Below are 576716 nucleotides of genomic sequence, written 5' to 3'. Positions count from 1 at the left end.
AGCCTTTGATCTCATTATAACACAATCAGGAAACAATCCAGGATGTTCCTTATGTAACACTTCTACAGGCTGCTCAACTACCATAGGCATCACCCACATTTGCAATCCAGCTGTATCATTGCCCAGAATAAATCGAACCCCTGCAATGGGCAATTTTTCCACCACTCTCACTATAATTTCAACCATCTTCCATTTGCTCTTTAAATTTACCTTCCACTATGGAATAGATTTAGCATCTCCATGAACCCCACTTATTATTACCTTCTTCTGCAACACTCCCTTTGAACAACAAATATCACTACCCCACAGCATTAAGGATTGACTAGACCCTGTGTCTCTTAAAATTTTAACATCTTTACCTACTCCACCCTGTACACATGGAAAAACTTTTCCTTGACGTACAAAATCTTTAAACATTCCTGCAAACTGCTCCTCAGAATTCTCTTGAGTAAACTGTGAACACAATCCCACTTCTTTACCTTTCACTGATTCTCCCTATTTCACCTGCACACAAACCATTGGTTCTCCTGTGCCAGAACCTCAGAACCCACAGTACTTTTACTTCCAGAGTTTTTCTGTACCCCAATAATTCCTACAGATTTTTCCTGCAGTCTCCAACACATTGCCTTGTGTGCCCCACTTTACAACAATGAAAATACCCCAAATTTCGAATGTCACTTCTACCATCAGCACCTTCCTTTTTATTCTGAGAAAAGGCTTCCTGAGCACTACCAGCTACTCCTTCTCTTCCCTGACTACCTGCTTTCCTTTCACCATCCCACTTTTTATCCTTTTCCAATTTGAAAGGGTGATGATAAAAAGGTTTAGCTCCGTTAACTAACTTATAATCATCAGCTATCTCTGCTTACAGAATCAACCCTCTGTTCCTCCTCATGAGTTCTCACTACCAAAGGGATTGAATCTTTAAATTCTTCCATAAGAATGACTTCCCTAAGAGCTGCATAGGTTGTCTCTATTTTAATGCCCATATCCACTGGTCAAAATTACTTTGTTTTACTCTTTCAAACTCAAATTAAGTTTGCCCAGGCTGTTTTCTGATATTCCTAATTTTCTGCCTATATGCTTCAAGAACCAACTCATACGCACTCAAAATAGCTTTGTTCCCCACATCATAATCACTAATATTTCTTCTGAAAGCAGAGCATATACCTCATGTGCCCTACCTAACAACTTAGGCTGTAATAATAATGTCCAGTTTTCCTGTGGCAATTTCATCTGTTTAGCTAGATTCTCAAATTAAATAAAGAATGCTTCAATATCTTTTTCCTCAAACCTTGGAAGAGCTTGTACAAACGTAAACATATCCCCACTGGGTTCTATTCTCAAGATAAATACTTCCTTGCCTACAGACATCTCTTTTCTAAGCCAACATTTTCAGTTGGAATTCTCTCTCTCTTTCTCTTTCCTCCTTCTCCATCTTCACAATTTCTAATTCCTTTGCTTCTAATTCAAGCTTCTTTATTTGCAACTGAAGTCTCACTACCTCCAGCTATGACCCACTTGCGTCAGGTTTCACTTCCAACTGTAGATGCCGTGCTATACTTCTAACTATATCTGATTTCCTAGAACCCCCAGGTAACCCCAATTTTAACTTATCTGCCAACTCTGTTAACTTACTTTGGTTATTTTCTCCAACCCAATCAGAGTTATCTCGTCTACTCCCAGACAAGTCTTAGCAATTACCAAAGCCATCTTGAGGTGCCTCAGGGAGATTTGTTTAAGGTTCAAACTTTTAAATAAAGAATTGAAAATATTTTAAGACATGTCCCCTCATGTGACAGTGTCACATGAGCTGGGACATGTCAAGAAACATTAATTTAAAAATTTATTTAATTTATACACACTTCATGAAACCTCATCCCGCCTGTGGATGAGGTTCCTTGAAAAATGCCAAGGCCGTCTGGGCTCTTCGCCTGCCTGACAACCTTAAGGTTGGATGGGCAGCTCATTTAATTGATTTAATTAGTTTTAAAAATATCTTCAAAGGCCTTTGACAGTTCGGTGGGCACACAGCCGAGTCGGCCGCGCACCCGCCAAACTGAAAATTTAAATGACACGCGGTGACGCCCGCATTATGTCATCGCACATCATTTTATGCGTTGGTGAGCTGGCCCCACCCCTGCTCGCCGACCGGAAAATTCTCCCCCTAAATTCAAAGTGCCTCTCGTACTCATAACCTTTAAGACTTACCAATTCGTAACCAATCGTAGAATTAGAAATATAATTTATCCTGGAAAGAGCCCCCAATTGTTATGACCATGCAGTTGGCACAGCTGAGTTATTTAAAAATCCCAGAGGGAAACTTTAAACAACTGTCACAACCTATAATTTTAAGTGTTATGTTTGAGATGCGACTCAAAAGTTAGGAAACAGACTACCAGATCTCGAAAGTTTTTATATGAAACTAAATGAAACATTTTATTAAGTTACAACACGTTAAGCACATATACATGGCTACAAAATACTACTATCATAACTTTTAACAAATTCCCAAACTAATCTCCATTAAAGCAACAGCTACCCATAGACTTAACCAAGCACCAGGCAAAGCATTTTCACCTTACGTATTCAAAATGAAGTTCTGTTTTCTTTGGTTCCAGTACAGACAGTGGTAGAATTACTGCTGCTTTGATGTTACATTACCTCTGCTCTCACACATAAAACTGCCGTCTTGTTATACCTAGCACAGCCCATTGAATGTAAATTCTCATTGTATCACCAACCTCTCTAACAATAAAACCCCGTTCATAGTACCAATTTTATTATCAATGTAAACATATTGCTCGATCTCTGCTCGCTAGGTGCCAGAATTCACCCCACTTCTTTAATGCTGTGTTCAAAAAATGTAAATGCACTCTATCTCTCTTACATATCAAAACTAGTATGTATCAAAGCACCCAGACTAGCTGGCTTTAATCCAGTTAAGACACACTAGACACACTCACAGAATAAACCTTTATTTTAAAAGAAAAATATTTTTCAATAATATTATATACATCAATAGCTTCATGACAGGTCCTCTACCCGAATCCGAAAACCTCCTCAAGGATTAAATTTATAATGGCATGAACTGACTATAATTATAGATAATATGAGTTAAAATGTTTTGTAAATAAGAGGATAAAACAAAAGTAAAGGGGGAGGAATGTAATGATTGTAAGTTAAACCATTTCTTACTGTTATGGGGATCATGCGGCTGTATAGACCAATCAGCACTAACCGCGGGGAATCTAAGAGACAGGGCTTTTTAGCCTTGGTCTTGGAACAAGCATGTAATCTCCTCTGAAGCCTGTTAATAAAGTTCACTGTTTCTTCCAAGAAACACATCCTGCAGTCTCCAAGCTTATTACAGTCTTGTACTCTCTCCCCGGGCTTCAGCGCTGCTAACACATGTGCTGTGTGCCTGTGATTAAAGTTGCAAGCCTGTTTGTTTCTCTGTTCTTTCTCACACTATTTTACCCTCTCAATGTCCTTCGTGGTGATTTTTTGTTTAGGTTTCTGTGTCAGAGATGGAAGTTGTGTTCTCAATCTGCTTTCCATCAATAACTCAGATGATGAGAAACCGTTAGGTAGTGGTGAGATTCGGTAACTCAGAAGAGCTAGATTAAGGCCTTCATTCTTCTCAGCAAAGCTTCGATGGTTTGTACATCTCTCTCAGCTTCTCCATTTGCTTGAGGATAACGAGGTGACCTGGTTACATGAAAAAACCATATTCCTGTGCAAAATTTTGGAATAACTCATTAGCAAATTGCAGCCCATTGTCTGACACCACAATATCCAAATGTTGCATAAATTCACTTCAGTGATTGAATGACTGCTTCCGCCATGATGCTATGCAATTTATTTACTTCAATCCGCCTTGAATAGTAATCAATGACAGTAAGGACGGTTTTCCCCTTAAAATCAAATAAGTCTATTCCCAGACACTCCCACGGCCTTGATGGAAAAGTCAAAGGTGACGGTGGTTCTTTTTGCGTTTAGATGTTTAATGCACACACAAGACAATTAAAAATAATTTCTTCTTTAAAACGAGTTATGTCTGGCCACCTCCTCAATGAAATATAAATCTTCTTGATAGTATCCGCGACAGAGTGTCCACTGTCCTTTGATACTTCCCTTGAACATTCTCTGTTATGGAGTCATATTTCATTAACCTTAATCTGAACCACTGGAATCTGGGTGGCATCGTCACAATTTCTTTCATGTTCAGAAGTTGACTAGCGGCTTATGGTCAGTTTCAGTTCTGAACTGCAATCCCATAACATTGTCTGAGAATTTTTGATACGTGCACGTTGCTGCCAATGCTTCTTTTTGGATTGTGGCATATCTTTGCTCTGTTTTTGATAATGACCTTGAGGCATAGTAAACTGGTCTACGTTTGCCATCTCCCTAAACTTGAAATAATACTGCCCCTAGATCTGTTGACAATGCATCTGCTGCTACTATGATTGGTAGTTCTGGGTTGTAATATGCCTAAATTTCAGAGGAGATTAAAATGAAGCCTTTTGTTAACACTGTCTCAACAGATGTCTCAAAGGCAGGCTCATTGACCTCTGCCAAATTTGGTAGGAACTTGACCATCCCGAGGAATCTTTGAAGCTCAGCTATGTTCGTGGCGTATGGAAATTCTCTGATTGTTTGTGGTTTTTGTGGATCAACTGTAATTCCAGTGGATTGTATTATGTGGCCTAGAAATTTGATCATAGGTTTGGCGAACTCACATTATTCATTCAATGTTAGGCCTGCACCCTGTAAGACTCTCACTTTGTGGTCATGCTCTTCTCTTGTGGAGCCATGTACAAGTATGTCGTCGACAGGGCATATTACTCCTTCCATGCATTCTAGGGTTTGAGACATTGTTCCCTGGAAAATTTCTGGAGCAGATGCAATTCCAGCTGGTAATCTATTGAAACAATAACAACCAAATGGTGTTATAACTGTGGTCAACAATCAGTTTTCTTTGTCCAAAGGCACATGCCAAAATTTGCTGTTTGCATTCAATTTGGTAAATAGAGTACTTCTGGCTAGTTTGGCAAGACTCTCATCCACTGAGGCCATTGAGTGGATCTCACGTTCCATTAATTTGTTTAGTTAAGTTAAATCCGTGCATATTCTTATAGAGCTTTTTCGCTTTGGGACTGTGACTATTCCTGAGCACCACTTTGTAGGCCAATGAGCTAGCTCCTTGCAGTTGCATTTTCTCAGTTTCACCCTTCACTTTGTCCAAGAATGGGTTTAATACTCCAGTATTTGTTTTCAGTGTCATTTACATCCCCTAGGAAGTTAACTCCCTTTTTCTGTGGGAATTCCAATTCTTGTACGTGGTTCTGCTTTAATATTTTCTCCCCCTTTTTACAGGTTGTCAGCATTTTCGAGCGGCAGACATCTTTTGAGTGGCCTAATTTTCAGCTGTTGTGGCACTCTGCTCCCCCTACCGGACATTCTTCTCACTTGCACAGTTTGTTCCTGTTACACCTAAAACATTTCAAGATGATGGTTGGTGCGTTTTTTCCCATTTTGGTGGGCTTAGGCTTTGGCGCACCTTCTCTCTTATGCCCTAGAAACTGAATGATCTCACTTGAGCTTCTTCTCTGGACCTCGCCTTCACCACAAGCAAATGGCTGATTTTGTTTTCTAAGCTCAATTTACCTCGCAATCTGTATTGCTGTGTTACATTCTCTCTTGTCTGTAAGAGATCTGATAATGCTTCATGTAGGACCCCTAATACGATTCTGTCAAGAATCAGTTCATCCCTTAAGATTCCATAATTGCAGTTCCCTGCCAGCCTGTATAGATCATTAATGAATGAATCCATGCTTTTGCCTGGTCTTTGCTTCCTCTTGTTTAACTTTGCTCTTTCTATAATTAAGTTTCTACGAATGCTGAAATATGAGTCAAATGCCTGCAGGGCTTCTTTGTAAGAAGTTGAAGTCTTATCAACTCCCTGCCTTACTATCACATCATCAGCAAAAGATCCAACTGCATAAAGTAGTGTGCTAACCTGGTCTTCCTGATATTTTTTGTATAAGCCAGAAGCAGTTCTATATCTCCTGAACCTCTTTGCCCCAGAAGGCCTGTAATGAGCCTTCTGCACTCCAAAATGGTTCTGGGAGCAGTAGTGTGGATTCCATGATTCTACTGAGTCCTGGAATTGTTGCTCCTTTACTTCACTTCCCCCACCTCGACAATGTTCATCTCCTGCCTGACAATGTACAACTGTCCTACCCCAACGACGCCCCACCCCCACCCCCTGGCAATGTTCACCTCCCTTCTGGCACTGTTAGCCCCCAGGACAACGTTTACCTCCCCCACCCTATCCCCCCATCTGGACAATGTTCACCCACCTCCCCAGATAATGTCCAACACCACCACCCACACACAGTGCTACCCCCGACCACCCCAAGATAGTGCCCATCCCCTCCCACATCCATCTCCAAAATCACTTTCCAGAATCCCTGGCTCCTATCCAGTCAATTTCGGAAGAGTCAGCATGGTCAGGGAGTGGTGGTGCGGGGGAGTGTTTAGCATTTTGGTGGGGTGTGAGGGAGGGGGTTGAACACTGTCAGGGGGTGAGGGAGGTGGGTGAACACTGAGGGAGCAGTTTGGTCATTGTCAGGAGGTGGGGGGGCGGGGTAGCATTGTCAGTGGGAAGAGGCTGAGCAGTGTTCGAGATGACAACTGCATTTAAAAATAATGTAAGGCAATGAACTGAAGTCAGGCATTAAAGGGCGCATCTTCAGTTCATGACAAGAAAAGGGGACATCACTGTGCTAGAATTGCGCTTGACAATTGGCCTCCCAGCTCTGTTCACCCCTGCATCCGTGAAGGAGCCCACATCAGAAGGTTCAAAGGCTCTAGTGTAAAATGGTATAGGGACAAATTAAATTGCAGCCAGCATCAGACACACCCTCTCTGCTCCTGACCAGAAGGCCTGGGCCAGTAATTAACGAGAGCACACACACATTGCAGGGACTTAGACAAGCCGGTAAGCTTCTGGAAATTAAGATAGTGAATTGGAAAATCAATTGGCTTTTAATTTTGTAATAGAGTATGGAAAGAAGTTTCTGAACAACTGGGAAACCCACAGAATGCAGATTAGAACAATCACTATTAAAAGCAAAATCTATCGGAATGTCTCTTTCAGCATTCAATATCACTTAAAGAAAGGAAGATAAGATTAGTGATGTTAAAGAAGGAATCACTTTGCTTGTGACAATGCCCTAAGCAAGTTCGAGACCAATCAAGGAATCTGATCAGAAGCACTTGCGATGGACTATGGAGGGTCCTGATTCATCATATCGCTGCTTGATGATCCACATTTGTTGGAAGGTGGAGAGAGACGCCAAGATGGAGCCACCGATCCACACTGAATACTTCCTCTCGGAGGGAGTGCTGATTTTAATCTTCATTTTATCTGGAACCAGGGCTGTGAATTCCTTCTGCATTCGATCATCAATGCCTGGGTACATGGTGGATCCACCAGACAAGACAATACTGGCATACAGATCCTTCCTGATGTCAATATCACATTTCATGATACTGTTGAAGATGGCCTCATGAATCCCAATTGTTTCCATTCCTAGGAAGGAAGGTTGGAGGAGTGCCTCCGGACATCGGAAACGCTCATTGCCAATGGTGATGACTTGACCATCTGGTAGCTCATAGCTTTTTTCTAGGGTTGAAGAGGTGGCAGCCATGGCCATCTCAGTCTCAAAGTCAAGAGCCACATAGCACAGTTTCTCTTTAATGTCACGTACAATCTCCCTCTCAGCTGTGGTAGTGAACGAGTACCCACGTTCAGTCAGAATCTTTATCAAGTAGTCAGTCAGGTCCCTGCCAGCTAGGTCTAGCCGCAGAATGGCATGGGGCAAGGCATACCCCTCATAAATGGGCACAGTGTGAGTAACACCATCACCAGAGTCCATTACAATGCCTGTAGTGCGGCCAGAGGCATACGAGGACAATACAGCTTGAATGGAAATATACATGGCTGGTGTGTTAAAAGTCTCGAACATAATCTGGGTCATCTTCTCCCGGTTAGCTTTGGGGTTCAGAGGTGCCTCTGTGAGGAGAACAGGGTGCTCCTCTGGGGCAACTTGCAGTTCATTGTAGAAGGTGTGATGCCAGATCTTTTCCATGTCATCCCAATTGGTCACAATTCCGTGTTCAATTGGATACTTCAGGGTCAGAATCCCTCTCTTGCTCTGGGCTTCATCACCAACATAACAGCCTTTCTGATACATTCCCATCATCACATCCTGTAATTAGGAAAAAAGATATGCTTAGGAAACAAAGGACTTAGGAAACAGAGAGAGGAGAGTGCACATTTTTTGAAACAGTGAGAGGAGAGTGGGAGTTTCACAGTTTGAAACAGCGAGAGGAGAGCCAGGTTTTCCACAGTTTAACACAGTGAGAGGAGAGCTGGGAGTTTCACAGTTTGAAACAGTGAGAGGAGAGCTGGGAGTTTCACAGTTTGAAACAGCGAGAGGGGAGCGGGAGTTTCACAGTTTAAAACAGAGAGGAGAGCAGGAGTTTCACAGTTTAAAATAGTGAGAGCAGAGCAGGAGTTTCACAGTTTGAAACAATGAGAGCAGAGCAGGAGTTTCACAGTTTAAAACAGTGAGAGCAGAGTGGGAGTTTCACAGTTTAAAACAGTGAGAGCAGAGCAGGAGTTTCACAGTTTGAAACAGTGAGAGTAGAGCCGGGAGTTTCATAGATTGAAACAGTGAGAGGAGAGCCAGGATTTTCACAGTTTAAAACAGAAAGAGGAGGGCAGGAGTTCATTTGAAACAATGAGAGGAAAGCCGGGAGTTTCACAGTTTGAAACAGTGAGTGGAGAGTGGGAGTTTCACAGTTTGAAACAGTGAGAGGACAGCCGGGAGTTTCACAATTGGAAACAACATAAGATCGATACTGGTGTTAAAAAAAATTAATTACATTAAAGTGTAAAGAGCAGGTTATTCTCCAAGCATAAAGAGCAGCGATACTAGAGTAATTAATTAATTAAAATACAATAGTGATGGCAGGGTGGGTGATGTATTTCTGCTGAAGCATATGGGCGCTACTGGACTTAGTGTCCAGTACCTTAGTGGTGATCCAGAACAAACACACCTGTAGTAAATGTTTGCAGCTCGAGGTACTTTGGATCCGAGTTAAGGAGCTGGAGTCTGAGCTGCAGACATTGCGCCACATCAGGGAGGGGGAAAGTTACCTGGGCACTTTGCCCCAGGAGGGGGTCACAATCCTCAGATTAGGTCATTCAAATTTGGTCTGCGATCAAGGACAGGAGAGTGTGACTGCAGTTGCGGCAGGTATGGGGACCCACGGGGTAGTGCTGGAGAAGGCTTGGCCCCTGCAATTGTCCAACAGTTACAAGTTTTTGCAAGCTGTGTGGACGTGAGCAGGGACTGCAGGGAGGATGAGAGAACTGACCACAGCACCATGGTACAGGGAGCCATTCAAGTGGGCGGAGGAAATAGAAAGGTAGTAGTGGTAGGAGATTGTATAACTAGGGGAATCAATACTGTTCTATGCATCCATGAGTATGAGCCCCGAAGGCTGTGTTGCTTGCCCAGTGCCAGGGTTAAGGACATCTCCTCAGGGCTGGAGACGAACTTGGAGTGGGAGGGGAGGGATCCAGTTGTCATCATCCACATTGGTACCAATGACATTGATAGGACTAGGAAGAAGGTTCTGCTAAAAGAATTTGAACAGTTAGGCACCAAATTAAAAAGCAGAACTTCTAAGGTAATAATCTTGGGATTACTACCTGAGCCACGGGCAAACTGGCATAGGGTAAATAAAGTCAAGAAGTTAAATATGTGGCTCAAAGATTGGCGTGGGAGGAATGGGTTTCAGTTCATGGGACACTGTCGCCAGTACTAAGGTAGAAGGGGGCTGTTTCATTGGGCCGGGCTTCATCTGAACCATGCTGGGACCAGTGTCCCAGTGAATTGAATAACTAGGGCTGTAGAGAGGGTTTTTAGCTCAATAGAAGGGGTGGGGGAGGGTTCTGGAGAGGGGATGCATAGGCTTACAAAGCAAAACGATATGGCAGCCTTGCAGGACAGCTATTTAGGTAATGATACCCAGAGTGTGACAGGAAGGGACAGAGTGTACAAACATAAAAAGACGGCAGCAGATAGGGTTCAAAGGGGGAAAAAAATGGTAAAAAGGCAAAATTAATGGCTCTTTACTTAAATGCACGTAGTATTCAGAACAAAATAAATGAATTAACAGCATAAATAGAGGTTAGTGGGTATGACCTTATAGCAATTACAGAGACATGGTTACAAGGAGACCAAAGCTGGGAACTAAATATTCAGGGGTATGTGACTTTTCGAAAGGACAGGCAGGAGGGAAAGGGTGGTGGGGTAGTTTTGTTAGTATGAGATGGAATAAGTCCGATAGATCGGAAGATGTGGAATCCATATGGGTGGAAGTAACAAATAACAAGGGGAAGAAAACCTCCTCCAAGGGGAGTAGTCTGTAGGGCCCCTAACAGCAGCTATACTGTAGGACATAGAGTAAATCAGGAGATAATGAGGACATATAAAAAAGACAGTATATTAATCATTAGTGACTTTAATCTTCATGTAGATTGGGAAAATCAAAGTGGCAGAGGTAGCCATGAGCAGAAATTCATAGAGTGTATTCGGGACAGTTTCCTGGAACAATATGTTGTGGATCCAATCGGGGATCAGGCTATTTTGGATCTGGTAATGTGTAATAAGGCAGGTTTATTAAATGATCTCAGAGTAAAAGATTCCCTAGGAAACAGTGACCATAACATGGTAATTATAAAGGAATGAGTGCAGAGTTGGCTGGAGTGGACTGGGAAAGGAGTTTAGCAGAAAAGATGGTTAATGAGCAATGGCAGACGTTTAAGAAAATAGTTGATGACTCACAACAAAAATATATCCCAGTGAGGAAAAAGGATTCTAGGAAGGGGATAAAACAGCTATGGTTAATCAAGGAAGTTAAGGGTAGTATCAAACTGAAAGAAAAAACATACAGTGCGCTAAGCCAGAGGATTGAGATTTTTATTAGGCAAGGGAGTCAAGTGCTATGGGGGACAGACGGGAAAGTGGAGCTGAGACCACAACCAGATCAGCCATGATCTTATTGAATGGTGGAATAGGCTCAAAGGCCAAAATGGCCTACTCCTGCTCCTATGTTCCTATCTTCCTATGTTCCTATGCCCTACACCAGAGACTTCAGCACATATTCAAAGCTGACACTTCAGTGGGAATGCTGCATTGTCAGAGTTGCCACTTTTCAGATGAAATATTAAACTGAGACCCTACCAGCCCCTCAGGTATGTGCAAAAGAATAGGGTAGATCTTGCCAATGTCTTGGCCAATTTTTACCCCTCAAAAACATCACTAAAGCAGATTACCTAATTATTTACTTCATTGTCATTTATGGCACTCTGCTATGTGCAGGTGGACTAATGCTACAAGGGCAAAAGTTTGTGAATTCAGTCCCTGATGAAATGCTGGTACTATTAGCGAGTCAGGAACCTATTGCCAGCTTCAGTGGATTTTACTAAGGCTCTTCAACTGAGCCACAGCATTAATATCCCACCTGCGGGTTCCCTGGCCAATCAGGGAGGGCGGACAGGATGACACGCTCGATCTTTCCAAGGAAGCATTTCTAATTAAAAGGAACCTGGCATGGTTTACAATGGTTCAATAGGATATGGATATTGGAGGCAGCAGCAATGATTGGAATGGAGGGAAAATAAGACTAAAAAGTGCTGGACAAACTTAGTAGGTCAGGCTGCATCTGTGGAGAGATGCAGAGTTAGCGTTTCATCTCGATTAGAACAGATCAGAATATATATCCCTATTCCTTCAAAATCATGGGATTATCAACCTAACAGCATTTTACTGCATAGGCTGCAGCAATTCAAGAAGACCAGTACCTTCTCAAGGGATAGACGCCAACGTTGCCAAAGATACCCAGTCTCAAGAATGAATATTTTAAAAAGCTTAATATCCAAAATAACCTTCACATTGCTCCTTATGAGTTCAAGTTACTTAATAAAACCTTTTTTTTTAAACAGCCATGAAATATTAAGACCCTCTGATCGAACTTTAAGACAATGATTGAGTGCCTGAGTCATGGCAATCAAGCTTCTGTACCTACCAATGGATGAAAGGTGTGCTACTCATGTTAATCGAAGAAGAAATGCAAATGGGGGAATAGTGAAAGAAATCCACATTTTCAGACTCATCAACCCTCCTTGATCAGGCTCCCATCTTTTCCTTCATAAACCTGACTTCATCCAAAACTGTTGTCCATTGCCAAACTCACACTGTGTTCTATTCACCCGTCACTACTCATGATCTACTTTGATTCCTGGTCTATCAATTCCTCATTTTAAAATTCTCATTCTCAGGTTTAAATCCCTCTATGACCTCACTTCTCATTATCGTTGTAGTTTCTTCCAGGCCCATAATCGTCCAGGAACAATGCAAACTTCAAACTGTGAGGGGCTAAGAACTCACTCTGTATATTTTTTATAAAATATATATAGATGTCCTCATTGCTATTTCAAACATTTTAAAATTGAACAAGATGGCTGAACCCATGTCTGTCTGTGCCTCCTGAACAAAAGAAGTCATGTTGCCGTTTCAGGGAAACTCACACCTCGTTATCTCTGAGGAGCCACTAACGACCACCTGTGGACTACACAACTAAACTTCGAAGAGAGCTATACAAAGGTCATCTGTATTAATAACCCAGGCTGGTCAAAAGGAGACTGATGGTCTGCTAAGACAAAAGGTTCCGCAACCTTTCTTTCAATTCATAATGGCTGATATATGTGGAAATCTTCAAAGCCCAGCCACATTCCAAACAATATATACACATCCTTTGTTGGAGACCGAGTGGAGAGGTGATGGGTCATGTGACATAGGCCTTTGGCTTGTTGAACAAGTAATATTGCCTTGCTGAGCTGAAGAGCTCAGCCTGCTTTTTGTCATCTGACCAGCAGCCTCACAGACAAGGAGCTCTGCTCAGGTGGAACACCTAGCCCCATTTGCCCTGCTTCTGCTGGAAATTCTTACCATCGCCTATCAGACTGATTCATCCCTGCATGTCTATCTCATCTTGTGAAGTCAGCACCACCGGAAAAGGGAATTAATCAGCAGTGGTTTTCCATCCGCTGGCCTCCATGAAGGAATACCTCATTGGACTTTGATTCTGGATTCTGATGACTACGTGAAACAATATTTATTTTCTCTGTGGTCTCTGTGCTGTAAAACCTTCTCTCTATCCCTCTTTTTACTGTATGAATGCGAGGGGATGACTTTGCGACCCTGTCCACATTTTGAGTGGGTGCAGATAAACTAACCCTTTGAGCTCATCCTATCTCGAGTTCACTGTGGGGTTATTAATCAAAAATTGGATCACACCAAAACCGAGGGTTTGGGAAATACACCACAGCTTATAAAGAGGGAAACAAATCAAATCACCTTTCCGTTTATGGACGTGTGGTGGGTGGAGAAATTAGTGCAGTTTAAATTAACCCCATCCTGTCCATAACACAATCCTGACCTTTTATGAAATCTCCCACTTGCTTTGGCCCAATATTAGCAGCAGTGCCTTTAAATATCCAGGCCCTAATCTCTGAAATTGCCTCCCTTAGCCACCCCACCTTTCTCTCTCCTCATTTAAGAAGCTCTTTAAATCTAACTATTTGACAAATCTCTTTGCTACCTCTCCTAATATCTTCTTTTGCTCATTATCACACTCTGTAGTATTAATAGTGGGCTTCCAATTTTTGTGAATTATACTTTCATCAGTTTTCATTCTTTATTTAAGCAGAAAAGGAGGGACAGAGAAATACACAGAGAAGCAAAAAAGATGACAGCAGTTAGCGAGTTGAAGGTCACCGCTCATGAAAAAAGATAGTTAAGAGTTAAAAACAGAGTCTCTTTAAATACCGACCTCATGTTCAAGCTTCCCCACAATGGAGGGAAACACAGCTCGAGGAGCATCATCCCCTGCAAACCCAGCCTTACACATCCCAGATCCATTATCCACAACCAGAGCTGCAATCTCCTCATCCCCCATAGCTCAGAATCTGCTAGAAATCACTGCATAGGGAGAGAGAAAAACAATGCATCAACACTTTGAGAAAATAGTAGTTATTTCATATCTCCCAATCACAAAACCTCTTACCTTCTATCTGTAAAATCCAATGTTAAGTCCTTTTCAACCTGAGTGAGGATTTATGTGTTCATTGCTTTTCCCTCCTCAATACTGCACTAGGCTCCAGCTCATTGACATCATGAGGTAGACACAAGGTTGGGGATGATGGGGGGTTGAAGGTCCAAGGTATTCATCAAATAAAATTCCATTGTTTAAAAAGCTTCTTTTAAAAAAATGTATGCCTATAAAAATTAAAAACATTTCTCCTTTATTCTGCTGCTGGACTATACCTTTTAGCTGGTGGGGGACAGGTTTTTCTTATGACCATAAGGACACTTCCCTTGTCAGTACATGCCATCCATCTATGGTTGGGTGACATTAATGGAAAGTAAAATTAAATGGAAGCAGGGGAGTCAAAGATCGAGTGGAGGAGTTTGGAGCACATGGGGAAGAGAACAGGTATGTAGTTGGAGATCGGAGTGTGGGGGAGGCGGAGATTGTGGAAGAGTGAGGGGGGCTGGCAGATAGCAGGGTGTGTAAAGAGGTTAGCTTGTTGGGCCTGGAGAAATCATTCCTGCTCCGACACATAAACAGTGCTATAAATATACTTACCTCAGAGACCCAGCCCTTCTTACATCATTTTACCTGCCACGTTTCCAGAGCCCTGGGAAACCCAACCTTCATAGGTTATAAATAAAACAATCCTTTTGAAATGGAGACAAGCAGCCTCCTTAAAAGCTTTGACTGACAAACACGCTTCCAGAGAGCAGACTGGTCGTCAGCACAAAAGTGGTCTCCGTTAAAAGCAGGAATGCCAGGTTGATGGGTTCGGGTCAGATTTAATATTTAAATTTTTTTTATTTCCCGTACACCCTCAACCATCCATTCTTAGAGTTTACTCATAGATTCATAGACACATAGACATTTACAGCACAGAAGGAAGCCATTTGGCCTATTGTGTCTGCGCCGGTCAATAAAGATCTGACTAGATTAATCCCATTTTCCAGCACTTGGCCCATAGCCCTGGAGGCTTCTACCTCTTACCTTAAATCTATGCCCCCTAGTTATTGACCCCTCTACTAATAGAAAAAGTGCATTCCTATCCACCCTATCTATGCCTCTCATAATCATATGCACCTCTATCAGGTCTCCTCTCAACCTTCGCTGCTCCAAGGAAAACAACCCCAGCCTATCCAATCTTTCCCCATAGCTCAGACCCTCCAGCCTAGGCCGCTGGTAAATCTCCTCTGTACCCTTTCCAGTGCAATCACATCCTTCCTATAATGTGGTGGCCAGAACTGCACATGGTACTCCAGTTGTGGCCTAACCAGCGTTTCATACAGTTCCAGCATAACCTCCCTGCTCTTGTAGTCTATGCCTCGGCTAATAAAGTCAAGTATCCCATATGCCTTCTTAACCATCTTATCTACCTGTCCTCTACCTTCAGGGATCTGTGGGTATGCACACCAAAGTCCCTCTGATCTTCAGTACTTTCCAGGATCATCCCATTCATAGTGTAATCATTTGCCTTGTTAGCCCTCCCCAAGTGCATTACCTCACACTTTTCCGGATTGAACTCCATTTGCCACTGCTCTGCCCACCTGACAAGTCCATTGATATCCACCTGTAGTTTACGGCTATCCACTCTCCCCACAAAGGAGGAAGGTGGAATTTAATGCCCTCCCCTGAGGCAGGTTTGGCAGAGGGGGACATTTAATCGAGTGGGAGGGTGACAGGTGGGGTCCCTGCTGTTTTCCCGCCACTGTCCCATTTAAGTCCAGGGCAGGAAGGTCCACAGATGGCCTATCTGCCCTGCCATGAATTAAGGCCCTTGAGTGGGTAATTAATGCTCACTTAAGAGCCTCATCCCACTGCTGCTGGTATTCGACCAGCAACGGGCAGGGGACACGCCGCGCAGGAAGCCTGAGAAGCCTATGTTGCTTATGGCATTTGGGGGTCACGGGTCTCTCATTCAAAGGCACTCAGTGTCTGATCGAGGAACCCGACATCTGGAATAGGGGGTTCACTAAGAGCCACTCTCATGCCCTTACTACTGACCTCCTCTGCCAAAACCCTTACCATGCGAATCCCATCCCACCATCACTCACCTGTGGCCTGGGACCCTCAGCAAACCTGGGCCACTCCCACTGGCACAGCTGCCAGTCTCTGATTGATTGGCAGCTTTCAGGCAGCAGAACTTCGGCCCCCGGGGTCCTTGATCCCTAGGAATACCTGTCGCTGCCGGGTTAAGGGCCTGATTGGCACTTAATGTGCCAGGCCATCCAGAAATGAGGTGACACCGGTCTCTCACCAGCTCTCCGGCTGGCAGGCGAGTCTCCCCTTCGCCTCCATTAAATTGAGCCCACAGGAAGGGAAAGCAAAAGAAAAGGACAAAAAGAGAATGTCAGGCTGAAACAGAGAAATAGGAGTCAGAGACAGACAAAGTAACAAAGGTTGCGATAAGAGGCTGATATGCAAAGATAGAAAGAAAACCTAGTCTGTGGGAGCTTTAGAAAAATAGAGACGGAGAGATACAGAAACAAACACAGGAAGATGGGCAAAAATGAGAGAGAGACAGAGAGAGACAATATCGGGGAAAAATAGAGAGAAGCAGAGAAATAGCGTGACAGGAACAAAGAGGAAACAAGGAGAAATTTAGAGATGGGATAGAGAGTAGGCAAGCAAGAAATCAATTGAGAAACAGAAACACAGAGAGAGATAGAAATGGGCATAAAGAGAAAGATGAGAAAATGAGAGAAATACAGATCTACAGGCTGTATTTTACCTTCTTTAAACCTAATCACAAGACGGGACCATTTCTGCTAACCTGACGGACCCATGCGCCCTTTCATATAGGTCTTCCTTCCTCAGGAAAAAGAGGATGACGTTCCCTCTGCTCCTGTAGAGCACCTCCCTGATGTCTCTATCCATGGCCAACTGTGACACGTTTCACCTGGAAGGATTCTGTGGTGTAGAATGTAAGGACAATGGTGATCTTCACAACCACTGGTGGGGGGGCAATCTCACCCTGGTTCGCAGCTCCAAGTCACGGTGAAGGAGGTGGCACATCTCCATCACTACCTCCTTTGTGAGGCATAGCCTCTTAAGACACCATTCCTGGCTCATTGGAGTGGTGCCCCTTGAAGACCTTTCTGAGTAGGGCTTTCTATGGAGAGCTCTCCTTCTCTTCCCTCCTCCAAGAGCTTCCCCTATTTCCTCCTCCTCTGCATGTCCTACTCATGTAAAAGCAAGAGGCTTTGCAACTATAGGCTCCATAACTATGCAAGGTAACCTTATTTTCTGTCTTCCTATCAAAAAATCATCCAAAAGATTTTCATTTATCCAGTCTGTCTCCATAATTAAAAACCATAAATAATATGATCCCCAGAATCATATTGTTGAATCTCTTTCCCATCATCTTCAAGGTCTTGGCATCTTCACACTAAATCACAGAAGAACTTTAATGTTCAAAGCTATACACAATATTCTAACTGTGGCCTAACCAATAATTTGTATAGGGTCATGGCTTCCAATTTCAGATGGGCACAAACCTGCAATGTACTAGCTATACGTGCACATGTACAGGAACCAACACTGAGTCATACACAAATTGTGCAGTGAGCAAACCTGGAAACATCCACAATGCTTTTATTCTACCGACCATCTTCGGGCATCCAGGACGGCAAGAGATGTTCCCCACTCCAAACATGGCTCATGACCCCCTACCACCATTCCACCACACAAGATCAGAGGGCCTTCAATGAAAGCCGTGTAGCCACCTGCAACACCATGAAGTAAATCATCGGCCTCCTAAAGCAAAGGTTTGATAGCTTGGGGGATCTCTACAGTATACACACAAGAGGGTGTACATGTTTGTGTGCTGCATCCTCCACAACTTTATGCAATTATGAAGGCCCAACCATTACCTCCTGGGATGCAGAGGCCACATTAGGAGAAAGTGGAGGAGGAGGAAAGAGGAGACCATATCCACCAAATCAAACACATTGTGAGGCTTCAATTTAGTTAAAAGAAACCTACCCCCTTCCAACATGGACCTACCATTCCGTAACAGTACATCTATTTCAGACTCCCCATCATAAAGTCGCTTTGGCCAACATCATTCAATAACTTTATCCAGAGATACATCAGCAATACAAAAGGAACGGATCACACTTACGCATTAATTAGCACCAGCTTTGCAGATGCCCTTGTCTGGCATAGTACTCCTATGTAGTGCTGCCCCAGAGGCTGGAGCATGGCTGGTGGAAGGCTGTTGACTTTCACTGAGTTAGTCTGAGATCCCCTTGTAGGATGTCCTTGAGCAGCTCTGGACCTTGATGGCCCAATGTCAGATTACACTACTTCGGCATCGGTAGGAGCAGTCTGCACTGGCTGGCTGATAGCAAAAGCAAGGACATTGGCATAGTGGCAGTGGTAAACAAATGCTGTCAACCTCAAGATAGGACAGTAGGATCATGCCCTATGGTGCCACTGCCATTCCCAGAGGCACAACCTCTGCAATCCTCATAATCTGCTGGAGCACAGTCTGCTGAACTGCTGTGGGAACCTGCAGTGTGAAATCCATATCCATGATGTCAACTGTCTGTGTCTGGACAGTAGCAGTGCGAGACTGCACGCCCGCAGACAGGGGTTTCATGACTTGTATCGGAACTTCCACTGATACATCAGAGACCTCCATCTGTACTGCAGACAGAGCAACCTTTCTGCATTGTGTATTGCCAACCTTTTGAGCGCATCCTCTTTAACCATTTTTATCCTACCCGTTATTGCTACTGCCTCCTGCTTTACTACTACATTGGCAGCACCCTCTCCTCTACATCCACAAGCTGGTTTCCCTTTTGCTCTTTAATGAGGCCCACCCTTCCTTTGACTCTCATTTTACAACTTAATTATTTATAAAATTGTGTTCCCTTTTATGCTAGCCATTAATTTAGATTAGCGCTCAACATGGGAAAAGACAGAAAGAGAGAGACAGAGTAAAGCAGAAAAAATTGAAGGATTGACGAAAGTGGTACTGAAAAGAAGGCAGAGAAAGAGAGAAAAAAGTTTTAAAAATTTACAGAGAGCTGGGAAAGAGGAAGAAAGAGAAACAGAATGAAATGAGTGACAGCAAAGAAAATGACAGGGAGAGATAGACTCAATGGGAAAGAGAGATATAGTCATAGGAAGAAACAGAAGGGAGGAAGCTTTTTTATATATTCGAACAGGGGATATAGACATCACTGGCAAGTCTGGCATTTATTGTCCATCTCTAGTTACCCTTGACAAAGTGGTGGAGCCTTCCTCTTGAGCCACTGCTGTCTGTGTGGTGGAGGTATTCTCATAGTGCTGTTAGGTAGGGAGTTCCATCATTTTGACCCAAAAGGATGGTTTGTGACTTGAAGGGGATCTTGGAGGTAATAGTGTTCCCAAGCACCTGCTGTCCTCGTACTTCTAAGTGGTGGAGGTTATGCGACTGGGATTCAGAAAGAAGAAAGATGGATAGATGGAGAAACCATCTATGGAGAAAAGAGTGGGGGGGGAGGGAAGGGTAAAACTCCAAGGGTAAAACTCCATTATGAAAAAACTGAAAAGAAAGGAGAGCTCAGGAGAGGCTATTAAAGTCCCCAGAACACAAAATAGGACAGAGTGTTTGGAAAGGGCTAGGAATCTAACTTCAAGCACATCAGATAAAGGGACGACAATGAGAAAGGGGACGGGAAATACAGGACTGAAGGTGTTGTATCTGAATGCACGCAGTATACGAAATAAGGTAAATGAGCTTGTGGCGCAGATTGAAATTGGCAGGTATGATGTGGTGGGCATCACGGAGACATGGCTGCAAGGGGATCAGGACTGGGAGCTAAATATCCAACGATATAGATCCTATCGAAAAGATAGGCAGGTTGGCAGAGGGGATGGGGTTGCTTTGTTAGTAAGAAATGAAATTAAATCGATAGCAAGAAATGATGTAGGGTCAGACGATGTAGAATCTGTGAGACTAGAGTTGAGGAACCGCAAAGGTAAAAAACCATAATGGGAGTTATGTACAGGCCCGAACAGTAGTCAGGATGTGGGGCACAAGATACACCAGGAGATAGAAAAGGCGTGTAAGAAAGGCAAGGTTACAGTGATCATGGGGGATTTCAATATGCAGGTAGACTGGGAAAATCAGGTTTGTAGTGGATCCCAAGAAAAAGAATTTGTGGAATGTCTACGAGGTGGCTTTTTGGAGCAGCTTGTGGTGGAGCCCACTAGGGAACAGGCAATTCTAGATTTAGTGATGTGTAATGAGGAAGATTTGATAAGGAAGCTTAAGGTGAAGGAACCCTTAGGAGGAAGTGACCATAATGTGATAGAATTCACCCTGCAATTTGAGAGGAAAAAGCTGGAATCAGATGTAACGGTATTACAGTTGAATAAAGGCAACTACAGAGGCATGAGGGAGGAGCTGGCCAGAAATGACTGGGAGATGAGCCTAGCAGGAAAGACAGTGGAACAGCAATGGCAGGAGTTTCTGGGAGTAATTTGGGAGACACAGCAAAAATTCATCCCTAGGAAGAAGAAGCATACTAAAGGGAGGATGAGGCAACCATGGCTGACAAGGGGAGTCAGGGACAGCATAAAAGCTAAAGAGAAAGCATACAATGCGGCGAAGAGCAATGGGAAACCAGGGGATTGGGAAGCCTACAAAGACCAACAGAGGACAAGTAAAAAAGAAATAAGGAGGGAGAAGATTAAATATGAGGGTTAACTAGCCAATAATATAAAAGAAGATGGCAAGAGTTTTTTTAGATATATAAAGGGTAAGAGAGAGACAAAAGTGGACATTGGGCTGCTGGAAAATGACACTGGAGAAGTAGTAGTGGGGAAGAAAGAAATGGCGGAGGAACTGAATAGGTACTTTGTATCAGTCTTCACGGTGGAAGACACGAGAAACATCCCCAAAGTTCAAGAGTCGGGGGGCAGAGGTGAGTATGGTGGCCATTACCAAGGAGAAGGTGCTAGGAAAACTGAAAGGTTTGAAGGTGGATAAATCACCTGGACCAGATGGATTACACCCCAGAGTTCTGAAGGAGATAGCTGAAGAGATAGTGGAGGCATTAGTGGTGATCTTTCAGGAATCACTGGAGTCAGGGAGGGTCCCAGAGGACTGGAAAATCGCTAATGTAACCCTCCTGTTTAAGAAGGGAGTGAGGCAAAAGACGGGAAATTACTGGCCAATTAGCCTGACGTCAGTCGTTGGTAAGATTTTAGAGTCCATTATTAAGGATGAGATTTCAGAATACTTGGAAGTGCATGGTAAAATAGGGCAAAGTCAGCATGGTTTCATCAAGGGGAGGTCATGCCTGACAAATCTGTTAGAATTCTTTGAGGAGGTAACGAGTAGGTTAGACAAAGGAGAGCCAATGGATGTTATCTACGTGGACTTCAAGAAGGCCTTTGACAAGGTGCCGCACAGGAGGCTGCTCAGTAAGATAAGAGCCCATGGTGTTAGAGGCAAGGTACTAACATGGATAGAAGACTGGCTGTCTGGCAGGAGGGAGAGAGTGGGAATAAGGGGGTCCTTCTCAGGATGGCAGCCAATGACTACTGGAGTTCCACAGGGGTCAGTGTTGGGACCACAACTTTTCATTTTATACATTAATGATCTAGATGAAGGAACTGAGGGCATCCTGGCTAAGTTTGCAGATGATACAAAGATAGGTGGAGGGACAGGTAGTATTGAGGAGGTGGGGAGGCTGCAGAAGGATTTGGACAGGTTAGGAGAATGGGCAAAGAAGTGGCAGATGGAATACAATGTGGGCAAGTGTGAGGTCATGCACTTTGGTAGGAAGAATAGAGGCACAGACTTCAGAAATCTGGAGTGCAAAGGGACTTGGGAGTCCCAGTCCAGAATTCTCTTAAGGTTAACTTGCAGGTTGAATCGGTAGTTAGGAAGGCAAATGCAATGTTGGCATTTATTTCGAGAGGACTAGAATATAAAAGCAGGGATGTGCTGTTGAGGCTTTATAAGGCTCTGGTCAGACCACATTTAGAATATTGTGAGCAATTTTGGGCCCAGTATCTCAGGAAGAATGTTCTGGCCCTGAAGAGGATCCAGAGGAGGTTCACGAGAACAATCCCAGGAATGAAAGGCTTAACATATGAGGAACGTTTGAGGACTCTGGGTCTATACTCGATGGAGTTTAGAAGAATGATGGAGGATCTGATTGAAACTTACAGAATACTGAAAGGCCTGGATAGAGTGGACGTGGGGAAGATGTTTCCATTAGTAGGAGAGACTAGAACCCGAGGGCACAGCCTCAGGGAAGACCTTTTAGAACAGAGATGAGGAAAAACTTCTTTAGCCAGAGAGTGGTGAATCTATGGAATTCATTGCCACAGAAGGCTGTGGAGGCCAGGTCATTGAGTGTATTTAAGACCGAGATAGATAGGTTCTTGATTGGTAAGGGGATCAAAGGTTACGGGGAGGAGGCGGGAGAATGGGATGGAGAAACTTATCAGTCATGATTGAATGGCGGAGCAGACTCGATGGGCCGAATGGCCTAATTTCTGCTCCTATGTCTTATGGTCTTATGGTCTTATGGTCTTAAACCAACCAAAGCAGACAGAAAGCAAGAGAAGAGGAAAAGAAAAGAAAGTTACAAAGATAGAGAAAAATAATTGAAAACAGAGTGTGTGCAGGTATCAGAGAGAGGGAAAAAGGTGACGTCATGGGGTTCTCAACATCATGTCTGGACCTCATGAAGTCTCATGGCATCAGATTAAACACAGGCAAGGAAATCTCCTGCTGGTTACCACCCAACACCCTCAGCTGATGAACCAGTACTCCTCCATGTTGAACACGACTTGAAAGAAGCACTGAGAGTGGCAAGGGTGCGGAATGTGCTCTGGGTGGGGTACTTCAATGACCATCATCAAGAGTGGCTCGAAAGCACCACCACTGACCAAGCTGGGTGAGTCCGAAAGGACATAGTTGCTAGGGTCTGTGGCAGGTGATGACCTCGCCCTCACCAGTCTACATGTTGCAAATGCATCAGTCTATGACAGTATTAGTAGGAGTGACCACCACACAATCGTTCTGGAGACGAAGCCTTGCCTTCATGTTGAGGATACCCTCCATCATGTAGTGTGGCACTACCACCATGCTAAATGGGATAGATTTTGAACAAACCTAGCAACTCAAAACTGGGCATCCATGAGGCACTGGAGGACATCTGCAGCAGCAGAATTGTCCTCGAACATAATCTGTAACCTCATGGCCCGGCATATCCCCCACTCTAAGGGGAGCACCCACCATCCATGGTTAACTAAAGATGTTAAAGAAAGCATCAAACTTAAGGAAAAAGAATACAACTCCACAAAGATGAGTGGCAGGACAGATGATTGGACAGAATGTAAAGAACGGCAGAGAATGACTAAAAGGTTAATCAGGAGAAAGAAATTAGAGTATGAGAGGAAGCTAGCTAGAAATGTAAAAACAGATAGCAAGAATTTCCATAGGTATTTAAAAAGGCAAAAAGTAAGTAAAATAAGTGTTGGTCATCTAGAGAATGACAGTGGGGAGTTAATAGTAGATAATGAGGAAATGGCGGAAAAAATAAACATATATTTTGCTTCTGTGTTCACTATAGAGGATACAAAAAACATTCCAGTAATAGCCGCAAATCAGGAGGTGAATGGGAGAAAAGAACTTGGTGAAATTGAAATCACTAGGGAAACGGTACTGAGCAAATTGATGGAGCTGCAGGCTGGCAAGTCTCCGGGTCCCAATGGACTACATCCTAGAGGCTTAAAAGAGGTTACTAATACCGTAGCCGATGCACTGGTGTTAATTTTCCAAAATTCGCTAGATTCTGGAAAGGTTCCATCAGATTGGAAAGTAGCAAATATAACCCCTCTATTCAAGAAGGGAGGGAGGCAGAACACAGGAAACTATAGGCATTAGCTTGACGTCTGTCATGGGGAAGTTATTAGAATCGACCACAAAGGAGGTTATAGCTGGGCACTTAGAAGACCTCAAGGCAATCGGGAAGAGTCAGCATAGTTTTGTGAAAGGAACGTCATGTTTAACCAATTTATTGGAGTTTTTTGAAGGAATAACATGCGCAGTGGATAAAGGGGAGCCTGTAGACGTACTGTACTTGGATTTCCAGAAGGCATTTGATAAGATGCCACACCAAAGTTTATTAGGGAAAATAAAAGCACATGGTGTAGTGGGTAACATATTAGCATGGATAAAAGATTGGCTGGCTGGCAGAAAGCAGAGAGTGTGCATAAATGGGTCTTTTTCGGATTGGCAGGATGTGATGAGTGGAGTCCTACAGGGGTCTGCATTGCAGTCTCAACTTTTTACGATTTACATCAATGACTTAGATGAGGCGAGTAAAGACATGGTAGTTAAATTTGCAGATGACACAAAGATAGGTAGGAAAGTATGTTGTGAAGAGGACATGAAGAAGTTGCAGATGGACATAGATAGGGTGAATGAGTGGGCGAGGATCTGGCAAATGGAGTATAATGTGGGAAAATGTGAAGTTGTTCACTTTGGCAGGAAGAACAAAAAAGCAGAGTATTACTTAAATGGAGAACAGCTGCATAATTCTGAGGTGCAGAGGGATCTAGGTGTTCTAGTACATGAGGCACAAAAAGTTAGTATGCAGGTACAGCAAGTAATTAAGAAGGCTAATGGAATGCTATCCTTTATTACGAGTGGGATTGAATATAAAAGTAAGGTTGTTATGCTTCAGTTATACAGGGCATTGGTGAGACCGCACCTCGAATACTGTGTGCAGTTTTGGTCTCCTTATTTAAGAAAAGACGTAAATGCATTGGAGGCGGTTCAAAGGAGGTTTACCAGATTGATACCTGGAATGATTGGGTTGTCTTATGAGGGAAGGTTGGACAAAAGATTGGACTTGTTTCCACTGGAGTTTAGAAGAGTGAGGGGTGATTTGATTGAAGTATACAAGATCCTGAACAGCCCTGACAAGGCTGTCGAAAGGATGTTTCCTCTTGTGGGTGAGTCCAGAACTAGAGGGCACTGTTTTAAAATTAGGGGTCGCCTTTTTAGGACAGAGATGAGGAGAAATTTTTTCTTACAGTGGGTTGTGCGACTTTGGAACTCTCTGCCTCAGAAGGTGGTGGAGGCGGGGTCATTGAATATTTTTAAGGTAGAGGTAGATAGATTCTTATTAGGCAAGGGAATCAAAAGTTATCAGGGTTAGATGGGAACGTGGAAATCGAAAAACAAGATAATCAGCCATGATCTTATTGAATGGCGGAGCAGGCTCTAGGGGCCGAATGGTCTATTCCTGTTTCTATTTCTTATGTTCTTATGTTCTTATGCATCAGATCTAAGCTCTGCAGTCCTACCATACAGGCTTCAGCCAATTCAATTCACTCCATGTGATAACAAGAAATGGCTGAAGGAACTGGATACTGAAAAGGCTCTGGGCCCTGACAATATTCCGGCAATAGTATTGAAGACTTGTGCTCCAAAACTTGCTGCACCCCTAGCCAAGCTGTTCCAGTACAGCTACAACACTGGCATCTACCCAGCAATGTGGAATATTGCCCAGGTATGTCCTGTACAGAAGAAGCAGGACAAATCCAAACCGGCCAATTACCGCTCCACCAGTCTACACTTGATCATCAGTAAAGAGATGGAAGGGGTCATTGACAGTGCTATCAAGCAGCATTTACTCAGTAATAACATGCTCACTAATGCTCAATTTGGGTTGGGCCAGGACCACCTGGCTCCTGACCTCATTACAGCCTTGGTCAAATATGGACAAAAGAGCTGGACCCAAGAGATGAAGTGAGAGTGACTGCCCCTGACATCAAGGCAGCATTTGACCAAGTGTGGCATCAAGGAGCCCTAGCAAAACTGGAGACAATGGGAATCAGGGGGGACACTCTCTGCTGGTTGGATTCATACTTAGCACAAAAGAAGATGGTTGAGGTTGTTGGAGGTCAATCATCTCCGTTCCAGGACATCACTACAGGAGTTCCTCAGGGTAGTGTCCTAGACACAACCAACTTTATTTGCTTCATCAGTCATAAGGTCAGAAGTGGAGAAGTTCGCTGATGATTGCACAATGTTCAGCACTATTCGTGACTCCTCAGATACTGGAGCAGTCCATGTCCAAATGCAGCAGCACCTGGAAAACATTCAGGCTTGGGCTGATAAGTGGCAAGTAACATTCTCGCCACACTAGGGCCAGGCAATGGCCATCTCCAACCATCTCCAAAAATCTCCATTCAATGGCTGCTCCCAATCACAGAATGGAGGCAGCTCCATTGATATGCTTGAAGCCGGATCTCTAAAGCCTTTCTGTCCACTCAAGCAATGCAAAAGCATGAAAGTGCCACCAAATGCTCGAGCTTTTCACCCGCCGGGCACAGACTGCAAATTAATGTGCTTTTTAGAGGGCAGCAGGGCAATTGGTCAACTGGGCAAGTAGTACAACCCCCTTACAAAATGTGGCCATGGCGCAGTCACTGGTGGAGGTGCTTACAGCCCCTTGCAATGTCTTTATTAAGGTGTGGACCAGTATCCATTATGGGTCAAACTAACAGCACAGCCTTGCAGTGCGGGTTAGGAGAATGTCTGTGCCTGAGCTGAGAGCACAGCATGCAGTCCAGTGTGCAAAGCTGCCTCCAATCAGTCAAGTGGAGTGAGGCAGAGGCAGGTGGGGTTTCGAACAGCCAACCAGCGCACTATACACTCGCCATCCAAGTGGTGGCCAGCGCTCTCCGGCATGCGTGAAGAGGTCTTCAGACTTAACCAAGAGAGGTTCTTAGGACACATATGCTAACCCAGGCATCTCTCTTTGATCCTGCAGGAGGAGAACATCTGGAACATGGAGCCTGGCGATTTAGCGGTATGCCTCATGGCTTACAGGGAGCAGAGAAGAAGAAGGAGAGTGCGGCAGAGGCACCTAGCTCGGTTAAGTGAGGAGCACCTCCCTCAAGATAAAAGGGCGGCAGAGCCTGCTGCACATGCAGCTGAAGATCCACAGCAAGCCATCACTCATAGGCACCTCACTTGACCCAGGGTCTATTGATGGCACTTGTCATTCCTGCAGATGACTGAGAACCAGTGTCCCTGAAGACTACTCATGTTTAGGGAACTGGTTGATAACATATACCACTTGCTGCAGGATTTGGCACTATGGGGACATGGAGGGCATCCATTGCCAGTGGCCATGAAAGTGACCGTGTCACTCAATTTTTACACCAGTGGCTCCTTTCAGGGCTCCACAGGTGACCTATATGGGATCTCACAAGCCTCCATGCAAAGTGCATCCAGGAGGCCTCGGATGCCATCTTCACGAAGGCACACAACTTTGTGCATTTCTCCCGGGAGCAGGAAAGCCAGGAAGCAAGAGCGCTGGGATTTGCACAGATCTCAGGTTTTCCACAGGTGCAGGGTGTCATTGACTGCACTCGCTTAGATTTCCGTGGCAACAAGCAGTCTACTATGTCAACAACAAGGTTTCTACTCACTGAATGTTCAGCTAGTGTGCGACCACTACTAACACATCCTACAGGTCTGGGCACAATTTCCAGGGAGCGTCCACGGCTCCTACATCCTTAGTAGGTCTCAGATCCCTGATGTCTTCCAGGGTCCAGAGTGGCTGCAGGGATGGCTCCTCAGGGAAAAGGACTACCTGCAGAGGATGTGGCTGATGACACCCGTGTGATGGTCTCAGACTGCACCAGAGTGACCGTAAAACGAGGTTCATGCCGCGACCCAGACTTTGGTGGAGCAAACTCTAGGCATTTTGTAAATGAAGTGCCTCAACAGGTCCGGAGGAGCACTCCTATACAATTTTCAGTGAGTGTCACACATCATCTTCACTTGCTGCGTGCTCCACAGCCTGGTGCTGAAAATGGGGGAGGATCTGCCTGAGGAAGAGATGGAAGAGCTGTACGTATTCTCCGATAAGGAAGATGCCACAGGAGATCATGGTGATGAGGTCTTCGAATGCAAGGATGCCGAAAATGAGGCCATCTCACTGGCCAGACAAAACAGGTGTTCTCAGGAGGCCCTCATAGCCACAAGATTCATGGAGGATGATGATGAGATGCAGCGAGAACAGTCCTGACATCCTCACCTTGAATCTGTGAACGTTTGACTCCTGTGTGGCTGATGGCTACACACATACCCTCAGTGCTCAGGCTCATGTCATGGAGACAAAGCGGAGGCCCTAATAGTCACTAGATTCCAGGAGGATGATGATGACATGCAGTGAGGATGCTCCATAGATCTTCACATAGCCTCTGTGAATGTCTGACCCCTGTCTGGCTGAGGGCAGCTCACTTGTGCTCTGTGAGCAGTGTCATGTCATGGAGATGCAGCCATGAAACTTTAAATGCACCTGATCCTTTGTCTGCCTCCAGCACCTGACCTCTTCAAGAGCACAGCATCACTGGTCACAGATGCTGAAGAGATGGGGGCCAGCCCCACCTTAAAGGTGCTGAGAGCACGAGAGAATGACAGAACTCTGTGATGCCTGCACACGACATTCTGGCAGCAATGGCAAGCACCATCGAGCTGCCGGCCCATCACTTTTGTCTGAAGGCCCTGGACTGAAACATCTGCCTTTACCTTGTGCAGAAAGGTTTCACATCTGAGTGACACAAACCCTGCTCATCAGAACAAGGAGCAAGGAGCCATAGGCAGGGAGACATTCTTGGAAGCTTATTTACAATAGTGAATATTAAGTACAAGTGAATAACACCCGTGCCAAGGTTATGCAACTACATCTTAACCTTCGAGGTATCAGCTGTGGCTCAGTTCATAGCACCCTCACCTTTGAGTCAGAAGGTTGTGGGTTCATGTCCCACTCCCGGAAAAAAAAAGTCAAGAACCGTGAATGTACTCGAAAGAGTTACATCTTAACCTTCCTAGCCCTCCAATTATGTCTTGGTGCTCCCCCAACATCCACAGCAGAGATGGAGGCAGCCTGCTGACTGCTATGGCCTATCTGTGATGGCTTTGACGGGCGTGCTCTGGAAGGCCGAGACCTGGAAGGCTGGGTCCTGCTGCATGGCAGTCGCACCCTCCTCAGTCTGTGGAGCTGGAGCTACTGGGGTCACAGGAAGAGGGGGTTTGGATGGGCCGGACACTCCTGAAGTCACCTGGGTGAATGGCCCTGGGATGTTGAGCTGCTGCTCCTCCTCCCGAGGGCCCTTGGCTCACTCCTTGAGGAGAATGGAAAGCTGGTGTGAGATCGAGCTGCCCCACACGCCTCTCACGTTGACACTGTTGGAGGCCAGCTATGGCCTCAGCGATGGAGTTCAGCCCCCACAAGGGTGCAAGAGCGATATGAACGTCTTCATGGTGGCTGCCATCCTACCAGTGTTAACCTCGGTGCATCGCCTGAAAGCTAACAGACTCTTCCATCATGCCTTGCAATCTGAGGAGTGCAGTGGGCACCCCTTCCTGATATTCCCGAACTTGCCTTTGCAACCCCAGCAACTGAGGAATGCCCGAGTCCAGAGGCTCCTCATCTGAATTGGACTCAGCAGATTTCTGGCCTCCAGCAGTCCGCCAAGTGCTGGACACCTGGGGAGTCCCTGCCGCCACGTGCTATGGATCAGACAGTGTGATGAGCTCACCAGATTGTGACCCCAAGGCTACCCTAAAACTAGCTCCCACCGACATTTGTGTCTCTGTGCTGGTGGAGGGTGTGTGTGAGTGCTGTGATGGGTCTTCAATTAGAGTGTCATTAGACTCTTCCTCCGATGTGCCTTCGGGACTTGAGTCAAGGACTTGGATCATGGACTCCCTCGGCTGCTTCCTAGATGTGCCTGCGAAAGCAAGAAGAGATAATTAGTGCATAGCAGGGGACTGTGGAACAGGGGAACTGGCTCACAGTATTGTTGTCTGATGGATGTTGCACTGCTGGATCCTCACTTGGTTGAGCAGCACTGACCACATGGGAATGGTCCAGATCACCGGCCAGCTGGATGATTCTATTTTCAAAGCCTGTGAAGACCTTGATGCCACGCATTCCTCCACCAGTCTGCAACGTCTTCCTTTTGTTGTGTCCCAGCTTGTCCTAAATGAATACAGATGGAGAGAATGTAAGCAGGAGGTTCCCCTTATTTGAAGGGTCAGTCACAAGGGGGCATAAGTTCAAGGTGAGGGACAGGAGGTTTAGGGGGGATGTGAGGAAAATCTTTTTTACCCAGAGTGTGGTGACGGTCTGGAATGCACTGCCTGAGAGAGTAGTGGAGGCGGGTTGCCTCACATCCTTTAAAAAGTACCTGGCCAGATGAGAAGGATGCCTGGCATGTGTGAGTGGTGAGTGGTGCCATGGATGGGATGAGGAGATGCAGGGCAGATGAAGGTGCGTGTGAGTGAGTGAATGGTGATGTCCCTTGAACCAGCAGTGAACGAAATCCCTGTGGATGTATGATGGTCTTGTGAGTGTGTGAGTTGAGAGCGATGAGAAGAGTGACTTACCCTGGTGGAATGGAAGAGATCATTCAGCCTATTTCAGCACTGGGTTGCTGTCCTCTTTTGCAGGGCATTGGCGCTGACCACCGCTGCCACACCCTCCCATGCTGGATTGGTGACCTTGCTGGCTGATCTTCGCCCAGAGTGAGGATAGAGGACTACACAGCGGACCTCCACAGGGTCCAGTAGGCGCTAAACTTTGGGGCAGCATGCTTCCTCTCTTTGGGAGCCATGACTTTCCAGCAGCTTCCAATCCCTTGGAGAGTGCTAGCTCTGTCCAAGGGGTGCCCTTTAAATATGGCGCCAGGATTACTGACAGCCTGAAGTGATGGCGGGGTGGGTGAATCAGAGCTGCCCTGCTAGCGACTTGGCGTGTTTCCTGGGAATGCATTATCAATGAGATGGAGCATGCCGAGAATGGGACAATACAGCGCGAAAAGCCACCATTGCGGCCAGTAGATAATACGTCCTTTTTCCAGCTCGATACTGCACTTTGTGCAGATCTGGGCTGATTCCGCCTGAAGATATCAGGCTCCAGCTATACAAAGCCCTGGTTAATCACACCTGGAGTACTGTGAACATTTCTGGGTACCACATTTAGGAAGGATAAATAGGCCTTGGAGTGAGTGCAGTGTACATGCACTCTGAGTTTCAAGGATTAAACTATGAGGAAAGATTATGCAAACAAATGTTCCATTCCTTGGAATTTAGGAGATTGGGAGATGATTTGATCAAAGTTTTCATGATAAGAAGAACAGATAAGGCAGACAAGAGAGAGACTATTTCTGCTGGTTGAGGAGTCTAGGGCATAGTCTAAAAAATAGAGTCTGACCTTTCAGAATTAAAATTAGGATGCACTTCTAGACACATAGAGGCCAGGATTTTATGACCCCACCACAGCACATCTCCCCTGGCAGATGTGGCGAGCCAGTTAAATCTCCATTCAGTTCAGCTGGACCGTAATATCTCACCAGGCGTGAGAGGCCATAAAATTCTGGCCATAGGGTGGTAAAAGTTTAGAACTCTCTTCCTAGATGCTAGATCAATTGTTAATTTTAAATCTGAGATTGATATATTTTTGTTAACCAAAGGTGTTAAGGGATATGGGGAAAGGACGGGCATATGGGCTTGGGTCAGAGATCTGCTGCCATCTTATTCAATGGCGAAGCAGGCCCGAGGGGCTAAATAGTCTACTCCTGTCCCTATGTTCCTATGATAGTGGACAGTGAATTTGGGATGTGCAAGGCTGGGTTTACAAAGGATGATGCTCCCAGAGCTATATTTCCCTCTGTTGTGGGGAGGCCTTGATACCAGGTAAAAGTTTGTGCACTAGCAAAACCCTTGTCGCTTTTGGGGCTTTAGATGTGAGCATTGAACATGATTGTCCCATAGGCTTTTACATGATTTAATGTATATGTTGGAACACAAAATAGCTGCTTGTAGGTCAATATTTTATATGAAGTAACCTCTTGTCTTATTGGTGCAGAAGTTGCCTAGATATGGTTTTAAAGAAATAAACTTTTAAAGTGTGCACGAGTTCTTGTTCACTTGCCTGCTCCTTTGCTCTTCAGTAAAATTTCTTTGTACTCTTTTGGGAATGAAACCTGACTTTTCCCAATTGCCCTCTGTGGAGAGCTGCCTCAGAGATTTAACACCTTGATGTGTTCACCCTTCTATGCTGACAAACTTAACCTACCATCATGTGCCATTCTTTGCCTTCATCTGTTTCCTATCCTTACTACATTCTAACTCTTCATTTATCATTGTGTGTGCAGCATAATAAGGTATTCTTGATAAAAGGATCATTATTTTGGGCTCAACGAATCCTAGACTAAACAGTTTTATTTCTTGAGTTAGGCTAAATATACTTTTGCATGCCAATTTTTTTGCTATTTGCTTGTATAATAGCATTATTCCCATTTATTCTGTGCACTGTCCCTTCATGTATCTGGATCTGATCTGCTTTAAATTTATCCCTTCTTTTCTAAACACTGCACAATCATCAGTGAACATCTCCACTGCTGACCTTATGCTGAACGAAGGTCATTAATGAAGTAGTTGAAGATTGGGCTGAGGACACTGGCTGTAATGAGGACTGGAGCTGAGTGGTCCTATCAGAACCCAAACTGAGCATCAGAAAGCAGGTTATTCGGTGATTAAGTGCTGCCTGGTGGTACTGTTGACATTTTCTATTACTTTGCTGATGATTAAGAGTAGACTGATGGGGCAATAATTGGCCAAACTGAGTTTGTCGTGCTTTGTGATTTTCCACTTTGTCAGGTAGATGCCTGTGTTGTAGCTGTTCTGGAACAGTTTGGCTAAGGGTGCAGTTAGTTCTGGAGCATGTCTTCAACATTACAGCTGGATGTTGTCAGGGCCTTTTCTGTAAGGGGAAGGTTTAACCACACCGTCTATAATGAGCTGCTAGTTGCCTCAAAGGAGCATCCTGTTCTGCTCAAAGGTACCTCTGAACCCTAAAGTTAACTGAGAGATGCTGATCCAAATGATGCTGGAGACATTTAACATACTGCCCACGTATGGGGCCTTCCAAGCTGTGTTGTGCTTGTGTACCTCTGGTCACACTACAGGTCTTGTAAGAAACTTTAATGTTACCCACACTGTATCCATCTGTGAGGGATCTGCCCTTTTCCATGTCATCCTGTGCTACATCTGGCTGGCAGAGACCTCACTGACTACAAGATCCTGACTGAACATGGTATTCGTTCACTACCACAGCTGAGGTGGAGATTTTACATGATGGCAAAGAAAAACTGTTCTGTGGGCCTTGATTTTGAGACTGACATAGACCTGGCTGCCTCCCTTTTCAGTGCTAAAGAAAGTAATGAGCTTTTAGATGGTCAACTCATCGTCATTGGCAATGAGCATTTCAGATGCTCAGAGGCTCTCTGATGGATGAGTAAGCAATAACTCAAGGCCCTCCATAATTGCTTGCAAATGTTTCTAAATGACTGTTGAAATTAGCTACTTCAATTCAAGTGTACCAGAACTCTCTATTGTACCTAGTTCTAGTAGCTGCCATTCCAATTCTAAGTACTCAGGGAGCTTGAGTGCATTTTCTTTGTGGAGAGGGGACAGAAGGAGAGTGTTCAGTTACAAAATCAGTTTGGAATGTCTTGCAATGAACTTTCAACTCACATCTTTGTCAAATGGATTTTCCTCCCTCAATATTGTCTACTGTTTTCAATGTGAATTCCTATCTTTTGACTTGCATACTAAATTTGATAATTACCTTGAGTTGAATGTTCAATTAACAATTGATCAAGATGCTGCTTTTTTCCCAAAGCTACAGCAGCACACTTAATAGCACCATTGGCAGCCGCTGGTCAATCTTAGTTTTCAGCCATTGATCCTTTGAAGTCTTCCATCCCTTCACCCCTTCCATAAAACTACTGATTGTCTTGTCCAACAGTCAGGCCTTTGTTATTCTAGGATATCTCACACCTCCACCCCACCACCCCCAAATCCAAATGTGATCGTTTAGTTTGAGGAGAAATGGCTATTAAATTCAGGGCAGTAGAAGTAAATGGCCTTCCACCGACATCATTATCTAGAATACCCATAAGTTCTTTTTTACTTACCTTCAGTGCAATTATTTTGGCTCAGTGGTAAAATGCACAAGGATCATGTTGCTTTCCCCCTCCCCCACCAACCTCTGACTAAGGTGTCAATGGTGTCAATGGTGATGTAATAGACCTCAGGCAGTTAATGAGACTATAACATGTTGATGTATATAAATGACTTACTCACAGTATCATGGTATCTTTACAGTGCAGAAGGAGGCTATTCAGCCCATCAAGTCTGCCCTGGCTCTCTGAAAGAGCATTCCGCCTAGCCCCACTCCCCTGCCTTATCCCTGTAACCTTGCACATTCTCTCTTTTCAGGTAGCAAACCAATTCCATTTTTAATACCTCAATCGAACCTGCCTCCATCACCTTTTCAGGAAGTTTGTTCCAGACTCCAACCATTGTTGTGAATAAAACAACACTATTCACCACAAAACCATGACTACCATGATCCATTTTTAGGACTGAACTTGGATGTTTTTTCCCCAACTTTCTTCTCAAAGTGCTTGTCAGTAACCTGTTCAATAAAGCATCTGAAATAAATCTTGATGTGGAAATTGCATATGGACATTTGTTCTAGTTAAAATCTTGAATAAGCCTTTTTTCCAATTAATTGCACCTTGCTAAAATGTGAAGTGGGAACTGAAAACCTTGGGGCTGCTACCCCATTATGTGTGCTTTTGTTGAAATGGACTCATTTGGTCATACTACCATATGCAACATGGAACTTGCATTTATATAGTTCCTTTCCTGACCTCTGGAAGTCCCAAAGCACTTCCAAGCCAATGAAGTACTATAGTCACTGTTTCTACCATAACGTGTCTGTTCCTGAGTGGATGTAAAGGAACCCTTGGCATTATTCAAGCCGCCTCTGGGAGCCTTGACAAATTAGGGAAAGCAACTGGGTTCCAGCATTGGGAGGTCCAATCAGTGTGGCCCATGGAGATGGCAATGTATTAAATGACCTGATGATCTGTATCTGATGTTGGTTGAGAGATAAGTATTGGCCAGAACACTGGATGCAGAATTTTCCTAGAATAATGCTATCCCCCCTTCACCCCTGGCGCCCACATCTCCAAACATAAAGACCAGGAGTGGGCCATTTGGCCCTTCAAGCCTGCTCCTTCATTTAATAAGATCATGGTAGATCTTCTACTTCTGTGACACCATCACGCACTATCCACATATCCTGTGATTACCCTGAGTAGCTAAAAATCTATTGATTTCTAACCTGAATTTACTCTACAACTGAACATCCATAGCTCTTTGAAGTACAGAATTCCAGAGGTTTGCAAACTTCTGAGTGAAGAAATTTCTCCTCATCTCAGTGCTGAATGATCAAACTCTTATTCTGAGACTGTGACTCACTTGTCAGGAAAAACATCTTTTCAGTTATCTACCACATCAAACTCCTTACAAATTTTATTTTTCAATGAGATACTTTTCATTCTTCCAAATTGTAGGGAATATAGCACAAGTCTACTCAATCATTGCTCATAAGACATCCCAGTAATCAGTCTAGTGAAGCTTTGTTGCACTCCCTCTAAGATAAGCATATCCTTCCTTGGATATGGAGATCCAGTGCTGTCTTAATAAGGCTCTATACAATTGCAGTAAGAGTTCTTTATTCTTAAATTTATATCTTTTTTAATTATTGCATGGGATGTGAGCATCGCTGGCAAAGCCAGCATTTGTTGCCCAACCCTAACTGTCCTTGAACTGAGTGGCTTGCTAGACCATTTCAGAGGGCAGTTAAGAGTTAACCATATTACTGTGGGTCTGGGATCACATGTAGTCCAGACTAGGTAAGGACCAGGTAAGATTTCATTCCCTAAAGGATATTACTGAACCAGATGGGTTTTTATGATAATCGATGATAGTTTCATGGTCACCATTTCTGAGACTAGCTTTCAATTCCAGATTTTAAATAATTTGAATTCCACCACCTACCATTGCCCCCACAGCATTAGCCTGGGCCTCTAGATTACTAGCCCAGTGATGTTACCACTCCACCAACATCTCCCCAATCTATAGCAATGATTTGGATCTGTGGACCAAATGTAATATTTCCAAGTTTGCTGATGGCTCAAAACTTTTTTTTATTCCTTAAATTCCCTTGAGAACTGAGTGGCTTATTAGGCCATTTCAGAGTCAATCACATTACTGTGGATCCAGAGTCACATATACACAGATTTCCTTCTCTAAAGAACATTAGTGAAGCAAGTGTTTTTTTTTTATTGAGTTCAAATGTCACTATCTGTCATGGTGGGATTTGAACCCAGTTCCCCAGAATATTACCCTAGGTCTCTGGATTAGGAGGCTAGTGACAATATCACCATGCCACCATCCCCCACAATATGAGCTGTGAAGAGGATGCTTCATCCTTTTCAAGAAGATTTAGACAGACTAATTCAGTGGGCAAAAATATGGTTGATGAAATATAATATGGAAAAAAGTGAAGTTATCCACTTTGGTAGGAAAAATAGATACGTAGAGCATATCTTAATTGGAGAGAGATTGGGAAATGTTGATGTCCAAAGAGACCTGAGTTTTCTTGTTCATAAGTCACTGAAAGTCAACATGCAGGTGCAACAAGCAATTAGGAAGGAAAATGGTATGTTAGCTTTTATTGAAAGGGGATTTGAGTACACGAGTAAAGAAGTCTTGCTACAGTTGTAAACAGCCTTGGTGAGACCACACCTGGAGTATTGTGTACAGTTTTGGTTTCTTATCTAAGAAAGGATATGCTGGCTGTAGAGGGAGTGCAATAAAGGTTCACCAGATGAATCCTGAGATAGCAAGATTGTCCTACGAGGTGAGATTGAGGAGACTGGGCCTATATTCTCTAGAGTTTAGAAGAATGATAGATGATCTTATTGAAGTGTACAAAATGTTTACAGGGCTTGACAGGGTAGATGCAGGAAGGATGTTTCCCCTGATTGAGGAATCTAGAACCAGGGGACACAGTATCAGAATAACAGGTAGGCTATTTAGGACTGAGATGAAGAATATCTTCACTCAGAGGGTGGTAAATCTTTGGGATTCTCTACCTCAGAGGGCTGTGGAGGCTCAGTCATTGAGTATGTTCAAAGCAGAAGTCAATTGATTTCTAGATACCAGTGACATTAAGGAATAAGGGGATAATGCGGGAAGATGGCAGTGAGGTAGAAGATCAGCCTTGATCTAGTTAAATGGTGGAGCATGCCTGAAGGGCCGAATGGCCTACCCCGGGTCCTACGTTCCTAAGTTCCTAAACTTCAATCCCTCTACAATAAAGGCTAGGATACCATTTGCTTACCTAATTGCTTGCTGTAACTGCATGTTCAATTTCAGTGATTTGTTTTCAAAACCATCATGATCCTTCTGAATACCAGCATTTCTCAATCTCTCACCATTTCAAAAAATTCTGCTCGTCTATTTTCCTACTAAAGTTAATAGTTCCACATTTTTCCAAATTATATTCTTGCCATTCATTTAATCTGTCTGTATCCTTGTATAGCCTTTTTGTGTCTTCCTTACAACTTACTTTCCCACCTAATTTTGTATCATCAGCAAATTTGAATGTCAAACTTCTTATAACCAGTTGGTAAAGGAGGAGATCAGAAATCAATGTTTACTCAGCTTTTGATTCATTCATAAAATGAGACATTAAAAATTACACTATCTCCAGCTCTACGATCAACTACCAGTGTCAATAAGTGTCTCTTTGTATGTCCACAAGTCATTGTACAATGAGTGCCCCGCACCTGTAGACACCTAACCTTATGTATATAATTAACTTGATGCATTATATTTGGTTCCCTCATTTCATCTAATATTGATTGTAACTAGCTGAAACCCAAGCACTTGCAGCATCCGACTAGTGCAGCATGTCAACCCAAAAATAATGCCTTTACTCTTACTCTACGTTCTCTGTCCTTAACCAATCTTCTTTCCTTGCAAATATGCATCCAAAATTAGCTATAGTCCACAAGGGATCGTAGGCACCTCTCGGTTCCCCACAATTCTGTGTGCCGTTGTCATTCCTTCCTCTGTCCAGTTTCTGATGTTGTCCACTGATCCAGTCCTTCTCTGACCTGGCCTGTTCTTTCCTGGTGTTTCAGCTTCTATTGTCACCAAAACTAGTCTCTCACCCCACATTCACCAGTGGTCATAGTTTCTCAATTTCTGCTAAATTTCACTACGTCTAAAAGCCCATAAGCTGCTGGGACTCCAATTTTCTTGCAGGCAAATCCATTGGTTCCTCTCTCTGTGCAGTTGATTCTAAGGACTCTTCGCCATAGCCGCACTTTAAAAGCTGTAATCCTCTTCTCATCAGCCTTATTTAGGGTCCAGCTCTCACATCCATGCAGTGCAATGCTCCACACCAGGGATTTTGCAAATTGTTTTTTTTTTAGTTCAGGCCGATGTTGGATGCCCTCCATGATTCATTCAGCTGACAAGTCCTAGGATCTATTATTATTAGCTATCCCTCACTAGTGAGGATGATTGTATTCCATGAGTCCAAAGATGGCTGTTGAGAATGATTCGGGATCTGCAGATTTTATGGCACGTATTTGTTGCCTGATCCTGTGTTATCTGTTCAGGTCGTGGCGTGTTCCTTTCAGCGCATTTGCTTTTCCTCTGCACTTTGTTGTCTTTGGGTCTGAAAATGCTTCCCACAGTCACTCCCGCCATCTCGTTCAATCCAGGTTGATGGTCTCACAGGAATTGAAAACCATGTTGCATTTCTTCATGTTGGCTTTCAGCACATCCTTGAAGCACTTCTTCTGTCCTTCTCTGGTGCATCTGCCCTGACTGAGCTGGGGGAGAAAGACCTGCTTTGGGACCCTGGTGCCTGACATCCGAACTATATGATCAACCCAACGAAGCTGATGGCAGATGATCATGGCCTCCATGCTTGTGAGAGGGCACTGAGGTTGGTGTGTCTGTCCTCCCACTTAATATGTAAGATCTCCTGCAGGCAGCGTTGATGGTATGGCTTCAGTGCTTTGAGGTGCCTCCTATGTGTTATCCATGTTTCAGCCCTGTGCAGTAAGGAAGTAATCCTGGCCTCATAGTAGGCCATGAATTTGGTTTCAGTTTTAATGTCATGATCTTCAAATGCTTGCTTCCTCAGGTAGCCAAAAGCTGCACCAGCAGATTTCAGGTTATGCTGGATTTCTTTGTCAATGTCAGCCTTCTGTGAAAGATAACTTTCTAGGTACTGGAAGTGTTCCACATTTTCCAGGCACTCACCATGAATCCTAATCAATGGGGCTGGGGTATGTGCATTTGGGGCTTGCTGATGCAAGACTTTGGTCTTCCGAATGTTGAGGGTAAGTCCCATCTTCTCGAATGCCTCAGTAAATATGTTGACGATTCTCTGGAGATCGGTTTCCAACACAGCACTTACTGCAGCATCATCAGCGCATTGGAGCTCAATGACTGAGGTCAGTGTGGTCTTGGTTTTTGATTGGAGTCATTTGAGACTAAATAGTTTACCATCCATTTGATAAATAACCTGCACTCCACAGGGAGCTTGTCTTTAGTCAGATGGAGCATGGCAACAAGGAAGATCAAAAAAAGAGTTAGAGTGATGACACAACCTTGTTTTACTCTTGTCTTAACCTCAAAAAAGGTCTGTAATGAATCCATTCTTGAGGATCACTGCTCACATATCATCATGAAGCAGACAAAGGATGGTAACGAATTTTGGAAGACATCCATACTTCGGCAGAATCTTCCAGAGTGCTTCATGATTTATATAGTTGAAGGCCTTTGTCAAGTCAAAGGATGCTATGTAGAGAGGGCAATGTTGTTGCAACATTTTTCTTGTACCTCATGAGCTGTAAAAATTATGTTGGCCATGCCTCTTGATGGCTTAAACCCACATTGAGATTTGGGGAGTAGCTCTTTAACAAGCGTAAAAAGTAAATTCAGAAGGGTTATTGTACTTTCCTGGAATGGAAAGCAGAGAGATGCCTCTGTAATTTCCACAATTGGATTTGTCCTCTTTCTTGAAGATTGTCACAAATCATGGTGTCCTTAAAATCATTCAGGATTTCCTCTTCATTCCAGATCTGTAAGATATGGGCATGGAACTGAAATGTTAGTTCCTTTCCTCCATGCTTATAAGATTTCAGCGGGAATTCCAATCTTCATTTGTGTGATGGCTTTCATCACCTCCATAGGTATTGGCAGAGTTTGAGCTTGTATCTAACTGGGTGTTGTGGGATGGAGTTGAAAACACTCTTGTCAACAATTGATTCATGACTGAAAGGTCTTCAAAATGACCCCTCTAGTGGGTGATGACGGCTTCCCTTTCCTTGATCAGATCTCGTCCATCCTTAGGCCTCAAAGGAGCAGTTCCTTTTGTACTTGGGCTATAGGTGGTCTTTGTCTAGAATCTAAGAGATTCTGGAATATCAAATCCAATGCACCCACTAACCCCATAGCCACCTTTCTCGTAAACCCCAGGATGTAGGCCATCCTATCCAGTGAACTTGTTAGTTTGTAGTCCCATAAATTTCTTGAGTACTTAAGTCTCTCATTTTCACTAGAACCTTGGTTCCCACTGCTTACAGAATGCTTTTTGTGTCTTCTACCATGAGAGGTACAAAGCATTTGTCTAGTGTCTCTCCCACGTCAAACCATGGTTCTTTTGCTGGTTATCTTAAACCTTCTGGTTACCAACTCATCTGCCAGTGGAAACAGTTCCCCATTCATAGGTCAGGATTTTCCATGCCCGCTGGCATCAGGCATGTTCGGTGGCGTGAGCGGACAATATGACGCGATCGGTTTCTCGATGACGTGAAACAAGCTCGCGATCATCTGCTCAGCCCGCCGATGGTGGGCCGCTTTCTCCATCATTGGACATCAGAATCCTCACTGTAATACATCAGCAGATCATTATTAGGCCTGCCCGCCAGAATCGCCCCACCCGGCCCCAGCTGGATTGTCCGTTCACGTCGGCAGGAAAACATGCCAACGTGTTTCACAACAGCACATAAGCGAATGCACCTGGCATGCTGCACTTCACTTGGGACTTCAAGGTTTGTTTGCCTACCTTGCTTTGGTCAGCACTCGCAGACATCAGCGCCAGGCTTCACAGACAGCACCACATCACTTTTAGGGGGGCTCATGGCGAGTCTCTATCTACCAGATCAGCCAATTGTGGTTGGCTTTTCAATAGCTGCCGGGCTAGGGCTTGCTTGGCAAAGGGGACGAAGTGGCCTCAGGCAAGGGAAGAGGCTGTAGGACAAGGGCTGTACTGGGAAAGGAGGGCATCCCAGGGTGTGGGGGGGGGCACATGTTGATCTGTGCAAGTGGCCTCAAAATGATGAGGGATGAGGAGGCAGTCTCCAGAGGAGATGAGGCCAGATGGACATGTGAGGGTATGTGTGTGAGAATGGGTGGCGATGTCCCTTGAGCTGGCAGTGAGTGAGATGTCAGTGAATGTGTGATGGGCTTGCGTGTGTGAGTTTAGAGTGATGAGATGGTTGCCATACCCTGGCTGCATGGATGAGATCATTCATTCTCTGTTTGCATTGGATGGCCAACCTCTTCTGTGCAGCTTTGGCACTGATCACCACTGCCACCGCCTCCCAAGCCAGGCTGATCACGTTGCTGCCCATCCTGCGGCCAGAGCAGGGGTAGAGGAGACCGCAGCAGGCCTCCACAGCATCCAAAAGGTGTTCCCAGTCACGTATCACTAAACCTGGGGGCCGCAGTCCCTTTTTGCCTTTCATGAACATCTTCCCTGCAGTGGTCATGGGCTAGAAGCACTGAGATGTGTGTGCGTGGCTGGACTTTATATACGGTGCCTAGCTTGATGAAGCAGCAAGGTGATGGCGTGGCGGGCGAATGTGAGCTCGCCCACCAACGAAACGGCCTGTTTCCCGGGAATGCAGCGGGTTTGGGACGATACAGAGTGAAAACCTCCCATTGCGGCCGGCAGATAAAACGTTGCTTTACCCGCCTGCTACAGCACTTAGTGCAAATATGGGACAATTCCGCCCATAATTTTGAAAACCTATTAAATCTCCCTTATCCTCTGTGCTCCAAGGAGAACAATCCCAGCGTCCTTCACCATTCCACATAACTGAAACCCCTCATGCCTGGTCACTTCTGGGAAATTTCCTCTACACCCACTTCTTGAATCCTATTTATTTATCCTGCTTATAGGAAATATTGCAGAAAGCTACAAATGTAAGAAAAAGCCTGAACTATAACCATAATGAGGTATATAAATGTGGTTTTTATTTGGCACATGAATATATATGTGTCATTTTGATTTATACAAAGATATGTATTATTGAGTGGTGGAAGGCAATTGTCCAAATTTCACAGTTAATAAAATAAACTACTTTCAGTTTATTTGAAGCAGCAGAGCTATTTCAAAATAAATGTTCAAGAAAAACAAAAACCCAACAGGAAAATTAAATAAAATCAAACCTCTGATCTCCCACAAGCTCCATATGCCGTTGTGTCTGCCACTTCTCCAGATTTATTCTGAACAAGATGATCTTTGGAGACTACCGGGAGCATGAGGCAGTTGGGCTGTAAGCACAACAGAAACACTGAACAGTCACAGAGCGTCAAGAACAATGAATGGAAAGAAAGGCAAAATGGTTCAGATGATGAAATGAAGACAATTATACATTGGAGTTTTCAGAAAACCATATAGAAATTACAACCCAGAAGCAAGAAATTTGGGGCATTCATTCTGTATTAAAGAACTTGCATTTATATAGCACCTTTCACAGCTTCACAGCGTTCCAAAAGGCTTTGTAGTTAATGAAGCTTTGAAGTGAAGTGGGGGAATTGCGCTGTCTCCTTGACTTCTGATTAGAAAAGCCCATAGAGAAATACTAAGGAGAGGTATTGATGTCCAGAAGAGCTGGTGAATGATCTTTGAAGTCCTGATAAGGGTGTTTGCTGATAGCAGTAGTCTTCTGCAGCTGCAACAGAAACTCTACAGATATAAGCAGTCCAAAGGAGAGGACATAGGCTGGGATTTTTCAGTTCTGTCCTGGCGGGACACACCACGGGAGATTTGGCAACACAGCCAAAAGTCCATTGACTTGCAGTGGGACCAGATGATCCCAAGGGCGGGCGGGGTCGGAAAATCCCGCCCATAGTCTCAGTAAACCCTAGAGTTTATAAACCTGTTTGAAAGAATTATCCTCCTGGATCCCTCCTCCAAACCAAAAAGGGAAACTCAGTTGAAAAATCACTTAGCTGAAGCAGCAAGGAATGAAAATGTCAAGATGGTGCGAAGGAGATTTATCAGTGACAAGCCCCAACTCTCCTCCTTTGATGTGTATGATCACATTATCAAGATTATAGGAAAAGACGGGATTAGTAAGACCAGGAGGGAGGCTACCATCAGAGAGGGGGCTTTAAGCGCTGATGGAGATGTAAGCGTCATGCCGAGGAGTCAAGGAGAGCAGATTGCTACACAGCAAGCGCAGATCCAATCTTTGTTGTCTTACCTCCAAAACAAGCCTCAAGCTGATCATGCCCAAGAGACACTTCAAAGAGGTGCTGGAATTGCAACAGTATTGGGCACTATAAACAAGACTGCCCTCAGAACCACAGACCCCACAAACAACAGGAACCAAGCGCAACTGCATCTCCCTTCCCTTGCCAGACGCCAAACTGGTCAAGCCTTCTACTGAGAGCCAGTTACAGGGATGCAAGATTATTTTAGGAAGATGTCTGGCCTTCTGCATAGCAATAGGAACTTGTCCATCAGCTGATGTGAGATTTGGTGAGGTAGAAGCGTTGTGTCTACTGACTATTGCACATGATAAAAAAGTTACCATTAATTATTAATTAAGAGATTTTAGCAAATACACAGGAAAATAACATTACTCAGCAGGTCTGGCAACATCTGTGAAGAGAGAAAAATAATTAATAATTTCAAAAGTCCATTGGATGTGCACTTGAAGGAAACAAACTTGCAGAGTTATGGGCAGCGAGCGGGGGACTGGGATTGACTCGATTACACTATGAAGAACCAGGATAGATTCAAAGGGCTAAATGGCCTCCTTCTTTGACATAAATAAGTTCTTCAGGGAGCACCGAGCTGAAGAGTGTGGGCTGGTAGACACCTCCTCACTCATCCAAATCTCTGCTTCACAAGGATCAAATATCCCTTATCATGGATATGTCAAGCTCTCCATATATGTCCTCAACTCCACCTTCCACAACCTTGGATTTCTGGTAGTTCATGACCCAATGGATAATCCAGTAAAATTAATAAAATTGAGAATATCTGTGGTATTAGAGTCAAATGTACAAAGAAACATCCGGGCATCCCTGGAAAGCATATATGGTGACAGGTAGATGCAACTTATTAAGGGCTTGGCAGGAGGAGGTCAAGAGTTTACAACCTCCTTCATGCAAGATGTCAGCCTGTATATGGCCTTAGAACCGTCCAGATAGCCTGGAATCAAGCTACTCTCTTACACATCGCACCATCGCCATCCTTAAAGGATCCTGCCAGCTGTTACCAATTGGTCAAAATCATTAGAGCGTCACGTTTCTCACATAGCTGACCTATCAACTGGTGTAACTCATGGAGCAGCTCTAGTCACTGTGGGAGAGAAGAGTAGAATACCCATGCAGATCATAAATTTCAGTGATAAAGATGTTTACATCCAACCAAAACCTCCCATCTCTCTCTTCAGGTACCATGCCCTAAGAGGGTCATTGGCAACTATGGACCTCCATATTAATCTTGCTCTGGAGGCGTAGATCATCTTTGTTGGTGGTACATTCACCCAGCTTGTGAGGCTTTTTAGAAAGATCATTCTTTGTCTACCTCGATCTCTTTTACCATTGATCTTTCCCATCAGCATCAGACTTTCTAAATCATGATTACTTATTATGTACCCAAGAAATTCCAACTGTCTCTTACCGATCTTAGTCAGCAGATTTCTTTTGGTCTCAGATTTTACTAGCATCTCTTCATTGAAAGTGTGATTTGTCCAAGATATCTTTATTATTCACTTCAAAAACCACAACTCTGCAGTCTCAATTCTTCTCTCCATTGCCGTCCTTAAACATGTAGCTTTCTAACCTCATCTTAAAGATGGACATCAGCGAGTTGGAGGGAACACAAAGGCAGCATTCTTACCAAGAGTAAGCTACTCTTACCAAGTACATGACAACTTTCAGCCAGGGCGAAGACAATACTAGTTATTCTGATGACCACCCACTAAAGATTCCTCACCTCAGAATCCACTACATCATTGGGATAAAGTCAGGGAGTCCTGCAGAAGCTCTTAGAACAAGGTGTCATCCAAGACCCATCAAGTCCGTACACCGCAATTATAGTCCTCGTGAGGAAGAAAGGTGAGAAGCTGAAGATTTATGTCGATTACCAGGCACTCAACATGAAGACTCATAAGGATGCTTACCTGCTACCTAAGCATACCACACCTTTAACAGCTGTCCATTGCTGAGGAAGACATCAAAAAGACAGCATTTCGAACGGGAACTAAAGGACTTTATGAATACACGAGAATATCGGTGGGTTTTGCAATGCCCCCACCAGTTTCATGTGTGTAATAGATAAGGTTTTGACAACCAATTCCCAGTCCCTCCTGGTACACTCATCTTAATGAAATTGCAATTCTATCATCTATTTCTGTCAATACCCTGGGGTTGTAACCATCACGTCCTGGAAATTTGTCTATATTAAATCCCATTATTTTCTCCATTACAATTTTTTACTTGTATTAAATTCACCAAGTTCCTTGCCATGACATATATTTACATTTTCTGTGGAATGGTATTTTATTCTCTTCCTTCAAAGTAAAATGTCATTCATGTAGCAAGTCCAATATTTTACTATTATCCATTATATCTTGCCTGCATTCTTCCTTATTTTGTTCATTTCCACTCTCCTTCTCTTAATATATTTATTTTTTAAAATTTGCTGTTACTTTTGATATTCTATGCTTCATCTTGAAGTTTTTTTGCACTTTTTAATTACTATCATTGTATCTCTTTGTTGCTTTCATTGGCTTTCACAGTAAACTGGATTAACTTTGTGTTATTTCTTGGCTCATTTGTTAACCATGGTTGCTTAACTACACAAGTGGAGCCTTTCCCTTTTAAGAGATGTGCTTGTTTTAATAAGATGTAGGAGTAGAAGTAGGCCATTCAGCCCATCATGTCTGCTCTGCCATTCAGTGAGATCATGGTTGATCTGATAATCCTCAACACCACTTTCCTGCCCAGAACCCTTGATTCCCTTACTGATTAAAAATCTATCTATCTCAGCCTTGAATATACTCAACGACCCAGCCTCTTCAGCCCTCTACAGTAAAGATTTCCACAGATTGACCAACCTTTGAGAGAAGAAATTCCTCCTCATCTCTGTTTTAAGTGGGTGCCCCCTTACTCTCAGATTATGCCCTCTGGTCCTAGACTCTCCCACAAGGGGAAACAACCTCTCAACATCTACCCTGTCAAGCCCCCTAAAAATCTTATTTGTTTCAATAAGATCGCCTCTCATTCTTCTAAACTCCAATGAGTACAGGCCCAACCTACTCAATTTCTCCTCATAAGAAAATCCCTCCATCCCTGGGATCAACCTAGTGAACCTTCTCTGGACGGCCTCCAATGCCAGTATATCTTTCCTTAGATAAAGGGACCAAAACTGTTCACAGTATTCTAGGTGCGGTCTAACTTGTGCCTTGTACAGTTTTAGCAAGACTTCACTATTTTTATACTCCATTCCCTTTGAAATAAAGGCCAACATTTCATTTTGCCTTCCCTATTACCTGCTGAACTTGTATGCTAGCTTTTTGGGATTCATGCACGAGGACTCCTAAATCCCTCTGTGCTGCAGCTTTCTTCAGTCTCCCTCCATTTAAATAATATTCAGCTCCTCAATTCTTCCTGCCAAAGTGCATAACCTTACACTTTCCCACATTATATTCCATCTGCCACATTTTTACCCACTCACTTAACCTGTCTATATCCCTCTGTGGACTCTTTGGTCATCCTCACCACTTACTTTCCCACCTATTTTTGTGTCATCCGCAAACTTGGCGATAGTGCATTCATTTCCCTCATCCAAGTCATTAATATATATTGTAAATAATTGTGGCCCCAGCACTGAGCCCTGTGGCAATCGAATAGTTACAGGTTGCCATCCTGAAAATTCCCCTCTTATCCCAACTCTCTGTCTTCTATTAGTTAGCCAGTCCTCAAACCATGGTAATATACTACCTCCAATATCACGGGATCTTATCTTATTAAGTAGCCTTACGTGTGGTACTTTATCAAACACCTTTTGGAAATCCAAATATATTGCATCTAATGGTCCCCCTTTATCTATCATGCTTGTTACCTCCTCAAAGAATTTTAATACATTTGTCAGGCATGATTTCCCCTTCATGAAGCCATGCTGACTCTGTTTGATTAGATTATGCATTTCTAAATGCTCTGCTATTACATCCTTTATAATAGACTCCAACATTTTCTCAAGCTAGCTGGCCTATAGATGTTATTTGTCTCCCTCCCTTTTTGAATAAGGGTGTTACATTGGCAATTTTCCATTCCTCTGGGACTTTTCCAGAATCTAAGGACTCTTGGAATATTACTACCAGTGCATCCACTATCTCTGCAGCTATTTCCTTTAATATCCCAGGATGCAACCCATCAGGTCCTTGTATCGTACTAAATACTTATTTGAGTATTTCGCATTGTTGGCTGTGTAGCTGTTAACAATTCAGTATCATTTTTTGTGGCCAATTTATTTTTGTCCCCTCAATGTTTAAATTTTAAAAATTGGTTTTTGACTCTATCCACTTCCTCTCAGTCCTAATGTCAAATTCAATCTTATTATCCTCACTGTTTATAACATGTCCCCATACCATCAGATTGTTCATAAAATCCTGGATCATTACTCATTCCTTAATCTAGTATGGCTTGTAAAAGTGGAAAGAGTCCTGAAATGAGAAACGGCCATTCTATACAATAATCTGCTCTTGTATAATATGGTTGGAGTTATTTCAGGGAGAAAGTAACAGGGATGATACCTGGAGTTAGTGACTAAAAAAGAAAAAACTCTACCTGTCCTGACCACACATAACTAAGGTTGCCAACTCTGATTGGATGTGTTCCAGCAACAGCAACTTGCATTAAGATAACACTTTTAGGGGAAGACGGTAGGATAGTGCTAATGTCACTGGCCTTATAACCCAGAGGCCCAAGCTAATAATCTGGAGATATGGGTTCAAATCTCATCCCAGCAGCTGGTGGAAATTGAATTCAATTAGTGAAACTGGAATGAATAAATCTCAGTGATAATTACCATGAAAACTATGTTGCAAATACCCATGAGGTTCACTAATGCCCTTGAGGGAAGGAAATCTGCTGACCTACATGTGACTCCATACACAGAATAATGTAATTGACAGAAAATGCTGGAAAAACTCAGCAGGTCTGTGGAGAGAGAAACAGAGTTAATATTTTGAGATCTGAAGAAGAGTCATGCAGACTTGAAAAGTTAACTGTTTCATTCTCCACAGACGTGCTGAGTTTTTCCAGCATTTTCTGGTTTTGTTTCAGATTTCCTGCATCCGCAGTACTTTGCTTTCATCGTAATGTGGTCGACTCTTAATATCCCTCTGAAATGGCCAAGCCAGATATTCAATTCAAGGGCAAATAGGAATGGGCAACAAACACTGGCCTTGCCAGCGACATCCACATCCCACGAAAGAATAAAGAACATAAAACACATTAAAATGGCTCAAGAAACTTTACAGGAACATTATCAAACAAAATTTGACACTGAGGATATTAGGGCAGACGATGAAAAGCTTGGTAAAAGAGGTATGTTTTGAGAAATTTCTTAAAGGAGGAAAGAGCAGTAGAGAGGTGGAGAGGTTTAGGGAGGGATAGCAGATCTTAGAGCCTCTTCAGCTGAAGCCACGGGCACCGATGGTGCAATAATTAAAATAGGGGATGTGCAAGAGGCCAGAATTGGAGGAAAAAGGAGAGTTCAGATGGTTGTAAGGTTGGAGGAGATTACAGAGATAGGGAGGGGTCAAAGTCAAGGAGGAATTTGAAAGCAAGGATGAGAATCAAAGCGTAGGTTAACTGCAAGCTAAATTAGGTTGGTGAAAACAAGGGTGATGGGTGAAGGGGAATTTGTGTGAGTTAGGATATGAGCAGCAAAGTTTTGCATGAGATTAAGATTACGGAGTGTGGAAGATGGGAGATTGACCAGAAGAACTTTGAATCTTGAAATCTAGATGTAACAAAGGCATGGGAAGAGCGTTTCAGCAACAGATGATCGAGGCAGAAGCAGAGCTTTCATCACAAGTGTCTACCTTCATCATCCCACCTACTGGAACAGCCTTTGTTCCCTTCTCCAATGTTTTCATAACTAATAAACAGAAGTGTTTCTCTATGCATCCCATCCACAGGCAACCCATGCAATTCCCAGGAACTCTGCCACTAGAAAACTGTAAGATTACGCATGTTTCTGGCAAACTCAACATTGCCCTTCACAAAAAAAAACAGTATTAGTGACAGTCTCCAGCTTCTCTGTTTTGTATCATGCTTTCAGGCAAAAATATGTTGCAAAGCCTTTACATAGTGGTGACAGTTTGTCAGAGAAATCACAAGGTTAATTAGGTACTATAGAAGCTCACCTGGGAAATACTCTCTTACAGGAGGTAAAGACTATTAGCTGTTTTAGACCTCCCTAAAATGGAAACAAGGAGTGTTTTACAAAAAGGTGGTAAATCTATTTAAAATTAAATAAATCTCCTTGTATTTTCAGAAAGAGGTGGGAGGGGTGTTTAAAAAAGGTCAAAGCAAAATACTGCGGATGCTGGAAAGCTGAAACAAAAACAAAAATAGCTGGAAAAATTCAGCAGGTCTGACGGCATCTGCAGAGAGGAATACAGTTAAAGTTTCGAGTCCGTATGATTCTTCATCAGAACTAAAGAAGTATAGAAATGTGGTGAAATATAAGCTGGTAGAGGGGGGTGGGACAGGTAGAGCTGGATAGAGGGCCAGTGATAGTTGAAGGCAAAGAAGAGATTGCCAAAGATGTCGTAGACAAAAGGACAAAGGGGTGTTGACGGTGGTGATATTATCTAAGGAATGTGCTAATGGTGACATTAAGGGTAGAAAGCAGGACAAACAAGTGGCAGATGGCCCTAGTGGGGGGTGGGGTGGGGGGAAGGGATCGAAATGGGCTAAAAGGTGGAGATAAAATTATAGATTTAAAGATAGGTGGGAAAAGAAAAATATATTTAAAAAATATAAATTATTGGAAAAGGGGGGATCGGAAAGGGTATGGGGATCGAGGAGAGAGTTCATGATCTGAAGTTGTTGAACTCAATGTTAAGTCCGGAAGGCTGTAGAGTGCCTAGTCAGAAGATGAGGTGCTGTTCCTCCATTTTGCGTTAAGCTTCAATGGAATATTGCAGCTGTCCAACGACAGACATGTGGGCTTGAAAGTAGGGTGGTGTGTTGAAATGACAAGCGACAGGGAGGCCTGGGTCATGCTTGCGGACAGACCAAAGGTGTTCCGCAAAGCGGTCACCCAGTCTGCGTTTGGTCTCTCCAATGTAGAGGAGACCACATTGGGAGCAGCGAATGCAGTAGACTAAATTAAGGGAAGTGCAAGTGAAATGCTGCTTCACTTGAAAGGATTGGTTGGGCCCTTGGACGATGAGGAGGGGGGAATTAAAGGGGCAGGTGTAACATCTTCTGCGGTTGCATGGGAAGGTGCCATGGGAGGGGGTTGAGGTGTAGGGGGTGATGGACGAGTGGACCAGGGTGTCCCGGAGGGAATGATCCCTGCGGAATGCCACCAGGGGGGTGAAGGGAAGATGTATTTGGTGGTGGCATCATGCTGGAGTTGGCGGAAATGGCGGAGGATGATCCTTTGAATGCGGAGGCTGGTGGGGTGATAAGTGAGGACAAGGGGGACCCTATCATGGTTCTGGGAAGGGGAGGAAGGAGTGAGGGTGGATGCGTGGGAGATGGGCCGGACACGGTTGAGGGCCCTGCCAACCACCATGGCTGGAAAACCTTGGTTAAGGAAGAAGGAAGACATGTCAAAGGAACTGTTTTAGAAAGTGGCATCATCAGAACAGATGCGACGGAGGCGAAGGAACTGAGAGAATGGGATGGAGTCCTTACAGGAAGTGGGGTGTGAGGAGCTGTAGTCGAGGTAACTGTGGGAGTTGGTAGGATTGTAATGAAAGCCTACCCCTTGTCCTCACTTATCACCCCACCAGCCTCTGCATTCAAAGGATCATCCTCCGCCATTTCCGCCAACTCCAGCATGATGCCACCACCAAACACATCTTCCCTTCACCCTCCCTGACAGCATTCCACAGGGGTCGTTCCCTCTGGGACACCCTGGTCCACTCGTCCATCACCCCCTACACCTCAACCCCCTCCCACGGTACCTTCCCATGCAATCGCAGAAGGTGTTACACCTGCCCTTTTACTTCCCCCCTCCTCACCATCCAAGGGCCCAAACATTCCTTTCAAGTGAAGCAGCACTTCACTTGCACTTCCCTCAATTTAGTCTACTGTATTCGCTACTCCCAATGCGGTCTCCTCTACATTGGAGAGACCAAACGCAGACTGGGTGACCGCTTTGGTCTGTCCACAAGCATGACCCAGGCCTCCCTGTCACTTGCCATTTCAACACACCACCCTGCTCTCAAGCCCACATGTCAGTCCTTGGCCTGCTGCAATGTTCCAGTGAAGCTTAACGCAAAATGGAGGAACAGCACCTCATCTTCTGACTAGGCACTCTACAGCCTTTCGGACTTACCATTGAGTTCAACAACTTCAGATCATGAACTCTCTCCTCGATCCCCACACTCTTTCTGATCCCCCTTTTTCCAATAATTTATATTTTTTAAATATATTTTTCTTTTCCCACCTATTTTTATATCTATAATTTTATCTCCACCTTTTAGCCCATTTCGATCCCTTCCCCTCACCCCACCCCCACTAGGGCCATCTGCCACTTGTTTGTCCTTCTTTCTACCCTTAATGTCACCATTAGTACATTCCTTAGATAATATCACTGCCATCAACACCCCTTTGTCCTTTTGTCTACGACATCTTTGGCAATCTCTTCTTTGCCTCCACCCATCACTGGCCCTCTATCCAGCTCTACCTGTCCCACCCCCCTCTACCAGCTTATATTTCACCACATTTCTAAATTTTTTTAGTTCTGATGAAGACTCATACAGACTTGAAACGTTAACTGTGCTCCTCTCCGCAGATGCTGTCAGACCTGCTGAATTTTTCCAGCTATTTTTGTTTTTGTTTAAAAAAGGTGATGCTATTCTTGACAGAGAAGAGAGTTGCAGCTGTAAGGGTAGAGGAATAGTGTAGACCAGTAGTCTCCACCTTCGACTCTTCACACACCTACAAAGCAATTTTGGAGCAGCTCTTGAAAATCAGGGATGGAAACAAGTTGAGTTTATATCCTTTGTTGGCCAATTTTATCCTTACTCCTAATGGTTAACATTAGCAAAGCAATGATGAGATCAATGATGAATGGTTTAGAACATGAAGCGGGTGTGGGGTCCTCAGATAACGCAAAATGGACACATTTTTCTTCTCATTTGGTAGTACTCCCACATCTGGGTCAAAACATTGTGGCTTCAAACCCCACTCAAGACTTGGATGCATAGATTAGGCCAACATGCCAACGTAGCACTGAAGGAACTCTACATTGGCAGAGGTGTCATCCTTTGGGTGAAAGATTAAGCCATAAGCTTGTGCTGGTCAAAAACTGCTGTTTCTAAAGCTAAATAATCTGGACCATATTAAGTTATTTCAACTTGCCCAGAATAGTAGAATCAGAGAACACAAACTGCACTAAGGTAAAGGGCAGGAGATTTAGAGGGGTTGCGAGAAAGAATTTTTTCGCCCAGAGGGTGGTGGGAATCTGGAACTCACTGCCTGAAAGGGTGGTAGAGGCAGAAACCCTCATAATATTTAAGAAGTATTTGGGCACTTGCGATGCCATGGTATACAAGGCTATGGGCTAGTGCTGGAAAATGGGATTAAAATAGTTAGGTACTTGTTTGACTGGCGTAGACTCGATGGGCTGAAGGACCTTTTTTTGTGCTGTAGACCTCTATGACTCTATGACTTGAATAGGGGTAGATTTAAAACTAATCCACAGAAATAATACTTCAATAAGTGAGCGGTTAATCCATGGCACACCCCTTAATGAAATGGTGGCAGCGGATAGCTTTGATTCATCCAAATACAAACTAGATTTCTTTTGGAAAATAACATTTTGTTGTAAGCGTAGCTTGGGAGCAACAAGTTAAGTTGGACGTTGTCTCTCCACCACTAGGATTTTCCTTGTCATTTCTGGGTCCGTTGTAGATTCTTTGCTAATAGATTGATTGCTATGATTAGTCAACAACTCCATTATCATTGTGTCAGTGGCCTGGTCAGCATTACCCCTTCAAAATAAAAGCAGATTAACCCCTTCACTTTATCCTTATTTGTGGGATCTAGTTATGCACAGAATGGCTACATAACAACAGCCAGCCACTTCAAAGGAATTCAATGTTTGTGAAGTGCTGATAAGCTGTACAAGCCTCAGTCTGCCTTTCAAAATGCTCCAAAGAAATGATGGCAATTAAGAGGTTAAAGCTAACATCAGATTTAGAGGATTTTTAAAACTTAATTTATATTAAAGACAGAGAGCAAAGAAGAAAGTTTTTTTAAAAATAAAAAATACAAAGTTTAAACATAAATGTAATTGTATTTGCAGTAAAAGCAGTAATTTTTAGCTCCTCCCCCATGTCTACATCATTTGACATGAATGAGCTGAACCTGGTGCAGTATAAAAGAGCAGTGAAGGAGGAAATTAATAGTCTTTTACTGAGTGTTTTAGTACAAGAGGAGTTGTGCTGCATTTTCCTTGAAGGTAAAATTTGCTGGTGAGTTTCCTGCAAGAATGAGGTTTGCTTGTTTAGTCTTTCATTTGTTGTGATTTTTTTTCTCTCTCTTTGCAGTGATTTCTAGCAGATTCTGAGCTATGGGGGATGAGGAGATTGCAGCTCTGGTTGTGGATAATGGATCTGGGATGTGTAAGGCTGGGTTTGCAGGGGATGATGCTCCTCGAGCTGTGTTTCCCTCCATTGTGGGGAGGCCTCGACATCAGGTAATTTTAGCTTTTTTTTTCAAAAATATTTTGCTTTGAATGGCTAATTAAAAGGGGGTCTTTACATTTTGGTTTATGCTTCTGAGGTGTGAGTTCAAGGTCAAAAGTCTTCTGGACATAACTGGTCCCCCTTTCCTTTCTATGATCTGTGAAGGATTTGGATTCTATTATTAATTGAAATACCTGGACTAGAAAACATGAGTTCAATTCCCAACATGGTAAAGAATTTTTTTTTTTAAAAGGAACTAGCTAAATTGTTTTGTGAGCAATTGATTTTTACAGCAATGGTTGTCCTCCAGGAAAGAAACTCCCTTTTTATCTTTGTCTTTGTACAGCCTATGTTCAACTCCAGTTTTTTACCACATTGGTGACTCTTAATTGCTCTTTCAAATGACCTATCAAGCAACTCAATTGTGTAGAAAAATATCTGCAGCAGAGCCACTGGGGATGGACAATAAATGATGGCCTTGCCAATGCTCCTCACCTCCTGTTGGTGAGAAGGAGGGGAGTGCAATGTTAAATTGGGCTGTGTGGACTACAGTTGGGGTTGCTAGGAAACTGATCACTATGAGCTGCATCCTGCTGTCTATGGTTAACCCATGATTAGCTCTATAACTGGAGCAAAGCATCCAAGAGCAAGAGAAGTGGGATATTTCCTCTTTTGGCAATGGTTTTTTAAAAAAACTAAAATCTTAAAGCTGTTTCTATTTTGATGCAGTTTACAAATAACTGCATATTTAAAAAGTTAGCAATTTTGACAACCAGTATCTGCATTCATTTGCTTTTGATATTTTAATGAGATTAAAAACCTGGCTATAAAAGAAATATAGGTTTCCCTTTATTTTGGGATGGATATAAAGTGAACATTTCTATTGGTTGATTCAACATTTAAATTGTGAACTTTACTCCTGGTCAATAAATCAATCTTTATCAAGAGAGAAATTCTTAGCACCCACCTTTTTCTGTTCATTCTTATGTGCTTGAACGCATGAAGTCTGAAATGATGAAATTGTTAACCTATTCTTGAGCTGACAAGAGAGCTTACAAACTAACCTCCAGCAGCAGGGTAATGCAATGGCTGTTTGTAATGCAAATGCCTGAACCAGGAATCCCAGACAATGTGGATTCAATAAAATTTCTTGAATGTAAACTGCTATCAGTAAAAGTGACCCTGAAGCATTCTACCAATATTTTTTTTTAAAAATTAATAATCTAACTGGTTCAACAATGTCCTTTGCTAGGAAAGAAAATGCCATTCTGGGCTATGACTCAAGTCTCTCACTGGCTATTGCCCCCTGAAGTTGCTTGGCAAGCCATTCAGCTGTATTTAGAATGCCCACCATGTCTTTTCAGTGATTAGGCATAGCTACTAATGCCAACTTTACCAGAAACCCATCTGAGGAATGATGATGAAGGGGAAATCATGACTGACAAACTTATTTATATACTTTTTGAGGAGGTAATAAGCAGAATAGATAAAGGGGAACCAGTAGATGTAATATATTTGGATCTCCAAAAGGTGTTTGTTAAGGTACCCCACATAATGCTTCTTAATATAAGAGACTGTGGTGTTGGGTAGTATATTAGCATGGATAGAGGATTGGCTAACTATAACAGAAGACAGAGAAGGGATAAGGGGGGGCATTTTCAGGATGGCACCCTGATAAGGGGGGGCATTTTCAGGATGGCACCCTGTAACTAGTGGAGTGCCACAAGGATCAGTGCTGGGGCCACAATTATTTACAATATATATTAATGACTTGATGAGGGAAGTGAATGTACTATTGCCAAGTTTGCGGATGACCCAAATGGGTTGGAAGGTAAGTGGTGAGGATGACAGTCTACAGAGGAATGTGGACAAAAACTTGGCAGATGGAATATAATGTGGGAAAGTGTGATATGCAGTTTGGCAGGAAGAACAGAGGAGCTGAATACTATTTAAATGGAAAAAGGCTGCAGCACATGAATTTGGGGGTCTTTGTGCATGAATCATAAAAAGCTAACATACAATTCAGGTAATAGGAAAGGCAAATGGAATGTTGGCCTTTATCCAAAGAGAATGGAGTATAAAAATAGGGAAGTCTTGCTAAAACTAAACAAGGCACTAGTTAGACCTAGAATACTGTGAACAGTTGTGGTCCCCTTATCTAAGGAAAGATATACTGGTATTGGAGGCAGTCCAGAGAAGGGTCACTAGGTTGATCCCAGGTAAGGAGGGATTTTCTTATGAGAGGTTGAGACGGTTGGGCCTGTACTCATTGGAGTTTAGAAGAATGAGAGGTGACCTTATTGAAACATATATAAGATTCTTAGGGGGCTTGATAGGGTAGATGCTGAGAGGTTGTTTCTCCTTGTGGGCGAGTCTAGGACCAGAGGCATAATCTCAGTAAGGGGTCGCCCATTTAAGACAGATGAGGAATTTCTCCTCTGGGTAGTGGAATTGTTTACTGTAGAGGTTGGGTCATTAAGTATATTCAAGGGTGAGACTGTTTTTATTAATCAGTAACGGAATCGAGGGTCATGGAGAAAAGGCAGGAAAGTGGAGTTGAGGATTCAGATCAACCATGATCTCATTGAATGGCAGAGCAGACTCTTGGCAGAATGGTTGCCTTCTGCTACATCTTGTGGTCTTACAAATAAATTGTGGTTTAAGTGAGGAAAAATGTTAACCCTGAAATCATCTCTTTAGTTGGAGTGCAGCCCACCCTCCTGCCACATCCTTCAAATGGACAAATTGTGCCTTATGACAGAGCAAGAGTATCCAGTGGCATACCCACCTCTTATTCCTTCCTTGTCAAACATTGGAAGTAGTTTAGTGTATTTTTAATCCCAGTCCTGTGATTGGGGCTTCTGCAGTGAAATGATGGAGAAAGTCTATGTTGGAACATTCAAAACTAGCTTTGGGATTGGGAGATAGGGTGTTGCCTTGATTGGTAAAACTTGCTTGTGTGAAATGAGTAGTTAAATTCAAGCCCCCACTAAGATTTGAGCACATAATCTAATCACTTTAATGGAGTGCTGCTCCAACAAAGGTGTGGTTCTTTTAGGCAAACTAAGTCCTCATCTGTAGTTTTGGGTGTATTTAAGATCCCAAGGCACACTAAGAGGAGGAGCATTTTCCTGACGTTTGTTTTTATTTTTTCATGGATATGTCACTAGGCCAGCATTTGTTACTCATTTCTAATTTGCCTTGAAGGCGGTGAACTGCTGCTTTGAGCCACTGCAGGCCATCTGGTGCAAGGATACCTATAGTGATGTTGGTTCTTACCAACATATTTATCCTTAAAAGCATTGGTCATTCTTTCACTTATTATATCCCAATTCCATTAAACCTTTAGAAAGAGACTTGAATTTATCTAGTGCTTTTCATACCATATCTCAAGTCCTTTTACAGCCAATGAAGTACATTGAAATGTAGGAAACAGTCAATTTGTGCACAGCAAACTCTCAAAACAGTGTGATAATGACCAGAATCAATTTTTGATTGTGGGATAAATATTGACCAGAACACCAGGGATAATTCCCTTGGTTGTCTTTGCAATACTGTCATGGCATCTCTTACATTTGCCCAAGCAGGCAGATAGGGCATTGGTTTTATGTTTCATCAAAATAGCTCATCTCCAACAGTGCCACAAACACCACCAGTGTGTCAGCATTGTGGTTTTTTGGCCCAAGCCCCAAGTGGGACTTGAACCTAGAACCTTGTGACTCATGTTCTAAAATTGAACCATGGTTGAGTGGCTTTGCTCATTGACCTTTCTTTTTTCTAATTACAGGGTGTGATGGTGGGAATGGGTCAAAAAGACAGTTATGTTGGTGACGAAGCCCAGAGCAAGAGAGGGATTCTGACCCTGAAGTACCCAATTGAACATGGGATTGTCACCAACTGGGATGACATGGAAAAGATCTGGCATCACACTTTCTACAATGAGCTGCGCGTTGCCCCAGAAGAGCACCCTGTTCTCCTCACAGAGGCACCTCTGAACCCCAAAGCCAACCGGGAGAAGATGACCCAGATTATGTTCGAGACTTTCAACACACCAGCCATGTATGTCTCTATTCAAGCTGTTTTGTCCTTGTATGCCTCTGGCCGCACTACAGGCATTGTAATGGACTCTGGTGATGGTGTTACTCACACTGTGCCCATTTATGAGGGGTATGCCTTGCCCCATGCCATTCTGCGGCTAGACCTAGCTGGCAGGGACCTGACTGACTACTTGATAAAGATTCTGACTGAACGTGGGTACTCGTTCACTACCACAGCTGAGAGGGAGATTGTACGTGACCTCAAAGAGAAACTGTGCTATGTGGCTCTTGACTTTGAGACTGAGATGGCCATGGCTGCCACCTCTTCAACCCTAGAAAAAAGCTATGAGCTACCAGATGGTCAAGTCATCACCATTGGCAATGAGCGTTTCCGATGTCCGGAGGCACTCCTCCAACCTTCCTTCCTAGGAATGGAAACCACTGGGATCCATGAGACCACCTTCAACAGCATCATGAAATGTGACATAGACATCAGGAAGGATCTGTATGCTAATACTGTCTTATCTGGTGGATCCACCATGTACCCAGGCATTGCTGATCGAATGCAGAAGGAAATCACAGCCTTGGCTCCAAGCACAATGAAGATTAAGATCATTGCTCCACCTGAAAGGAAGTATTCGGTGTGGATTGGTGGCTCCATCTTGGCTTCTCTCTCCACCTTTCAGCAAATGTGGATCACCAAGCAGGAATATGATGAGTCAGGGCCCTCCATAGTTCATCGCAAGTGCTTCTGATCTAGGATTCTTCTGGAATGTGCAAGTGTCCAGGCCACTGTCTTAAGTAGAATATTGCCTTAATACACTTTTTAACTTGCCATTTTTTTTTTCTTGTTATGCTGTTAAAAGGTGACCAGATGTTCCAAGATATGGGAGTATCCTGTGTCTTGGCAGAAATCTTTTTTCCAAACTCTGCTTCTTTTGTCTATACCTTCCCCACCACCAACATTTAATAATTTTAAATGTCAATCAGGAATTCTTGCACAGGTTGTCACAAACCAAAACTCCTTCAGTATATGTTTGACCCCCAAGGATGAAGCATTTTTGCCATTACTTCATTCATCCTAATTTCAAGATGTGCCAACTGCTGTAGATATTTTTTTTTCTTAACTCTCACACCATGCTGATTTTCTTCCCCACACCACCCTCCCACTTCTCCTGAGGAGTGCTCATTGAGCCTCACTAAGAGGAAGAATACAATGTCTTTATCAGTAGATGAGTTCAATACACCTAGTCCATTTATACTGTTTTTTTTTTTACTCCACTATAAAGTGGTTCAAAATTACTGAAATGACATGAGGGCCTTGTGCCTGATGTCTGTTTGCCCTATGGAATTACTAGTTAACTATTCTAGGGATCTTGCAACTGCTTATTCTGTTGTGATGCACAGTTCTCTGATCAGTTGCACCAAGGCAATTGATCAGAAGATCCTAAAACAGTGAACGAGAAGCCAAGAACAAGGTGGGAGCTGATTCTTCCCATTCTGAGCTTTGAAGCTTGAACAGATGCTTTGAAGCTTCAAGGCCATGTGGAATACAAACCACTTTTTTTTGGATGTGGTGGCAGTATTGCTACTCTAATAGTGAGGAAAGGCCCACTTCAGAACAAACTTTCTTTAAGAACAACCTGCTGTAATGTTTTGAGTCTCACTGAGCTGGATCCAACATGGCCATGCATTCCAAGCCCTTAATTGCAGTGACACAAGTGACAATTTCCACCACTGGGTGTAACAGCTGTTGCACTTTTTTTTTCCTCCCCATATTTAAATATAAGAATTCATTTGAATTGGCCCAATAAGTTCACTTTGGCCTCCTATCTACATATCCTGAAACTTTGGCAAGACTTCACACCAGAAACTGAATCCTGCTTTACATCAACTGGCTATTGCTGTTTGTGGTCTAATAAATAGTGCTCCATCTGATTTTGTGCAAGTAATGCTGTACTAGGATAAAAGACAAAATTCCCTTTTGATCCTTCCCTAATGGGCAAATGATGTCTCAATAGCTTGGAGTGGGTGTGCCTATAGCTGAGTTTGTCCAACTGCAATCTGTATATGTCTGTGGAGTATAGAACTGTATATAAAGTAAATAAACATCAAATGAATGACTTATGCTTCTGATTTCTGCTTTTTCTCAGCACTGCACTTAGTTGTGGCAAGAAATGAATGTTATATCCAGTAATTGAGAATCCCATGTCATTGCCAAAGGGAAGTGCTCCTGTTATTTCTCATTCTCTATTATGACATGTGAATTATGACCAGTTTTTTTCCCCTCTCTCTGCCATACATGGTGATTGAGTTTGCTGGCACAGATCTTCACTTAGGCTGAGAAGGCTTGTGGTAGAATTTTTTTTGGTCTCCAAACCATGACTTATCTGACTTTTTACAAAGTTCAATTGTCAAGTGGTTTCTTTTTACTTAACTGAAAAACCTTTCAAAGTCAGGGTGCCTGTCATGCCCAATAAAATACACTTCAAGGCATTCAGTGGAGAAATGTAGCAGCCAAATTTATGTACAGTATTTTATAAATTCCATCAAATAACAATGAGACAAATGACCATATCATCTGGTGAAATAAATGTTACTTACAACCCTTGACCAACTCTCCTTATCTTCATCCAATAATACCATAGAATTTTTTTTAATATCCACTCCACATCTGGGGGGGCAAATGGCACCTCTTTTCCTTCATTGCCATAGGAACATGCCATTCAGCCCCTCAAGTCTGCTCTCTTAAGATTAGGACTGATCTGATTGTTGCCTTCATTCCACTTTTCCTGCCTGCACTACCCTCTTTTCCCCAACCCCCACACCATAACCCTTGACTCCCCTATTGATCAAAAATCTAACTCTGCCTTGAATATAGTCAATGACCCTGCCTCCAGTGCTCTCTGGGGAAGAGAATTTATAACAACCCTCAAGGGGGGAAAAAATCCCCAACCTCTGTATTTAAAAAGGAGAGCTTTTATTTTGAAATTGTGCTTCCCTAGTTCTGGATTCTAACCTAGATTATGTGGTCACCTTTCTGGGTTGTATCTTGAATCCATGACCTTTTAATTCAGATGTAGGAGTTTACCACTGAGTCAAAGTTGGTACCAAACGAAGTCATTTTCCATATTGAAGCTTGCAACTGCATTTGCCACAATTCTCCTTCACTTTGTTTATTTCCACGGCAACTGAGAAAGCAAAACCGTTGGAAGTGCTCCAGATTGGACTTGCTGTGTATGGAGCTTGTGCATAGTGTTTGGGGAAGGGAAATCAAGAAACTAAACTTCAGATGAGAATTGATATAGAAAGGTGATGTGTAGACCAGATTGTCAAAGTAGATGGTAGTGGTAGAGATGGTATCAAAATTCAAGAGGGAGCTGAATATTTGAAAAAAGATATGACTAAAGCATGTAGATGTGGACAAATGCTAAAATTGCAAGTACCGCATGTTCTGATTTGTGTTTCCACATGGGGCATTGATTTTGGCTACATATGTGAAAATCTACCCTGTATTGTTCGTTCCCTTCTTGTAGTAGCAGGCCACCTGGGTTAATCAAAAATTTCATTGAATAACTTCCATGTTCAGGTTGTGAGGGTGGGGATGCAGATTGAAGTAATCACACCACTCATACCATCCAATGACCATCTCCAACAAGAGAGAATCTAACCACCTCCCTTTGAAACTCAATGGCATTACATTGCTGAATCCCTCAATATTAGCATTCTGGGGGGCGGTGAGGGAATGGGGGTGGTTTAGCTGCATAAATACTGTGGCTACAAGAGCATATTTAATATGGGTATTCTGAAGTGAGTAATTCACCTCCTGACTCCTTTCCATCATCTACAGGCACAAGTCAGGGGTGGAATGGAATACTCTCCATTTACCTGGATGAGTGCAGCTTGAACAACACTAAAGAAGCTCGCCATCATTCAAAACAAAGCAGTCTGCTTTTACAACCACCCACATTCTTCACTTCTTGCACCAGTGGCGCACCCTAGCTGCAGTGTGCACAACCTACAAGGAACATAGAGCAAATTAAGTCTTCTTCAATGGCACCTTCCAAGTCTATGACCTCAGCCAGCTAACAAGGGCAACAGACACAAGTTACTGCAAGCTCCCCAAGTCACACACCATCCTGACTTGGAAATGTATCACTGTTTCTTCATCGTCACTGGGCCAAAATCCTGGAACTACCTACCTAACAGCACAGCACAGTGTACCACACAAACTGCAGCAGTTCAAGAAGGTGGCTCACCGCCACCTTCTAAAGAGCAATTAGGGATGAACAATAAAAATGCTGGGATGCTCACATCCCATGAATGAATGAAAAAAAAGAAGTGCTGAGGAGGGGCGGTGAGAGAGTAGAGCAAGTTCCCCCAAGAGTGGGCACTAGCCTATGTTTTCAGCATAAGTGCACCCCCCCTTTATCCAACAAACACTCAAAAGTCAGAAGGCAGACAATGCTGAAATATAGCTTCTGCTGATTCTGTTTTAACTGGCAGAAGCACAATGTGGGAAATGTTGGAGCCTGTTTCCCATCTCATTGTTCATTTCCTTTGTTGTGATGAGCGAATACAAGGGCAGAAGATGTGAGCAGGCTACTCATCTTATGCTGAGTAATCGGGCCTGGCAGGACCTTGGTTCTGGCAAGCTGTCTCTTCAGTGTAAATTAAATCACATTGGGAATCAGTCAGCACTTTCTGATGACAAGGCTCCAGGTACGGATCAATAGTCTGCTCACCATCTGTTCCTTGGTAATTCAACCCACAGAGGCTATTTTCAGCATTGCAGTACAAGTAATTTGTTTGATGATTTCTGCTTTCATTTTGTCCTTGCATTTTACTGCAGTACAAAGTCATTCTGAGGTCCTTTGAAAATCAAACAAAACTAATGTGTTTCTATTTTGTAATTTCTTCTCTCCTGCTGACAATAGAAATCCAATAGATTAATTGATTGACTGCACATCTTCTCCTAAGGCAAAGGTGGATGCCAAGTAACTTATTAATTAGGATTTTTTTTTTTTTTTTTTGTTCCCATGGATAATCTATTTGGCCTTGAAATCTACTAATTTTTACATTTGTTCTTAGGATTTGGGTGACACTGACATTTATTGCCCATCTCTTGTGACTGAGTGCCGTGTGTAGGCCAGACCTGGTGGAAGTGACAGGTTCCATTCCCTAAAGGATATCAGTGAATCAGGTGGGTTTTGAGGATAATTAGGCAATATCTTGCCATACTCTGTGGAAGGGATGTCCAAGGTTTCTTGAGGCCTATGTCAAGTAAAGCTTGACATATCTTGACAACACATTTTATTTGTCCTTCGCCAGTTAGGGTAGTGTCCCGGAGCTAAGATCTCACTCTATGTTTTTATAAAATATATAAATATCAGCATGATTAATCCATAAAATCTTTAAAACTGGACAAAGACTTTACAAAAGGAATTTCTGGCCTTCAGAACAGCAGCAACCTCTAAAGAGGTGCGAATGCCCCCCTGTGACTGGAGAGATCAAATCCCTAGGAATTGTACAAAGGCCCTTTACATTTCTGAGGCTAGGCTCTGGCCAATGGAGACAATCAGTCTGCGAGGGCAAAAGGGCCCGGAAACCTCTGTTGATCTTAGTAATGGTTGAAATGTTAACCATTTCAATGATCCAGACAGGGAATATACATCCTTTGTCCAAACCAAGGTGGAGAAGTGGGAGTCCTGTCACATGACACCAACCTCCACCCCCCCCTCCTCCGCGCACCCCCACCCCGGCTGCTAGAACCAGTTATCCTGCCCTGTGGAGCTGCAAAAGGCAGATTGCCATTTTACCATCTAGCAGGCAGCAACAGAACCGGAGTTCTGTTCCAGGCCTGGCCCCCAACTACACTGTTTCTGCTGAAACTTCTGAACTCCTGTACCAGCGCCTACAAGACTAAATCATTTCTAAGTGCTTATTCCATTGTGAAAGTCATCTCTACTGGAAAAGTGGAGTGTCAGTGTCTGTCTTCAGCCTTCTGACTCTGTGAAAGAATACACCACCGGACTTCGTTTCACATGAGTCCAGAGTTCAGAATCAATGATTCTTATTTTGTCTGTGGTCTTTGCCCTGTATCTCTTTCTGTTCTCTATCCCACCTTTATTGTACAAATGAAAAAGAGGCCACGTTGTGACCCTCCTCGCAGAATTGAGTGTGCGCAAATAAATTAACCCTTTCAGTTCATCCTATCTCGAGTTTGCTGTGGGTTATTAATAGAGAATTAGATCATAAAAAAACTGAGGGGTTTGGAAAATATGCTGTTATGACCACAGCCAGTGTTAATTGCTGTGCAAACCAAATCTGCAAGGGAAACTTGGCTTACAGGCCGTACCCTTTTTTTTGTATTCTGAAAATGAGAAGATCTCAGAAGTAAAAGGTCCAGTAACATTTTTGGGATTTTAAAAGTTAAAAGTAAAAGTTTTATTAACAAGAATAAAAGAAAGCTTAAGCACACAAGATTACAGTTACACAATTAACATTAGTCTTGCAAAAAATTTCCCAAAAACTCTGTACTTGGTCAAGCCCACAAGTAAACACCTTTCAGGCAACACTCCCTTATAGATAAAAACAAAAAAACATACCTTGTCAGCCTTTCCACCCCACCCCCACTAGAGCTGTACCTTGAGTATCCTGCCATCCATTCTTAATTAGCACTTTTCTTAGATAATATCACCACCTTCAACACCTCTTTGATCCTTTTGTCTGTGACATCTTTTGATTATCTGCTCCTATCACTGCTTGCTTGTCCCTACAACCACCCCACCCTCAACTTCTCTCCCCCCGCCCCCCCACCTTAAACCAGCTTATATTTCACCCCTCTCCTAACTACACTCAGTTCTGTTGAAGGGTCATGTGGACTCGAAACGTCGACTCTTTTCTTCTCCACCGATGCTGCCAGACCTGCTGAGTTTTTCCAGGTAATTCTGTTTTTGTTTTGGACTCCCTTATAGATGCCTGCTATGAAATCTAGTAATATTACAGAAGGCAAACTGCTGTAGCTTCAATAAAGGCATACCAGATGACCTCTACCCTCTTCCACTCTGCAGTGGAATCCACTTCAGGGTAAAACTGCTGTTGCGGCCCAAGACTTTTCTGGCTTGACTAGATGATTGTTTCAACCTACATCCTCTCCCAGCCCAGAGCTCCAGTTGTAGCTCAACAGCTCCAGCCAACTCTCCTCAGTAAGTATAAAGTCCCTCGTATCTCTGGTTCCATTGTTCTCACACCTCTTTGAAACTCAAATCCAAATATAAAATCTTTTATGTCTCTATCTTGTCTTTGCTTTCGGGTCAATAGTATCCCCACTACCTATGGAACTCCTGCAAGATGTAAACATGTTTCTTTGTACCTCTGACTCCCCTTTGATATTCAAACAAACTTTCAACTTATCTAATAATGCAAATGTTAGATCTAACCTATTTACTTGTGCCTCAAAATTAATACCTCTATTCTTTTCATGTTTTAAACCCCTCCAGAAAACCTGACTCCTATCAATCTCTTGCCCAGCTTAATTAAATCACACACTCACATGCATACAGATGCCCAGATGTTTTGTAAGAGTAATGTTAATTGTGTAACTGCAATCTTGTGTGCTTAAGTTTTCTTTTATTCTTGTTAATAAAACTTTTACTTTTAACTTTTAAAATCCCAAAAGTGTTAGTGGACCTTTTACTGCTGAGATCGGTATGTCTTCTTCTTTACAGAATAACACAATATTCCCCAACATGTTAAAAAAAAATCCATTCTGACAACACTATCACATAAAATCAAAAGTACTTTTCTGTTTATGGACCAGTGGTGAGAGAAGAAATCAGGGTTGTTTAAATTAATGCCCCCCACCCCGTTCATAACAGTAGGCTAATGTAGTATTTATGGTACCTGACCGGCAGCCCAGACAGTTGGGGCTTTAATTCTCACTGTGACAGATTGTAAAGTGAATTATCCGGGGAAGTAAAATTATCACTGACATTGGTGGATTTTTATAAAAACCCAACATGTCCACTAATGTCCGATATGCAAGGAACTCTGTTAACCCCTACCTCATCCGTATGTGAGTGTATTCCCATAGCTATCCAATCATGGAGCATCTGTGAAGCTAGAATTCTTCTCTGTTAGAATAATTAACTCATATCACCAGAGAATGGATGACTGACTTGTACATCAGCATTTATTGTTACTCCATATGAAAGATGTGTGTAAACAATTGCTTTGGATCACGGTTAGAAGGCACATGGCCACCTTCTCAATTGACAATAAATGTAACCTTGCCAGATCCAAGTTAAATAAAAAGGTCCCTTTGACATTTCCAAAGTCATTCCCAGATGGAAAAAAGGTTTGCTCAGTTTTTTTTTTAATTTCATTTTTAAAAATTATTTCACACGATGTGGGCGTCACTGGCTAGGCCAGCATTTATTGCCCATCCCTAATTGCCCTTGAGAAGGTGGTGGTGAGCTCCCTTCTTGAACCGCTGCAGTCCCTGTGGTGTAGGTGCACCCACAGTGCTGTTAGGGAGAGAGTTCCAGGATTTTGACCCAGTGACAGTGAAGGAATGGCGATATATTTCCAAGTCAGGATGGTGTGCAGCTTGGAGGGGAACTCCCCATGCATCTGCTGCCCTTTCCTCCTGGTTGGTAGTGGTCACAGGTTTGGAAGGTGCTGTCAAAGGAGCCTTGGAGCAGTGCACCTTATAGATGGTACACACTTCTGTCACTGTGCATCTGTGAGGGGCGGGGAGTGAATGTTGATGGTCCTGAATGGGGTGTGAATCAATGGGCTGCTTTGTCCTGGATGGATACCATCAAACATTAGGTCACCTCTGCCTGTATTTATCCTAACCCTAAACTGCTCTCTTCTTTTTTCCCCACTTACTCCAATGCAGTTTTCTCCCCTCATTGCACCTTGAGGTGCTGAGTCACACTGGGCTAGAAGTCCCTCGTGTCTCAGTCAAGTAGTAAAAGCATGTTAGAAAATTTTCAGGCGGCTTGAGAAGGAACATGACAATGAAACCAAGTCCCTTTTCTTCATCCATAATGCCCACATAGCCTTTTCCAGCAAGAATCACTAAATGATGCCTCGGTGTTGAAATGATCCTTTAACCGGAGACCAACTGTAGCAGCCCACTGCCCCCCTGAGCAACTATCTCTACTAAAAGTGCTTTGCCAGTAGTCTATTCCACATCCCCTCAAATTCTATTGACTCCATGACTTCAAATCCTGTTTGAGTTTTGTTAAGTTTTAGACTGACGTCCAGTATTCTCTGAGTTGAATTAGTGGTAGGCTGCAGTTAACTCCAATCTACTATTGTATATCGTACCGCAACATGATGGTTGTCCTTAGCCCAACCATCTTCAGCTGCTTCAGCAACAACCTTCCTTCCATCATAAGGTCAGAAGTGGGGATGTTCACTGATGATTGCACAATGTTCAGCACCATTCACGACTCCTCAGATACTGAAGCAGTCCATGTCCAAATGCAGCAAGACCTGGACAACATCCAGGCTTGGCTTGGGCTGACAAGTGGCAAGTAACATTCGCGCCACACAAGTGCCAGGCAATGACCATCTCCAACAAGAGGGGGTCCACCATCACCCCTTGATGTTCAATGGCATTACCGTCACTGAACACCCCACTATCAACATCCTGGGGGTTACCGTTGACCAGAAACTGAATTGGACTAGCCATATAAATACTGTGGCTACAAGAGCAGGTCAGAGGCTAGGAATCCTGCAATGAGTAACTCACCTCCTGACTCTCCAAAGCCTGTCCACTGTCTACACGGCACAAGTCCGGAGTGTGATGGAACACTCCCTACTTGCCTGGATGAGTGCAGCTCCCACAACATTCAAGAAGTTTGACACCATCCAGGACAAAGCAGCCCGCTTGATTGGCACCACATCCACATTCACTCCCTCCACCACCGATGTACAGTAGCAGCAGTGTGTACCATGTACAAGATGCACTGCAGGAATTCCCAAGGCTCCTTTAACAGCACCTTCCAAACCCACGACCACAACCACCTAGAAGGACATGGGCAGCAGATAGATGGGAATACCACCAGCTGGAAGTTTCTCTCCAAGTCACTCACCATCCTTACTTGGAAATATATCACAGTTCCATCACTTTCGCTGGGTCAAAATCCTGGAACTCCCTTCCTAACAGCACTGTGGGTGTGCCTACACCACATGGAGTGCAGCAGTTCAAGAAGGAAGCTCACCACCACCTTCTCAAGGACAACTATGGACGGGCAATAAATGCTGACCCAGCCAGTGAAGTCCACATCCTGTGAATTCATTTTTAAAAAGGGTTGGGGTGGGGAGGGAGTGCGTTCAGGAGAAGGTCAGATAGTTTGAACCAGCCTCTAAATTGGTAGCAGTCGATGCATCATTAAATTGAGGGCTTCCCTCATTTTCTTAGTTTAGTTTAATTGGTTGCTCAAAAAGAGTAAATCGAGGACTGAACTGCAAAATCCCATGGTGACACTATCACAATTTTCATTGGCATCTGGTATGTCATCAGTAAATTTAGGCAAAGAGTGACCTGTATCTTTGTTAAAAAAAACATTGTCCACAACAAAAAAAGATTGCAAACTCTAATGAACCTAAACCTTATGTCTGAAATGGGTTGATAAAATAACGAAAGACTGTCCATGCCTATTAAAAGCTGTAATGAAATGCTGCATGGTGCCCCCTATTGGGTAGAAACAGAGCAACAAGGGGGGCAATTCAGCCCCAAGAGCCTATTTCAGTACAGTTGAGGTACAAATCAACCATGATCTGATTGGCTAGAGGGGCTGAATGGTCTATACTTCTGTTCCTAATTTCCTAAGAATTTAGAAAGATGTAAGAGGTTTCCGTAAGTGTAGCAAAGTGGTTTTTCTCATTTCTTGGGAAGCATAATAATATTTTCTTGCACACTGCAGCTGCTTAAATAAATGTTTAATTTTCTCACTATCCTGAACAAGTAAACTGGTTGCATCAAAGTACAACCACAGGCTCAAACACACTTCTTGTGAGATGGAGAAAAAAAATGCCCACTGAAACACTTAACTAAAAGCTATTTAATGGTTCAAGAAATCTGATGTATTTTCTCAGTGCTTTGCCTGTAGCTATACAACTTTTGAAGTTGGGTCACAGAATATTCTAGACAGAGCTGGCAAATCAATTGTTCTCAAATTCTCTGTACAAACAAAAAGTACAGTTGCTGAATTCACTCACATATCTTCCCCACAATCCCCTGCCCAATCTCAAAAACAATATTGGGTTTGATGTGAAAATTCTATCAAATTGCATCTTCCAAAATGTTTTCAAATTATTCTGAAAATCAAAAAACTCACAAATACTGTTGCATGATGAGGAATGATGCTTTGACCTCTGTAAAAATAATTATTCATTACTTTCAAATTCTCAATATTAATAAAAAGTATAGGTATTGCGAGCATCCTCACTGTTTGTGTAAGGCTTTCTCTCTCGATCTTTGAAGTAAAAACTAAACACGTAATAGCTTCAAAATAAAATTTTATTTGATTTAATATCAGCTGTGGCTCAATTGGTAGTGCTCTTGCCTCTGAACCATAAGGTTCTGGGTTAAAGTCCCCATCTGTTTTTGAGCATAAAAATCAAAGTTATCCAGAGCAATACTGAGGGAGTGCTACATTCTTAGTGGTGCCATCTTCTGGAGGAGATGTTAAACAAAGTCATCGTCTGCCTATTTGGGTGGATGTAAAAGATCCCATGACACTATTTTGGAGATGAGCAGGGGAGTTATATGAACATATGAACATACAAAATAGGAGCAAAAGTAGGCCATTTGGCTCCTCAAGCTTGCTCTGCCATTCAATAAGATCATGGCTGATCTTTTTGTGTTTCAAATTCCACATTCTCATTTACCTCTGATAACCTTGGATTCCTTTTCCTAACACGAATCTATCCACCTCTGCCTTAAAAATATTCAATGATCCTGCTTCCACCGCCTTCTGAGGCAGAGTTCCAAAGTCACACAACCCACAGAGAAAAAGAATTCTCGTCTTGATGCTAAGAGGGTGATCCCTAATTTGAGAACAGTGCTCCCTAGTTCTGGACTCACCCACAAGAGGAAACACCCTTTCGACGTCCACCTTGTCAAGGCCATTCAGGATCTTATATACTTCAGTCAAATCACCCTCACTTTTCTAAGCTCCAGTGGAAACAAACCAAGCCTGTCCAACCTAAGACAGCCCGCTCATTCCAGGTAGCAATCTAGTAAACCTCCTCTGAACTGCCTCCATCGCATTTACATCCTTCCTTAAATAAGATGATCAAAACTGTACACAGTATTCGAGATGTGGTCTCACCAACGCCCTGTTTAACTGAAACATAACATCCTTACTTATATGTTCAATTCCTCTCGTAATAAAGGAAAGCATTCCATTAGCCTCCTTGATTACTTGCTGTGCCTGCATATTAACTTTTTGTGACTCATGCACTAGAACACCTAGATGCCTGGTATCCTGGCCAATATTTATCCCTCAATCAATATCACAAAAAACAAATTGGTCATAGTTGAATTGCTGTTTGTGGGAGTTTGCTATGTGCAAATTGGCTACTATGTTTCTTACATTACAAGTGGCTACAATTCAAAAGTATGTCATTGGTTGCAAAGCATTTTTGTTGATGCTCTATATAAATGCAAATCCTTTTTTAAATAAAAACAGTTCTACAGCTTATTTTCAAATCACTTGAACAAAATAAATTTAGAATCCCTGTTAAAGTATAAGCATGTCCAGCTATTGAAAGAGACTCATAGAATTCCGTGCTATTTAACACTGCACCTCTCAAGGTGTGACAGGTCAATAGGTGAACGTCAGGTGGGAGGGTTGGCTCAAGGATAAAGGTACAAAAGAATCAGCATGGCAACATCACCAATATATTGCTTACCTGGGAATTGCAGTCCTCTGTACCATAATTGCTGGTCAAACTCGCCAGGAGGCATTATTTCTCAAAGGGAAATGCTCCCACCTCACCCAAGTGCCCTTGTTCATGAATGAACCCTGATAAGTGAACATCTGCAGGCTATTCCTCCATGGTGGCAGAGAGGGGGCCTCAGAGCTTAGCCCAAGTCAGTCCAAACCAACACAAAGTAGGGTTCAAATCTGAGACCTACCTGTACCCTAGGCTTAACAACTGGCTGGATGATCTCATTGAATCACTGGGGGCAGCTGAGGCAGCAAGTTTTGCAAGTTTATTCAGCCATGAAGGACATCATAACTGAGTCTAATTCTATCCCCACCAGCTCACATCTCATTTTGGAAAGACAGTGAAGGAAAGAATGAACCAACTTGCATTTACATAACAGCTTTCACAATCTCAGGACATCTCAAAGTGCTTTACAGACAAAGAAGTATTTTTGAAGTGTAGTCACTGTTATAACATTAGAAATACAGGGTCCAAATTGGTCAAGACTAGGTCCTACAAATAACAATGAGATCATGACCAAGTCATCTGCTTTAGTAATGTTGGTAGAGGGATAAATATTGGACCGGGTAGAATTCTCCTGCTCTTCTTCTAATTGTGCCATGGGATCTCTAGTTCACCTGAGAGGGCAGATGGTTTAACATTTCATCTGAAACACAACACCTCTGTCAGTATTGTACTGAAGTCTTAGCCTGGACGATCTGTTCAAGTCTCTGAGTCAACCATCATCTCTCCCCCTCACTTTCCCCTTGTTCTTCCAAACAAATACAAGCAAGCTCTGGTTTGGTTTCTGTAGGTTGAGTTTATTAGTGGTATAACAGGTGCAAACTTGTATGATTTACAGGTTGGTTATAGTTTATAATGTTGATAATATCCAGCGATTATATATAGAAATAGATCTTCTTTTTGCAGTTTACATTGTTAATTCCTAGAGGGAATGAAAAAAAGAGAATATGTAAATTGTTGTTCTCATGATGAAGCCTCAGGTCAAACTCACCTTCACTGGTGGCACTTGGCTGATGTTTAATCCATGTGACTCCAGGGGATTGATTTTGACCCTAACCACCTAGCAATAACTGAGCAGAGAGGCAGTTAAAAATCAATTAGAGTGTTTTACCTGGATCCCTCTGGGTTCAATATTAACCTGCAGGTGGCAAAGGCGTCCAGCAGGATCCTTCATTAAATATGCAAATGGGTTTTAACTCTGACCACGAGAAAGCCACTAGAGCTCTCCTGCCAGTCAAGTGCCTGTCCAAGGAGGATCGAAAGCAGAGTATGTCGTTTAAGGTAAATTTTCTTACATTCTATCGGGCCAGTAGGAGGAAGGTTCCTCTGGGCCCAGAAGGGAAGTTTAGGCCTCCTCCTGCTCCCAGACTCATGCCTGCATTCCCTCCTCCACCCAATCACATATCATTAGCCCTACCCTATGGACTCACTGTCTCTACACTTACTGGAGAGCCAGCGAGAAGCCCTTAGCCACCTGCATTCTTCTTGCGCACTACCCATCTGGTTCAGATGGGAGTCAGCTGGCAGCAGGTTAATGATGCCAGTGGTTTAAAGCAGCATGGCCTGATTTTGCCACAGGCAAGTGGCATTCCAGCTGATGGCTAAAATCACCCTCCAGCTACAGTTCTTGCCCACCTACTTGTGGAATGATATCCTCAGGATTTGGACCACATCAACATAGCTTCATCTATTGTCAAACCTGGAAAACTATTTGGTCGTACAACTGAATGGCCTGAGAGGGCATTAAGAGTCAACCAGGTACTAGAGATACATGTTGGCCTAGACTGGGTTGCATAGCAGCTCCCTTCCCTGGGGAACATTAAGTAAATCAGTTGAATTTCTAACAATACACCAATAGCTTTCAAGGTCATTTTTTTTCTGCGATTGAGAATTTCCAGAATTTTGTGTTTTTATTTCAGATTTCCAAAATCAGCAGTATTTTTTTTTGTTCAGGACACGGAATGAGATGGCTCCAGACTCATCTCACTCAACTTTAAGCACGGTGGCTTTCAACTCATCAGGCTGAGCCAAACCTAATCCAGGGTCCAGGGATGGAGAATCAGGCCAGTGTCCAAAGTGACTGTACCATCCAATCCAACTTCACCAAACAAACATCACAGTAAACATGCTAAGTCATTTTCTTTCCGAAGACAGAGGCAAATATAAAACAAAAATGGTGAAAGCATCTCACCATTATAGCGTTGACAATATCGTTCTTGTTGTGCCTGAGTGCTCGCACAGCTTTTCCTCTCGAGACGTTTGCTTGGGCCATGACCAGCTCTATGTCTCTCGCTTCAAGTCCTGTTTCATCCAGCTGAAATATAGCAAACACAGAATGCTTGAAAACTTCTTAGCCTAAGGAGGGAGTGCAATGAAGATTCCTGGGATGACGGATTGTCCTATGAGGGGAGATCGAGTATAGTTTTTTTATATTCATTCACGGGATGTGGGATTCATTGGCTGGGCCAACAGTTAATGCCCATCCCAAGTTGCCCATGAGAAGGTGGTGGTGAGCTGCCTCCTTGAACTGCTGCAGTCCATGTGATGTAAACACACCCACAGTGCTGTTATGGAGTTCCAGGATTTTGACTCAATGAAAAAGTGAAGGAACAGTGATATATTTCCAAGCCAGGGTGGGAAGTGACTTTGAGGGGAACTTCCAGGTGGTGATGTTCCCATTTGTCTGCTGCCCTTGTCCTCCTAGATGGTGCTGTCTAAGAAGCCTTGGTGAGTTCCTGCAGTGCATCTTGTAGATGGTACACACTGCTGCTACAGTGGTGGAGGGAGTGAATGTTTGTGGACGTGGTGCCAGTCAAGCAGGCTTCTTTGTCCTGGATGGTGTCAAGCTTCTCAAATGTTGTGGTAGCTGCACTCATCCAGGCAAGTGGGGAGTATTCCATCACACTCCTGACTTGTGCCTTGTAGATGGTGGACAAGCTTTGGGGAGTCAGGAGGTGAGTTACTCGTCACAGGATTCCTAGCCTCTGACCTGCTCTTGTAGCCACAGTATTTATATGGCTAGCCCAGTTCAGTTTCTGGTCAATGCAAACACCCAGGATGTTGCTAGTGGGGAATTCAGTGATGGTAATGCCATTGAATGTCAAGGAGTGATGGTTAGATTTTCTCTTGTTGGTGATTGTCATTGCCTGGTACTTGTGTGGCATGGCTGTTACTTGCCGCTTGTCAAGGCTTAGCACTATATTCTCTAGAATTTAGAAGAATAAAATCTCATTGAAACATATAAAATTGTTAAGGGGCTCAATGGGGTAGATGCTGGAAAGGATGTTTCTCTTGGCTGGGGAGTCTAGAACTAGGGATCACAGTCTCAGAACAGGAGGTCAACCATTTAGGACTCAGATGAGAAATTTCTTCACTCAAAGAGTTTGAACTTCAAGATGATGACTAATGGATTTTTGGATACTAAGGGAACTAAGGGATGTGGGAATAGTCCAGGAAGATAGAGTTGAGGTGGAGGATCAGCTGTGATCATACTGAATGGCAGAACAGGCTCAAAGGGCTGAAGACTTACTCCTGTGCCTTTTTCTTGTATTCTTATGTTCTCCCTAACAAGGACACTGTTCCATTAAGCACTAATGGCTATCTCCCAACGGGCCTGTGAGCTCAATTTGCTTTTTTTTGACAGTGAACATATTAAAGGCTTGCCATCCAAGTAGAGGCCCTCTCTTCTCTCTTTTTCTTTCTCTCTCTACCAGCCCTGGAATAGATGGGTGAAATCTTGTGCCCACCCTAATGGTGAGCTTGTTGGCGGGAGGATGGCGGGGCAGGGGGTCCATGCAATGTTCCCACCTCCATCCCAATTAAGTCCCTGGTGGCAAGCCCTTGGATGGCCTTCCTCTCCCACAGGCAATTGAGGCACTTAAGCATGTAATTAATGCCATGCAGAGAACACAAGTTGGTGGGGGGGGGGGGCCTTCTCAAGAAGAGATATCGTGGGGGGTCTCGCTGGCTCTCCAGTCGGTGGCTGAGAGCCCTGTCATCGCCATAAGATTCTGCTCAATGCTAGTCAATGATATCGAGGAAACAGTGGAAAACTGTTGAACACAGTATAAAGGAATGTGACCAGCAGCCTTTTCTTTTTAAAAATTAATTTACTGGATGTGGACATTGCTGCAAAATAATCCCTAGTCATCCTTAGCAGATTGTGGTGGGCCTTCTTGAAGCCTAATCTATACAAATAAGGTTAAGAGAACTAAGTTTTTCTTATGTAATTGTGTCATAGGAAGAAACAAAAATTTATAGGAATGGTAAAGACATAAAGGCTCTTAGGCCCAACCATTGCTTTTTAATTAATCTTCTACTTACCATCTTCTTGAATTCTGCAAAAAAAGCTTATTGTCTTGACCCTATTTATTTAGTCCATTTTGATGTCTTTTTTGAGGTAACCTAACCCATAACTATGTTGCTCCCTTGGGTAAAAAGAATAACTTCCTCCCCACACCACGCCCCCTCCCCCCAACAACTACCACCCCAAACTTTTAATCTTACTCCAAACTTTCTCATTGTTATGTCCCTTGGAATCTAACCAGTTACCATGGTAACAAAGTTAGAGATAAAGATCTGGGGATAGTAAAGGAATTCATTCTATACAAAACAAATCATTTATATTAGATTCCATTTTATAATTTAAAAAATAAAATTAAGATCCTGCAAATGTTGCTGACAGGGAATACTGTATTTGTAGAATGTCAGGAAATCTGTAAGGCTGTATCTGTCGTCATATAAAATAACCATGGGTAATTCTAATCTTATGGATACATCAATAAGTTTATTCTTAATACAAATAAATAAGGTTGTTTATGTTATGTCCTGAGATTGTGCTGAGATTTTTTTAAACCATTGGTATGTTGAGCTACTAATACCCAATATAAAACCTAGAATGAAGGTCATGGGGGAGGTGATGTAATGGCCTTTGAGCTGAGCCTAAAAAGTGAGACCATTGTAATGCGAGATCAGGAGAAAAGAGGGAAGAAAAAAGGTTATGCTCAACTGGCTATGATGTGCCTTCTTCTGCAACGAATCATCTTTTGTAATGTCAGTGTTGACTGAGTATGTTTGTTCATTTAACCCTTAATAAACTTGCAAGTGTTTGATGCTGTATTTCAAACTCATTCTTGACAAAGACACAGGATTACAGCTTCTGTCTATATCGTTACAAAAATACAAGCCCAATAACCACCTTGCCAAGAAACATGTTATAGATCTCTTGCTAATCTTGAGATTAGCTATTGGCACATCTGTCAAGATTAACCTTCCCTCTCACCTTCAATTTTTTGATACCCAAAGCCGATCTCAGTGGTGCTGCATTAATTTGTGTTGCCATTTCTTTGAGTTTTGTGCTTACTTTCTTTTCTGTTTGCATATGTGTGCTTTCAGATTTTTTTGGAAAATAACGCATAAAACCCACCAAATTGACCATCTGTTTGTTTTCTGCCTGATTCTAATATGCCATGTTTGTCCCAGATCCCAACTGGATGGTGAGTTGTGCCACCTCTCAAAACTATCACTGAAGCCATTCCATCCCTTCTATAGTATTAGTATTCATAATAAGGAAGGCACATAGGGAAGATCAGAACAGTACAAAAGCAAACACAATATCTGGGAGCACTGAAAGCAGTCCCCAATCTCCACTTCCCCATTTACAGAGGGCTTGCTCCCGAAACGCTGCAAAGGCACTTTACCTCCTCTTCTTCACTCTCCTCCTTAATCGTGAGGGTTGGAGTTGTTTCAGGGACCAGTGTGGCGTGCTCAATGGGAACTTTGAACTTCTCAGCCGCTGCCTTGTGAGCCTGCTGGGACAAATCCTCAATCTGGAATAAAAGAACAAAGAGAAAGACTTGCATTTATAGCACTTATTAAAACCCAAAGCCCTTTACAGCCAGTGAACTGCTTTTGAAATGTAGTCACTGTTGTAGTGTAGGAAACACAGGAACCAATGTGGACACAGCAAGATCCCACATAACAACAATAAAATTAATGAATTGAAGATGTGTTTCTGGTGACGTTCCTTGAGAGATAGGTGTTAGTTAGGACAGTAGGATAACTCACCAACTGTTTTCTTCCAGTAGTACCGGGGAATCCCTGACTTCTTCCTGAGATGACAGACAACTTTTAACAGGAAGACAACACCTCTGATGGTGCAGCATTCCCTCAGTACTGCATTGTAGTGTCAGCCTAAATTGTGGACTCAAGTCTCTAGAGTGGGGTTTGAATCTGTCTTAGAAGCGAGGCTGCTACCAACTGAGCTGCATCTGGCACCTATGATTGAGACCCTGATCTTGCACAATCCTTTCGCTGACCCTCAGTAGGGGGATGTGGTCCATGGCCTGTAACTACCTTCCCAGCACCTCAACCAAACAACCATGTCTTGTGTGTGGGACAGGATAAAATGGAAAGGATTTCTGTGCTAGCAGTCTCCAAGGATGAAACTGGCAGAGCAGGTTTTGCACCTCCTCCATACCCACATACTCCCACTGCCATACCCCCTCCTTGCCCATGATTCCCTATGGCAGGCCTCAGTCAGTTTTTCCTTTATAATTCTGTGACAGATGCCCATCCTTCACCTAGCCGATCACTGGTCCATTTCCAATAGCTTAGCCTCAGGCGAAGACGATAGGGAAAAGGTTATGCTTCAGTTGAATGGGCCATTGGTCAGACTCATCTGAAGTACTGCATTCAGTTTTGGACACCATTCCTCAGGAACAATTGGAGGGAATTCAGTGCAGATTCACCAGAACTAGAGCCAAAAGAGTTAAATTATGGGGGCAGGCTGCATAAACTTGGCTTGTATTCCCTGTGTACTGGCTTGTATTCCCTGTGTACAGAAGGTTGAGGGATAATCTGATGAAGCATTTAAACCATTAAAAGAATTTGATCGAACAGATATGGAGAATATTGATGAAAAGAGAGACAAGTTGCCAAAGCTTTTTATCTTGCACTCATCAGGATAAACAGTAGAACGCCAAATTTCAAACAGCCACAATTTATACTACAGAATGAAAAGATGCTCATTGGCTAGCAAGATGACTCTGATGGGCTGAGGTGTTGCCATGGTGAAAGCCATGGAAAACGACAGGCTCTCCAAGCTCCCAGGTAATTCAAAAAAGGTGCAAGGCTTCAACATATTTCTTTTGTTTGCAGAGAACTGGTCCCTGCTGTATGAATGTATGTCACTTCTAGCAAGCGTAAATGAGTTACATTAAGAGCACTCGCTGAACAATCCTGTGTGCTCTAATACCCACACTAACAACAATCTAAGATAATCAGTTGAGCTCATAATGTAGATCTTTGTGCTTGGCCAATCAGAGTTGTCTTGCCAACCATTTAGCATCCTTTACTCTTGTAGTATAAATTGTTTGAAATTTGGCATTCTTGCATTTGTCCTGATAAGTGCAAGACAAAAAGCATCAGCAACATGTCTCTCTTTTCGGCAATATTCAAGCTCTGTAATACAAAGCAACTATCAGATACAGAGCAGCTATTTCACCTGGTGGGCATATCCAGAACTTGAGGGTGCAAAATCTTAAAATTAGAGTTAGATCAGGAAACATTTTTCAAACAACAATTGGAAATCTGGAAGTTGTTCCCCCAAAGGGCTTTGGGTATTGGGTTAATTGAAGTTTTCAAGACTGAAGTCAAGAGAGTTTTGTTAGGAGACATCAAGGGATATAGAACAAAGCGGACAAAAGGAGTTAAGGTACAGATCAGCCATGATCTAATTGATCAGAACTGACTTGAGGCGCTGACTGGTCTACCTCATACTTATGGTCTGCTCCCTGCACTGTCTCATCAAACACTCCCAGGTCAGGTATGGCATGAGTTAGATACAGGGTAAAGCTCCCTCTACACTGCTGCAACAAGTCCCAAATTTGAACAGCCCCTTCAATAAATCCATTCCTCATGTTTTAATTAATCTTTAAAAAGCCAATATTCAGCGATACCCAATAAGACCCAGTCTTTTATTGGTTATCATAGAAACATAGAAACAAAGAAAATAGGAGCAGAAATAGGCCATTCAGCCCTTCGAGCCTGCTCCGCCATTCATTATGGTCATGGCTGATCATCCAACTCAATAGCCTGCTCCCGCTTTCTCCCCATATCCTTTGATCCCTTTTGCCCCAAGAGCTATATCTAACTCCTTCTTAAAAACATACAACGTTTTGGCCTTAACTATTTTCTGTGGTAGCGAATTCCACAGGCTCACCACTCTCTGGGTGAAGAAATTTCTCCTCATCTCAGTCCTAAATGGTCTACCCCGTATCCTCAGACTGTGACGCCTGGTTCTGGACTCCCCCACCATCGGGAACATCCTTCCTGCATCTATCCTGCCTAGTCCTTTTAGAATTTTATAGGTTTCTATGAGATCCCCCCACCTCTCATTCTTCTGAACTCCAGCAAATATAATCCTAACCGACTCAACCTCTCCTCAGGTGTCAGTTCCGCCATCCCATGAATTAGTCTGGTAAACCTTCGCTGCACTCCCTCAATAGCAAGAACATCCTTCCTCAGATAAGGAGACCAAAACTGCACACAATATTCCAGGTGTGGTCTCACCAAGGCCCTGTATAATTGCAGCAAGTCATCCCTGCTCCTGCACTTGAATCCTCTTGCTATGAAGGCCAACATACCATTTGCCTTCTTTACCGCCTGCTGCACCTACATGTTTACTTTCAGCGACTGGTGTACAAGAACACCCAGGTCTAGTTGCACATTCCCCTCTCTCAATTTATAGCCATTCAGATAATAATCTGCCTTCCTGTTTTTGCTACCAAAGTGGATAACCTCACATTTATTCACATTATACTGCATCTGCCATGCATTTGGCCACTCACTCAACTTGTCCAAATCACACTGGAGCATCTCTGCATCTTCCTCACAGCTCACCCTCCTACCCAGCTTTGTGTCATCTGCAAATTTGGAGATATTACATTTAGTTCCTTCACCTAAATCACTAATAATATATATTGTGAATGTCCCAGAACCAATCCTTGCAGTATCCCACTAGTCACTGCCTGTCATTCGGAAAAAGACCCGTTTATTCCTACTCTTTGTTTCCTGTCTGCCAACCAGTTTTTTCTATCCATCTCAATACACTACTCCCAATCCCATGTGCTTTAATTTTACACGCTAATCTCTTATGTGGGACTTTGTCGAAAGCCTTCTGAAAGTCCAAATAAACCACATCCACTGGCTCCCCTTCATCAGCTCTACTAGTTACATCCTCGAAAAGTTCCAGTAGATTTGTCAAGCATGATTTCCCTTTTGTAAATCCATGCTGACTCTGTACGATTCTGCCACTGTTTTCCAAGTGCTCAGCTATTAAATCTTTTATAATTGGCTCTAGAATTTTCCCCACTACCGACGTCAGGCTGACTGGTCTATAATTTCCTGTTTTCTCTCTACCTCCCTTTTTAAATAGTGGGGTTACACTAGCTACCCTTCAATCTGTAGGAACTGTTCTAGAGTCTATAGAATCTCGGAAGATGACCACCAATGCATCCATAGAACCATAGAAAAGTTACAGCACAGAAGGAGGCCATTCGGCCCATCTTGTCCATGCCAGCCCGAGGACACCCAGGTGCCCTATCTAATCCCACCTTCCTGCACCCGGCCCATAGCCCTGCAGCTTACAGCACTTAAGGTGCAGATCCAGGTACTTTTTAAAAGAGTTTAAAGTTTCTGCCTCTACCACCAACTTGGGGAGCGAATTCCAGACACGCACTACCTTCTGCATAAAAAAGTTCTCCCTCATGTCCCCCCTACACCTTCTGCCACTTATCTTGAATCTATTTCCCCTGGTTCTAGAATTCTCTACCAAGGGAAACAATTTTATCCTGTCCACTATCTATTCCCCTCATAATTCTGTACACCTCAGTCAAGTCACCTCTCAGCCTTCTTTGTTCTAAGGAAAATAACCCCAACCTATCCAATCTCTCCTTGTAGCTACACTTTTCTAACCCTGGCAAAATTCTTGTAAGCCTCCTCTGCACTCTCTCCAGAGCTATTACGTCCTTCCCGTAATGTGGTGACCAGAACTGCACACAATACTCCAGTTGTGGCCTCACCAGTGTTTTATACAATTCCAACATTATATCCTTGCTTTTATATTCTATACCTCTGCCAATGAAGGAGAGCATTCCATATGCCTTCTTTACAACCTTGTCTGCTTGAACTGCTGCCTTCAGGGACCTGTGTACTTGTACGCCAAGATCTCTCACTTAATCTACCCCTCTTAGTATATTCCCATTTATTTTGTAATCCCTGTAACTGTTTGACCTCCCTAAATGTATGACCTCACACTTCTCTATGTTAAAATCCATCTGCCACTTTACCGCCCACTCCACCAACCCATCTATATCGTTTTGGAGATTATGGCTATCCTCTACACTCTCCACTACTTGGCCAATCTTTGTGTCATCTGCAAATTTCCCAATCGTGCCCCCCACGTTCATGTCCAAATCGTTAATATATAACACAAACAGCAAGGGTCCCAACACCGAGCCCTGTGGAACACCACTTGAGACAACTTTCCATTCGCAAGGGCATCCATCGACCATTACCCTTTGTTTCCTGTTACAAAGCCAACCTTTTATCCAGTTTGCCACATTAGCCTGAATCCCATGGGCTTTTACTTTCCTGACCAATCTGCCATGTGGGACTTTGTCAAATGCCTTGCTAAAATCCATGTACACAACATCCACTACACTACCTTCATCAACCCTTCTTGTCACTTCCTCAAAGAATTCAATCAAATTTGTGAGGCAAGACTTTCCTTTAACAAATCCATGCTGAACATCCCTGACTAGTCCATGCTTTTCCTCATGACAGTTAATCCTATCTCTCAGGATTGATTCTACTAATTTGCTCACCACCGATGTAAGGCTATTTCTAGGGCCACTTCCTTAAGTACTCTGGGATGTAGATTATCAGGCTCTAGGAATTTATCGGCCTTCAATCCCATCAGTTTCCCCAACACCATTTCCCTATTAATACTGATTTCTTTCTGTTCCTCCCTCTCACTAAACCTTGTGTTCCCCAACATTTCTGGTATGTTATTTGCATCCTCCTTTGTGAAGACAGAACCAAAGTATGTATTTAGTTGGTCAGCAATTTCTTTGTTCCCCATTATAAATTCCCGTTTCTGACTGTAATGGACCTACATTTGTCTTTACCAATCTTTTTCTCTTCGCATGCCTATAGAAACTTTTACAGTCAGTTTTTATGTTCCCCGCAAGCTTACTCTCGTACTCGATTTTCCCCGTCTTAATCAATCCCTTGGTCCTCCTTTGCTGAATTCTAAACTGCTCCCAATCCTCAGGTCTGTTGTTTTTTTTTAGCCAATTTATATGCCTCTTCCTTGGATCTAATACTATCTCTAATTTCCCTTGTAAGCCATGGTTTGGTCACCTTTCCTGTTTTACATTTGCACCAGACAGGAATAAACAATTGTTGCAGTTCATCCATGCGCTCTTTGAATGTTTGCCATTGCCTATCCACCATCATCCCTTTAAGTAACGTTTTCCAATCCATCATAGCCAACTCACGCTTCATAACATCATAGTTTCCTTTATTAAGATTCAGGACCCTAGTCTCAGAAGCAACTACATCACTCTCCATCTTAATGAAGAATTCTAACATATAATGGTTGCTCAGTCCCCTCGCACAATTAGATTGCCAATTATTCCTTTCTCATTACACAATACCCAGTCTAGGGTGGCCTGTTCTCTAGTTGGTTCCTCAATGTATTGGCCCAGAAAACCATCCCATATACACTCCAGGAATTTCTCCTCTACGGTATTGTTACTAATTTGATTTGCCCAATCTATATGCAGATTAAAGTCACCCATAATTACAAATGTCCCTTTATTGCATGTGTCTCTAATTTCCTGTTTAATGCCATTCCCAACATCACCACTACAGTTTGGGGATCTATATACAACACCCACTAACGTTTTTTGCCCCTTATTGTTTCTCAGCTCTACCCATACAGATTCCACATTGTTGGAGCTAATATCTTTCCTCACTATTGCGTTAATTTCCTCTTTAACCAGCAACGCAACTCCACTGCCTTTTCCTTTTTGTCTGTCCTTCCTAAATACTGAATACCCTTGGATGTTCAACTCCCATCCCTGGTCACCCTGCAGCCATGTCTCCGTAATCCTGACTATATCATACCTGTTTACATCTATAGTTACTAATGCTCACCTTTGCTTCTCCAAAGACGATGTAGATGTCAGACACTGGACTCTTGAAAACGTCTGGCTTCGTTATAACGAACAGGATGTTTTTAGACTTTCTGATTGTTATCCTTGTCACACCATGTACCTGGCGCAGCCCCAACTTGGACATGGCCTGGAACAGAATTGGGGGAAGAGGGAGACAGAGATAAAGACAGGGAAAGAGAGAGAGGGAGAGAGAAAGACAGAGTGAGGGAGAGAGAAACAGAGAGTAAGAGCAAGATGGGGAGATAGGAAGTGATAGTGGGAGATAGAGAGAGGGGAAGGAAAGAGTGTTGAGTTGAATTAGAAGAAGGTGTGATAGAGAGAGGGGGGGAAGAGAGAAAAAAAGTTGGAATGAAAGGAGGAGGTGGTGGAGGGAAAAAATATAGCAAGAGAGATAAGGGGCGTGGAGGAAAGAAGAATAGAGGAGGGCAGAAAAGGTGAGAGAGGGGGTGGGACAGAAAAGGAAAGACCAGAAGGGAGAGAATAAACAAATATAAAGACAGACATATAAAAAAGGAGTGAGCAGGAGAATGAGAGAGACAGTTTGAGAAAAGTAGAGAGACAGCGAGTGATGGAGGGAGGATCAGAGTGAGACAGAACAAAACGTAAGGGGAGTGAGAATATTGGTTACAACACATTTTAAAAATCCATGCGGAAGATTACTGGCAGCTGACTTTGTCATTGGCTGGATGCCCTGCTTTCTTCAGAAGCTGAGGTTTTTATTTGGTGTGAGAAAGCATGGGTGGGTTCAGCAGTCACTGAACATGGAGGACAATACAAAACTCGACTCTCCCATTGAATCATTCTGCGTCACCCTGCATGGATGGGAATTTAGTTTGTCTCTGTGTATCTCAATGTATGGTGTGCGGTGGTGTGAAGGTGAAGGTGTGTTCTTGTTTAACTGCTGGTCATGGTTTGATAAGACTGAGTAGCTTTCTAGACCCCTTCAAAGGGCCATTAAGAATTAATCACCTTGGTCAAGGACTGGAGTTGTATGTACTGGATTATTAGTCCAGTAATATAAATGTGAGGTCATGCACTTTAGTAGGAAGAATCAAAAGGCAGATTATTATTTAAGTGGAGAGAGACTCCCAAAAAGTGCAGCACAGAGGGATCTGGGTGTTCTTGTGCATGAAACACAAAAAGTTAGCATGCAGGTGCAGCAAGTAATTAAGAAGGCAAATGGAATTTTGGCCTGTATTGCTAGGGGGCTGGAGTTTAAAAATAGGGAAGTCTTGTTTTAACTGTACAGGGTGTTGGTGAGGCCACACCTGGAGTACTGTGTACAGTTTTGGTCCTCGTATTTAAGAAAGGATATACTGGCATTGGAGGCTATTCAAAAGAGATTCACTAGGCTGATTCCTGGGATGAAGGGGTTGACTTAGCAAGAACAGCTAAATAGATTAGGCCTTTATTCATTAGATTTTAGAAGAATAGGGGGTGATTTTATTGAAAAGTACAAGATTCTGAAGGGGCTTGACAAGGTAAATCTTGAGAAGATGTTTCCACTAGTGAGGGAATCTTGAACTAGGGGACATAGTTACAGAATAAGGGGACACTCATTTAAAACTGAGATGTGAAGGAATTTCTTCTCTCAGAGGGTAGTGAATGTCTGGAATTCTCCACCTCAGAGAATTGTGGAGGCTAGATCACTGAAAGTATTTAAAAGAGGAGGTAGATAAATTCTTAAAATATCAGGGAGTTGACGGCTGTGAGGAGCTAGCACAAAAGAGGAGTTGAGGCCTGGGGCGGGCCAGCCATGATCTTATTGAATGGCGGGGCAGGCTTGAGGGGTTGAATGGCCTACTCCTGCTCCTATTTCTTATGTTCTTAAATATAACTACTACACTGCCATATCCATATTATGTTACTGCATATTCATGTCTGTATTTTTGACTGTGTGTGGTGCTCATGGGCAGAATTCTCCAGTCAGCGAGCAGGCCTTACCCCCGCTCACCGACACGTAAAATGATGCGCAGTGATGTTGGGCGGGTGTCCCGACGTCACCGCGCGTCATTTAGATTTTCAGTTCGGCGGACACGCAGCCAAGTCGGCTGCATGCCTGCCGAGCTGTCAAAGGCCTGTTAAGGCCATTTAAACAGTAATTAATTCAATTAGCTGAGCTACCCATCCAACCTTAAGGTTGGCAGGCAGGCGAAGAGCCCACGCAGCCTTTGCATTTTTCATGAAACCTCATCCACGGGCGGGTTAAGGTTTCATGAAGTGTTTTAAAAGTCAATAAAAATTTAAAAAATAATTCTTTCACATGTCCCAGCTCATGTGACAGTGTCACATGAGGGGACATGTTTTAAAAGTTTTTATTTCCCTTTATTTAAATTTACACGTCAAACTGCCTCAGGGAGATCTCTGTGCTCTTTCGTGCGCATGCATGAAAGGAATGAAAGGGAATCCCCCCCCGCCCACACAGGGAGCGCTCAGCGCTTCCGGGCAAGCGTCACGCTGGGCTGGCCTTAATTGGCCCGCCCACATAAAATGGCGGCATGGCCCCGATCAAGGGCGCCAATTGGGTTCGTGCCCACCCAACAACCCCCCCCCACCACCAATGGGGGGAAAATTCAGCCCCATGTGTCTTGTGAGTGAATATCTGTGTATTTCTGTGTGTGTGTATCCACGTGCCCGCAGGTGTATGTTTTGACTCACCTTTCGTGCCTTCTTTTCGCTCCGGCTCTGCTTTGCTTTGCTGACAAGCTCATCACCAATCCCGACTGCTTGGGCCAACTGTGACTGTAAGTGATTTTTTTTTAAAAGAGAAAAGCTTATATTTAACATGCAAAGACACCAGTGGGAACTGTTGATCTCATTGATGAGAAAAAATATTGCCACAGGATGGAAAACAAGTGTCAGCATCAAACACTTTCTGTTAAGGCTCAGCATGGGTTAGATAGCTACCTCTACACTGTTCTATCAAAATTCCTAGGACAAGTACAGCAAGCGTTAGATACAAAGTAAAGCTCCCTCTGCACTTTCCACCAAACACTTTGTTCAGGTACAGCATGAGTGAGATAGAGTAAAGCTGTCCTAACAAACACTCCAAGGTTAGGTATGGTACTGAGTTAGATACAGAGTAAAACTCCTACCTTGATCAATAGATATTCAGAGCTCAGAGTCAACAACATCTTGTATTTATCTATTATCCTTAATGTGGTAAAATGTCCCCTGGTGCTTCATAGGAGTGAAAACTTGACATCAAGACAAAGAAGGAAACATTAGAACAGGTTACCAAAAGCTTGGTCAAAGAGGTAGGTTTTGAGGATGGCCTTAAAGGAAGAGAGAAATGTGGAGAAGGAATTGCAGAGCTCCAGAAGACTGAAGGGCACAGACATCAATGGTGGGGCAACATGAGTGAGGGATGCCAAAGAGACAAAGTTGAAGAAATTCAGAATTCTTGGGGGGGTTGTAGGACTGGAGGAGATTACAGAGATAGGGAGGGTTTTGAACACAAGGATGAGAATTTTTTAAAAATTGAAGCACTGGTGGACTAGGAGATAATAATAGGTCAGCATGCACAGGAGTGATGGGTGAGTGGATCTTAATGCAAGTCAGGATGAGTAGCAGAGTTGGATGAGCTCAAGTGTAAGGAGGGTGGAAAAGAACATTGAAATAGACAAAAGCAAAAAAACTGCGGATGCTGGAAATCCAAAACAAAAACACCTGGAAAAACTCAGCAGGTCTGACAGCATCTGCGGAGAGGAACACAGTTAATGTTTCGAGTCCATATGACTCTTCAACAGAATAACTCTAGAATGGGAAATTCAGCAGCAGATGAGCCAAGGAAATGGCAGAGATAGTGATATTATATAGGTGGAAGTAGGCAGCCCTTGTGATGGAATGGATATTTCGGTCAGAAGTCCAGTGCAGAATTAAATACAACACCAAGGTTACAAACAGTCTAGTTCAGTCTGAGACAGCAGGGAGGAAAGTGGATTGGGCAGCAATGGAGCCAAGTTTGTGACAGAGATCAGACGCAATGGCTTCGGTCGTCCCAATATTGAATTGGAGGAAATTCAGCCAATAGGATGTCAAACAAGCAGCCTGACAACATAGAGGCAGTCGAGTGTTTGCGAGAGGTAATGGACTCTGCTATTTAAGTAAGTTGACAGAGGGAAACCAGGGAGTTATAAACCAACAAGCCCAACATCTATTGGTGAGATAATTACTTGTAGGACAAGAAAAATTTTTTTGAACAAATTCATGGCGAAAAGTTTACCTGTCATACGCTGCAAAAAACTAAACTGGAATGAAAATAAAATCTCTTGTGCAAATTTCAGTCTTTTTAAAATAAACCTACTAGGTGGCTGAGCTGACCGATTAAAACAAATGCTATCAGAAAAACCAATAGAGAAAGTGCAAGCAAACAAGAGACACGAGTGTTCTGAATTTATGAGCACTGGGCCTTGGAAAGACACCACAACTTAGCAAAATAAAAGTATTATAAAAGTAATCTGGTAGATTGACTGCACAGGGCTTCACATAAGAGAAAATTACTGGAGAAATCAAAAGACAGTTGGTCAGAATCATGGTTTAAACAAAAGGCACATAATATAATTGGGTATTATGCTTTTAAAAACTTCATAGGGCAGTCTGGCCTGTCAATATAGTAAACTAATCCTATCCTCTGAAGAGGGTATAAAAGATTGAACACATAGGAGATCTTTGCTGAGTCCCAAGAGATGAACACTGCAGTCGAGAAAAGGAGAAATCGATCGACTATCAGAAACCCGACCGAGCGTCTGAAGTAGAGTCTGCTATCAATGGGGACTGGCCATCTTCGATGATTATACTACTGGCTAATAACATATTTGAGCATTCTGAGCCTAGATATTGCTGAAGCATTTACTTGCTGGGATAGAGTAACATTGTTGAAGCATTCATTTGCTGGAGGTAGAGTCGTTCTGTTGTTTTTTTTAAATTATTTTCTCTTCTTTTTCTCTCAAATCTGTAATCATTTTTTGTAAACATTTTAAGTTTTCTGCATTCATTTCAAATTGTTTTCAATCTGTAATTGTGGGTACAAATAAATTAACCCCATTAAATACAACATCCTTTTGAATGAGCCAACAATTTGTTCTTTAGTAATTCGCAGATAAAATAAACCATAGATTTAACTGAGGGCTGGATTTAACACTCCCCCACCAGTGGGTTTGAAGGTGGGTGATGGGCACGATAAATCCAGCAGGTGGCCTGTCAGCCACCAAGCCCTTCGGCCCTGCCCCCACTGCAATTATACTAGTGGTGGCCCACCTGCCAGTGGGCCATTTGAGGCCCTTAAATGGACAGTTAATGCCCACTTAAGGGCCTCATCCCACTGCCACCAGCATTTAACTGGTGGCAGCTGAGGCCCAAGCCAAGCGGCCAGCTCGACAAGTTTCCCTGGTCAAGCTAGTGACGGCCAGGGGGTGGGGTGGGTCTCTCCTTAACTAGCCCCCTGTGCGGCCTCCCAAGGTGTAACCCACCAGATTGCACTCCCCCCATAGCCTCTCAAACCCTAGCAATTCCAATCCATTGCAGTTCACCTGCTCATTGCCCGAGTGCAGTACCACTCCCTCTCATTGGCCAGCAGCTGTCCCTGAGGCTAGAAGACCTCCTATCTCTGAGGGGCAGGAATGCCACTGCGGGGCAGCCATTCTTCCCCTCAGTCAGCTTCCCAGCCCCACCCCCAACTTGTTAGCCAAGGGGTGGGGGCCACAGTGCCCCATGTTCAGCACTGGGTGTTTATTCTTCTTCTTGAGCTCTCTGCCTGAGGCAGGTCTGACCCACAGCACTGTAATCTCCACCACGGGTAGGGCAGGGAGATAGCTCTTTAATCCACCCCAGCCAGCACAGAAATTGAACCCTGTGCTGGTGGCACCAATCTGATCCACACCACGCCATCCAGCCAACTGAGCCAATCGGCCTCTCAAGGAGTCCAAGTTGCAGTGAGAACACACACTTTTACAAGTACGTTGTAGTCCAGAGCTATGGATAGCTATGGTAAATGCTCCAATTTTCATTCCATTACATGGTTGACCAGTAATCTCTCTGCTTGTACTGCCTGCCATTGATGTATGCTGGAAGGATTTGCAGATTGATACTCAGTCTGTTTGGCCATGTTACGAACACATCTTCCTTGGCCATCAAGTCCTGGAGAGGGGTTTGAACCCAGAGATTCTAGCTGAGATGCAGGGACACTACCTACTGCCACAAGACCTCTTTACCTTTGGGCATTTATAAAAGAGAAAATCTTACAGCTATAGTCTATAAATTACTCAAGTCTATAATTAAGGATGTGACTAACCTGAAAATTTTCAGATAATCATGGAATTGTAAAGAGCTCACGCCTAACGAAATTGATTAAATTTTTTGAAGCGATGACTAAAGCAATGGACAGGGGAATGTCTATGATGTTATTTATATGGACTTCCAGAAGCATTTGATTAGGTCCTTGTAAGAGACTATTAGCTAAAGTTGAAGCCCTTGAAACTGCAAGTAAAATATTGACCTGGATAGGAAACTGGCAGAGCAGAAGGAGACAGCGAGTAGGGCAGTTACTCAAAATGACAAGATGTGTGGTGTCCCACAAGGATCTGTGTTGGGGACTCAACTATTTATGGCATTTAATAATGACTTAGATAATGGGATAGAAAGCCACATATCCAAACTTGCCGATGACACAAAGATAGGTAGCACTGTAAGCAGTATAGATGGAAGCATAAAATTACATAAGATATTGATAGATTAGATGAATGGGCAAAACTGCAGCAAATGGATTTCTACATAGGTAAATGTGAGGTCATCCACTTTGAACATAAAAAAGATAGAACAGGATACTTTCTAAATGGGGAAAAACTAGAAACATTGGAGGCCCAAAGAAACCCGAGGGTCCAGGTAAATAGATCATTGAAATCTCATGAACAAGCACTGAAAATAATAAAATAAAACGGCTAATGGAATGCTAGTCTTTCGATCTAAAGGACTAGAATACAAGGGTGCAGAAGTCATGCTTAGCTATACAAAGGCCATACCTGGGGTTACTGCAAGCAGTCCTGGGTACCATTCATTAAAAAGGATATATTAGCCTTAGAGGGAGTGCAGCATAGGTTTACCAGAATGATACCTGGTCTCCAAGGTTTAAATTACAAGGAGAGATTATACAAACTAGGGTCGTATCCCCTGAAATTTAGAAGGTTAAAGGGCAATCTGATCGAAGTTTCCAAGAAATTAAAGGTAACAGATAAGGCAGACAGACAACAAAACTATCTCCACCGGTTGGGAAGTCTTGGACTAGGGAGCATAGTCTAAAAGTTACAGCAGGAACTTTCAGGAGTGAAATTAAGAAATATTTCTACACAAAAAGGGTGGTAGAAGTTTGAAAATCTCTTTTGCAAACAGCAGCTGGTGCTAGATCAATTGTAAATTTTAAATTTGAGATTGATACGATTTTTGCTATCCGAAGGTATTGAAGGACAGGGACCAAAAGAGTTAGGTCACAGCTCAACCAAGATCTCATTGAATGACTGGAGAAGCTAAATGACCTACTTCTGTTCCTATGTACATCTTGGAATTTGGAAAAATGGGCAGAATTTAATGTTTCCCCACCCCCAAGGCAGTTCGAAGGTGGGGGTGGTGGTTGCCATGTCATTGGGCGGGAAGATGAGGGATGGGGATCCCACCACCTTCCCTCCTCCCTCTGATTTAGTCTACGGCTAGAAAGCCCAGGGACAGCTTTCCCACCCTGAGACCAACTGAGGCCCTGAAGTAGCCACAATAGGGCCTCATCCCGCCACCACTGGTATTTAGCTCGGTGTGGGGCGGGGCAGTGAGCGCAGGGTCCCTTCAACTTGGGCAGCCCATGCTTAACGGAGAGACTCACCGGGGGAATGGGCTGCCCGCGGATGAATACCCTACCTGCCCTAATACTAGCCCCCTTCCACCTCCTCGCCAGGGCCTCCATGTCTGGCCCAAGCACAACCACTCCACTTACCTTATTCCTGGAGCTCCATCGTCAATCCTCTGCTGGGCCCCCTGCAGTACTGGCAGTGGCCACTGCTGCTGGGGGTACTGCCAGTATTGAAGAGCTGCCAGCCTCTGATTGGCCAGCAGCTCTCAGAGGCAGGACAGACACAACAGGATTTTCTGAGGGAAACTCCCCTCAGAGCAATCTGGAAGCTTGACGGCAGCAAGGTAAGTGCACGATTAGGACTTAATCCCATTGGGTCTCCCATAAACGGCCGGGACAAGGTTTCCACCAGTTTTCTAGCCAGTGGATGGGCCTACTCCACGACCATTAAATTCCGCCTAGTCTCTTTGGATGATGTCTCCCGGGGGGAGCATGTCAATGAGAAATAGGAGGGGAGAAGGATAGATCCTTGGGTGATTCCAGAGGCAACAGTTTGGCAGTAGGAAATGAAGCTATTGCAGAAGATTATTTTGCTATAACAGATAGGGAAGAGTGGGAACAGGTGAGAGAAGTCCCTTCCAGCTGGACATTAGAGGAAAGAGGTGAAAGGAGGATGGTGCGGTCAACTATGTCAAAGGCTGCAGAGGGGTCTAGTAGGATGAGGTGGATAAAGCGCCATAGTCATATGCGCAGTCACAGAGGATGTCATTGATGGCTTTGATTAGGGTCTTTTCTGTGCTGCAGAAGAGTGGAAGTCTGACTGGAGACGCTCAAGCATGGAGTTACAAGAAAGATGGACATCAATTCTGGAGGCAACAATATGGTTGAGGGCTTGGGAGGATCTAGCAATGAATGGCTGAACCAGTTTTGCACCATATACTCTCAATCAAGCCCGTGTCCCTTGAACTTTAGAGAGCAAAAACATCCAGGGTGGGAGGGGGTATGTCTTTCATTGGAGAGGAGGGCATTAAAGGTAAACTTGACATGGAGCCATAGCGAACGATACAGAATGAAGATTTTAAAGGAGAAGCAAAACATGTGGAACAAGATGAGGTGGAGAAGGTGCCAGAGAAGTAGCAGGACAGATCATTGTGAGATTTGGTCGTAAGTTGCCACCACAGTATTTGAGTATATTGCTTTGACTGTCACAGGAAGGCTTGTGCTAACTGAAAATCATCAATCTGGAGGTGACATGGGTTGATCAGCCTGAGCCCACAGGTCATTGACCACATCCCTAGACAGCCTCAGCCTTTGCAACATTGATCCTCAAATCAGAGACAGTTGGTTGCTGTTTAGACTGTGTACGCACCCCAGTAGTGGTAGTAGAGCAGCTAACATGAGAAGCTGCACTCTTCCCTCTGTTTCCTGCAGTGTTACAGGTTGTCACATATGGCAGCCATATCAATATTAACCAAATGGTACAACTTTAAAGGGAGTGCAGAAACAGAGCAACTGCGGGCTCACAAATGCAGCCTTTGATGATAGTAGGACAAGTTGAGAAGGCTGTTAGCAAGTCACGCAAATCCCTTGGTTTCATAGGCATGAAATACAAAAGCAAGGAAGTTATGTTAAACCGTTATAAATCACTGGTTAAGCCCCAGCTGGAGTATTGTGGCCAGTTCTGGCCACACCTAAGGAAGGATGTCATCCTTACAGCAGAGAAAGTTAAGAGGAGATTTAATAGGAGGCATTCAAAATTATGAAGGGTTTTGATAAATAAATAATGAGAAACTGGTTCCAGTTGTCACAGGATCAGTAACCAGAGGACACTGACTTAAAGTACCTGGAAAAACAACCAGAAGCAACATAAAGAATTAACTTTTTTGTTTACACAGCATGTTATGATCTGGATTGTGCTGCCAGAAAGGATGGTGGAAGCAGATTCAATAATTACTTTCAAAAGGAAATTTGCAGGTCCGTGGGAAAAGAGTAGTGAAGCTATTTGGATAGCTCTTCCAAAGAGCCAGTACAGATACAATGGGCTGAATAGGCTTCTCAGGTGCTGAATAATTCTATGATACAATGGCTGAGGTCTTTCAGCTTTCTCCTTAAAATATAGAAGGTTAAGGGAGTGAGAATAGCACCATAGCTCCTGCCACCGCTGGAAAGTCTGGTCAGATCGTATATGACATCATCAAAAATGCACCCACTCCTTCATTGCCGGTATCCATTCCAAAACCGATTGGGCAAGAGCAAGGTGATGCCATCAAGTACGGTGACATCACCACGGTTCACCCACTTAGAAGTAGCAAGGGGCCAGTGGGCAGGGCAGGAGAAGTGAGAAGGGTGGGAGAGGGGAACGGGGTAGGAGAGGCGAGTGGGACGGCGAATGGGAGTCAACAAGGGGGCTGAACTGGCGAGCGGGGTAGGACTCGGAGAGGCAAGTGGGATGGGAGAGGTGAGCAAGGCAGCAAGCAGGAAGCAGCAAAAGGGCAGCAGGCAGGAGGCTGCCAAAGAGAATGTGTCAATTGGTGCTCTCTCAGTCCTCTCAGCTTCTGTATGCTGGCCCGTGAGGACCTTGTGAAGACAGAAGCCATTTTTAGTGCAGGCAGCTGCCTAGGAAGTCTGACTATGATATCACTGACAGCATATGCACGTATGTTGGAAGTGCTCCCCTTAGACTTGCAGTTTCAATAAATGCAGCTCAAGGCAAATTCAATAGCAGCGTTCAAAAGGGAACTGAATATATACTAGAAAAGAGAAAATTTGTAGGACTACTGGGAAAAAATGGGCAAGTGGGACTAATTGGATGGCTTTTTCAAAGAGATGCCACAGAAATGGCCTCCTTCTGTGCTACATGATTATATGAAGACTTTCCGATGCAGCATTTGGTACATAAAGAATGGGATTGAGTACAGTACCCTCCACACAGTAGTGTAAGAGAACACATGACCAGCAACTAGGGGTCAGTGTGGTGTTGGACAAAGCCAAGCATGGAGTCAGCTCCTAGCTTGGACATTTACTGTGCCTAAGTATATAGTTTCTAGTAGTTAATAAATATTTACTCTTGAACTACCTAAGACTACAAATATCTTAATAAGACCTACTGAACTACACCCAACACCTTACAACATGGTGGCAGCAAAAAGAACAACTCAAAACCTTGCTGAGACTGCAGAAGAAAATTAAAATACTCAAAAACCGAAGGAAAAAGAATCAAAGACACATTGTGACCTGAGGAAAAGCTCAAGAAGCGAAGGCGCAGAAGGAAATCACCAGAGAAAAGCTCCAAAGAAAGGCTTAGAAGCTGAAGGCAAAAATTAATTACTCACTGCAGCAGAATCCTGTGGAAGTCCAGCTTCAAAACTCAAGAGTGTGCAGAGTGAGCAGAATCTAGCGGGGGCCCTATAGCTGGCGATATAATAGCTAGGCAAGGAATCAACGAACCGTCTGCAAAATTTGCAAAATCAGCCAAAACATCAAAACGCACAGAAGATCCCAAAAGGATTTCATGAGGTCGTGACAGCATACCACACAGCCCAAAGGAAAGGTAAGCTTACTACCAAGTCACATCCTCACAACAGGAAGAGCCATCTTCCATTCCAGCGTGCATCACGGTGAGCCGCACGAAGGAAGAGGAGAAAAAAAACCACTATAGAGATGAGGCAAGAGTTCATCTACACCATAAACCAACCACCATCTATCACTACAATTGGGGAATCGTTAAGAGCAATTCAATGCCAAAGAATGGAGAGGATGAAAACACACCCAGATGTCAGAACAACATCCAATTCAACAAAATTTACTGCAGCAACTGTTGCTACCACTCCTCCGACAGTAGTGAGAACAAGATATGGAAGGGTTATAAAGCCTCCAGACCACCTGAAACTATGAACTCAGAGGCTTGAAGGGGGTGGGGGGAGATGGAGTAGTAGTAGTAGTGATGTAAATACATGGGGTAAACTGCGGTAACTTGTAAATACGTTGAATAAAGACTTGGGGAGAGATGTAGTATAAGGATCTGGCACATAAAAGGTTAAAATGGGACAGAGTACAGTGATGTAAGAGGACACATGACTTGTACCTAGGGATTAGTGTAGCGTTGGACAGAGCTGTGTAGAACTCCCAGCTTGGACCTGTATCTATGTATATAGTTTCTAGTAGTTGATAAATACTCACTGTTGAGCTACCTAAGATTACAAATACCTTAATAAGACCTACTAATGAATGATGCCCAACACCTTACAACATCCAGCACGTTAGCTTATCCCGGAAATATACAGAACTTTGTGTCAGGCTTGGAGCAACGTAGACCAATGGAATATGTGTAGCACTCAATGGAAAATAGGTATCCCTGACATTAAAAAGTCCGTAACAAGCCCTCAATTGATGTTTAACGACTGCCAAATAACACCAGAACATTAGTTCAAATAAAATAATTTTTTTCACAGGGCAGAAAACTCAGGATACCATAAATGGCAGAAATTTCTTTATGTTCTCCATGCACTTCAATTCCTAACTTCCATAATGACCTGTAGAAAATGTGTCTTAACGATGCTTAAGTAAGATTGTCATTTTAATGCAAATATGAGGTGAGTTCTAGACATTATGCATTGTAAGCCCACCTCCACTGGGAACTATCCATAAGGACATCCATAACTTAAGACCTTTATAACCAACAGAGTGAGGGGATCAAATTGGATTGCATTCAAATCCACATCCCAAAGTTCAAATGATTGTATCTGATTATATTAGTCAGTATTTCCCATTCAAAATGTCACAGCAGTGGATTGTTATGTTATTGCACAACATAGGATAGGAACAGACAATTTGGAAATCCTCAAAGGAAGTTACATAAAATGGCTACTCCCAGGAGCTTCTATGCAGCAGTTCTCGTGGCTGAGGGCTAAAGCTTTTCATGAGTGGAATTACCCAGGCCTTGAATCAGCATTCCAATCACGTTATGGTGTAGGACCCTTACACTACAGCTGTAGCCGGCTACTGCCATTCAGAAAAGGCTTTCACAAACCTGTTCCTGTCCAGCTATTGGAACTGGGACCTCAGGCTCCTCAAGTTCAGGTACTGAGTCATCGCTGTCTGATTCATTGCAAGACCCTGGCAACACAAAGCAGCAGTATTAGTGAGAGTGGCACATCAAAAATATACTTGAGAAAAAAGGCAATATTAAATGGGAAGCACAACATTGACTTGCCCCAGAAATTGAAATATTTGGGCATTTATCGGTGCCTCATTCAATCCCTGATGTCGTGTTCTGTAGCCAAGAGCCACTGGTTGGAGGAAGGCAGGGACTGGCCATTTTGTTTAGCACTCCCCCTGCTATGATATCATAAAGGTCTTCCCCAGTGGCATCATAAAGCTCTTTATGTACTCGAATCCCACTTCTCAGCTCTTTCTCTATGCTCTTTAACCTATTAGTTGTTCACATGTTTGATTGGTTCCTTCTTACAGCTCAGCTGCATTATCCAGACAGGGTGCATCTAACTAGCTCTTGAACCAGGCATTTCTGGAGAGAGAAAGGAAAACAGGAACAGGAGTAGGCCATTCAACCCCTTGAGCCAATTATGTCATTCAAATAGAGCTATGCGTAATTTCTATTTACCTGTCTTTGCTCCATATCTCCCAATACTCTTGGAGGGATTTGAAAACAAGGGGTATTTTAAAAGTGAGACGTTATATAACCAGGACCCAAAGTAGGTCAACATGCACAGGGGTGATGGGTGAACAGGATTTTTTTAGGACACAGGTAGCAGAGTTTTGGATGACCTCAAGTTTATGGAAGGTGAAATATGGGTTCCAGCCAGGAGTGTGTTGGAATTGTCAAGTCTAGAGATAACAAAGGGTTTCACCAGCAGGTGAGACAGAGCCAGGTGATGTTACAGATGTGGAAACAGACAAGGGTATGTGGTCGGAGGCTCATCTTGGGGTCAAATATGGCAGTGTTTCTTAAACACGGGGTCCACATATGGATCTGTAGAGACTTTAATTTATCTCTCTAGGGGGAGGTGGGGAAAGAGATAAACACAAGGTGGAGTTATGAATAGAAAGACAAAAAAGACAAGCAACCCACTTTGTATAAATTAATGGTCGTTAGTGTTTGTCCCACGAGTAGCTGGCAAAATGTCCACCCCCAAAGCTTCCGACTGCTCAGCCTTCTTCATGATGATCTGTGTTATGGTGGTGTTCAGAAGTGAGTCCCACATTTACTTTAAAGGAGCAGAGGTGTGAGGCTAGGCTGCATTCAATTTGGACTCATGCGGTGGAAAAATACCATTATGATGCTGCCTGGCCTACTGAGAATTTCCAGCATTTTCTGTTTATATTAATCTTTTGTTTGAATCTTGTAATCGTAGAAGAGCTATCAGTTTGACTTACTTAAATCTTCCATTATGTTGCAATAATGTAAATGACTCGCATGATTAAATAACACTGAAAAACTGCATGGGCTGGGTGTGCGCCAGTCTGTAAAATATTTCTGAGGATGCCATGTTCAATTAAGTACTCTGCAACAGAATTGGAGGAAACTCATCTGTTTATAGGAAGGTGTTTTCCAAATTAAAAGAATAACCTACTTTAAGCCTGTTGAACGTCTAAATATTGAGTGACTGCTGTTAACACAGATTTGGCCAACAGCTGTTTGTAGTGGATGTGACCTGTGAACTGACTGAGTAGGTTATGCCACTAAGAGGCACTCTTTAATCACATTAAAGCAGTTCAGTTAGTATGCACTAGAATGTTTGTAGAGTCACACTTAGCTTTTCTCTGGTTTAGTTACTTTCTACATTAGCGTAATTGTCTTCAAATTGCTACTCTAAATAAATAATTGCTTTCTTAAAAGCATTATTAAAGCACTCTATACATGCAGCACCTTCATATTATGAGTATTAGATAGTGTTAGAATTTAGATTGGGGTCGATTAGTTGAAATCCATTTGAAAAGTGGCCTTTCAACCAAGAGTTAGAGAAGCACAGCAACATGAAACCAAGGTTGTGAACAGTCTGATTCAGCCTCAGAATTGCTAGGAACAGGGATGCAGTTGGTGACTAGGGAAAAAGAAGGTTTGTGATGGGGATTGGAGACAATGGCTTTGCTCTTCCTAATATTTAATTGGAGGAAATTTTTTCTCATCTAATAATGGATGTCAGACGAGCAGTCTGGGATAGCGGAGGAGTTGAGAGAGATAGTGGTGGTGCGGCAGGCTGGTTGAAAACCATAACCAGATGAGGTGGTCGAGGGGCAGCATTTAGATAAGAAACAAGAGGGGGCCAAGGATAGCTCGTTGGGGGAGCACCAGAGGTAATGGGGCAGCAGTGGGAAGAGAAGTCATTGCAGCTGATTCTCAGGGTACAATTAGATAGGTAAGAATGGAACCAGGCGAATGCAGTTCTACCCAACTGGGCGATGGTGGAAAGGAGTTGGAGGAGGATGGTGGTCAACCTGTGTCAAAGGCTGCAAACAGGTCAAGAAGGATGAGGAACAGATAGCTTACCTTTGTCACAGTCACATCGGATGTTAATTGTGACTTTGGTAGGAGCTGTTTCAATACTGTGGCAAGGCAAAAATCACTTTGGAGAGATTCAAATATTGTGTTTTGGGAAAGATCTGTACAGGTTTGGAAGGTGACAACACATTCCTTCTGGGGGAAAGGGTGTTTGGAAAATGATGTGATAGTTGCCAGCAGAAATACCCAGCATCCCACCACCTGTAAATTCAGCCACTATGTTTCTTTAGCAGGTCACAAAACAAATCCTGGTGAGGAATGCCATCTGGCCCATCTTAGCTCATCCTACTGAGTGTTGGATCACTCAGTGTGAAGCTTGTCCTGACAGCTGCTCTGAATGGTTTTAGCCTGTGCACCCTTCTTCTAGTATCCTTGAACTGCACTGTACTAACTTATCAGTGGCATTTAAGGTCAGTCATCTCCTTTCAAGGCTAAATAGCCCAAATCTCTCCAGCCTTTCCTCATCACTCAAACCTTTGAAACCAGGGATCAGCCTGTGTCTTGGTGATGACTGGAAGCAGTGCTGCAGGTGAAATCTGATCCACATGTTAGCATAACATTGTTAACTGGATCCAAGCCAGATGGTGAAATACAAAACAGGATGCAGATCTTTTCCTCATTAACAGGGTAAGTCACAGGATGCAGCATTGCATATCTCTGCCTCCTACTAACCCAATGTTAGCTGACTCTCTTTATACTCTTTAGAGCAAACTAAAATAAAATTGACTGATAAACTAATTAGCATCCCCTTAAAGGGGCGCTATAACCAAAATCAAAAACTTTAACAGAAACTTATCAAATTAAATTAAAGTAACGTTACCAGGGCTAATGATGCACTCCAGCCCCTGCGCTGCCCACCAGCCACGAAAGGCCCCCAGCGTACCAGTGGATACCATGTGTTCCCTCTCCAAAGACACCCAAGCATGGACACAACCACAGAATAGGGGCAGGGAGTCAGTTCAAAAGACCCCCTTAACCACCCACTGCCCAGTTCTGTTAATGGCCACCTTGGCCAGACCCAGGGGCAGGCTAACGAGAAGGTCCTTGAAACAGGGGCTGCAACTTCACACATCCTACATAAACATGGAACACAGACTCCTCAAGGCAGGAGCTAATCAAAAAAGGGTTTGCAACCTCACACAGTCTATATACACATGAACATGGACTACTCAAGGCTGCAGATAATGGGAGTCTACAAACCATCTTAACCTACAATTGTATGGGGCTACTGCATACAACACCTCCACACCAAATCCTCGATGGTAAAGGGGAGGACTCTCATGTAGAGAGCCCTCCACTGGGGGGGGGGGGGGGGGGGAGGGGGGCTACCACCTCTGGGTGGTGGGACGGAATGTCACAGTGCGTCCAGATGGTTGACAAGGGCGAGTAAGTGAAGGGTGTGCTGCAGTAGCCCATACAAGAAACCCCTCCGAGCAGATCAACAAGGCACGGGGGGAATTTCCACAAGATGACTCAAATTGTGGGGTCAGGGTTCCTGAGGGAGCCTGACTCTCCTTATACTCTTCAGTGCCCATGAACTAAGAACAATTAATCAAATTAACTAAGTGAAACAAATTGACAGCTCCTTAAAGGGGCAATGTAATGAAGGGAAAAATTTAAAGGAACCTTTCCAAACTAAATCAAAACACGGTTTTAGGGGCTGATGAAGCACAGCAGCGCCCGCAGTGCCCACCGGTCATGGAAGGCCTCAAGTGTGCCAGTGGACACCATGTTCTCCTTCTCCAAGGACACACAGCTGGGAACACAGCCGCAGAAGATGTATAGACGGTCGAAGCTCTTGACCGCCCATTGCCTGGGCCTGTTAAGGGCCGGCTTGGCCAGGCCCAGGAGCAGGCTTACAAGGAGGTCCTCTTACCTACTTGCCCCCCCTCCACACTGGGTGGCCAAAAGTCAGGAGCATAGGGCTGAAGTGCAGCCAAAATATAAGGATCTACTCCCTCAGATAATTAAAATGGGAGTGTAAACCCCACAATCTACGGACACATGGAACATGAACTCCTCAAGGCCACAGAAAATACAGGCGGCCTAGGAGTCCATGAACCATCGTAACCTATGGTTGTGCAGATCTGATGCATGCAGCACCCTCCAAACTAGATCTACAATGGAAAAGGGGGAGGACTCCCACGTGGAGCGCCCTCCACTGGGGACCCCCCACCACAGTCGGATGGCAGGACGGAACACCACAGCATGTCCGGACAGTAGGCGAAGGCGAGGATGTGAAGGGTGTCCAGCAGCAGCCCATACAGGAAACCCCTCCACGCAGATTTAAAAGGCACGGCGGGGTGTGGGGGTTCCGTGAAATGGCTCAATTTGTGGGGCCGAGGAAAGCTGGCTCTCTATATATGCCCTTTTAAAGAAAACTGTAAATCAAAAAAATAAACTAATAAAATGGATTGATAGCCCCTGGTCCAGCACTGTAACAAAAATTAAACTTTAAAAGGAAACGTAATTAATCAAATTCAAATGGTGTTCCTGGGGGCTTTCAAAATAACCATTTATTTTGGTTATATGAACTAATTAAAGGGAGTGACAGCCCCTGGTGGGGCACTTTAACTATAACAAAACTTCAAAGGAAACTTACAAAATCAAATTAAAATGTCATTCCCAGAGCAAATAAGGCACTCCAGACCCCGCAGCCGCTGCAGGCCTCAAGCCTACCGGTGGACACCGCATGCTCCCTCTCCAGGGCCACCCAGCCACGAACATAGCTGCAGAAGTGGGGCAGACAGACCAGATGACCCCCTTGACCACCCACTGCCTGGGCTTGTAAATGACCACCTTGTCAGGCCCAGGAGCAGGCTTACAAGGAGGTCCTCCTCACTCCCTGCCCCCCTCCGTACAGGGTGACCTAAAATCAGGAATCAGGGGCAAGCGCAGCCAAGATTTGAGGAGCAGCCGCTTCAAATAGCCAAAAAAGGGGCTGCAACCTCAGCCACTCTATTTAAATATGGAACACGGACTCCCCAAGGCCGCAGCAAACACAGGCGGCCTGGTAGTCCGTGAGCCATCTTAACCTCCTAATGCATGGAACTGCTGCGTGCAATGCCCTCCACACCAGATCCCCAATGGAAAAGGAGGGAACTCCCAGGTAGAGAACACTCCACTGGGGCCCTCCCCCACCGTCGTATGGCAGGCCGGAACACCATGGCATGTCCGGATGGTTGCTTAGGGTGAGGACGTGAAGGGTGTGCAGCAGCAGCCCATACAAGAAGCTCTCCTGCGCCGAATGAAAAGGCACGAGGACAACTTCTGCAAGACGGCTCAAATTGTGAGGCCCAGGTCCCTGAGGGAGGCTGACTCTCTCTATATACTCTTTTAAAGAAAACTGTAAATCAATAAAATAAACTAATAAAAGGGGGTGACAGCCCCTGGTGCGGCACTGTAACAAAAATTTAACTTTAAAAGGAAACATAACTAATCAAATTAAAACAATGCTCCCCGGGGCCTGACTCTCTTTATTCTCTTTTGTATATAACAAATTAACAGAAAAGAAAACAAACTAACAAATCAGGGACAAATTAAAGGGGCAGCCCCTTAAAGGGATACTGCAAACAAAAAAGGCAAAATCACAAAGGAAACTTACAAAAATCAAATTAAAATGGGGCCTGACTCTATATGTGTTCTTAGTACTGTGGCTCAGTTCATAGCACCCTCGCCTTTGAATCAGAGGGTTGTGGGTTCATGTCCTACTCCCGGAAAACCAAGAACTGTGATTGTACTCGAAAGAGTTGCAATCTGTGACTGTTGATAACTCGAAAGAGTTTCTTAGTCCTTAATCAAACATTGCCAACACCTGTGTATTTCCAAAATAATTGACCAACTATTAACTGGCCTCCTCAGCTGACCTAGCAATATACCATCTCCACTGATTGATGCTTCACAGTGGTATAAGTTAAATGCCAAATCTAATTTTACCCCAGTTCCCTTACACGAACACATCGTTAGCTTTTCAACAAGCTTCCTGAATACCGACTCTTGAGTTTGAGTGCCAAGAGCAACAGTGAACTATAAACCAGATTCACAGTATTGGACAGGTCCCAGCTAGCACTGACATAGGCCTTCCACACCTCACCAGTTTTTCAATTGGTCTGGGCTGGAAAACGTAACACACCTGGTCCTAACCCTACCCATTTCCGATAGCAGGTTCCATCAAGGCTGACTATACCTGTCCATGTTTTATGATAATTAGGTGAGGAATACCACAGCCTCCACTGTCAGGCCTGGCATCCAGAGTTCAAAGGTCATGGGGGAAGAGGAGAGCCTGCAGGATATCAAGAGAGGCATCTGCAAATACTCCCAGAGCACAGCCCCAACCAGCAATAAACAGGTTATTTTATATAGGGATTGCAAAAAGATTTTTAAAAACAGGCATGCACAGCAGCTTTCTCCCAGTAGGTCCAGAGGCCTGTCCGAATAAAACTCTGCCCCTAGTTTGGCCCAACTCTCCATTACTTGCAGTTAAATCACTCTGAGTCGTGTGAGGGACCACTCTGAGGCAGGCCCCAGCAGAGATTCTCCCTTTAAAGCCTAGGCCTTTGTCCTCAAATCCTGTATTTCAGAAGGAACCTCCTTATTTGCATTATAGATAGATTTAGAAAAAATATTCTTGGGATGTGGGCATTGCTGACAAGGTCAAGACATATGCCCGTTTCTACTTACATTAAGGAGGTGGTGATTGAGAAGAAAGGGTTTGCTAGGTACTTCAGAGGACAGACAAGACTCAACCACATTGGTGTGGGACTGGAGTCACAAATAGGCCAGGACAAAAGATTCCCTTCCCTGAAGGAAGGAACAATAATTACCTTTGTTGACAGAGGTGGTTTCATGTATCCTTTGCCTCACCGGGATCTGGGATTCATTAGATTCTGTTTTTATGGAGTCATCTTGGGGAGAGATCCTGCTCCTGGCATCTCTAAGCGGGATCGGGAACGGCAGCTCATTCTCACTGGAGGAACTTGAATCTGACGGACTAAAAGCGTGGTGTATCCGGCGGCTGGTCTCAATGTCCAAGGATCTGGCTTCAGCTCGGACAGAGTGTGGATGTTCAGTCCTACGGCACTGCTCCAACTGTGCAGATATCTGCAAGGCTACAAAAATAGGTCTTTTGAAGATTTTGCTAGACAGAATATTTTCCACTACAAGTTGGACTAATTTACTTTTTAATGCTGAGAAACCAAGGTGAAATGAAACAGGCTATAGGCCAAAGCACCACCAAGTTGACAAGGGAAGGAAAAATAGCCAAGTGGTTTTGAAATGATTCCAAACTTTGGTTTTAAAAGACAAGTCTGTGAGCCATTTGTGGCTTCCAAATTCAAGGAATCCAGCTCATGAACGTTCAGGATCTAACTATGCTTATATTTCTTCATCATTGGGTTCTCCTGTTTGAATTTTGTGGGCCTGAATGTTTGGAAAAGGCTATTCCTAGACCTGTGGCTAAGTCCTAGCACTGAACATCAAGATCTGCATCAGCAACTTGAGATCAATGCAAGTTAGTGAGAACGTTGATTTAAAGTTCAGGCTACCCCTGCCTTGGAATCAAAAGATTCAAGTCCCACTCCAGAGAATGGAGCACATGATCTAGGCTGACACTCCAGTACAGTACTGAGGGAACACTACACTATCAGAGGTGTCATCTGCTCCCTCAGGTGAATGAAAAGTTTCCATGACACTACTGTGAAGATGAGCAGGTGATTTCTCCCCAATGTCCTGGTCAATATTTATCTCTCAAACAAAGTCACTAAAACAGACTAACTTTTCATTTATCCAGTGCTGTTTGAGGGATGTTGCTGTAGGCAAATTGTCTGCCATGTTTTCCTATGATACAACAATCACCAGATTTCAAAAATACTTAATTGACTGTAAAGCACATTGAGATGTCCTGAAAGATGCTATATAAATGTAAAAGCAAAATGCTGGAAATCTGAAATAAGAACAGAAAATGCAGTAAATACTCAGCAGGTCAGGCAGCAGCTGTGGGGAGTGAAACAAAATTAACTTTTTAGGTTAGTGACCCCTCATCAGAAAGAGATGGAACAGGTTTTTAGACCAGTAAAAAAGGCAGGGAAAGGGGCAGGAGAGATTAAATGACAAAAGGGATGATCGTACAAGACAAAAGGGATTGAATCTGGGGCCTTCTCATCTGAAAGTTCAATGCAATGAACCTGGAATTAGTCCAGAGGTGATCATACCAAAGAATCACAGAATGATTACAACACAGAAGGAGGCCATTCGACCAGATGGGCCCATGCCGGCTCTCTGTAAGAGCAATTTAGCTAGTCCCACTCCCCTGCCCTTTCCCCAAAGCCCATCAATTTTTTTTTCTCTTCAGGTCCTTATCCAATTTCCTTTTGAAAGTCACAATTGAATCTCAGGCTGTGCATTCCATTCGTACCTACTAGTATTTCATCAAATAATTTCATTAACCAATTGCCACTTCCAAACCTATTCATTTCTCCCTCATTGTAAAAGGTCTCATCGAAAGGATGCCACCAACAGGTCAGCACTCCCTCAGTACCACTCCAGAATTGTCAGCCTGGATTAAAGGGGCAAAATAGAGCCACAATCTAGATTTGATCACTTTCAACTCAGCCAGGGTACTATTTGTGTTATCCACATAAATGAATGAGGGAGTATTAAGGAGGTAATCTACTAGATTCCATTATTAGGAAGGTAGTAGTAGGACATTTAGGAAATCATAGTGCTATCAGGCAGAGCCAACACAGCTTTTGAAAAGGAAATCATGTTTGACAAATTTATTAGAGTTCTTTGAGGAGCGGGGTGAATAAAGGGGAGCCAGTAGATGTAGCGTATTTGGATTTCCAAAAAGGCATGCGATAAGGTGCCACATTAAAGGTTACTGCACAAGGTAAGAGCTCATGGTGTTCAAGGTGATATATTTTAGCATGGGCAGAGGATCAGCTAACTAACACAAAACAGAGTCCAGATAAATGGATCACTTTCAGGTTGGCAAACTGCAGCTAGTGGAATGCCACAAGGATCAGTGCTGGGCCCTCAACTGTTTCTGATCTATATGGAGGACTTGGTTAAACGGACCTACTACATTGTAGCCAAATTTGCTGATGACATAAAGATAGGTAGGAGAGCAAGTTGTGAGGAGGATATGAAGAGTCTGCAAAAGGATATAGATAGGCTAAGTGAGTGGGCAAAAATGTGGCAGATGGAGTATATGGTGGGATTTTCCACACCCACCCGCCGCCACGATCTTCCGGTCCCGCCGCAAGCTAATGGGCTTCTGGCTCGGGCACCGCATTGCCCGTGGCGGGTCCTGCCCGTGACGGGGCCGGAAAATCACGGCCATAATGTGGGAAAACATGAAGTTGTCCACTTTGTCAGCAAGAATATAAAAGCAGAATATTATTTAAAGTGATGGGCAGTGTAATCAACAGTACTATCAAGCAACACTTTAGACAACAATAAACTGCTCACTGATGCATAGTTTGAGTTCCGCTTCAGAACTCATTACAGCGTTAGATAGTAGAGATTGTTTAAGTAAGTTATATGTGTATTTGGTGTGTTAGGAATAAGGTATATCTTTAAGTCTAAGTTTAATCTGTATTTTGTGGGTTAAAAGGATGAAACCTGGGATCTAGTTTCATTTGTGAGTGGAGACAGCAGGCCTAAGGTTTTGTTTGTGTGCCTGCATTCTAACTAGATTTTAGAACACTTGAAGGGAAATTAAAACAAACACATGGTTAAAAAGAAACTGTGCTGTTGCCTAGCAACAGAGGGCCAGAGAGAGGGACCCACAGAGACAGAGAAAACTATAAAAGCAGTTTCAGTTCAATTGGAAGCCAGGATTCGGCGGGACAGATAGCAAGTCCCAAACTAAAGTTGAAGCCAGCTGACAGGAGAAGCAGGACACAGGGTAAGGAACTGCAGGAGCAGGTTCCAGAAACTTAACATGGAAGTCCCCAAGACCAGGGAAGTGGAACAGATAAGATCCCAAGAGGATAGCCTAGTCAAAGGACACGAACAGGAATCTGGAAAAGGTCCTGTTCTGTGGAAGTAAAAGTAAGGAGCAGAGAGGAAGGCTCCAAGCTCCAAGCTTAAAGAGAAGAAAGCTGCAGGAAGCAGACTTAAAGCAAAAATGGCTTGCAAGAAGCCAGAAGGTCCAAGGAGATCCCTGAAGGTCTGTAACTCTTTACTATGGGCATGTGAAGCAGTGGTGTTCAATTGGCCTGGCTGAGTCAGTGAGAGAGAGTGCGTGGAATAAAGCTTTAATGCACATGGCAAACCAGGGGAAAGGAACATCAGAAGGAGGGTTCAAAACCCTGGAGGTGGACCCTTATGTAAGGTGTCTGAGAGAAAGTGTCAGTTTGGGAGAAGATTCCAAAGCGAGTTCTTCGAGAATGGATATTGGAAACCCTCGTGTGAAGGACGGAGTTCAATGAGATCGGTGGACTTACAGTGTGAGAAGCGTCTGGAGGAAGTTGAGGAGGGATCCATAGCATCTGTTTGGGGTGGCACCCATCACTTAGTTTCAGAGGGTGGTGTGTCTGACCAGGTCACCTATTGGTTTACATGGACTGTGTACTTACTATGAATGTTAAAGTATAAGATAGCTTTTGTAATTTGTGTTATCCTTACAAATCTGTACACATCTGTAAAGGTATAGTTGTGGGTGAAACAGTATTTTAATATAGTTCATCTTTTCTTGTTTAATAAATGTTTTATTCTTTTGTTAGAAGTTCATCAGCTGACTCCTGTGACTCTGTTCAGTAGCCATTCCCCACATATCTAAACAAAAAATAAAAATTAGGATCTATCAAGCTGGATTCTACCCTGAGATCCGGCTTGTCCAGTAGAAACCTCAGCTGGGATCATAACAAAGCGGGGTCTCATCCAAGATTATCGTTATAAGGTGGGATCTCTTGTGGGATTCGAACTCCTCGAACATTGGTGGGATCTGAGAATCCTTTTAATAAGTACGTAGAGGTACAGAGGTACTGGACATAGGAATTGGAGTTGCTACGAGGTATATTATATGGGTTGGAATTCAAAATGGTTTTGGAGGTCGCAAAGACTTTTTCTTACAGATGAAAGATGTAACCCTGACTGGTTCACAGAAATTAACCAAATGTAAGCTAGCGGAATTGGCAAATAGGCTGAAGTTAGAATTACACGGAGGAGAGATGAAAGCATAGTTGAGATAATTGTGCAGCATTTGAAATTTGAAGGGATGTCAGAGAGACTACGTTCTCCAGGGGGTGAGTCAATTGAATTAGCTAAGATCCAGTTGCGAATGAAACAACTTGAACATGAAAAGGAACTGAAGAAACTTGAGTTATGAAATTGTGAAAGAAAAAGAACAAGAATTGGAATTGAAAAGGCCAGAGGAAAAAGAAAAGGAAAAAGAGAGAGCATTTCAAACAGAAATGGAAATGTGAAAACTCAACCTCCAGAGGGACAAGTTAGCAACGGGGGAAAGAGAGAAGGAACAGGAAAGGGAATACCAGCTTAAAAGGCTGGACTTTAAAAAAGAGGCCTCAAATGCTGAGGGAGGTTCTGATGGTGAAACAACCACCTCCAACCCAAAACTAGTGAAGAGATGTTTAAACTTGTACAAGCCCTTCCAAAGTTTGAGAAAAGGGATGTAGAGGCATTCTTAATTTCATTTGGTAACTAAGCAAATGAAGTGGCCAAAAGTGTTCTGGACATTGCCCTTACAGAATAGGTTGGTGGGTAGAGCTCATGAGATTTATGCATCGCTGTCAGAAGAGATATCTGTGGATTATGATGCAATAAAAAAGGCTATTCTGAGTGCGAATGAATTCATCCCTGGGGCCTACAGGCAGAAATTTCAGAATGCAAGGAAACAGCCTGGGCAGACCTCAATTAAGTTTGAGGGGGTAAAGCGAAGTAATCTTGACTGTTGGATATGGGCATTAAAAGTAGAGACAACGTATGAAACTCTTAGGGAAATCGTTCTCTTGGAAGAATTTAGAAGTTCACTTCCTCCAGTAGTTAGAACCCGTGTTGAAGACCAGAGGGTTAAAACAGCTCGAAGGGTGGTGGAGATGGCTGATGATTATGAACTGGTCCATAAATCTAAATCCTTTTTCCGTTGCCCCCATGAACCCAAGAACGATAGAAGGTGGGAAGCTGAAAGGAAGGCAAGTAGCCAGGGAAGAGAAGGGACAGCTGGGAATCCCCAGGAAATTCCTCCTCAGGCCCGAAAGGAAGGTGCTGGGGGTGGCAGTGACATTCGAAGACCTAAGTGTTTGCATTGTAACAAGGTGAGACATGTTCGGGCAGATGGATGCAGACTAAATGGCAGACCTATTACAGCAGTAGGAATGCCTAAGGAATCCTCAGGAAAGTTAGTATCAGAAAATAAAATGGAAGTTAGAACTGTAGCAGTGCTACTGGTGAACCTACAGGAAAGGGCGATATGGTTTAGGATAATCCAGAGAATTCCTCTTTACTGGTGAAAGAAGTCAGGCTTTTATAAGTTCTGGATGTTTTGTTGCAAAGGGAGAAGTGTTCCCTTACTCCTCCAAAAAAATAAGTAAACAAACTAAAATTTTGAAAGACACTAGAGCAGATCAATCATTGATGGTGGCTGATGATGCAATTTGTGTTCCAGGTAGTTTTTTTCTCTTTATTCCTTCACGGGATGTGGGCTTCACTAGCTGGGCCAGCATTTATTGCCCATCCCTAGCTGCCCTTGAGAAGATGGTGGTGAGCTGCCTTCTTGAGCTGCTGCAGTCCATGTGGTCTAGGTACACTCACTGTGCTGTTAGGAAGGGGGTTCCAGGATTTTGACACAGCGACAGTGAAGGAATGGCGATATATTTCCAAGTCAGGATGGTGAGTGACTTGGAGGGGAACTTGGTGGTGGTCTCGTGCGTCTGCTGGCCTTGTCCTTCTAGATGGTAGTGGTCGTGGGTTTGGCAGGTGCCGTCGAAGGAGCCTTGGTGATTCCCTGCAGTGCATCTGGTAGATCGTACACACTGCTGCTACTGTGCATCGGTGGTGGAGGGAGTGAATGTTTGTGGATGTGGTGTCAATCAAGCAGGTTGCTTTGTCAAGCTTCTTGAGTATTGTGGGAGCTGCATTGATCCAGGCAAGTGGGAGTATTCCATCACACTCCTGGCTTGTGCCTTGTAGTTGGTGGACAGGCTTTGGGAGGGTCAGGAGATGAGTTACCCGTCGCACTATTCCTAGCCTCTGACCTGCTCTTGTAGCCATAGTATTTATATGGCTAGTCCAGTTCAGTTTCTGGTCAATGGTAACCCCCAGGATGTTGATAGTTAGGGGGTTCAGTGATGGAAATGGCATTGAACATTAAGGGCTGATGGTTGGATTCTTCCTTGTTGGAGATGGTCATTGCCTGACACTTGTGTGGCACAAATGTTACTTGCCGCTTGTCAGCCCAAGCCTGGACATAGTCCAGGTCTTGCTGCATTTGGACATGGATCCAGTATCTGAGGAGTTGCAAATAGTGCTATACATTGTGCAATCATCAGCGAACATCCCCACTTCTGACTTTACGATGGAAGGAGGGTCATTGATTAAGCAACTGAAGATGGTTGGGCCAAGGACACTACCCTGAGGAACTCTTGCAGTGATGTCCTGGAGCTGAGATGACTGACCTCCAGCAACCACAACCATCTTCCTTTGTGCTAGGTATGACTTCAACCAGTGGAGAGTTTTCCCCCTGATTCCCATTGACTCCAGTTTTGCTTGAGCTCTTTGATGCCACACTCGGTCAAATGCGGCAGACACTCTCACCTCACCTCAGGACTTCAGCTCTTTTGTCCATGTTTGAACCAAGGCTGTAATGAGGTCAGGAGCTGAGTGATCCTGGAGGATCCCAAACTGGGCGTCAGTGAGCAGGTTATTGCTAAGCAAGTGCCGCTTGATTGCAATGTTGATGGCCCCTTCCATTACCTTACTGATGATCGAGAGTAGACTGATGGGGCGGTAATTGGCCGGGTTGGAGTTGTCCTGCATTTTGTGTACAGGACATACCTGGGCAATTTTCCACATAGCCGGGTAGATGCCAGTGTTGTAGCTGTACTGGAATAGCTTGGCTAGGGGCAAGTTCTGGAGCACAAGTCTTCTACTATAAAGAGTTTCGTACTATTGTCGAAATATTGTCAGGGCCCATAGCCTTTGCACTATCCAGTGCCTTCAGCCGTTTCCTGATAGCTTGTGGGGTGAATCAAATTGGCTGAAGACTGGCATCTGTGATGCTAGGGACAGCATCCGGAAGAGGCCGAGATGGATCATCCGCTCGGCACTTCTGGCTGAAGATTGTAGCAAATGCTTCATCCTTATCTTTTGCACTGATGTGCTGGGCTCCTCCATCATTGAGGATGGGGATATTTATGGAGCCTCCTCCTCCTCCAGTGAGTTGTTTAATTGTCCACTACCATTCACAATTGGACGTGGCAGGACTAAAGAGCTTAGATCTGATCCGTTCATTGTGGGATCACTTAGCTCTGTCTATCACTTGCTGTTTATGCCATTTGGCACGCAAGTAGTCCTGTCTTATTGCTTCACCAGGTTGACACCTCATTTTTAGGTATGCCTGGTGCTGCTCTTGGCATGCCCTCCTGCACTCTTCATTGAACCAGGGTTGATTCCCTGGCTTGATGATAATGGTAGAGTCGGGGATATGCTGGGCCATGAGGTTACAGATTGTGTTCGAGTACAATTCTGCTGCTGCTGATGGCCCACAACGCCTCGTGGATGCCCAATCTTGAGTTGCTAGATCTATTCCATTTAGCACGGTGGTAGTGTTACACAACACGATGGAGGATATCCTTAATGTGAATTGGGACTTCATCTCCACAGCAACTGTGCGGTGGTCACTCCTACCGATACTTTCATGGACAGATGCATCTGCGGCAGGCAGGTTGGTGAGGATGAGGTCAAGCATGTTTTTCCCCCTTGTTGGTTCCCTCACCACCTGCCGCAGACCCAGTCTAGCAGCTATGTCATTTAGGACTCGGCCACCTCAGTCAGCGGTGGTGCTACCAAGCCACTCTTGGTGATGGACATTGATGTCTCCCACCCGGAGTACATTCTGCGCCCCTGCCACCCTCAGTGCTTCCTCCAAGTGGTAATCTGGACAACGTTCAGGTTGGGCTGTTAAGTGGCAAGTAACATTGGTGCCACAAAAGTGCCAAGCAATGACTATCTCCATCAAGAGTCTAACCACACCTCCTTGACATTCAATGGTTTTACCAAAGCTGAATCCTCAACATCAACAGCCTCAGGATTACCATTGACCAGAAGCTTATAACTGGACTAGCCATATAAATACTGTGGCTACAAGGGCAGGTCAGATGCTGGGATTTCTGCAGCAAATAACTCATCTCATAACTTCTCTCAGCCTGTCCACATCCACAAGGCACATATCAGGACTCTGATGGAATACTCTCCACTTCCCATGAGGAGTGCAACTCCAACAAAACTCAAGATGCTCAACACCATTCAATACAAATCACCCCACTTGATTGGCACCACCACCACCTTAAACATTCACTCCTCCACCAATGGTGCACAGTGGCAGCTGTGTGTACCATCGACAAGATGCACTGTAGTAACACGCCAAGGCTCCTTCAACACCACTTTTCAAACCCATGACTTTTACCATCTAGAAAGACGAGGGAGAAAACAGGTAGGAGCGCCACTCTTACAAGTCCCCATCCAAGGGTGGGATTTTCCGGCCCCAACCACTGCTGGGATCGTCCAGTCCTGCTGGAAGTCAATGGACTTTTAGCTGGGCTGCCACATCCCCGGTGGGTCCCGCCATGATGCAACCAGAAAATCCCAGCCAAAATCACATACCATCCTGGCATGTAACTATATCGCTGTTCCTTCACTGTCACTGGGTCAAAATCCTGGAACACCCTCCCTAACAGCATCGTGGGCATACCTACACCACATGGACTTCTGCAATTTAAGGCGGCAGCTCACCACCACCTTCTCAAGGGCAATTCGTGATGGGCAATAAATGCTCGCCTAGCCAGCAAAGCCCACAAACTAAGAACAAATATTAAAAAACACACAGAGAAACTATGTCACCCACTTGAAGAATCAACATTGCGGGTAGATCAAATGAGGGCCAGGAAAAACGTCTACATAAAGGATAGAGAAATCTGGAATTCTCTCCTCCATAAGGCCATACATGCTGGGTCAATTTTCAAGGCTAAGATTAATAGATTTTTGTTGGTTAAGAGTATCAAGGGATATGGAGCTAAAGTGGGTAAATGAAGTTGTGATACTAATGAGTCACAATCTAACTGAATGGCTGAGAGGGATTGAATGGTCTACTCTATATCCGTGCCGTTACCAGTGTCCCTCACTCACCCCTTATTGCAGTATTTTATATACATGAACTGATGGCTGGAGAGAGTGAGCAGTCATTTTGTGCAATGCTCTTTCCATGACATCATAAAAATTCAGCAATAAATAGCACTTTTCACAACCGCAGAACATCCAGAAGCTCTCTACAGCCAATGAAATACTTCTGAAGTGAAATCATTGTTGTAATGTAAATGGTGCTAAGATCATGACTGACCTGTATCTAAGTGAATGAGAGAACAGGCTTGAGGGGCTGAATTTCTGACTCCTGTTCTTGTATCTGTGCCTTTACCAGTGTCTCTCCCTTTATTACAGTATTTTATACACTTAGGGAACCAAGGCAGCCAATTTGCACACAGCAAACTCCAAAAAAAGCAGTGAGAAAAGTAAAATAGATCATCTGTAATGTGTTGGTTGAGTGACGAATATTGACCAAGACACAGGAAAACATCCCTGTTCTTTTTCGATTTACACCATAGGATCATTTATGTCCGCCTGAGGGGGCAGATGCACCTTGGTTTAATGTTTCATTCTAAGGATGGCACCTCCAACAGTGCAATACTCCCTCAGCACTGCATTGACGTGTCAGCCTAGATTATGCACTAAAGTAGCACATGAACCCATGACCTTCTTATCCGAAGGCAAGAGTCAAGTGAACAAACCAATACATTGAGATAAAAAAAAAACCATGATGTTGGGGGATGGGGAGGGAAAAATCCCACATTGCCAGTGTTCGATATTTAATCAATAAAAATCCAAATAAATTGATTTTCATTCTCAAGTTTTTACAGAATGGAAACTCATTACCTGTTGGTTTTTCATCCAAGTCCACTGCTTCAGACAGCTTAAACTCATCAGGACTTTTATCTCCTGCTAGTGGACTTCCAACCATAGCAGCATGCGTTGAGAACGTTTCTTGGTCCTGATGTCCTAAAGTCAGTTTACATGATGGGGAGGATGATACAGCAGAAAAGCAGTTGTTAGCCAGTTCAGGACAGGTTGTGGTGGGAGCTTGATCTAGGGAGGGAAGGTCTAAAACGGAACAGATGGGTGCAGGAGCAAAACCAAATTCTGTCATTGAAAATGCAGAAGGAATATTACTCAATGTAGCATGAGGACATGCAAGAGATCTATCTGGAGGACTGTAGGATACATCAGGCAATGTGTCAAATGCTGGTGTCTCTGCCAGTGAATGACCAATGGTGGAGAAATGCTCAGAATGATGTGAATTATCCAATCTTTTATCCTGAGTGTTGTTACCACTCACATCAAGCAAAGTGTGGTGATAAGTGTCAACCTTTTCTTCTCCATCACTACCCACTAAGCAAAGAGGCTTTTGATCAGGTGGCGGGGTCTCCAATGATGCGCTATTGTCTTTATTGTTCGAATATAATTGTTCACTATTCTGTGTAACCAGAAGAGCATCAGGTACAGTTTGGTTTACATCTGGATTGCAATACGAGTCTATTTCTAAACCAGGGACGACTTGGGTACATGGCCAATTCAATCCTTCAGACTCATGGCGTTGACATGAATCCAACCTATGATCAGGTGAACCTTTGCCAACCTTTCCTTCTTCTAATTCTGCAGGAGCCTTCATTGGCATCTCCCCCTGTACCACCTTGCATTTTAAAGTAACCTCATCAGCCTTACAGTCCTGAATGGTATGCTGTGCTATTTGACATACAGAAGGGATGGGTGAAGTTATCCAAACTGGCTCGGATGAAAGGGCTAGGTGGCCACAGATCTCAGCACCTTCTGCTCTGGAACCATCTGATGTTGAGTTATTAGATTCATCAGTGGAAATGACAAAGCCAGCTTCTGATGCAATTTCTGAAACTTCAGACAGTGGCATTATCTCAGAAATCTCCTCTACTTCTGAATTTGGTTTCTCAACTAAAACATGGCTCTTTCTATCACCTGGGTTTCCCTTTTCAAAGTCTGACTCATCTGGTGTTACAAAAGTCGCATTTTGTTGAGTGTCATCAGTGGTCGCTGTGTGATCATCAGCAGTTTCTTGCTCAAATAACTCTGCAACATTGTCAGTTGAGCTTCTAGAAGTCTTCAGACACTCACTGGTTAATTCTTGTGCAGATTCTGACAATACTGAAGTAGAAGAGTTCAGTTCTCTTGCAGAAACTGAGATCTCCAGATTACAATCAAAAGATTTTGCTGCAGTTTCACAAATTTCCTGTTGATGATCACTCACTGTTGGAACTGGGTTTGGGAGTTCAGTTTGATTATTGGCATTTCTTTGTTCGAAGTTTAAATCCTCCACTGGTCCAACGCTGTGCCCTGGTGATATTCCAGAGAGTTCAGTATGACAGGAGTCAATACTTGCTACAGAGTCAAGAAGATTTAGTTGATCAGCATTACTGGCTTGTGGAATATTTAAAATCTTGGCTTGCCTGCCTTCCACTTCTGAAGCTAGATTTATGATCTTCAATTGAGAAACATCATCTCTCAACTGCATATCAGGGAGTTCTATTTTTCCACCATCATCTGTTGATGCTATTTCTGCGACTATTAGTGTCCTAGCATCACCTCCTGGTGGAAGGCTGAAGGAATTTATCTGACCATCATCATCTCTTGAACATTCATCTAAGTTCACCGTTGTGTTCATATTGTTTCCCAGTGTCGAATCAATGATATTTAATTTCCCACTATCGGTAACTTGCGAATCATTTATAGCTTTGTCTGATGCACTACCCCTTAACATTGAATCAACCATCTCAGGTTTATATGCATTACCTTCAGATGAGCTGTTAGAAAAATCTACTTCATCAGTAAAATCCTGTGGTTTGGACATACTTAATATACCCGTATCACTATTTTGTGACGCATCTGTGAGCTTGCCTTCTTCATCTTCATCATTATCAACAAGGCTGTCATTATCTTCTTCTGATGTAATGTCTATGATCTCCAAATTATAAGGAGTTTCACTCGACAGAACATCAGAAACTTCTGTTTGACCCCTGCCATCGCCTGGTACTGTACCCGTGATCTCTGATTTACAAACCTCATCTCTGGGTAATATAGCTGAGAACTTGGCTTGGTCCACATCTGTAACTTCACTAGGGTCGTGTTGCAACAGACTCCCAAACTTCTCCATCTGGGAACTATGATCTCCCAAAATCTCTGACATGCAAGTAGATTTTCTTAGAAGGGTGTCTGAGCTTTCAGCAGCATCACTGATCTGTGAATCATCTAAAAGTTTGTCTTGACATATCACTGTACCAGTAACCTCTGATTTGCAAACATCATCTCCAGCTGGAGTGTCATAGTTCTTCAATTGACTATCCTCCACTATTGGCAGAGTACCCATATCTTCAAATTTGCTAGTGTCATCTTCTGGTAGGATGTTACTGACCTTCCCTTGACTAACTTCCTCTACTGGCAGAGCATCCATATCTTCAAACTCGTCAGCATTATCTCCAGGCAGGATATGGTAGAGTTCCACTTGTCCATCAAAATCTACAGCTATGTCTACAATTGCTGCTTTGCAATCCTTATCTTCAGGTAAAATGACTTCAACTGCACCATCATCCATTAATGTGTCGAGAACTTCTAACTTGTCAATGTTCAACAGCCCTTCCTGTTCACTGACATCCCCTATTGTGATGTCGGTGGCTTCTGACTTATAAGCATGTCCATCTTGTAAAGTACCAGATATTTCACCTTGACTGCCATCTTCTAGCATTGATTTAGCAATCCCTAATAGGTTAACATTATCTCCTGGTTGGCTGTGGGAGAGTTTCAATTGATCATCATAATCCCCTTGCAGCTTGTCCACGGCCACTAATGTAGGAGCTGCACATCCTGTGGTGATACCTGAAATGGCTAATTTGTCTGTATCACCACCCTCTGAAGCATTTTCTGCCATTATATTTATGGTATTTGATTGAAAGGAATTATCTTCTGATATAACATTGGAGACTTCTACTTGGTCGCCCACATATACTGCTGCCAAGTCTATGACAGTAGATTTACAAACATCATTTTCAGGTAACATGGAAGGAACATTTACTTGACTATTATCATTTCCTGTCACTTTGTCTGCATTTCCTAATTTACCAGCGTCATCCCCTGATTGAATATTTGTAAGTTCCAACTCTCCACCAAAATCTTCAACCACCATATCTAGGATCTCTGATTTAAAAGTATGATCTTCTAATAATGCATCTGAGACCTCCAATTTCCTACTGTCATCTCTGAATATTGTGTCTATGGCTCTTGAGTTAACGGAACAATCTTCTGATTTACTGCTAGAAGGCTTCAATTGATAACTGCCATCTTTTGGCATCTGGTTTAAGAAATTATCAACAATATTCTCTGGTGATAATTTTAAAAGACCCAATTGGTTGGTGTCATTCTCTGGTAAGCCATCTAAGGGCTCTGCTTGATCATTACTCCCTTTCCGTATTGAATCTAAATCCTTTAACTTACCAGCATCATTGTCTTGCAGCATATCAGAAGATTCCGCTTTCCAATCAATACCTTCAGTTAGAGTACCTGGAAGTTCATTCTGATTATCACCCTCTTCCGGTCGAGTTTCTGAGTGTGTCAAAGAATGAGTACCTTCAGAATCAGTACCTTCAGTATCAGTACCTTCAGTTACTGTACCTGGAAGTTCATTCTGATTATCACCCTCTTCCGGTTGAGTTTCTGAGTGTGTCAAAGAATGAGTGCCTTCAGAATCAGTACCTTCAGTATCAGTACCTTCAGTTACTGTACCTGGAAGTTCATTCTGATTATCACCCTCTTCCGGTTGAGTTTCTGAGTGTGTCAAAGAATGAGTACCTTCAGAATCAGTACCTTCAGTATCAGTACCTTCAGTTACTGTACCTAGAAGTTCATTCTGATTATCACCCTCTTCCGGTCGAGTTTCTGAGTGTGTCAAAGAATGAGTACCTTCAGAATCAGTACCTCCAGTTAGAGTACCTGGAAGTTCATTCTGATTATCACCCTCTTCCGGTCGAGTTTCTGAGTGTGTCAAAGAATGAGTACCTTCAGAATCAGTACCTTCAGTTAGAGTACCTGGAAGTTCATTCTGATTATCACCCTCTTCCGGTTGAGTTTCTGAGTGTGTCAATGAATGAGTACCTTCAGAATCAGTACCTTCAGTTAGTGTACCTGGAAGTTCATTCTGATTATCACCCTCTTCTGGTTGAGTTTCTGAGCGTGTCAAAGAATAAGTACCTTCAGAATCAGTACCTTCAGTTAGAGTACCTGGAAGTTCATTCTGATTATCACCCTCTTCCGGTTGAGTTTCTGAGTGTGTCAAAGAATGAGTACCTTCAGAATCAGTACCTTCAGTTAGTGTACCTGGAAGTTCATTCTGATTATCATCCTCTTCCGGTTGAGTTTCTGAGCGTGTCAAAGAATAAGTACTTTCAGAATCAGTACCTTCAGTTAGTGTACCTGGAAGTTCATTCTGATTATCACCCTCTTCCGGTTGAGTTTCTGAGTGTGTCAAAGAATAAGTACCTTCAGAATCAATACCTTCAGTTAGTGTACCTGGAAGTTCATTCTGATTATCACCCTCTTCCGGTTGAGTTTCTGAGTGTGTCAAAGAATAAGTACCTTCAGAATCAGTACCTTCAGTTAGTGTACCTGGAAGTTCATTCTGATTATCACCCTCTTCCGGTTGAGTTTCTGAGCGTGTCAAAGAATGGGTACCTTCAGAATCAGTACCTTCAGTTAGTGTACCTGGAAGTTCATTCTGATTATCACCCTCTTCCGGTTGAGTTTCTGAGTGTGTCAAAGAATAAGTACCTTCAGAATCAGTACCTTCAGTTAGTGTACCTGGAAGTTCATTCTGATTATCACCCTCTTCCGGTCGAGTTTCTGAGCTTGTCAAAGAATGAGTACCTTCAGAATCAGTACCTTCAGTTAGTGTACCTGGAAGTTCATTCTGATTATCACCCTCTTCCGGTTGAGTTTCTGAGTGTGTCAAAGAATGAGTGCCAGCTTCCGAAATGGAGCCCAGGACCTTTAATTGGCTAACAGCATGTCCAATCTGAGCATCCGCTAACTTCATAGGATCAAAACATTCTTGTGATGAGGAGATGGAACACTGCACTCCATCATTTCTTGGTAAAGAGTTTGAACTTAACTCAGAATCTGCCAAATCAGATTGATCAATGCCAACTTCTGGTTCAACATCAATATGTTCTTGGCTGACAATGGGATAAACTCTGCTGTCTCTTGCTCCATCTTCAACCTGCTGACTTTCAGATTTTTGATTTGGTTTATCCAGCAATGCTTCTGAGTAACTAGATTCAGTCCTGCTGACCAGATGCTGAGATGAACCCGAAGTCCTGCCACTTATTGTATCTTCCAAAGTGGCCATGTCCTGTTGAGCACTCACTTGTAGAGAAGGACTGGTTTCACCAGAACAATTATAAATTTCAACGGCATTTGTCGACTCAGGATCTTTAACTGAGGGCATGTGTTCAGACAAGTCAGATTCACTGCTCAGGTCATAATCTTCTGTTTCCGATGAAGAACTCCTCAATGATACAGGTATTGGGTTACTTGTAAAAACTTTCAGCTCTTCACATGCCGAATCCTCCTTCATCGAAGTATCCACCGGAACTATGTTCATCATCTCCTGCTCAATGTTGAGAGGCTCGCTATGTTGTTCCTCCAAATTATTTTCTTCAGAGTTTATTTTTGTGGCTCCAACTACCTCTTCAGGGCTTGTTAAATCTGAAAGGTTATTGAGCCCAGTACTTGTTTTGGACTGGTCTGTTCCAGACAAAGAGAGAGGTTCTTCCTCATTTGACTCAATGTTTTCATCCAAGCTCTCAATGCTGGTTCCATGATCAGGCAATGGCATGTCCCGGAAACCCAAAGCAATGACATTTTTACATTCCACAGCTGGTCTACTTTCAGGCAGTGTTTCCAGGAACCCTTTAGTTTTTTGTGTGTAAGAAGAGGCACAATGCTCTTGGACAATGTTGTCCTCAGAGGGAGCTAATTCAGAACAAGGAGACAGTGGTCTGAGACCATCTCCATGAATATCTATAATTTGTGATCCACAGACTGAGGATGACCCAGCAGTGTTTACATTGGCTGAATCTGATTGGAAAGGCCTGATGCAGGGAGATTTTTCAGTGTCAAGTGTTAGGTCAACACAAGTACACTGATTGTCAGTTTTCGCACAGACTGACACCAAATCTTCACTGATATTGTTACTGATGTTGGTGGAATCTGTAGCTTTCCCAATGGCATATTGACCAACATCACACGATTGCTGTGTGGGAAAGATGGAGTTGTTGCTTTCAGAATTTGATTCACTTGAGCTGGTATTCGGCATGTCAGCATCACTGGCCAGTTCAACAGGCAAATTCAACGGCATTTCAGAATTGGGCCCTTTGGTCTCGCCTTCTTTAGACCATGCACTGGCAATCTGACTGTGGTAATCATCAAATTTATTCATGCCTTCAGGTAAATTAGCAGCCAATTCAAAGTCAAACTCATTTCTATTGAGGTCCTTTGTGGGATGGACATTTTCAAACTGGGAAGTGAGATTTGAATTTGATTCTGTTGCTGTGATTTCCTTTGTAATCTGAGATGTTGCCATTGTTTCACTGCAGCTATCTGATTGTACCTGACCAAAGGTGGGGAGAGATTCCAGCTCAGGTGACTTCCTTTCACATGGTGCCTGTTCATGAGTCATTTCTTCAAAGGCTGACAATCCTGATGACAGATCTTCACTGTCTGAATCAATGGAACATGTGTCATTCTCTTCCACCTCCAGCACCATCTCTGAAGGACACTTTGGGCTGTTTTTTGTAGACCCAACCAATGAAGTTTGCTGAGGCTCATCTGGGACACTTGGGGAGGGCTGTGAAAGGCATTTATCATCCGACAATGTATCAGTTTGTAAAGTACCTGTCTGAGAAGCTGTAATGCATGCTGAAACTTGCTGTGTGACTTCACCTTTATTGTCAATCGTTGTGCCCTCAGATTCTTTTCTCCAATTCTTTTGTGTTTCCAGTTCAGCACTAGGCAGCTCTTCATCATCAACAGAGTTGGATTTCACTGTCTGCAAAGCTGCTATGTTACATGTCATACTTGTAGCACAGTAGGCCTCAAGTGCTCCAGAGTCTGATGAGGAGACTGATGAAGACATTTCCATCTCACTGTCGCTCCCTGAATCTATGGATTCACCCTTTGGTCCTTCGATCTGTACTTCAGTAACTCCCGAGAACAGAACATAGTGGTCCGTAGCAATTCTTTCATCCTCTCCCTCAAGAGATGCAGAAGCAGAAGATTCTGAAGTTGTATCTTGAAATGCAAAGGATTCATCAATTCCTGCAGTGATAGAGGTCTCAGACAGTGAATAAAGGAATGACACAGAACTGTCTTCATCTTCATCTGCAACATCACAGTTACCATCATCAATATGATCGCCATCATTAGCATCACTGCCATCATCAACAACATCTTCTTCAACATTTTCCTGTTCTGTTGCAGTTGGGGCCACCGTAGACAATGAAGTAATTTCAATAGACTCTGCCTCAAAAATAATGCTGCCTCTAAATGAGAGTAGTGCTGCAGGCACCATTCTTTCATTGCCAAGACCCATGCTAACAACATCATCAGGGGATTGGAGCAACATCGAGGTCCCCATTTCAGAACAGCTTGCTATGTCTGTCACATCAGATGAACAGCCAACTTGTACAGAACTGCATAGCTCACTGGATGGCTGACCACTTGGAATGTAAACTTCAGAAGCTAGCGGCACAGATCTTTCAAGCTCACCTTCAACTACAAAGGAACTATCATGATAAGAACTAATAAGAGCATTGGAAATCTCCTCACATGCTTCATCCAACTGTAGATCAAGTTGAGAGGAGACTGAAGCTTCAAGTGTCATATCAGGTTCCTTCTCTGTCTTTATTTCCATGCTCCTTTCTTCATTGAAAGCATCAGCATAATCTTCAACAAGTTCCTCAGAAGAAGCAAGAGGAGCATAATTAGTGTAAGCGTCACAATGTTTGCTATAAGCATGTTGGTCCTTGACTGTTTCAGCAGTAAGCAAATTGTTATCTAATGCGTAAATTGTGCTATCGCCTGTGTTATTTGACCCATGATTAGTACTTACATCTCCCTTTAATAGATATTCAAATTCTGAAGTCAGGCTCCTATATTTTGTTTCGTAACAAGTAATATTGTCATGTGATCCCATTGGCATTGTGCTTTCTTCCTCAATTGAATATTGTACAGGTTCAGCCTCATGCTGCCCAGTACTTTCATCAACCTCTGTGCTTGCTATTGGCATATCTAACCCTATTGGATCATCTTCATTACTGAGTGTTAAAACTCTGTCTCTCAGGCCTGCTTCAGCATTTTCATAATTTGATTCACCATGATTAGAGCATCTGTACTCCCTACTATATTTTGACTCTGAATCGTCATCCTCTTGAGGAATAGATATTGGATGGATGGTGAGTGCTTCTTTGTATCTTCCATCCAAAGTGATTGTACAACACTTATCTTCGGTTGTAGCATTTTGCGGCATAATTTGTGAACTCCGTAACTCTTGATTAATGTCACAGTCCGTTGTGTGTGATTGTTGATTCATATCATTTCCCTCAACTAATCTTGATCCTACACTGGAAATGTCCTGAACTTTATGATTTATATACTCCTGTCCATCTGCATCATCATCCTCTTCACTGGTTTCAAGTTTTTCATTATCAAATGCTAAAGGAGCAATGTTATCCTGTGTTTCTGTAAGGCACCTTTCAGTTGACTCTTCCATAGAGGTCCAAGTTTCCTCATCAATTATGCCATAAGGAGCATCAGCAAGAGGCAGCACTTGCTCAGAATGCTCTTCATTGAGTTCTTCTGCGAACGCAGATAATGATTCTACATAACAGGCAGACACTTCCATTGTTTCAACATCTGCCAGTAAGTTTGGGGAGCTAGACGGAGAAGTATTCGGCGTGCCTGATGATGTCCAGCTGCCTCCTTCTGCAGTTCTATAAGATCCTGAGGGAGAGGTTGGTGGAGAATAGATGCCCTCGCTGCCCTCACTCTCCAGGGCTTCAACAGGCTCTTCGTGTAAGCTGGTTTTCGAATAAGAAAAATATTTTTGGGCACCACATGCTGTCTTTACTGGACTCGATGGTGCTGTGAAAAAAAGATCGGGATCCGGACCACACACATGATCCACAGCACTGGGATACATAAGCAATTCTTTGGTGGGTTCTGAATAACACAGAGGAATATCAGTGTGTCCAATGGTTGTAACTTGATCCTGAGTTTGTGAAGATTCAGTCTTTGCATTTTCAGCCCTTGATTTATCAGTCAGTAAATAGAGAGAATCGATAACTACAGGCTGCCCGGTCTCTGTGGCTGAAATGGTCTGAAGTTCTAATTTTAGTGAAGCCTTAATACTGCTGCTCATGACATTGGGAGGAAGGTCAGCAGAGCAAAGTGTTTCTGTAAGAGGGATTGGTTTTTCATTGCCTGCTTTGAGTGAATCGAGGTCTATTTCGACACAGGGACTGTCCTTCTCAATGAAGGGCAACTGAACTGATGTGTCTGTTTCTGAATCGGACAGATCCTGATTTCCCTCCCTCTCCAAACAGGTCATTTCTGCCTCTTTGTCTACTTTGGTATCTATCAGTTGCATGTCCCCATCTGGCTCCTCCCTGGATATTGTGTCCGTCTCTGAAAAGCTGCTCACCTCTGACTCTTCCAATGACAGGCCTGCACTGGCCTCTGAACTATCTTGTGTTGCATCTACAACAGGGTCGGTAGTGGCTGGTGGACCATCCAGTAAATGTCTGTTTTTTTCTAGAACTTCCATTTTGGATATCCCTGAGCCAATGTCTGCACTGATGAGTTGTGCACCATCAACAGTGCTTAGTACTAACATGTCTGCCCTTTCTCGATCCACGTCCAGTTTGTGTTGGGCTACTTGGCTTTCATTTTCTGAAAGGCTTTCCTTGATGCAAGATGGTCCTGAAGATGACTCAGGGTATGAGTTATCTGCGTCTGCGTCACAACTCGCTCCTTCAGGTTGAGGTCGGGTTCCCTCATCAGCTGTATCCTTCTCTTCAAGGTTTTCGGAAACATCCCTGCCATGATCCAATGCCGGACCAGCAATCGGGAGCTCGCTCTGCTCGATTCCCGTAAACCACGTCGAGCCATCATGAAGTTGCCTCAGGTATGAGGAGTCAGCTGTTGGGGTGGCCTGGGGTGAAGCTGGGTCTTTAGGGGTGAGCATGCTGTGAGAAGAGCCACAGGAAACATCAGGGGAAATGTCTGCAGAATTAACAAGAGGAAACAAAAGGAATAAGCAGATGGATTGCAAACAGAACAGAAGCAAAACATAATAAAATGGAAATAGGGAAAAAGGGTGGAGAGTAAAATAGTTAAGAATTAGTATTTTCATTAGATTTTTGTTCATTTCATAGAATCATACATTACAGGAGTTCATTCAGCCCATTTTGCCTGTGCCAGCTCTTTGAAAGAGCGATCCAATTAGCCCCATCCCCCTTCTCCTTCCTCATAGCCTTGCATTTTTCCCTTCTCGGGTGGAATTTTACTGCCTCATTGTGGCGGGAGAGGGGCTGTAAAATGCGGTGAGCCGTTCATATGTCCACTGACTTCGGCGGGACCATAAAATCCCACCCCAGTTTATTTCTAATTCCCTTTTGAAAGTTGCTGATGAATCTGCTTCCACAATGCCTTCAGGCAGTGCATGAGACTCAACTCTTACACTTTGTATGGAGCATCAACAAGTCATGACCACAGAATTGTTACAGCACAGAAAGAAGTAATTCGGCCCATAGTGTTTGCAACAGCACTCCAAATGAGCAATTCACCTAGTGCAATTCCCCACCCTCTCCCCATTATCCTGCACATACTTCCTTTTCAGGTAACAGTCTAATTCACTGTTGAATGATTGAACACCTTTTTAAAAAAAGGGAGAATCATTTCCTGCTGTTTCATCCGACCTTCCGATAATCTGCCTTCCTCCCAAAGAGGGAAGCAGCCAATGCAGAAAAACTTCCAACAGCAACAGTAATTAGCCTCTAAATTTCTGCAGGATGTGAATAATTATACCAATTCACACAAGGGAATAGTTCGACAATGGCCTTAAAGGGGCAAGCCATATTAGTAACTAAGAAGATAACCAGTGAGCAATGCCATGGAGGATCAGCTAATTTCCTATTAAAAGGAGTTTAACGGTGTTGAATCATGCGGGAGAGGGAGGCCATCCATCCCATTGTGCTTGTGCCAGCTCTTTGAAACACCTATCAAATTAGTTCCATCCTACTTTTTTGTTTTTCAAGTATAGCTCCAATTTCCCTTTGAAAGTTACCATTGCTTCCACCACTCTTTCAATCAGTACAGTTCAAATCATAGCTACATTGAAAAAAATTTCTTTATTCCACCCCCCTACTCCTCACCCCGGCTCTTTTGCCAACTATCTTAAATCTGAGACCTTTAGTTGTCAGCTCTTCTGCCACTGGAAACAGTCTCTCCCTATCTATTCATCAAAACACTTTTCTCCTCCCTTCAAATATTTATCCAATTCCCTTTGGAAAGTTACTATTGAATCTGCTTCCTCCATCCTTACAGACAATGCATTCCAAATCACAGCTAACTGCTAAGAAAATGTTTGCCCACGTTGCCTCTGGTTCTTTTACCAATCATCCTGCACTGGAAACAGTTTCTTCATACCTAGTCTATCAAAACCCTTCATAATTTTGAACATTTCCATTATATCTCCCTTAACTTTCTCTGCTCCAATGAGAACAAAGGAAATACATTTAAGATGATTGGAGAAAATAACAGAGAGGAGATGAAGAGAAATTACTTTACTTTTTATTTCCAATGCTTTTGAAAGTTGAATTCAAATTCTCAAATGTGATTGAATACATATTCACTGTATTTAGTCAGGCCTTTATTAAATTACTGATCCTGTGACATAACTACCTCACTACTATACCCAGAAATATCAACCCAGCTCCTTTTAAATGTGTCAGCTGGCCCAAATCAACTCTCCTCTCTGCCAGCCTGCCCCACATCCATCAGCCTATAGTTGGAAGAAACAAGTTTTTCCGATCCATGAGGTTTTTAAATTTTCTTCATATCCTGTAGATAGGATGAATAGGAAAAGATAATTGCTTCTGATCCTGGAGTCTGTGACAAGAGGCCATCAAGTTAAAATGGTCCCTAAAAGAGAGAGGAGAGGGGTAAGAAGAAATGTCTTTACAAAGGGGTTTGTTTGCTGGAGCTTGGAATGTTTTCCCAAAGAATCGTAGAATGTAGAATCATAGAATACACAACACAGAAGGAGACCATTCAGCCCACCACGTCTGTTTGGAGAAGTTCCTTTGTGCACTGTGGCTTGCCATAGTCATGTGTCCTCTGTCATCCTTTGTACATAAAGACTAGAGAGCAGGAGCCATATCATCCACCACTTGGAACATGGTGTCAGTCATGTGCAGCTGAAATTGAGTAGATTTTGATAGCTGGAAGAGAGCCAGTCACTAAGAAACAGCAGAGAATAATTTAAACTGCAGTCTACAACTTTGTACAGGACATTGACTGCTGTGTGAGTCAGTATGGCTTTGAATATTCCAGTACCAGATTCTACCAAGATGAAGGGAGATTTGAAAATAAATTGGAAATTCTTCCAGTCTCAATAATAGAACTATGAACTTGCCACAGAGTTGAACAAGGAACCTGGACCTCACTGAGGAGCAGAAAAGCCAGTCTTGTGAAATTTTAGAGGCCTTGAAGACCTACTTTGAGTCCTCTATTAATGTTACTTCTGAACACTACATGTTCAACATCAGAGCTCAGGGAGAGGGAGAGAATATGGTTCAGTATATGACTGCACTGAGACGTCTAGCTGAATCTTGTGAGTTTGAGCAACTGAAGGATGATCTGATCAGAGATGGGATTGTCTTAGGATTCTACCACCTGCTGAGAGAAGAGAAACTTACTCCCAAGAAAGCTACTGACATGTACAATAGCTCTGAAGTGGTCAACCATCAGCTGAATAGTATTGATGGGAGAACTGGCGAAGCTTTGCACTAAGCTGAGAGGCAGTTCAAGTATTCCAAGCACAAGGCAATGGAGAAAAGGAAGAACTATCTACAAAAGGGCCAGCAGGAATATCAAGGCCGGAGTACTCGATGTAAATATTGCAGAGGACACCGTACAAAAGGAAGCATGTCCAGCGTGGGGAAAGCAGTGTTCTAACTGCAAGAAGCTGAATCAATTTGCACACAAGTGTTTTGCTGGAAAGAAGAAAAGCAAGCCTATAAAGATGGTAGCTGGAAAGATGTCGGACAATGATCCTGATGAATTGCTCTACACCCTAAAACAGGTTGGCACCCTCAAGTCTCAAGGAAAAAATTACTTGTGACTATTGGAACGATGACTATAAAAAGGAGAGCATCAATTTAATATAAAGTGTCAGATAGACACTGGTGCTATGTGCAACATCATGAGCTTCACAGACCTGTTCAAGCTGGTGAACAGAAAATGAAGCTGTCAAAGGTAAAGATGAGGCTATATGATGGAACAGTGCTCACCCCAAGAGGACAAACTAAGCTGAGGGCCCAATGCAATGGAAAGAAAGAAGATTTACAGTTCCAAATAGTAGACACTAAGCAGAACCAATTCATCTCAGCTGAAACAAGTCAAAAGTTAGACTGGTAACCCTCCATATACCAGAAGAGGTGTGTAGTGTTTTGCACGGCACAAAGCCATTGACTGTTGAACAAATCTTTAAAAATTACAAAGATGTTTTCACAGGTCTTGGATGTCTTTCTGGTGAATATCATCTTGAGTAGGTGAGAGTATGAGACTAACTCAACATCTTCCCAGGAAAGTCTGAGCTGCCCTCAAGTATAGCCTGAAAGACAAGATAGAGCAAGTTGAAAAGATGGGAGTAATCAAGAAAATGACAATTTCTACAGACTGGATTAACAGCATAGTAGCAGTGAAGAAAGCTGAGTGTGTGCATAGATCCAAAGGACCTCAATAAAGCTTTGAAAAAATCTCACTACCCCGTTCCACCATTGAAGAAATTTTGCTGCAACTTACCAAGGCAAAGGTCTTTACCATCCTAGATAGGAAGGATGAATGCTGGCTTAGTGTAAAAGGTTAATATTAAATATACAAATAGACAGTCCACATAAAAGATGTAAGATCATATGACAATATAGCCTACTAAGGGATGATCCTGTGTGAAGTGTCATGCTAATCCTTGTGCTGTACATAGTTAGAAGAATGTTTAATAAAAGGTAAAGTTTACAGACAGCCTTGCCTCCAACAGTCTCTCTTGATCCTAACCAAGCACAACCTAAGCTAAGACCCACAACAATGATAACCAGATGGTGGCAATGATAAAGACAACAGAAAAAGCACCAAGTAAAAGTCTCAGAAAGACCAAAAACAGAGGGAAAAAAGCCCAGTGGCTGAAAAAGCAGCAAGCAAAATAACTGCGAGGAAATGACAGCGTCTGAAAAATGGCAATAGAACTTGAAGAAAAGCTAGAATGAAGAAAAACCATGGGCCAAGGGCATAAAACAAACTTCAAATTAGACACTAGAGCAAGAGTTTCAGTTCCTTCAGACACAGGTGGATGAAGTAGGACTTCCTCCAGACATCAACCATTCAAATCCACGGCCCAGGAGGCATTCAACTGAAGGTCAGGGCTATGCTTCAGTATAAAGGAAGAGAAATCACAGAATCTTTTGGTGATCCAAAACCAAGAGTGTTCACCATTAAGCTGAAAAGCTTGCACAGATCTACAACTCATCTATAAAGTAGATGACCATAGGCTGCTCTCTCATTAGAGAGAAACGACTGGTGGTGAATTTACTCTAAGGCTCACCATACTTCAGGCGTGGGGTGAGGTTGAGAAGGTGGGGCCTTCATGGATGACCTCAGCCAGTACAGGAATTGAACCCACGCTGTTGGCATCACTCTGCATCACAAACCAGCCGCACAGCCAACTGAGCTAACCAACTCCCACATGGCACCAACAGCGCAAGAAGCAGAACTAACCCATAATAACAAATGTGAGGTAAAAACAGTAAATGCTGGAAATACTCAGCAGGTCTGACAACATCTGCGGTAAGAGTAACAGAGTTAACATTTCGAGTCCGTATCACCCTTCTTCAAAGCAAGTGTAAACGTGAGTTCTTGGAACCAACCATTAAATTTCTGGGACACATCGTTCACACATCAGGCATCAGGGCTGATCCTCAAAAAACCATGGCAATCAAAGAGTTTCCACCATCTCACAATGTCACAGTGGTTTGGTCAATCAAGTAGGAAAGTTCTTACCTACTCTGGCACATGTAAATGGAGCACTGCGAGAATTGCTCAGGCAAGACCAACCATGGTGTTGGGGAGAAAATCAACAAGTTTCTCTCAAAGAGATAATAAGAGATCCTCATTTCACCAGACATATTGGCTTATGATGATCTAGAACTGCCTACAATAGTTGCCACAAATGCGATGGGAGCAGTACTGGGAGCAGCACTCTTTCAGACTCACAGAGATGGTAAACACAGAACAGCATATTACACATCTCGATCATTGACGGAAGTGGACCAAAGATACGCTGTATTTGAAAAAGAAGCATTGGCAGCTACATACTGAGAAGTTTGCCCACTATAACTTAAGCCTAAAGTTTACCATTAAGACAGATCACAAACCATTGGTTACATCATTAATGCTAAAGAATTAGCAAAGGTGCCACCAAGAGTGCAGAGATCTTCTTTGAGATTGATGAGGTTCAATGCTACAACCAAATATGTCCAAGGAAAACAACAAACTACAGCACATTGTCAAGCATTCCTGTTGACAAGCCTGAATAAGATGACGGAAATTTTGTTGAAGATGTGGGTGTGGATTGAGGTCTGCATGATCCCACCTCAGAAGCTGTCATTATGTTACTGAAATAAATTTTTGCCATTCATGGCATTCCAGATCTAGTCATTTCAGACAATGGCCCACAGTTTACCAATGAATGTTTTAAGCAGTTCACAGAAGCCTATGGATTTGTCCACACAACTGGCTCACCCAGATACCCACAAGCTAATGGAGAGGCCAAAAGAGTAGTAAGGATGATAAAAGCTTTGTTGAAGAAAAATGACAATATCAAACTGGCACTGTTGAACTACTGTTTCACACTACTCCAGAATGGTCTGGCTCTGTGAAAACTTCAAATGGGAAGGCAACTGCGGACTCAACTTTCTGCTCTTCCACACTTGCTTATGCCATCATGCCTCAAGGCGGCAGATATAGAGAGAGGAAGGGAGAAGGAGGATGAGTATCACACAAATCAAACCAGTAACTATAATCAACGCCATAGAGTCCATAACTTACCAGAACCCCAGACAGGGGAGTCCATATGAATTTGTGACCAAAATCTTGAGAGCCAGGTTTTGGAAAAAACACTACATCCGCGATCTTATCTTGTGGAGACTGAAAATGAAAAAATGAGAAGAAACAGAAGTGCACTCATATCTACAAGAAGGCTTTCAATGGAATGGACCAGTTAACCAGGAGATCAGGGAGACAACCTGAACAGTTAGCTCGCATTCTCTGATTCACATACTACCAAGTTTGAGAGAGAACATGGAGAACTCGAATCCTATGCAGCCTCCGAGAGAGCTGAGAACAAAGTCTGAGAGATTAGTTAAACCACCACTATGGTTATCTCTGTGGACCAGAGATGAAGGCAGAGACATCGGAGAGAGATGTAGGATAATCAAATAACATATTGAACAGCATCGGAGACTTGGGGAGAGAGTCTACATCACCAGTGATGTAAGATCATACGACAACAGAGTCTACTGAAAGATGGTTCTGTATGGAGCCTGGTGCTAAGCCTTATCCTATAGAAGGATGTTAATAAAAAGTAAAATTTACCAACAGCCTCACCTCCAGCAGTCTCTTTCAGTTCTAACCAAGGACAACCTAAATTAAGAGCCACAATTATGATAACAGACTGGCAAGTGAAGTTGAATGAAAGCAGTAGTTTCTGACTACATTCTGGATGCCATTTGGAAGGTATAGATGGTTGTGCATGCCGTTTGGCATTTCCACTGCTCTGGAAAAGTATCAATGCAAACAGCATGAGATAGTCAATGATCTTTCAGGAGTGGAAGCGATCATAGATGATCTGCTAGTCTTTGGATGTGGAGATACGATGGAAGATGCCATCACAGATTACGATCAGAATCTAGGGAGACTGCTATAACAAGCTCGCCAGATGAACCTGAAGCTGAATAAGAAGAAACTGCAACTGATGATGACTGAAGTCAAGAACATAGGCCATGTACCGACAGCAAAAGGAGTTTGCCCTGGTCCTGATAAGCTAGCAGAGGTGAGGCAATCAACAGAAGTGGTGCAACAAATGTTTGGATTTGTGAACTGCCTAGCAAATTGCTTGCCCAATTTGTCATCGGAGTGTGAACTTTTATGCAAGCTCACTGCAAAGGATGTTCAATGCTATTGCAGCACAAAACAAGAAGCAGCTTTCACTCACATCAAGCAACTAGTGACGATACACCAATGCTGAGGTACTACAATGTTAACGATGAAGTTGCCCTGTAGTGTGATGCCAGCAAGACAGAACTTGGAGCAACCCTCATGCAGCAAAGACAATCACTTTGTGGTTGCGTCCAGAGCATTAATGACACCACATACAGATTGAGAAAGAGGGCCTGGCTATTAACTTTGTTTGTAAGCATTTTAATCGGTTTGGAAGAGACAAAGTGATGGTAGAGTCTGACCACAAGCCACTTCAAAGCATCTTTCTCAAACCTCTTCTATCTGCTTCATAAATGATTGGGAAATTCAGAACTACACATCATCTCATAAGAACATAAGAACTAGGAGGAGTAGGCAATTCAGCCCCTCGAGCCTGCACCGCCATTCAATATGATCATGGCTGATCTCATTTCAGCCTCAACTCCAATTTCCTGCCCTCTCCCCATAACCTTTCAACCCGTTACTAATTAAAAATCTGGTTATCTCCTCCTTAAATTTATTCAGTGTCCCGGCATCCAATGCACTCTGAGGTAGCGAATTCCACAGATTCACAACCCTTTGAGAAAAGTAATTCCTCCTCAACTCTGATTTAAATCTACCACCCCTTAGCCTAAAACTATGGCCTCTCATTCTAGAATGCCCCACAAGGGGAAACATCCACTCCACGTCTACTTTGTCTATCCCCTTTAGTAACTTATATACTTCAATTAGATCTCCTCTCATCCTTCTAAACTCTAGCAAGTATAGGCCTAAACTGCTCAATCTCTCCTCATAAGACAAGCCCCGTATCTCTGGAGTCAATCTAGTTAACCTCCTCTGAACTGCCTCCAATGCAACTACATCCTTCCTCCAGTAAGGGGACCAAAACTGTGCACAGTACTCCAGGTGCGGTCTCACCAATGCCTTGTACAGTTGCAACAACACTTCCCTGTTTTTCTACTCTATTCCTTTAGCAATAAATGCCAAAATTCCATTTGCCTTCCTTATTACCTGCTGTACCTGCATACTAGCTTTCAGCGATTCATGCACAACGACACCCAGATCCCTCTGCACTGAAGCATTCTGAAGTTTCTCTCCATTTAAATAATAAGTCGCCTTTTTATCACCTATCCATGTTAAACTCCATCTGTCAAATTTTGGCCCATTCACCTAACCTGTCAATATCTATTTGTAAATTTCTTATTTCTTCATTGCAACTTACTTTCCCACCTATTTTGGTGTCATCTGAAAATTTAGCTATAGTACCTTCTATCCCTGAATCCAAGTCATTAATATAGATTGTAAATACTTGGGGCCCAAGGACCGGGCCCTGTGGCACCCCACTAGTTACAGCTTGCCATCCAGAAAAAGACCCATTTATCCCGACTAGCTGCTTTCTGTTGGCTAGCCAATCCTCTATCCAAGCTAATATATTATCCCTAACTCCGTGTGATCTTATCTTGTGTATTCATCTTTAGCACGGCACCTTATCAAAGATCTTCTGGAAGTCCAGATATACTACATCTACAGGATCCCCATTATCCACTTTCCTTGTCACATCTTCAAAGAACTCTAACAAATTAGTCAAACACGATTTACTCTTCATAAAACCATGCTGACTCTGATGGTTGCATTTTGACTTTCCAAATGCCCCATTACTATTTCCTTAATAATGGATTCCAACAATTTCCCAATGACAGATGTTAAACTAACTGGTCTATAGTTTCCTACTTTCTGCCTCTCCCCCCCTTGTTGAATAGGGGCATTATATTAGCATTTTTCCAATCCACTGGAACCTTTCCAGAATCCAGAGAATTTTGGAATATTATAGCCAATGCATCCATTATCTCCACTGTCACTTCCTTTAAGACCCTGGGATGTAGGCCATCAGGTCCTGGGGACTTGTCACCCTTTAATCCCAATAGTTTGCTCAATACATTTTCTCTAGTGATGGTGATTGTTCTAAGTTCCCCCTTCTCTATACCTTCTGCACTACCTGTTACTATTGGGGTGGTACTAGTGTCCTCCACCGTGAAAACTGAGGCAAAATATTGATTAAGCATCTCCGCCATTTCTGCGTTCCCCATTATTAACTCCCCAGTCTCATCCTCCAAGGGACCAACATTCACTTTAGCTACTCTCCTTTTATATACTTGCAGAAGCTTTTGCTATCAGTTTATACAATTTGTGCTAGTTTTCTTTCATAATTTACCTTTGCTTTTTTAATTATTTTTTTAGTAACCCTTTGTTGATCTTTAAAAGTTTCCCAATCTTCCAGCCTGCCACTGACCTTTGCAATTTGGTATGCCTTAGTTTTTGCCTTTATGTTATCTTTAACTTCCTTGCTTAGCCATGGCTGCTTTTTCCCCCTCTTACCATCTTTATTCCTCTTTGGAATATATTTTATTTGGGAGGAATTGAATATCTCCTTAAATACCTGCACTATTCATCAACTGTCCTACCTTGTAGTCTTCCAGCCCAGTCCACTAGGGCCAAATCTACTCTCATGCCTATGTTTAACTCCAGAACACTAGTGTGGGACTTAAGTTTCTCGCTCTCAAACTGAACTTGAAATTCTAGCATACTATGATCACTCTTCCCTACAGGATCCGTTACTATGAGATCATTAATTAATCCCATCTCATTATATAAAACCAAATCCAGAATAGCCTTCTCCCTGGTTGATTCCACAACATATTGCTCCAAGAAACAATCTCTAATACACTCTATGAACTCAAAAGACTATCCTTGCCAATTTGATTAGTCCAGTCTATATGCATATTAAAATCACCCATGATTATTGCCATACCTTTCTTACATGCTCCCAGTATTTCCTGGTTTATACTGTGCCCTACTGCTGAACTACTGTTTGGGAACCTATAGATTACTCCAGCCAGGGACTTCTTTCCCTTGCTATTTCTTATTTCTACCCAGGCTGAGTCTACGTCTTGCTCTCCAGTGCCTATATCATTCCTCACTATAGCACTGATCTCCTTCTTTACTAACAAAGCTACACCACCTTTTCCTTCCTGCCTATCCTTCATAAACACTGAGTACCCTTGGATATTCAACTCCCAAACCTGTTCTTCCTGTACCCACTCTCAGTAATCGCCACCAAATCATACCTAGTTATCTCTATTTGCGCTGTTAACTCATTAGTTTTATTCCCTGGTGCTACGCGCATTCAGATACAAAGCCTTGTCAATTTTCCCAACTCTTATATGATTCTTTGGCGCAATATGGCTTTCACACACTCTGGTCCTTCCTTTCACTTTTCGATAGCAATCAGCCTCGTCACCAACCTGCACTCTTACCCTCTCCTTAAACTTTGATTTTTTATATTTCCATGCAACTGAACCCTCCCCCCACTATTTAGTTTAAAGCCCTATCTACGACCCTAGTTATGTGATTCGCCAGGACACCGGTCCCAGCATGATTCAAGTGGAGCCCGTCCGAACGGAATAGTTCCCTCTTTCCCCAGTACTGGTCCCAATGTCCCATGAATTCGAACCCATTTCTCCCATACCAATCTTTGAGCCATGCATTTACCTCTTTAATCTTATTGACCCTGTGCCAATTAGCTCGTGGCTCAGGTAGTAATCTGGAGGTTATTACCTTTTTGGTTCTGCTTCTTAATTTAGCCCCTAGCTGCTCGTATTCCCTCAGCAGAACCTCTTTCCTCGTTCTACCTATATCGTTGGTACCTACATGGACCACGACAACCGGATCTTTCTCCTCTCACTCCAAGTTCCTCTGCAGCCTAGATGAGATATCCTTAATCCCGGTACCAGGTAAGCAACATAGCCCTCGGGACTCTTGATCCTGGCTACAGAGAACAGTATCTATTCCCCTAACTATACTATCCCCGATTACAACTACATTTCTCTTTTCTCCTTCCACTTGAATGGCTCCCTGTACCATGGTGCCATGGTCAGTTTACTCATCCTCCCTACAGTCCCCGCTCTCGTCCACACAGGGAGCAAGAATCTCAAACTTGTTGGATAAGGGCAAGGGCTGAGACTCCTGCAGTGCTACTTCCTGGATCCTTCTATCTGCCTCACTCATAGCCACACCCTGCTGTCCCTGACCACTGGCCGAATTTAAGGTAGTTAATCTAAGGGGTGTGACTGTCTCCTGAAACACAGTGTCCAGGTAACTCTCCCCCTCCCTGATGTGTCGCAGTGTCCGAAGCTCAGACTCCAGCTCATCAACTCTGTGCCAGAGTTCCTCGAGCAACCAACATTTGCTACAAATGTGGTCACTAGGAACCACAACGTGGTCCACCAGCTCCCACATCATGCAGCTACAACACATCGCCTGGCCCTGCATCTCTATTTTATTTAATTAGTTTTTCAATTTGTTTGTAAATTTCCTACTGATCTTTAGTCTCCACACTAACCCCAGTCAAATGGAAAGGCTGAGGCCACAGTGAAAATTATCAAACGGATCATCAAAAATCGAGTAGATCCAGCATAGGTGTGAACACGGCAATCCTAGAGTAGAGTAAAGCACCTGCTGAGGGTGTGGAAAGTAGCCCAGTTAAGCGACTAATGCCATGCCACACCTAAACGACTCTTCCAATAGCTTAACCATACTGAAGCCAGAAGTAGTAACAGGAGTGAGTGACAAAATCAAAGTGAAACAACTTTACAGAAGGCCAAATTTCACTTTGAAAAAGCTGCCAAATCTTTGACAGAGCTGAGAATTGGAGAGACAGTCAGAGTGCAAACAATCAACACTCTCAACAAAAGTCAGCCCACATGGCAACCTGGGACCTCTGTAGAGAAGCTGGCACCTCAATCATTCACAGTGAAAATGAACGACCAAATATATCATTGTAACTGCAGACATTTATGTACAACTGGAGAAGCTGCTCCTTCACAGCAGACAGCTGATGAAGATGATGTGATTTCACCAACCACACAAAGAACCGAATGGTTATCAGTTCCAGAGGTCAACCGGTCCCCAACAAATATCAGAAGCAACAATTACCACAGCAGCAACACTTGCCACGACAGCAACATTCCCCAGAGAGCCAACATCATCCCAGGAGCAAGAGGACACAGATAAACAACCCACACACATATCATTAGAAGACCTGAATGCTTTAAAGATTGAGTGTGCAATGCCATGTGTAAGGACAGTGGGTCAGACTAGAATGACCAAACAGTTTTCTGCATGTGTGACGATTTTCATTGTAGACCATGGATGTGCCTGATTTGCAACTGCAGATGATAGTGTATGCGGGTTGATTTTTGTTTTTATGAAAAGTGGGTGTTTGGAAAAGTACCTTTGTGCACGGTGACTTGCCATAGTCATGTGATCCCTGATGCCATCCTTTGTGTATAAAAGCTTGAGAGCAGAAGCCTTTTCATCCACCACTTGGAACAATGCCAGATCTTTGGTAGAGCTATTCAATTAATCCTACACCCTTGCTCTTTCCCCATAGTCTCTATTTTTTTTCCCCTTCAAGTATTTATCCAATTCTCTTTTGCGTGTTACTATTGAATCTGCTTCCACCATCCTTTCAGGCAATACACTCCAGATCACAACAGCTCGCTGTGTAAGAAAGTGTTTTTTCATGTTGCCCCTGGATCTTTTGCCTATCACCTTAACTCTATGTTCTCTGGTTACCAATCTTTCTGTCACTTATTTATTCTATCAAAACCATTCATGATTTTGAACACCACAATTAATTCTCCTCTTATACTCTACCAAAAGGAAAACAATCCAGCTTCTCCAGTTGCTTCACATAATCAAAGTCCCTCATCCCCAGGAAATCTTCTCTGCAGCATCTCAAAGGCCTTCCTAAATCCTTTCTAAAACGTACTGCCCAAAACTGAATACTCCAGCTGGGGCCTAACCAGTGATTTATAAAGGCTTAGGTTAGCATAACTTCCTTGCTTTTGTAGGAATTGGTTCTTACTCTACTACAGGGAAAGGAGCTGGCTGTTTGGTAAGCATCTGGTAATTGGGTAAGTTCTATTCTATCCCTAAAGTTTAAAATAGTACGCAGATTGGTGGTAAAGTTAATAAAATATATAAAAAAGCCACATAAATAAGAAAATAATATAATTAAGCATTTAAAACACATTAAGGACTGCAGGATAGGTGATATGTCAAGGCTGCAGCATGCGGGGGCTCCTGGATACCATTATGATCCAGGGCAAACATGTCTGCAGTAAGTGTTTGCTGCTTGAGGAACTGCGACTCAGAGTCATTGAGCTGCAGGCTGAGCTGCAGACTCTGCGACCCATCAGGGAGGGGGAAAGATACCTGGAGGCAGTTGCACCACTTAGGATAGGGTCTTCTGATTTGGTCAGTGGTGAGGGACGGGAGGGTGTGACTGCAAGTGAGGCAGGTAAGGGGACCCAGAGGGCAAGAGTGCAGGAGTGTGAGCCTCTGCAATTATCCTATAGGTTTGTGGTTCTCTCAGCTTGTTTGGATGAGAGTGGGGGCTGCAGGGTGGATGAGCAAACTGACCATGGCACCGTGGTACAGGAAGCCATTCAAGTTGGGGGAGCAAAAAGGAATGTAGTGGTTGTAAGGGACAGTATAGTGAGGTGGATTGACATTGTTCTCTGCAGCAAAGAGTGAGAGTCCAGACGGCTGTGTTGCCTGCCCAGTGCCAGGGTTCAGGACATCAGCTCAGGGCTGGAGAGGAACTTGCAGTGGATCCAGCTGTTATGGTCCACGTAAGTACCAAAAACATAGGTAGAACCAGGAAAGAGGCTCTGCATTGAGAGTATAAGGAGTTAGGCACTAACTTGAAAAGCAGAACCTCAAAGGTTATAATCTCTGGATTATTACCTGAGCCGTGTGCAAATTGGCATAGGATACATAAAATTAGAGAGATGAATACGTGGCTCAAAGGCTGGTGTGGGACAAGTGGGTTCCAGTTTGTGAGCCACTGGCACTAGTACTGGGGAAAGTGGGGGCTGTACAGTTGGGAAAATCTACACCTGCAGCATGCTGGGGCCAGCGTTCTTGCGAACTGCATAACTAAGGAAGTAGAGAGGGTTTTAAACCAAATAGTGGGGGCCAGGGATCAAATGTGGAAAGAAGTGGTATATCAAAGAATAGTAATATGGGAAATGAGGGTCAGAGAATGGCAGGAAGGGACAGAGAGAAAAAAACCTAAGAATGCATAAAGTATCAAGACTAGGAGTGAAATCGTACCACGTTTGCACAAAGTGCAGTAGCGGGCGGGAAAAAGGACATTTTACCTGCCGGCTGCAATGGCAGCTTTTGTCCCGTATCATCCCAATGCCGGTGCGACCTGCCTCATTAATTATGCATTCACAGGGAACACACCAGATCGCTGGCGGGCGGACTCGGATTTGCCCGCCATGCCGTGTCCTCAGCGCTTCCTCACTCCGGGCATCAGATTTAAAGCACACCAGAGCACAGCCTCCTTCATGTCTTCAGACCAGGACTGCTCCAGGCGACAGATGGCCCCGAAAGCAAAGAAGACAGTAGCCCCCAAATTTACTGATGCCTTTCTGGGGAGTCTGCTGGACACAGTGGAAGGCCGCCGCAATGTCCTCTACCCCAGCTCTGGCTGAAGGAGGTCCACCAGAGTCACCAAGCCAGTGTGGGAGGGAGTGGCAGCAGCAGTCAGCACCACCAGAGCACAGAGAATGTCAGCCACCCAGTGCAGGAAGAGGATGAATGCTCTCATCCATTCCGCCAGGATAAGTCAACCACCTCATCACTCTCAACTCACACACTCACAAACCCATCATACATCCATAGGAATCGCACACCTCAAGGGACAACACCACTAACCCTCATCTCCATCAGGTTCACATTCTCTGGAGCTCACATCTTCATCCTATCCATGGCTTCACTCACCACACAAACATTCCACACAGTGCCATGCATCCTGCTCACACTCTCTCCATCTGTTTTCATGCAGGAGAAGCTGGCTCACAACAGCAGGGAGAGGTCCCAGACCAGGGGTAGAGTGGCCCACATTAGGTCCCTCACTCACTTTGAGGAGTGTGCCAGTGCACTGACTGGTGAGGACATGGACCATGCCTGCGGCGACAGTGAGGTTGGCGGTGAACACCCATGTGAGCATCCTGCACCACATCATCCCTCTCTCAACATAAGTGTGAGTGCTCTCTCTCCTGTTTTTGACTTTGCTGCCATGAAATAATTATCTCTACTTTGGTTCACAGGGAGCTCTGCCAAGTGACCGACACCCTCAGCCAACCAGTCCCTCAGCTCCATCCAGGTCCTCAGCTCCAGCCAACAGGACACGTCCTCCATTGAATAATTGGAAATAAACAGCCTGGAAAAACCATCACAGCGCTTACCCGCACCCTCCACCAGCGCAGAGATACACACCTCAGTAGGACCTAAATCTAGAGCAGGCTTCGGTTCACAATCTGGTGGCCACCACATGGAATGTGTCCACAGCAGGAGGAGGCAGGTTCAGCTGAGCTCCCCAGCACTCAAGGGACTGCTGGGGAAGAGGAATCTGTGAGGTCCAAGTTAGATGACGAGCCTCTGGATTCAGCCTTCAAACTCATTGTGGAGAGTCAGCAGAAAGCATGGGAACATCACACAGAGCTGTTGGAAACCCTCAGCAGAGTGGCACACAAGTCGGAGGAGTGCATCCACCTGCTGTGCATGTATGGAGGTCTCCATGGGAAGGATGGCAGATACCATGAAGACCCAGGTCCAGCAAAACGTGAAGATGCGCACAGACCTGCACTCCATCACAGTTGCCATGGGTGATTTCCTGCAGTGACAAGACAAAAGGAAAACAGGGCACTTCAAAGTCCCTGCAGGTGCTCCTTCCCCTCAAGGAGTCAAGCCAAAGCCCTCGGGCACCCAAAGGGAGAAGGAACAGCAACTGTACACCCACTCAGGTGGTTCATCCACTCAGGAATCCCTGAGGCTGTCCTCTCCCTCCAAGTCCCTTTTGCCTGTGACCCCCTCGAACCTCGTCATCTGTCAGCACAGGGGGAGCAGCTGGCCCACAGGAGGACAGCCAAAGCAAGCCAGGGCCCTCAAGACCTCAGCGCTCCAGAGGGTACATGCTGAAGTCATCAGAGACAACAGGGCCACCAATGCACAGGCTATCTCCACCCCTGCTGTGGATGTCAGAGTAGCACCTACAAGAAGTGGTAGGCCTAGAAAAGCTAAGAAATTCTGATCACAAGTGGTTGCATGGGTGAACACTTTATAACCTGAAAATATGTTAACTTTCACTGAACAATGTGTAATGTTGTCCTTCAGCTTCATTCACAGGCTTCGGGAGTCCTTCCCCCGCTGCATACCCCACTTCCCACCACCAACACCACCCACCCCCCCGCACCCCCACACCCCCACCACTAACTAGCAGTTCAGCATCACGCAGCCAGACCACGAGTGACTCAGGAGGGAGAGGTGTGTGCGTGTGTGGCAGGGCCTTTCAGAGCCTTGTGCGAGCACTCTCCCAGGCACACGGAGCCTTCCACCAGCACACTCATCTCACTGTCCTGAGCATTTTCAGTGCTGCCTACTGGGTTCTCTTTCAGTTGTCCATCTGAGCTGACCTGGAGCTCCGGCCACCCACTGATCGTACTCTCTTGCAGCACCTGTGCCTGTCCAACACTACGCTTACTTTCGATTTGAAAAACATGGTCACAGTCAAGTTTCTTGGAAGCTCCCCATCCTTTCCCCGCCCCCAGTCACCCATGTCCTTCCTCCCCAACAAACTCCTTCCTCCCCCTGAATTCCTGTCCTTACACCTTCCTCCCCACTTGCCGGATTCTTCCCTGTTACACCCTCCTCCCGCCCCCCCCTCCCCCATACTCCATCTTCCCCCGCATCAAACCTCGCCCTTCTGACACCTTCATTCCCCCTTCACCAAAGCTCACCCTACACCCCCGGTACACCTCCCTCTCCCACTCACAGCTGGACCTTCCCCCACAACCCCATCAATCATCCGTAGCAGCCCATGACCACGATGTTCCAAAGTAGACCTGAGACATCAACGGAGACCTCCCACCTTCCGGGAGCTGCTTCACGGCAGAGCCATGTCCATGAGAATCCACCCAGCGTACGGTGAAAGTGTTCCTCCAGGGTCCGGTAGCTGTAGGACTCCAGCATCTTCTGCTCCTTGGATATCCACGATCTGAGCAAGTCCCTGACAGTAAGTCCCAACTTCTGCACGTCACACTTGTCCAGACGTGTTCTGGGCCGGCATGTTTTCCCGCCAGTGTAACGGTAAATCTGGCACGTGGGGAGCGTTTCCAGTCGGGCCTTACTTCGCATCCCATTAGCGGGATGCAAAGCGGGTTCACGCTGGCCTCCGATGGGATTTGCGTTCCGCCATGGCGAACACCATCGGATGATCCCGTTGTGTTTTCACACCAGCGTGAAACCGATTTTTGGCCTTCTCGCCATATTGTCCCCTCCCACCCGCCATGACGCCTGACTCCAACGAGGATGGAAAGTTCCAGCCTAGGTGTTAAAAAGATAACAAAAAGGCTAAACTAAAGGCTTTGAATCTGAATGCGTATGGCATTCATAACAAAGCAAACAAATTGATAGCGCACATTGAAGTAAATAAATATGATCTGATAGCCATTACGGAGAACTGGTTTGGGTCCTGAATATTAAGGCGTATGTGAGAAGCAGAGGCAGGCATTTAAGGGGATATTTCAGAATACTCAGAATAAGTATATTCCTACTAAGGGGCAGACCCACCATCCATGGTTAATTAAACAAGTTAGGGAAAGCATCAAACTTAAGGAAAAAAACATAACTGCACAAAGATGAGAGGTAGGTCAGATGACTGGTCAGAATATAAAGAACGGCAGAGAATGACTAAAAGGTTAATTAGGACAAAGAAATTCAAGTATGAGAGGAAGCTAACTAGAAATGAAAAAATAAATAGCAAGAGTTTCCACAGGCATTTAAACAGGAAGAGAGTAAGTAAAGTGAGTGTTGGTCCTCTAGAGAGTGAGAATGAGAAGTTAATAGTAGATAATAAGGAAATGGTGGATGAAATGAACAAATATTTTGCTTCTGTCTTCACTATTGAGGATACTGAGGGAAGTGAGAGTGGAAATTGCAGTGACACTGGTCATAATTTTCCAGTCATCCTTAAACACAGGGATGGTGTCAGAAGGCTCGAGAATTGCAAACATTACGCCTTTGTTCAAAAGAGGGTGTAAAGATAAGCCCAACAATTTTTCTAGTGGGGAAACTCCTAGGGCAGCACTTTCCTCCCGTCAGGGGGGATGTGCAGGAGGGGGCGCGGGCAGGCGGGTTCCTGATCGGTGCCCCCGTTTGTGGGTGCGCCGCCATTTTACGTGGGTGGGACAATTAAGGCCCACCCAGCGGGACATCCGCCAGGAGGCACTATGTGCTCCCTGTGCAGGCAGGGGGGATTGCCTGAGCCCGGAGTGCGCTCTTTCACGCATGCGCACGAAAGAGCGCACAGATCTCCCTGAGGCAAAGTGCTGCCTCAGGGGGATCGGCTCAGGTTTGAAACATTAAGATGAGAAAAAAATTTTACTGCCATGTCCCACTGTCACATGAGTTGGGACATGTCCATAACTTTTATGTTAAAATATTCTGAAATTTTTAAATTCCTCATGAAACCTCATCCCACCCGTGAATGAGGTTTCATGCTTTTTCTGAAGCCCGCCAGGGCTCCCGGCCTGCCCGCCAACTTTAAGGTTGTACAGGCAGGTCCATTAATGATTTCAATTGCTTTTTTAATGGCCTTAATAGGCCGTTGACAGGTCGGCGGGCGCGCAGTCGAGTTGGCTGCATGTCCGCCGACCTGAGAATGTAAACGATGCGGGGTGACGTCGGGACGCCCGCCCAATGTCACCCCGCGTCATTTTACGCATTGGCAAGTGGGCCCCACCCCCCAATCGCTGACCGGAAGATGCAGCCACTAGAAACAATAATTCAGGACAAAATTAATAGTCACGTGGACATACGTAGGTTAACTCAGGAAAGCCAGCAAGGATTAGTTAAGGAAAAATCATATTTAACCAACGTGCTAGAGATTTTTGAAGAGGTAACAGAGGGGGTTGATGAGGGCAATGCTGTTGATGTGGACTTCCAAAAGACATTTGATACAGTGCCACACAGCCTTGTGAGCAAAGTTGTAGCTCATGGAATAAATATGGAACATGGATACGAAATCGGCTGAGTGACAGGAAACAGATGTCAGTGGCTAATGGATGTTTTTGGGCTGGAGGAAGGTTTATAGTGGGGTCCCACAGGGGTCAGCGTGGGGACCCTTGCTCTTCCTGGTATATATTAATGACAAAGACCTTGGTGTACAGGGAACAATTTCAAAAATTGTGGATGATACCAAACTTGGAAGCATTGTAAACTATGAAGAGGATAGTGTAGAATTTCAAAAGTACATAAACAAGTTGGTGGAATAGGTGGACAGGTAGCAGATGAAGTTCAAACCAGAGAAATGTGAAGTGATTCATTTTGGCAGGAAGAATGCGGAGGGACAATATAAAATAAAGGGTACAATTCTAAAGGGAGTGCAGGAGCAATGGGACCTAAGTGTACTGAGTTTATATGTGCATAAGTCATTGAAGGTGGCAGGACAGGTTGAGAGAGCAGTTAATAAAGCATACTGTATCCTAGGCTTTATTAATAGGGACAGAGAAGAGTACAAGAGCAAGGAGGTTACATTGAACTTGTATAAGACACTAGTTCAGCCTCAGCTAGAGTATTGTGTCCAGTTCTGGGTGCCGCACTTTAGGAAAGTTATGAAGGCATTGGAGAGAGTGCAGAAAAGATTCACGAGAATGGTTCCAGGGACGAGGAACTTCCATTATGAATCTAGATTGGAGAGGTTAGGACTGTTCTCCTTGGAAAAGATACGGCTGAGAGGAGATTTGATAGAGGTGTTCAAAATCATGAGGGGTCTAGACAGAGCAGATAGGGTGAAATTGTTCATACTCATGGAAGGATCGAGAACAAGAGGACACAGATTTAAAGTAATTGGCAAAAGAAACAAAAGCAAGACAAGGAAAAACTTTTTCATGCAGCGTGTGGCTAGGGTCTGGAATGCACTGCCTGAGAATGTGGTGGAGGTAGGTTCGGTGGAGGTAGGTTCAATGGAGGCATTCAAAAGGGAATTCGACTGTTATCTGAAAAGAAAGAATGTGCAGGGTTAAGGGGGTATGGTGGGGGATAGTTGGTGAATTGCTCATTTGGAGAGTCGGTATAGACACAATGGGCCAAAAGGCCTCCTTCACTCTGTAACAATTCTGTGATTCTGTGACCTTTGTTGTATCGATTATCTAAAGTAAAATTTACTATATTATTTGAAATATCCTTCACCTGTTAATTAATGTTTAAACTATGTTGATTTTAGTTGGTTTATTAAAGTAAAAGTTTTAAGAAGTGAAAGTGTCCAGCGGTTTTCTTTCCATTGGCATTGTGGAGATTCCTTTCTTTTAAAAACTTATCAGTCTCAACTGGGATCATAACACTATCTTCATCCATCCCCTCCAAACATGATTTTCCTTTATTAAATCTATGCTGACTTTCATTTATTAGCCCATAGTTTTCAAAATGTCACTCAATTTTGCCTCAGATTATTGGGCAGAATTTTACACTGGCAGGATTTTAAGGTCCCGAAGTCAATGGACTTTTGAACAGCTCACCGTATTTTACGGTCGCGATGGGGCCGTAAAATTCTGCCCTTTATCTCTGAAAGTTTCCCCATGACTGACGTTAGACTGACTTGTAGTTGCTGGATTTGTCCATCTCCCTTTTCTAGTAATCTTCCAGTCCTCCAGCACCATCCCCATATCCAGGAAGGATTGGAAGATCCATCCTCCATAATCCCCACCCTTACATCCCTTAGTAACTTGCATCCAGACTGAGTGACTTTTCTACTTTGAGGACTCTTAACTTTTTAAGTGCCTCATCTTTATCTATTTTTATCCTATCCAATATTGCGACCGCCTAATCATTTACTGCTACATCCTCTTCTCTAGTGACAACAGATGCAGAGAACTCATTTAGGACCTCAGCCATGTCCTCTGTCTCCACAAGAATAACCCTTTTGGTTCCTAATTTGTCCCGGCATTCCTTAACTACCCTTCCACTACTAATGTGTTAGAAAAAGGTAGTGGTTGAGACCATGACATCTTTTAAGGAAAAAAAAATCAGATAAATATTTGAAATAAAGGAAGCTGCTGGGCTATGCTGAGAGCAGGGCATTGGGATTAAGTTTGAATTGCTCTAACAAAGAGTCAACATTACCATGATGGAGCCTGATGGCGGCCTCCTGTCCTGCAAACTTCTAGAATTCTGACAATAGGATAGAAGGGCCAGGATGGACTCCTGAGCTGGGGCCTAATGATGCATTAGTGAAAGAGGATAGAGCAACTCCACACAAAAGGAGCATTAATAATTTGAGCATTAACAATTTGGGGCAAGGATAGGAAACCTATTGATCGGAAGCTGGGTTGGTTGAGAACCTGAAGAGCAGGAGGTGAGGCTCAGCGTCTGGTTAGAGCTAGGGAGAGATGAGGGGAAAGTTACAGATTGAGTCAGGGCTAGGCTAAGCAATGGGGTTAAAGGGGGTCGGGAGGATGAAGAGGTAGTGGCAGCTCATGCAGAGCTCAAAGTGCATCCCAGCCTTGGAAATGAAAAGCTTATAAGCTCCTTCAACGGTGGATCATTCACAGCCCTCTGGGGTAGAGAATTCCAAAGATTCACAACCCTTTGAGTGAAAAATTTTCTCCTCATTCCAGTCCTAAATGATCAGCCTCTTCTCCGGAGGCTGTGCCCCAGGGTTTTAGATTCCCCAACCCGCAGAAACAATCAGCGTCCACCCTATCAAGCCCCCTCAAGATCTTGCATGCTTAAATGAGATCACCTCTCGTTCTTCTAAACTCCAGAGACTATAAGCCCAATTTACTCATCCACTCATCATAGGACAACCCCCTCATCACAAGGCCCAGTTTAGTGAACCTTTGCTGTACTGCCGCCAATGCAAGTTTATCCTTTCTTAAATATGGAAACCAAAACTGCAGACGTGATTTCACCAAAACCCTGTACAATTGTACCAAGATTTCTTTATCCCTCTGGTCCAATCCCTTTGCAATAATGGCCTTCCTAATTGCTTCCTGTACCGGCATGCTAACAAGTGCAGTGGTGGGCTGGAAAAATAATGATTTACCCGCCGGCCGCAATGGCGGCTTTTCACCATATTTTCCCAATCCCATCTTATTAATCGTGCATTCCCCAGAGATATGCTGTTTCACTGGCCGGCGGCCTCTGATTCCCCCGCCACACCATCACCTTGCCGTTTCTTCACGCCAGGCGCTATATTTAAAGTGCAGCTGCACACACACATCTCAGTGCTTCCAGCCCAGGAATGCTGCACAGAAGACATGACCCCGAAAGGCAAGACGACTGCAGCCCCCTGATTCAGTGTCGCATCCCTGGAACATCTTTTGGGCTCCATGCAAGCCCTCTGTGATGTCCTCTACCCCAGCTCTGGCAGCAGGAGGGGCAGCAATATCACCAATCGGCTTGGGAGGCAGTGGCAGCCGTGGTCAGACCCAAAGCCCTGCAAAAGAGGACAGCCACCCAGTGCCGAAAGAGGATGAATGATCTCATTCGTTCTGTCAGGGTAAGTCACTCTTCTCATCATTCTCAACTCACAAACCTATCACACATCCACAGGGCCCTCACTCACTGCCAGTTCAAGGGATATCACCATTCACTCTCTCACACACACCTTCATTATTCTCATCCCATCCATGGGACCACTCGCCACCCACACATGCCAGGCATACTTATTACCTGGCCTGGCAAGCGTTCAGCTAACACTCTCTACATCTCTATTCATGCAGGACAAGCTGGCACACAACAAAAGGGAGGGGTCACAGACTGGCGGAGGAATGCCTCAAATCAAGGTCCTCACAGGCTTTGAAAATAGAGTCAGCCAGCTGGCCAGTGATAAGCTGGACCGTTCCTGTGCTGATCGTGAGGTCGGCGGTGCTCAACCAAGTGAGGATCCAGCAGTGCAACATCCATCAGATAACCATGCTGTGATGAAAGAGAAAGACCCATGGGTTAGCATGGGTGTTCTAAGAAACTCTCTTGGTTAAGTCTGAAGGCCCCTTAACACGTCGCGGAGAGTGCTGCCACCTCTTGGATGACCAGAGATGAGTGTGCTGCATGGCTGCCCGAAACCGCACCCACCTCTGCCCCACTCCACCTGACTGATTGGCAGCAGGTTTGCCCACTGGACTGCATGCTGTGCTCTCAGCTCAGGTGCACGCATTCTCCTAACCCACACTGCAAACTGCGCTGTTAGCTTGAACCAAGGGGGAGACTAGTCCAAACCTGAACGATTACATTACAAGGGGTGTGAGCACCTCCACCAGTGGCTGCTCCACGGCCAGTTTTAGCAAGGGGATTGTACAACATGCCCAGACATCCAATTGTTTTACAGTCCACTAAAACATTCATTAGTTTGCAGTCTGTACCTGAGGGGTGAAAAGCTCTGGAGCATTTGGTGGCACTTTCAGGCCTCTGCAATGCTTGAATGGGCAGTTAAACTAGAGGCCCGACTCCAAACATGTCAATGCAGCTGCACCTGAACTGCCTCACCTGCAAAGGAATGGTCACTTTATACAAGGTTTCCCTAATGCGTGGTCGCTTCCCTCGCCCACCTCCACCCCCCTGCACATGCTTGTGCACTACCATCAAATGCAACTTGCCTGTGCCCTCACCTGAATGCATCGGTGCATCAACCTTGAGATCTAACAGGCGACCCTCATGAGCACTGCGCAATGTTACTGTGCACTCACACCTGAGTTCCCCTCGAAGTGTAGCTCGCTAGGTGCATGCCTTATGTGCTCAGATGATCCAGTGTGGGGGGATGATTCTGAGCTTATAATAATATGCAGATGTATTACAATGAATTTCCCGACACATGTTGCAGAATTTTACAGCGGGGCCATAAAATGCAGCGAGCTGTTATAAATCCCATTGACTTCAGCGGGAACGTAAAATCCCGCTGCCATAAAATTCTGCCCATGGAGGCAGGAAACTCGGGCTGCCATTGATGGGCGGAGTGAACGATTGCAAACTGGTTTCGTGACGGCATGAAGCCAACTTTTGGCCTCCCCGCCATATTGTCTGCTCACACTAACCATGACACGCAACACCAGTGGGCATGGAAAATTCCACCCATTGTTATCTATACAATTGTAAATAACTGAGGGCCAAGCACTGATCCTCACAGCATTCCATTAGTTGCAGTCTGCCAACTTAAAAATACCATGTTTATGCCCGCTCTCTGCTTCCTGTCCATTAACCAACCCTTTATCCATGCTTATATATTACCCCCAACTCCATGAGCCCTTAGGTTGCCTATTAACCTTTTGTGTAGCACCTTATCAAATGCCTTTTGGAAACCTATGTATACTACATCTACTGGTTCCCCTTTATCTACCCTACTAGATTGATTTTCAAAAAAACTAGTAAATTTGTCAAATAGGATCTTCCTTCCGAAAACCACATTGACTCGTTCTAATCATACTATACTTAGTGCATTGTTAATACTTCTTAAAAATAGAGTCCAACCATTTCCCAACAGCTGATGTTCAGCTAACTGGTCTGTAGTTCCCTATTTTCTGTCTCCTCCCTTCCCTGAAAAACAATGTTATATTTGCTAACTTCCAATCTGATGGGATTATTTCTGAATCTAATGAATTTTGGAAAACTGTAGCTTGCACACCCACTATCTCTGTAGCTATCTCTTTTAGAACCCTAGGGTATTAGCCATCAGGTCCCAGGATTTGTTGGATTTTAGTCCCTTAAGTTTCTCGGATACTTTTTCTCTGCTGATCTTAATTACCTTAATTTCCTAACTCTTTTTAGCCCCTACATTACCCTCTAGTTTTGTATGCAACTATGTCTTCTATAATGGAGACAGCCATAAAATATTTGTTCGATGCCTCTGCCATTTCTTCATTCTCCATGATAATTTCTCCTGTCTTTGCTTCTAAGAGACCAACATTTACTTTAGCTAGTCTCTTTCTTTTCATATGCTTATAAAAGCTCTTACAATCTGTTCTTATCTTTCTGGCTAGTTTACCCTCATATTCTATTTTTTCCCATTTTATCAACTTTTTGTGGCCCTTTGCTGGTTTCTAAAACAATCCCAATCCTCAAACTAATTTTTGCAAACATTATAAGCCTCTTCTTTTAATCTAATATCCTTAACTTCTTGAGTGAGTCATGAATAGGTCTTTCTTGCTGAGTTTTTATTTTTCAACGGAATGTATTTTTGTTGAGCATTTTGAACTGTTTCTTTAAATGTTTCTGACTGTTCATTTACTATCATACCTTTCAGTCTGCTTATCCAATCAACCTTAGCCAGTTCTCCTCTCACGCCTATGTAATTGGCTTTGTTTACATTTAAGATTCTTGTTTGTGATTGGAGTATGTCACTTTCAAGCTTAACACAGATTTCAATGGTATTATGATCACTATTTCCCAGTCAATTATTTACTGTGACATTATTCATTAACCCTGTTTCATTACACAATACTAGATCTAAGATAGCTTTATCCCTAGTTGGTTCCACAACTAATAGCTCCAAGAAACTGCCATGAAAATGTCCACAAGCTCATCATCTAGACCACTCTTGCCAATTTGATTGTTTCAGCCTATATAAAGATTGAAGACCCCATAAATATGTCATTGCCTTTGTTACAAGCTCCAATAATTTCACATTTAATGCTCTATCAAACAGTACAACTACTGTTAGGTGACCTATAAACTACTCTACCAAGTGTATTCTGAGTCTTGCTATTCATAATTTCCAACCATACTGATTCTGCTTCATGATCTTCTGAGGCAACATTCTTTCTCACTAATGTCTTTATGTCATCCTTTACTATCAGGGCTACCCCTCCTCCTTCGCCTTTCTCTCTGTCTTTCCAAAATATTGTGTACCCTGGAACATTAACCTTGACCACTGTGCAATCATGGGTGGAATTTTCTGGTCCTGCCAGTGGTGGGTCTTGTGGTGGGAAGGAGTGGAAAATTCAGAGAGAGGCCAAAAATTGGATTTCTGCCAGAGGGAAATCAGTTCGGAATTTTCCCCTCACCATTTCCTTGGCGATCTGATGGCGGGTCAGGTTTCCAGCTGATCTATGTCGGGGATGCCATTTGCATGCATTACCATGTCATGAATGCTCATTAAAAATGCTACTCACTGGAATCACGTTCCCCCTCCAAATCTTGTGTCATGCCAGTGGGAAATTAGACCAATCTAAATCACATTCGGAAGTAGTATGCAACTGTCCCCCCTCACTTTGTTTGTGACTTTGAGGGGAATGCAACATTCAAAGCCTACCAGTGACAACTGCTCCGGTTTCTCAGCAACGGCATTGTAGGTGGTGCTGGTGGGGGTATAGGGTTTGTCTGCTCATGGTGGGTACCTCTGTACTGTGGGAGGACCATACTCAGTGTGCAGTGTCTCTCAAGAAGGGCTGCACTCTGAAACCGTCACCAGCATTGCAACCAGTAGGGCTGGGGGTGGGGCGGGGGAGGCAAGGATGACAGAGATATGAGGGTCAATGGAGATGGATTGGAGGACATAAGAGTCAATGGGGTATGTTGGGGTTGGTTGGGGGAAGGCGGGGAGGAGTCAATGGCAGGCAGAGGGGAGACCGAGGGTAGGGAAAGCTGGAGCCTGACATGCAAGACTAGAATGCAGACCTAGAGGGAGTGATTAGGAATTGAAATGTATGAATGGGACAGGATGTATGCAGACTCCGGAATAGGATGGGGAATGGGGGGAGTTGTATTAGTGTGGCACAAGAAGGATGGGTTCCACAGAGACTCATGGAGTGGGGTAGGGGAGGGGGATTGGTTAGAAAAGGGAGACTGTGTTGTGGTCAGTCATTATGGTAGGGAGAGCTCATTGAAAGACAGTCATAGTCCCTGGATTGGAGCCAAGAGGTTGGAGTGAGACATTAAAGGCAGTCTTGGATCTTGGCACGCACATTGTAGTCCCACTCCAGGGATGGACAAAGCTGTGTGCTCAATTCAGATAAGGTTTGCCTTTTCCATCTTACAGTTGGTAGTGATGAGCTTATCTGGCTCACTACTTGGCTGCAGGTGGGATGGTCATAGTTAGTGGAGGCATCTGCAGCCTGCAAATGGGGAAAACATAATAAGGGGTGGGGGTACTTGAAGCTCCGCCTGTCGGGGGGGGGGGGGGGGGGTTCTCCTCTGTATCTGACCTTGCACACAGCCTCAAGATGGGGAGGGGTGAAGTCCACATGGGGACATCAACAATGATGGGTTCAGGGGTGAGGGCTGGAATGTCCACAACAATGCCAACGGGATTCATGGTTACTGGGGAAGCTGGAGAATAACCGGAGGGAGCTCTGCCTGCACATCGTGAGGTTCCAGGAAAACTGGAGAGACCTGAACACTGACAGGGGGAGGGTCAAAGCAGGTCTCAAAATAAAAATGCAGCTCCACCATCTTGAAACCCCAAAGTAATTGTGCAGTTTAAAATCAAAACTGGAAAAGAATCTGCACCGGAGGGGTCTGAGGCAGCATGGGAGGAGCCCACAGCTGGAATGAGGGGCCCTTTCAGGAGGCATCCTCAAACTGCTTAGAGTCACAACATTGAAATAGAGTCAGAGCTGGGAGAAAAAGAGGAAGGTTTCCTTGAGAAGGTGCGCTTTAACAAGAGACTGAAGGAGTCATTGGCTTCACAATACAGTTGCTCCATTTCAGCATTAACAGAGAGGTATGCAGGCAACCGTTAATGAAGCACAGCTACTGCATATCTGCCAGATCATCAATGAACTTCTCTAATGTGCTTTCTCCAATTGGCATGGCTAACAGGCCAAAGGGCATCCAGCCATTGCTGAAGTGCAAGTTGAGGTTGCAGGATCAGAGATTGCAGAGTGCCTTTGGTAAGGTGGCACATTTCGTGAATGCATCCAAACTTCTTCCAACCTCTGCCAAGGATCAGGGTTGGCATCTTGGTCACCTAGATCTGCGAGTGTGCACCTCAGCTACAAGGCTGTATCAGCGAAAATCTAGCAGCACAGACAGATCTAGGGCATGACAGTGGCTTTCTGTTTACGAGTGGGAGGTCCGTTATATTTGCCCAGTATTCATTAATCTGTTGCATCTATCAGTCCACAGGGAGGAGGAGGATTGGATAATGGAGATTGCACTCAATACTGCCTTCTTGATGGCAGTGGCCAGATTGAGGAGGAGGAGGGCCCAGTGCTGCCTAGCGCAGCGGTCCATGGTCCAGGGAGCCCCAGCAAGAACCAGAGGATTAGGAGGTTAGACCCATCCCACGGAGGCGACTCAAATGACCAAGGGTCTACCAAAGAAAACTTTCCTATCTGGAGATGAGCGAAAGAAAATGCCACGCACAACTGCGCTTGTCAAGAGATGTGGTGGATCATATCTGCCACATTCTGCGGGAGAATCTAATGCCCCATGGACTGGAAGGACATCCCCTGCCAGTGGCCCTGAAGGTCACCACGCACTCAATTTTTTTTCCGGCGGATTGTTCCAGGGATCCACAGGGGACCGATGTGGGGTATCACAAGCCTCCACCCATAAATGCGTCCATGAGGTCACGGTTGCCATCTTTGCGAGAGCACGCAACCTTGTGCATTTTGCCCAGGATCAGGGCAGCCAGGATGCAAGAGAGATTGGATTTGCCCTCAGGTTTCCCACAGGTGCAGGTTGCCATCAACTGCACTCACGTGGCACTCAGATCTCCATTGTAACACATGGTCAACTATGTCAACCTCAAGTTATTCCATTCGCTGAATGTGCAGCTGATGTGTGACTACCACAAATGCATCCTGCAGGTCTGCGCATGGTTTCCAGGGAGTGTCTATGACTCCTACATTCTCAGTCAGTGACAGATCCCTGACGTCTTCCAGGGTCCACAGAGGCTGTAGGGGTGGCTCCTCAGGGACAGGGGCTACCCACAGAGGACGTGGCTGATGGCACCCGTGCGGCGGCCTCAGACTGCAGCAGACAGAAGATATAACAAACCTCATGCTGCAACTCGCAACTTGGTGGAGAAGACCATCGGGATGCTGAAAATGAGGTTCCGGTGCCTGGACCGGTCTGGTGGAGCCCTGCAATATAGTCCACAGAAGATGTCACACATCGTCTGCTGCGCCTTTTACAACCTGGCGCTGAAATGGGAAGGAGCTGGCTGAGGAGTAGATGGAGGAGCTGGAAGTCTTCTCTGATGAGGAGGACACCAACGGGGATGAGGGTGAGAGGCCCTCAAAGGTGATGATGACGGGGATGAGGCCATCGCACTGGCCAGACAAGGTAGGTGTGCTCGGGAGGCCCTCATAGCTGCTGGATTGTGAAAACATGCCGTGAGGAGACACCATAGATCCTCACATTGTATCTATAACCATTTGACTCCAGTGTGGCCTATGGCAGCACGAATACAATCTGTGATGATGCTGCTGTCATGGAGACGCAGTGGAGTCCCTAATAGTCACTCGGTTGCAGGAGGATGATGCCAACATGCAGTGAGGGCACTCCATAGATCTTCACATAACCTCTGAGAATGTCTAACTCCTGTCTGGCTGAGGGCAGCTCACTTGCGCTCTGTGATCATGGTCATATCGTAGAGACCATGAAACTTTAAAAGCATCTGATCCTTTGTCCGCCTTCAGCACCTGACCCCTTCAGGAGCACAGCATCACTGGTCACAGATGCTGAAGAGATGGGGGCCAGCCCCACCTTAAAGGTGCTGAGTGCACAGAGAGAATGATGGAACTCTGTGACGCCTGCCCACAACATTCTGGCAACAATGACAAGCACCATCGAGGTGCAGACATCAGTAATGTGTCCAGGTTCTGAGAGGCCAGACCATCACTTTGGTCTGAAGGCTGCACAGAGCACAGAGAAGAGGCCCTGGACTGAGACACCTGCCTTTATACTATGCAGGAAGGTTTCACATCTGAGTGACATGAGCACAGTTCAGCTGAACAAGGAGCCATAGGAAGGGAGACATTGTTGGGAGTTTATTTACAATAGTGAACAGTGTGTACAAGTGATTAACACCCATGCCCAGGCTGTGCAACTACAACTTCTTAGCGCCTTCCGTGCCCGGTGGGCACCGCAGGGGCTGGGGTGCTTTATTGACCCTCTTAATCACATTTTGATTTGATGTTTGTAAGTTTTCTTTAAACTTTGTCTTTGGTTTTACAGCTAACCTAACTTAGGGGCTGTGTTTACTTTATCCCTCATTTTGTTAATTTAGTTTAATTGTTTGACTCTGAAAAAGTTACATCTTCTTAGCCTTCCTAACCCTGCTATGTCTTGGTGCTCCCCCAACATCGACAGCGGAGATGGAGGCAGCCTGCTGACTGCCACACCCTATCTGCGATGACCTTAGCGGGCGTCCTCTGGAGGGCCAAGATCTTGAGGGCCCTTTCTTGCTTTCGGGGTCCCGCTGAGTGGCAGCGGCACCCTCCTCGGCCTGTGGAGCTGGAGCTGCTGAGGTCAAAGGAAGAGGGGATTCAGATGGGCTGGACACTCACGGAATCACCTGGGTGGATAGCCCCGGGGGGGGGACGACACCTGCTGATCCTCCTCCCTATGGGTGCCCAAGGGCCGCTGGCTGACTCCTTGAGGAGAAGGGGAAGCTAGAGTGAGATTGAGCTGCCCCACACCCCTCTTGCGCACAGATTATTGGAGGCCAACTATGGTGTCAGCAATGGAGTTGAGCCTGCGCAGCAGCACAGGAGTGACGTCCTAGACCAAGGTCACCATGGTAACCGCCTTCCTGTTGACCTCGGTGTGTTGGCATGCAGGCACTATCACCTCAGCCTGAAAGTGGACAGACTCCTCCATTGTGCCTTGCAACCTGAGGAGTGCAGCGGACATCCCTTTCAGTTGTTCCCGAGCTTGCCTTTGCCGCTCCAGCAATTATGACAGCCTTACTCGGACTCAGCAAATTGGCCTCCAGCAGGACCTGCTGCAGATCAGACATGCGATGCACTCACCAGATTGTGATCCCGGGGCTACTCTAAAGCTGAGTCCCACTGAGGTGTGTGTCTCTGCGCTACCAGATTGTGATCCCGGGGCTACTCTAAAGCTGAGTCCCACTGAGGTGTGTGTCTCTGCGCTGGTGAAGGGTATGGGTGAGCTATGTGACGGGACTTCAGGGAGGGTGCCTTTAGATTCCCCTTCAGTGGTTTCTTCGGGGCTTGATTGGAGGCCTTGGATCATGGACTCCATCTGCAGTTTCCAAGATGTGCTTGCAAAAGCAAGGGGAGGTAATTTGTGCGTGGCAGTGACCTGTGAAACAGGACACATCACTCACAGCATGGTTGTCTGATGGATGCTGCACTGCTGAATCCTCAATTGGTTGAGCACCGCCGACCTCGCTGTCAGCACAGGAACAGTCCAGATCCTCGCCAGCCAGCTGGATGGCTCGGTTTTCAAAGTCCGTGAGGACCTTGATTTCAGGCATTCCTCCACCAGTCTGTGATCTCTCCCTCTTGTTGTGTGCCAGCTTGTCCTACATGAATAGAGATGGAGAGAGTGTAAGCAGGATGCCTGTCAGGCCGGATGGTAAGTATGCCTAGTATGTGTGGGTGTTGAGTGGTCCCATGGATGGGAAGAAGACAATGAAGATGTGTGTGAGAGAGTGAATGGTGATGTCCCTTGAACTGGCAGTGAGTGAGTTTCCTGTGGATGTGTGATGGGTTTGAGAGTATGTGAGTTGAGAGTGATGAGAAGAGTGACTTACCCTGGCGGAACAGATGAGATCATTCATCCCTTTGCGGCACTCGGTGGTTGTCCTCTTTTGCAGGGTGTTGGCGCTGACCATCGCTGCCACCCCCTCCCAAGCCGGATTAGTGAGGGTGCTGCCCATCCTACGGCCAGAGTGGGGGTAGAGGACATCACAGTGAGCCTCCACTGCGTCCAAAAGGTGCTTGAGGGACGTTTCATTGAACCTGGGGGCTGCAGTCTTCTTGCTTTTCAGGGCCATGTCTTCTTTGCAGCAGTGCTGGGTTGGAAGCACTGGGAGATGTGCACGCGGCTGGACTTTAAATACGGCGCCCGACGTGCTGAAGCGGCGAGGTGATGGCATGGCGGATGAATGAGGGCCCACCTGCATTGGAAACAGCATGTCTCCCAGGAATGCATAGTTAATGCGGCAGGTTTGGGACAATATGGCGTGAGAAGCTACCATTGCGGCCATTTTACCTGCTCGCTACCGCACTTAGTGCAAATCTGGGACAATTCCTTCGTCACAAATGGAAATTTCCACCCCATGTCTGTTATGGCAATTAAATCTAAACCATTTACCTCTATTTGTGCCACTAGTTCATCGATTGTAGATGCTTCTTGCATTTGGATAAAGAATCTTTAATTTCATTCTCTAATTTCTATTCCCTGCAATGACTTTATTCCCTGATGCACAATTTATGTTAAACTCTCTGTCACTTCCTGTCTCACCCTGCTTTTCTTTACTCACATCACTACACTGTTCCACTATTAAGTAAATGCAGTTCTTTCAAAGCTCAACTATTACTCATAACTAAGTATTTCTCTCAGAAGATGAATTAAGAGCCAGTTGATAATGTGGCTCCAACACTTTCTGTTCCTGGAAAGAAACAAGGGGAGGTTAGAAGAATATTTATTGGACAGAGGGTTGTTGGAATATGGGATGGCTTGCCATAAGGGATTACTGAGGCAGAGACTGTAACATCATTTGAAAGGGAATAGGATAGGTATTTATGAAGAAAGAACATAAGCAGGATCTGGAGAAAGGGCCAGCTAATGGGATTGGAGTTGATGAGCTCACACTGCCACACGCAAGATGGGTCAAGGGCCACCTTCTGCACTGTAATTTCTTATTCTTTGCTTCAAAATAAGTGTGACTTACACCTGAGTTATTATATTTTATCAAACAGATTACTATTATAAATACAGATACTGTCAACACAAGGAACATAGGAAATCCAGAATAAAAAAGTTCCAAGGTCCATCTAGTTCAGCTTCTGCCATGCTGGTAGTCACATGATACAATGACAATGGAGTTATTGGCTAATCATAGCAATTAATCTACAACAGACCCGGGCAGCCGTGGAGAAATCTCAAAACCGTAGGTCCCAAGTTACCTGTTCTTCCCAACTTACTATGTCATGTTTCAAATTACTCATATACTGTATCCCAAAATATTACTTTATGAGAAAAATATATCTAATTTGCATTTGATTGAATCATTCGTGTTCCATTGTCTCTCTAGGGAACCTGTTCCATAGACTGACCACACACTCGCTGAAGTATCTTTTCTGCAGATTAGTTATGAATTTACCCATCTTCAAGTGCAGGCCCATGTCCTCTAGTTCCACTGTTCTGGATATGATGAAATAAGTTGTCACGGTCTACATTATGGGAAACAAGCAGTGAAACTCCATTGAAGTATCGTTGGCATTCCCTGTCGGTTACCATACACTTTGGTACAAAATCCCACCCTCTACTTTCCCTTATCATATTTTATGACTGATGCACACTCACTACCCTTCCCCCTCCTCCAGCAAGGACAGATGGTCAATTTATCGCAGGGGTTGGGGGATGGGGAGCTGGGGAATGCTATCTATTCACGCTCTCAATAACACAGCCCTGCCAATTTTGTTTAGCAGTCTGGTTTTATCAAGGGCCACTGCAGTGGGTTGGCTGCTGTACGGGAAGGGTGGGGAGGAGTTCCAGATGGCACAGCCATAATAGACAGGTTGCAGTGTATAAGCAGATGGTATCACCCCTTTTGTCGGCTCCTGCAATAGTCTGAGCACCAATTTAAACAATGCAGCAATGTATTCATCAGCTGACAAAGAGCCATTTAGAAATCTGAAAACGTCTCCAACTATTGAATAAACCACAAAATAACAATTTGTTGGGAAAAAACAAATGGATAATGATAAACCAGGGACAGCCTGTTCCCTTTCACAATAATAAAGCCGCCTGTTTTTTTTAAAAAAATACATTTTTTCCCAGCTAATTTTTCCCTTTGCTCTCAGGATGTGAGCTACATTAGCAAAGTTATTTCTATTGCCTATCCCTTGCTATAATTGGGGGGGCTTTATTCGGCACAGAGGTTGTCTTTAACACCAAGTGGTTTGCTCACTTCAGCTGTCACAGAGAACAACAGGAGTCAAACATATGTTGTGGTCGGCAGCTCTCGGGGGCAGAATTTCTGCCCCCCAGGTGTCCTTGATCCTGGGAAAGACCTGATGGTAGCCACTTAAATGCCTGATAAGCAGTTAATACAGTGGGCTTTTCGCAAGGGAGGCAACATGGGTTTCTTGCTGGCTCTCCAGCCAGCAAGCGAGAACCCTGTCACCTGGATTAAATTCCGCCCATAGAACAAATCATAGAATGAGACCATTTAGCTCCTCAAGTCAGTGCCAGTTCTCTGCAAGAGCCCAGCAAATCCCACTCCCCCAACTTCTGTAACCCTGAAAATCTTTTTTCTTCAGTTATTTATCCAATTCTCTTTTGAAAGCCATGATTGAATCTGCTTCATCACTCTCAGGCAGCACATTTCACATCCTAACCATACACTGCATAAAAACATTTCTCCTCATGTCACCTTTCATTCTTTTGCTAGTCACCTTAAATTGGTGTCCTCCCTTCCGCCAATGGGAAGTTTCTCCCTATCTACTCTATCCAGAAACCTCATGATTTTGAACACTTCTATCAAATCTCCTCTCAACCTTCTCTTCTCCCAGCTTCCCCAATTTATCCAGGTAACTGAAGTCCCACATCCCTGGAACCAATCTCATACATCTTTTCTGCACCCTCTCTAATCTTTTCATATCCTTCCTAAAGTGAGGTGCCCAAAACCGGATACAAAAATAAAGTTGAGGCCGAAGCAGTGCTATATAAAGGTTCACCATATTCCCTTACTTTTGCACTCTATGCCTCTATTTATAAAGTCCACGATCCCGTATGACTTATTAACCACTTTCTCAACCCTCCTTGACATCTTCAGTGATTTGTGTACATACTCCTCCTGATCCCTCTGCTCCTGCACCTTTTTTAGAATTGTAGCCATTATTTTATATTGCAAGCTTAGCAGGTCATATTATTTTCTGCATCCACTATTTCCAGCATGGATATGATAGGATGAATGGCCTCCTCCTAGGCAATAAATATTTCTATGTTACTATGTTTCACTGTGCACTCCAGTGCCACCAGTCACAAAAGTCTCACATGTACCAGCGGCACGTCATGCTCCTTTTCCAGGGCCACCTGGGCATAGACACAGCTGCAGAAGTGGTGCAGGCAGTTGGAGCAAACAGCATAGCTGGTACTCTGTTTGGGAAAGTAATTCCTTTTTGGAATCCACCGATCATCACAACTCCACTACACCCCCTTTCCCATCCAATCTTTTTTCAGATTTCCATGCCTTTGAACTCCCTAAAAATCCAGTCTTTTTTAAATTCATAAATCTATATGAAGTTTTTAGTGCCACGATGAGAGACACCACCCAAGAATGAAAGACTTCAACAGACTGTTAGGGACCCATCCAAAGGTGAAGGTGCCAGACCCAAGGTGAAGAGCCCAAACCCACAGCAAACAACACCATCGAAGGTTGGAGGGCTTGGGCCCTCGCTGAGGGTCACCATCCTTGGGTGAAAATAGAACAAAGTGAGTTAGGAATACAGTAAGAAGCAAAGTGAAGAGATTCACAAGTTTAACTATTCCCTGACGATACTAACCAGCGGCAGGTACCAGTCTGTCTGCTTCAGCACTTAATCTATGGAGGAGACAATCGACAAAACCAGCAATTCTTTCTCATTGTAAAACAAAGGATGAGAGGTGATCTGACACTGGCGATATGACGCAGTAATCTGTCTAACAACCCAATCGAAGAACCAGTTTTAAAACTGCCCACAAGCGCATCAACAGCTCAAGTGTATGTTTCAGCATGTGTTTGTGTCCCCAGCTCATTAAAAAGCATTTGGCCGCATCTCAGGGATTTAATTAGTTCTCTGTGCTTTTGCCCAAAGAACATTCTGGAACATTCACTATAACAACAAGAGCTCCCTGATCAAGCTACAATGGCTTAAGACGTTGTCATTTGCCTGCATTTCCATGGGAACAGATGAAAGCCTGGAATGAAAGGAAGACCAGTGGAAGCCCCACTGAATTGGAATTGGTGATACTGTGCAGCAGAGCTTTTTGGTGCAGTGATTAGGCTGCATTACTGGCCTAGGATACCACCAGTCAGGGCACAGTTCAGTATAACAAGATGTAAAATAAGCATTTACAATATTTTCGCTCTTGATTTCCAACTAGTTTTTTTTTATCTGGTGTGCAGTATATTTGTATGGAAGCTCAAAGTTAGTTGCATATGAGTCATACAGTACCAGGCAGGAGTGAATTCCTTCTATCTCTTGTGTATGTGCAGGATTTGAAATCGAGACACACAAGGGCCGTACGGTACCAGAATGGAGTGAATCATTCCCTTATACTCAATGTGTTCTGCACATGTACGTAAGCCATACATTACCAAATGGGAGCAAATTGGTCCTTTTACCGACTGCATACTGTATGTGTACAGAAGCTGACACAGACACACACTGGAGGGGAAATCGCTTTGCTTTTCTCCAGTGTGTAATCAAAGATTTGCATCTGCAGAAGCCTCAGAGTTGAAATAGAAACCTTTTTATTGATTGAGCGAAGAGCATTAAGCTTCCTTGTTACATTCAGACATGAAAAGCTTTTAACCCAATTATTGGCTCGGCCTCCGTGCTATTCCTGTCCACGATTACTGAAGACACAGAAAACATCTTGAGGCAAAAGACCACTTCTGTCATTGGGAGGCAATTTTTTTCATAGAATCTTATAGCACAGAAGGAAAAGGAAGAAAGAAAACTTGCATTTATATAATGTGTCTCTTGACATCAGAACATCCGAAAATGCTTTACATCTAATGACGTGCTTTTTGAAGTGTAGGAAATGCTAGCTGATTTGCACACAAGAAGCTCCCACAAACATAAACATGGTCACAACCAGATAATTGGTTTTAGTGATGCTGATTAAAACTATTTATGCATGTGGAGGGTAAATGCCAACGTTGACTGGTTGGGCCAAATGCTCTCATTTGTATTGGTTTTGGTGATGGTAAATTCTTATGCTTATCAAAGGAAGGGATGGAGAAAATTAGTGAGAGACAGACAGAAATGTTGAGGGATGGACTGTAAAGCAGAGAGAGGGATGCAGAGAGAGATAGTGAGGAATGGAGAAATAATACGGAGCATGGGAATGAAGCACTTTCACAAGCAATTAATGTCAGCTTCAAAAACTGCCAGATCAGCACAGGTTAGGGGCAGAGAAAAGCTCCCTCTACATGGCTATGTAAAACCCTCCTAAGTCAGGCACTGCAAAGGTTGGATATAGATTAATGCTCTGTATACATTGTCCATCAAAAGCTCCTGGAATAGGTGCAGCACCAGTTGGCTACAGCTCCATCTATATTTTCCCATCAAGTCGCCACTACCCCAATCAAAAAAATGGAACAAACTGTATTTATGTGGCACTTATTGTTGGAAAACATTCCAAGAAGCATAATCAGACATAACAGAGATTCAGAAATGTGTCTCTCTCTATTTCAGTGAGCAGTCTCCAATCATACTCACTGTGACATACTGCTACTTAGTTCCAAATTAGGGACAGTGAGCATTGAGATCACACTGAGACTATGCCAACTAATTTCACCTGGGACACTTGGAGACAGCACAGAAGAGAGACATCAAAATCAATCTTCCTCTCACAATGCTGTCTGGGAGCAAATGGTAGAGAGCATTCCAGAAATGTGCTCCCATGGGGACCAGCAGCTCAGTGCACAAACTTCCTTTGACATCTCATTTTATTTCTGGAGGTACTTGGATACACAGACATACTTGAAGGTGCAGTTTTGGTCACAAGGAAGGGGAAAGGAGGAAGACTGACAAAATCCTGACCTGGAAAGTAGTCTTGATCTTAAAGGAGTTACACAATAGAAGTCCCAAAAAAACAAAGAGCAATTTTTTTGGGCGGTCCTGGTAGGTGGAACATCAGATATTGTAAGTCAGATGCAGGTGTGTATTGTTGAGTTCTGAAATTGTTTATAGGTAGGTGTGTTCCATTGCTCTAGTCCTATCCTGTGCTGTAATGGGATGACCTCTGAAAGGCAATAGCATCCAAAGCAGCAGTTGACAGTCTGCCTTGAAGGGAGTTGGTTAGAGGGGCAGCACTGCTGAGCCACTAAGAAGATCCCAGTTTAATGCCAGGCCAATGTTGAGTTCGCCAATCTTGAGCGGGGCAGCAGTAGACCTCAGCAATTGGCCTCAGAAAGAAAAAGATAAATCAGCCAGAATTCCTATTCCAATAATTTGAGGGGAGCATGTGTTTCTGTGCGTACATATATGTGTATAAACACTGGCGCAGATTAGCAGTGATCCTCAATCAATGTTAAACAGACTGCCAGCACTCACTGTATGTGTTTGCACATGAATAATGGTCACATGGGTGAGGTACTGGAGGGAAACCAATGCTGTGACACTGTGGCCCAGCAAGGAGTCAATGGTTTAAGCAGATGAGAGATGGAGGAGAGGACTGACCAACAAAAATCTTTGCAATGTACCCACCAGTGATTTAGGAGTTGAAAGCGTAAGAAACATTTTATTCACATCCTCTTCCTCAGCTGTATGCAGAGAAAGGCCTGATTAAGCAGGCTTAGTGATGAGTTCAGTTGAGGCTATTCCCACCATAAAGTGTGACCTGAAACAGATTGCGTGGCTCAGTATGTATTCTTAATTTCCTGGAACTTTCTTTGCTCCTGACAGAAATTTCCCAGACAGAAGGCCATTCAGCGCACCTGAGCTCATCCATCCAAAGGAGCTGTTCTCCCCCACCATCACTGCATTCAATTGTGATTTCAAAATTTAACCCTCCAATATCTTTCTTGGTAGAGAATTGCTAAGTCCATCTGGCATATTAAATTCATTGCACTTCCCCATCTCCACATCATTATCAAATATTCCATGCATTCTCCATTGGATTATTGTAAGACATTTTTTAAATGATGATTTCATGGTCAACTGCTCATCAGTTTATTTATAAATAAGCCTCAAAGCAAATGTGCGCTAACTGTTTCTTTCATTCCTTCTGATGTTAAGCACCCAGGACATTGCCTCAAAGCTATCCTAAGTAAGCAGTTTGATTGTTGTTCTATTTGAGTTCCTATCTGATCATCCTACTCAACAGTCTAAATGGATTGTGTATCTTTTGGGAGTTAATACTCTGTAAGCTGAACCTGACCTATATCAATAACACAAAGGCAAAAAACTAAAATCCCTCCCAGGCCAAATAGGCCAAAATTCCAAAATGTAACACATCCCTCTGATTTCTCAGAGTTTTCAGGTGCTGTTCTCAAAAGTCAGGCTGACTGAATTAAAACCTTATCTGCAGGGTTGGTGCTACTAAGCTTAGACCATAGAAACCTCAAGGATCCACACATTTTTCAGATATACGCAATGCAACTCCAGGAGCAGCTAGAACCCTGGACCTGCCATGTCAAAGAAGTAATGGAGGAGATAATGTTAGATACTCTGAAGCTCAACCTGATGATGGCATAAGTAAACACATTATCTGTTAGGACACTAAGCATTGCTCACCGGTAGGTCCTAGGTTTGATTCCTGGTCTGTTCGCTGTTTCCTGAGTTAGCTGATATCAGCCAAGGCAGTGGTTGGAATATGACACATGGCCTCAGTTTCTCCCAGGCAGTGGATGGCAAAAGAAAAATCAGCCAGGATTCCTCATCCTACCTATCCAGTCAATTCAATTGCATTGCTGAATATTCCAGCAGATAAACAGAGCATTCAGCTCACAAGTCAGTGTTTTTATCCCACTCTCCAGTTCACTCCCCATGTACTTTAATTACACAGACAGGGAGCCGATGGAGATCACCTGAAGGCAAGGGAGACAAAAAGTTTGTAGGGATGGGAATTTTGGACCAATTGAAGTTTGTGTAGGGGGATCAGGGGACTGATCAGAATTGAGGAACAGAGGGACCTAAAGATACAAAAATGGCAGTGTCAATGATAAAGTACTGAATTAATGGGAGGCAAATAAGATTGTTTTAGTCCTTGTTTAATTGTAGAAACTGCTAGTTCACCCATGATTTGATGTCTGAAAGAATGGAGGTGATCATGGAGTGGAGCTTGGCGGAGCTGGATGCTATGATCAAATTTACCCAATACTAAGGTTAACATTGCCATGGGTCAACAAGGTGGAAAAACAGAGTGCCAAGCATGTGATCGTAGAGTAGTCCAGTGGTGGTGAGAAGAGAAATTATTTCATGTGATATGCAAGATTAGGGCATTGAGTTTTTAAGAACAATCTGGCAGATTTTTGCCAGGCCACAAATTGCCAGATTTATTGAATTTATTTTCACACTTGCCATCACAGGATTTGAGCTCTCAATTTCTATGATTGTAATAAACTTGGAATGCAGGGCAGGTTTCTTGTAAAAAAATAGTAAACTTTATCTATATAGCTCCTGATGCTTGTTTCCAGACCAAAGCTGGAAAACTCGACCTCTAAGATTAACCGTGCTTAGGGCGATTCGTCTGTACAGTCACATGATCCCCATAACAGTATGAAGGGTCTAACTTACAATTACTACATTCCTCCCCCTTTAATTTTGTTTTATCTCTCTTATTTAAAAAAAATCTTAACCTATATCATATACAAATATATATAATTCATGCAATTATAGATTTAGTCTTTGAGGTGGTTTTCTAATTCGGGTAGAGTGACACACCTCTACAACTTGAGATTCTTCCATTGGATCGACTTGACTAGGACCTGCAGCATCAGGGACATCCTTAGACAATGGCAGTTCAGAATTACTTACTTCAACAGAAAAGTTCGGTATGTCTATTCTTTGTCGATTTGGCACCTCAGGGATCAAAGGGTCGACTTCAATTTCAGGTGGATTAACTGGTTGTTGGACCATGTCTCGACTTCTGAGATGATCCACACGTTTCCTAACAATCCTGTTTTCCAGTTCTACCTGATATACTAACAGTCCTTTTCAGAGACAATTGTACCAGGAACCCATTTTGGTCTAGTTGCAAAATTTCACTCAAAAACTGTCTCCTTCCCCTCTAAGTTAGGGAATACGAGACTCAATCTTGTACGAAGTCGACGCTTCATTAGCAATTCCAATGGTGTTGAACCTGTGGTTGTATTAGTCATGTGATAGTTGAAAAGGAATATTGAAATTTGTGTCTCTAATGTTCCCTCGGACACCTGTTTTAAAGGTTTGTACTGTTCCTTCTGCTAACCCGTTGGATGAGGGATGATACAGTGCTGTTTTGACATGTTTAATCCCATTTAGCTTCACGAATCTTTGGAATTCAATACTAGTGAAAGCAGTACCCTAATCCAAAACAATAACTTTTGGTAGGCTGTGTACACTAAAACATTGGCGCAGCTTTCCCATAGTTGCACACGATGTAGGTGATCTCACTTAATACACATCCATCCACTTTGACTGTGCGTCAATGATCACTATAAACATGGTACCTAAAAATGGACCTACATATAGTCTATATGTAGTCCAACCCAGGGTCGACTAGGCCACTTCCATAGATGCAGTGGAGCTGAAACGGCACCTTCAGCCGTTGCTGACACTGGAGACAGTGTTTAATCATTTTTTTCTATATCACTGTCTATACCTGGCCACCAGATTTAACATTGTGTGAGCATCTTTATTACCAGGATGCGCACTATGAAGCTCTGTCAACAATGGTTCTCTTCCTTGCAAAGGGATGATGACTCTTGCTCTCCATAACAAGATACCATCTTGACAACTCAGTTCAGATATACAGGCATAGAATTGTTTTAATTCTTCAGAGACTTGTGCATTTGACCATTCTTGCAATACCTGTTCACGGACTCTCGATAAAATTGGATCCCGGTTTGTCCAATTCTTTATCTGTTTCACACAGACCGGTGAGAAGCCCAGGAAATTCAACGCAAGTGCTACCTCTTGAGGAACTGGAGCATGTGTAATGTTATCTGGCAAAGGAAGATGACAGAGGGCATCTGCATTTGCTATATGCACACCCGGATGGTGGATAGAAATGTATTCACATGCTGTCAAAATTAAAGCCCATCTTTGAATTCTAGTAGAGGCTATCGGTGGGATTGCCTTATCTTCACTTCAACAGTGGCTTGTGATCTGATGCTACGGTGAAGTGTCGATCATGCAAATATTGATGGAACTTCTTCACTCCAAATGTGATGGGTAAGCTTTCTTTTTCAATTTGAGTGCAACCCTTCTTGGCTGCAGAGAGGGTTTTGAATAGATATCCTATTGGCCTTTCAAATCCATCCTCCATCTTGTGTGACAATACTGCTCCCACTCTGCATCACAAGTGAGTATTAATCCCTTAGACAGGTCATAGTGTACTAGCAGGCATGACAAGTGTAAAAGCTTCTTGATTTTTATGAAGGCTTCCTCTTGCTGTGCCTTCCAGGACTATCTGTGGTTCTGCTTCAATATTAAGTGTAAAGGGGCTGGCACTGTAGATAGATTGGGCAAGAAATGACCATAATCATTTAACGTGCCCAAAAAGGACTTGAGCTCCGGGATGTTGGCAGGAGAGGGCGCTTCTTTGACTGACTTTCTCCTCTAATGGATGCAACCCTTGGGCATCCACTCAATGGCCCAAATACATGATTTCAGTTGCTTGGAAAGTGCACTTCTCTTTTTTTCAAATGGTGACATACCTTCTTGATGTACTGTCCAGCTCTAGCTGTTGGTATGCATGGCTCATGTCCAGTTTAGTGTAGGAACTTCCTCCTGCAAGTTTGGCGTGCAGATCTGCAATCCTTGGGATTGGGTATTTGTCTAATTTAGCAGCCTTGTTCACAGTTCATTTCTAATATCCACAGATGTGAATGGCTTGATCTGGTTTCATCATAGGGACTATGGGTGCTGCCCATTCTGAAAATTGGACTGGCTGGATTATTCCTAACTTCACTAAATGGCACAGTTCCGCATCCACCCTTTTCTTTAGGGCGTAAGGCACAGGTCTTGCCTTAAAAAAAAACAGGGTGTGGCTTTAGAGCCCACGTATATTTTAGCTTGTAGATCTTTTATTTTCCCCAACTGATCTTGCAATACTCTGTCATACTTTTTTAAAAACTCAGGAATTCCTCCCTGTTCTGACTAGAAAAATTTCTGACCAGTTGAGTTTAATTTCTTTCAACCAATCATGACCCAGAAAGCTAGGTCCTTCACCTGTTACAACAATTACTGGCAGCTGGGCAGCCTGTTGCCTGTAGGATACAGGTACAGAGGCAGATGCCTTTCACCTGTATTGCCTCTCCAGTATATGTTTTTAGCTGAGCTGTGGTTCGCTTCAAACTCACAGGCTTCTCTGGGGTGTTTAAAGATGTGTTCTCCCACCACTGTGGTCAATGCTCCTAAGTCAACCTCCATGACCACAGGCTTTGCATTTACTTGAAGTATAATAGTGATTGGTTCAGTTTTCCTAGCCTTAAGAGTGTATAAGGAATAGATATCAGTATCAGCAGCTTCTGGTTCATTCATATTGTGCACTTCATTCAACTTGGCCTGCTGTCTGAATGGCTGTCTTGATCTCACTCTCACATTGTTTTACAACATGCCCTTTTTTGTGACAGTAGTGGCATTCTGCCTCTTTAAATCTGCAGGTTTCAGGTACATGATTACCACACACCACCCCCCCACCCCCCCACCCATCCCCCGCATCAGTAACACTTTAAATTCTGAATTTCTGGTGAGCTGCTTCCAGTATTTCTTTTTGTTTTTCTAGCCGTAGGGACCGTGTCCCACTTCACGGCAGCCTCCCCGGTCTTCGCGCCACGCCCGGCAGCAAGTTCCCGTCCCAATTGCAGAATGGTGCCATTTTGTACACTCTGCAAAGCCTACAAGTCCCTCTTAGCACTCTCCATTGTTAACACTATCTCCATGGTGCACTTCAGGTCTTATATCAATTCATGCAAGCAAACGGCACTGAATGGCGTCGTCGTGTACACCGCAAATCAAACGATCTCCCAACATGTTGTTTAGAGTATCACTGAAGTCACAAAACTCCGTTAATTATTTTAACTTCATCATATACGTTGCAATTGTCTCACCGGGGGCCCTTATAGAGTTGAACTTGAATGTTTGCATGATCCTCGACGATTTAGGTTGAAAATGTGCCTTCACGAGTTCTACTAGCTCGGTGAAGGATCTAGAATTTGGCGCTTTCAGAGCCATCAAACTACGGATTAGATTGTACGTTTTGCTCCCGCAGACACTTAGGAGAATTGCCTTCCATTTCTCCTCCACCATTATTTTGTTCGCCACAAAGTAGAAACCTGCTATGTACTGACTCCAGTCCTCGATGGATGAGAACCACGGGTCAATTCTACCGAAGAGAGGCATTGCTGGTGAATATACTTTTTTTTCTTCCCCTAAAAATCTAAATACTCGCAGTCAAGAGGTGGGGTGCAACGCTGGAGCTATTTGTCCTCATCACCCATTATAATAAACTTGGAACGCAGGGCAGGTTTCTTGTAAAAAACAGTAAACTTTATTTTCAGGGCTCCTGATGAAACTACATGCTTGTTCTCAAACCAAGGCTAGAAAACTCCACCCCTAAGATTACCCACGTTTAGGACTGATTCTTCTGTACAGTCATATGATCCCCATAACAGTATTAAAGGTTTAACTTACAATTACTACAATGGTCCAGCACCATAGCCACTAGGCTTCCATACCTCCACTACTGAAAGTACTGACTGTCAATGCAGCATGCTTGGCCTCCTGTACATTGAAGTGGCTATTCTTTGTTTTCCACTTCTCCTCACTGAGGCCCCAAATGTATTAATGGCCAACCATATCCTACTCACCTCTTCCACAATTGTCTGGTTGAATCCAGTCTGCCTTCAGCCCCACCCACAGTAACTGAGGCTTCCCTGGCCAGGGTCAACAATGACATTGAGCATAGTGGCTCTCGCTTCATTCAATACCCCATCCTGCGTTTTTTGCTTCTCCCGGGAGAAGATAAGGCTTTTGGCACAGGGTGGGGAGTGTATATATTGTTATTCACAAGGCATTGCTTTCTTGCAGGACAGGCTAAATTAACTAGGACTTTTCCTGCCAGCCACTGTTCACATGATCCTCCTCAGCTGCCTCTCCTGCATGTTTCATTTCCTCCCTCATGTAGTTCTGTTCTCACCTGCCCTAATGTAGCCAGTGTGTCTCCTGAAATGATTTCTCTCAATTTCTCTTCTCATCTCTTTACTTAGCAATTGTTTCCAGCTCCAAAATTATTTCATGTGAATTCCAACTGAAATTCCACCCTTTGTGTTTCAGATCCACCCGCGATTACAAATATCTCTGAGACATTCAGAATTCTTTGAACATTGTGCTCACTGCATCCTAAGATCCACACTCAACACCTTGCATCGTTACATGCAAATTCTCCACCTCACTCTCCAGCAGCTCACTATCTCAAAGTTGTCCTAGTCCACAGTTTCATTTCATCCTACACCTCATCCGGTGCTTTAATAAATATCTTTTTATGTTCCTTTCAGGAGTGAAAGAACACAAGCTTCATGGATACCAAAACCCCTCCGATCCTTCTTCCCCTTTACAACTTCCCTCTGATTCCATCTCTTCTTTGAATCTTACCCTTGAAGGGTATTCACAGTACCCTGTGACCTTTCCCCCTCTGACTCTGAACGATGTGTCCTTAAAGACCTCAGCTTCATCCCCTTTCACCCCCACCTCAATTAATTTCAAGCTCATCATGACGCTGAGCTCCTCTTCTATAACCTCTGCCTCTACACCCACTTCTTTGGCCAGGAGTCCTCCCTTCACACAGCCAACCCTGTTACCCATCTCCAATATTCTCCCTCCAGCTGGACTCCTCCCTCTGGCCTCCTACCCTCCCTCAATCTTTTCATTGAGAACTGCCAGCATGACATCAGCCATATCAATTTCTCTGCTCGTCTCATTCATTCTAACCTGCCTCCCTCTGAACTTTCTGCACTCCATTCTCTCAGGTCCAACCCTAACATCGGAATCAAACTAGCCGACAAGGGGAGAACATCAGAATCAAGCCAGCTGACAAAGGAAGCTGTTGTTGTCTGGTGAACTGACCTCTTCCCAGGAGAGGCCGAATGCCAGCTCTTTGCACTTCCTCCTATCTCCCTGGGACCATGACCCCAACACCGAACATCAAGCCATTGCATCCAGGACTATCACTGACCTCACCTTCTCTGGAGGTCTTCCCTCCATGGCGCCCACCTCATAGTCCCCCAACTCTGAATAGCTTGCTTCTACCTCCTTCCCAAAATCCATAAACAGGACTGCGTTGTTTCAATCTATTCCTGCATCACTGAATTTATTTCATCCTGTCTCAACTCTATTCTTTCTCCCCTTGTCCACTGTCTTCCTACAAACATCTGTTGACTCTTCTGATGCCCTATCTCACTTCAACAGTTTCAAGTTTGCTGTCCTTAACCATCTCCTTTCTACTATGGGCCAATCCCTCTACACCTCCATCCACTAGCAGGACAGTTGGAGGGCTCTCTATTTCTTCCTTGAATGGAGGCCAACAGGTCCCTAACCACCACCACCCTCCTTTGCCTGGCTGAACTTGTTCTCAGATTGAACAAATTCTTCAATTCCACTCATTTCCTCCAAATGAAAGGTGTTGCTATGGGTACTCGGATGTCCTTTGTGGGATATGTGGAACACTCCTTGTTCCAGTCCAAGCCCCTCCCCAATGTTTTTTTCCAGTACATTGATGACTTATCTGTGCCATTTCCTGCTCTTGTTCTGAACTGGAAAAATTCATTGATTTTGTTTCCAATTCCACTCTTCTCTCACCTTACGTGGTCCATCTCTGACTCTTCCCATCCATTCATTGACTTCTTTGTCTTTGTTTCTAGGGATGGGCTATCAACTAATATTGACCACAAGCCCACAGGTTCCCACTACACTCCCTCTCACCTCACTTCCCATAAGGATTCTATTACATTTTCCCAGTTTCTCAGTCTCTGTCACAGCTGTTCAAAAGAGGCAATCTTCCGTACTAACCCTCCCAACGTGTCTTCCTTTTTCCTCAACTGAGGAATACCCCCACTGTGGTTGACAGGGTCCATTCTATTTTATAGACTTCTGCCTTCCCATCCTTCCCAGAACCATGATAGGGCTCCCCTCATTCTCACCTTCCAGCTCACTGGCCTCCATATTCAGCTGATTATCCTCCGCCATTTCCAACACTTCCCGCGTTATACCACCACCAAACACATCTTCCCCTGGCCTCCTCTTTCAGCATTCTGAAGGTATTGTGTTCCCTCCACAACACCCTGGTTCACTCCTCAGTCACTACCTCAGACACTGCCCTGTCTTCTTTCCATGCAAGCGTAGGAAAGCCAACACTTACCTTTTTACCTTCTCCCTTCTCACTATCCAAGGCATCAAACACTCCTTTCAGGTGAAACAACAATTTATTTGTACTTCTTTCCTTCTCCCTTCTCACTAACCAAGGCATCAAACACTCCTTTCAGGTGAAACACCAATTTATTTGTACTTCTTTCAATTTAGTATACTATATTCCCTGCTCACGATGTGGTCTCCTCAACACTGGGGAGACCAGACGCAGACTGGGCAACCGCTTTGTGGAACATCTCCATTTAGTCCATAAGCATGACCTTGAGCTTCCTGTTGCTTGTCATTTCAATTCTCTACCTTCCTCCCATTCTATCCTCTCTGTCCTTGGCCTTCTACAGTGTTCCAATGAAGCTCAACGCAAGCTCCAGGAGCAACACCTCATCTTTCAACTCGGCATTTTACATCTCCTGGACTCAACATTGAGTTCAATCATTTTACATCATAACCTCTGGCTCCAGTTTGTTTCGTTCTTTTTTGTGGTTCAGTTTACATCTTCTTTCTCTTTGCTTTGCATTCAGATGGCTGCAATCCTGCCATTCACAACTCATCAACACAGAATGTGCCATGGGTTTGGGACCTCAACATCACCAAGAGTGGCTCAGTAGCACCACTATTGACCAAGCTGACTGATCTTCTGTCTCAATTGCACTTTCTTGCCCAATCCCCATATCCCTTGATTCCTTGGGAACAAAAATCTAACAATGGAGCATCCATAAACCTCCGCAGTAGAGAATTCCAAAGATTCACAAGCCTCTGAGTGAAGAAATTTCTCCTGATCTCAATCTTAAATGATTGGCCCTTATTCTAAGACTGTGCCCCCATGTTCTAGATTCCCCAGTCAGCAGAACAACCTCTCAATTTCTACCCTGTCAAGCCCCTTCAGAATCTTGTACATTTCAATGAAATCACCTCTCATTCTACTAAATTCCAGAGTGTACAGGCCCAATTTACTAAGCTTCTCACCATAAGACAACATTATTATTCCAGGAACCAATCTAGCAAACCTTCTCTGTACCGCCACCAATGCAAGTATATACTTTCTTAAATATGACACAAGGTCAGAAGGACTTCCCTTGACATCAAGGCAGCAGTTGACAAGCAAAATTGAAGTAAATGGGAATCAAGGGAAAAGCTCTCCACGGTTGGAGTCATACCTAGTACAAAGAAAGATAGTTGTGGTTGTTGGAGGCCAATCATCTCAGCCCCAGGACATTGCTATCAGAATTCCTCAGGGTAGTGTCCTAGGCCCAACTTCTTCATCAGCTTCATCAATGACATTCCCTCCATTATAAGAAGTATGGGCATGTTCACTAATGATTGCACAGTATTCAGTACAATCTACAAGCCCTCAAATACAGAAGCAGTCCGGTCCGTATGTAGCAAGACCTGGACAACATTCAGGCTTGGGCTGATAAGTGGCAAGTAATGTTCACGCCACATGTGTCAGACGATGACTATCTCCAACAAGAGAGAGTCTAACCATTGCCCCTTGATATTCAGCAGCATTATCATTGCTGAACCCACTAACATCAAAATCCTGGGGGCTTACCATTGACCAGAAACTTAACTGTACCAGCCATAAAAATATTGTGCCTAAAAAGGGCAGCTCAGAGGCTGGGAATTCTGTAGCGAGTAAACTCACCCCTCAACTCCCCAAAGCCTGCCGACTTTCTTCAAGGCATAAGTCAGGAACATGAAGGAATACTCTCCAATTGCCTGCATGAGTGCAGCTCCAACAACATTCAAGGAGCCTGACATAATCCAGAACAAAGTAGCCCAATCAACTGGCACCCCATTCACCACCTTAAACATTCACTCCACCACCACTGATGCACAGTAGCAGCAGTGTGTACCATATGCAAGATGCATTGCAGCAACTTGCCATGACTCCTTCAACAGCACTTTCCAAACCCATGACCTTCACAACCTACAAGGACATGGGCAGCATATGCACAGGAACATCACCACCCACAAGTTCTCCTCTAAGCCACACACTACCCTGACTTGGAACTATATTGCCATTCCATCACTGTCACTGGAACTCCCTCCCTAACAGCACTATGGTGTCCCCATACCACATGGACTACAACGATTCAAGGAAGTGGCTTCCCACCACTTTCTCAAGGGAAATTAGGGATGGGCAACAAATGCTAGCCTTGCCAGAGGCACTCAAAACCCATGAGCGAGTAAAAAAGAATCATGGCCTTTCTCTGTCCTTCTGATTGCTGGACTCCTCTGACCTCCCCACTGCCAAGGACAGTCCATGGCTCCAGCCACCGATATTCCTTCCTGGCTGCCAGCCAGATGATCCATTCAGCCGAGGGTTGGAATGGAGATAAAAACTGTTAGAGATCAGACCATTAAATTTGACAGGACTGCCTCATCCCAACCTTGTTAGGTTCTCCGGCAGTTTTCAGCTCCCCCTGCTACCCCACCCAACCCCGCCCAAAACACCTTCCTTCTAAATATCGAAGCCAATGTATCAGTGACTGGGTGGTGAATCTATGGAACAGTGTCCCTCCGGAAACAGTGAAAGCAAATAATATAGATTCATTACAATGCAAATTAAATGGTATATGAGTAATTTGGGACATGGCAGGTGGTAAGGCAAGATCAGATGTCTCAAAACTCCACCACTGAGGTTTTCCCCAACATCATGTCTGCATCTTTTGGAGACTAGTTGATAGAGATTGATTGCTATGATTAATCAATAACTCAGTTATTGCTGCATCATGCACCTACCAAATGGCAAACTAGATGGACCCTGGTCTTTTTAATGTGCATATGGAGGCAGCTAACTTGTGGCATTGTGATACCATAATGGCATGATGCAACACCTTCCATAGAAGGTTTTCTGTGCAACCAAGCCCGGACAAACCAGAGTTATACTGCAGCCTGCAAGTATGCTTTAGATTGACAGCTTCTACCCTGACTCCAAAGTTATACCACACTGTTGACGAAGAGGAGGGACTCCTCCTGAGGTGTTGGTCAATATTCCTCCCTAAAAACTATATCACCGTAGACAGGCCAACTAATCATTAATCCAATTTTCCCTTTGTGAATCCTGCTGTTTGCAGATCGTCTACTTCTAATTGGCTACACAACAGTGATGGCCCTTCAAAAGTAAAGCATTGGATAAATGGATAGTGTAGTAAAGCATTATAAAAATGCACAGTATTTCTTACCAAAATGACGATATTAGAACATTTTTCAGCTTCAAGCAGATAAAATATCTTGTAATAAAGTTTGGAGGTTAGAGAGTTAAGCAATCCATGAAGCATGCACTTCTGTGCAGCTGGGCCAGAAAGATGGGGTCCATGGTCACTGGCAGGCCAGGGCTAAGTTGTGATGGTGGTGATCAAGCAGTATTTATCCAGAATATCAATCAGGAGATGAAACTGATGATGTAGAACCTATGCCAGGGCCTTAATCTTTTACGCTTCAAACAATTTGACATCTCAGAGAATGAGGCATCCCATGATGTTTTACAGGGGTAGCCTCAGTCTCTCAAGCAGGAAGGGATAAGTTACAGAATAAAAATACTTTGTCTGAGTTCAGAACAAATTTGTAGGTTACATAGCATTCAACTCAGTGGAATAATGAGGAGAGGATTGGAAAAGCCAAGCCTGAGGTGACTAAGGTTTAAGCAGCCATGCAGATAAGATAAAGGTATAGACATTGTGGGAAAAACAATGCATAAAGGTGGAGTTTAAAGAGACACTTCAAGTTAGAAAAACCAAAAGGGGAATTAAAAAGAAAGTTTTTTCACCCAGAGGTTGGTGGAGGTCTGGAACTCACTGCCTCATAGGGTGGTAGGGGCAGAAACCCTTGTCACATTCAGAATACATTGGACAGGCTGGGCTTGTTTCCAGTGCAGTTTAGAAGAGTGAAGCATATAAGATCCTGAATGGTCTTGACAAGGTGGACGTGGAAAGGATGTGTCCGCTTGTGGGCAAGTCCAGGACTAAGGAGCACTGTTTAAAATATTAGGGGTCACCTATATAGGACCAAGATGAGGAATTTTTTTTTTCTCTGAAGGTTGTGTGGCTTTGGAACTCTCTGCCTCAGAAGGTGGTGGAGGTGGGGTCGCTGAATTTTTTAAGGCAGAAGTAGATAGATTCTTGTTAGGCAAGGGAATCAAAGGTTACTGGGGTAGATGGGAATGGGAAACTTGAAATACAAACAGATGAGCCATGATCTTATTAAATAGTGAAGCAGGCTCGAGGGGCTGAATGACCTACTTCTGCTCCTATTTCGTATGTTCGTATTTAAAAAGCACTTGGATAAGCACTTGAAGTGTCGTAACCTACAGGGCCACGGAATAAGAACTGGAAAATGGGATTAGACCGCATAGCTCTTTTTTAACCGGCATGGACCTAATAGGCTGAATGGCCTCTTTCTGGGCCATGAATTTCTATAATTTATGAGAACAGCTAGGGAAATGTTTTTCTTGTTCTGATAAAAGGGCAATTAAGCTGTTTGAGGCATTTTTGGTAATGTTGGTAAATGATGAATGTTCTAATAGTGTTACAGGATCTTTTACATCCACCTGAGCAGGTTGGCAGTGAGGTGCCTTAATGTTTTATTTGAAAGCTGGCACCTCTGACAGTGTAGCGCTCCCTCGACTGTGCTGGAACGTCAACTTAGATTATATCCAGTGTGACCTTCAAACTCACATCCTCTGAGCCAAAGGCAGTTTCCACCCAAATGAGCAAATCTGACATTTCATTCAATTGTTTTTGAGCTAAACTCTACAGCACACTTTGCTTTCCTAATGACTAAAGACATAACTTGTATTTGCATAACCATCTTTCATGACATCAAGGCATCACAAGCTGGTTTATGGCCAATGAAGACCTTTCTGAATACACAGCCACTGTTGTAATGTAGGAAAGGTGTCAGCCAATTTTTGCACAGCAAGATTCAATAAACAGCATGAAAATAAAAGACCAGACTATCCGTTTTGGTGGTGGCGGATGAGAAAAAAATGTTGGTCAGGACATCAAAAGAACTTCCCTGCTCTCCTCTGAAAAGTGCTACAGAGTAATTTATGTTCACCTGAGAGGCCAGATGGAGGCTCCGCGTTCCACGTTTCATCCAAAGGATGCACCCCCGACAGTGTGGCACTTCCTTAGTACTGCACAAATGTATTGGCCTAAATGTTGTGCTCAAATCTCGGGAGTGGAGTTGGAATTCACAGTCTTCTGGCCCAGAGGCAAGAATTAAGCCACAGCTGAAACGACGCACTAAAAGACATCTGCCAAATCTTTCTCAATTGAGAAGGGATTCGGTCATTTAAAATTTAATTTGACGTATTTCAATAACAGCCCTGTGTGTTTGAAATAATTTGCGATCAACCTCACTCTTTTATCGTCGATATCCGACTCCTGGTCAGCTGTAGCAAAAACAACGTTTCATTTTATTTAAGGTCCGAAGACAGTAATCGGTCTTAGCTTCCAATAGGTTTCAGTACGATAGTGTGGTTTAAATAAAGCATTCTTTTGTAAGCTTATCGGCTATATTATGTAACCTGACACCACCTACCAACCTTAATCTTTAAATCAGCACCCACAGTACTACGTATAATCATGGACGCAAGCAGGGATTTAATTTTAATTATAAAAATAGATATTTAAGTCTGAACATGGTCAGGCCCTGTTTTCTGCAGTGATATATCTGCTAATGGTGCTTTAAATGGTGCATTCAGGACTGAAAGCGGGTCTCAGAGAATCATGACATTCTTCTGATTTGCCCCTCCCCAGTATGAAATGTCCGTTACACATAGCCCCCCACTTCAAAAAATATTTGAATTTCTATACCAAGATGGGGGTGTGCAGCATTGAGACTGTTAAACGGCAATCCTCTGAAAAAGATAAAATGTAAATTAATACAGATTAAATCCTTTCCCCAGCCCCGGACTCACCTGGGCTTCTTTGCTGAGGCTGAAACTCCTGATGTAGACTCGCTGCATCCTTTGCTGCATCCCCAGGCATTGTCGAGCTGGATCTCAGGATTAATGCTGTGGATTCATTTAGGCAAAGCAGCCGGCGTGTGTTGTTTGGTATCCCTACACCTGATCTTCATCAGAGCTGCCGACTTGGGGGGGAGGAGGGGTTGTGGGGAGTGAGAAAGCAAACGTGTGCTGGGTGCTTACTGCGTGTGTGTTTGTGTGCGTGCTTGCAACTGAGAGTGCGCTGTACCAGCATCCCTTCTGACAGTGCACTCTACTGTACTTAGCTGTGTCATGCTAGATGATGTCAGCAGGATTCAGGGAGAAAATCAGGGTGTGTACCAGGCACTGCAGAGCGAGGGAGATTGAGAGAAAGGCAGAGAAATAGAGAGGGCTCTAATCAATACTGCAGGATATTTAGCCACTTTTCCAGCACCTGTGTCCTATTGCATCACCCAGTCCTTTTCTTTCTTCCATTTGGAGACAAACCATATTTTGTTCTGATTTCTATAAGCCCATTGCAGTCTTTGTTGGATGTTAATGCTTCATCCTTCATTAAATATTCATTTAGATTCAAGTAGTGTCTTTTTAATATATCAGCAGGGGTATCGCCAGCAATAATCACCAAAGCACAAAGACCATTAATGAGACAGCTGGGAAGGTGGGGGAGGAGAAATTGGGTAGTTTGGTGAAGGGGGGGGGTTCTCATTTTAAAGTGAAAACATATATAATTAATCTCTGGATAATAACTGGAGTTGATGATTTAATAGGGAAGGATGCTGCAAACGTCGAAAATCGGAATTATTTTTAAATGCTGGAAATATACTGCAAGTCTGCCAGCCAGGAAGAGGCAAAAGCTGCATTAATGCCAGTCGCACATTTAAATTCATCTGCCTTTTCAGGGTCTGTACATTCTTAGCACATTTTTAAAATCAGAAAGTCATATTTCTAGAATGGTGAGTGTAAGACATGTCGACAGTACACAAAGAGCAAGACTTTAGGTTAGAGGGGCTGTACTTTTCATGTGTGAACAGGAGGCAGTGGATTATTTCTGTTCCATTCAAACACATTATAAAACATTATCAACAACAATAACATTTAGATAGTGCTTCAAACATCGTAAGACATCCCATGGTGCTTTACAGGAGCATTGCCAAAAAATATTTGCTATCACTCAAAGCAGGAAAGTTTTCTCCAGCTTTCTGGCCAAAATCTACCCCTCAACCATTGCCACTTAAACAGATTCTCTGGTCATTTATCTCATGGGTGTTTGTGAGATCTTACTGTGTGTGAAGTGGTGTGTTCCTATGTTATAATAGTGACTTCACTTCAAAATTACATCATAGGCTGTGAAGCATTGAGATAAGCTCACGTCGTGAAAAGTGCAATATAAATGTAAGTTCTTTCTCACTAATTCAGCAAAACACAGCCATGATGGATTCTGTTGGTTAGTGGCTCCATTTTTTATTATTCGTTCATGGGATATGACAGCCACTGACAAGGCCAGCATTTTATGCTCATCCCTAATTGCCCCTGAGTATGTGGTGGTGAGCCGCCTTCTTGAAACACTGTAGTCCATCTGGTGTAGTTACAGCACTATGGGTGTAGGAAGTGCTGTTAGAAAGGAAGTTCCAGGATTTTGACCCAGCAACAGTGAAGGGATGGTGATATAATTCCAAGTTAGGATGGTGTTTGACTTGGAGGGGAAATTGCGGGTGCTAATGTTCCCATGCATTTGCTGCTCTTGTCCTTCTAGGTAGTAGAAATAATGGGTTTGGAAGGTGCTGTCGAGAAATCCTTGGCAAGTTGCTGCAGTGCATCTTGCAGATGGTATACACCGCTGCCACTGTGCAATGGTGATGGAGGGAGTGAATATTTAAGTGATGGATGAGGTTTTGTTTATTCGATCATGGGACATGGGCTTTGCTGGCTAGGCCAGCATTTATTGCCCATCCCTAATTGCCCTTGAGAAGATGGTGGTGAGCCATCTTCTGAACTACTGTAGCCCATGTGTTGTAGATACACCCACAGTGTTGTTAGGAAGGGATTTCCAGGATATTGACCCAATGACAGTGAAGGAATAGCAATATAGTTCCAAGTCAGGATAGCGTATGGCTTGGAGGGGAACTTGCAGGTGGTGATGTTCCCATGCATCTGCTGCCCTTGTCCTTCTAGGTGGTAGAGGTTGCAGGTTTGGAAGGAGTTGTTGAAGGAGCTTTGGTGAGTTACTGCAGTGCATCTTGTAGATTGTATTCACTGCTGCCACTGTATGTCCATGGTGAGGATGCTTAAGGTGGCAGATGGGGTGCCAATCAAGTGGCTGCTTTGTCCTGGATGGTGTCAAGTTTCATGAGTGTTGTTGGAGCTGCATTCATCAGGCTAGCGGAGAATAATTCTTCACACTCCTGACTCGTGCCTTATAAATGGTGGACATGCTTTGGGGAGCCAGGAAGTGAGTTATTTGCAACATAATAACCAGCCTCTGACCTGCTCTTGTAGCCACAGTGTTTATTTGGCTGGTCCAGTTCAGTTTCTGGTTAATGGTAATCCTCAGGATGGTGATAGTGGGGATTCAGTGATGGTAATGCCATTAAATGTCAAAGGGAGATGGTTAGATTCTCTCTTGTTAGAGATGCTCATTGCCTGGCACTTGTGTGGCATGAATGTTACTTGCCACTTATCAGCCCAAGCCTGAACATTGTCCAGGTCTTGCTGCATATGGATATGTTTTGCTTCAGTATCTGAGGAGTCACAAATGGTGCTGAACATTATGCAATCATCAGCGAACATGCCTACTTCTGACCTTATGATAGAGGGGAGGTCATTGATGTGGCAGCTGAAGATGGTTAGGCCGAGGACACTACCCTGAGGAACTCCTGCAGTGATGTCCTGGAACTGACCTTATTGATCTCCAACAACCACATCCATCTTGCTTTGTGCTAGGTATGACTCCTAGGAGTGGAGAGTTTTCCCCAATTCCCACTGACACCAGTTTTGCTAGGGCTCCTTGATGCCACATTCGGTCAAATACTGTCTTGATATCTCCCACTCTCACCTCACCTCTTGATTTCAGCTCTTTTATCCATGTTTGAATCAAGGCTGTAATGACATCAGGAGCTGAATGGTCCTGGCAGAACCCAAACTGAGCGTCAATGAGCAGGTTATTGCTGAATAAGTGATGCTTGAAAGCAGTATCAATGACACCTTCCATCACTTTGCTGATGATCCAAAGGTGCCAATCAAGTGGGCTGTTTTTTTCCTGGAAGGTGTCAAGCTTGTTGAGTGTTGTGGGAGCTGCACTCATCCAGCCAAGTGGAGAATATTACAACACACTTCTGACTTGTGCCTTGTAGATGGTGGGCAGGATTTGGGGAGATAGGAGGTGAGTTACTTGTCACAGAATTCTTAGCATTGAAGGAGAGGATCTGAAATCCCTCATGAAGAAGACAAAGGTTGAAGGATTTTGTGGCTCACAGTGATCACTGATATCTGAGTGGGTTGTTGAGAAATTTCATGGGATCTGTCTTGATTGCGTCTGCCATTTAGCATGCAGTTTGTGGTTTGTGTTTGACCACAGTTGGCCTGTTAATTCATGCTAATTCTGGATGTTAGCGTATAGGATAGATAGTATTGACTGTTTGCTTTGTTGACTCTTGTATAATAAAACTTATTTGTTTGTTTGTTTAAAACTTTGGAATCTTGCGGTTTATTCTCTTAGTAAATACCTGAGATTTCAAATTTCATTTACTTTAATTTAAAAATTACTGGTCCCTAACCAGATCATAACATTGGAAAAGCTGGGGTTATTCTCCATAGAGCAAAAGAGATTGAGGGGAGATTTGACAGAGGTATACAAGATTATAACATGTTTAGGCAAGGAAAAACTTCGTATTAGTTTACCATATGCAACTTAGCTGCTGAGTTTCCTAAATTCTGACAGTGACTACACTACAAAAATACTTCATTGGCTGTAAATGCATGTCTGTCTTTTTGTTTGCCACCTGTGTAATTTATAGCATTTCTTGTGTTTATTTCAGCATTATAGCATTTTCAGTTATATTTTCCTGTCCCTTTCAGCTTCCTATCCTAGTGCTTTGCCAAAGGAAACTCTTTCGAGTTATCAACAGTCACAGATTGCAACTCTTTCGAGTACAATCACAGTTCTTGGTTTCCGGAAGTGGGACATGAACCCACAACCCTCTGATTCAAAGGCGAGGGTGCTATGAACTGAGCCACAGCTGCCAAAGGAAACTCTCTTTCGAGTTATCAACAGTCACAGATTGCAACTCTTTCGAGTACAATCACAGTTCTTGGTTTCCGGGAGTGGGACATGAACCCACAACCCTCTGATTCAAAGGCGAGGGTGCTATGAACTGAGCCACAGCTGCCAAAGGAAACTCTCTTTCGAGTTATCAACAGTCACAGATTGCAACTCTTTTGAGTACAATCACAGTTCTTGGTTTCTGGGAGTGGGACATGAACCCACAACCCTCTGATTCAAAGGCGAGGGTGCTATGAACTGAGCCACAGCTGCCAAAGGAAACTCTCTTTCGAGTTATCAACAGTCACAGATTGCAACTCTTTCGAGTACAATCACAGTTCTTGGTTTCCGGGAGTGGGACATGAACCCACAACCCTCTGATTCAAAGGCGAGGGTGCTATGAACTGAGCCACAGCTGCCAAAGGAAGAGGAACACTGATGTTATGACCAGGGAATTGAGTGATTGTATGTCCAAGACTGAAGATGATTTAAATAAGGCGGTCAAAGTTAAATAGCAATCAAACCACCTGATATTAAACCCTTGCCAGCACAGATTGAAGTGATTGGAGTTTATTTGGTGAAGGCTAAAAGTTTAAAAGTGCAGATGAATAGGGTTTGTACAATTGAAGTGTTTGCTTTTGTACTATTGACACATGCAGAGTGAAAGGAAAAAATTAAATTCATTGGTAAATAATAGATGTGGATCTGTACCAGGAATCCAGCATTGAATAAGCAACCTTCATATAATTGAATTAGAAGCAGTTCAGAGAAGGTTCACTCAGCTGATTCCTGGGATGAAGGGGTTAGCTTATGAGGAAAGATTGAGCAGGTTGGATCTGTATCCATTGGAGTTTAGAAGAATGAGAGGTGATCTTATTGAATCACAGACAATACTGAGGAAAGGTGACAGGATAAATGCTGAGAGGATGATTCCCCATGTGGGGGAATCTATAATTAAGGGACACAGTTTAAAAATAAGGGTCTCCCATTTAAGATGGAGATGAGGAGAAATTTGTTCTGAAGGTCATTAGCCTGTGGAGTTCTTTTCCTCAGAGAGCAGTGGAGGCTGAGGAATTTCATACATTCAAGGCTGAGTAAGTCAGATTTTTGATCGAGAAGGGAGTTAAGGGTTATAGGGGACAGACAGGAAAGTGGAGTTGGGGCCACAATCAGATCAGACATGGATCAAAAAAGAAATAAGGAGGGAGAAGATTAAATATGAGGGTAAACTAGCCAGTACTATAAAAGAAGATTGCAAGAGATTTTTTAGATATATAAAGGGTAAGAGAGAGGCAAAAGTGGACATTGGGCTGCTGGAAAATGACGCTGGAGAAGTAGTAGTGGGGAACAAAGAAATGGCGGAGGAACTGAATTTTGCATCAGTCTTCACAGTGGAAGACACAAGTGACATCCCCAAAGTTCAAGAGAGTCGGGGGGCAGAGGTGAGTATGGTGGCCATTACCAAGGAGAAGGTGCTAGGAAAACTGAAAGGTCTGAAGGTGGATAAATCACCTGGACCAAATGGATTACACCCCAGAGTTCTGAAGGAGATAGCTGAAGAGATAGCGGAGGCGTTAGTGGTGATCTTTCAGGAATCACTGGAGTCAGGAAGGGTCCCAGAGGACTGGAAAATCGCTAATGTAACCTCCCTGTTTAAGAAGGAAGTGAGGCAAAAGACGGGAAATTACAGGCTGATTAGCCTGACCTCGGTTGTTGGTAAGATTTTAGAGTCCATTATTAAGGATGAGATTTCAGAATACTTGGAAGTGCATGGTAAAATAGGGCAAAGTCAGCATGGTTTCATCAAGGGGAGGTCATGCCTGACAAATCTGTTAGAATTCTTAGAGAAGGTAACGAGTAGGTTAGACAAAGGAGAGCCAATGGATGTTATCTACTTGGACTTCCAGAATGCCTTTGACAAGGTGCCACACAGGAGGCTGCTCAGTAAGATAAGAGCCCATGGTGTTAGAGGCAAGGTACTAGCATGGATAGAAGATTGGCTGTCTGGCAGGAGGCAGAGAGTGGGGATAAGGGGGTCCTTCTCAGGATGGCGGCCAGTGACTAGTGGAGTTCCGCAGGGGTCAGTGTTGGGACCACAACTTTTCACTTTATACATTAATGATCTAGATGAAGGAACTGAGGGCATCCTGGCTAAGTTTGCAGATGACACAAAGATAGGTGCAGGGACAGGTAGTATTGAGGAGGCTGCAGAAGGATTTGGACAGGTTAGGAGAATGGGCAAAGAAGTGGCAGATGGAATACAACGTGGGCAAGTGTGAGGTCATGCACTTTGGTAGGAAGAATAGAGGCATAGATTATTTTCTAAATGGGGAGAGAATTCAGAAATCTGGAGCGCAAAGGGACTTGGGAGTCCTAGTCCAGGATTCTCTTAAGGTTAACTTGCAGGGTGAGTCAGTAGTTAGGAAGGCAAATGCAATGTTGGCATTTATTTTGAGACGACTAGAATATAAAAGCAGGGATGTGCTGCTGAGGCTTTATAAGGCTCTGGTCAGACCACATTTAGAATATTGTGAGCAATTTTGGGCCCCATATCTCAGGAAGGATGTGCTGGCCCTGGAGAGGGTCCAGAGGAGGTTCACGAGAATGATCCCAGGAATGAAAGGCTTAACATATGAGGAATGTTTGAGGACTCTGGGTCTATACTCGATGGAGTTTAGAAGGATGAGGGGGGATCTGATTGAAACTTACAGAATACTGAAAGGCCTGGATAGAGTGAACGTGGGGAAGATGTTTCCATAAGTAGGAGAGACTAGGACCCGAGGGCACAGCCTCAGAGTAAAGGGAAGACATTTTAGAACAGAGATAAGGAGAAACTTCTTTAGCCAGAGAATGGTGAATCTATGGAATTCATTGCCACAGAAGGCTGTGGAGGCCAGGTCATTGAGTGTATTTAAGACCGAGATAGATAGGTTCTTGATTGGTAAGGGGATCAAAGGTTACGGGGAGAAGGCGGGAGAATGGGGTTGAGAAATTTATCAGCCATGATTGAATGGCGGAGCAGACTCGATGGGCCGAAGGGCCTAATTTCTGCTCCTATGTCTTATGTCTAGTTGATGGTACACGGGATAGAGGACATAGATTTAAGGTTTCGGGCAACAGATGCAGGGGAGATGTGAAGGAAGAGCATTTTTAAGCAACAAGTGGTAATGACCTGGAATTCTCCGCTAACGAGGCTGGGGGAGGAAGAGACAATCAATGATTTTTTTTTTTAATTGGGTGGGCACTTGAGCAAAATAAACTTTCAGGGCAATGGAGAAAGAGAAGGGAAATGGGATTAACTGGTTTGCTCTACAGAGAGCCCGTATGGACTTCATGGGCTAAAGGCTGCCTTTTGTGCCATAAATGACTCCATAACTCCTTGGATCTATGAGAGGTGCTGCTGAGGTCTCCAATCAGAGTTTCCATTTCAGCGGGCTGACTTTAGCTGTCCTAATTCCTTTTTGATTGTGGCTTCTGCTTTAAGTGCCCGTACCTCCAGTAACAGAGAGAGAGAGAGAGACACATCGCCTGCAATTGCAGGAGTAACTAGTTGTTCTTCTTCTGCTGTCACTCTCACAGCACACCAGCATACTAACACTGCTCTGCAGCTAGCTTTTTAACCCATTTTTCCCTGTGTGTTCCTGTAAGGGAAGAAAACCATGTACAGAATTTAGCCCATGTCGTGCAGTCTCGAAGATCAAGGCCGGAAAGCAATTTCACGCTGGCAGGCCAATTAAGACCCACCCAGCATGAAACACGAGCGTCAGCATCCAGCGCTGCCTGTTCGGGGTGGTGGGGGGTCGCGGAGGGCGAGTGGGACGAATACAAACTTTGCGCGTGAGTGCGAGTGCACGCTTCAGAATCTCCCTGAAGGAGAGGCCTCAGGGAGATGAAGAGTTTTTTTTTTAAATTTAAAAATGTAATAAAACATGTTCCCTCATGTGACTCTGTCACATGAGCAGGGACATGTTATTAATGAAAAACTAAAGCTTTTATTTTATTTGTATTTGCTTTTGGAAACCTCATCCTGCCCGTGGATGAGGTTTCCAAAAAAATGCAAAGGCCACTTGGTGTTTCCGCCTGTCCGCCAACCGTAAGGTTGGACGGGCAGCAAAAATTTTAACTTAATTAAATCTTTTATGGCCTAACCAGACCTTTTAATTGTCAGCGGATCATCACGTGGCTGCGTGTTGAATTGGGGTGCTCACCCGACATCAACGTGTGTCATTTCACACTCGGGCGGTTTGGGCACGCGCCCACCCACCGAGCTAAAATTTTTGCCCCATGTCTTGTGCCCAGATTCTGTTTTCTTTGACTTCTGACCCTTACACATTCTGTGGTTATGAATCAACAGGAGATGGATTTTAGATGCCTGCCGAGACGTGGTAATCAGTCTTTTGTCTCTGCAACCACAGGAGATTGAAGTTCAGTCTTTTGCATCTTTCCTATCTCCCTTTTAAGTGTCTCTGCTTGAAGGAGACCGTGACACCTTTTCAGGTGCGACATTCCATGCTCTCTCAGGGCAGGTCTGTCAGCATAAGCCACATAGGAATTTTCCAGAAAGCAATCACTTTACAATATCAGCCAACTTTTGCTCAATGTCCTTGCTTATATTACTTTAAAAACACACACATCTTCCTTAAAAGGTTCAATATGCCCATAAGTAATTTGTTGTTGTAATCGGCTTTTATGACAATAAATTCCCATGGCAGGTAAAGCACGGGTTAGATACCAAAAAATCTCCCTCTGTACTGCTCCAACTATGCTAGGTATGGAGCCTTTTCCCTTCCAACTCAATTCAATTCAATTTTGCTAGGTCTCCTTGGTGCCATACTAAGTCAAATGCTGTGATTGATAGTGAGGGCAGCAATTTCCACCTGTCCTTTGGGGTTCAGCTTCTATTTGTATCAAGGTTATGATGAGCTCTGCAGTCAAGTGGTTCTCGCAGAATTCGAACTGAGCATTGGTGAATAGATTATTGGTGAGTGGGTGTTGCTTGACAGCATCCATTATTGATTGCAGTTGCATATCCTATTGACACTCATCATTCCTGGGAGGAGGTTGACCAGGTTAGATCTTAAGCCACTTTATCGATGACCTTTGGAACAGACGTTAAACTGAGGCCTTTTCTGTCCTGCCAGGTGGATGTAAGAAACCATGACCCCCAACTGGAAGAACAGTGAAGTTTGCTCTGAGGTACTGGGACAATATAAATGCTTTAACCAACATCACTACAAACTACTCAGATGAAAGATCACAGAACTGAAACATGGGCTGGATTTTACGGAGGTTGGGAGGGGCATACCACAACTAAAAAGTCAGCCGAAAACCAACTGACTAAAAAAAAGTCCGCCCCGCAACAATAACATGGCTGCAGGTGGCAACAACAAGGAAAGTGTGAGACTTCTACCCCTCACTGGGGGTAGTCTCTCCCCTGGCAGCTGCCAGCCAATCTGACTGGCCAGAAGCTCTTGCAGTCCCAGCAGCGGCAGAGCTCAGTAGTGGGTGCTGCCAGAACTGCAAGCAGGCCGAGGATGAAGGTACCAATGGATTCTGGACTCAGGTAAGCCAAGGGCATTGGGCGAAGAGGGATCTGGCACCTTAGGGAGAGGGGCAAGGGGGGTTGGGGGGTTTGGGTTTGCAGTTCAGGCAGGGAGGAAGGAAGGGGAAGTGGCCCCAGTGCGCAAAGGTCATTCCCCATCCCCTCCTGAAGATAGTACACCCCTATTCTTCCTACCCTTAAAAACCTTTTTGAAAGAATGGGCTGCCCACTCTGGCCTGCCTGCCCACATCAATTGTGTTATGAAGTGGGCAGCGTAATATTGGAGTCAATTGGCTTGTAAACAAGCTCAAATGAACCTAAATTATTTATTTACATATGGCAGGTGGACTGCTGATTTTGGTGCCCTCCCCACCCCTTCCCCCTACCACCCCCATCCCCCCACCGTATTATGGACATCAGCTCAGGGGTGGGCAAGAAGGTGCTGGGTAGCCACCATATTTTACGTGCTCCCCCCGCCAAAAACACGCTCGGGGGGACTGGAATCTAGTCCATTAATTATGTTTCTCTCTGACAGATACTGCCTGACCTACTGGGCATTTCTAGTATTTTCTGTTTTTATTTCACTAAAAACAGACTATTTGATCATTTACCTTAATGTCTTCTGTGGGAGATTACTGCATGTAAATTGGCAGCCATGTTCGCTACATTATAACAGTGACTACACTTCAAAATTATTTCATTGGCTATAAAGCTTGGAGATGTCCTGAGGTCGTGAAACCTCCTGTATAAATTCAAGTATTTTTTCTTAATCCCTTTCACAAGGTCAGGAGAGGAGCTATTCACTATCTACTTCAAAGTGTTCAGCTCCATTCACAATTTCCTTGATGGCGAATAAATCTTTACATGCAGTAACAATCTCAGTGAAAAAGCTATTTCACCCAAGCTTCAATGACAGCACTGTAATGTCTCCTAACTTCAGTATCTTGAAGGTCACCACTGACTTGAAGCTTAAATGAACTAGTTATATTACTACAATGGTGACAAGATCATGGCAAAGCCTGGTTCTCCGCAATGCTTTACTCACATCTTGAGCCCTTCAAAGTCTCTTCATTATTTACGAGGCTTAATTGTTTGAAAAAAATGAAAAAGTGTAGAATATGAGTAAATTTGTAAGAAATGTAAAAACAGATTGTAAGAGCTTTTACAAATACATAAACAGAAATAAATTAGCATAAGTAAACATGGGTCTCTTAGAGGCAGACACATTGGCCCGGATGTTCCATGGAGCAACAATCATCATCGGATTGCCAATCCGCTGAAACATTTCTGTGCCTCGACGCTGCTCCGCATATCTTGCTGGGTCTTTTGAGCCAGGCTTCTCCAAAAATGCAGAGTGCAGCGTCCCTCAGAAAACTGCACCACAGCGCTGTAGCATCGGGGGAAGACAAGATATGTCCCCTTTTACGGCACTAGCTGCAGTATAGTATGTTTAAATGTCCAGTGTGAATGATAGTGAATGGATGAATGGATGAGTGGATGAATGAGTGAATGGGTAGGGAGGGTGAAGTAAGTGGGTAGGGTGGCAGGTGGGTGAGGTGGTAGATGGATAGAGTGGCAGGTGATTAGGGTGGCAGGTGGGTAAAGAGGTAGGTGGGTTGGGTGTTCAGTGACTAGGTTGGCAGGTAGTTGAGATGGCAGGTGAGTAGGATGGCAGGCAGATGAAGTGGTAGGTGGGTTGGGTTGGGTCAGGTAATCAGTTCTGGGGCTAGTCAGGTCAGGTTGGGGGAATTGTCGGATGGTGGTGGGGTAGTTGGGTCAGGTCAGGTCAGAGGTGGTGGGGGGGCACGGTTGGGTGGGGTAGTCGGATCAGGTTAGGTCGGGGGTTGGTGTGGGGGGGGTGGGGGGGGGGGCTCAAGGGGTAAGTCGGTAGCTACCCAGGAGTTAGACTAGGATGTTTCTTCTAACATTTTCTGGGTAACTATTCAGGTAGGTCCCACAGAACAGCCTATCATCTCCGACTCTAACTCAGAATCGGAGAGTTTCGCGGAGGGTCCTGAGGAAAAGGGGAATTGCCCACCAGAAGTTCAAACTCCATAATCCTTCACGGTTGACAGTCAAAGCCACAAAAAGGCTTTTGTTAGGTCGAGAAAGGCCATGTACAGCAGTTGGTGCTGTTCCTTGCATTTTCTTGAATTTGCTGTGCAGTGAATGGGCAAAACCCACACTACAATTCTAGAAGCAGCTCTATGGCCACTGAGAGGGGTGATTGAGGAGGATCTTTGCAATGGTCTTCTCTGTGGCAGACAGCAGGGGTACTCCTCTGTTGTTATTGCAATCAGACTTGTCTCCCTTCTTGAACATAGTCATGATCACAGAGTCTGGCATGCGCTCTTTTTCCCAGACGGGAGATATGTGGTTGTGCAGTTGTGCCAGGAATGTATCTCTGCCGGGTTTCAGAATTTCAGCTGGGATTCCATCTGCTGCAGAGGCTCCAGGTTGTTTTTCAGCAGTTAAATGGCTTTTTCAACCTCACTCATGACCGGTTTAGCATTAAGCTAGACAGGATATTGAGGAATGTAGTTTAGGACGTTCAAGTTGAAGACTGAGTTTTGATTGTGGAGTTCTTCAAAATGTTTTCTCCCATGAACACTGACGGCCTCCCTGTCCTTGATGAGCTCCCCTCCATGCTTGGCTCTCAGCAGCATGGGTCCTCAAACGCTTGGGCCGTAGATCAACTTGACAACACTGAAGAAATCATGCATGCTGTTGGCGCTTGCGAGTTATTGGATCTCTCGCACTGTTTCTACCCACCATTTGTACTTCTGCCTTCATCTGCCTGTAGGACTGCTGCCTTTTCTCCTGAAGTGTGGTGAAGTTTCTAGTCTGTGAAAGCTCTGCGCTTACACTTGATTAAGTCTGTATCCCTTAATATATTAGTAATATATTAGATTGGAATGAATAACAGACAGAAAATAGAGAATAAAAATGGGGTCGTTTGCAGGTTGTTAATTTGCAACTAGTAGGTTGCCACATGAATCCGTGCGTGGGTCTCAGCTATTTACAAATTATATCAATGACTTAGATGAGGGGACCAAGCATCCCTGTTTACTGATGATACAAAGTTAGATGGGAAAGTAAGCTAAGAGAAGGACTCAAAAGAGGCTGTAAAGGCATACAAGCAGGTTAAGTGAGTGCACAAAAATGTGGCAGATAAAGTATAACGTGGGGAAATGTGAAAATATTGGTAGGAAGAATATAAAGCAGAATATTTCTTATAAGAAGCTTTGTAAGAACTGTTGGTATGCAGAGGAATTTGGATGTCCTTGTACATGAATCACAGAAATTTAACATGCAGGTGCAGTAAGCAATTAGGAAGGCTAATGGCCTTTATTGCAAGGGGATCATAGTAGAAGAGTAAGGGGGTTGATTTTCGGCAAATAATTGAGGGATGAAAGAGCTATCAAGATGACCAACATGGGGTCCTAAGTTGCAATGCCAGTTTAGCCCATGTTTAGTGCAAGACCCCACCTTCGTAAAGGAATTGAAGCTAGCAATAGCAAGAACACTTGGAAGCTTGTTGAACAGCTGATGGTGACTTAAAATGTCTGCGAGTACTCATAAGAGGTTGCCGGGTATTTTCATTGTTAATGCTTCAAATAATGCCTTCTCCTAACAACAACTAACTGGGAGTAAACATGGCAATGATGTTAATTTCAAGCGGTTTTAAAGGGGTACTTTCTTTCATGTTCATTGCTGCTGAAGCTGTGAAGTGGGACTTCTGAAACACATTGGAGGCTTCCTGCGCCATTTTGTCACAACTTCACTAACACTGGAGCAACATTTCTTCTGAATATTCTCTGAGGGCTTCACCTAGAGCAAATAAGTGCTGCGTTACTGCATCCTATTGGACACCTATAGGGGTTACCAGAGAAAGTCAACATCTGAATGGTTTTCAGGTCTTGCTGCATGTGGGCACAGACTGCTTAACTGAAGAGTTGCAAATGCAACTGAACTGTGCAATCATTAGGGAACATCCCCACTTCTGCCATTGATGAAACAGCTGAGCTTTAACACTACCCTGGGACACTATTGTAGCAATGTCCTGGAGCTGTGGCCTTTGCATTCATGTGGTGTGATAATGGGGCCAGATGGTCCTCCCACCTGCCATCAGGAAGCTACCTCCAAGCTGCTGACAGCCTCGCAACTCAGCGGAGGGCTGGTCTGATGCCAAGGAAATTTTGGCACTGCCTGCAACTTGGCCCCAAGTAGGTCCTCAATGGGCCTAATTGTCTACCTGATGCTGCTAGACAGGTAGGCATAGCTGCTTTGCACATGCCTCGGCAAAAACGAACAAAGGCAAAAATGCATCACAGAGATGACCTTACGCGCAACGTTCTAAATTTATTTGCACCCCTGCCTCCAAAGCTGTGTGGCTGAGTAGATTTTGTCTCTAAACATGAATGGTGCTTACCTGTTAAACAACTAACGGGAGGAGGAGGCTCCATGAACATGTCTGCTAATACAGATGATGGTGACTTAAAATGTCTGCGAGTACTCATAAAAGGCTGCCAGGTATTTTCATAGTTGACACTTCAAATAATGCCTTCTCCTAACAACTATCCCAGCCTTGCTCCAAAGATGAACAAAAGAGCTGACTTCAAAAGGTGAGGTGAGAGTGACTTCCCTCGACATAAAGGCAGTACTTGACCAAGTGTGGAGGTAAGGAGCCCGAGCAAAATTAAAATGGGGATCAGGGGGAAATCTAGCACAAAGAAAAATGGTTTTTGCAAATCAATACAAAGTGTAGAAGAGGACAACAGGACCAGATCAGTCCTATCTAAAAATAAGATGCCAATCTGGTGAAACGGCAACACAGAACTACATGCATGCTAAGGAGCAGAAGCAGGATTTTGTAGACTGAACTAAGCAATTTCATAACCAACATATCAAATCAGAGCTCTGTAATCCTGCCATATCCAGGGTGGAATCTTCTGCCTTTTGGAAAATTTCAGGCATCAGTACCATTTCTGGGTCCCAACCACACATGGGTCAAAATTGTGCAGATGGGGATTTTTCCAAGGTGTGTGCCATGCCCATTCTCACATTGATGCTCCTAGGAACTGAGGGCCTTACTTATATTTAAATGTTATGCAAGCTTCCATCTTGAGCCAACCTCACATCCTTACCTGTCTCAGCAGCGCCCAGGTGGGGAGGCAGTTGTGTAGTGGTATTGTCACTGGACTAGTAATCCAGAGATCCAGGTTAATGCTCTGGGGACCCAGGTTCAAATCCCACATGGCAGATCGTGAACTTTGAATTTGATAAAAATCTGGAATTAAAAAGTCTGATGATAACCATGAAACGATTGTTGCACAAAACCCATCTGGTTCACTAATGCCCTTTAGGGAAGGAAATCTATTGTCCTTTCCTGGTCTGGCCTACATGTGACTCCAGGCCCACAGCAATGTGGCTGACTCTTAAATGCCCTCTGAACTAGGGATGGGCAATAAATGCTGGCCTAGCAGTGACGCCCACATCTCATGAATAAATTTTTTAAAAGTGCCATCCATCCAGTACTGCAGGACCTGCTATTGGGCCTCCCAACTCAGGGATCCACCAGCTGTCCTTAATTGGAAGGCAAACACAGAGACAGCCTGTTAATTAGCCACCTCTCAGAAGAATCCTCCTGTCAGCACAATTCTGACCTGTCTGGGGGTGGGTCCTGAAAATGGTCCCAACACCTGAAATTTTTCAAAGGTGTATCAATCCAGTTAGGAACCTTTAACATTTGAAGAGAAATCTGAATACTTTGTTTTAACCAATAGAACTACACCACAAGATTTGACCTTTTTAAACAAAATAAACTTTGCTATATATAAAAGAATTAAACAAAACAAGCACTGTGAACTTAACAATATGGTTCATAATCACAATTGTTATGCACTCAGGTTTACTTACCCCCAGAATTCTCTTGTAAGATGCATCAATCTTATTTCTGTAGGGACCAGCCGTAAGTATGTCACAGTCCTCTGGAGAATTCTCCTCAGCTCCAGCTACTGTCAGAGATGAAACTTGAATTTACCATCCCTTGACTGTGGGCCTCCGTCCCTTATTTTGGTTACAATTCACTACTTTCCAGCTAATTACTTTTACACAAGACTCTGTGAGGACCACTGTAGATTCTTCCAGTAGTTTCAAGCTAGGCAATCTTACAATTTCTGTTCCCCCACAAAATTTGAACTGAGATTAAAGACTCACCCACATTCCATATGGTGAATTATGACGTTAGTTTTTTTTATTATTCTGCTTACAGCACAGGTCTACCTAACTGTCATTTACTTTGGCTTTCTTCTTTCAGTGAGCTGCAAACTGCATCAGATCCAAACTGCAACTAACATTCTCAGCAAACACTTGATAAATTGAAACCAGAGATCCTTTCTATGCCCCAGCCATCTCCTTAATAATGTAGCCTGCTCTGGGCTGTCCTCAAATGGACCTTTAGATTAATTATCCCTCATTTACAATTTATTCTTTGATCTGAAGTAAATGGGTTTCACAACCTTCAGGTTCACTGAATGCTTTAAACTAATTTAGCTCTAACTCCCAAAACAAAAACATCTCTCTGGACTGCTCTTGCAAGCCTCGCGGACATCACATCTCTAGCTCTTTAGCTAAGTAGACCCACCTGCTGTTTCATAGCCCTATCCCCTCTATTCTGGCTTTATTAAACAAACATGGGTCACCTTTTGAACTGCTATTTCTTCAGGTGTTCTGGCAAAGAACTAAAAATTATCTATAAAATATTAACATGAATCATGAACTAGATATTCACCACAAAGGAGCAGGGGGAAAGTTGTCCCAGGAGTCCTCAACATTGACTCCAGACCCCATGAAGTCTCATGGCATCAGGTGAAACATGGACAGGGAAACCTCCTGCTGGTTCCACCTAACACCGCCCCTGATGCCTCCCCCAGCTGATGAATCAGTCTCCTCCATGTTGAACATCACTTGGAAGTAGCACTGCAGATGGAAAGGGCGCAGAACGTACTCTGGATGGGGGATTTCAACGTCCATTACCAAGAGTAACTCGGTAGCATCACTACCGACCAAGTTGGCTGAGTCCTAAAAGACATAGCTGCAAGACTGCGTCTATGGCAGGTGGTGAGAGAACAAACAAGAGGGAAAAACCTACTTGACTTTGTCCTCACCAGTCTACCTGTTGCAGATGCATCCATCCATGACAGTATTAGTAGGAGTGACCACCTTGTGGAAACAAAGATCTAACTTCACATTGAGGATACCCTCCATTGTGTTGTGTGGCATTACCACTATGCTAATTGGGATAGATTTTGAACAGATCTAGCATCTCAAAACTGGGCATCCATGAGGCACTATGGGCCATCAGCAACAGCAGAATTATATACAGCCACAATCTGTAGCCTCATGCCCAACATATCCCCCACTCTATCATTACCATCAAGCCGGAGGATCAACCCTGGTGCATGCCAAGAAACTGAACTGGACTAGCCATTTAAATACTGTAGCATCAAGAGCTGGTCAGAGGCTGGGAACTATTTGGCGAGTAACTCACCTCCTGGCTCCACAAAGCATGTCCACCCACCTATAAGACACATCAGGAGTGTGATGGAATAGTCTCCACTTGCCTGGGTGAATGCAGCTCCAACAACACTAAAGAAACTTGACACCATCAGGACAAAACAATCCACTTGATTGGCACCACCACCTGCAAGTTCCCCTCCAAGGCAGCATTCAGACTTGCAACTTCACTGTCACTGAGTCAAAATCCCCCCAACTCTGCTTACTTAAGCCTATCCCGGAACATTGCTCCTCATGGCAACTTACCTTGTAGGTGTATACATCCCTCTCTATCCACTTCCTCACATCCTCAACTGTCCCCTCTACCACTGACTCATTTTTATGCAATATCATGCTTATCCCTTAGTTACCCTCAATAAATGCACTCCATCCATCAGGTGAATACATGCCTTTTCTCTCATTCATAGGTCTCTTCTCCCTCCTTGCAGAAGAGAATATCAGGTAGAGGATGTGTCCTCTGACCATTGCTTCATTGACATTCGCAGAGGAGACAGCCATGGGGATAAGCTAAGCCTCACCATTGGATATGGGATTCTGCCAGCTACCTGATGAGAGAATTAAATATCAATCAGCCACATGGCATACAACACTCAGTCATGTCAAACTGATGTCACTAGCCACTGCGATATGATCATAATGATAAGTTCAAGCAGTCTTGCCTTCACAATACTCATTCATGGCTTTTTTATTTCCCACAGACCCTTCGTGTGTCCAACAGGTTGCTCAGGATGATGACTCCTCAGAGAAGCTCACTCCCTCTGAGACTTATATAGTCATAAGATCATACGAAATAGGGGCAGGAGGAGGCCATTTGGCCCATCGAGTCTGGTCTGCCATTCAATATCAAGACTGATCCGATTGCGGCCTTAACTCCACTTTCTTGCCAAACCCCTAACCCTCGACTCCCCTGTAGATCAAAAATCTGTCCAACTCAGCCTTGAGTATATTCAATGACCCAGCCTTCATTGCTCTCTGGGGAATAGCTCCAACATTAACAACCCTGAGAGAAGAAATTCCTCCTCATCTCCGTCTTGAATGGGGAAAAACCATTATTTTTAAACTGTGTCCCCGGGTTCTAGAGTCCCCCACGAGGGGAAACATCCTCTCAGCATCTACCCTGTCAATCCCCTTCAGAATCTTATGTTTCAAAAAGCCTACCTCTCATTCTTCTAAACTCCAATGAGTATAAGCCCAACCTCTCCAACCTTTCCTCATGAGATAACCCCTTCATCCCAGGAAACAGCTTAGTAAATCTCCTTTGAACTGCTTCCAATGCAAGTATATATTTCCTTAAGGAGACTGTATACAGTACTCTTGGTGCAATCTTGCTAAGGCCCTGTACAGTTGTAGCAAGACTTCCCTACTTTTATATCCCATTCTCCTTGCAATAAAGGCCAACATTCTGTTTGCCTTCCTAATTATTTGCTGTGCCTGCATGCTAACTTATTGAGACTCATGTACAAGGACACATAGATCCCTCATTCTGCATTTAAATAATATTCTGTACTAGCACCATCACTATATACCATGTATTGCCAAGATACATGCACATTTGTGGGAGAATTAAGATATTTGGACTTTCACATGGTGACTTGCACTTCACAAATAAGCAAGAACAGATGACGGTGTCAAGGATAGCAGTGGAGAGTCCTCATTGGAAGATGCAGCATTCTCCAAGCTCTGTTCAGCTGGATGTAGATGCAGCGCCTCAGGAACCATTAACAAACAGGATACTTCTTGAGGAGCAGCAGAGAACATGCATGCATTACAGCCACATATTGCATGATTTCAGAGATTGGAGTCTGTCTCAAGCATGACCTGCATGCTGTCACAGGCATTTGCAATGACATCTTTGTTCATGGGAGTAGCCAACTGCATGGAGCATCAAATGTGGCAATCATAAAAGTGCATGCAGTCCTTTACTAATGCATGGCACACTATGTCCCTTAAATAGGATAAGTATCATCTTAGCTTTAGCCATTCATTGCTCCACTAACCTACAGCAAAAATGTTCTGTAGCACATTGCTAGGACAGAAGTTTGAGCAGGCAATGAGTGCAATGATGGTGAAAGTGGATATGGAAATGGCACTTGGCTCAAGATGTAGCCACTTCTCAGCCATTGCATCTTGCATCCCCAACCCTCTCAGACAATGCTCCACATGCTGCCTCATCTTCCTGTTGGCTGAGTCTGCCCCTGAACAGGCACAGTCTTTCATGGGATTTGAGTCTCCAAAACCCAGAGGACATCAGTCAAAAGTATCTCAGCGGCCAGAGCAGGGATCTGAACAGCGTGCTGCTACCACTGCTCAAGCTACAGGGATTAGATCACATCATGCTCACCCCTAGAGTTGAGGTGAGAGTAATTGCTATTAAGGCAGCATTTGATCGAATATGGCATCAAGGAGTCCTAGCAAAATTAAAGTCAATGGGAATCAGGGGAAAAACTCACCACTGAGTCATACTTAGCTCAATAGAAGATGGTTGAGGTTGTTGAAGGCCAATCATCTCAGCCCCAGGACATTGCTACAGGAGTTCCTCAGGGTATTGTTGCAGGCTCAACCATCTTCAGCTGCTTCAATAATCAATTACCTTTCCTCCATTATAAGGTAAGAAATGGGGATGCTTGCTGATGATTGCAGTGTTCAGTATCATTCGAAATTCCTCATATGGAAACAGTTCGTGCCCACATGCAGCAAGACCTGGGCAATATTCAGTCTTGGGCTGATAGGTCGCAAGCAACATCAGCACCACACAATGACCATCTCCAGCAGAAGAGAATGTGACCATCTCCCCTTGACATTTAATTTGCATTACCAGCATTGAATTCCCCCTCAACAATATCCTGATTGAGGGTGGGGGTGAGGGGGAGGGGCTATTATCGTTAACCAGAAACCTAACTATACCATTCATCGATATACTGTGGTTACAAGAGGTCAGAGACTGGGAATTCTCCAGTGAGTAATTCATCTCCTGGCTCCCCAAATCCTTTCCACCATCTACAAAGCACAACTCAGGAGTGATGAAACACTGACCACTTATCTGCATGAGTACAGCTCCAACAACACTCAAGAAGCTCAACACCATCCAGGACAAAGCAGCCCACTTAATCTGATCCCATTCACCACCTTAAACATTCACTCCTTTCACCACCAGTGCACAGTGGTAGCAGTGTGTACCATCTACAAGATTTACTGCAGCAACTCACCAAAGCTCCATCAACAGCATTTCCGAACCCGCGACCTCTATTACCTAAAAGAACAAGGGCAGCAGAGGCATGGGAGCACCACCACTTGCAAGTTCCCCTCCAGGTCTCACCACCTTAATTTGGAACTATATTTCCCTTCCTTCATCGTAGCTGGGTCAAAATCTTGGAACTTCCTCACTAACCACATTGTGGGTATACCTGTCCCACATGAAACTGTTGTAGTTCAAGAAGGTGGCTCACCACCAACTTCTCAAGGAAAATTAGGGGTGGACAATAAATGCTGATCTTGTCAGCAATGCTCACATCCCATGAACAAATAAATGTAAGAGTAAAGAATGCATTTGCATAAGGCTCCGCAAATGTTTGAGTTACACATTATCAGAACATTAAGTTTTTGTTTTATATTTGAATATTATTCTTTAGTACCACTTTCCTGTCTTGCACAATCTTGCCGTCTGGCAAGTAGACTTTTCAGTTGTGTTATGATAAATGGGAGATGTGAATTGACACTGAGCAACAGGGGACTGTGAAAGGGAGGCTTGGCTGTTTGCAGGACAACTTTGTGTTACAGAATCATTGAATGGTTACAGCGCAGAAGGTGGCAATTCAGTCTGCTGTGTGTATGCCAGATCTCTGAAAACTTAGCTAGTCCAATTGCCCAACTTTTCCCCATAGCTCTGCAAAATGTTTCCTCTAATGATCCAATATCCTTTTGAAAGTCACAATTGATTCTGCCTCCACCATACTCTCAGGCAGCGCACCCCAGATCTGAATCACTTGCTGCGTAAAGAAGTTTTTCCTCATATTTCCTTTGGTTCTTTTGCCATTCACCATAAATCAGTAACCTATGGTTCTCAACCTTCTGCCAATGGGAATAGTTTCTCCCTATCCTTCCAGATCTGTCCAGACATCTGAAGCACATCTTATCTAAGTGGGTTCAAAGGTAACCAGCATTGACGCCAGCATTAAACCTCCCAATTAATTCCCTGCAATGAAAGTGTAGAAGAGGTAAAATATGCATCTTTAACTTTTTGGTCAATTCCAATGTTATGGATTTACCATTCATTTGCCTTACAAGGAAGTGGGCAGAAAGGTGGGAGTGGTCCTGATGGGGTACCAAGAATATATCTTGAGTAATATACATACATTTTAACTCCTCCTGAACAGGATAATTCTTCCTGGGTAGCAATCCACAGGCCATACAGCCCAGGTTCATGTGCCACAAAGCCATTTAATCAGGGGCGGACAGCAAACACCGTAGAGCCTGATTCTGGACTCACCTGATGCTTAGACATGCTCAATGCCAACCAGAGAGTATTGACAAATTTTTCCCTCCCAAACACAGGCTGCACTGAATCTCAGTATACACCTTGTGCGCAGAGTGGAAAGGAAAGAGGGGGAAGAGGTTAGGGAGGGGAGGGGGAAGAGGTTGGGGAGGGGAGGGGAGGGGGAAGGGAGAATTGTAGCTCAGAATTTTTGGTCTTTAAGTTGAAACATAGAAAAATGTTACTGCACCACATTCAAAAACAAAACTCAATCTTGGAATCAATTAACAAACTATGCTCGAGCTCCAGTGAGTTGGTCTTTCAAAATCTTCAAAGTGGTCTCCGCTCTGGGTAGGGGTATTGAACCCCCGTCTCCCACATGACAGGTAGGGATACTCACAGCTGTACGAATGAAGAGTGGGGCTGCTCAGCCAATTAACAGAGAGTTGATCACATGGCACAAACCAATGTCTAACAAGACGGAAGGCTGCTAATGAAGGTCTCTGCTCCCTATTTTTTGTCTGAGACCTGCATAAACGTAGTCTCACCTCCCTGCAAATAGGTAAAAATACAAAAGGTCGGTGGCAAGCAGAAGGAGGGCTCCAAATAGCGAAACGGGACTGCGTATGATATTGAAAGTTGGCAAAGAAAATGCCTGCATCTCCCATACATTAGCTGTGAGATTAAGAGGTTATTTTTAATTTAAAATATGTTCTGTACAGTAGAAATCTATCCAAGCACTGACTCCACTGACATTTTATTGTCTCTCAGATTTCAGAGGGAACATTCTGGCTTCTCAGCCCATCTCTTGAAGAATAGTATTGTGGTGGAGTAAAACAGGTCTCTGCACTTCATTGTGCCATTTCCTCAGCGATGGCTTTGCTCATCTTGTCCTTTAAGTACGCAACCTTCTGCCACTCAGACTTCAATTCTAGCCAATCATAGTACGGAACCTGCAGAAAGAAAGATCCCAGGGAAGGGGGCAGGAACAGTAAATGAAGGTGGTTATTTTCGCAACAGTAAAGCTTTTCAAATAAAAAAAACTCTCTATAGATACATCGCTTATGCTGGAATCTAATTGAGGGATGAGTTACAGGCTGGAATCTAATTGAGTGTTCAAACAGTTGATACGTAGAATAGTGGATGCCTGGGATGAGTTAAAGGCCAAAATCTAATAGTGAGGTTTGGATTTTTTATGTACCCAATAATTGATACCCCATGATAAGTTACAGTCTGAAATCAAGGGATCTTTTAGATGATTCACATATAGAATAACTGATACCCGAAGTTTGTTGCGTACTGGAATCGAAAAGAAAGGATGAGAAAAGAAAAAAACACAGCCAAGGGAGGACAAATATCAAAAAAGCTGAAACAGAAACAGATTTCTGGAACACAGGTCTGTCAGAATCTGTGGAAACAACAGACAAGTTAACAACTCAACTGTAATTCATCATCAGGACTAAGAACATGAACAACATTTAAATAGGATCAGAACAAAGGGATAGGAGTGAAGAAATAAAGCATACATAAGAGCGAGAAGTGTGGGCAAAAGGATTTAAATAGTTAAGTGCTCAAGTGCTATTTCCACAAGATGAAGGGAACAAGTTTACGAAAGAAATTAAAAACATGAGAGGAAACACAGAAGTGTGAATAGCAGAGGCAGTGAGGGGTAAGTGAGATATGAAATTGATGCTGGCAAAACTAGATTCAGCAAAGAGAAGAAAAACAGGCCAACACTAAGGACCCAGACTCACCTGCCAGCATAGTGTTACAGTGTGGTGGGGGGGGGTTCTGCAATCCAAATCACCAACACCACCACACCATTCCACATTATTAAAAAAAAGAAGTTATAGTTAAAGTTTGAAGTTATTAAAGGCAGTTTTAAGGCCAGAAGATCTATAGAGTGTTGCGAAGAAATACAGCAACTGCTCCTCGAGTTTTGTTTTGATCCTTTTTAAATGCAGTTGACTTTTCTAGTGTTGATGAAGGGATGATCCCAAAATATTGATCTGCATGGCACTCTCCAAGCATACTGACCAACCCATTGTGTGTTTCTAGTACGATTCTGTACGTTGTCCTTGCAAAACCTGAGCTGTAATTAAGAGTCTAAGAGGACTTTAAAGCATAATTAATAATAAATTAATTGCCATAAATGCAGTTTTGGACCACTCTACATACGCTACATACGGCAGTGGACTGTCCCAACATACTTCTGGACTTAGAGAAAGATTGTTCCCTGCCACTTCACAAAAATATTTAGAGGCTTACATCCACAATCAAGAATCCAGCGGCCTGTAAATGCCGGCGAGCCATAGCGAAGCGTCCCAGTAGGTCCCGGCTCCGTGAGTTGTAGTTTGGAAATTCCCAAGCCATAAATGCCAACCTGTGAAGTTGAAAGAACATTCAAATTGAGAATCACATTGAAACTTAGAAGGGACGAAGGCCACAGTACAAAGGAAACTGCCAAAAGAACAGCAGAGAATGTGAAATTATGCATTCTCGTAACATATCCCTTCAACTATTGCACATTAATTTATATGTTTACCTCTTTATATGCTACTGAGGTATTTTACAACCCTCCTCATTGATGGCTTAAGCCTGCTACTTTTGTATCGGCAGTAAATTTCAATGTTGGGTTCCCATGTTCAAATCCAAAACATCTACCAATATCGAGAAAAAATAGTGGACTCAGCAAAGACCTGTTGAGGTGCACCACTTCCAACCAGAGCAGTGCCTTGTAACTCAAGCATTTTGTTTCCCATTTGTCAATCAACATTTTATTCACACTGCTTCATTTCCTTTTATACCATTTTCCTGAGCAAGGCTCCTTATCAGACATTTCCTCAAAATCCATATAAACTGCATCTATTGCATTCACTTTTTCTGATCAATGACTTCTTCAAAAAAAAAACCATTAAATTTGTCAAATATTACTAATCTTTAGAAAATTCTAGCTGTGCTGGCCTTGCTAACACAATGCATTTCTAAATGTTGACATGGAGAACATCATATATTAGCTCAATCCTGACCTCACCCAACAGCCCTACAAACACACTTCCCAGCAAAGAGTCAAACTGTGATCTGCATCTAACCCTTGGAGACTGTACCTGAATCAAGGGTTTGAGATCCTGATGTTACATGCAATAACCAAAACAGTCCACCCTAACAAATCAATGAGAGGCATGTTTAGTTAACATGTTCCAGGATAGCGTGTTTTTGCGACATCAGTATTCCAATGCTCAGAACTACAATGAGACAGATAGGATTCACATACCCAATTCAGTACATGATCTGAACAATCACATCCTGTGAGATTCTACATAGAGGAAAATCTTATAAAAAACGGTTTTAAAACAGGCATAAAACAAATTTTCCTGTGACAGGTCCATATACTCTTACTCCTGTTGGAAAATTGTGTGGCTTTATGTGGTTGCCAGGTGAGGAGAAGCTTATTGTAGTGATACCTCCCTCCTCCATCCCTCTGCCTGAATACTGAATGTCTTAACTTGCCTATGAAAAGGAAGGGTAGGAATTTAGGCCACTGGGTTAATTGTCAATCAAGCAAACTGCTTTGTCCCGGATGGTACCAAGTACAGAAAAGCCTTATTTTCTTGCACATTTTACAGGAATATTGTTAAGCCACAGATTACTGAAGGGCTGAGTCTCTGCAAACTACTATATTAATATCAGTTTTGTTGAGTTGCCGTGCTAACTAGGAACACACACAGTTCTTTTGTTTAGATTTAGGGAAGTCTTATTAAATTCCACTCAATTAGAGTGGATCATTTCCATTGTTGATGCTTACTATCCAATATACATTTGTTCCTTACCTCTTGGCTCCAAAGGGCAGGGGCTTTGTCCCCTCTGGCTGAGGTATGTGCGAAGCAGTGTACTCTTGCACGGCAAGATGCTTATTCTCAGAATCAATCACAACTTCTCCATCTGCACACAAAGAATGAAACATTAACCACCCACAAGCAGTAGTGTTCTAATTGCAGTGCTGTAGATCTGTGGGATACGGGACACAAACAATTGGATACAAGCACGTCACAACCCACGCCCAAAGTCAGGAGTTCCCTGTCTCAGCTAAGTCTGCTATGTCAGATAAGACAGGCTATTGAGAAGAAAGAAAACAAATATTAAATCAAACAAATACTTCTGATACTCAGCAAAGCAGACCAATGATTACCTGTGTTAGCTAGTTGTGTTAGTCAGGGTATTTGAGAGAAAAATATTTAAATAGCATCTTACAATCAAACATACGAATTAGGAGCAGGAGTAGGCCACTCGGCCCCTCAAGCCTGTTCCGCTATTCAATAAGATCATGACTGATCCGATTGTAACTTCAACTCCACATTCCTGCCTACCCTTATAACCTTTCACTCCCTTGTTAATCACAAATCTATCTAGCTCTGCCTTAAAAATATTCAAGGACTCTGCTTCCACTGTCTTTTGAGGAAGAGAGTTCCAAAGACTCACTACCCTCCAGGAGAAAAAAATTCTCATCTGTCTTAAATGAGCGACCCCTTATTTTTAAACAGTGACCCCCTCTCATGTTGAAATGGCTATAGTTCTATAAACAAACACAGCAGCCTTTCTACATCAGCAACATTCCACAAACAGCAATGAATGAGCAGCTATTTTAATGCTGATTGAGTGATATTGGGGGAACTCCGCACTTTTTGAATAGTGTCATAGGATTTCTAATGTCACAGAATCAACTTCAACACCACAGATGGTGATATTTCAGCCCATTAGCCTTAGAAAAAGCTCTCTACTCAATCCCATTCCCCATACACTTTTAATTCCCTCCTAGCCCCAACATACCAACATCCCAAAAAAAAAAGAACTTCTCTTTTAAATCCTGTAATGGATCGTGTTTTCACCATGTTTCGCATCAGGTATTCCAGACAACTAGCAACACAACTGTGTATGCTGCAAATCTGAATTTTTTTTAAAATGCTGGAATTGCTCAGCATGTCAGGCAGCATCCATGGAGAGAAAAGGAGTTAATGCTTAGGTCGATGACCTTTCATCAGAACTGACGAAAGGTAGAAATGTAGGAGTTTTTAAGTCAGTAGGAGTGGGGAGAGGGCAAGAAGAACAAAAGAGAAAGCTCTGTGATAGGGTAGAGGGCAGGAGAAATTAACGAACAAAAGGTTTCATGGTGCAAAAACCAAAGAGTGGTAATGGATATAGTAAAGGGACAAAGTCATGCCCAGATGAGGCGTGAATGTTTATATAGTAGCCGTCTGAAGGCAAAATGAAGGTATAAAGAAACAAGCCAGCAAAAAAACATAGGACAAGACGGAGGAAGAAGTTATGAACGTTGTTGAACCCAATACTGAGTCCAGAAGGCTGTAGAGTGCGGAGACAAAAGATGAGGTGCTGTTCCTCTAGCTTGCGTTAAGCTTGATTGAAACACTGCAGCAGGCCATCGACAGAAAGGTTAGAGTGGGACCAAAGTGAAGAATTAAAATGACGAGCGACTGAAAGCTCAGGGTCACGCTTGTGGACTGAACAGAGCTAGTTCGCAAAGCGGTCAACTGGTCTACGTTTGGTCTCCCCAATGCAGAGGAGATCACATTGTGAAAAGTGATTACAGCATACTTAATTGAAAGAAGTATAAGTAAATTGTTATTTCACTTGGAAGGAGTGTTTGAGGCCTTAGATGGTAAGAAAGGAAGAGGTGAAAGGGCAGGTATTGTATTCCCTGCGCTTGCACAGAAAGGTGCCGTAGGGAAGTGAAGGGGTATTAGGGGTGACTGAGGAATGGACCATAGTGTTGCTGAGGGAACAGGCCCTTCAGAATGCTGAAAGAAGAGGAGAAAAGAAGTTATACATTCTATATACTAGTAACCTTGTGCCAAACTTCTCCTGACCTCTCACTTCATCCTTTCAATGCTGATCTTTAGTTTAAGTCCCTCTTGTTACATCATGTCTCAGTCAAAGGAAGGCACCACACTTAATGCAAAACCACTTTGTTACTGCACTGGGGTGCCAGCCTAGATCGTATGTGCAAATTTTTGTGGGATTAGATTTAAACCGCTCTAGCAGAGAGCTGGCCAATACTCAGTGGCTCAAAAGTCCTCCTCCTGTGCTGTAAACCTCTGATAATGATGTGGTCAGAACCCAGTCAAAACTCTGATTTCTAAAAGTTGGATTGAACGCATAGGGGGCATTAATCACCTTTAGTTTCAGAATTATTCAATCATGAACAATCCCTCTGCAAAAAGTTACTTGGAGAGTTGCATTCTGCATATCAAGCAGCAATGACCAGTTAATCTATTTTTGGTAAACTAGATAAATTCTTCCTCAACTAGCAAGCAGGATCAACAATAGCTCTGTTTTATTGACTTTCCAAAAGAACAGCACCTCCAGCAACATAAATTCCCCTCAGTAGTGCACTCAAATTTTATCCTGCACATGAGTGGAGTTTGAAAAGGGAAAGTCAGCCAGACACTGTATCTCTGCACGCTATCCAGTGACTCCTGCTGAGCTTGTGCTTGTGGATGCTGTTTCTTGAGGGCAGGGTCAGGCTTGATTGCAGTGCCCAGCTAAATCAAACAGCTTGCCCACATTTAATGGTCCAGGCACATAAGTGAAGGACTGCCATTTAGGTCAGGTACAGGAGGTCAAGTGGCATCAATGGAAGCGTAGCCCAAAAAATGTTCCAGCAAAGAACTGGTGGGGGAGAAAGGTAACATTTTACAATTTTACTGACTTACCAATCAGCCAGCCATACAGAGTCTTGACACTGCAGCGACACTTGGCCTGGTCTCCAAAAGCAGTTTGCAATGCCTCATGCACACCACTACCCAACAAACTTGGCTTCTTCTTAGTTACTGAGGTCCAGGACTCCAGGCAGTGAGTTGGTAAATAGGGACCGCTATAGTCGGAGCACTCGAGTTGGGCTGTAGTGTTGATATGGACCAACTTCAGCTTGTAGTTTTTGCCTTTCTGTGACTGGGTCCTTTCTGATAACAGCAGAAACAAAGAAAGACATTAGCGGTGGCCGCTACACCAATCCCACCAGGAAACCATTCCTGTACTTTGAGATCTGATCCCAGGACGGAGCTGATACACATCCAGAACCAGTCACAAGGTGATACAGACAACAAATTACCTTTGGAGTGCAATCACTCATATTTGGTATGCAAACACGGCAACTGGTTTTCAACGAGCAACATGCCACAGATGACAATGGTTTCACGTTTTTGGTGCTGTTGGTTGAGGGAGGAATGTTGGCCCAGACACTGAGAAAACTCCCTGCTCTTTAAATGGAGGATATTTATGTTTTACCAGATGGGGCCTTGGTTTAACGACTCATCTGAGGGTATCTATGATAATGCTGCACTGTCTTAGTACTGCACTGGGTCTGAATTATGAACTCATGTTATTTTTAGCTTGGGTTGTCAAGGCAGCAGGAGAAAATACTTTTATTTGTTCTCAGAATGTGGACAAAACTGGCGAGGCTGCATTTAACCATTTACCTTAGGAAGGTGGTAAGTGATTGTATAAGCAAACGGCTTGCTAGCCCAATTTAATTGTGTAAAGCAAAAGCACTTATATTCATTTGTCACAGCCAATAAATTACTTTTGAAGTGTAGTCATTGCTGTTTTGTAGACAGAGGTTGCGTCTATGTGCACAAAACGCAGTGACCAGTTAATCAGTTTTGGTGATATTGATGGGGGACTGGAAGCACATACAATCCCAAATCAGGTAAAGGTGGCAAGTTCCCTTCCTTGATGGACATCAGTGAATCAGTGAGGCTTTTATGGTGATCTGGCAGTTTCATTGATGGGTGCCAGCCGACAAATTATAATACTTGGTCAATTTCACAATTTACTATAGTGGGATGTGAACTCATATATTCTGGTAGCTAACCATTATCATACAAAACCATAACAGTTTTAAACAAATTTAGTCAAAATAAAAGGCATACCTGCAATTCTTTGGAAGAAATGGAGATCAAGTACTTGACTGAGGTAAAAAGGGTCAACTCGCTGCAATATACAGAGAGACCAGACTAGATCAATCAGCAGGAACGGATCCATCTCCACCAGGGCACTGCTTAGTTTTTCATGAACCTGCAGAATAAAAATGGATATTTAAATAAAAAGGATACATTTGCTGACAAATACCCATTGGCCATCCCAACTGCATCTGATGTAAGGCTAGAGGGTCCAAAGTCTTGCATTTTGGATGAATTACTTTCTTTCCCTCCACCTCTTGCGCTACCCTCACCCAGGTGTCAGCTGCCCTCTGATACCGTATCCAAGTGGCTGTTCATCATGGGCGAGTCCAGACTGCAGATACCATGATGATATATGCAACTAAGAGCCAATTCCATCTCCAGGGTCAAGTGTGAGGTCAAGATTTACCTTGGACCAAAGAAAGATCAATTGGAGTATTTCCTAAATGGTGAGAAATTAGGAGCTGGAGAGATGAGATTTAGGAGTCCAAGCATGCAAAGCTGGTGAACAGGTATAAAAAGTAATCAAAAAGGCATAGGGATATTGACATTTGTCTCAAGAAGGCCGAATGCAAAGGGGTGGAAGTTATGCTGCATTGTACAGAGCCTTGGCTAAACGTTATCTGGAGTACAGCATTCAGTTCTGGGCACCACATCTCAGAAATGACAATTAGCTTTGAGAAGGTGCAGCACAGGTTTATCAGAATGACACCAGAACTTAGAGGTTTAAATTATGACAACATAAATTATAAATTTAAATTATGCCCTTTTAGGGCAGAGATGAGGAGAATTTTTTTCTCTCAGAGAATGACTTTGGAACTCCCTGGCTCCAAAGGCGCTGGAGGCGGGGTCATTGAATATTTTTAAAGCAGAGGCGAATAGATTCTCGTTAGGCAAGGGAATCAAAGGTTATCGGAGGTGGGAATGTGGAATTCAAAACGCAAATAGATCAGCCATGATCTTATTGAATGGCAGAGCAGGCTCGAGGGGCCGATAGCCTACTTCTGCTCCTATTTTGTATGTATGTTTGAGGTGAGATCTGATTGATATGTTTAAAATGATAAAAGAATTTAATAGGACCTAGAGAAAATAATTTCTCTAGTGAGGGAATTAAAAATAAGGAGACATAATCTTAAAATTTAATCTATTTGGAGCAAAATCAGGAAGCAGGTTTTCACACAAAAGGTATCAAAAATCCAGAATTCTCTAACTGAAAATGATGTGGAGCATTCAAGACAGATCGATACATTTTTATTAGATGAGGGTATCAAAGGATATGGAGCTAAGGCAAACAAATAGAACCAAGGTCTGGATCAGTTATAATCCAATTGAATGTGGAACAAGCTTGAAGGGTTGAATACCCAGCTCTTGATACCTTGGAGAACAATTGCAACAAGCCCAGCGGACATCATAGGGGCAACTTTAAACGAATCTGCCAGTGGTGTACAATACCAGTTTTACATCCCATCCTATTCTACTCTTTTTAATATATCAACCTTCTGACTCAGGTGAGAATGCTACCACAAAATCACTGCTGGTACAAATAGAGTATTTCCCATACTTCTCTACCAACTACCATCATTTTGGAACAGTCCTGGCAGATTGAAGGGTGGCAAATGTAACCTCACTATTTAAAAAAGGATGGAGGAAAAACAGGGAATTACAGACCGGTTAGCCTAACATCAGTAGTAGGGAAAATGCTAGAGTCTATTGTAAAGGATGTGATAACAGGACATTTAAAAAATATCAACGGGATTAGACAAAGTCAACATGCATTTATGAAAGGGAAAATCATGTTTGACAAACCTACTGGAGTTCTTTGAGGACGTAATTAGCAGAATGGATAAGGGAGAACCAGTGGGTGTGGTGTATTTGGATTTTCAGAAAGCTTTTGATAAAGTCCCACATAAGAGATGTGTGCAAAATTAAAGCAAATGGGATTGGGGGTAATACATTTGCATGGATTGAGAATTGGTTAGCAGACAGGAAACAGAGAGTAGGAATAAATGGGTCTTTTTCGGAATGGCAGGCAGTAACTAGTGGGATACTGCAGGGATCAGTGCTTGGACCCCAGCTTTCCACAATATATATCAATGATTTGGATGAGGGAACCAAATGTAATATTTCCAAGTTTGCTGACGACACAAAACTTGGTGGGAATGTGAGTGGTGTGGAGGATGTTAAGAGGTTTCAAGGCAATTTAGACAAGTTGAGTGAGTGGGCAAATACATGGCAGATACAGTATAACATGGATAAGTGCGAAGTTATCCACTTAGGTAGGAAAAATAGAATAGCAGAGTATTATTTAAATGGTGATAGAATGGGAAATGTTGATGTACAAAGGGACCTGGGTGTCCATGTACACCAATCACTGGAAGCAAGCATGAGGGGAACAAGCAGTAAAGAAGGCAAGTGGTATGTTGGCCTTCATTGCAAAATGGCTTGAGTACAGGAGCAAGGATGTCTTACTGCAGCTGTACAGGGTGAGACCACATTGTGCGCAGCTTTGGTCTCCTTACCTAAGAAAGGATATACTTGCCATACAGTGAGTGCAGCGAAGGCTCAGTAGGCTGATTCCTGGGATGGCAGGATTGTCGAATGAGGAAAGATTGGGATGACCTAGGCCTGTTTTCACAGGAGTTTAGAAGAATGAGAGCGGATCTCATTGAAACATATAAAATTTTGACAAGGCTGGATGGACTGGATGCAGGGATGATGTTTCCTCTGGCTGGGGAGGGTCTAGAACAAGGGGTCACAATCTCAGGATACGGGGTAGGCCATTTAAGACTGAGATGAGGAGAAACCTCTTCACTCAGAGGGTGGTGAACCTGTGGAATTCTCTACCACAGAAGGCTGTGGAGGCCAAGGCACTGAATATATTTAAGAAGGGAATAGATTTCTAGACTCTAAAGGCCTCAAGGGGTATGGGAAGATAGTGGGAGTATGACATTGAGATAAGAGGATTAGCCATGATCATACTGAATGGCAGAGCAGGCTCGATGGGCCAAATGGCCTACTCCTGCTCCTATTTTCTATGTTTCTATATTTCTATTCATACCTTAGCATAGAAGGCCTCTCCTATGGTTGGCTGATAATTGAGACGAGCGAAAGCCATAATAATGTTACAGAGCTGCATCTCAGTCATCTTGTCACAATGCTCAAGTGCATACTGTATGAGAAAATAAAAGATGTTAATATACCCTCATTTGCCTCCTTGAAAACAGTTAAACATGTAGAATCTCTACTATAGAGGTCTTGCGGCGTAGTGGTAGCATCTCTGCCTCTGGGCCAGAAGCTCTGCATTAAAGTCCCACTCATGCGCTAAATGGCTAAGGAAGGTGTCTTCATAACATAGCCAAGCAAGGTTGAGTATCAACTTGCAAATCCTTCCAACATGTGCCAATGGTAGGCAGTAACAGCACAAGAGATTCCTGGTGAGCCTGGCCTCCTCAAAAGACTAATTAATTAAACTTTCTCCTCCAATCATCTCATCTAACATTTCTCTCTTTTTATGAGCAGCAACTTGAGAATTCTCACTACTTCAAAATCTGTGGATAAGTACAGGTTATTGTTGCTTCCCTACTCCAGACTCTGTGCAGTGTAATACCCCAATAACTATCATAGACATGGACAGCTAAGGTAACACAGATAAGGGGGGTGGAATTTGGCCTTAAAGAGAAAGTTCCAATAGCTATGTTGCTCTTTGCTGCCTCACCTGTGCCAGAGCCTCAAACAGAGGCAGATTGAGCCACTTCAGGTAAGCAAATGACTTTGTGCATCGCATGATATCAATGGGACTCAGCTCTGGTATCCTTGGAAGAAGCTCAGCTGCTAACCGTTGGAAAACCTGCGTCTGTTGGAAATTCAGTTTCCCTGTAGGAACATCAGAAGGCAAATGAGAAATTTTCCATAGGTCCTGTTTCTTATTTAGTGAAGGAATTTTTGGGGGAAAAGCAGATAAAACATTTTTTTTATGTTTCAATATGATGATGTACTCCACACCTCAGCTTCAGGATTCTCTGTAAGGTCAATTCCCAATCTCACTGCATCACTATGGGAGCTGTCAATCAAGGACAAGGCACTTGGTCACATAAGGGTGGGTGAGCAAATGTGCAGAGTCAAACTATATAGCTCCCCAACACCATTAGCAGTGACACTGCAGCAGCTCACTCATGACTTCTACATCTTTACTGGGCTGCGAGTGGAGCCTTGGCAAGATAGTCATAAAAAATAGCAAGATAGATGCAGAGAAAATAGCCATATTTAAGAAAAGGTAATAGTGAAGGGGTAAGCAGGACTGTGGGCAGCCTGACCAAAGCTAAAGCTTTAAAAATACCTGCTCTGGTTGAAGTTAAGGGAGGTGATCTGACAAGGCATTTAAAATAGCTAAGAGAATAGACAGGATGGTTAGAGAGGGACTGTTCCTGCTCACAACCAAGTTCAGCTGGTTAAAAGAAAATCCAGTCAAAGCTGTGCACACCTTGTGAAAACAGAGGCAAAAGTATTCATCAAGAACCATACCCGCATCTTGTATCTCTGCAAATTACCTTTTTGGTCTCTGACCCTACTCTTTTCTTAGTTATTTTCTTGCTCTTTACGTATTTATGAAACATCTTTGGGTTTTCATTGATTTTATTTGCCAATGCTTTTTCATGCCCACACTTGGCTTCTCCAGTTTCCTTTTTAATTTCACCCTTGCACGTTCTATACTTCTTCAGGCTTTGGGATAACTTGAGTACTGAAAGGCACTATATAATGCAGGATCTTTATCCTTTCTCTATTGTTCCATATATAAATATACAAATCGTTAGATTAATTTTCAACCTGTAACTCACTCCCTGGGTGTTAATTATGCAGTATTTGAAACAAACTGCTGGAAATACACCAACAGATCCCTCAGCAAAGAAAGATAGTATAATCTGATTGTAGTTTTCTATGAAACACAGAACAACTGGTTTTCTTCCATATGCTAATGGAACTATTGCAGCTCTCCAGGGTTTTGATTTTATTTCAGAATTCCTGCATCTACAGTGGTTTATTTCTGTTAAACTCTGTTTGTAGGTGCCCTCACAAGAAATGCTTCTGTTACATTAGTCCTGGTGCATGAGGTGCACTGTCACAATGCTCTCACTGGTCAGAGACTTTAGACATTCACGAACCATAAGCAAATGCCATGTCAATCAGTACTCCAGTCTTCAATTCACCGTGCTTCTGCATGAAATGATATGAGAGAGCACGGAGCAAGGGAATGGAACGCCGATTCTGCATCGCCAAAGCCAGTGCCACCTTTTTTGTGTCGTCAGGAGTGAAAACCTCAGCCAGTTCCAAGCCCTGAAACATAAAGTTAACAAATGTACAGTCAAAAAGCAAACTTCGCACAGACACAGGAGAGAAAAGAACTTGTATTCATATAGCACATTTCACAATCTCAGGATATCACAAAGAGCTTTACAGAAAATGAAGTACTCTCTGAAATGTTGTCACTGTTGTAATGTAGTAAATATGGCAACAAATTTGCACACAGCAAAATCCCAGAAAAAGCAATGGGATAATAAGCAGATCATCTGTTTAGTAATGTTAGTTGACGGATAAATATTGGCCAGGCCACCAGGAGAATGCCCCTGCTCTTCTTCCTATGGTGCTATGGAATCTTTAACTTCCACCTGAAGGACAGATGAGGCCCACATCTAAAAGGCGGCACCTCCAAGCAGTGCAAAGCTTCCTCAGTATTGTAGTGAGGTGTTAATCCTCGATTATATGGTCATGACTCTGGAGTGGGGCTTGCTGCCACTGAGCCAAAGATGACAGCTGTGTCATGAACAGGCGGCTATGCACAGATGGTAGTGAATGTGTGGGCAGTCTGCTAATTCAAAAGTGAATTGGATAGGTATTTGGCAGAGAAACTGCTGGAGGGTATGAGAGGTAGAGTGGTGCATAATATTTTTCAAACTTTTTACGTGCTATTGCCTCTCATCCAGCTTTTTCAAATTCCATTCAATATAATGCATTTCCCTTTCTGACATCAGTTTTCACCCACCCTTGCCTGACAGAGAACTCCCATGCTGGGTTAGTCCATAAAAGAAAGACTTTTGTTTACATAGCTTTCACGACTAGTGGACAGTGCAAAGTGCTTTGCAGCCAATGAAATATTTCTGAAGTGTAGTCACTGTTGTAAATTGGAAACGCGGCAGCCATGCTGCACACAGCAAACTCCCACAAATAGTGAAGTGACAATGACCAGATAATGTTGTTATGACACTGATTCAGGGATAAACATTGGCCAGGACCCTGCTCTTCTATGAAATAGTGTCATGGGATCTTTTACATTCACCCAAGCAGGCAGATGAAGCCTTGGTTTAACGACTCATCTGAAAGATTCACCTCCAACAGTGCAGTATTCTCTCAGTCCTGCACTGGAGAATCAACCTTGATTTTTGTGCTCAAGCAATGGAGTGGAACTTGAACCAGAAACCTTGAGACTCAGAGGCGAGAGTGCTACTAACTGAGCCACGACTGGCACACACAGCCAAGATCGACTTAGATTAATGCCATGCATTGACACATACAAAGGTGCATACATAGATGCTAGCTGCCCTCCAGTACACCACCTAAATGTCCACTCTTCACTTCTGAGTGTAAACACATTTTAACACGCCATGCATAATACACCATGTGTTACTGAGTGCACCTCTCCACAGACCCCATGTTATAGAGTGTAACACACCAATATATAACACACAGTGTTTACGTTGCACTTACACCACAGAAATAGGTCATTTGGCCCAAATGGACTATGCTGGTGTTTATACTACACAAGAGTCTTCTCCCGCTCTGTTTACTTGATCTCACCATAGCAATGTATTTTTCTAGTCCTTTCTTCCTCATATATTTATCAAGCTTCCCTTTAAATGCTTGCAACGTTGCAATATACAACATACTGTCTGTTGCTGGGTGCAACAACTATCATACAATAGCATGCCTATATTTAATGCATATGGTCCACACTGTAACATAGCACACTATTACTGAGACATAACATTCATGCGATGATGATAAAAACATATTTTGCAGGTAATCTATACCTTATCCTCCAGTCTGTCCATCAATGCACCTGATAAGTGTCCAAGCTTCACCATCAACGTGGCCACAGTCTTGGCATCTGCGATCTCTGTCCACCGCAGCTCCACGTTTTTTATTACGTCACTAAGCAGCACTTTTTGTCCATCAGTCTGTGCATAGCTGGGGTAGTAGTCTGCCAGTGAAGCGAGGTTTTTCAAGCTCAGGCGCCTCAACCGCCAGTGAATCTCGTTTTCAACAGACCGTAGGACACGGTTATTGGCATCCAGTCTGATCACAATAAGGCTCCGCAGCAAGCTTACCAAATTCCCATTCCACACTGAAGAAATCTGAAAAGAGACAATTATAAAACCAGAGGTCACACAACCAGCTGAGTGTGAAGGCAAGAATCAACAAGAGCTTCTCCTTGGGAATTTGCTGTATTAATTCATTTCCCCACTGGGTGGCAGTGCAAATGTACTGTTGAAATGCTTGATGATTGCAGTACTTAATTTCAGCCCAGAGAGAACTGCATAGTCTCACTGACCACAGCAGGCAGTTGCTTCTCTTTCACCTCTAGTGTCCTTATGAACACTTTGTGACATTGCTATACAGTTTTTTTTAAAACATAGCGCTTAACAAGGGAATATAATGACACAACGAGGTTATTAGTACGGTGAAGAGTAAGCTGCCAGCTGCATGCTTTGGGAGTTGGGGCAATTTGGTGGTGTCACTCAGATTGAGGAGTCAGGGAAATTTCCAGGGTCCTAACCCCGAAGAGGGGCCACATAGGGCAGGGGTACTGCCTTACATAAGTTTCTCACAGCAACGACAAGCAGAAAGAATCCATGACAGTTAGTGAGCAATTTTCTAATTAACTCCTTCCCATCTTGTGGCAGAGAATGCAGGAACTGAAGGGAATGCGCATATGTATACGAGAAGTGGAGTTCACGAGGGAAACAGCGTGAGAGGGTTGTGAGACAGAGCATAAGAGAACCATAGAACCATAGAACACTACAGCACAGAAAATAGGCCATTCGGCCCTTCCAGTCTGTGCCGAAATATTATTCCACTAGTCCCATTGACCTGCACCTAGTCCATAACCCTCCAGACCCCTCCCATCCATGTATCTATCTAATTTATTCTTAAAACTTAAGAGTGAGCCCGCATTTACCACGTCAGATGGTAGCTCGTTCCACACTCTCACCACTCTCTGAGTGAAGAAGTTCCCCCTAATCCTTTCCCCTTTCACCCTAAAGCCATGTCCTCTCGTGTTTATTTCTCCTAATCTAAGTGGAAAGAGCCTACTCGCATTTACAGCACAGAAAGTGTGCACAAAAAGATGAGTCTGTGTCAAAGTAAGTAAGCAAGCAAGTGGGTGTGTAAGTGTATGTGAAAGCATGTGAGTGAATGCGTGAGACAGAGTGAGCAAGTATGTGTGTGAGGGAGAAGCAGTGAGAATGTGGGAGTGAGAGGAAGTGTCTCTGCGTGTGTGTGTATGCAAGAGGGTGACTTCCCCACACTTTTTAAAAATTCATTCTTGGAATTGAGGGGAATAGATAGAGTGGACAGGATAAAATTGTTTCCCTTGATGGAGAGTTCTAGAACCAGGGGACATAGATTCAAGATAAGTGGCAGAAGGTGTAGCGGGGTCATGAGGAAGAACTTTTTTACGCAGAGGGTAGTGGGTGTCTGGAATTCGCTCCCCAAGTTGGTGGTAGAGGCAGAAACTCTAAACTCTTTTAAAAAGTACCTGGATCTGCACCTAAAGTGCTGTAAGCTGCAGGGCTATGGGCCGGGTGCAGGAAGGTGGGGTTAGAAAGGGCAACTGGGTGTCCTCGGGCTGGCATGGACAAGATGGGCTGAATGGCCTCCTTCTGTGCTGTAATTTTTCTATGGTTCTATGGTGCCCCACTACAACAGAATAGTTTGCTAGGCCATTTCAGAGGACAATTAAGAGTCAACCACTTTGGTGTGGGACTGGATTCACAGAAAGGACGAATTGGGTATGAACATGAGATTTCTATCTGAAATGGACACAGTAAAGCAGTTGGATTTTTACAACAACCTGGCAGCTTCAAGGCCACTTTTCCCACTACCAGACCTGAAAACGCAACATTGTACTGTTATTAAAGACTCTGAGCACTTGAATGAGGGTGAATTTCACACAAAGGAAAGCCACTAACCTGGTTGTTGATAGAATTCAACAACTGCTGGAAGCGTCTGTCTCCCAGGACATCCTGAGTCTCCAGCTTCTGCTCCACCACTTGGCGACATATGCGGATGAGCAGTGCAGCCGCTTGGTTCCCAGTGATTTTGTGATCTGAGGAAATCTGCAGGAGTTCCCCTGTGCTCAAGGCTGATTCAATTAGTTCGTCAACCTTTATGCGTTCTGGCTGACAGGCATATGAATGCTCGGCAGTGGGTATCAAGTCAGGTGTGTGACGGCGAACGGATGTGTGGACACCAGCCAGCGGCGCTGGTGATTGATACGGTTCTGCTGTACTCCATCTGCAGGTAGTTAGCACAGTGGCAGGGGCTGGCATGGTATGGAATGAAGGACCCAGGTGCCTTATGCATCTGTGTATCAGCCGAGCCGCCATCTTTGTTGCCATGGAGTGACAGAAACCCCTTTATCTTTACATCTCACAACACCTAAAGCAAAAACAGAAATTGTGACCTCGATGTTAAATGAGTACTTGAGTTTACAGTAATGACTCTCAACTATGTTAAAATGTCTTATAGTGCTTAACATAGGAATTGGATTTTGCCATTCCACTCAAGTATGTTCCACCATTCAATCACATATTGTCTGATCTGTACCTCAACTTCATTTAACCACCTTTGCTCCATATCCCTTTAAGCCTGATATCATTTTGGTGAATCTGCACTGCACCAGTTCTAAGATCAATGCATCTTTCCTGAGGTGATTCCAAAATTGTTGCAATCCTCCAAATGGGCTCTAATCAAAGTTTCATGCAAAAATCTGACATCAGTAGTCTGCAAGATCCTATACAGAGCGGAAAAAATGACCAGTTTATTTGTTTCATTTATTTCCCAAGGCAATAATGTTGGCCATGACATCAGAAAAGCCCATGCATTCAACTTTGAGTAATGTGATGGGACCTGAAAAGTCCACTTCAGAGGTAGACAAGGCCTTGGTTTAAAGACTCATACAAAACACAATATCTCCAACAATGCAGCACTCCCAAGGTACTGGAGTATCAAGCTAGATTATGTGCTCAAATACTAAAGTGAGGGTTTAAATATCCCAAGACATTGCTGCACAAGTTCCTCAGAGTGTCCCAGGCCTAACTATCTTCAGTTGCTTCATCAATAACACTCCCTCCATCATAAGCTCAGAAGCGGGGATGTTCGGTGCATAATTGCACAATGTTCAGTACCATTCACAACTCTTCAGGTGCTGAAGCAGTCGGTGCCCACATGCAAAAAAGCCTAAGCGACATTCAGTCTTGTGCTGTTAGGTGACAAGTAACATTCATGCCACACAAATGCCAGGCAATGACCACCTCCAATGAGAAAGAATCTAACCATCTCCCCTCGAAATTTAATGGTATTACTTTCGCCTAAACCCCCACTATCAACATCCTGGGAGTTACCATTGACCAGAAACTGAACTGGACCAGCCATTTAAATACAGTGGCTACAAAAGGAGGTCAGAGGCTGGAAATTATGAAGCAAGTTACTTACATCTTGACTCCCCAAAGTTTGTCCACTATCTGCAAGGCAAAGTCAGGAGTGTGATGGAATACTCTCCATTTGTCTGAATGAATGCAGCTCCAACAATACGCATAAGCTTGACACCATCCAAGACAAAACAGCCCAGTTAATTGGCACCCCATCCACCACCTTAAAGATTCACTCCCTTCACCACTGACACACAGTGGCAGCAGTGTGTACCATCTACAAGATGCACTGCAGCATCTCATCAAGACTCCTTCGACAGCACCTTCCAAACCCGGAACCTCTCCCACCTACAAGGACAAGGACAGCAGATGCATGGGAACACCATCACCTGCAAGTTCCTCTCTAAGCCACACATCATCCTGCCTTGGAACTATATTGCCATTCCTTCACTGTCGCTGGGCCAAAATCCTGGAACTCCCTTCCTAATAGCATTGTGGGTTTACCTATACCACATGGACTGCGTTGGTTCAAGGTGGTGGCTCAACACCACCCTCTCGAAGGCAATTAGGGATGGGCAATGAAACTGGTCTAGCCAGCCACACACACATCCAAAGAATGAATAAAACAATACAATAGTAAATGTAAATCTTAAAGACCACTTCAACCCAAACTCAGGCTGAAGCATAAGAGCATACAGTTTTACAGAGCTGATGTTAACTTTTTTCATTCTCAGGATGTAAACTTCACTGGCAATTTATTGCCCATCTCATAATTTCAACTAAGTGGCTTCATAGGCTACTTTTTAAAGCAGTTAAGAATCATCCATATTGGTGTGGGGCTGCAGTAGTATACATGCCAGAACAAGCAAGGATGACAGATTACCATCGCTAAAGGACAATAGTGACTCAGTTGGGTTTTTATAGCAATCTAACAGCTCCATGGTCACTTTTACTGATACCAATTTTTAATCTCCAGTTATTTTTTTAAAAACCTGAATTCCAATTCTCAAACCACAATGTTAAAATTTGAAATTGAATTCTATGGATTTTTTAATCCAGGCCTCTGGATTACTAGTTCAACAGCATAACCGCCATTATTCAACACAAGAACATGCGTGAACTTCAACAGAGAGGTAATAACTCAGCAATCAGTAAAGAAACCACCGCATGCTGTTCTGGCAGGTGGTTGATCGAAGATGACTGGTTTCATCATTCCATATCCATTTTCCCCCACCTTAGCCTGCTGATGCTGGCATTCTTCCCCATCCCTCTTCCCTAGAAGCTGTTGATACCTCCAACCCCCTCCCCAAGAGGTATCCCAATCCCTTTTCCCTGATACTCTTGGTATCCTAATTCCTTTACCCTGGAAGGAAAAACATATTAAAACAGAAAACACTAGAAATACTCAGTAGGTTTGGCAGCATCTGTGGAGAAAGAGGGCTAAAGTTTCAAATCAATGAAAGTTCTGATAAAAGATCATCAACCAGAAACGTTAACTCTTGTTTCTCTCTCCATATATGCTGTCAAACCTGAGTATTTTGTGCATTTTCCGTTCTTATTCCAGATTTACAACATCTGTACTATTTTGCTCTTGTCTGAAAATTATACGTTGGCCTTTATCACATGGGATTGGAGTACAAGAGGAAGGAATTGTACAGGGGTTTGGTGAGACAATAACTGGCGTACTGTGTATAGTCTCCTTGCCTAAAGGAGGATATACTTGTCCTACAGGAGTGCAACAATGGTTCACTAGATTGATTCTTGAGATGACAGAGCTGGCCATAGGGAAAAATCGAGTTCAATAGGCCTATATTCTGTGGAGATTAGAAGAATGAGATATGTGTAATTGAAACATATAAAAATTCTTAAGAGGGCACGAAAGGGTAGATGCTTAGAAGCTGTTTTTATAGCTGGCGATTCCAGAACTAGGCAGTACTGTCTCAGGTTAAGGGGTTGGCCATTTAATACTGAGATGAGGAGAAATTTCTTCAGAGAGTTGTGACCTTTGGAATTCTCAACCCCGATGGGCTGTCGTTACTCAGTCAATGAATATACTCAAAGGTGAGATTGATAAGATTTTTGGGTAGTACGGGAATCAAGGAATCTGTACATAAGGTGTGAAAGTTGAATTGATGTAGAAGTTCAGCCATGATCTTACTCAATGGCACTGCAGGCTCAAGTGACCATGACACCTACTCCTCGGTTCTATGGGCAAAGTATTAGGAGGGGGAACACGAATTAAATGGTACAATTCTAAAGTGGGTACAGGAACAGAGAGACATGGGGGTGTATGTAATAAATCTTTGAAGATGGCAGAAGTTGAGAAGGCTGTTCAAAAAGCTTATGGGATCTCTGGCTTTATAAATAGAGAAATAGAGAGACTGCTGGAATTTAGCGTTTTCAAGACTAGAATTGATAGATTTCTGATAGCCAAGAGTATTAAGATAAATGGGGCAAAGGTAGATAAATGGAACTGAGGTGATCAGCTATGATTTAATGTAAAGTTGGCTTGAGGGGCTGAATGGCGTACTCCTTTTCCTTGATGCTCCTAAATAGGATTGTTAAGCGCTGGTTGAGAACATCTTAAAAGTCAGGGTGGGATATATCTTTTTTCAATTGTATAGAACCTTGGTTAGATCACAGCTGGAGTAGTGCATGCAGTTTTGGTCCCCTTATCTTAGGAGGGATATTATTGCCATAGAGGGAGTACAACAAAGGTTCACCAGACTTGTTCCTGGGATGGTGGGACTGTCCTTTGAGGAGAATTTGGGGAAACTGGGCCTGTATTCTCTAGAGTTTTGAAAAATGAGAGGTGATCTCATTGAAATCTACAAGAGGCTTAAAGGGAGTTACAGGGTAGATGCAGATGTTTCCCCTGGTTGTAGAGTCTAGAACCAGGGTACACAATTTCAAGATGAGGGGGAAGAATATTTTTTGACTCAGAGGGTTGCGAATCTTTGAAATTCTCTACGCCAGAGGGCTGTGGAAGTTCAGTCATCGAGTATGTTTAAAGCAGGGATTGACAAATTTTTAAATACCAATGACGTAAAAGGATCTGGAGATAATGCAAGGAAAAAGGCATTCAGACATGATCGTATCGAATGGCGAAGCAGGCTCAATGCGCTGAATGGTCTACTCCTATGATTCCTATCTGTGGTAGTTTTTAGGCCACTCGGGAGTCAACCTCAATACAGCAGATTAATAGGGCAATTCAGTGACTCCATGATAATCTGTAGTCGTGTAAGAAGTGACCGTTTTTCAACTTTGTTTTATTTTTAGCCTTGCAAAGGACAAGTATTGTTTATTGCTCTGAATTTTCAGGGATCAGTGATGTTTGCAATTATTGTAAATATACTATTTGTATTGAGTACTTTTTATTTTTCATTTAATAATAAATTTGCATTTATAGCCTGAGCCCTGGACTGATAAAAGTAATTGTCTACCGAGAGTAGTGAGGAGTGGTTGGATGAGCGAGGACTGGGGTGGCGGGGAATGGGTGAGGAGGTGAGTGGGTGCGTGCAGTTGAATGATAGTCATTTACAGCATGGACCATTCAGCCCATTGTGTCCACACCAGCCAACAATAATCCCACTTTCCAGCTCCAGGCCCATAGCCTTGTACGCTACACACTTCAAGTGCATATGGAAGAATATTTTAAATGTTATGAGGGTTTCTACCTCTCCCACCCTTTCAGGCAGTGACTTCCAAATCCCCACTATCCCTCGGGGGGGGGGGGGGGGGGGGGGAGGAGAGAGATTCCCCTCAAATCCACTCTAAACCTCATGCCCCTTATCCTATGTCCTATGGTTATGGATTCCTCAACGATGGGGAACATTGCCTTCCCATCCACTCTATCTAAACCCCTTATAATTTTGTACACTTCAATTAAATCACCCCTCAGCCTCCGCTGGGGGTTGGGGCAGTTTTTGGGGTAAGGAAACTGGGTGTGAATGTAGAGGGTGGGGGTAAGAGGTTGTGGGGAGCTGGATTGATTTGACCTGTTTCCGGCTATGTCGCCGGGCCCAGGAGAGGGGGATAGGCTCACCCTTTGAGCCGTGCCGGATGCCAGTTTAGCTGAACTGCTACATGCCCAGACCCAACAAACTCCTCATCGTCTCTGCCTCCTCCTCTCGCCATTTAAATCCTAAAGGTTGAAAGCGCGCGACTCAACTCACCCAGTGCAGGAATGGCCGCCGACATACGTGATCACGTGTAGAGGTCGTCGCCTGGGTAACCGTGTCAGATCAACCAATCGACTCATCCGAATTACGTGACGTGACATCATGGTCACGTGTGCAGCAAGCGCAGCCCTACGAAGCCGATTACGAGGCCATGATCATGTGACGAGGGCTACAGCAGTGTTACTGGGGCGGTAACCTACCTGTGTTCCTCTCACTAGGCACGTAGGGTTCAAGGGTAGTGACGCTGAACATTTCGGATATTTCAAGTTATATTGATGCAAACAGAATAGCTTGAATCCAAATAAACCTCCCTTTACAATATTTTTTTTCCTTTACCTGCATGTTTTTGCTATCTCCTTGGTCATTTTAAGGCTCAACTCATAGAATCCGTAGTTACAGCACGGAAAGCTGTCATTGGGTCTCAGTGTTGGCTCACTGAAAGAGAAAATTCACCTCGTGCCAGGTGCCACTTCCCCCTCCTTTTGCCCATTCTACCTTTCAAGATAATAATCCAATTTCCTCTTGAATATCTTGATTGAACCTGCTTCCACCACACTCTTAAAACAATGCATCCCACGCAGATCCTAACCACTCATTGTATATGTTTTTCCTCATGCCATTGCTTCTCTAACCAATTACCTTAAATCTGTGCCTTCTCATTCTTGTTCCTTCCACCAATGGGAACAGTTTCTCCCCATCTGTCCAGACCCCTAATGATTCGTGAATACCTCTATCAAATTTCCCCCAACCTTCTTCAAGGATAACAGTCCCAAATTCTCCAATCAAGCCAAGTAACTCAAATTCCTCATCCCTGGAACCATTCTCGTGATTTTTTTCTACAGTCTATTGTCTTCACGTCTTTCCTAGTGTGGTGCCCAGAATTTGATGCAACACTCCAGTGTTTTATACAGTTTTAACATAAATTCCTTGCTTTTGTACTCTATGACCCTATTGATAAAGCTCAGGATGTTGTATGCTTTATTAACTGTTCTCTCACCTGTCCTGTCACTTTCAATGATTTATGCACATATACACCCAGCACCCTCTGCTCCTGCACGCCCTTTATAATTTTATATTCGCTTTGTGTTTTTCCTACCAAAAATAATCACTTTACACTTCACTACATTAAATTTCATCTGCATTTGTCTGCCCATTACACCAACCTATGTACTTTTGAAGTTCTACACTATCCACCTCAGTTCACAATGCTTCCAATTTTTGTATCATCTGCAAATTGTGCCCTGTCCACCAAGATCTAGGTCATTAATATACATCAGGAATAGCAGGGGTCCTAAACCAGTCTGAGAAACAACTGTTAACCATTACTCCGTTTCCTGTCACTCAGCCAATTTTATATCCATGTTGCTGCTGTCCCTTTTATTCTTCTACAATGTTCTGAGACAACTTTCATAACCAACAATGTTCGAAAGACAAAAAGCTAAAAGCTACTGCGGATGCTGGAAATCCAAAACAAAAACAGAATTACCTGGAAAAACTCAGCAGGTCTCCCAGACCTGCTGAGTTTTTCCAGGTAATTCTGTTAATGTTTGAAAGACTGTGGTCAAAGCCTTTGCTATTTATCTCTGACTTCCCTCAGCATCCTAGATTGGAGTCAACAGGGCACAGTGCTGCACCACAGATTTGGCCACAAATCTGTGGTGCAGCACTTTACCAAACGCCTTTTGGAAGTTTGCATCAATCCTCTGTGTTACCTCATCAAAAACTCAAGCAAGATGGTTAAACACGATTTACTGGCTTTCCTTAATTAACCTTCAATTGCCCAAGTGACCCTCCAAAACTCTCCATTCCTTCGACACTGGACACCCTACTATCAACGAATGAAGCCCACACTGGAATTACCTCAAACTACTACATCTCCTTGTGCTGTTTCAGAAATGGATAAATAGATAATTATGGGCCAATTGGGTCAGAGTTCTGAAGAATGGTCATCAATCTGAACATTAGCTCTATTTTTCTCTTTCCATAAATACAGCCTGACCTGCTGCACATATCCAGCATTCTCTATTTGTATTTCAGATTTCCAGCATCTGAAGTATTTTGCCTCTGGATTACTAGTCCAGTTATGTAACCACTATACTACTGGACCCTGAATTTTAAATTGTACTCTGCCCATTTACAAAAAGGTAGAGGAGTTTGTAGAAAATTGAGACAGAATATTGGATAAAAGGCAATTTATTTTGGAAGCAAAACTGTGTAAAAAGGTAGATACTGTAAATGGTAACATCAATAGAAGGAGCTTGCTTTTATATTTCTTATGCAACATTAGGAAGCCATGAAGTGCTTGACAGCCAATTAAGTACTTTTAGGAGAGTATCACTATTGTAATTTAGGGAAATGAGCAGCTAATTTACTCATAGCAAGCGCCCACAATCAGCAATGATACCTTCATTTTATCAGAGTCTTTTTTTAAATTTGTCTTGGGATATGCACATCACTAGCAAGGCCAGCATTTATTGCTCATCCCTAGCTGCTCTTGGGAAAGTAATGGGGAAGTCTTCAACTGCTGCAGTCCATGCAGTGAAGATATTCCTTGTGTCGTCAACTAGGGAGCTCCAGTATTTTGACCCAGCACCGATGAAGGAACAAGTTAAGATGGTGGCGACTTGGAAAGGAACGCAGAGGTGATAAGTGTTCCCACGTTCCTGCTGCTCTTGGTGGTAGAGGTTGCAGGTTTGGGAGCAGCTGTCGAAGAAGCTTCGGTGAGATGCTGCAATGCATCCTGAAGATAATATACACTGCAGGCATTGTACAGCAGTGGTAGAGGGAGTGAATGTTTATGGTGGTGGATGGACTATCAAATAGTCAAATGTTTTGTCCTGGATGGTATTGAGCAGAGTGTTCCAGATACACCCATCCAGGTACTCCCGACTTCTACCTGGCACTTTATGAAAAGCCTTTTGAAAATCCTATTATGTTTCCTTTTTCAAGGCACCTACTATTTCCACACTTATCTTTATCCCAAAGTAACCATGGATTATTACTTTTGATAAATATTACTTGGCTTTCACAAATTCATGTTGGCAATCCTAAATGAATCCATTCCCTTCTGAGTGAATTTTATCCCGCAGTACGACTTCCAGAAGCCTGTCCATTATTAATCTTTGGCTGACTGGCCAAGAGGTACCTACTTTATTACTTCATTTTTGAACAGGAATGTTAAATTGGTAAACCTGGAATCTTCTGAAACAACTCCCATAACCAACAATGTTTGAAAGACTGTGGTCAAAGCCTCTGCTATTTATCTCTGACTTCTCCCTCAGCATCCTAGGATGGAATCATCAGGGCCCAGTGCCAAAGCCACTTTGAGCTCCATCTTTTACAGTATTACTCCCTTATCTATAGTCGGCCTATCTAAATAGCCACAGCTCCTCTTTTTGTACCCTTTTGATTCTCACTACCAAATTCCACTTTAAAGAACATGTTGGGGTATTTTCCTTTAGAAAAATAAAGACTTGATGGATGCTGTTAAAATTGTGAACAGGTTGGACAAGGTAGATGTGGCAGAATATTTCCACTTGTGGGACATTCAAAAACTAGGGACCATAAATAGAACATAGTTACTAATAAATCCACAGGAAAATATGATGATATTCTTAGTGTGATTAAGATGTGAAATTTGTTACCAGAGGAAGTGTTTAAGGCAAATGGCTTAGATGCTTTAAAAAAGCAACTTGATGAGTACATGAGAGAAAAGGGAAAAGAAAGATATACTGAGATGAGGTAGATGGAATGGGACAAGACTTGTGTGGAGTATAAACACATGGCCCATTTCTGTGCTGTATGGTTTATATAATTCTATGAAAATAAATGGAGCAATCTTCTCATTTAGTATCTCTGCCATTTCTTCATCCTCCATTAGATTCAATTTTTATCTCAAAGGTATTAACATCATTCAAATAGAACATAGCTATCCCAGCTTTATAGGCCTATGCCAGTGTTGGTAGATTGCTAAAGGCCTCTACAGGTCAGCTTTTTAGGGCTGGTGGACCATGCTTGGCTTCTATGCTTGAGTTGTCAGGTCTGGTGGAACACGGGTGACCCAATGGGTCAGGTTGTCAGGGCTGGTGATGTGGGCCTGGCAAACTGGGCATGGCCTACATGTTAAAGCCTGAATAGTCCTGGTTAGATTATTTGACCAATCATTTACTCCAAACGTCAACCTGATTTATTTCACTGCAACCCAGGAGGTTTGGATTATACTTTGTTTTTATTATAAATTGATACAACATTTCATATAAAAATGTCCAAAGATCACAGAGCAGAAAGTATAAGTAAACAAAGGGGCAAATCTGCTGAGGAAAACTCTAACTCTGACTTGTCAACAGTATACATGGACAAACAGAGATGTGGATGCACCTCTCATACAGAGAGGAGCAGATGGACACTCACACCCCCACACAGAGGAATACAGATACGCACACATGATAAAGATTTACAATCTTCACAGATATCCAGAAAAAGACACAGCACACAGACACAACATGCTGGGCTGAAACTCAAGAAACTTTCAGTTTAAAAAATAATTGCAGGAACACATAGCAGGTCTGCCTGTGGTTCAGGTATAGACTGTCCAGCATTTCTGATGGAGGGTCTTTATCTGAAACATTCACCTGCCTTTCCTCTTTCAGATACTGCCCAGCATATGACCATGTTTTTTGTTTCAGATCCAATCTTTTGCAGGTTTATATTATTTTTAAATGTTACAGAAGTTTATTAGTTAGCTCAGATTATGCATCTGCAGCCACTGGCATGAATTCCACTCTGTGATTGGAATGGGTTTTAATGGTGCAGGCTTTATGCATCTGCAGCCACTGGCATGAATTCCATTCTGTGATTGGAATGGGTTTTAATGGTGCAGGCTTCACTTCTCAGATCCTGATGCAAGCTCTGGTCCTTGTACAACCTCACAACCCCCATTTCCCCAATCCTTTCAATTCACACCAATTTGATTAGATTTCTTGCAGGACCAAGTGAGCTGAAGGCAGAGTCCGTGATAATAAGGGGACATTAGTGATCTCTTAGGGGGAAGTTAATCATGTTGCAGGTGTCCAAGATGCTCAATGCTAAGCTTAGTAAAGTTCTCACCTTAAAACCAACATCAAGCAATTTATCACTTGAGAAATCAGGACAAAATGTAAAAGAAAGACTCAACATTCCAAAGTAAACAGCTGTTTGTGCATAACTACACAGAACAATAGGCAGACTGCACTGACTACTATGTCCCGCTCTGGTCAGCGCAAGACAAAGGAGTCATCCACACCCTGGAGTCAGTGCATAGAAACTCAGAGAGGCTGAGTTACAACAAAAAAACTCTGGCTCTTTGACCTGGAAAGGAAGTAACCATGAGAGATCTAGTAAAGGTCTAGAAAATAGTAAATGGTAGAAAAAATAAATCCCGTGAGATCAAGATAAACTGCAACAATGGGAAAGAAAATTTAGGACTGATATCAGGAAGCTCTTCACATATCAACATATGGAATCGACTTCCAGGTAAGGTGGTAGAGACTTTGGAATCAATGATTAAACAGCTGGACAATCACTATGGATCTACTTGGAAGAAGGGCTGAATGGCCTTTCTCTTTGCTGTGACCACTCAGTGGACTTCCTTCCACGGCGAAGGTGAACAGAAGTTTCCAGATACTATGGCAGTGTTCGCATTCCCAGAAGTCGACTGGTTTATGTCTAGCCCTCCTCCACCCCATTGTCCATGTGAGAATCTGAATCACTCAGAGTCATAATCTTCCTGCTTCACAGTTCCAACTGCAGATGCCAGATCATCTTCATTGCCTTTTAGTTTCTCCCCTGTGGGATTGAAAACAAATAATTAATGTTCCCCCAAGAATATTATTTTAAAATTTAAAAACAGGTTTCCTTCCCTTGCCTCCACCAATCTAATATCTACTACTTGATGGCGGTTGTACCCAGGATTTCTGTGCTCACTGCTTTTCTGATCACACAAAGTCAGGTGTAATATAATTAAAAGCCTATGCATGTGTGACTAATTGAGTGTACATGTAAACGAGAATGACTGAGTGAGAGCAAGGGAGGGAAGGAGAGCAAAGGTGTGAGTAAGCGAAAATGAAGGTGTATGAGAGTAAGAAAAGAGTTAGAGTAGGCAGGGGAGTATGTGTGGGGAGAGTGAGAAAGTGAGACATTTTGAGAGAAAAAGAGGGCGAGTAAGAGTCAGAAAGAGGATAATATGAGGGAGGAATAAGGGCAATTGTGAGGGCATGAAAGCTGAGCTGACTAAAGTAAATTGGAAAATTAGGTTAAGGGATAGGTCAACAGAGATGCAGTGGCTAATATTTAAGGGGATATTTCAGAATGCACAGAATAGGTACATTTGAATGAGTAAGAAAAAGTCCAAGGAACAGACACACCATCCGTGGTTAACTGGAAAGGTTGTACCAAACAAAGAAAAAGCATATAAAAGCATATAAAGGTGGAAGGCCAGAAGATTGGACAGAATATAAGGAACAGCAAAGAATGACTAAAAGACTAATGAGGAGGGAAAAATTAGAGTATGAGAGAAAGCTAGCCAGAAATATAAAAACAGATAGTAAGAGTTTTAATAAATATTTAAAAAAGAAAAGAGTTAACAAAGTGAGCTTTGATGCTATAGCAAGTGAGTCTGGAGAATTGATAATGGAAAACAAGGAGATAACAGATGAATTGAACAGGTATTTTGCATCAGTTTTTACTATAGAGGATACAAGTAACATCTGAAAAACAGCTATGAACCAGGAGATGGAAGTGGGGATGGAACTCAGGAAAATTACAGTTACCAGAGAAGTGGTACTGAGTAAATTGTTGGAGCTGCAGGCTGACAAAAGCCAGGTTCCTGATGGACTTCATCCTAGGGTCTTAAAAGAAGTGTCCAGTGAGATAGTTGATGCATTGGTTTTAATTTTACAAAATTCCTTAGATTCAGGGAAGGTCCCATTAGATTGGAAGATAGCAAATGTATGTCCATTATTCAAAAATGGAGGTAGACAGAAAGCTGAAAACTACAGGCCAGTTAGCTTAACATCCGTCACAGGGAAAATGTTAGAAGCTATTATTAAAGAAGTTATACCAGTGCACTTGGATAAGCTCAAGCTCATCAGGCAGAGTCAACATGGTTTTGTGAAAGGGAAATTGTGTTTAACCAACTTATTGGAGTTCTTTGAAGTGCAATGGATAAAGGGGAACCAGCGGATGTACTGTACTTCGATTTCCAGAAGGCATTTGATAAAATGCCACATCAAAGGTTATTGCAGAAAATAAAAACTCATGGTACAGGGGGTAAAATATTGGCGTGGATAGAAGTTTGGCTGGCTAACAGGAAGCAGAGAGGAGGCATAAATGGGTCCTTTTCAGGTCAGCAAAATGTAGTGAGTGGCATGCCACAGGGATCAGTGCTGGGATCTCAACTGTTTGCAATTTATTGAAGGGATTGAAGGGATGGTTGTCAAATTTGCTGATGCCACAAAGATAGGTAGAAAGTATGCAGTGAAGAAGACATAAGGAGGCTACAAACAGATATAGATAGGTTAAGTGAGTGGGCAAGGATCTGGCAGATGGAGTATAATGTGGGAAAATGTGAAAATGTCCATTTTGGCAGGAAGAATAAATATTATCTAAATGGTGAGAGATTGCAGAGCTCCAAGGTGTAGAGGGATCTGGGTGCCTTCGTGCATGAATCACAAAAGGCTAGTATGCTAGTACAACAAGTAATTTGGAAAGCTAATAGAGTATCATTTATTGCGAGGGGAATTGAATACAAAAGGAGGTTATGCTTCTGTTGGTCATTAGAGAGATCACATTTGGAGTACTGTGTACAGTATTGGTCACCTTATTTATGGAAGGATATAAATGCGTTGGAAGCAATTCAGAGAAGGTTTACCAGACTAATACCTGGAATGGGTGGGTTGTCTTATGAGGAAAGGTTGGACAAACTAGGCTTGTATCCATTGGAGTTTAGAGGAGTAAGAGGTGACTTAAATGAAACATATACGATCCTGAGGGGTCTTGACAGGGTGGATGTGGAGAGGATGCTTCCTCTTGTGGAAGAGTCTAGAACTCGGGGTCGCTGTTTAAAAATAAAGGGTTGCTCATTTAAAACAGAGATGAGATGAAATTTTTTCACTCAGAAGGTCGTGAGTCTTTGGAACTCTCTTCCTGAAAAGGTGGTGGAAGCAGAGTCTTTGAATATTTTTAAGGCAGAGGTGGATAGATTTTCGGTAAGCAAGGGGGTGATAGGTTATCGGCGGTAGGTGGGATGCAGATTTCAGGTTACAATCAAATCAGCCATAATCTTATTAAAAGACAGAGCAGGCTGAATGGCCTACTACTGCTCCTTGTTCGTATGTTCGTATGAATAAATTTCCAGCGACGATGACTTAGGCAAAGTTTGTAGTACTGAGGGAGTGCTGCATTGCCAGAGTTACTGTCTTTCAAATGAAACATGCAACCAAGGCCCTCAGCTGCCCTTTCAGATGAAAGTAAAAACTCCCACAGCAGTCTCGGAAGAGCGGAGGTGTTCTGCCAGTGTCATGGCCAATATTTATCCTTCAATTATCACTAAAAATATACTACCTATCTCATTGCTGATTGTGGGAGATTGTTGTTAGCACATTGGCTGATATGCTTCCCTAGAGCACAACAGTGAAGCGTTTTTGGACATCCTGAAGGCTTGAATGCGACTATATAAATGCTAGTTCTTTCTTTTTCAGAGATCAACCATACCTAGTCATTTCTCATACCTTCCTCTATTCCCCCAACATCACCCACTCCCCCCATTGCTAATTTTTTCAATGTCATTCCCCAATTCCCCAGTAACCTGATTCAATAACTTGATTTCCCTTTGGGTAAAAAAAAACCTGCTGATTGTCCTTCTTACTCCTAGTCTGTTCTTTTTAAATTTGTGTCCCCGGGCTTTAAACCCTTAAACACAATAAACAAATTGCTTCACTCAGTTTTGTCAACTTTCTTTCGTAATCACCAATACTTCTATCAGCTGGCTTTGAATGTGATGGAGCCAGATAATTCATTAATTACTTACGGATTAGTTCTGCTATGGCTCTCTGTGTCCTCTTCTCCAACTTTTCCAGTTTCTTGGCTACATCTCTTTTCAGATCCCTGCAAAGGAAAACTAGTCTTTACCACCACAGTGCCCTTCGAAAATGCTTTCTAATCCAGCACTAATTTGGCAATCGCAGAAAGGCCACAAGATGGCCAGTGTGACAAATTGAAAAATGTCACATGGGGTAAGTAGAACGGGTATATTAACTTAGATGAGTTTCTTTCAAAAAGAGACACAAAACTCAGTCACGTACCAGTCAGGCTTCCTGGGTGCAAGGTTCATCAAGTCCTACAAAACAGAGTTAAAGCATTAATAATATTTTATTAACAGTTTAAGAATGGAAATTCAACTACTGTAGCTCTTCAAAATTATATTGAAAATCAGGAGGGTAACAGGACAGGCTATCATTGTCCTTTCATCTTTAGGACATGGGTTCAATCCCAGTCCAGATCTATGAGATCTCTACTGGCTATCAGCATCTGACAAGAAACAAACTTGAGCATTCTCACTAGAGCGACGGAGATTGAGGGGCGACTTGATAGAAGTTTACAAAATTATGAGTGGCATGGACAGAGTAGATAGTCAGAAGCTTTTTCCCAGGGTGGAAGAGTCAATTACTTGGGGACATAGATTTAAGGTGAGAGGAGAAAACTATAGAGGAGATGTGCGGGGCAAGTTTTTTTACGCAGAGGATAGTGAGTGTCTGGAATTCGCTGCCAGAGGAGGTGGTGGAAGCAGGTACGATAGTGGTGTTTAAGAGGCAGCTTGACAAATACATGAATAGGATGGGAATAGAGGGATACGGACTCCGGAAGTGCAAAATGTTTTAGTTGATGGGCAATATGATCGGCACAGGCTTGGAGGGCCGTAGGGCCTGTTCCTGTGCTGTACTTTTCTTTATTCTTGTTTGGCACAAGAACTGGCAGTCTCAGAGAGACTGAAAGATGGCTGATATGAGTAAGGAAATGTCATATGTTCGAGATTGGGATCATGGCACATTATAGGAAACTTTATTATTTACCTCGGAGTCACATTGGAGATTCTTCACCATTTTTTTATTCGTTCATGGGATGTGGGCGTTGCTGGCTAGGCCACCCTTAATTGTCCTTGAGGTGGCAGTGGTGGTGTGCTGCCTTCTTGAACTGCTGTAGTACATGTATTATAGGAACACCCACTGTGCCGTTAGGAAGGGAGTTCCAGGATTTTGACCTAGTGACAGTGAAGGAATGGCATTGTGGTTCCAAGTCAGGGTGGTATGTGGCTTGGAGGGGAACATGCAGGTGATAGTGTTCCCATGCATCTCCTGCCTTTGTTCTTCTAGGTCGTAGGCTTGGATGGTGCTGTCTAAGGAGCCCTGGTGCATTGCTGCAGTGAATCTTTTAGATTGTGTACACAGCTGCTGAAGGGAGTAAATGTTTATTGTAATGGATAGGGTGCCAATTAAGTGGGCTGCTTTGTCTTGGATGGTGTCAAACCTCTTGAGTGTTGTTGGAGCTGCACTCATCCAGGCAAGTGGAGAGTATTCCATGCATTCCAGACTTGTGCCTTATAAATGGTGGACAGGCTTTGGGGAGTCAGGAGGTGAGTTACTCATCACAGAATTCACAGCCTCTAACCTGTTCTTGTAGTCACAGTATTTATATAGCTAGTCCAGTTCAGTTTCTCTTCAATGGTAATCCCCAGGATGTTGATAATGGGTGACTCAGCAATGATAATGCCCTTGAATGTCATGGGGGCAATGGTTGGATTATCTCTTGTTGGAGATGGTCATTGCCTGGCATTTGTGTAATACGAATGTTACTTGCCACTTATCAGCCCAAGCCTGAATGGTGCCCAGGACTTGTTACATGTAGACACAGACTGCTTCAGTATCTGAGGAGTTACGAATGGTGAACATTGCTAACTGATGATTGCACACCGTCACTTCTGACCTTATGATGAGGGGAAGGTCAATGATGAAACAGCTGAAGATGGTCAGCCTAGCACACTACCCTGAGGAACCCCTTCATCGATATACCGGGACTGAGATGATTGGCCTCCAACAATCACAGCCATCTTCCTTTGTGCTAGGTAAGACTCCAAGCTGCAGAGAGCTTTCCCCCTGATTCCCATCGACTCCAGTTTTGCCAGAGTTCCTTGATGCCACTCCCTGATGTCAAGGGCAGTCACTCTCACCTCACTAGTTCAGCTCTTTTGTTCATATTTGGACCAAGGAGCTGAGTGGCACTGGCGGAATCCAAACTGAGTATCAGTGAGCACGTTATTGCTGAGTAAGTGCCGCTTGACAGCACTATCAATGACACTTTCCATCACTTTGCTGATGATCAAGAGTAGGCTGATGGGGCGGTAATTGACCTCCCACTCCTGATCTTGGTCGAAGTATGCAGAACAAAAATAGCAGACTGCAGCCTTCGTCACCATGAGTGGAAGTCACAAATGGGACATTTACCACGCAGTTGACAGCCTAACACCAGTATCACCTAAAAGCTGGGCACCTCAGTCAAAATACTCGCTGTTGTTGCATTCAAAGGCAACCCATGCTGGTTAGGTATCACCTTATGGAGTTTCTCCTCCTTGAGAGGAGGTTGGAGAGCAGTTTTGATAGGTGAGGCAGAAACGGTTGAAGTGGTTCCAAATTGACACACATTACAGGAAGCTTTGTATTTAGGGGTCACAGCTGAGATTTTGTTACAGATGATCTACCCATGAAAATGCCCTGGAAATTATAAGGGTGGTAACTGGGATACTAGACAACAAATACAATTCTCAACATTTCCAAGGTATTTGCCCGAGATGCTCTGCAGCAGACAGTTCCATAGTATTCCAGAGTGCCAACAATATGTTGAGGAACCAACTAGGGAACAGGCTATTTAGATTTAGTATTGTGTAATGAGACAAGAATTCCACTCTTGTGAACAATGATCATAATATGATCAAATTTCTCATGCTGAGTTTGACAGTGGTGTGGTGGAGTCTGAAACTTGGTTCTTAAATTTAAACAAAGCCAATTATGGAGGTATGACCAGCTCAAGTAGATTGGGACATTAGATTAAAAGCTAAAATGGTAGATAAGCAATGGAAATATTTCATTGGTCTCATATATTCCCTTGAGAAATAAAACCTCCATTGCAAAAAGAGGATGGCTCCTCTTATGAGGAAGTCTAAAACTAGGGGACTCAGTTTAAAAATAAGAGGCCTCTTATTAAGACAGATGAGGAGAATTTCTTTCTCTCAGAAGGTTGTTAGTCTGTGGAACTCCTTTCCCCATAGAGCAGTGGAGGCTGGGTCATTGAATATTTTTAAGGCTGAGTTAAATAGGTTCTTGATTGACAAGGGAGTTAAAGGGTAAAGGGGATAGACATAAAAGTAGAGTTGAGGCCACAATCAGGTCAGTGATGATCTTATTAAATGACAGAGCAAGCTCGAGGGGCTAAATGGCCTAATCCTGCTCTATTTTGTATGTCCATATGTAAAAGTTCAACTGGAAAAGTGGCACAGCCATAGGTAGAAAAGTTAAAGATAATATTAGATTAAAAGAAGGGGCTTAAAAAGTTGCCAAACAGTGTAGTCAGTCTAAAGAATGGGAGGGCTTTAAAACCAGCAAGCGATCACCAAGAAACTAATAAAGAGGGATAAAATAGAATGAGTAAACTAGCAAAACATATAAAATCTGTCATCTGTTTTTGCAAGTATGTAGAAAGGAAAGATAAGTGAAAGTAAATGTGTGTCCCTTAAGAGACAAGGACAGGAAAAGGCACAACAAGGAATAAGGAAATAGTAGAAACATTAAACAATTTTTTGTCTGTCTTCACAGTAGAAGGCACAAAAAAGAAATTGGAAATTGTGGGGAAACCAAAAGATCTAATAAGGGTGAAAATCTTAAGTAATTAATATTTATAAAGTAAAAGTACAGGAGAAATTAATAGAACTAAAAGCGGACAAAATTCCTGGACCTCATGGATTCTAAAAAATGATGGCTGCAGAAATGGTGAATACATTGGTTTTGATGTTCTAAAATTTCCTAGATTCCACAACAGATTCTGTGGATTGAAGGTAACAAATGTAACCCCACTGTTCAAGAAAGGAGGGAGAGAGAAAACAGGCAACTATTGATCAGTTAGCCTGACATCACTAGTACAGAAAATGCTGGAATCTATTATTAGGGTTATGATAACAGGGCACTTAAAAAAAACCAATATTAGGCAGAGTCAACATGGTTTTATGGAAGGTTTTGAGAGTGGGAAATTATGTTTGATAAATCTACGGGAGTTGACTGGGCCTGTGATGAGAGAACCAACAAAAGGGGAAAAACTACTTGAACTCAGGCTCACCAATCTACCTGTCACAAATGCATCTGTCCATGACAGTATTGGTAGGGGTGAACACTGCATAATCCTTGTGGAGACAAAGTCTCAACTTCACATTAAGCTTACCCTCCATCCTGTTGTGTGGCACTACCACCATGCTAAATGGGATAGATTCAGAATAGTTCAGAACAGTTCTGAAGAAGAGTCATACGGACTTGAAACGTTAACTCTGTCTTTCTCTCCACAGGTGCTGTCAGACCTGCTGAGTTTTTCCAGCAATTTTTGTTTTTGTTTTAGATTCAGAATAGATCTGAATTGGTAAAGAAGCTGATGATGGTTGGGCCTAGGAGACTACCCTGAGGAACTCCTGCAACAATCTCTTGGGGCATCCATGAGGTGCTGTGGGCAGCAGTAGAACTGCAATCAACCACAATCTGTAATATCAAAGCCCAGCATATCCTTCACTCTGCCCATCACCATCAAGCCAGATGATCAACTTTGATTCAATGAGGAGTGCAGGAGAGCATTCCAGCAGCAGCATGAGGCATATCTAAAAATGAGGTGTAAATCTGGTGAAACTAAAACACAGGACTACAGGCATGCTGAACAGCAGAAGCAACATGCGATGCACAGAGTAAAGCATTCCCACAATTAATGGATCATATCAAAATTTTGCAATCATGCCACATCCACGCGTGAATGGAGGTGGACAATTAACCAATAGAAATAGAAGGCCCCACAAACATCGCCATCCTCAATGATGGGGGAGCACAGCATGCCAGTGTAAAAGACAAGACTGAAGCATATGCAACCATCTTCCAAGAGGTGATCCACCCCGGTCTCCTCCTGAAGTTCCCTGCATCACAGATGCCAGCCTTCAGACAATTTAAATCACTCTCCAAGAAGGAACAGCTAAAGGCACCACATACAGCAAAAGCTATGGGCCTTGATAATATCCCTGCTTTAGTACTGAAGATTTGCGTCCAGAACTAGCTGTGAACCAAGCTAAGCTGTTCTAGTATAGCTACAACGCTAGCATCTACCCAATAATTGGAAAAAATGATGGAAAGTGTCATTGACAGTGCCATCAAGCGACACATACTCAGCAATTACCTACTCACCAATGATCAGTTTGGGTTCTATCATTACAGCCTTGCTCCAAATATGGATACAAGAGCTGAATTCAAGAGATGAGGTGAGAGTGAGTGCTTTTAATATAAGGCTACATTTGACCGAATGTGGCATCACGAAACCCTAGCAAAATTGAAATCAATAGGAATCTGGGGGAAATCTCTCCACTGGTTGGAGTCATACCTAGCACAAAGGAAGATGATTGTGGTTGTTGGAGGCCAATCATTTCAGCCCTATGATATCACTGCAGGAGTTCCTAAGACTGGTGTACTAGGCCCAAGCATCTTTATCTGCTTCATTAATGAGCTTCCCTCCAACAGAAGGTCAGAAGTGAGGGAGTTCACTGATGATTGCAGAGTGTTTAGTACCATTCGTGAGTCCTCAGATACTGAAACAGCATGTGGTTGGAGGCCAATCATCTCCTTCCTGGGACATCGCTGCGAGAGTTCCTCATGGTAATGTCCTAGGCTCAACCATCTTCAGCTTCTTTAATCAACAACCTTCCCTCCAATATAATGTCAGAAATGGGGATGTTCGCTGATGATTGCACAATGTTCAGTACCATTCACAATATTCAGACACTGAAGCAGTCCGTGTCCACATGCACCAAGGCCTGGATAACATTCAGGCTTGGGCTGATAACTGGCAAGTAACATTCGCACCACACAAGTGCCAGGCAATGGCCATCTCCAACAAAGGAGAATCTAACTATTCCCCTTGACATTCAACGGTATTACCATCGCTGAATTCCATACCATCAACATTCTGGGGATTATCATTGGCCAGAAACTTAACAGGACCAGCACGTAAAATACAGTGACATGAACAGGTCAGAAGCTGGGAATGCTGCTGCAAGTAACTCACCATCTGACTCCCAAAAGTCTGTCCATCGTTTATAAGGCACAAGTCAAGGGTGTGGTGGAATGCTCTCCACTTTCCTGGGTGAGTGCAGCTCCAACAACGCAGACTGGTTAACTGACACTCCATCCACCATTGGTGCACACTGTGCACCATCTACAAAATGCACTGCAGCAACTCGCTAGGTTTTCACCATCGACACCTTCCAAACTCGCGACCTCTACCTGGAAGGACAAAGGCAGCAGGTGCATGGGAATCTCCTGCAAGTTCCCCTCCAAGCCACACACCATCCTGTCTCGGAACGATATTACCTTTCGTTCACTGTCGCTGCGTCAAAAATCTGGAACTCCTGTCTAACAGCACTATGGGTGTAACTGAACCACTGCAGTCCATGTGGTATAAGAAGTAGCGCACCACCACCTTCTCAGGGGAATTAGGGATGGAGAACAAATGCTGGCCTGAGAAGACATTGATAGACCTTCATTTTGAACTGCTGTAATCTGTGAGGTGAAGATGCTCCCACAAGTTGTTATGTAGTTCCAGAATTGTGATCAAGCAAGGATGACATAAACGTGATATATAATAGCGCACGACTTGGAAGGAAGCTTGAAGGTGCTGGGCTTCATGCAACTGCTGCCCTTGTTCTTCAAGGTGGTGGAGATTACGTGTTTGGGAGGTGTTGCTGAAGCCTTGGTGACTCGCTGCGGTGCCTTCTGCAGACAGGACACACTGCAACCGCATAGGATGGATGGGTTGCCAATTAATATTGTTAAGAACAGACATTTATTGTCTGCGACCAGCCTTCTCACAAGCCCTAAGGTGTTAGCTATTAATTTATACCTGCCTCCCTCTAGTTGAAAGCATTGACTCATGGCCCAGTATAGTTCCACACATTGGCCCTTCTCTGCTAAGTCAACCATTCTTCATCTGTAGGCCTATAAAGTCAGTGTTGGCATGCTGTTGAACTATGCAGGGCACCACAGCCAAGTACAATTGTATTCTCACCTGCTGGCCACACGGATGCACATAGCAAGGGTCAATGCATATCCATCATTGCTGCAAAATGCGATTTATCTCCTTCTAAACCCGGGAGCATCAAAACTAATTATAGCTCTCTGACTACTGTTCTAACTGAGATCAGCAGAGTTTTGGGATCACATCTGGGGCTCTCTTTTTACAAATGATTCATTTGCTCACTCACAGCACCAAGTCTCGTTTTCCCTAATGTAAATCATTCCAAGCTGAACCATTCAACATCGGATTACAATTACAATAAAAGGTGGCAATACAGAACAAAACAAAACACATACCACTTCTTCAATGATTGGTTCAGGTTTCCCTGCTTCAAGTTGATCCTTCACCTTATCCTCCACTGTTGGTACAAACAGAGTGAGCACCAATGAACAGATAAGCAATTGAAGTCAGCTCATTTGCTCAGCAACAAATAACACGGGAAAGTCACAGAGTAGCTACCTCTTCACCTTCCTGCAAGATTCCTGCAAGGAGTTGACTCATTGTCAGAGTTTGCAGCGTCTTATCTATGTAACTGATTATCATGTGGTAGTAGCAGAAGACAACTGCACCATGAAGGACTGTCACAGTTGAGCCCGACGATGGACTTTCCATCAGGCCTTATGAGCTAGTGATCATGAGCAATCCTAATTGATTTTTCCCTCCCCCTAGCTCAGGAACATAGGCAACTATCTCTTCACACATCAGACATTGGACATTCCTGTGCTGCATAGCTCAGTACCACAGCAATCAGTGCATTTACTCACCAGCACATGAAGACAGGTAAAGCCAGATTTTCCAATCCCGTCAAATGCCATTCCTTAGCAAAAAGGAAAGTGGCAATTAGCCACGTTAAACCACTCTTCCATTGGAGAAGTCAGGCATTTTTCTAATATTTTGCTTTTGGAATGCAGGCATCACTGGCAAGGCTGACATTTAATGCAGATCCCTGGTTACCCTTGAGAAACTGGTTGTGGGTCTTCTCCAGATGCTGTGGCGATGGTGGAAGTTACGAGATCCCAAGAGCTATTCTTGCAGCACACTTGGGTGTCCATCACTCCACATACTGGGGCACGTTTTCCCTAGCTCCTTTCCCCCATTTCAAGCCTTCACCATTCCACTGAGGCACATATTTGAAAGGCCCATTGCAGAACATCCTTAAACCCAACAGTAGGAGACACCATGACTCATGATCCATGCCTTCCAACTTGGACCTGCTAAACACATTGGCTAATACAAATACACCAAACCATGGGACCAGTGGCAGACTACCAGGTTGACATATCCTGGCAAGTTACATGAGGCACTGCCTGTTAGAGGGAGGGATCTTATTTATAATTTGCTCCTTAAATCGACAACGTTATTAAACATTGAAGTCAGATGTCATTGATTTATTTTACATGTATTGTATTTAAACACACTTGAACGGAAATACAACCACACCTGATAATGGTTGGTTGGGGAATTCAAATGATTATAATTGAGCTCAGTATGTTAAGCATTTAAGAATCCCCAGTTCCACTTTCCTCACTCCCTCAACTTTACTCGACACAATTATGCATTATGTACTTCTATGATGGATTCTCCCATCACTTCGATGGATAAGTGTTCGGCAAAAAAACACTCGACAGTCTACTTTGATGTTACCTCATGTGTGACATTAAACCAAGTCTCGATTTCAAAAACTGATTGCAAATACCGCATATGAAATCAGTGTTGGAGGGATGATGAGGCATTGGCTTTGCGCAGCATTCGCTTGTCCTGAAGGCACTTCACTCCATTCTTCTCAAATGTCAAAATCACTTGATGACAGGGACTTCTGCATTTGGGAAAACCAACCTTGGACAGACCCATGTATTGGGATCCAGCTTGCAAGCTCTGAGATTGTCTTTCAGATTGTCTTTATATCTTAGTTTGGGAAGTCCTGTGGTACGGGTTCTCATGCTCAGCTGACTGTAAAGTATTCCTTTGGTATGCTATAAATGTTAAAATACAACTCTGAATATGGGGAATTTAATTGACTTATCCTTCAGCATAACTTTAGTTTTCCTTATTTAACAAGATATTTTTCCATTGAGCTAATGAGTATAACTCCCTTATTTTGGTATCTAATCATGTTTCACTCTTGTTCCATAAAATTATTTCACCAGTGACATTTTTAGTTATAAATTTGCCTTTGTTTCTCTATCATTCTGTATCATTCGTACCAATTAAAAAGGATAATGTATGCCAAGAGGTTTTCCTTTGCAGAACTAATTGTTCCCCCACACTGTTATCAAACTATTAGATTTCTCTGAAACTTAGGAATCAGTAGGCAATGGCTGTCTTTAATTAAGCCTCTCATTACGTGATCCTGAAATGGGCCACTGCTGCAGGGTCAGCCCCAGCCCAAAAGTACTTTAAATTGACATACTAGTGAGAAAGCTGAGGACGAGGTATAGATTTAAAGTATTTGGTAGAAAGATTAGAGGGGAGTTGAAGAGCAAGTCTTTAAGCCAAAGGATGATAGGGGTCTGGAACACACTGCCTGAAAGGTAGGTCGAGGCAGAAACACCCACTGTATTAAAAAAGCACTTGGAAATAGACTTGAAGTACCATATTCTGTAGGGCTACTGACCAAGAACTGGAAGGCTGATTAAGCCGGGTATCTTTTCTGGCTGGCACTGATACAATGGGTCAAATGCCCTCCTTCTGTACCCTTAATCTTTCTATACTTTTACTAAAGAGGATTTCAGGGGTTAGTACATGGGTTGCTTCACACATGTTACTAACCTGAGGCTGGCTTGGCTTTGGGCACTTGTCGTTCTTTCAGTTCTTTATCTTCTGGGGCATAGTTACGGAGTTTTAATTCTCTGGAAGAGAAAAACAAAAAAGTATTTCAAAATGAAAAGAAGATTTTACAACATTGTAGACTTTAAAAAAATAGAAATTATCATTCACAAATTTTTGGTTTCAGCTATCTGACTGGATCAAGGGAGCAGCCTTAGCTCAGTGATAGCAATCTCTCCTGAATCAGAAGGTTGTGGGCTTAAGTTTCACACGAGATACTTGAGCACCTAATTCAGGCTGATACTTCAGTGCAACACAGAGTGCTGTACTGTCAGATAAGACAATAAATTGAGGATTTTCAGATAAAATGTTAAACTGAGGACTTGCCTGCTCACTCAGGATGATATAAAGTATCTCATAGTGCTGTTTAAGAAAGAGCATGGGAGTTCTCTCAGTGTATTAGCCAATATTTATCCTTCAAAAATGTCACTAAACAGACTGCCTGGTCATTTATCTAATCACCATTTGTTGGACCTTAAAGTCTGCAAACTGGCTGCTACATTTTCAACAATGTGCTACGAAACTTCAAAATGTAATTCATTGGCTGTGATGCAGTTTGGGGCATTCTAAGGGTGTGATTTGCGCAATATCAATGCACTGTGGTACAGGAAGCCATTAAAGTTGGGGGAGCAAAATGTAATGTAGTGGTAGTAGGAGACAGTATAGTGAAGGGGATTGTAATAAACTTGGAGACTGAAGGATGGGTTTCTTGTCAGAAACAGTGAACCTTATTAACAGACTTCAGAGAGGGTGGCATGCTTGTTCCTAGACCAAGGCTAAAAAGCTCCGTCCCTAAGACTCCCTGCACTTAGGGCTGATTGGTCTATAGTCACATGACCCCCATAACAGTAAGAAATGGTTCAACTTACAATCATTACATTCCTCCCCTTACTTTTGTTTTATCCTCTTATTTACAAAACATATTAACCCATATTACATACAATTATATACAGTTCATGCCATTATAAATTTAGTCTTTGAGGAGGTTTTCGAATTCGGATAGAGGAACACAACTCTACACCTGGAGGTTCTTCCATTGGATCGACTTGCACAGGAACTGCAGCTTCGGAGACATTCCTAAACACTGGCAGTTAGAATCATTTACTTCAGCAGAGATATCAGGTATGTCTATTCTTTGTCGATCTGGCAACTCAGATGTCAAAGTTTCAACTTTGATTTCAGGTGGATTAACTGGTTGTTGAAGGGTTTCTCAACTTCTGAGATGATCCACGTGTTTCCTAAAAATCCTGTTTTCCACTTCTACCTGATAAGTTAACAGCCCTGTTTCAGAGGCGATTGTTCCGGGGCCCATCTCGGGACAAAAACCGTCTCTCCCATAATAAACTCTCAGCCTTTACTGTGAACGTCATGATTTATTTTCCGACTCCCCTGGTTTCTCTCTGCCTTCCCCTCTAAATTAGGGAATACTTGACTCAATCCCGTACGATGTCGACGCTTCAATAACAATTTTGAAGATGTTAAGCTAGTGGTCGTGTGAGTTGTGTGATAGCTGAACAGAAACCTTGAAATTTGTGTTTCTAATGCTCCCTCTGATAGTTTCTTCATGCCTGTATTAAAGGTTTGTACTGCTCTTTCTGCCAAGCTGTTAGACGAGAGATGGTAAGGTGCTGTTCTGACATGTTTAATCCTATTTAGGTTCACGAATCATTGGAATTCAGCTCACCACCACCTTCTCAAGGGTAACTAGGGATGGGCGATAAATGCTGGCCCAGCCAGCGAAGACCACATCCCATGAATGAATAAAAAAAAACTTACAAACATTACAGGGATTGGCACAGTTCTCTGCAGCAAAGAGCGAGAGACCAGGCAGCTGTGTTGCCTGTCCGGTGCTAGAGTTCAGGACATCTGCTCAGGGCCGGAGAGGAGCCTATAGCGGGAGGAGGAGGATCCAGTTGTTGTGGTCCACGTTGGTACCAATAACATCGATAGAACTAGGAAAGCAGTACAGCATAGAGGGTATGAGAAGTTAGGCACTAAATTAAATAGCAGAACCTTAAAAGTAATAATCTCATAGATTATTAACTAAACCATGTGCAAATTGGCATAGGGTACATAAAAATAGAGAGATGAATGAATGGCTCAAAGACTGGTGTGGGAGAAGTGGATTCTGGGTCATGGGGCACTGACACCAGTACTGGTGAAAAGTGGAGGCTCTAACGTTGGGATGGTCTACACCTGAACTGTGCTGGGGCCAGTGTTCTCGCAAGCTGTATAACTAGGGAAGTAGAGAGGGTTTTAAGCTAAATAATGGGGCCAAGGGATCAAATTTGGGAAGATGTGGTAAATAAAAGCGTAGAGACAAGGCAAGAGAGAAAGGTTTTAATGTGAGAAATGATAAACAGACCACGACATGAAGGAACAGAGTACAGGAAGTACAAATCCAAGAGTAAATCAGCAGATAAGGCTAGAGGTTACAAAAATAATAAAAAAGGACAAAACTAAAGGCTCTATACCTGAATGCACGTAGCATTCAAAATAAACGGGTGAACTGATAGCGCAAATAGAAATAAATAAGTATGAGGTGATAGCCATTACAGAGATATGGCTGCAGGATGATAGATTGGGACCTGAATATTGAAGGGTACATGATATTTAGGAAGGACAGGAAGCTTAGGAAAGGTGGAAGGTTGGCTCTGTTAATTAATGATGGTTTTAGCACAATAGAGAGGGATGACCTAAGTTCAGGAAATCAGGATGTAGAAGCGGTGTGGGTAGAGGTGAAAAAATCAAAGGCAAGAAGTCACTTGTGGGAGTGGTGTATAGACCCCCTAACAGTAATTAACAATAACCTAACGGTAGGACGAAGTATAAAGGAAGAAATAATGGGCACTTGTCAGAAAGGTACGCCAATAATCATGAGGATTTTAATCTACATATAGGCTGGAAAAATCAGATGACCAAAGGTAGCCTAGGCAGGAAATTCATAAAATGTTTTTGGGCTAGTTTCTTAGAACAGCACATTCTGGCGCCAACCAGAGAGCAGGCTATGCTAGACCGGGTATTGTGCAATGAGATAGGATTAATTAATGACCTCATAGTAAAGGCGCCCTTAGGTAACAGGGATCATAATATGATTGAATTTTACATTCAGTTTGAGGGAAAAAAGAGGGGGTCTAAGATAGTATTTTAAACTTATATAAGGGCAATTATGAGGGCATGAAAGCAGAGCTAGCTAAAGTGAACTGGCAAATGAGGTTAATGGATAGGTCAATAGAGAAGCCGTGGTGGACATTTAAGGGGATTTTTCAGAATAGATATTTCCCAATGAGGAAGAAAAATCCAAGGGGAGGACCCACCATTCATGGTTAACTAAAAAAAGTTAAAGATAGTATCAAATTTAAAGAAAAAGCAGGGAATTGTGCAAAGGTGGGTGGCAGGTCAGAAGATTAGACAACAATGACCAAAAGGTTGATAAGGAAGGAAAAATTAGAGTACGAAAGAAAGCTAACTAGAAATTTAAAGCCAGAAGATTGGGCAGAATATAAGGAACAGCAAAGAATGACTAATAAGGAGGGAAAAATTAGAATATGAGAGAAAGCTAGCCAGAAATATAAAAACAGAAAGTAAGAGTTTCTATAAATATTTTAAAAAGAAGAGTTAACAAAGTGAGCGTTGGTCCTATAGAAAGTGAGTCTGGGGAATTAATAATGGAAAATAAGGAGATGGCAGGTGAATTGAACAGGGATTTTGCATCAGTCTTCACAATAGAGGATACAAGAAACTTCCCAGAAATAGCTGTAAATCAGGAAATGGAAGGGAGGGAGGAACTCAGCAAAATTACAATCACCAAGGAAGGGGCACTGAGCAAATTGTTGGAGTTGCAGGGTGACAAGTCCCCTGGTCCTGAAGGACTTCATCCTGGGGTCTTAAAAGTAGCTAATGTGATAGTTGATGCGTTGGTTTGAATTTTCCAGAACTTTTCTAGATTCGGCTAAGGTTCTATGAGAGTGGAAATCAGCGAATGTAACTCCTTTATTCAAAATTTTGAGAGGAGACAGAACACAGAAAACTACAGGCCAGTTAGCTTAACATGTGTCCTAGGGAAAATGTTAAAAGCTATTGAAAGACACTATAGCAGGGCACTTGAAAAAATTCAGGGTAATCAGCCAGAATCAACATGGTTTTGTGAAAGGGAAATCATGTTTAACCAATTCACTGGAGTTCTTTGAAGAAGTAACATATGCTCTGGATAAAAGGGAATGGCTGTATGTACTGTACTTAGATTTCCAGAAGGCATTTGATAAGGTGCCACATTATTGCCAAAAATAAAAGCTCTTGGTGTAGGGGGGTAACATATTGACAGAAGCTTGGCTAGCTTACAGAGGGTAGGCATAAATGGGTCTTTTTCTGGTTGGCAAGATATAACAAGTGGTGTGCCACAGGGAGTGGTGCTGGGGCCCCAATTTTTAACAATTTATATAAATGACTTGGACGATGGGACCAAAGGTATGGTTGCTAAATTTGCTGAAGACACAAAGATAGGTAGAATAGTAAGATGTGAAGAGGTCACAAGGAAGCTAGAAAGGGATATAGATAGGTTAAGTGAGTGGGCAAAAACCTGGCAAATGGAGTATAATGTGAGAAAGTGTGAAATTGTCTATTTTGGCAGGAAAAATAAACAAGCATATTATCTAAATGGAGAGAGATTGGAGAACTCTGGGATGCAAAGGGATCTAGGTATCCTAGTGTAAGAATCGCAGAAGGCTAGCATGCAGGTACAGCAAGTAATTAGGAAAGCTAATAGAATGTCGTCATTTGTTGTGAGGTAATTGAACACAAAAGTAGGGCAGTTATGTTTCAGTTATACAGGGCATTAATGAAACCACATCGGGAGGAGGCCATAAGACGTAGAAGCAGAAGTAGGCTATTTGGCCCATCGAGTATGCTCCGTCATTCAATGAGATCATGGCTGATCTGATAATCCTTAACTCCACTTTCCTGCCTTTTCCCCCATAACCCTTGATTCCCTTACTGATTAAAAATCTGTCTATCTCAGCCTTGCATATACTTAACGTCGCAGCCTTTATAGCCCTCTGCGGTAAAGAATTCCCCACATCTGGGGTACTGTGTACAATATTGGTCTCCTTATTTAAGGAAAGATGTAAATATGTTGGAAGAATTTAGAGAAGATTTACTAAATTAATACCTGGATTGGGCAGGTTGTCTTATGAGGAAGGTTGGGCGCTTATATATGCTGGAGTTTAGAAGAGTAAGAGGTGACTTGATTGAAACATACAAGATCCTGAGGGGTCTTGAGAGGGTCAATGTGGACAGGATGTTTCCTCTTGTAGGAGAATCTAGTACTTGGGGCCACTGTTTGAAAATAAGGGGTCGCCCATTTAGGACAGAGATGAGCAGAAATATTTTTTCCCAGAGAGTTGTGAGTCTTTGGAATTCTCTTCAAAAGGCAGTGGAAACAGAGTCCTTGAATATTTTAAAGGCAGAGGTCGATAGATTCTTGATAAGCAAAGGAGTGAAGGATTATCGTGGGTAGGTGGGAATGTGGAGTTGAGGTTGAAATCGCATCAGCCATGATCTTATTGAATGACTGAGCAGGGTCAAAGGGCCAAGTGGCCTACTCCTGCTCCTAATTCATATGTTCATAAGTTCTATCTTAGGAAAGAACTTTTCCTCAGCAACTGTCTCCAGCTCCGATTTATTCTGGAGGGATTCCAACCGAAATTCCAGCCATGATTACAAATGTCTCAAAAATATTCAGCATTCCCCAAGCCACTGCTCTCACCACACCTATGCTCAACGGCATGTGCACAATTTCGACCTCTCACTTCACCAGCACCAACTCACTCTCTGAAGGTCATGAAATCAAAAGAAAGAAGATAGAACAAAGGGGTTGTTCAGTGATTAGCGGCATATATTTCATTGCAAGAAGTTTAGTGAATGAAGCAGTTGAACTGAGGGCTCAGGTAAACACTTGGAAGTATGATCATAGAGCATAGAATGGTTATAATACGGAAGGAGGCCAGTAGGCTCGTCGTATCCATGCCGGCTCTCTGTGAGAGCATCTCACCTAGTACCACTTCCCCTGCTTTTTCCCCATAGCCTTGCAAGTGTTTTCTCTTCGGATAATTGTCCAATCCTCTTTTGAAAGTCATAATTGAATTTGTATCCACCACACTCTCAGGCAGTGCATTCCAGATCTTAACCACTCACCGTGTAAAAAAACATTTTCCTCAGGCTGCCATTGCTTCTTTTGCCAATGACTTTAAATCTGTGCCCTCTGGTTCTTGATCCTTCCACCAATAGTTTCTCCCTATCTACTCTGTCCAGACCCCTTGTGATTTTGAATACCTCTATTAAATCTCCTCTTCTCCAAGAAGAACAGTCCCAGCTTCTCCAATCTATCTATATAATGAAAGTCCCTCAGCACTGGAACCATTCTCGTGAATCTTTTCTGCACCCCTTCTAATGCCTTCATACCCTCCCTAAAGTGTTGTGCCCAGAACTTGACATAATTCTTCAGTTGAGGTTGAACCAGTATTTCATACAAGTTTATCATAATTAGCTTGCTTTTGTACTCTCTGCCCTTACATATAAAGCCCAGGATCCCATATGCTTTATTAATCACTTTCTCAACCTGCTCTGTCACTTCCAAAGATTTGTGCACATACATCCCTGGGTCCCTCTGCTCCTGCAACCTCTTTAGAGTTGTACACTTTAGGTTATATTGCTATGATACTTTATCCTGATATGATATCTTTAACAGAGAGTAGGGACAAAAGGATCATTCTCAGGTTGGCAGGCTGAGAGTAATGGGGTATCGCAAAGATCAGTGCTTGGATCCCAGCTATTCGCACTCTATATCAATGATTTGGAAACGTAATATTTCCAAGTTTGCTGATAATACAAAACTTGGTGGGAATGTGAGTTATGAGGAAGTTGCTTACAGTTGTTGAAAAGTTCAGAAACACAAGGACAGTAACAGTAGGAGATTTCAACTACACTGATAGCAACTTGGGATAAATTCACTGTAAATGTACAGAGGGCATAGAATTCTTAAAATGTATTCAGGAAAACTTTTTTTAGCAAGTACTTAGCAAGCCCAACAAAAGGAGCGGCAGTTCAGGACTTAATTTTAGGGAATGAATCAGAGTAGATGGAAGGTAAATCTGTGAGAGAGCATTTTAGTGGTAGCGATCATAGTTCAGTTAGGTTTAGAGTAGTTATGGAAAAGGATAAAGATAGACCAAGAGTAAAAACCAATTTTACTAAGTTGAGATGTGAATTGGCATGTGAAGTAGAAGCTACTTGAAGGTAATTCAGTGTTAGAGCAGTAGGAGGCGCTCAAGGATAATTTAAAGTGGGTTCAGATATGTTCCTGCAAAGGAAGAGGATGGGACTCAAATCTAGACAGCCCTCGATGTCAAGAAGTATACAGAATAGGAAAAGGCAAAAAAAGAGAAAGCTTATGTCAGGTGCCAATAATTTAACACTGTAGAAAGCCTATAGGAGTATAGGAAGTGCAGGTTTGAAATTAAAAAGGAAATTAGGAAAGCAAGAGAGTGCATGAAAAAATACTGGCAAGTAAAATCAAGGAAAACTCAAAGATATTTTATAAATGCATTAAGGGCAGGAGAAAATCTAAGAAAGGGGTAGGGTAAAATAGAGACCAGAAAGGTAACTTGCATGTGGAGGCTCAATACATGGACATGGTGCTTGATCAATACTTTGCACCTGCTTTCACAAGACAGGGTAAAAGAGACATCATAGTTAAAGATGAGTAGAGTGAGATATTGCATAGGATGAACATTGTGAGGGAGAAAATATTATTTTGTATCCTTGAAAGTGGGTATCTCAGCAGGTCCAAATGAAATGTATCCCAGGCTGCTAAGGGAAGCAACAGAAAAAACAGTGGAGGTTCTGACCATCATTTTCCAATCCTCTCTGGCGACAGGGTGTTGACAGAAAACTGGAGGATTATGAATGTTGTTCTGTTGTTTAAAAAGGGAGGAAGGATTAGCCTGAGCAATTACAAGCCAGTCAGCCTAAACTTGTGTTGGGCAAATTCATGCAATGATGATGCAATGGTGTTGGGCAAATTATTGCAATGCAACAATTAATGAGGAACAGAAGAACATGAAAAACAGTCATTTAGACTGTCAAGGATTAATCAGGGTTTTGTTAAGGGAAGGTTGCGTCTGACCAACTTAACTGAATAGTTTGAGGATGTAACAAGAAGGGCTGATGAGGGCTTTGATGTAGTGTGCCCATATAGGATTTTAGCAAGGCTCTTGACAAAGTCCCACATGGCAAACTGATGGCAAATTAAAAACTCATGAAATCCAAGGAAAGTGCCAAGTTGGATACAAAATTGGCTCAGTGGCAGGAAGCAAAGGATTATTGTTGAGGGATGTTTTTGTGCCTGGTAGGCTGCTTCCAATGGGGTGCCACAGAATTCAGTAACAGGTTCCTTGCAGTTCATGGCATATGAAGGCTGTCCTAGAACAAGTCTTATTTAATTTAGACTTACCCAGTACATGTAGGGGTCAAGTGGTTTGATAATGAGAAAGAAAACTGCAGGCGGCAGAAACATATCAATGGAATTCAATCTGGAGAAATGTGAGGCAATGCATTTAGGAACAGCAAGCATGGCATGAGAATACACAGTAAATAGCAGGATTCTGAGAAGTGTAAAGGAACAGAAGGACTTTTAAGTGTATGTATACAGATCCCTGAAGGTAATAGGATAGGTAGATAAGGTGATCAATAAACATACAGGACACAGTATGTTCTTTTTTCTTGGGCCGAGGCCTACAGTAAAAGAGTAGGGAGGTTTTGCTAGAACTATATAAAATCCAAGTTAGACAACAGCTAAAGAAGTGTTTACATTTCTGGTCGCAGCTTTACAGGAAGGATGAGATTGGACTAGAGAGGGCATAGAAGAGGTTTATGAGGATGGTGCCAGGAATGGAGAATTTTGGCAATGAGGAAAGATTAGAGAGGCTGGGATTGTTTTCTTTGGAGCAGAGCAGGCTGAGGGGAGATTTAATTCAGATACATAAAATTATGAGGTGTCAAGATATAGTGGATAGAAAAGCCTATTTCTGTTATCAGAAACATCCATAATCATAGATTTAAAGTAGTTGATGGAAGTCAGGACCACATGACAGGGTGGCTGGGAGAAGCAGAAACTCTCATTTAATTAAAACAACTTAAGATATGCACTTGAACGACCATAGCCTAAAAGTTACAAACCAAGAGCTGCAAGGTCAGATTAGGCTGGATAGCTCTTTATCAACCAGCATAAACAAAGTGAGCCGAATGTTTTCCTCCTCTTTCCACGTTTCTAGACATCCAATTCCTTTTTGAAAGTTACAAATGAAACTGCTTCCACCACCTTTTCAATCAGTGCATTCCAGATCATGACAACTCAATGTGCAATTCTCATTTACTCTCTGAAGTAGAGTTATGATTAGATCAAATGTGTTCTGTGGCCTTTTTAAGTCATGGATGCCTCAGTAGGTTCACCACTCAGTCCTTTCACCCACTATTGTTAACACCTCTCTGTAGCTTAGGTATCTAATCCAAAGAGAGTTATTCTAGGACAACCTTCAAATATCCGCTCTAACTCCTCACCTTGCTCCATAGATAAATAGGGAAGGCATGACCTTTAAAACATTATCAAAGCACCAAGGTAAGGTCATTGATAAACAGGAGTTTTACATGCTGCCAAAAGGCTGCCCAACATCAGGCTGATTTTATTGGCAGTGCGGGTTGATGTGTATAACCAATCAATGCGGCCTGTATACACAAAGGTCTATGAGTGAAGTATCCTCGTCTAGGAAACAAGTACAAAGAGAGAGAGTGCAAGGCCACCCACCATCAGCCTGATGCAAGGGAGGAAAACAAAGTACTGCAAGTGTTGGAAAGCTGAAATAATAACAGAAAATGCTAGAAAAGTAGTGTCTGTGGAGGGGGGTACAAGGGGGAGCAGGGCGAGAGAGGGTGGCTGGGGTGCAGGGCAATAGGCAGCGCAGAGAGAGAGAGAGAGAGAGTGGGAGAGAGGGAGAGAGAGTGGGAGAGATTGGGGGAGAGAGAGAGAGGGAGAGAGAGAGTGGGAGAGAGAGAAGGAGTGAGAGAGAGAGAGATAGTGGGAGAAAGAGAGATAGTGGGAGAAAGAGAGAGATAGTGGGAGAAAGAGAGAGATAGTGGGAGAAAGAGAGAGAGATAGTGGGAGAGAGAGAGATAGTGGGAGAGAGAGAGTGGGGGGGGGAGAGAGAGAGAGAGAGAGAGAGAGAGAGAGAGAGAGAGAGAGAGAGGCGGCAGCCAGACGGCAGCAGCCGCCTGTGGGCGGGCGAGCGAGGCAGTGAGAGAGAGAGAGAGAGAGAGAGAGAGAGCACAAAGCAGTGAGACAGAACAAGAGGCGGAGAGAGAGGGAAAGAAAGAGAGAGAGGGAGAGAGAGAGAGGACAGCGAACGAGCTCATTTTGTTTCAAATTGCTGCCCTTTCATCAGAATGGCAGATCTAAGAGGATGCTGCAACTGTGCAGTAAGACAACAGGGACTCTCAATCAATGCAGTCAGGTCCCCCACATCAGTGTAATCAGATAGCTAAAAGGATCCAATATCAGCAGTCAGCTATCAAAAGGTGACTCTGCAGTAGTGCAGTCACAGTGCCTAACAATTTACTGAAGACTCTGTGCTTCCTGCCTGATCATCTTGATCAGCTTTCATCATGCCCGGCTGTATGTCACAGTCTTTTCATATTTAGTCAGGTGTTTAACTTAGGGCCACAATGAGTCTGACACTCAAAGTCAGACATCAGAGGAGCTACAGCTCAGCTAAGTTAGAATCACAATGGTGAAGGAGAGTGCTGCAGCGAGCTTGAGGTTAAGATACATGGCTGGGAGAATGGATTGAAAGACTCAGTCTTCATTTAGTTCTTTGCTGTCCAAACCTTGAATGCAAGTACAACTCAAATGCCATTTTCCCAGCTAAAATCCTGCAACAAAATGAGTTGGAAGAACACACCAACAGCTCCCTGATTTAGAGTTCCTGGCCCATCTGCAAAACCTCCCATTTCTGTTCTCTGTGAACCAGGATAATAGATGTAGATGCCTTCTCCTGAAGTGCAAGCTAAAATTAATGCTCCTTGCAACAGTGACTGTGCTTCATTAAAACTGACTTTAAATTTGCTGCTTTCTCCCCTTTTGCTCTCTGATAAGGTGGCTCAGAGAAGCAATTAACAAGGTTCACATTCCCGCGCGTACACACAGGCAAAGCCCGCGCGTACACACAGGCAAAGCCCGCGCGTACACACAGGCAAAGCCCGCGCGTACACACAGGCAAAGCCCGCGCGTACACACAGGCAAAGCCCGCGCGTACACACAGGCAAAGCCCGCGCGTACACACAGGCAAAGCCCGCGCGTACACACAGGCAAAGCCCGCGCGTACACACAGGCAAAGCCCGCGCGTACACACAGGCAAAGCCCGCGCGTACACACAGGCAAAGCCCGCACCCCGCGCGTACACACAGGCAAAGCCCGCACCCCGCGCGTACACACAGGCAAAGCCCGCACCCCGCGCGTACACACAGGCAAAGCCCGCACCCCGCGCGTACACACAGGCAAAGCCCGCACCCCGCGCGTACACACAGGCAAAGCCCGCACCCCGCGCGTACACACAGGCAAAGCCCGCACCCCGCGCGTACACACAGGCAAAGCCCGCACCCTGCACGTACACACAGGGACAGCCCGCACTCTGCATGTACACACAGGGACAGCCCGCACCCCGCGTGTACACACAGGGACAGCCCGCACCCTGCATGTACACACAGGAGAAGCCCGCACCCAGAGTGTGCACACAGGGAAAGCCCACAACCAGTGTGTACACACAGGGAAAGACCACATCCACTGTATATATAGTGGAGGTTTGCATACTGTAACCCTGTACTGAACAAGAACATCGCACAGCAACAGCATTCATCTATTATCGTCCTCTCTTCTACTTTGAAATGTCAGGTCACTCACTGAAGCAAAGTCAAAACGGCACAAGCATCTGGCACCATCCCTACCTGCAAGTCACCAGAATATCTAATGGAATAGGGCAATACAACGGAGTCTGATACTTCCCTCACCCAACATCCGCCTTATACACACACTTTCTAGCTGTGGTCATTCGATAGTGATCGGGAATGAATACCTTGTTTGTTCTCTCCCTTCCCTATCACAAGACACTGAGGCCACTGAAGCATTCCTATTATGGAAAGCACTACAATGTCACAATGCACAGGTTCCATGTGTATGCTACAGAATATTTGTCACTTGAGGGCAGCAGATATCACATCAACGTCTCTAACCGATGAACTGAATTGTACAACCAGCTGAAGGTACCCGAAACACATGCCAGCACCTGAAGGGACAGGTTAATATTATAAAATTTCTAGCACTATAATCTTGGTGATATAGCTAATTTGGCAAAATAAATGACACAATAGGATTAGGGATACTGCCAAAGATTCCTACCAACTATGGGCAGAAGAGAAGAAAACGTCACCCACCTCACCACGAATGAGACTGGCCCAAGGCAGTGCCGTAGAAGAGGGCGCCTAACCAGGTAGACCAAGCTTATCAGAGATCTGATCTGTGAGGTCTGTGGTTTTTCTCCCTATGAAAGGTGTGTAATGGAATTGCTGAAGGTCTCTAAAGACAAGTGTGCACTCAAATTCATCAAAAAGAGAGTTGGCACATCCATGCAAAGAGGAAAAGAGAAGAACTCAGCAATGTGCTGGCAGCAATGATAAAGGCAGCTGCAAAGGAAGATTGATCTGTACAAAGTTACTACCTTTAAAGTTATTTCAAAAATTTTTTAAAAATTTAAAAATGGCTTATCTTTGTTTCATAATTATTAAAAACATCAAGATAAAAAAAATCAGCATCAACCTCTGTTCATTGTGAATTCCACACATTTCTAAACAGTGATGTTTCAACATGCTCCCTTCTTCCTCCCAAAGTAGGTCTTATGTAGAAAAGACAGATTAATATTTTGGATAGAGACTCAATCATCATTATTTGGTAACTAACCCACACCTTTACTTGTCTTTCTCTATCCATTCATGTAGGCTTGCTCTGAGTCAGGAGGTTGCAATTTCAAACCCCACCCCAGTCCTTGAGCACGTAATCTAACCTGACAGTCCAGCACAGTGGTGCTGGCTCTTCTGATGTGACATTAGGCTGAGGTTCTGCCTGCCTGTTCAGGGTGGCATTAGGATCCCATGGCACTTTTCGAAGAGCAGGGAGTACTGCCGGTGTGATGGCTGATAATCCTCTATTGAATAGCATCTAAACACAGTCAGCTCATTGATGACAAAAATCTTGTCACCCCCCAAAATGCTTGTTACATTTATTCAACCGTCCCTGTGCTTCAAAAGTAATTGAAAATTCATTGTAAATGCAACAGGTCTCAAGAAGATTCAGAGGGGTGCAAGAAGGTGCTATAAAAGTCTTGCTTCCACAGAGCTATTACGTATTTGCTATTATATTCTGCTTTTATTTCAGATTTTCTATAAATTTGGCTTCCACTTCCTGATGTACTTTTCCTCAAATTCTAGTCTATTTCAAAAATTGCACAGAGTTAGGTTGTGACTTTTTAAAAATGCTTTTAATGTATTTTTCAATGGGGCTAAAGAACTGTGTTAAACCATACTTACAGTTTTAACTATAGTTAACTAACTTCAAACAACATTTTGATTCCAGGATTCAGTAGAGACCCACAATCTAAAGTTCTACTTGGAGGCAACTCTTTGATTTATCCAAATGGCTCAGTGATTTAACTCGGCAAGTAGCTGAGTCAGGCAGAAAGGGAAGATCATGGGCTCAATCACTAGCCTGTCCTAAGACAACTTTTTATCATTCATGGGAATGTGGGCGTCGCATTTATTACACATCTATAATTACCCTCAAGAAGATGGTGGGGACTGACTTCTTGAACCATTTTGGCGCTTGGCACTGTGCATTCAGAAAAGGGAGGGGAAAATTGCAGCAGTAAACCAGGGTATTGTTTTAAAATTGTTGCGAGCATCAATTTCCATTATCTCCCCCCGAGACCACAAGGCTGTTGCTTTTCTTTGGCTCCTTAGTCCAAAGCAGTTCTCCAATATCACGGACAATGGTTGACTGAATCTTGAGCTTTGGCAGTTGGGGAGGGCATCAGTGCCAAGCCTGATAGATACCTGCCAGACATCAACATGTAGACATACAGAGAGCATATGACTTGGAGCAGGAACCATGTGCAATATCCCTCTGCCTGACTGGGTGGCACTGGTTTTAATTATGCTGATCGGGCTAAGGTTAGTTAACTCAATGCAGTTAAGTGAAACAGCATCTTGCATTTAAAAGCAAGATCCAATTTGCCCTCCCAACTAGACATAAATATCCCACTGCACTATCTCAAAGAATAGCAAGGTTTTCCCAGTGTACTTGCCAACATTTATCCCTCAGCCAACATCACTAATTTTTTTAAAAATTCATTCACGGGATGTGGGCTTCATGGGCTGGGTCAGCATTTATTGCCCATCCCTAGTTGCCCTTGAGAAGGTGGTGGTGAGCTGCCTTCTTGAACCGCTGCAGTCCATGTGGTGTAGATACACCCACAGTACTGTTAGGAAGAGAGTTCCAGGATTTTGACCCAGCAACAGTGAATGAACGGCGATATATTTCCAATTCAGGATGGTGAGTGACTTGGAGGGGAACTTGCAGGTGGTGGTGTTCCCATGTATCCGCTGCCCTTGTCCTTTTAGGTGGTAGTGGTTGTAGGTTTGGAAGGTGCTGTCTAAGAAGCCTTGGTGAATTCCAAGCCCACTAATGTGAACTTGTATCTCATTGTTATTTGTGAGAACTTGTGTGTAAAATTTCATTGGCTGTAAAGCACTTTGGGACATCTTGAGGTCATGAATAGCACCATATAAATGCAAGTCCTCTTTTTTTTTTATTGCTCTTACCAACACACAAAAGGGGGCTATGACGTCCTACCAGATTACAGTACATTCAATTCTTCGAATAGACCGTCGCAAAATTGTGGGGCACGGATTAGTGGAAATGTTCTGTGGTAAAACCAAACTGATGCTAAAAGAGTGAGAGATTACTCCCTAGGCACTTACCTCTTTAAAACCAGGATGCGCCTCATCAAATGGAAAAGTGAAGTTGAGGTAGAAGTTCAACCATGTTCTAATTAAAAGTGGTACAGGCTTGAAGGATCAAATGATCTACTCCTGCTCCTATTTCTCACGTTCTTGTTCTTTTTCAACATCTCAAAGCTGTGGAACAGTCACCACTTAAACACAGCTTTCTGATTTAAGGTTAAAACACCAAGAAACTTCATAGATTGTGAAGGAGAAAAAACAGATACACAAGTTGAAGTGGCACAGAACAGTAGCATTCTCTCATAGAAAGGCAATGGAGGTGTGAAATGAAAACATCACCCAGAATGAAGTTTGGCAAACTTTGAAGGGATTAAATGAGAGGATTAGTTAATTAAGTCAGAAGAAAGAAGCAAAGCGCAGGAAATTCTTCATTAAGTTGTGAGATAAGTTGCCCAGGAAGGAAATTGAAGCCAATGATCTAGATGGGTTCAGGAGACAATTGGACACATTTCTGGAGCAAGAAGGGGCTGGGGAATGGTGGGCAGCTGGGTTCCACCTGAGAAAAGAAAGGTTTTGTTGAGGTTATTGGACTTAACACATTCCTCAAAATCTTTTCAGAAAATCTACAAAGGCAGCCCACTGGGGAAGAAAATAAAACAAACACTGATAAACATGTAGCAAAAGAATTCTTGAAAATAGTTTGAGTCAAACCCGTTACACATGAAGCACAACAACAAGTAGTGATAAGCGGTGAAGAATGAAGCACTCACAAAACTTCAACTCTTCATGGTCTGAAGATTCTCCAGACACATGTGACTAATGGTCACACAAAACCAATTTACATATTTGGAACTGCAGAACCATATCAGTCAGTGGGAAAAAGGAAAGGAAAATTAGCGGAGAAATTACATTGAGATAGTCAGTAACAATCTGCTCACCTGTGTTTTACCTCCTCATCATCCTTATCCTCATCCTCTCTGAGCTGTTTATTCTCTGGCTCCCCTTCATCTTGGTTTCGGTTCTGCAGGCCAAAAATGTAAAAAGAAAATTGGTTCATAATGTCTGCATTTCACTAATAATCTCACATATACTGTAATGTTCTACCAGATTACTGTATATTCAGTTCTTCGAATAGATTTCACATTTAATCTAGGTGAAAAATGCATTGTTTGGTATCAGGGTTAATTTGTGGTTTCTGCTAACTTATACGACCTCAACCAGGTAAGTGTTTGAACCTTCAAATGCTTTTGAACTTTACTCTCATGTTTCTCAAACTCCAAGTACACCATCCTACATGGGCTTCCTCCTTCTTGCATCCTCAGTACATTGAAATAAAGTCATCACACCATAAAATCCTAGAATAGTTACAGAATAGGAGGCCGCCATTCAGCGCCGTTTGTGTACACATGGCTCTCTGCAAGCGCAACTCACTTAGTCCCACTTTCCCCCACAAATGTTCTCCCTTCAGATAATTATCCAATTCTCTTTTGAAGGCCTCGACCACACTCTCAGGCAGCACATTCCGGATCCTAACCACTGCTGCGTAAAAATAGTTCATGTCACTGTTGCATCTTTTGCCAATCACCTTTCTCTCCAAGACCTCAGAACTGCAGAGTTCCTCATCTTCCCCTCAGCCCTCCTGCAAACCCAAAACCAAAAGCTTTCAAAACCCAAACTTGGCATCAACTGATCATTACATCCCCACTTACATCATCTAATTTTTTCAATCCCTCCTCCACCTAGACTAATTGGGCAGACACAGCTTAGTTGAGAGCACTCTAAGATGCGAGTCTGATTGTCATGAGTTCAAGCCTCCTTTGTTTCAAGTTTCAAGTTCAATACTCCTTTGCTGAACAGAAAACATAGGCCTCCAATTCAGCGCAACCAATAGTAGACTGTAGTCTGTTACTCACTTCCATGTATCCATTTTGATATAAAGAAACTACTCATGCTCCCTGATTTGATTTAGCTTGTAACTCATTCCTCAATGCCTATTACTTGACATAAAAACCACCTAAACCCATCGATTAGATTCCAGCTTTTAATTCACTCCTGGATCTCTGTCATTCTACATAGAAAGAAAGATGCAGAAGTTACAACAGTCAAACGAGTAATTTGGCCAAACCAGTCTGTGTTGACATTTATCTGATATGCAAAGTCAGTATAAGCTTTTTCACTTTAAACAATCTGAAATATTGTAAAGAAAGATGCTCTCAGGGCCTTTTCTGGAACCAATGTTATATTTGGCATTTAGACTTTTTGATGAATGAATTATTTTTGTTCAAAGAAGTCTTTCACTTTATCTTTATTCTCAGGTGCATTGTTGTGAGGTGTCACATTAGTTATGTAGGTTTCATTGCTTTGTTAGATAAAATCTGTAAGTATACAACACATTGTGGCTATTGATCACAAGTTCCATTAATTCTAGATACCCTCTTACTTCCTTTTCTTTGATTGTTGCTTGCTGCTGGGCTCAACACTGTCCACAGCTTCAGCTGAAGTATTTCCAATAGTACGTAGTACTTAAAGAATTGTTACGGTGCAGAAGGAGGCTATTTGGCCCATTGTGTCTGCACCAGCTCTCTGAATGTACAACTCGCCTTGTGCCATTCCCCTGCCTTCTCCCTGTAACCCCACATTCTTCCTTTTCAGATAACAGTCTAATTCCATTTTGAATGCTTCAATTAAACCTGCCTTCACCACACTATCAGGCAATGCATTCCAAACCCATAATCATTCACTACATAAAAAAAAGTTTTTCCTTATATCACTTTTGTCTCTTTTACTAATTACTTTAAATATGTGCGCTCTAATTCTCAATCTGAGATCTAGAAAAAAATCTCCCCCCCCTCGAACAACGCTGAACTCACCTATACCCATCACCAGCCTTGGCAGCTGTGAGTCTACCTGCCGACTTTCATGCTGCTCAGCGCTTCTTGATGTGTGCTACCCTCCCACTCTGTGATGTGCGTGCACACTGCACTCTTTGTATCAAGCCACCTCCAGCTACAACAGACCGCACAGGAAGTTTCTATGGACCCCAGTTTGAAAATCACTTATTTAGAAGGCCAAGGAAAATAGCTGCAAGGGAAACCATCACTTTCCAAGTATCCCTGTAAGTCCCACCTTCCTAATTTGGACATATATCACCTTTCCTTTACAGGCACTGGGTCATAATTCTGGAACTCCAGACTCAACAAGAATTTTGGGAGTACATTCACTATCTGGTGTGCCATGGTTTTAGAAGGCAGTTCACCACCACCTTCTCAAAGGTAATAATGATGGTCAATAAATGCAGCCTTACCAATAACCCCCAGGCTTGAAATTATTTTTTCAACTTAATTTTTAAGGGCACAGTTCACTTAATGCAAGAAACATCATAAAGTGAATACATTATTCATTTAAATACAAGGGGTTGTTGTTTCATAACAACACTTTTATCATCTTTTTTTAAGCTAGGCAGCCAGTAGAGATCTCAACTGTTAATACCCCATGGTTCGGAATCTGAGGCAGTTTTTTAAATCAGCAATTTCTATAATACCTTTTAAAAAAGGCAAGTTAAACAAAAAAAAAATAGTAGGAACACACTCAGCAATTCATTAGTACAGAACCATACAGACCCATGGAGATCCCAAATTGGGTCCCTGTACTCCGCTAAGTCACCTTATCGCAGGCAGAAAAACTGGCAATGTTCCCACAAAGGACTTCAAAAGGACTTCAGTGTCATGTTAATACAAACAGGATTCAAGTGCCTTCCTCCTTGTCCAGTGATCTCTGCTGGACAGTACATGTGTACGGGATCAGCTTTGAAGTTATTATTTCCTACATGGCTGAATAGCCTGTCGATACTCATTATCGATTTACTCAACCATACCCTGACCTCCATATTTGATGTCCTAGTTGTTAGGAAACAGAAATATTTTAACTAGGTTATTTTGGTTTGATTTGTATTTCTGTATCTGTGATAAGAAAAAGTCAAGTTGAGTTTTAATTTCACTTTAAAAGGTGCCTACATTTCTAATGAGTTTACACGACTGTAAGAGAAGTTAAGTAAACACAAGAGTACAAAAACTGGGCTGTTGCCTAGCAACAGGGGTCCAGAGAGGTAGGTCCTTCCAACAGACACACAGAAGAAGCTAAAACAGCAGTTTTTGAGTTCAGTTTTGAAGACAGCTGCCAAGCAAAGTAGGCTAGAAGAGGTAAATAGCCAGTCCCAAGCTAAAGTTGGTTAAAAGTAGCTGCCAGGGAGAGACTGGAGCAAAGGGGACAGATAGCCAGCCCCAAGCTAAAGAAGAAAGTCCCCAAGAATCCAAGAGAGTGGAACAGGAGATAGTCCCGAGCAGACCTTCTAGTCAAAAGAGGGAAAGGAACCTGGTGAGCGGTGCCAAACTTCAAATTTAAAGCTTCAAGCTGCAGGAAGCAGAGTCAAAGCAATATAAAGGTTTGTGAGAAGTCAGAAGATCCAAAGAGGCAACTGAAGGTCTGCAGCTATTTGCTATGGGCATGTGAAGCAGTGGTGTACTGTTGACATTTGAGTCAATGAGAGAGAGTGCGTGGAAGAAAGCTCAAACACACATGGTGACCCAGGGGAGAGGAACATCGGAAGGAGAGTTTGAAACCCTGGAGGTGAACCCTTGTGGAAGGTGTCTGAAAGAAAGCATCGATTTGGGAGAAGATTCCAAAGTGAGTTCTTGAAGGGTAGAGATTGGAAACGCTCCTGTGAAAGGCGGAGTTCAGTGAGACTGGTTGGCTAACAGTGTGACAAGTGTCTGGAGGGAGTTGATGAGAGATCCATAGCATCTGGTTGAGGTGGCATCTGTCACTTGATTTCAGGGTGCGGTGTGTCTGACCACAGATTGCCAATTGGTTTACATGGACTGTGTGCATACATTGAACATTAGGGTATAAGATAACTTTTGTAACTTGTGCTATCCTTACAAATCTGTATACATCTGTAAAGGTATAGTTGTTGGTGAAGGAGTATTGTAATACAGTTAATTTTTTCTTGTTTAATAAATGTTTTATGCTTTTGTTAAAAGTTCATTAGCTGACTCTGGTGACACTGCTCAGTAGCCCCTCTCCACATACCTAAATAAACAAATAAAAGTTAGGATCAATCAAGCTGGGTTCTTCCCTGGGATCAGGCTTGCACAATGGTAACCTCAACTGGGGATCATAACATAGTCTTCAATAAAACCAGTACTCTCTCTTTCACCCTGGTTGTTCCCCCAGAATAGTCCTCATTTCCACTCACTTAAGTGCAAGAGATGCAGACTGGAAAGGACATGGCACACAACTGGTTTAGCCATCCACCACCAGATCTGGCTAGTCCACTTAAAGCACTTTTGGGTCCTACTCTCCTCTGTTAAAACTGCTCATTATTCCAGGATCATCCTGGGTTGCAAAGAGTCCCGGTTTCTTCTCTCAACTACAAGCCAGCTTGTCCCCTCCACTATCCCCCTGCACCCTTATATCCAACAAGTGTCACTTCTTGTCACTTATATTAAGACAATCTAATCAGCTGCCTCTGCTACTTCCCTCCCTTCCACCAGCTCACCTGGCCATACTTCCTTTAATGCTCCTCCTTGCCCTAGCCCTGAACTCACATCTTTCTCTAGTTTATCTTCTATTTCCCCTCATGCCCTCTTTGGGCTCATTTGACCATGAGGCCCATTGTCCTATTCCTTTGATCCTATTCCCACTAAGCAGCTGACCACCCAACTTCTCCTCTCGACCCCCATGCTAGCCAATATGGTAAATGGTTTTCTCCCTCTGATCCCTCTCTCCTTTAAATCTGCTATCATTATCCCTCTCTTAAAAAAAATCATTGACCTCCTCACTCTTATAAATACTACACCATCACGAACGTCCCTTTCTTCTCCAAAGTCCTTTGCCGTGTTGTCACCTCCCAAATTCATTCCCATTTTTCCTGGAAATCAGTGCTTGAGTTCCTCCAATTGGGTTTCCACCCTGCCATAGCAACATCATTTTTCTTATCAAGGTCACAAATTACATCCTATGTGACTGTAACAAAGGTATACATTCCCTCCTTATCCTTTTGACCTATCTGCAGCATTTGACATGGCTGACCATGCCATCTTCCTCCAATATCTCTTCATCGTGGTCCAACTGGGTGGGACTGCTGTAACCTGGTTCCATTCTTATCTCTCTCATCTTGACCAGAGAATCACTTGCATTGGCTTCACTTTCTGTTCCCACACCATTACCTCTGGTGTCCCTCAAGAACTAATCCTTGGTCCCCTCTTATTTCTCATCTACATACTGCTACTTGATGACATCACCCAAAGGCATAGCATTTAGTTTTCATATGTACACTGACAATACCCAGCTCTACCTCACCATTACTTCTCTCGACTCCTCCACTGTTGCTAAATTATCAGTACTATTGAGCAGAATTATAAATTATAAATTGGGAAACCTGAAGCCATTGTTTTCTGTTCCCATTCCAAACTCCATTCCCTAGCTACCGACTCCATCCGTCGCCCTGGCAACAATCTTAGATTGAGCCAGTTTATTCGCAACCTTGGTGTCACGTTTGATCCCAAGGTAAGCTTCCAACCTCATATTCATGCCATCTCAAATACCGCATATTCCCACCTCCATAACATTACCCAACTTCGCTCCTGTCTCAGCTCATCTGCTGCTGTAATCTTCATTCATGCCTTTGTTACTTCTAGACTTGGATATTCCATTGCACTCTTGGCTGGTTTCCCTCATCCGACCCTCCGTAAACTTGAGGTCATCCACAACTCAGATGCCCATATCTTAACTTCCAGCAAGTTCCATTCCCCTATTACCTCTATGCTCGCTGACCTACACTGCCTCCTGATGAAGCAACACCTTGGTTTTAAAATTCTCATCCTTGTTTTCAAATCCCTCCATGACCTTGCCCCTCTCCATTTTTGTAATCTCTTCTAACCGTGCAATTCTGCACTCTAGTTCTGGCCTCTTGTGCATTTCCAATCACAACTGCTCCACCATTGGTGGATATATCTTCAACTGCCTATGCCCAAGCTTTGGAATTCCCATCCTACACTCTTTTCCTTCGGGAAAAGAGATGGAGAAGAGATTTTATAGAAGTATTCAAGATCATGAGGGGCCTGGACAGAGTAGTCAGGGGGAAACTGTTCCTATTTGCAGAAGGATTGAGAACCAGAGGGCATAGATTTAAGGTAATTGGTAAAAGAAGCAAAAGCGATGTGAGAAAAAAGAGCGTGGTGCGGGCAGGCTCAATTGAGGCTTTCAAGAGGGAATTAGATGATTATTCGAAAAGAAACAATCAGCAAGGTTACAGGGAGAAGGCAGGCAAATGGCACTCGGTGAAGTGCTCATTCAGAGAGCTGGTGCAAACACAATGGGCCAAATGGCCTCCTGCGCCATAACAATTCTGTGATACACCTCTCTACCACACTTGCCCTTGAAGACACTGCTTAAAAACACTTCTTTGACCAAGCTTTTGGGTACCTGACCAAATATCTCAATGTGGGTCAGTATCATGCTTTGTTTTATAACGCTCCAGTGAAGTGCCTTGGGACATTTCATTTCATTACATTAAAGACACTATAAGTCGTTGGTGTTGTCCAAGTTCACACATATGATGACTTGAGATGCTATAGAGTACCAGATATTGATAGTCCTGTACTCCAGGAAAAGTCAGCTCCTGTATAAGAGGAGGAACCATAGTGGGGTAAAAAATTGAATGACCAGGAATGCATAGTTAAAACCAGAACTGTGCATTAGTAAAGACAGTTGCAAAGTAGGGATGCACAAATTATAAATACTCTAAGACTCATGCAAAAGGTTGAAAATTTTATTTACGGCACCGAAAGGAGGTTACTTTACACAATTGTGGATTTTTTTTTTGAACCAACGTAAAAACATAACTGGCTTATTTAAAGTCATAATGTTTACATAAATAACAAAAAATGGTGAAGATCTGTGCAGTCACCATACTTTTTATAATGGGCCACTTCATGCATATTCTGGTTTTCTGCATTTGCTCTTTTTTCCTTTTAATTATTTTTACAAACTGTGATATTCTAAGATCTCTTCCTTCTCAACTGTGTGGGACTGGTGAAGTCTTCAGTTCTGCGTAGTTCTGTGCAAGCTAATTTCTTTCTTCAAACTGTGACTTGTTCTTCAGGAGGTAAACTGCCAAGAATTCAATAGGATTGGGAAGTCTTTCTTTTACCAGAACTGAAAGGCCTTGCAAAAGAATGGGTACCACCATTTGATCCAGATACGGCCGAGTTGGAAGGGGCTGCAGATCCATTTTCTGTTTAGATGTTTTCTCCGCATTCAGTTTTTCATTCTCAACTATCCTCTGTACGTTCTCAGACAGACTATATTCCGCATGAGGATTTTCTGATATCTACATCTGTCCCTCCAGGTTTGGTTCTGCAAATGTATCACGATGCTTTTCCGCCATGTTTGTTGTGTTGTAGTTCAATCTCAAACTGCACGCACCTGTTCCTGGTCCTATCCTGCTCTGCTACATATCAGGACTCTCTAAATATTGCCCTTGCTTCACTATCTCCTGTGTCTGGTTTTCCGCACCCCTCTGTTTAATGAAAGCCACTTGTCTTTCCAGGCTCCTGTTCCCTGGTACACATAGCTCTTTTCTTCCTCTTCCACTCTCCCTCAAAGCTGTTTGACCTTCCACTCCCTTCTTTTCAGAAAATGCCATTCTTCTCTCACAGGTCACCAGTCCCTCACTCTCCAGTGCTTGGCCTCCTGCACCCCTCTTTCCAGTACACATTGCATATCTCCCACCAGATCTCTTGCTCCCTGGTCACGGGTCTCCTCAGCCTCAAGTAGTAACACTGTATGGAACAGGCACCACACATTAAACTAAAGGCTGGGGAGTGAAGTGGTTGAATGATATTGGATACATTCAACATTACATTTTCTTGGTTCAAAAGATATGCAAATAACTAGCAAAATAATGGTTGTGCTGGAGGGTTTTGGTTTTGAGGGAAGGGCAGGAAGCAACTCAGCAGAAACCTTTCCCAGAATTTGAAAAGGGAGTGTAAAGTCAATGTTAACAACGCAGAGATGTACACGGGCCATGCTTGACCCACTGAATATTTTGTCTCCTTTCCTTACGTGTATCACGTAAACATTCAGATGGCAATGCATAGTCTCAGGGACAGGCACTGTCTCACTGATTCTTATTCAAAACTGAACTCTGTCTTCACCTCAGCTAAGGAACGCAAGCTCCAACAACTCATCGACTCCAACACCCTTCTGGGACCCTCCACCCCTGCTTGTCCCTCCGTCCTCACCCCATCTTCCAATCCCAGCCCCAGCCGCGTATTCACTATACCCCCTGACCTTCCCCTCTCCGATGCTGAACGTTCAGTGCTCAGCAAAGGACTTAGTTTCATACCCTTACGCCCTCATCTCAATGAATTTCGGGCTCGGCATGATGCTGAACTCTTCTTCCGCCGTCTTCGTCTCCGTGCTCACTTCTTTGGGCAGGAGTCCTCTCCCCGTTCAACGGATCCTTTTACCCACCTCCAATATTCTCCCTCCACTTGGACCCCTCCCTCTGGATTCTTACCTTCTCTTGATCTTTTCATTGAGAACTGTCGGCGTGACATTAGCCGTCTCAATTTCTCTGCTCCTCTCACCCATTCTAATCTGTCTCTCTCTGAACTCACTGCACTCCGTTCTCTCAGGTCCAACCCCAACATTGTCACCAAACCCGCTGACAAGGGTGGTACTGTTGTTGTCTGGCGCATTGACCTCTACCTCGCGGAGGCTGAGCGTCGACTCGCAGACATTTCCTCCTACCTCTCCCTGGACCATGACCCCACCACAGAACATCAAGCCATTGTTTCCAGGACTGTCACTGACCTCATCTCCTCTGGAGATCTTCCTCCCACAGCTTCCAACTTGATAGTCGCCCAACCTCGGACGGCCCGCTTCTACCTCCTACCCAAAATCCACAAACAGAACTGTCCTGGCAGACCGATCGTGTCAGCCTGTTCCTGCCTCACAGAACTCATTTCTCGTTATCTTGACTCCCTTCTCTCTCCCCTTGTCCAGTCCCTTCCCACCTACATCCGTGATTCCTCTGACACCTTACGTCACATCAACAATTTCCAGTTCCCTGGCCCCAACCGCTTCCTCTTCACCATGGATGTCCAATCCCTCTACACCTCCATCCCCCACCAGAATGGTCTGAGGGCCCTTAGCTTCTTCCTTGAACAGAGGCCCCAAAAATCCCCATCCACCACTACTCTCCTCCGTCTGGCTGAACTTGTTCTCACACTGAACAATTTCTCCTTTAACTCCTCTCACTTCCTCCAAATAAAAGGTGTGGCTATGGGTACCCGCATGGGCCCCAGCTATGCCTGTCTCTTTATGGGGTATGTGGAACATTCCTTGTTCCAGTCCTACTCCGGCCCCCTCCACAACTCTTTCTCCGGTACATCGATGATTACTTCGGTGCTGCTTCATGCTCTCGTCGGGACCTGGAAAAATTTATTAATTTTGCTTCCAATCTCCACCCCTCCATCATCTTCACATGGTCCATCTCTGACACTTCTCTTCCCTTCCTTGACCTCTCTGTCTCAATTTCTGATGACTGTCCACCAATATCCATTACAAGCCTACCGACTCCCACAGCTACCTCGACTACAGCTCCTCACACCCCGCTTCTTGTAAAGACTCCATCCCATTCTCTCAGTTCCTTCGCCTCCGTCGCATCTGTTCTGATGACGCTATCTTCAACAACAGCTCCTCTGACATGTCCTCCTTCTTCCTTAACCGAGGTTTTCCATCCACGGTCGTTGACAGGGCCCTCAACCGTGTCCGGCCCATATCCCGCGCATCCTCCCTCACGCCTTCTCCTCCTTCCCAGAAACATGATAGGGTCCCCCTTGTCCTCACTTATCACCCCACCAGCCTCCGCATTCAAAGGCTCATCCTCCGCCATTTCCGCCAACTCCAGCATGATGCCACCACCACACACATCTTCCCTTCACCCCCCCTGACGGCATTCCGTAGGGATCGTTCCCTCCGGGACACCCTGGTCCACTCCTCCATCACCCCATACTCCTCAACCCCCACTTATGGCACCTCCCCATGCCCACGCAGAAGATGCAACACCTGCCCCTTCACTTCCTCTCTCCTCACCGTCCAAGGGCCCAAACACTCCTTTCAAGTGAAGCAGCATTTCACTTGCATTTCCCCTAACTTAGTCTACTGCATTCGTTGCTCCCAATGCGGTCTCCTCTACATTGGAGAGACCAAACGCAAACTGGGCGACCGTTTAGCGGAACACCTGCGGTCTGTCCGCAAGAAAGACCCAAACCTCCCTGTCGCTTGCCATTTTAACACTCCACCCTGTTCTCTTGCCCACATGTCTGTCCTTGGCTTGCTGCATTGTTCCAGTGAAGCCCAACGCAAACTGGAGGAACAGCACCTCATCTTCCGACTAGGCACTTTACAGCCTTCCGGGCTGAATATTGAATTCAACAACTTTAGATCTTAAACTCCCCCTCCCCCCATCCCCACCCCGTTTCTTCCCCCCACCCCACCCCCCGGCTTTTTTTTCAATAATTTATATAGATTCTTCTTTCCCCACCTATTTCCATTATTTTTAAATCTAAAACTAAAACCTTGTTAGCCTTTCCACCCCACCCCCACTAGAGCTGTACTTTGAATATCCTGTCCTCCATTCTTAATTAGCACTTTTCTCAGACAAAACACCTCTTTGACCCTTTTGTCTGTGACATCTTTTGATTATCTGCTCATCTCCACAATCACCACACCCTCAATGTCTCTCTCTCCCCCCACCACCCCTCCACCACCCCCCCCCCCCTCCACCCCCACCTCCACCTTAAACCAATTTATATTTCTCCCTTCTTCTAACTATGCTTCAGTTCTGCCGAAGGGCCATGAAGGCTCGAAACGTTAACTGATTTCTTCTCCGCCGATGCAGCCAGACCTGCTGAGTTTTTCCAGGTAATTCTGTTTTTGTTCTGTCTTCACCTCACTGACTCGCCTACTGGCATTCAAAAGCAGTTCAAACCTTCCAAGTACATAAGCATGTCCTAACCTGTCTCCCCACTATTTAAATGTATTGAAAGATTATTTCCCCACCCACATTAACTATGTTGAAAGGTGTTTTAAGAAAGAGTCAAACTCTTGCAACCTCAGGTGTTTACTTCCCTCTTTCCATGTCAGGTACAAGAATTGTTGTGGCACTGCCATTACTTTGCATAGCTACCAGACACTTTTAGGGAGGCAAACGGAGGCCTGAAGGTGAACATGTAACACACAGATATAGTCTCTCAGTTAGCTACTAACAGTGGCTATGTTAAATTTTCAACCTGTATATAAAAATTGTGGAAAAAGCTAAACAAGACAATTATACTGTCCTTTCAAACCTGAGCTGTGTCCCCAGGCATGTTTGTGAGCTGTACTAGAGTGAAGTGTTAAAAGTCTGTCACTGGTGTTGGGAAGCAACGAATTGCAACACCTCAAATAGTTGAGTATTGCAAAATACTGAAACACAGCCCTCCAGCAAGGCTAGTGATGAAAAAGCTTTCCCCCCACAGGATTTTAGATGAGGAATGGGCTCCTAGGGAGGATTCCTTCATGGTCAACTGGAATTTTCAAAAAGGAGCTCAATTGAAAGATGTTGAAAAAAGGGAACTGAGGGCTCAAAGCATTGATTTTTTTCTAAGGGGAGTTGAAGGAAATTAGTATTCATTAAAGTAGGAAGTTAACTGGAGGTGGAGAAGGAATGTTCACAATACAATCAACATACATGGACAAAGGATACAGTAACCTAGTAGTTAGAGTACTGGGCTATCAAACCATTGTTCAAATCCCACTATGGCAAGTTGAGAAACTGAACTCAATATATACAGTAATTTAGGAGTTGGCACCAGAAAAATTGTGAAAGCTTCCCGAATATCTTAAGAACCCATCACTCTCCTTCAAGAAAAGCAGTCTGACATATATATGATTCCAGTTCCACATGATGTGATTGACTCTTAACATACAGTCAAGCAAGGATGGCCATGGCAGTTCTCAACACTGTTAGAATTCATGGGGTTTGAAGGTAACATCAGAGAAACAAGGTCAAGGAGATGGCTTGCTGATCAACATTGCACATCCCTGCTGGCTCCTCCCCCACCTTCAACTGATGGATCAGTACTGCTCCATGGTGAACATCACTTAAGAAAAAGCACATAATGCATTCTGGGTGAGGGACTTCAATTTCAATCTCCAGGAGTGGCTCCATCACTGACCAAGCTAACAGAGACCAGAAGAATTCTTTTTTTTAAATTTATTCATTCACAGATATGGGCGTCACTGGCTAGGCCAGAATTTGTCCACCCCTAATTGCCCTCGAAAAGGTGGTGGTGAGCTGCCTTATTGAACCGCTGCAGTCCATGTGGTGTAGGTACATCCACGGTGCTATTAGGAAGGGAATTCCAGGATCTTGATCCAGCTCCAAGTCAGAATAGTACGTGGCTTGGAGAGGAACTTGCAGGTAGTGGTGTTCCCATGTATCTGCTGCCCTTGTCCTTCTAGATGGTGGAGATCGTGGATTTGGAAGGTACTATCAAAGGAGCCTTGATAAGTTGCTGCACACACTGCTGCCACTGTGCACCGGTGGTGGAGGGAATGAATGTATAAGGTGGTGAATGGAGTGCCAATCAAGTGGACTAGTTTGTCCTGGATGGTGTCAAGCTTCTTGAGTGTTGTTGGAGCTGCACTCATCCAACCAACTAAAAAATATTCCATTACACTCTTGACTTGTGCCTTGTAGATGGTGGACAGGCTTCGAGGAGTCAGGTGGTGAGCTACTCGCCGCAGGATTCCAAGCCTCTGACCTGCTCTTGCAGGCACAGTATTTACATGGCTAGTCCAGTTGAGTTTCTGGTCAATGGTAACTCTCAGGATATTGATAGTGGGGGATTCAGTGATGGTAATACCATTGAATGTCAAGGGGAAATGGTTAGATTCTCTCTTGTTGGAGATGGTCATTGCCTAGCACTTGTGTGGCGAGAATGTTACTTGTCAATTATCAGCCCAAACCCTAATGACATGCAGATCTTGCTGCACATGGATATCTGAGGAGTCACGAATGGTGAACATTGTGCAATCATCAGCAAACATCTCCAGTTATGATGGAGGGAAGGTCATTGATGAGGCAGCTGAAGATGGTTCAGTCAAGGACACTACTTTGAGGAACTCCTGTAGCAGTGCCTTGGGGCTAAGATAATTGACCTTCAACGACTGCAACAATCCTCCTTTGTGCTAGATTTGACTCCAACCAGTGGAGAGATTTGCCAGATTACCAAACTGACTTAAGTTTTGCTGGAGTACCTTTATGCCTCGATGAAATGCTACCTCGAAATCAAGGTCAGTCACTTTCACCTCACCTCTGCAATTCAGCTCTTTTGTTCATGTTTGGACCAAGGTTGTAATGAGGTCAGAAGCTGAGTGACTCTGGCAGAACTCAAACTGAGAGTTAGTGAGCAGGTTATTGCTGAGCAAGTGCTGTTTGATAGCACAGTCGATGATCCCTTCCATTGCTTTGCTGATGATCAAGAGTCAAGTGATGCGGTGTTCACTGGCCGGGTTGGATTTGTCCTGCTTTTTGGGGATGTAGCTGCCAGATTGAACTTGTGTCAGGTGGTACAGGAACAACCCTGACCTCGTCTCCACCCTAATTGTGACATATCTGCCCACAATAGTACAGCTATAAGTGACCACTGCTCAGTCCTTGTGAAGATATTGTCTCGCCTCCACTATGGAGGCATCCTCTATTTTGTCATGTCACCATCATCACACTCAGTGGGAATGACTAAGGGCAGATTTGGCAACTGAAACTGGGCATTTTTAGAAATATATTTTCAGAGATGTGAGCATCACTGGTGAGGCCAACATTTGCTGCCTCTCCCTAATTGCCCTTGAGAATTTGGTGGTGAGCCACCTTCTTGAACCACTGCAGTCCATGTGGTGTTAGATGTTAATGAACTCCAGCCCTGTTATAGAGGCTAATATTGTTGATACAAGTCAATTAAATCAACTTTGTGTGAAATAAAAAAAAATGTCTTTTGGAGAAGGGCCAGAAGCCTCATCAGGCATATCTTAGAATGAGATATGGCACAGTGAGGCTACTACATACCTGCATGCTAAACATCAAAAGTAGCTGACTTTAGACAGACCTACATACTCCATAATTAACAGATGATAGTAAAGCTTTGCAGTCCTATCGCATCCAATCAAGAATGGTAGTGAACAACCAGGCAACTAACAGAAGGGGCTGCCATGAAGTGAAACCTACTCACTGACCTTCAGTTTGGGTTTCATAAAAAACATGTGGCTGCAGGAGTCATCACAACTTTGACCCAGACATAGGCGCAAGGGCCAACTGCCAGAGGAGATGTCAGAGTAGCTGCCTCGATAGTAAGCTATATTTGACTGAGTTTAGTACCTAGGAGCCTGAACGAAAGAAGGTCAGTGGAGAGCAAAAGGAAAATCTCCCAGAGGACTGTGTCATACCCAACACAAAGGAAGATGGTTGCGGTTGTCAGAGGCCAGTCTTCAAAGCTCCAGGACATCAATGCAAGGAAGCATCTTCAGTCCAACCTTTTGAACTGCTTGATCAATGACCTCCCTCCCTCACCGTCGAGATTGAGGCTGCTCACTAATGTTTGGACTGTTCAGCTCCATTCACACCCCCTCCAGTAATGAAGCAACCAGTGCTAACCTACAGAACATTTAAGCTGGCAAATGGTATGTAAAATTTCAGCCCCACAAATACCATCTCCAATAAGAAAAGGTCCACTAATTTTCCATTCAACATCATCAAGGACCATCGCGGCTTCCCTCTGTCAATCAAATTCTTGGGGTGGGGAGTGGAGAGGGGTCACCATTTCACCACTGATGAGAGCTTTACTGGACCAACTATATCAACAGCACGGCTATTTGATTAGGCCAAAGACTGTAGTAGCTCACAACCTTGATTGTCTTTCCTGGTAATAGAGCTCACAGGACAGTGGTGCTGTTGAAGTAACCTCGCTGAGTTGCTGTGAGTTGATCCTGTATGTTGTACATACTGCAGCAACACTGTATCAAAGGTGAAACAGGTGGATGTTAGGACAAATGGGCAACCACTGCTCTGTCCTGAATGATGTGAATCTTCTTGAGTGCTGCTTCAGGTACACCCTTGCATGACATCTCTAACTGAAGCCCTATGCATGGTGGAGACTTTGAGGGGTCAGGGGATGAACCACTCATCACTTAGAGTACCTAGCATCTGTCCCAATCTTATAGACAAATGTTGATATAGCAACTACGAAAACCCAAAAATGAAGCCTTCTACTATCAAAATTTTTCATAAAATATGAAATAAGCCTTTGGGTAAATGCACTGAGATCTGGTACTAAGCAACTTTGTGCAAAGTAAGCCACTGTTTCAATCGCTGCTCAGTTCACTGATTTCAGCCAGGGTAGGTACTACAATGTAGTAGATTACAGAGTTATGACAGGGAATTTAACAATAATTTGTACTTATACAACACCTTTAACTGTCATAGTTTAGGAACAAAAGAATACTTTTAGTGCTATAGGGTCTTCCATCTCAGATACCTCTCACTGTGGTTAACCTAAAATGAATTAACCTGAAGTGAAGTATTATGGCAGCCATTTTGCATATATCAAGGCCCCAAAAACAGTAATGAAGCACATGATTAGCGAACTGATTTTTGTTTTTTGGCTGTCAGTTAAGTGGATGAGTATTGGCCAAGGTCCAGACAAACTCTCTGGTCTTCAGCTCTATTTTCTAACATTACAACAATGATTACACTTTAAAAGGTACTTCAGTGGCTATAAGATGGTTTGGGTTATCCATAAGTTGCGTTCCCCATAAATGCAAATTCTTTCTTGTATTTCTTAAATAATGCCTCAGGACCTTTAATGTAAAAACCACTGGTACAAGAAGATGGTTTAATGTCTCAATTCTCAATACTGCATTGACATCATCATCCTAGAGGATGCACTCAAGTGCTGGAGTGCAACTTTTACCAGCAACATTATGAGGCAAGCTGACATACAAACCCTGTGAGACATCAGTTAAAAATGAATGTTTTTTTTAAATCAAGTAATCTGGAAAATGTCTTCGGGAGGGACCAGTTAAAGTAAACAACTTAGATCGAAGACAATGATAGGAAACAGCTACATTCCTGGCAACATGTGAAGTATAACTTGTACGAGGTTAACATTGGAACGGTTCAACCTACAGAACATTACAGGAAATCTCTTAAAAGAACTGTTTTTAGAACAAAATAAAACTGTATTAAAAGGACCTGATCACTGGCAGTGTAATACAAGAATAAAACCAGATAGACCACCAAGCACTGACCTCAGCACCGGAAATGAAAAAGGCACACCCGGTCCAGTCAACCCTGCAAAGCCCTCCTCACAACCATCTGGGAACTTTGCCAAAATTGGGAGAGCTGTCTCACAGGCCAGTCAAGCAACATCCCAATGTAGTCACGCTTACCAAATAGTATTTACCACCAATATCCCAGACTCCTCCATCATCATCCTTCAGTACATCCTGTCCTACCAGGACAAACCCACTAGAGTGGGCCCTGAGAATCCTCAACATTGACTCTGGACCCCACAAAATCTCATGGCATCAGTTTAAACCTGGGGAAGGAAACCTCCTGCTGATTATCCTTACTGCCCTCCCTCAGCTGATGAATCAGTACTCCTTCATGTTGAACACCACTTTGAAGAACTATTGAGAACAGCAAGGGCACAGAATGTTCTCTGGGTGGGGGACTTCAATATCCATCATGAAGTGTGGCTCAGTAGCGCCACTACTGACCGAACTGGCCAAGTCCTGAAGGAGATATCTGCCACATTGGTTCTCTCACCAGCTGTCCATGGCAGTATTGGTGAGAGTGACCATCACAATGACTATGTGGAGATGAAGTCCTATCTTCAGACTGAGGATTCCCTCCATCATGTCGTGTGGCACTGCCACCGTGCTGAATGGGATAGTTTCAGAACAAAGCTAGCCGTTCAAAATTGGATATCCATGGGGTGCTGTGGACTATCAGCAGCAGCATTGCATTCACCTACAATCTTTAACCTCATAGCCTAGCATATTCCTCACTCTACCATTACCATCAAGCCAGGCGATCAACATTGATTCAATGAATGCAGGAGAGCCAGCTGAGAGCAGCGCAAGGCATACCTAAGAATGAGATGGCAACCTGAAGTTTCAACACAGAACTACATTCATGGAAACAGCATGTGATAGACAAAGCAAAGGATCCCACTACCAACAGATCAGATCAAAGCTCTGCAGTCCGGCCATATCTGGCAATGAAAGATTGTGGACAATTAAACAAGTAACCAGGGTGGCAGCTCCACAAATATCCCCAACCTCAACAATGGAAGAGCAGGGTAACTGAGTGTAAAAGAAAAGGCAGGAACATTTACAGCCAGAATGCTGAGTGAATGGTCCATCTCGGTCTCCTCCTGAGCCCCGAGCATCACGAATACCTGTCTTCAGCCAATTCAATTCACTCCACGTGTTATCAAGAAATGGCTGAAGGCACTGGATACAGCAAAGTCTTTAGGCCCTGGCAATATCTCAGCAATAGTACTGAAGATTTCTGCACCAGAGCTAGCTGAAACCCTAGCTAAGCTGTTCAAGTACAGCTACAACACAGGCATCTACCCAACAATGTGGAAAATTGCAATAGCATATCCTGTCCATAAAAAGAACATATCCAAACTAACCAATTACAGCACCATCAGTCTACTCTCAATCATCAGCAATCATCACTCTCAACCATCATCCACATTCACTCCCTCCACTACCGACGAACAGAAGCAGCACTGTGTACCATCTACAAGATGCACTGCATGAGTTCGCCAAGGTTCCTTAGACAGCACCTTCCAAACCCACGACCACTACTTCGACAGCACCTTCCAAACCCACGACCACTACCACCTAGAAGGACAAGGGCAGCAGATAGATGGGAACGCCACCACCTGGAAGTTCCACTCCAAGTAACTCACCATCCTGACTTGGAAATATATCGCCGTTCCTTCATTGTTGCTGAGTCAAAATCCTGGAACTCCCTTCCTAACAGCACTGTGGGTGTATCTACACCACATAAACTGCAGCAGTTCAAGAAGGTAGCTCACCAACACCTTCTCAAGGGCAACTAGGGATGGGCAATAAATGCTGGCCCAGCCAGCAAAGGCCACATCCCATGATTGAATTAAAAAAGTGATTGAAAGTGCTCATGCAATAACCTGTTCACCTACGCTCAGTTTGGATTCCATTAGGGCCATACAGCTCTAGGCCTCATTATAGTCAATGTCTTTTTTTATTAATTCATGGGATGTGGGCTTCGCTGGCTGGGCTAGCCTTTATTGCCCATCCTTAGCAGCCCTCAAGAAGGTGGTGGTGAGCTGCCTTCTTGAAACCCTGCAGTCCATGTGGTGAAAGTACGCTCAGTGCTGTTAGGGAGGGAGTTCCAGGACTTTGACCCAGCGACAGTGAAGGAACAGTGATATATTTCCAAGTCAGGATGGTGAGTGACTTGGAGGTGGTAGTGTTCGCATCTATCTGTTGCCCTTGTTCTTCTAGATGGTAGTGGTCGAGGGTTTGGAAGGTGCTGTCTAAGGAGCCTTGGTGAATTCCTGCAGTGCATTTTGTAGATGGTACACACTGCTGCTACTGTTCATCGGTGGTGGAGGGAGTGAATGTTTGTGGATGTGGTGTCAATCAAGTGGGCTGCTTGAGTGTTATGGGAGCTGCACTCAGCCAGGCAAGTTGGGAGTATGCCATCACACCCCTGACTTGTGCCTTGTAGATGGTGGACAGACTTTGGGAAGTCAGATGGTGAGTTACTCATCATGGGATTCCTAGCCTCTGACCTGCTCTTGTAGCCACAGTATTTATTTAGCTAGTCCAGTTCAGTTTCTCATCAATGGTATCCCCCAGAATGTTGATAGTGGGGGATTCAGTGATGCCATTGAACATCAAGGGGCAATGGTTAGATTCTCTCTTGTTGGAGATGGTGCTGAACATTTGTGTAATCATCAGCGAACATCCCCACTTCTGACCTTATGATGGAAGGAGGGTCTTGATGAAGCTGCTGAAGATGGTTGGGCCAAGGACACTACCCTGAGGAGCTCCTGCAGTGATGTCCTGGAGCTTAGATGACTGACGTCCAACAACCACAACCATCTTCCTTTGTGCTAGGTATGACTCCAACCACCGGAGAGTTTTCTCCCTGATTCCCATTGACTCCAGTTTTGCTAAGGCTCCTTGATGCCACACTCGGTCAAATGCTGCCTTGATGTCGAGGGCAGTCACACTCACCTCACCTTGGGAGTTCAGCTCTTTTGTCCATGTTTGAACCAAGACTGTAATGAGGTCAGGAGCTGAATAGCCCTGGCAGAACCCAAACTGGGCATCAGTGAGCAGGTTATTGCTAAGCAAGTGCTGCATGTTAGCACTGTTCATGGCTCCTTCCATTACTTTACCGATAATCGAGAGCAGGCTGATGGGGTGGTAATTGGCCAGGTTGGATTTGTCCTGCATTGTGTGTACAAGTCATACCTGAGCAATTTTCCACATAGCCAGGTAGATGCCAGTTTGTAGCTGTGCTGGGACAGTTTGGCTAGGGGCGCACAACTCTTCAGTACTATTGCCGGAATGCTGTCAGGGCCCATAGCCTTTGCACTATCCAGTGCCTTCAGCCATTTCTTCATATCACGTGTTGGCTGAAGACTGACATCTGTGATGCTGGGGGCTAAAAGAAGGCATATGGAATGCTCTCCTTCATTGGCAGAGGTATTGAATATAAAAGTAAGGATATAATGTTGGAATTGTATAAAACACTGGTGAGGCCACAACTGGAGTATTGTGTGCAGTTCTGGTCACCACATTACAGGAAGGATGTAATAGCTCTGGAGAGAGTGCAGAGGAGGTTTACAAGAATGTTGCCAGGGTTAGAAAAGTGTAGCTATGAGGAGAGATTGGATAGGTTGGGGTTATTTTCCTTAGAACAAAGAAGGCTGAGAGGTGACTTGATTGAGGTATACAAAATTATGAGGGGAATAGATAGAGTGGACAGGATAAAATTATTTCCCTTGGTGGAGAATTCTAGAACCAGGGAAAATAGATTCAAGATAAGTGGCAGAAGGTGTAGGGGGGACATGAGGAAGAACTTTTTTACACAGATGGTAGTGGGTGTCTGGAATTCATTGCCCAAGTTGGTGGTAGAGGCAGAAACTCTAAACTCTTAAAAAGTACCTGGATCTGCACCTTAAGTGCTGTAAGCTGCAGGGCTATGGGCCGGGTGCAGGAAGGTGGGATTAGAAAGGGCACCTGGGTGTCCTCGGGCTGGCATGGACAAGATGGGCCGAATGGCCTCCTTATGTGCTGTATCTTTTCTATGGTTCTATGGCTTCCAGAAGAGGCCGAGATGGATCATCCTCTCGGCACTTCTGCCTGAAGATTGTAGCAAATGCCTCAGCCTTATCTTTTGCAGTGATTGGCTCCCCCATCATTGAGGATGGGGATATTTGTGGAGTCTCCTCTTCCTCCAGTGAGTTGTTTAATTGTCCACCACCATTCACAACTGGATGTGACAGGACTGCAAATTTTAGAATGGATCCATTGGCTGTGGGATCGCTTAGCTCTATCACTTGTGCTTATGCTGTTTGGCATGCAAGTAGCTCTGTGTTGTGGCTTCACCAGGTTTACACCACATTTTTAGGTATGCTTAGTGCTGCTCCTGGCATGCCCTCCTGCACTCTTCATTGAACCAGGGTTGATCCCCTGGCTTGATGGTAATGGTAGATATGCCACACCATGAGGTTACAGATTGTGTTTGAGTACAATTCTGCTGCTGCTGATGGCCCACAGTGTCTCATGGATGCCCAGTCTTGATTTGCTAGATCCGTTCGAAATCTATCCCATTTAGCACAGTGGTAGTGCCATACAAAACGATGGAGAGTATCCTTAATGTGAAGCCGGGACTTTGTCTCCACAAAGCCTGTGCGGTGGTCACTCCTACCAATATGGTCATGGAGAGATACATCTGCGGCAGGCAGGCTGGTGAGGATGAGGTCAATTTCCCTCACCACCTGCCACAGACCCAGTCTAGCATCTATGTCCTTTAGGACTCAGCCAGCTCGGTCAGTAGTGGTGCTACCGAGCCGCTCTTGGTGATGGACATTGAAGTCCCCCACCCAGAGTATGTTCTGCACCCTTGCCACCCTCAGTGCTTCTTCCAAATGCTCATTGTGGAGGAGCACTGATTCATTAGTTGAGGGATGGCGGTACGTGGGAATAAGCAGGAGGTTTCCTTGCCCATGTTTGACCTGATGCCACGAGGTTTCATGGGGTCCGGAGTCGATGTTGAGGACTCCCAGGGCAACTCCCTCCCAACTGTATACCACTGTGTGCCACCTCTGCTGGGTCTGTCCTGCCAATTGGACAGGGCATACCCAGGGATGGTGATGGCGGTGTCTGGGACATTATCTGTATAAGGTGTGATTCTGTGAGGATGACTATGTTAGGCTGTTGCTTGTCTCGTCTGTAGACAGCCCTCCCAATTTTGGCACTAGCCCCCAGATGTTAGTAAGAAGGACTTTGCAGGGCTGACAGGGTTGAGTTTGCCGTTGCCATTTCCGGTGTCTAGGTCCATGCTGGGTGGTCCGTCCGGTTTCATTCCATTTTTGATACAACTAGGCTAGGCCACTTCAGAGGGCATTTAAGAGTCAATCACATCGCTGTGAATCTGGAGTCACATGTAGGCCAGGCCAGGTAAGGACGGCAGATTTCCTTCCCTAAAGGACATTAGTGAACCAGATGGGTTTCATGGTCATCTTTTAATTCTAGGTTTTTATTGAATTCAAATTCTACCATCTGCCGTGATGAGATTCAAACCCGGGTCCTCAGAGCATTACTCTGGGTCTTTGGATGCCATTGCCTCTCCCAGGTATCAGGAGGAAAACTCTCCACTGGCTGGAGTCATACATAGCAAAAAGGAAGTTGGTTGTGCTTGTTGTAGGTCAATCACTTCAACTCCAGGACATTGCTGCAGGAATTCTTCAGGGTAGGGCTCTAGTCCCAACCATCTTCTTCTGCTTCATCATTAGGTTGCTTAGTGGGGATGTTCGCATATGATTGCAGTGTTCAGTACCATTTGCAACTCAACATAAGAACATAAGAAACAGGAGGAGGGGGCCATTTGACCTCAAAAGAAAATCTAACCATCTCCCCTTGTCATTCAATGGAACTACCAATGCTGAATCCCCCCGATATTCTGGGAGTTACAACTGACCAGAAATTTAACTGGACAAGCCATACAAAATACTGTGTCTACATGAGCAGATCAGGAGTTAGGAATTGTGCCGTGACTCAACTCCCCAAAGCCTGCCCACCATTTACAAGTACAAGTCGAGTGTGATGGCATACTCTCCACTTGCCTGGATGAGTGCAGTTCCAACAACATTTAAGAACCTCAACGCCATCCAGGACAAAGCAGCCTGCTTGATCGGCATCCTCTCCAGCACCGTAAACATTCACTCCCTCCACCACGAGTGCACAATGGCAGCATTGTATACCATCTACACAGCGCACTACAGCAACTCGCCAAGCTCCCCTGACAGCACCTTCCAACCCTGTGACCTCTGCCACCAAGAATAATAAGGGCAGCAGACATATGGGAACACCACTACCTGTACTTTTCTCTTCAAGCTATATGCAATTCTAACTTGAAACTATATCACTGTTCTTCACTGTCATTGGGTCAAAAACATAGAACTTCCTCCCTAATAGCACTGGGAGTGTATATACATCACAAGGATGATTTAAGAATGTGTTAACCCCTGCTACCTACCAATTGTTTACAGAAAGGAATCGGTTGTGTTCCAGGATGAAATATGGGATTATGAAGATTTGCAAACAGTATTTAAATTTTTGCTCTTTGGTCAAGGTAGGCCTTCCCTCTCCTTCCTTCCCAAAACCATTTTTCTCACTTTGCAACCAACCAGGTGTCATTGCCTCACCTTGGCATAGAATGTCCTTTAGATAAGGCATAAAGCTGAGGCCCAATCCATCTCTTTGGGTAGATTTAAAAAACACATGCACTATTTGAAGAGCAGTTTGGAGTTGTCCTGGCCAACATTTATTCCTCAAAAATAAACAGATCAACTGTTTGTTGGCCTCATTGTGGGATGTTGCTGTGGCAGAATGGATACTACATTTCCTGATAGTAAGGGTTATTGTATTTTTAAAAATTCACAACAAGTTACTTTGAGGTGTTTAAATGTCATAAAAAGTTTATATTAATGGTGCATTCCTACTGCTGCTATGAACCAGCTGCTAAAGCATAGATAACAGCATCCAGCAGGATTCAATCAATCTTCCCTACCCTGACATTTAAGCAACTTTAGTTTGTTAGTGTTTCTCCAAAGTCATTTACTCACAGTCATTTACTATACAAGTGACTGAAAGAGGATTGGGGTTCACCAACATCGTATGAGTAAATATAACATCTTCGATGTTACTGAGCCATACGAGCCTCATGCACTCAGGTTGCATTCCTTACACACATTGAGGTTGGTGATTTCAGCTGAAATGAGTCATGCTACAACTGTCCTCAAAACCTCTGTTTGGAAAATAAAATCATCCAAGGGTTCCCACTCCTCTGTGGTGTGTGTGTGCGTGAGAAAGGGGAGAGAGAGAGAGAACATGAATGCGTGTAAATATGATTGGTTTCGTCGTAATGCTCTACACAGTTAAATGGTCTGTTAAGACACACCAAACAGGTGGCTCCGGGGAGGGAGAGGCGGGGGAAGGAGGGAGAGGCGGGGGAACAAGAGGCAAGTGAGCCAAAGAAAGAATGGAGACAGGAGTACAATGGAGAAAACAGGCACCAAAAAGACGGGGAGAAGCTACAGTAAGAGAAGGCAAAGGAGATGAAAGAGCTGAAGCATGAGCAAGCAACAAGGAGAGCCGCCACCTCTCATCAATGAACTTGTCTTCTGTTCTTAAAGTGCATTTTCAAAACTGTCTGGTGCCCATGAGGCACTGGCAATTATTGTATTATATGTTATTCAGCATTCCCTGGCTGAGTGTAATTTGAACTGTCTATGTCCATTTTTATGCAGCTGAAAGAATGAAAAATTGAGAGCGGGGCAAGGCATGGTATGGAACCTATGTTTGGAGGAGGATGCAGATGTAAAATCATGAAACAGCCTTAGTGAGGTAGCGACATGCAGTTGGTAGCTATGCAATAATACCCCATATAAGGGCACAGAAAGGTCCAAGGAGAAAAGGGGAGGGGGAAATGACAGTGGGGGGGGTGGTAAATACTATTTAAAAATAAACACAGGCTCTAAAATAAGAATATTATAATTAGTAACTAAATATTTGGTCACGTATAGCAGTGTTTACTCTTGAAAAAGCTAAGTACAACCTTAGTCCTTATTCCAAATGCATACACGCTTAGCTCCTGTAGATCAACTGTGGCACCCTGTGTGCTGAGGGGGGAGAGGGGGGAGGCAAGAGAAAGAATGGAGACAGGAGTACAATGGAGAAAACAGGCACCAAAAGGACAGGGAGAAGCTACAGTAAGAGATGGCAAAGGAAATGGAAGAGATGAAGCATGAGCAAGCAACAAGGAAAGCTGCCACCTCTCATCATTGAACTTGCTTGTGTGCTGATAGAGAGCCAATAAAAATAGCGCAAAGAAAGCTGGAAAGCCAAAGAGGAGAGATAAGATAGGTAGAGAGAAGGGGATGGTGGGGGCAGAAAGAGACAATGAGAGAGTGAGTTTATGAAGTGCTGGGAAGATTGTTTTTCCAATGGGTATGTCCAATAAAGAGAGGCATACGCTGCGGGGTGGGGGGGAGGGAAGGGGTGTGTTTGTGTGTGTGTATAGAAACAGGGAGTAAATTGGTGAGCTGCAAAAGCAGATAATCATGTCTCAATTCAGTTTATAGTCCGAAAGTTTCACCGTCAAAATTAGTTTTGAACTCCAGGTCACATGTTTGACTTTGACTTGGTCAACCTGAAATGGCAAAGTGCACATCCAGTTACATGTTACATTCTTCCTGGAGCACAGCTTAATTGATTTTAAAATGAACAAAATCGATCTACGAATCTGGCAGAGTTAGGGAGAATTTTGTTTCTTTTTGTGAGGTTCCATTTCCCAAGTCAATATTTGCCAACAGTGAATGTAATCGCAGCTGTCTCACTATCTGGAAATTGCCGTTGATGGTATCATGTTTTTCCCTTCATTGTTTTGGTTCACATGATCTGAACCTTATTCTGACTTATGAAAAATTAATGCCAAAATAAAATAGCACACAGGAAGAATAGCACATGGGCAAGATGCCAGAGGACTCCTGGATCCTGTGGAAACCCATCCCACTAAGAGCATGTCCATTCATAGGAGGGGATATGGAGTTGTGGGGAGTGCGATGATGTAAATAAAAATGGAAAATTAACAATTTGCACCTCCAAGAAATTGCATTTATCCCAATGCCTATAATAGTGGCTCAGGGCATCCCAACCCCATCCACTCCAGAGGCCACTGACTCTTGCTCACAGCCAGTGGTGTACTTTCTGAAGTGTAGTTACTGCAATTAAGAGAAACCCAACCCAACATTAAGCAAGCCCCCTCAAACAGAAATTCAATAAATGACCAGTGAATTGATTTTACATGTTGGTTGAGGGATGTGTTGTGCATGCACTGTCTCTAATCACACACATGGTTATCTCTTAATGCCTTCACAGCAATTCAAGACATTCATTCTAGAAACACACACACGCAGTTTGTAACTTCTGTTTTCACCATTCTCCAATCCCACACTGTCTGGAGGCTGTTAACACCTGCTCACAGGTGCTTCCACTTCTTAGTCTATATCCTGGGACCAGGGCATTAGATTGAGGTGGAGATCTGCTGCAGATGCTGACTGCAGTAAAAGACCCTCAGCTGACATAAACTATAACAGCACAAACCAGAGATCAAAACTTAGAACCTTCAGGAACTCAGCTATATACTGATTTTACCAAATTAGTCATCAGGGAACATTAAGAGGAGCTCTACAAAAGATTCCAACTGCAACCTCTAATGACTTGTACTGACATCACTTTGACATTTCCAGCCTCAGTCATGACTAATCTACCTTCCACTCCCAACAAGTTGGATTGTTCCCATAAACAATGAAATCAGTTGCAACATTCTGAAGGCAGTTTAAAGCGTTTTAGCAGCCAATCAACAGTTTAAAGATTTACCACATTTCTGAAAGAGCTGCCAAACATCTAAACTTTCAAAAACAGAGCTAAGTATTGAATAATTAGTCCAAATATCCAGAAAATGCCCCAGGCCATTTATTATGTTGACTAATGGTTAAGAGGTAATCTAGAGGCCTGGATGGATGCTTCAGAGTTCAAATCCCACCTCGGCAGCCACCAGAATTTAAACTTAATTAATAAATCTGGAATAAAATGCTGTTGCACTAAGATTGATCATGAAACTACCAGATTGTTGTCAAAACATACCTGGTTCACCAATTTCCTTAAAGGAGAGAAAATTTGCCATTCTCACCCGGTCTGACTGACATGTGGCCGCAGACCTACTGAAATGTGGTTAACTCTTAACTGCCCTGTGAAATGGCCTAGTAAGCCATTTGTAGATATCTCACCATCACTTGCTCAAAGACAATTAGGGATGAGTAATAAATGCTGGCCTTTGCCAGTGATGCTCACAACCCAAGAATGAATTTTTAAAAATTAAACAGCCTGCTGCGATGCATTTTCATATTCCAGCTTTCTGCCATCTTCACCTGAGGGTGCTAACTTTAGGAAGGATCTTGAGGTTAAGAGGATGCAGAAGAGATTATCTGATATGATGCAAGTGCTTAGGGGCTTTAGTTTTTTTTAATTCATTTTTTAAAAAAATTATTTATACAGGAAGTGGGCTTCGCTGGCTATGCCAACATTTATTGCCCATTCCTAATTGCCCTTGAGAATGTGGTGGTGTGCTGCCTTCTTGAGCCAACACAGTCCCCGTGATGTAGGTACACCCACAGTGCTGTTAGGGAGGGAGTTCTAGGATTTTGACCCAGTGAAAGTGAAGGAAAGGCGATATATTTCCAAGTCGGATGGTGAGTGGCTTGGAGGGGAACTTCCAGCGGTGGTGTCCCCATGTATCCATTGCCCTTGTCCTTCTAGATGGTAGCAGTCATGGGTTTGGAAGGTGCTGTCGAAGAAGCCTTGGTGAGTTTCTGCAGTGCATCTTGTACACACTGCTGCCACTGCTCATCGGTGGCAGAGGGAGTGAATGTTTATGGAAAGGGTGCCAATCAAGCGGCCTTGCTTTGTCCTGGATGGTGTCAAGCTTCTTGAGTGTTGTTGGAGCTGTGTTCATCCAGGAAAATGGAGAGTATTCCATCATGCTCCTGACTTGTGCCTTGTAGATAGTGGACAGGCTTTGGGGAGTCAGGAGGTGAGAGTTACTCACTGCAGGATTCCTAGCCTCTAACCTGCTCTTGTCGCCACAGTATTTATATGGCTAGTCCAGTTCAGTTTCTGGTCAATGATAACCCACGGTGTTGATAGTGGGGGAGAGGCCAAAGAAACTCAGCTTTTTTCACTAGAACAGAAGAAGTTGATGGGGATCTTCAAGATTAGGATACGTAATGGAAACTGACCAACAGAAATAGTAACTACAGAGTATAAACGTGATACAATCACCAAAAAAAAAAAGAGGGTTGTCAAGATGGAATGCTTGACCAGGAGCAGCATTAGAAGAGTCTATAATGGTCTTCAAAAGGGAAATGTATAAAAATTTAAAAAAGAAAAACATTTGCAAGAGCAGGGAATAGAATTAAGTGAATAGCTCTTTCAGATATGTGATGGGTTGAATGACCTGTTTCCAACCTGTACAAATTTTATGATTGTTGAATAGCATTAGAAGCACAATAACTTCTTTTATCTCAAGTAGTAAGAGGCCAGACAGTATGTTGAGTTATTTTACCATGAGTGGAATCACGGGAAACCCTGTCCACATCCAGACCTTCATAATAAATGCAAAATACTGTGGGTGCTGGAAATCGGAAATAAAAACAGAAAATGCTGGAAATACTCAGCTGATCTGGCAGCATCCATGGAGAGAAAACAGAGTTAAAGTTTCAGATTATGAAAGGTCGCAGACCTGAAATGCTGATGCTGTTTCTCTCTCCACAGATGCTACCAGACCCGCTGAATGTGGGTGTACCTACACCACATGGACTGCAGCAGTTCAAGGAGGCAGCTCACCACCACCTTCTCAAGGGCAACTAGGGATGGGCCAGCGAAGCCCACATCCCATGAATGAAAAAAACATACTAGCATTTTCTGCCTTTAATCGAGAAGCATGAACTTTCCCAAGGGCTGGGGGCACCAGACAGGAAAGGAATTTTCCAGCTTGGTCCAATTGTTACATTCCAACTCCTAGTCCGCTTACTCAGCACAGAGCATTGAACTGGAGTATCTGTAGGCATAGCATTTGGTGTCCAATCCATGTATGTGAATTCTGAATCCAACTACTAACCTGACACTCATCAAATTTAGCAAAATAGGAAGAGTAGCCATTCAGCCCCTTGAGCTAGCACATTGTTTTACTTAATCGTTTTTCTCTCTTTTCAATCCCTGATCTGTGGAGAATCTCAGCTAAAGTATATTTGCAAAATGGCTATATAAATAGCCTCAACACCCATGAACTGGAAGGAAATGGGAAAAAAAAGACAAGGAGTGGGCAGGAGAGAAGTGCAAGAGCATGTTTTGCTCCACCGTCTCCTGGTTTCAGATAGGTCAGTGCAATCTGACATGACTCCAAATACTAAACCTTTCCAATAAAAATAACTCATTTTTAATAAACAGTAAGGCAGTTCCATTTTATTACCATGTAAAGCTGACACTGATCAAGTATACAGTCAGGAAAACAATGTAATTTGTTGAAAGTCAGAACCAGGGATAGTGGGGAATAAACAATTTCAGAGGAGCATTCCTGCCAGTATCCTGCTAAAAATACACAAACATTAAATAAACTGCTGACAGGCACCCAGAGTGAAGTTCTGCAGTTCTCTTCATAAACAATAAATCCACAAGAGAGTAGCTGACAGAATGCAAACCCTTTGCTGCCTATTAGTTTTCAGTATTTTGAACTAGACTTTCACCCTCCATACAGTGAGCTACTTACATAGAAATATATAGGGTTACAGCAAGCAAATTGGTCATTTGATCCATCCTGTCCACTTCTGCATGCACCCCAATTCTAATCACATTTGCCCATTCAACTCTCAGATCCCTCCATGCCCTTTTCCCTTTGTCTATCCAATCGTGAATGTTGACAAAGGCTGCCTCAACCATGTAACCTGGGAATGAATTCCACATAAACAACTGTTGTGTGTGAGATATCTCCTGCTCTCTCTATTAAATCTCTTGGATTTGATCTTGCATCTATGGCCCCTAGTTCTTGACTCCTCAAATAATGAAAACATTCTGCTTCTATCAAAACTGCGCCATTCATTCAAAATTTTATGCACTTTCCATAAACACCCTCTAATATGTATTGTTATAATGTAAAAAGACACAATCTTTCAAATCTTTCCTCATATCTCTATTTTCATCATTATGAATATTCCACAACACACTAAAATGAGCTCAGTTAACATATTGTTTTCAATCGACTCATGGTTACTTTTTGGGTTTTATATTCTATAACTCATGATAAACTTCAGAAGTAACTAGCTTTTTTGTGGCCTGAAGTCCACCTGAAGTGCTGTCTTTAATATCTTATGAACTTGTACCCCCAATTTCCTTTGCTCTTCCAGAGTATCAAGCCAGCTTCCATTCTGATTGTAATTACTGCTTTTTTGTAACTAAAATGCATCATCTCACACTTAGTGACATAGAATTCAGTTTCTTTTGATCTTCTAAAGAATTTGGCACCACCTACAAATGTTGACATCACTCCTCTAGGCCTATAAACAAATCAGTGAACAGAACTGAATCCTGTGAACACCATTAAATGCTTCCAACCACACTGAAAAATTGCCATTAACCCCTCCTGTTTTCTTCTTTCTAACCAACTGCAATCCAATTTACTATCCTCCTCCTAATTCCATTCCTCTTGGTGCTTGCTAATTGCCTCTCACGTGACACCTTATTAAAGGCTTTCTAAATGTTCACGCACACAATATCCACTGCATTCTCCCAACTATCATGACTACCACCTCCTTGAATAATTCAATAAGATTTCTCAAACAAAATCGTCCTTTTGAAATCTGTGATGACTATTCAGTTCCAACTACTATCGGTTTTTCTAAACACATAGTTATTTCATATTTAGAGGCTCTTAAAAATTTCCATGACCACAAATGGTAAACTAACTGGCCTGCAATTACATGAATTAGCTATGTCTTCCTTTCTATAAATGGATATTACACTGACCACTCAGCAGTTTTCCGGAACACATCCATTCATGGTATAGGCCTGAAATATAATTGACAGGACCTCTGCTGTTTCCTCCCTCAGTATCCTAGGATGTATCCCATCTGGCACATGGTCGTCCTTTGGCCGAACTAATATATCTAAAAGTTTCCTTTTATCAATCATAATATTTGCTCAGGCTATTTATTTATTATTTATAATATTCACTCACCTCAATCTCAACCTCTTTCAGGATTTGCTTGCTCTTGCAACATCATTCTCTTGACCAAAGCCAATTACTTACTCCATCATTTTTTTCATCATTAGCAAATCGACAGGCTTTACTTGAACAATTCTCTTTCTTACCAATATGCTTATAAAATGCCTTACTGTTCCTTTTAATGGGTTTTGAATTATTTTCCTCAGCGAGTCAGTAACTCTTTCACCCCTGAGTTAAAAGCTGTGAATCCTTGCCCCTCTACAGAACAAAAGCACATAACCTATGCTGTTCTTTCCAGTGTAGTACTGAGCAACATTGGTGATATGGACGAAGTGTTAAAACTGTGTTTGTTGACAAGTGGATGCTAGAGATCCCACATTACTAATCTCCAAGGATTCTGATATACACCCCTCCAGTCAATGGGACTGATCAAGAAAAATTATTTTTTCTGGTGCAGGAAATCCAGAACGAGCGCATAATCTTAAAATTAGCTCGGCCATTTCGGTCACTTTCCCGCACAAAGGGTAATGGAAATCTGGAAATATCTCCTCCAAAAGGCTGTTGATGCTGGGTCAATTGAAATTTTAAGACTGAAGCTGATATATTTTTATTACGTAAGGTATCATGGGATATGGACCAAAGGCAGGTAAATGAAATTGATGTCAAGATTAGTCATGATCCAACTTTGGCAGAACAGGCTCTAGGAGCTGAATGATTTACACTTGTTCCTGTATTCTCCACAAAACACACATTGCTCACTGATATCCAGTTTGGGTTCCGCCAGGGCCACTTGCCTCCTGACCTCATTACAGCCTTGGTTCAAACATGGACAAAAGAGCTGAACTCCCAAGGTGAGGTGAGAGTGACTGCCCTTGACATCAAGGCAGCATTTGACAGAGTGTGGCATTAAGTAGCCCTAGCAAAACTGGAGTCAATGAGAATCAGGGAGAAAACTCTCCGCCGGTCGGAGTCATGCCTAGCGCAAAGGAAGATGGTTGTGGTTGTTGGACGTCAGTCATCTCAGCTCCAGGGCATCACTGCAGGGCTTCCTCAGGGTAGTGTCCTAGGCCCAGCCATCTTCAGCTGCTTCATCAATGACCTTCCTTCCATCATAAGGTCAGAAGTGGGATGTTCGCTGATGAATGCATAATATTCAGCACCATTCGCAACTCCTCAAATACTGAAGCAGTCCATGTCCAAATGCAGCAAGGCCTGGACAATATCCAGGCTTGGGCTGACAAGTGGCAAGTAACATTCACACCACACAAGTGCCAGGCAATGGCCATCTCCAACAAGAAAGAATCCAACCATCACCCCTTGATGTTCAACGGCATTATCATCACTGAATCCTCCACTATCAATATCCTGGGAGTTACCATTGACCAGAAACTAAACTGGACTAGCCACATAAATACTGTGGCTACAACAGCAGGTCAGAGGCTAGGAATCGTGCAATGAGTAACTCACCTCCTGATTCCCCAAAGCCTGCTCACCATCTACAAGGCACAAGTCAGGAGTGTGATGGAATACTCCCCACTTGCCTGGATGAGTGCAGCTGTCACAACACTGAAGCTGGACACCATCCAGGACAAAGCAGCCCGCTTGATTGGTACCACATCCACAAACATTCACTCCCTCAACCACCGACGCACAGTAGCAGCAGTGTGTACTATCTACAAGATGCACTGCAGGAATTCGCCAAGGCTCCTCAGGCAGCATCTTCCAAAGCCACGACCACTACCATCTGGAAGGATAAGGGCAGATAGATGGGAACACCACCACCTGGAGGTTCCCCTTCAAGTCACTCACCATCCTGACTTGGAAATATATCGGCATTCCTTCACTGTCACTGGGTCAAAATCCTGGAACTCCCTTTCCAACAGCACTGTGGGTGTACCCACACCAGATGGACTGCAGCGGTTCAAGAAGGCAGCTCACCACCACCTTCTCAAGGGCAACTAGGGATGGGCAATAAATGCTGGCCCAGCCAGCGAAGCCCATGTCCCATGAATGAATTTTTTAAAAATCAGTTATTCATTTTATTGCTGGTTGTAGACTATTAGTGACCCAGAATGACTGCTGCATTTGTCAACCATTCATTTCAAAAGTAATACATTAAAACTTTTTCAGCGCTCCAAACAATGTATAGAGTCATAATGGCAATTCAGCCCATCAAGTACATGCGGGTCTCTGTACAGCAGTCAGTCAGTGCCATTCCTGATTTACCCCTGCATCCCTATATAATATTTCCCTGTCATTTTCTTTTGAAATCAGTGATCATTTCCACTTTCACACTCTTGCAGCCAGTGAGACCCTCCAGTGTAAAAATATTTCCTCACATCTCCCTGTATCTCTTGCCCAAAGCTTAAATTTGAGTTCCCTTGTCCTTGTACCAACCAGTATCTAAACCTGACAATTTTGTACACTTTTAACCAAGTCACCCCTGTGTCTCTTTTGTTCCAGGAGAACGACTGCAGCTTCTCCGTATTATAAAACGTTCAGCCCTCCAATTCCTCCTTCCATAACAGACTGTACAATACATGTAAAACAGGCAACAAGAGACAACAGGGTTGAGAGATGTAATACATTGTTATGTACTGGTAAATCCAAGTATGTTTTTTCTTTTCTAATCTTCATTAGTGTTCAAATCTGACTGCACCGAGGGCTATTCATATAATGCACAATAGTTCAGAAGACATTTTATTGATCCTAATAAATTAGCAGCCACTAATGTGCCCATTAGCCTCCAGACAATCCTCTTATCATTAAACAAATGTTAATCAACAGTCAGTTTCAAAGTCGAATACCTCTGTACAAATTTTCTCTGCTCCTTGCCTTGTGATTAACTTCTTGTTGAATAGTAAGGAAGGCAGCCCTTCAGCCCCTTGCTCCAGTGGCCATTCACATAAGATTTGACTCAGTCATTGCATTGAATTACAACCACGCACCATCCTGTCCTCATCTAACATTCGCTCAAGGATAAACATAGATGAAGGAGATCATTCAGCCCACTTTAGCTCATTCATCCTGATAAAGCTTTCATCCCTGCCTTGCTTCACAACATTTAACAGTGACTTAAATAGTTTCAGGGTAGTTATTTCCACTGCTAAATCCAGGAGTTCACTCTGTGTTTTGATCAGACTGAAATTTGCCTTATGCTAGTTTGAACCCATTTCCCTTGCACTACACTCACAATCACTTCGAACTAATTTTCCATATCCAGCTTCTTTACCCATGAAGGCAAAAAAGCCCCAGTTTCTTTTGTCTCTCCTCTGACACTATGGGTTAGCCTCATGATTCTTTTGTACACTGGCCCCCAGAGCTGTTCTTGCGTCTTGGTGACCAAACCCAGGCCAGTAGTCAAAATGTGGTCTTGTACAGTTTTAGCACAACTTCCAACAACTTATCACCAGGTGTCAACATGAGTCAGCAAGCACAGGAATGATGGGTGAATAGGACTTGGTGTAATTTAGGACAAAGACAACAGAGTTTTGGATGACGTCAGGTTTATGGAGGGTTGGAAGTCAGAGACCGGTTAGGAGCGCATGTTGGAATAGTCCATCCTAGAGGTAACAAAGGTATGGATGAAAGCTTCAGTAGCAGGTGAGCTGAGGCAGGGGCAAAGCAGAGAGATGTTACAGAGGTGGAAACAGGCAGTCTTAGTGATGGCGCAAATATGTGGTCAGGAGCTCATCTCAGGGTCAAATAGGACACTGACATTTCAAACAGACTGGTACAGCCTCAGTTGCCAGGATGGAATCGGTGGCTAGGGAAGAGAGTTTGTGACGGATCTACATACAATAGCTTCGGTCTTCCTAATATTTAGTTGGGGGAAATTTCTGTTCATTCATCACTGGGTGTCGAACAAGCAGTCTGACAGTTTAGAGATAATGGTGGGATTCAGGAAGGTGGTGGTGGAGCAGGGTGTCGTCATCATTTCAAGTTAAGATCCATCATCATTTTTTGCTGCATGCTAAACAGCTATTCACTCAAAATGTTTTGACTTTGTACTGAACCACACGTTTCCTCTCCGTACCCTATATAGCAGCAGTTTCTTGCATGTCACTGTGACTTTGCAACATTGACAAACCTCTGATGGGAAACACGGGTCAAGGCATATTTTGGGTTTTGTTTTAAACTAGAGAGTGGCTAGCTTTCTTCAAAAAAATGGGAATATTTATATTTTGCCTGACAGCTGTTGAAACATCTTGACAGGTTTCATATAAATCACTTCTAAGTGCAGCAACACTTCTCATGTAGGTAAACAAAGCAGCCAATGTGCACTTAGCATCAAGTGTAATGAGATGAATAACCCATTAATATAGTGTTAATTGATGGATGAATGTTGGCCAAGAAACCAGGAGAATTCGCAAATAGTCCCAAAATATCTTTAGCATTCACTTGGACAGTGCTTCTGGATCTCATCTGAAGGCAGCACCTCCATGATGCAGCTCTCCAGCATTACCCATCTGGTGTCAGCCTGAATCACATGCTCAATCCGGGCTCCAATCGACAACCATCTAAGCTGGAGACAAGCACACTACCAACTAAGCACATTCACATAATAAAAACATACGCAACAACAATGCAGTCTGCTGCTGCATTCAGAAGCGTATCTGAAGTTCCAAAATTCAATGCTCCTTTATTCTTTAAGGGATGTGGGCAGTGTTGGCAAAGCCAATATTTGTTACCCATCCCTAATTGACCTTGAAACATGTGGCTTGTGAGGCCATTTCAAAATGCAGGTAAAAGTCAGCCACATTGCTGTGGGTCTGAAATCACATGTAGGCCAGACCAGACAAGCACAGCAGATTTCTTTCCCTAAAGGGCATTAGTGAGCCAGATGGGTTTTTACAACAATCCATGACAGTTGTCATGGTCACCATTACTGAGACTAGCTTTCTATTCCAGATTTATTAATTAAATTCAAATTCCACCAGCTGCTGGGGTTGGATTTGAACCCATGTCCCCAAAACATTAGCCTGGCACTTTGGATTACTGATCCAGTGACATTACCATGACACCACCATCTTCCAGTTCCTGCTGCACCGGAAGTCCATTTTTTTGCAGGTCTTGCAAGCTGCCGGTGGAAGTACAACCCTCTCATTCTGGTCCATCAAGTGCACATAAAAACAGTTCAGTGCATCCAGCATCAAAAGTTACACACTGAAATTTCTCTGAACCAGTAATTATAATCAATGCTATGCCTTGCACATGCAGAAAAAGACACAAATCTACATCACGAACTGACATCCAATGGAAAAGAACTATGTATAGAAGTATTTTAATAACTGTTAGATGGATGTGTCTTCAGACATATAGTTTCAAAAATTACTTGCATTGTAAGGGTTAAATTCTGAGGACATACTACATAGAATAGGTTTGTATTCCCTTAAGCACTGGTGATTAACTGGATATCTAATTGAAGTGTTTAAAATGATTAAAGAACTTAACAGGTTAGATAGAAACTACTTCCTCTAGTGAAAGATAAAGAACAAGGGAGCATAGCCATAAAATTAGAGGTAGGCTACTCAGGGCTGACATCAGAAAGAACTTCATCATGCAAGTAGTGGAAATCTGAAACTCTAACCTAAAAAGTTGCTGAGGCGAGGTCAAAATGAGGTGAAAATGTCAAAACTGAAAGTAATTTTTTTTTGTTAGCTAGCAGTATTAATGGATCCAAAGCTAAAACAGGTATTTGAAGTTAAAATATAGTTAAAAACATTTAGGAGGAGATGAGCAGGCATTCCTTCACTCAGTGTGGTCAATCTTTAGAGTTCTCTATCCCAGAAGGCTGTGGAGGCTCAGTCATTGAGTATATTCAAGACAGAGATTGATAAGATTTCTAGACATTAAAGACATCAAGTGATATGCGGATAGTGCGGGAAAATGTCAAAGGTAGAAGATCAGCTATGATCTAATTGAATGGCAGAGCAGGCTCAAGGGGCTGAATGGCCTACTCCTGCACCTATTTCCTATGCCCCTTAATACAGATCAGCCACAATCTAATTGAACGACAGAATAGGCTCGAGGAGCTAAATGAACTACTCCTGTTCCTATGTACTGAAACAACACACTTAGAGGAGAAGGGAGAGAACAGGCTTCACAAGAAAGAATACTGGGAACATACCACTGAAAAATATGATGGTTGCTTAGAAAAGACTTGTTTGTATCAAAGCTCCAGGTGCTTAAATTGAAAATGCATCAAGTTACACTATAAATCTGACAGAGAAGGGAAAGGCTGCTTCAAATGTTAACTACATGTTCAGATGTGCAAACAATACTACTTGCAACTTTGTGCATCAACAATGTTAATACTAGTGAAAGCTAGTTTCAGTGAATTAATTTGGGAAGAATACACATTTTCAATCCTAAACTTGCTAAGCTTGCAGCTACATTAGAACTCCCATTTTAGCTTAGCATCCCCACCAACACATTAATTACTTATAACCCAGCCCTCAAACTCTCTGTTCTTGACTCCAACCTCTTTTGCAACCCTTGCAGCTTTGATGCCGCCCCCCACCAACTGGTGCCTGTACTTTCAGTCACCTAGATGCCATGACTGGTGCCTGTACTTTCAGTCACCTAGATGCCATGCTCTATAACCTCTCCCTTGAATACTCCTGCCTCCCCACCTCTTCTCCTCCAAGGTTTTGCCTATGTTTTTGCATTTATGAATCACTTTGATGAGGAGTACAAAATCGAACGGGGGTGATTATTTTGTCAGCTGAAACCTAAGAAAAATAGTAATAGAGAAACTAATGGCACTAAAGAGCAACAAATCCCAAGGACCAAAGGGCTTCTATAGCAGAGTTTTAAAAGGTGAGAACATTGCAGATGTCCTAACTATAATCTTCCAGCATTCTCTCCATGCAGGAACCATTCCTTTAAACTGGAAAACAGTACATGTCACTATGCTATTTAAAAAAGGTGACAGAGGGAAACCAGGGAATTATAGGCTAGTTAGCTGAACATCTGTTGTCGGGAAATTACTAGAGGCTATATTTAAAAGCAAGGTGGCTGAACATCTTGAAAAATCTTCAGCTCATCAGAGAGAACCAGCATGGATTTGTAAAAGGTAGGTCGTGCCTGACAAAGCTGTATTTTTTGAAGAGGTGACTAAAGTAGTGGACAGGGAAATGTCTATGGATGTTTTTATATGGATTTCCAGAAGGCATTTGATCAAGTCCCTCACAAGAGACTATTAGCTAAAGTTGAAGCTCTTGGAATTGAAGACAAATTATTGACCTGGTTAGAAATTTGGCTGAGCAGGAGGTAGTAGAGGCAAAGGATAATGGGCAGATACTCTCATTGGCAGGATGTGACTAGAGGTGACCCAGAAGAATGTGTTGGGGCCTCAACTATTTAATATATAAACAACTTAGAGGATGGGATAGAAAGCCACATATCCAAATTTGCCAATGATACAAAGATAAGCTGCACTGTTAGCAGTGTAGATGAAAGTGTAAAATTACAAAGAATCACAGAGCAGAAGAGGCCCTTCAGCCCATCGAGTCTGCACCGACACATGAGAAACACCTGACCTACCTACCTAAACCCATTTACCAGCACTTGGCCCATAGCCTTGAATGTTATGATGTGCCAAGAGCTCATCCAGATACTTTTTAAAGGATATGAGGCAACCCGCCTCCACTACCTTCCCAGGCAGTGTATTCCAGACCATCACCACCCTCTGGGTAAAAAAGTTTTTCCTCACATCCCCCCTAAACCTCCTGCCCCTCACCTTGAACTTATGTCCCCTCGTGACTGACCCTTCAACTAAGGGGAACAGCTGTTCCCTATCCACCCTGTCCATGCCCCTCATAACCTTGTACACCTCGATCAGGTCGCCCCTCAGTCTTCTCTGCTCCAACAAAAACAACCCAAGTCTATCCAACCTCTCTTCATAACTTAAATGTTTCATCCCAGGCAACATCCTGGTGAACCTCCTCTGCAGCCCCTGTGCAATCACATTCTTCCTATAATGTGGCGACCAGAACTGCACACAGCACTCCAGCTGTGGCCTCACCAAGGTTCTATACAACTCCAACATGACCTCTCTACTTTTGTAATCTATGCCTCGATTGATAAAGGCAAGTGTCCCATATGCCTTTTTCACCACCCCACTAACATGCCCCTCCGCCTTCAGAGATCTATGGACACACACGCCAAGATCCCTTTGTTCCTCAGAACTTCCTAGTGCCATGCAGTTCATTGAATACTTCCTTGTCAAATTACTCTTTCCAAAAGTGTATCACCTCACACTTTTCAGGGTTAAATTCCATCTGCCATTTATCTGCCCATTTGACCATCCCGTCTATATCTTCCTGTAGTCCAAGACACTCAACCTCACTGTTAAGCACTCGGCCAATCTTTGTGTCATCCGCCAGCTTACTAATTCTACCTCCACACAGTCATCTATGTCATTTATATAAATGACAAATAATAGGGGACCCAGCACAGATCCCTGTGGTATGCCACTGGATACTGGCTTCCAGTCACTAAAGCATCCTTCTGTCATCACCCTCGGTCTCCTACAACTAAGCCAATTTTGAATCCACCTTATCAAATTACCCTGTATTCCATGTGCATTTGCTTTCTTTATAAGTCTACCATGTGGGACCTTGTCAAAGGCTTTGCTGAAATCCATATAAACTACATCAACTGCACTACCCTCATCTACATACCTGGTCGCCACTTCAAAAAATTCAATCAAATTTGTTAGGCATGACTTCCCTCTGACAAAGCCATGCTCACTATCCCTGATCAAACCTTGCCTCTCCAAGTGGAGATAGATTCTCTCCTTCAGAATTTTCTCCAATAGTTTCCCTACCACTGACTTGAGACTCACTGGCCTGTAATTCCCTGGCTTATCTCTACAACCCTTCTTAAATAGCAGAACCACATTAGCTGTTCTCCAGTCCTCTGGCACCTCCCCCGTGGCCAGAGAAGAATTAAAAATTTGGGTCAGAGCCCCTGCGATCTCCTCCCTTGCCTCCCTCAGCAGTCTGAGACACAAATCCTCCGGACCTGGAGATTTGTCCACTTTTAAGCCTGCCAACACCTCCAATACCTTGTCACTCCCTATATCAATTTGCTCAAGAACCTCGCAGTCTCTCCCCGAGTTCCATACCTTCATCCTCATTCTCCTGGGTGAAGACGGATGTGAAGTATTCGTTCAACTCTCTAGCAATGTCCTCTGGCTCGACCCATAGATTGCCCCCTTGGTCCCTTATGGGCCCTACTCTTTCCCTGGTTATCCTCTTCCCACTGATATACTTATAGAATATCTTGGGATTTTGCCTACTTTTACCAGCCAGAGCTTTCTCATATCCCCTCTTTGCTCTCCTAATTGCTTTCTTAAGCTCCACCCTGCACTTTCTGTGCTCCACTAATGCCTCCGCTGATTTGCTTCCCTTGTACCTGCTAAAAGCCTCTCTTTTCCTTCTCATCGTATCCTGAATATCATCCATGGTTCTCTGGGCTTGTTACTCCTTCCTATCACCCTAGAGGGAACATGTTGAGCCCGTACCCTCCCCATTTCCTTTTTGAAACGCCCCCCCCACTGCTCTTCTGTAGATTTCCCCACAAGTAGCTGTTCCCAGTCTACCTTGGCCAGATCTTGCCTTATTTTACTAAAATCTGCTCTCCCCGAAAACAAAACATTTTTTTGCAACTTGTGATTCTGTGATTCAGTGTCCAGGGGCACACAGATCTTTAAAATCTCATGAACAGGTACAGAAAATCATCAAAAAGGCTAATGGAATGCTGGCCTTTCTCTCTAAAGAACGAGAATATGAGCGAGTGGAAGTCATGCCTCAGTCATACAAGGCCCTGATCAACACCTGGAGTACTGTGAGCAATTCTGGGTCCCACATCTTGGAAGGATATATAGAGCTTGGAGAGAGTGCAGTGCAGTTTTACCAGAATGATATCTGGATTCCAAGGGTTAAATTACAAGGAGAGAATATACAATCTCCTGTTGGATTCCTTGGCACTTAAAAGGTTTACCGGAGGGTGGAATTTGATCAAAGAATCCAAGATATCAAGGGGAATAAATAAAGTAGATTTGGAGAGACTATTTCCAGAGTCTAGGACTGGGGCATAGTGAAACAAATTAGAGCCAGACCTTTCAAGAGTGAAAGTAGTAAACACTTCTACATGCAAAGGTTGGTTGAGGTTTAGCAGTGACTTCTGCAAACAGCAATTGCTGATAGATCAATTGTTAATTTTAAAACTGAGATTTATTTTTGTTAGCCAAAGGAATCAGGGGATATGGGACAAAGATGGGTATATGGAGCTAGGTCGCAGATCAGACATGATTTCATGAATAACAGACTTGAGACACTAAATGGTCCCCTCCTTTTCCTATAAACCCAAAAACATAGCTTAGTCTGATAACATTTTCTCCCTGCCCCACTCCCCCCAAACAGGCATCCACTTTGCACCCTGCATAAACTACAACTCATTGAAAACCTCGCTATCCAGACCTGCCATAAGTCATCACCAAACTTCAATGCTTCTGTTTCTAAATTGTCAAATTTAGCCCCAACTGATGAATCAGAAGTCACAGGTGTTTATGCAGGCTGTAAAGGTCTGTTACAAAGTTTCACAGTTGTGAACTAGGGTAATAAGGGCTCACCCATTTAAGCTGGAAACGAGGAGAAATGTTTTCTCTCAGAGGACTGTGAGCCTTTGGAAGCCTCTTCCCCAAAGAATGGGGGAGGCAGGATCATTGAATATTTTTAAGGCAGAGGCAGACTTGCTAGTGAAGAATCTAAGGTTATCAGGGGTAAGTGGAATGTGGAGTTGATGCCACAATCAGATCAGCCATGATCTTATTGAATAGTAGAGCAGGCTTGGGGGGGCCGATTGGCCTGCTCTTGCTCCTAATTCGTATGTTCAGTTGTATGTTCGTATATACTACCTTTAACACAGTAAAACATGTTGGGTAATCATACTGGACTAACAGTCCACAGCTTGCAACTTCAAATCCACTGCTGCAAAACAAGCAACTGAGTTTGATAAATCCAATAATTTGTGGGCTGCTGCCAAAATAATTACCATGAAAGACAGGAATATCCATGAAAACCCAACCAGCTGACTCATGTCCTTCAGGGAAGAGAAGCTGCCACCTTACCCATAATTGCAAACAAGTGACCCCAGTTCAATACTATGTAGTTGATTAAAGTGCCTTGCTGAAACAATTACTAGGTCACTAACATTGCACCCAGAGGACACTTCCTCGCACTGTTCCTAATTCAACACTAAACAGAAGCTACAGAATCACTCCTGTGGGAAACATCAGAATGTTGCAGTAGCAGGTATCCTTCTGAAGTTGGAGCCAAGGCAGGTTGTCGAAGCAGAGCACAAGGAGCTTTAATTTACATCTGACTGTGTGTACTTCACTCCCCAGGATTAACATTTGCTGAGGATAAAAAAAAATTCACAGGCAAGAAAGTTAATCAAAGCACAAGAGCTGCGGTCGTTGTCTCCCATGTCCTCTGCCAATACAAATCACTATGTATACATCTCCAGCTTCCTTGCTTTGTCTACTCACCAACGGCAGTAACCTATCCCAACAGATGTTTTAGTACACTTTGTAACTTTTCAGCTATATTTTATTTTTAAAGTTATTTTTTTTACAAGAGGCAATTTATAAGAAATCAAAAATTCCAAATTAATTCCCTTGGGTCAAATATTTCTTGATAATTCCACAAGCTCTTCGATGTCAGATGAAAATATTGTTGTGTTTACACGATCTGAATCTACTGCAACAAAGCTGCAGCAGCAACTTCCTCTTTCAACCGCAGTCCAAACTCTACTTTATCACAAACAGCAGCAGCACAGTAACTGCTTCCTTTTCACCCAAGCTCCAGGGAGAAACCACTAACTGAATTAAAACGTTGTCAGCTTGGCTCATTTTGGTAGTTTAAGTCAAGATTGTGCTGGATGCACACATCCACACATGAGGTTGGAGTTTACGATCCAGGCTGATGCAGCTGTAATTGATTCTTTAACCAATAATGCTACACCCCCACCTTTTTTAGCCCCCTCTATCCTGCCTGAAAGCCCTATATCCAGGGACATTAAGCTGCCATTTTTGCTCTCTTTAAGCCAAGCTTCCATTGTAGCAATGACATCATATCATACTGCTATTTTTTAAAATTCATTCACAGGATGTGGGCTTTGCAGGCTGGGCCAGCATTTATCGCCCATCCTTAGTTGCCCTTGAGAAGGTGGTGGTGAGCTGCCTTCTTGAACCGCTGCAGTCCATGTGCTGTAGGTACACCCACAATGCTGTTAAGGAATGAGTTCCAGGATTTTCACCCAGTGACATGAAGGAATGGCAATATATTTCCAAGTCAGGATGGTGAGTGGCTTGGAGGGGAACTTCCAGGTGATAGTGTTCCCATATGTCTGCTGCCCTTGTCCTACTAGATGGTACTGGTCATGGGTTAGGAAGGTGTTGTCTAAGGAGCTTTGGTGAGTTCCTGCAGTGCATCTTGTAGATGGTACATACTACTGCCACTGTGCGTCCGTGGTGGAGGGAGTGAATGTTTGTGAATGTGGTGCCAGTCAAGCGGGCTACTTCGTCGTTGAATGCTGTCCAGCTTCTTGAGTGTTGTTGGAGCTGCACACATCTAAGCAAGTAAACAGTATTCCATCACACTCCTGACTTGTGCCCTGTAGATGGTGGACAGCCTTTGAGGAGTCAGGAAGTGAGTTACTCGCCTCAGGATTCCCAGCCTCTGACCTGTTCTTGTAACCACAGTATTTATATGGCTAGTCCAGTTCAGTTTCTGGTCAATGGTTACCTCCAGGATGTTGATAGTGGGGGAATTCAGCGATGGTAATACCATTGAATGTCAAGGGGCGATGGCTAGATTCTCTCTTGTTGGAGATGGTCATTGCCAGGTACTTGTGTGGCGCGAATGTTACTTGCCACTTGTCAGCCCAAGCCTGGGTATTGTCATGGACATGGACTGCTCCAGTATCTGAGAGTGAAACCCCATGCACGCCTGGCAGGATCCTGATACACTTAAAAGGGTGAAATCCCTTATCCACCTGTCAGATGAAATAATAGCACCTTGAGTCAGATATATAGAGCAGTAAATAAAGCATATAGTATCTTAGGCTTTATTAATAGGGGCATTGAGTACAAGAGTAAGGTGGTCTTGTTGAACTGGTATAAGACACTAGTTAGGCCTCATCTGGAGTACTGCATCCAGTTCTGGGTGCCATATTTGAGGAAGGACGTGAAGGCATTAGAGACAGTACAGAGGAGATTCACAAGAATGATTCCAGGGATAAAGAACTGTAGCTATGAGAATAGATTGGGGGGGGTTGGGACTCTTCCTTGGAGAAAAGAAGGCTGAGAGGAGACTTGATAGAGGTATTCATGATTCTGAGGGATATGGACAGGGTAAATCGTGAGAAGCTGTTCCCACTCGAGAGAACATCAAGAACTAGAAGGAACAGATTCAAAATAATTGACGAAAGGAGTAAGAGTGATGTGAGGAAAAGTTTTTTCACCCAGAGGGTGGTTGGACTCTGGAACAATCTTTCTGAAAGTGTGGTGAAGGCAGGCTCGAGCGAGGTATTGAAAAGGGAATTGGATTGCTACCTGAAAAGAGAGAATGTGTAATGTTACGGGGATAAGGCAGGGGAGCGGGACCAGGTGGAATTCTCTTTCAGAGAGCCAGTGCAGACTCGATGGGCCAAATGGCCTCCTTCTGCACCGTAAAGATACTTGATGCTGAGAGTCGTGAATGGTATTGAACATTGTGCAATCATCAGCAAACATCCCCATTTCTGACCTTATGATGGAGGGAAGATCATTGATGAAGCAGCTGAAGAAGGTTGGGCCTAGGACACCAACCTGAGGAATTTAAGCAAACACAATAAAATGTTAATTAACTCTCGCACCTGTTATTTTTTTTTAAATCCCCAAACTCTCGCTGGAATTCTTGCTCTGTCCTCATGCCTTTTTTTCTCAAAGCCCTGACTCTCCCTCGAAACGCTCGATCCATCCTCGCAATAGTTTTTTTTTAAATCCCTAACTCCCGCTGGAACTCTCGCTCGGTCCTCGCGCCAGCTTATTTCAAACCCCGACAGCAAATTCTAATTCGCTGTGGGATGTCAGTCATAAAAAAAATTCTCAAACCCAGACCATAAATCTGCCTCCACTGCTCCATGCCCCCTTCCTTTTCCCTGAACCCCCCCTTCCATGAGTAGAACATTCCCTCCCCTGGTCTGAATCTCCATCCCATTATACAATAACAACTTACATTAAAAAGTGCCCTTAGTGTAGTAAAACATCCAAAGGAGCTTTTCAGCAAGCCACATAAGGAGATATTAGGCCAGCTGAGAAGTAGGTTTTAAGGAGAGTCTTAAAGGAGAAGAGAGAGCTAGGGAGGGAATGTCACTGGGTTTAGGCAACTGAATGCCCTGCCACCAGCAGACAAGGTAAAATTGTCCAGAATTGGAAGAATGAAGTAAATCTGAGGGCTTTGGGGCTTGAGGAGATTACAGAGGTTAAGAGGGGGAGGCCACAGAGGGATGTAAAAACAAGATGAGAGTTTTAAAATGGAGGCATTTTCACACTGAGAGCTGATAAAGGCAAGGTTAAACAATGTAACAGGGATCAAATAAGAGACCTTAATTGAATCTTCCTCCCCTAATCCCCCTTCCAGTAATTGTACACAGGTCCTGAATCACCACCCCAACGTCCAAAACTTCCTCCTCTGAATTGCCTTCCCAATAGGCACAACCCTCCACCACCCCCATCCCAAAGCCCCCTAATGATCATGCGCCTCCCAAATCCCCACCACAATCAACTCACCTCCTGACTCCACAAAGCCTGTCTGTCATCGACAAGGCACAAGTCAGGAGTATGATGGAATACTCTCCAGTTGCCTGGATGAGTGCAGCTCCAACAACACTGAAGGAGCTTGACACCTCAAGGGCAATTAGGGATGGGCAATAAAAATGCTGGCCGAGCCAGCAACACTCATGTCACGTGAAAGATTTTTAAAAATCATAAAGGACAAAGCAGCCCACTTGATCGGCACCCCATTCACCATCTTGAATATTCACTTCCTCCATCTCCAGTGCACATTGGCAGCAGTACATAACGTCTACAAGATGCACTGCAGCAACTCACCAAAGCTCCTTTGACAGCACCATCCAAACCCGTGAGTGACCTCTACCACCTAGAACAAGGGCTTCAGATGCATGGTAACACCATGACGTTCAAGTTCACCTCCTAGTCACACACCACCCTGACCTGGAAATATATCGCTGTACCTTCACCATGGCTGGATCAAAAATCTGGAACTCACTCTCTAACAGCACAGTGGGTGTACCTACACACGACTGCAGCGGTTCAAGAAGGTGGCTCACCACCATCTTCTCACAGGTGCTTAGAAATGGGCAATAAACAGTGCCCTGTCAGCAGTTCTTTGCATCCCATGAACGAATTTTTTTTAAAAATCACCCAACCCCTCCAATGATAGCATATATCAAATTGCCTGAAAATGATCGAACCTCTCTCTCTCATTGATTAAACTTCCCTCCCACTTAACCGAACATCCATCCTCTGCCATAGATGACTCCCCCCTTTGGGATTTGCCTCCCATTGATCAAATCTTCCTCCCTGCATCACCCTCCACTGCCCCACTCACTTTGCTGCCTGAGATATTTAGTCTGCCTCTGCTGTGAACTCCAAGCCCCTCTGGCCACTACTCACCCCTCTCTCTAACCCCCTCACTAGACCACTAGCTTTGATACATCAGAGCTAGTGGCCTAGTGAGGGAGCAGAGAACCCACTGTACGTTGGATTACAGGAAAAGGCCATTCAGCTCAACCAGTCCATGCCAGCGTTTATGCTCCACTCGAGCTTCCTCCCATCTTTTCTCATCTAAATCTACATTGTAGCTATTTATTCCCTTCTTCCTCATATGCTTGTCTAGCTTCCCCTTAAATACATCTATACTATTCATTTTTACCACTCCCTGTAGCAGTAATTTCCATATTCTCACCGGTCTTTGGATAAAGAAGTTTCTTCTGAATTCCTTATTGGATTTCTTGGTGACTATCTCATATTGATGGCCTCTAGTTATGCTCCTCCCCACAAGAGGAAATGTCCTTGCTGTATCCACTCTGTCAAAATCTTTCATAATTTTAAAGCCCTCTATTAGGTCACCCCACAGCCTTCTTAAAAAAAAGACCCAGCCTGTCAATCCTTTTCCAATACCCACGCATTTCTGGTATCATCCTTACACATCTTCTCTACACCCTCTCCAGTGCCTCTAAATCCTTTTTATAATATGGCAACCAGAATTGAATACAATACAGTACCTGTGATCGATGCAGGTTTAGCATATCTTCCCTACTTTTCAATTCTATCCTTCTAGAAACAAAACCTATGGCAGAGATTTTAGTGATGAATGTATTTGTACTCTGAAATCCCTTTTTTCTCACACCTTCCAAGTAAAAGTGACTTTCCTATTCTTCCTACCAAACTGTACTACCTTTGTAATGAATTTCATCTGCCAATTATTTGTGCATTTTGAAAGTTTATTTAATGTCCTGTAATTTGTTGCAAATCTCCTTAAGTATTGACTATCCCCTACATGCCCACCACCACCCCCATTTGGTGTCATTCACAAATTTAGACATTGTGTCTTTGTTTCTAAAGTCCAAAACATTAATGTAAATTGTAAACAGCAGTGGTTCATTATGGAACACCATTCCCACCTTCTGCCATTTTGAATAACTACCCTTTACTCTGTTCTGTCTTGAAGACAGCTAGCAATCCATTCTGCCACTTGTCCCCAACTCCACATTCGCAGATCTTATTCATTGGTCTATCAGGAGGCACCTTATTGAAGGCCCTTGGAAAATCCTGATAAATTACATCTACTACATTACCATTGTCTACTCTCTCTGTTACCTCATCAAAACATTCAATAAGGCTCTTCAAGCAAGACTTTCCCTTTTGAAATCCATCCTGACTATTTATTAATATAGTTGTTCATTTATAGATGTTATTCTATTCTTTCCTTTGGTAAGGATTCAATTATCTTTCCTGTCGCTGATGTTAAACTGACTAGTTTATAATTCCCTGGACAAGTTCTGCCTCCATTCTTAAAGATAGGAATTACATTAGCTATCTGCCAGGCCTCTAGCACTATGCCTTTTTCTATTAAATCTGAGGTTAATGTCTCTGCTGTCTCTCCCGTAAATTATTTTGGATGTAATCCATCTGGACCAAGGGTTTTATCCTTTTTTTTGAGTTTATCGTGTAAATTTACCTCGGAACCCTTTGGCAATAAACGATTATCTAGAAGGAGGAAACAGTGATCTGAAATACTTTGCATTTTACATCCCTCAGAGAACAACAATGCACAAATCAGGGGTCTTTAATGCATGCTGAAACTTAGTGGAAGTGTTGAATGGTGGATGCACTTTGACCCAATCAATACTATCAGCTCTTTTATGAGGTAGCAGTTACATCTTAAAGAAATGCAGGATATATATACGTACACAGATATAATATTGGAATGTTATATTATTCCCTGCTGTGGTCTGTTTTTGTCACGTTGTAAACAGAGGCCTAGAGATAGGGCCTGAGGGGTTAGGGAGGAAGAGGAGATCGGGTGAATTTTAAGTACTGAGTTCCCCGGCCCTCGTGCCCTGGGCTGTCTTACCTGTAACTGCCGCTCCCTCAACACCCTCAGCCGCTCCTTCCTCCTGAGCGCCTCCTCCTGCAGTTTCCCGGCTCCATCCGCCATGTTCCGGCCGACAAGCGCCTACAATTCCCAGCAGCCTTCGCGGCAGACATAGCCAGCCGCTCACAGGCGATCGACCAGGAGGGAACGCCGAATACATCGATTCACCCAACAGCAACCCAAATCGTATGTCAGCCTTTCAAACACCAAACCATTAAAAGTAAGTTAATAACAAAGAGGCTTCAGACACAAGATAGCGGGAAAACATAATATATCTTTAAAATGGTTCAATCTTATACACTGGGTTATCCAACAAGGGTATTCAGTTTAAAATCTAATCATTCAGATGTCTGTATTTCCCTTATAGGTTGAGTATTCTACTCTATTAAACACAAAATATTTTTATAAATTAGTACCAAACACATTATCCCAAGTCCAACACCAGACAGGGGGTGGAATAAAGGTAATAGATTCCACAATTACATATTAAATCCCTCTCTTGTTCATTGAAGCCACTTCCTGCTCAATAGAAATGTACATCTATAACATATAAAAACATTCATACATATGTGTAGATCGAGATCCCTAGGTTCTGGAAAGATGGCCAGCAGACTGAAAATAGCAAATGTAACACCTCTATTCAAGAAAGGACAGAGAGCGAAAGCAGGAAGCCAGTTAGCCAATCTGTCATAGGGAAAATGCTAGAATCCATTATTAAGGAGCATAACATGTGGAAAAATACAATCAGATAGAGTCATCAGGGTTTTGTGAAAAGGAAATCATGTTTAAATAATTTGTTAGAGTTCTTTGAAGAAGTAACAAGCAACGTGGATAAAGGGGAACCTGTAGAGTGGTGTACTTGGTTTTCCAAAAGACATTTGATAAGATGTCACATAAAAGGTCACGATACAAAATAAGAGCTCATGGTGTAGGTGATGACATATTAGAATAGATAGAGGATTGGCTAGCTAACAGGAAGCTGAGAGTAGGGGTAAATGGGTCATTTTTGGGTTCCCATGCAAAAACTAGTGGAGTGCCACAGGGATCAGTGCTGTGGCCTCAACTATTTACAATTCATATCAATGATTTGAATAAAGGGAGTGTGTATGGTTGCTAAATTTGCTGATGACACAAAGATAGGTAGGAAAGCAAGTTGTCAAGAGGAGGTAAAGAATTTACAAAGGGACAAAGGGAGATTAAGTGAGTGAGCAAACATTTGGTAGATGGAGTATAATGTGGGAAAATGTGAACTTATCTACTTTGGCAGGAAGAATAGAAAAAGAATATATTATTTAAATGGAGACTGCAGAATTCTACAGTACAGAGGGATTGGTCTCCTGGTACATGAATCACAAAAAGTTAGTATGCAGGTAAAGCAAGTGATTAGGAAGGCAAGTAGAATTTGGTGTTTATTGTAAGGGGAATTGAGTATAAAATAAAGGAAGTGTTACTACAGCTGTAGAGGGCTTTAGTGAGACCACATCTGGAGTATGGTGTACAGTTCTGATCTTCTTACTATAATTGCATTTGAAGCAGATCAGAGAAGGTTCATTCAACTGATTCCTGGGATGAAGGGATTATGTTATGAGGAAAGGTTGAGCAGGCTTGGCCTATACCCTTGGAGTTCAGAAGAATGGGAGGTGACCTTACTGAAACATATAGGATCCCAAGGGAACTCAACAGGTTGGGTGTTAAGAGGATATTTTGTGGGGGAGTCGAGAACCAGGTGACACAGTTTAAAAATTAGGGATATCCTATTTAAGGCAGAGATTAGAAGAATTTATTTTCTCCCAGAGGGCCGTTAATCTGTGGAATTATCTTCCCCAGGGAGCAGTGGAGGCTGGATCATTGAATACATTCAAGCATGAGTTAGATAGATTTTTGATCGACAAGGGAGTCAAGGGTTATGGCTGGGGCGGGGTGGGGGGTATGTGTGCGGGGAGTGTGTGTGCAGGGGGTGGTGTCTGCGGGACGGGGCAAGGGGGCATTCAGTAAAGTGGAATTGAGGCCTCAATCAGATCAGCCATAATCTTATCAAAAGGTGGAACAGGCTTGAGGGGTCAAATGGCTTACTCCTGCTCATAGTTTTTGTATTCTTGTCTGTGTGTGTGCCCATGCGCATAGTTTAAATGTCATGTAGAATGTGATCCATATGTTTATTATATTTAGTGTGTGTTTTCTTCCATAAAGAAGAATTAGGAGATAGATGCTACGCAGGCCATGGTGACAGACGAGGAAACTCTGTCACTAGGAAGGTTCAAAATTGACAAGGAGGAAGTGTTGAATACATTGTCAGTATTTAAAGTTGACAAGGCACCGGGACCAGATGCATTCAAGGATATTGAAAGAAGTGAAAGTAGAAATTGCAGGGGCAATGGCCATAATCTTTCAGCCTTCCTTAGACTCATGGGTGGTGCCAGAGGACTGGAGAATTGCAAACATTATAACCTTGTTCAAAAAAGATTTTAAGGATAAGCCCAGCAATTACAGACCCGTCAGTTTGACTTCGGTGGTAGGCAAGATTCTAGAAACAATTATTCAGGACAGAATTAGTAATCACATGAAAAAATATGGGTTGATAAGGAAGAGCCAGCATGGATTTCTAAAGGTGAAATCGTGTTCAACTAACTTGCTGCAGTTTTTTGAAGAGGTAACAGAAAAGGTCAATAAGGGTAATGCTGTTGATGTGGTGTACATGGGCTTTGAAAAGGCACTTAACACAGTGCCACACAACAGACTTGTGAGAAATGTTATTGCCCATGGAATCAAAGGGACAGTGGCAACGTGGATGCAAAATTTGCTGAAAAATAGGAAGCAGAGAGTAATGGTCGATGGATATTTTTCGGGCTGGAGGAAGGTTTGCAGTGGAGTTCCCCAGCAGTCGGTATTAGGACCCTTGCTTTTCCTGATATATATTAATGATCTAGACCTTGGTGTGCAGGGGACAGTTTCAAAGTTTGCGGATGGTAAGAAGCTTGGGAGTGCTGTGAACTGTGAGGAGGATGGTGTGGAACTTCAAGAGTACATAGACAAGTTGGTGGAGTGGGCAGATAGGTGGCAGATGAAGTTCAATGCAGAGAAGTGTGAGGTGATGCATTTTGGTAGCAAGAACATGGACAGCCGATATAAAATAAGGGGTGAAATTTTGAAGAGGGTGCAGGAACGGAAAGACCTGGGTGTATGCGTGCATAGATCATTGACAGTGGCAGGACAAGTAGAGAGAGCAGTTAATAAAGCATATAGTATCCTGGACTTTATTAATAGGGGCATAGAGTATAAGAGCAGGGAGGTTAATCTGAATTTATATAAGACACTCGTTAGACCTCAGCTGGAGTATTGTGTACAGTCCTGGGTGTCACATTATAGGAAGCATGTGAACGCATTGGAGAGTGCAGAAGAGGTTTACAAGAATGGTTCCAGGGATGAGAAAATTCAGCTATGAGGATAGATTGGAGAGGTTGGGACAGTTCTCCTTGGAGAGGAGAAGGCTATGAGGAGATTTGATAGAGATGTTCAAAATCATGAGGGGGCTGGACAGAATAGATAGGGAAAAGCTGTTCCCGCTCGTAAAAAGATCAAGAACGAGAGGGCACAGATTTAAAGTAATTTGCAAAAGAAGCAAATATGGCGTGAGAAAAAACTTTTTCACACAATGAGTGGTTCGGGTCTGGAATGCACTGCCTGGAAGTGTGGTGGAGGCAGGTTCAATCGAGGCATTCAAGAGGGCATTAGATGATTATTTGAATAGAAACAATGTGCAGGGGTATGGGAAAAAGACAGAGCAATGGCACTAGGTCATAATGCTCATTTGGAGAGTCAGTGCAGACACAATGGGCTGAATGGCCTCCTTCTCTGTCATTAAAATTCTGGATTCTCTGGATTCTGTTAGATTTTTCCAGATGTTTCAACAAATATCTGTTTCCACATTTAAACCATTACAGACGCAGATGCAAACAAGAATATAATCTTCTAAAATCCATACAAACCTTGAGTCATTTTCTTGGCCTGACCAGCACATTAATGGTACAATCTGCGGTACTTGCGAAAAAAAGAATTTAGCTTCCCAGAGGTGACTCATGACCCTTGTCATCTCCATAAGTGTCTATTTTATCTGATGCAGGGAGACAGATAAACCTTTCAAAAAGTAATAAAGACATTTTCAACTCGAGATGATCCTGCCTGTCAAAGATTCCAAGATATATAGTACTGAACATATACAAACTTCAATTTTGCAGGTCTACTAAAATCAGAATGGGAGATTATGGTGCACTGGCTTCATTGAATTTGAAGCCTACCACATTATCCTCCCTGTGTGGGAGAAACACGTGCCAGGAGTCTAGCCAGCAGCCCCACTGACTGGAGGGTATGATACTTGACCTTCCTGCATCTTTTTAAGGTACAACTACCACCCATAAAGGAGAGGGTAATAATATATAGTGGGTCAAAGTACATCCATCATTCAACATTTCCATTAAATTTCATCATGCATTAAACAAGTCTAACTTGAGCATTGCAGTGCTTCCAGGGATGTAAAATGCAAAGTATTGCAGATAACTGTTCCCTCCTTCTAGACAGTGATTTATTGCCAAAGAGATCCATAGCAAATTTACAGTGTTCACACATGTAGATTCTAAAGTGAAACTTGTATGTTGAGAGGGATGCTCACCACCAGTACTAGCATTCATGGTGCAGTGCAATATACTTTTTGGAAGCAGTTCTTTCTCATTTGCACACAGGGTGCAACAAGTCCATGTGTGAAATGGGTTACTTTCATCTTTGCAGCTTAGACCTCAGATTCACAGGAGTGGGTTTGGATTCCAGAAAGAGCCACCTTCATTTGCTGAACCTCCTGCAGCAAGATCACCATGCCTTTGTCTCCAAATGGGTAAGTTTTCTGCACTTTTTTCTTCGTCCTCATTTCTTACAGAAGGAATTGTTTTTTGACCCACTCAATATTACCCTGCCCTTTACAGGGCAGCAGTTGCACCTTAATGTGTTGCAGGATGGTCAGATATCCTACCTTTCGGTCAATGGGACTACTGGCCAGACTCCCCATGCATGTTTCTCCTGCTCAGGGAAAATGATGGGATGGGTTTGAAAAAATTCAATGAAGTCAGTGCTCAACAGTCCACCGTGTGCAAGCACGTGCACCCCTGTTTTTAGTGGACTCACAAAATTGAAGCTTGTGCATACTAAATACAATTTAATAGATACAAATATAACACTGAGGAGGATTAGAAGCTACACACTTTTCTTTCTTATTTTTTCAGGTTGTGGGCAATGCTGACATGACTACATTTGCTGGTCATCCTAAGTAGCCCTGAGAAAATTTGCTCCAGCCATTTAACATCTCTGCCTCTTAAATTACTACCAGATTTGCTTTTTAAACTATTAATAATAATATAAACTTGAAATATCAAATCAAAATAAGGACAAAATGTATCACTTTAATATTGAGACTGAATTATGTGCGAGTTTCTGGTCCACTCATTTCTTTGTCCTCTAACCTTGTTTCATCTGAATGCAACACTTGGTCTTGAATTGCCAAGTGCAATGCCACAAGTGCCTGAACTCTCATATTTCTTTAGTTTCTCTTCTATCTCCCCTCATACCCTCTCTGCACTCAGCTTGTCCATGAGACCCTCCTCTTACTTCCATGACCCTAGTCCCACTGAACTGCTGACCGCGCAACTTCCACATCTGGTCCCCATGTTCATGGTTCTCTCTCTCCATGTGTTGTCCCTCTTTCCTTTAAATCTCTCAGCACCTTCCATCTTCTCAAAAAAAAATTCTTGACCCCATCAATACAAAAGAGGGTGTGTCACAGACCTGAAAAATTAACTCTGTTTCTCTCCACAGACCTACTGATCCAGCATTTTCTGTTTTTATTCTTTGACACCACCATCCTTGCAAACTATTTTCCGATCTTCAACCCCCCTTTCCCCTCCAAATTCCTTGAACATGCTGTCACCTCCTAAATCCGTTCCCATCCTTTCCAGAACTCCATGTTTGAATCCCTCCGATCAGGTTTCCACCCCGCCATAGTATCATAACAGCTACTCATAAATGACACCCTATGTGACTGTGACAAAGGTAAACTTTTCCTCCTCGTCCTCTTTGCAGCCTTGAACATCGTTGACCATGCCATCTTCCTCAAAAGCCTTTCCACTGATGACCAGTTTGGTGGAACTGCTCTCACTTGATTTGATTCTTGTCTATGTAATCGTAGCGAGAGAATCACTTGCAATGGCTTCTCTTTCAACTCCTGCAACATTACTTCTAGTGTCCCCCAAGGATCAATCCTTGGTCCTCTGCTATTTCTTATCTTCATGCCGCTCCTTAGTGACATCATTTGAAACCATGGTGTTAGTTTTTACATGTGCACTGAGGACAGCCAGCTCTACCTCATCACTTCTTTTGACTTCTCCACTATTACTAAATTATCAGACTGGTTATCCAACATTCAGTACTAGATGAGCAGAAATTTCCTCCAATTAAATATTGGGAAAATTGAAGCCATTGTTTTCAGTCCCTGCTCCAAATGAAATTTCCTAGCTATGGACTCCTCCCCCTCTCCAATCCTCATATTAAACCAATCTGTTTGCAAACTTGGTATCACATTTGACCCTGAAATGAACTCCTGGCCTCATATTCCTGCCATGTTTTTTAGCATATTTTCACACTTTTTTTTTCCCTTTAAAGAATAGTGGGGAAGTGGTGGAAGAGTTTCCAGACATGTTATCAGCCTGTTGAACCATGTCATGAATGCTCTTTCCAAGGCCAGTAAGTCCTGGCAGGGGCTTGAACCCAAAGTTTCTGGCCTAGCAGTAGAGACTGTGGTGCTAAAGAATTTGCGCCGTCACTAAGACCATTTATTTCTACCTCTGTAACATTTCCCAATTTCACCCCATTTCAGCTCGTCTGCTGGCTGACAAAACCCTTGTTTATGCTTTCATTTCCTCCGGAATTGATTATTCCAATGCACTTCAAGCTGGTCTTCTACATTCTATCCTCCGTAAATTTGAGGTCATCCCAAACTCTGCTGCCCATGACTTAGCTCAAACCAAGTCCCTTCCATCTATCACTCCTGTGCTCGCTGACCAACATTGGCTCCCAGTCATGCTACATCTCAATTTTAAAATTCTCATTCCTTGTTTTCATATCCCTCCATAGCCTCCCCCCTCCCCTCCCCACCCCTCCCCTCCCCACCCCACCCCACCCCTCCCCTCCCCACCCCACCCCACCCCACCTCTATCATCTCCTCCATCCTGACAACCCTTAGAGATATCTGTGCTCCTCTAATTCTGGCCTTTTGAACGTCCCCAATTTTTATCACTCTATGCCTTCAATTACATAGGTCCTAAACTCTGGAATATCCTCCCCACATCTCTTTACCTTTCTACCTGTTTTCCTCCTTTAAGAATGTGGCTCAGTGTCATGTATTGATTTATTAGGCTTGTTTGAAGCAGCTTGGGATGTTTTATTATGTTAAGAGTGCTATATAAATATAGGTTGTTGTTGTTGACAAGTCTTGTACATTTGTAGATTGATTTGCAGCAAATCCAAGACAGCTGTATTCTGAGATTTACCTTGTACTTTTGTTTTATTGGAAGAAAAGCAGAATTGTCTGCATTACATTTTAAAGTACAACTGGAGCTCACCAAAGGTTAGTCAATGAAGAAAAACATTGTCCTACGAAGCTGATTGTGTTATGGTAGTATTTCTTGTGAATCCGAATAATTTGAGAATATTTGGCAAGTGTAGCATGCTTGGAAAGAACAATAATGTTGGACCTCTGGTTCCCAAAGCTACCTACCAGTCATATCATTACTGGGTCTGTTTTAAACCAAATGATAGAGATTGATTGCCATCATTAGCCAACAATTCCATTCCTGTTGAATCGTGTGAATATTAAGATGGTAGAAGGTGAACTAGATTGACTTTGGTCTTTCCTCTTCTAGCAATTACTATGGTTTTTTGTAAGCTTCAATAGGCCAAGTCTCAAGTTTGACCAGGTACATAACATATTTATACAGCTCTCCATTTCTACACACACTGGGTATTTAAAAAAAAATAATGTTGTTTACTAGGCCTTTGAAAAATGTAATGGCTAACCTGTCAGGGGTTATTCTGCTGGCAACACACTTGGCTATAGTGATAGGCCTTATTTGTCCTTAAGAGATCAGATGCTACCTACCAGGTTTATCTGCATGACAGGGCTAGTTCTTTTTATTTCAGTTCAATTGAATATACAGGTTGCTTTGGCAGGGCAGAACTAGTTGCAAAAGTAAGCACTATAAAACAATCCTATTGAAAACAAACAACCCAGGCTATGTCTTTGATGGTGATAATAAATAAAGAATACAGCGGAAGAAATCCAAATTCCAAAAACGCTTTATCTGCTTTTGGTGACATTAGTTGTGGGATGAATATTGGCTGGTAACCTAAGAAAGCTTCCTGCTGCTCTTCAAATAGTGTATTGCCAGCAACGTGTCAGTGGATCCAGTGATATTTTAACAGTCTCAATTTCGTTGATGTAGAGGCTTCAAACCAAATCTTTGCATGGGGCCTTTGCAAAACAAACGTTGCACCTGGGCGCTAAGGGTCCTCTAATCGCCACCTGAACCACCAGAATAGACAGATGGGCTCTCAGTTGAAAATCTCATCTAAAGGACATTGCCCTGACAGCTGTACCCCCTCGGTACTGAAATGAAACATCTGACTACAACCCACAGGCTTGTGACTTCGTGGAAGTGAGAGTGGTACCACCTAGCACTTAGTAACTGTTAGATTTGTGCAAAGCTACTTCTGGGGTTTAGCGAGTTAAAAGTGCAACTACACAAGGAAATGAATTTAAGTCATTTAATTCCTGAACCAATTCTCTAAAAGAGTTAACCACTTAGTTGCAGCTCCCTGTTCTTTCTACATTTACTCTTTGAAAGAACTAGCCTTTTGATTGCATTTCACTATACTTTCATGATTTGGCCCATTGTGCCTGTGCTGGCTACTGAAAGAAGTCTCTCTTTAGTTCCATTCTCCTGCCAGTTCCTTTAGCACCATATCACTCAATATCCTGACCTAAATGATACAGAAAATATATTTCCTCTGCTGGGGCAATCAAGAACAAGGGGATATAACCTTAAAATGATAGCTCTACCATTTAAAAACTGAAATCAGGAAGAACATTTGCATGTAAAAGATAGTAGAAATGTTGTACACTAACCAGAACACTATGGATGCCTTGAAGTTCTCAAGACTGAGATAGATAGAATTTTATTAGGTAAGAAAATGGACATGAAGTTGAGGATCGAGGGACTGAATGGCCTACTGATGTTTCCATAGCCCATTTTGCTTCTGCCAGCTCTCTGAAAGACCCCCTTAAGGTCTTTGGTCTGAACACCTGTAATTTTTTCTTCGGCGAATAATCAAATCTACTGGGGAGCTTTTACCTGGGTAAAAAAACACCATAAAAATTAGGTCAATAATCTTGATTGATATTAAGTGGTAACATTTATGAAGTAGCTCATCAGACATCTCAAAATGCTGAACATAAAAGGAATGACTGAGGCGCAGTGACTGCCGTACGAAACTAAAATGAAATTATATTGAAGCAATCTAGTGCGGTATTTGAATATTATAGACTGGCGACAGCGCCCTCCCTCCCACCTGGCCGCGCGCGCTCCCTCCCACCTGGCCGCGCGCGCTCCCTTCCACCTGGCGCCCTTGTGTTCAGCTGCCAGAAGCGCGCGCGCGCGCACACACCTTGCTGCTTCCTGGCGAGTGACAAGCGGAGGCGCGCGCTCCCCCACCCCGTTTTGGCGCGCGCATGTGGACCTTTAAATCTTCCTCTCTCTCCCCCCCCTCCCATAATTTAGGGTCTGTGACTGAAGGCGCGCCCCCGGCAGAGGGCCGGCCCTCCATCCGCGTGCACGCGCAGAGAAGCGCAAACACATTCAGCCCAAAAAAAACACAACAGAAGCAACAACATAAATGAGAAAAAAAGAAATCCCGGAACCGAGATGACGGAAGCGTTCATTGTGTGAAAACACAAGAGGGAAGAAAATGCACTCGGAGCAACTTCCAACTTAATGAAAGGTTTTATTTTAAAATACAAAGTGAAGAACCCCCCAGTTTGCAGGAAAAAAAGAGGAAAGAGAATCCTCACTGATGCTAAATTCTGTGCCACATATTTTTGCAACAAGGGAATAATACCACATTTTATTTATTTTTGCAACATCGGGGGAGAAGTGGAAAGCAGGGATGAAGAGTTGCAAGAAAAAATTGTGTGTGTGAGAAGAGAAAGAGGAAATAATAAATTAATCCAAAAAAAAAAGAGAAGCCCGCAGCTTTTGCCGGTCGAAGAATGGCTTCGAAGGAGCGGCTGTACGAGCTCTGGATGTTGTACTTCACCAAGGTGAGTTCCACACCTGTAAACGCGGGGCCAGGGCCGCGAGTCCCAACACGCTGCCAGCCACCCCCAACTCGATCCTGCTTCAATGCTTAGCTTCGCTTGCAAAGCAAAGCAAATATTAAAATAAACCGATGGTCAGTGCACTGTGACTAAAGCAACTCGGTTACTTTTGTGTTGCCTTTGACACTCATCTTTTAATTCTACTTTTATTTTTAATTTTTTAAAAATGCAAACGCGATTGCTCTGGGAGAATTGTTATTACAGAACAGTTGGAGGTCGCTAGCTTTGCTTATGCAGATTTGTGATATGTTTATGTGTAAGCCAAGCCTCACTATTTTTGGAGGTAGCATTCAATTATCACGTTTTTAATAGCAATCTAGCACTCGGGCCAATATATATGTCTCTTAGGCACAGTGGGGCTTGTATTTTATTTATGGCCAGTTTAATTGTTTATTTTATTTTTTTTAAAGTTGCTTAAAAGTAAGTTGGAGTGATGTTCATTCAGATGGAGAGAGGCGACCGTTTTGCAACTGAAGTGCTAAACTGGTTCATCCTTGGCGGTGGTGTGTTTAGTCAGCATGCAAAAAAAACATCTCAGTACTTCTGGTCTCAGGGCGAGATTCAGTCCGCTGCAACAGTCCCATATATTGTCGGTTCTAATCCTTTTGCAATGCGTGATATCTGGGATTGTTAACGCGCAGATTTAGAATTGGTTACATTGCAATCACATCGAGATCTTTTTAAAATCTGGCTGCTGCTCAAAGTTTCCAAATTGCATCTGCTGTACTTGGAGAAAATGAACTGTTGTTTTTCATTTGTGTCACCGTTTCCTGAAGGTGCTTTTATTTTGTGAGTCGGTTATTTATAGAGATTGGTTTGGGTGCAATACTGTTTATATGTACATATGTATAGTGTGCATTGTGTTGGAAATTACAATCCCCAATATAGGGTTTGTCTGATATTGGATTGGATTGGATCGGATCAGCTTCTGTATCAGGAATTGGGGTACGCAGACGTATTGAACACGTGGAGTACGTGTTGGGTCCTCAGATGGAGCCCTTCCTTGAACTCAGGCTCTGTGCATTTGTGTGGAATTCAACTCTCAATTCTAACTCCTTCACAGACATCACACATCAGACTTTAAAAATTCCAGGGAATCCTGCCGACTTTCTGTTTTTTACTGATTTTGTATCTTGCAAACAGCTCCTCATTGCCCGATTTGGGTAAGACTGTGACATAGTGCAGGTCTGAGCATGACCTCAAAGTCCTTCCCCACCCTGCCACCTCCTGCTTCTCTCCTTCAGGCATCATACTTGCACTGAGGCCTGTATTCACTGGAGTTTAGAAGAATGAGAGGGGATCTCATTGAAACATATAAAATTCTGACAGGGATGCAGGGATGATGTTTCTTCTGGCTGGGGGGTCTAGAACAAAGGGTCACAATCTCAGGATACGGGGTAGGCCATTTAGCACTGAGTTAAGGAGAAACTTCTTCACTCAGAAGGTGGTGAACCTATGAAATTCTCGACCACAGAGGGCTGTGGAGGCCAAGTCTCTGAACATATGTAAGAAGGAAATAGATTTCTACACTGCTAAAGGCATCAAGGGGTATAGAGGGAGAGTGGGAGTATGGCGTTGAGATAGAGGATCAGCCATGATCATATTGAATGGTGGAGCAGGCTCGAAGGGCTGAATGACCTACTTCTGCTTCTATTTTCTTTGTTTCTATGAGGTGACCTTTGGTGCCTAACTCAAGTGATTATTCTGCACTGACTGACTAAACAGTGGTTATTGGCAGCCAGTGAGAGGCATTGCAGCCAGCCCAAATGTGTCTGCACTTGCAATAATCAGGTGTGGGAACCCTGGCAGATGTTGTTCTCCTTCCCTGACTCAAGAGACTTTGACAAGTGACTCACTCCATGATTCAGTTCAGTGATCAGATTTGGAGAAAGTATTTGGATGAACAGACAGATTTTACAGCAGTTTTATAACTTCAAGGAATTAATTCTACACAGAGTACATGATTAACCATATTCTTTTTTAAGAGAAATTGCAGGGGCACTGGTCATAATCTTTCAGTCTTCCCTAGACTCAGGGGAAGTGCCAGAAGACTGGAGAATTGCAAACATTACGCCCTTGTTCAAAAAAGGTTATAAGGATAAGCCCAGCAATTACAGACAAGTCAGTTTGACTTCAGTGGTAGGCAAGATTCTAGGAACAATTATTCGGGATAGAATTAGTAGTCACTTGGAAAAATATGGGTTGATAAGGAAGAGCCAGCATGGATTTCTAAAGGTGAAATCATGTTAATTAACTTGCTGGAGTTTTTTGAAGAGGTAACAGAAAAGGTCAATAAGGGTAATGCTGTTGATGTGGTGTACATGGATTTTGAGAAGGCATTTGACAGTGCCACACAACTAACTTGTGAGAAATGTTATTGCCCATGGAATCAAAGGGACAGTAGCAACGTGGATACCAAATTCGCTGAAAAATAGGAAGTAGAGAGTAATGGTCGATGGATATTTTTCGGGCTGGAGGAAGGTTTGTAGTGGAGTTCCCCAGGGATCGGTATTGGGACCCTTGCTTTTCCTGTTATTTATATATATATATATGATCTAGATCTTTATGTGCAGGGGACAGTTTCAAAGTTTGTGGATGACACGAAGCTTGGGAGTGTTGTGAACTGTGAGGAGGATGGTGTAGAACTTCAAGAGGGCATAGACAAGTTGGTGGAGTGGGTAGATAGGTGGCAGATGAAGTTCAATGCGGAGAAGTGTGAGGTGATGCATTTTGGTAGCAATAACATGGACAGACAATATAAAATAAGGGGTGACATTTTGAAGGGGGTGCAGGAGCAGAAAAACTTGGGTGCATATGTGCATTGATCATTGAAAATGGCAGAACAGGTGGAGAGAGCAGTTAATAAAGCATATAGTATCCTGGACTTTACTAATAGGGGCGTAGAGGAGGCTATGCTGAATTTATAAAAGATACTCATTAGACCTCAGCTGGAACATTGTGTACAGTTCTGGGCACCGTATTATAGGAAGGATGTGAACATATTGGAGAGAGTGCAGAAGAGGTTTACAAGAATAGTTCCAGGGATGAGACACTTCAGCTATGAGGATAGATTGGAGAGGCTGGGACTGTTCTCCTTGGAGAGAAGAAGGCTGAGAGGAGATTTGATAGAGATGTTCAAAATCATGAGGGGGCTGGACAGAGTAGATGGAGAGAAGCTGTTCCAATTCGTAAAAGGATCAATAATGAGAGGGCACAGATTTAACGTGATTTGAAAAGAAGCAAGTGTGACATGAGAAAAAACATTTTCACACAGAGTGGTTCGGGTCTGGAATGCACTGCCTGGAAGTGTGGTGCAGGCAGGTTCAATCAAGGCATTCAAGAGGACATTGTTTCTATTCAAATAAAAATCTAATGTGCAAGAGTATGAGGAAAAGGTGGGACAATGGCACTAGGTCATAATGCTCATTTGGAGAGCTGGTGCAGACATGATGGGCCAAATGGCCTCCTTCTGTGCCATTAAGATTCTGTGAAAAGGAACTCAGGATTGACAGCACAAAAGCTGTGATCGGTTCTTTAGAGGTTAACCTCTAGTGAAATGTACAGTTTTTTTCACCTTTAGGGTCTGAGTTCAAATGCAGAATGAGAGATGGAAGGTCCCTTCTGTCTGTGGCGGTGAGGCCCCTACACAAAATATGTTTTGAGATGTTCAATCCAGTTCCTGCTAGGGGCAGAATTCTCAGCCGAGCACTGCCGCTCATTTGACATCTATTAACACTGAGTTGTCTTGGCATGCCATGGGATGCTTAATTTTGGAAGATGAAATGGCAATCTGTTGAAGTAATGAATACCTTTCTGAGGTTTGGGTAGCACTAGGATCTATGATTCTAGATATCTGGCAGCACTGCCTCCCACCTTGTACTGTACTTTTGCATTTTCTCTTGCTCCCACTGCCTGACCCCAAGCCTCCCTACCCTCTAGTAACTCAACTACTCAATTATTACATTCCTGCTCAACCTTTTCTCCACTCTGCTCCCACTTCAGGTCTCTACTAGCACCACTGCCATGAGTAACAGACCAAAACCAATGCTGTCACATCAGGTAGTGCAGAATAAATTCCACTTGGTTTTTTTCCCATCCCCATTTCACCCCCAGTAGTAACAAGATTACAATGGTGAATTCAGTAAGAGTGGGGACTGTAGTGGAGGAGGAGCCACGGAGGCGTAAGCCCAATTTTACAGTTCTGTGGCTGTGAAAGGTGCTATTTAAAGACGTAATTTTTCTCACTGCAACACTATTTAGTTCCCACTTTCTAAACATGAGAATCCTTGTGGCCAGGGCATATGTGAAGGGAATGTGTTGGTGAAATGGTTAAGTTGAAGCTTTCCAGATTTCGCACTCAGCTGCTGTGAAGACTAAGTAAAAGGTAAACAGTGAGTACATCACAGCAGCTCTGTGGAGAGGCCAAGTGAGCATGTGCTTACAAGTATTGTGCTTAGCAAACTCATGTGACTTGAAGCAAACACGGATTCTCATGTAGCTTGTATGGAAAGTGGAAACTAAATAGTGTTGTAGGAAGAAAAATGACATGTCTTTAAATAGCACCTTTCACAACCTCAGTAAGCCCTAAAGTACTTTACAACTGTTATGATCCCAGCTGATGTTACTACTGGACGAGTCAGATTCCAGGGTGGAACCTGGCTTGACAGATCCTAACTTGTATTTTTTTGTTTAGAAACATGGCTACTGAACAGAGTCATAGGTGTCCGCTGATAAATTTTTAACAGAAGAATAAAACATTTATTAAACAAGAAAAGATTAACTATATTTCATTAGTTCTTCACCCCAACTATACCTTTACAGATATATACAAATTTGTAAAGATAACACAAGTTACAAAATCTATCTTACACTCTAATGCATAAAGCCCATGTAAACCAATAGGCAAACTGTGGTCAGACATATCACACTCCAAAGCCAAGCTTCTATGGATTTCTCATCAACCCTCCAGATGCTTCTAAGTCTGCTCCCTGCAGCTCTGTCTGTTTAATTTGGAGTCTTTCTGCTTCGTGAGCCAACCAGTCTCACTGGAACCCTGTCTTTCTCACGAGGGCTTCCATCTCCATGTTTGAAGAACTTGCCTTGGAATCCTATCCCAAACGATGCTTCCACTTGGATGCCTTCCACAAGGATCCACCTTCAAGGTTTTGAACTCTCCTTCCGATGTTCCTTTTCCTTGGATCGCAACGTGCATTCAGGCTTCACCCTCCATACATACTCTCAGTATTTGGCTGTGCCAAGCAGGACGCCACTGCTCCTAAAGCCCATAGTGAGGAGTCACAGACCTTTGGCTGACTCCTCAGACCTCCTGGCTTCTCACAAGCCCACTTTGTTCCAAGTCTGCTCCCTGCAGATCTATCTCTTTAACTTGGAGCCTTTCCCTTTGCTCCTTACTTTCAATTCCACTGAACAGGGCCTGTTTCTGATTTCTGTCCTTGTTCCTTGACTTAACTGTCTGCCCGGGCTCTCTTTCTGTCCCACTCCCTGGCTTTTGGAAATGTTTCTTTTCTTTGGGACCTGCTCCCTGCAGCTCCAGCCCTGCCTCTACTGACACTTTCTGCAAAGTAGTGCTTTCTTCTTGGTCATCTGACCCTTTTTTTCACACTTTTGAATTTTGGGTTCTGTTTCCCTTTAACGCAGGTGCGCAAGAACAGTTTCCATCTAAAAATATGGAAAAAAATGAACTGCACATGTATGCCTGTAACCAAGGAAATGCACCAACTGTGTACATGCAGGCATTCTTTGGCTGGCACATGTACAGAAGCCCAAGATCGTAAAAAAAAGAACGATTTGCACATGTGCGGCCATTCTACGGTAAGCGCATGCACAGAGACCGTCGGGGCCCGAAGGGAACTGTTGTTCCCAAATTCTGAGGCCCGATCTCTGTTTTAAAAGGTAAGTCTTCCCTTTTTTTTGTCACATGAGCAAGATGATAGCTAAGCAAAGGGTCTGTACATCTTGCTCAGAGATGTACAAGGTAACTTATGCGTGGACGCAGGGATCTGAATGGGTACTTTGTCTTTGTCTTCACAAAGGAGAGGGATGATGCAGACATTCTAGTTAAAGAGGTGTGAAAATTTAGATACAATAAGCATAATGAGAGAGGATGTACTGGAGCGACTGTCATCCTTGAAGGTGGATAAATCACCAGGGCTGGATGGATTGTACCCCAGGCTGTTAAAGAAAGCCAGGGAGGAAATTACGGATGCTCTGACAATCATTACCCAATCCTCATGATGCAGGCAAGGTACTAGAGGATTAGAGGTCTACAAATGTTGTACCATGATTTAAAAAGGGTGCGAGGGATAGGCCAGAAAATTATGCATCAGTCAGTCTGACTTCGGTGACGGGCAAATTATTGGAATCAATTTTGAAAGACAGGATAAACTGTTGGTTAGAAAGGAATGGATTAATCAGGGATAGCCAGTGTGGTTTTGTTAGGGGAAAGTCCTGCCTTACTAATTTAATCTAATTTTTTGAAGAAGTAACAAGAAAGTTTAACAGGGATAGTGCAGTGGATGTTGTCTACATGGATTTTAGTAAGGCATTTGACAAGGTCCGGCATAGCGGACTGGTCAGAAAAGTGAGATCCCATGGATTGCAGGGAAATGTAGCAAGTTGGAACGAAAATTGGCTCAGCGACAGAAAACAGAGGGTAATGATCGATGGATATTTTTGCGAATGCAAAGCAGTTTCCAGTGGCGTTCCACAGTGTTGGGTCCCTCGCTGTTTGTTGTATATCTTAAAGATTTGTACTTAAATGTGGGAGGCATGACTGGGAGGTTTGCAGATGACATGAAAATTGGCTGTGTAGTTGATAGTTTAGAGGATAGCAGTTGTCTCCAGAAAGATATCAATGGTTTGGTTGAGTGGGCGGGGAAATGGCAAATGGAATTCAATTCAGAGAAGTGTGAGGTAATGCATCTGGGGAGGGCAAACAAAACAAGGGAATACACAATATAGGGGAGGATATGGAGAGGGGTGAGGAAGTGAGAGACCTTGGAGTGCATATCCACAGGATCCTGAAGGTGGCAGGACAGGTGGATAAGGTGGTGAAGAAAGCATATGGAATGCTTTCCTTTATTGGGTAAGGTATTGAATGCAAGAGCAGGGATGTAATGCTGCAACTGTATAAAATACTGGTTAGGCCACAGCTGGAATTTCATGTACAGTTCTGGTCACCACATTACAGGGAGGACATAATTACTCTGGAGAGAGTACAGAGGAGATTTACAAGAATGTTGTCAGGACTTGAAAATTGCAGCTATGAGGAGAGATTGGATAGGCCAGGGTTGTTTTAAACAGGAAGGCAGATTATTATCTGAATGGCTATAAATTGAGAGAGCGGAATGTACAATGAGATCTGGGTGTCCTCGTACACCAGTTGCATGCAGGTGCAGCAGGCGGTAAAGAAGGCACATGGTATGTTGGCCTTCATAGCAAGAGGATTCGAGTACAGGAGCAGGGATGACTTGCTGCAATTATACAGGGCCTTGGTGAGACCACACCTGGAATATTGTGTGCAGTTTTGGTCTTCTTATCTGAGGAAGGATGTTCTTGCTATAGAGGGGGTACAGCGAAGGTTTACCAGACTGATTCCTGGGACAGCGGGACTGACATATGAGGAGAGTTTGAGTCAGTTAGGATTATATTCACTGGAGTTCAGAAGAATGAAGGGGGATCTCATAGAAACCTATAAAATTCTAACAGGACTAGACAGGATAGATGCAGGAAGGATGTTCCCGATGGTGGAGTTCAGAACCAGGGGTCACAGTCTGAGGATACAGGGTAGACCATTTAGGACTGAGAAATTTCTTCACCCAGAGAGTGGTGAGCCTGTGGAATTCGCTACCACAGAAAGTAGTTAAGGCCAAAACATTTTATGTTTTCAAGAAGTAGTTAGATATAGCTGTTGGGGTGAAAAGGATCAAAGGATATGGGGAGAAAGCGGGAGCAGGCTATTGAGTTGGATGATCAGCCATGATCATAATGAATGACAGAGCAGGCTCAAAGGGCTGAATGGCCTACTCCTGCTCCTATTTTCTATGCTTCTATGTTTTCCTTGGAACAGAGGAGGCTGAGGGGTGACTTATTTGAGGTGTACAAAATTATGAGAGGCCTAGATAGAATAGACAGGAAAGACCTGCTTCACCTAGCAGAGAGGTCAATTACCAAGGGGCACAGATTTAAGGTGATTGGTAGGAGGGTTAGAGGGTACATGAGGCTGGTGCATGTCTGGAATTCACTGCCTGGTTTGGTGGTGGAGGCAGAAACCGCGACTCTTTTAAAAGGGACCTGGAGCTGTACTTGTAATGCTGTAACTTGCAAGACTACGGGACAGGTGTTGGAAGGTTGGAATAGTTTTTTTTTTCTTTTTTGGCTGGTGCAGACATGATGGGTTGAATGGCCTTTTCCCGTGCCATAACCTTTCTATGGTCTTTTCCTTTGGATTCATCACACAACCTATTTCCACCTCCAATAAGAGAGAATCCAACCCTCTCCTCTTGAAATTCAATGGCAGTACCATCGCAGAATCCCCCACAATCAACATCCTGGGGATTACCATTAACCAGAAACTGGACTGGACCAGACATATAAATACTATGGCTACAACAGCAGGTCAGAGGCTGGGAATTCGGTGGAGAGTAACTCACCTCCTGACTCCCCTAAGCCTATCCACCATCGACAAGGCACAGGTCAGGAGTGCGATGGAATACTCTCTATCACCTTTAACATCCACTCCCTCCACCACTATGCACAGTGGTAGGAGTGGGTGCCATCTCCAAGATGTACTGCAGGAACTCAACAAGGCTGCTTCAACAGCACCTTCCAAGCCTGTGACCTCTACCGCCTAGAAGGGCAAGGGCAACAGATGCATGGGAGCACCACAACCTGCAAGATCCCCTCCAAGCCATTCACCATCCTGACTTGGAAATATATCGCCGTTCCTTTACTGCCGCTGGGTCAAACTCCTGGAACTCCCTCCTTAACAGCACTGTGGGTGTATCTACACCACATGGATTGCAGGAGTTTAAGAAGGCTGCTCACTGTCACGTCCTTGAGGGCAGTTAGGGATGGTCAATAAAAATGCTGGTCTAGCCAGCGATGCCCAAGTTCCATAAAAGAATTTTTTGAAATGTTGTCACTGTTGTAATGTAGGAGATATGGCTGGGAATTTGTGCACAGAAAAGGTACTGCCAACAGCAATGAAATGATGACCAGATAATCTAATTGTGTTGGTTGAGGGACTGATGGGTAAATATAGGACAGAATAGCAGGAGATCTCTTCTGATCATCCTTGAAAATTGCCATGTGAACTTTTATGTGCACCTAAGAGTACAGACAGGGCTTTGTTTCATGCCAAATCTGAAAGATGACACCTTCGACATTGTAGCACTTTGTAGTTTTCTTAGGTCCTGCTCAAGTCATGTGTGTTCCCTTTTAAATTTAAAGAGAGCAGAATCAATGTGGGCTGCCCTGTGTGTTGCCCTACCAGCTGTCAGTGAGGACAATGTATGTGTTGCTTTGCACTGTGGGGATGTTTGCTTACTTCAGTTCATGCAAAAGCACTTCCTTTGGATGTTCACTGGTTGGCATCTGAAGAACATGACTGATCTAACTATCAAATCAAGCCACTAATACAGCCCTTGGGTTCTTAACTTTGGGAGTCTGGGTTATAGTTCAGGAAAAGTAGGTTTATTTGTACTATTTGTTGAGTTTAATTATCTATGGTTCAAATACAGAAAGGTGCTCAATTAATTGTCTTTGGGACTTCAGACTTGACTACTCCTCTCTAACTTTCCTATGTTCTTACCTGAAGCACTGATTTTGCTGGAATACAGCTCCACGAGTTCCAGCTACCCTCCGACTTTGTTCCTTGCCCATTTTTTCATATGTGACCCTGAATATCACCAGGCTCTTCAACTCTTCACAGCTTCGTCCTCACCTGATCTTCATGGGGCCAGCAACTGAATTTTCTCCTCCACCCCAAAGGCACTGAGGCCAATTGTAGTCCTTTAACTACCACCCCAGTTAATATCAGCTAACTGAACATAGGAAGTTCAACTTAGGAACTTCTTGGTAGGTATCTAATTGGGAAGTACACTTACTCACTGAGTTACCAGTGATTAGCTAAATTAAACTTGTATCATAACCAAAGAAATGGCAACAAATGCCACTGGAGAATCTAGAACTTAAAAATGGTGGCATCTTGGGAGCACTAGTGCACTCTCACTGGAGAGTAAAAATTTGATTATCCTGTCCTGTTCAGTTCGGATCAGACCCATGTTGCTAGGAGCTGGTGGGAGAGGCTGAGTTGCATTACATCAAGGAGCATGAAAATTGAGTAAGGTAGTCCAGTCTGTGTATGTACTTCCTGTCAGCCCCCCATGGTGAGCAATTGCGGAGGCTATATGTCCAACCTCTCCATCAGAGAGGCCCTTTCAGGCAGTACTGAGATACAGATTGGTGAGCTCCCTGATTCTGAGGTAAGTTCATTAAAGGAGCATCTTTAAGCAATACATAATGGGTTTGAGCTCTGCAGAGTCAACTGATCTCAGCTAGACTAGGGACGAAATAGGAGGTTATGGGGGTTAAGATTTACTGCAGAAACCCAGAGTTAGAAAAGGGAAACCTTGTCAGAGTTTTGAAAATTGTTTTCTGGCTGTATTGTCATTTTTATTTTGCTGATCCCTCTCTGCCCTGAGTAGGTGGTCACTTCAAAGGCCATTAAAAGTCAACCGCATATAATGAAACTGAATCACATGTCGATCAAATTGGGTAGATAGTTCCCTTCTGTGAAGTTCTTCAGTTGAGTGAACCAGTTTAAATTTTAAGGTAATCCATCAGCTTTCATGGTTTCTCTGGTATGAACCCACAAACTAGCAGGTTTTTTTGAATTCAGTTTCCCAACCTGCCTTGATGGAATTTGAACCCGTACCATAGTCATTCCTAATCATTATCAAGCAATCGCTGGTGAAAGGTCCCTGGTGAAAGACAGGGATGGCCTGAGATATGTTGCTAATCTGCAGTTGAATAACCTTCCCCACTTGTTATCCAGATCCACCCACAAAAAATAGCTACTTGGTACAGGTACTAGATTAGCCAATGTTCAGAGATCTGCACCTCAGCAAGAACCAGTGCCCTCTTGATCAGAGCAGAGAAAACTGGTGGCCAGGGAGGGGTAAAAGAAAGACATGGAAACTTGTCATGGAAATATGATTGCGTTCAAAAACAAATCGTGTGTATCTGCTGATGTTGGTGCTCTGTGTTGTGACCAGTGACATGTGCATGCCAGTTCTGGTAGCATCAGTTCTCAATGTTTCAACAAAAAATAAAATAAAAGTGGAAATAAAAACAGAAATAGATTGGAGGAGGGTTTAAAATAAGGTCAGGTAGAGATTTTCTTTCCTTATTCGTTCATGGGATGTGGGTATCGCTGGCTAGGCTAGCATTTATTGCCAATCCCTAATTGCCCAATATAGATGAGTGATGGTGAGCTGCCTTCTTGAACTGCTGCAGTCCATGTGTTGTAGGAACACCCACAGTGCTGTTAGGAAGGGAGATGCAGGATTTTGACCCAGCAACAGTGAAGGAACAGCAATCTTGTTCCAAGTCAGGATGGTGAGTGGCTTGGAGGGGAACTTCCAGGTGGTGGTGTTCTCGTGCATCTGCTGCCCTTGTCCGTGGGTTTGGAAGGAGCTTTGGTGAGTTGCTGCAGTGCATTTTGTAGATTTGTACACTGTTGCCACTGTGCATCCGTGGTGAAGGAAGTGAATGTGTGCCAAGCAAGCGGGCTGCTTTGTTCCGGATGGTGTCAAGCTTCTTGACTGTTGTTGGAGTTACACTCGTCCAGTCAAGTGGAGAGTATTCCATCACTCTTCCTGACTTGTGCCTTGTAGATGGTGGACAGGCTTTGGGGAGTCAGGAGGTGAGGTACTCTCTGCTGAATTCCCAGCCTCTGGCCTGCTCTTGTAATCATAGTATTTATATGGCTGATCCTGTTCAGTTTCTGGTCAATAGTAACCCCCAGGATGTTGATAGTGGGGGATTCAGCGATGGTAATGCCATTGAATGTCATGGAGAGATGGTTAGATTCTCTCTTGTTGGAGATGGTCATTGCCTGGCACTTGTGTGAGGTGAATGTTACTTGCCACTTATCAGCCCAAGCCTGAATATTGTCCAAGTCTTGCTGCATATTGACACAAACTGCTTCAGTATCTCAGGAGATGGGTATGGTGCTGAACATTGTACAATCATCCGTGAACATCCCCATTTTTGACCTTATGATGGAAGGAAGGTCATTGATGAAGCAGCTGAAAATGGTTGCATCTACGACGCTACCCTGAGGAACTCCTGCAGTGATGTCCCAGGACTGAGATGATAACCTCCAACAACCACAACCATCTTCCTCTGTCCTAGGTATGACTCCAACCAGTGGAGAGTATCCCCCGCTGATTCCCATTGACTCCATTTGTGCTAGGGCTCCTTGATTCTGCACTCCAGTCAAATGCTGCCTTGATGTCAAGGGCAAACAGTCTCACCTCACTTCTGTGGTTTAGCTCTTTTGTACATGTTTGTTTAGAGGAGATTGTTCTAAAGAGAAAGACAAAGAACTTTTATTCAAATAGCGCCTTGCATATCCTCACCACATCGCAAGAAGCTTCACAGCCATTGTGTTCTTAAGGATCACCACCATTATGATGCAGAAAAATATAGTCAATCTGGCAGGTCCCACTTCATGACCGAATGAGCTGTTTTAATGATGTTGGTTGAAGGATAAATGACCCTGGAAGAATTCTAATACTCTTCACACAGTCCTGTGGGACCCTTTATGTCCACCTAAGAGAGCAGTCAGGGTCTCAATTTAGTATGTCACCTGAAAGACTACACTTCCCACAGTGCCGAATTTGCACTTGGGGCAGAACTTTTTGTCCTGCAGGCGGGCATGTGCCCTACCTGATCAGAAGTAAGATGGCGTGCGATATTTCGTTCAGGGCGCGGGTGCCAGAGCAGCGCCGCCACTAATTAACAGGCCACTTAAGCTCCTTAACAGTCCAGTTCACTGAGATTTTACCTTGTACGTGCAGTTTTCTGCTCGTTGCACAGGCAAAATGGGCAGGTAGCCAGCTGACATTTTCACAAACCTCATCCAAGGGCGGGATAAAAAGGGTCAGCAGCATTGCCAGTGTGAGTTGTGAGCAGTTTTGGAGATCATTTGCAGCTGGTTGTTTAGTGGTATTTGGCAGCTTGTTCTCTGTTTGGAGTTTCATTCTTAGCATTTCCAGGCTTCATTTCAGGACTCGTTGCCCTCTGCAAGGCCCTCGGAGGATTCAGACCTTGTTGACCCTTCCAGGCATCAGACAGCCTTCCCTTACCCTGGTAATGGGGATTGTGGTCTCCGCTAGAGGCACCTCCTCTGAGGAGGAAGAGAGGGGCAAAAGGGAGAGGAGGTCACGTGTCCCCATGCAGCTTCCAGGGGAGGGATCTGTGGGAGGAGAGGCATAGTGCCAGCAGGAAGTCTAAGGTGGAAGTGGCCGCAGAAGATGCCACTATCCTGCTGCCAGGGTTTATAGGCAGCGATGCAGCTACCTCAATATGTCCAAGGGCAATGGTGAAGGAGGCTCCAGCTCTCAAGGGAGACCATGACCTCCATTTGCCAGATCATTGGACCTGAGATCAGCCCCGACTGTGTGGTTAGACACCCCATGCCAGTGGCTCTGAAGGTCTCAGTGGCCCTCAACTTTTTTTTTTTATCCGTTCATGGGATATGGGCTTCGCTGGCTGGGCCAGCATTTATTGCTCATCCCTGGTTGCCCTTGAGAAGGTGGTGGTGAGCTTCCTTCTTGAACCGCTGCAATCCATGTGGTGTAGGTACACCCACAGTGCTGTAAGGGAGGGAATTCTGGAATTTTGACACAGCGACAGTGAAGGAACGGAGATATATTCCCAAGTCAGGATGGTGAGTGACTTAGATGGGAACACCACCACCTGGAAGTTCCCCTCTATCTGCTGCCCTTGACCTTCTAGATGGTAGTGGTTGTGGGTTTGGAAAGTGCTGTCGAAGGAGCCTTGGTGAATTCCTGCAGTGCATCTTGTAGATGGTATACATTGCTGCTACTGTGCATCGGTGGTGGAGGCTCTTTCCAGGGCTCAGTGGGAGATCTTTGTGGAGTCTCCCACTCAGCTGTCCACAGTTGCGTCAAGCTGGTGACATGTTCAGGTGGGTACTAAACTTTATTCTTGACATACGGATGAGGCCAGCCAGGCTGAGTGAGCCAGAGGCCTTGCAGCGATTGCTGGGTTCCCCCACATTCAGAGTGCCATCAACTGCGTACATGTGGCCATCAAGGTGCCTGCGGGTCAGCCGGGTGCCTTAGTTTACAGGAAGGGATTCCACTCCATGAGCGTGCAGAAAGTGTGTGACCACAGGATGCAGATTCTGCAAGCCTATGCAAGCTACTCTGGCTGCTCCCAAGACGCATAATTTTAAGGCACTCCCAGGTGCTGAGGCTCTTCAGTGCTCCAGCCTGACTGTGGTTGGCTCCTGGGTGATGAGGGCTCTCCGTTGAAGAGGTGGCTCATGACGATTGTCCGACACCCAAGAACCGAGGCAGAGAAGCGTTACAATACGAGTCATGCCTCCACAAGGGCAGTGGTAGGGAGGACCATAGGTCTTCAAGATGCGCACCCGATGCTTGGACGGTTCAGAGGGAGCACTACAATACGCTCCAGAGCAGGTGTCCCTGCTCGTGGTTGCATGCTGCGTTCTCCACAGTCACTGGCAAGGGGGAACCCACTGGAGGAAGGGGATCTTGACGCAGCTGCACAGGTCAGAGATGGTTTTTTTAATTCATTCATGGGATGTGGGCTTCGCTGACTGGGCTAGCATTTATTACCCATCCCCAGCTGCCCGTGAGAAGGTGGTGGCGAGCTGCCTTCTTGAAACTCTGCAGTCCCATCTGGTGTGGGTACACCCACAGTACTGTTAGGAAGGGAGTTCCAGGATTTTGACCCAGCAACAGTGAAGGAACGGCGATATATTTCCAAGTCAGGATGGTGAGTGGCTTGAAGGGGAACTTCCAGGTAGTGGTGTTCCCAATCTATCTGCTGCCCTTGTCCCCGTGTCCTTCTAGATGGTAGTGGTTGTGGGTTTGGAAGGTACTGTCAAAGGAGCCTTGGTAAATTCCTGCAGTGCATCTTGTAGATGGTACACATCTGCTGCTACTGTGCGTCTGGTGGGGAGAGTGAATGTGTGTGGATGTGGTGCCAATCAAGCGGGCTGCTTTGTCCTGGATGGTGTCCAGCTTTTTCAGTGTTGTGGGTGCTCCACTCATCTGGGCAAGTGGGGAGTATTTTATCACACTCCTGACTTGCGCCTTGTGGTGGACAGGCTTTGGGGAGGCAGGAGGTGAGTTACTCATCGCACTATTCCTAGCCTCTGACCTGCTTTTGTAACCACAGTATTTATATGGCTAGTCCAGTTCAGTTTCTGAGTCCAGTAGCGAGTCTGAAGATGAACACGGCTAGGAGAATGCTGAGGGCGTGGAGCCAGACCTTGGTAACCTCCAGGGTGGCAGGGACACCAGGGATGCTTTGATACAATGCTCCTTCAGCTAGGCGACCAAAGATCAGCTTCAAAACGCATGCCAGGGCTACTTCCTCCATCATGGATGCCCAAAAGGACCCTTTCATTTTAACACAAAGAACACTCAGTGCCTGTGCAATAAAGTTCAGAGCCACTTACGTCTAGCATTACATACTGGCGTACTCTGAACCAATAAGTTAAAAAGGTGAAGCATACACAGGCTATGACGACAAACACAAAATTTATCTCCTTGTGACACTTCAAAACTATTTACATCAACGTTTCTGCTCTTCAATCCCAGACCAGAATAGATAAAGAAAATGGAAATGAACATAAAATCATCTGTCCCTCTTGTGCTCATGGTGCCTTTAACTTATGTTTGTGAGTGCTATGTCTAGGTGCTCTCCCTTCATTGGCACCGGCATTGGAGACAGCATGTGCTGTCTTGTTGGCCTTGATGACCTTGGTGGTCATCCTCTAGCCAGTGGGGCCTGTGCTGGCCCCACTTGGGAGGGAGCGGCCAGTGCCATGGCTGGCATCTCCCCAATTGCCACAGCCTCATCAGATGCCACGGTCACTGGCGGAGGAGCTGCTGCTATCATCCTGAGAGGAGCCTGCAGAGTTGATGGGCAGCTTGTCTGCTATCGTGAGGTCGCTCTGGACCTCCCTGCATGCCATTGATGGATGGGCACCTCGCTGGGATACTGGGTGCCAAATTCATCTCTCTCACTGACATTGACCACCTGTGTGAGGGCTTACAGGTCCGAGTGCAACCCAGGAACCCTTATTCTGTCCCTGGAGGGAGAGTCGCCACTCTCAATGGAGGAGGCAGTGTGCTTGCCCATGATGGTCAACGCAGTGCTCAGGCTCTGCATGGACTCTTCCATCACTGAGACCATGGCATGCAGACACTCATGGATCTCCGCCAGATCCTCCCATGCATCTCGCTGGACATCCAACGTCTGCCGCCTAATGGATGACTCCAGAGGCTCATCATCAGGCTTCGACTGAGCATCGTCCTGGTCCCCAGTAGTCGTCCAACTGCCGTCGTGCTGGGCGCTCGTTGCCTCCGTCTGCACCTCAAGCGAGTGTGAAGTGCCCTCACCAATGTGCATGGAGATTCTAGCCACTGTCATAATGCCCACTGAGGTGCTGGTATTTGTGCTGGTGGCTGCTTCAGAGAGCAGGTGTGATGCAGGTGAAAATGACGCTCGTGGCCCTCCTGTGTCAGGGTGGCCCTTTGGGGTTTGCAGGTTGGGCACTTGCTGGCGAATCTAAAAGGGAGAAGACGGACATGTCATTATTTAAAGTCACCACAGTGTCACTGCGCATGCCAGGCACCCTGGTGGGACAGTGGAGATCAGCATCACGGTGCCATCAGCTTTCAGTGATCAATGGGGACTCTAGGTTTGAGGCTCACATCAGTGAAGAGACTACAATAGAATGGTTCCACAATCCGAAAGTCTCACATCTGTACACTGCGCCCTTACCTTTTGTCTGGCATACCTACCTCTCCACGCTGGTTTGCACGGGGAACGTGCTGGCTCTCAAGCTCGTGGGCGTCCTGCTCGAACTGGCAGAGCAACAGCAGGATGGGCTGGCCTCTGCCTGTATGTGCCCTCTTGGCTTGGTTATGGCTTGTCTTCACTTGAAAGGACAGAGAAGCATTGATTAGTCCACTCTCTACCTGCAATGCAATTGCAGCCTGGCCAACCCCAGCTGGGGAACACCTGGCAGGGCACATCCGAGTCGTGGCCCTCGAGCCGCAAGGCACTCAGTCCAAGCAGCCAGGTCTCACTCCCTTGGCCAGCTGATTGACAGTTGGGGGGGGGGGGGGGGGGAACCCTGAACATTTCTGCACGCCATGCCAACATGGTACTCAACCTTCCCGAGTGCAGCAGGTCATTGAAGCGCTTCAGGCACACCGCAGCATGTCATGACTACTCACCTGGGCTGCCACCTCCTCCCATGCCCTCTTGGTGAGGTGTGGTGGCCTCCTCCTCCCAGCCCTGGGGACATTGGTGTCCCTCCCGACAACCACCTCCTCCAGAGGACAACGAGGCACTCATCAGAAAAGCGGGGGGGCCAAGTGTCCACCCAAACTGTCCTCCCGCCTGACGTTTGCAGCCGCACTCGAGTACATTGTTAGAACGGCAGACAGGAGTCCTTCCCTGACAGCCTTTCTGGGGCTGCTTGGGTCACTTATCAACCAGCTGCCTGGTCGCCAACAGGCTCCCGCCCCCACTTGGCCCTTCCCAGCCAGTGCGGATTAAGGCCTGCCCAGTGTGAAATCGCGGTCGGGGCCCGATCGCGGGCGGCTGTCAGTATCGCGGCGGCTCCCAGGCCCGCCCGATGAGGGGAAAATCCTGCCCGTGGTACTGAACTGAGCTTTCAGCCAGGATTCTTGTGCTCAAGTCTCTGTTGTGGGATTTGAACCTACAGTCTTTTCACTCTCACCTAAGAGTGAAATTAACACTGAGCCACAGTGGACATCTAAATCCTTTTAGGGAGAAAACACCACAGAACATGGATTCATTGGTGGAGAGAGGGAGAAGTATATCAGCAGTAATCCAGTTATGGTGGATCAGAAGCCAATGACTCCTCAGAAGTGTTGCAAAGCTGTGACTGGCTTAAAGGGCAAGGGGATTTTTGACTGCAATAATGTAAGATCAGTGCTAGTAGAAATAAAATTGGCAGAGATGTAAAGTGGACTGCCAACTTGTATTGTTGCACAGTCAAAATCTACGAGGACTTTGAGGCTGATATTCATGCACACAGCAAGCAAATGGAAGTTAGCAAATGATAACCAGAAAGACATGACTAGCGTCACACAAGATGGACTGTGATCTCCTTCGCTTACAATCTGCATCAACTTTAAACCTTAAATTGATTTTTTAATATAAATTTAGATTCCTTTCATTTCCTTTGAAATCTAATAAAACTTCTATTCCTGTGACTGCAGGGGTTCCATTATTTTCTCTGCCTGTCTGACTGAATTGTAAGTGTTAATACTTTTATTCTTTTAAGTTTTCTAGTTGATGAATGTAAATTTTGTTTCAAATATAAAAGTACACAAGATGAAACAGAGTTGGGCAACAGAATTTCAGAACTTGCTCCATAGAGCCATCTAGTGCCCAGATCCTGTAACTACAATGACAGTGGACAGCAAAGTTGAATGGGGAATGTTACCATAGCAATTTACAATGGGAAATTTGACACAAAACTGTGACCAGCAGGAAATGCACCCAGGATCAAACCTCAAAGCTCAGTTGATAGGCTGAGGACAGCACTGCAATTGGCCTCAGTGCCTCTAGGTTAGGCAATTGTTGGGGGGAGGTGCATGCTGGGAGAGGGGAAATCAGCTCCTGATTGATACTTGATGATGCCTACAGGAATATGTTTGACTGTTTGATTATTTGGTATGGACAAGACCATGGTTCGCTGTGATGCCTGACAGAACTTTTCCAAAATTTATGTAAGATTTTGAGTGTAAATAGTGAAACAATTTCCATTAGGAAGTGAATTGATATTGAGGGGACACAAATTGAGGATTATCACTGGAATACTGAGGAGGGGAATTTATAAAAAATGTTTTGTTTCTCCTGGAGGATCATTAGCATAAGGAATGCTTGACTACAAGTGGCTATGGAAGCAGAGTGTTATGGCACAGCCGATGGTAAATGCTGATCTGCTCAAATCCCAATGGGAAACTTGAAACAACTGTCACAGCTTGTTTTGCAATTTGTATAAATTTTAAGATGCGTGCCTTGAATTCAGTAATAATAAGACCACCAAGTCTTATAGGTTTCTTACCAAACTAAATTAAACCTTTATTAATAGAATACATAGACCTACAAATTACTACTATGGTAATTTAAATCCCCTAATTAATCTAACTCCCAATTACACTTTCGTTTAGGTGACAGACACATAGATTTTAAAAGACCCAGGCAAAGAAACATGATACCTTGAACAATCCAGGTGTAGATGCTGAAGGCTTTTGACATTTGTTAGATCTTAAAATACCTGCCCTTACACACAGCTTTCTCTCCTTTATACATATTTTCCCCTTTGAATGCAAATTCCCATTGTTTCACTCTGTCTTCGGGTTTTACCTCCCTGATCATAAAAATTTATTATAGAACCAATTTTACCAGTAACCTTTGGGAAAAATAAACACACTGTTTCTTAACTTCTCCTGGCTAGGTGACACATTTCACCCCTCTTGAAAACAATCTAGCCTGGTTTATTTAAAAATGCAAATGTGCTTTTAAACCTTACTCCAAACTTCCCCCATGTTTACCTACTTAACATTTCAAACTTAACTCCTCTTCTAATACATCAAAGCCTTCAGACCAGCTGCCTTTAATCCAATTAAGTCTCATACACAGACATATATAGACACAAATACCACTATTTTACAATAAATTCCAATAACATTATTATATCTTCTTGACACAGACTGTAGCATCACTTGAAATGGGGTTGGATGAGTATGGATAAGGAAGAATATAAAGGAATATAGAGAAAGGGAACAGTATTGGGGTTGGAGTAGACAGCTGCAGGTGAAGAATTAGCAGTGACACAGGCACGGTGGACCAAATGTCATCCTCTGCCATAAATCCTACAAATGCCCAACCATTGTTGACTGGTCACTCAATGACTGCACAAAGCCCTGAGAAAACAAAGATGCTGGAGGGCAACTGGTGTTTGTGAAACTGTACTCCAGGAACAGTCAACACTTTCAAGAAACGAAGAGAAAATAAATATTTAATCTTCAGGCAAAATGCCTGGTGAAATATGAGTGCTGTTCTGAAATGGTTATTATCGCCTGCTGTAAGTTGAAAACAGATTGTTTTTGTTTTCTAAATTTAGATCTTAAAATAAAATCTAAATAGTGATTTTAATGGCTGGAGGATCTTCTTTGAGAAATGTTCAAACACCACTGAACCAACACTGCTGAAGAGGGAAAGGAAAGGTTAATATTTGGGGTAGAAACCCTTCAATAAGATTTACTAAAACCCTAATCTGCACCCGTTTGACTTATTTGGTACCTTTCAGTTAGAAGGAAAAAAACCCCAGGGAACTTCCTTCTGTGCTGTTACCATTATATGATTGTAAGAAAAACTGGGATTTCAGATAAACCTTAATCCCTCGACCAAGATCAATGAAAACAGAAAAAGAGGTCATTATTAGTCATTGTTTGTAGGACCTTTTATGCTAGTGGACACTACATTTGTATACTACTACTACTTATGAAGCAGTGTGTCAGGATGGAGAATGATTTGCTTCCGCTGCAGTTTTCTGGGTTCGGAGATGGCTGTTAAATCGTGATCTGCAGATGCTGCCGCATGTGGGGCAGGTGGTCCCTGAAGGGTCAGGTAGATGAGCTGTTTGGTAGTTTGTGTGAGCTGTCTGACACCTCTGCCTGCTCCCGATGAAGTCACTCCGTGTTTGGTGCCTTCCCAAATAAACCATTTTGGTCAGCCACAAGCCAGGGACTCCCATGAGTTGGCGGAGATGATAAATCACTTCAGGGATGCTTTGGGAGCATTCTTAAAGCATTCTTGCATTTGTTTACACAACATCAGTGACTGTCCTTCAGTGAAGTTAAGTTGAATGTAGAATGCTTTGGGACTTTTCTGAGAAATGTGATAAGGAACTGCATAAATACAAATTCTAACTACTTATCAACTTTTAGCTTCATTAGTTTCATAAGTAAATAGTGTATTAGATAATATGTGTTAATTGAGGAACACTGGGTTACAAATTGTGTGTAAGCCAATGTTATATCGCAACTCATCTATGGGTTTGTGGCTGTGTTTTTGGTTCAACAATGGTCAGTTGTCTGTTGGAGGAGATTAAATGGATGGAATCCAAATGAGGGAAAATATTGCAGAGCCTGTGCGAGGAGATAAAATGTGTCAATAATAGACGAGGTTGTACAGAGTTTTTAGGAGGATACTAAATAGGTGGATAGGATCTCTGAAGGAGTAAACTACAGGGTTTGTGATAGAAAATTAAATGGGTAGGCAGGGTCCATAAAAGGGTAGAGTGTACAGGGCCAGTGGAAAGAGATTAAATAGCTGGGCGTAGAGCCCAGCTAGGGCCTATGGGAGGAATAGGCTTGAAGGGGCAAAGTAACTGCACTCCTCTGCTGATATCAATTTCCTGCTGTCATCTAAATCAATCTCACAGCCCAAGAATATTAAGCTCAGTATTTGCATTATAAATTGTGAGTAGAACATATTGCTGTGCCATGTATGGTAAACCAAAATTTGGTGACATTGGATTATAGGTCAATTTTCACTCTCCACAAAAAAACGTCACCTCCATAATTTTAGATAATTGATCTTTCATCCTTGCCTAGCTTCCACAGATTTTCACTGATTATGCCATGGATGAGTTTGGGTTAATTCTCTTTTGCGACTTCTTCTGATCTGTCTCAATTCATTTACATCTTTGTGAGTGACTTGTGTCTGCTCTGTATGTTATGTAAACAGGACAATAGAAGTCCTGGTCAAACAGGATGCAGTTTTCTTCCTGTTGTGAGAGGAGGGCTGGTGGCATCATTTGTTGGTAGCAACAGAGCCAACGAGCTTGAAGAGCAAGGTCAGAGCAAGAGAACTAAATGATGGTTTAGAGATGTTCAGATTGTTCTGGTTGTGACATGGTCTCTCTCTTTCTGTAAGTGTCTAAAGCTTGTGCCTTGGAACTTGTGCCTTCATCCAAGCTGCTTGACTGGATCACCTCCATGATCCGGACCATCTTTTATTTCTTACTTAGGTGACAGTTGTGGTTTAATTGGTAACACTCTCGCCTCTTATTCAGAAGATTATGGGTTCAGATCCAATTTGGACACTTGAGCAGATAATCTAGGCTGACACTCCAGTACAGTATGAGGGAGTGCTGCACTATTGGGGGTGCTATCCTTTGAATGAAATGTTAAACCAAGGTCCAGTCTGCTGTGTGTAAATTGGCTGCCATGTTTCCTAAATTGCAACAGTGATTACACTTCACAAGCACTTAATTGGCTGCCGGGGTGTTTTGGAATATCCTGAGATGGTTCAGGACACTATATAAATTAAGTTCTTTCTTTTGTTTTCTTTTTGATATCAGAAAACACTTCTTCACAGGTCACCTGGAATCTGCTGGGGATAGCTGAGTGGAGACAACACTCTGGAGTCATTCAATAGAAAGTTAAGTGCTGTGATGGGAAATCGAAGGATAACTAGATGGGCCAAATGGCCCCTCTTTCATACTTTTTTTTTATTCATTCATGGGATGTGGGCATTGCTGGATACGCCAGCATTTACTGCCCATCCCTAATTGCCCTTGAGAAGCTGGTGGTGAGCTGCCTTCTTGAACCGCTGCAGTCCATTTGGTGTTGTTAGGGAGGGAGTTCCATTATTTTGACCCAACAACAGTGAAGGAACGGTGATATATTTCCAAGTCAGGATGGTGAGTGACTTGGAGGGAAACTTCCGGGTGGTGGTGTTCCCATGTGCTTTTGTCCTTCTAGATGGTAGCAGTCATGGGTTTGGAAGATGCTGTCTAAGGAGCCTTGGTGAGTCCCTGCAGTGCATCTTGTAGATGGTGCACACTGCTGCCACTGTGCCTTGGTGGTGGAGGGAATGAACATTTTGTGGATGGGGTGCCAATTAAGTGGGCTGCTTGGTCTTGGATGGTATCAAGCTCCTTGAGTGTTGTTGGAACTGCACTCATTCAGGCAAGTGGGGAGTATTCCATCACACTCCTGACTTGTGCCTTGTAGATGGTAGACAGGCTTTGGGGAATCGGGAGGTGAGTTACTTGCTGCTGGATTCCTAGCCTCTGACCTGCTCTTGTAGCCACAGTATTTATATGGCTAGTCCAGTTCAGTTTCCCGCCAATAGTAACCCTCCAGGATGTTGATAGTGGGAGATTCAGTGATGATAATGCAACTGAATGTCTCTTATTGGAGATGGTCATTGCCTGGCACTTGTGTGGCGTGAATGTTACTTGCCACTTGTCAGCCCAAGCATGGATATTGTCCAGGTCTTGCTGCATTTGGACATGGACTGCTTCAGTATCTGAGAAGTCGCAAATGGTGCTGAACATTGTGCAATCATCAGTGAACATCTTCACTTCTGACCTTATGATAGAAGGAAGGTCATTGATGATTTGTGAAAGACATTTCTTCTGACTTCCAAGACATTTTCCTGTTTTACCAGTGCAGCTTGGTCTGCTAAATGCATAGGCTGAACAAGTATATCAGATATTTCAGAGCCAAAGAGCCATAGTAAATTCATTACACTGATTATACCGAAGGAGGTTTTTCCAATAGGTATTTCATGGATTTGCAAATCATGGGGATGACAGTGTAAATGGGGAGAGAAGGAAGCACTAGGTGAGATGGAGGAGAGGGGAGCAGGTGAAACATGACCAAGGGTCCCAGGTGAAATAAACTTGATCCAAGCTGACAGCATGGTAGGTCGACTTGAATCCAATCAAAAAAGATTAGTGTTGGGTCTGAATGGCTTTTTCTATTCTTAACATCTGATGTGAATCAAGGTGATGATGATCATTTGACATATGAGAATCATTAGCGATTTGTTGATAGTTCACAGGATCCACGCTGTAAATTAAGTTACTGATTGGAGAGATAATAGGAATCTGAGGCTAGTTACCAATGGAAATAGTTCTAATTGAGCAACTGTGACCTCCTTTCTCTCGAGAACATTCTTTCGACTTGTCAGCTACTGAAAATGTTTGCTAATAACCTTGACCAAGGTATTCTGAATAAGCACTCAGATGAGAGGCGGGTACACAACTCAAATGGCTATGAGGGAAGATTAGCAATGGGTAAGGTAAACAGCAGTTCATAATGAGAAATGCAGGGCAACACAAACCAATAAATAGCAGGTGTGATTGCGTAAGGAGTGGTGGATTGTCAAACTAAGGCGCAGCAGAAATGCTATTGGACTGAACATCAAATCTTGTCACATTTCAGGGCAACGATTGCCAAAACAAATTGTGCATCCTGGTGGATGACTGGATGAACACAAAAGGAATTACGCTGACTCTCTCTCTCTCTCTCTCTCTCTCTCTCTCTACAAAGTAATGGTGAAACCACATTACACAGTGTTGTAACCCTAATGAAGAATAGCTGTGCTCCTGAAAGACTTGAACAAGTCTATATTGTCTTCCTCGTATACACTATTGTGCATTTGGAAGGCCTTTTTGTTAATTAGACTCTTCAAACATCAAATATTTAATGTGTAATTGCTATCACCTTATATTGGCAAACACCCAGTGTTGGGAGCATAGCCTCAGTTGGTTAAATAGTACAGGGGTTTGGCACATATAGGGTTAACATGGGACTGAGTACAATACCACCTATACGTTGATGTAAGAGAACACATGGCCCACACCTAGGGGTCAGCCTAGTGTTGGACAAAGTCGTGCGCACAAGCAAGCGTGGAGACAGCTCTTAGCTGGAACCCTTAACTGTAAATATGTACATATTTCTTGTAGTTAATAAATACATACAGTTAATCTACCTAAGACTACGAAGGCTTCATTAAGAGCTACAGAATGATATCCAACACCCTACAACATGGTGGCCTCGATTGGGGGGTAGAAAACAAAACTTCTCAAAAATTGCAGCGAAAAACTAAGCTCCTGCAAGACTAAAGAAAAATTCAAAGAAGCATTCTGACCTCAAGAAATGCTCGAGAAGCAGACGTGCAGAGGAAAATCACCAGGGAAAAGCTTTCGAGAAATGTTTGGACGCTGAAGGCAGAAATTTTTAAATTCCTCACTGCAGCAGAAGGCTCCACAGGATCTCTTGGAAGTCCAGCTTCAATTCCCAGAGTGCAGTCAGCCAACCTAGCAGGCATGAGCTAATTTTTTTTAAAAATAGGCCAGTGGTCAGAAATTGTCGTTTAAAAACTCCATCGGAAAAACCAGATTCCCGAGTTGGCGCCTGAACACTTGGCATCCGAGCTCACTCCAAAAAGGTAAAAAGAAGAATCGTGACTAAAGAATCAGATTTAAAAAAAGCCAGGATTTGACACTTTCATGGCCCTAAAGCATAATGCTGAAATGGAGATGTCTGCAACTAGTCGATCCAAGCAGCCATTACTTAAAATTTTTCAAGGCTGAGTGCAAGGTCATTGCAGCAGGAGACCGCCAAAACCAGCAAGTGCAAGTGAACTCTCTGTCTTCAAACGAACGGCGGCACTATCTTGGATTTCAGCAACTTCTTAAAACAGAAGCTACATTTTAAACATTTTTAACCATGGATCAGAAGCCCACTCTTCCAGGTCAATTTAGACTTATCCAAAGCCCAGATCCAAATTTGGACTTTTCCAACAGCCTGATTAATTACATAATTAGGGACTTTAGAGAAAAAAATTCCCATGATTGCCTCAGGTCTAGATAAAATGACAGAAACTCAACAAGTTAACACACTGCTTTATGTGGTAGGCCTGATAGCGGACAGCATTATTGCTAGACAAGGAATCAATGAATCATCTGCTAAATTTGAAGAAATACTAAAATCATTCAACGTTTATTTTAACCTAAGAAACAGCAAAATCCTTGAATGCTCTAAATTTAATAAGTGTGTCCAGCAGCTAGGAGAACCTGTCAACTCATTCATTAATGACCTGTACAGGATGGCTGAAGGCTGTGAATATGGAGACCTAAAATCTGAACTTATCAGAGATAGAGTAGTTGTAGGAGTAACGAATGGTGCACTGTCAGACATGCTGCAAGGGAAGGAAGATCCAACTGTCGAGAAAGCTATCCGGATTGTTAGGCAGTCTGAGTTCCATGTGCAGCACAGGTCCATTTTAAGAGGAGAAAGTAAACCGTAGTGCAAAGGAAATCCCACAGTCCAGAAAACAGCACAGAAACAGGGCTACTCCAGGGCAAGGGAAGCAATGCCATAATCGACCAGTAGAGCGACCATGCCAGTGCTGTGAAGCAAAGCGCCCCCACAGGCGAGATCAATGTCCTGCAATTTCGGCCCAAAGCTTTCAATGTAACAGGATTGGACACTTTGGCAAACTGTGCAAGACCCAAAAATGATTCAGGAGGTTGAAACATGCACACCGAGAAGACACACAGCCATGCTTCCTGCGTGAGGTCAAAGATCCAGGATTTTCGTAATGGAATACGGACATTTCAGTTAAAGGCCATCTCACAAACTTTAAATTGGACACAGGAACCGGTCCGATCAGACAAAACTTCTTCTGAAGAGTCATTCGGACTCGAAACATTATCTCTGTTTTTCTCTCCACAGATGCTGTTAGACCTGCTGAGTTTTTCCAGCGTTTTCTGCAGAAAGCCCTCATTGATCAGACCAGCCAATCGCTCAGATGTTTACCAAGATGTCTCCAGTGGAGGATAGAGAGCAACCAACAACCAGAAAGGCCTCAACTTCCAGCTCCGACGACTGCTGATAAGGTCAACCTTATCTGCGACCACAGAGCAAATCCTGCAACTCCCAGACAATGCTGGTCACAATTATCAGCCATCCATTGGTGACAGCACACCACGTAACCAAACACAAATGCGAGCTTACTGAAAAACCACATCCTCATAACAGGGAAGGCCATCTTCCATCACCGGGGACATCACATCAACCCACATGAAGAAAGAAGAAAAAACAATATGGAGATGATCACAACATTTGTCCACCCTGCAAGAAATGGGATGGAATGATAACCACCTGTCACCACAGCTGCCGAATCAACAAAGAGCAGTTCAATACCAAGGAGTGGAAAAGAGGATAAAAAAAATACGCAGAGGCCAGAACAACCTCCAAATCAACAGAGTTTACCTGCAATGGCAGAGCATAACACTCCTCCGACAGTCGTGTGAACGAGATATGGAAAGGTTATAAGGCCTTCAGACAGCCTGAACCTATGAACTTAGGGACTTGGAGGGGGGAGATGTGGTAGTAGTAATGATGTAAATCCATGGGGTAAACTGGAATAATTTGAAATACATTGGATAAAGACTTGAGAGGGGAGCTGTAGCATAAGGGTTTGGCATATACAGGGTTAACATGGGACTGAGTACAGTACTACCCACACAGTGATGTAAGAGAACACATGACCCACACCTAGGAGTCAGTCTAGTGTTGGACAGAGTCATGTGCAAAAGCAAGCATGGAGACAGCTCCTGGCTTGACCCCTTTACTGTATATAGGTACATATTTTTTATAGTTAATAAATACAGACGGTTAACCTACTTAAGACTATGAAGACTTCATTAAGATTTACTGAACAGTATCTAACACCCTACAACAGGTTAGACACTGCCACTCAGAGTAGTGAATGGGGTCTCGGTTGGTTATTCACCATCACCCAGCACAGTTCAAGCCTTCCCAGAGCACAAGTTATTCCCCAGCAAAGTTAGAACATTTTGAAATGTGGTTTTGTCATTGTAGAGAATGTCAGCACAATTCCTTTGGGGCGTATGACTGGATTAATACAATGTTCCTCAATTTTGTTTTGGCAATCCTGCTTTGCAATGTGACAAGATTTTATATTAAATCCCATAGTACTCCTGCTGCCTCTTAGTTCAAATAAAAACTAAGTTGTCTTGGTTAAGGGCCATAATTTAACAATGTGCCGTTGTTGCATCAGTTAAATTCTGTTTCATAAAACTCCTGTGAAATACCTATATATTCAAGTTATTGGTTCTGATATCCATTAAGAGGATCAGGAGTGAATTTCTTCATGTGGTACTGTGCCACTGAGATCAGGAGATCTAGTCTGTATCCATGCCAGGTTAGCTGATATCAGGTGACTGGCTATTGGGCTGTTGTGATTGACAGTAGTGCCACTGAGTTAGAAAGGGGTAAACTCACTCTTGGTTCCCACTATCTGATGACCCCTGCTTAAAAGTTGGGTGTTAAGCGAGGAAAGGTTTGGGTTTGTCTGTGATACCTCTGGTGACACTGTGAAAAATAATCACATGATCCCAGATGATTCATATGGAGCCAGGACAAGAGTCTATGCTGCAAGGAGAGGAGAGATTACTTTATTTCAAATGGAATCCTCAATGAATAGGCTGACCCAATGGTAGTCTTGAACCAAATCAGCTGTCCTTTTTGACACCCCAGGGGCACTGTGCCGAATCTGTGGTGTATATTACCTTTATTACCTTCTGTATGATGTCAGCTGGGCCTCAGGTTGTGTAAGTATAATAGGCCAGGAAGTTATGAAACTCCTTTTTGTACATTTTTTTGCAAGCAGAAATGAAAGTGTTGCAACCGGTAATATGTGGCTTTGGGGCAGGGGAAGAGAGGTGTCAATCAAAGTTGAAAGACTAGCTGAATGCATGAGGCATTCAGCTCTTTGCAGAAAGCCTCTCTGATCCTCATGCATAATACAGCTCTATCTTCATTTCCTGTTCTGATGTTTTTTTTCTCTCTATCCTTTTTTTCTTTCCAAGATACTGGCCCATACTGAGAAGTTGTTCCATTGGGTGCTGGAGCCTCTCTTGGACCTCTTCCAGGAGGTCAGTCTCTCCACCTATGCCTCTTACATGATGAGTGCCAACAGGCTATTCGCCCATCGTATCCCACCAGTCAGTCTTATTGCTATGGTAGCACTCTCTCCTCTGAACCAGAAGATTCAACCCCGCTCTAGAGACTTGAGCACATAATCTAGGCTAACACCAGACCTATCAACATTCTGGGAGTTAAACTGCTCTTGACCAGCCATATAAATACTGCAGCTACAAGAGCAGGACAGAGGTTCTGCAGTGAGAATTCACCTCCTGTCTCCCCAAAGTCTGTCATCAATCTACGAGGCACAAGTCCGGAGTGTTATGGCATATTTTCCACTTGCTTGGATGAGTGGTTCCAACAACACTGTTGCTGGATCAAAATTCTGGAACTCCCTTCCTAACAGCACTGTAGATGTACCTGCACTACATGGACTGCAGCAGTTCTCGAAGTCAGCTCACCACCATTTTCTCAAGGGCAACTAGAGATAGACAATAATTGCTGGCCTTGTGGCAAAGCCCTCGTCCCATGAAAGAATAAAAAGAAGTTTCACATCATGCCCTCTGACAAGTTTAATATCATAGAATCATAGAATTGTTCCAGCAGTTGAAGTTGTACTCTGCCAACACTCCTTGACAGTGACAGGAGGCTGTCTGGCAGGTCAGCTAAGGCATCTGGCATCTTGGCGTGCATGCCAATCAGCAATGCTGTCCCCATTGAAGTCCTCATCTGAGTCCTCTGCAGCAGTACTTGTTTGCCACCTGGTCTTCCAGTGAATTGGTAAATGAATCATTCTTTCACCCTGACCTAGTTTCAGCTATTTTGTGCCCACATAACTCACCATGTGCTGATTTGGACTCTGTGCAAACTTCCAATGTAAATGCAGTGTCAGTGTCTGAGTTGGTGGCGCAAGTGTCAGATCAAATGATGGGGCCTCTTCATCAGTTCTATACTGTTGCTGCCTTTCCTCCTCCTGTGGCTGAGCAGGTGATATCTTTTGGTGTCTGAAAGTAGGAACTCAAAAGTGGAAAACAAAAACAGAATTACCTGGAAAAACTCAGCAGGTCTGGCAGCATCGGCGGAGAAGAATAAAGTTGACGTTTCGAGTCCTCATGACCCTTCAACAGAACTTCTGTTAGTTCTGTTGAAGGGTCATGAGGACTCGAAACGACAACTTTATTCTTCTCCGCCGATGCTGCCAGACCTGCTGAGTTTTTCCAGGTAATTCTGTTTTTGTTTTGGATTTCCAGCATCCACAGTTTTTTGTTTTTAACTCGAAAGTGGAAGATTGGTGTGAGAGAAGGGGGTTGAGGTGGGAAGCTAGAGGGTCCATAGTCACATCATCTGCAGCCTCCCGATCAAGCCAGAGCAGGATGAAGGTGAGAAGGGATATAAGACAGGAAGATGCCGTCATTCTCGATGTTCATTGCAACATTGGATGCTACAGACCCTGTCACAACTGGCTTGATGATGCAGAGCACCATCTCCTCTATAGGGCTCAGGAGTCGAGCATCATTGTCCTTTTCCGTTTCTGCTCTGTCCCATTCTATTGTGTGCCACCTTGTTCTGCAAGAGAGAAGGCAAAATGTCAATGATTGTGTAACACTGTGCTTGGGTGATGTGCCTGCTATAGCTGAATACTGGATGTATGTGGATGCAGTAAGAAGTGGGTGTAAGGCTGGCAGCATTAGGTGTGTGAGGGTATCTGAGAGGTGGAGGTGCTAGGAAGTGCTGCTGAGAGAGTTATGGGGGTGTGACACATGGAGCAGTGTAAGAGGTTGGTGGTGTGATGGTAGATGTCATGTGAAGATGCGTTTAATGACCTTGACCATCCACATGAGGTCATTAAACCTCTTGTGGTTGTTGACTTTTCTGTTCACCTGCTCCCACTCCCTTCAAAAGGTGGACCTCACAATCTCCTGACCCCTCATGGGACGATAGCATCTCTCCTCATACCCACCAGTACCGTTAATGCTTCCAGTGCTGCCACCATCACTATTGTCCATCCTGGTGTTCAGTTTCAAATGATTTTCATTGCAGCAACTTTTTGTCCAGTTCCCCTTTAAGAGACAGCCTGCCTTTAAGAAAAAACAATTGTTTGTATCATCTAACTGGTAAACAGTGCTGTGTACAGAGGTCACCGACAGCATTAAGGGACAGAAATCAACATTGGAGGTGCACCAGCTACTTCTACAATCATTTAAATAAGGTGGCTGCATGAAGTTTGCTTGTTGCTCACCTTGGTCTGAATGGACTTGGCACATTGTGAATCGCAGCCCCTGCACCCAAAAATCAAGATAAATTAATTTCTAGCCTGCTTTTTTATAAATGAAACATTAAATCAATGCCCCATCTAACTCTCAGATTGAAAAGATTCTAAGACGTACAAGAACAGTAGGGGGAGTTCTCCTAGTGTCCTGACCAAAGTTTATCCTTCAACAATTGCCTGATCATTTATTTTTTTGGTTTTTGTGGGACAATGCTATGCATAAATTGGCTGCTGTTTCCTTCCTTCCAGCAATGACTACAACAATAACTTTACATTTATATAACACCTTTAATATAATAAAACATTCCAAGCACTTCACAGGAGCATTTTCAAAGAAAATGTGCCACTGAGCCATATGAGCTATTATGGTAGATGCCCAAAAGCTTGGTCAAAGCAAAAGTTTTAAGTCTTTCAAGAGGAAAGAGGTAAAGAGGCGGAGAGGTTTAGGGAGGGAATTCCAGAGCTTTGGACCTTTGCAGCTAAAGGCACGACCACCAATGGTGGAGCAATTAAAACTGGGGATGTTCAAGAGGCCAGAATTGATGGAACCTAAAAATCCTGGGGGTGGGGGTAATTGGGTGGAATGGGACTGTAGGGCTGGAGGAGATTAGAGATATGGAGTGGTGAGACCATAGAGAGATAATAATCTCTGTTGAAGCCCAAGGCATTGCTTAACCTGGAGCCAGTGTAGGTCAGCAGTTGTTCCTGAATAGCCTACCTTTGCTCCCATCAAAGGAAGTAGCTTTTTCTCAATCTATGCAACCTTTATCATTTTTAATACCTCAATTAGATCATCCCTAAACATTTAAACTCGAGGGATTACTCACCAAGTTTAAGCAACCTCTCATAATTTAACTCTCTAAACTCTGGTAACATTACACAGGATTATTTGGATATATGACACTCAAACAGGCCATTTGGCCCAACTAGTCCATGCCAGTGTTTATACTGCACTTGAGCCTCCTCCCATCTTTCCTCATCTAAATCTATCATTATAACTCTGTATTCTTTCTCCCTCTGCATTCTTACTCTCTCTGGTAGCAATTTCCACATTCTCAACACCCTTTTTGGGTAATGAAGTTTCTCCTGAATTCCCGATTGGATTTCTTGATGCCTATCTTATATTGATGGCTTCTAGTTATACTCTTCTCTATTAGAGGAAATATGCTCTCCACATCCACTCTATCAAAAGCTCTCATAATTTTGAAGACCTCTATTATGTCACCTTAGGCTTCTTTTCTCGTTCTGGTGAATCTGCAATGCACTTTTTTAAGGCCAATATATCCTTTCTTATGTGCAGTTCCCAAAATTGAACTCTACTCCAGATAGGGCCTAAAAAGGCACTGTACAGTTGAAGCATAAATTCCTAACCTTCTGTATTCCATCACTCATGAGGTACACAAACCTCCTCCCACTCTTAACTCCTCTTCCCACACTAAACCCCTATTGCCGCCTCTCCACCCCCCTCTCCCTCCACCCCAAACACACACGCACTAACTTACTTCAGGTGCATTTGAATTGTAGGTGATGTGAGGGTGCTTTCTTTTTGTATTCTTCCACAAAGTACCAAGTGTATTGCAGATGATTTGTAAGCTCCATTTTGACTCTAAGAGGGTTACAGTGTGTTTTTCTTTTGTAGCTAGAGAGTGACTAAATAATTGCCGCTTCTTGTTGCAAATGTTCTTATCATTTTGATGCTGCTAGCCACATCCGTAGTGAAAGAGAAAGGGGGGGGAGGGGTGAAGAACTGAGCCATCCTTTACCTTTGATAAACTTGAGCTTCTCCAAAACTCCATTGCCTCTATCCTAACCTGTGTCAAGTCCCATCTGTGTGCCAAGCATGACCTACAGCTTTGCTTCAAGCCCACCAATACCGCAAAATTAAAATTCTTATATTCATGTTTAAATACCTCACTCTCTCTGTCATCTCAAGCCCTACAGCCTTCCAAGAACTCTGGGTTCTTCCTACTCTGGTCTCCAATGCACACCCACTCCTTTCACCCCATTATTCATCACCATGCCTTCAGCCGTTGGCTTAAGCTCTGTAATTACCTTCCTAAACCGCTCTGTCCTTCCACCTCTTCTTTTCTCCTTTAAGACCATCCTTAAACCCTCTTTGACCAAATTTTTGAGTCTCCTCTTATAACATCTCTTTTGACTTGGAGATAATATATTGTCTGATTGCACACCAGTGAAGTGCTTTAGGTAGTTTTCCCACATTAAAGGAATGCAAGTTGTTGGTTCTCACCTGTACCACCTGCAGTTTCTAGTTACACTGCAAACTCCACTTGGGCTCCACTTTCCAACATTTCACGCTGGGCTTAGTATGTTCATTTTCTCACCATCTGTCCTGAGCACTGATTCACACTGGGATACATTTCCACATATCCAATTGGTACGTCATCTTAATGTATACTGTTAGGGCTGGCTTAACTATTGCCAAACTCTTTGGAAACAGAGGATGTTGCAACCATAAATCCTGATCTTGCCTAATATAAATGTATGTAGAACCCACAGCAGGGACCACTAAATAGCAATCAGATCTTCTTCTTATCGTGTCCACGGACAGTCTAGACATGGCCCAGCCAGAACTGGACACATTTTTGTGCCTTGTTGTTGAATTTGGCAAGATCTGCAACAGTGCAGGGTTCCTCTAGTGATAGACATTGCAGGAGATGTTGCATAGTCTGTGGCCCAGTTCCACATTCACAAGTTGTCTGGCAGGTTGTATATCCCCATTTGCTTAGTGACACCTTTGAACGACCTACACCAGTCCTAAGTCTGTTAAGGCACTTCCAGGTTGCCCAGTTGCAAGTAGCTCCTGGGGGAAGGCTTTCATCCGGTAGAATTTCCATCGCTGGGGATTGTTTGAGACTGGCGAGCTGGTCTTTCCACAAGGCGATGCGGGCTTCAGATGGGGTTGATTGTAATGGAACAACACTCTTCATGAAGCTCTTCCTTGACTTTAGGCGGCTGGGTGTAGGTGTATGACCATGTGGAGGGTGCCTCTCATTTGATGTTTGACGGAGTCGCTCTTTCTTGCTGGCTACCGTTCTTATATCAGGGGGAGCGATATCCGCCAGGATATATAGGCTGCTGGTGTTTGTTGGTTTTAAGCAACCTGTGATAAGTCGGCAGCTTGCATTCAGAATGGCATCCATCTTCTTAGCATGAGTAGATCTTTCCCATGCAGGGCAGGCGTATTCGGCAGTGGAATAGCAAAGAGCAAGTGCACTGGTTCGCAATGTTTTCGAGCTTGCTCCCCATTTTGTGTTAGTGAGCTTATTCAGGATGTTGTTTTGTGCGCTCACTTTTGCCTTTGTCTTTTCGATATGGTTCTTGAAGGTGAGGCATCTGTCAAGGGTGACTCCTAAATGCGTCAGTGTTGCTCCACACCAGGTTACTTTAAGCTGGTGTTTGGCTTCACGGTTTCTGAGGTGGAATGCACAAACTTGTGACTTTGATGGGTTTGTGCGAAGGTGGTTTTCTTCATAGTAGGATGTTAGTCCCTCCAAGGCCTCAGAAAGTGTTTTCTCCACGGTGTTAAAATCAGTGCTTTGGGCAGTGACACATAAGTCATCAGCATATATAAAACGGCGTGTGACACCCTCTATAGCTTGGTCATTCGTGTAGATATTGTACAGCAGCGGTGCAAGCACACTTCCCTGAGGAAGACCATTCTTCTGAATACGCCACCTGCTGCGCTTCCCACCTAGTTCAACATAGAACCGGCAATTCTGAAGCATGCTTTCTAACACCACCACGCACAGCAAGCAATCAGATGCATGATGAATATTGTTTCACACTCCCTAGCACAGGGATCCTCAGGTCAGTGGTTACGTTGTTAACTCAACACAGATCAAGAATTGAACAAGGACCTTCTGCGTGTATGGTTTGTATTGTACTTATGCACACGTGGTCGTCATTCCTACCTGTACAGTCATGGACAGTTGGATCTACAACAGGTTGATTTGTGCGGACAAAGTCGAGTAGGTTTTTCCCTCATGTTGGATCTCTCAGCACCTGCTGAAAACCTAGTCTGGTAGTTATGACCTTCAGTATTCGGCAAACTCAGCAATGGTGCTACCAAGTTACTCTTGGTGATGGTCATTGAAGTCTCAACCCAGAGTACATTCTTTGCCTTGCTACCCTCAATGGCTTCTTCCAAGTGGTGTTAAAAATAGAAGAATATTGACACACCAGCCAAGGGAGGGCAGTAGGTGGTAATCAGCAAGAGGTTTCCTTGTCCATCTTTGACCTGATTCCGTGATAGTTCATGGGGCCCAGTATCAATGTTGAGGACTGCCAGGGTCCCTAACTGTGCACCACTGTGCCACCACCTCTAATGACTGCTGCTCATAAGACCATAAGACATAGGAGCAGAAATTAGGCCATTTGGCCCATCGAGTCTGCTCCGCCATTCAAGCATGGCTGATAAGTTTCTCAACCCCATTCTCCCGCCTTCTCCCCGTAACCTTTGATCCCCTTACCAATCAAGAATTCATCACAGAGCAGCTACCCACGGAGGAGTCTGGGATTGTATCTAATGATCATAATCATGGAGAAGTATCTACATCATGCTGTTGTTTGACCACTTTGTAGGACAGCTCTCCCAAATTTGGCATAAATCCCAGGTCCAAGTGAGGAGGACTTTGCAGAGATGATTGGCTGGGTGTGCCTTTGTTGTGTTTGAATCCGATGCCAAGGTCAGTGCTAAATTGTCATTGTCCAAATATCAAACATTTAATCTCCTGAGGGAAAGATAATTAAGCAAACCAGCAGAGTATTCATCCATTCTTCTATTTCTGTCTACAACCCTAGCTCATTATGCATCATGCCTTGTGGATTATTTACTCTTCTTTTATACCTCTCCCTATAACCATCAATCGAATTCATAATCAAATATTTATATCGACTACTTTTGAAGGAGCTAATTGACATAATGCCAACCCTGAGTGTATTCTAGAGATCTTATTAGAAAGATAGTGTGATGATATCATCAAAATGGACAAGATCCATGTCATGGCCATAACAGGCACAGCTGGACATGTCCATATCTCAGTCAAATATAAGTGCTGTTTCCCCATTGTCTGTGTGCTGCTGGCATTGAATTGGCTCCTTGTTTCTCAACATATTTAAAATTTGCGTCCTTGGCTATAAATTCTTCCACAGTCAGAGACTCGGAATCATGCAACAGGTAACTTGCCTCCTGACTCCCCAAAGCCTGTTCACCATCTACAAGGCACAAGTTAGGAGTCTGATGGAATACTTCCCACTTTCCTGGATGATTGCAGCTCCCACAACACTCAAGAAGCTTGACACTGTCCAGGACAAAGCAGCCCGCTTGATTGGCACCACATTCACAAACATTCACTCCATCCACCACTGATGCACAGTAGCAGCAATGTGTACCATCCGCAAGATGCATTGCAGGATTCACCAAGGCTCCTTAGACAGCATCTTCCAAACCCATGATCACTACCATCTAGAAGGATAGGGGCATCAGATACATGGGAACACCACCACCTGGAAGCCCCCCTCCAAGTCATTTACCATCCTGGCTTGAAAATATATCGCCGTTCCTTCACTGTCACTAGGTCAAAATCCTGGAACTCCCTATCAGCACTATGGGTGTACACCACATGGACTGCAGCGGTTCAATAAGGCAGCTCACCAATACGTTCTCAAGGGCAACTAGGGATGGGCAATAAATGCTGGCCCAGCCAGCAATGCCCGCATCCCGTGAATGAAAAAAAAAGCTTTGCTTTGCCCTATGCTGCCAGCTTGCCAATCCTCTAACCCCTCCTGAATGCTCCATTCGATTGACTCTAGCCTTTTAGAGACATCAATCCACTGGAACACTTTCTTAAAATTCTTTCTCAAATTCACCTTGTTGGCCAAGCTTTTCATCCCATTTCCTAATCCCTCCTTGTTCAATATTCATTCCTAGTCATCATCTGTGATGGACCTGGGGGCTTTTTTTTATCTTAAACATATAAAAACATAATATGTTAAAATAATAAACATAATAGTACCTTTTTATATTAAACATATGAACACATACATCTTGAAATGAATTTTGGATGAGAAATTAAACCAAGGCCCATCTCCTTCTCAGCTGTATTTGAAAGATCACATAGCATGATTAGAAGAGGAGTAGAGCATTCTTCTAGTCTTCTGGTCAATACTTGTCCCTCAGCAAACATCACTAAAAGTAAATGACCTGGTCATTTTATGTCATTACTGTTCCTTCCTACCTTCCTATGCCCAAATTGGCTGCAGCATTGCCTTCCATTACAACAGTGACTATGCTTCAAGAGTACTTCAGAGACTGTCGAATGCTTTGGGATGTTCTGAGGTTGTGAATAACTGTACATAACTGCAAGCCTTTCTTTTGTCATTAAGGGTACTATATAAATAAGTTGTTAATATAGTTGGAATAAAAATGGTAACATTTGTATTAATAGTGGTTGTAGCGGTTATGCTAGTTGTACATAGAAACTTAGAAAATAGGAGCAAGAGTAGGTCATTCAGCCCATCAAGCCTGCTCCACCATTCAGTATGCTCATGGCTGATCCTTTATCTCAACGCCATACTCCGGCACTCTCCCCATACCCCTTGATGCCTTTTGAGCATAGAAATCTATTTATTTCCTTCTTAAATGTATTCAGTGACTTGGCCTCCAAAGCCTTCTGTGGTAGAGAATTCCACAGGTTCGCCACCCTCTGAGTGAAGAAGTTTCTCCTCATCTCAGCCCTAAATGGTCTACCCTTTATTCTGAGATTGCGACCCCTTGTTCTAGACCCCCCCCCCCTCCCCCCACCCCCCCGCCCCCCCACCGAGCCTGCATCCAGCCTGTCCATCCCTGTCAGAATTTTACATGTTTCAATGAGATCCACTCTCATTCCTCTAAACTCCAGTGAATACAGGCCTAGCCGGCCCAATGTCTCCTCATATGACAATCCTGCCATCCCAGGAATCAGTCTGGTGAACCTTCGCTCCACTGCCTCTATGGCAAGTATATATTTTCTTGGGTAAGGAGACCAAAATTGCACACAATACTCCAGGTGTGGCCTCACCAAGGCCCTGTATAGCTGCAGTAAGACATCCTTGCTTCTGTACTCGAGTCCTGTCGCCGACATACCATTTGCCGCCTTAACTGCTTGCCACACCTACATGCTTGTTTTCAGTGATTGGTGTACAAGGACAACCAGGTCCCTTTGTACATCAATATTTCCCAATCTATCACCATTTAAATAATACTCTACCATTCTGTTTTTCCTACCGAAGTGGATAATTTCACACTTATCCACGTTATACTTCATCTGCCATATATTTGCCCACTCACTCAACCTATCTAAATCACCTTGAAGCCTCCTAGCGTCCAGCTCATTGCTCACATTCCCACCAAGTTTTGTGTCGTCAGCAAACTTGGAAATATTACACACAATGGAAATATTACATTTGGTTCCTCCATCCAAATCATTGATTATATATTGTGAATAGCTGGGGCCCACGCATTGATCCCTGCAGTACCCCATTAGTCACCACCTGCCACTCCGAAAAAGACGCATTTATTCCTACTCTCTGTTTCCTGTCTCAATCAATTCTCAATCCATACCAATATATTACCCCCAATCCCATGTGCTTTAATTTTACACACTTAGCTCTTATGTGGGACTTTATCAACAGCTTTCTGAAAATCTAAATACACCACACCCACTGGTTCTCCCTTATCTATTCTGCTAGTTATGTCCTCAAAAAACTCCAGTAGGTTTGTCAAACATGATATCCAGTTGTGGGTATTGTTCTAGTTATTGTAATAGTAGTTATAGTAGTCTTGATGGTGGTGGATGTTGTAGCAGTTTTAATAGCAGTTCTGGTAGTTGTAGTGGTGGTTCTAGTTGATGTATTGGTGGTCGTGGTTGTTATAGTAGTTATAATTATAGCTGTAGTAATAGTTGTTGTGAGAGTGACGTGGCTTAACAAAGCAGTATTCCACAGCCAATGCCAAGAAAAAGGAGAGTAGGGTTCAGAGGCAATGTTTTGGCGTGTGAAGCAAAGACTTATGGAATATGGCATTCAACCAGAAACCTGGGAAATCTTAGCCCCAGGTTGTGCACTGTGTGCATCTCTCATCCATGCACTTCAAAGCTGACAGTCTTCACAGCAGAAACATCACAATATCAGATAGCAAATGGGCAGTAAAAGGCATGGCTGTGCCGTGAATGTAATTTGTGCACTGGCTCAGAAACTGTTCCCTGAGACGATGACTATCCTTTTGTGTCACGTTAATTTTTGTTTGTGACCTGTCGTATTAATGTTATCTCTGACAGGGGTTGTGAAAATTCCATGTATTAAAGACCAAAAGTGCAAAATGCAGAGTTGTGAATGATTGTGCCCTCAGTTTGCTGATATGTTGTTGGCACTGATAACAATCTCGTGGAGATCTTATCACAACACGGAAAAGGTTGTTTTCGTACTTGTTTTCAGTCCAAACCCCGTGTTTCTTTCTTGTATTATTCTTATATTATAACTGAACCTCATTTGTTTCTCTCAAGTTGCAGTAAGCTTCCTACCCACTCGCTTCATCCACTCTGCATCATCACTGTGTTGAAATTGAGACTTCTCAGACAGTCTCATGTTCTAGCTGTTCTTTTCTCCAATCCGTATGACTTCTTTCCTCCATAGGTATTTCCTTTCGCCATATGATCTTAGGCTCTTTGATATAAATTTAAAGATATTTGGCAAGCGAACCAGAGTTAGTGAGATGTGGAGAAATTTTTATGCAGCAAGTTGTTATGATCGAGAATGCTCTGTCTGAAAGGGTGTAGATTCAATGGTAACTTTCAAAAGGGAATTGGATCTATACTTAAAAAGGGAAGGTTGGCAGAGTTATCGAGAAAGAGCAGGGAAGTGAAACTAATGGAAAGCTTTTTCAAAGAGTTGGTGCAGGCACTAGGGCAGAATGGCCGTTACTCAGAAAGAACAGGTTCCCAGACTGACCCATATAGACATCTCTTGTCTGAAAAGCAACCATTCAACATCTCCCATGCATCCGCCCTCACGCCTTCTCCTCCCTCCCAGAAACATGATAGGGTCCCCCTTGTCCTCGCTTATCACCCCACCAGCCTCCGCATTCAAAGGATCATCCTCCGCCATTTCCGCCAACTCCAGCATGACGCCACCACCAAACACATCTTCCCTTCACCCCTCCCGGCGGCATTCCGTAGGGATCGTTCCCTCCGGGACACATTGGTCCACTCTTCCATCACCCTCTATTCCTCAACCCCCACCTATGGCACCTCCCCATGCCCACGCAGAAGATGCAACACCTGCCCCTTCACTTCCTCTCTCCTCACCGTCCAAGGGCCCAAACACTCCTTTCAAGTGAAGCAGCATTTCACTTGCATTTCCCCTAACTTAGTCTACTGCATTCGTTGCTCCCAATGCGGTCTCCTCTACATTGGAGAGACCAAACGTAAACTGGGCGACCGCTTTGCAGAACACCTGCGGTCTGTCCGCAAGAAAGACCCAAACCTCCCTGTCGCTTGCCATGTTAACACTCCACCCTGCTCTCTTGCCCACATGTCTGTCCTTGGCTTGCTGCATTGTTCCAGTGAAGCCCAACGCAAACTGGAGGAACAGCACCTCATCTTCCGACTAGGCACTTTACAGCCTTCCGGACTGAACATTGAATTCAACAACTTTAGATCTTGAACTCCCTCGTCCATCCCCACCCTCTTTCCGTTTCTTCCCCCTCCCTTTTTTTTCCAATAATTTATATAGATTTTTCTTTTCCCACCTATTTCCATTATTTTTAAATCTATACCTGTAATGCCCTGTCAGTCTTTCCACCCCATCCCCACTAGAGCTGTACCTTGTGTGTCCTGCCATCCATTCTTAATTAGCACATTCTCTTAGATAATATCACCACCTTTAACACCTCTTTGTTCCTTTGTCTGTAACATCTTTTAATTATCTGCTCCTATCACTCTATCACTGCTTGCTTGTCCCTACAACCACGCCCCCCCCCCCCCCCCCCCCCCCCCCCCCCCAACAACTTCTCTCCCCCCACCTTAAACCAGCTTATATTTCACCCCTCTCCTAATATTACTCAGTTCTGTTGAAGGGTCATGAGGACTCGAAACATCGACTTTATTCTTCTCCGCCGATGCTGCCAGACCTGCTGAGTTTTTCCAGGTAATTCTGTTTTTGTTTTGGATTTCCAGCATCCGCAGTAGTTTTTTGTTTTTATTCAACACTACTGTCTTCTTTCCATTCCCTTGGCCAATTTACGTAGCCATGTTGCCACTGGCCCTTTTATCTCAAGAGGTTTAATTTTGCCAACAAGTCTATTATGTCCTACTTAATCAAATACCTTTTGAAAGTCTGCACATGCATCGTTAACTGCACTGCTCACAGCAAGCCTCTCCGTTACTTCAACAAAGCACTCAATTAAGTTTTTAATTCAGGGGCTGCGAGCACAAGTGGTGGGTCAGTATTTACTGCCCAACCCTAATTGCTCTTGAGAAGACGGTGGTGATCAGGGTGAGAAATCATGGGCACCAGTGCTTCTCCTGTTTCTAAGCCCCTTACTCTCCCCTCCCCCTCCATTAAGTGGAACCAGTTGACATGTAACTCTTTCGAGTGCATTCACAGTTCTTGACCTTTTTTTTTCCGGGAGTGGGACATGAACCCACAACCTTCTGACTCAAAGGTGAGGGTGCTATGAACTGAGCCACAGCTGACACCTCCCAATTGACATGTAGCTGCTTCAACAGTTCTTTGAGCTGGAAGCTGTACCAGTTGGAGCCAACTGGACTGACTTAAATTGAGAAAGACAGCCTGACTTGAGCAGCTTAAAAAACAATTACCCCTGGATGTGGGGGAACCATTTCATGATTTTGTTGCCACAGGCGCCGTCACTAAAACAATATATGATTTGATTTACAATGAGTATATTGTCAAGGTTACTGTATCCCTGATCTCAAATGCAAATTTTCTGTCATAACTAAAAATATTTCTATAAGTAGAAACCTCTGGAATATTTGTAGCATGGTTTTCCCTTCTCAGTGATCCAGGACAATTTATACTACGCATGCCTATTAAAGGTAATCTACATCCCTTATACTCCTGCATATAAACATGAATACCCTGATAGGATTGGTCACCCGGGGGGATTCCAGAACTGAAGCACTAACTGTCCCCACGCTCGATGACCAAGCCCCCCACCCTCCTCCCTGCTCGACGGCCAAGCCCCCCGCCCTCTTCCCTGCTCGACGGCCAAGCCCCCCACCCTCACTGCTCGACGGCCAAGCCCCCCACCCTCCTCCCTGCTCGACGGCCAAGCCCCCCACCCTCCTCCCTGCTCGACGGCCAAGCTCCCCACCCTCCTCCCTGCTCGACGGCCAAGCTCCCACCCTCCTCCCTGCTCGACAGCCAAGCCCCCTACCCTCCTCACTGCTCGACGGCCAAGCCCCCCCCGCCCTCCTCACTGCTCGACGGCCAAGCCCCCCCGCCCTCCTCACTGCTCGATGGCCAAGCTCCCCGCCCTCCTCGACGGCCAAGCCCCCCCGCCCTCCTCCCTGCTCGACGGCCAAGCCCCCCCGCCCTCCTCCCTGCTCAACGGCCAAGCCCCCCACCCTCCTCCCTGCTCGACGGCCAAGCCCCCCACCCTCCTCCCTGCTCGACGGCCAAGCTCCCCACCCTCCTCCCTGCTCGACGGCCAAGCTGCCACCCTCCTCCCTGCTCGACGGCCAAGCCCCCTACCCTCCTCACTGCTCGACGGCCAAGCCCCCCCCGCCCTCCTCACTGCTCGACGGCCAAGCCCCCCCGCCCTCCTCACTGCTCGATGGCCAAGCTCCCCGCCCTCCTCCCTGCTCGACGGCCAAGCTCCCCACCCTCCTCCCTGCTCGACGGCCAAGTCCCCCACCCTCCTTACTGCTCGACGGTCAGGCTCCTTATCCTCCTCCCCTCCTTGACAGCTGAGCTTCCTGCCCTCCACCTCCCCTCCTTGACAGCTGAGCTTCCTGCCCTCCTTCGGCCCATCGAGTCTGCATCGACATGTGAGAAACACCTGACCTACCTACCTAATCCCATCACTCTCAGTCACATCCTCCTGTTTCTCACTGCTGACCAAAACAGATGACCCTGTACTCAGGTGTGTGACCATCTTCTGGAACAAAGTGTCCAGGTATTTCTCCCCCTCCCTTATGTTGCGCAATGTCTGCAGTTCGGCCTCCAGATCAATACCCTGATCCAGAATTCCTCTAACTGCTTACATTTTCTGCAGACGTGTTTGCCCTGCATTGCCTTGGCCTCCAAAGCCCCCACATAACACCTACCCTGCCATTGTTACTCATGTTATTTAGTTAATTTAATTACTTTCTTAATTAGCTTAGAATAAATCCTATGTAACTACAATTTACTATGCTTATTAAAAACTACTACCACCTGCAACTTAAAAGTTATACATTTTAACAGATCCCTCTTCCAGAAGACCATCTCTCAACATAGTTACCCAAAAAATAGTTACCCAGGTTCATGTCCATCAGGTTAGTAATAACCAATTATCAGCAGCATGAAATTAGTCTTCTCTGCACAGAATAGCTTGTGCTGAACACTAGCGTACCGTCTTCTCTGTGGATCAGCAGTTCTCAAGCCCGAAGATCAGGATGGATCAAGCATTCACTATTGAACGGGCAGGCACACAAGTGTTTCCTTTTTTTCTTGTAGTGTGTGGATGATTTGTTTAAGTATGTGGCCCCTTTAAATGGTTTTGCACAGCTGCACTGGCTAAGCGGTCGCAGCTTGGAGGAAAGATTGGTTCCAATGATGGATAGCAAGCATAACCAAAGTAGCATCCAGTCAAAGACTTTTTTAAAATGCCCAGCATGGGCCTGAGGATCATACCGATAAGCTTCCGTTCCCAACACAGTGCATAGGGGAACTGGTTAACCCTCTTTAAAAGCAGTAAAACATGCAAGCCCATAACAATTTAAAACCAAAAGGTTTCATAAGTGCTGGTATGGCCAGCATTTATTTCCCATCCCTAGTTGCCCTTGAGAACTTGATGGGGAGCCTTCTTGAACTCCTGCAGTCTATACAGTGAAGATGTTCTCACAATGCTCTTAGGTAGGGAGTTTCAGGACTTTCACTCAGTGACTATGAAAGAACAGAAATAAATGCCAAAGTCAGGATGATGTATGACTTGTAGGAGAACTTTGACCTTGTGGCATTCCCATTGCATTGTTCTTGTCCTTCTTGGTGGTGGGAGTCATGGGGTTTGGAATTGCTGTCAAAGTAAACTTAGCGAGTTGTCTATGACCTGTTATTTGATGTAATATGAAATTGCCTTTTATAAAATGTGCATGTAGGCGATGCAGGCAAAGCTGCATTTATTGACTATCCTTAGTGGTCAAAGGGTATTATGAGGTGACCTTGTAATGCAGTTCTATAATGCATCTTATAAATCTTGCCAACGGCATCCACAGTGCAGCTGTGCTGCAGTGGAATGGATCATGGAAATGTTGATGATCAAGCAGAATTAGCAAACCTCAACCAGGGTGGTGTTTAAGATGTTAGAACTTGCCTCAATGCCCCAGGGCTAGAAAGGACAGGATTGGACTGGTTGCGATGTTCCTTGTGGTAGAATACTCTGCCGATTGTTCCTTTCCAACTCACATGTAAAGAATGTAAATAGAGCTTCAGGAAGGGAAGGGAAAAAAACTTAGCTTTAATAAAGAAAACATTGCAAGAGAATGAAAGAAAGAAGAGAATGGAAGAAAGGGCACAGAAAGGTTTGCCACACCCTTCATGTAAAGAGCTTGTTGATTCAATGAGATAGGGTTTAGCAAAGAGTGAGAGAGGAAGCGTGTCGTTAGGTCGTCTCTGTGACTCGCCACTTCCTGGCCTGTCTGTCGATCTGTTCAGAGTTTAGTATATCATGGAGTCCCGCTTTGCAGGGAGTCTGTCGAAAGCTCACAGCTCAATCATCCATCACTCAACAGCATTGTCAAATAGTGCTCTTCGCTTGAATTCCTTGGAAGAGCTACTGTAGACGTGCCGATAATGGACCTGCCCATTTCCCAGCCTCCTCCGCTGGCATCTGAGGTAATGAAGTAGTAAATTAATTTGTTTTTATTGTGGAGCCTTTCAGGAAGTATTCGAGCTGGCTTTTAAGTAGACCTGAGGCAAGTAATTTCACTGCTAACCCCTCATAATGTCCAGACCATTAAAACACAGTACTTGTTAAAAGCTGAAGAACTTTTATTTCCAAATGTATATTACCAGTCTCAGAGTGATAGCTACTTGTCTTATTGAGAAACAGAATATGCGGATGCTGGAAATCTGAAATAAAAGCTACTTATCATAACCTGTTTTTACACTAATAGGTTGGTAGTCATTGATCTTCTGATTGTAGGCAGCACAGGTTAATAATTCTGTGATAATATTTGCATTTATCTAAGACCTTATCACTCATGTCTCAAAGTGTTTCACCAGATGAGTTATACGTAGGGAAGCACAGCAATTGTTCTGGATGAAGAGGTGAATGACCAGTTAACTGGCTTTTTTTTGTATAGATTATGGGGAAATGATGGCCACGAGTCTATAATTTTTAAAAATTCATTTTCAGGATGCTGACAAGGCTGGTATTTATTGCCCATCCCTAGTTCCTTTGAGAAAGTGGGCTGCCTTCTGAATTGAGGTTGTGGTTTGCCAATTCACAGGTCAGTTAAGAGTCAACACATAGATCAGACCAAGTAAAAACTTCCAAAAAGAAATTAGTGAACCAGTTGGGTTTTTACAATGATTCAGCAGCTCCATGCTCACTTTTTACCGGGCTATTTTTTATTTGTAGATTTTTAAAACTGAATTCAAATTCATGAACTGCCATGGTGGAATTTAAATTTACCTTCTTTGGATTTTTTTGTTCAAGACAGTAGATGACTAGCCCAATGACTTAACCATTACACCACTGTACCTCTATGGCATTGTCTGAAAACACAGGATTTTTACCAACAACCCAAACAGCAGATGGGGCATCCATTTGATATCTCAAACAATACGTGCAATTCAAGCAGATGGATTGCACAAAGGTCATTAAACAGGGATCCTTTATTCCACTGGCATCAGATCCTTATAAACAGTAACATAAAAGCTTAACTCTGATAAACTTTTTACAATGGACATTCGCGACTGACACTCCAGATCCAACAGGATATCGTTGAGAGCTTAACTCCTGATCTCTCATCAGCTGGGTAGTGGAGTTCAGTTGGTGGAGCTCCTATTGTTAATTTCCCATGACCACGTGAACCAGATTACCTTATCTCTCAGATGCGAAGGAAAGCACGTCACCTCGTGGCTCCTCGGACTCGGGGGTGCTGTCCAGGCAGCCTGGCTAGGACTCGAGCAGCTGTATACCCGCTCTACTTCCACTTCGTGTTTTCTAGCCACCGTCAGAGGCTTCAAGTTGCCCTATTCTTGGCCTTGGCTCTTACCACAATACAACTCACTAGTCCCTGGACTTCAGCTCCTGCTGCTTGCTGCTGCTCTGTCTCTCATTTCATGGCATCTGGCTTCAGCCTGCCAAAAGCACTGCTCCCTGCATGGAGGGGTCCACAGGGGCTGACCATTTCCCTTCCCTGACCCCCCTTTCCCACTATAGTCACCTGCTACACAGCATCCTCTGGATATTGCACTGAAGTGTTTACGCCCTTCTATGGAATGCAAGCATGCAACCTTCCAGAGTCAGGAGTGCTACTAAATAAGCTAACATGATAAGTGCTTAGATGGATGAAAGAAATGAACTTTGTTTCTGTGGTGGTATCTGCATTCCAACTTACTTTTCCAAAGTACAGCACGGTGCTGTTTCCTGTTGCCGTCTAGTGAGCAAGAAAGGCCTCCATTTTTGTAGCATTTTTCATGACCTCACTGTCTCAAAATGCCTTGCAGCCAATGAAGTACTTTTGAAGTATAGCTATTTTCATAATATAGAAAATGCATTAGGTAACTTTCACACAGCAAGGTCCCACAAAGAGCAATGTAATAATGTACAAATTATCTATTTTAGTGATGCTGGTTGAGGTATAAATATTGACCAGGACACCAGGAGAACTCCCCTGTTCCTCTGCAGATAGCGGCATGGATTCTTTTACATTCACCTCATGGGAGGTGATGGCGGAGTGGGAATGTTGCTGGACTAGTAACTAGGGGAATGCCCTGGGAACCCGGGTTGGAATTATAAGTCTAATGATGACCATGAAACCATTGTCGTTTGTCACTAGTCACTAATGTCCTTTAGGGAGGGAAATCTGTGGCCCTTACCTGGTCTGGCCTACATGTGACTCCAGACCCACAGCAATGTGGTTGACTCTTAAATGCCCTCTGAATTGGCCTAGCAAGCTACTCACTTGTATCAAACTGCTACAAAGTCTCAAAAAAGGAATGAAACTAGATGGACCACTCGGCATCGACCTGGGAAACAACAATGGCGCAAACAGCGCTGTCAACTCTGCAAAGTCCTCCTTATTAATACTGGGGGGGGCCTAGTGCCAAAATTAGGAGAGCTGCCTCACAGACTAGTCAAGCAACAGCCTGACATAGTCATCCTCATGGAATCATATCTTACAGATAATGTCCCAGACACCACCATCACCATCCCTGGGTATGTTCTGTCCCACCGGCAGTACAGACCCAGCAGGGGTGGTGGCTCAGTGATATACAGTCAGGAGAGAGTTGCCCTGGGAGTCCTCAACATCGACTCCAGACCCCATGAAGTCTCATGGCATCAGGTCAAACATGGTGCTACTGAGCCAAACATGTGCAACAAAACCTCCTGCTGATTACCATGTACTGCTCTCCCTCAGCTGATGAATCAGTACTCCTCCATGTTGAACACCACTTGGAGGAAGCACTGAGGGTGGCAAGGGTGCAGAATGCGGTCATGTATCTGCAGCAGGCAAGTTGATGAGGATGAGGTCAAATATGTTATTCCCTCTTGTTGGCTCCCTAATCACTTGCCGTAGACCCAGTCTAGCAGCTATGTCCTTTAGGGCTTGGCCAGCTCGGGCAGTAATGGGCACTGAAGTCCCCCACCCCTCACATAGCTGCTAGACTGGGTCTATGGCAAGTGATTAGGGAGCCAACAAGAGGGAATAACATATTTGACCTCATCCTCATCAACTTGCCTGCTGCAGATACATGACCGTATCGGCAGGAGTCACCACCGCACAGTCTTTGTGGAGATGAAATCCCGCCTTCATATTGAGGATACCCTCCATCGTGTTGTGTGGCATTACCACCGTGCTAAATGGGATAGATTTCGAACAGATCTAGCAACTCGAGACTGGGCATCCATAAGGCGCTGTGGGCCTTCAGCAGCAGCAGAATTGTACTCGAACACAATCTGTAACCTCATGCCCCGGCATATCCCCCACTCTACCATTACCATCAAGTCAGGGGATCAACCCTGGTTTAATGAAGAATGCAGGAGGGCATGCCAGGAGCAGCACCAGGCATACCTAAAAATGAGGTATCGACTTGGTGAAGCTACAACACAGGACTACCTGTGTGCCAAACAGCATAAGCAGCAAGTGATAGACAGAGCTAAGTGATCCCACAACCAACGGATCAGATCGAAGCTCTGCAGTCCTGCCACATCCAGTCGTGAATGGTGGTGGACAATTAAACAACACACTGAAGGAGGAGGCTCCACAAATTTCCCCATCCTCAATGATGGAGGACCCCAGCACATCAGTGCAAAAGATAAGGCTTGAAGCATTTGCAACAATCTTCAGCCAGAAGTGCCATCTGAATCATCCATCTCGGCCTCCTCCGGAGGTCCCCAGTATCAGAGATGCCAGTCTTCAGCCAATTTAATTTAATTCTCTCCACGTGATATCAAGAAACGGCTGAAGGCATTTGATAGTGCAAAGGCTATGGGCCCTGACAATATTCCGGTAATAGCACTGAAGACTTGTGCTCCAGAACTTGCCGTGCCCCTAGCCAAGCTGTTCCAATACAGCGATAACACTGGCATCTACCCAGCTATGTGGAAAATTGCTCAAGTATGTCCTATACACAAAAAGCAAGAAAAATCCAACCCGGCCAATTACTGCCCCATCAGTCTACTCTCCATCATCAGTAAAGTAATGGAAGGGGTCATCAACAGTGCCATCAAGCAGCACTTGCTTAGCAATAACCTGCTCACTGACGCACAATTTAGGTTCTGCCAGGGTCATTCAGCTCCTGACCTCATTACAGCCTTGGTTCAAACATGGACAAAAGAGCTGAATTCCCGAGGTGAGGTGAGAGTGACTGCCCTTGACATCAAGGCCATATTTGACCAAGTGTGGCATCAAGGCGTCCTAGCAAAACTGGAGTCAATGGGAATCAGGGGGAAGACTCTCCACTGGTTGGAGTCATACCTAGAGCAAAGGAAGATGGTTGTGGTTGTTGGAGGTCAGTCATCTCACCTCCAGGACATCACTGCAGGAGTTCCTCAGGATAGTGTCTTCGGCCCAACGTTCTTCAGCTGCTTCATCAATGGCCTTCCATCCATCATAAGGTCAGAAGTGGGGATGCTTGCTGATGATTGGACAATGTTCAGCACCATTTATGATTCCTCACATACTGAAGCAGTCCATGCCCAAATGCAGCAAGACCTGTTCAATATTCAGGCTTGGTCTGCCAAGTGGCAAGTAACATTCGTGCCACACAAGTGCCTGGTAATGACCATCTCCAACAAGAGAGAATCTAACCATCACCCCTTGATGTTCAATGGCATTAACAGCGTTGAATCCCTCACTATCAACATCCTGGGGCTTACCATTGACCAGAAACTGAACTGGACTAGCCACATAAATACTGTGGCTACAAGAGTAGGTTAGAAGCTAGGAATCCTGTGATGAGTAACCCACCTCCTGGTTCCCCAAAGCCGGTCCACCATCTACAAGGCATAAGTCAGGAGTGTAATAGAAACTTCCCACTTTCCTGGATGAGTGGAGCTCCCACAACACTCATGAACTCGACATTACCCAGGACAAAGCAGCCGTCTTGATTGGCACCCCATTCACTCCCTCCACCACCGACACACAGTAGCAGCAGTGTGTACCATCTACAGGATTCACTGCAAGAATTCACCAAGGCTCCTTAGACAGCACTTTCCAAACCCACGACCACTACCATCAAGAAGAACAAGGGCTGCAGATCGATGGGAACACCGCCACCTGGAAGTTTCCCTCCAAGTCACTCACCATCCTGACTTGGAAATATATCGCCGTTCCTTCACTGTCACTGGGTCAAAATCCTGGAACTCCCTTCCTAACAGCACTGTGGGTATACCTACACCACATGGTGTGCAGCAGTTCAAGAAGGCAGCTCACCACCACCTTCTCAAGGGCAACTAAGGATGGGCATTAAATGTTGGCCCAGCCAGCGATGCCCACATCCCATTAATGAATAAAAAAAAATCTGAAAGGCAGATAGGAAGTCGGTTTGATGTCTGACTCCCTCAATGTTGTACATGTGCTCAAGCCTCTGGAGGGGGAAGTGAATCAACAATCTTCTCGCTCAGGCAAGAATGCTACTGCTGGACCTAGCTAACACTGAAGGACAGTGGCAAAGTACAAAGGGGCAATGACCACAGTTTGAGAGTTTCCATTTGAGCCCTTGATCCTGGAACCATGGCATCACATAAAATGATTTATGAAACCCTGTATACCGGTACCCCCTTTCTGCTTTGAAGTGGGCCAAAAATACAACTCTTTTTATTTTTATGGAGCAATTCAACACCCTGTGCATCTTCACAAGGATAGTTTGCTATTCATAGTTTGGAAACCCTAACATTCTGGTGCTGTACCAAAAATGGTCATGTGAGGCTCCAGTAACTGGATGATGATGAAATATCACCAGATTGATCCTGACTTTCTCACATGTTTTCCAGACTATGACTTCAGGCCTCATAATAAATAGTCCCTTAATGTTTCCACTGCACAACCACACACACCTACATGTGCTTTCCAGCAGGAGTACCTTGAGTAACAATGAGGAGCAGGAACACTCTCTGATTTATTTTATTTATGTCGCCTTTCAACCCATTCATGCTGAGGGCAATATGCCACCACCAACCTCTGTGCCAATGCAATTTGTTAATTGAACACAGACCAGAGAGTGAAGCCTTTCCCCCAGGCAACTATCAGAGGAACTCTGAATCATTTTTTATTTCTGACCTTATAATTTGATTTTATAATTCTCTTGCCAATCACGACTTGCTGACCTGAATTTTCATGCAAAAGCGGGTTTGGAGGTGGGCCTGCCAGCAATATCTCGCTAATGGTTGCTGTGCTGGTCTGCTGATATGTTCCTGCCTCTGGCCCATCTAGCTACCCACCCACTAGTGAAGTGTTGCCAATAGAAGTGCCATTTGAGGGGACTTTTCATACAAATCTCCCAGTGTGGCTGGAGCCCATAGATGGAATGATGGCGGCATCACAGTGACAGGCTAGGGGGCAGCTAGAAGCTCATCCTGCAAAACAGCCCAGCATGGATCTAGTGGGCTGTGAGGGCCACAGGGACCCCCCCCCCCCCCCCCCCCACCGGCCCTCTGCAATGATGGCCTGGCAACTGTGGCCATAATATATTTTGTAACATTTATTCATCTTCAGAGGGCATTTTCACCTTGAGGCAGCCCCACAACCCCTCATTTGTAGCAGCAGTGCCACCTCTCCCGGTGAGTCTCCCAGTGGCTCAGAGCCTCGAGTGCTCCCATTGGCCCTCCAGTGGACCCTGCCCACGGTCCTTAATTGCATGGGGCTTCCAGAGGGGACCTCTTAATCAGCTGCCTACTCGCATCTCCTCCAGGATCCTGCCACAGCCACTTCCAGGTTCCTCACCAGATTTCAGCCCAGCTGTTATAATCCCTAGGTTGAGGTTACCACTGGACAAGCCTGATCCCAGGTTGGAACCCAGCTTGATAGATCCTAACTTTTATTAGTTTGTTTAGGTATTTGGAGAGTAGCTACTGAACAGAGTCACAGGAGTCAGGTGATTTAACTTTTAACAAAAGAATAAAACATTTATTAAACAGGAAAAAACTAACTTTATTACAATATTCTTTCACCCACAACCATACCTTTACAGATATGTACAGATTTGTAAGCATAGCACAAGTTACAAAGCTTTCTTATACTTTAATGTTCACAGTAAATACACAATCCATGTAAATCAATAGGCACCCTGTGGTCAGACACACCACACTCTGAAACCACATGACAGATGCCACCTCAACCAGATGCTATGGATCTCCCCTCCCCACTCCCAGACACTTGTCACACCATGAGCCAATTGGTCTCACTGCACTCTGTCTTTTACTTGAGAGTTTCCAATCTCCTGTTTTGAAGAACTCGCTTTGGAATCTTTTCCCAAACCGACGCTTTCTCACCAATGTCTTCCGCAAAGGTTCACCTCCAGGGTTTTGAATTCTCCTTCCGATGTTCCTCTCCCCTGGGTCACCACATGCATTCAAGCCGACTTCCATGCACTCTCTGTCACCAACGCAGCCATCAACAGTACACCACTGCTTCACATGACCATAGCAAAGAGTTACAGACCTTCATTTGTTTCTTTGGACTTTATTGCCACTTGCAAGCTGTTCTCATTTTAAATCTGCTTTATGCCGCTTTTGTCTCTTTAAATCTGAGGCTTGGAGCCTTTCTTTCTGCCCCCTCACTCTTAACTTCACTTAACAGGGCCTTTTCCAGGTTCCTGTCCTTCCTTTGACTGGAAAGCCTTCTTGGGACTTTCTCCTGTTTCACTCCCCTGGATTTTTGGGCCTTTTCCTTAGCTTGGGACTGGCTATCTGCCCCTTCTAGGTTGCTTCTGCAAACAGCTGTCTTCAAACCAACTGATCTTCAACAGCTTCCAAAACAAATTGCTGTTTCTAGCTTGTTTTGTGTGCATGTCTGTCTATAGGAGGGACCTGCCTCTCTGGACCCCTGTTCTTGGCACTTTTTCTCTACTCTTGTTTGCTTAACTTAGCTTACAGTTGTAAAATCCTCATTAGAAATGCAAGCACCTTTTTAAAGTGAAACTAAAACTCAATTTGACTTTTCTTAACACACATACAGAAATACAAATCAAACTTAAACATTAAAGCCAAAACTCATTCCTAACACCCACAAATACCAATATAACTTACATAAACTATCTCTATTTCCTAACACCAGCATCAGGATTGAGACCGTGGAACTAAAATTTAGCCCACTGTTTGCATTTGACATGAGACAATTTCAAAATGGCCTGCAAAACTTGTGCTCCAGCTGCTGGAATCTCTAATAAATAGAAAGCTTGTGTCTGTAATAGTGTTCTGTTTTAAACACAAGCGAATTATAATAAAATGCATTTTATATGTTTTATATATAATATGAGCATTAATATGTGAATGGAGTAAACAAAGAAAATCTATTTTTAATTCTAATTCTACAGTATTGACTTGTGAGGATCTAGTGAATGGTTTTTATTTGCCACCAGGTCAGTTTCCTGTGAGGCTTCCCTCGCCATGGTGTACTAGACCTTCAATTTACTGCAAGCTACTGAACTCAGCATTCTCTGAATAAACTACCATTTATTTATAATTCTACAAAAATCAAACTCTACTCCATGCCTCCATTTTCTCCCCTCCTCTTGCTCAAGTGCTACTTGATGCATAGAAGTTCCTGAAGTGAATGTAAAAGATGCCATGGTACTATTTTGAAGAAGAGCAGGGGAGTTGGCTATTGTCCCGGCCAATATTTATCTCTGAACCAATATCACTAAATTGGATTAACTAGTCATTATCAAATTGCTCTCTGTGGGACAAAAGCAAAATATTGCGGATGCTGGAAATACTCAGCAGGTCAGGTGGCATCTGTGGAGTCAGAAACCAAGTTAACATTTCATTAGAGCTGCCAGAGTCCAGGTCTAGAATCAACTATTTCTCCCAAGCACACTAACTCATCACATCATGTCTTAAATTACTCACATAGTGTACCCCTAAGATATTATTTTCTGAAGGAGACCTGTCTGATTTGCATTTAAATGTATCAACAGAAAGTTGTTAAAGCGAATAATATAAATGCATTTAAGGAGAAACTTATGTAGAGGTCGGGAATAGATGGTTATTGTTGTACAAAGGGTTAACAGATGGATATGCTAATGTATGACATAGATGCTGATGTACAACTGACATCAGTCAGTCTTGTGTTAGACTTGAGAGAGAGAGGTTGGAATCATGCTGAGGAGCAACGTGCCTACTCTGCAACCTGTTTAGATGTTGTACTAATAAACACGCGTTAAGCAGATACCAGAGTATGCCTACAGTCTGTCTAAGAACTGAATCCCATGCCTCGAGTCCAAGGCAGAAGGACTTATCTCAGAACAGTTATGATGATAGATTTAGATGAGAAAAGATGGGAGGAGGCTCGAGTGGAGCATAAACACCGGCATGTATTGGTTGGGCTGAATGGCCTGTCTGTGCCGTATATTCTATCTAATGTAATTTTGTGTAATTATTTGCTTACTGGAAGTGTACACATTCAGGGCTGCAGACAGGTTTATCTCCCTTTATTGTCAATGCTCTTTAGACACTTACAGGTAGATTTGTTTATATTAATCGGGATACTTCAGCCATCATGAGTGTAAAGCAGGCTCGATGGACAAGCTGGCCTTCTCTTGCCCATCATTTTTATATGTCCACATGAATGATGCAATATGTCGCTTTCTCTTACACTCCGTGCATTGTGGATATTCTTGCATTGAAATTATTAGTCATTGTGGGATTATAGTAGTGTAGTAGATTAATTGGCACTCCATCCACCACCTTCAACATTCACTCCCTCTGCCATAGACTTACAGTGGCAGCAGTGTGTACCATCTACAAGGTGCATTGCAGCAACTCACCAAGGCTCCTTCGACAGCACCTTCCAAGCCTGCGAACTCTGCCACCTAGAAGGACGAGGGCAGCAGGTGCATGGGAGCACCGCCACCTGCAAGTTCCCCTCCAAGCCACACACCACCCTGACTTGGAAATATATCGCTGTCCCTTCACTGTCGCTGGGTCAAGATCTTGGAACTCCTTCCTAACAACACTGTGTGTGTGTACCTACACCACATGGACTGCAGCAGTTCAAGAAAGTGACTCATCACCACCTTCTCGAGGGCAATTAGGGATGGGCAATAAATGCTGGCCTTGCTAGCGATGCCCACATCCCGTGAAAAGATATGTTGCTGGCTTGTTAATTCAAACAATCTGAAATCAAAGTGCCACCATGGCAATTTGAGAATTTGAACTCAGTTGCAAAAGTCTGGAATTACAAGGTGGTATCAGTAAAAGTGGACATGAAGCTATTGAATTGTCATAAGGATTCAATAATTAATGTTGAAGTGTCGTCACTGAGTAATGTAGGAAACACAGCAGCCAATTTATGCACAGCAAGGCCTCACAAACAGTAGTGTGATAGTGATCAGATAATCTCTATTGATGATGTTGGTGGAGGGATAAACTTTAGCCTGGATACTGGGGAGATCTCCCTTGCTGTCCTAATTGTGCTATAGGATCTTTTATGTCCACCTGAGAGGGCAGATAGGTTTAACATTACAGCTGAAAGATGGCATTTCTGATAATGCAGCATCGTCTTAGTGCTAAACTAGAGTGTCAGCATAGTTTTGTTTCTGGAGTGGAACTTCAACAATCTGACTCAGGAAAGTGTTACCAACTGAACCGCAGCTGAGCATCCAAGGTGGTTGTGGGTCTTCTCCATGAACGACTGCAGTTTGTGTGATATTCCCTGTAGCAGTTTGCTGGGCCACTTCAGAGGGCAGTCAATAGTCAAACACGTTTGTTTGAGACAGGATTCATGTATACTCGAGACAGCATAATTTAATGTTTTAAATTTAATTTAACTCGGAATGCAAATGATGAAAAAGTTTTGGTATGTTTGTCCTCCTGTAGTTTTTGGTGCTTTATCGGTGTTACCAAAATAAGCACAGAATTCAAAAGGTTCTATCTGATGGGGCTTTTCTGAGTTGAATCTGAAACCAGGAACTCCATTAATAAAAAAAGTTAAAACACTCTGAGTTGGTGGGGGAATTTGGGGCATCTGTGGTGCCGAGGCTGAGCACCAGGATAGCTAATCGGCCAGATCTATGCAACAGACAACCTCCTCGTTTGGTCTGATCCCAGACAGCCTGGGTGTGTGGAGTATTGGGAAGTCCCTCACTCCTTTCTCTCTGAACACTTAAAAATGAGATTCAGAGAGAGAGAAGGCACAGAATGATATGGTGAGAAGATAAGTAGAGGAGGGTTGAATCATAACAGCTGGCCCTGTTCAATGTTCCCTCTCTGTATGGTATCTGTTTATTGTTTGTTGTGTTGTTCAAAATGCTTATAATTTCTCCACCCCGGCCCAGTCACATCAATTTCTGCACAGGAGTTAAAATCACATTCTGCTCGGTTCTGACTCTGCGTTCTTCCCTCCTTTTTCTGTGCTTATTTCATGCTGAACGATTTCCTCCAGCCTTCTTCCATTCTTTCTTTCCTCCTTCCTTTCCTTATTTTCTCTTTCCCTGTTTCTTTTGCCTTTTCTTGCTGATGAATCAATCCTCCTCCCCTTTCCGTGCAACCCTTGTTTGTCTGCTCATGTAGGTAGGAAATTAGTTGTAGCCCAAGAAGGACTGTAGACATTTTTTTCCGTATTAGAGAGACACAGTTGGTTAATTAGCTTGAGGGGAACCACTCCGCATCAAGCATGAGGTAAGGCAAGGAGGCAAGCCTCCGTGAACTACCACAGCCAGTATGGAGATAGAATCTGTGGTGCTGTTCTGCACCACACTCTAGCCATCTAGCCAACTGAGCTAACTAACCCCCCAACATCTCCTCGTGTAAGACTTTGTCAATTTCTCTCTACCCATCTTGCTTCCAAGGCCTTGTACAATGCAGTCTGGAAGGTCACAGGCCTAGGCCCTGAGTGTCACTGAGCAGTTACCGTGTCCTTTGGTTAGTTCCCTGATCCTTACCTCCTTTTCCTCTCTCCTGCACGTCCTACCAACTAGAGTTCTATGACCACCAAAAGAATTGGCAGTATCTTAAACCTATGCACAAAAAATAAGCCCTGAGTGATCCCTGAGGCATTGGAAAACTTGCAAAAAGGATTTACAAGGATAATACCAGAATTTAGAGGATATACATGCCAAGAAAGGTTGAATGGGTCGAGGGAGTGACCTGATAGAGGCCTTTAAAATTTTTAAAGGAATTGATAGGGTAGATGTAGAGTAAATGTTTCCAGTTGTCCTAAATTAGAGGTCATATATATATATATATATATATATGTACATAAAGTAGTCGTTAATAAACTAATAGGGAATTTGAGAGAAACCTTTTTGCTTAGAGTGGTGAGAATGCAGAATGCGCTACTACATAGAATAGGTGAGGTAGACAGCATAGATGCATTTAAGGGGAAGTCAGATAAACGCATGCCGGAGAAAGAAATAAGTTCTGTTGGTCGGGTTTGCTTTAGAGAGGTGGGAGGGAACTCGCATGAAGAATAAAACACCAGCTTAGACCATTTGGTCCAAATGGCATGTTTCTGTGCTGTAAGCTTGGTGTGACTGATGAATATGAGCAAAAGTCAACAGCCAGAGACTTTGAGCAGAGTTACAATAAAATAAAAGGCCGTCGCTACAAATAATGACTCAAAGTGGTGAAAGATGCAAAAGATGTTGCAAAAGCATCAGGAGTATTGCAGAACTGATTTCGTAAATCCCCATGTTTCTTGGGATGTACAATTTTGTTTAGTATACTGCAGTGATACTAGAGAGGCACAGCAAAAGGAACGACCTTGGACACCTAATTTATCAGGAGCATCTCCAGACACTAGAAATGTTTACACAGGAGAAAAGAACTGTTGGAGATCTTAGATATTTCAGATCCTAGTAGTTTGATTAAACTGCAGCCTATGATGTGTTTGACAATATTACAAAATCTATGATGGACAACAATTGTTGGGGCGGTGGGGGGGAAGGGGCGGCGGGGGAGAGAGTGTGGGTGGTGAAGCGTTTACCACAGTGGGTGTTAAATTTATCAAATGGGTATCAAGGGATATGATTCACGTGGAGTTGAGGTACTGATCAGCCAATGATCAAATAAAATGACAGAGCAGACTTGAGGAGCTGAATGGCTATTCACATTCCTTGCCTACCCAGGGAGACTGTGGAGGCAGATAGTGTTGTTAAATTCAAATGGGAATTGGATAGGTATTTGGTAGAGATGGGGACTGAAGGATTTTAGGAGGTAGCGCAGAATACAGCATATCTGAACATTGGTCCAATTAGGTGGGCTGTAATTATCATGTTCTGTAATATTCAAATCCTTCTACAAATTGACCTGAGATGCAGCATATTGCGATTAGTATGTGAGTGCATCTCCCCCATCCCCTTAAAGAGAATAACAGTGGGGAGGAGGAGCAAACAGAAAGGTGAGTGATAGTGACAGAGTGTGTAGCTATATATTTTGATGTGGTTTTGGAGGGAGTAACAGGGTTATGTTGGAGTCATCATTATCAAAAGGAAATCAAGCTCTAATAAAGGTCACACTTGAGCATTAACCTGTCTTTCTCTGCTGTGTATTTCACATACTTTAGCTGTGAATTTCTCCAGTAGCCAAACCCAGCTCCACTAGGCAGATTTTGTCAGGAGTACAGTGGGGCAAAAGCTGCTCTCAGGAAATTCCATACCTTTCTGTTTGTGGAAAAAAGCTACCCAATGATTGGAAGCAAACCTTTAACCTGTTTGCATAACTTTCCTCCATTTGCTATTTCAACAGCAACTTTGCATTCTCATGGCGTTCCTTGCTTAGAGCGTGATGCCATCCCATTGTCGTTTGTGGGATCATAATGTGAGGAATAATTTTTTTAAATTTAAACACTAGGCTTAAAGGGACAAATTGAGGACATGTTGCATAACCTTGGCTTCTATTCCCTGGAGCAGGGAAGGTTTTTTGTTGGATAGGGATATCAAGGAATATGGAACGAAGATGGGTGAATGGAGTTGAGGTACAAGATCAGCCACAATCTAATTCAGTGCCAAAGCAGGTTTGAGGGGCTTGTGGCCTATTTCTGGTTTGCCTCTATTCGTGCACTGTACATTCATGATTCCAAGAGACACAAAAGCCTTTCTCTTTTCCTTTCCTTCCTTGTGTGTTAACTATGGCTCAGGGGTCGTGCTCTCACCTCTGACTCAGAAGGTTGTGTGCTCAAGCCCCACTTGAGCACAGGATCCATGCTGATACTCCAGAATATCTCTCTGTTGAAGGTGCTGTCTTTCAGATGAGATGTTAAATTAGGACTGCCCTCTCAGGTGGGGATAAAGATACTATGGCTGGAGTCCTGGCCAATATTTATCCCATAGCTAATTTGACTACGAAACGTTAACTGATTTCTTCTCCACCGATGCTGCCAGACCTGCTGAATTTTTCCAGGTAATTCTGTTTTTGTTTTGGATTTCCAGCATCCGCAGTAGCTTTTAGCTTTTTGTTTTTATTAATTTGACTAGAGTGTCTGATTATTTTTCATGTAAATTGGCTGCTGCATTTTATCCATTACACGAGTGACCTACATTGGCTACAAAGGCTTTAGGACGCCCTGAGGTTATGAAATACTGGTTCATTCTTTCCAAGGATGTTCTAGAAGGCCTATTATCTCTTTTTCTAGTTACACATAAGTATCTTGTCTTCTGCTATTGGGAATGGAGGTGGGGGTAAGTTTGCTTCCCCTCTCATCTGTGGCTATTGTGGTTGATTGGAAACAGGAAAGCTGATATTGCAGAACATGGCTTTTCTTAATAAACAATGTGCCAACCTTCCAATGTTACTTACTTTCCTTTCCTCTGGTGTTGTGGCTTTCAAAGGGGAAGCTGACATGTGTTTGTGTCTCAGTTTGATGCATCACCAGCAGTGTAACCTGTTAGGGTTTGAAGATGGCTTGGTCTAAAAGGGGGGGAAGAAAGGGAAAGAGGTAGGGAAGGAGAAGGGAGAGGAAAAGGAAGCAATAGGGGAGAGGAGAAGACAAAGTAGAGGGGAAAAGGAAGAGGAAAGCAAGAAGGAAATGTGGATGTAGTTTTCTTCACCTCTATTCCGAAGACATGAGGGTTAATCCAGTGTTTGCTCTATTTTAAGAGGCAACCTTACTCTGGGGCAGAGATGGGGCCAGAATACTGTTGTGCAGATTTCCACAGTTGGGCAAGGCTTACTCTTGGGAAGTGCAGAACCACTGATCTTTTTCAGTGGTGCCATGATTACCAGCTTTCCTCACTCAAATGTCCATCCTTCAGATATGAGGCTGTACAATAACTCTGTTACAGGCCCAATTAAAAAAAAAATGGGCAGATTTGGAGATTTGACTGTATCCAAGTTTTTGCTTTTGTTAATCATTTAGCTTAAAGACTGATTGATGAGAAAAGTTGGATGAATCAAATTAAGTTGCTGACTTGATTTCTGTTACTTTCAAGTCATAAAATTGATATTTCATCTGTATGTAGCGTTATGACTGTTCCAAGCAGCTACATGTTAGTATCTCATATATTCCACAATGACCGTCCCCCACAACGCCTAGTCCCGCTGAATTTAAAACCCTTGTTTTGTTAGAAACTTTGTTGTTATCATCTCAGATTTGCCTCATCTTGACTCCGTTGGTAGAACCCTGGCTTAGAAGGTTATAGATCCAAGCTCTGCAGTTGGCTCTGAGGTCATGATCTGCAGTGTTACAGATCCCATTTTTTCCTGTCTGCATGTTGAATTGGATGTTAAAGATTTAAACACTTTTGGAGATGAGTAGGAAGTTCTGATGGAAGGAGATCCAGTGTCTGGATCAACAACCTGATAACTTTGTAACAAGCTTTGGCAAGCAACGGAAATATATATTCCTATAAGACAAAGAATATAGGATTTACTAGTTGAGAAAAAAATCAAAATCTATTTGGCTATCTGCCATCCTGGTGGTCCGATGATACAACAGTAATGAAAACGTTGACTAATTATGGCAATCTGCCTTTTATCAATTAGTCTACTATCCAGATTAGGAAGACTCCAGTGGTGGGAAACTCTGGGAGCCTTTTGTCCCCAGCACTTACATTATGCCGCACCTCAAATTAGTCATAATCTGTATCCCAAAACATTATTTTCTGAAAGAAATGTCTAATTTGCATACAAATGGGTTCATACTAGCTGCTTTTGCTATCACTTGGTAGGGATCTGTTACTGTTCATTCAGGGAGACCAAATTGCTGGGAAACATGCACTTTTACATGCCTATTGTAATCTGAAGCTATGAATAGTGATGTCAGAGGCTCCAACTTTCTTTCCATCACATGGCTGACCATGAATCTCTCCCACCTGCCATTGGTGTATGTTGGAAGAATTTGCGGATTGATATTTAATCTCTTGTTATGAATGCACCTTCCTTCACCATCAAGCCCTGGAGTGGGACTCCAACCCAGAACTTCTGGATAGCAGGGAGGCTACTCACTGTGCCACAAAACTTCCTCCACTACCTCGTATCAAAGTGCTTTTGTTTTAAATGTTTAGTGGTCAAGTTTGTATCTTTGGACATTTCTAGCCATAAAAAGACCCAAAGGTGAGGCTAAAATTGTATAGATGGAAGGCAAACCACTGCATTGGCCAAAAATGGACATTGCATTGCAGGATGACAGGTAGAGTACAGGGAAATGTGCATTGCTAAATCTCAATATGCAAAGCTTGTCAACTTCGGACTTTGTCACTCTCCAATTTGTGTTAGAGAGATTGATAAGAAATAGTCAAATCTGAGCTGACTGTTGCAGTTCACCCTTTTTATAAAAATAACTTTAAATCAAAAATCCATTCTTTTGGATAAGATGAGAACTGATATTATTCAGGAAAAGTTTTTAATTCTCCTATTCTGGCTACCGTTTCTCCCTCAACTAAAATGAACAGATCACAGATTAACTGGTCATTAATCTTACCCCTGTGTTGGGATGCTGATGTAACAAAGTGGTTGCCATTTTGCCTACATATCAACCATCGCTGCATTTGAAAAGAAATAGTCCATTTTTGTGAACATCTTTGAGGCATTTCAACCTGCTGAGGCAGTAAGTAAATGCAAGCACCTCACCTCTTAAATTGAGAAACCTAGGTCCAAGCCCAGAGTGCAGGATACCACCAAGGTTCGAAGAGTAGGAGAGAACATGAGACTAGATCAGAAAATGGTGATTTAAATTTGGCACCTCTAAAACTTGGAGATTGCCATACATGCTGTGCAAAGCTGAAAACCTCACAAAAGTTGACTAAAAGCTCCAAAATAAAGGCCATCACAACTACAAGACATCTGGCATTTCAAGTAGCCACCACCAACTCTTAATAGTCTTGGATATAGACCTACAAACAAATGCCATTGCTTTATGATCGAATAAGTTAAAATGTTGTTTTATTGCATGGAATTCTAGAATTTTCACTGGTTGTTTTGGTATCAGGCTTCATGATTTGGATTATTTTCCTGTGAAAAACAAGACTTAAAAGTTTTGCCTATGATATGAAAACAAGCAGTCATGCTGAGAGCGCAGGGCACATATGCTGTTGTAACTAAAGCTGTATCATTTGTATTGATCAGAAAACGTAAGGTACACATAATTCATTAGTTTGCACTGTTGAATCTAAAAATGTGCAATTTTGTTTCTGTGACTTTTGAGCATGACAAGAAAGAAGTTTAAATAGGAAGATGGATGGAAAACATGGCCACAGTAATAGGTGTTTAAGGAGACTTTTGAAAACAGGCAGAGTGAAAGAACTGCAAGTTTTAGCCGGTGTAGGAAAGTTTGGCACAAGACAGTCACTCAAAGTGGCAATTTTCATTGGTTGGATTCCAGAGGATTGTGGATAATATGGCCATTGGTTATTTTCCCTGAAACCTCCCCAGAATGAAATCTTTTCAAAATTACCAGGGAATTACCCTGTGGACCTTTATCCATACACATTCACTTCTTCTTTCGAAAAACCTTCAAAATTGGAAAACAAAAGGGACAGCAACAAATTGCATTTATATAGAAACATAGGCTGGGATTTTCCAGTCCCGGCAGACATTGTTGTGGACAGGATGGGAAAATTTTCCTCAGAATTTCCTATCCCTTCCGTGTTGATGGCCGCTGCTGATGGGACTGGAAAATCCCACCCGTTAACAAAGGAAACCATTCCAAGGTGTTTCAGAGAAGGATAATCGTTCAGAAATGGACACTCAAAAAAAAAAGGCGATATTAGGAAGCATGACAAAAACCCTGGTCACAGAAGTAGTTTTTCAAGAGGGTTTAGAAGGAGCAGAGGTTTAGGGAGAGAACTTCAGAGCTTGGGGCATAGATGGTTGAGGCACGATGGTGGGATAAGGGAGGTAGGGGATACACAAGGCCAGAGCTGGAGGAACACAGAGTTTTTGAGGGACTGCAGGGCTGAAGGAAGTTACAAAAACAAGGGAGGGTAAGGCCACCGAAGAATTTGAACATGGGACATATGTAAAATGAATACAATCTTAATATTGAGATACAGGGCAGATAGTCGGGCAGACCCAGATGCAGAAGTCTCGCCCCCATTTTTTTGACAGATCGCATTTTTACCAACAAGGGACAGTGGGTAGGATGTGAATCGCACAGGCGGGAAACCTGAACTTAGGACAATTTGAAAATATTGCTGAATTCAAATAAACCCCATTGTCGCTTTTCCAAGGGTCTTAACCCAAAGCATGGGAGTCATGAATCTGTGGAATATGCATAAATGCTCTTGAAGGGCAGATAACATCTGTTAAGGGCCTTGGTTTGAGGTTATTTAAATCTTCAGTCCTTTAAACATGGAAAAAAGCAGGTTGCAGCTATCAATTTAAGAAAGCACTGGTTACTGGACTGCTTTGATTGACAGCCATCTGGTGTAGCTTAGGAAAAGCCATGATCATCTGTTCCTGAAGTTTCAATAGAGTACATTGTTGATATTTCCCCAAGTTGTCATTATGAATGCTTGGCTAAGTTTCAAAAGCTCAAAAAGCACATTTCAGCAGAGGGGCTGAGTTCACTTCCTGATTGACAGTTTAAGAGGCTATTAAAGGATTAGCTGTGCTTGTGGTTATTGAATAGATGTTTGTTCTTATAATAGATTGACCACTTGAGAGGATTTAAAATCTTCGAATGAGTTTCCTGAATAAGAGGTTTTTTTTATCAAGTGTTTATGAGCTCTATTAGTTTTTTTAAATCTCCATATGGCTGTTGAGGTTTGCCCATATTGGATATGGAGGTGGCATGCCGGTATGAAGGGGCAAGGGGGTGGGTGGGGGAGCATGGGTTGGAGTGGAGGGCATGGGATTGGCTGGTGGGTGAGGGAGTGAGTGTGGTGAGGGCTAGCGGGTTTTAAAACAGCATTTAAAGGAACTGGAACAAAGTCCCAGAGAGCTTAGGCAGGCCTTCTGACCTCCCCAGCTCAACACTTGCCTGCCCCTGTGGCCACCTCTGATCTGCTTCTAGGGTGGGTGGGCTCAACTCGATTCCACCCCTGACTCTGAGCAAAACTTGGGTTTGACAAGACCCTTTATATTGAAGCAGTTCTGCCAAGGCAGGAAATATCCTGACTCGAGCTATGCGCCTTGCGAGCGAAAATCCAACCCATAGTTTTGCATGTCTGACTTGTAGCATTGTAATTAGAAAGTTATGGGTTCAAGGTCCATTTCAAAGGCATAATTAAATTAAAACAAAAATTGCTGGAAAAACTCAGCAGGTCTGACAGCATCTGTGGAGAGAAAGACAGAATTAACGTTTTGAGTCCGTATGACTCTTCATCGAGTCATACGGACTCGAAACGTTAACTCTGTCTTTCTCTCCACAGATGCTGTCAGACCTGCTGAGTTTTTCCAGCAATTTTTGTTTTTGTTTCAGATATCCAGCATCCGCAGTATTTTGCTTTTAACTTAATTAAATAATCTTGTCTGACCCTCCAGTGCAGCACTGAGGAAGTGCTGAATTGTCGCTGGTTCCATCTTTCGGGTGAATCATTAAACTGAGGGCACATCTGCACCATCAGTAGATGTGAAAGTTCCTGTGGCAGTAGTGGAAACGAGTTATCCCAGATATCGTGGCTAAAATTTATCCCTCAACCATCATTACAAAGCAAATAATATTATAACATTTCTGTTTGAGGACCTTGCTCTGCACTAATTGACTGCCATATTTCCAAAACTGCAACACTTCAAATAGTGTTTGAGTGTTGGGAAGTGTTTTGGGATGTCCTGATTGCCCCCTTGGTCGTATTTACCATTTAAAAAGACAGTGCTTCTTAAGAAAGCTGTCCAGTATTGAGATTTTTTTGAGCTGCCTATCAGATCAAAGTGCATGCTCATTTTCGTGCAGGTTTATAAGAGTATTGTTATTGTAAAGATTTTTATGCTTTCTGAAATACTGAAGTAACGATGATGAGATGAGAAATTTTCTGATCTCAGGATGTGGGCAATGTTGCAAGACCACACAAAAAAAACCTCCTTGAACTAGTGTCGTCATGAGTGAGTGGCTTGCAATGTGTCAATCATTTATTAATAGAGTTGGGTAGTGAGTGGTTGTGTTACTGGCCTTGTAGTCTAAATGTAAGGGCATTGACTTGAAACTTTTGTTTCTGTCTTCACAGATGCTGCCTAACCTGCTGAGTATTTCCAGCATCTTCTGTTTATATTATAGATTTCCAGCATTTGCAGTATTTTGATTTTGTAGTAATCAAGAGGTCTGGGCTAATAATCCACAGAACTTGAATTCAAATCCCACTGTGGCTATTTGAGAATTTGAATTCATATTTTATAAAAGCTCGAAATAAAAAGCTGGTGTCAGTAAAACTAACCATGAAGCTTGTCAGATTGTTATAAAAATGCAACTGATTCATTAATATCCTTAAGGGAAGGAAACCAGTCGTTCTTAATGGAAGAATCCTCTGGACTTGAAACGTTAACTCTGCTTCTCTCAAAGGTGCTGCCAGACCTGCTGAGTTTTTTCAGCATTTTCTGTTCTTATTTCAGATTTCCAGCATTCGCATTTTGTTTTTATAACCAGTTGTCCTTACCCAGTCTGATCTGCCCTCTGAAGTAGTCTCGTAAGCCACTCAGTTTGGACAATGGTGTGGCCAAAGTAGATACATTGATTGAAGTAACTGTGAAGCGTTTTGGGGTGTCCTGAGAGTGTGCTATAGAAATGCAAGTTATTTTCTTTCTTCACTTGGTCTTACTAAGCTACATGTTGCTGCAGGCCGTATCCATCCCTCGAACTTATTCCTGTCCTCTTCTCCAATGTCAGTGGCTGCCCCAAGTTCCTGAACACCAGCTATTTGCTTTCATATAGCATCTCTAATCTTGGAATGAAGTCAGAAAATTAATTTTGCAACAAAAGGCTGTGGATGTTGGATCAGTTGAAATTTTCAAAGCCGAGATAGGTATTTGTTGAGTAAGTCTGTCAAGGAATGTGGCAAAAAAGGCATATAAATGGGAGTGAAGATCAGACCAACATTGGTTTCTAATTGAATAGCGGAACAAGCTTCAGGGGCTGAACAGCTTACACCTGGTCCTATTACCCAATGAAAAAAAAACATTCCAAGCACTTGAAAGAGATGCAAGAAAAACAAGCACTGCACCAAAATGGGAGATGTTAGTTGGGAGGACCAAATACTGGGTCAAAGTGGTGCATTCTTAAATGAGGAGGGAGGATGGTTGGAGAGTCAGAGAGGGCTGTGGAGGGATTTATAGAGATTTGGCGTAGGGAACTGCTAATGATGAAAGAATCAGTGGATGAAAGTCAGTTGACAGTGGGTGAGCAATCACTTTGCCCCATTATTACTCAAAAGGTTAAATTGAAAATGAACCTTCCAGTGCAGTATTGAGTCATACCAACAAAGAAGGTCCCAGCGTTTAATCCCCAGTCTATGATAAATTATCTAATCTCAATCTGGGGCATAGTTTGAGGGAGGAGTACAGGGAAAAGGCAGGGGAGTGGGTCTAGCTGAGTTGCTGTTGCAGAAAGCTGGTAAGGACTGAATGGCCTCCTTTAGTGGAGGAGCATCAACAGCAGCAGATTGGAAACAACCACAACCTGTAACCTCATGGCCTGGCATATCCCCAACTCTACCATTACTATCAAGCTAGGGGATCAACCCTGATTCAATGAAGAATATTGCCAGGAGCAGCACCAGGCATACCTTAAAAATGAGATGTCAATCTGGTGAAGCTATAACACAGGACTACTTGCATGCCAAGCAGCGGAAGCAGCATGGGATAGACAGAGCTAAGCGATCCCACAACCATTGGATTAGATCTAAGCTCTGCAGTCCTGCCACATCCAGTTGTGAATGGTAGTGGACAATTGAACAACTCACTGGAGGAGGAGGAGGCTCCACAAATATCCCCATCCTCAATGATGGGCGAGTCCAACACATCAGTGCAAAAGACAAGGCTGAAGCATTTGTAGCCATCTTCATCCAGATGTGCCTAGTGGATGATCCATTTCGGCCTCCTCCTGAGGTCCCAGCATCACAGAAGCCAGTCTTCAGCAAATTCCATTCACTCCATGTGACATCAAGAAATGGTTGAAGGTACTGGATACTGCAAAGGCTACGGCCCTGGCGACATTCCGGAAACAGTACTGGAGACTTGTATTCCAGAAGTAGCTGTTTCCCTAGCTAAGCGCCAAGTACAGCCATAACACTGGCATCTACCCAGCAATGTGGAAAATTGCCCAGGTATATCCTGTTCACAAAAAACAGGACAAATCCAACCCAGCCAATTATCGCCCCATCAGTCTACTCTCGATCTTCAGCAAAGTGATGGAAAGTGTTGTCGACAGTGCTATCAAGTGGCATTTACTCAGCAATAACTTGCTCACTGGTGCTCAGTTTAGTTCCGACAGGCTACTCAACTCCTGACCTCTTTACAGCTTTGGTCCAAATATGGACAAAAGAGCTGAACTCCAGTGAGAGTGACTGCCCTTGACACCAAGACAGCATTTGACCAAATGTGGCACCAAGGAGCCCTAGCAAAACTGAAGTCAATGCGAATCAGGGAGAAAACTCTCTCCACTGGCAAGAGTCATACCTAGCACAAAGGAAGATGGTTGTGGTTGTTGGAGGTCAGTCATCTGAGCTCCAGGACATCGCTGCAGGAGTTCCTCAGGGTCGTGTCCTAGACCTAACCATCTTCAGCTGTCTCATCAATGACCTTCCCTGGATCATAAGGTCAGAAGTGTGGATGTTCACAGATAATTTCACAATGTTCAGCATATTTTCAACTCCTCCGATACTGATGCAGTCTATGTCCATTTGCAGCAAGACCTGGATGATATTGGAGCTTGGGTTGATAATTGACAAGTAAGTTTTCTGCCACACAAGTGCCAGGCAATGACCATCTCCAACAAGAGAGAATCTCTTGACATTCAATGGCATTACCATCGCTGAACCCCCTAGTATCAACATCCTGGGGGTAGCATTGATCTGAAACTGAACTGGACCAACTATATAAATGCTGTGGCTACAAGAGCAGAGGCTGACAATTCTGCAGAGAGTAACTCATCTGCTGACTCCCCAAAGCCTGCCTACCATCTACAAGGCACAAGTCAGAAGGATACTCTCCACTTGGATGATTGCAACTCCAGCAACACTCTAGAAGCTCAACACCATCCAGGACAAAGCAACCTGCTTGATTGGCATCCCATCCACCTCCTTCAACATCTATTCCCCCACCACTAATACACAGTGGCAGCAATGTGTACCATAAATAAGATGCACTGCAGCAACTCACTAAGGCTCCTTTGACAGGACCTCCTAAACCCGTGACCTCTATCACCTAGAAGGACAAGGGCAGTAGATGCATGGGAACACCTCCATCTGCAAGTTCCCCTCCAAACCACACACTATCCTGGCTTGAAATTATATTGCCATTCCTTTAGTGTCGCTGGGTCAAAATTCTGGAACTCCCTTCCTAGCAGTACTGTGGGTGTACCTGCATCACATGGACTGCAGCAATTCAAAAAGGCGGCTCACCACCATCTTCTCGAGGGCAATTAGGGTTTGGCAATAATTGCTGACCTAGCCAGTAACGCCAAAATCCCATGAAAGGATAAAAAGAAAGGTGTCCACACGAACATCCACATTCTGTAGCTGCCACACATCACCTGCCCTGCCATCTTTATAGCGTTTAATTAATTAATTACTGGTTAAAGTTAATGTCTCTATTTTTGCCTTTGCTTATATTATTATTTCAATAAATGTTCTACCTAGCCTGATTACATCGTTAAGATAAATAGGAAACACCCACCAGCCAATCTTATAAGCTTTACTACTACTAATAAAACCTTACAATTACTAAAATTAGCTGAGTTTTGAAAGGTAGATGAGAAAAATACTCGCCAACCAAGCGACAACCTGTTTTTCTGTGATGTTACACTTTGATTTTTCTCAATGTGTTCGGTCCATGGCTTTTTTAGGTGCTGCAGGCTGCCTCCAGGTCCTCCTCCTCCTCCTCCTCTTTTAGATGCTGCTGTCTGTCTCCAGGTCCTCCCCTCTCTTCTTTTAGGTGCTGCAGTCTGTCTCTGGGTCCTCTTCTCTCCTTTTTTAGGTGCTACTATCTGTCTCTGGGTCCTCCCTCTCCTGCTCTTTTAGGTGCTGCTATCTGTCTCCGGGTCCTACTCCCCTCCTGCTCTTTTAGGCGCTACTGTTTGTCCCTGGGGCCTCCTCTCTCCCATGCTTTTAGGTGCTGCTGTCTGTCTCTGGATTCTTCTCTCTTCCACTCTTTTCAAGAGTGAAGGAGATGAAGATGTTCAAGAGGCCAGGATTGGAGGAACACAGAGTTCTTGCACGGTTTTGGATGAGTTCAGGTTCACGCAGACCTGTGTTTCTGGGCCCCATCCATTTAGCTCCCTCTATGCTGCGTTCTCGGTCAATTTGCATTAGCGGAGAGGGTTTATTGTCGGTCACTGAGCAAAATCCAGGACCATATTTGGTATCAGGGTGAGGGTGATTTACAAGGTGTCAAGATCTAATTTTTCAGTGCTGTACAGTACGTGGGGCTTCACAATGATGTCCAGTACATGTGACCTAATAGGATGAAATTAATCTTTTCCTTTTATTTTTATTGTTTGTTGTATCTGGATGCAACAGCAAAGCTGCATTTATTATCTATCCCTAGCTGCCCTGGGGGTATTGACCACATCCTGTGGGACTAGAGCCACATGTAGGTCAGACCAGATAGGGGTGACAGGTTCCCTCTCCTGAAGGACCATAGTGAGCAAGTTAGGTTTGGTCATTTATTTCCTGGTGCCTTTCAACAATTTGCAGATTATTAAATTCAGTTTCTCAATTTACCACAATGGAATTTGGACAGGCCAGTGCCATAAATACAACATTACCACACCAAATCATCTATTAGTTTTGTCACTTTTCTACCTCCTCCTTTCTCTGTCTAACACTGCTGGCTGGATATTTTCCTGTGATTTGCATTGCCAGGCAATGTTTTGAGTTCCACCCTGTGCTCAAGGTGATGAGATCAGTCATCCGTAATTGACAATTACTCAGCACTGTGCTCTGAACAAAGCACACCCATGTTCTTTTCTTTTATTCTTTCATGAAGGTTGGGCATCGCTGGCAAAGCCAGCATTTGATGCCCATCCTTAATTACCCTTGAACTGGGTGGCTTGCACAAGGCAGTTAAGAATCAACCACATTGCTGTAGATCTGGAGTTACACGTAGGCCAGACTGGGTAAGATTTCCTTTTCTAAAAGGCGCTAGAGAAACAGATGAGTTTTACAACAATCTATGATAGTTGTCATGGTCACTGAGACTATTCCAGATTTATTAGTTGAATTGTTAAATTCCAGCTGTGATGGTGGGATTTGAACCCATTTCCCCAGAACCTTAGCCTGGGCCTCTGGATTAAGTGACATTACCACTACGCCACTGCCTCCCTTGTACAGAGACAGAATGGATGGCGAGAGATGCATATGAGTGGCATGTGAGTGTTTGAGACCAAGGGCAATGGGCAGGAGACTTTGATTAATTGACAAAAAGAAAGGAAAAGAGTGCAAGGGGACCAGGGAAAGCAAAATAGATGGAAAGATAAAGGGAGGGAGAGTGAGAGAGAGAGATGTCTAGCAAGGGACAAAGTGGCCTTCATGTAAGTCTCCAGCACCAGAATCTGCATTGGATCTACCATTTGATTCTTGCCAAAATCATAGAATAAGGCTGTTTCGGCTATGTTAACTGTGCCAGCTCTTCGGTAGTGCTATCCAATTGTCAGTCAAATTGGGTTTTAGTTCTTAGCCAGTCTGCACAGGCCCACTATGTACTTTGATATCACTGAACTTTACAGACTTTCTCCACACATCAGGTGATGTAGTGATAATGTGACTGGGCTAGTAATCCAGAGGCCCAGGTGAATGCCCTGGGGACATGGGTTCACATCCCACCATGGCAGCTGGTGGAATTTAAATTCAGTCAATAAATCTCTGGTCTCTTAATGGTGACCATGAAACTATCATCGATTGTTGCAAAAACCCATCATGTTGACTAATGTCCTTTAGGGAAGGAAACCTGCTGTCCTTACCCTTATCTGATCTGGCCTGAATGTGACTGCAGACCTTTTTCCAGGTATTTTTGTTTTTGTTTTTGTTCTACAACAATGCAATGTGGTTTAATCTTAACTGCCCTCTGAAAGGGCCTGGCAAACCACTCAGTTCAGGGGCAATTAGAGATGGAGAACAGGTGCAGTCCTTTTAATTGTCAGCGATGCTGACATCCCATGAAAGAATTAAAAAATATAAAGCATCTGGTCCACTGCCCATGCTATGTTCTATGTGGGCCTGATATCAACCAAGAATAGAATGACATTGGCTGAAAATCCACAGCTATTTCCAGTGAACCACTGTCATAACTTGGCAGCTGTCTCTACCATATTTGCTGCAGAGGAAAACAGTGGGTGAGAAGGTGCAGGATTTGCTGGTGTCTGTTTTCTCTGGGCTGTATTGTCGGCCAGCAGAGTTTCCCTCTTTGCCTTGTCTCTTCCAATGCCTCTCCACACAGTCAGATTTCAGAGGTCACAGCCGTCGGCGACTGAATCCCAGTTGTCTGTGTCATTGTCTGCCATTCTTCATATCTCGCTTGCAGGTGTCCTTATAGCAGGGGTATGGACGCCCAGCAGACCCTGACCCTGTGGCTCTTTTTTGTAGAGGAGGTCTTTGGTTTTACAGCCATCATCCATCTGATGAATGTGGCTGAGCCAGGACAGATGTCGTTCGCTTTGTAATGAAGGGAGGGTTGTACAAGGCACTAAATAGGCAAGAGAATGGAACTATGTGAAGAGCTCTTCAACAGAGCTGTCAATGGGCCTAATAAGGATAGGGTACGAGGATAGGATGAAGTGGAGAACTTTTCCAGAAAACTTTCAATGGACCTAATGGAGATAGGGGATGACAATTGGATGAAGTGGAGCACTCTTGTACAGAACCAGCACAGACACAATGGGTCAAATGTGCTGCAAAATTCAAGAAATCTGTCTTAAGCTTGTGCCTAGAAATCAAACTTAGAAAGCAAGAAAAACTTGACATCCCCAAAAATGCCAAAGCTCAAAAGCATCCCTGTCCAGGCCAGGAACTACCCATGGACCAGCACAGCATCAGACCATTACACCAGGACATCACAAGCAGGAAAGGGTGAGCTGCCCATGCACTCAGCCAGCAGGATGGACGGGAAGCCAATGTACTCCATTATTCCGTCATCTAAAAAGTTAAAATGTACCCTGTAGAGTTTCTGTTTGGCCTATTAAGGATGCATGCACTCTCCCAATAGGGATAAATGTCACCCGCAAAAGCCCAGGGATCTAATTTTCAGGAAGGTAGAGGTAAGACTTGATAACCTCCCCCATCAGCTTTCACCAGTGTATAGTTTGCCAGAGCAGATAGGGCCTTAGTTTAAATGCTCCTCTAAAAGATGGCACTTTCAAAAGTGCTCCTTCAATACTGCACCTATGCGGGCCTGGATTATGGGCTCCAATTTCCGGAGTGGGACATGAACCCATACCTTCCTTACACAAGTGAAAGAGAAACCACTGATCCAAGGTTGATAATTTCAAAGGTAACTTTTTACAAATGTTGTACTGATCCAATTACTTTGAGTAGCCTACAGTTAGGCAATTAGTTAGATCCAGATTGGATCTAGGTACAGATTGTAAACTGAGAAAAGGCTGATTCTGTGACTGTTTTGAACCATAATAAATCAAGCAGTGACTGCTTGTCCGATTACTGTCTCATTAGAAATGATGGCAACAATATAAGAATGTCATTTCGACCATCGGACTCTTTTTAAAAAAAAAATGAATCAATAGTCAGTTAATTGCCTTATCCACCATTTAAACTGAGGTCCTGTCTTACTGTGCACATTGATTGCTGTGTTTCCTGCATTACAACTGTGACTACATTTCAAAAGTACCGCATTGGCTGTAAAGAGCTTTGGGAAATCTGTGGTTATTGAAAAATGCCATTGTTTCCTTTTATTTACAAATCTGTTCCACACATGCAGACTTGGCCGTTTAATTTTACCCTTATCTACTTCAGTTGGAATAAAAAAATTCTTACAGCTGCTTCTGTGTCTTTGACGCCTTTAAAATTTTGAGCACCTCTATTAAACCTTCCCTTAATGTTCTCTGTCCTGAGGAGAACAATCCCAGTTTCTCTAGTCTCTCCATATAACTGAAGTTGCTAATCCCAGGTATCATTCTGGAAAATCTCCTTTGTACCCTATTCAAGGCCTTGATATCCTTCCTGAAGCATGGTGGACATAATACTCAGGCTAGGGCCTAATCAGTGATTTATAAAAGTTTAGTATAACTTCTATGCCTTTTTATTCTAATGGCTCTATTTATAAACCCAAGGATCCTAATAGCTGTTTTAATAGCCTGACCAACTTGTCCTTCCACCATCAAAAGTGTGATGACCATGTGAGTTAGAAGTCTCTTTGTGTCTGCGTTATCCATTCTCACTGCGACTTAAAGTCTTGCACCATGTTCTTCTCTATTAAGTGTGAGCAGTGATACAGTGGTAGCACTTTCCCCTTGAGTCAGAAGGTTGTGGGATCAAGCCCCACTCCAGAGGCTCTTGAGGTTAGGATAGTTTATGCTGTTTGACTCTGAATTAAGTTCCCTCTAAATGAGCCCCAGTACATAATTATAATATAATTTATAATAATTTCACATTTCCTGATTAGTTTCTGTGATTAATCTTCAACTTCCTGGTGTCTGTGATGAAACTGCCCCTCACAACCTAAGCTTGTGCTCTGCTGCCCTTGTGTATCTGAAAGTATTGTTTTTGGTTTACTTTCTCTGCCCTATTAAATGCCTGTAAAGTCCATTTAGAGCCCCCTCTTACATACCAGACTCATTGCAATGTCTGCATCCAAGTTGACCCCAAGCTAAGCTTCTGACCGTTTCTTGTCCATCACAAAGTCAGCCAACTGCCAATGAAAGCAGAATCAGTGGAAATATTTTACAATAGGTATGTATTTGGTTGATTGATAGAGCCCACAGGATAGTGGTATTGGGATTAGCCTGGAAGAATTTTACCAGTGAGATTCAACAGGGATCTGTTTTCGGACTACTTTTGTTCAATATCTTTTTAAATGGTTCGGAGCAAGGTATCACTAAATGCGAAGATCATACAAAGCAAATTAAGGTGGTAGACTCCAAAGCTGAGCAGGATCACTACAAGGGAACTTGATTATATTTGATAATTGGGCAGACTGGTGGAAGATGATATTCAATGCAGAGAAATGCAAATTACATCACTCGTGAACAAAAAATTCTGGATGAGTGCTATTACCTAAATGGGAGAAAATAACACCCAATGAAAATGAAAGAGATCTGGGAATCCTGTTTGATGGTAAATTGAGGTAGCAGCTTCTCTTCCTCTAGCTCCATCCAGTGCACCTTGAAATTCTCTCCAAAAGACGCTCCAACTTGGACAATATCAATGACGGCCCATCTCACAGGGTTCCAATCTTGTCTCCCAAGATCCCATTCCCCTGGATTTCCAAATTTTCACTCAAGCACCAACTCACAAGCACGATTTCAGGTCTTTGGCCATGCCAAAGCAGAACGCTACTGCTCCAAAGGGATACCTTCACCCCAGCGGCCCACAGCTTCTAAGTCACCAATCTTCTGCTGCCTTCTTGAATCTTCAGGGCTTCTCCCGAGCCCTCTTTGATCACGAGGGCTTTTCCTGAGCCCTCTTTGCTTAAGGTCTGCTCCCTGCAGCCCATTTCCTGCTTGGAACCGCTTTCTCTGCTGTTCTCTTTTTAACTTAACTGGGACTTCTTCCTGTCCCTGTACCCTGTCTGGGACTTTTCTTTTGGGACCTCTCCCTGCCACTTACCTGGTACACTTCTCTTCAATGGCACTCTGCTCCCAGTCACATGATCCAGGTTTTCATGCCATTTTCCTTTATGCACTGGTGTGCTGGGCCGGTCCTTGGCTCAAAGAATTCAAAATGCCGAACTGCGCATGTGTACCCCGCTCTGAGTCTGTCAATGGGCGGAAATGCTGAGGTCTGTCGGGACTTGGAGTTTCCCGATCTCTGTTCTTGACTCCAAGGTAAGTCTGGCTTTCATAACAGTATATAACACTGGGCACCTTGTGAGATGCAGATCATGCTTTTTTGCACTAATGCCAGATTTATACAACAAGCAAACATGATTTAAAATTGAGATTTGTGCTGCTGGATAAGCGGAACATACTTAAGATTAGAAAGTTGTGCATGGGTAGAGATGGTGGTACAGTGGGGAAGCAGTGGCGTAGTGGAAATGTCACTGGGCTAGTAATTCAGTGGCCTAGGCAAATGTTTTGGGGACACTGGTTCAAATCTCACCAAAGTAGCTAGAGGAATTTAAATTCAATTAATAAATCTGGAATAGGAAGCTAGTTTCAGTAATGGTGACCATGAAACTATCATCGATTGTAGTAAAAACTCACCTGGTTCACTAATATCCTTTAGGGAAGGAAGTCTACTATCCTTACATGATCTGGCCTACATGTGACTCCAGATCCATAGTAATGTGGTTGACTCTTAACTACTCCCTGAAATGGCCAAGCAAGCCACTCAGTTCAAGGGATTGGGGACAATTAGGGAAGGGCAACAAATGCTGGCCTTGCCAGCGATGCCCACATCCCATGAAAGAGCTGAAAAAAAAACAATGCAAGTTATTTGAGAGCAAATTGTTTCAGCTATGGCTCAGTTGGTAACACTTTTGCTCCTGACTCAGAATTTTTTGGCTTCTGCATTCTTTAGCATAAAAGTCCAGGCTGATGCTTCAGTACAGTACTGAGCGAATGTGATCTTTTGGAGGAGACGTTAAACAGAGGCCCCATATACTATCTCAGGCAGATGTAAAAGATCTGATAGTTATCCCTGATGTTCTTACCAATATATATCTTTCAATAAACATCACAAAAACAGGTCATCTGACCATCACACTGCTGTTTATGGGAGGTTGTTGCGTGCAAATTTGTTGCTGTATTTTCTACTTTACAACCGTGACAACACTTCAAAACTACTTAATTAACTGTAAGGCATCTGGTGGTCATGACAGGTACTGTATAAATGCAAGTCGTTCTTCTTTCATTGGGTAGCTGTTGTGCCATCATAAGATGGCGTTTATATAGCTGTGCACCAGATTTCTTGGGAGCTGTCATGATGCTTTCATACTGTTGACTGTTCAGCATTCCAGACATTTTCATCCTAGGAACCAGGTTTAAGGGTTGGTAGGAGACAAGGGCAAGAGTGCTCCCCCCGCCCCCTCACCAAACTTGACTCATCACACCCGTGAGGAGCCCCATCAATGAGGTACGGGGCGCTCCAGTGAGAGCCACATGACCACCAGGTGTGTCATCAAGTAAGCCATGATGTTGTGCTTCAGGTGCCTAGATAAGTCTAGAGGTGCCTTTGTTACTTGTCAGGAGGATGGCCAGAATCATAGTGGTGTGCTGGCTGGCAGTTAGCTTAACATCTGTCATTGGGAAAATGTTGGAGTCTATTATAAAGGATGTAATAGCAGAGCATTTAGAAATGCATAATATCATCAAGCAGAGTCAGCATGGCTTCATAAAGGGGAAATCATGCCTGACAAATTTATTGGAATTCTCTGAGGAGGTAACAAGCAGGATAGATAAAGGGGAACCAGTAGATGTAATATATTTGTATTTCTAAAAGGTGTTGGATAAGGTACCACACATAAAACTACTGAATAAGATAAGAGCCCATGGTGCTGGGAGTAGTACATTAGCATGCATAGATGACTGGCTAACTAATAGAAGACAGAGAGTTGGGATAAGGGGGGTATTTTCAGCATGGCAACCTGTAACTAGTGGAGTGCCACAGGGGTCAGGGCTGGGGCCACAATTATTTACAATATATATTAATGACTTGGATGAGGGAAAATGAATGTGCTATTGCCAAGTTTGTGAATGACACAAAAATAGGTAGGAAGGCAAGTGGTGAGGATGACACAAAGGGTGGGATTTTCCGCACCCGCCCGCCACCGAGATCTTCCGATCCCCCGCAAGTCAAGGGTCTCCTGGCTGGGGGCACCGCCTCGCCTGTGGTGGGTCCTGCCTGCAACGGGGCCACAAAATCCCAGCCAAAGAGTCTACAGAGGGATACAGACAGGTTAAGCGAGTTGGCAAAAATGTGGCAGATGGAATATAATGTGGGAAAATGTGAGATGATGCACTTTGGCAGGAAGAATAGAGGAGCTGAATATTATTTAAATGGAGAAAGACTGAAGAAAGCTGCAGCACAGAGGGATTTGGGGGTCCTCGTGCATGAATCCCAAAAAGCTAGCATACAAGTTCAGCAGGAAATAGATAAGGCAAATGGAATGTTGATTCTTGTGCTATGCATGAAGGCCTTGGAAGACTAAGGATATGAATTAGTTGTGGCAAAGTAGCACTCTTGAAAATCACCTTACTTAGTCTTCTCATATATTAGTCATGGATGCAATAAAGTCAGCATGTGTGTCAGAGATATATTTAACTCTGCCAGCAGCCATCTGCAAAATCACTGTCCATCTCCAATTGAGAGGGACACAGATGTGTCACTTATTTCTATGGCACCTTCCTCAGCATCTGTTAGCGGCACCTTCCTCAGCATCTGTTAGCTGCACAATGTGTGGCAGGGCAATCTTTAGTCCTCCGCCTTGTGTTTTGAGATCTCTTCTCCCACGAAGGGCAAAAAAAATCAGACTGCGAGTGAGTGATGGTCACTTATTCACTCTGGGTGCAGTACATTGGGTGAGGGTGACCATCAGACATATGCATCACATTGCATAAAGATTGAGTGAGTGGCAGCTGTTAATGGATACATGGGGAAGGGAGGAAATGCAGAGAAAGTGAAGGCTGGGTGCTGCTGAAAATTAACTGAGTGTGAGGAGTGATGTGATGGAGTACACTTGGCAAGACAGCATGAAGGTAGGAGGATTTGCATCACATGTGAATCAATAAATATACTAATTTTGCTGACCTAGTTAGGTCATTAAACCACTTCCTCCATTAGATCCAAGACCAGGGCACAGTGGTTCTGCTGCACATCTCCTCAGCCACTTCCAGCCATGTTACATTGGTGAAAATAGCAGTTTTCTTCCTCCCATTGTGGGAAAGGTATATCCCTTCTACTCCTGGCTGCACCCAGCAATAATTCAAGGGAAGCATCATTGAATCTGGATGCCGCCTTTGCTGTTTGTGAATCCATCTTAGACCGCTCCTGGCACTTCCAAATTTCATATCTACATTGGCCCCATCAAGTACAAATTAGAGAAACTGACCTCTTGACTTTACTTCCAGGCTTTGCAATCACCCCATCCCATTCAGAACCCCCTTTACATTAACGTTTCCATTGCTTTCAACCATTGGAGATTTACATACCTCATGTATGTATCTAATTGTAGACTAATTGATAGAAATTAATTACTCCAGTGGATGCTTGATCATTGAATATATTTAAGGCCGAGATAGTTAGGTTTTTGGTCTGTTGGGGAATTGAGTGATATGGCTGGGAAAGTGGAGTTGTCAAAGATCACCAATGATCATATTAAATAGCAGACCAGGCTCGACATACTGTATGGTCTTCTCCTGTGCCTATTTCTTATGTTTTTATGATTACTATGATTAGTCAACAACTCCACGATCATTGTATCATGCAACTACCAGGATGGTGGAAGGAAAATTAGATTGATTTTGGTCTTTTAGGCTGGATATAGTTCATCGAGTAATTCTTACGTCTTAAAAAGTTAGTATCTGTCAGAATACACAAACATAAATTTCTTGACCAGGTCCAAGGAAACATGCCGAGCATTTAGAAGCATTTTAATGAATACATACGGCATGATAAGACCTCACCCATTTTTACAAGCTAAAAGTAAAGTATTTAGCAATCTCTGAGCAGTAACATGCTACATGTGTCAGCAACAAGAAATCAGATCGGGTAGGCAGGTGCTAAATGGGAGTGAATTGGACCCCACCCAAGATTAATGCAAAACTAAACCAGTTAATCAGCCATCCTGAGGTGACAATAAACAACCCAAACAGAATGCTGGGTTATATTGCCAGATGTGTTGAGGTCTGGTTCAGTGGTTGGGGCCCTGGTCAGGGCACTAGAGTCCTCACAGAATTAAGATAGCACTATTCGATCACAATGAAGAGGAGAGCAGCAAGGCCAACGCATGATATAAGGGGTACAGTACTATAGCAGTTGTGTTACTGGACTAGTAATTCAGAGGCTTGCACTAATAATCTAAAGAATGTGAGATCATAATCACACCATGGCAGTTTGAGAATTTGTATTAAGTTTAAAAAAAATCTGAAAATTAAAACCTGGCACCAGTAAAAGTCACCATGTAGATGTCAGATTGTCATAAAAACCTACTGTCCTTTAGGGCAGGAAACTTGATATTGTTACCCAGCCTGTCCTATGTGTGAAGTCTACAAGCAAGCCTGAGTAGGAATTCAACTCCTGAGGAGATGGTGGAATTAACTTAATTCTTGTACTTTCTTTTCAGAAGGATCCTCACTACCTGCAGCAATGGCTCGAAGCTTTTGTCACTTCCTTCGAACGAATTATTGACGTCAGCTCCTATGAACCACTGCAGCGAAGGTGAGTTCAACAAGTAAAATATCTTTGGCCCATCTAGCCTACTGTTCAGAAACCTCTCACACCCCTTTTTATTAGGTTTATGATTATCCATTCCTCAATGCCGTGCAATGGTAATAACGGGCCAACACATTAAGAGACGAGCACTAAGTCATGACTTGTATTCACTTGAGTTTGGAAGTTTGAAGGGTGATATAATCAGGGTGTGTAGATGATATATGGATACAAAAGGATAGATACAAAGGAGCTATTTCCGCTGGCGGGAAAATACAGAACAAATGGGCAGAGTCTTAGAGCTAGGCTACTCAGGAGTGAAATTGAGAAGCACTTCTTGTGGACCAATGGTAGCGGAAATCTCGGACCTTCAACAAACTGTAGATACTAGGTCAGTTAGAGCTTTCAAGACTGAGAGTTCAATTTTGTTATGCAAAGATATCAAAAGTGGGTAAATGGAAGCGAAGTGTAAACCTAGACTATGTACTCAAGTCTCTGAATTGGTGCTTGAACCCATAACCTTCTGATACAGGTGAGTGTACTGCCACTGAGCCAAGCACTGACAGCTCTGAAGGCACAAGAGAGAAACACTCAATTGACAGATTGACTGCAGTTGTATTGATAAAATAGAGGAAGAGTGGGATAGAAGAGAGAGAGAGGAAGAGTTGTCACAAAGAAGAGGGTGTGCCTTAGCTCTCTGATAAAGAGGTGAGCAATCTATTGAGTTTCCCCGATTATCTCGGGATGGTGGTTACGAGCCCAGTTAAGGTTGCTCTGTGTCATAGTGTAATGGTGCAGCAGTACACCAGGCTTGCCACTGTATAAATTAAACTCCTGAGACTTAGTTCAGTAACTCTTCACACCCACTCCGCCTCTCCTCCTACTAGGTAGCTGTGCTTGAGATTTGACTATGATTTTCATGGTGATTTTGGAATTCCTCCGCGCCCCCCCCAGCCCCCGATCATGCCATTCCCCATTTAAAAAATAAAGTTTTGCATTTATATAGTGCCTTTTATGACCTCAGGATATCCAAGGCGCTTTATAGCCAATGAAGCACTTTAGAAGTGTAGCCACTGTTTTAATGTAGGAAAGGCATCAACCAATTTGCACACAGCAAGTTCACACAAACAGTAATGTGATACTGAGATAAAAGCAAAAAACTGCGGATGCTGGAAATCCAAAACAAAAACAGAAACAGAAATACTTGGAAAAACTGAGCAGTTCTGTTGAAGGGTCATGAGGACTCGAAATGTCAACTGTGCTCTCCTCCGCCAATGCTGCCAGACCTGCTGAGTTTTTCCAGGTATTTCTGTTTCTGTTTTTGTAATGTGATACTGGCCTGATAATTTGTTTTTAGTGCTGTTGAATAAGGGATAAATGTTGGCCAGGAAAACACAGATAACTCCCCTGGTCTTCTAAAAATAGTGCCACGAGAGAGCAGACAGGGCCTCGGTTTAATGTCTCATCCAAAAGACAGCATCGTCAACAGTGCAGCACTCCCTCAGTACCACGTGGTGTGTCAGGTTATATTTTTCTGTTCAAATCTCTGGAGTGTGACTTGAACCCTCAACCTTCTGACTCAGAGGCAAGAGTGCTACTAACAGAGTAACAACCGACATTTTTTAGTTTCAATAAAGGCAAGTTAGAACTGGGCCTGAGGTCACTTGAGGGACCTGAGGTGGCTTGACAGGCCCTGTGGCCAGGCATTTGCATATTTTGAGGAAATATTTGACCTGCTGTTGCCATCGTCACAAAGTGGTATGGTTGAGATTGAGATTACAGCATTAGTGTTGCTGTTGTGTTGTAAAGTAAAAATTAATTGAGAAACCATGGGATTTTAAAAAATTCTCTCAATTTTTTAAATGATAAAGTAAATATGTTATTAAATTTTGATCCACAGAATTGAAGGTGCAGGGACATAAATGTTTTTGATTCTTGCTGGGTCAAGGCCTGATCTGATTAACGTTTTGTTGCCATGGTTTCAGTCCGCTGTGTTTTCTTGTTCCAGACCTGAAGAGATGGCTGCAGAGATTCCACTGTTGCCAGGCAATGTGCTTCAAGTTCTGAGCCAGCAACTGAGTCAATGTGTACAGAGATTATCCACTGAGGAGGCCGAGGCAGGCCTTGGACAAGCGCTCCTCCTGATAAAGTTTCTCATTATTATCTGCAGGTGCAAACTATTCTCATTATTTCCTTTCTTAACTGTTACGTTTTCAGATTTTATGTTTAATATGTTTCTTAGCCAAAGGATTGGGAGTTGGAGAAAATTTTGGCAGGGCTACCTGTGGCTAAGATGAAACTTTTCTTGCCCCAAGATTTCAAGGGCAAGTTACACTGCGTCTGCTGTAACTGTCCTGGTAGCAGAGTTCAGGGAAGTCGAGGAAACAGCTTGCTGTCTGCTTCCGTGGTCTTGATCTAATGAAAAGCCTGTGGAGGCTAGAACATGAGGGAATTAATTAGAGAGAGTCCTCCCTAAAAGTAAATAATGTCCTGTAATTTAAACAGGCTGTCTGTGGGCACAGCTAATTCACACATATAATGATGAGATAAATGACTAGTTTAATTGTTTTTTGACGTTGTTGCTGGGCAATGAATGTTGACTAGGCAATGATATACTAAGTTTCTGATCTCGCAGCAATCACACAATGGTTAATGTGGGAAAGAGAAACAGCACCTTAGTTTGGTAGGCATTAACTTCCTGAAGTTGAGGTTAAGTCATGGTGCTGGTCAATGCAGAAGGATCTTTACCTAAAAACTTAGTCCATGCTAAATGTGATCAGAATCAGGTTTTTCCGTGTTTTCCCCATTCTTTTTCTTAGGGTGTTGGTGGAAGAAATCATGGTCGTTGGCAGCCCTCCAATAACTTGTTGAAATGGCCATTTTTCCTATGTTAAACCTGTGAGTGTAGGGAGGCAATGGAGCAAAGGTCGATCCTTTCCTTACCCAAGGTCCAGTTAATCAAATTCACTGGATAACAAACCAGAGCTTAGTTTCATCAAAGAGCACTGAAGTTAATTGTGGTACCTCTACCTTTGTTTATTTGGGATATGGGTGTTGCAGGCAAGATTGGTATTTATTGCCCAACCCTGGTTGTCCTGATAAGGTGGTAGTGGGTGTTCTCCTTAAAACCACCGAGATCTTTCCGGTAATGGTGCTTCTCCCATAATGACGTAATGTAGAGAATTTCAGTGATATATGTCAATATATGTCCAAGTTAGAATGATATGTGACTTGGAGAAGAATTTGGAAGTGATGGTGCTTCCTCGCTCTTGCAGCTCTTGTCATTTTAGAAAGTAGATGTTATAGGGGAAAGGGGTGTTATTGAAGTTACGTTAGGTGAGTTCCTGCAGTGCATCCTGAATCTGGGTGGCTGTTGTTCCATGACCTTACTGTTTTCTTGCTTCTTGGTGCTAGATGCCATATGACTAGAGGTGCTCTCACAGTAAGCTTGGTGAGTTACTGCAGTGCATCCTGTAGATTGTACATATTGCAACCACAGTGCACCAATGGTGGAAGGGGTGCATATGGAGTTCAGTGGTAGGGGCATTGATGGAGCAAACTGCCCTGCTTGGATGGTGTTGAGTTTCTTGAGTGTTGTGGGCATGCACCTGTTTTAAGCCATGTAGATAACAGAGAGGCTTTGAACGGTCAGGAGTTGCGCCATTCATCACATAGTACCCAGCTTCTGCACTGCTCTTGTAGCCATTGACTGGCTTAGTTCAGCTTCTGATCAATGGTGACCAGAACCAAAATATTAATAGTGGACCACTTAGTGATGCTGGTACCTTAAAGCTCAGTGAGAGGTGTTTGTGCTTTTGCTTACAAGAGAAGATCATTACCTGATACTTAGGTGGCATGAGTGTTAGCTACCACTTGTCAACCCTGAACTAGGTGTTGTCCAGGTCCTACTGCAGACTGGCATGGGCTGCTTCATTACCTGAGGATTGTTCAATGGAGTTAAGCGTGGAAGTCAATGTAAAGTAAAAATAGATGTCTAATCTGATCCTGGCAGTTTGCAGCTGGGCAGGATCAGCTAAAATTACTCCCATTAATATGAACATACGACCAAGAAGCAGGAGTAGGTCATTTAACCCCTCGAGCCTGCTCCACCATTTAATAAGATCATGGCTGATGTGATAGCAACCTCAAATCTACATCCCGCCTAGCCCTGATAATCTATCACCCACTTGCTTACCAAGAATCTCTTCCGCCTTAAAAATATTCAAAGACTCCGCTTCTACCGCCTTTTCAGGAAGAGAGTTCCGAAGACTTACAGTGGTCTGAGAGAAAACATTTTGCCTCATCTCTGTTTTAAATGGGCGACCCCTTATTTTTAAACAGTGACCCTTAGTTCTAGATTCTCCCACAAGAGGAAACATCCTCTCCATATCCACCCTGTCAAGATGCCTCAGGATCTTATATGTTTCGATTAAATCGCCTCTTACTCTTCTAAACTCCAGCGTTTACAAGCCTAGCCTGTCCAAACTTTCCTCATAACACAACCCGCCCTTTCCAGGTATTAGTCTAGTGAACCTTCTCTGAACTGCTTCCAACTCATTAACATCCTTCCTCAAATAGGGTGACCAGTACTGTACACAGTTCTCCAGATGTGATTTCACTAGTGCTCTTTATAGCTGAAGCATAACCTCCCTACTTTTGTATTAAATTGCCCTTGCAATAAATGATAACATTCTATTAGTTTTCCTAATTACTTGCTGTACCTGCATTCTAGCCTTTTGCGATTCACGCACAAAGACACCCAGATCCCTCAGCATCTCAGAGCTCCATTTGCCAGATCTTTGCCCACTCACTTAACCTATCTATATTTTTTGTAGCCTCCTTATGTCCTCCTCATAACTTACTTCCCTATCTATCTTTGTGTTGTCAGCAAATTTGGCAACCATCCCTTCATCCAAGTCATTTATATAAATTGTAAAAAGTTGAGGTCTCAGCACTGATCCCTGTGGCACACCACTCGTTACATCTTGCCAACCTGAAAGAGACCCATTTATGCCTACTGTCTACTTCCTGTTAGCCAGCCTATCTTCTATCCATGCCAATGTGTTAACCGCTATACCATGAGCTTTTATTTTCCGCAATAACCTTTGATGTGGCACTTAATCAAATGCCTCCTGGAAATCTAAGTACAGTACATCCACCGGTTCCCCTTTACCCACAGCACATGTTATTTCCTCAAAGAACTCCAATAAGTTGGTGAAACATGATTTCACTTTCACAAAACCATGTTGACTCTGCCTGATGACCTTGAACTTATCTAAGTGCCCTGCTTTGGCTTCTTTAATAATAGCTTCTAACATTTTCGCTATGATAGATGTTAAGCTAATTGGCCTGTAGTTTCCCGCTTTCTGTCTGTCTCCCTTTTTGAATAATGGAGTTACATTTGCTACCTTCCAATCTAATGGAACCTTCCCCGAATCTAGGGAGTTTTGGAAAATTAAAATCAATGCATCAACTATCTCACTAGACATTTCTTTTAAGATCCTGAGATGAAGTCCACCAGGATCCGGGCACTTGTCAGCCCACAGCTCCAACATTTTACTTAGTAGTGCTTTTCTGGTGATCATAATTTTCCTGAGTTCCTCCCTCCCTTTCACTTCCTGATTTATAGCTGCTGGGATGCTACTTGTATCCTCTATAGTGAAGACTGATGCAAAATACCTGTTCAATTCATCTGTTATCTCCTTGTTTTCCATTATCAATTCTCCAGATTCACTTTCTGTAAGACCAACGCTCGCTTCGTTAACCCTTTTCTTTTTTAAATATTTATAGAAACTCTTACTATCTGTTTTTATTTCTGGCTAGCTTTCTCTCATACTCTAATTTTTCCCTCCTTATTAATCTTTTAGTCATCCTTTGCTGTTCCTTATATTCTGCCCAGTATTCTGGCCCTCCATTGCACAATGGACTTTTTCTTTAAGTTTGATACTATCTTTAACCTTTCTAGTTAACCACAGATGGCATGTCCTTTGGCTTGGACTTTGTTTTACTTGTTGAAATGTATCTATCCTGTGTATTCTGAAATATCCCCTTAAATGTTCGCCACTGCATCTCTATTGACCTATCTCTTAACCTAATCTGCCAATTCACTTTAGCCAGCTCTGCTTTCATACCCTCATAGTTGCCCTTATTTAAGTTTAAAAACATAATCTCGGACTCACTGCTCTCTCCCACAAACTGAATGTAAAATTCAGTCATATTATGGTCGCTGATACCTAGGGGTGCCTGCACTATGAGGCCATTAATTAATTCCAGCACAATACCCAGGTCTAGTAGAGCCTGCTCTCTGGTTGGCTCCATTCTATGAACTCCTCATCTAGGCTACCTTTGCCCATCTAACATTTCCTGTCCATATGTAGATAAAATCTCTCATGATTAATGTCGTGCCTTTCTGACAAGCTCCCATTATTTGTTCCTTTATGCTCCATCCTACCATGTGGTTACTGTTAAGGGGCCTGTACACCACTCCCACAAGTGACTTCTTGCCTCTACCATTTCTTATCAAACCCAAACCGTTTCCACATCCTGGTTTCCTGAACTTAGGTTATCCCTCCCTATTGTGCCAATAACATCAATAACAGAGCCAACCCTCCACCTTTTCCTCGCTTCCTGTCATTCCTAAATATCCTGCACCCTTTAATATTCAGGTCCCAATCCATGTCCTCCTGCAGCCATGTCTCATTAAGAAGGACAACAAACAATGATGACTAAAGTAATGGTCAGAAAGGTTTTGAAAGACTCTTGAAGGGAGATAGATAGAATTCCATAGTGTGGGACTTAAGCATCTGAAAGTTCCCCCCCCCCCACCCCCACCAACCCTGCCACCTCTCCTCCTGCTCCCCAATTACCTCAGTGGTAGAATTGGGAAAGGAGGAGATGCACACTGGAGGTCTGAGTCAGAAGAGTATACTGGGGCATTGAGCTGAAGACGGCTGCAAGGGGATGAGAGATTTAGAAATGGGGAGAATAATTTCGATGGATGGAGAACTGGTGAACATCAGGACAGAAACAGTAGGGAAATGGGACTCTGTGCAGGATAGGATGCACGGGGTAGAGTTTGGATGTGACTGGTGTGATAAAGGCATGGGGTGGAATCATCCCAGATTTGCACTAAGTGTGGTAGCAAGCGGGTAAAACGACATTTTACCCGCTGGCCGTGATGGCGGATTTTCACGCCATATCGTCCCAAACCCGCCATGTTATTTATGCATTCCCGGGAAACACACTGTTTCCATGGTGGGTGGGCTGTCTTCGCCTGCCTGCCATTACCTCGCCGCTTCAACATGCCCGGCGCCACATTTAAAGTCCAGCTGCATGTATACATCTCAGTGCTTCCAGGCCACGATTCCTGCAGGGAAGATGTCCACGAAAGGCAAGAGGACTGCAGCCCCCCAGGTTTAGCAAAGTGTCACTGGAATGCCTTTTGGATGCTGTGGAGGCTCATCATGATGTCCTCTACCTCCACTCTGGCCCCAGGATGGGCAGCGGCATTACCAACTGGGCTTGGGAGGCGGTGCTCAGCGCCAATGCCCTGCAAAAGAGGACAGCCACCCTGTGCCACTACAGAATGAATGGTCTCACCTGTTCCGTCAGGGTAACTCACACTTCTCATCGCTCTCAATTCTCTCACTCACAACCCATCACACATCCACATGGATCCCACACTTCAAGGGACAACACCACTAACTCTCACACACGCCCTCATATCTCCATCAGGCTCATATCCTCTCGATCTCACATCCTCTTTCCTGTCCTTAGCACCGTTCAGTACACAAACATTCCACATAGTGCCATGTGTCCTGCTCACACACTTTCTGTCTGTTTTCATGCAGGCGAAGCCTGCTCACATCAGCAGGGAGAGGTCCCAGACAGGGGGGTGGAGTGGCCCACATTAGGCCCCTCAATCACTTTGCTATCAATCACATGCTATCGTGCTGACTGTTAAGAAGTGGATCCTGCCTGTGGTGATGATGAGGTCAGCGGCAAACACCCACCTGAGGTTCCTGCACCACATTATCCCTCCCTCAACGCAACTGTGAGTGCCCTCTCTCCTGCTTTGATTCTGCTGCCATGCACCACTTACCTCCACTTGGTTCACAGGGAGCTCTGCTAAGGGACCAACACCCTCAGCCAGCCAGTCCCTCAGCTCCATCCATGTCTTCATCTGCAGCTGAGAGGACTCCTCTTCCAGTGAAGAGGTGGAAATAAACAGCCCGGAAGACCCATCACCACAGAGGGAGCAGCCGGCCCACGAGTGATTCTAGAGGGAAAAGTGGGCGTGTGGCTGGGCCTTTCGGAGCCTTGTGAAGTGCTGTTCCACGCACGCGGATCCTTCACGTTTCACACTCACCTCAATGTTCTGAGCATTTTGAATACTGCCCGCTGGGGTTCACTTTCAGTTGTCCATCTGAGCTGACCTGCATCTCCACCCACCCACTGATCACATTCCCATGCAGCACATGATCTCCCACCATGACTCTCGTTTCACTTTCGATTTGGACAGCATGGTGCTAATTTGGTTTTAGTTTCGCTCCCCAGTCCTTTTACCACCCACCGCCCCCTCCAGTCACCCATTTCCTTTCCCCCATCACAGTTGACCCCATCACATTCCACCTCTCGCCCTTTACCTACCGGTTCCAACCCTTTTCCTTCGGGGATGTCCAGGTGAACGTGAACCATTTGAAAATGGTTGGGCCTAGGACACTACCCTATAACCCTGAGGAATTCTTGCAGTGATGTCCTGGAACGTAGATCATTGACCTCCAGCAACCACAAACATCTTCCTTTGCGTTAGACAAGACTTCAGCCAGTGGAGAGTTTTCCCCTGATTCTCATTGACTGCAGTTTTGTTAGGTCCCCTTGATGCCACGCTCGGTCAAATGCTGCCTTGATGTCAACGGCAGTCACTCTCACCTCCCCTCTGGAGTTCAGCTCTTTTGTGCATCTTTGAACCAATGCTCTAATGTGCTCAGGAGCTGAGTGACCATAGCGGAACCCAAACTGAGCATCACTGAGTAGGTTATTGCTAAGCAATGAGATTACAGATTGTGGTTGAGTACAATTCTGCTGCTGATGGCCCACAGTGCCTCATGGTTGCCCAGTCTTGAGTTGCTAGATCTGTTCAACATCTGTTCACCATTTAGTATGGTGGTACTGCTACACAACACAATGAGATCAAGTATGTCTTTCCTTGTTGGTTCCCTCACCACCTGCTGCAGACCCGGTGGAGCAGCTATCTCCTTTAGGACTCGGCCAGCTCAGTCAGTAGCAGTGCTACCGAGCCACTCTTGGCGATAGACGTTAAAGTCCCCCATCCAGAGTATATTCTGTGCCTTACCGCCCTCAGTGCTTCCTCCAAGTGGTTTCAACATGGAGGAGCGCTGATTTATCAGCAGAGGGGAGGGCGGTACGTGATAATCAGCAGGAGGTTTCCTTGCCCATGAGACTTCATGTGCTCTGGAGTCGATGTTGAGGACTTCCAGGACAACTCCCTCCAGACTGTATACCACTATGCCGCCAGCTCTGGTGGGTCTGTCCACCAGTGGGTCAGGACATACCCAGGGATGGTGATGGTCGCATCTGGGATATGATCTGTAAGGTATGATTTCATCAGTATGACTATGTCAGGCAGTTGCTTGACTACTCTGTGAGACAGCTCTCCCAATTTTGGCACAAGCCCTCAGACGTTAGTAAGGAAGACTTTGCTGGGTTGACAGGGCTGAGTTCACTGTTGTCGCTTCTGGTGCCTAGGATAGTACGTCTGATTTCATTCCTTAGCAGAATATAGGGAGTTAGGAAGTAAGTTGAAAAGTAGGACCTCAAAGGTAGTGGTCTCAGGATTACTACCAGTGCCACGTGCTAGTCAGAGTAGAAATAGCAGGATATATTAGATGAATACGTGGCTGAAGAGATGGTGTGAAGATTCCTGAGACATTGGGACCGATTCTGGTGGGGGAAGGTGGGACCAGTACAAACTGGACGGGTTACACCTGGGCAGGACCGGGTCTGATGTCCTAGGGGGAATATTTGCTAGAGTGGTTGGGGAGGGTTTAAACTAAAGTGGCAGGGGGATGGGAACCTATGCAAGGAGTCAGAGGAGGGGGAATTAAGGTCAAGAACAAAAGACAGAAAGGGGAATAAGAAAAGTGATAGGCAGAGAAATCAAGGACAAGAATCAAACAGGGTCTCAGTGAAAAATAGTGGGAAAGGGACAAGTAATGTTAAAAAGACAAACCTTAAGGCTTTGTGCCTTAACACTAGGAGCATTCGCAATAAAGTGGATGAATTAACCGTGCAAATAGATGTAAACAGGTATGCTATAGTCGAGATTACAGAGATATGGCTGCAGGGTGACCAGGGATAGGAACTGAACATCCAGGGGTATTCAGTATTTAGGAAGGACAGACAAAAAGGAAAAGGCGGTGGAGCTGCATTGCTGGTTAAAGAGGAAATTAACGCAATAGTGAGGAAAGATATTAGCTCGGATGATGTGGAATCTGTATGGATAGAGCTGAGAAACACTAAGGGGCAAAAAACGTTAGTGGGGGTTGCATATAGACCCCCCAAACTGTAGTGATGATGTTGGAAATGGCATTAAACAGGAAATTAGAGATGCGTGCAATAAAGGAACATCTGTAATTATGGGTGACTTTAATCTGCATATTGATTGGGCAAATCAAATTCATAACAATACCGTAGAGGAGGAATTCCTGGAGTGCATGCGGAATGGTTTTCTGGACCAATACGTTGAGAACAGACCATCCTAGACTGGGTATTGTGTAATGAGAAAGGAATAATTGGCAATCTAGTTGTGCGAGGCCCCTTGGGGATGTGCAACCATAATATGATAGAATTCTTCATCAAGATGGAGAATGATGTAGTTGACTCCGAGACTCGGGTCCCGAATCTTAATAAAGGAAACTACGATGGTATGAGGCGTGAATTGGCTATGATGGATTGAGAAACATTATTTAAAGGTGGATAGGCAATGGCAAACATTCAAAGAACGCATGGGTGAACTGCAACCATTGTTTATTCCTGTCTGGCACATAAGTAAAACAGGAAAGTGGCCAAACCATGGCTTACAAGGGAAATTAGAGATAGTATTAGATCCAAGGAAGAGGCATTCAAATTGGCTAGAAAAAACAACAGACATGAGGATTGGGAGCAGTTTAGAATTCAGCAAAGGAGGACCAAGGGATTGATTAAGAAGGGGAAAATAGAGTATGAGAGTAAGCTTGCAGGGAACATAAAAACTGACTAAAAGTTTCTATAGGTGTGTGAAGAGAAAATGATTGGTGAAAACAAATGTAGGTCCCTTACAGTTAGAAACAGGGGAATTTATAATGGGGAACAAAGAAATAGCTGACCAACTAAATACATACTTTGGTTCTGTCTTCACAAAGGAGGACACAAATAACATACCAGAAATGTTGGGGAACACAGGGTTTAGTGAGAGGGAGGAACTGAAAGAAATCAGTATTAGTAGGGAAATAGTGTTGGGGAAATTGATGGGATTGAAGGCCGATAAATCCCCAGGGCCTAATAATCTACATCCCAGAGTACTTAAGGAAGTGGCCCTGGAAATAGTGGATGCATTGGTGATCATCTTCCGAGATTCTATAGACTCTGGAACAGTTCCTACAGATTGGAGGGTAGCTAATGTAGACCCACTATTTAAAAAGGGAGGTAGAGAGATAACAGGGAATTATAGACCAGTCAGCCTGATGTCGGTAGTGGGGAAAATTCTAGAGTCCATTATAAAAGATTTAATAGCTGAGCAGTTGGAAAACAGTGGCAGAATCGGACAGAGTCAGCGTGGATTTACGAAAGGGAAATCATGCTTGACAAATCTATTGGAATTTTTCGAGGATGTAATTAGTAGAGTTGATGAGGGGGAGCCAGTGGATGTGGTTTATTTGGACTTTCAGAAGGCTGTCAACAAAGCCCCACATAAGAGATCAGCATGTAAAATTAAGGTGCTTGGGATTGGGGGTAGTGTACTGCGATGGATAGAAAACTGGTTGGCAGACAAGAAACAAAGAGTAGGAATAAATGGGTCTTTTTCCGAATGACAGGCAGTGACTAGTGGGGTAGCGCAGGGATTGGTGCTGGGACCCCAGCTATTCACAATATATATTAATGATTTAGGTGAAGGAACTAAATGTAATATCTCCAAATTTGCAGGTGACACAAAGCTGGGTGGAGGGTGAGCTGTGAGGAGGATGCAGAGATGCTTCAGTGTGATTTGGACAAGCTGAGTGAGTGGGCAAATGCATGGCAGATGCAGTATAATGTGGATAAATGTGAGGTTATCCACTTTGGTAGCAAAAACAGGAAGGCAGATTATTATCTGAATGGCTATAAATTGAAAGAGGGGAATGTGCAACGAGACCTGGGTGTTCTCGTACACCAGTCACTGAAAGTAAGTGTGCAGGTGCAGCAGGCGGTAAAGAAGGCAAATGGTATGTTGGCCTTCATAGCTAGAGGATTCGAGTACAGGAGCATGGATGTCTTGCTGCAATTATACAGGGCCTTGGTGAGACCACACCTGGAATATTGTGTGTAGTTTGGTCTCCTTATCTGAGGAAGGATGTTCTTGTTATAGAGGGAGTGCAGCGAAGGTTTACCAGACTGATTCCTGGGATGGCGGGACTGACATATGATAAGAGATTGAGTCGGTTGGGATTATATTCGCTGGAGTTCAGAAGAATGAGGGGGGATCTCATAGAAACCTATAAAATTCTAATAGGATTAGACAGGGTAGATGCAGGAAGGATGTTTCCGATGGTGGGGGAGTCCAGGACCAGGGGTCACAGCCTGAGGATACGGGGTAGACCATTTAGGACTGAGATGAGGAGAAATTTCTTCACCCAGAGAGTGGTGAGCTTGTGGAATTCGCTTCCACAGAAAGTAGTTGAGGCCAAAACATTTTATGTTTTCAAGAAGGAGTTAGATATAGCTGTTGGGGACGAAAAGGATCAAAGGATATGGGGAGAAAGCGGGAACAGGCTATTGAGTTGGATGATCAGCCATGATCATGATGAATGGCGGAGCAGGCTTGAAAAGCCGAATGGCCTACTCCTGCTCCTATTTTCTATGTTATTATTGACATTTCAGCAGGTTGACACAACTGTGGCTTGCTAGGCCAATTCGGAGGGCAGTTACGAGTCAACCACATTGCTGTGGATCTGGAGGCACATGTAGGCCAGACCAGGTAAGGATGGCAGATTTCCTTCCCTAAAGGACATTAGTGAAGCAGATGGGCTTTTACGACAATGGTCATGGTCATCGTTATACTTTTAATTCCAGATTGTTACTGAACCCAAATTCCACCATCTGCCATGGTAGGATTTGGACCCGGTTCCCCAGAGCATTACTCTGGATCTCTGGAGTACTAGTCCAGTGACAACACCATTATGCCACCACCTCCCCAAATTGTTGGGATTTTATATTCTAAATAATTTTACTCACACTCCTGGTCACCCTTTGATCAAGATATTCCAACAGTAATGTTAAGTTGGGAGTTCCAGGATTTTGGCTTAGGCACAATGAAGGAATGACAATATAATTCCAGGTCACAATAGTGTGTGAATTGGAAAGGGACCTGGTCATTGGAAGGTGGTATTCATTCCATGTGCCTGCTACTCTTGTCAATCCTGATGGTAGTGGTCACAGTTTTGGAACATGCTGTAAAAGAAACCTTGCTGGGTTGCCGTAATGCATCCTGTTGATGGGTGGAGTGAGTGATGTTTAAGATGATGGATGGCTGCTGATCAAGTGGACTGCTTTATCCTGGATGATGGCACAGTTCTTGAGTGTTATTGCAGCTGCACCCATCCAGGCAAGGGCGTATTCCATCACACCCCTGACTTGTGCCTTATAGATGGTAGAGAATGGATGCTGACGGTGTGCTATTTGGAGATGATAACGCTATTCAATGTTGAGAAGAGCTGGTTAGGCTCACTCTTGTTGGAAATAGGCATAGCCTAAAACTTCTGTGGCACTTGTCTCTGGTGAAGAAATGGACTCTCTTTAAATAATGTGTGTCTATATTGTGAATTGTGCAATCTGATGTCAGTTACATCCTGCACTTGGGCAATAAATGCAAACGTGCAAAATCTTTGCTGCACTTGGAGGTACAAGATGTCTCCACAAAAACCACATTCTCAAAGTCAGGCTGCTGACTTGCCTTTTAAGTGTACGAAGATTGAATTACATCAAAAGGAACCTGCCCATCATAGCTCGGCTAATTAGCCATCTCATCGTAATCCCTCCCAGCCCCTACTCTAGCGTGAAGGAACAGAAAAACACGCTCATGGTCACGTCACTGCCTGAATCCTGGATGGGGGTGGGGCACAGGAAAATGGAAATTTGCAGATGACAGAAGTTCATCAAAACTCTTCAAAACCATATGTCAAAAGAAGGGCTCTGTTTTTTTGTAACTGAAAAACTGCCCTTTTCTCTCCTCCAGTCTTTTGTTTTTCTCTGATCCATGCAGTTTTTATCTTCAACTCTTTCATTTCAGTGCTCAGTTCTCCAATTTAACAGTTTTTTTTAATGCTCTGCCTGTCTGGTTTCATAACCCTAGGGACGGTTTGCCAAAATTGATCTGGCTATGATGCTTCTAGTTTTCCAACACACAGAGAGACACCCACCCCCTCTCTTGGCACTCACCACAGATCGTCCTCTTCCGCTTTCCTGTTTCCTCTTCCCTTCCAGCATTTTCAGTTTTTCCTTTTTCTTGGATACAGGTTAGATACAGAGTAAAGCTCCCTGTCCCATCAAGCATTTCCAGTTCAGATACTGTATAGTTTAGACCCTCAGTAAAACTCCCTCTTAGCTATTTCATTAAACGCTCCCAGGGCATTAGATACATAGAGGTTGAATTTCCTCCAGTTATGAGTGTAAACTGGGTGGAACCAGCCAAACCAGTGCAGAAGATCAGGGGATTTTAAATGTAAGTGAATTGCACCCAAAACCACTCTCACTCATTTTCTGTAGTCTTTTACGCTGATTGAAGGGATTAAAATCGCCAGACTTAGGTTCCGTCCACAAAACTGGTCATAATTGTGAGATTCTCCATTGGCACTGATACCTGGAAGGCTCATTATCTTAGATGCATAGGCACTAGTAGCCACGTTTGTTTGCCCCATCAGAAAATATTTATCCAGAATCTGACTGGAGTATAACAAGGAAACTATTAAGTGGTTCAGTATAGTTTGTTAAAAATCATTTCAGTGATTTTAAATCCGATCACTCGCAGGTGGAGAACTGGACACTTCTTAAAATTGCTTATTTTTACTAAACCCATTTTTAGTTGTGTCCATGGAATTGCGCCAGGTTACCACTTAAATACATCAGAATTATACCGCCCAATTGTGCTGGTTCATGGAAGGTTTGATGTTTGTGATTATGCAAATTAATTTTAGAGAAAACTCAATCTCCCTGATTTGTGCAAGATTGGAAACTCTGCCCCAGCATACTTACTATAGGCTGTCCAAAATGTGGAATAAAAACAGAAAATGCCAGAAACACTCAGCAGGTCTAGCAGCATCTGTGGAGAGAGAAACAGAGTTAATGTTTTGAGTCTGTGTGATTCTTCTTCAGAGCTGCTTTTATTTTAGTGTCCAACATGTGGTTTCGCTCCAACATTAGATCTTAGCTTATGACTCACTTCCAGGCATCTATTAATCCAGATATAAATCCTTGATTACATTCCAGTCTGTAATTCATTCATATCTCTGTGAGCCTGTCCCCAGAATGTGTGGTAATCAGACCAATTTTCTCTTTGCACAGAAATTTGGAAAATATTGAAGCAAAAGTCACTCCGACCTTCATCCCAGAGGTTGTTAATCTGCTGGCTGTGTGCACTTCTGAGGTGAGTCTTCTTTCATTCCCTGTGACTTAAGTTGGGCAACATAAATCTTCTGATGTATTTTACTTCCTCTTCTTCCTCGAGAACATTCTGTGAAATTTCTCCCAGAACCAAAAAAAGGATTTCAAAAAGGAAGCTTTACCACCTTATTGAATATTTTAAAGATGTGACAGGGTAGAAAAGGGTAATGCAGTAGACAAAATATATTTGTATTTCCTGAAGGCCTTCGACAAAGTACAACATTGTACTCATGACTAAGGTCGGAACATGTGGAGTCAGGGGACAAATAACAAAATGGCAAGCTGGCTACAAAAAAAAGAGTTATGAGTTAAAAGTTAAATAGTTGTTTGGTAGTACAAAACTTGAGTATTGCTGAAATAAAGAGGCATGCTGCCTAAGCTTTTCGTCTTGCACTCATCAGATCAGATCAAAAGATTACTAACAGTAAAGGGAACAACAGTTTATACTGCATGAGAAGAGAGTGCTGATTTGTTGGCAAGTGGACTTTGATTGGTAGAGGCTATGCCATGGAGATTGCAGCAGAGAACAGTTGATTGCCAGGCTATTTCTCAAATTCAAACCAGGCAGGTCAACTCTGATTAGTCAAGGCATTGACATGAAGAATGAACCAGGGAATGGCTGTTCACCAAGCTTTTGTTTAGTTGAAAAAGGCGCAATGCATGAACAAGCTCCCTCTGTCTGCAAAGGACAGGGCTCTGTGTGTGAATGACTGGCAGATCGTATCAACGAGCACATACCTTTGGCTGTTCGCAACAGGCAAAGAACTGACCGTGCCCAACATGCTTCTGTTTGCAACACTCAAAACAGAGCGTCCAACATTAGATATGATTCCGTAATTGAACAACCTTTGCTAAACAATCCTGATTGTGCTAAGAATTACACTGAAAACCAATTTAAGATCATCAGTCAGGCTTGCAGCGTGGCTCACTTACACATGCTAGAAGCCACATATGTTCACAATAAAGAGGAGGGCTGCAACAAAATACAGGAAGACGTTAATAAACTTGCATAATGAACATGCAATTGGAGAATGAACTTCAATAAATAGATATGTGCAAGATAGTGCATTTTCATAGGAAGATTAACTATTCATTCATGTGTGCTCTGCCCAAAGGCAGGTCCTTGGCTCAATGTCTGCTGATCCTAAGCTGTTTTTCTTGACAGTTATTGTCAATGCTGGTTTGCCATTGCCTTCCATTCCCAGGGGCAGGGCAAGGAGGTAGGTCCCAAGTCTACCTCTGCCAGAACGGAAATCAAACCTGTGCTGTTCACATTCTTCTGAACCACATGCTAGCCATCTAGCCAACTAGGAATAGAATTGAATGCAGAGAAGTTATTTTAAACTCGTGTACAATCTTGGTTGGAGCATATTTGGAGGATTGTGAACAATTCTGGTCTCCATATTATTGTGATATAGAGGTACTGGAAAAGGTGCAAATAAGATTTACTGGAGCAATACCATAAACTGAGGTTGTATTTATCAGGAAAGATTGAACAGGCTCTTTTTTCTCTAGTGACCTGATGGAGATTTTTAAGATTATGAAAGGGTTTGATACAGTACATGTAGATATGATGTTTCTACTTAAGGCAAGACCAGAGCTAGAGACCATAAATATAAATATAAGATAGTCATTAAGAAACCTAAAAGGGAATTCAGGTGAAACTTCTTTACCAAGAGAGTGGTTAGAATGTGGAATTCATTACCACAAGGAGCATCTGATGCGAATAGTGTAGATGTATTTCAGGGAAGCTAGCTAAACACACGAGGGATAAAGGAGTAGAAAGATATGTTGATGGGTTTAGATGAACAAGGGTGGGAGAAGGCTCATTGGAGCTTACACACCAGGATCTGTTGGGCTGAATAGCCTGCTTCTGTCCTGTAATTATGATTTAATACATATTATTGGCATAAAGTAATAGTGCTTTACCTGTATATCTAGCCCATGATGTGCCATATGAGTGTTCGATGGGGCCATGTTGAGGGAGACTTACTCTATGTTTTACCCATTGCTGTACCTGCCCTAGAAGCATTTGGATGTTCCTTTGGAGCAGCACTATGAAAAAATTAGTTCTGAAGTAATATTTAAATATAGGTATATTGTGCTGTAATTGTTTCCTTCTGTCAACACAGTTATTAAATTTTATTTTGTGTTCCTTTCTAGTTAAAGAAGGAAACACAGGAGAAGGTTTTACCAGAGAGCTCAAAGGTTGAGCAGTTAACGATGTATGCACTGCACCTGTGTGAATGCCTCTTTGATCCATATCAAATCTGGAGGCGGCACTTGGCGGGGTGAGTATACATGACCGGTGTACAACTCTGTTATTTAACAGATGTCCTCCACTTATTGTTGAGTACATGAGCTTGAGGACCAGCTTCTCTCAAGTTCTCCTCACTGATCTTCCCACCTCCAGAGCTAATTCAGAACACTGAAGGCCAAGTCTCCCGCCATGCACTTATTCTTGCATACCCTTGCCCTCACTCAGCTCTGTGTCCCAATGAATTCACTTGAAGATCCTTGTCTTCCATTTCACCCACTATTCTTGGAAAACTTTCTTCACCTATACTGGGTGATGCTCCTTTGTCATTCTTGAAATCTGGGCATCAAGGTCAGCATTTGTTGGCCACCCCTTGTTTCCTCAAACTGAGAGCCAACAATTTGGTGTGGGATTAGAATTACAGATCGGCCATATTAAATAAGGATCTATTCAAAGTCATTAAGTTTACTGATACCTGATTTTTAATTTCAAGACGTTTTTAAGTGGATTCTAATTCTCAAAGTTCCATGGTGGGATTTGAACTCTGTTCTCTGGATTATTAGTCCAAATTCCTGGATTGCCATTGCATATAACATAACCACTCAACTGCTCTACCCTTACCAAGCAAATCTGTGCTGGCTTTCATTTATTCATATTTTTCCAAGTGCCAATGATTTTTCTCTTGGAATAATTTCTTTAAAAGTTTCCCCATCATCAACATTAGACTGCTAGGCCTGTAATTTCTGGATTTGTTCCTCCCCTTTTTTTAAACAGTGGTGTAATATTTGCAATCCTTCAGTCACCTGGCACTGTCCCAAATATAACAAGGATTGGAAGATTGTAGCTAGATCATCTGCAATTTCCACGCTTTCCTCCTTCATCCCATCTGGAATGGGTGGATTTTCTGCTTTGACCACTGTCAACTTTTTAATTACCTCCTCTTATCTATTTATGTCCTATCCAATTTTTTACTGCCTCCACCTTAACTGTGACATTGGCAGTATGCTCCTCCTTACTGAAGACAGGCGCAAAGTTCTGATTTTGCATCTCTGCCTCCATAAGAAATTCCTTTTGGTCTCTAATTGGCCTCACCCTTTGATTATCCTTTTATTACTTATAAAAGAGGTTTGAATTCCCTTTTATGTTTTCTTATGGTGGAAGAATAAATTTCGACCAGGACAGCAGGAAAACTCTGCTCTTCTTGCATGGGATCTTGTACGTTCACCTTTTAAAAAAAAATTATTTCACAAGACATGAGCGTCACTGGCTAGGCCAACATTTTTGTTGCCCATCCCCACCTGAGAGGGCAGTTGAGGCCTTGGTTTAGTGTATTATCCAAAAAGTACCTGCACTCTCGTGCTCAAGAAAGGCTGACGCTGAAGTGCTCAGATGGAGGTTTAAGACAGTAAATTGGAAAAGATTGATCACAGCATTACTTTTGTCTGATGTCAGGAAATTCTTCACCAGAAAAGGGTCACACAATAAATACTGACTTTGCTAATGATACCGACATCCTATGAATGAATAAATAAGACTTGATCTTTTCAGCATTCTTGTGAAATCTGGTGCCAGTCCTGACTACTGGAAGAAGGAAGGTGGAATTGCCTGCTTGCTCAGCTTAGTTATACCCCACTGGTGTAGCGATGACTGAAAACTTTGCATGTCACCAAAGGAATCCTCGAGTTTACCACTCAATTACAAAGAAATTACATGTGAAACTACAACTGCTAGAAGCAATGCTATGTGAATTAGTTTCTCCCCCGCTTTCTCTCTCTCCTCCAAAAAGCTGAAGATGCTGCGTCAATTGAAATTTTCAGGACTGAGTTTGATTGATTTTGCTAGATAAGGGTAAGAAGAGATGTGCAGGATAGCCAGGTAGATGGAGTTCAGATCCAGATTAACTCATGTTCCACTGCTCTACTGATGTTATTCAGAGACAAAACTGGTGAAATGATGACTTCTCTCCTCACCCCACACCAGAAACTGCCAGATTAGATTTTCTTATTGTAGTAAGACCTTTTATATTGTTTTCTGAGGACAATAATCACTGATCAATTGAATGCCCATTGGAAAGTTGCTATAAGAGAATGGAATTTTAATTCTAAACAAATTGTATATTTGGGTTTCAACAGCATGCTTGCCACCCAGGAGAGGCAACTGGTTTCCTACCACACTCCTTCACGAGCTGGTGACCAGGGAGTACCACAAGTGACATGGGTACCTAACCCCTTCAATGTAAATGATCCATCCTTAGGATTTGATATGGAGTCAGTGTTGCTCAGGGCTAATAGCAGCACTCTTAGCAGAACAGGCTTCGTTAAAATTTGCCACTGCTTGCTTTTGATTGTTGGTGACAAGGCGAGACTTCAATCTGTGGGTGGGATATGTGAGCAGGTCTGAGAATTAGATTGTTGATCTGCTACCAAAGTTCAGCTGTTAGCATGGAACCACCCAAAAGCCTAACTCTGCTAATCTGTTTGGTTTCAGAGAGATTATCAGTTCCATGGAAAGGAGTAAATATAAATTTGCACCAGCTATTTTACCTCAGGAATTCAACACATTCTTCCATGGTAAGTAAAATTGGAAATTCTGACAATAGCAGAGGGCTAGGATTGTGTTATGTATAACATTCATGTCACACAAGTGCCGGGCAATGACCATCTTCAACAAGAGAGAATCTAACCATTTCCCCAAGACATTCAATGGCATTACCATCGCTGAATCCCCCATTATCAACATCCTGAGGGTTACCGATGACCAGAAACTGAACTGGACCAGCCATATAAATACTGTGGCTACAAGAATAGGTCAGAGGCTAGGAATTCTGCAGCGAGTAACTCACCTCCTGATTCCCCAAAGCCAGTCCACAAGGCACAAGTCAGGATTATGACGGAATATTCCTCCATCTGCCTGGATGAGTGCAGTTCCAACGCCACTCAACAAGCTTGAAACCATCCAGGACAATGCTGCCCACTTAACTGGCACCCCAGACAGAACCTTAAAGCTCCCTTCACTACCGACACACAGTGACAGCAGTGTATGCCATCTACAAGATCCACTGCAGCAATTTGTTAAACCCCCTTCGACAGCACCTTCCAAACTGGCAATCTCTACCACCCTGCAGACAAGGGCAGCACATGCATGGGAACACCATCTTCTGCAAGTTTCCCTCCAAGCCACACAGTATCCTAACTAGGAGCTAAGTCACTGTTCCTTCACTGTCACTAAGCCAAAAACATTCCTAACATCACTGTAAGTGTATCGACTCTTCTTAGACAGTCCTTCAGATTTGCTTCCACTCCATTTCGATGGGTTTGGAGATGGCTTTTAAGACCAATGCTCAATCTGCAATCTCTGCCACATGCCGGGCAGGTGGTGCTTGGAGGGTTGGGTAGATGAGTTGTTGGGAGGTTTGTGTGCTTTCTCTGATGGTTTGACTTCGCCTCTGCATGCTCCCAACGAAGTCTTACGAAGTATTAGGTGCTTTCCTGAATGAATCTTCTCCATTTTGGTCAGTCACCAAGCTAGGAACTCCCATGAGTTGGCAGGTATGTTTGAACTCTTGAGGGATGTTTTGAGGACATCCCTAAAGTGTTTCCTTTGTTCTCCTGGGAGTCTCCTCTCCAAGTAGAGCAGTTCCTTCGGGAGTCTGGTGTCAGGCATATGAATGACATGTTTTATGATCCCAGCTGAGGTTACCCCCGGACAAGCCTAATCCCAGAGTGGAACCCAGCTTGATAGATCCTAACTTTTAATTATTTGTTTAGACATGTGGAAAGTAGCTACTGAAGAGAGTCATAGAAGTCAGCTGATGAACTTATAACAAAAGAATAAAACATTTATTTAACAAGAAAATATATTACAATACTCCTTCACCCACAACTATACCTTTACAGGTATATACAAATTTGTAAGGATAACACAAGTTACAAAAGCTATCTTGTACTCTAATGTTCACAGTAAGCACACTGTAAGAAAGGCGACCTGTGGTCAGACACTCTGAAACCAAGTGACAGATGCCACCTTAACCAGATGCTATGGCTCTCTCATCAACTCCCCCGAGACGCTTGTCCCACCATGAGCCAACCAGTCTCACTGAACTCCCTCTTTCACACCAGGGTTTCCAATCTCCACTCTCCAAGAACTCACTTTGGAAATTTCTCCCAAACTGACATTTTCTCTAAGATGCCTTCCGCAAGGGTCCACCTCCAGGGTTTTGAACTCTCCTTCTGTTGTTCCTTCTTCCTGGGTCACCACATGCATTCAAGCTGTCTTCCATGCACTCTCTCTCACCGACTCAGCCTTCAACAGTACACCACTGCTTCACATACCCATTGCAAAGAGTTACATACCTTCAACCGTCTCTTTGGACTTTCTTGCCTCTTGCAAGCTGGTCTTGCTTTAAATCTGCTTTCTGTAGCTTTTGACTCTTTAAATCTGAACCTTGCAGCCTTTCTTTCTGTTCCTTACTCTTAACTTCACTTAACAGGGCCTTTTTCAGATTCCTGTTCTTCCTTTGACTAGGAGGTCTGCTTGGGACTTTCTCCTGTTTCACTCCCCTGGATTCTGGGGTCTTTTCTTTAGCTTGGGACTGGCTATCTGTCCCTTCCCTTTTGCTCCAATCTCCCTCTGGCAGTTACTTTCAACCAACTGTAGCTTTAGTTTGGCTATCTGCCCCTTCTAGGTTGCTTCTGCTTGACAGCTGTCTTCAAACCAACTGAACTCCAACAGCTTGCAAATCACAACTGCTGTTTCTAGCTTTTCCATGTGTGTCTGTGGGAGGGACCTGCCTCTTTGGACCCTGTTGCTAGGCAACAGCACAGTTTTTCTCTACTCTTGTTTGCTTAACTTATCTTACAGTCATTAAAACTCATCAGAAATGCAATCACCTTTTAAAGTGAAACTAAAACTCAATTTGACTTTCTTAACACACAAATACAGAAATATAAATAAAACTTAAACATTAAAGCTAAAACTCATTCCTAACACTTACAACTACAAATATAACTTACTCAAACTATCTCTATTTCCTAACACATGCCCTTCCCAGCAGAGCTGGGTTTGAGTGAACAGTGCCTTGATGTTGGTCATGTTGGCTTGCTAGAGGGCGCTGCTGGGCTCGTCAGGCGAGCGTCCTGACTTCATCGATATTTCAGTCGACGGGCGCATGAGCGAGTTGACATCACGTTTGCCAAAAATTAAGAGGCCTATTAAGGCCATTAAAGTATTAATTAAGGGAGATTTTCGCTGCCTGTCCAACCTTACATTTGCCGGATGGGTGGATTGGCAAGGCGGTCTTTGTATTTTTGAGGAAACCTCATCCACGGGTGGGATGAGGCTTCCAACATTGATTTTAAAAAATGTTGAAAAGTTTTGACATAATTTTTATTATGTATATGTTCATGTGAGTGAGTCCTATGTGGGGACATTTTTTCAGAATTTCCAAATCTTTATTTTTGTTTTTAAAATTCTTCAGCTCCCTGAGGCAGCTCTCTGCCTTCAGGGAGCTTTCATTGCACGCTCCCCTGCGTACAGTGTGTCACACACAGGATAACATTGTGTGATGCACATAGTGGGTAGGATGTTCGGGTTGTCAGGTGGGCCTGGGAGCAGCCGGGAAACGGTCTGCGCTCAGCCCCCAACTGTGATTTCACGCTGGCTGGCCAATTAATGGCCAGCCAGTGTGAGATGTGTGCTGAAAGGCTCAGCGTTCGTCCTCCTCCTGCCCTCACCATGGCAGCGCTGAGCCTTTCATCATGCATTTCAAGCTAGCTGGCCATTAATTGGCCAGCTAGAGTGAAATCGGGGTTGGGGGCCGATCGTGGGTGGCGGATTGTTTCCTGGCCGCTCCCAGGCCCGTCCGCTACACCCACCCGACGACCCAAAAATCCTGCCCACTGTGTGCATCACACAATGTTATCCTTTGTGCGACACACTGTATGCTATCCTGTTTCCAACACACGTGCAGCCATGGCTTGTTCACAACCGTGACAGATGTTTTACAGATGATTTCTCCCATAGGTGTATGTTAAGAGAGCTTGATTCTATGAAGACTTCCTCATACAAGGTCAATTTACCCACTGGAAGTATTCTAACCCACTATTTATCGTTTTTGTTCACAATCCTCATAGAAAGTTTCAAGGACAGCCAGAGCTTGCCAAAGACAATCCACCTGCGACTGATATATCTCTATGGAGCCATTATCAGTGGGAGTAAGGTAAAGCAAGTACTGACCCCATAGTGACCCCTTCTCTCTTATGCTGTTTATCTGATATGTGGCTCCCTCTCTTCGCCAAGAAAGAGTGAACTTGTGTTTACACACCATTTTTTGATTTTCAGAATGCCCCAAAGTGCTTCACAGTCAATCAATTGTTTTGAAGCCACTTGATACACAGCAAGGTCCTGCTGATATTGATTGAGAAAGGAATGTTGGCCAGTCTTTCTCTGTTGTAACCTTCTTTGTTTCCCTCTATTTCATTATTACTGCTACGAACATTCAAACCTCCAAGCACACCATCCTACACATCCTTTCCCCCTACCAGTATCTTCACTGAACTACATAGAAATTGTAATGTTCTGCCCAGTCGATATTGATTTTTTACTCTCTGCATGAGCTGTAATCCCAAACCCACATTGCAATGTTAAATTCTGAAATGGTCTCTTCAATCTGTGACAGCCTCCCCAATCAAGTTTGGAAAAAGATGAGATTGATGGGAGGAGGTAACCATCATTGGGGCTCAAATGAGGATAATGAGCCCTGACAGTTAAGGGGCGCATTTGACATATGTGACTGAAGCAGAGACCTTGTCAACGCTTAAGAATAGATTAGACAGGTACAAAGGAGTATGGGAATAAATTGAGCAAATGGGATTTGGACTTGGAACATAGGAACAGGAATAGGTTACTCAGCTATGAGCCTGTCTGCCATTCAGTTAGGGTACAGCAGAGCTGTACTTAACTCCATTTATTTATCTTTGGTCCATATCCCTTAATAAAAACTAACAATTGCAGGCTCAAAAATTTCAATTGATCCATCCAGCATCCATTGCCTTTTTGGGGAGAAAATTGCAGATTCTCACCACCTTTTTAAAAAAATTGCTTCCTGATTTCACACCTAAATGGCCTAGCTGTAATTTTAGGATGATGTCATATTGTTTTTGATTCCTCCACCAGTGGAAATAGACAGTTGTTAATCTCTTTGTCATTTTAAAGACCTTGAATAAATCACTCCTGAAGGGAATACAAACTAAGTTTATACAACCTGTTTTCATAATTTAACCCTTTAAGCCCTGACTACTGCTTGTGTGGAAGATAAACACCAACACGAGTTGAATGGGACAAATGGCCTGTTTCTCTGTTGTTAACAGCATCTTACAGTGCAATTCTTGTACATTAAAACTTATAAAGATACATCACAAGATAGTTATGATGAGGAAGGCCATTTGGCCTATCTTCAGTCACCTATTGAGAGAAATCTTACACATCCCTGCTGGAGTATCAAAATGTTTCTTTAATGATTTGGGGTTTCTGCCTCCAGTTTTCTATCTGGGAGTCTGTGTTGATCACCTTTAGTGACCTGTGTCTTAAAATTGCTTTCTGAACTCCTTGTATCTGAAGTACTATTTTCCTTTCCCTTAACTATTTTAGATATATCTATAAGATCATCTCTTAGACACTTAATATCAAGCTGAAATGCAAATTTCCCCAATGGAAATTTAACTACGAAATGAAATCATACTTTCCTCCACTAATATAGCAAATGATATCTGGCTAATCCATTACATAGAAGCTACAACCCATTCGATCCAACTGGTCTATGGTGGTGTTTATACTCCATGTGAGCCTTATCCCATTTTAATTGTCTCTTCACACCCTGCTCCTGAATCTCTCTATTTCCTTTTCTCCCATAGCAATGTAGTTACTGCTGTATTAAAAGAAAACCCTCCTAATATATCAGCCCAAATACTGAGTACTTGTCAGCTATTTGACCTCACAGGAAGTAAGGTCAACACATTCAAACCCAATCTTGTTCTCAGCAGGCATTCAATCACATAGGAAAGGGTCTTCCCTACCGGGGTGGTAATCTGGCAGAACAGATCACCCTGCCTTTGATATAAGCTGCATGATTTTCATTCTATTGATTTAGATCCGTTCAACACATGACTTTTCAGTCCTGGAGGGCCAGATTTTAGCCTCTCTCTGTTCTTCTCCATGCAGCAAAATGCACTACTTGCCGTCAACCCGACATCCATTGAGGTGCTTATGCTGGTTCTCAGGACCTCATGTGACACAGGAACTCAGGAGCAAAAGGACACCAGGCTATTGCAAGTTGCCTTGAAGTGCCTGATTGGAATGATCCACATTCTTCATGCCAGCAGCCTTGACCAGAGGAGAGTGACAATCAAGACAATATTGGACAGCTACTTTAAGTTGTTGAATGCTGACAGGCCAGTGGCAGTCTTGGAATGGGGGACAAAAACCCGACTAGAGGACGGCTTCATCACCCTGCGCATCAACATGCTTAGTAAGTGAAGTTATTTTTGCTTCTCCATGATCGGGGGTAAATTCCAAATTAATTCTCAGCAGCACTATTTCAGTGGGGGAGTGGTCAATTTATATTTAGAAAAGGCTGCATAGGTAGACTGTAGAAGCATATAGATTAAATGCAAATTAGATAGATATCTCTTAGAAAATAATAACTTGGGATATAACATGAGTAATTTGAGACATGGCATGGAAAGTGGAGCATGTCTAGATCTAGAAGGTGCCTTTAGATCTATTGTTCTTAAATCATTCCATCACTTGGGTTTTCCTCATGTCATATTTGGGTCTGTTGTGTGCTAATTGATAGAGATTGATTCCTATGAATAGCCAACAACTCCTTATCATTGTATCATGCGATTACCAGGATGGTGTAAGGCAAACTAAACAGGCCTTGCTTTTTCCCTCGTCCAGCAATTCCTACATTGTGATTCTGAGGAAGAGTGGTACCAACTGAGTCACTGTGGATTACTCATGTTGCTCCTTTTATCTGACTCTGCTGCTGTGATACTAGTTTTCATTTTTTATGTTGCAGGTGCTATCTCCGAAATGTTGAACTGTAAGGATCGACCTGTGCTTCAGGCAGTGTTTCTTAATAACAACTGCTTTGAGCACATCATCCGACTCATCCAGAACAGCAAGGTATGGGCAGCTTACCATACAGTTCCACCTTATAGCTTGCTGCCGCCTTGCTATGCTTTCATTTCTCTGGATGTAAAATTAAAGTTAGGCTCCTGAAAGTTGTGTAAATGAAAAAGGAATACCTGAACCACTTGAATTATGAAACTCAAATTCAAGACTCAAGGTGGCTTGAAGCTTGGGGTGAAGATTTCATATCATTTGTTTCCCCAATTTTCTCCCATCTTGTGGGAGGGCTATGGGGAAAGAGCAGGGGAGTAGGACTAATGAGATAGCTCTTTCAGAGAGCCAGCATAGACATGATGGACTGAACACTGGCCTTTTGTGCTGTAAGATTCTATGATTCCAATCCTCTTGGTTCTTCGGTCAGGTACTGGCCACCATTCAATACCCAATCAAAGTGACTATTCTTTGTGTATCAGCCTTGATATTAAGTATGTTAGCTAGTTGACCATGCAATGAGCGGAGTCATCGAGTTCAAACCCACTATTCTCTGGACGCCCAGACACATGGGGTTAGATTTTCATCATCACCATCTGAGAGATAATTTTGCAGAAGGGATCACTTGCCTTTTACAGAACCCATGTGATTTTTCAAAAGCAACAAGCCTGCCTGTGTGTGAGCATCTTGGTGAGTCTGAGTGTATGTAAATAGTGAATGTGTCAATGTGTGTTTATAAGTAGGTGCGATTGAGTATGTGATTGAGTCTGAATGCGTACAAGCGTGTGCATGGATGCGAATATATGAGTGAGTGAATTAGAATGTGCAAGTGAGTATGACTAAGTGTGAGAATAAGTGTGTCTTTGTGACCTACATGGATGTTGCTTTGTACATCTTTTGAAGAAAGTAGGTCTAGGCTGAGGGTCATTGTGATGGAAGATAAGATATCTACAAAAAATAGTGTTATAATCTTCAGCTTTGTTAGCTGCACGGAGCATGGGACCCCAGAACATCCTGCAGCGGCTCCTTTGAAAACATCAGTGGGATGGGACAAGCTTTCAACTTGGAACCAATTTATGAGCAGATCCAACCTGAAAAATGGCAGTGCCAGCTGGACCCACAGTCCCCTTGGCCAGTAGCATGGTGCCATGGTAGTTGACATCTTCTGATCAGCTTCCACAGTGGTCTGAATTTTCTACCTCTGCTGTCTTAGAAAAGAACTTTACAATTTGGATACAGATCCAACTTTGTGGGTATTATCAAACTTGCACAAGTGGGGATCACCTGTCACGTTTTTCTGGGACCTTACATCTATCTCCCACCTAAGTTATAGCAGGATATCAAAGGAACGCCTGCAAGGGCTCAAGGTCAATATGTTTCCAGGTAAAATGGATGGGTGCTTAGAACCAAAACACCTCATCCCTCCACATTTCCCCCCAGCTCTTTTTAGCCTGAGAGTTAACATTAACGATAACTGATGTTTGCACTGTTGTGTTTTGCAAGCTTTGTCTAGTTTCTGATGTCATGTTTTTTTTCCTCTTTGTCGCTTTTCCAACTCCTCCCTCATTCACCCACCCACCCTTCACCCTCTCTTTGACAGCTCTATGTAAGCAGTAGGTCTAAGGATGACGGCAAGGGTGGGAGTGACCTTGCCACTCAGTTACTGACTGAAATCAATCTCAGCAAGGTATTACTGGAGATGCCAACACTCTTGAGAGAAAATGGCCAAGCTTGATGTCAGCATGGTGTCACCAGCAACTGAGAGATTGACTCTCCTCCCCTCCCATTTGTCTCTGTCTCTCTCATTCTCTTTCTCTTTTAGTTTTGCCTTTGTCTTTTGCGTTCTTTCCCTATTTGTGTCTCTGTCCTTACTCTCTAGTTCTCTTATGCTCCCTGTGTTTTCCTGCTCTCTCCTAAACGTTTTGTTTTATTTCTATCTATCATCTTTTTCTTCTCTTTACTATTTTGGTTTCTTGCACTCATGCTTTCTTCCATTTCTCTTTTTTGTTTCTGTTACACTCTCCCTCTTCCTCTCATTCATTCTCTCCTTTCTGTTTTCTCCTCTCCATTCCTCTTTTTTTTGTCCTCTGCTCCTCTTTACCTTTTCTCATTGATTTTCTACCCTCTCTCCTTTTCCCACCTCTCTCCCTTTGCTGCCTCCCCCTTTCCCCTGTCCCTCTTTTTCTCCCTATCCCCCTTTATAATCTCATCCCGATGACTATTTTTCCTTTTCTCCTTCACTCTTCACCCCTCCCTAAAAGGAGGCTAGACGCCTCTATAATCTGATTACTGGAAAAGAAGTTTTTTTTTAAAAAAAGCAAAACAAATCTGAAAGCAAATGCTTCATCTGTTAAATATGTAAGGAGGGTTGCAGCATGCTGACACCACCTGGTTGCTGGAGGTGCTGATCCTGTCTCTTGTCCTGTGTTTGATAAGTCTGCTAAATCATCAGCATTATTCTACTCGCTTTATTGAAATTCATGATTGTGAAGTTAATGACATCACCCCACAACAAGAAGGTGCAAATACTTGATGTACAGACTTCACATATTGACTTGAAATATATAAAACTCTAATGATACTGTACTGTGTTGTAGCAACACACTATTACACTCAGCCTGCTTGAGCTAATCAAAAAGAGTCAGAATTGATTTGTGAAGAGTAGGTCATGTTTGGCCAATTTAATTGAATTCTTTGAGGTCATTAATTCATTGGAAAGGTCTGTGGAGATAGGAGCAGAAATGTGCCGGGACATGGATTAAGTGAGTGGGCAAAACTGGCAAATGGAGTTCACTGTGGAGAAGTGCAAGGTCATCCACTTTGAACAAAGAAAAACAAATTGGAATATTTTGTTAATTGTGGGAATTTAGGAAATATGGAAAACAAAGGCATTTGAGTGTCTAGGTGCATAGCACTAATACCAGCAAACTGATACAAAATGGAATTTTAAAAAATGAATGGAATTTCAAGCGGGCTGGAATACAGAAGTGAAAAGGGGATACTTCTGTTGCATAGAACCTTGGCGTTAGACCCCATTTGGGATAGTGTGTTCAGATTTGGAAACCACACCTCAGGAAGGAGAGGGCGCAACATAGTTTCACTAGAATGACACCAGAGCTGAAAGGGTTAAATTACAGGTTCAGGTTCATTGGCTTGTATTCCCTTGAGCATATAAGTTTGAGGAGTGAACTAACTGAAGTGTTTAAAATGATAAAGGGATTAAAAATTGGGTAGATAGAGAGAAATAATTTCCTCTGGTGGGGGAATCCAAAATCCAACAGGACACAACCTTAAAATTGGAGCTAGGCATTCGGGTATACTGGGTTAATTGAGATTTTTAACTCGGTAAGGGTATTATGGGTAATGGAGCAAAGGTAGGTACAGTTGAGGTACAGATCAGCTACAATCAGATTGAATGGCAAAATAGACTCAAGGACCTGAATTTCTACTCCTGTTCCTATGTTCTTTTGAGAGTGCTAGTAGGGGCTTTCCCAACTATTGGGCTTCATTGGAAAGTAATGGCTTGTTGAGAGAGGGGAAGTGTTATGAGGTCAGTATAAGTCTGCATATTGCATGATCTTTGCAGTCCAGAGGTGGAAGATGATCTCTCATGCAGCTAGGGGAACAACGTGATTTGAGCATGTAAGTTGTGGTGTGATGTTCATGTTTTAAATCCCACTAAAACATTTTCCTGATTCTTGTGTCCGTGGTGAACATATCGTGTGATGTAGCGTCACGGCAACATGTGTCTGCAATGATCCAGTTGGGCATTGCTGGCTATGACCAAAGGAAAAAGATAAGGAAATTCTTGACTGTTAGAGTTATCGATTAAACTGAATAAAATTTAAGTGCATTCCTCAATCTTGTCTGGGAGAAAATTGCAGATTTGAGAAAGCTGTTTGATAAATGCCAGCCTTGCCAGTGATGCCCACACTCTAATCCTTTTTACTGTGTGCCACAACATTCCTCATTCTATCCCAAGCAAATCTACATGTGCACGTAGAGTAGAGCTTTACGGAATCTTTGTACGCTTCTTTCTCCCAGCTTATTTTTATATTAATCCTTTGGATGTGGTACATTACTAGCAAGGCCACATTTGTTGGTGGCCTTCCCTAGTTTCCCTGAGAAGATGGTGGTGGGCTTCCTCCTTGAACTGCTGTAGCTGCAGAATGTCTATCTGTACATAACATTGCCTGGTAATATAACTCTGATCTGGACCTTTTTTTTTCAGAAAAAAAGCATGTTAGAGTGTATAGATTACAGTTTTATTTCAGCTAAACATCAGAATACATGATCTGCGCTGCTTATTGTGTTATTTAGCCTCGTGAGCCAGAGAGGTCCGAGGTGCTGAATTGGTTGTTCTCAACTAAATTGGCAGTGGGGCTTTTCAATCTGCCACTTCCTGAGCTAAGGAAGGGAAGAAAAATAGACAGGCATCCCCTCCTGATAGCCAATTTATCACCCCATACTAGAAAAAGCACAGGTGGCAGTGTTGCCGAATTTATTTCTTACCCATCATGGTTAAATAAGTGGCCAGGGCTTGTTTTGTTAAATTATTATTCATTCTCCAGATGTGTGTTGCTGGCAAGGCTGGTATTTATTGCTGATATTTAGTTGGCCTTGATCACACTTCCCATCAATTTAAAGTCAGAAGTAGAGATGTTCACTGATGATTGCACAATGTTCAGTACCTTTTGTGACTCCTTAGATACTCAAGATATGCAACAAAACCTGGAAAACATTCATGCTTGGTCTGATAAGTGGCAAGTAATATATTCACCATACAAGTGCCAGGCAATGACCATCTCCAACAATAATGAATCTAATCGTCTCCCCATGACATTCAATGGCATTACAATCACTGAATCCCCCAATCCCCCACTATCAATATTCTGAGGGCTACCATTGACTAGAAACTGAACTGGACTAGCCATATAAATGCTGTAGCTACAAGAGCAGATCAGCAGCTGGGATTTCCAAGGTGAGTAACTCACTTCCTGACTCCCCAAAGACTGCCCACAATCTACAAGGCACAAGTTACAAGTGTAAGGGAATACACTTCACTTGGCTGGATTAGTGTAGCTCCAACAACATTCAAGGAGCTCATCCAGAACAAAGCGAGCTGCTTAATTGGCACCCCATCCACCACCTTTAAACATTCACCTCTTCCACCGCCGACGCACAGTGGCAGCAGTGCGAACCATGTAGAAGATGCACTGCAGCAACATACCAAGGCTGCTTCGACAGAACCATCCAAACCCATGACCTCTACCACCTAGAAGGATAAGGACAGCAGACGCATTGGAACACCACCACCTGTAAATTCCCCTTGAAGCCACACACAACCTTGACTTGAAATTATATCGCCAATCCTTCACTCTCACTGGGTCAGAATCCTGGAGCTCCCTTCCCAACAGCACTCTGGGCTCACCTAGACTACATGGATAGCAGCAGTTCAAGAAGGCAGCTCATTACCATCGTCTCAATGGCAGTTAGGGATGGGCACCAAATGCTGGCCTAGCCAGCAATGCCCACATCCTGTGAAAGAAAAATTTTTAAAAATAGTGGTGGTGGAGCATCTCCTTGAGCTGCTGCAGTTCCTTGTAGCAGTTTGATACAGTTGAATGGTTTATTAGGCCACTTCAGAGGGCAGTTACAAGTCAATCACATTGGTATTTTTGTCATAGATAAATGCAAGTGCAATCCTCCTGGAGTAAAATCAGATCAGGTCCTCATCTTTATTACCATTTGGTCATCAAGAAAACGTGCACATCATAGCCAGCCAGGTTCCTATGATGGATTGTTGCAGCGCAATATCGTAATGTTCCTACTTGTAGGGTCATTGTGTTTTATTAAAGTGGCATTGCCATTCTCTGGCTCCTTTGCAGGTATTCGAGAAAGAGTCAGACTCCATCACAGTGCACGCTATCAGAGTGCTAACAGCAATAATGAAGAACTCGCCTTCTGCCAAGGTATGTCTGTCAGAAGTGCCAGTGTCAGGGATTGCTGTTCTCAGATAAAAACAGAAAATGCTGGAAATGCTCAGCAGGTCTTGTAGCATCTGTGGAGAAAGAAACAGAGATAACATTTCAGGTCGATGACTTTTCATCAGAACTGGGAAAAGTTAGATGTGTAGTAGGTTTTAAGTACGTCAAAGGGTTAGAGCAAAAGGGAAGGTCCATGATTGGGTGGAAGATAGGAGAGATTAAATGAGTTGGTGGGGCAGAGCCAAAGGCAGTAATAATAGTATTAGTAAAGAAACAAAAGATGTGTCTAGAGGAGGCACGAATGGTAGAATAATGAACAGCTGCACCCAAAAGCAAAAACCAGAAAAACAAGAGTTGAGACCGAAACATGCCAAGAAATCAAACAAAATAGAGATAGATTATGGTCTGAAATTTTTAAACTCAACTTTGATTCTAGAAAGCTGTAAATTGACTATCAAAAAATGAGGTGCTGTTCCTTAAGCTCGCATTAGTTCACTGCGAGATATCGGCACGAAAGTAAGGTGGAGCATTAAAGTGGCAGCCCACCAGAAGCTCGGGGTTATGCTTGCAGACTGATGTTGTTCTAAGCTTTGCCAATAAGCATGATAAGCATTCTTTGCAATCTCAAACCAGTTCCTGGTGGGTATTGTTAGAGAGGTCAAAGGATGGTTGTTGTGGCAAATATAAATAATACTATTCTGGTGCAGTACCGCGAGGGGGTTGGGGGCGTTTATTTGGTAGAGGAATTTTTATTCAGCATTTAACTGTGCTGTACCTGGAAAGTGCTTTGGAGGTGAATGTTAAACTCACTTTTCATACATGGGGTAAAGGACGAAAACTGGAGCAAGTCTTTTCTTTAACAGCCGATCAATTCACAAGCCAAGCCACAGACTCCCCTTTCCCCCCCACCCCTTGCACTGATGTACACTAGTTCTTATATACTTAAGAATAATTCCCTAATCTTTCCACAATTAGTAATAGCTGCTTTCACGTACAAGCTAAAGCATGCACTTCACTGTAATAGGATTTCATATTAACAGAGGACTGCCAGTTCATTTCCCATAACTATCCACGGTATGCCTACAGTTCATTGCTAATAACCCTGAATCCTATTTGTTGACAAGAACCTCTCTATTTCCTCCTTTCAAACCCCCAGTAAGGTTTTTTTCACCACCCATGCCAGTCATTTGTTTCACATGCTTAACCACCTCTGTGTAAAAAAAATAGAATCCTCCTGCATTTCCTGCTTTGTGTTATCCTTAATTTGTAAATCTTTTGTGCTCAAATTATGTTCATGGCACAAAAGTTTACATGAATCCAATTTCTCCAAAAATGCCATGATTTCAAACACTTCTGTGAATCCCCTTTCATTCTTCTGTTTTCAAGAAAGAGAAGACTCATTCTTCAGTACCAAAATCCCTCATCTTTAAGACCACAAAATCCACTCTTTATATCCTTGCTCCTCTGGATCTTTGTATCTTCCTCCAGCCCCGCCATCGTAATTGACATCATTCCATCTACGACAGATGATGGGAATGCAGCCTCAGAACTTTGGTGAGGCCAGATGAGATTATCTGTTGCACTCCTTTCGATGGCTGAACAAGCCATATCTAGAAAGTCAAAGCCTGTTGCAAGTGCTGAAGAATTAAGTTGTCCCTTGACGGTGATTCGGGATAATCTCTGCTAATACCTTGTTTGCAGAACTGGTGTCTGCTTTGGAGCTTCTGATGCACATGTTGTTGTGATGGCGAACTCCTGCCTACAACTGGTTTTGCCATTTGCGTTGGTTGTCAGCTAGAGATTCCCACTTGTGATTGATGTTGAGGGCTTTCATGTCTCTTTTGACAATCCTTGAATTGAAGCTTTGGATGCCGTACTGGTCTCTTGCTACAGGCTACCTCCCTGTATAGCATATCCTTTGGGATTTGGTCATCTTCCATCCTGTGCACATGCCCAAGCCAGTGAAGCATTCTTTGCTTGATTAGCAGTAGCATGCTCAACATATTTTCCCTAGAAAGGGCTGCTTCATTGGTGACTTTGTCTTTCCATGTGATGCCAAGGATGTGTCACAGACACTGGACATGGAAGTTGTTGAGCCTTTTCTTCTTTGTAGGTGTAGGTTATCCAGATTTTGCTGCCATACAGCAATGTGCTGAGGCCTTATTGATAAGCATCATAGCCCTGCGGGTCAGTTTGTTGTTTCTCCATGCCCATTTTATTCATTGTTCAAAGTTGGTGGCTGCCTTTCCAATGCGTGTACTGAGCTCTTCGTCAAGAGACAAGTTGTCTGTCACCGCGGATCCAAGGTAGCAGAATTTTCTGACTGCTTCCAGTGGTGTGTTGTTGTGTCTGATCATAGATGGAGACATAACACCCTGCCTGATAACTACAGTTTTCTTGATGCTGTTGGTGAGGGAGAACATAACACAGGTATGGGACAGGTAATCCAACTCCACAGCTGTCTGAGAACTCTGTGTGTCTCTAACTTTGGCCTCTTAAGCATCCGCCATTTCCTTTGCTCCACCATTGGAAGTTGTGACTTCAGCCATCTAGGCTCTGAGCTCTGGAATCCCCTCCTCAAACCTCTCCGCCCTTTTCCCCTCCTTTAAGATGCTTTTAAAAAAACTCCTCTTTGACCAAACTTTTGATTGTTCTAATATTTCCTCCTTTATCTTGCTGTCAATTATAATACACTCCTGTGAAGCACATTGGGATGTTTACTATGTTAAAGGCACTATATAAATGCAAATTGTTGTTGAATAACTTATGTATTTATTACGGACATACCTGTGGCAATTTGAATCATTTATGGATTGTCTCCAGGCTGAATTAGTGTATATTACCATGATTTTAATCTAACTCTCCTGGTGAGAAGAGGAGTGAACCCGAGTCAACTTGACTTATATCCTGCCATATTTTTGGCCCCATTCCAACAAGGTACATTCTAGGGTTAAATCAGGGCTTATAAATTAATGGGCTATATTTTATATCATGCTTAAGTATATGTTATCTCATTGTGCTTCTTGTGTGAGGCTCTTCATCCCTCAATTCACCCCACTCCCACCGCTTCAGTGATTGAGCTACAATTATCTGTACTTAACCCCCAAAATGCACTCTTCAGATGCAAACTTCAAAGGACAAAATCAAGACCACTGAGTGCTATAATACTTGGTGTTTTTACAGTTCCAAATGAACAATCTACTAAATAAGAATCTATTGAGTACAATGAATAACTTGAGCATTTCTTTAGATAATGAGTCAGGGCAGTTTCACTTATCTTCCGGAGGGAGCTTTTTGCCATGTTACTTTGGAAGATACATGTAAAAACAGCTCTCAATCTTGATTGATCCCTGATTTGAACTAGTTTCTACTTCTCTCAGAACAATATTAGGGGGTGTCCTTTGCTATTATTTACCAATCTCACTATCCAATGCCTTTTTTCCTTTGCAGAGACTTGAGCATGTAATATAGGCTGACGTTTTAGTGCAGTATCAAGGAATTTCTCCACCTTTGGAGGTGACAAGAATGTCTTAAAGGAAGGGAGAAAGGTGAAGAGGTTTAGGGAGTGAATTCCAGAGCTTAGGGCTTAGATGACAGAAGGCATGGCTTTCAGTGATGGAGCAAAGGAAATGGGGAATGCTTAAGAGGCCATTGTTGAACTTTTTCATGAGATGTTTAACTGATGCCCCATTTGTCCTCTCAGATAGAGGCAAAAGATCCCACAGCACTAATTCAAAGAAGATCTGGGGTGTTCTCGCTGGTGTCCTGACCAATATTTATATGTTGGTTATCTCATTGTTGTTTGTGGGAACTTCTTGTGCAGAGTTTGGCTGCCATGTTTTCCTATGTAGCAATAGTAAGTACATTTTAAAAGTACATCAGCATTTTGGGACAATCTGAGAACATGAAGGCACTATATAATCTTTTATTTAATAACCTGTTGGTAGAATTGCAGAGTTGTAATTCATTTTAATCATACAAAATTTTGTTGGTAGTTTAGGAAAAAAAGGTCCCATTTCTAGAGAGTGATTTGCCCTTTGCAACGTTTGCAGCTACTCAAATTATAATAAATTCATTCATCGGCTGCATCAAACTTTCTGCCCACAGGAGGTGTTCAAGGAGCGGATTGGTTACTCACACCTATATGAAGTGCTGAAAAGCCAGGGAGAGCCAACAAAGCGTCTCCTGCAGGAACTCATGAACATGGTAAGTTAGACTCATAGACATTTACAGCATAGAAGGAGGCCATTCGGCCCATCATGTCCGCACCGGTCAACAAAGATCTGACTACACTAATCCCATTTTCCACAACTTGGCCCATAGCCCTAGAGGCTATGGCAACGCAAGTGAATATCTAAATACTTCTTAAATGCTACAAGAGTTTCTGACACAACCACCCTTTCAGGCAGTGAGTTCCAGACTCCCACCCCACTCTGGGTGAAAACATTTCTTCCCAACTCTCCTCCTAGGTAGAAGGCTATGTCCCCTGGTTATTGACCCCTCTACTAGCAATAACTTTAGCAATAACCTACTCACTGATGCCCAGTTTGGGTTCCACCAGGGGCACTAACCTGACCTCATTACAGCTTTGGTTCAAACATGGATAAAAGAGCTCAACTCCCGAGGTGAGGTGAGAGTGACTGCCCTTGACATCAAGGCAGCATTTGACCGAGTGTGGCATTAGCAAAACTGGAGTCAGTGGGAATCAGGAGGAAAACTCTCCACTGATTGCAGTCATAACTAGCAAAAAGGAAGATGGCTGTGGTTGTTGGAGGTCAGTCATCTCACCTCCAGGACATCACTGTAGGAGTTCCTCAGGGTACTGTCTTCGGCCTAACATTCTTCAGCTGCTTCATCAATGACCTTTCATCCATCATAAGGGCAGAAGTGGAGATGTTTGCTGATGATTACACAATGTTCAGCACCATTCGCAACTCCTGAGATACTGAAGCAGCCCATGTCCAAATGCAGCAAGACCTGGACAATATCCAGGCTTGGGCTGACAAGTGGCAAGTAACATTTGCGCCACACAAGTGTCAGGTAATGACCATCTCCAACAAGAGGGAATCCAACCATCGCCCTTTGATGTTCAATGGCATTACCATCACTGAATCCCCCACTATCAACATCCTTGGTGCTACCATTGACCAGAAACTGAACTGGACTAGCCGTATAAATACTGTGGCTACAAGAGCAGGTCAGAGGGTAGGAATCGTACAACGAGTAACTCACCTGACTCCCCAAAGCCTGTCCACCAGCTACAAGGCACAAGTCAGGAGTGTGTTGGAATACTCCCCACTTGCCTGGATGAGTGCAGCTCCCACAACACTCAAGAAGCTGGACACCATCCAGGGCAAAGCAGCCTGGTTGATTGGCACCACATCCACAAACATTCACTTCCTCCACCACTGACGCACAGTAACAGCAATGTGTACCATCTACAAGATGCACTGCACGAAATCACCAAGGCTCCTTAGACAGCACCTTCCAAACCCACGACCACTACCATCTAGAAGGACAAGGGCTGCAAATAGATGGGAACACCACCACTGGACATTCCCCTCTAAGTAACTCACCATCCTGACTTGGAAATATATCGCCGTTCCTTCACTGTCGCTGGGTCAAAATCCTGGAACTCCCTTCCTAACATCACTGTGGGTGTACCTACACCACATGGGCTGCAGCAGTTCAAGAAGGTAACTCACCACCACCTTCTCAAGGGCAACTAGGAATGGGCAATCAATGCTGGCCCAGCCAGCAAAGCCCACATCCTGTGAATGAATAAAAAAAACTAATGGAAAAACCACCCTATCTGTGCCCGTCATAATCCTGTACACCTCTATCAGGTCCCCTCTGAACCTTCACTGCTTCAACGAAAACAACCCCAGCCTATCCAATCTTTCCTCAGAGCTCAGACCCTCCAGCCCAGGCAGCATCCTGGTAAATCTCCTCTGCACTCTCTCCAGTGCAATCACATCATTCCCACAATGTGATGACCAGAACTGCACACAGTACTCCAGCTGTGGTCTAACCAGCATTTTATACAGTTCCAGCATAATCTCCCTGTTCTTGCCTTTATTAGTTGAGGCATAGAATACAAGTATCCCTTCTTAACCAATTTATTTACCTGCCCTGCTACCTTCAGCGATCTGTGGATATGCACACCAAGGTCCCGCTGACCTTCAGTACTTTCCAGGGTCCCTGGTTCCATAGTGTAATCCCTTGCCTTGTTAGCCCACCTGAGTGCATTACCTCACTTTCCTTTCCACTTTCCCGGGTTGAATTCCATTTGCTACTGCTCTGCCCACCTGACCAACCCATTGATATCCTCCTGCAATTTATGGCTATCCTCCTCACTATTTACCACCCTACCAATTTTGGTGTCATCCGCAAACTTCTTGATCACACCCCCTACATTTAAGTCCAAATCATTTATGTACACCAGAAACAGCAAGGACCCCAGAACCGAGCCCTGCAGAACCCCGCTGGAAACAGACATGCAGTCACAGAAACGTCACCCTCTGTTTCCTGCCTCTCAGCCAATTTTGGATCCAACGTGCCACTTTGCCTTGGATCCCATGAGCTGTTACTTTCTTGACCAGTCTGCCATGAGGGACCTTATCAAAAGCCTTGTTAAAATCCATGCAGACCACATTCGATCAAATTTGCCAAACACAACCTTCCCTTAACAAATCCATGCTGATTATCCCTGATTAATCCGTGTCTCTCCAACTGCAGTTATATTCTGTCCCTCAGAATTATTTCTAGTAACTTCCCCACCACCGAGGTTAAACTGACTGGCCTGTAATTTCCTGGTCTATCCCTTCCTCCCTTTTTTAATAATGGGACAACGTTAGCAGTCCTCCAGTCCTCTGGCACCTCACCTTTGGCCAGTGAGGATTTGAAAATTACTGCCAGGGCCCCTGATATCTCTTCCCTTGCCCGCCTGAACATCTCATCCAGGCCTGTGGATTTATCCACTTTTAAGGCCACTTAAAACCGCTAGTACCTCCTCACTTTCTTTGTTAATTTCCTCTAAGATTTCACAATCCTCCATGCTGATGTCTATACTTGCATTGTCCTTTTCCATTGTGAAGACCGACACAAAGTATTCACTGAGGACTGTACCCACGTCTTCCAGGTCCACACACAGATTACCTCTATGGTCCCTAATTGGCCCTACTCTTTCCCTAGTTATTCTCTTGCTTTTTATATATTTAAAAAATCCCTTTGGGTTTTCCTTTATTCTACCCACCCAAGTTCATGGCTCCTAGGTGGTTAAGACACTGCACCATATAGACCAGATCTCAGTTGTGCCACATTTGATGTTAATGCCCTGCATTGAGAGAGGGAGGAATACTGTGAGGTTCCCACTCCTGATCAGCTTCCATTTTGATTTCGGGAAAAGGGTATAGCTGGCCAGTTTGTGATTTGTTGTTTCTCCATCATTGACCTGAAGAGGTGATAGTAGTGGATGTTCTAATAGCACAAATATTACAACTGAGTGGTTTTCTAACCACACTGGGCCCAATGTTCATCCTCTCCGCTAGTCATGAACGGGTCGGGCACAGAATTAAATTAGCAGTGCAGCATTATGACTTCATTCCTGAAAAAGACCATCAAATTACCTCTGAGAGTCTCACAGTGCAGTACAAATAATGATGACAGACTCCAGTCAATGCATCTCATAATGATACCCTTACATCTGCAGGCTATTGAAGATGAGAACATGACTTCCCTCATCACAATCAATAATGAGCAGCCATTGTTGATCCTGGTGCAGTGGATTCCCGACCTAGAATCTCGCAATCTACAGATCTTTGTCTCCGACTGGCTGAAGAAAGTGTGTGGTGCTACCCTGCGGACTTGCATGACCTCCGTGAAGGCCGGGATGCTCAGCTCCACACTGGCATCATTGGGCTGCTTTTCCCAGCTTGACAGGAAGTGTGGTGAGAACCTTATTGACTTGCTAGAGGTACTGGGTAGCCTCTCCATACAACCTGGAGAACTTTGTCAGCTAATAAAACTACTTCGGACCGATGATGGCAAAGCACACCCATACTCCGCCCGTGTCATTCGGGCCTTATCAGCTATGGCGAGGAAGGATGGGTCTGAAAGCGTGCTGCAGTATTTTGATCTGACTCCCAGTATGGCTGGAATAATGGTTCCTATCATTCAGAAGTGGCCGGGTAATGGTTTTGCTTTCCACACGTGGCTCTGTTTGAATGAGGAGCGGGAAGATAATTGCTTATTCAGCAAGAGACCGAAACGAAAACAACTGTACAGGTAGGAATTGTGAAATACAAGGCACCTGTGCACATAAAACTGAAGGGTATTATTCACCTATCGAAGTAATAATTAAGTAACATCTGTCTGTACAAGTAGGAATGGTCAAGCATCCCCCACTGTACAGGTAAGAGGTGGTGGCACAGTGATATTGGCTAGTTTCCAGAGACCCAGGGTAATGCTCTGGGGACCCGGGTTCCATGGCAGATGATGAAATTTGAATTCAATAAAAATTTGATCTGATGATGACCATGAAACCATTGCCGATTGTTGGAAAATCCTATCTCCTTTAGGGAGACTTGTGACTCCGGCAACGTGGTTGACTCTTAAATGCCCTTTGAACAAGGACGATGGGCAATAAATGCTGGCCTAGCTAGTGACATCCCATAAATGAATTTTTAAAAATTGACAACTTGTACTGACAAGGAAGTTTAAAATCTTATACGCTTCAATAAGGTTGCCTCCTATTCTTCTAAACTCCAATGAGCATAGGCTCAACCTTTCCTCAGAAGACAATGTCTTCATCCCAGGAATCAGCCTAGTGAACCTTCTCTGAACTGCTTCCAATGCAAGTATATCCCCCCTTAAACAAGGGGACCAAAACTGTGTGCACAATACTGTCGGTGCGGTCTCACCAGTGCCTTGTACAAATGTAGCAAGACTTTCCTATTTCTATACTCCACCTTGCAATAAATGCCAAAATTCCATTTGGCTTCCTAATTACTAGCTGTAGCTGCATGCTAACAATTTGTGATACATGTACAAGGGCACCCAGGTCCCTCTGTACTGCAGTATTTTGCAGCCTCTCTCTATATAAATAATATTCTGCCTTCCTAACCTTGCTGCCAAAGTGGACAACCTTGCATTTTCCCACATTATACTCCATCTACCAATTTTTCTTCCACTCATTTAACCTTTTTATATCCCTTTTGCAGACTCCTTGTATCCTGCTTACAACTTGTATTCCTGCCTATCTTTGTATCATCAGCAAATTTGAATACAATACACTCAGTCCCTTCATCCGCGTCATTAATTTAGATTATAAATAGTTGAAGCCCCAGCACTCATCCATGTGGCACTCCACCAGCTACAAACTGTATATAAGCGACGTGCACCTGGCGAGCTGCACTTCGCTTGAGACTTCGAGGATTGTTTGCCTACTTTGCTTCGGGCCGCATTCACAGTCATCAGCGCCAGGCTTCACAGACAGCACCACATCACTTTTAGGGGGGCCTCACAGGCAGGTCTCTACCTACCAGATCAGCCATAAGGCTGGGGTGGCTTTTCATAGCCGCAGGGCTAGGGCTTGCTTGGGGAAGTGGGAGAAGTGGCCTCAGGCTAGGGAAGAGGCTGCAGGGTGAGGGCTGTACTGGGGATGAGGGATATCCTAGGGTGTGTGTGGGGGCACAAGTTGATCTGTGCAAGTGACCTCAAGATGGTGAGGGCTGAGGAGGCAGTCTCCAGAGGAGATAAGGCCAGATGGAGATGTGAGGGTGTGTGAGAGAGAGAGAGAGAGAGAGAGAGTTGTGATGTCCCTTGAGCTGGCATTGAGTGAGATATCAGTGAATGTGTGATGGGCTTGAGTGTGAGAGTTTAGAGTGATGAGATGGTTGCCATACCCTGGTGGCACAGATGAGATCATTCTTCCTCTATCTGCATTGGATGGCTAACCTCTTCTGTACAGCATTGGCACTGATCACCACTGCCATCGCCTAACCAGCCAGAGTGGTAATATTGCGGCCAGAGCGGGGGTAGTGGACACCGTGGCAGGCCTCCTTAGCATCCAAAAGGCACTCGAGGGACATATCACTTAACTGGTGGGGCTGCAGTCTTCTTGCCTTTCGGGGCCATTTCTTCTTTGTAGCAGTCCTGGGCCCGAAGCAATGAGAGGTGAGTGTGAGGCTACACTTTAAATATGGCACCCGGTGTGATGAAGTGTTGAGGATGGCATGGTGGGCAAATAAGAGCCCGCCCACCATCGAAACGGTATGTTTCCCAGGAATGCGTGATTAATGAGGCAGGATTGGGACGATACAGCGTGAAAAGCCGCCATTGTGGCCAGCAGGTAAAGTGCCCTTTTTCCAGCCTGCTATCACACTTAGTGCAAATCTGGGATGACTCCGCACTCTGTTTCCTGTCTGCTAACCAATTTTTAATCCAGGCCAATGTATTACCCCCAATCTCATGTGCTTTAATTTTACACACTAACCTCTTATGTGGTACTTTATCAAAAGCTTTCTGAAACTCCAAATACACCACATCCACTGGTTCTCCCCTATTTATTCTGCTAGTTATGTCCTCAGAAAAACTCCAGTAGGTTTGTGAAGCATTATTTTCCTTTCATAAGTCCATGTTGATTTTGTCTAATCCTGTTGATATTTACTAAGTGTCCTGCTGTTACATCCTTTATAGTAGACTCTAGCGTTTTCCCTACTACTGATGTTCAGCTAACTGGTCTGTAATTCGCTGTTTTCCCTCTCCCTCCTTTTTAAATAGTGGGGTTACAATTGCCACCCTCCAGTCTTCCGGGACTGTTCCAAAATCTATCCACGAAGATCTCATCTTTGCGGATGCTTCTCAGTGACTCCAGGCACAGATCCCTTCTCGAAACACGGATTTCAAGTAACTGCAGCTGGAGACACTTCCTGCCCACATGGTCACCCTGGACACTGGAAGTGTCCCTGAATTCCCACATTGCACAAGAGGAGCATTTCATTTTGCTGAGCTGCCCTGCCATGACTTACCCTTTACTCCCTTTATTTTTACTTCCTCTAGTTTAGAGAGTATTAAGGACAGAAGAAATACTCACCAGGTCCTACTTATCAAGTCCACCGATCTTCTTACTGAGAAAAGGTAGAAAATGAAAGGACCCCTCCTTCCCTCTTCACTGAACTCCCTCTCTCACCAAACTCCAACTTAAGCACTCAAATGCAGCCCAAAGCAGTACTGCAGATGGCTTGCTCTGTCTGAATCTAGCTTCTGAAAACCTGCTTAAGCCAGTTAATTAATTAACTAGCTGCAGCTGCAAGCAGGGTCTATATAACCCCTGTTTTAAAGCTGGACTAAAACTCACCTTCTCCAAACCCAAAGAGCAACTTTTATCTAGTTGCTAAATTAAAGAAAGGTTAGACTTTAGATAGAAATTAACCCTTAAAAGCCCCTCTCTCACCAAACCCCACCGAAAGCACTCTAATGTAGCCCAAAGCAACACCTCAGTGCAGAAATTTACGAAGAAGTAGGAATGTATAGAAGCAGTGAAAAGAACATTAATTAATCTGTTTTACTTTTCTCTTTATCTCCCTTTTCTGCAGTTTCTTTACAGCAAGTGGGACTGGGTTTGAGGCCTTCTTCACATCGGATGGGATGCTGGTTGTTGCGGTTTGCACAAAGAAAGAATATATGACTGTGGCTCTTCCAGAATTTTCCTTTAGTGACTCACTCTGGGTATGTTGCTCTTTGTGATCTCTGTCTATGCTGAGGTCATCTCATTGAAGGTTATCTTATCACCCCCTGGTTTCCTTGGGAAGATGGGCCTTTATCTTGAAAAGCGAGTAGCAGTTTTGATGCAGCTGAGTGAGTATCTTATTAGGCCACTTAAGAGGGCAGTTAAAAGTCAATCACATTGGTGTAGGATTGGAGTCACACGTAGACCAGATCAGGTAAAGATGGAAAGTTTACATGTGTTTAATGTTCCTACAAGACATTATTCATTTGAACTCCAATTCTGGACCATAATTGTTCACAGCTTTTTGATTATAAGAACACGGGAGCTGTACTCAACTTGTCCCCATCCAGCATCCACACATGTGTACATCTGGGTGATTGATGGGGCTAAATTGAGATCAGGAGCAGGAACCCTGCCCAAAATTCCCTCCCAATCACAGAAGTACAGAGACCAATTATAGCAGCTGCACTGCTACTGGAGTAATCATCGAGCAGGCCCTGGGCCTGAATCTGGGACCTTTGTCATCTGTGTGGCTGACAAACAATGGGGCAGGTTTTAGCTTTCGGGCAGGGAGGCCTGGGCTTCATTGCAGAGAACCAGCAAAAATGCCAGCCCAAAAAATGTAACTCACTGGATTCCAAATCCGGTTCAGGAACAGGCAGCCCAGAGGCTACTCAGCTGGAAGCGAGATAAATTCTGGATAATCACAGTGTGTGGGATGGGGTGGGGGGACGGGTGTGATAGCATGATGACAGCAGGGGGAAGCCCTGAATAGCAGAGGCTCAGATTATTTATTTATAGGCCCCTGGGGAAGCACATGCCTTTCTGTTCTGCTTTTTCTGCCAACATTCTTGTTAGGTAATGTAAGGCTATATTACTAACAATTACAGGCAACTTTTTCGTGAAAACAACGATCCCATCAAACCCACTTTAAAGAGCTCTGGGCAAGTCTAAGGAAACCTGCCTCCTTGATCACTCCTTCCTGCAGCAGTAGTGAAGTAGCTCAGCTGCCACGCAGAACCGTGAAGGACGGGCACAGCTCTTCCTGCAACTGAGAAGATTATGTCTATGTTAAGTTTCTGTGTGACAGGATCCTTCCGTGCCCCTGCAGGGAACATCTTTCAGATCAGCATGTCTGCTGACTGTAAATGGATGAAGCAAGTGGCATATTCGCTCCTCCACAAAATCATTTACTTCCATCTCCATTACAGTGCTTTCCCTCGATTCTTACTTCATTTTGTCCTCCATCTTTGAAGCCTTTTTAACCTGCACATGATAAGGTTCTGAACGTGAATTTCAAAAAAAGTTGAGATATGAAGAAAAAAACCCCCACCTGCTGAGAAAAAATAAAGCAATGTCAAAGCAATAAATTGATAATTAAATTAAGAGTAATTAATAAAGATAATCATTAGAGTGTGAGAGGGTCAGAGTGTGTGTGTTTGACTCACTCCCAGACTCTGGGTGCTCACTCACTCACACTCACTCTCAGCCACTCTCACAGTGGGTATGTGAAGGTGTGTGGGGGGGTGAGGGTGAATGAGAATCCTGAGACTGGGAGTGAATCAGAGAGACACACTCTGACCCTCAGACTCTCACACATGTACTCTTTTTTTCTCTCTCTCTCTCTCAATCTCACACGCACTCTCATGCTCGCATATACACGCACTCACTCGCACATGCACACACACACTCCCTCACTCTCTCTCTCTCTCTCCCGCATACTCTTTTTGGCAATCTTTCGTGCACTCTCTCGTGCGCTCTCTCTCTCGTGCGCTCTCTCTGTCTCGTGCGCTCTCTCTCTTGTGCGCTCTCTCTCGCACACTCTCTCTCGCGTACTCTCTCGCGCATTCTCTCTCCCTCTCTCGCGCACTCTCTTTCGCGCGCACGTGCTCTCTCTCCCTGTCTCTCTCTTGCGCGCTCTCTCTCTCTCGCTCTACCACGCACACTCATCAGCGTGAGCCTCTTCACCCTCCCACATGGCCACTGCACCGAATCCTTCCCCATCCTAGGCCCTGCAGTCTCACCCGCACCCCCCACCACCTACCCCGGGACCCTTACCTCTGTCTCTCTCCCCCCCCCCCACCCCACCCCAGGTGAAATTAAGGACAGAGAGAGCGAGAACACAGATGGGATCGTCTGCTTTATTCTAGTGGAAGGGTAACTCCACTCACCAACATTATTTCTCTGTCTTCCCACCTCTTGCTTGCAGCACTGCATTGACATTATTCACATCGCAGGACGCCGACCTTTCGGGCAGAATGTGGTAAATGTCTACGCAGACGGTTCTCTGAGGAAGACGGCGCAGCTACGGTTTCCTTCACTAAATGAGGTGAGGCCTGACTGCAACTTAACCCTGTAAGAATTTTCTTTTATTCCCCAAAACAAAAGACACAACTAAATTCTGTGTGGCACAGATGATGGCACTCACCCCATTGATCTAGGCTTCAGGTTAACATGTTATGTGAAAGATGGCACCTCTGACAATGCAACTCATTATGAGACTATATGCTTAAATCATATGAATTGGGACTTGAACCCACAAACCTCTGACTCAGACGCAAGTGTGCTACTGCTCAGCCAATGCAGGCACTATCCAGCCATAATACTGGAGTGGCCTCACTTTCCTCTATCTTCACTTCCTCTACAATATTCAGGTATTTAAAATGCAAGCTTGGTGTCACCAACTTCCTCCTGACTGGTTCACCGAGCCCTGTACTGCAGTTCTGTGATTTGCACACCTCAGTCTCATACTCCAACTCCGGTATGATGCATACACATACCTTCCTTGCTGGAAATCTGGATTGTTCCCCCCAGCCCACCTCCCCAACAAAGAGGCAGAATACTGGTTCAATTAAAATTTTCAACACCGAGATAGATTTTTATAGGGCAAGGCTATCGGGATTATGGAGAAAATGGTATGTAAATAGGTTGAGATGCAGATGCGGCTTGAGGAACTGAATGCCTACTCCTGTTCCAAAGTTCTCACAAGATTGTTTCAATCTTGATGGCATCTTGCACTCTGCCAGGGCTTTAAGTCTTCGCCACCTTTTCTCAGTGTGCATTAAAGAAAATAACCTGATGTATAGACTTTGACTGAATATCAACCTGTCTTATTTCCTCCCAATACTGAGACCACTGAGTATTTCCAGAATTTTCTGTTTATTTCCCTTTATCTTTAATATATTAATGTGTTGAACAGATTCGTTAAAAAAAATTTTTTATCCCTTCTCCTCTCCAGCCTTTCACATACTGCTGCATTGGCTCAGCTGGTCACAGGACAACCACAACAGTTATTACCTCTCCCACCCAGTCTCCCGATCTCTCCTTCACCTCGCACACCCCTCTCAACCGTTCTCAGTCCTTCCCAGCCAGCTTTGCATCTCCTATGAGAGGCTCCACCTCGTCTCAAGCCATTGTGAATACGATCATGGCTGGCACTCAGGATACAGAGTGGGGCACACCAACCTCCCTGGAAGGACAGATGGGATCCGTCTTTGTGTTCCATGAGGCCCTGCAGCCAGTGCATGTCAAAGCATTTTTTAATGCAGGTGAGTTTTTTTTATACTGTGTTTTATCGATCAGCCACAGCATGAGAGGCAGTGCACAGAAGTTTGTTCATTTCTATGTGGTGCGTATGGCCTGAGTGTTTGTCAGTGCCAGCACCTGTACATATACAATGCACAGCAGGTGAAAGGGTGTATTTCTCTCCCATTTGATTCAGTGCGGCTCGTGTGTGTCTCAGTGTCAGCTCCTGTACACATATAGTGCATACCAAGGAAAACAAACAATTCAATTCCACCAGGTACTGTTTAGGCCTTGTGTGTCTCAGCGTCAGTTACTACATGTACTGTATGTACTGGGTAAAAGCAAATGTTTCAATTCTGTCTGGTACTGCATTATTCTGGTGTCTCAGTTATCAGCTCCAGTAAATGTACAATGCACGCATCTCTTAATGTCTACGCCCTTTCCTGCCACCCCTTTCAACACACTGTGTCCTTCAGTCTGTTACAAGCTCTCCTGATGTTGCAGTCTGTTCGTCTGTCTCTCTTTGCCTCTTCTGAATATCAGCCTTGGCTCACTGGCAGAACTCGCTCCTCTATCCAGACGTTGCAAGTTCAAGCCCCACTCCAGAGACTGAGCATATAGCCTAGGCTGACCCTTCAACGCATTACTGAGGCAATACTGCACTGATAGATCTGCCTGTTTGTCTGTCTGCCCTCTCAGGTGGATAATAAAGATTGTATGACACCATTTGAAGAAGAGGAGAGTTTCTCCCAGTGTCCTGGTCAACATTGTTCACTCAGCCAGTGCCACCAAAAAACTGTTTGTTTATCTCAGTGCAGTTTGTGGGACTTGGTTGTTCCCAAATTGCTGTCACATTTTCCAATGAAGCAATAGTGACTACAATCCTAAAGCAATTTGAGATATTTGAGGAAGTGAACAGTGCTGATAAATGTAGGTTTGTTCTTTCCTACTTTGATTCTTTTTTGTTTGCCCTGTCTTTTTCACTCTGTCTCCCTCTCGTTCTTGTTCTGGCTCCTTTTCTGTATTTGTATCTTTCTGCCTCTTATTCTTTCACTTTGTTTAACTCACTCACTTTCCCCATCTCACCTCTCTAGCTCCCTGTCACCGACTCTGCCCCAACATATTTCTTACATTGTCTTCCTCCTGTGCTATGTTGTCGCACTTGTCTTCCTTCTTGCACTGTCTTCCTCCTCATCTCCCTTACACTGTTCTTTATCTCTCTCATCTCTGTCCCTCTTTTCGTACTTTGTTTTTCTCTCTTTCTACGTTTTTCTTTCATTGTCACTCTGGAACATGGGGATAAACAGTAACCTGATCCAAAGTAAAAGGTCCTTTGCTGGAATTGAGATTGCTGCCTTAATGATTCAAACTCATAAATTGATAGAAAACACAAAATCAAAGAGCAGTGTGGTGACTCACTTTGTTTCTGATTGTGTTTTGTTCTTTAGGTCCTAACAACCTGTTGCCATTTAAGCCTGATAGTGAGCTGTCAGATCTGAGCGGCAAGCTGCTCCTTCATTACAGCCCCAAGGTGAGTATATTCAGGAAGTTTTTAAAATTAAGGTTGAAACAAATTCAGGAAGGTTTAAGTTCCTTGATGGCTCAACTAAGAAACCAAGCATACCACTGAATCTCACAAATCAGGAAAAGGCTCGTGCTTGAAGAATATCACTTGGCGAAGGTGCCACAAGTTCCAATCACCTGCAGAGCTGTGGCATGGAGGGGAGAGGATAGCCCCATGATAGGGAAACTGATTAGTGGGGGATTTGGGGGGAGGGGGGTGCGTGGATTGCAGAATGGACGTAGATGTTTTCCGGAGGCAGTTAATGGCATACTTCCTGTTAGTGTATTGACCATGCGAACTGTGCCTTTAAGACACTCATGTTAGTTCTAAGAACATGAATCTATTTTTATGGTTTAATTCCTCTTTTTTTAGGCCTGCAAAAATCAAATTTGCTTGGACCTATCCACAAACCACTTGTATGATGGGAGGTTAACTGGGCACAATACAGTCAACTGGGATATTAAGGTGAGTAGCAGAAAAAACCAATAAACACAGAATGTCCATTCCATGGCTGGGATTTATTGGGACCACAGGAGCAGGTGGGAGAAAGGGTGAGGGGGGTGCAGCTTGCCCTTCACCTCCCCACCAGCATGGGATTTTACCAGCGCAGGTGTCCCTCCACCACACGGGGAGACTGCCTGGTGAACCCTGGCGTAGGGTGAGGGGGCCTCCTAATCTAGCACCCTGCAGCCCCCACAGCAGCAATGGCCACTCCTGCAGAAACATATTCCCCCGCCGGGAGTTACCTGATTGATTATCAGCCCTTACTTACCTTTTATTGAGGGCCCTCTGATTGGCCTGAAGCTTTTAGAGGCAGGATCGCATCTCTTAAAAAGATAGGAGCCCTGATGGAAGATCTTTAGTTGCTTGATGGATGTAAAATACAGTCGGGTCTCCCAGAAATGGCCAAAGCGGGATAACCCCCAAATTTCTGGCAATTCAACGGGGTCGCTGCTACCTCAACAAAACCCTGGCCCATGATTCTAGTCAGACTGCCAAAGAAAATAAAAGAGTTGCTTACCCAAGGGAGAGGAAATTTGAGTTGGCATCACAACTGTAAGTCAGTACTGGGTGTACAGCCCTCTTACACACACGGTGGGTGTGGGTAAATCATTCCTCTTACGTTCTAGGACAGTTAGTCCTGTTATAGACAATTAGTGCTGGGATAGTATGTAAGCAGTTACTTGTAACAAAGCAGCTGCAGGATTTGACCAGTAGTTGGTTCTGGGGAGTGATTTGCTGAAGTCTGTCAGGCCCATTGCCATTTTGCACATCACAAACTTTACTCATTAACTGACTCTGGGTGACATTGGAGGCATTTTATTCCTATAGTCATAAACTATTATTTGTCTTTCAGGATGTGATCAACTGTATGGGGGGGATGGGCATCCTTCTACCACTGCTGGAACAAGTGGCATCCAAAAATGACGATTCAGAGGACAATCAAGAGACGACTGACCTGGTAGGACCAGAACTGACATCTTCACAGAACATCCAAGGGATGCTCCTGCCACTCGGAAAATCTTCAGGTAAACCTTTGGCTAGAATTTTATGCCCCCCCACCCCCACCCTCAGACACAGGCTGGCAGATAGGGAGTGTAAAATTCGGTGGGTTGTTGGGGATGGTGGAGTGGCGCTGTGCCTGTCGCTTGCTGCCTCCAGCAATGGGTTAGGTGTTGGTTGGCTGGCCTGCCCATAGACCCATTGAAACCCTTGTGGCCAATTAATGGCTACTGAAGGGCCATTTCTCAGCCTAGTGAGGGGTTGCCCCACACCCTGGAGGCCTGACTGCTGGTTCAGAGGGGGTGGGTCCCTCCTGATTGGCAGCCCTGTGCCCTGTGCTGGGAGGCACCCCCCGACTCCCACCACAATCCCCAGAAGCAGAAAATGTCATCCCTGCTTGAAGACCCCTCGCCCCCAGCCTCTTGCTCGTACGCCCCCGCCTACTGGGAAGTGGATGTATTTGGATATCAGGTGAGGACAGCAAAATAGCTGTGTAATCTCGCACCCTCTAAGCCTGGACATGAGAAGTGGCACGGTGATCATATCCTAACTGGACTAGCTCCACGATCATATTCCCGCATGAGTCTGCATCCTCAGAGAGGAGGGGAGGAAGCAAAAACATTGGAAAGCAAAGGAGTGTAATTTTTTTTAAAAAAGTATGACCTTGTGCCTCCATATCTCTAACTTATTCAAACATCCAAGAACTCTGCATTCTTCCAACTCTACCCTCTTCTGAGCTCCCCACTTCCTTCATCCCACTTTTGTTGGCCATGCCTGCAGCCTTCTCAGTACTAAGCTGACAATTTCTCCATCTCTCCTCCTATATGGTGCTCCTTAAAACCTACCTTATCACCCCTTTTGACCTGCTGTCAATTTTTTATCTGATTGCCTTGAGATTTGTTGTTATGTTAAAAGTGCTATATAAATGCAAGTTGCCATTGTTGAGCAGGGAATGCCTGATATATATAGTATATAGATCTTAATGAGTGTCAGATTGTCCCAGTTCCATTCAAAAAGTTGTGGTTCAATCCCCCATCATGGCTCTTGAGTTTTCTGGCACAGAGTTTCACCCATAGCAAGCACCTGTCAGGCACAAGGGCCAAGTCCTTCCAAAGGATTTTGCATCCATAAATAGCCAGAAAATCCTACCAGACCTATGGGTCCCTGCATTCAAATTCACAAGTATAGTCTCCTAGTGAATAGAGCTTTGTGCAATTAAGTGTGAACTCGGAAAGATTATGATGGGAAAATAACAGTTGGCATATCTTAAAGATGAGATCAAATGAATCTTCTTCATCCTAACTGTCTTGTGATCTTTTTATAGAGAGCAAATTGGAGAGGAATAGCGTAGCTGCATTCTTGCTACTGGTTAAGAACTTAACCCGAAATCATACCATAAATCAGGAGAATTTCATCCAGTGCAATGGCCCAGCTGTCATAGGTGCCCTGCTACAAAAGGTAAGGCCTCATTGTTGGAGAGACTCTCTGCTCCACACCTCCAAGAACTGCATCTAGGAGTACTGCAGCAAGGGCTCTAGATTGTCGCAAGATTATGTTGACAGTTTAAAAATGGGGACTGGATGTTGCAATGAGTTAGTTACTGGCCATTCAATTCAATGTTTTAAATTCAACCCACAGTGACCTGAAGATGCGTCTTGTTTTGATCCTTTTGTGTGTAAAGTTTGGTGGTCAAAATTCCACGTTCCTCAGTCACAGGACTTTAGCATGTAACTGCTCCCTAATTCAGATAATTACACTGATACTATAAAGAGTTCTTCTGAGGTGAAATATAGGAACAGGAGAAGGGCATTCAGTCCCTTGAGCCAGATCATTAAATTATAAATAACAATATCCTGTTGCACCTCAAATGTGATGAAATGTTCCAAGATGCTTCACAGGAGCTTTATAAAACAAAGCATGATAGCGATCGCGCCACATAAGGGAATATTAGGTCAGGTGACCAAAAGCTTGGTCAAAGTAGGTAGGTTGATCTCTATTTACCTGTACTTGCTCCATACCTCTTAAAATCCTTGCCCAAAATAAATCTATTCATTTCATCTTGAAAATTTCAATTAACCCAGCATCCTCAGCTTTTGAAACAGAGAATTCCAGATTTCTTTGTATGAAAGGCTCCTTCCTAATTTCCCTACTACATGGTTTAGCTTTAGTTTTGGGAATATTACATAGAAATACATAAAATATAGCGCACAGAAACCAGTCATTTGATGTAAAAGTCCATTTGAGCCTCCTCCCATCCTTAGTCATCTAACTCTACTCACATCGCTCTCTATTCCCTTCTTCTTCAAATCGTTATCTAGCCTCCTTTAAATACATCGATACTATTCAGCTCAACCACTTCCTGTGGCAGCAAGTTCCACTTTCTCTGAGTAAACAAGTTTCTTCTGAATTCCCTATTTGGTTTCTTGGTGACTATCTTACATGATGGCCTCTAGTTTTTCTCTTCCCCAAAAGTAGAAATACCGGGCAGAATTTTACGAGTTGGCAAGCGGGGCAGGGCTCGCTCGCCGACGCGTAAAATGATGCACGGTGACGTCGGGGGGAACTCCCGACGTCACCGCGCCCAATTTAAATTTTCAGGAAAGTGGGGACACAGCAAAATCAGCTGTGCGCCTGCCAACCTGTCAATGGCCAAAATGTCAATAAAGATTTTGTAAAAATTATGGACATGTCCCAACTCATGTGACATTGTCACATGAGTGGACATGTAATGGAAATTTTATTTTTCTATTTTTGTCTTTTTTACATGTGCAGCCGATCTCCCTAAGGCTGTACTTAGCCTCAGGGAGATGAATGTGCTCTTTCTTGCGCACTCTCAATTTTGGGATTCCCCCCCGCCCGCACAGGGAGCGCATAGCACTTCTGTGCGGACATCACGCTGGGTGGGCCTTAATTGGCCCGCCCACGTAAAATGGCGCCGCGTCTCCAATCGGGGGCGCCGATCGGAAGCGCGCCCGTACGTGGCCGCCCATCAACTTCCCCCCCAACGGGGGGACAATTCAGCCCACTGTCTGTGTCTACTCCAGTGCTTCCTAAACTATTTTCCAATGTGACCTCATTTTAACACATAAAAATTAACATGACCCCAGATATCAGCAAAAACCAAACAGCAACAAAGCAGTATAGTAATACTCAGTATATAATTATTAGAATTCACGTTTTATAGATCAACATATAAAATTACACCATATAAGTATGAAAATCTCTATTTTTAAAATACTTAGTAAAAATGTTAATATTTTCTGTACTTTTGTAGCTTTGAACTAAGATCTCCATATTCCCCAGTGACAGAAGTCACAGTAAAGCCCCTCACCTCCCAGCCCCACACACAATAATCAGCCCTCTCCCTTCCCAGATCAGCCACTCTCCTCCAACGCACACATTGTAATCAACCCCTCTCCTCGCCCCACACTGACTAATTAGCCCCTCTCCCTTTCCCCCACACACACAACAATTAACCCTCTCTCCTCTTGCCCGCATGTAGAGTAACCAGCCCCTCTTATTCTCCCTCCCACCCCATATACACAGTAATCAACCTGACTTTCCCCTCCCATCTCCACACACAGCAAACAAGCCCCTCTTCCACCACAACCTCATCACTGCCCCTTGCTTTGGTCTAGTTGCCAGTGCCTGCGAAACAGAGTCATCAGCCCGGTGTAAGGAGCCAACACAACTGAAGGAGGAACCAATACATTTTGAAGCTGGCACTCATTTTCCTGGATTAGCCACATAACCTCTTGGTTTTCCCTGCACTCAGTCAGTCACTGAGTTACACTTGCCTGCCTCTACCTGCACTAAATCAGTGCACAAACCTCCCGGGCCTACTTGGCACTCACCACTGAAGTGTTTTCTGAGGTTAAAGAGCGCTTTGAGTTCACCATCTGCCACTTGCTGTTTGGTGGCAAGCAGCCAGTGAGTCCAGGGCTGTCCTGCCAGAGCATCCTCTCCAAAGTCACCATTGTTGCCTCAGAGGATCGGGAGCTCACGACCCCAAACACTGTCTCTGTAACCCCATTGGATGTCGCAACCCACGGTTTGCGAATGCCATGTCTACTCTATCAAAACTATTCATTTAAACACCTCTATTTGGTCATCCCCTCAGCCTTCTAAGAGAAACAAAAACCAGCCTTCCATTTATTCCTGATTGATATAACCTTGTATTTCTGGTATGATCTTTGTAAATTTATTTTACACCTTCTGGCAAGTCTTGGATGGTGTATTTCACCATCCAAATTTCTTAAGGTCCTAATGAGCATTGCAGTATTAAGGCCCCTGCCTATTTCCAGCATGAACTTTGGCCACCTAATCTAAGGGAGCAGGTGGGGAAAAGGCAGTAAATTTCTCCTTGCAACTTTGATCTCGGTAACAATTTTAAAAATTCTTTTGTGGGGTACGGGTATCACTGGCAAGGCCAGCATTCATTGCCCAACGCTAATTGTCCTTGAACTGAATGTTGCTAGGCCATTTCAGAGGGCAGGTAAGAGTCAACCACATTGCTGTGGATCTGGAGTCACATGTAGGCCTGACCAGGTAAGGATGGCAGATTTCCTTCCCCTAAAGAGAATTAGTGAAGCAGATGGGTTTTTACAACATTCGGTGATAGTTTTATGGTTACCATTACTGAGACTTGCTTTCAATTCCAGATTTATTAATTTAATTTAAATTCCACCAGATGCTGTGATGGGATTTAAATCTGTGTCCCTAGAGCATTAGCCTGGGCCTCTGGATTACTATTCCAGTAACATTACTATGGGAAGATAGTAGTCCAGTGGTAAAAATTAATACATTAACAAGTTTTTCTTTTGAAAATAGGCACTGCACTGTTTGTTTGGGATTGGAATAGTTTAACAGTTCAAATTTGTTTAAATTGCCTCCTATCTTATAATGCTGCACTTGGTATATATATAAAAAAAGTTAATGTTCCCACTATAGCAAAAGTGGATGTCTCTGTGAGTGCAGCATCAGCGAAAAGGAAATTGGTGATGAAGTTCAAAAGGCTACAAAGGGTGTGATTTGCAGTTAATGAGGTTCCATTAAACTTAATGAGGTCTCATTAAACTTAACAAGTTTCATTAAACTTAAACTTGTTTTCTCAGATATCATTATCGTGGAGTAAACATTTTCTTTAAACATGTCAATTTTGGCAAAAAGAAATTACCACGTTTGCAGAAAGTTGATTGGTGACAATTCTGACTCAGTTAGAGTTGGAGTAACTATACTTAAATTGTTTTAGAAGCACAGCCTATAAAAAGAAAGTAATAAAACAGGGTTTATTTAAAGCTTAGGCTTGTAAACTATTATAGAAAGGACAATAAAGCCAGAGAGAGGGTAGAACTTTGATTCACCAAGATGATGTTAGGAATTATAAAATATAGGTATGGTGGGCAGAAAAGTGGCAAATAGAACTCAATGCAGAGAAGTGTGAGGTGATGCATTTGGGGAGGTCAAACAAGGCAAAGGATGACACAATAAACGGGAGGGTACTGAAAGGTGTAGAGCAAGTGAGAGACCTTGGAGTAAATGTCCACAGACCGCTGAAGGTAGGAGGACAGGTTAATAAGGTGATTAAGAAGGCATATAGAATCCTTTCATTTATTAACCTAGGAATAGATTATAATAGCAGGGGAGTTGTGCTGGAACTATATAAAACATTAGTTAGGCCACACCTTCAGTACTGTGTGCAGTTCTGGTCACCTCATTATAGAAATGATGTAATTGCATTAAACAGAATACGGAAGTGATATACGACGATGTTGCCAGAAGTGGAAAATTGCAGCTATGAGGAAAGATTGGATAGGCTGGGGTTGTTCTCCTTAGAACAGAGGAGGTTAAGGGGAGATTTGATTGAGATGTGCAAAATTGTGAGGGGCCTGGATAGAATCAATGGGAAGGGCCTAGTTACCTTAGTTGGAGGTCAGTGATTAGGGGGCGTAGATTTACAGTGATTGGTAGAAAGTTTAGAGGGAAGATGAAGAAACATTTTTCCACCCAGAGGGTTGTGGGGGTCTGGAACTCATTTCCTGAAAGGGTGGTAGAAGCAGAAACCCTAATTTAAAAGGTAAAGGATGTGTACCTGAAGTGCTGTAATCTGCAGGGCTATGGACCAAATGCTGGAAAGTGGGATTAGGCTGTGTGGCTCATTTTTCGGCTGGCACAGATGGAATGGGCCAAGAGGCCTCTTTCTGTGCTGTAAACTTTCTATGATTCTATGGTATAGATGTAAGAAGAAACATGAGTTATGCCTAAACTGTGGACTACTCCAGCATCATCTAGAGAGCAAAAATTATCCCTGGCTTTTTTCCACTATTAACCATCTCCTCAAACCCCTTTTCTCTTCCTCTTTCACCCTCACTCCCAACCCTAAGTATGAAGAACTCATAGACTTCTTTATCACAAAGATTGAGACTGCCTGTTCAGCTGCTCCTGCTGTTGTCCCCTTCCCCCCACGACCCCCAACAACTCTTTCCCACCAAGCCAAGCCTCTCATGAGGCTTCCTCCAATCTAGCCCTGAACACACATCTCTCTCCATCACACTGCATTCTCTCACCAAGCTCATCCTGCCTGTGACATTTCAAGCACATATCTACTAAGCTAAACCATCTAAACTATCAAACATTGTAAATGGTGCCCATTGCTCAGTGATTGGCTACATCCCTTCCAAAATATTTGGCGTCACTCATCCTTGATCCTTCTAACCTTTCAAAATACCACCCGCCCCAACCTCCAGTTCCTTGCCAAGATCGTTAAACATGTTATTTTCACCCAAATCTGTGCCCATCTTTCCCGAAACTCCATTATGGAACTTACTTTACCTTATCTGCTGCTGAAGTTAATATCCATTCCTTTGTTACCGCTAAACTTGATTACTCCAACGCTCTCCTACTGGCCCCCTAAGTTCATCCAAAACTCTACTATCCTTATTCTAATTTGAAACAGGTTTCATTCATCCATCAAACCAGTGTTCACTGAGCTACAATGACTTCCGGTCTTTAAATGTCACATTCAAAATTTTCATCCTCACGTTGGTCTTCTCATTACCCCCTAGTAATCTCTAACTTCCTTCAGTCCTACAAGTTCCTTCCCTTAAACCCATTGCCCCTCCTTCAAGAACTTCTTTCAGACCCACCTCTTTGATGATGCTTTTGACACTTCTTAATGTCTCCTCTGGCTAGACATCATTTTTGTTTTATTACACATTTATGAAGCACTTTGGGATGTTTTTCTGTGTTAAAGGCACTAGTTACTGTAATTTTCCTGGAAGCAGGACTGGCTAAGAAGAGATTTAATATAAATTTTAAAAATTATAGTAAGTGAATTTTGGGAAGGTCTATTTCCTCTGGCTGGGGATATGGTAATGATGGGTCATCAATTTATAATTCTCACTAAAAGAGTGAGGACCGATGTCTTAGGGAATGGATGATGCAGAGACCATCACATCTTTTAAGGGAAAGTAAGATGAGTATTTGTAGAGGAAGAGGACAGAAGGCTGTGGAGTGGCAGGGGGGATGGGGTGGGGATGTTGGGGGATAGCATGGCAGTGGGATCCATTTTAGATTGCTCTATCAAAGAACCAGCACAGACATACATGGTAGTGCTGAAAGGAGGAGATTAAAAAATCATACAACACAGAAAGCCCAGCATGCCTGTGCTGGCTCTTTGATAGAGCTATCCAATTAGTCTGACTCCTGTCATGAAGAGATATTAACGCCTATAATGTTATTGGAAATTATTTTTAAATTGGAATTGTAGTGGGGTCTGTGTCCATGTGTGTATCTGTGTGTCTTAATTGGATTAAAGCCAGCTAGTCTGGGTGCTTTGATGTATAGTAGTTTTAGATGTTATTTAGATAAACGTAAGGAGGATAAAAAGTAACGTGTACATTTGCATTTGTTGAATAAAGCATTCAAGCGTGGGAGTAAAATATTGCACCTAGCTGGGAGACGTCAAGCAGTGGTTTTATATTACTAATAAAATTAGTGGGTTGAGTCGGGAGGTCATGGGTTCAAGAACCCGTCTGGAGACTTGAACACAAAGTCTAAGCGGGCAGGCAGTGCAGAACTGAGGGAGTGCTAGACTGTCAAATATGCTATCTTCCATATGAAATATTAAACTGGGGCTCCGTCTTCCCTCTCGGGTGGACATTAAAAGAGCCACGGTGCTATTTGAAGAAGAATAGGATAATTCTGTCCAAAATTTACTCCTCAATCAACATCACTAAAATCGATTATCAGGTCATTTATTTGTGGGATCTTGCTGCACACATTGGTAGCCATGTTTCCTGTATTACGACAGTGACTACACTCCAATGTACTTAATTGAAAAGAGCTTTGAGATGTCCAGTCATCATGAAAGAAGCTATGTAAATACAAGTCTTTGTTTGACTTAGGTTCCGAGCCACAGAGTGGATATGAATGTACTCATGGCCTGTCAGTTCCTGATGGAGCAGGCAGCTAGTGAAGGCAATAACCTCCTACTCCACTATATGTATCAATACCTGCTCTTTGACTTCCGCATCTGGAGCCACAGTGACTTCGCCGTTCGATTGGGTAATGCTTTACATTTCATTTGGAAAACTTTTTGCTGGACTGTGAAACCCAAGTCTGTGCTTGAGGGCGAAGGGTTGGAGAATGAAGAAGTGAGAGGATCAGGTCAAGTTCAAACTGAAAATAGTCCAGCCAATAGAACATCTTTTAAATTTAGTCTCTGTTTGTGGCTTGCTGACCTCTGTGGGGCCATGTACTGAATTGCTAGAACTGGCTTTACCCAAACTAAATCTTTCCAGCTCTCTTTGAGTTTGGTGAAAAAAAAAATAAAGATGAAGAGTAAATTTAAACTAGAAAATCCATAACTTTTCTGAATTTTTTCAGAAAAGTTAAAATCAAGTTCAGAGTTTTGTAATGGGATTGGATGGAATGTGATGGGACAGGAAGGCCAACACTTATTGCCTATCAAAAGTTTGATGCAACTGAGTGGTTCTATCGGCACTTTAGAGGGCAGTTAAGAGTCAACCATACTTTTGTGAGACTAGAGTAACATATACCAGATCAGGATAGCAGGTTTCCTTCCCTAAAGACCATCAGTGAACCAGATGACAACAACCCAGCAGCTTTCTAGTCACTTTTACTGGAAGCTTTTATTTCCACAATTTAAATTCTCAAATTGCCATGGGGGAATTTGAACTCTTTTAGGATGTTTCATGCAGGTCACTGGATTATTAGTCCAGTAACACTAGGTTTGAAACATGTTGGGGAAGATTTGAGGGAGCCTTACTCTGCATCTGGCTGTGCTGATAATGTGCCTGAAATGGGAAGTCTTCCATTCTCCAGCACTCAGATCCCTCACCCTGATGACCACAAATTGCTGCTTACTCTTTCTTTTTAAAAAAAAAATCATTCTTGGGATACGGCTGTCATCACCTTGTTGAGAAGGTGATAATCTGTAAAATTTGCCCGCACATCAAAAAACTCCCTTCACAACCTGATTCTCTTTACACTCACAGGGCACATACAGTACTTAACCACGATTATCAAAGATCACAAGCAGCGTATCAGAAAGCGGTATGGTGTGCAATACATACTGGATTCCATCCGGACACATTACGGGTGAGTGGGAAGGTTTGCTGTGGCAATCATTTGGTTTGAAGTCAGTGAATATCTGCTGTTCAGTTACCAGTTTTTCAACAGAGTACAGATTATTTACTGTTAATTGAGTTGCTGGTTATTCATAGGGCAGGGGTTACTCTCTGCAACTGTGCAAAGTTACTAAGATAAAAGCAAAATACTATGGATTCTGGAAATCTGAAACAAAATCAAAAATTGTTGGAAAATCTCAGCAGGCCTGACAGCATCTGTGGAGAGGAAAACAGAGTTAACGTTTCGAGTCCGCATGACACTCCATCAGAACTAAAGAGGAATAAAAATGTGGTGAAATATAAGCTGTTTAAGGGGGGTGGGACAGGTGGAGCTGGATAGAGGGCCAGTGATAGGTGGAGGCAAAGGAGAGATTGCCAAAGGTGTCATAAACAAAAGGTCAAAGGGGTGTTGACGGTAGTGATATTAGCTAAAGGATGTGCTAATGGTGACATTAAGTGTAGAAAGCAGGATGAGCAAGTGACTGATGGCCCTAGTGGAGGTGGGGTGGGGGGAAGGGATCGAAATAGGCTAAAAGGTGGAGATAAAACAATGGATGGAAATAAATTTTAAAAATAATAATAGAAATAGGTGGAAAAAGAAAAAAATATATATAAAAAAATATACATTCCACCACCAAACACATCTTCCCTTCACCCCCCCATTGGCATTCCGTAGGGACCATTCCCTCCGGGACACCCTGATGCACTCCTCCATCACCCCCTACACCTCAACCTCCTCCCATGGCACCTTCCCATGCAACTGCAGAAGGTGCAACACCTGCCCCTTTACTTCCCCCCTCCTCACCATCCAAGGGCCCAAACACTCCTTTCAAGTGAAGCAGCACTTCACTTGCACTTCCCTCAATTTAGTCTACTGCATTCGCTGCTCCAAATGCGTTCTCCTCTACGTTGGAGAGACCAAGCCTTCGGTCTGTCCGCAAGCATGACCCAGACCTCCCTGTCGCTTGCCATTTCAACACTCCACCCTGCTCTCATGCCCACATGTCCGTCCTTGTCCTGCTACAATGTTCCAGTGAAGCTCAACGCAAACTGGAGGAACAGCACCTCATCTTCCGATTAGGCACTTTGCAGCCTTCCGGACTCAACATTGAGTTCAACAACTTCTTCATCTTGAACTCTCTCCTCCATCCCCACCCCCTTTTTGATTCCCTTTTTTCTAATAATTATTATATATATTTTTTATACATATATTTTTCTATTACTATTTTTAAAATTTATTTCCATCCATTGTTTTATCTCTGCCTTTTAGCCTATTTCGATCCCTTCCCCCCACCCCACCTCCACTAGGGCCATTTGTCACTTGCTCATCCTGCTTTCTACCCATAATGTCATCATTAGCACATCCCTTAGCTAATATCACCACCACCAACACCCCTTTGTCCTTTTATTTATGACATCTTTGGCAATCTCTCCTTTGCCTCCACCTATCACTGGCCCTCTATCCAGCTCCACCTGTCCCACCCCCTCAAACAGCTTTTATTTCACCACACTTCTATTCCTCTTTAGTTCTGATGAAGAGTCATACGGCCTCGAAATGTTAACTCTGTTTTCCTCTCCACAGATGCTGTCAGACCTGCTGAGTTTTTCCAGCAAATTTTTGTGCAGAGTTACTGTTTATTTAGTACAGTAATGGTGACTTGCTGAATAACTACAGAGTTGCTGTTTACTCAGCAGGATAAGTGTGAGTAACTAAACAGTGTTTAAAACAATTCTCTGGATTTGGCCATTGTTGGCAAGGCTGGCATTTATCAACTATCTCTAGTAATGGCCCGCCTTCTTGTACCACTGCTGGTGGTTTGGTACAACTAAGTGATTTGCCAGGGTACTTCAGGGGGCAGCAAAGAGTCAACCATGTTGGTGCAGGATTAATGTAACAAAGAGGTCAAACCAGGTAAGGGTAGTAGGTTTCTCTCTCTAAAAGACTTAGCAGAGACTCGGGAGCTGGAGCGGACCTTGGCACACAGGAGTTTGAAAAGTATAAGGAGAAATCAAACTGTGACAACACAGGAATCCTGTAACTGGCTGGTGAGTATTGCTGTTGTATTTCCCCTTCTCCAAAGTTAGGCAGTTAGCCTAAGCAGCTGAGAAGTTAAATATTTTAATTTTTCACAAAAAAATTCAGGAAAACACTGTTTTCCTATATTTAAGTGGCGTCAACAGAAGGGAGGTGAGTAGCTGATGGGTCTTTCTCTTTTTTTAAGTAGCAAGGTTTAGCAGCAAGATTTATTGTCCAATAGATAGAGGAATGGCAGGGCAGCTCCGACCTCTCACAGTGCATATGCTACACTGTGGGAACTCCAGGACGCTTCATGTGTCCTTGATAACCATATTGTATGCGCAGCAAGTGCCGTCAGTTGCAGCAGCTCAAGCTCCAGATTTTGGAGCTAAAGCAGCAGCTAGCATCACTGCAGCATGTTTGTGAAGCTGAGAGCTTGTGAATAGCATGTTTACAGATGTGGTTGCCCATAGCTTAGGAGTATGCAGAGAGTGAGGGAAAGTGTGACCACCAGGCAGTCAAGAACAAACAGGCAGGAGTCCCCTGCGAGTATCTCACTCTCCAACCAGTATTCAGTTCTGAATACAGATGAACCTGGGGAGTGCAGCCAGAGCCAAAGTCCATGACACCGCATTTGGTTTAGCTGTATAGAGGGAGCATAAAGAAGACTGGAAGAGCAATAGCAGTAGGAGATTTGACAGGGGAACAGACAGGCATTTCTGCAGGCGCAGAATGAATCCAGTATGGTGTGCTGCCTCACTGCTGCCAAGGTCAAGGGTATCACTGAACTGCTGCTGAGCGCCTTGAACAGGGCACAGTGAACAGCCAGCAGTCGTGGTCCAAATTAGTGCCAACCACATAGGTAAAAAGAGGGATGTAGTCCTGCATTCAGAATTTAGAGAGCTAAATAAGAAATTAGCAAGCAAGACCTCAAAAGTAGCAATCTCTGGATTACTCCCTGCGCAAATGAGTATAGAAATAGAAGGGTAAAACAGATGAATGGGTGGCTAAGATGATGCAGGAAGGAGGGCTTTAGATTCTTGAGACATGGGGACTTCTCCTGGGCGTGATGGGGCCTGTACAGGCCAGATGGGTTGCACGTAAACAGAGCCAGGACCGATTTCCTTGCAAGGTGATTTGCTAGTGTTATCAGGGAGGGTGTAAGCTAACTTGGCAGGTGTGTGGGAACCAGGAGGTAATATTAGGGAATAATACCAAGATGCACAGAACCGGGAGAGATAGATAGCACAGGAATGGGAAATAGTGAATTATTAGGTGGGTTCAGAGTTAGGAGAAAGTAATAAAATCTAAATTAGGGTTACTGTGCATGTATGTGAGTGTGTGGATTGTGGTAAATAAGATTGATGAGTTGCAGGGACAGGTAACCATGTGGAAATATGATGATGTAGCGATAACCAAGACCTGGTTCAAAGAAGGGCAGGTATTAATTAAATATTCCTAGATACAAAGTGTTAGGGAAATATAGGGAAGGATGGAAAGGGGGAGGGATTATGTATTGATTAAGGAGAACATTGCCTTGTTGGAGAGAGAGAATATCCCAGAGGGATCAAGAACAGAATTTAGCTAGAGCTACAGAACAAAAATGGTGCAATTACATTGCTCGATGTTGCCTAAAGGCCACTGACTAATGGGAAATATGTAGGGGAACAAATATACGAGGAAATTACAGGATTATAGAATAGTTATAATGGGGAACTTTAATTACCTGAAGATAAAAGCAAAATACTGCGGGTGCTGGAAATCTAGAACAAAAACAAAAATACCTGGAAAAACTCAGCAGATCTGACACCAACTGCGGAGAGGGATAGTTGACGTTTTGAGTCCGTATTACCTGAATATGGACTGCGATAGTAGCAGTGCTAAGGGCAGAGTGGGCAAGAGTTTCTAGAGTGTGTTCAAGAAAATTTTCTACAGCAGTTTTCTTTTAGTGCAACAAGAAAGGAGGCACTGCTGGACCTAGTTCTTGGAAATGAGATGAGCCAAGTGGATCAAGTGTCAGTAGGGGAACATTTAGGGGACAGTGATCATTTTATCATAAGGTTTAGGCAAATAATGGAAAAGGACAAAGAACAGTCGAGAGTAAGAATTATTAACTGGACAAAAGCCAACTTCAATGGGTAAGAATGGATCTGGGCTGAATAAATTGGAATCAAAGGAATGCTGGTAAAACTATAGCTGAACCATGGGCTGCATTTAAAGAAGCGATAGTTCAGGGACAGTCAGTATATATTTCCCATGAAGCGGAAAGGCAAGCAAACAAATCCAGAGCTCCTTCAATGACAAAGAAGAGAGAAAGATGAAGAAGAAAAAATGTGCTTATGACAAATGTCAGCTGAATAATATAACCAAGAGCCAGACTGAATGGAATTGAAAATGCAGATATGAGAAGCAAAGAGACACTATGAAAAGAGACTGGCAGCTAACATAAAAAAGAGTCCAAAAGTCTTCTATAGGCATATAAATGGTGAAAGAAGGAGTGGGGCTAACTTGGGACCAAAAAGGGGATTTGGGCATGGAAGCACCCTTGGTCAAAAAGGGTGTAAAGATAAGCCCAGCAACTACAACTGGTCAGTTTAACTTCGATGGCAGGGAAGATAATTCTAGAAACCATAACTCAGGATAAAAGTAATAGTCACTTGGGCAAATGTAGCTCGTTTGTTAAGATCAAATCACGTTTATCTAACTCACTGAAGTCTTTTAATGAGATGACAGAGAAGGTTGATGAGGGTAATGCTATTTGTGTGGTGTATATAGACTTCCAAAAGGCATTTGATAAAGTGCCGCACAATAGACTTATGAACAAAGTTACTGCTCATTGAATAAAAGGGTCAGTAACAACATGAATATGAAATTGCTAAGTGACAGGAAACAGAGAGTAGTGGTTAATGGATCTTTTTGGACTGAAGAAAGGCTTATGGTGGAGTTTCTCAGAGATCAATGTTAGGATCCTGCTCTTCCTGATATATATTAATGACCTAGATCTTGGTGTACAGGGCACAATTACAATATTTGCAGATGATACAAAAATCGGAAATATTCTGAATTGTGAGGAGGACAGTGTGAACTTCAAAAGGACGTAGGTTGATGAAATGAGATGACAAATGGCAGATGAAATTTAATGTGGAGAAGTGTGAAGTGATTAACTTTAGTAGAGACAAATTAAAATAAAGGGCACAATTTCCAAAGCGGGTGTAGAAGCAGAGGGAGCTGGGTGTAAATGTGCATAAATCACTAAAAGTGGCAGGACAGGTTGAGAGCGTGATTAATAAAGCATCCTAGATTTTATTAATAGAGGCATAAGAGTACAAAGGCAAGGAAGTTATGTTAACTTTGCATAAAACATAATTTCAGCCTCAACTGGAGTATTGAATCCCGTTCTGGGTGCTGCACTTCAGGAAGGATATAAAGACATTAGAGAGAGTGCAGAAACGATTCACACAATGAATTGAAGGATGAGGAACTTCAGTTACATAGATAGATTGGAAAAGTTGGGACTGTTTTCCTTAGAGAAGAGAAGGTTGAGAGGAGATTTGATAGAGGTATTCAAAATCATTATGGGCCTGGACAGAGTAGATGGGGAGAAACTGTTCCCATTAGCGGAAGGATCGAGAACCAGAGGGCACAGATTTAAGGTAATTGGCAAAAGAAGCAATGGCAACATAAGGAAAAACTTCTTCACACAGTGGATGATTAGACGGTTCAAAACTGGAATGCACTGCCTGAGAGTGTGGTGCAGGTTCACTCAAGGCATTCAAGAGGGAATTGGATTATTATCTAAAGAGGGCCACGGGGTGAAGATGGGGGAATGGCACTAGGTGAATTGTTCCTTCAGAGGGTCAGCACAGACACAATGGAGCAAATGGCCTCCTTCCACACTAACTATTCTGTGAAAGGCATTAGTTTCTGCCTGTTCAGGACATTGAATGAAAACCAAGAAACCAAGTTTTGTGTTGGACTTGCTATGCTTGAGGGACGGAGCAGCTTCATAATCACTTTCATTATGATTTCCTTTCTTCTCAGCCCACAAAAGGATAACCAGGTCACAGCTGATGTTAAAACTGTTCAACTGTCACTCTTCAACCTGGTGAAAGATTTTATCACCAAAGCAGTTTCAGCTGAGGAGTTGCACAGCATCATCTCTTACATGGCAACAGCGAATGATGATGATCAGGTAAACTTGGTAGAACATAAGCATGTGGGCCCCCTGATAGGTCAACTGATCCATGGTATTGGAACCAGATTGATGAATAACCTCATTGTCCCTTCCCCTATCCATTTGAAATTTGTCTTTTTGATGTTTGTTTTTATGTACAAGTTCAACCAGGATGAATATGTAGTGCCCTAACATGATGCGTGGTGAGGCTAGCTTTTACGATTAAGAAATGTCCCATTTCAGTTCATGCCGTTTCCAAAATCCATCCAACTTTTATTACACCATCTTCCATTCCTTTTTGTTTTGCCAAGACCTCAAAGCTTGGAGTCTCTCAACAGCAACAACTTGCACTTATATAGCACCTTGAAATGTAGAAAAACGTCTCAAGATGCTTCACAGGAAACTAGGAGATGGAAATTGACACCAATGCAAAGAGAGAGGTATTAGGACAAGTGACAAATGCTTGATCAAACAGGTAGTTTTTAAGAAGTCTTAAAAGTGGAGAAGTGAAGATTTAGAGATGGAATTCCTGAGCTAATGGCCTAGATGGTTGAAAGCACGACTGCCACTTATAATACAAAGGATGTGTAAGAGACCAGAGTTGAGGAACACAAAGTCCTTGGAGGGTTGTAAGGCTGGAAGAGCTGACAGATAGTGAGGGATTTGAACAAGTAAGATGAGAATTTTTAATTCATGCTTTGTGGAACACCTTCGGTCTGTCCGCAAGCATGATCCAGACCTCCCTGTCGCTTACCATTTCAACACTCCACCCTGCTCTCATGCCCACATGTCCGTCCTTGGCCTGCTGCAATGTTCCAGTGAAGCTCAACGCAAACTGGAGGAACAGCAGCTCATCTTCTGACTAGGCACTTTACAGCCTTCTGGACTGAGAGTTCAACAACTTTAGATCATGAACTCTCTCCTCCATCCCCACCCCCTTTGCAATCCCCCTTTTTTCCAATAATTTATATAGATTTTTCTTTTCCCACCTATTTCCATTATTTTTAAATGTATTTCCATCCATTGTTTTATCTCTAACTTTTAGCCTATTTCGATCCCTTCCCCCCACCCCACCCCCACTAGGGCTATCTGTACCTTGCTCGTCCTGCTTTCTACCCTTAATGTCACCTATTAGCACATTTCTTAGCTAATATCACCACCGTCAACACCTCTTTGTCCTTTTGTCTATGACATCTTTTGGCAATCTCCACCTATCACTGGCCCTCTATCCAGCTCTACTTGTCCCACCCCTCGTTAAACCAGCTTATATTTCACCTCTCTTCTATTTTTCCTTAGTTCTGTTGAAGAGTCATACGGACTCGAAACATTAACTGTATTCCTCTCCGCAGATGCTGTCAGACCTGCTGAGTTTTTCCAGGTATTTTTATTTTTGTTTTTGTGTTGAGAATTTTTAATTTGATGATTTGGTGGACCAGGAGCCAACACAGCAAACACTTGGGAGATATATGTGCTAGCCATGGTGCTGTCAGTATATGGATAGCAGAACTTTGCCATCCTACAAGTTTCTAAAATCTGAGTTTGGTGTCACTAGCTATGACTGGATTTATCTCATCTTCCATCCTAATATTTCCAGTGTTGGTGGGGCCCTGCTAGATGGGCCAAGACCCTTCACCTTCCCTTTTCAATAATGCAAAATAAAGGAACTATTCCCTTTTCTAAAGTCCAATGCCGTTCTTGTTACGAGAGTAATGAATCCAATTTCTTGCATTTATATAACACAAAATGTGTTCATAACCTATGAATTTGCTTCTATTTTTGAAGTGCAGTAGGTGTTGGTAAACACTGCAGCCATTTTACTCATAGGATGATCCCACTATTTGAAAATGAATGATTCAATGACAAAATAATCTGACTTTACGGTGTTGTTTGAGCAAAGTCAAAAGAGCTCATTGCTCTTTGCCAAATGGTGATGTGGGGTCCTTTCATTCTTATTGCAATGGAATGCAATTTAGAGGGGAGATGGTGGCATAGTGGTAATGTCGCTGGACTAAGTAATCCAGGCTAATACCCCAGGGGGCATTGGTTCAAATCCCACCGTGGCAGCTGGTGGAATTTAAATTAAATTAATAAATCTGGAATTGAAAACTAGCCTCAGTAATGGTGACCATGAAACTATCATCGATTGTTGCAAAGACCCATCTGATTCCCAACATCTTTTTGGGAAAGAAATTTGTCATACTTGCCTGGTCTGGCCTACATGTGACTCCAGACCCAAAGCAATGTGGTTGACTCTTAATTGCTCTCTGAAATGGCTTAGCAAGCTACTCAGTTCAGGGCTATTAGGGATGGACAATGAATGCTGGTCCTACCAGCGATGCCCACATCCCACAAAAGAATGTTTAAAATTGTTACTGAGATCAAAGTTGCAAGGAGAAGTTGACTACCTTTTTCCCACCTGCTCCCTTGGATTAGGTGACCAAAATTTATGCTGGAAATAGGCAGGGGCCTCAATACTGTAATGCTCATTAGGACCTTAATGCAATTTGGATGGTGAAACACGCATGCACAAGCCCTGCCACAACAGAATGTAGAAAAGCTAGCCTTTATTAAAGGGTAGCAATTGGAGGCTAATGAAAATCAGGTGCTACAAAGCATTTGGAAGGTTACTTTTTTGGGTCCAGGATGAGCATCCCAGTTTTTCCTGTGATGCTAAAAAAACTTAACACCCATTTACTCATATTCTGGATTCTATTCCATCACTCCCTGACATCCATCACCCCAATGAATGTTCTGGCCATCCCCTTTAAAGTTCGATGGCCAGGCAGAATTTCCGCCTTTTGTTAGGCAAGCTGTTTATCAATGCTGGAAACATGCAGGCAGCTTGCCTGTAAAATTTAAATGTAGAGTCCCAAACATTAAAATGTCACGATTGCTCCATCTGTGTGCGGCACATCAAAATCACCCATGGGATCTTCATTTTAACATCAGCATTCCCTCAGTAATGCAGCTAGCTTAAGTGTTTAAGTCCTGGAGTGGGGTTTCAACCCAAAACCTGCAGCTACTTAGCTGAGGCTGATAGTCACAAGTGCTTTCCTTGGGATGGCAAATGTTTCAGGTTGAGTTTGTGATGTGACCCAATGGTGGTTGTTTTTGTTTACTGTGTCCCCAGCCTCACAGAATAAAAGGTCTCTGTTTTCCTCAGCTTTGTGGTATTCTGGACGTCTTGCTCAGTTTGTTGAAGGGAGGTCCTTCACGAGACCAGCTCTATACCTTGCTGTTTGACCCTGGCAATGTGGAGGTCTTCTACTCATTGATCCTACAGAAGAAGTATTCCGATGAAGTGCGTGAGAAGATCTTTAGGGTGAGTTGCTCCTGAGCAAATGTAGAAATTGCAAGAAAGAGAAAAGACTAAGGTCTGTTGAGTTTTTTTTTATCATGCTGGGTGTCATTTAATACCATATAATAGTCATATGATAATGGAGTTGTTGACTAATCATAGCAATCAATCTCTATTAGTCTACAACAGACCCAGACTGGACGTAAGGAAATCCCCAGTGGTTCGGGACCCATATGTCCCTCCTAAGCACATTTGCACTTACCACATGTCAAAATAGCATCCTGTAGCCTGATGGTTACAAAATTATAAACAAATTAAAACACTGAAACAACCCATTCAGCCCATCAATGCAGCCTGTTCTGAGAAAGGTCCTTCACCTGAAACATTGACGTTGTTTCCCCCTCCACAAATGCTGCCTGACCTGCTGAGTATTTCCAACATTTTCTGTTTATATTTCCGTCATCTGCTGTATTTTCTTTACAAGTGTGTTGTTTACCCTTCATGCAAGTAGTGCTAATCCTAATACCAATTTTATTCCCATAACTCTTTATTCCCTTTTCCCCATTTTAGATGAATGCTGGGCTTGCAGCTTAGAGGCATAAGTTTAAACCCCATTATGTCAAACTGTGAAATTGAACTGAATAAATTTGGTAATTCGTGGGCTGACACCAGGAAAACACAATGGACATAAACGTTTGCCCAAATGATTCACTGACCAGTTCAGAGGAGAAAATCAGCTACCATTAGCTAGGATTGGCACCACACTGGACTCCTATCCCACACTACCTGGTTGACCTCTTAGGGACTATTTTTCACTTTCATCATATGGCCAGAGAACATCACCTGCCTGTTATAAAAACCTGCCTGATATTACATTCCAGTGGTTTCAATTGACTTAAAACTGGCTGGGTCCTACAATGGGTGGATGATCTGCTATATCAGATTAAGCCTCTATGTTGTTGGGGCAATTAGAGATGGTAATAAATACTGCCACCGTTGCTTCCCAAGAACCAATACATAATATAATAAACAGGACCTTCCTCTGAACTGCTCTCAGCCTATGGCCATTATTTTGTCAGTTCACCGACGTTACTGTCCACTCACCTTATCAATCTGTTTCAGCCGCTCTTATGATGAAGTAACACCACATTGAAATACAGATCAGCCATGATCTAAATAACTGTTGGAAGACAGTTGACAGGCTGAATGGCCTACTCCTTTCCCTGTTGTTACAATCTTCATAGAGACCGATAATGATTTAAAAAGAAATTCGAACTTCCAGTTATCAGCTGAAAGGATGACACGTCAAGATTTCACCTTTTAAAATAACTTTTACCGTATAAATAACTAAAGACAAAACATTATTTCCTTTTTGTAGGTAACTTAAACTTTAAACACCGAAAGTAATTTGCCCCGTTTTACCTTTATCGACAACCGAGACCCCAAATTTGTTATGTTACTTGGTCTCTTAAGTAGACATTCACTTCTCTTGGAACCAATCCAAAGTGTTTCGCAGCTCCCAAGTGTTTTACATATGTTTCCTTTTCCCAATACTATCTTCCACCGTGTGAGTTTTCCCTGAGGATTCTCCCTCTAGCATCAGCTAGGCGAACCCTCCAGCTGGGTTTTAACCCGTCGCAAACTAGGCTTTCAAACTGAGCACAAGCCCCCACCCGCATTCCTAGTGGTGAACAATAGAGTCGGAATTTTCTCTGCTTAAGGTGCAGGCTTGGCCAACATCTATTTTCTTGCTCTCCCCCTCCCATTTGGCAGGAGATCACCCAAAACCAAAAAACTGCAACTGCCCTTCTGTCTATGATACCTCTGTGGTTATAGGAAAGCCTGTAATCTGATCTCAAAATGGTCAATCGTCCTCTCCATGGCAACAGGAAGCACACAATTCCTGTACCCCAGTAGAAACAGCAATCAGCTATCACTAATCACCACTGTTTCTCACAATAGAAATAAAGGGACAAGTTCCAGCAGTTCATGTCCTTATGCAGCAATACCTAGACAACATTCAGGCTTGGGCTGATAAGTAGCAAGTAACATTCGGGCCAAATAAGTGTCAGGCAATGACCATATCCAACAAGAGAGAATCTAACATCTTGACATTCAATGGCATTACCATCACTGAATCTTCCACTTCAACATCCTGGGGGTTACTATTGACCAGAAACCGAACTGGACCAGCCATACAAATACTGAGGCTAGAAGAGCAGGTCAGAGGCTGGAAATTCTGTGGCGGGAAACTCACCTCTTGACGTCCTAACCCTGTCAACCATCTCCAAGGCACAAGTCAGGAGTGCAATGGAATACTCTCCTCTTGCCTGGACCTATGCAGCTCCAACTCAAGAAGCTCGTTCAGGACAAAGTAGCATGCTTGATTGGCACCCCATCCACCACCTTAAAAGTTCACTCCCTCCACCACCGATGCACAGTGGTAACAGTGTTTACCATCCACTGCAGCAATTCACCAAGGTTCCTTCGATAGCACCTTCCAAATCTATGACCTTTACTACCCAGAAGGACAAGGGCAACAGATGCATGGGAACACCACCGCCTGTAAGCTCCCCACCAAGCCACACACCACCCTGACTTGGAACTATACCGCAGCTCTGCGTTAACCGTTGCTCGGTAAAATTCTTGGAAGTCCCTTCTTGACAGCACTGTGAGTATACCTACACCACATGGACTGCAGCAGTTCAGGAAGGCAGCTCACCATCACCTTCCCAAGGGCAATTATGTATGGACAATAAATGCTGGCCAAGCCAGTGACACCCACATCCTGTGAACAACTAAATTTTTAAAAATTATTTACAGCTTGATGCCAATAACACCTTTTTGAGTCTTAGGAGACTTAGGGTCTTCTCACTGTGGTCCGAGAAACTGTCATTGTTCCTGGTGTTAATATCTGGCGCCTCCCTTACAATAACAACATGTGACTCTCAATTTAATAACTAAACCACCAAGGTTTACTGTCAGATAGACTCCATTCAATTAACCTACATTTAAAGATACCGTTCCAAACCATGATAATCTTAGAAACCAAGGGCAGAATTTTCATCTCGGCGGGCAGGCGTGTGCCCGAGGTGCTCAAGCGTGAAATGACACGCGATGACGTCGGGTGAGCGTCCCGATGTCATTGCGCAGTCACGCAATAGTTCAGTCAGTGGGCAGGCGAAAAGGCCAAGCGGCCTTTGCATATTTTAGGAAACCTCATCCATGGGCGGGATGAGGTTTCCAACAGCAAATTAAAATAGAATAAAAAATTTTACATTTCATTCATAATATGTCCCTGCTCATGTGACAGAGTTATATTAGGGGACATGTTTTTTAACATTTAAAAATTCATTATATTTGTTTTTCAGAATTCTTCATCTCCTCTGTGCCTCCAGCACGCATACGTGAAGTTCCTCGCTCACCCTGCCCGTCCTCCTCCCCCCACCTCACCTGCATAGGCAACACAGTGCTGCAGCACGTGTTTTTTGCCGGGCGGGCCTTAACTGGCCCACCAGCGTGAAATCGTGCTCTGGCCCCGGGCAGCATCCTAACCGCCCCTGCTTGCCCAGCAAGGGCAAAATTCTGCCCCAAAAGATATAGTCGTAAATCATAATAATCTTATAATCATCACACTTGAAACAGTATGTCTGTGCTGATTTAGAAGTATTGGGGGCATAAAGACATCTTGGACAGGAGCACAAAACAAGCAATTGAGATTGCAGTTTGTTTTATAATCCCGCTGGATTGAAAAGATTTGTCTTTTTTGGTTTTCTGACCAGCTAATGTATAAGATGTTGAAGTATGAGAAAGTTCACGAGAGGTCCAAGCTGCGACTGAAGCTGAAGGACATTGGCTACCAGGGTCTGACCTCCTTCCTGAATGATTTTCCTGCCTCAATGTCACTTATTCGGTGCCTGTCAGAACAGGTGCTATGCTCGGGTAAGTACCTGATGTCACCTCAAATTCCCACTGATTGACACAATCATATCACTGTTCCCACCCTAAATAAAAGACCATTTCGTTTTGTAATTACCTAGCATGATTGGAAACTACTAATTTTTTTGCAGGACCTCCAAGTCTAGCTGTTTCCCAGATTCACCAATGCTTAGCAAGTTACGAGGACAGTTTGCATAAACTTGGTTTGTATCCCCTTCAGTATAGGAGATTGAGGGATGATTTGATCAATGTTTTTAAAATGTTAAAAGGATTTGATAGGACCGTTTTTAGCCAGTGAAATACTAAAGTGCGGTCACTGTTGTAATATAGGAAATTTAGCAGCCAATTTGTGCATACCAAGAACCCACAAGCAGCAATGAGATAATGATAATGAGATGGTCTGTTTTTAGTGCTGTTGGTGAGGGATAATTGTTAGCCATGACAATGGGGAGAACTCCCTTGCTCCTGTCCGATTAGTGCTGTGGGACCTTTTACATCACCAGGAAGGGTTTAACGTCTCATCTGAAAGATGATTTTCATTGGTAAAGATGATCAATTTTTTCCTCTCTTTTTTTTAATGTTGGCTTCTCTTCTCTTTTAAGATCCCGTTCCAAATTACAAGGACCTGATTGCTGTAGTTTATCTGTCTCACAAAGCAGACTTAACTGTGCGACTGGACGTCTGTCGAAAGGCAAGTGAAACATCAGATCGCAACGTCCATGATTACTATACAGCTTCACACAGAATGTTAGGCTTTATAATTGGGTATACGTATGACTGATGTATGCAGAATGTTACATAGACAGGAGCATTATACCAGCAGTGTTTTATATTTATGTGTGGGTTGTTCTACCCAGCAACACAGTATATTCATATTTGACTCATGAATCATATGTAGTCATGTTTACAGTACTGGATTAGCAATCCTGAGGTTGACAGTTCAAATCCCACCATGGAAAATTGTAAAATTGAAATCAATAAATCTGGTGCTTTTTTGGACAGGCACCAACATACCCTCATGTGCCTTCCCAGTAGGAGTCATACGACAATAATCAGAAGCAGGGACTCTGGTATCACATTTTCTGAACCCAGAATTGCCAGATTTAACACTCCTAACATTGGCCCAACGGGCATCATCTCTTAAAGACACTGTTCATTAACCCAGCAGAGACCAGGGATAAAGCTTGGGGTCTGTCTCCAGTAGCCATCAGCACCCATGGAATTATAGCCCTGATAAGTGCTGCCTTTTAAGACCAAACATTAGAAAATAGATGCATTAAAAATAAGTAATATTTTATCTATTCTCAGAATATAATTCATCTTTAATGAAAGAATTAGACAAGGTTGGAATAACAAGGCAATATTTTTAACGGTAAAAGCAAAATACTGCGGATGCTGGAAATCTGAAACAAAAACAGAAAATGCTGGAAAAACTAGTAGCATCTGTGGAGAGAGAAACAGAGTTAACGTTTCGAGTCCGTATGACCCTTCTTCAGAGAACTCGAAACATTAACTCTGTTTCTCTCTCCACAGATGCTGTTAGACCTGCTGAGTTTTTCCAGTATTTTTAATGGGTTTGTTCGCAGGATGTGAGTGATGCTGGCAAGGTTTACTTTTATTGACTATCCCTAGTTATCTTAAATGGCTTGCTTGGCCTCTATAATAGACATAAGAGCCAACCATAAAGACTGGACAGAGTCTGAAGGATATTGACAAGCACATTGGGTGTTGAACATAATTTGGGAACTTTCATGGTCATTTTTTATCAGCTAAATAGAGGACTGGGAGAAACCAAAAGTGTTAGAATAAAAAATAGTGCAGAAATCAGAAAGATCAAATGGAGGAAAGTGAGATAGACTGATCGCACTTGCATAAATACCTGGAACATGGCAAATTAAGTTTGGAGACCTGCAGACACAAGTAGCTTGATTATGATATATTGGCAATAATGGAGCCCTGGCTCAAACAAAGGGAGTAAGGAAAATTAACATTCATGGCTACAATTCAATTAGAAAAGATAAAAAGCAGGTGTGGCTATATAAATAAATGAAAGCCAGTATGGATTTCTTAAAGGCAAAGTATGTTTGATTTATTTGAATGAGTTACTTAATGAAGCTGGATGACGGTCGTATGGTTGATATTTGATCGAGTGCACATCATAGATTTGTTAGCAAAACCGAATCCTGTGAGAGCTGCATGGATATGAAAATGGCTAAGGAATTGGAAATAGGGAATAGTGATGAACAATAATTTTTCTGGCTGGAAAGAAGTGGTCAGTGGTATTCCTTAGGAGTTGGAGTTAGTTTTTTACATATACCAATGACCTGGACATGGATGTAAAGGGCATGATTTCAAAATTTGCAGATAAAATAAAACTTGCAAATGTAGTAGACAGAGAGGAGAATATAGAAGATGACATAGATGGGTGAAATAGGCAGAAACATGGCAGATGAAATTTAGTGCAGAGAGGTGAGGTAGGAAGAATGAGAAGAAGGAATTGTGCAGGAACAGAGACATCTATAAATGTATGTACACAAGTCTTTGAAGTTGTGTACAGGACCTTTGCGTTTCTAAATGGAGGCATAGAGTACAAAACCAGAAAGTTACTTTCAATCATTAATAAACGTTGGTTCGGGCTCAGCTGAAGTATTGTGGCTAATTTTGGGCACCATACTTTAGGAAGGATGTCAAGGTCTTAGAGAGGGTGCAGAGGAGATTAACCATTAACTAGAATGGTGCCAGTGGTAAAAGACAATGAAGAGACTGGAACAACTGGGGCTGTTCTCTTTAGAGCAGAGACTTTTAAGAAGGGGCGGAATTTTCGGTGCCCGCTGATGGCGGGCATGATAGGTGGCGTGAGCGGACAATATGGCGCGATCGGTTTCACAACAGCGGGAAGGCAGGCCACGATGCTCCATGTCACCCACCATCAGTCATCGGGAACCTCATTGTAATACATCAGCATATCATTATCAGGCCATCCCACCAGGCGCTCACACCCCGCTGGATCATCCATCCACACCGATGTGTTTCACAACAGTACAGAGGTGACGTGCACTTGGCGGCCTGCACTTTGGGTGAGCTGGAGGTGAGTGCACAGCAACATTCTGCAGAGCTCGCCAGGGTCACCTGTTGCTTTGCAGGCTTCAGGGGCGCCGGGGGGGTTGGGGTTAAGTGCCGCTCTGCCTCAGAGGTGACTTTTGAGGGTGAGGGGGAGAGGGGGGCAAGTACAGCCCTGCCTCTGAGGCAACTTGTGAGGGGGAGCGGGGGCAAGTGCAGCCTTGCTGTTGAGGAAACTTGAGGGGGGGGCAAGTGCAGCCTTGCTGTTGAATATAGTGCACAAGCAGGGTGGAGGGGGTGGGGTAGGCGAGGAAAGTGGCCACGCATTCGGGAAACCTGTAGAAAATGACCATTCCTCTGCAACTGAGACAGTTCAGGTGCAGCCACATTGATATGATTGGCTCCGAGATCTGCCCATTCAAGCAACGCAGAGGCATCAAAGTGCCACCAAGAGATCCCTCCCCCAACCCTGCACAGACTGCAAATTCATGAGCACTTTACTGGACTGCAGAGCAGTTGGACTGCACGCGTTGTACAACCTCCTCATTAAAGCTGGCCATGTAGCAGTCATTGCTGGAGGTGCTCACAGCCCCTTACAATGTCAGCATCCCAATTTGGACCAGTTTCCCCCATGGTTCAAGCTAACAGGGCAGCCATGCAGCGCACTAATCTCTGGCCATCCAAGTGGTGATCAGCACTCTCTGGGAAGCATTAAGGGACCGTCATACTTAACCAGGACTGGTTCTTAGTACACCCATGCTAACCACTTGTGTCTCTCTTTAATGCAGCAGGAAGAGTACATCAGGATCATGGAGCCTGGTGAGCTAGTTGTATGGCCTGATGGCCTTCAGAGCGTGAAGAAGACAGAGGAGAGAGCAACTGAGGCTCCTGGCTGCGCAGAGGCAGGAGCAGCAACCTCAGGGTGAAGGGACGGCTGGGGCTCCCACACATGCCACCCAAGAGCCACAGTGAGCTGTTGCTGGTTGGTGCCTAGCGACCACCCAGGGTCTATAGACCCTGCCTTTCATTCCTGCAGATGACCAAGAACCAGTGTTGCCGAAGACTGCGAATGTCTAGGGAACTGGCCGCTCACATCTGCCAGCTACTGCAACATTTGGCGCCACGGGGACATAGAGGGCATCCATTGCCAGTGGCTCTGAAAGTGGCCGCGGCGTTCAATTTCTATGCCAGTGGCTCCTTTCAGAACAAAGAAGAACGAAGAAAAGTACAGCACAGGAACAGGCCCTATGGCCCTCCAGGCCTGCGCAGATCAAATTGCCCGTCAAACTAAAACATTTTGCATTTCCGGGGTCCGTATCCCTCTATTCCCATCCTATTCATGTATTTGTCAAGCTGCCTCTTAAACACCACTATCGTACCTGCTTCCACCACCTCCTCTGGCAGTGAATTCCAGACAATTCCTACCCTCTGCGTAAAAAACTTGTCCCACACATCTCCTCTAAAGTTTTCTCCTCTCACCTTAAATCTATGTCCCTTAGTAATTGACTCTTTCACCCTGGGAAAAAGCTTCTGACTATCTACTCTGTCCATGCCACTCATAATTTTGTAAACTTCTATCAAGTCGCCCCTCAATCTCCGTCGCTCTAGTGAGAACAATCCGAGTTTCTCCAACCTCTCCTCATAGCTAATAACCTCCAGACCAGGCAGCATCCTGGTAAACCTTCTCTGCATCCTCTCCAATGCCTCCATATCCTTCTGGTGATGTGGCGACCAGAATTGCACGCAATATTCCAAGTGTGGCCTAACCAAGGTTCTATGCAGCTGCAGCATGACTTCCCAGCTTTTATACTCAATACCCCTGACTATGAAGGCAAGCATGCCATATGCCTTCCTGACTACCTTATCCACCTGCGTTGCCACTTTCAGTGACCTGTGGACCTGTACACCCAGAACCCTCTGCCCGTCGAGGCACTTAAGGGGTTCTGCCATTTATTGTATAATTCCTACCTGTATTAGACCTTCCAAAATGCATTACCTCGCATTTGTCCGGATTAAACTCCATCTGCCATTTCTCCGCCAGAGTCTTCAACCGATCTATATTCCGTTGTATCCTTTGACAATCCTCTTCGCTATCTTTAACTCCTCCAACCTTAGTGTCGTCTGCAAGGTGACCTCTGTGGGATCTCTCAAGCCTCCACCCACAAATGTATCCATGAGGTCAGGGATGCCACTTTGCGAGGGCACACAACTTTATGTATTTCGCCTGGGACCAGAATGCAAGAGTGATTGGATTCACCCAGATCTCGGGTTTCCCACAGCTGCAGGGTGTAATTGACTGCACTCATGTGGCGCTCAAATCTCCATCGCAACACACGGTGGAATACATCAACCGCAAGTGCTTCCATTCGCTGAATGTGCAGCTGGTGTGCAGCTATCAGAAATGCATCCTGCCGGTATGCACACGGTTTCCAGCAGATGTGCACGAAGCCTACATCCTCTGTTGATTACAGGTCCCTGAAGTCTTCCAGGGTCTACAGAAGCTGCAGGGGTGGCTCCTTGGGGACAAGGGCTACCAGCAGAGGCCACGGCTGATGACACTCGTGTGGTATCCTCAGACAGTAGCAGAGTGACGGTATAATGAGGCTCATGCTGCAGCTTGCACCTTGGTGGAGCAGACCATCGGGATGCTGAAGGTGAAGCCTGGACCCAGTCTGGTGGAGCCCCGAAATGCGGTCCTCAGAAGGTATCATAGAGTTATACAGCACAGAAACAGGCCTTCGGCCCATCGTGTCCGTGCCGACCATCAAGCACCTATCTATTGTAATCCCATTTTCCATCACTTGGCCCATAGCCCTGTATGGTGTGGTGTTTCAAGTGCTCATCTAAATACTTCTTAAATGTTGTGAGGGTTCCTGCCTCAGGCAGTGTGTTCCAGATTCCAACCACCCTCTGGGTGAAAAATGTTTTCCTCAAATCCCCTCTAAACCTCCCGCCCCTTACCTTAAATTTAGGCCCCCTGGTTATTGACACCTCTGCTAAGGGGAAATGTTTCTTCCTATCTACCCTATCTATGCCACTCATAATTTTGTATACCTCTATCAGTTCTCCCCTCAGCCTTCTCTGCTCTAAGGAAAACAGCCCTAGCCTATCCAGTCTCTCTTCATAGCTAAAATGCTGCAGCCCAAGCAACATCCTGGTGAATCTCCTCTGCACCCTCTCCAGTACCATCACATCCTTCCTATAGTGTGGCGATCAGAACGGCACACAGTACTCCAGCTGGGGGCTAACTAGCGTTTTATACAGCTCCAACTTAACTTCCCTGTTCTTATATCCTATCCCTCGGCTAATAAAGGCAAGTATCCCATATGCCTTCTTAACCACCTGATCTACCTGTGCTGCTGCCTTCAGGGATCTATGGACACGTACACCAAGGTCCCTCTGATCCTCTATACTTCTTAGGGTCCTACCATTCATTGTGTATTCCCTTGCCATGTTAGTCCTCCCAAAATGCATCACCTCACACATCTTCGGATTAAATTCCATTTGCCATTGCTCTGCCCACCTTACCAGCCCGTCTATAATCATCCTGTAATCTAAGGCTTTCCTCCTCACTATTTACGACACCACCAATTTTCGTGTCATCTGTGAACTTCCTGATCATAGCTCCAATATTCATGTCTAAATCATTAATGTACACTACAAACAGTAAGGGTCCCAGCACCGATCCCTGACGGCTTTCAATCGCAAAAATGACCTTCAACCATCACCCTCTGCCTCCTGTGACTAAGCCAATTTTGGATCCAATTTGCCAAATTGCCCTGGATCCCATGGGCTCTTACCTTCTTGACTATTCTCCCATGTGGGACCTTGTCAGAAGCCTTACTGAAGTCCATGTAGACTACGTCAACTGTACTACCCTCACCTACACAACTAATCATATCCTCGAAAAATTCAACCATCACATCGTGTCACGCATCGTCAACGTTTGCTGCGCCCTTTACAACCTCACGCTTCCAACGGGGAGATAAGCTGGCTGAGGAGGAGATGGAGGAGCTGCACGTCTCCTTCGATGAGGAGGACGCCGATGGGGATGAGGCTGAAGAGGTCCTCGGAGGCGACGATGACGGGGATGAGGACTTCGAACTAGCTAGACGAGGCAGACACACTCAGGAGGCCCTCATAGCTGCTAGATTTGTGGAGGATGAAAACGACATGATGATCACTGGGGTGACCCCATAGTTCCTCACATCGCACTTGTGAACGTTTGACTCCAGTCTAGCTTATGGCAGCGTGAACACCCTCTATGAGAATGCTCCTGTCATGGAGAGGCGGTGGAGGGCCTATTAGTCGCTCGATTACAGGAGGATGATGATGACATACATTAAGGACACTCTATAACTCTTGATACAGCCTCTGAGAATGTCTGACTCCTGTCTGGCCGAGGGCAGCTCACTTGCGCTCTGTGATCAGAGTCATATCATAGAGCCGCAGCCATGAAACTTTAGAAGCATCTGATGCTTTATCCGCCTTTAGCACCTGAGCCCTTCAGAAGCTGGAGCACATCATCAGTGGTCACAGTTGCAGAAGAGATGGGGCCAGCCCCTCCTTAAAGGTGCTGAGAGCACACCGAGAGAATGAGAGAACTCTGTGGTGCCTGCCCACTACATTCTGGCAGCAATGACAAGTGCCGCTGAAGTGCAGGCATCAGTAATGTCTCCAAGGCGTGTGAGGCTGGACCATCACTTTGGTCTGAAGGCTGCACAGAGCACAGGGAAAAGGCCCTGGACTGAGACACCTGCCTTTATCTTGTGCAGAAAGGTTTCACATCTGAGTGACAAGAACACTGCTCATCAGAACAAGGAGCTAAAGGCAGGGAGACATTCTTGGGAGTTTATTGACAATAGAACAGTATGTACAAGTGATTAACACCCATGCCCAGGCTGTGCAACTAATTCTCCTTAACTGTCCTAAACCTGCCGTTAAGTCTTGGTGCTCCTCGGACACCCATAGCGGAGGAGGAGGCAGCCTGCTGACTGCAGTGCCCTGCCTGTGATGACTTTGGTGGTCTTCCTCTAGAAGGCCAAGACTTGGAGGGCCCGGCCTGCTTTCGGGGTCCTGCCATGTGGCAGTGGCACCCTCCTCGGCCTGTGGGGCTTGAGCTGCTAAGGCCACAGGAAGAGGGGAACCGGATGGACTGGATGACTCTTGGAGCCACCTGGATGGATAGGCCCAGAGTGTGTACCTGCGGACCCTCTTCCTTATGGGTGCCCGGAGGCCCCAGGTTGAATCCTTGAGGAGCAGGGGTAGCTGGAGTGAGACCGAGCTGCCCGGCACCCCTTTCGTGAACACACTGTTGGAGGCCAACTATGGCATCAGCGATGGAGTTGAGCCTGCGCAGCAGTGCAGGAGCGACGTCCTGGACCAAGGTCACCAAGGCGGCCGCCATCCTACCAGTGTTGACCTCGGTGCATTGACATGTCTGCGCTACCACCTCAGACTGATGGCAGACAGACTCCCCCATCGTGCCTTGCAATCTGAGGAATGCAGCAGACATCCCTTCCTGATGTTCCTGAGCTTGCCTTTGCAGCTCCAGCAACTATGACATGACTGAGTCCAGAGGCTCGTCATCTGACTCGAACTCAGCAAATTTCTGGCCTCTAGCAGTCCTTTGAGTGCCGGACACCTGGGAAGTCCCCGCCACCGCCTGCAATGGATCAGACAGTGCGATGTGCTCGCCAGATTGTGATCCTGAGGCTACTCTAAAGCTAGGTCCCACCGAGGTGTGTGTCTCTGCGCTGGTGGAGGGTGTAGGTGAGCGCTGTGACGGGACGTCAAGGAGGGTGCCTTGAGATTTGTCTTCAGAGGTTTCCTCGGGGCATGATTGGAGACCCTGGGTCATTGACTCTGTCGGCTATTTGGCAGATGTGCCTGCGAAAGCAAGGAGAGATAATTAGTGCGTGGCAGTGGCCTATGAAAGAGGACACATCACTCACGGCATGGTTGTCTGATGGATGTTGCACTGCTGGATCCTCACTTGGTAGAGCAGTGCCGACCTCACCGTCAGCACAGATCTGGTCTAGATCCTTGCTGGGCAGCTGGATGGCTGTGTTTTCGAAGACTGAGAGGACCTTGATTTCAGGCATTCCGCCACTGGTCTGCGACCTCTCTCTCTTGTGTGCCAGCTTGTCCTGCATGGACGGAGAAAGTGTAAACAGGGTGCCTGCCAGGCCAGATGAAAAATGTGCCTGGCCTGTGTGGGTGGTGACTGGTCCCATGGACGGGATGAGGACAATGACGGTAAGTGTGAGAGAGTGAATGGTGATGTCCCTTGAAGTGAGTGAGGGCCCCGTGGATGTGTGCTGAGTTTGTGAGTGTGTATGCTGAGAGTGATGAAAAGAGTGACTTTCCCTGGCGGAATGGAGGAAATCATTCATTCTCTTGTGGCACTGGGTGGCTGTCCTCTTAACGGCATTGGCACTGACCACCACTGCCACAGTCTGCCAAGCCGGACTGGTCATGTTGCTGCCCATCCTGCAGCCAGAGCAGGGGTACATGACATCCCAGCGGGCCTTCATGGCATCCAGCAGTCGCTCGAGGGACCCGTCATTAAACCAGGGGAGCTGCAGTCTTCTTGATTTTGAGGGCCATGTCTCCTGGGCAGTGGTGAGTTGGAAGCACTGAGCGCTGTGCTTGCAGCTGGCCTTTAAACATAGCGCCTGGTGCCATACAATGGTGGGCGAATGAGGAGCCCACCCACCATGGAAACAGCATGTTTCCTGGGAGTGCATAAACAATGAGGCGGGCACAGAACGATATGGCGTGAAAACCCGCCATCACTGTCAGCAGACAGCACGCCGTTTTACCCGCCCACTACTACACTTCGAGCAAATTTGGGAAAATTTCACCCAAGAGATTTGATAGAGATGTTCAAAATTTGAAAGAGTTTTCATATAGTAAATAAGGAGGGACTTTTTCCAGTGGTGGAAGGGTCAATAACAAGAGGACACAGATTTAAGGTAATTGGCAAAAGAATGAGAAACAACGTGAGGAAAAAATGTTTTTTTATGCAGTGAGTTATGATGATCTGGAATGTACTGTCGGAAAGAGTGGTAAAGCAGATTCAATAATTCAATAATCTTCAAAGAGGGATTTGATAAATACTTGAAAAGAAACATTTGCTGAACAACCGAGAAATGGGGCTATTTGAATAGCTCTCTCAAAGATCAGGCACAAACACAATGGATCGAATGGCTTCCTTCTCTGCTATATCATTCTAGTAATATTGCAGTGCTGGAGGAAGTTACACAGATAGGATGGGGTGAAGCCATGGATGGGTTTGAACATAAGGATGAGATTCTTTAAACCGAGATGTTGGTGGACTAGGAACCAACATGAGTCAGTGAGCACAGTGTTGATGGGTCGGATGGGTTGACAGCTTCTGGGTTGCTTTTTCAATACCACACCACCACACTGCCATATTCAAATGATCATAGTACTCAAAGATAGCTTTGTAATGTTCAAAGCCCTCAACCAAGATTGGGGATTAAAGGGCAACAGTTTCCCTGCCACCAACACCATCAAAGTGGATCTGAACAGTGGATCTTTCCAGATTTCCATAAAAGGGAATGAGGTTAATTGACAACTTGCAGAAAAAGAACTACATTGATATATGTTGAGAATGCAGTTTGAGGGTTATAGAGACATTAATAGCACTGTTTAATTTTTATCTTAGGGAAGATAGGGGAAGGATAAGTGTTCCTTGAAATAAGAGGTCAACAACAATGATGGGAAATGTAAAGATAGAAGTTCAAGTTTTCTTGTTACACGAACTCTATATGGAGGGGTTTGTTGGGTTGAGTAGCCTATTCTTTCACTATTATTTTCTATCTACTTATTTCAGTTCTGAACTATCAATTTTCTTCTAGCTGTTCCATCTGATTTACTCTCAGCAAGACATTGTTCGCCAGTTAGCAAAACAGGCTGGATGGCAGGACAACTTGACCAAACTCTATGTGAAAGAATCATACGAATCTCGAGAGGCCAGTCTATCAAGCTCGTTCAATAGCTATTCTATAGACTTACTTAAGAACTCAGATCAGAGCCAAGACTTCATTCAAGAGCAAGGCAAAGAGCTGATCAATCGCATGAATAGCCAATCAGACTTCCAGGACTCTGAGGTCTTTCTCCCCTTCAATAAGAATCTCAATGAAGACATTTCAGAAGGGCAGTCTGACCTTTCCATGTCTCCTAGCTTCCCCTCCAGCAAGATTAAGTCCTATGATTCCTTTAACTTCAAGTCATTTGATTCATTGGACCGCACAAGTCACTCCTCCACCAATACAATAGACATCCCAGGCTCGAGTGAAGCTATCCTCTCCGACATTTCTGAAGATGCATTTTACCAGCCTTTGTCACCTTTCACACTCCCTTCCTTTGACTTGGGAACAGAAATGGGGAGTACCAGTTCCTTTACCACCATGGAGAGTGGTAACCTGACTCCAGTCAGCACATCAGAAACGCCATCACCTCTGGAGAATTTTAAACCCTTCCCAGGGATTCGGACGTGGAAAAGCTCCAGTCTCTCCAATGTCCTGGATGACAGTAGCTACCAGGAAAATCTCCCCAGTGACGATGCTTCCAACACCAGCAATCCACAGGTATTGAAGTGTTCCTTGGTTTTGTAACAATTTCTCTACACATTGCATTCAGTTCTGGGCATTGCACTCAGGAAGGATATACTGGCCTGACAGGAGTACAATGCATACTGACCAAAATGATACTGGCGCTGAAAGTGTTACAGAAAATTGAGGACAGCGAGGCCATCTTATCTTTGAGGGAAATTAGGAAGCACTTTTTTCATTCAAATGGTAGTAGAAATCTCTGTCCCGAAGGGCTATGGATACTGAGGGAACATAGGAGCAGGAGTAGACCATTCAGCCATTCGAGCCTGCTCTGCCATTCAGTAAGATCGCGGCTGACCATCCACTTCTACCCACACTATCCTCATATCCCTTTACGTCATTGGTATTTAGAAATCTGTCAATTTTTGCTTTAAACATACTAAATGACTGAGCTTCCACAGCCCTCTGGGGTAGAGAATTCCAAAGATTCACAACCCTCTGAGTGAAAAAAATTCTCCTTATCCTGGTCTTAAGTGGCTTCCCCCTTGTGTTGAAATTATGTACCCTGGTTCTAGACTCCCCAACCAGGAAAAACATCTTACCTGCATTTACCCTGTCTATCCCTTTAAGTATTTTGTAGGTTTCAATGAGATCACCTCTGATTCTCTGAAACTCTGGAGGATACAGGCCCAATTTCTCCAATCTCACCTCATAGGACAGTCCTGCCATCCCGGGAACAAGCCTGGTGAACCTTCATTGTACTACTCCCTCTATGGCAATAATATCCTTCCTAAGGCAAGGGGATCAAAACTGCACACTACTCCAGGGGACAATTGAAACTTTCAAGACGGATTTTTGTTGGGTATTAAGGGATGTGGGGCAAAGACAGGTCAATAGAGTTGAGGTATAAGTCAGCCAAGAAATAATTGAATGGTGCTCTAGAATGAGGTTTTCAGCAACAGAAGGATTGAGACAGGGGAAGTAGTGGACAATAATAGAGGTGGAAGCCTTTTCAGTGAAGATGAGATGGGCTTAAGCTCCCTTCTTACCTAAAGAAACTACTTTAACCATAACACTCTCTCCAGTCTCTCAGATCTTGCATTACTTGCAAGCATAACTTAAAGTGCTATGTCCAGTTTTGATTGCCAGACACACAGAAAACATTCAAGTCCACTAGGTGGACAGAGAAGAGACATAAGAATGGCAGCTTTGTGGTTTGCATATGATATGTAAGGTATTGTAGCTAAAGATGTATTTATGAGGTCATTGCTAGGATCTGCTCTGGAATTTACTGTTGACTAGATGGGCTGCAGCCAACCTATACGCTCCTGTGTTGCTGCCTGATTTATTTGACTGATGGATTGAGTTACGTTGTAAAGTGCACATACATGGATATTGGGTGAGGACAAGATTGGCCTCCACACATTTTCTCATACATTTCCCACAAGCTTCTAGAAGATTTTGTATTCAGACCATTTTCAGAAACACAAGGATGATTAATGTTGTACTGGGGATATTCTTCCCATTTTTACAGAATACTCCAATTTTTACTAAGAATATTGGTATTGAACACTTCCAGGTCAGCTACAGCAAGGTTTAGATATAGAGTAAAGATCCATCTCCCAACAGTTACAGATTAGATACAAAGTAAAAGTCTGTCAAAATTGTTTACATTGGGTGATCATCTGCTTTCTACATGCAAGCTTATTCCTGAATTTTATATGCGTAAGATAGTGCAAATAGAGTTATACTCTGATATAAAAGCAAAATACTGCGGATGCTGGAAACCTGAAACAAAAACAAAAATAGGTGGAAAAACTCAGCAGGCCTGACAGCATCTGCAGAGAGGAATACAGTTAACGTTTCGAGTCCGAATGACTCTTCATCAGAACCAAAGAAATATAGAAATATGGTGAAATATAAACTGGTTGAGGGGGGTGGAACAGGTAGAGCTGCAAAGAAGGCCAGTGATAGGTGGAGGCAAAGAAGAGATTGCCAAAGAGGTCATAGACAAAAGGACAAAAGGGTGTTGACGGTGGTGATATTATCTAAGGAATGTGCTAATGGTGACATTAAGGGTAGAAAGCAGGACAAACAAGTGGCAGATGGCCCTAGTGGGGGTAGGGTGGGGGGAAAGGATCAAAATGGGCTAAAAGGTGGAGATAAAACGATAGATCAAAATAAATTTAAAAATAGGTGGGAAAAGAAAAATATATTTTAAAAATATAAATTATTGGAAAAAGGGGGATCGGAAATGGGGTGGGGATGGAGGAGAGAGTTCATGATCTGAAGTTGTTGAACTCAATGTTAAGTCCAGAAGGCTGTAGAGTGCCTAGTCGGAAGATGAGGTGCTGTTCCTCCAGTTTGCGTTGAGCTTCACTGGAACGTTGCAGCAGGCCAAGGACGGACAAGTGGGCTTGAGAGCAGGGTGGTGTGTTGAAATGGCAAGCGACAGGGAGATCTGGGTCATGCTTGCGGACAGACTGAAGGTGTTCCGCAAAGCGGTCACTCTGTCTGCATTTGGTCTCTCCAGTGTAGAGGAGACTGCATTGGGAGCAGCGAATGCAGTAGACTGAATTGAGGGAAGTGCAAGTAAAGTGCTGCTTCACTTGAAAGGAGTGTTTGGGCCCTTGGATGGTGAGGAGGGGGAAGTAAAGGGGCAGGTGTAACACCTTCTGTGGTTGCATGGGAAGGTGCCATGGGAGGGGGTTGAGGTGTAGGGGATGATGGAGGAGTGGACCAGGGTGTCCCGGAGGGAACGATCCCTGTGGAATGCCGCCAGGGGGGATGAAGGGAAGATGTATTTGGTGGTGGCATCATGCTGGAATTGGCGGAAATGGCGGAGGATGATCCTTTGAATGCGGAGGCTGGTGGGGTGATAAGTGAGGACAAGGGGAACCCTATCATGGTTCTGGGAGGGAGAGGAAGGAGTGAGGGCGGATGCGCAGGAGATGGGCCGGACATGGTTGAGGGCCCTGTCAACCACCGTGGGTGGAAAACCTCGGTTAAGGAAGAAGGAAGACATGTGAGAGGAACTGTTTTGGAAAGTGGCATCATCAGAACAGATGCGACGGAGGCGAAGGAACTGAGAGAATGGGATGGAATCCTTGCAGGAAACGGGGTGTGAGGAGCTGTAGTTGAGGTAGCTGTGGGAGTCGGTAAGCTTGTAATGAATATCAGTGGACAGTCTATCACCAGAAATTGAGACAGAGAGGTCAAGGAAGGGGAGGGAAGTGTCATTGATGGACCATGTGAAAATGATGGAGGGGTGGAAATTGGAAGCAAAATTAATAAATTTTTCCAGGTCCAGATGAGAGCGTGAAGCGGTACCAAAGCAGTCATCGATGCACCAGAGAAAGAGTTGTGGGAGGGGGCCTGCGTAGGACTGGAGCAAGGAATGTTCCACATACCCCATAAAGAGGCAGGCATAACTGGGGCCCAAACGGGTACCCATAGCCACACCTTTTATTTAGAGGAAGTGAGACGAGTTTAAGGAGAAATTGTTCAGTGAGAGAACAAGTTCAGCCAGACAGAGGAGAGTAGTGGTGGATGGGGATTGTTCGGACCTCTGTTCGAGGAAGAAGCGGAGAGCGCTCAGACCATCCCAGTGGGGGATGGAGGTGTAGAGGGATTGGACGTCCATGGTGAAGAGGAGGCGGTTGGGGCCAGGGAACTGGAAATTGTTGATATGATGTAGGGCGTCAGGGGAGTCGCGGATGTAGGTGGGAAGAGACTAGACAATGGAAGAGAGAATGGAGTCAAGATAGCAAGTTGTACTCTGAGTTTGTGCTATTCTATAGTCTGCCTGGGATGCTGACAACAGGTGTCAAAAATGCAAAAAAGTATTTAATTCTCCAGCACAGAGATCCCTTATGGACATAGAAACAGGAGATCATGAGGCCCCTCAATGAAGAGTAGCCCCAGTACAGCATTAATCATCCTTGTGTTTCTGAAAATGGTCTGAGTACAAAATCTTCTAGAAGCTTGTGGGATATGTATGAGAAAATGTAAGTGGAGGCCAATCTTGTCCTCATCCAATATCCATGAATGTTCACTTTACAACGTAACTCAATCCAAATAAATCAGGCAGCAACACAGGAGTGTATAGGTTGGCTGCAGCCCATCTAGTCAACATTAAATTCCAGAGCAGATCCTGCCAATGACCTCATAAATATGTCTTTAGCTACAATACCTTACATATCATATGCAAACCACAAAGCTGCCATTCTTATGTCTCTTCTCTGTCCACCTAGAGGACTTGAATGTTTTCTGTGTGTCTGGCAATCAAAACTGGACATAGCACTTAAAGTTATATTTGCAGGTAATGCAAGATCTGAGTCTGGAGAGAGTGTTATGGTTAAAGTAGCTTCTTTAGGTAAGAAGGGAGCTTAAGCCCATCTCATCTTCATTGAAAAGGCTTCCACCTCTGTATTATTGTCCGCTACCTCCCCTGTCTCAACTCTTATGTTGCTGAAACACTCATCCATGTCTTTATCACTTCAAGAATTGGCAATTTCAAAACTATTTTGGCCAACCATACTTCCACCATCATTTAAAAACTTCAGATCATCCAAAACTCTTTTTCCCGTAATCCTCTCCTCCAGCAAGTGCCACCTATTGATCAACTCTGCCTTTGACCTTTGTCGGCTCTGAGTCCCCAAAGCTTCATTCCTGTGTTTAATTTGCCTCATGTCTTCACCCCTCCCTAGCTGTGCAACTTATCCAGCTTGACAATCGCCAACACCACTGCCTACCCACCCCCAGTTTTTCCTTTATCTCTAGGCTCACAGTCTGAAATCTCATCTCTTTGACCAAGGTTTTGTTCTGCTAATATCTGCTTCTTTTGCTCAATGTCCATTTTTTGATAGCACTTCCGTGAAGCTCGTTGGCGCTTCTGTATGTCAAAAAGATTTTTTATATATGCAAGTTGGTATTGCTATAGTAGTAGTTCATATCTTGTCGCAACTCAGATAGCCCTGGGCTGAAGGATAGAGCTAGAACCAAGTATCTATATATTTACAGGCTTTTATTTACAGAGACACACGTTACATATTGTGCACCTCCACCCAGCCCACCACCTGTTCCTATACATATATATATATATATATATATATAATATATGTGAGGACAGCTGAGTCCCCAGTAAAAGCCCACCACCTGAATACCTCCACCTTAAACATTCAATTAATATACAATTAATATATCTTGAAGGTTTCCTGATGAAGAAATTATCTCGGCCATGTTTCTTTTTACTTTCCCAGCAAACACCAGAAGAGGAACTTTGCAACTTGCTGACGAACATCATCTTCTCTGTAACGTGGCGAGGGGTAGAGGGCTCTGAGGATGCAGCATGGAAAGAGCGAGGGCAGATCTTTTCTGTCCTGACCAAACTTGGGACAGCCTGCGAGCTGGTCCGTCCACCTGATGAAATTAAAAGAAGGTCGGTGTCACATCATTAAACTTGCTGTAAACCATGTGGATTCTTCTTCTCCTCTGTTTCCTCCTTTTCTCTTCCCACAAACCCAACCACTGACCCAATAAAAACATTGTTTCAAAAAAATGTGCTCTTCATATTGGAAGTGAAATTCTTCTGATCTGTGATTGCTTTGTGAATGTTTGACTTGAGTAAACTGGGAATGTTTCCATGAAAAAAGAATGTTCAAGTGTTGTAGATTCTAAAGGCTTAAGCCAAAATGAACATTAATAATCACAAACACTACAGCAAGAGGTCGCAGAAGGAAACTGTTTAGATTTAGTGGGGCTGGTTTTGAGTGCCCTTGCTTGGCATAAACAGAGTGTTAACAGCCTCAAAATGGGGTCAGTAGCATTAACACTGACAATGCGATTGGCTCCATTTTGAAAGGGGCCTGCTGCCATGTGTCCAAACCACCCACCTGTTTCATATGAAAATAGGTACTCTGATTGCCATTTTAGATAAGAAGTGGTTGAACCCTGCACAGTGTGTTCTCTACTCAGTTCGATGGGACTTAGAATAGAAGAGAGCTGCAAAAGATAAAGTTCAGGAGAAGCAGTGTTCCTCCTGGGCCCACCAATATAATCTGGGTTGCAGCTGTTCTAGGACCACCTCCCACCCCCCACCCAGACTCTGCATTTGCCCTCCTACCCCATGCAGCTTACCCTGCATGTGGCAACTTTGCCCAATTTTCAGGCTGCAATCTAATGAGCTGCATCAATATGTCTTTTGGCACCCTAAAAGAGGCACCAAAATGACAGGGGCGTCTTCGTTATCGAAACAGGCAGCCGGCTAGTACACTCCACCAATCAGCCACCAAAAAGTCAATATTTACCCCCTGTTACTTCTACAACGAGGATCCAAATGATATTGCAAATGAGAGAAGGAATTGGATAAATATTTTGCAGCAGAATGATTGAGGGGCATGAGATTTAGTCCTACATTTTCTATCATGTTGCTCCTGATCTTGTGGCAGAAATTGATTGAACAAATTCAAATCACACTTTTGCCAATTTTCCACTTTGGATATTGTCCAAGTGAAAATGCAGGGTGTAGACTAGTGTATGAACTTTGGAATCAGCTTAATGGGCATCAAGAATCTCTCCAGTCCTTTACATTTCTACTTTTCAATAGTGCAAGATGATATTTCCATTTGGTATTCACACCACTGATTTCTCTAGAATTATCAATGAAGTAATTCCAATATTTACATTATTGAAACAAACGTATTATCAGGTTATGTGCTAGCTTGGCTCAGTTCCTGGTACATTTGTCTCTGGGCCAGTAGGTTGTGGGTACAAATCTCATTTCAGGAATTTGAGCTCATCATTAAGCTAACACTTCTGTGCAATGCTGAGAAGATGGAGCACTATTAGAGGTACCATCTCATATGTTAAACAGAGGGTGCCAGCCCAAAGGCCATATGAATATGAGTAGGTAATTCTGCCAGGGCCATTCTTTCTCCCAAGTACAGGTTCTTAGTATCTCCCACCTACAAACACAGCTGTTGCTCCCATCTCACTGACTGACTCTACATCAAAGCCATGTTGCACTTACTCTGAGATTGTTGATACTGTACAGCCAGCTTGCTCTATATTTAGCCCCTATTATAACTGCACTGGGAGTGTTTGATATGACAGTACAGAGTGAGCTTTACTCTGTACCTAAATGTTCAATACTTTTCCTGGCATGTTGGGGACAGTGGTTTCCTGAAATGGAGAGCATTCCATTGGAAACACTTACCTCAATGAGCAAAATAAATTGTTTTAGATCTGATATAATAGGGCTGATATTGAAAGGCAAGTGCGAGACCCTTACAGGACTGGCCATTATAACAAAAACAACAGAGAATGGTCACAAGTTGAAATGACTTCATGTCAGTAAAGTGAAGCAGCTAATCAGTTAATACTCTGAGAATGAAGTTTATTTTCTCCCTAAAAATAGGATGGGACGCGCTGAACAATATGTGAAAGCCATCTCAGTCAGGGTATCAGTGGATGTGAGAAACTAAAAAAGAAGAAAGTTTCATTTATATAGTGTCTTTCAGGACCTAAGGATGCCCCAAAGCACTTTCCAGTCACTATTGCAATGTAGGTTAATACGGCAGCCAATTTGCAAACAACAAGATCCCATAAACAATAATGAGATAATGGCCTGATAATCTATTAGTAATGTTGGCTTGAGGGATGAATATCGGCCAGGATACTGGGAGAACTCTTGGAATAGCAATATGGGATATTTTATGTCTAGCTGAAAGGACAGACAGAGCCTCAGTGTAACACCTCATTGGCAGCTTTGACAGTAAAGGACTCCCTATGTTGGAATGTCATCCTAGATTCTGTGTTCAAGTCTCTGGAGTCAGGTTTTTGAACCATGACAATGTGAGAGTGCAACCCACTGAGCCAAGGCCAACTCTTTGGGCTCAGTTTTAACTCGTCAAAACCGATTCACTTACACAGAATTAAAATTGGGTTGTTTGTGTTTAAAGCAGTTCCAAAATACAAAGAAATAAAGTGGAACCTGAAAGATAGAAAGTGGCAAGATAATGGAGAAGACGGTTGCTGAAGTCAGTCATCAAATCACAAGGCTGTTGGTTAGATTTTGTTTTGGGTTAAATGCTTTTTTTGTTTAAACTACAGCCTGTTGGAGATGATGCTGGAGTCTGCATTCTCTGACATTAAGGATGCCACGAACACTGCACTAACAAGTCACATCCAAAACATCCTGAAACTGCTCCGACTGCTTCAGGACTTTCTCTTTTCAGAAGGGCAGAGCAATCAAGTGCTATGGAGTGAAAAGGTAAGGAGTGGGCAGGGATATCAGTCAAATGAGACTTTTTTTCTTCTGTTCTCTTCCTGAAGGCAGGTCCAACCCACAGCAACCACGGTCTTCACCACAGGTCGGGCAAGGAGGCAGGCCCCAAATCCACCCCAGTTAGAATGGGGATCAAACCCGTGTTGTTGGCACCAACCTGATCCATACCAGCTATCCACCCACCTGAGCCAACTGACCCCCGAAGAGTCCAAGTTCCTGTGATGACATACACTTTTAAATGCATGTTGTAGTCTGGAGGTATTAATAGTGATGGCAGAGGCTCCAATTTTCTTCCCATTACATGGCTGACCAGGAACTTCTCCAGCTCTTACCATCTGCCATTGGCAGATTTATAAGTTGATACTGGACCTGTTTGGCCGCATTATGAACGCACCTTCCTTGACCATCAAGTCCTGGAGTGGGACTTGAACCCGGGACTTCTAGCTCAGAGACAGAGAGTCTACCCACTGCATCACAAGACTTCCTCACAATGAGAGTGTTGAACTGAAAGAGGAGTGCACTGGTGGGTAAGTACTTTGTGTGGTGGAGTTACTGAGCCATACAGGCCAGAACGTCTCAGCCATAACTCGGCTATGATGTGTCAACGCAGTTTCGCTAGATGGAATATCAGTTGGAAAGCAGTTATTATCATCATGTGTCAATATCCTGGAACTCTGTACCTAATGTGGAGCACCCTCACCACATAGACTGCAGTAGCTCAAGAAGAAGGCCCAACAAGAAGGTCTTTGAGAGAAACTAGGGATGTGCAACAAATTCAAGCTTTACCAGTGAAACCCACGTCCTGGGAATTAATATTAAAAAATTAAGCTCAGTACTGAATAGGGTGGGCCTTGATACCTTTTCCTCATTGCTATCCTCTGACTCTTGTTATAAAGTGAGTGCCCCTGTGTATATTACAGTAAGGGAATAGTAATATGTTTATGAATGTGTGGTTGTGTGTACATATAAAATATATATATAATATATATATATAATTAATCAATTATTTATTTACTGACCTTCCTGTTTTCAGATTCTTGAAGGTGTTATTAATTTATTGGACAAGCTAGCCGTTTGGCACCATTCAGACAATGGGACATCTGACCTGAAGGAAATGGCTCAGATTGGCCTCAGGATTATCCTGGGCTACATTGTACAGGAAGACACGCAGGTTTGTGAACTTTTATCTGTGAAAAACAGCACAAGAGCAACACCAAGACCCCACCAACTCTGAGCTTTCAATTCCAGACAAGACCACCTCTCATCACTTCTTGTCTACCTCACCTCCTTGACTCTTTTAAACTCTCTAACCACAGCTTCTGGCACTAGGAAAAATAGCTCCTTGGGTAGGACCCTACCAAACTATTAACTCGCCATCTTCCACGATGACATGTCTGTCTTAGTTGGGATGCTCACAAGGATGAGAATTTGAAACTGGAGACATTTGGGGGACGAAGAGTTAGTTTAGTTCAGTAAGAACAGAGACAAAATGTGAGCAGGTGCTGTTATTTGCTAGGACACAGATATCAATGTTTTTGATGAGCTGAAGTTTACAGAGGGCAGAGGATGGAAGCAAGTCTGTTGAACATAGTAAAGTCTAGTTAATTGAACTATTGCTGATAAGTTTGCAGCTTTATTAGTGATTCCAGCAGGTCTTACAACCTTGAACCTTTCAGTCAGTGTACTAAGATTGGCAGTCTCATTTCGCCAGTGATACTTGGGTCTTTGTTCCTCTGAGGCGTCAGTGTGATGAATTCATCCTTCATCACAAAGGGTCTAATTTCTTCCAATTTCTTGTTTATGTAGGAGCAGGGAGACCTGAGGGTTCACATAGACAGTTGGTAAGGCTGTTAAAAAGATAGCTATTATTAAACCCAATAAGAAATTTAGGAGAAATGTCTTTACCCAGAAAGTGGTTAAAATGTTGAATTTGCCACCACGTGGAGTAGTTGAAGCAAATAAAATAGATACATGTAAGAGGAAAGTAGAAAGTGCATGAGGAAGAAAGAAACAGAAGGATGTGATAGGTTTAGATAAGTTAGGGTAGGAGGAAGCTCATGTGGAGTATAAATATTACCATAGACCAGTTGGGGTGAATGGCCTGTTTTTGTGCTGTGAATTCATACTTCACTGCATTAAATTTCAATAGTTGCTCCTATTACTTTGTCTGACCTCAAATAATGAATAATGGTACACACCATCACATATAAGGATGATTCTCCTAGGCACTTTTGATAGGAAGAGATCTATCTCCATTTAACAGACAGAGCTTGAGTGTACCTGAACTAACAGTTAGTTACAAAAGGCATTTTGTCCTTACAGTGCTGTTTTGCTGATAGAGGATAAGTTTTAAATGTAGCCTCAGCTCCCCATCTCTATTTAATACCCACTAAGTCGTTACATTTACAGAAAAATGTTTTGTCTGCTTAAGATGATGCCTCTGTATTCGATTTTCTGTTCTTCAACGCTCTTCAGGTGTGTGCAATGGCCTGTGTTAAGCTTCATAGCCTCCTTAAGACCATGCCAATATGGAAGGAGGAGGCCTGCTTCCTGCTGGGAAAACTGGATGTTCCCCTTACCAGATCCATCAAGGGTAAGACCGAGATCTTCTCTTACCTATTGCCCATTGTCCGCACTCTCATGGACCAGTGTTACCAGTTGCTTCAGCTGCAGTACCAGCTGCCATCTCTGCCACCCACCAATGGCAGCCCGACCTTCTTCGAGGATTTCCAGCATTTCTGCGTCACCACTGAATGGAGATCATTCATGGAAAGAAATGTGAGTATTTTATGCACCTAAGCATAGTTTGATGTGTCTACATAAGCTGTATGATTTTATGTGCCTGACATTTCTGGGACAGTTGTCATGAAAGCGGAACTACTAACCCAGTCTCATTTACCTTAGTTTATAATCTAAAATTTTCCCATCTCAAAGATGTGTGACTCCTCATGTCCATCAGTCATTTTTTTTATTCCACAGCCTTTGGGCTTTTCAAACCTGATCTTGGGGTTAACTGAACAATTCTTTGTGATTTATCTTGTCTTTTATCCTTAATGATGGATACTCTGCATCATATGTCTCTTGATACTTCACCTAGGTTACGAACATACGAATTAGGAGCAGGACTAGGCCACTCAGCCCTTCGATCCTGCTTCGCCATTCAATTTGATCATGACTGATCTGATTGTAACCTCAACTCCACATTCCCGCCTGCCCCGATAACCTTTAACCCCCTTGCTTATCAAGAATCTACCTACCTCTGCCTTAAAAATATTCAAAGACTCTGCTTCCACCACCTTTTGAGGAAGAGTTCCAAAGACTCATAACTTTGAGAAAGTTTCTCCTTACCTCTGTCTTAAATGGGCGACACCTTATTTTTAAACAGTGACCCCCTAGCTCTAAATTCTCCCACAAGAGGAAACATCCTCTCCACATCCACCCTGTCAAGGCCCCTCAGGATCTTATATGTTTCAATCAAGTCATCTCTTATTCTTCTAAACTCCAACGGGCACAAGCCTAACCTGCCCAACCTTTCCTCATAAGACAACCCGCCCATTCCAGGTATTAGTCTAGTAAACGTTCTCTGAACTGCTTCCAATACATTTACATCCTTCCTTAAATAAGAAGACCAAAATTGTACACAGTACTCCTGATGTGATCTCACCAATGCCCTGTATAACTGAAGCATAGCCTCCCTACTTTTGCATTCAATTCCTCATGCAATAATTGATAACATTCTGTTAGCTTTCCTAATTACTTGCTGTACCTGCATACTAACCTTTTGCAATTCATGCATTAGGACACCTAGATCCCTCTGCGTCTCAGAGCTCTGCAATCTCTCACTGTTCAGATAGTATGTTTATTTTTTATTTTTCCTGCCAAAATGGACAATTTCACACTTTCCCACATTATATTCCATTTGCCGGATCTTTGCCCACTCACTTAGCCTATCTATATGTTTTTGAAGCCTCTTTGTGTCCTCTTCACAATTTACTTTCCTACCTATCTTTGTGTCATCAGCAAATTTAGCAACCATACCTTCAGTCCCTTCATCCAAGTCAGTTATATAAATTGTAAAGAGTTGAGGTCCCAGCACTGATCCCTATGGCACACCACTCGTTACATCTTGCTAACCAAAAAAAGTTTATTTATGCCTACTCTCTGTTTCCTGTTAGCTAGCCAATCTTCTATCCATGGTTTCTTATTTTAAAAAATATCAGTCCAGACACCACCTCCAAACTTGTTTCCCCCTTCTCTTGCTCTTCTGTTCATTCCTCATGCCTGTCAGGCATCTCCTCCCTGGTCCTTGTCTCTCCCACTGTCTTCTCCCTAGTTCAGTCTTGTTTGTTCAGCCTGGTTTCCTTGCACCTGCTCAATGATGCTTTCTACCCTGGAATCTCTTCATCCACTTAATCCTCCAATCTGTCTTGGGACCTCTTCTACCAATTAGTCCTCCTCTCTGCCCTTATGTTTCCTAACTTATCCTCATATTTACCCTTCTCTCCTTGGTCTTCATTTCTGCCCTGGGATCTCCATCCTCAATTGGATCCTTTGTTAACTCCTCTGACTTCATCTTATTGTATCTCCTGGTCTATCTTTCTCTGCTCGGCTCTCCATCTCACCCAAGCAAAGGATTCATATCACCTTGCCTACTTGATCTCCCTTTACTGGCGTTGCCTTCTAAGCTTATTGTATTTCAACCTATTCTTTCAAATCTTATTCTATTTTATCCTATCTTATCCCAACAGATCCTATCTAATATTATTGTAACTTTTCAAGCCTACCTTATCCTACTTTACCTTACTTTCCCATGACCTTTCTGTCTTTTATTCTTGTTAACATGTTTTCTTTGGTGTATTTACTTTCAGTGGATGTATCATTGTGCGTTTTTGCAGGTTCTGAACGTCATGACTCAATACGAGTTGGACACATTTGCCAGAAGCCACAATCAGATGTCCAACTTCTGGAATTCCTGCTATGACTCTCTGATGAGCAGCTCGCTACGTCGGGAGCATGAGCGTGGAGAGAGCCGTACCAAGTTCCAGGTAGCTGATGAATGTGGCAAGCATTGAGAAGGCCATCTGACCCATTAAGCATCCTCCTTCCACCGTCCCTGTACAATTGACACTATTCTGGGCTCTACCCACATATTTAATCTCCTCTCACCGATCCTGTACACTCTACGTTATCAGGGACTTCACCCCAGCCATTTAATCTCCTCCCCCGCACCCTATATCACTCTAACCTAGCATGAACTGTATGCCAACCATCTCCTATATGAAACTATTGATTCTTTCAAATGCAAATTAGATAGACTTATTTCAGAAAATGACATTTTAGGAAAGATTATATATGTAATTTGAAACATATATGTTACCATATATATTGATATGTGGTAAGTGTATCATGTTTTGGAGGAACAGGTGACTTTGGTTCTATGGCTCCCAAAAGTCTCTGCCACTAAGTTTTTCCTTGGTCAAGTCTGGGCCTATCATAGACAAATTAGTAGTGATTGACAGTTTTGAAATGTCAACAGTTCAATTATCATTGTACCATGCAGCTACCATGTTAGTCAAGGAGAACTGGATGGATGTTTATTTTTCACTTAATAATTCATCTTCTGTTATGTTTGTGATTACATCGAATGACTCCAACCAATTAAACAGTTCACGCTTCAGACCAACAGGAGTTCTTGCAGCCAAACTGAGCCTTTGGCTTTTCCTTTGAAAAATGTTTTGCTTGACTTTTGGTATTGTTCTTGGGATAAGGGCAACTCTTGCAAGGATGCATTTATTGCTCATCCTAGTTGCCCTAAGTAGATGGTAGAAGACCTTCTCCTTGAACTGCAGCAGTCCTTGTGGCAGTGGTGGCGCTAGGTAGGGAATATCAAGATTTTGACCCAATGATATTGAAGGGACAGCAATATTCAATTGTACCTTTCAAAAGGGAATTGAATAAGCACCTGAAGCTAAACAATGACCAGGGCTTAGGGGAAGGACAGGATAATGGGACTAGCTGAGTTGCTCTTGGAAAAATGTCTTGTTTCTGGAGGGTGCAGGTGTCAGTAGTGACCTTTTATGAAAGTCTGAGCCTCCTGAGGCATTGTTACCCCATCGTGTCCCGGAAGCTGACCCTCAATCTGTCGACCCCATGCTGGGGGTTTTGCCTCCTTTGACCTGGAACCTCTCTCCCATGGAGCAGCATTTGGCTCAGGAGAAGTCAGCTGCTGTTGGTGTTTTGATGCTGTTGCTGCTGTTACTGCTTCTGGTGCTGCAGCTGTTGGTGTGGCTCCTGGTGTTGGTCTATCTGCATCTGTTGTTCCACAACACAGACCATACTATAGCTGCATATGTTGCTTCCACACTGCAGTGAAGGCTGACAGCTGGAAACCGCAGATCAGTGCGAGTAAAATCCAAAGTAGGCGAAATAACTTTCAAAAAGTTGGAAATCCCCTTTAAAGCAGTGAAATCAGGTTCTCAGTACAAGTGCAATGAGCGCAAGCCTTTCTCAAAGCCAGCAGATATGCAATTCCGCTCTTTAAAGGCTTTCCAGCCTGTAGGTTTCATTGTTCAATGACTCCCAGCTGTGCTCTCGCCTTGTTCACCCTGGTAAGCTCCACACAGTTTGAGAAACCTGTGCGGTGGCTGTTAAAGTCAGAATGCTTGGTTAAATTCACAATTAATTGACTATTTCCTTGTTTCAATTACTTACTTGACAGGTCCAGCTCTAAGGAGGTTTTCTAATTGCCTGCAAACCTGCCCCAGTTAAGCCCAGAAGTGGGTTGGATCATGTCAGGTTTCCAATTCAACATCACTTTTCAGGCTTTAATCCCCCCACCTGCAGTGGAGGTGGTGGCATAGTGGTATTTTCACTGGACTGGTAATCCGGACACCCAGAGTAATACCCTGGCAACCTGGGTTCAAATCCCGCCATGGCAGATGGTGGAATTTGAACTCAATAAAAATTAGGAATTAAAAGTCTAATGATGACCATAAAACCATTGTCGATTGTCGATAAAATCCCACTTGGTTCACTAATGTCCTTTAGGGAAGGAAATCTGACCTCCTTACCTGGTCTGGCCTACATGTGACTCTAGTCCCACAGTAATGTGGTTGACTCTTACATGCCTGGCCTATCAAACAGCTTAAAAAAAAGTCAGTAAGAAATGAAACCAGACGGACTACCTGGTATCAATCTAGGAAACGTCAGTGCGAACTTCTTACTAACATCTGGGGGCTTGTGCCAAAATTGAGAGCTGTCTCACAGATTAGTAAACCAACAGCTTGACATAATCATCCTCACGGAATCATACCTTACAGATCATGTACCAGACACTACCATCACCATCCCTGGATATGTCCTGTCCAACTGGCAGTACACACCCAGCAGAGGTGGTGGCGCAGTAGAATATAGTTAGGAGGGAGTTTCCCTGGGAATCCTCAACATTGACTGCGAACCTCATGAAGGCTCATGGCATTAGGTCAAATGGAAATCTCCTGCTGATTACCACATACCGTCCCCCCTAAGCTGATGAATCATTGCTCCTCCATGTTGAACACCACTTAGAGGAATCACTCAGGTTGGCAAGGCGCAGAAGGTATTCTGGGTGGGGGATTTTAATGTCCATCACCAAGAATGGCTCGGTAGCACCACCACAGACTGAGCTGTTAGACTGTGTCTGTGGGAGGTGGTGTGGGAACCAACAAGAGGGAAATACATATTTGACCTCATTCTCACCAACCAGCCTGCCACAGATGCACCTGTCCATGCCAGTATCAGTAGGAGTGGCCACCACACAGTCCTTGTGGAAATGAAGTCCTGTTCTTCACATTGAGGAAATCCTCCATCGCGTTGTGTGGCATTACCACTGTGCTAAATGGCATAGATTTCGAACAGATCTAACAACTCAAGACTGGACAGCCAGGAGGCACTGTGGGCCATCAGCAGCAACTGAACTGTGCTCAACCACAATCTGTAATCTCATGGCCTGGCATATACCTCACTCTACCATTACCACCAAGCCAGGGGATCAATCCTGGTTCAATGAAGAGTGGAAGAGGGCATGCCAGGAGCAGCACCAGGCATACCTAAAAATGAAGGGTCAACCTGATGAAGCTACAACACAGGACTAGTTGCATGCCAAGCAGCAAGTGGTTCCACAATCTCTGGAAGAGGAGACTCCACAAATATCCCTATCCTCAATGATGGGGGAGCCCAGCACGTCAGTGCAAAAGATAAGGCTGAAGCATTTGCCACAATCTTCAGCCAGAAGTGCCGAGTGATGATCCATCTCGGCCTCCTCTGGAGGTCCCCAGCATCACAGATGCCAGTCTTCAACCAATTTGATTCACTCCACGTGATATCAATAAATGGCTGAAGGCAGTGGATACTGCAAAGGCTATACGGCCTGTGACAATATTCCGGCAATAGTACTGAAGAATTGTGCTCCAGACTTTGCCGCGCCCCTAACCAAGCTGTTCCAGTACAGCTACAACACTCGCATCTACCTGGCAATGTGGAAAATTGCCCAGGTATATCCTGTACATAAAAAGCAGGACAAATCCAACCCAGCCAATTACCGCCCCATCAGTCCACTCTCGATCATCAGTAAAGTGATGGAAGGGGTCATCAGCAGTGCTATCAAGTGGCACTTCCTTAGCAATAACCTGCTCACAGATGCTCAATTTGGGTTCCATGAGGGCCACTCAGCTCCTGACCTCATTACAGCCTTGGTTCAAACATGGAGTAAAGAGCTGAACACCAGAGGTGAAGAGGGAGTGACTGCCCTTGACACCAAGGCAGCATTTGACTGAGTGTGGCATCAAGGAGCCCTAGCAAAACGAATCAATGGGAATCAGGGGGAAAACCTTCCCTGGCTGGAGTTATACCTAGAACAAAGGAGGATGGTTGTGGCTGCAGGAGTTCCTCAGGGTAGTGTCCTAGGCCCAACCTTCTTCAGCTGCTTCATCAATGACCTTCCTTCTATCATAAAGTCAGAAGTAGGGTTTATTCACTGATGACTGCACAATTCAGCACCATTCGCGACTTCTCTGATACTGAAGCAGTCCATGTTCAAATGCAGCAAGACCTGGACAATATACAGGCTTGGGCTGAAAAGTAGCAAGTAATATTTGCACCATATAAGTGCCAGGCGATGGCTATCTTCAACAAGAGAGTATCTAACCATCACCCCTTGACATTCAAAGGCATCACCATCACTGAATTCCCCACTATCAACATCCTCGAGGTTACCATTGACCAGAAACTGAACTGGACTAGCCATATAAATGCGATGCCTACAAGAGCAGGTCAGAGGCTAGGAACCCTGTGACGAGTAACCCACCTCCTGACCCCCCAAAGCCTGTCCACCATCTACAAGGCACAGGTCAGGATTGTGATGGAATACTTTCCACTTGCCTGGATGAGTGAAGCTCCAACAATACTCAAGAAATTTGATACCATCCAGGACAAAGCAACCCATTTGATTGGCACCACATCCACATATATTCACTCCCTCCACCGCCAACGCACAGTGGCAGCAGTGTGTACCATCTACAAGATACACTGCAGGAACTCACCAAGGCTCTTTAGACAGCCCCTTCCAAACCTACGACTGCTATCACCTAGAAGGAAAAGGGCAACAGGCACTTGGGAACACCACCACCTGGAAGTTCCTCTCCAAGCCACTCACCATCCTGACTTGGAAATATATCACCATTCCTTCACTGTTGCCGGGTCAAAATCCTGGAACTCCCTTCCTAACAGCACTGTGGGCGTACCTACACCACATGGACTGCAGCCATTCAAGAAGGCAGCTCACCACCATTCATGTACAGTGCAATTAGGGATTGGCAATAAATGCTGGCCTAGCCAGCGATGCCCACGTCCAATGAATGAATGAAAAAAGAATGTGGTGAGAAGCCAGCCAGGTATGCATGAAATCTATGAGGAAGGAAAGGGCTTATTGGTCTTAATGGTCTGTTCCTGCAACTAAAAATGACCTTTAAATTACGGAAGAAGATTAATACCATCTCTCTCCAATCTGTTGTTTCCCTTTCCCTTTCCTTCTAGGAGTTAATGCTGGAGCCATACTTGAAGCGTGTACGGTACGAGAATGCTCGCTACAACAACGTTCTCAAACAGATTACCAGTCACCACAGTGCTGTACTTCGGCAGTGGCAGTCATTAAGGCGCCTCTTTACCTGCCAACGTGGGGCTTGGGCAGAACGGTAGGTGGCGGGTTTTTTTTTAAATGACATTGACTTGAGGAACTTGGACATTATTGAACAAGTTGAGTTTTTCCAACAATCCAACAGCTTAATTTACTGATATCTGATTTTTATTTCCCAATTTTTAAAAACTGAATCCCAATGCTCAAACTCACATTCTATTCGTCCAAACCTCATGATTACCAGTCCAGTACCATAACCACTAGGCTACCAATTAGATGGTATAGTGGGTTGGAACTGGCCTTTTCCAGCTCTGTTTAACAGAATTAAAGTCCTTCTGTGTTTGCTGGCCTAGCCAGCGATGCCGACATTCCCATGAATGCAGATTAATGAAATGCATAACCAAATGGTTTTTGTGTTGGTTAAGGGATAAACATTGGCCAGAACCCTAGGAGAATTCCTTGTTCCTTTTTGAATAACTGCACGGGATTTTGTGTCCAGATGAGAGGGCAGACTTTTTGACTTCTCATCCGAAAGCCGGCACTTCCTGTAGCGCAGCATCCTGTCAGTGCTGCGCTGGAGCATCAGCCTGGGTCAAGTGCTCAAGTCTCTGGGTTCAAAATTCAATTTGCAATCTTCTGACATAGTCCTCATGAGTGAGTAGCTCCTTTGCCCTAAAAATGCAAGATTTCAGTATGACAGGGTGTATCAATCAATGAGAGCCCAGCTCAGAGAATTTGATAGCATTGAGGTCAGCGCATCTGACTTATGTCATTCCTGATCTTCTGACAATTTATTTTAGGACTATAAGTACATAAATGACTCCTGCCACACGTGTAACATGATTTTTTTCATTACTGTATAGCAATCCAATTGAAATTAAATGGAAACTAGCAAGTGTGGAGACATACTCAAGGATGAGGCTCAAGCTGGTTCCAAACTACAGCTTTGACAAGCATGCAGAAGCCAGCGCCTTGCGGGATAACCTTGGTAAACAAAATTTATTCTTTTCTTTTTAGGACAGCAGTAAAGAAAGGAAACAAGAAACTTGCATTTATATACCACTTTTCAAAACCTCAGTATTTCCAAATTGCTTAAAGGTCAATTAAGTACTTTAGAAATGTTGGGCAGAATTTTCCATTCTGTAGACTAAGTGTAATGGCAGCTGAAAGGTCGGTGTGATTCCCGCTATGTGGCAGGTCGGCTGAACGTGCATGATCTTTCACTTTTCAGCTCATTAATTGTGCATCAGCAAGGAGCTCGGCAAATCTTGTGGTGGGGTGGGGAAGGATTTGCCCGCCCTGCCATTACCTCATGGGGTCGAAGGTCCTGGCGCAGTTTTTATCCAGTACCCGAACAGACATTCACTCTTCCACGGACAGTCTTATAACTTTTGACCCTAGACAGTCTTTCACTCTTCCACTCTGTTCCGTGACCACCCCCTCCATCTCACCTCTCCCCTCTCGTGATTCCTCGCAAATTTTACGGCACCCTTGGCATTGGGCGCCATGGAGGGCAGGAGGGCTGGACAATATGGCAAGAAGGCCAAAAATCGGTTTTACGTGTGAAAGCACAGCGGGATCATCCAATGGGCCACGCCATGGCGGAATGCCAGTCCCGCTGGAGGCTGGCATGAACCCGCTTTGCATCACCCTAATGGGATGCAAAATAAGGCCCGACTGGAATTGTCCCCCCATGCCAGATTTACCATTACACGGTGGGAAAACATGCTGGCCCAGAACACATCTGGATAAGTGTGACGTGCAGTAGGTGGTTAGGGCCTTGCTCACATCATGGACATCCAAGGAGCAGTAGATGCCGGAGCCCTACAGTTACTGGATCCTAAAGGAACAAACGCATCACGTGCTGGTTAGATTCCCACGGACATAGCTCTGTGGTGAAGCAGCTCGGGATAGGGGGAGGTCTCTGTTGATGTCTCGGGTCTGCTTCAGAGCATCACGGTCTTGGCCATGGGCTGCTGTGAATGATCGGCAAGGAGTGGGGAGAGAAAGATGTACTGGACGGGGTGGAAGAGAAAGGCCTAGGTTTGACTGGGAGAGGAAGGTGTACCAGGGGTGGGGGTTGGCACGGAGGTTGGGTGGGGGCCTGGGAACGAAGATGTTGGGGTGTCGGAGAGGGGTGAGGTTGGCAGTGGGGAATGGAGGTGCCCGTGGGGGTGAGGTTGGGGCGGGGGAAAACAAAGGTGTTGAAGGAGTGAGGTTGGAAGGTGGGGGAGAAGGGAGTACGGGGCATGGAGGGTGTAACCAGGGAGAATGCGGCAAGTGGAGAGGTAGGTGTAAGTGGGGTGGAAAGTGTAAGGGAAGAAGTTCAGAGGGAGTAATGAGTTCAGAGGAAGGAGTTTGGAGGGGGAAAGGTGTCCAAGGGGGAGGAGGCAGTAAGGGTGGAGGAGGGAGTAAGAGGGTGGGGGTGATACCCAGATGAACATGCAAGGGAGGGTTCTGCAGAGTCAATGACTTGCTCCTGGGGTGCGAACTGAGTGTGGGTGTGGCAGGAGGGAACAGTGAGTATGAGAGGGGGCAGAGGGGACCAGAGGGTGGGAGGGTGAGGGTGCGACGGTAGCAGTAGAAGGGTCAGCGAGGGTGGTTGGTGAGGACTCTGAGGCAGACACGGAAACCCGGGGGAGAGAAGGAGGAGGTCAGGGAGGTCAATGTGGATGGAGGTCGGATTCTCGGGAAGATAGGGGACGTGCTTTTCTCCTGAACATCCTGGAAAGGAAAGAGTTCCGGTTGATAGGTGATGGGGAGGTGGAAAGCGATGAGGGGGCCAACTGTGATGCGGGGTGACTGGGGGAGGGGAAAGAATGGGGGAGCTGATCAGAAACTTCTCCACTACCATGGCTGTCGAAATCAAAAGTGAGTGGAGCCTCACCTTGGACGGGCACAGGTGCTGTATGGGAGTGTGATCAGTGGGTGGGCGGAGATGCAGGTCGGCTCAGATGGCCAACTGAAAGTGAACCTCAGCAGGCAGCATTGAAAATGCTCAGGACAGTGAGATGAGTGTGACAGAGGAAGTTTCTGCCTGCATGAGAGAGTGCTCTCACGAGGCTCTGAAAGGCCCTGCCACACACACTTCTTCCTCCAGAATCACTCGTGGTCCAGCTGCATGCAGCTGAACTGCTGGTGGGGGCAGGGGGGAGGACTCACAAAACCTGTAAATGAAGCTGAAAGACAACATTACTCATGATTCAGTGAAAGTAAATATATATTCACATTATAAAGCAGCAAAATGTGTTCACCCATGCAACTACTTCACCATATGCAGTGTAGCAGTTCAATAAGAAGGCCTACTACCTTCTTGAGGATAAGCAATGAATACCAGCTATGGCAGAAATGCCCACATCCAAGAATTAATAAAAATAAATTGTATTTTAACAGATACACATGACAAGCACTCAGCAGCAGAATTGAACCAAAACTGACGCTTTTTTTGGTTCTCCACAGGTACCGATCATGCGAGAAGTCCACCTGACTCTCTACCACTTGCAGTGGCAAAGGAGGCAAAAGTGAACGAGCTGGAAGATGATCAGCTTGAAGACGAAGACCTTGTTTTCCTTAATAACCAGTAAGTGTTTGGTCAATGAAACAGTCAGTGCTTAAAGAGGTCTTGGTCACAGTGTCAGACTCTAATCTAGTGTCTGCCCTGCGTTGGTACCTAACCACAGTATGCCACTGTATTTACAGGTTATACCATAGGATTCTCTACAAAAGCTTGAAATATTTAGGAGATGACCTGAGTGGTTTTTGAATTTTCATTACTTAGTTTGGACCGTGAGCGTGGAAATGGAAGACATGACTATAAAAGTAACCAGGCTAAAGCATGACTTGAGATTAGAAAAACCTTTGTTTCTGGCAGAGAAGCAGATAATAAATTGAAAAAAAAAAACAGGCTGAGTATCTAATTAGGAACAATATCTGAGGGTATTAAGAAAAGACCAAATGAATTGAATAACGTGCAACCGTAAACAGCAATGAAATAATGGTTAGGTAGTTTTTTTTTAAAATGATGTTGATTGAAGGACAAACTCCCCCCAGTCTTTTTCAAAATTGTGCCCTGGGACCTTTTATGCCCACAAGACAGAGCAGATGAGGCCTTGGTTTGATGCTTTATCTAAAAGATGGCACCAACAACAGCACAGTACTGCCTCAGCACTGCTCTGAATGTCAACCTGGATTCTGTGTTCAGAATTCTGGAGTGGGACAAATATGTATGATGTAGTTTTTGTTTTTCTTGATTTATATTAATGACTTATACTTGGGTGTATAGGGAATAATTTCAAAGTTTGAACATGATACAAAACTTGGAGGTATTGTGAACTGTGAGGAGGATAATGATAGACTTCAAGAGGACAGAGATAGGCTGGTGGAATGGGCAAGCGAATGGCAGATGAAATATAATGCAGGGAAGTGTGAAGTTGTACATTTTGGAAGGAAGAATGGGTACAAACCTAAAGTGGGTGCAGGAGCAGAGAGGCCTGCAGGATATGTATGCAAATCATTGAAGGTGGTCGGGCAGTTTGAGAAAGTGGTTAATAAGACTTACAGGATCCTGGGCTTTATAAATAGGATACAAAAGCAAGAAAGTTATGATGAACCTTTATAAAACATTGGTTCTGCCTCAACTGGAGTACTGTGTCCAGTTCTGGGTACCACATTTCAGGAAGGATATGAAAGTATTAAAGAGGGTGCAGAAAAGATATGAGAATGGTTCCAGGGATGAGGGACTTCAATTAGGTAGATTGAAGAAGCTGGTTAGAGTTTCCGATAAAAAATGGAAGGTCGAGAGGAAATTTGATTGAAGTGCTAAAAATCATGATCTGGACGGAGTCTATCGGGAGAAACTGTTCCATTAGTGGAAGTGTGATTCTTTTGCCGTTCACCTTAAATAAGTGTCCTCTGGTTCTTCAAAGTCAACATAAGAAAAAGTTTTTTTACACTGTGGTCAGGATCTGGAATTCACGGCCTCAGAGTGTGATGGAGGCATATTCAATCATAGCTTTGGATTTATGGATGGCATTTTGGCAAATGTGTTTGGATAGTTATCAGAAGAGAAAAGACTTGCAGGGCTACGGGGAAAGGGCAGGGGAACGGGACTAGCTGAGTTGCTTGTGCAGAGAGCTGGCATGGATATGATGGGCCACATGGTCTCCTCCTTTGCTATAACTATTCTATGTACAGTGTGCAGTTGGATCAATGTTTTGAAGCATTGCTTGATTTATATTCTAATTAATGAAAACGTTCCGCTGGATGTTCCTGGTTTGATTCCCCCATCAGTAAAATTTCTCACACAACCAAAGCCTTTGAGCAAAGGACACATAACAAGTTGGTTAGGAATGAGGCATGGCGGTGAGGTCAAGGACAAATTTTGCAAAATTTTCCCTCAGGATTAAAAGTATTCAATTGGGTCACAAGATGATAAGGATAGGTTTGGGATGAAGGAGATCATTCAGGACATTTGATTCAACTTTTCAAGAATACTAACAGTCGTCCCATTCTAACTTCATTGTCCACTTAAACAGGTGGACAGAACTTCAGTTTTACCCACTAGCCTTAACAGCTTGTGTCTGGAAAGATAGGGCACAATCAATGGACAGAACATCTCAAATAATCTTTTCTTGTTTTACACTTAAAATCTTTACTAAATCATATAAGATAATAGTAGACTAAGGCTGCCGTTCTTGTCCATGTACTAGAAATCAGGATTAAACACCTTCCACTTTTATTAAGGGTTATAGGACGAGCATACTAACAGTTTGAGAATTTGAACACAGTTTTAAATACCTGGAATTAAAAAGTTGGTACCAGTAAGCATGACCATGAATCTGTCAGATTGCAGTGAAACTCAACTGGTGCATTAATGTTCTTTGGGGAAGTGGGAGTTGATTAGCTCAGTTGACTGCATGGTTAGAGTGTGTTGCCAAATAATTCCAGCGGCACAGGTTCAATCCTGGTAGTTCATGAACTGCTTCCTCCTTACCTTGATCATTCTTGATGTAAGCCACTCAGTTTTATCAAATTGCTTCACACCACCATTTTCTCAGGGCAACTAATTTGGGCAATAAATACTGACCTTTTGCAGCAACACCTACATCTTGGGAATGAATTTTAAAAAAGCCAACCACCCTGGCACACAAATTCCAGATGATGAACCATTACCACGGTTGATCTCGACTTTCTAGCTTTTTCTGCTTCAACTTCTAAATTCACATTACAGTTTCAGTTTTAATTTCTTTCTATCTATATTACTTCACATGATCTCAATGCACTTTATACCAAGTCGCTCCTGTCTTGAAGAAGTTCTAGACTCTCTAAACATCTGTCACACAAGGCTTTCTTTTTGACATCCTTCACCAGAAGAGTCCAGATCTAAATGCAATTGATACAACCCAACCTGGATGTCAGGCTGCATATGACCTATTTGATGTTATGCAGGCATTTAACTTTAGACTTCAGTATAAAATGGATCCTTTACAGACAAAATGTATTCATTTACTAGGTCTCGTTCACTGAGCAATCTTTCTGTTTGCAGGGTTGAACCTGAGGAGCCCAGTCAAAAGGAGAAGTTGGTGATTTCTGAGGAATGTGAGCTGATCACAATTGTCGCAGTGATCCCTGGACGCTTGGAGATCACCACACAGCACATCTATTTTTATGATGGCAGCATTGAAAAAGAAGAGACAGAGGAGGGTGAGGTTTTTGAACCTCCTTTGCTTTTTTGCTCTTTCAATAAGTCCTACATTTCACTCCCACTCCAGAAACTTGAAAACATAATCCAGGCTGACAATTCAGTGCAGTGCTGGGGTAATGCTGCACCTGAACCAAGCTTCAGTAAGGAGGCAGTATGATATGACCCCTCAAGCCTGTTCCACCATTCAGTTAAATCTAGATTGATCTGGACCTCAATCCATCAAATCTCAATATAATTTTAAACAGGTCAGTTAGTTAACCACCCAATCTTCTAAGCTCAAAGCAATACAAGCCAAGCATGTGCAACCTGTCCTCATAATTTTAACCATTTAAGCTGTGCCATAATTCTCATAAACCTATGCTGTACTCCCTCTAAGGCTTGTAAATCCATCCTAAGGTGCTTCAATTTACTCAAAACTGAATGTAGTACTGCAGATGGGGTCTGACCAACACTTTGCACAACTGAAGCATTATTTGTCTCCTTTGTATTCCACTTCAGCTTGCGAAAAGGCCAACATACCATTAGCTTTTTTGATAACTTTTTGAACTTGTGCCTGAGATTTTAGTGATTTGAACACCCAGATCCCTTTCCTCCTTCAGTATTTCTAACTTTTCACCATGAAGTAAATGTTCCCATTTGTCTTTCATAAATCTAAAGTGGATGACTTCACACTTCCCACATTGAACTCATTCTGTCACAGTTTTGCTCCCTTTGTAACTTTTTGCTCAGGTCCACACAATGTACTGTGGCTCCCAATTTAGTATCACCTGCAAACTTGGATAAACAATTCTCCCTTCTTTCAACTAACTCATTGATATATATGGTTGAGAACTCAGTACAGATCCCAGGGAAGACTGCTTGTCACATCCCACTAATCAGTGCATTCTGGTTATCTCTATTCTTTGTATCCGATTTCCCAAACCAATTACCAACACGTCACAAATTTACCTCTCATTTTAGCCAATAATCTCTTTTGTGGAGCCTTGTAAAATGCCTTGCGGAAGTCCATAATGACAACATGCATAGACATTCCCCTGTCCACTATGTTAGTGGCCTCCCCAGAAAATGCAACTGGATAAATCGGACATGACCTACCCTTCAGAAATTGTGACAATTTCTTTTATTCAGCTCATACTTGTCTAAGCGTTCAGTCACTGTATTTCTGATAATAGATTCCAGTTATTTCCCCACTATGTGTCATCTATGGGTCAGTTGGTAGCACTCTCACCTCTGAGTCAGAAGGTTCTGGGTTCAAATCTAACTTCAAGACTTGAGCACAAAAATCAAGGTTGGTGACACTCCATGCAGTACTGAAGGAGTGCTGCACTGTTGGAGATGCCATGTTTTAGATGTTAAACTGAGGCCATATCTGTCGTCTCAGTCGAACGTAAAAAAGATCCCATGGCATTATTTTGAAGAGCAGGGGAGTTATCCCCAATGTCCTGATCAATAGTTATCCCTCAATACCACAAAACAGATTATCTGGTCATTATCACATTGCTGCTTGTGGGAGCTTGCTGTATGCAAACTGGCTACCTGTTTTTCTACAATAGTGACTACACTTCAAGAAAATATATACATTATTGACTATAAAGAGCTTTGAGATATTCTGCTACATAAATGCAAGTCTTTCTTTTGTTATTGGGTGTAGTGTTTATTCACTTCCTCCATCCTTAAGCAGTAGAGTTGCATTTAGGATTTTTCAATCGAAAGGCACAATTCCTAAATCTCTAAATCTAGAGAGCCAGATTCAATACTGTTGATGAAGTTCTCTGCAAAATAAAAGTAGTCAGAAGTGCTACACCAGTACTGGGGTGCAGGGATGATGGCGTATCCAGGTTTTACTGGATTTAACCCCAATTTGGAATTCATCCTTTGGAGAAAATATTAAGTTTAACCCCAAATTCAGAAGACTTATTCTTTCAGTATGGCTTGAGCGACAACGGCAGAGATTTTAAAATTGCACACTCTCGGACCCTGTCATGTTTCTGATGCTGCATTCAACTTGGGCCTATTAAAAGAAAGGAAGGACTTGCATTTATATAATGTCTGCCGTGACCTCAGAATGTCCCAAAGCACTTCACTGCCAGTGAAATACTGTGTAGTCACTGTTATATTGGAGGAAATGCGATAGCCAATGCACAGCAAGTTCCCGCAAACCATAATGTGAAGTTTTGGTTCAGCAATAAAATTGGCCAAGGCACCAACAACTCCAACAACTTGCATTTAAATAGCACCCTTTAATACAGTAAAATATCTCATGGTGCTTCATCAGAGCCTTAATCAAATACTGAGTCACATAAAGAAATAATAGCACAAGTGACCAAATGCTTAGTCAAAGAGAGTCCTAAAGAAGGAGAGAGGGAAAGACTCAGAAAAATTCAGGGAGGGAATTCCAGATTTAAAGTCTAGGCAGCTCAAGGCAATGGTGGACAATGGAAATTAGGACTGCGTAAGAGGTCAGAATTGGACGAGCGCAGAGACCACAGAGGACTGTTGATTAAGAACACAGGCAACAGATTTTTTGAATGGTCTGAAGTTTACAGAAGGTAGGAGGATACCAGGGAGAATGACTCTGTTGTTCTACAAAATGATGCCCCTGGACTTCATATGTCCACCTGAGAGGGCATACTGAGTTTGAGTTTAACTTCTCATCCAAACCTCTGATGGTGCAAACCTCCCTTCATATGGCACCGGAGCATCATACCAACATACATATGAATTAGGAGCAGGAGTAGGCCATTCAGCTCCTTGAGCCTGCTCGCCACTTGATAAGTTCATGGCTGATTTGATTGTGGCCTCAATCCTACTTTCCTGTCTACCCCCATATATCCCTTGACTCCTTTGTCAGTCAAGAATCTACCTAATTGAGCCTTAAAAATATTCAGTGGACCTGCCTCCATTGCTCTCTGGTGAAGAGAATTCCACAGACTAACGAGCTTCTAAGAGGAAAAAAGTTCTCCTCATCTCCATCTTAAATGTGTTATGGACAGGAGGGGTTTAATGTAAACAGCTCTGATTTCTCCTCTCACCACCTGTCCATAAACAGAAAAGTGTTTTGGTTTTTGATTTCCCCCTTTATAAGTGGTGGCGTATTTTCCCAACCCCTCAGTTTTGGCGTGATCCAATTTCTATTAATAACTTCACAGCAAACTCAAGATAGGATAAACTTATAAGGTTAGTATATTTTACACACATTCAAGATGCAGGAAGAGGATTTGCAACATCGACCCCACTTTTTGCATTCATACAGTAAAAGAGGGAATAAAGAAAAGAAAAAGATACAGGGCAAAGACCATAGAGAGAATAAGAATTATTGTTTCACGTGAATCCAGAGTCCAGAATCCAAAGTCCAATGGTATATTCCATCACAGAGATTCGGAAGGCTGAAACTGGTGTTGGATAATCCACTTTTCCAGTAGAGCTGACTTCCACGATGAGATGGGCATGCAGAAGCAAATTAGTCTTGTAGGCGATGGTACAGAAGTTCCAGTGGAAACAGCGTAAATGGGGCCAGGCATTCAAACCTGGAGAGAGCCCTTTTTTCTAAACTGCGGCTTGGTTGATGGAAGATGGCAGACTCGGCCTTGCAGCTCCACAAGGCAATATTACAGGTTCCACCAGCTCGTTGGAGTCATGTGACTCCCACCTTTCCACTTTGTCTTTGACAAAGGATGTATATTCCTTCTTCTGGATTCTTGATATTAATGTTGCAACCAGTAAGAATTTCAAGAGGTTTTAGGGTCCTTTGTCTTATCAGACTGGTGGTCTCCATTGGCCAAGCCTGGCTCAAGAAATGTAAATGGTCTTTGTATCTTGGAAGTTGGTCTTCTGTAGCTTACTGAATCATTTTCGTCTCTTCAGAGGTAATGAGGTGGCAGTTCCTCTGAATGCCAGAAAGTTCCTTTTGTTTGAGTCATAGCCAGCCATGGCTTCAGTCTTTTTAAAGTCTTTGTCCAGTTTGTAAAATTTTATAAATAAGCCATGATGATATATATATATACTTTATAAAAATAAAGAGCGAGGTATTAGCCCGCTGACAAATGGGAAACCTCTTATTTTTAAACTGTGCCCCCTAGTTCCAGTCTCACTCATAAGGGGAAACATCCTCTCAGCATCCACCCTGTCAAGTCCCCTGAGCACTCGCCTCTAGTCCCCTCAAGATCTTAAACGTCTCAGTAAGATCACCTCTCATTGTTCTAAACTCCAGTGGATACAGGCCCAACCTTTCCAATCTTTCCTCATAAGATGAGCTCTTCATCCCAAGAATAAGGCGGGTGAACCTTCTCTGAACTGCTTCAACCTGGATTATGTGCTCAAATCTCTGGAACACATTTAAACCCACAACTGCCCAACACATATGTGAAGAGTACTACCAGTGAGCCATAATGGATATTATAACAACTTGTATTTACATAGCACCTTCAAAGTAGTAGAACATTTAAAGGCATTTCACAGGAATTACCAAACAAAATTTGATACCGAGCCATGTAAGGAAATATTAATATAAAAACAAAAAGCTAAAAGCTACTGCGGATGCTGGAAATCCAAAACAAAAACAGAATTACCTGGAAAAACTCAGCAGGTCTGGCAGCATCGGCGGAGAAGAAATCAGTTAACGTTTCGAGCCTTCATGGCCCTTCGGCAGAACTGAAGCATAGTTAGGAGAAGGGAGAAATATAAACTGGTTTAAGGTGGGGGGGAAGAGAGACATTGAGGGTGTGGTGATTGTGGAGATGAGCAGATAATCAAAAGATGTCACAGACAAAAGGGTCAAAGAGGTGTTGAAGGTGGTGATATTTGTCTAAGAAAAGTGCTAATTAAGAATGGAAGACAGGATATTCAAAGTACAGCTCTAGTGGGGGTGGGGTGGACAGACTAACAAGGTTTTAGTTTTAGATTTAAAAATAATGGAAATAGGTGGGGAAAGAAGAATCTATATAAATTATTGAAAAAGAAAGGGGGGGGGATGGAGAAACGGAGTGGGGATGGGGGGAGGGGGAGTTTAAGATCTAAAGTTGTTGAATTCAATATTCAGCCTGGAAGGCTGTAAAGTGCCTAGTCGGAAGATGAGGTGCTGTTCCTCCAGTTTGCGTTGGGCTTCACTGGAACAATGCAGCAAGCCAAGGACAGACATGTGGGCAAGAGAACAGGGTGGAGTGTTAAAATGGCAAGCGACAGGGAGGTTTGGGTCTTTCTTGTGGACAGACCGCAGGTGTTCCGCTAAACGGTCGCCCAGTTTGCGTTTGGTCTCTCCAATGTAGAGGAGACCGCATTGGGAGCAACGAATGCAGTAGACTAAGGGGAAATGCAAGTGAAATGCTGCTTCACTTGAAAGGAGTGTTTGGGCCCTTGGACGGTGAGGAGAGAGGAAGTGAAGGGGCAGGTGTTGCATCTTCTGCGTGGGCATGGGGAGGTGCCATAAGTGGGGGTTGAGGAGTAGGGGGTGATGGAAGAGTGGACCAGGGTGTCCCGGAGGGAACGATCCCTACGGAATGCCATCAGGGGGGGTGAAGGGAAGATGTGTTTGGTGGTGGCATCATGCTGGAGTTGGCGGAAATGGCGGAGGATGATCCTTTGATAGCGGAGGCTGGTGGGGTGATAAGTGAGGACAAGGGGGACCCTATCATGTTTCTGGGAGGGAGGAGAAGGCGTGAGGGCGGATGCGCGGGAGATGGGCCGGACATGGTTGAGGGCCCTGTCAACTACCGTGGGTGGAAAACCTCGGTTAAGGAAGAAGGAGGACATGTCAGAGGAACTGTTTTTGAAGGTAGCATCATCAGAACAGATGCGACGGAGGCGAAGGAACTGAGAGAATGGGATGGAGTCTTTACAAGAAGCGGGGTGTGAGGAGCTGTAGTCGAGGTAGCTGTGGGAGTCGGTAGGCTTGTAATGGATATTGGTGGACAGTCTATCATCAGAAATTGAGACAGAGAGGTCAAGGAAGGGAAGAGAAGTGTCAGAGATGGACCATGTGAAAATGATGGCGGGGTGGAGATTGGAAGCAAAATTAATAAATTTTTCCAGGTCCCAACGAGAGCATGAAGCAGCACCGAAGTAATCATCGATGTACCGGAGAAAGAGTTGTGGGAGGGGGCCGGAGTAGGACTGGAACAAGGAATGTTCCACATACCCCATAAAGAGACAGGCATAGCTGGGGCCCATGCGGGTACCCATAGCCACACCTTTTATTTGGAGGAAGTGAGAGGAGTTAAAGGAGAAATTGTTCAGTGTGAGAACAAGTTCAGCCAGACGGAGGAGAGTAGTGGTGGATGGGGATTGTTGGGGCCTCTGTTCAAGGAAGAAGCTAAGGGCCCTCAGACCATCCTGGTGGGGGATGGAGGTGTAGAGGGATTGGACATCCATGGTGAAGAGGAAGCGGTTGGGGCCAGGGAACTGGAAATTGTTGATGTGACGTAAGGTGTCAGAGGAATCACGGATGTAGGTGGGAAGGGACTGGACAAGGGGAGAGAGAAGGGAGTCAAGATAACGAGAAATGAGTTCCGTGGGGCAGGAACAGGCTGACACGATCGGTCTGCCAGGACAGTTCTGTTTGTGGATTTTGGGTAGGAGGTAGAAGCGGGCCGTCCGAGGTTGGGCGACTATCAAGTTGGAAGCTGTGGGACCTTTTTTTTCAATAATTTATATAAATTCTTTTTTCCCCACCTATTTCCATTATTTTTAAATCTAAAACTAAAACCTTGTTAGTCTGTCCACCCCACCCCCACTAGAGCTGTACTTTGAATATCCTGTCTTCCATTCTTAATTAGCACTTTTCTTAGACAAATATCACCACCTTCAACACCTCTTTGACCCTTTTGTCTGTGACATCTTTTGATTATCTGCTCATCTCCACAATCACCACACCCTCAACGTCTCTCTCCCCCCCGCCCCACCCCACCTTAAACCAGTTTATATTTCTCCCTTCTCCTAACTATGCTTCAGTTCTGCCGAAGGGCCATGAAGGCTCGAAACGTTAACTGATTTCTTCTCCGCCGATGCTGCCAGACCTGCTGAGTTTTTCTAAGGAAATATTAAGGCAGACAACCAAAAGCTTGGTAAAAGAGGTAAATTTTAAGGACTGTCTTAAAGGACAGGGTTGAGCATATTTGGAGGCATGGGAGAGACTTCAGCTAGGATTCTTGCTCCTGAACACCAGCCAGAAAATTGTGTATGTGCGGATATCAAACGATGATGGGTTGGGATCAGATGTAATGCTCCTATAGTGGAATAGTGCACCGACACTTGACCCTCAAGTTCACTATAAATGAAGAATGGCCAATTGAGCAAGATACCAGAGGATAACCTTTGGAGTTGTGCTCCAACTGAGTCATGGCCTTCTGGATAAGGGAGAAAATGGGAACAAGATAAATAGACTTTTCAGCAATAAATAGAATTGTGGTCTTCTTTTCAGGAATTGGGTATGATTTCAAACGTCCCCTGTCTCATCTCCGAGAGGTACATCTCAGACGCTATAACTTGAGGAGATCTGCTTTGGAGTTTTTCTTCATTGACCGATCAAACTACTTTGTCAACTTCAAAAAGAAGGTTTAGTAATATGTGTTTTTTTAAAATTAGATTCTTTATTAAAAATAGGATTTGAGTTTAAACTTTATTTTTTAAACTTTAAAATTTCATTTTCAGGATGTGTGCTGGCATTTATTGCCCATCTCTTAACATAGAATCATGGAATAGTTAGAGCACAGAGGAGGCCATTTGTCCTGCCGTGTCTATAATTGCTTGTTTGATAAGATGTTGATAGGTTGCCACCTTGAACCGGTATGAAAAACAGCTTAATGGACTGAATAGCTTGCTGGGCCACTTCAGAAGGCAGTTGGTGTGGGACTGGAGTCACAAGAATCTGCATTCATATGGCACCTGTCCTCATTGTAAAGATATCACAAAGCTCTGCACAGTCAATACAAATCATCTGAAGCTACTGCTATAATGTAAGGCAGCAACCAAACTGTGCACAGCAAGGTCCCACAAACAGTGAAGAGATAAATGACTAGATCATCTGTTTTAGTAACGTATGTTGAGGGATAAATATTGGTCAGGACACTGAAGAGGATTCGCCTGCTCTTCTTTAAATATGCAATGGAATCTTTTGCATCCACCAGAGAGGTTTAATATTTCATCCCAGAGACATGGGCCCTGACTGCACTACTGCCCCAGTGAACCTACAACCTTGTGCTGAAGAAGTGAGCGACCATTGGGCAAAGCTGACCAAGAGGATGACCATTGAGTGCTCCTCCTCCAAAGAAGCATCTCTCCCTTTGTTATGTGTGATCTTTTCCTAGGTTTTTGAATAATAGACATCAGCAGGAAGTTGTCATATGTTGTCCACATATCAGCCTATACCCAATAATGCATGTGATACTGAGCAATGTGTTGGAGAGAAATAAATTAAGGGAAGTGCAGTATGTGAGTGCAGAAGTGTTGAGAAACATCTCTCACTGCACCAATCCAATATTGGTTTCTCATGTCAGCCATCCATGTGAACACTGCATGAGATTATTTCCAGTTTAGCACTGAATTAAGAAAGAACTTGCCTTTATAAAGCACCTTTTATGACTTCGGGATGTCCCAAAGCAGTTTACAGCCAATGAAGTACATTTCAAAGTGTAGTCACTGTTATAATGTAATGTTACAGAAATATTATTTTAGCAAAGTGCATTAATTTTAGTAGAAAATATCTTGCTAGTGGTGGTGTAGTGGACCAGTAGTGTCAATGGATCAGTAATCCAGGTGCCTAAGCTAATTCTCTGGGGACACGGGTTCAAATGCTGCCGCGACAGCTGGTGGAATTTAAATTCAATTAATAAATCTGGAATGTAAAGCTAGTCTCAGTAATGGTAATCATGACAATTGTTGTAAAAACCCATCTGGCTCACTAATGTCCTTTAAAGAAGGAAATCTGCCATCCTTACCTGGTCTGGTATACATGTGACTCCCCGGCCAAGGATCGTAACAGTGGCCAAAATTTTTCCCTTGATGGGCGGGTGGGCCCCACAGGCTTGGCGGCGGGCGGGCAGCTGAAATCCGCCGCCAAAACGGCCTGCCGCCATTTTGAGTGGGCGGGCCAATTAAGGCCCGCCCAGCGGCCTGCCCGACAGGAAGCGCATAGCGCATCCTGTGCGGGGGGTGAAGGGGTTCCCCATCTGTCAAAGTGCGCTCTTTCACGCATGTGCGCGAAAGAGCGCACATCTCCCTGAGACTAAGTGCTGTTTCAGGGGGATTACTGACAGTGTAAAAAACTTGAAAAATAGAAAAATTATTAACATGTCCCCCTCATGTGACAATGTCACACGAGATGGGACATGTTAATAAGAAGCACATAAACTTTATTGAAGTTTTTAAAAATGGACATGAAATCTCAACCCGCCAGTGGATGAGGTTTCATGTATTATCAGAAGCCCGCTGGGGCTCCTGGCCTGCCTGCCAACCTTAAGGTTGGACGGGCAGGGTCTTTAATTATCTTAATTATCCTGTCAGTAGCCTTAATTGGCCATTGACAGGTCGGCGGGCGGACAGCTGATTTCGCTGTCCGCCCGCCTTCCTCAATATTTAAATGGACCGGGATGACATCGGGGGTTCCTCCCGATGTCATCCTGCGTCATTTTCCCATCAGCGAGCGGGCCCCGTCCCCAAATCGCCGACGGGAAAATTCTGCCCAGTACTTCACATGCATATTTACTCACCATTCAGTAACCAAGGAAGTAAAGCACTTGCAACTAAAACATATTTGGACACTTTCTTTTTCATCTTACCATTTTCCCAGCAAATGTATATGCATACACCATGTAACTATGAGTATTGAAATCAGATGTCCAACAAAGGTTTCTGTAACTGAAGGTTGGGATATTTTGATTAAGTTTTGATAAGCTGGCTGATAAACCTTCACTAAAATGGGATGTTCTACAGATACAATAAAGAGACGCTTGCAACCTACCCATCTGATTTTGTTTCTTTTGCTTCTGCTCACAGGTCCGAAATAAAGTGTACTCGCGTATCTTGTGGGCGCGGCCCACCAATCTCTTTGACTTCAACAGCCGCTCTCCCCAGGAACTGCTGAAAGCATCTGGATTAACTCAGGTAAGGTGCTGCACCACTGTGCAAATTGGAATATCAATGATTGACACATCCAGCCCATCATGGCTGTGCCAACTCTTTCGACATCCAATTAATCTCTGTCCCCTGCTCTTCCCAATTGTGCTGAAAATGCTTCCTTTTCAAGTATATATCCAATTCCCTTTTGAAAGTTCCTATTGAATCTGTCTTTAACCATTGTTTCAGGTAATCTGTTCCATATCAAAACAATTCAAAGCATAAAAGTAAAAATCCCCTATTCATCCTTCTGGTACTTTTGCCAACCCAACTTAAATCTGTGTCCTCTAAGAGTCTTCTGCCAGTCTAAACAGTTTCTCCTTATTTATCCTAATAAAACTCTTGATAAATTTAAACAGCTGTGTTGTATCTTCCCTTTACCTCTCCTATGTAAGGGGAACAATTCTAGATTCTCTTATCTCCCCCATAACTGAAGTACCTCAGCTTTAGAATCATTCTGATAAATCCCCTCTGCACCTTGACATCTTTGCTTTTTTTTATTCATTCATGAGATGTGGACATAGCTAGCTAGGCCAGCATTTATTGCCCATCCCTAATTTCCCTTGAGAAGGTGGTGGTGAGCTGCTTTCTTGAACCACTGCAGTCCATGTGGTATAGCTACACCCACAGTGCTGTTAGGGAGTTCCAGGATTTTGACCCAGCAACAGTGAAGGAACAGGAATATATTTCCAAGTCAGGATGGTGAACGGCTAGGATGGGAATTTCCAGGTGGTGTTCCCATGTATCTGCTATCCTTGTTCTTCTAGATAGTAGCAGTCATGGGTTTGGAAGGTGCTTTCTAAGGAGCCTTGGTGAATTTCTGCAGCGCATCCTGTAGATGGTACACACTGCTGCCACTGTGGGCTGAATTTTCCCCCCGTTGGGGGGGATGTTGATGGGCGGGCGCGCTTCTGATCGGCGCCCCTGATTGGAGGTGCAGCGCCATTTTATGTGGGCGGGCCAATTAAGGCCCACCCAGCGTGACATCCGTACAGAAGCACTATGCGCTCCCGGTGGGGGGTGGGGGGGAATCCCAAAATCGAGAGCACACTCATCTCCCAAAGGCTAAGTGCAGCGCCTCAGAGAGATTGGCTCAAAATGTACAAAACCTAAAAATAGAAAAGTAAAATTTCCCTATCATGCTCCCTCATGTGATAATGTCACGTGAGTTGGGACATGTCCATAATTTTTACACAATCTTTATTAAAAATTTTTAAAGCTTACATGAAACCTCATCCCACCCGTGGATGAGGTTTCATGTTTTTTCTAGTTCCCGCCGGGGCTCCTGGCCTGCCCGCCAACCTTAAGGTTGGACAAGCAGGTCCTTTAATTGCTTCATTGACCCTGTCAATGGCCTCAATTGGCCATTGACAGGTCGGTGGACGCGCAGCTGATTTTGCTGCGCTCCCGCCTTCCTGAAAATTTTAATTGGGCGCGGTGACGTCGGGAGTTCCCCCCACATCACCCCGCATCATTTTACGCGTCGGTGAGCGGGCCCCACCCCCACTCACCGACTCGTAAAATTCTGCCCTGTGTGTCCGTGGTGGAGGGAGTGAATGTCTGTGGGTGGGATGCCAATCAAGTGGCTGCTTTGTCCTGGGTGGTGTCAAGCTTCTTGAGTGTTGTTGGAGCTGCACTCATCCAGGGAAGTGGAGGATATTCCATCACTCTCCTGACTTGTGCCTTATAGACGGTGGACATGCTTTAGGCAGTTGGGCACTTAATTGCTTGCTATAGGATTGCAAGCCTCTGACCTGCTCTTGTAGCCACAGTACTTATATGGCTAGTCCAGTTCAGTTTCTGGTCAATGGTAACCCTCAGGTTGTTGATAGTGGGGGATTCAGCGATGGTAATGCCATTGAATGTCAAGGGGTGATGGTTAGATTTTCTCTGTTGGAGATGGTCTTTGCCTAGCACTTGTGTGGCACGAATATTACTTGTGACTTTTCAGCCCAAACCTGGGTATTGTACAGGTCTTACTGTATTTGGACATGGACTACTTCAGTATGGTGTAAAGAACTGGACACAAAGGCTTGGATTTTGCATTCAGCAGTGAACAAACAGCACTCATTGATCATTGCTCTTAGACTTGCTCACAGACTTTCTGTGGGCTTTTATATTGCAATATGTGGTAATTGGAGAGCCAAAATAGCACAGTGCCCTCTACAGGAGATCTTTGAGCTGTGTGAACAGAGCAAGGGAATGGCATGAATGCTCAACCAATCAGATTGAAGAATTCTGCTTACTAAACCAGGAAATGGAAGTTGGAATATTTAATATAATATCATGAGCAGTAAATAGAATGAAATGCAGGGAGGAAAGATGGGTTAAGAGCGAGATGAGGGAGAATTTTTAAGTGATTAAGACTTAACATGCTGTTAAAAATTAATATACAATTGAATGGACAAGCCCTAACTAACTAAAAGCCCCAACTTCTCACAGCTGCATGCATGTGAATACTGAGTCTGTCAATAAGGCGTCAATGTAGCAAAGCTCGTGGAGGAGCAGGGTAACTACGACAATAACTTCCTGATTTTCGTGTTTAATTGCGCATGTACGGGTTGCAGTAAATGCTGTCCAATTTATTCCTAAATAACTGGTTATCAATGCACAACATTATTCTTCCCTCGGAATCCAGACCAATACTTCAGCTCAAAGCTAACCAAAGATTTATAAAGGTTTAGTATTACTTCCTAACTTTTGTATATTATGCCACTTTCTTTGAAGAGGCTCGTCCCTGTGACATTTTTTACTGATTGCATGGTTAATGGCACTATTCTCTTTCAGGAATGGGTTCAGAGAAAGATCTCCAATTTTGAATATTTGATGAAACTCAACACCATTGCAGGGAGAACCTACAATGATTTGTCTCAGTACCCAGTGGTAAGCTAATCCTTCTAATTCCCGATGGAAGGGGGGAGCATCTGTGACCTTCTCCTTGTTTCAGTGGTTCTCACATCCCAGCTAATTTTTCTTTTTTATTCATTCATGGAACGTAGGCATCACTGGCAATGTCAATATCAGTCAGGCTCTGAAACTGTAAATCTCCACTCAAAGACATGAGCACTCAAAAGGATGGAAAATTTGCCAATATCAAAATCTGACACTTGCAGGGCAGGTACAATATGGGTTAGATACAAAGTAACCCTCCCCCTACAATTCCTTATCAAACAACCCAGAGCAAGTACAGCACAGAGTTAAAGCTTTATCTATCCTGTCCCATAAAACATTTCTAGGGCAGTTACACCACAGGTTAAATACAGAGTAAAACTCCCTCTACATTGTCCTAATTCTCTGGCCCCTCTTAATGAGAATTCCATTTCATGTCAAATTGTGGACAGTTTAGTACTAGAATTGTTATCATCAAAAGCCTGGGCTCAAAGACTGCACAAAATACATCTCTCATACAGTTAGAATTTTAGCGTAGAATTAATGTGCCCATTATTTTACATATAAAAACAAAATCTGGAGGCAGGAGATGAAAGATTTGTTTTCATTGCTGAATTTTATTTTATTTAACTCAGTTCCCGTGGATCATCTGTGATTACACATCTGAGGAACTGGATCTGAACAATGCAAATGTCTTCCGCGACCTCTCTCGACCCATAGGCGTGGTGAATGATAAGCACGCAAAGGACGTGAAGGAGAAGTGAGTCGATGGGGAAATTTTCCAGACTTTTCTTTTTGTTTGGGACAGTTCATTTTTTTGCCTGTTAAATGATTGTACAAGTTCTCTCTAACAGTGCAGGCCCCAAGCCATTATGTTGCTGAATCACCAAGGGTGGCGGGTATTGGAAATCCAATCAAAGCATTAACTCCTGATTGCCTTACAGTGATCCCTGCAGAAACGTTCATGCCTGTGAACATCAGGTGAGGACAGAACCAGGCTTGGGCGTGACACCCTACATAACTCAAAAGAAATGCCTCAGATAATTGGCACAATGAGTTTGATGTCCGCCTTCCATTGAGGGGTGATCTAGTCAAGGTCTTTAAAATGACAAACAGGTTCAAAAGGCTAGATACAAAGGAATTATTTCCTCTGATCAGGGAATCCAGAAAAATTTAGAGCTAGGCCATTCAGGAGTAAAATTAGGGAGTGCCTTGTAAGACAAAATGGAAAAATCTGGAATTCTGTTCCCTTAAAGGCGGTGGATGTTGAGTTATTTAGAGCTTTCGAGCCTGTGATTGATAAGTTTTTTAGGTAGCGTTATGAAGGGATTGGGGGCAAATGGAGTTGAGATACAAATCAGCCAAACCGAATGGCAGAACAGGATTGGGGGTACGGGGGTTGTAATGACCCACTCCTGTTCTTCTGTGTGAAAGGGGAGCAACGTTCTCCCTGGTAATTCTGGATAGTGGTGAATAATTATTGGTTCTTGGGAATTCTGTGATTCTGGACCATGCCTATGTTAACATGAACTGAGTTGTGCAGTATATAGGTGAGATTTAACTCCTCCTGTTTCATCACCCAGGTATGAGAGTTTTGAAGATCCCACAGGAGCCATTGATAAATTCCACTATGGTACACACTACTCTAATGCAGCTGGAGTCATGCACTACATGATCCGGACAGAACCTTTCACTACCCTGCACATCCAACTACAGAGTGGCAGGTGAGCATTGAGTCTCAGCAAGATGGAGGATCTCTCTACCATGACTGTAGATTATACAGTGTTGCATTAAGTAGAACTACATATCACAGTAGAATCTGGAAACTGGATTCGCATGCATCCTGACTGATGGGATGATCAGATCGATGCATTTAACATGTTAAATAGATTTGATGGGGTAGATACAGAGAAACTAATTTATCTGGTGGGAGAATCCAGAAGAGAAGGACACATCTTAAAATTAGAGCCAGGCCATTTCGGAGTGAAATAAAAAAGCACTTTTTCCACACAAGTGTAGTGGAAATCTGGAAACTCTCTCCCAAAAGGCTGAGGATGCTGAGTCAATTGGAGCTCCTAAGACTGAGATAGGTAGATTACTGTTATGTAAGGAAGTCAAAGGATATGGAGCAAAAGTGGCAAAGTGAAGTTGCGTACAGATCAGCCATGATCTAATTGAATTGCTGAGAAGGCTTGAGAGGCTAAATGAGCTGCTCCCATTCCTATGAAACTCTCATGCGTGATGTCTGTAAAGCTCTGCTGTGAGATGAGTTTAAGCAACCGAATACAAATTCCCAGTGGGAATGAGTTCAGGAGAGCAAAGCTATCCTTTAATTGGTTCTAAATTAATGCATGACCTTTTGTGGTCCTTAGATCAGGAAAGCATTCTATGTTTTCATCTCCATTGCAAACTCAACTTCTTTCATACACATCGCATTAACCAGCAAGGCACAATGATTTTAAGCTGATCCATATAGATTGGGAATTAAGGTCACAGGGCTCGATCACTGCAACTGTTAATTATCTTTAGTTTGGTTCGCAACCCATGCTGTACCTGGGAGTGTGTGATGGGACAGCTAACTTGTGCTGTATTTGTTCAGGAAGTGTTTGATTATATAGTTTGGTATCTTGTATCTTAAACATTGGCTTGTTTTTCTTTAAATACCAGTACAGTAACTAAAATATTAGACAGGAAATATAATAAAAATAATTTAGCCCATGGAAGTCTTTGCAGGACAGTTTAGAGGAAGCTTTACACTTAGCAGAGCAAGAGGCCCAAAATGGAAAGTATTCCATTCACAATATTATCATAATTCACTTTGGTGAGCACAAATTGTGAACAATAAATTTTAAATGTAGCAGCATTTCACCTACCTTTGAAGTAATCATGATGAAGATCACGTGAGATCTTATTGGCAAAGATTGGCTCTCTTGGTTGCAAGACTTGGCAAATCAGGGACCTGGACATTCACACCTTCAGTGCATACTAACCATGTTGCGGGTCCTTATTCCCCAACATAACGTATCTTGAGGTCTCAACCTTTACTGGAAATTGCCAAATGGGGAATCAGCCTTGGAGTGCTCAAAGCTCTTCTCAATCTCTAAGGAAAAGAAAATTCAGTTAAAGGTGATTTTACTTTTGAAGGTGAGCAGAGTGGATTTTGTTCCACCTCAACATAAACAGAAATACCTGGAAAAACTCAGCAGGTCTGGCAGCATCGGGGGAGAAGAGCAAAGTTGATGTTTCGAGTCCTCGTGACCCTTCAACAGAACTAAGTAGAAATAGGAAAGGGGTGAAATATAAGCTGGTTTGGGGGGGGTGTGTGGAGAAGGTGGTGGGGGCGGGGGGGTGGAGAAGGTGGTCGGAGGGGGGGAGGCAGTTGTTGGGACGAACAAGCAGTGATAGGATGAGATAACCAGAAGATGTCACAGACAAAAGAACAAAGAGGTGTTGAAGGTGGTGATGATATCTAAAAGAATGTGCGAATTAAGAGTAGAGAGCAGGACAGGCAAGATAGCTCTAGAGGGGGTGGGGTGAAATAAGCGACAGGTGAAATACATTTAAAAATAATGGAAATAGGTGGGAAAAGAAAAATCTATATAAATTATTGGAAAAAACAAAAGGGAGGGGGAAGAAACGGAAAGGGGGTGGGGATGGTCTGAGGGCTGTCAGCTTCTTCCTCAAACAAAGGCCCGAACAATCCCCATCCACCACTACTCTCCTCCGTCTGGCTGAACTTGTTCTCACACTGAACAATTTCTCCTTTAACTCCTCTCACTTCCTCCAAATAAAAGGTGTGGCTATGGGTACCCACATGGGCCCCAGCTATACCTGTCTCTTTATGGGGTATGTGGAACATTCCTTGTTCCAGTCCTACTCCGGCCCCCTCCCACAACTCTTTCTCCCGTACATCGATGATTACTTCGGTGCTGCTTCATGCTCTTGTCGGGACCTGGAAAAATTTACTAATTTTGCTTCCAATCTCCACCCCTCCATCATTTTCACATGGTCTATCTCTGACACTTCCCTTCCCTTCCTTGACCTCTCTGTCTCAATTTCTGGTGATAGACTGTCCACCAATATCCATTACAAGCCTACCGACTCCCACAGCTACCTCAACTACAGCTCCTCACACCCCGCTTCCTGTAAGGACTCCATCCCATTCTCTCAGTTCCTTCGCCTCCGTCTCATCTGTTCTGATGATGCTACCTTCAAAAACAGTTCCTCTGACATGTCCTCCTTCTTCCTTAACCGAGGTTTTCCACCCACGGTAGTTGACAGGGCCCTCAACCATGTCCGGCCCATCTCCCGCGCATCCGCCCTCACGCCTTCTCCTCCCTCCCAGAAACATGATAGGGTCCCCCTTATCCTCACTTATCACCCCACCAGCCTCCGCATTCAAAGGATCATCCTCCGCCATTTCCGCCAACTCCAGCATGATGCCACCACCAAACACATCTTCCCTTCACCCCCCCGGCGGCATTCCGTAGGGATCGTTCCCTCCGTGACACCCTGGTCCACTCCTCCATCACCCCCTACTCCTCAATCCCCACCTATGGCACTTCCCCATGCAAACGCAAAATATGCAACACCTGCCCCTTCACTTCCTCTCTCCTCACCGTCCAAGGGCCCAAACACTCGTTTCAAGTGAAGCAGCATTTCACTTGTATTTCCCCCAACTTATTCTACTGCATTCATTGCCCCCAATGCGGTTTCCTCTACATTGGAGAGACCAAACGCAGACTGGGTGACCGCTTTGCAGAACACCTTCGGTCTGTCCGCAAGCATTACGCAGACCTCCCTGTCGCTTGCCATTTTAACACTCCACCCTGCTCTCTTGCCCACATGTCTGTCCTTGGCTTGCTGCATTGTTCCAGTGAAGCTCAACGCAAACTGGAGGAACAGCACCTCATCTTCCGACTAGGCACTTTACAGCCTTCCGGACTGAATATTGAGTTCAACAACTTTAGATCTTGAACTCCCTCCTCCATCCCCACCCCTTTTCCATTTCTTCCCCCTCCCTTTTGTTTTTTCCAATAATTTATATAGATTTTTCTTTTCCCACCTATTTCCATTATTTTTAAATGTATTCCACCCATCGCTTATTTCACCCCACCCCCACTAGAGCTACCTTGCTTGTCCTGCTCTCCGCTCTTAATTAGCACATTCTTTTAGATAATATCACCACCTTCAACACCTCTTTGTTCTTTTGTCTGTGACATCTTTTGGTTATCTCATCCTATCACTGCTTGCTTGTCCCAACAACCTCCCCCCCCACCAAACCAGCTTATATTTCACCCCTTTCCTGTTTCTACTTAGTTCTGTTGAAGGGTCATGAGGACTCGAAACGTCAACTTTGCTCTTCTCCGCTGATGTTGCCAGACCTGCTGAGTTTTTCCAGGTATTTCTGTTTTTGTTTTGGATTTCCAGCATCTGCAGTTTTTTGTTTTTATCTTTTTGTTTTTATCTCTTTGTTCCACCTGCCTGCCCTCACCATGTCATGTTCCTGTGCTGTTAAAATGTTTCTGTCCTGCAGGTTCGACTGCGCAGACCGTCAGTTTCACTCAATCCCTGCAGCCTGGCAAGTCCGGATCGACAATCCCGTAGACGTGAAGGAGCTGACCCCAGAATTCTTCTACTTCCCGGAATTTCTAGAGAACCAGAATGGTAAGCAGATCTTTAGCTTGAGGTGAATCATTGGAGTACGTTGTCTTAAACGTTAGCTTGTTTTTCTTCACATACCATTACAGTAACTAAAATATTAGACAAGAAATATAATTTTAAAAATTGCATCTTTATAGCAGCTTCCCTAACCTCAGGATGCCTAAAGTGCAATATGCCCAATCAAGTATTTTTAAAATATAGTCACTGTTGTAACATAGAAAAACACGGCAGCCAATTTGCGCACAGGAAGGCCTCTCAAACAGCAATGAGATGCATGTCCAGATGTTCTGTTTTAGTGGTGTAGTTTGAGGGATAAATGTTGGCCAGGACAATGACAGAAAACCGTTGCTCTTCTTTGACAAGTACCTTGGGATTTTTTACATCCACCTGAGAGGGTAATCTGGGCCTTGGTTTAACATCTCATCCAAAAGAAGGCACCCCCAACAGTGCAGCAGTCCCTCAATATTGTACTGAAGTATCAGCCTGGATTATGTGCTCAAGTATCTGGAGTGAGACTTGAAGCCACAACCTTCTGACTCAGAGACCAGAATGCTATCACTCTGCCGTGGCTGACATCACAAAGTAGAGAGTGAGTGGGCCTATGGCTGACTGAGTTAAATACACTGGGCTGTGGCATTGAACCCCGAGAATTAAAAAGCCTGAGACCTGTGTTGAGTTAGTTGATCTGAGAAAGGTCAACATTACATTTGGCTTCAGCATCCCTTGCCCACCCGAGCAAAAAAATCTGTCAGGATTCCTGCTCCTGATTTCTACCTAATCAGCCCATTGGAAAGTGCACCTATGAACATGTCAGAATTGAAGTTGACTGTGACAACTCTACAGTCATATAGCCTAATAATACTAACGCTCTATGGTCACATAAACGTTAGCCATTTTAGCACAGTATTGGAAAGCTCTCTAGGTCCCTACTAGGCTGCTTGTGAGTATGGGGGAAGAGGACGGCCATCTTCTATAATTTTGCAGTGTGGTACCATCAGTGGGTTAATAAAGGGAGTGAAGTAACAAGGATGAAATCACTGACAAAAAAATATTTTTTGTTTTGTTTCTCTCTCTCTCCCACCCTTGTCTCTCTGTCTCTGTCCTTCCCTTTCTTTGTCTCTGTTTCTCTCTGTTTCTGTTTCCCTCTTTCTTTCTGTTGCTTCCCTTCCTCTCCTCATCTCTCTCATCCCTTTCTCTCACTCACTATCATGTCTCTCTCTGTCTCACTCTGTCCCTGTGTGTCTGTCCCTTCTCCTTCCTCTGTATTCTCTCTCTCTGACTCCCCCTTGCCTAACCTCCCAATTCTCACTCTTCCTTCTTTTTCTCTGTCTCGGTTTCTCCCACTCTGCCTTACTCTCCAGGGTTTGATCTCGGTTGCCTGCAGATGACGAGTGAAAACGTGGCTGATGTTGTCCTTCCAAAGTGGGCAAAATCCTCTGAAGATTTCATTTACAAGCACAGAAAAGCACTGGTAACTGAGAGGGAGGGAAAAATTCTCTTTGCTTATAATTTGTCGCCAGCTGCTGAGTTTTCTTCCTGCAAACTCTTCCCAAGATCCTGTGTGAGCAGTGATATTCTATTTTGCAAGTTCAGCATTCAGTTAAATCCTGATCACTCACTGCATTGTTTGTTTTAAGATAAGAGCGTTTCCACTTTTCTGTCATGGGTCTCTATTGTCCAATTCCCAACTCACCTTCACACTCTGGCCATCTCCTTTGTGCTCTTCACCAGACCCACTGTGAAATTAGACATGTGAGCTGTAACCTCTTGTGTTTTGACCTGCAGCCTTGCTGAGAACTCCTCAGTGCCTCCCAGCTGCCAGCAGTTGTTTCACCTCCAAATGGAGGTTTCTGCTGTGATCCCTGGTGACAGAGTGGGTAAATGCACGGTGTCGTGTATAGATTGAAAGCCAGTAATCCTTGTTTGAATTATTTCATCCTTTGAGAATAATTTTCAATGTTCATTGCTCTATGCATTAAGTCACCAAGTTCCTTGATTAAACTCAGCCTGTAACTCACTCCCCAAGTGTCCATAGTTCTATGTATAAACCACCTGAACCACTTGATTAGATTCGAGTCTGTAATTCAAACCCATTGAGTTGAATGGCCCAAATTAAGTAGAACGGGCCTGTACTATGCTGTCATGAGAGATGATCTCATTCAAATATGCAAAATTCTATGAGGGTAGATGCTGAGAGGCTGCTTCCCCTGACTGAAGAGTTTTGAATTGGGGTCACAGTCTCAGAGTAAGGGGTCAACCATTTAAGACTTGAGATGAGGAGAAATGTCTTTACCCAGAATTGCAGATCTTTGGAATTCTGCACTCTAGAGAGCTGTAAATGCTCAGGTTGAGTATATTCAAGATTGAGATCAGTAGATTTACAGACTCTTAAGGGAATCAAGGGATATGGGGATCAGTAGGACAGTGGAGTTGAGATCAGCGATCAACCATGATCTTATTGAATCGTGGAGCTGGTCTGAGGAGTTGTAAGACCTACTCCTGCTCCTATTTCTTATATTCCTATGTCCTGCAGTATTATCTGTTGTTCTATATATAAACCACCTGAACCACTGCATTAGATTTTATCCTTGCCTGCTGTGACTGCCCATTCTGTTGGTTCTCTGATATATGCTCATTGTCTTCCAGGACTAATGGTAGCCCAGTTGACCCAGTCCAGTCTGGTTCTCATATCCGCTCTGCACTGTACCTTCCTCACTTATCTTTAATTAGTTAATGTCAACTTTTTATTGTTCCTGTTATGCAGGAGTCAGAATATGTCTCCACGAACCTCCACAATTGGATCGACCTGATCTTTGGCTACAAACAGAGAGGCTCTGCAGCTGTTGAAGCATTGAATGTCTTCTATTACTGCACATACGAGGGTACGGTAACTGTGCAAATGTCATGCTGTCTGAGCATTAAGTCATAAAAAGGGGCTTGTCGGAGTGCCAGAAGATACTTAGTACAAACAGTTCTATGTTTTCCACTTTTATGGTTGGAAAGCAATTTGTTGTAATCTTTTAGGGTTTACTTTGAACCTGTCATACTTTGGGATTAATTAGAGGCAAGTGATAGTCAAAGTTTTGATGGATGTTGAAAACAATTGAGCTAATCCAGATGAAAATAATCTTGTATATGTCACCAGTGTGTTTACTGTGTGTATGGGTGTGCAAAAAAGTAACGTATTATACTTTAGCCCATGTGCAATATTAATATCCACTCCTTAAAGGCAGTCTCACCAGTGAGTATCAAATAGAGTCATAAATTCATACAGCACTGAGAGAGGCCTTTGGCTCATTGTGACTATACTAGCTGTTTGAAACAGCTATCCAATTTGGCCAACTCCCCTGTTCTTTCCCCATATACTCGTAATTTTTCCTTTTCAGCCAAATATCCAATGCTCTTTTGAAAATTAATATTGAATCTGCTTCTGCCTTCCTTTCAGGTAGTGAATCTAGTTTATAACAATCACTAAATAAGTATAAAGGATAAAGTACATTCTCTACTTTTTGGTTCTAATTATCTTCAATCTATGTCCTCTGATTACTAGCCCTCATGTAAATGGAAACAATTTCTCATTATTTACTTTATCAAAATTCCTAAGTTTTAAACTCCTCTATTAAATTTCCCCTTAATCATCTTTTCTCTCAGGAGAACAATCCCAGCTTCAGTCTTTCCAACATAAACAAAGTTCCCTATTCTTGCAATCATCCAATTTTTTGGTTTATTAAAATTATTGAACAGAAATTTGCACACAGCACCTAAGCAATTTTCCAATGTGTTCTCCCAGTAGGTGAGACTGCTTGCTAGCCTTTAGGATTTTCCAAACAGTTGGTAAGGTGAAAAAAGTGTGGGTATTTGAGAAACATGGAGTAATGTTTATTTACTATTCAAAACCAAGTGAAATTAGTGGAATTTTTTTTGTTGAAGCAACTGCCCTCAAGAAATCAAATAGTCCAAAAGGAAATTTTTTAATGAAGGAAATCATAAAATCATAGCCTACACATATGCTATACTGTCAAAGATGCTGATTTCAATGAGATGTTAAACTAAGGACTGTGTTCAGGTGGATGTAAAAGGCACGATTATAAAATCTCTTATGCAACATCACTAAAACAGGTTGGGTCATATCTTTGTTTATGGGGATTTTCTGTGTGCAGATTGGCTGTCATATTTCCCTACATTACAACAGTGACTACAATTTGAAAGTAACTCTATTGTTTAAAGCTGAGATGCCTTGGGGACTTAAAGGCTCTATGATAAGCGCATTTTTTTTTTGGGATGCTGGAAGGAGTGATGACTAAGGAGATGGGTTTTTGAGGAGAGTCTTAAAGCAGGAGAATGAGTTGGATGGGTTTAATGAGCAAATTCCAGACTAGTTAGCATCTGCTGATAGTGAGACAAAATGAGTGAGTCCCACAAGAAACCACAGTCAAAGGAACAAAGAGGTTGATGGTGGAGATGGGGAAGAGGGTGGTGGAGGGATTTGTAGGGCTGGAGGTAATTACAGAAAAAAATGAAGTGATGCCTAAGTTTACACATCGAATAATGGAGCATTAGCCATTGCAGTACTGGTCCTCGAAGACACATCACAAAGGGCTAAATTTTACATTTCTCGGTGGGGTGAGTGAGATGGAACAGAAACTGAGGGGTCCACTTGCTCCCATCATCTCCGTGCATCCAATCAAGCATTACAAGGACAATTAGTGGCCATCCAGCAGGAAGTAGGCCAATTAGAGGAGCAAAAGGGTGCACCGCACCCAACTGGTCCTGCAGACTGGGATGTCATGTGGAAGAGGGGTAATAATGCGAACAGGAAGTCGATCATGGCTAGAATTGTGAAGGCCCCCTGCTCTCATAATCATTTAATTATTTTTTATTGAAGGTACAAAAAGATAAACAAAGTCAAAAAAAAACATACAGACACTACCACTTTCCTAGCGGAATCAACCATTCAACCATGGTCTCAGTGCCAGGCCTTTTCTTCCGCCCTTGTGCCTCCTCATTATAGATGCCGTAAATCACTTACAAACTTTTTCACGACCGACACCCAAGAAATGCAACAGGCAATTAAAAATTGCAGGTGATTGGCTTGTCAACAAGCTTAATAGTTTGTTAATTCATGCTTTCAAAATGGCAGGTGGACTGTTGATTTCTGCAATCGCTCACTTTCCATAATTTCGGCAACAGGTGTGGTAACATTGTATGTCGTATTACCGACACAACATCATCACGTCCTATTTGACATCCATGTGGGGGGTGGTTTCCACCCAATTTATGAACGTAAAATCCAGCCCAAAGTCTCCAACATTAACTCTCGATTTCCCAGTTCAACAGCCTTGGTGACCTTCTGACTTATAGACATGAATCTTTCACCTACATTTCTTGATCAGACTCATGTTGGCCCTTGTGGTAGTGTAGAATTGGAGCCTTGGTGACCTTCTGACTTATAGACATGAATCTTTCACCTACATTTCTTGATCAGACTCATGTTGGCCCTTGTGGTAGTGTAGAATTGGAGCTGTATCGCTCAACACTGTCCCCAGTATTAATTCAGTCCTTGCTGTATAGGTGCGGTGGATCTGGATGCAATTGCTGATGAGACAGAAAGGAAGGCTTTAGAGGGGATCATCAGTAACTTTGGACAAACTCCATGCCAACTCCTGAAGGTAAAGCTAAGGTGTTGGCCTCTCTTATAAACACTATTCATTTAATATTATTTTCTCCCTTGCATTTTCTTCTTTTCCAATTTGCTGTACTTATTTCCTGACTCATTGTTAATGGACAGAATCTTCTGCTCTCGCTGGTGGAGAGCTTGGAGGCGGGAAAAGCGTGTAATTAGGTGGAATTGTGGCCTACTGGAACCCCATCGCCTTCCAGCCTCCACCAGAATGGTCAACCTTCCTCCCCCCACTGCTTATTGAGGCCCTTAAGTGGCAAATTAATGACCACTTAAGGGCCTCATCCAGTGGTGGGCAGGCCTGCCACCATGTGGCGTGCATAACAGCTAAAACCATGCGGCCAGACTGTCACCTCTGGTGGAAGGGGGAGACCTGTTGTGAGCCACACCTTGCCCTTACTGTTGACCCCCCACGCCCCTCTTCCTATAACCCTCACCACCCCACTCCACCTTCCCCTACATTACCTACCTGTGGCCTGGGTCCATGATCCTGGGAATCAAGTAGGTGCTTTTCCTGCAGTAGCCTTCTCAGTAGCCCTGCTGAACCTAAGAGCTGCCGGCCAATTTCTCAGCTTGTGGGACTTCCGCTCCACAGGGTTTTGATTCCAGGGTGGGGCCCGCTGGCAGCGTCTCCACTGCCTGATTGGCTTGTGTTTCCTAACCTTCCCGAAAAGAGGCAGTGTGGGACTCTCGCTGGTTCTCCAGCAAGCAGGCAAGACCCCGACGCCACAACAACATTCTGCCCAGTATCTCTAATGTTCATCCCTGCTGCGTTAGTTGAGTTTCATTTTAAATGTCAATTTCATTGAATCAATTGCCTCTTTGGGCTTTTGGTCCCCATGTTATCATATTATGCAGTTCAGTTTCATTCCCATTCTCAACATCACAACCCTGTGATTCTTACTGCAAAGCATATGTGTGTCTGTGTATGTATTTGTGTTTGTTGGTGTGTGGGCCTGTATGTGTGTATGAGGTGAAAACGAACTCAGCTGTGAAATCCAATACATGAAGAATGGTCAGTTTGGAAAGGTACCACATACCTCAGTACTAATCAGCATCTTCAGAAGAGAACATAAGAAATCGAAGTGGGAATAGGTGATATGATCACTTGAGCCTGCTCCACCATTCAATATGATGATGGCTGAATTTCCAAGTCAACTCTACTTTCTTGTCATCTCCCCATATTCCTTGACACCCTTATAATTCAAAAATCAGTTTCAGTCCCGAATCTTCCTAATGACTAAGCATCCACAACCCTCTAGAGTAGAAAATTCCAAAGATTCAGAACAACCTGAGTGGAAAAATTTCTCTTCAACTCAGTCCTGACTGGCCATTTCCTTATCCTGGAACTATGATCCCCAGTTCTGGGTTCTAGCCAAGGAAAACAGCCTCTCAGCATCTTCCCTATCAATCCCTCAATTAATTTCATACAATTCAATGAGATCATTTCACATTCTTCTAAATTCAAGAGAATAAAGGCACATTTTACTCAATCTCTCCTCACAGGATAGCCCTCTCATCCCAGGAGGGGTAGAGAAGGTTGGGATGTTGGGAAGGAGGATTTTCATCCTTAACAACAAAAAAATTACTAACTCCTGATTTTTTTAAATTCTCCTTTCCTTCCAGGAGCCACATCCTCCACGTCTTACTGCAGAGAATGCTGCCCGACGCTTAGGACGATTTGACTACGCACCAAACGTCTTTGAGCACCTGGGCCAACTCAAACCCTTCTATGTTGAGGTAAATGGTTATCTAGTTGACCTACCTGTGCAGAGGTAAAGGTATTTAAGGATGAGGCACCCCTTCTTCCATCTCCTTCTTACATAGACTTTACAGCATAGAAACAGACCATTCAATCCAACTGGTCTATGCTGGTAAAAGCAAAAAAACTGCGGATGCTGGAAATCCAAAACAAAAACAGAATTACCTGGAAAAACTCAGCAGGTCTGGCAGCATCGGCGGAGAAGAAAGGAGTTGACGTTTCGAGTCCTCATGACCCTTCAACAGAACTGAGTAATATAGAGGGCCAGTGATAGGTGGAGATTGCCAAAAGATGTCATAGACAAAAGGACAAAGAGGTGTTGACGGTGGTGATGTTAGCTAAGAAATGTGCCAATAGGTGACATTAAGGGTAGAAAGCAGGATGAGCAAGGTACAGATAGTGGGGTGGGGTGGGGGGAAGGGATCAAAATAGGCTAAAAGGTAGAGATAAAACAATGGATGGAAATACATTTAAAAATAATGGAAATAGGTGGGAAAAGAAAAATCTATATAAATTATTGGGAAAAAGGGGGATCGGAAAGGGGGTGGGGATGGAGGAAACAGTTCATGATCTAAAATTGTTGAACTCAATATCCAGAAAGCTGTAAAGTGCCTAGTCGGAAGATGAGGTGCTTTTCCTCAAGTTTGCATTGAGCTTCACTGGAACATTGCAACAGGCCAAGGATGGGCATGGGAGCAGGGTGGAGTGTTGAAATAGCAAGCGACAGGGAAGTCTGGGTCATGCTTGCGGACAGACCAAAGGTGTTTGGTCTCTCCAATGTAGGGGAAACCGCATTGGGAGCAGCGAATGCAGTAGACATGTGGTCTATGCTGGTGTTTATCACCACACAAGCCTCCTCCCACTGTACTTCAATTAACCTTTTAGACTTATCCTTCTATTCCTTTCTTATTCATTTATTTGCCTTGTTTCCCCTTGGTGATCTTTAATAAATGCTTGCTAGTGATGCCCAAAAAGGTAGGAACAAAAGGTAATTTCCTCTACTAGAAAGACCAATTGAACTTCCTTCTGCATCATCTATTTATTCTAAATTCTCATATGAATGAATAAATATAGGAAAAATTAAATAATGCATCCATGCTATTTGCCTCAACTACTCTCTGCGGTAGCAAGTTCCACGTTCTAACAACTCTTGGTGAGCAATTTCTTCTTATTTATGCTATCAAGATTCAGCAGAATTTTAAAAACTTCCATTAAATCTGTCCTTCATTCCTGCGATCTTTCTGGGAAATTTATTCTGCACGCTGTCAAGGCTTTTTGGTATTTTTTAATAAGTTTTTTTTGTAAGATTTTTCAGTCCCCCACCCCCTGCCGCCCCCCAAAAATAGCTGCTGACAAGTGTGGAACAGCTCAATGGATGCTGGCAACTGACTCAAGTGTTCATCATTCAAGTGTGAACCTAGACAGGGTGGCTCAGTAGGGGTATTTGGCCAAGATGGAAGTAGGAAAAAGCATCATAGCCAAGATTGAATTTGCCTTATTCAATGTCATTTTTTTTTCAGCCATGGGATGTCGGTGTCACTGCAAGGCCAGTGTTTGATGCCCATCCCTAAATGCCTTTGAACTGAGTGGCTTGCTAGGCCATTTCAAAGGCAGTTAAGAGTCAGCCACATTGCTGTGGGTCTGAAGTCACATATAGGACAGACCAGGCAGAGATGGCAGATTTCCTTCCCTAAAGGGAATAAATGAATCAGAAGGGTTTTTACAACAATCAATGATAGTTTCAGGGTGACCATTACTGAAACTAGCAGGATCCCTTTCAGCAGGAGTCATTGGATAGGAACTTTAATTTCCACTATAATCGAATAGTCTGACACCACTAACAGTCACAGTTCAAGAAAGAGCTGGGTAAGCTACTGGAATTCTGCCTTTCTTGCACGATTTGGCCTATACCAATGAGACTAACTCTTAACTGCCTCTAACTGCTCTAACCCAGAAAGAATCAGTGACTTTAGGAGTGGAGGGAAGAAAAGCGGGCTGGAATAAGCTAAGCTGAGGAACAGTATATTCAATGTGCCAAAAAAAACTCTGCATTTATTTCACCTATGACCTAACTACTGTCTTGTGCAAGTTCAACATTACCTACATACTTTTACATTCTATTGGTTTGTTGATTGCTGCTGTTAATTGGTTGGACAACATGAACATCAAACCTACTAAGATGCCAACGCCCCATTCCAAGGAGTTTCTTGCCTTTTTATGGTCTTATCTACTTGCATTGCCACCTTTGATGACCAACATGCCAAGTTCCTCAGTTTCTTTACTCCTGTATTCTACTTCAAATATGACCATTCAAGGTGTATTTCCTTTGCCTACTTGCTTCCAATTTGTGTTATTTCACATTTTTACATTAAACTACATCTGCCATCTATTGGTCTGTCATGCTAGCCTATCTATAATTGGTGCAATTTACCTCAAATTTGGTGTTATTAGCAAATTTTGACACTGTTTCCTTAATATTCAAGATAATTCCAGATAATTTTTTTAGAGAAAGTAGAGGCTGTGGAAAGCCATTCAGCAGTGCATCCCAGAAAACTGTCCATTTGCTCCTACCTTTTTGCTTTTTAACCATCAATGGAGTCACATTTCCCTTAAATCATGCAACATATTGCATTTGTGCATGCGCACGCAGTTCTCCACCTAGCAGCCAGATGCAGCTTTTCCTCAATGACATGAAAGGAAACACTTGCATTTATTACACCTTTCAGGATCTCCAAACAATCCAGAATGATTCAAGTGCCTTTGAAATGTAACCACTGTTGTAGTGAAATGCAACAACCAATTTGCCTAGAGCAAGACCCACCCCACAAACAGCAAATGGCCAGATAATCTGTATTTGGTAAGCATTGGTTGAGGGATAATTTTTTTTTAATGTGGGCATCACTGGCTAGGCCAGCATTTATTGCCCATCCCTAATTAAGAGTTAATCTGGAGTCACCAGACCAGGTAAGGGCAGCAGATCTCCTAGTGAACCAGATGGGTTTTCACGACGATCGGCAATGGTTTTGTGGTCATCATCAGACTTTTAATTCCGAGATTTTTTATTGAATTCAAATTCCACCATCTGCTGTGGTGGGATTCGAACCTGAGTCTCCAGAGCATTACCCTGGGTCTTCTGGAATACTAGTCTAGTGACAATACCACTATGCCATCGCCTCCCCCATATTGTCCAGGTCACTGACAGAACTCTCCTCCTCTTTTTCAAAATAGTGTCCTAGGATCATTAAAGTCTGCCTGAAAGGGCAGACTGAGCCTTGTGTGGTTTAACGTCTCTTCCAAAAGATGGCACATTGTAGTACTCCATCAGCACTGCTCGTTTTGGATACTCTTGGGCTTCACAGAGAGCTGAGAGATATTCAGAAGAAAAGTGTTTGGCACCAAAGAGGAAACAAACTTCTAAAAAAAACATTTTGATCAGTAGAGCAGATGTGAGAGTTCAATTTGAGATCACAAGTGATAGAGTCAAATAGGTTAGGACTGAAGGTGAAGTCATCAAAGGGAAATGATGGTGTCTGGACAGTTGTAGTGGATTCAAGAAGCACTTTTTAATACTGAGGATAATGGAGATCAGGAACTCTCCTCCCAGAAGGATATGAATGCTGGACAACTGAAACTATCAAGACTGAGATTGGTATATATCTGTTGGCTGATGGTATCAAAGGATATGGAGCAAAGGGCAGAGAAATTGAGTTGGGGTACAGACCAGCCATGACCTATTAAATGGCAGAATGGACTCAAGGGACTGAATGGCCTAATTGTTTTCCAATGAGTTGAAAGACATTAGTGAACAGGACTTTTGAAGAATTTGAAGGAAACGATTTTCATAATCTTATTATCGGGCATTTGGGAGATGAAGATATAGGTACTCAGCTACTACAACTAAGGTATGTGGACTAAGCATTTGGAGCATTACCAGCAAAAGTTTAGATAGATTGCTGGTCAGCTTTAAAAGGTGTTCAGTATGAGGAAAGAATAGAGATGCTCAGTGCAATTCATGTGGTAGTCTCCAAGGATGAAATGGGACCCTCTGTAATTCTTGCGCTTCCAAAAACAATAATATTAATAGCAGAATGTAGGAAAGCCCACATAACCTCATTTGTCTTCTTTCAGGGCATCAGCGATGATATTCCACTAGTGCAGGCCTTGGTGCCCAAAAAACAAGCGGACTCTTATATAACTCCATATGTTCTGGTGAGTAGACAGTGTTGTAAAACATCAAAATCATCAGTTTCTCTCTTCTTTAAATAAAAGTGAACCTGATCACAAATAACAACGTGACTAGCACCTGTAATAGCAGTAAGAAAGTAACAGGAGGACTAAAAAGATAAATATGTTGTCCAAAAATACTTGCATTCTGTGGTTGTCTGAATAGACAGAATGAAGGAAACTTTCTTTTTTATTCGTTCATGGGATGTGGGCGTCATTGGCTCAGACAGCATTTATTGCCCATCCCCAATTGCCTTGTTCAGAGGGCATTTAAGAGTCAACCACATTTGCTGTGGGTCCAGAGTCACATGTAGGCCAGACCAGGTAAGAACGTCAGATTTCCTTCCCTAATTAGTGAACCAGATGGGTTTCAATGACAATCGGCAATGGTTTCATGGTCATCATTAGACTTTTAATTCTAGATTTTTATTGGATTCAAATTGAGATCGTGGTGGGATTTGAACCTGGGTTCCCAGAGCATTACCCCTGGGTTTCTGGATTACCAGTCTAGTGACAATACCACTATGCCACCCTGGAGAAACCAATGTGACCACAGGAATGCTCAAAGTCTATGCCAATCGGTTCACACAGACGTGGAAACACTTCACATCTGGCCTTGAAACGTTGTGGCTTCCAACAAGGAAGAGCTTGCATTTATTATTCTGCCTTTCATGACTTCCAGACATCCAAAGCACTTTACAGCCAATATAGCATTTTTGGAGCAAAATACAGCAAATGCTGGAAATCTGAAATAAAGCGTGGAATTCTATGATGCACCCATCCCGCCCCCCCCCAACCCCCAAGGAAGACAGCCAGTGTGGGGGGTGGGGGGGAATGTGCTAAAATTGGGTGCCATGTTGGTGGCACTATGCCCATCTCTGCTGGTACTCTACAACTGATGGTGGAGGCATCGGGTAGCCCACCTGCCCTGGAGCCAAATGAACGTAAGAACTAGGAGCAGGAGTAGGCAATTCAGCCCCTCGAGCCCGCCCCGGCATTCAATACGATCATGGCTGATCTCATTTCGGCCTCAACTCCAAGTTCCTGCCCTCTCCCCGTAACCTTTCAACCCGTTACTAATTAAAAATCTGTCTATCTCCTCCTTAAATTTATTCAGCGTCCTGGCGTCCACCGCACTCTGAGGTAGTGAATTCCACAGATTCACGACCCTTTGAGAAAAGTAATTCCTCCTCATCCCTGATTTAAATCTACCACCCCTCAGCCTAAAACTATGGCCTCTTGTTCTAGAATGCCCCACAAGGGGAAACATCCGCTCCACATCTACTTTGTCTATCCCCTTTAGCATCTTATATCCCTCAATTAGATCTTCTCTCATCCTTCTAAACTCTAGCGAGTATAGGCCTAAACTGCTCAATCTCCCCTCATATGACAAGCCCCGCATCTCTGGAATTAATCTAGTGAACCTTCTCTGAACTGCCTCCAAAGCAACTACATCCTTCCTCAAGTAAGGGGACCAATTACCCCTGGTATTTTACCAGCGGTGGGAGGTGTCCATGCTTTGTGGCGGACCTGGTGGCCTTGTTTGTGCGCTATGAGGTTCTCTCCTGGTTAGGCACCTTATGGAGACTGCACCTCCACCCTGCCAAACCTGGTCTCACCACCACCCTCACCAGGGTCAGGCTGGCAGACAAAACCCCAGATGTACCTTGACTCCATGGATCCTTTTTGTTGGGGACTGGCCACCACTCCCTCAGAGGTAGGATTTCCTCCTAGGTGGGGGTGGAAGTCCTGCCCTGAGCCAATTAACAGCCTGACGGTCATTAAATATTAATCCTGGATCCTCTGCCCACTTGTTTCACTTGGTGGGAATGCCACAGTGGTTTCCCTGCTCAGGCCTGAGTTAAAACAGCAGACGTCAAGTGCAGCGTTCAGTTGTATGTCTCGAAGAGCCTTACCATCGTGCTGTTAGTAAACACTCTTTGTTTCTCTCAGGTCACAGTGAGTATGAATGGTTTGATAGGAACTCATGGCTGGCTGCCGTACGACAAAAAAAATTCCAAATGCTTCACCTTCACCCGGGATCCAATCGCCTCCAATGTAAAGTAAGTGCAATTTGTGAGATGGTTTCAGTTCCATAATTCATATAATTCCACCACAACTCTAAGTTGATAATTCCTTCAATGCTCCTTTAAAGTCATCATCTCCTTTAATATTCTCACTAACCCTAGAGTCTCTGTCCCCTTTAACACTCACACATTGACCCCTAGAGTTGCTGTCTTCTTTAACACACCAACCCCTAGAGTTATGTCCCCTTTGTTACAACCACAGCTGATGTTATATGCTGAGCAAGCTAAATCCCAGAGGAAAACTTATCTTACTGATCGTAACCTTTTTTTGGTATTTTGAAAATGAGGGAAAGAACTACTGATCCCAAAAGCATAGAATCCCAGTAACACTTTTAGGATTCTAAAACTAAAAGAATAATTAACAAGAAGAAAAAAACTTAAGCGCACAAGATTAAAGTTACACAGTTAAAAGAGTTTTACAAAACATCCCCCAAAAAACCCATTTATTCAGAACACACAAGTAAACAACTTGGCAAAAGCTCCTCTATAGATTTTCAACATTAAAAATACAGTAATATTACCCAAGGCAAATAACTACTGTCACTTTAGTAAAGGTATACCACACGACTTCTCAACTCTCTTCCACTCTGCTGCAGAAATCTCAAAAGAAAGGTTCAGAAACAGACTGCTTTCTGAAACCAAAGACTTCTCTGGCCAACACCAACTCAGCTTAGCATCTTTCCTTAAATATCCTTTTCCCCATTATTTTAGATTCCATTGTCCTAAGCACCTCTTTGAATTCAACTTTTCTAAAATATAAAAATCTTTCATGTTTTCCTATTGCCTCCACTTTTGGGTCAAATAAAATTTAATAACCTTCCCTTGTTTACTTATGAAACCTTTGTAAGTTGTAAAAGTTCCTTGTCACTTCTAAACTCCCCTTTGAAATTTAACAGCTGAAAAGTCAAGTCCCTTTCTATCACCTAATGCAAATTTTAAAACCCAACCTATTGTACCTTCAACTTCACCATGGCCTCTCATTACAAATGCATGCATCTAGTACCTTTACCTCTCATCTCTCAGTTCCCACAGACAAGCTGTATTTCCCCAGTTTAACAAATGGGCACACGCACATACAAGTGCGTGCACACGCGCACACACACACACACACACACACACACACACACTTAACAGAATACCACCATAATCCCAAAATATTAAAATAATAACATCCATCTTCACACCTTTAACACTCACACTGACCCCTAGAGTTAGTCTTCTTTAACACACTGACCCGAGTTATGTCTTCTTGAAAACACTGACCCCTAGTGTTACTGTCTTCTTTAACATTCATACACTGACCCCGAGAGTTACTGTCTTCCTTAACACATTGACCCCGAGAGTTACTGTCTTTTTTAACGTTCACATACTGACCCCGAGAGTTGCTGTCTTCTTTAACACTCACACACTGAGTCCAGAAGTTATTGTCTCCTTTAACATTTACGATAATGTCTCTAGAGCAGTCTCCAGTCTTCATGAGTTCAGCGTGTAAAAGTTTCATGAATTAGTTCACCGTCAACCTGTGAACTGATTTTTAAAAATTTTATCCTTTCTATTATTATTTCAACAGGACTCAGCGCTTCCTGTCGGGCCCTTTTGCTCCTGGTGTCTATTTATCGCCAAAGATCCTGGCCGTTTCCCCTGATGGAAAACTTCTCTTCAGTGGTGGTCACTGGGACAACAGTCTCCGGGTTACATCACTGAGCAAGGGCAAAGTGACGGGACACATCATAAGGCACATAGGTCAGTAACAGCCAATCTTCATCACCATGATGGCACTTTTACTGTGTTCATCAAGACCAACAGAAAATAGAAATGGGCATCCAGAACCAGATTTTCCCAACATAGGTTATGTGAAGGGCATAGCGCCATCTGTACTGTCCATCAAACACTCTGAGAGCAGATATAGAAAAGATATGAAGTGAAGTTCCACTACTCTGTCTTGATGACATTTTGGCCCAGCAGACTCTATCTTATTTTTAATTCCTTCATGTGATGTGAGCATTACTGGCAAGGCTAGCATTTAGCACCCATTCCTAATTGCCCTTGAGAAGGTGGTGGTGAGCTACCCTCTTGAACAGCTGCAGTCCTGTGTGTAGGTGCATCCACAGTGTAGTTAGGGAGGGAGTTCCAAGATTTTGACTTAGTGACAATAAAGGAACGGAAGTACATTTCCAAGTCAGGATGATGTGTGATTTGAAAGGGAACTTGCAGGTTGTAATGTTCCCATGCACCTGTTGCCCATGTTCTAGGTGGTAGAGATTGCATGTTTGGAAAGTGCTGTCAAAGGAGCCTTGGTGAGTTGCTATAGTGCACCTTGTCTATAATACACAATGCTGCCACTGTGCATTGGTTATGGAGGGAGTGAATGTTTAAGGTGGTGAATGGGGGTGCCAATCAAGCGGGCTGCTCTGTCCTCGATGGTGGCAAGCTTCTTGAGTGCTGATGCACTCATTCAGGCAAATGGAGAGCATTCCATCATACCCTTAACTTGTGCCTTGTTAATGGTGGACAGACCTTCGAAGTCAGAAGGTGAGTTGCTCACCACTGAATTCCTAGCCACAGTATTTATATGGTTGATCCAGTTCAGTTTCTGGTCAATGGTAACCTCCAGGATGTTGATGGTGGGGGGTTATCTCCATTAACATCATAGCACCATGGATTCTTCCAGGCATCAAAGAAATTAGACCTTTGTTCAATTAGCTGGGACTGAATTGAAACCAGGTTGCACAGCCAACAAAATGAGAAAGAAGGGAGGAACTGAGGCATTTTTATTGGGGGTGCACGCACTATGTCTAGGGAGCTTTACCTAAATCTAATATATGTTCTACAAAACCTACAACAACTTGACAAAGTGTATAGGGAATTAATTCTGCATCTAAGCTATGATGAATTTGACCTCAAACTATTTGACACTGATGGTGTGCGTCTGAAATTTTCCTGCAGTCACCCGATGACCAGTAAATGCTATGCTGAATTTGCAATCTGCTTTTTCTTTAATCGTAGGATTATGTGGGATTGTATAGGATATACGGCACCGAAACTGGCTATTCGATCCAACCAGCCCATGCTGACATTTATGTTCTTCCCGAGCCTCCTTCCATTTTTCCTCATCTAAATCTATCATCATAACCCATTATTTCTGTCTTCCTCATATGCTTGCCTAGTTTCCCCTCAGCCTTCTTTCTTCAAGTGAAAAGAGACCCAACATGTTCATTCTTTCCTAACGTGTATTGCAATGCATTTCTGGCATCACCCTTGTAAATCTTCTGTGCATCCTCTTTAGTGCCTCCATATCCTCCCCTCCAAGCCACACACCATACTGACTTGGAAATATATTGCTGTTCCTTCACTTCGCTGGATCAAAATCCTGGAACTCCCTCCCTAACTGCACTATGGGTGTACCGACAATACATGGACTGCAGCAGTTCAAGATGGCAGCTCACCACAACCTTCTCAAGGACAATTAGGGATGGGCAATAAATGCTGACTTAACCAGCAATGCTCACATCCCACGAGCGAATAATTTAAAAAAAATCCCTTTTATAATATGGTGAGTAGAACTGCACACAGTATTTACAAGTGTGGTCCAACCAAGGTTCAGTACAAGTTTAGCATAACTTCCCTACTTTTCAATTCTATCTCTCTAAAGATAAAGCCTAGTGCCTGATTTGCTTTTTTTATAGCCTTGCTAACCTTTGGTACAACTTTTAGTGATTTGTGTATATGTACTTCAAGATCCCTTTCTCTGTTCCTCTACCCCTAAACTCTCAATTTCCAAGTAATAAGTGACTTTCCTATTCATCCTACCTAAATGTACTACCTCACATTTATCTGTAATCAATTTCATTTGCCAATTATTTGCCCATTCTTAAAGTTTATTAACATCCCCCTGTCATTTGTTACAGTCCTCCTCGGTATTGATTACCTTCCACCCGCCAACCCCACCTCGCGTCCCCCCCCCCCACCCCGCCTCACCCGCACTTTGATGTAATCTGCAATTTTAGAAATAGTATTTTTGATTCCAGAGTCCAAATCAGTAATATAAATTGGAACAGCAGTGGTCCAAGCACTGATGCTTATGAAATACCACTTCCCACCTTCTCCCGCTCTGAATAACCACCCTTTTCTCCCAATCTCTGCTTTCTGCCATGAAGCTAGCTAGCAATCTATTCTGCGCTTGTCCCCTGACTACACCTTCTCTGACCTTATTCATTAGTCTATTATGGGGCACCTTAATGAAGGCCTTTTGAAAATCCAGATAAATTACATTACTGCATTACCATTGAGGAGGTAACAGAGAGTAGACAAGGTATTCAATAAAGTTGGTCAAGCAAGAGTTACCTATTTGAAATCCATGCTGACTATTCATTATAATATTTTTCTTTTCTAGATGTTCTTTAGCTGTTCTCCTTTAGAAGGGATTTCATTATAGCTTTTATTTCCCCCAGATATTGTAACATGCCTTGCACTGGACCATTGTGGCATCTATCTGATCTCAGGATCAAGGGACACTACCTGCATAGTATGGCAGGTCATCCAGCAGGTAAAATGCCCCTTAGGGATTTTTCTTTTATTTATTCTTTCATGGGGAGGCAGCGGCGGTGGCATAGTGATATTGTCACTAGACTAGTATTCCAGAGAAACCAGGATAATGCTCTGGGGACCCAGGTTTGAATCCCACCATGGCATTCAATGAAAGTCTGATGATGACTATTACCAATTGTCGTAAAAACCAATCAGGTTCACTAATGTCCTTTAGGGAGGAAATCTGCTGTCCTTACCTGGCCGGGCCTACATGTGACTCCAGACCCAGAGCAATGTGGTTGACTCTTAAATGCCCTCTGAACATCGACAATAAATGGGCAATAAATGCTGGCTGAGCCAGCGACGCCCACATCCCATAAACAAATTTTTAAAAAGTGGGATGTGGGTGCAAGGCCAGGCCAGCATTTGTTGCCCATTGCTAATTACCCTTGAACTGAGTGGCTTGCTTGTCCATTTCAGAAGGCAGTTAGGAGTCAACCACATTGCCGTGGGTCTGGAGTCACAAGGCCAGACAAGATAAGGATGGCAAATTTCCTTCCCTAAAGTACATTAGTGAACCAGATGGGTTTTTACAACAATTGATGATAGTTTCATGGTCACCATTACTGAGACTAGCCTTCAGTTCCAGACTTAATTAATTCAATTTAAATTCCACCAGCTGCCACTACACCACGGTCTCCCTAAGATACACCATAGGTGAGAATAATGATGTTGAGAGTGTGTTGAACCAGCTGGGTCATTGATTTTAGCTCAGTATCTCATTTCATCTCTGCCTCATTGTCGGCATATCACAGAGAGAGGCACACTGTGGAGGTTCCAGGACCTTCTCCAATTTAAAACCTTTTAGAGAAAACAAAAATACCTTTAGGTGCAACAAATTCAGTCCTTTTTTTTTCATTCATTGCTAAAGCGGAGGTGGCCAAACTTTCTGAACCTTAGAGTCACTGTGATAATCTCCAGGCATTCAGGGGCTGCAGGACACGAACAACCTTTACAAACACATTTTTATCACTACCGCTTTACACCCCCCACCTCAGCTGACATCAGCTTCACACTTCACACACATCGCTCAGCTGACAAATCAGTACTCCTCCATTTTGAACACCACTTGGCGGAAGCCCTGAGGGTGACATGGGCACAGATGTACTCTGGGTGGGGACTTCTATGTCCATCGCCAAAAATGGCTAGCTAGCACCACTACAGACCGAGCTGGCTGAGTCCTAAAGGACATAGCTGCTTGAGTGGGTCTTTTTTTTTCAGTCATGGGATGTGGGCCTTGCAGGGTAGGCCAGCATTTATTGTCCATCCCTAATTGCCTGTGAAAGGTGGTGGTGAGCTGCCTTCTTGAACTGCTGCAGTCCATGTGGTCCAGGTACACCTACAGTGCTATTAGGCTGGGAGTTCCAGGATTTTGACTCAGCGACAGTGAAGGAATGGCGAGATACTTTCAAGTCAGGATGGTGAATGGCTTGGAGGGGAACTTTCATGTGGTGGTGTTCCTATGTGTCTGCTGCTCTTGTTCTTCTACATAGTAGCGGTCGTGGATTTGGAAGGTGCTGTCTGAGAAGTCTTGGCGAGTTCCTGCAGTGCAACTTGTAGATAGTACACACTGCTGCCACTGTATGACGGTGATGGAGGGAGTGAATGTTTGTGGCTGTGGTGCCAATCAAGAGGGCTGCTTTGTCCTGGATGGTGTCAAGCTTCTTGAGTGTTGTTGGAGCTGCACTCATCCAGGCAAGTGGGGAGTATTCCGTCACTTGTACCTTGTTGATGGTGGACAGAGTTCCAAGAGAAAGGAGGTAAGTTACTTGCCACCGGATTCCTCGCCTCTCACCTACTCTTGTAGCCACAGTATTTATATGGCTAGCCCATTTCAGTTTCTGGTCAATGGTAACTCCCAGGATGTTGATAGTGGGGTTTCAGAGGTGGTGATGCCATTGAATGTCAAGGCTCAATGTTAGAATCTGTCTTGTTGGAGATGGTCAATGACTTACACTTGTGTGGCGATAATGTTATTTGCCACATGTCAGCCCAAACCTGGCTATTGTCTACATCTTGCTGTATTTGGACATGAACTGCTTCAGTACCTGAGGAGTCATGAATGGTGCTGAACGTTGTGCCATCATCAGCAAACATCCCCACGTCTTACCTTATGATGGAAGGAGGGTCATTGATGAAGCAGCTGAAGACAGTTGGGCCTAGGACAATACCCTGAGAAACTTCTGCAGTGATGCCTCAGAACTGAGATGACTGACCTCCAACAACCACAACCATTTTTCTGTTAGGTATAACTCCAGCCAGCGAAGAGTTTTCCCCCTGATTCCCATTGACTCCAGTTTTGCTTGGGCCCCTTGATGCCACACTCGGTCAAATACCACCTTGATGTCGAGGGCAGTCACTCTCACCTCACCTCGAGAGTTTAGCTCTTTTGTCCATATTTGAACCAAGGCTGTAAGGTCAGGAACTGAGTGACCCTTGCGGAACCCAAACTGAGTGTCAGTGAACAGGTTATTGCTAATGATGATGGAGAGTAGACTGATGGGGAGGTAATTGGCTGGGTTGGATTTGTCCTGCTTTTTGTATGCAGGACATACCTGGGCAATTTTCCACATTACCAGGTAGATGCCGGTGTTGTAGCTGTACTAAAACAGTTTATCTAGGGGCATGGCAACGTCTGGAGCACAGGTCTTCAGTACTATTGCTGGAATATTGTCAGGACCCATAGCCTTTGCAGTATCCAGTGCCTTTAGCTGTTTCTTGATATCACGTGGAGTGAATCAAATTGGCTGAAGACTGGCATCTGTGATGCTGGGGATCTCCGAAGGAAACCAAGATGGATCATCCACTCGACAATTCTGCGGAAGATTGTTGCGAATGCTTCAGCCTTACCTTTTGTACTGATGTGTTGGACTCCCCCATCATTGAGGATGGGATATTTGTGGAGTCTCCTTCTCCAGTGAGTAGTTTAATTATCCACCACCATTCAGGACTGGATGTTGTAGGACTGCAGAGCTAGACCTGCTCGGTTGGTTGTGGAATCGTTTAGCCCTGTCTATCACCTGCTGCCTATGCTGTCTGGCACGTAAGTAGTCCTGTGTTGTAGCTTCACCAGGTTGATACCTCATTTTTAGGTATGACTGGTGCTGCTCCTGACATGCCCTCCTGCACTCTTCATTGAACCAGGGTTGATCCCCTGGCTTAGTGATAATGATAGAGTGGGGGCTATGCCAGGCCATGAGGTTACAGATTGTGTTCGAGTACAATTCTGCTGCTGCTGATGGCCCACAGCGCCCCATTGATGCCCAGTCTTGAGTTGCTAGATCTGTTCAAAGTCTATCCCATTTAGCATTGTGGTAGTGGCACACATCATGATGGAGGGTATCCTCAATGTGAATACAGGACTCTGTCTCCACAAGGACTGTGTGGTGGTCACACCTTACTGATACTGTCATGGATAGATACATTTGCGGCAGGCAGGTTAGTGAGGATGAGGTCAAGTATGCTTTTCCCGCTTGTTGGTTCCCTCACCACCTGCTGCAGACCTTGTCTAGAACTGTCCTTTAGGACTTGGCCAGCTCGGTCTGTAGTGGTGCTACCGAGCCACTCTTGGTCCCCTATCCAGAGTACATACTGCACCATTCCACCCTCAGTGCTTCTTCCAAGTGGTGTTCAACACAGAGGAGTACTGATTTATCAGCTGAGTGTGGGGTGGCGGTGGTGGGAGGTGTTAAGGGGTGCAGTATATGGTGATCAGCAGGAAGTTTCCTTGCCTATGTTTGACCGGATGCCATGAGTCAATGTTCAGGACTCTCAGGGCAACTCCCTCCCAACTGTATACCACAGTTCCGCTACCTCTGCTGGGTCTGTCCTGTTGGTAGGACAGGACATAGGGATGGTGGTGGTGGCGTCAGAGACATTATCTGTAAGGTATGACATCATGACTATGACTATGTCAGGCTGTTGCTTGACTAGTCTGTGAGACAGCTCTCTCAATTTTGGCACAAGCACCCAGATGTTATTCAGGAGGGCTGAGTTTGCTGTTGTCGTTTCTGGTGCCTAGGTTGGTGCCAGGTGGTCTGTCCGGTTCTATTCCTTCCTTACTTGTTTTTAGCGGTTTGAAAGGCCATTTCAGAGTCAATCATATAGCTGTGGATCTGGAGTTACCTAGGTTAGACCAGGTAAGGATGGCAGATTTCCTTCCCTAAAGAACATTAGTGAACTAGATGGGTCTATACAACAATTGGCAATGGTTTCATCATCGTCATTTGACTTTTAATTCCAGATTTTTATTGAATTCAAATTCCACCACCTGCCATGGTGAGATTCGAACACAGGTCCCAAAAGCATTATCCTAGATCTCTGGATTACTGGTCCAATGACAATATCACTGTACCACCGCCTCCCTCTATGGCAGGTGGTGAGGGAACCAGCAAGAGTAAAAAACATAATTGACCTCATCCTCCCCAGTCTGCCTGTTGCAGATACATGTCCATTATAATATTGGTCAGAGTGACCACTACACAGTCCTTGTGGAGACAAAGTCATGTTTTCACATTGAGGATACCCTCTATCGTGTTGTGTAGCACTACCACCATGTTACATGAGATAGATTTCAAACAGTTCTAGCAATTGAAGACTGGGCATCTGTGAGGTGATGAGGCCATCAGCAGCAGCAAAATTGTATGTAACCACAATCTGTAACCTCATAGCCCGGCATATCTCCCACTCTACTGTTACCATCAAATCAGGGGATTAACCCTGGTTCAATGAAGAGTGCAGGAGGGCATGCCAGAAGCAGCACCAAGCATACCTAAAAATGAGGTGTCAGCCTGGTGAAGCCACAAAACAGGACTACTTGCGTGCCAAACAGCATAAGCAGCAAGTGATAGAGCTAAGCGATCCCACAACCAACGGATCAGATTTAAACTCAGCAGTCCTGCCACTTCCAGTTTAGAATGGTGGTGGACAATTAAACAACTCACTGGCAGAGGGGGCTGCACCAATATCCCCATCCTCAATGATGGAGGAGCCCAGCATAGCAGTGCAAAAGATAAGGCTGAAGCATTCGCAACAAACTTCAGCCAGAAGCGCCGAATGGATGATCTATCTCGGCCTCCTCCTGAGGCCCCCAGCATCACAGAGGCCAATCTTCAGCCAATTCGATTCACTGATATTAAGAAACAGCTTAAGGCACTGGATACTGCAAAAGCTATGGACCCTGACAATATTCCAGCATTAGTACTGAAGACTTGTGCTGCAGAATTTGCCGCGCCCCTAGACAAGCTGTTCCAGTACAGCTACAACACTGGCATCCACCTGGCAATGTGGAAAATTGCCCAGGTATGTCCTATACACAAAAGTCCAAATCCAATCCGGCCAATTACCATCCCATCGGTCTACTATCGACCATCAGTAAAGTAATGGAAAGGGTCATCAACAATGCTACAAAGTGGCACTCCCTTAGCAATAATCTGCTCACGGATGCTCAGTTTGGGTTCCACGAGAGCCACCCAGCTCATGACCTCATTGCAGTCTTGGTTCAAACATGGACTAAAGAGTTGAAGTGAGGGTGACTGCCCTTGACATCAAGGTAGCATTTGACCGAGTGTGGCATCCAGGAGCCCCAGCAAAACTGGAGTCAATGAGAATCAGGAGAAAAACTCTCCACGGGTTGGAGTCATACCTAGCACAAAGGAAGATGGTTGTGGTTGTTGGAGGTCAATCATCTCAGTTCCAGGACATCACTGCAGGAGTTTTCAGGGTAGTGTCCTAGGCCCAGCCATCTTCAGCTGCTTCATCAATGACATTGCTTCCATCATTAGATCAGAAGTGGGGATGTTCGCTGATGATTGCATGATGTTCATCATTCACGACTCCTCAGATACTGAAGCAGCCCATGTCCAAATGCAGCAAAACTTGGACAATATCCACGCTAGGGCTGTCATGTGGCAAGTAACGTTCACGCCACACAAGTGCCAGGCAATGACCATCTCCAACAAGAGAGAATCTAATTGTCGCCCCTTGATGTTCAATGGCATTACTGTTACTGAATCCCCCACTACTAACATCCTGTGGGTTCCCATTGACCAGAAACTGAACTGGACTAGCCATATAAATACTGTGGCTACAAGAGCTGGTGGGAGGCTAGGAATCCTGTGGTGGGTAACTCACCTCCTGACTCCCCAAATTCTGTCCACCATCTACAAGGCACAAGCCAAGAATGTGATGGAATATTCTCCATTTGCCTGGCTGAGTACAGTTCCCACAACACTCAAAATGCTCAACACCATCCAGGACAAAGTAGCCTACTTGATTGGCATCCCACCCTCAAACATTCACTCCCTCCACCACCGATATACATTGGCAGCAGTGTGTATCATCTACAAGATGCACTGCAGGAACTCGCCAAGACTTCTCAGACAGCACCTTCCAAACCCACGACAGCTACCATCTAGAAGGACAAGGACAGCAGATGCATGGGAATACCACCACCTACAAGTTCCTCTCCAAGCCTCACACAAACCTGACTTGGAAATATATCACCGGGGAAATACGTTGCTAGGTCAAAATCCTGGAACTCCCTCCCAAAAACTGTGGGCGTACCTACACCAGCAGTTCAAGAAGGCAGTTCACCACCACTATAAGGGCAAAAAAGGATGGGCAATAAATGCTGGCCTAGCCAGTGACACCCAAATCCCATGAACGAATATAAATAAAAACTTATTTGCTCCCGTCCCCACTCAGCCCCGACACACTCACTCATTTCCTCCCTCCCATCGAGACGCATTCACTCATGCCCTCCCTCCCAACCATTCACTCACATGCACTCCCTTCCCCCTCAGCCTCCACTCACTCTCTCATGCCCTCCCTCCCCATTTAGCCACATTCAATCATGCCCTCCTCCTACTCCACCCTCCCACCTACCTGGATTTCTCCACCTTACTGAGATGTAGGAGACCTCAGGTGGCGAGAAGCAGCTGTTAGGGCCAAACCTCAAGCCCTGATTCTCGGCCTTACCACCTCCTCCACCACTGCAATCCTATCCTTGGTCTTCCCACTCATCCCAGCAACCCCCCGTCCCACCACCCCACCACCACACACAGCCGAGGTGGCACCAGGCAGACAATCCAGCACAGGAAGGCACTCTGCAGGCTGCATGAGGGAGGAGCAGATACTGGGGGCATGACCTCTGCGCTGCCAAATCACAGAAATCATGTTGGACCTGTCAGGTTAGAGTTGCGCCAGTGGATGCAGTGACTCCACGCACCCAGTCAGGGACCCACTCGATTCTTCAGAATTATCCAGATTTTCCTGCCTTAACCAGTGGTAGGCCATTTTGGACTGAGATGAGGAGAAATTTCTTCACTCGAGGTGGTGACTAATGGCATCAAGAGATTTGGAAATAGTGTGGGAAAGTAGCAGTGAGGTAGATGATCAGCCATGATCTACTTGAAAGGCGGAGTAGGCTCGACGGGCTGAATAGCCTACCTTTGTTCATATGTTCCTATGTACCTTATCTGTAAAGCCTCACTTCAACTGAAAAGAGCTGCGGTTTGGCCACTCCTGGTCTAAAGCACCTGTCTAACGCATGCTTGTTCCACTGTTTATCATGTATTAAGTCCTGTGTTGTAGCATCACCAGTTTGACACTTCATTTTTAGGTGTTAATGGTGCTGCTCTTGGCATGCTCTTCTGCACCTCGTGGAACCAAGGTTGGATCTCTGGCTTGATGGTAATGGTAGCATGAGGGATATGTTGGGACATGATTGTTCTGCAGCTGATGGTTTTCAGAACCTCATGGATGCCCAATTTTTCAGATTCTATCTCTATTCTGAATCCATCTTATTTAGCACGATGGTAATGCCACACAACATGATGGAGGGTGTCCTTAGTGAGAAGATGGGACTTTGTTTCCACAGTCCAGGACTGTGCGGTGATCACTTCTACCAATGTCTTTGTGAACAGATTAATCTGTGACAGCTAGGTTAGTGAGGACAAGGTCAAGTAAATTTTTCCCCACTTGCTTCTCTGCAACAATCCCAGTCTGTTGGCTATATCTTTGAGGACTCGGCCAGTTCAGTCAGCAGTGGTGCTACTGAACCACTCTTGGTGATGGACATTGAAGTCCCACACCAAGAATACATTCTGTGCCCTTGCTACCCTTCAGTGCTTCTTCCAAGTGCTTTTCGACATAAAGGAATACTGATTTGTCAGCTCCGGAAGGGTGGTAGGTGATAATCAGCACAAAGTTTCCTTACCTGTGTTTGACCTGATGCCATGGCTCCATGCTGTGACTTCTGGCATCAACATTGAGCACTCCCAGGACCACTGCCTCCTGACTGCATAACACTGCACTCAAAGGTAGTGATGAAAGAGTCTGGGGCTTGAGTAGCCTGAAAGGTATGATTCTTGGGTATGACTTTGTTAGGTTGTTGCTGTGGGACAGGTCTCTCAATTTTTGACACTGATCCCCAGATCTAAGGGATAGATTATCAGGAGAGATTACATAAATTCATTTTATATTCCGAGGAATAATGAAGGTTAAGGGGTATTTTAATGTTTTTAGGATCTTGAAAGAAATTTAAAGGTTAAATGGAAAGAACTTTTTTAAGTTGTTGGAAGAGTATAGGACAAGGGGCATTAAAATCAGAGCCAGGTCATCCTGGAGAGAAATTAGGAAACTACTTCACATAAAATCTGATGGAACTCTCTCCCATAAAAAACAGTGGATGTTATCTCAATTAATAATTTTAAACCTGAGATCAATGGATTTTTGATAGGTGAGAGTAATAAAAGATAAGGAGCCAAGCTACACGGATAGAGTTGGGATACAAATCAGCCGTGATCTCATTGAATGGCAGAATAAGTTCAAGGGCTGAATAGACTACTCCAGTTCCTAACAGCTAATTTGCACTTGCACCAGCAAGCAGTAAATTGCAACTCTGAGGCCTCTGTTATTGTTGGATGGAAAGTCTGGAGCTGCCAGGCTGAGGTTTTTGAACCATTGAGCAATGTCCTTTTCCTGAGGGCATTGGCGTTGTGGTTTATCAAGGGATAAAGCATGTTCAGTTTTCATAAACTATCACACTCAATGTTGTATAGTTACTTTTTAAATATTTATATTAAATATATGTAGTTAATATTTACAATTGAATATATGTAGTAATTTTCAAAACCTTGGGACCAATGAAGTACGCTTGTAGTGTAGCCACTGTTACAGAGAAACATGGTAGACAACTTGCTTACAATAAGGTCTGACAAACAGATAATGGTATATTTCATTGAAGCTGGTCGAGGGATGTTGGCCAAGGCACAGGGAGAACTCCCCAGCCCTTCCTCGAATAGTGCCATAGGATCTTTTAAATCAACCTGAGATGGGAGACAGGGCATCTGTTTAATGTCTTATCTGGAAGACAGCAGCACTCTGATGATTCAGAGCTCAATCATATGGACTGGAGTGTCAGCTTGGATTTTGTCCTCAAATGTTAGAAGTGTGACTTGAACCCATAACATTCTGAATCAAAGTGAGACTACTACTGCTGAGCGTTGGCTAACACAGAATCCATTGTGCGGAAACGGTTTAAGAAAGGAGCTGTTGTTTGTTAATAAAATGCTCCAGTTTATTAATCTTTGTGGCTGTGTTTTCAGGGTGGTTTTGCTTGTGGTCTGTCTCAGAAGCCAGTGCAGGTTCTCTACGGACACGACAATGCAGTCACTTGTGTGGCCATCAGCACTGAGCTTGACATGGTGGTATCAGGGTCAAAGGTAAGTCTTATGCAATATGGCTGATTGGGAGCAGGGGAGGATAGTCAATTGGGTTACTATCATTTAGTACTTTGGATGTTAAAACTGAATGGGATCAGTCTACAACCAACTCTCTATTCCTAACTTCCTTTCGCCCTGCAACCCTCAGAGAACTCTTCATTCCTCCAACCCCGGCCTCTTGCACATGCCCCACTTTCTTCATCCCATCATTGGTGGCTGTGCCTTCATCCATCTAGACCCTAAGGTCATAAATTTCTTCTCCACCTCTCTCTCCTCCTTTAAGCTTTAAGATTCTCCTTAACTCTTTGACCATAGGAACAGGAGTAGGCCATTCAACCCATCGAACCTGCTCCACCATTCAGTTATATCACAGCTGATCATCGACCTCAACACTTTGCTGCACTAACTCCATATCCCTTGATGTCATTAGTCTCCAGGAATCTTTCGATTTCTGTCTTGAACTTGCTCAATGATTGAGCCTCCACTCTGGGATAGAGAATTCCAAAGATTCACCACCCCCTGAGTGAAGAAGATCCTCCTCATCTCAGTCTTAAATGGCCTGCCCCTTATTCTGTGACTGTGTCCCCTGGTTTTACACTCACCAGCCAGGGAAACATCTCATCTACATCTACCCTGTCAAGCCCTGTAACAATTTTGTAAGTTTCAATGAGGTCATCCCCTCATTCTTCGAAACTGCAGGGAATACAGATCCAGCCTCCTCAATCTCTCCTCATAAGACAATCCTGCCATCCTAAGGATTAATCCGGTGAACCATTGTTGCACTCCCTCTATGGCAAGTATACCCCTTCTTAGATAAGGGGACCAAAACTGTACACAATACTCCAGGTGAGGTCTCACCAAGGCTCTATACAACTGCAACAAGACATATTTACTCCTGTACCAAATTTTTTAATATCTCCTTCTTGGCTCAGTGTAAATTTTGACTGATTGCACTCCTGTGATGTGCCTAGGTATGTTTTCTACATTAAATATACCATGTAAATGTGAGTTGTTGAGGCTGGAGCAGCAATTGCAGCCCTACAAATGACCTCAGAACCTGTGGTCTAAGGTAATATTGTACAATAGATTAGTCACTAACCACATATGTGACCAACTGGGAATCCAGATGTGGCTAAATTGCATTTCTGATTAGTAATTAAAAAGTGAGCGCCAGACCCTGTTGTTAGGTGTGTGATATTAATTCTCATACTTGCACAGTATATGCATGTGGACTTCAACCTTTTTGTGTATCTGCTGGTAAAATAGCAAGACAAAAAGTGTGTGTGCATGCTTTTTGATTGTTGTGGGTGCTTTACTTCCTTGGCCACTAATTGGTGCCAGATGTTTATTAAGAAAATATACACATGAATTTAACGTATGTCTATTGTGTGGGTGTGTTTAAGATGCTTTTTGTTAAAAATAGTGCATGTGGCTAAAACAGTGTTGCCTTAATCGCACCTATGGCTAATTACTGATTTCTGTAGGGAGGGAAGAAGTATAAGCTGGGATTCATGCTGCTCAAAGCTTTCTCGTGACCTTTGCTGGTACACATGTGCATGAATGTTTGCTGCATGCTACACGGTGCTCATGTACATGTGTGTCTGTTTGTGTGTACATAAACCATCGGATGTGGACAGAGTACAGAATCAGGCTCTCTTTCTCCATGGTCAGATTACCTTCTGACAGCCACATCTTAGTCCCAATCAGACCTGAGTTGAACTGAAGGACCTGAGAGATCAAATCCGATTTTTCAAAGGCCGTGACCATGAGTAGCCAGTTTCAAGCAAGCCTCTGCTGTCAAATATTTAATGGATTGTGGAGGAGAAGGGGGAAGGAAATAGTCTCATTCTAAAGAACTCTCCATTCCTCAGAGGCTTTAACAAATAGATCAAAAACAGCATATTCAGAGAATGTAAATGCACGGATCGCTGTAGTACTAACCCTTAGAGGAAGAAAGAAAGACACCTATTTATATAACATCTTTCATGGCTTCAGGACATCCCAAAGCACTTTACTGCCAATGGTACTTTTTGAAACATGGCCACTGAGAGATTAATAGAACTGGGTTCTCTTAAGCCCCCTTTTGTAGTATAGTGAGGTAGCAAATGTATAAATAGGGCATATTATAAATTGATGCCCAGGTACTGGGAGCATGGGGACAATACATCAAGTTTTAAAATCACTTGCAGCAGCTAAAGGCTGAGACCTCGAAGGTTACTTGTGTAGGTTAAAAACAGGAATGTGAAAACTCATAGACACATAGACGTTTACAGCACAGAAGGAGACCATTTGGCCCATTGTGTCTGCACTGGTCAACAAAGATCTGACTACACTAAGATAAAAGCAAGATACTGCGGATGCTGGAAATCTGAAACAAAAACAGAAAATGCTAGAAAAATTCAACAGGTCTAGCAAGACCTGCTGAGTTTTTCCAGCATTTTCTGTTTTTGTTTCTGACTACACTAATCCCATTTTCCAGCACTTGGCCTATGGCCCTGGAGGTTATGGCAACACAAGTGAATATCTAAATACTTCTTAAATGTTATGAGAGTTTCTGACTCAACCACCCTTTCAGGCAGTGAGTTCCAGACTCCCATCACCCTCTGGGTGAAAAGATTTCTCTTCAACTCCCCTCTTATCCTTAAATCTATGTCCCCTGGTTATTGACCCCTCTACTAAAGGAAAAAGTGCCCTCCTAACCACCCTATCTATGCCCCTCATAACCTTATGCATCTCTATCAGGTCCCCTCTCAAGCTGCTCCAAGGAAAACAACCCAAGCCTATCCAATCTTTCCTCATAGTTCAGACCCTCCAGCCCAGGCAGCATCCTGGTAAATCTCCTCTGCAACCTCTCCAGTGCAATCACATCCTTTCTCAAATGTGGTGACCAGAACTGCACGTAGTACTCCACTTGTGGCCTAATCAGCGTTTTATACAGTTCCAACATAACCTCCCTGCTCTTGTATTCTATACCTCGGCTAATAAAGATAAGTATCCCATATGCCTTCTTAACCAATTTATCTACCTGCCCTGCTACCCTCAGGGGTCTGTGGATATGCACACCAAGGTCCCTCTGATCTTCAGTACTTTCCAGGGTCCTACCATTCATGGTGTAATCCCTTGCCTTGTTCGCCCTTCCCAAGTGCATTACCTCACACTTTTGCGGGTTTAATTCCATTTGCCACTGCTCTACCCACCTGACCAGTCCATTAATATCCTTCTGCAATTTATGGCTATCCTATCACTATTTACCACGCTACTAATTTTCTTGTCATCTGTGAACTTCTTGATCATACCCCTACATTTTAGTCCAAATCATTTATGTACACCACAAACATCAAGAGTCCCAGCACCGAGCCCTGTGGAATCCCACTGGAAACATACTTCCAGTCACAGAAACATCCCTCTACCATCACCCTCTGCTTCCTGCCTCTCAGCCAATTTTGGATCCAATGTGCCACTTTGCCTTGGATCCCATGGGCTCTTTCTTGACCAGTCTGCCATGAGGGACCTTGTCAAAAGCTTTGCTAAAGTCCATGTAGACCACATGAAATGCATTACCCTCATCAACACTCCTGGTTACCTCCTCAAAAAATTCAATCGAATTTGTCAAACACGACTTTCCCTTAACAAATCTATGCTGACTATCCCTGATTAATCCATGTCTCTCCAAGTGCAGATATATTTTGTCCCTCAGAATTCTTTCTAGTAACTTCCCCACTACTGAGGTTAGACTGACTGGCCTGTAATTTCCTGGTGTATCCCTTCCTCCCTTTTTTAATAGTGGGACAATGTTAGCAGTCCTCCAGTCCTCTGGCACCTGGCCAGTGAGGATTTGAAAATTACTGCCAGGGCCCCTGAAATCTCTTCTCTCGCCTTCCTCAACAGCCTGGGATGTATCTCATCCGGGCCTTCAGATTTATTCACTTTTAAGGCTAATAAACCTGCTGGTACCTCCTCTCTCTCTATGTTAATTTCCTCTAATATTTCACAGTCCTCCACTCTGATGTCTATACCTGCGTCGTCCTTTTCCATTGTGAAGACTGACGCAAAGTATTCATTAAGGACTGTATCCACGTCTTCTGTGCCAACACACAGATTACATCTGGTCCCTAATTGGCCCTACTCTTCCCTAGTTATTCTCTTGCTCTTTATATATTTAAAAAACCCCTTTGGGTTTTCCTTTATTCTACCCACTAATGCTTTCTCATGCACTCGCTTAGGTTTCCTGATTTCCTTCTTAAGGTCCCCTCTGCACTTTATACTCCTCTAGGGACTCTGCCGTATTGAGCCCTTGGTATCTACCAAAAGCTTTTTTTAATCCTAACCTTTATGTCCCTTGACATCCAGGGTTCTCTGGACTTGGTCTCCCCCTTTGTCTTTACGGGAACATATTTGTCCTGTACTCTCGCTATTACCTCCTTGAATGCCTCCCACTGCTCTGACACTGTTTTATCTGCAAGTAGCTGCTCCCAGTCCACTTGGGCCAAATCGTATCTCATCTTAGTATAATTAGCCATTCCCCAGTTTAGAACTTTTTATTCCTGGCCCAACCTATCCTTTTCTAAAACTATCCTAAATCTAACTGAGTTATAGTTACTATCTCCAAAATGCTGCCCTACTGATACGCCTTTCACCTGCCCTGGCTCATTTCCGAATATTTGGTCCAGAACTGCCCCCTTGCTTGCTGGGCTATGTACTGGCTAAAAAAGTTCTCCTGGATGCAACTTAAGAATTTTGCTCCCTCCCTACCTTGCACACTAAAACTGTCCCCGTTAATATTTGGGTAGTTAAAATCCCCTACTATTACTGTCTTATTATTATTACACTTCTCTGAAATTTGATTATGTATTTGATCCTCTTATCTCTCCCTGACTGTTTGGGGGCCTATAGCACACACTCAACTGTGTGTTTGCCCCTTATATGCTTTTCACTTCTACCGATATGGCCTTATTTGATGATCCTTCCAAGATATCATCCCTCCTCACTGCTATAATTGATTTCTTGACAATACTGCAACGCCCCCACCTCCTCTATCCCCCTCTCTATCTCGTCTGAATACCCTATAACCAGGAATGTTGAGCTGCCAATCCTGCCCTTTTAGCCAAGTCTCAGTCAGATATGATATCATACTCCCACGTGTCTATCTGTGCCCTCAGCTCGTCTGTCTTATTCCTCAGGCTCCTTGCATTAAAATATATTCCATTTAGCCTTGCTAAGCTCACTTCTTTCTTATCTAGCCTATGTTTCCTCTGCCCTCCTGACTCACTCACTAGCGTTTTAACTTCCAATTCCATCTCAGCTTCTCTCCCCTCAGAACTACTTTTCAGGATCCCATCCCCCTGCCAATTTAGTTTAAATCCACCCCAACAGCATTAGCAACCACTCCGCGAGGATGTTGGTCCCATTCATGTTCAGATGTAATCCGTCCAACTTGTACAGGTCCCACCTCCACCCGAAATGGTCCCAATGTCCCAGGAGTCTAATGCCCTATTGCACCATCTCTCCAGTCACGCATCATCTGCTCTATCCTTCTGTTCCTATACTCACTACTGCGTGGCACCAAGAGTAATCCGGAGATTACTACCTTTGAAGTCCAGCTTTTTAGTTTCCTGCCTAACTCCCTAAAGTCTGCTTGCAGGGCCTCATTTCTCTTTCTTTCTATGTCATTGGTCCCAACATGGACCTTGACCTATGGTTGTTCACCCTCCCCCTTCAGAATATCCTGCAGCTGTTCCGTGACATCCTTGATCCTGGCACCCAGGAGGCAACATACCATCCTAGAGTCACGTCTACAGCTGCGGAAGCGCCTGTCTACTCCCCTCGCTAATGAGTCCCCTACCACTATTGCCCTTCCGTACTTTTTCCTCCCCCCGGCGCAGCTGGACCACCAACAGTGCCATGGCCTCAGCTCAGGTTGGCCTCCACAGAGGAACCGCCGAATAAATGGTTTGCAAGAGAGTGTACTTGGGGGATTCCCTCACTACCTGCCTGGTCCCCTTCTTTTGTCTGGCGGTCACCCAGATCGTGCACCTTTCTGCTTGCACTTCTTTAAGCTGCGGGGTGACCACATCCTGAAACGTGCTATCCATGAACCTCTCAGCCTCGTGAATGCACCATAGTGCCCCCGGCTGCCGCTCAAGCTGCAAAACTCGAAGCTCAAGTTGCTCCAGTCAGTGGCACCTCCTGCACACATGGTCATCCAGACCACCAAGAACTTCTAGGATTTTCCACATAGTGCAGGATGTGCAAATCATGGCACTGAGCTCCCCAGACATATCTTAACTAAACAGAATATGGACCCTTGCTTTAATTTTACCCTTACTCCTACTTGAGTCTCGCTGTTTAACCACTCTATCCTGAAGTCTCACTGTTTTAACCTCTCTCTCCCAAAGTCTCGCTGTTTTTACCTCTCTCTCTCGAAGTCTTGCTGTTTTAACCCATCTCTCCCGAAGTTAAACTGAAGTCCCCACCTCTCCCCATGTCCTTTTCAAACTGAAGTCTCCCCACCTCTCCCCATGTCCTTTTCAAACTGAAGTCCCCACCGCTCTCCACACCCTTTTCAACCTGAAGTCTCTCAAAACGGCCATCACATATATAACAGCCTTAAGATAGAAGGGAAAGTAAAACAATGGTGAATACAAGAAAATATTATGTAAGGCTAGTATGTTCACATGAAATATATCTGGTTGGTTAAGAAAAGCATCCCCAGGTCACGATGACCATGGGGATCTATGATTGGGCATAGTGGGAGGGATTGGTTGGATAAGAACCAGGATAAAAGTAACCTAGCTGACCAAAGTCATATGGGGAGAAAAACCAGAACCTAATACAGGATTATGGTTAGGAGAGGAGAGAGGAAAAAAGAGAGAGTTGCTCAAGACCGAAGACCAAAAGCTGCAAGATAAGTTGTGCGCTCTTTCATCCAGAACTAATAGGGGAAGTATACAGCCCGTGTTAGACTGTAAATCACTGCCTGAGTTTATTGCTTAGTTTACATGTAACTTAATAAACTTGTTCTGACTTTATCTCATTAAAATGGTCTCACAACTGAACTATGTTGCCTGTCGATTCCCATAACAGTTAGTGGCTCAGTGCCTCTCAAGATTACATCACTGTTGTAATGTAGGCAGCCAATTTGCACAGAAAGCTCCCACAAACATCAATGTAATAATGACCAGATAATATGTCTTTTTAACGGTGATTTGAGGGATAAATATTGACCAGGATACTAGGAAAACTTACATCCTCCTCTTTAAAATAGTGCCATGGAGTCATTTACACCCATTTGAGGAGATTAGTCCTAGGTTTAATATCTCACCCAAAAGATGACACCTCCAGTAGTGCAACACTCCCTCACTACCACACTGGAGTGTCAACCTAGATTTTTGTACTCGAGCCCTGGAGTGGAATTTGAACCCATAACCTTCTGACTTGAGAGGTAAGAGTACTACCAACTAAGTCACAGCTAACACATGATATTGTCACTAGAGAATAGAAGGTTTTAGATTCAATTCCCGTTTGGGCTGCATGAGCTGACCTTAGTTGTGGCAACAATTGCGGCACTGAACTTTCCTTCTTTATTTGTTCGTTCTTGGGTGCTGGTGTTGGTGTTGTTGGCAAGGCAGACCTTTATTGTCTGTCTCCAGTTGCCCTGGGTAGGTGCTGGGGGGGCTGCCTTCTTAAAGCGGTTTGATAGCAGAGTGATAAGCGGAGTGACTGTTAGGCCACCTTAGTGGACAGTTAAGACTCTACCATTTGTAGTGGGCCTAGAGTTACTCAGGCCAGAATGGGTAAGCATGACAGAATTCATTCCTTCTAGGAAATTAGTAAACCAAGTTTTAATTTCCATATTTTTTAAAACCGAATTCAAATTCTCATACTTTTCTTCTTTTACAGAATGGCACAGTCATTGTGCACACAGTTCGACGGGGTCAGTTCATGAGGACCCTGAAACTCCCCTGTGAAAGCACGCTGCCCATGACCATTGATGACCTTGTTATTGGATGTGAGGGCCAGATCGTTATTCACAGCAATATAGAAAGCAGGGCACCATCTAAGGTAGGTGGGAGAAGGATTAGAGGGCAGTTAAGGGGAGATTTTTTTTCACACAGGTGGATCCAGAACACACTGCCTGAAAGAGTGGCAGAGGCAGAAACTCTCATCACATTTAAAAAGTACTTGGGGGGATATGCACTTGAAGTGCTGTAACCTGCAATGCTATAGACCAGGTTTGGAAAGTGGGATTAGGCCGGATAGCTCATTTTTGGCTGGCACAGACATAGTGGGCCGAAAAGCCTCCCATTAAATTTTCTATGAACCTTTTCTTGTTTCTTGAAGAAAGTAACAAAGGATCATATGAGTGACAATGACATTAGTACTTGTGTTAACGGTCAGGGTGTAACATAAGCTTGGACTACAATACTGAAGTAATAGCTAGGATGGGTGAATGAAACCAGGAGCTTCACAAGATACAAGAAAATGCTCATTATCTGCTGGCCAATTCTCATTTTTAGCTTCCAATGCCCCTCTGCATCATGCTTTTCTCAGCTTTATTTTATTCATCTTAATATGGGGACAGTTTCTTTAACTCTTTTCTGTTTGGTGCACTGCAAAGCAGCCGGGGAATGTAAATGAGGCTGGAGTCAAAAAATCAAAATCACATGGGCCACTTTGTCTGTGGAGCTCTGTGTCAGGCAAGCATCCAGAATTCTCTGAAGAAGTCATATGAACTCGAAACGTTAACTCTGTTTCTCTCCCCACAGATGCTGCCAGACCTGCTGAGTTTTTTTGGCATTTTCTGTTTTTATCCAAAATTCAAAATCTATCCCAGTATGTAATTACTCAGACATGCCATCCAATTTGTACACTGATAATTCCTACAAACAGCAATGATGTAAATGACCAGTTAATTTACTTTGGTGCTGTTTTTGATTGAGGAATAAGTAGGTTGGCCAGGACACAATTCTCTAGCTGTTTGACAGATTGTGCCATGGGATTTCATACACCTATCTGAACAGACAGATGGGGCTGCAGTTACTATCTCATCCAAAAGACACCACTCCCTCAGCACTGAAGCAGCAGTACAGATTCCTGGGGGCCACCATTTGTCACATCCTGTCAATTTGAGTGCATACCCATTATCCTCACTCTTTGTCTCCTCTTAAATAATTTCCTGTCTAAGCCAATAGGTTGCCTCCAGTTCCATGTGCTTTCAGTTTTGTTATTGGAACCTTGTTGAATGCTTTCTGGAAGTCCATATAACATCCATAAATACTTCTTTATCGAACAGATTTGTTACCTCCTCAAGAAATTCAGATGATTCGCTGGATGTGACTTACTGAACAAATCAATGCTGGCTTTCCCTAATCAATTCATATTTGTCCAAATGCTCTGGTACTTCGTCCCTAATAACAGGTTATAGTAGGTTCCCCACAAATGATGTTAAGTGAATAGGCCTATCGTTTCCTAGTTTATCTTTTCTGCTCTTCTTTAAATAATACAAATGTATGAACATAGGGAGTAGGAGCAGGAGAGGGCCATTCAGCCCCACGAGCCTGCTGTACCATTCGATAAGAACATGAACATCTGATCATAACCTCAGTTCTACTTTCCTACCTATGCCCTATATCCTTTGATTCACTTGGTAGTCATGAGTTTTTCTACCTCTGCCTTAGAAATATTCAATGACCCTGCCTCCATTGCTCTAGGGAAGTAAGTTTCATGACCCTCTGAGAAAAAATTTCTCCTCATCTCAGTCTTAAATGGGAGATGCCTTATTTTTAAACTGTGTCCCCTAGTTCTAGTGTTTCCCTCAACATCCTTTCAGCATCCATCCTGTCAAGTCCTCTCAGGATTGTATGTGTTACAGAGAGAAGGCGGAGTAAATTTAAATAGCCGTGATTTCTCCTCTCACCACCCATCTGTAAACAGAAAGGCTTTGATTTTGATTTCCCCCTTTATAAGCAGTGGCGTATTTCCCAACTCCTCAGTTTTGGTGTGATCCAATTTCTATTAACCCCACAGCAAACTCGAGATAGGGTAAACTCAGAGGGTTGGTTTATTCACACACACTCAAATCGCAGGTTCACTATGTAGCCCCTTGTGCATTCATACAATAAAAGAGGGATAGAGAAAGAAAGATTTACAGGGCAAAGACCACAGAGCAGAAAAATATTGTTTCACGTGAGTCCAGAATCAAAGTCCAATGGTATATTCCTTCACATAGGTCTGCAAGCTGAAAACTGATGCTGGATAATTCACCTTTCCAATAGGTATTACTTCCATGATGAGATAGGCACGTAGAGATGAAGTAGTCTTGTAGGCGATGGTACAGAAGTTCCAGTAGGAACAGTGTAGATGGGGGCCAGGCATTCAAACTTGGACAGAGCCCCCTTTTTTTTCTGCTACTGCTGGGTAGACCGGAAAGATGGCAGACTGAATGTTGCAGCTCCACAAGACAATAATACAGGTTCCAAAACTAGTGGGGGTTTCATGTCACATGACTCCCACCTCTCCAATTTGGCTTTGACAGAAGGTGTATATCCCTTTGTCTGGGTTCATGAGATTGTTAATGTTCCAACCATTAAGTCTTAATGGGAGGTTGCAGACCTCCTAGCAGAGGACTCGGCTCTGGTTGGCCAGGCCTGACTTATGAAATGTAGATTGCCTTTGTATAATTCTTTGAATTTGGTCTCTGCAGTCCACAGGGATTGTTAGCGTCTCTTCAGAGATAAAGAGGTGCAAATCTCTGTGATCCTGGAAAATAGCTCTTATTGTTGGAAGGTCACAGCCAGACATAGCTTCAGCCATTTTAAAAGGTCATTACCCAGTTTTAAAATTTTATAAATTAGCTATGAGGAGATATATATATATATAAAATAAAAATAAAGAGTATGAGGTCTTAGCCCTGTTACATATGTTTCAGTAAGATTGCCTCACATTCTTCTAAACTCCACTGGCTACAGGCCCAACCTGTCCAACCTTTCCTTGTGAGATCCCCATGCCAGGAATCAGTCAAGTGAACCATCTTTGAACTGCTTCTATTGCGATTATGCCCTTTCTTAAATAAGGAGACCAAAACTGTACACATTCCAGATGTGGACTCACCAATGCCTTGCAGACTGTAGCAAAATATCCCTATCTTTATAATAAAAACAGAAAATGCTGGGAAAACTCATCAGCTCTGGCAGTATCTCTGGAGAGAGAAACAGAGTTAACATTTCAAGTCCGTATGACTCTTTTTCAGAGCTCTGAAGAAGAGTCATACAGACTCGAAACGTTAATTCTCTTTCTCTCTCTACAGATGCTGCCAGACCTGCTGCGTTTTTTTTAGCATTTTCTGTTTTTATTACAGATTTCCAGCTTCCCCAGTATTTTGCTTTTAGCCCTACTTATTCCCCATGCAATAAATGACAACATTCCATAATCACTAGCTGTACCTGCATATTAACTTTTGTGATTCGTGTACCAGTATACCCAGATCAACTCAGTACCTTGAAATTCTGCAATCTCTCTCCGTTTAAATGATATGCTGTTTTTCTATCCTTCCTGCTAAAGAGGACAAGTTCACATTTTCCACATTACACTCAATTTGTCAAATTTTTGCCACTCACTTAACCTATCGATATCCCCTTAGACCATAAGACCATAAGATATAGGAGCAGAAATTAGGCCATTCGGCCCATCAAGTCTGCTCCGCCATTCAATCATGGCTGATAAGTTTCTCAACCCCATTCTCCCGCCTTCTCCCCGTAACCTTTGGTCCCCTTACCAATCAAGAACCTATCTATCTCGGTCTTAAATACACTCAATGACCTGGCCTCCACAGCCTTCTGTGGCAATGAATTCCATACATTCACCACTCTCTGGCTAAAGAAGTTTCTCCTCATCTCTGTTCTAAAAGGTCTTCCCTTTACTCTGAGGCTGTGCCCTCGGGTCCTTGTCTTTCCTACTAATGGAAACATCTTCCCCACGTCCACTCTATCCAGGCCTTTCAGTATTCTGTAAGTTTCAATCAGATCCCCCCTCATCCTTCTAAACTCCATCGAGTATAGACCCAGAGTCCTCAAACGTTCCTCATACGTTAAGCCTTTCATTCCTGGGATCGTTCTCGTGAACCTCCTCTGGACCCTCTCCAGGGCCAGAACATCCTTCCTGAGATACAGGGCCCAAAATTGCTCTCAATATTCTAAATGTGGTCTGACCAGAGCCTTATAAAGCCTCAGCAGCACATCCCTGCTTTTATATTCTAGTCCTCTCGAAATAAATGCCAACATTGCATTTGCCTTCCTAACTACCGACTCAACCTGCAAGTTAACCTTAAGAGAATCCTGGACTAGGACTCCCAAGTCCCTTTGCACTCCAGATTTCTGAATTCTCTCCCCATTTAGAAAACAGTCCATGCCTCTATTCTTCCTACCAAAGTGCATGACCTCACACTTGCCCACGTTGTATTCCATCTGCCACTTCTTTGCCCATTCTCCTAACCTGTCCAAATCCTTCTGTAGCCTCCCCGCCTCCTCAATACTACCTGTCCCTCCACCTATCTTTGTATCATCTGCAAACTTTGCCAGGATGCCCTCAGTTCCTTTATCTAGATCATTAATGTATAAAGTGAAAAGTTGTGGTCCCAACACTGACCCCTGCGGAACTCCACTAGTCACCGGCCGCCATCCTGAGAAGGACCCACTCTCTGCCTCCTGCCAGACAGCCAATCTTCTATCCATGCTAGTACCTTGCCTCTAACACCATGGGCTCTTATCTTACTGAGCAGCCTCCTCTGCGGCACCTTATCAAAGGCCTTCTGGAAGTCCAAGTAGATAACATCCATTGGCTCTCCTTTGTCTAACTTACTCATTACCTCAAAGAATTCTAACAGATTTGTCAGGCATGACTTCCCCTTGATGAAACCATGCTGACTTTGCCCTATTTTACCATGCACTTCCAAGTATTCTGAAATCTCATCCTTAATAATGGACTCTAAAATCTTACCAACTTACCTTGCAGACTCTTCATATTCTCTTCACAAATTAGGTTCCTTGTGTCATCTTTGTGTCATCAGCGAATTTAGTAACCATACATTCAGTCCTGTCATCCAAGTATTAAAATAGATTGTAATAGTTGAGGCCCCAGCACTGATCCCTATGGCACTCCACATCTTGCCCACATGAAAATTACCCACTTCTGCCTACTCTCGTTTCCTTTTGCCCAACTAATCCTCTATCCATGCTAATATGTTACACCCTATGCCATGAGCTCTTATTTAGTGTAGTAACTTTTGATGTGGCACCTTGTCAACTGCCTTCTGGAAATAAAAGTACACAACATCCATAGGTTAACTATTATCCACTTTGCTTGTTACTTCCTCAAAGAACTCTAACAAATTAGTCAAACACGATTTCCCTTTCACAAAACCATGTTGACTCTGCCTAATTGCATTGAGATTTTCTAAGTGCCCTGATATAACCTCCTTAGTAATAGATTTCAGCATTTTCCTGATGACAGATGTTAAGCTAACTGGCCTGCTTTCTGTCTCCCTCCTTTCTTAAATAAAGGAGTTACATTCACTATTTTTCAATCTGATGGGACCTTTCCAGAATCTAAGGAATTTTGGAAAATTAAAACCAATGCATCTACTATCTCGGCAGCCACTTCTTTTAAGATCCTAGAATGAAGTCCATCAGGACCTAGGCACTTGTCAGCTTTTAATTCTAATAATTTTCTCAGGACCCTTTCCCTGGTTTTTGTAATTATTTTACCTTCTCTCCCCCCCCCACCCCACTTTCACCTCTTGATTCACAATTATTTCTGGAATGTTATTTGTATCCTTCACAGTGAAGGCAGACGCAACAACCACCATTTCCTTATTTTCAATTATTAATTCCCCAAACACAATCTCCCGTGGACCAACGCTCACTTTACTTTTTTCATTTTTAAATACCTGTAGACGCTCTTACTATCTGTTTTTATATTTCTATCTAGCTTTCTCTCGTACTCTTATTTCTCCCTCATTTTTTTTAGTCAATCTTTGTTTTTTTAATATTCCGTCCAATCTTCTAACCTGCCACTAAACTTCATGGAATTGTACATTCTTCTTTCAACTTTATACTGTCTTTAACTTCCTTAGTTAGCCACAGATGTTGTGTCCTTCCCTTAGAGTCTTTCCTTCTCACTGGAATGACTGGTGAGTGTAATGATATATCTCCTTAAATGTCTGCCACTGCATCTCAACTGACCTTTCCCTTAACCTAATTTCACAGTTCACTTTGGTCAGCTCTATCTATAGGCCCTCATAATTGCCGTCATTTAAGTTTAAAACACTAGTCATAGACCCACTCTTTTGTCACACAAACTGAATGCAAAATTCGATCATGTTATAATCACGGCTACCTAGGGGTGCCTTTACTATGAGGTCATTAATCCTGAATTGCACATTACCACATCTAGAATAGCCTGCTCTCTGGTTGGTTCTGGAATGTGCTGCTCTTAGAAACTGTTCTGAAAATACTCTATGAACTCATCTTCCAGGCTAGCTTTGCTAACCTGGTTCATCCAATCTATATGTAGGTTGAAATCATCCATGATTATCACCATACCTTTCTCACAAGCCCCCATTATTTCTTCTTGTAAACCCTACCTACAGTGTAGTTAGTTAGGTGGCCTATAATCTATTTCCACAAGTGACTTCCTACCTTTACTATTTCTTATCTCCACCACAAACTAATTCTACACCTTGCTCTTTAGACCTAATGTCATCTCTCTCTATTTTACTAACGTCATCCTTGATTAACAGAACTACCCCTCCACTTTTTACTAGCTTCCTGTCCTTCCAAAATGTCATATACCCTTGAATATTCAGGCTCCAGCTTTTGTCATTATGCAGCCATGTCTTTGTAATGGCTATTAGATCATACATATTTATTTCTATTTGTGCTGTCAATTTATCTGTTTTGTTGCGAATGCTACATACATTCAGATACAGAGCCTTTAGTTCTCTCTTCTTACTATTTACACAATCTCTGGCCACGTTATGTGCACTCTTAAGTTTGTATGCTCTGTCCCTTCCTGCCACACTCTGATTATCATTTCCCTTATTGCTGCCTTGCTCCTTTGCCTTGTCTTCTCTCTTTAATGTATCACATCTTCCCACATTTGATCCCTCCCACCCAATGGAAAGATATTGGCACTCTTCTGATCCAAGGAGACAGTCCTTGAATTGAGGGAGCTTTGAAAGATTATAAATGATGCATCAAGAATTTTTTTTAACACCCTAGTGTGGAAATCTTTGGATTCTGGAGATTTATCTATTTTTAGTTTCATTAGTTGTTCCATTACCATTTTTAAAAAAAAACACATTGAATTAGTTACTTCCTCCCCATGGTTTATTTTTATTTTTATTTGTATCTCTGGTACTTTATTCTCATCATCTACTGTGGAAACAGACACATGTGTGAAGGATTCATGACAAATTGACCTTTTAGCAATGTGAATCAGTGTGCATTTGTTTAATTAAAACAGAAAATGCCAGAACTACTCAGCAGTCTGGCAGCATCTGTGGAGACAAACAGTTAACATTCCGGGTCATTAATCTTTCATCAGAACTTTGTGTAAAAGTCAGTTGAAGTAATCTTTAAGTTGTCTTCTTAAGCCATTTAATATCCCCTATCTCCTTTTTTTAGTCTCAACTCAGTCTATCATGTTTTAATCTAGGATAAAATGTTCTTGCACCTTTATTCTGTGAACGGCAAGCACTTGGTCTCCGTGACTCTGGATGAGCGGGTATCCGCAATGTGTATCGTTGAAGAGTTTGTGGTGCTGGGCACCGAGCAATGCTCACTGGAGATCCGGGACCTTCAGAGGTAGGGTGATTCAGGCTTCTGCTTCATTATATTTGACACACAGAACAGATGTACCATCACTGAACTTTGGGGGAGATTGAAAGTCTTAGACATTATCAACGCAAATAAATTTGTGTTTTTAAAAAATATACATTTATTGGTATCCCATTGCTCTTGTGTGTAAGGGCACTAGGAGGTGTGGTACTGAGCTGCATAGATGAATAGAAGATGAATCAATATCTAGTCAGTGCTAAAGCTGGGTGTTGACCTAGTTAAACTGAGAATGCTGATGAGGTGGTGTAGAGGGGGTTTTGCTCTATCAAACCCATGCTGTAATTGCCCTCAGCAGTGTAGAGGTGAGGGGACGTGACTCTGTATCAAATGTGTGTTGTACCTGCTCCAAGAGTGTTTGATGGGACAGTATACAGGGAGCTTTGCTCCATATCTTATCTATTAAAAATTTGATCCCGTTATTTTGCTCCATTGTCAACCTGATAAGTATCCTGAATATTTTTTTCACAACTTAAGGACTGGCATTACATACTCTGTGGTAGGGAATGCTGACTTTTTCATTGATCTCATGAACTGGTGCCAGACGCTGGCTCCACTTTTGGTGTGCTAATGGTACAAGATGGATATGGATATCAGACAGCAAAACCACCACACTGGTACAGTCTCACTGTACCCAAAATTGGGGCAGGAAAGATGCAATGACTTTGGAGCATCTGCAGTGCAGATTCACCAGATAACTCCAGGATTTAAAGGGTTACTATATGAGAAGTTACATGAATGTGGTTTATACTCCCTTGTTTAAAAGGTTGAGGGGTGATGTAATCAAGATGCGAAAAACAACAAAAGGTTGATACAGAGAAGCCTTTTCTTCTTGTGGGGAGATTTTGAACCCAGGGCACAATCTTTATGGTTAGGCCATTTAGGAAATCAAGAATCACTTTTTCCACACAGAGTAGTGGAAATCTATAATTATTTCCCTCAAAAGGCTATAGACGCTGATTCAATTGAAACTTTTCAAATTGAATTTGATAAGACTGTTGTTGGCTAAAGGTATCAAGGGATATGGTTGGATCAAAGGCAAGTAAACGGAGTTAGGTACAGATCAGTCATGATCTAATTGAATGAATGGTGAAACAGGCTCAAGAGGGTGAATTGTATAATCTGATCTTAAGTTCTGTCACAAGTGTCAGAGAAACACGTTGACTTTGTTATGGTGTGTCATGTTAATTTATTACTTTTTTTCCAGCTTGAAGAGTGCAATGCAGAAACTAGTCATGAAGGTTCCCATTCACTGTGTCTCCGTTACCAAAGATAACAGCCATATTCTAGTAGGATTAAATGATGGAAAACTGATTGTGGTGGCATCAGAAAAACCTTCTGAGGTAAAACTCATAGTGAAGAATGCACAAGAAGCTTGATTGGTTAACAGTAATTACACAACAATTTGCATTTATATAACACCTTTATGTCGGAAAACATCTGATGGTGTTTCATTGAAGTGTAAAAATTAATATTGAGCCAAAGAACTTACCAGGGAGTGATTAAAAGCTTGGTCAAAGTGATAGGTTTTAGGGATAGTCTTCAAGGAGAGGTTGAAACACCTCAGCTTGAATCAATCTAAGATCATTGGTCCAAGACACACTCCAGAAACATGAGCGCATAATCTAGACTAATTCAAAGGTACAGTACTGAGGGAGAGCTGCAGTGTCAGTGGTACCATTTTATCAGTTGAGATATTTGTATGTTGCAGAAGTTTTGAAGAGCATTAGTTATTCCAGATAATGTTTATTCAGCCACCAACACTACCAAACCAGAGTAAGGGGCCATTTACCTCATTTTCTGTCCATGGGGCCTTCCTGTGCACAAATTGGTCGCTGTGTTAGGCACAGAAAAATACTAGTTACACTTTAAAAAGTAATGCATTAACTGACAAACACTTTGGGATGTCCCATGGACCTGAAAGACCCTATGTAAATGTAACCTCTTCCTTTCATGTGTTGGGTAGTTAGAAGAGACTGGTCAAAATATTGTTCATTTACATCTTTGGAACCTAGGTATAAATGCAACTCAGACTGATGGAATCCTAGAACCAAAGAATAGTACAGCACTGAAGTTTGTCATTCGGCCTCTCAAGTCTGCACTGGCTTTCTTGAAGAGTATCCAGGTGGTCCCACACTTTCCCTGTATCCTTGCAATTTTTTTCCCCTTCAAATATTTACCTGTCTGTGTCTCATCTATGGTCCCTTCCATTTAACACTCCAGCCATGCCTCTCACATGCTGGTGCTGCTCTCCCCAAAGGTTGTGAATGCTGGGTCAATTGAAATTTTCAGAACTTCGATCAATAAATTTTTTTGTTAGATAATCGTATCAAGAGATAAGGAATAAAAGCAGATAAATGGATTTAAGGTGCAGATTAGCCATGATAATGGCTAATTAAAAGGTGGAAAGGGGTCCAGTCATGCATCGAGAACAGTCATGTGGGCAAGATACTAGAGGGTTGTTATGTCCACGAACTGACAGCTCAACAGTAGTCAGCACTTCCAGGAGAGAACAGGATGGAAAGGGGATGGAGAGCTGGTAGCAGCAGACCTTATTTTAATCCTTGCACTTCTTTTCAGATGCGGTCAAGTCAATTTGCTAGGCGGCTGTGGAGTTCCACAAGGCGTATTTCCCAAATGTCGTCTGGAGAAACTGAGTGCAACAAGACTGACACAAGCACAAAGTAGAACTCGCCCATGACAGGCCACATTCCATCAAGAATCTACCTACTGTTACAATCTTCATTTAAAAAAAACTTTTCTATTTATTTAAAAACTCAAAAAAAACGTGAAAACTCAGCTAAGCTGGCAGGCTGAAGAAGCAGAAGGCTGTACGTCTTCAACCACATGTGATGTGCTGCATTCACCAACCAAAGCGCCTGCTCGGATCCAAAGGATTTAAAAAATTGAATGTTTACAAGGAATGTGGAAAAAGAATCCGATGCCTTAATAATGCGAGGACTTTTAAAATATTTTTTTATAGACAATTGTCAATCTTTGACAACAATCTTCTCTCTGCACAATGCAAACTTCTGGATATGTGTAAAATGACATGGTTATTATGAGGACGTGAAGGTGTTAATAATTCAGTTTCGGGGGAGGCTTTTTGTTGGGCAGGGCACATTTTTTTACCAATGCTCCGAGTCTTCTTCATTTCTATTGTTTTGTCACGGTTACGCATTGAGACAGTTAGAGACACAACAAGATGCATTGGTAAAGATTAAAATGCTTGTACAGGATTGTTGTTATCCGCTAACATTTGATATATAAGTTTCCCACTGTAACAGACCGTGCATAAGTCTGTCACAGTAATATCTGGTTTATAAGTCATCCAGTAACAGTGGGTGTATCTCATCCATTTCCCTACTTTAAATCTGCAAATATGGGAGATTTAATCATAGTCATTTACAGTACAGAAGGATGACATTCGGCCCATCAAGTCTGTCAGCAATCCAGTCAGTCTCATTCTCCCGCTCTATTCCTGTAGCCCTTCCAGTTTATTTCCTTCAAGTGCCCTTCCACTTTCCATTTGAAATCATAAATCATCACTGCTTCCAGCACCCTCGTGGACAGCGAGTTCCAGAGTACCACTCACTGCATAAAATGGTTTTCTCACAACTCCCCAACATCTTTCATCCAAAACCTTAAATCTATGTCCCCTAGTCTTGGTATAATGGGAACAGTTTTTCCTTGTCTACCTTATCCAAACTTGTCATAATCTTGTACACTTCAATCAAATCTCCTTTGCTCCAAGGAAAACAACTCCAGCTTCTCCAACCTAAACTTGTAGCTAAAATCCTCTGTAGTTAAAATTTGCCCTATCTGTTGGTTCTTTTTTAGACTGTGACTCTGTTAAATCAAAGTCTCTGAAACCGGGAAGTCATTCAAGCTCCGCTCTCCAATTTATACAATCGAGCATTGGATTGAAAGCATTTACTGCAAAGGAGCCAGTTCAATGATTACGCTGTTCTTGCGAACTTACTGTTTTAGTAAATATAAGATCTGGTGCCTCACCTTCAGCTAGGAGCACCACTCCTAAGCACATGACGTGGGCTGTGATATTCTCTAGTTTATTTTGAAATTGTTTGCTGTGCACCAAAATCTACCATTGTGTACTATTCATGCCTGAAGGAGTAGAACTATTGCCATTATCCTCTGTCAGTTCATTTTCACAAGCCACAATATCAAGTAACAATGCCCAGCAGTCACATGGGCGAGATACTGGAGAGTTGCTGTGTCCATGGACCCACAGCTTAACAATAGTCAGCACCTTAAGGAGAGAACAAGAGGGAAAATGGATGGAGAGTTAGTTGCAGCATACCTTATTTTAATCCCTGCGCTTGTTTCAGATGCGGTCAGGCAAATTTGCTAGGCGGTGACGGAGTTCCACCAGATGCACTTCCCAAGTGCCATCTGGAGAAATTGAGTACAACAAGACTGACATGAACACAAAGTAGAACTCGCTCATGACAGGCCACATTCCACCAAGAATCAACCCACTTTTCTATTTATTTAAAAACATAAAAAAGCATCTGCAAAGCTGGATCAACGTTACTGCAACAGTGCCTTCCCCAATCTTGTCATCAGGGAGG

The 576716-nt window shown here is 43.6% G+C and overlaps 6 protein-coding genes and 2 pseudogenes across 20 annotated transcripts; 3 read left to right on the top strand and 5 right to left on the bottom strand.

Annotated features, from left to right (window-relative positions):
- Positions 1-7274: 7274 nt before the first annotated feature.
- On the bottom strand, positions 7275-14103 carry LOC144679915 (actin, cytoplasmic type 5-like). Of its 3 annotated transcripts, XM_078540879.1 has the most exons (3): positions 13978-14091; positions 7795-8279; positions 7275-7602 (listed from the first exon to the last, which is right to left on the bottom strand). In XM_078540879.1, exons 1-3 carry the CDS (start codon positions 14053-14055, stop codon positions 7275-7277), a joined length of 891 nt encoding a protein of 296 aa, XP_078397005.1. In that variant the 5' UTR covers positions 14056-14091. The 3 variants fall into 3 exon arrangements, with proteins under 3 accessions (XP_078397005.1, XP_078397003.1, XP_078397004.1); XM_078540877.1 differs by having other exon boundaries at positions 7275-8279; positions 13978-14103; XM_078540878.1 differs by having other exon boundaries at positions 7275-8150; positions 13978-14103.
- LOC144679914 (actin, cytoplasmic type 5-like) lies at positions 8056-60570 on the top strand. Of its 2 annotated transcripts, XM_078540875.1 has the most exons (3): positions 54097-54185; positions 54274-54422; positions 58199-60570. In XM_078540875.1, the coding sequence occupies exons 2-3, from the start codon at positions 54297-54299 to the stop codon at positions 59201-59203; spliced, it is 1131 nt and encodes a 376-aa protein (XP_078397001.1). In that variant the 5' UTR covers positions 54097-54185; positions 54274-54296; the 3' UTR covers positions 59204-60570. The 2 variants fall into 2 exon arrangements, with proteins under 2 accessions (XP_078397002.1, XP_078397001.1); XM_078540876.1 differs by lacking the exons at positions 54097-54185; positions 54274-54422 and adding an exon at positions 8056-8136 and having other exon boundaries at positions 58328-60564.
- On the top strand, positions 33002-33568 carry LOC144679397 (actin-3-like; annotated as a pseudogene).
- Positions 60571-72202: 11632 nt separating the features above from the next.
- Positions 72203-178604, bottom strand: LOC144679921 (uncharacterized). 6 transcript variants are annotated; one of them, XM_078540887.1, is made up of 14 exons: positions 178387-178604; positions 118801-124665; positions 118498-118704; positions 118210-118386; positions 118099-118179; positions 117826-117972; positions 114187-114309; positions 103845-104129; positions 96532-96617; positions 86327-86410; positions 83649-83795; positions 77126-77254; positions 73618-73740; positions 72203-72348 (listed from the first exon to the last, which is right to left on the bottom strand). In XM_078540887.1, the coding sequence occupies exons 1-14, from the start codon at positions 178454-178456 to the stop codon at positions 72334-72336; spliced, it is 7539 nt and encodes a 2512-aa protein (XP_078397013.1). In that variant the 5' UTR covers positions 178457-178604; the 3' UTR covers positions 72203-72333. The 6 variants fall into 6 exon arrangements, with proteins under 6 accessions (XP_078397013.1, XP_078397015.1, XP_078397012.1 ...); XM_078540889.1 differs by having other exon boundaries at positions 118210-118305; XM_078540886.1 differs by having other exon boundaries at positions 118210-118674; positions 118786-124665.
- A 22293-nt stretch (positions 178605-200897) lies between these two features.
- On the bottom strand, positions 200898-223203 carry tbrg4 (transforming growth factor beta regulator 4). 3 transcript variants are annotated; one of them, XM_078540869.1, is made up of 12 exons: positions 223120-223157; positions 219009-219037; positions 217484-217952; positions 215324-215647; positions 213401-213572; positions 211957-212114; positions 211300-211410; positions 208212-208356; positions 206994-207242; positions 204096-204207; positions 202534-202648; positions 200898-201218 (listed from the first exon to the last, which is right to left on the bottom strand). In XM_078540869.1, the coding sequence occupies exons 3-12, from the start codon at positions 217910-217912 to the stop codon at positions 201117-201119; spliced, it is 1917 nt and encodes a 638-aa protein (XP_078396995.1). In that variant the 5' UTR covers positions 217913-217952; positions 219009-219037; positions 223120-223157; the 3' UTR covers positions 200898-201116. The 3 variants fall into 3 exon arrangements, with proteins under 3 accessions (XP_078396995.1, XP_078396997.1, XP_078396996.1); XM_078540871.1 differs by lacking the exon at positions 219009-219037 and having other exon boundaries at positions 223120-223203; XM_078540870.1 differs by lacking the exons at positions 219009-219037; positions 223120-223157 and adding an exon at positions 222943-223017.
- A 4131-nt stretch (positions 223204-227334) lies between these two features.
- On the bottom strand, positions 227335-307059 carry ccdc12 (coiled-coil domain containing 12). The gene is made up of 7 exons (XM_078540883.1): positions 306919-307059; positions 258402-258484; positions 242290-242369; positions 239817-239878; positions 232464-232498; positions 232190-232266; positions 227335-228948 (listed from the first exon to the last, which is right to left on the bottom strand). Exons 1-7 carry the CDS (start codon positions 307000-307002, stop codon positions 228869-228871), a joined length of 501 nt encoding a protein of 166 aa, XP_078397009.1. The 5' UTR covers positions 307003-307059; the 3' UTR covers positions 227335-228868.
- On the bottom strand, positions 265294-271087 carry LOC144679920 (protein dpy-30 homolog pseudogene; annotated as a pseudogene). The gene is made up of 2 exons (XR_013576446.1): positions 269485-271087; positions 265294-266681 (listed from the first exon to the last, which is right to left on the bottom strand). The product of XR_013576446.1 is annotated as a protein dpy-30 homolog pseudogene (transcript).
- Positions 307060-316897: 9838 nt separating the features above from the next.
- On the top strand, positions 316898-575361 carry nbeal2 (neurobeachin-like 2). Of its 4 annotated transcripts, none has more exons than XM_078540855.1 (55): positions 316898-317353; positions 397944-398035; positions 400035-400196; positions 413843-413924; positions 416105-416232; positions 418686-418768; positions 422330-422415; positions 424416-424722; positions 425275-425381; positions 426919-427005; positions 431207-431290; positions 435413-435511; positions 439017-439591; positions 442903-443035; positions 445246-445365; positions 446275-446584; positions 448010-448092; positions 448498-448590; positions 449483-449654; positions 450953-451086; positions 458034-458193; positions 459147-459249; positions 465337-465487; positions 468633-468791; positions 472550-472709; positions 473309-473397; positions 483653-484384; positions 489610-489788; positions 492461-492620; positions 493669-493806; positions 495111-495413; positions 497531-497680; positions 502707-502864; positions 503670-503794; positions 506266-506386; positions 509351-509508; positions 516924-517057; positions 519497-519604; positions 522404-522499; positions 523141-523265; positions 524089-524229; positions 528042-528172; positions 529531-529640; positions 530934-531051; positions 533741-533838; positions 535476-535589; positions 539740-539820; positions 541789-541898; positions 543493-543665; positions 546374-546468; positions 556118-556234; positions 564134-564295; positions 571946-572094; positions 573332-573467; positions 574705-575361. In XM_078540855.1, the coding sequence occupies exons 1-55, from the start codon at positions 317303-317305 to the stop codon at positions 574810-574812; spliced, it is 8340 nt and encodes a 2779-aa protein (XP_078396981.1). In that variant the 5' UTR covers positions 316898-317302; the 3' UTR covers positions 574813-575361. The 4 variants fall into 4 exon arrangements, with proteins under 4 accessions (XP_078396981.1, XP_078396980.1, XP_078396983.1 ...); XM_078540854.1 differs by having other exon boundaries at positions 397941-398035; XM_078540856.1 differs by lacking the exon at positions 316898-317353 and adding an exon at positions 362738-362905 and having other exon boundaries at positions 397941-398035.
- The last annotated feature ends 1355 nt before the right edge of the window (positions 575362-576716 follow it).

Source organism: Cetorhinus maximus, chromosome 4 (assembly GCF_964194155.1).
Source record: "Cetorhinus maximus chromosome 4, sCetMax3.hap1.1, whole genome shotgun sequence".
In the NCBI taxonomy this organism is placed as follows: Eukaryota; Metazoa; Chordata; class Chondrichthyes; order Lamniformes; family Cetorhinidae; genus Cetorhinus; species Cetorhinus maximus.
Note: the sequence above shows the minus strand (reverse complement) of the source record. Positions and strands in the feature narration are given on the sequence as shown.

Excerpts from the sequence above, each read along its gene's own strand:
- LOC144679915 (XM_078540877.1), bottom strand. The coding sequence starts at position 14,103 with ATGGGGGATGAGGAGATTGCAGCTCTGGTTGTGGATAATGGATCTGGG. Across the intron at positions 8,280-13,977 it reads TGGGGAAGCTTGAACATGAG|GATGTGATGATGGGAATGTA; the intron begins GTCGGTATTTAA and ends TCCTAATTACAG.
- LOC144679914 (XM_078540875.1), top strand. The coding sequence starts at position 54,297 with ATGGGGGATGAGGAGATTGCAGCTCTGGTTGTGGATAATGGATCTGGG. Across the intron at positions 54,423-58,198 it reads TGGGGAGGCCTCGACATCAG|GGTGTGATGGTGGGAATGGG; the intron begins GTAATTTTAGCT and ends TTCTAATTACAG.
- LOC144679921 (XM_078540884.1), bottom strand. The coding sequence starts at position 178,456 with ATGCCTGGGGATGCAGCAAAGGATGCAGCGAGTCTACATCAGGAGTTT. Across the intron at positions 124,666-178,386 it reads GCCTCAGCAAAGAAGCCCAG|ACATTTCCCCTGATGTTTCC; the intron begins GTGAGTCCGGGG and ends TTAATTCTGCAG. Across the intron at positions 114,310-117,825 it reads GCTGCAAGACAATGATGCTG|GACATCAGGACCAAGAAACG; the intron begins GTAAGTTAAAGG and ends AACTGACTTTAG.
- tbrg4 (XM_078540871.1), bottom strand. The coding sequence starts at position 217,912 with ATGGCAACAAAGATGGCGGCTCGGCTGATACACAGATGCATAAGGCAC. Across the intron at positions 212,115-213,400 it reads TGACATGGCATTTGCTTATG|GGAAACTGAATTTCCAACAG; the intron begins GTTCGTGAATGT and ends ATGTTCCTACAG. Across the intron at positions 208,357-211,299 it reads GAGAGGCCTTCTATGCTAAG|GTTCATGAAAAACTAAGCAG; the intron begins GTATGAATAGAA and ends TTTATTCTGCAG.
- ccdc12 (XM_078540883.1), bottom strand. The coding sequence starts at position 307,002 with ATGGCGGATGGAGCCGGGAAACTGCAGGAGGAGGCGCTCAGGAGGAAG. Across the intron at positions 258,485-306,918 it reads TGAGGGAGCGGCAGTTACAG|AACCGAAACCAAGATGAAGG; the intron begins GTAAGACAGCCC and ends TTTGGCCTGCAG. Across the intron at positions 239,879-242,289 it reads CAAAGCCAAGCCAGCCTCAG|TGGAGGATAAGGTGAAGGAT; the intron begins GTTAGTAACATG and ends TTGTACCAACAG.
- nbeal2 (XM_078540854.1), top strand. The coding sequence starts at position 317,303 with ATGGCTTCGAAGGAGCGGCTGTACGAGCTCTGGATGTTGTACTTCACC. Across the intron at positions 424,723-425,274 it reads CCTGCGCATCAACATGCTTA|GTGCTATCTCCGAAATGTTG; the intron begins GTAAGTGAAGTT and ends TTTATGTTGCAG. Across the intron at positions 446,585-448,009 it reads CAAAGCATTTTTTAATGCAG|GTCCTAACAACCTGTTGCCA; the intron begins GTGAGTTTTTTT and ends TTTGTTCTTTAG.